General features: G+C 44.5%; 2 protein-coding genes and 6 long non-coding RNA genes across 11 annotated transcripts; 7 read left to right on the top strand and 1 right to left on the bottom strand.

Moving 5' to 3' along the window:
* Positions 1–8,769: 8,769 nt before the first annotated feature.
* Positions 8,770–32,923, top strand: LOC122940505. The gene is made up of 3 exons (XR_006390329.1): positions 8,770–8,868; positions 32,593–32,736; positions 32,865–32,923. It is a non-coding gene; the product is annotated as an uncharacterized LOC122940505 (long non-coding RNA).
* A 270-nt stretch (positions 32,924–33,193) lies between these two features.
* Positions 33,194–278,753, top strand: LOC122940401 (zinc finger protein 585A-like). The gene is made up of 6 exons (XM_044297067.1): positions 33,194–33,244; positions 34,668–34,817; positions 34,901–34,995; positions 38,951–39,110; positions 65,913–67,478; positions 277,400–278,753. The coding sequence occupies exons 1-6, from the start codon at positions 33,211–33,213 to the stop codon at positions 278,425–278,427; spliced, it is 3,033 nt and encodes a 1,010-aa protein (XP_044153002.1). The 5' UTR covers positions 33,194–33,210; the 3' UTR covers positions 278,428–278,753.
* LOC122940466 lies at positions 139,822–177,815 on the bottom strand. Of its 2 annotated transcripts, none has more exons than XR_006390288.1 (3): positions 177,757–177,815; positions 140,010–140,153; positions 139,822–139,880 (listed from the first exon to the last, which is right to left on the bottom strand). It is a non-coding gene; the product is annotated as an uncharacterized LOC122940466 (long non-coding RNA). The 2 variants fall into 2 exon arrangements; XR_006390287.1 differs by lacking the exon at positions 177,757–177,815 and adding an exon at positions 140,382–140,857.
* Positions 210,515–231,830, top strand: LOC122940504. The gene is made up of 3 exons (XR_006390328.1): positions 210,515–210,611; positions 231,500–231,643; positions 231,773–231,830. It is a non-coding gene; the product is annotated as an uncharacterized LOC122940504 (long non-coding RNA).
* On the top strand, positions 231,903–238,884 carry LOC122940456. Its single transcript, XR_006390279.1, has 3 exons — positions 231,903–231,952; positions 232,035–232,158; positions 238,850–238,884. It is a non-coding gene; the product is annotated as an uncharacterized LOC122940456 (long non-coding RNA).
* Positions 278,754–305,216: 26,463 nt separating the features above from the next.
* Positions 305,217–317,304, top strand: LOC122940473. 3 transcript variants are annotated; one of them, XR_006390294.1, is made up of 4 exons: positions 305,217–305,328; positions 310,479–310,562; positions 316,974–317,116; positions 317,246–317,304. It is a non-coding gene; the product is annotated as an uncharacterized LOC122940473 (long non-coding RNA). The 3 variants fall into 3 exon arrangements; XR_006390295.1 differs by lacking the exon at positions 310,479–310,562 and having other exon boundaries at positions 305,264–305,328; XR_006390296.1 differs by lacking the exons at positions 305,217–305,328; positions 310,479–310,562 and adding an exon at positions 306,985–307,038.
* Positions 317,305–317,565: 261 nt separating this feature from the next.
* Positions 317,566–351,803, top strand: LOC122940425 (zinc finger protein 432-like). The gene is made up of 5 exons (XM_044297100.1): positions 317,566–317,622; positions 319,344–319,493; positions 319,577–319,671; positions 336,373–336,475; positions 350,220–351,803. The coding sequence occupies exons 1-5, from the start codon at positions 317,589–317,591 to the stop codon at positions 351,200–351,202; spliced, it is 1,365 nt and encodes a 454-aa protein (XP_044153035.1). The 5' UTR covers positions 317,566–317,588; the 3' UTR covers positions 351,203–351,803.
* Positions 351,804–396,909: 45,106 nt separating this feature from the next.
* Positions 396,910–436,194, top strand: LOC122940508. The gene is made up of 3 exons (XR_006390333.1): positions 396,910–396,971; positions 435,864–436,007; positions 436,137–436,194. It is a non-coding gene; the product is annotated as an uncharacterized LOC122940508 (long non-coding RNA).
* The last annotated feature ends 140,522 nt before the right edge of the window (positions 436,195–576,716 follow it).

The following is a 576,716-nucleotide window of genomic DNA, read 5'->3' on the forward strand; positions in this document are numbered from 1 at the left end:
TTGAAACTGGGCATACTGTCTGCCCCCGTTCAGGGCATTCCAAAATAAGACGAACCTTTGTTTGTTTTGTTCTGAAATGCAGGGGCATAGCACTGCTGTACTGACTCAGAAACACGGAGATCGGCAATTCCCTGTTGCCTAGTTTTCTGCTCGCCTCGATCTTGTTGCCAGATACAGGGCAGTAGCGGCAGTGCAAGCCATGATTGAATAAGCTTCTGAAATTGTTCTGGACTACCCTGTAAGGGTTTTAGTATCATTATGGCTGTTAAATGTACACAGATTATATTATTATGTACACAATTTGTTTATAGTGCACAATAGGGGGCAAGATCCAAGCTCCAACATTGGTGTAGTCTCCACAGCATTTTAGGCTTTTTACCTAAGGTTGGACGCTTCCTGCTCAAGCGCTGGGCGGTCGCATCGTGTGGCGCTCCATGCGGCTCGTTCACTTGGTGATGGGCGTGTGTTTCCCCGCACCACACGTCATCCACTTCCTGGCTGTACGTGTGGTGGAAGCGCTCGGCGTTGGTTGATGAGCGGCGCACTTTGATGATGCGGGCCGCCTAATAAGCAACCTTATTAACCTCAGGTGCGATTTAGATATTTATACCAACAAGCACGAGCATACGGTAGCCTCCTGACTAAGGCAGTGGGTTGGCGAAACACAGGTCAAGGTAGCAGCAGTGGCGGGGACTTGGTCTTTGTATCCACCATGGGTAATTGATTATTACTATTTGTTCTTTACTACTGCTACCCATTTTGTGTCATTTGTTATCAGGACTCTGCCTTGGCAATTGGCTTTCTATTGTTTTGCATTTACTTATTTTTCCTTGAAGCTCTCAAGGTTTTGATGCTCACAAGTGGCCAGCAGTTAGACACCATTTTGTCTTTCAATCCTGACAGGATTGATTTTAGCCTTTGGTGTACACAATTATACTTTTTATATCTGGTGGGTACTTGTTTTCTGGGAGCTTCCAGACCGTCTTTGTAGACAGGGGTTTGGGTGGGTTTGTCATCTTCCCCCATTGTTTGTTTTCACCTTAATATGGATTTATATATGTCTAATAAACTTTTGTACTATATTTTATAGATTATGTCTCATGTGTATTTGTATGAGGCTATTGGTTGATTCGAGTATTGGTGTTCTGTTACCAGAAGAAGTTGCCATCATCAAGGTCAAGGCACACCACAGTGGAGGCAAAAGGTAACGATCGAGCTGACAAAGCGCCCAAACAAGCCGCACTACAGCCCGTAAAGACTGTCCCCACCCTGGTAAAAATCCTTAAGCCGTGTCTGTAAGTATGCTCCAGAAAATGACTTATCAAGCCCCTCCTGAGGATAAAGAACCTTGGGCAAAGCATGGGGCCAAGGTTGATGAGCAAGGAATCTGGAGAAACAAAGAAAGGACTTCTTTACCTCGTCCAATGTATCCTGCTATGGCATAGGAGGCCAATGGGCCTACCCATCTGTCTAAAGGTACTATGGTAAGTGTTGTAAATGCTGGTTGGATTGCACCAGGGTTTTCCACAGTAGCAGCTTGGTTTGTACAAGGGTGCATGATTTGTGCATTGAATAATCCCGGTCAGGTGGTGAAGACTTCAAGCAAGCACACCCCGATGCCATTTTACCTATTTCAGAGATTGCAGAGAGATTATATACAACTACCTAAAATAGGTGTGTATGAGCTTGTGTGTGTTGATCTCTTTTCAAGATGGCCGGAATCCTTCCCAGTAGCAAAGGCAAATGCAAAGAATACTGCCAAGAAATTGGTCAGTGATCTGATATGCAGGTACGGTGTTCCTGAAGTCATTGAGTCAGATAGGGGGTCCCATTTCACAGGAGAAGTAATTAGGGAGGTCATGCAGGTGCTAGGGGTCACTCAAGTGTTTCACACAGCCTATCATCCCCAAAGCAGCGGCCGAGTTGAACGCCACAACGGCACATTGAAGTTAAAGATCCAGAAAGCCATGCAGGAAACCCAAAGACCTTGGATAGAATTCCTGCCCTATATTCTGTTAGGACCACTCCCAACCAAAAAACAGGACTGTCTCCTTTTGAGATTTTTTTTTGGGTGCACTCCCAGACTTGGGTTGAACTTCCCCCAACAGTTACAGATGAACAATGACAATCTCGCTGGGTATGTCCAGGCCCTCACAAAATGGCTTGACCTTACTCATAAACAAGTGTTTGCTTCACTTCCAGATCCTGACTCAGTAGAAGGAACTCACAGCTTGCAGCCCGGAGACTGGGTGGTGATAAAGAGGCATGTGAGAAAAGGACTAGATCCAAGATTTGATAGTCCATTTTAAGTACTGTTGACCACCCACACTGCTGTAAAGGTTGCAGAAAAACCCAACTGGATACATGCTTCTTACCGCAAGAAAGTCTTGGAACCACAGGATGAAGATCCTCCTGCTGACAGTGGCTCTGACCCTAAGTGTGTCAGCAGTGTTTCGTCCACTGAATGATGAATGGGACAATGCTTTGATACGGCACCATCAGGTTGTCATGCCCTGCTCAGGCTATGTGCAGAGGTCTGCCAGGTTATTAGCACGTGTGTAGCCTTTTTGTTTTGGAATTGAGCTATATCCGCCTCCCTTCCGGTGCACTGGGTGGGGTCGTTGGTTTGAGTTTAAATTACGCCCACTCCCAGTGTCCTGTGCGGGTTATAGCTTCTGTCTGGCTCGGAGGAAGGAAGGATTTGCTGTTCCTGCTCTGTAAAGATAAGTTGGTTTTGTTTTCTTGTGGTTGTCTGTCTAGGCTGTTAGAGAGATGCCTACCCCTCCAGGTCCTGAGGGAGCAGGCTGCCTCTTTCCCCCTTTCACCATCTTAGGGATTCTAGGGAATCTTCAGCCTAGGCACGAGGACACGTTTTTTCCCACCTTCAGGGTCTAAACGTTGGCATAGAAGTCTAGGGAGAGCTGGTAGGGATTTGTCAGGAGGTGACCTCTATTCCCAGCTTCTTGCCTAGACACTTGTTTGTTTATATCCTGTGTATCTTGTATCCTGTCTGCCGTGACACAGGTGCTGTTTGAAGGACTGAACGACATTGAAAAATTAAGGGACTGTTGGATCTGTACTCACAGTTCTATGAGTTCAGCCAGTATGCCCTATTTTGCGATGCCCCTCAATTTTTCTGAATTGACTGAACTGGCCAAATCTACTATATTTTTCTCATGCATAAAGCAGGTTAAGTCTAAAACTAAAGACCGGGAAGCACCCTTACACATTGCAGGATGGGCTGAGCTCCCCTGGCTCATGGTAAACAGATCAGAGCCACCAGTTGATTATAGTTCTACCTCCTGGAAGGAGAAATATGTGGTGCAATGTGTCATGCTTTCCAAGTTGGACACTTCCACGGAAGGTAGGTTAGCAGGGAAATAACCAAAAACAAGGAAAATAAACAGAACAATAGAATAGGCCCAAAAGCTAGGGAGAAAAGGGTCACCTCCTAGCAATCCCTAAGGCTTTCTCTATACTGCTGTGCACATGTGCAAACCCTTATGGTGGATATGCACATGCCCTCGTGCCTAAGTCTATATAAGCGTCTCCCTAGAGGCCTAGATAAAAGACACCAAGGGAAGAAACAGAGAGGACTTATCTTGAGCTGAGCTGGAGCAAACGATCCACAACACATCCAAAGCCCACAGGAATGAACTATAACCCGCACAGGCCACTGGGAGAAGGAGGAATAAATAGCCTCGCTATCAATCAACCCAGCACACCTGAGGTAAGGTGGATCCAGCTCAAACCCAAAACAAAACAAAGAGAAGAATCAGATGTGTGCAGCTAGCCTGGCAGCTATCCGCACATTCACAGGGCAAGGAGTAGCAGGCACACTGTTATTGTTTGCAAATACAGTCAAAAGGTATGTCTTTTAGTCCTCATGACAAATTTGGCTGCAAACCCAAACAGCCTGGTTGCAGTCCCAGAAGATATATTCCTGGTCTGTGGGCATAAGGGATACAAGTGGTTGCCCAGGAATTTCACTGGTTTATGTACAATCACCTGGCTTACTCCTGTCACCTTTATAATATCCCATTCCGACATAGATAAAAATGCTGTACCTAAACATACTCTGTATCGAAGGGCCAAGGACAATACACCCAGACCAAATGGTAAACCTCACGTAGTAGAGATGAGCATCTCCAATAAGTTTTTCAGTTCCTTGTTCTTGTACCCCATGGTAATGCAGATGTGGGATAAGTTAGTGGTGGCAACTGATTATTTTGATGATCAGATATGGGAGGTGTTAAGACTCATGAACACCTCTGACATTGTCCAGTACCAGATAATCATTGTCACCAATCAACACACCTTGGTTTTAGACTACCTGACAGCAAAGGAAGGATGTATGTGTCAGGTTGTAGGACCTGCTTGTTGCCATTATATAGATCCCCAAGGTAACCTACAGGAACAAGTTGTGTTCAAAATTATTCAACCCCCAATGCTGTAAAGGGTTTTAGGGAATTTAGTGTACATTTGTAATTGTGTTCAGAATGAAATCTTACAAGGACTTTTTAAAGAACCAAATGCAACACAAATGACATCAATTGTTTTTGTAATACAGTATTAAATGTTTTTTTTTTGTGATTTCTTCATTGACACAATTATTCAACCCCTTAAAGACTACTACTCTTAAGAACAGAGGTTCATTCAAGTGTTTTCGATCAGGTATTGAAAACACCTGTGGATGTCAAGGAGCAGCAATCAAGCATAATAAGCACTAATTAGGCAGATTTAAAAGGACTGTGATACTCAGCTCCTTCTAGACATTTACTGGTGTGTTTACAAACATGGTGAAGTCAAGAGAATGGTCCAGGAAGACAAGAGAAGAGGTGATTTCTCTTCACAGGAAGGGCAATGGCTATAAGAAGATTGCAAAGATGTTAAACATACTACGAGACACCATAGGAAGCATCATTCGCAAATTCAAGGCAAAGGGCACTGTTGAAACACTACCTGGTCGTGGCAGAAAGAAGATGCTGACTTCGACTGCTGTGCACTACCTGAAGCGCAAAGTGGAGAAAAGTCCCTGTGTGACTGCTGAGGAACTGAAAAAAGATTTGTCAGATGTGGGTACTGAAGTTTCAGCTCAGACAATAAGGTGCACACTGCGTAATGAAGGCCTCCATGCCAGAACTCCCAGGCGCACCCCCTTGCTGTCTCCAAAGAATAAGAAGAGTCGACTGCAGTATGCCAAAAGTCATGTGGACAAACCACAAAAGTTTTGGGATAGTGTTCTGTGGACTGATGAAACAAAATTAGAACTGTTTGGGCCCATGGATCAACGCTATGTTTGGAGGAGGAAGAACAAGGCCTATGAAGAAAAGAACACCTTGCCTACTGTGAAGCATGGCGGGGGGTCAATCATGCTTTGGGGCTGTTTTGCTTCTACAGGTACAGGGAAGGTTCAGCGTGTGCAAGGTACCATGAATTCTCTTCAGTACCAGGAGATATTGGATGAAAATGTGATGCAGTCCTTCACAAACCCGAGGCTTGGGAGACGTTGGACCTTTCAACAGGACAATGATCCCAAGCATAGCTCCAAGTCCACTAGAGCATGGTTGCAGATTAAAGGCTGGAACATTTTGAAGTGGCCATCGCAGTCACCAGACTTAAATCTGATTGAGAACCTCTGGTGGGACTTAAAGAAAGCAGTTGCAGAGCGCAAGCCTAAGAATGTGACTGAACTGGAGGCTTTTGCCCATGAAGAATGGGCGAAGATACCCGTAGATCGCTGCAAGACACTTGTGTCAAGCTATGCTTCATGTTTAAAAGCTGTTATAACTGGAAAAGGATGTTGTACTAAGTACTAAGATTGAATGCCACTTGGGGGTTGAATAAAACTGATAATGATGTGAGCACAGAAAATACATTTGTGGTTATTTCATTATAAATGTTATGTGATATTTGTCTGACTTACAAGTGCCTCTTTGGTTTAATTGTAAACAAGATGACTGAAATGATCAAAATCAATGTCAAACTGGCCAAAACACTCAATTTCAGTGGGGGTTGAATAATTTTGAACACAACTTTAAAAGCTGGAATAGAAAATGTGAAAGCCATGAGAGACAAATGGTTGTGGGAAAATAGACAAAGACTCATGGTGAGGAGACACCTTTTCCTTCTTCAACCCTGCCAACTGGTTCAAAACTTTGGGAGGATGGTTCATGGGAATTCTTCAAACGATCGTCCAAATCGCCATAGTTATCCTCATAGCATATGTATTGCTTAGGCTACTGTTTATGTGCATAAACAAAGTATGTACCAAGAGAAGAGATTATAGAGACTATTGAGAAAATCTTCTGTCCTGCGCCAGATGCAGAACTGAAGATATCTTAAAATGGGGGATTTGTGGGAGATGGAGGTCAGTGTATTGAATGGAGCTTACAGGGTTAAATAGAAAATGGATATATGCAGATAATAAGTCCCTTTATGTGTGTGATAGCACCCCCGCTCCGCACTTTCCTTTTTAGCAGAGGTATCAGTCTGAGTCTCAGGAAGTGCGGGGGAGAGGAAAGAGGAATAGAAACATACATATGGTCTTATGGTCTTTATCTTGTAGCCACAAATGTCATGTTCCTTATATGATAGTTTCTTTTTTATTTCTTTTTTCTATGTTTGAAGCCTAGATATATTGTAAGCTTGTCTTTCAAATAAAAGGGGGGAGAGAGAGAAATCTGATCCAGCTACATCTAATGTCTGTGTCAGTTTCCCCGAGTGCTCGTATCCCTTTAATTTGGATTCCAACAATTATAGGATAAAGGGATATTTTCCTAACACACTTCAGTTCAACAGAAGAAAGCGGTGCAGTAACCGTCCCCTACATAGTGATCAGAGCTGTGTAGTTTAGGCACAAAATGGTTTTCAAGGCTCACATATATAATAGAAAGTATGCAGGTTAACAACCCCTAATATTACACCATCAAATAACAAGAAGGGCGTTGTTTAAAAGAGAAAAAACTATTAATCAAAGAAATTAGGGGAACATGGAACTAGTGCCAGTCGCACCAGGTATAACTCTGTGAAATCAATGGATATAGGGATCTACACTCAATGATTCAGGGGTTGAGAGCAGCTTCCCCACTCGGAACCAATCCCTATTCCAACATTGGAACACTGGTGCAATAATAGACGCAAGTGGCAATGGACAGGTGACAATAAAAGATCAAGTCCACGGTCCAAAGTCACTTGCAGAATAAAAATACATCTTGAATGAACCGTAGTTACTAAATAAGCAAATGTCCACTCTTCTCTAATTAATGGAAAGGGCACGGGCTAATCCCACACTGTCACTGCTATGTATGCAGTTGGGACATGGCCCAAACAGAAAACATACTGCTTGCTAAGTAAAACTTGTTTGCCCAGCTCTAACTAAATAGCCCTTCTATGAAGTAACGTGGGCTCGACGCGTTTCTGCATCATTAGATGCCTCCTCAGGAGCCCAACAAACAGAAGAGTGCTATGAGCAGTGGTTTAGAATATAGTAGCAGTAAAGGCACACAACCCCTCTCACATAGGGGCAGCGTTCCGGTGCTATGATGTCCGTGAAGCCGCCGTCAAAAAGTTGGCTAATTAACCATCATGGCTCCACCCACCCTTATGTCACACGCAAGTCTGCCCTCCCAGTCACTCGGGTCTGTGCCAGAATCAGCGCTGAAGATATAAAGCACCGCGCTACGAACCCTGTACTACAAGCAGGAGGGAGAGATGCAGAGGGACCAAATGTCCCCTTTAGGTAAAGCAGGGATCATAAGGCGGATATATCTAATGGCATTGAGTAATAAAATACATTGTGGGAGAGGGATTCAATGCTCATTATACTGGTCGCAGAAAAACGCCTACAGAGGAAAATTCATAAATGTGTAATAGAATGCACACAATCAAAAAGGACAAGTGTACATAATCGCAAAAGTACATAATAAAAAAAGAGAAAAAAGTATATACGAATACACCCCCACTAATAGATGGTAATGATATATTGTATATGAACAGTAATACAAGTATGGCATATAATAAATGCAGTTCCACATCAGCAGTATCAACCCTAATAATGTATTCAAATGAGGGGGCGGCAATAACCGTGGTTGCAATGGTAAAATCAGCAACAGAGAAGATACCGTACTAATCGGAGCAAGAATACAATTGGGTATGTCCTATTATGTTCCTTCATAAAGTCCGTCAGTGTATCAGTTAACACCAGACCAGGGCTGAAGACACATGGGTACCCTAAAATGACCTATAGAAAACATGTATAGGATATATGGTCATTGAGACCTTTTGGTCGTACAGTGTTAAGCTGAAAGGTCCATCTTGCCTCTTTTTGTAGTACTCACCGATCATAATCAACCCCTCTAGGTGGGGGTCGAATTAGTTCAATGCCCTGGAATTAAACAACCCCAGGGTCACTCGCATGGCATTCCGCCACATGAGGCATATTACACATAAACAGCTTGGTTGTATTCACATACAGCTTAACTACAAAAACATTACACGGATACAACTCATCTATACAAACATTACAGCTCTACAGCACTGCTACATACAGACTGGAATTACAAACAGCACAGCAGAGCCCTTCATACACAGAGCAGATAGACATGGTCATGTGATTCCTATGACTCCTCCCACACATGATCACATGGTCATGACATCACCACAGGTCCTGTACTTTCTCCTGCAGCACAGCCTGGAGCCTGACTCCTCCCACATTTGGTCACATGATCATGACATCATCACAGGATATTTATTTCTTCTGGCAGCACAGCCTGGAGTCTGACTCCTCCGGTAGATGCTGGAAGAAATAAAAGTGCTGGACGCTCCATGGTGAAGGATTGTCAGAGGAGGAGGACACGCCCCATCCAAGTAAGTGGAAAACTCACCAGATCAACACATGTTAAGACTCCACAGACATAAAGATCCGTAGCTCTGTCTGGTGGTAATCAACAGATTCCAGAGAACATAAATGAGGAAGAAAATACCCAGGATTCTAAAGAAGACATATCCAGGAGATCTCAGAGACGTGGCCTGGAACAGGGGGCGTTATATAGAAGACATGTCCAGGAGATCTCAGAGACGTGGACTGGAGGAGATGGTCTTATATAGAAGACATATTCAGGAGATCTCGGAGATGTGGACTGGAGCAGGGGGAGTTACATAGAAGACATTATGCAGGAGATGTCAGAGACGTGGACTGGTACAGGGGGAAGTTATAAAGAAGACATATCCAGGAGATCTCAGAGACGTGGACTGAAGGAGGGGGCGTTATATAGAAGACATATTGAGGAGATCTCAGACATGGACTGGAACAGGGGGAGTTATATAGAAGACATGTCCAAGAGATCTCAGAGACGTGGACTGGAGCAGGGGGTGTTATATAGAAGACATATCCAGAAGATATCAGAGACGTCGACTGGAGCAGGGGGCATTATACAGAAGATATATCCAGGAGATCTCAGAGACGTGGACTGGAGCAGGGGGCATTATACAGAAGACATATCCAGGAGATATCAGAGACGTGGCCTGGAACAGGGGGCGTTATATAGAAGACATGTCCAGGAGATCTCAGAGACGTGGACTGGAGGAGGGGGCCTTATATAGAAGACATATCCAGGAGATCTCAGAGATGTGGACTGGAGGAGGGGGCGTTATATAGAAGACATATCCAGGAGATCTCAGAGACGTGGACTGAAGGAGGGGGCGTTATATAGAAGACATATCCAGGAGATCTCAGAGACGTGGATTGGAGTAGAGGGTGTTATATAGAAGACATGTCCAAGAGATATCAGAGACGTGGCCTGGAACAGGGGGCGTTTTATAGAAGACATGTCCAGGAGATCTCAGAGACGTGGACTAGAGCAGGGGGAAGTTATATAGAAGACATGTCCAGGAGATAAGAGATGTGGACTGGAGGAGGGGGCGTTATATGGAAGACATATGCAGGAGATCTCAGAGATGTGGACTGGAGGAGGGGGCGTTATATAGAAGACATATCCAGGAGATATCAGAGACGTGAACTGGAGCAGGGGGCGTTATATAGAAGATATATCCAGGAGATCTCAGAGACGTGGACTGGAACAGGGGGAGAAATATAGAAGACATGTCCAAGAGATCTCAGAGACATGGACTGGAGCAGGGGGTGTTATATAGAAGACGTATCCAGGAGATATCAGAGACGTGGACAGGAGCAGGGGGCGTTATATAGAAGATATATCCAGGAGATCTCAGAGACGTGGACTAGAGCAGGGGGCATTATACAGAAGACATATCCAGGAGATATCAGAGACGTGGCCTGGAACAGGGGGTGTTATATAGAAGTCATGTCCAGGAGATCTCAGAGACGTGGACTGGAAGAGGGGGCCTTATATAGAAGACATATCCAGGAGATCTCAGAGATGTGGACTGGAGGAGGGGGCATTATATAGAAGACATATCCAGGAGATCTCAGAAATGTGGACTGGAGCAGGGGGCGTTACATAGAAGACATATCCAGGAGATCTCAGAGACGTGGACTGAAGGAGGGGGCGTTATTTAGAAGACATATCCAGGAGATCTCAGAGACGTGGACTGGAGCAGAGGGTGTTATATAGAAGACATGTCCAAGAGAGCTCAGAGACGTGGACTGGAGCAGGGGGCGTTATATAGAAAACATATGCAGGAGATATCAGAGACGTGGACTGGAGCAGGGGGCGTTATATAGAAGATTTATCTAGGAGATCTCAGAGACGTGGACTGGATCACGGGGCATTATACAGAAGACATATCCAGGAGATATCAGAGACGTGGCCTGGAACAGGGGGCGTTATATAGAAGACATGTCCAGGAGATCTCAGAGACGTGGACTGGAGGAGGGGGCGTTATATAGAAGACATATCCAGGAGATCTCAGAGACGTGGACTGAAGGAGGGGGCGTTATATAGAAGAAATATCCAGGAGATCTCAGAGACGTGGACTGAAGGAGGGGGCGTTATATAGAAGACATATCCAGGAGATCTCAGAGACGTGAACTGGAGTAGAGGGTGTTATATAGAAGACATGTCCAAGAGATATCAGGGACGTGGCCTGGAACAGGGGGCGTTATATAGAAGACATGTCCAGGAGATCTCAGAGACGTGGACTAGAGCAGGGGGAAGTTATATAGAAGACATGTCCAGGAGATAAGAGACGTGGACTGGAGGAGGGGGCGTTATATAGAAGACATATGCAGGAGATCTCAGAGATGTGGACTGGAGGAGGGGGCCTTATATAGAAGACATATCCAGGAGATCTCATAGATGTGGACTGGAGGAGGGGGCGTTATATAGAAGACATATCCAGGAGATATCAGAGACGTGAACTGGAGCAGGGGGCGTTATATAGAAGATATATCCAGGAGATCTCAGAGACGTGGACTGGAACAGGGGGAGAAATATAGAAGACATGTCCAAGAGATCTCAGAGACGTGGACTGGAGCAGGGGGTGTTATATAGAAGACGTATCCAGGAGATATCAGAGACGTGGACTGGAGCAGGGGGCGTTATATAGAAGATATATCCAGGAGATCTCAGAGACGTGGACTAGAGCAGGGGGTGTTATATAGAATACATGTCCAGGAGATCTCAGAGACGTGGACTGGAGCAGGGGGAAGTTATATAGAAGACATGTCCAGGAGATCAGAGACGTGGACAGGAGGAGGGGGCGTTATATAGAAGACATATCCAGGAGATCTCAGAGATGTGGACTGGAGCAGGGGGCGTTACATAGAAGGCATATCCAGGAGATCTCAGAGACGTGGACTGAAGGAAGGGGGCGTTATATAGAAGACATATTCTGGAGATCTCAGACATGGACTGGAACAGGGGGAGTTATATAGAAGACATGTCCAAGAGATCTCAGAGACGTGGACTGGAGCAGGGGGTGTTATATAGAAGACATATCCAGGAGATCTCAGAGCCGTGGACTGGAACAGGGGAGGTTATATAGAAGACATATCCAGGAGATCTCAGAGACATGGACTGGAGGAGAGGGTGTTATATAGAAGACATATCCAGGAGATCTCAGAGACGTGGACTGGAGCAGAGGGTGTTGTATAGAAGACATATCCAGGAGATCTCAGAGATGTGGACTGGAACGCCCAAAACATAAGAATTCATACTTTTCTAAAAATCACTAAAAACATGATTGGATAAAAATTAGTGGCACTACAAGAAAAGGATCACCCCCCAAGGATATATAAATATACGACACGAGGCAGAAGTTGGTTTCTTATTCAAAAGTTGCAGTGAGCGTACCAAGGGGAAATCGGATGAAAGCGGCAATAAAATACAAAAGACCGGCACAAAATGGGCAGAATGAAATGAATTCGGGCACTGATCTCACACTGGTGACATACAGAGGCGAGTTCAGCCCAAACAGGTACTGGGCACAAAGTGGACAGACGGACAATGTCACTGATTTCAATAAGTAACTGATGTTTTTAAAGGGTTAAATGAATTTGGGCTGGGCTGAACTGAAATGTATATGATGTGGGGTATCACTTTTTATATGTGGGCAGTATGAGATCAGTGGCTGAATTCATTTAACACTGTGGATGACATTGTTATGGTGGCGCCACGAATGTCACTGTTATGGGGACGCTGTAGATGTCACTCTTATGGGGGCACTTTGGATGTCACTCTTATGGGGGCACTGCGGATGTCACTGTTATGGGGCACTGTGAATGTCACTGTTTTGGGGACACTGTGGATGTCACTGTTTTGGGGACGCTGTGGATGTCACTCTTATGGGGGCACTGTGGATGTCACTGTTATGGGGGCACTGTGGATGTCACTGTTTTGGGGACACTGTAGATGTCACTGTTTTGGGGACGCTGTGTATGTTACTGTTAAGGGGAGCTGTGGGTGTCACTGTTATGGGGGGGCGGTCCAAAGCCGGTAATTCTGCTCGTAGATAAATATGATATATGATATAACGGGTAGTGTTGTTCGAGCACCGTGGTGCTCGGGCCGAACACATCGTGATATGGAAGCAGGGTGGATTTGATTAAAATCAAAATGATTTAAATCCCGATTTAAATCACTAGTCAGTAAGGCTTGATTTAAATCATAGTTTTCTATAATTTTTGCTGGTATAACTTATAATATGCAAGTAGATGAAGATTTTCTGAATAACATCTTTTCATATTAGTTTGATTAGGTTGATTCTGCATTTTATAGGTTTGTAGAAGTTAGGATTAAGGTATTTTCATGTTCATGTTATAACATGTTTGCTGTGAAGAAGAGGCATGTGATCTCTGCTGAGTCAAATTCAGTTTTGAGAACTGCAAAAGTAAACCAAGCATCTGTGATAATATCTTGTAGGCAGAGAAACTGCCCAATAATCTTACAAAAACCTCTGGAAGAGCATGACATTGTGAATGGATTAATGTAATTTATTTACCCAAAAAATTACACATATAGAAACATAGAATGTGTCGGCAGATAAGATCCATTTGGCCCATCTAGTCTGCCCAATATACTAAATACTATGGATAGCCCCTGGCCCTATCTTATATGAAGGATGGCCTTATGCCTATCCCATGCATGCTTAGACTCCTTCACTGTATTTGCAGCTGCCACTTCTGCAGGAAGGCCATTCCATGCATCCACTACTCTCTCAGTAAAGTAATACTTCCTGATATTACTTTTAAACCTTTGCCCCTCTAACTTAAAACTATGTCCTCTTGTAGCAGTTTTTCTTCTTTTAAATATTCTCTCTTCTTTTACCTTCTTGATTCCCTTTATGTATTTAAAAGTTTCTATCATATCTCCTCTGTCTCGTCTTTCTTCCATGTTAAGGTCCTTTAATCTTTCCTGGTAAGTTTTATCCTGCAATCCATGTACCAGTTTAGTAGCTCTTCTCTGAACTCTCTCCAAAGTATCAATATCCTTCCGGAGATATGGTCTCCAGTACTGAGCACAATACTCCAAATTAGGTCTCACTAGTGCTCTGTAGAACAGCATGAGCACCTCCCTCTTTCTACTGGTAATGCCTCTCCCTATACAACCAAGCATTCTGCTAGCATTTCCTGCTGCTCTATGACATTGTCTGCCTACCTTTAAAGGGAACCTGTCACCAGTTTTATGGTGTCCTAACTAAGGGTAACATAAATAAGTGACTGATTGTCTTAGCAAAATGCTGGGTCACTTTCTTTAATTGACCCAGTCAATCTGCCAACATCTTGTATTGAAAAGCTCCAGCTAATAATGATGAGTCATGAATATTCATGAGCTCCTGACTCTCCCCGCCCACCTGCTGCTGAATGACCGTTTGTTTCCATAGGAATCAGCAGCAGGTGGGCAGGGGAGTGGCTATTTCTCTGAATTAAATGTACGCTTGACTCAATGACATCATGCCGGACTCGAATCAGCTCATTAGCAGGTGGCATCTTTGTGTGTATATTATGAGGTAACCATCTGTCACACCAGTAAGTGAATACATCTAAGGCCCTTTTCAATAGTTAATGATTGTATATCATTAACTAATTAGTTAGATTATAATCAAATATCCACATGACAGGTTCCCTTTAAAGGGGTTCTGCACTTTCATTTCACTGATGATCTATCCTCTGGATAGATCATCAGCTTCTGATCGGCGGGGGTCCAACACCCGGGACCCCCGCCGATCAGCTGTTTGAGAAGGCAGCGGCGCTCCAGCCTTCTCACTGTTTACCGCCGGGCCGCCCGCCCACTGACGTCACGACTTGTATCAACTAGAGTGGGCGCGGCTAAGCTCCATTCAATGAACAGAGCTTAGCCGCGCCCACTCTAGTTGATACAAGTCGTGACGTCAGAGGGCGGGCGGCCCGGCGGTAAACAGTGAGAAGGCAGCGGTGCTCCTGGAGCGCCGCTGCCTTCTCAAACAGCTGATCGGCGGGGGTCCCGGGTGTCGGACCCCCGCCGATCAGAAGCTGATGATCTATCCAGAGGATAGATCATCAGTTAAATGAAAGTGCAGAACCCCTTTAAGTCTTCTGAAATAGTGACCCCTAAATCCCTTTCCCCAGATACTGAGGTTAGGACTGTATCACTGATTTTATATTCTGCTCTTGGGTAGTGATGTCGCAAACTATTCGCCGGCGAACAGTTCCCGACGAACATAGCTTGTTCGCGTTCGCCGCGGCGGGCGAACATATGCGATGTTCGGTCCGCCCCCTATACATCATCATTAAAGTAAACTTTGACCCTGTACCTCACAGTCAGCAGACACATTCCAGCCAATCAGCAGCAGACCCTCCCACCTCCTGGACAGCATCCATTTTAGATTCATTCGGAAGCTGCATTCACAGTGAGAGGAGGGACAGTGTTGCTGCTGCTAATTCAATAGGGAAAGCATTAGCTAGGGCAATGTTCTGTGTCCACAGACTCATCTGCTGTAAGGACAGCATCCTGACAGCACCCCAAAAAGCCCTTTTCAGGGCTGGTACATCAGTGTGCTTTTTTTTATTTTTATATATATATATTGCAGTTGCCTGCCTGTGTGTGAGAGGCTGCAGGCTCAGTCACAGACAGTACTGTGTGCACAGGGTGTGACAGAAAATACCTTGCAGATAAAAAAAATTATATTTAATATTTTTCTGTGATATAATCCTAGTTGCAAGCCAGTGTGTGTCAGGCCCACACAGGCTGTACTGTGGCCACTGGCTAGGCCTCCACTCATACCGTTACAGGGTGTCACTCGCTCACAAATACCTTGCAGATAAAAAAAATTCAATTTAATATTTTTCTGTGATGTAATCCTAGTTGCAAGCCAGTGTGTGTCTGGCCCCAGACTGTACTGTGGCCACTGGCTAGGCCACCACTCATACCGTTACAGGGTGTCACTCACAAATACCTTGCAGATAAAAAAAATTCTATTTGATATTTTTCTGTGATATAATCCCAGTTGCAAGCCAGTGTGTGTCAGGCCCACACAGACTGTACTGTGGCCACTGGCTAGGCCTCCACTCATACCGTTACAGGGTGTCACTCACAAATACCTTGCAGATAAAAAAAATTAATTTAATAAATGGACCCCAGAATGGGGACGTAACAGGGATTAAACTGATGAGAATAGTGGTACAGAAAATACCACTCACGAGTGTGACAGTAAATTGCACGGCGCAGATGCAGTGACCGTGGATTCAAACAAAGGGGAGGGAGCCAGCGTTTTTTTAACCATCTCCCCGTTCAAAAAATCTATTTAATTCACCTTTCGAGGACCCTTGGTGTTGTACGTGGCTGGGTGGAGGAAGAAACCTTCAATGACATTAACGGGACATGGCTAGCTTGGTATCCAACCTTGTGCAAATGGGAAGTTTACGGTTGGGCAAATGGACTGTTTGCGGTGCATTAAAAGGGGAGTTTGGTGTGTCAATGTCTGTGAAGCGGGCGTAACCCTTACAATACCTGATCGATACAACATCATACCTGATCGTATACACATACTGGATGTTTTAAACCACGTTGTTCAAAAAAAATTAGGATTGTTAGGTGATTTATGCCCTTTATGGATTAAAATCCAACTCTGCGTCAACTATGTAATTTTCCATGGGAGTTTTGCCATGGATCCCCCTCCGGCATGCCACAGTCCAGGTGTTAGTCCCCTTGAAACAACTTTTCCATCACTACTGTGGCTAGAAAGAGTCCCTGTGAGTTTTAAAATTCGCTTGCCTATTGAAGTTTATGGCGGTTCGCCCGGTTCACCCGTTCGCGAACATTTGCAGAAATTCGCGTTCGCCGTTCGCGACATCTCTACTCTTGGGTTTTTACGCCCCAGGTGCATTATCTTGCACTTATCAACATTACATTTTATCTGCCAGACTTTTGACCATTCCTCTAGTTTTCCTAAATTCTTTTCCATTTGGTGTATCCCTCCAGGAACATCAACCCTGTTACAAATCTTTGTGTCATCAGCAAAAAGACACACCTTACCATCGAGGCCTTCTGCTATTTCACTGATAAAGATATTAAACAATATGGGTCCCAGAACAGATCCCTGAGGTACCCCACTGATAACAAGACCATGGTCTGAATATACTCCATTGACTACAACCCTCTGTTGTCTGTCCCTCAGCCACTGCCTAATCTATTCAACAATATGGGAGTCCACGTACAGCCTTATTCTACATAATTAAAAAAACAAATCTTTATTTCATGATGGAATAACCTTTGGATGGTAATATATTTTCCTCAAAAAGCATTTTATATAAAAAAAATCCAATTTAAATTAAAAAAAAAGATTTCAATTAAAGAAAAACTAGGCACTTCAATACACCCTTAGTTACACATAAAGGAGGGCATCATACACACTCTTTAAAAATTGTGATTGATGGTCTGCTGGTGACCCTCAAAAATATTAGGAGCAAGGGCCTGCTGATCTGACCATCTAAAACATAATGGGCGAGGGCCTGCTGCCGCTTTGGTGACTTTAGTTAACCTGGGGCTGATGGCACGTCTTCGTGATGGCGACGATCCATTCGGATGTCTGGGCTATTTACTTTCGATGTAATTTTCAGCTCAAAACCATTGCAAACTACGGGTAACGGGGAATCAGTGTTTTATTCCGGAGAGAGAGCCACATCCAAGGGAGGCAAACCGGTGTCGTGCAAATCACACACTCCTGACTTGTGGAGGTAGTGACTATAAATAACAATACAGGACTCTTAAGATGCCCTGTTATTGGAAAGAGTAATGGGGAATCTTTGTTCAATTTTGGAGAGGGAGCCTGATAAACGGCTACTACTTCAAAGCAAGGCAGCAAACGATTTTAGGTGTGGGTCTGCTGGTGAGCTGACCCTGTAAAACATTATATGCGAGGGCCTGCTGCTGAGCTGACCCTCTAAAAAATTATATGCGCGGGCCTGCATGTTAGCTGACCCTGTAAAAGATTTTAGGTACGGGCCTGCTGGTGAGCTGAGGTTCAACCGACAAACCCAACTTGATTTTGATGTCTGCATTAATCTGCAGGTGACCGTCATACAGCTCTACAGATTTGTTTCCACCTGAATCTTTCTCAACAATCTGTGACCTTGGTTTTTTATCCAGACTCAGTCATTGTGCCACTATGTGGCCTCCTCATCTCCACACCATGTCACCTTGCCACTCATTTTTATCACCATGCTGCTGCTGATGCTGCTTAAAAGGGCTTAAACTGATCACCAGGCCCACAATTGAATTAAGGTTTTGGAATCGATAAATCCAACTTGCTTTTGTGGGCTGCATCAGTGGCGTAGCTAGAAATGACTGAACCCCACAGCAAATTTTTGAATGGGGCTCCATCCCATAGTAATTTTTTAGCGACCCCTTCCTTTTATGCCGCCCCATTCCTGTGGCTAGTAAAGATCGCTCTCTCAGACCAGGGCCAGCAGCTGTTCCATCCGTTTATACACTGTCTATGCTGTCACTGTATATAATTTCATTGTTTAATACTGTTGAGGGGGCCCTGACCAAATCCTTTAGTCCTCCTCCTCCTGAATGGGACCCTTCTGGGTCAGGGCCCCAAAGCTGCAGCTTCCCTTATAACTAAGCCCCTGGTCTGCATTAATCTGCAGGTGACCGTCATACAGCTCAACAGATTTGTTTCCATCTGCATCTTTCTAAACAATCTGTTGTCTTAGTCTTTTATCCGGACTCAGTCATTGTGCCACTATGTGCCCTCCTCATGCTGCCATCTCCACAGTATGTCACCTTTCCACTCATTTTTATCACCATGCTGTTGCTGATGCTTAAAAGGCCTTAAAGTGATCATCAGGCCCACAATATAATTAGGGTTTTACGCACAAAACCAAAGTAAAAAAACTTTTTTATAGGAGAAATTGATTGAAAACATTCTTTCCTGTATATTTACTTGTATATAAAGTGCAACTGCTGCCAAAAATTACAAGGAAGAGGCACTCCGATACAAACTGTATATCACATAAAGGAGGGCCTCATTCACATTAAGTTGCGGGCCTGCAGGTGAGCTGACCCTGTAAAAGATTTGAGTTGCGGGCCTGCAGGTGAGCTGACCCTGTAAAAGATTCGAGTTGCGGACCCTGTAAAAAATTAGATGTGAGGGCCTTCTGGTGAGCGGTCCCTGTAAAAAAATTAGATGTGAGGGTCTGCTGGTGAGCGGACCCTGTAAAAAATTAGATGCGAGGGCCTGCTGATGAGTGGACCCTCAAAAAAATTATATGTGAGGGCCTGCTGGTGAGTAAAAAATTAGATGTGAAGGACTGCTGGTGAGCTGACCCTCTAAAAAAATGATATTCGAAGGCCATATATGTGACAAATAAGCAATGCATGTTACGCTTATCTGTTATAATGCCACTAGCAGCACTAAATACACGCTCAGACAAAACACTGGCAGCAGGTCAGGCCAGCACCTCCGAAGCATAGAGCGCAAGTTCGTGCCACGTGTCCAGCTTGGACACCCAGTAGTTGTAAGGCACTGAGGGATCATTGAGGCTTTGGAGAGTGTTGCCCTGCCTCTGTTGGCAGGATCTTCTGGTATTGCACCATTTTGCTCGTCCTTTCCACCAGAGGAATGAGAGATGAGAAGTTCTCTTTGTAGCGGGGGTCGAGAGGGGTGAACAACCAGTAATCCGTGTTTAAAATGCGTATTATGCGCGGGTGGCGAGAAAGGCAGCCTAACATGAAGTCAGCCATGTGTGCCAGAGTACCAACAGGCGAGGCTTCGCTGTCGTCATCAGGATGATCACTCCCAATCTCCTCATCCTCTTCCTCCTCTTCTGCCCACCCACGCAGAACAGATGGAATTAAACTTCCATGGGTAATACCTGCTGTAGCTGAGGCAACCGTCTCCTGCTCCTCCTTCTCCTCCTCTTCATCGTTCAATTCGCGCTGAGAAGATGAACTGAGGGTGGTCTGGCTATCACCCTGTGTAATGTCTTCCCCGATTTCCACCTCTTCCACATGCAAAGCGTCGTCCTTAATTGTGAGCAGCGAGCATTTGAGAAGACACAGAAGTGGGATGGTGACGCTGATAATAGCGTTATCGACGCTCACCATCTGTGTTGATTCCTCAAAGTTGTGTAAAACCTCACAGAGGTCAGACATCCATGCCCACTCCTCGCTTGTGAATAGCGGAAGCTGACTGGAAAGGCGACGACCATGTTGCAGCTAGTATTCCACAACTGCCCTCTGCTGCTCACAAAGCCTGGCCAACATGTGGAACGCGGAGTTCAAGCGTGTGCTCACGTCGCACAACAGTCTGTGAGCTGGCAATTTCCAGCGCTGCTGCAGCGTTGACAGACCGGCTGAAGCTGTCAGTGACTTGCGGAAATGTGCACACACACGGCGCACCTTCACCAGTAGCTCAGGCAAATTGGGATAGGTTTTTAGAAACCGCTGAACCACAAGATGGAATACGTGGGCAGGGCATGGGATGTGTCTAAGGTTGCCTAGCTCCAAATCCGCCACCAAGTTACTGCCATTATCAGACACAACCATGCCTGGTTCTAGGTTTAGTGGCAAGAGCCACAGCTCAGTCTGGTCTCTAATCCCCTGCCACAGCTCTGCGACGGTGTGCTGTTTGTCACCTAGGCAGATCATCAAACAATATACGTGAAGAGGAGAATACGGCAGCACTGCTACAAATTTAGGCTATGGTCCAGCCAATGCTTTTAGCCAATCGCCAGCTCAGCGGTAAATTCGAACTTCATGCGTGGTGCTCTGCACTTAGAGGAGGAGATAGTGTCGGATGCAACAATGTAGAGAAAATATGAAAAGACGTGCGGTACTCACCGAAGTTGTAAATACCTCAATACGCGCAACTAGATTAACATGAGATTCACCGTCAATTTTGGCGGTGCGTCGCTTGATTTTCTGGACATGCGCGTTATGGTGAGAGATGGTGTATTACACACCACGGGGCTTCCGTAAGCCCACCGTGACAAACTCGCTGCTCCACCAGGCCAGTTTTGACCCGCCATCTCGGTGAAAGGGGCCGTCCCATACGGACAGTTTGTCCGTTTGCGGAGGATCAACGACACTGATGACGGGTTCTACCGACAGGCGTATGAACTTAAAATCCGCCTTTTGGATCGGGGTTACCCGCCGCGGACCGTCTCAGCCGCACTTCGTAAGGCGGCCAAACTTGACCGCAATACCCTGCTGGTTGAAAGGGAAAGGAACAAGAAACCATCCGGCTTCGCCTTCACGTTTAAATATAGCCCCGCGGTGGATGGAATTCACATTTAGAAGATGCCCAACCCTCAAAGACAAATTAGTCGATAGTGTATTCAGCAAACCCCAGGTTGAGACCTGGCTCACTAGTAGAAAATCCAGAGGGAATTATAAGTGTGGGCACTGTTCTTTCTGCCCACTAATTGTATGCAAAAAGTGGCTGCAGATAGGAGGAGTTAAGCACGTAGTACGTGATTTTATCACTTGTCGCACACCGTATGTTGTCTATGTCGTCTTTTGCCCTTGCAAAAGATTTTATATTGGAAAAACAATCCGCCCACTATTTGAGATAATCCGTGAACATGTCAATTCTGTCCGTTCAGGGAAAGGTTGTCCCCGATTGATAGAACATATTAGAGTTGCCCATGGCGCCCATCCACGTTGTCTTTCCTTTGCAGGAGTGGAACAGGTCCAACCCATCCCCAGGGGAGGGGATTGGCACTGCCTGCTCCTGCAGAGGGAAGCAAGGTGGATCCTACTCACTGGGGCCATGGGAACAGCGGGCCTGAACGACAGAAATGACATGTCTGGTGGGTTGATGTGATATGCTCTTGCCTTGCACAGATAATGCTTTGCTGGCTCACCCAGTAACTATGACGGATCGGTTGCTCTCTCATGCCAGATTAAACGAGCACCGTCATTGCACAATAATATGTATCATGATAGTGAAATTTGTGCTAGATCCATGGTATTAGTCTGTCCTTTATTTGTCCCTTTCTGTATTTTATGGTTTTAACGTCACTAACCTGCGGCGAGCAGCTGTTGCCAATGGTTCTGGCTGCGGAGCGCCGCCTCTATAAAGCGCAACAATGCGTGATGACGTCTATAGCGGCCCGAAGAAGCACGAGAGTACGCGCAAAACGGCCGTAGCCACTACCATCTGCAACAAAGTGTCTGCTCCTGCATCCTGCACGTAACTTTTCCGATAAAGGAATAATAAAGAAGATACCTATTTACAAACCGGATTCCAAAAAAGTTGGGACACTATACAAATCGTCAATAAAAACTGAATGCAATTATGTGGAGATGGCAAATGTCAATATTTTATTTGTAATAGAACGTAGATGACAGATCAAACGTTTAATCCGAGTAAATGTATCATTTTAAAGGAAAAATACGTTGATTCAAAATTTCACGGTGTCAACAAATACCAAAAAAGTTGGGACAAGTAGCAATAAGAGGCTGGAAAAAGTAAATTTGAGCATAACAAAGAGCTAGAAGACCAATTAACACTAATTTGGTCAATTGGCAACATGATTGGGTATAAAAATAACTTCTCAGAGTGGCAGTGTCTCTCAGAAGCCAAGATGGGTAGAGGATCACCAATTCCCACAATGTTGCACAGAAAGATAGTGGAGCAATATCAGAAAGGTGTTACCCAGCGAAAAATTGCAAAGACTTTGCATCTATCATCATCAACTGTGCATAACATCTTCCGAAGATTCTGAGAATCTGGAACAATCTCTGTGCGTAAGGGTCAAGGCCGTAAAACCATACTGGATGCCCGTGATCTCCGGGCCCTTAAACGACACTGCACCACAAACAGGAATGCTACTGTAAAGGAAATCACAGAATGGGCTCAGGAATACTTCGAGAAACCATTGTCAGTGAACACAATCCACCGTGCCATCCGCCGTTGCCAGCTGAAACTCTACAGTGCAAAGAAGAAGCCATTTCTAAGCAAGATCCACAAGCTCAGGCGTTTTCACTGGGCCAGGGATCATTTAAAATGGAGTGTGGCAAAATGGAAGGCTGTTCTGTGGTCAGACGAGTCACGATTCGAAGTTCTTTTTGGAAATCTGGGACGCCATGTCATCCGGACCAAAGAGGACTAGGACAACCCAAGTTGTTATCAACGCTCAGTTCAGAAGCCTGCATCTCTGATGGTATGGGGTTGCATGAGTGCGTGTGGCATGGGCAGCTTGCATGTCTGGAAAGGCACCATCAATGCAGAAAAATATATTCAGGTTCTAGAACAACATATGCTCCCATCCAGACGTCATCTCTTTCAGGGAAGACCCTGCATTTTTCAACAAGATAATGCCAGACCACATTCTGCATCAATCACAACATCATGGCTGCGTAGGAGAAGGATCCGGGTACTGAAATGGCCAGTCTGCAGTCCAGATCTTTCACCTATAGAGAACATTTGGCGCATCATAAAGAGGAAGGTGCAACAAAGAAGGCCCGAGACAATTGAACAGTTAGAGGCCTGTATTAGACAAGAATGGGAGAGCATTCCTATTTCTAAACTTGAGAAACTGGTCTCCTCGGTCCCCAGACGTCTGTTGAGTGTTGTAAGAAGAAGGGGAGATGCCACACATTGGTGAAAATGGCCTTGTCCCAACCTTTTGGGGATTTGTTGACACCATGAAATTCTGATTCAACATATTTTTCCCTTAAAATGGTACATTTTCTCAGTTTAAACTTTTGTTCCATGATTTATGTTCTATTCTGAATAAAATATTAGAAGTTGGCACCTCCACATCATTGCATTCAGTATTTATTCATGATTTGTATAGTGTCCCAACTTTTTGGGAATCTGGTTTGTACAACTTCGTTTAGTGCCGCACGTCTTTTCATATTTTCTCTACATTGTTGCACATAGGCAGATCAGCTTCAGCACAGCTTGTTGCGGCTTCCCCACTGCAGTGCTACACTGCTTCCAGCTACCGACTGATGACTGACTGGTGCTGCACGCGGATAATTCGGAGGTGAAAATGGAGGAGGAGGCGGAGGAGATGTGGGGATTGGAGCCACTAATGTAGGTGCATGCAGAAACCCTGATGGAAGTAGGGCCCGCAATCCTTGGCGTCGGTAGAACCTGTGCCATCCCAGGGTACTAGTCGCTCCCGCCCTCCACAACATTCACCCAGTGTGCCTTCAGGGAAATGTAGCATCCCTGGCCGAAAGCACTTGTCCATGTGTCCGTGGTTAAGTGGACCTTCACAGTAACTGCGTTGGTCAGGGCACGTGTGATGTTAAGGGACACATGTTGGTGTAAGGCTGGCATGGCACACCTTGAAAAGTTGTGGCAGCTTGGGACTGCGTAACGAGGGATGGCCACCAACATCAGGCTGCGGAAGGCCTCAATGTCCACAAGCCTAAATGGCAACATTTTCAGGGCCAGTAATTTGTAAAGCTGCGCATTTATTGTTATGGCCTGTGGGTTGGTGGCTGGGTATTTGCGCTTGCGTTCAAATGCCTGGGGTAATGACATTTGGATGCTGCACTGGGACAGGGAAGTGGATGTGGTCACTGATGGTGCTTGCAAAAGTCCAGGAGAAGGGCGGGCCTGCGTCTTGGACAGAGGATTGGCCAGCACGTAACACAGGGGAAGAGGAGGCAGTGGTGTGACCCGCAGACTCAGATTGTGGACTCAGGCGTTCGACCCACCTATTTGGGTGCTTTGATGTCATTTGGTGGATCTTGCTGGTGGTGGTGAGGTTGCTTGTGTTCACACCCCGGCTCATTTTGGTGTGACACAGGTTGCAAACTGTCCGCACTTTCCTCAAAAAAGCGCCATACTGCTGAATACCTACCCCTTGGCAAGGGAGATTTACGCAAGTGGGTGCTGCGTGGAACCTCCTCTTCCACTTCCTCACTCTGATCATCCTTTTTATTTGTTGACCTAACCACAGCCTCCGTGACTGACAACTGTGTGTCATCCTCTTCCTCAACCTCTTGAGACATTAATTGCGGTTGAGTCATTGGCAACTGTGTCTCGTCATCATCCACCTCATTACACACTAATTTCCGTTCCCCAGCATCATGTTCTTGTGACTCTGGATGCTCAAGAGGTTGGAAATCGGGGCACAAGATTTCAGGTCCCTCTTCAAGCGTGCTTGGCGAGAGGGCCAAATCAATTAATGGCGATGCAAAGAGGTCCTCGGAATATCCGAGTGTGGGATCACTTGTTTGGCCAGACTGTAAATGGTGGGAGGAAGGAGGATCATGGTGAGGATTGTGTGGACCAGACTCCTGGCTACTGAGACTGGACTTGGTGGAAGACAGGGTGGTGCTTAACCGACTGGAAGCACTATCTGCTGCAATCTAACCGACCACCTGCTCGCACTGGGCTGAGTTCAAGAGGGATGTCCTGCACCGCCCTGCAAACTGGGACATGAAGATAGGTATCTTGGATGATTGTTTTTCTTGTACTCTGGCAGCAGGCACAGTTTCACCGCTCCCAGGGCCACGGCCTCTGCGTGCACCATCAGCATCATGGCCACTTCCCCGTCCCTTAATGCTCGCCTTCTTCATATTAAATGTTATATGTTATAAGGGACCGTTTATAGACAAAGTGTGGATAAATTATGGAAAATATATATTTGTTGTCAGTAATATTTTTCCCAATATCTGGGCCTGACACACACACATGTGCTTGCAGAGCAGATGTAACAATTCACTGCAGACACCGTTTATAGGCAAAGTGTGGATAAATTATGGAAAATGCACTGACTGTCCAAAATAAAAGTCGCCACCAAAAAAAAAAAAAGGTCACACACTCTAATATTTAGTTGGACCGCCTTTAGCTTTGATTACGGCACACATTCGCTGTGGCATTGTTTCGATCAGCTTCTGCAATGTCACAAGATTTATTTCCATCCAGTGTTGCATTATTTTTCACCAAGATCTTGCATTGATGATGGTAGAGTCTGACTGCTACGCAAAGCCTTCTGCAGCACATCTCAATGGGGTTAAGGTCTGGACTCTGCGGTGGCCAATCCATGTGTGAAAATCATGTCTCATTCTCCCTGAACCGTTCTTTCACAATTTGAGCCCAATGAATGCTGGCATTGTCATCTTGGAATATGCCTGTGCCATCAGGGAAGAAAAAATCCATTGATGGAATAACCTGGTCATTCAGTATGTTCAGGTAGTCAGCTGACCTCATTCTTGGAGCACATACTGTTGCTGAACCTAGACCTGACAAGCTGCAGCAACCCCAGATCATAGCACTGCCCCACAGGCTTGTACAGTAGGCACTAGGCATGATGTGTGCGTCACTTCATCTGCCTCTCTTCTTACCTTGATGGGCCCATCACTCTGGAACAGGGTAAATCTGGACTCTTCAGACCACATGACCTTCTTCCGTTGCTCCAGAGTCCAATCTTTATGCTCCCTAGCAAATTGCAGCCTTTTTTTAGGGTTTGCCTCACTGATTAGTTGTTTTCTTATGGCTACAAAGCTGTTCAGTCCTAATCCCTTGAGTTCCCTTCGCATTGTGCGTGTGAAAATGCTCTTACTTTCACTATTAAACATAGACCTGTGTTCTACTGTTGTTTTTCTTCGATTTGATTTCACCAAACGTTTAAGTGATCGCCGATCACGATCATTCAGGATTTTTTTTCCGCCACATTTCTTCCTCGAATACGATGGGTCCCCACTATCCTTCCAGTTTTTAATAATGTGTTGCACAGTTCATAACCCAATTTTAGTAGTTTCTGCACTCTCCTTAGATGTTTTCTCTGCTTGATGCATGCCAATGATTTGACCCTTCTCAAACAGACTAACATATTTTCCACGACCACGAGATGTGTCTTTTGACATGGTTGTTTAAGAAATGAGAAGCGACTCATTGCACCAGTTCGGGTTAAATAACTTGTTGCCAGCTGAAAGATAATCGCCCATGCAGTAATTATCCAATAGGAGGCTCATAGCTATTTGCTTAGGTAAATCCAGGTGGCAACTTTTTTTTGGGATAGGCAGTGTATATATTTGTTGTCAGTAATATTTTTCCCAATATCTGGCCCTGACACACACACACACACACACACGTACTTGCACCGCAGATGTGAAAATTCACTGCAGACACCGTTTATAGGCAAGGTGTGGATAAAATAGGGAAAATATATATTTGTTGTCAGTAATATTTTTGCAATATCTGGCCCTGACACACACACGCGCGCTTGGAGCGCAGATGTGAAAATTCACTGCAGACACCGTTTATAGGCAAGGTGTGGATAAAATAGGGAAAATATATATTTGTTGTCAGTAATATTTTTCCCAATATCTGTCCCTGACACACAGAAGGTATTACAGCACAGATTTCACAAGTCACTGCAGACACCCTCTATCGAAAAAGTATTGTAAAGTATCGGAATTTTTTTTTAGCTGGCTAAATTATATTGCTGCCAGCCTGCCACCACACACAATAGTCCTTAAAAGGTCTTTTGGGTCTTTGAAACATTTTTCTATCGAATATATTGCAATCACACTCCCGAACCTATCTGTCTCTTCCTAAGCGCAGCTCTCCCTGACTCACAAAGAGCCAAACCCACATCATCGGGTGCTATATAGCACCCGATGACGCATTTCAGCCAGCCAATCACTGTAATGCCAGATGGCTACTGGCATTAGAGTGATGGCAGTACTTACCTGCACGTTTATTGGCTGCTTAGCAGTCGCAAAACGTGCGGGTAGGAGCATGACGTTCAAGCACATGCAGTACTCGGCCGAGTACGGCCATGTGCCGAGCATAGCGATGCTCGAGCCGAACGGATATTCAGCGAGCATGCTCGCTCAACACTAATAACGGGCTCCAAAAAAATATTAATAAATAGAGAAATAATAATAATGGAGAAGAAGTGCGCAGCTTTTTAGTGTGAGGCGCTGACGAGACAGAAATCATAGAGCGGCGAAAGGAAATTCACAAGTAAAGTGACTGAAATAAATAATAGTAAATTCACCAACCCATATGACAGACATCTGTAGGGGATGTGTTCTCCCCGACGCGCATTTCAGCTGCTGCATTCAACTTGGGGTTGGCGCTGCTGTGTGTAAAAGCCTTTTATATCAGTGTATAATATAATACTCACCACTTATTTATGTAGCGCATGCACGTACAGGAGGGAGACCCCCGGCACTAAGAGGACTCACAGGAAGCAAGCAGGCGAGTAGGACAGGAAGCATGGTCTCGTGCTCACCATGCCAGCACGGGGGAGGAGGAGCCAAGCAGAGTGCAGCGCATGCGCACATGATGAGGAGTATCAATGCTCCATATTCCAGAAGGGCAGAATGACCCGGGGAAACAGAGAGATTCTGGAATTCCTTGGATTTCTTCATTCAGTCCCTCCGGTGTCAGAGTCCGTGTCCTGAACCTCCAGAAGTCTTCTCCACCGATCAGCTGTGCAGACCCATCTTGTGAGGGATAAGAATCCATTTTGTATGAACATGTCCTCCATCTTGTGTATATGGGAGATTTAGGTCAGGTACTAAATGGAGCTTACAGGGTTAAATAGACAGATAATAATAAAGCTAAAAACAAGGTAAAAAAGTCAATTTATGTGTGTTGATCGCATCCACACACCCCTTCTCAATCCCCACAGTTTCCTCTCTAGCAGAGCTATCTGTCTGTGTCTCAGGAAGTGCGGGGGAAGAGGACAGAGGAATGGAAACATACATATGTGCTTATTTGGTCTGGTATGGTTTTATGATTTATATCTTGTAACCGCAAATGTCATGTTTGTCATGTGATGGGTTTTTCTGTTTCAAGCTTATATTATTGTGAACTTGTCTTTGAATTAAAGGGAAATCTGATCCAAATGCATCCAATGTATGTGTCAGTTTCCGAGCACTCGAATCCCATTTAATTTGGATTTCAACAATTATAGGTGAAGGGATATTTCCTAAACAATCTCTACACCATGTAGGTATTAAACAGCCATCTTTATTATGTGTGATGGTGAATTGACGGACAAACTGCGGTTAGATTTCCCTGCATTAACCCCTTCAGAATATTTTTTTTTTTATTCACAGTTTTCAAAATGTACCTCGTAAACTATTTATTACTTTACATCCCCCATATGTCTACTTTATGTTCCTCATTCTGTAAATGTAATTTAATTTTTTTTAGAACAGGCTTAGATGTTTCAAAACAATTCTTAAAATTTTTACGCAAATTTCCCAAACCTAATTTTTAAAGGGGTTCTCCGGGCTTTTAATATTGATGACCTATCCTCAAGATAGGTCATCAGTATCGGATTGGTGGGGATTCGACAAACGGCACCCCCACAGCTCAGCTGTATGAGGAGAGGGTGCGCGCCGTCTTCCTATCATGTCTATGGCAAGCAGGAAGGGAGACTGCAGGAGCACACAGCGTGTGCCTTCTCTTCATACAGCTGATTGACTGGGGGTGTCGAACCCCCCACCTCCCGATTTGATATTGATGACCTACTCTCAACCTATGACCTCGATGCGCTCCTGGATCCTATAGTTCTTTTGTGTGTCGGCACACTTACTTGCGCGTGTGTAGTAGGGATACGGGAACGCCAATTTCAGTTTTTTTAGTGTCCAGAATGGTATGAAGGATGTTTATTCCAATCAATAGGTTGGTGCCGCAGTTGCTCTCGATGTATTAATACCGCAGTTACATCAGACGCATTTCGAAACTGTAATAGTATAAAAATGAGGGACCAATCGCTCCTTATCCGGAGCTGTGCTGATATCAGAACCTGGGCCGGACCGTCTCGGGCTGTTTTTGTAGTATTCTAGTCATTCACAATGCACACCCTGCAGTTTTTTCAGTTGTTCTATATACCAACAAATTAAACATACAAATTATGTAGATTATAAAATCCAATATATAGAAAATACTAAACATCCAAGTTGATCAACAAGTCATAAAACTGGGAATAAAAAAAATATAGAATAAAATAGACACATGTGTAAAAGGGCTAATGTGATCTTCATTCTGGGGTGTTAGTTCGCTCTGCATGTCTGACTTTATTTTATTCTATAATTTTTTTTATTCCCAGTTTTATGACTTGTTGATCAATTTATGTTTTGTATTTTATATATATTGGATTTTATGACATATCATGAAACTGCCTTGTCCTCACACATGTTTTGATCCATATAAAAAAAGAGAACACAATGTGATAAACCCCCTTCTTTTGAGTTTGCCACGAGTACTTGGAGAGGACTACTTGCCAGCCTCTTACCATGTGATTACGGTCCCATGTTGAATGCACCGGTTTTATGCAATAGCTGCATAGTTATATACAGTCATGTGAAAAAATTAGGACACCCTTTGAAAGCATGTGGTTTTTTGTAACATTTTTAATAAAAGGTTATTTCATCTCCGTTTCAACAATACAGAGAGATTAAAGTAATCCAACTAAACAAAGAAAACTGAAGAAAAGTCTTTTCAAGATCTTCTGTAAATGTCATTCTACAAAAATGCCTATTCTAACTGAGGAAAAAGATAGGACACCCTCACATGTATTCCCTCTTAAATTGGCTCAGATCTCACACAGGTATATCACACCAGGTGCACATAATTAGTAGATCGTTACTCTGCATGTTGAATGAGGCTTGCCCTATTTAAACCTCAGACATTTAGTTTGGTGTGCTCCTGACTGTTGAAGTGAGAGTGAGCACCATGGTGAGAGCAAAAGAGCTGTCAGAGGACTTCAGAAAAAAGATTGTAGCAGCCTATGAGTCTGGGAAGGGATTTAAAAAGATCTCAAAAGATTTTGAAATCAGCCATTCCACTGTCCGGAAGATAGTCTACAAGTGGAGGGCTTTCAAAACAACTGCCAACATGCCCAGGACTGGTCGCCCCAGCAAGTTCACCCCAAGAGCAGACCGCAAGATGCTAAAAGAGGTCTCCAAAAACCCTAAAGTGTCATCTCGAGAACTACAGCAGGCTCTGGCTACTGTTGATGTAGAAGTACATGCCTCTACAATCAGAAAGAGACTGTACAAGTTTAACTTGCATGGGAGGTGTGCAAGGAGGAAACCTTTGCTTTCCAAGAGAAACATCGAGGCCAGACTGACATTTGCCAGAGGTAAAGTTGACAAAGACCAGGACTTCTGGAATAATGTTCTTTGGACAGATGAGTCCAAAATTGAATTATTTGGACACAACAGCAGAGGACATGTTTGGCGTAAACCAAACACAGCATTCCAAGAAAAGAACCTCATACCAACTGTGAAGCATGGAGGTGGAAGTGTCATGGTTTGGGGCTGCTTTGCTGCAGCAGGACCTGGTCAGCTCACCATCATAGAATCCACGATGAATTCTACTGTGTATCAGAAGGTGCTTGAAGAACATGTGAGACCATCAGTTAGAAAATTAAAGCTGAAGCGGAACTGGACCATGCAACATGACAATGACCCAAAACATACTAGTAAATCAACCAAAGATTGGCTGAAAAAGAAGAAATGGAGAGTCCTGGAATGGCCAAGTCAAAGTCCAGATTTGAATCCCATTGAGATGCTGTGGGGTGACTTGAAAAGGGCTGTACGTGCAAGAAACCCCTCAAACATCTCACAGCTGAAAAAGTTCTGCATTGAGGAGTGGGGTAAAATTTCCTCAGACCGATGTCGAAGACTGGTAGATGGCTACAAGAACCGTCTCACTGCAGTTATTTCAGCCAAAGGAGGTAACACTCGCTATTAGGGGCAAGGGTGTCCTATCTTTTTCCTCAGTTAGAATAGGCATTTTTGTAGAATGACATTTACAGAAGATCTTGAAAAGACTTTTCTTCAGTTTTCTTTGTTTAGTCGGATTACTTTAATCTCTCTGTATTGTTGAAACGGAGATGAAATAACCTTTTATTAAAAATGTTACAAAAAACCACATGCTTTCAAAGGGTGTCCTAATTTTTTCACATGACTGTAAGTTCATGTATTTTGCTGATTTTTGCTACCATGTGGCTAATGGAGTCTTGCCTCTCTCCTTGGGAGATAAGTGGATCACTTCTCAATTGTCTCCAGGACAAAAGACTGTGTAGAACTGGTTTTGGACAGAAGAGCCATGAGTACAGCCAGGCCAAAGAGACTTTTACAAACTTTTGAATTCCTGGTCTAATTCGTGCCATTTTGGGATGTGTTAAATGTCTATGTGTATTGTAAAGGGTGGGACATTGTATATTTGAGTAAGTGATGTCTGTCCTATTGTCTCCCCGTGTGTATTGGCGATTTCCCTTTGTCCTGAAAGATAATAGAATAACACCTCGGTTGTCTCGAGGACAAAGGACATTGTGTATTGTCATGCCTGGGATGATTATGTTGGAGGATGTTATGTGGGTTGTAACCTTTGTGTTATGGGTTAATGTATGTTATTTGTGGGCGTCTCCCTTGCATGGGAGGAGGGGATAAAAGGAATGGTATGTTTGAGTGCCTGTGTGCTTCCAGTAAACATTTTCCAGCATTCAGCTTTGTCTCATGTATGGATTTATAGGGCGATACCGGCGATACCAGCAATAATAGTGCTTTATTTCTCTGTGGATTATTGGCTGTGCTATTACATTGGAAGAAGGGAATACTAGACTGTGATACCGTCACACACAACATCTACACTTTATTATCTTCCCCTATGTTTCCTCTTATCTCCAGTTATTGTATTTTACATGAGACTTTGTAGGATTTTACATTGTGTCATTTTCTTTCCATTCAGGTTCCTACAATATAGGATCCGCTCAGGGGAGACCTTCTATATAAGATCCTTCTCCTGATTGACCCGACAAGGATAAACAGGGACAAGATGGTGGAGAGGATAATAAATCTAACCCTAGAGATCCTCTTCTGGCTTACTGGAGAGGTGAAAGATTCTGATGATGTCACATTACATCATCTTATCTATGTTACTAACAGATGGACATGACTGGAGAGGTGAGGGACTCTGGAGATGTATGGAGTGATATTTATTACTGTGTCTCTCCATAACAGGACTACACAGTAGTGAAGAAGACCTCTAGTGAGCGCTGTCAGACCCCTGTGTCTGAAGGATGGGGAAGAACCCTGAGCCCAATCATGGAGCCTCACCCCCTGATACATAAGGAAATCAATAGAGAGAAGATCCTAGAACTCACCAACAAGATGATTGAGCTGCTGATTGGAGAGGTGACAATGCTGGGAATGCTGGGACATTATACAAGAATGCTATGAAGGGATCTGGGTGATGACTGTATCATTGTGTTGTCAGGTTCCTATAAGGTTTCAGGATGTCACCGTCTATTTCTCCATGGAGGAATGGGAGTATTTAGAAGGACACAAAGATCTGTACAAGGATGTCATGATGGAGGATCACCGGCCCCTCACATCACCAGGTAATAGACATAACTACATGACTAAATACACATGTCTTCTCATTATCTGTATGTAAAGGATGGATTCAGTCACTGGATGTGTTTACTACTGTTGGAAATTGGCTACAACAACACAAAACTTCTTGAAGCAACTTCTTCTTCAGAAGTTCTTTTTTTTAAGCCTCATTCACACATTAGTGTTTTGTCAGTGATTTCCATCAGTGATTTTGAGCCAAAAACAGGATTTGAGCCTCCACAGACAAAGGTATAGGGGAAAATCTGTACCGGTTCTGTGTTTAGAATCTCACCTGGTTTTGGCTTAAAATCTCTGATGGAAATCTGAAGATCAGCCAGACCTCATTGAAATCAATGTAAAATGTAGGCAGATTATGGCATAGGTAAATGGAAGTGAATTACAGCCGTGGTAAAAGGCAGCGCTCTGTTATAAGTCCTGGACACAGTCCTTTATACCTCAGAGAACAAAGGAATAATATATATTTTAATTGAAGTTTTCCGCAGTGTGTCGCTGTACGTAGACTTCAGTGTTTTACACACAGATTCCATCATTCCATCATTATTATATGTAACCATGGATCTACACAAGTTACACCGACAACAACTGCTAATTGGATAAAAGTTCCTTATCACTATCTCTTGTTGCATAAATATTTTGTTCCTGGGGCTTTCCATTAATCCTCTCCAATTCAAGTACCAATCTCCATTTTTCTTTCCAAAGAATCCCATGGTCCATAAAGCCAAGATCGGCTCTTTCATTTATCACCGGTCCAACACCAAGGATCGATCCTGATCATAAACATGCAAATGGTTAGTTTTAATAGACAAATACATTTATCTTGGCCAAGGCTTCCACTTCTAGTGCAAATATTATCTACCTTATAAAGGTCACCATTCCATCATAACATCTTTAATCGATTACTTAAAGGCCTCTATTTTCTCAGCAAAAGTAGTCGGTACTAAAAGTACTCAGTATTCACTTCAAAATGGTGATTAACTCTTTAGCTAACCCCCCCTTTGAGGTGTAAACACAAGAGGGTCCTTTACTATTCTGAAATAAGCCTAAATTAGACGTATTTCAGGCACATATGTCGGTGTAATGGGGGCAGCAGGTCTACAATTGTCGACGTGGAGTGGGCAGGGAAGAGAATGGGCCGGCAGGCCCATCTCATTTACCATTTTCTACAAATGTTTCAGGTGTAGAAATGGGTCTACATGTAATATAACTTGGAAGCTGTCTTACATATAGAACTGGTGCTGGAAGCCCTGAAGTTACTGAGAGGGCTGTGCCTTTTCATAACTTTGGTGGAACCACCACCAGCTTAGGGCAGGTCTTAAAACACAGGTCTTAATAAATGTGCCCCAAGATGTATACCTAAGACAACATGGCTGACCATCCAATCTAATACTGATTCTGCAACACCTACAGTAAAGGAAGAGAGAACAACACCCAAGAGATGTCCCAGTCCTCTTCTTCCACAGGATAATTCAGGAGAACATCACTATGTCCCACAGGATGGTCAGGTAGATGGTTATAAGGGCATCATGTTGGAGGATCACCAGCCCCTTACATCACCAGGTAAAAGACATGACTAAATACACACGTCCTCTCATTATCTGTATGTAAGGAATGAATTCAGTCACTTGATGTGTTTCCTACAGATAAGGAAGAGGGAAGAACACCGGAGAGATGTCCCTGTCCTCTTCTTCTACAGGATGGGTCAGAAGAATGTCACAATGTCTCACAGGATGATCAGGTAGATGGAGATAAGGTCTCATGAAATGTCCCCTATGATCTGTAGAAGGCTGTGAAGATCTTGTGTTCAGTCTTGTTTTATCCACCAGTATTAGATGATTTATCCCTGTATAAGGAGAAAGGTGGAGATGACAGGATTACAGCTGACCATAGACTTTACACGTTGTCTGGATCTTCTCACTATTTTCTGCCTGTATAGACTTTTAATCCTTTCAACCCTCGGCCAGCTTTCACATTCCTGATCAGGCCATTTTTTCCGCAAATCTAGCATTACTTTATGTGGTGATAACCTGAAAACACTTTTACTAATCCAAGTCATTCTGAGATTGTTTTCTCGCCACATATTGTACTTCATGACAGTGGTAAAAGTGAGTAAAAAAAAAAATCATTTTTATTTATAAAAAATACCAAATTTTCCAAAAATGTGAAAAAATGTCAAATTTCAAAATTTCAATTTCTCTACTTTTATAATAGATAGTAATAACTCCAAAAATAGTTATTACTTTGCATTCCCCATATGTCTACTTCATGTTTAGCTAATTTTGTGAATGCCATTTTACTTTTTGGGGGGATGTTAGAAGGCTTAGAAGTTTAGAAGCAAATCTTGAAATTTTTCAGAAAATTTCCAAAACCCACTTTTTAAGGACCAGTTCAGTTCTGAAGTCACTTTGTGGGGCTTACATAGAGGAAACCACCCATAAATGACCCCATTGTAGAAAATACACCCCTTAAGCTACTTAAAACTGATTTTACAAACTTTGTTAACCCTTTAGGTGTTCCACAAGAATTAAAGGAAAATGGAGATGAAATTTCAAAAATTCACTTTTTTGGCAGATTTTCCATTTTAATCCAATTTTGTCTTTAATGCATCAAGGGTTAACAGCTAAACAAAACTAAATATTTATTACCCTGATTCTGCGGTTTACAGAAACACCCCACATATGGTCGTAAACGTATGTAAGGGCACACGGCAGGGCGCAGAAGGAAAGTAACGCCATAAGGTTTTTGGAAGGCAGATTTTGCTGGACTGGTTTTTAAATGCCATGTCCCATTTTAAGTTCCCCTGATGCAGCCCTTACAATAGAAACTTACAAAAAGGGACCCCATTTTGGAAACTAGGGAATGAGGTGCCAGTTTTATTGGTACTATTTTGGGGTACATATTAATTTTAATTGCTTTATATTACGTTTTTTGTGAGGCAAGATAACCAAAAAAGGTTTTGGCACCGCTCAAATTTTTTATTTTTTTTAACATTTATCTGACAGGTTAGATCATGTGCTATTTTTATAGAGCAGGTTCTTGCAGACGCAATGATATTAAATATGTCTACTTTCTTTGTTTGTTGGTTTCAGTTTTACATAATAAAGCATTTTTGAAAAAAATATATTTTTTTGTGTCTCCATTTTCTGAACGACTTTTTTTTTTTTTTTCTGCCAATCGTCTTGTGCAGGGGCTCATTTTTTGCAGGAACTTTTGCAGGAGTTGAGGTTTTTATTGGTACCATTTTTGGGTACATATGATTTTTTGATCATTCATTATTACACTTTATAGGGCAAGGTGACCAAAAAATTGGTAATTATGGCAGTTTTTATTTATTTATTTATTGTTACAGCGCTCACCTGGGGGTTAGGTCATGTGATATTTTTATAGAACAGATCGTTACAGATGTGGCAATAACTAATATGAATGCTTTTTCTTATTTATATAAGTTTTACACAATAATAGCATTTTTGAAACAAAACAAATTATTTTTTAGTGTCTAGTCTGAAAGCCATAGCTTTTTTCTTTTTTGACCATTAGGTAGGGTTTTATTTTTTTGCAGAATGAGGTGACGGTTTCATTGGTTTTATTTTGGGGGCCTTTTTGGTCGCTTGATGTTGCAGTTTTTGTGATGTAAGGTGAGAAAAATTGCATTTTTTTATACAGTTTTTAATTTTTACTCTGTACACCTGAGGGCTTAGGTCATGTGATATTTTTATAGAGCTGGTTGTTACGGACGCGGGAATACCTAATATGTATACTTTTTTTATATACAGGTCCTTCTCAAAAAATGTGCATATTGTGATAAAGTTCATTATTTTCTGTAATGTACTGATAAACATTAGACTTTCATATATTTTAGATTCATTACACGCCAACTGAAGTAGTTCAAGCCTTTTATTGTTTTAATATTGATGATTTTGGCATACAGCTCATGAAAACCCCAAATTCCTATCTCAAAAAATTAGCATATCATGAAATGGTTCTCTAAACGAGCTATTAACCTAATCATCTGAATCAACTAATTAACTCTAAACACCTGCAAAAGTTTCCTGAGGCTTTTAAAAACTCCCAGCCTGGTTCATTACTCAAAACCGCAATCATAGGTAAGACTGCCGACCTGACTGCTGTCCAGAAGGCCATCATTGACACCCTCAAGCAAGAGGGTAAGACACAGAAAGAAATTTCTGAACGAATAGGCTGTTCCCAGAGTGCTGTATCAAGGCACCTCAGTGGGAAGTCTGTGGGAAGAAAAAAGTGTGGCAGAAAACGCTGCACAACGAGAAGAGGTGACCGGACCCTGAGGAAGATTGTGGAGAAGGACCGATTCCAGACCTTGGGGGACCTGCGGAAGCAGTGGACTGAGTCTGGAGTAGAAACATCCAGAGCCACCGTGTACAGGCGTGTGCAGGAAATGGGCTACAGGTGCCGCATTCCACAGGTCAAGCCACTTTTGAACCAGAAACAGCAGCAGAAGCGCCTGACCTGGGCTACAGAGAAGCAGCACTGGACTGTTGCATGTCATTCGGAAATCAAGGTGCCAGAGTCTGGAGGAAGACTGAGGAGAGGGAAATGCCAAAATGCCTGAAGTCCAGTGTCAAGTACCCACAGTCAGTGATGGTCTGGGGTGCCATGTCAGCTGCTGGTGTTGGTCCACTGTGTTTTTTATCAAGGGCAGGGTCAATGCAGCTAGCTATCAGGAGATTTTGGAGCACTTCATGCTTCCATCTGCTGAAAAGCTTTATGGAGATGAAGATTTCATTTTTCAGCACGACCTGGCACCTGCTCACAGTGCCAAAACCACTGGTAAATGGTTTACTGACCATGGTATTACTGTGCTCAATTGGCCTGCCAACTCTCCTGACCTGAACCCCATAGAGAATCTGTGGGATATTGGGAAGAGAAAGTTGAGAGACGCAAGACCCAACACTCTGGATGAGCTTAAGGCCGCTATCGAAGCATCCTGGGCCTCCATAACACCTCAGCAGTGCCACAGGCTGATTTCCTCCATGCCATGCCGCATTGAAGCAGTCATTTCTGCAAAAGGATTCCCGACCAAGTATTGAGTACATAACTGAACATAATTATTTGAAGGTTGACTTTTTTTGTATTAAAAACACTTTTCTTTTATTGGTCGGATGAAATATGCAAATTTTTTTAGATAGGAAATTTGGGTTTTCATGAGCTGTATGCCAAAATCATCAATATTAAAACAATAAAAGGCTTGAACTACTTCAGTTGGTGTGTAATGAATCTAAAATATATGAAAGTCTAATGTTTATCAGTACATTACAGAAAATAATGAACTTTATCACAATATGCAAATTTTTTGAGAAGGACCTGTATATATTTTCCTTTAACACAATAATAGCATATTTGAAACAAAAAATTAATTATGTTTCAGTGTCTCCATGTTATGAGAGCTATATTTTTTTTTTTTGTTGCTATTTTCTTATGTAGGGTCTCATTTTTTGCGGGATGAGGTGATGGTTAGATTGGTACTATTTTGGGCGGCATACACCTTTTTGATCGCTTGGTGTTGAACTTTTTTTTACACAGTTTTTATTTTAATTTTTTTATGGTGTTCACTGGACTGGTTGGCTCATGTGATATATTTATAGAAACGGTTGTTACGGACGCGGCGATACCTAATTTGTGTGTTTTTTGTTTTTTCTTTTTTTTCTTTTTTTTTATAGGAACCGTCTGATGACTTCTCCAACCGTCTGATGACTTCTAAAATTTTTCTTTCACAGCTTGTGAATCCGGGTGAAGATCTGAACAATATTAAGCCTACAGAAACATATTTGAGGGGTGATGAGCAGAGTACAGAGGACATTCCTACAGATAGCCGCCCAGGTGAGTAGTGACCACTAAGTAAAGCAGAGAGGTCTCTAAGATTCTGCTTATTCAAATAAAAAATTAAAATATATATTGTGCAATGTAGGAATAATGATATTGCAATTATTATTATTAATGATGAGTATATATGAAAGTATAAAGGAACAAAAATAAATATCACATACGGAGAGACTTGTACACAATAACAATTACTAATAATTACTACTAATAATAAAGTTACTCCCAAGACTATTTAGTAACTAAATACAAATTCCTATCTTTTTACAGTACAGTCTAATGACTATACAGAGGTCTTCTCATGTCTCTCCAGTCCCTGTCTTTGCTCTGGCCCCACCAGGTTTCCTCTTCTGTAGCACTTTTCTCTTCTCCTTCTTTATTCTGCTTCTTCCTTCCTTCCTCGTTAACAGCCAGTTCTAGCATTGTCTAGAACATGGCTTGGACAAATCTTTTTGGTTGTTCCTTATGTTTTTTTTAGCAATTTTCAGTGACCTCTTGAAGACTGATAGAAGCAGCTGGAATGTTGGGATTTTCCAGCATTTTCCTGCCCCACTAGCCATGTACCACCTACTGGACAATTGTCAGTGTTAAGGGAAATATGGCTTTCGGCCAGAACCTCATCCTGATGACCACACAAATATGCCTAATAATTGGACCCAGTGGTATTCACCCATTCAGTATGGCCAGTAGCATTGTGTCCCTTGTTAGCATATCTAAGGCAGTTGAACAACATCCTCTTGACCAAGAGATGGGGGGAGATATTTGGGTGGTCACAGGGTGGAGTCGATGGTGGGGGGCTGGGACACAGGAAGATATAGGTGAAAGTTGGGAGTGAGGCAGGTCTCTCTCTTCCTGCCACCCACTGGAATAACAGCATTTTAGGAGCAAGCTAAGTTATATTTGTGCGTATGTGGGTATGTATATAAGTATAATATCCCAGTAGACTTTATATGTGTACATATAGATATTTGTAGACGGCGATTGTATTACCAATAGATTATATATGCTGTTTATGCAGGAGTCTCTATATGTACATATACTAATGGTCAGGTATTGGATGTGAGTTGGTTAGAAGAGTAGATCCAGTAGACTGTATATTGGTGGACTCTGGATATACTGTATATACATACACATTATTAGCCACATTTGCTTAGCATCCAGGGTGGGCAGGAACTGAGGTGGCTGTGTGTGGTGGTGTCCTCTATGTATTGTGTTATCTGTATCCTTATGTATAATGTCCATTGCTTTGTCATCTCTATGTTATCAGTAAACTATTTTTATATATAAGTATCTGCGAGGCTTGTGTGTTGCTCCTGGGGTATATGAAGGACTGGAAGAGGTGTAATTATACACAGGATATTCGGGTTGTATGGGAAACAAGTGCAACATGCTAGGAATAGAATAGAAGGGATGGAAAATGGAGATATACATAAATCTCCATTTTCCAAGAAGCAAAAATCCCCTCTTCAGTCAGCCATTCTTTAGACAATTGACAACTACAGTACCTTTGATATGCTAATAGTCAGTTGTCCAGATAAACAGTAGTCGCTCACACTGGCTTTGAGAGGACAAGTTTAGGCACTAATTACCAGGAAGTTGCTGAAAACATGATACCAATACAATATATGACTTACATTATTTTACTCTAAATTCTTAAAAATCTGTATTAATCTGTATTTCTCACATGTGCATAAATAAATTCACCAACACTACTTGACATGCTATCAATAGGGTAATTAAAATGTATTCAAAACTGTGTTTACAAACTTTGCTAACCCTTTAGGTGTTCCACAAGAGTTAATGGCAGATGGAGAAACAATTTTGGAATTTCTTTTTTGGGGAAAATTTTCAATTTTAATCCATTTTTTCCAGTAATAATAAAGTAAGGGTTAACTGCCAAACATAACTCAATATGGGTGGCCCTGATTCTGTAGTTTGCAAAAACACCCCATATGTGGTCCTAAACTACTGCTTGGCCAAACGGGAGGACATAGAAGGAGGGGAACGCCATATGGGTTTTGGAAGGCAGATTTTGCTGGACATATAGTGTTCGGTCCGCAACTATGTATCTATTGTGTCCCTCACTGCTGATTACACAGTTACTATATTCATTCCGTCTTTCTAATCTGGCCCTCACACAGGTTCAGCGTCTGCAGATCACCTCTCCCTAGTCCATCTTCAGCCCTGCGATCCTTATTAAAATCTTACAGACACAGCTCCCCCAACATGTTTCACCGCAAACACGGCGTCTTCAGGGGGATGGAGCTACTATCAACCAACCTGAAGATGGACTAGGGAGAGGTGATCTGCAGACGCTGAACCTGTGTGAGGGCCAGATTAGAAAGACGGAATGAATATAGTAACTGTGTAATCAGCAGTGAGGGACACAATAGATACATAGTTGCGGACCGAACACTATTACCAAGTACGGCGTTTGCCTGGTGTCGGGGTGACACCTACTGGCACTGAAGTGTCATTACACAATTAAATACAGAGAAGTCCATGATATCTATGAGAGAATGTCCCTCTGATTAATCGGACAATAGGAATACTGAGCCCACAGGTCCAAGCCCTCCATATACATTTTAAAAGAGTGTGTTTTTTTGTTTTTTGTATGTTAAATATAGTATTTAATAAAAGGAAAATAAAAGTTATATTTTAATATAAGACCAGAAACAGGAATTATAGTCAGCAGACTATTGGAATATTGAACAGCCAAACAAAACTCAATATGGGTGGCCTGATTATGTAGTTTGCAGAAACACCCCATATGTGGTCGTAAACTACTATTTGGCTAAACGGCAGGACATAGAAGAAGGGGAACGCCATATGGTTTTTGGAAGGCAGATTTTGCAGGACTGGTTTTGTTTATACCATGTCCCATTTCAAGTTCCCCGGTGCACCCCTAGAATAGAAATTCCCCAAAAGTGACTCCATCTAAGAAAGTATACCCCTCAAGGTATTCAAAACTGGGTTTACAAACATTGTCAACCCTTTAGGTGTTCCACAAGAGTTAATGGCAGATGGAGAGAAAAAATTGGAATTTCTTTTTTTTTGAAAATTTTCCATTTTAACCCTTACTTTATTACTGGAAAAAATGGGTTAACAGCCAAACAAAACTCAATATGGGTTGCCCTGATTATGTAGTTTGCAGAAACAGCCCATATGTGGTCGTAAACTACTATTTGGCTAAACGGCAGGACATAGAAGAAGGGGAACGCCATATGGTTTTTGGAAGGCAGATTTTGCTGTACTGGTTTATTTACACCATGTACCCTTTCAAGCCCCCTGCTGCACCCCTAGAGTAGAAACTCCATAAAAGTGACCCCATCTAGGAAACTACGGGAAAAAGGTGGTTGTTGTTTTGGGACTATTTTAGTGTAAATATGATTTTTGGTTGCTCTATATTACACTTTTTAGTGGCAAGGTAACAAAAAATTTAAATTCTAAAATTGTTTCTACATTCGCTATTTAGTTTTGTGGAACACCTAAAGGGTTAACAAAGTTTGTAAAGTAACTTTTGAATACCTTGAGGGGTGTAGTTTCTTAGATTGGGTCACTTTTTTGGAGTTTCTAGTCTAGGCTACATCAGGGGGGCTTCTAATGGGACATGGTGTAAATAAACCAGTCCATCAAAATCTGCCTTCCAGAAACCATATGGCGTTCCCTTCATTCTATGCCCTGCCGTGTGGCTATATAGCCATTTACGTCCACATATGGGGTGTTTCTGCAAACTACAGAATCAGGGCAATAAATATTTAGTTTTGTTTGGCTGTTAACCCTTGATTTATTACGAGGAAAAAAAGATTCAACGTTTGGCACCGTTTGGCATTTTTAACGCTGTTCATTCGAGGGGTTTGGTCAAAGTTATTTTTATACGGCAAATTCTTACGGACGCGCGATACCTAATATGTCTACATTTTAAAATGTATTTAGATTTTACACTATATTATCATTTTAGGAACCCAAAAAAAATATTTTAGTATCTCCATAGCCTGGGAGCTACAGATTTTTTTTTTTGGGCGACTATCTAATGTAGGGGCTCAATTTTTGCGGGATGAGATGGCGGTTTTATTGGCACTAATTGAGGGTACATATGACATTTTGATCGCTCGCTATTACACTTTTTGCGATGTTAGGTGACAAAAAATAGATTTTTTTTCACTCTTTTTTTAATTTATTTTTTAACGCTGTTCATCCGGGGGGGGGGGGGGGATTATAAAAATTTAGTACTCCATGGAAGTGTGATACTCCCTGAAGCAATCAATAACGCAGAGGCCCAGATGATCGGGGCAAGTGTCACATTGTGTGGTGGTGTCCTTCCGTTTCCCCCTCCTGTGAAACACTCTGCATCTTTTTTTGGTTCATCCCTTGTTTCCAGTATGGGGGACCACACCTGAAAAATGTTGGCCAGGGACGATCCTGCGCCTCCAATTCCCGAGGTACTCCGACCTGCTCTTTCCCGGTCTGAAAAAATCAGGTCCTTGAGGACAGGCTCAGAGAATTGGAGGAACGTCCCTGTATTGCCAGCACTTCGGTATAGTACAAAAGTGTTGTACAAGGCAACCTGTACCAAGTAGACCGCAACTTTTTTCTACCATGCCCGGGTTTTGCGCATGGCATTATATGGCTTGAGGACTTGATCAGAGAGATCAACTCCTCCCATATACCAATTGTAGTGGACGATACAATCGGGCTTGAAGACCGTTGCTGCGGTACCTCGCACAGGGACAGGGGTGATGCTGTTACCGTGGATTGTGGACAGCATAAGGACATCCCTCTTGTCCTTATACCTGACCAGCAAAAGGTTTCCACTGGTAAGGGCACGGGTCTCCCCCTGGGGATAGGTACCCGGAGGGGGAGGGCAGGGAGGCCGCGCTGATTTTTCCGCACGGTTCCACAAGCGGACGTGGATCTGGCAGCAAGGGACCTGAACAAGAGAATGCTAGTATAAAAGTTATCCACGTACAAGTGGTAACCCTTATCTAGCAATGGGTGCATAAGGTCCCACACGAGTTTCCCGCTAACACCCAGAGTGGGGGGACATTCTGGGGGTTCAATACGGGAATCTCGCCCATGGTACACACAAAATTTTTAAGTGTACCCTGAGGTACTCTCACATATTTTGTACATTTTCACGCCATACCTCGGCCGCTTAGTGGGAATGTATTGGCGGAAACTAAGTCTCCCCTTGAATGCAACGAGAGACTCATCAACCGCGACCTCCCTTCCAGGTACGTAGGCCTGCGCAAATTTGGCCCTGAAGTGATCAATGACCGGCCGTATCTTATACAGACGGTCATAGGCAGGATCACCTCGGGGGGGACATGCTGCATTATCTGCATAATGCAGGCATTTCCGGATGGCCTCAAACCGGGGGCGTGTCATGCCCATACTGTAGAGTGGGGTCTGGTAGAGGATGTCCCCACTCCAGTATTGCCTGACACTGGGTTTTGCACTAGACTCATGTGCAGCACGAGGCCCCAAAACGTCCTAATCTCGGATGCACTGACTGGCGTCCAGCCACCGGGTCTAGCCAAATAGGAGCCCGGGTGCTGAGCAACAAACTGTTGGGCGTACAGGTTCGTCTGCTCCACCATCAGATTCACAAATGGGTCACTGAAAAAAAAAAAAAAAAAAGTCAATTTCAGTGAAGCCCACTGTGGGAATCTGGATTCCTGGATTGCCAACAAAATCCTGAATCTCAGGCTCAAAATCCACTGGGGGACACCAGCTTAGTGGTTGTCACGGAAGGTGTACAGGAAACTAGAAGACACAAAATGAATATCCGACTAACTGGATCCAAAACTAAGGAACATAAGGGAGAGCCCTGCATCAGACCTGGCACTCTCCCTGACTGCTCAGCCTATGCGAAAATCCCAATGGTAGATGATCGCATATCCTCGTACCTCGACTGTATAACACCTAAACACCCTATAATAGTGAGGGGACACGACCACCGGCTCCCTACACTTGATACGGAGGGAGTCAGGGTCACCTGGGATCCAGCAAACAGAAAAACACAAATGAATGAACAAAACTTATCTGTAGAAGACTCAGAAGTAGGATCAGCATGCACACACTCCAGGAAGGAATATAAACCGCAAAGTGAAGCAGTCTGGGAAGGGATTTAAAGGGATGCAATCAGTGCAACTACATGACAGCTGAGAGAGGCTAATGAGATGAGAAAATGAAAGCAAAACAAAAGGAAGCTCAAGGAGGAGGTTCTGAAAGACATCTGACAGAGATTCTCAGATGTCTGGTGGTGACAGTACCCCTCCTTCTACGAGTGGACTCCGGACACTCAGAGCCAACCTTCTCAAGATGGGACCTATGGAAAGCCCTGATGAGACGAGTGGCCTTAATGTCCGTCACTGGGACCCACATCCTCTCCTCAGGACCATAACCCTTCCAATGAACGAGGTACTGGAGAGAACCGCGGACAACACGAGAATCCACAATCCTAGAGACCTGAAATTCAAGATTACCATCAACCACAATCGGAGGAGGAGGCAAAGACGAGGGTATAATTGGTTGGAAATAAGGTTTTAATAAGGACTTATGAAAAACATTATGGATCTTCCAAGTCTGAGGAAGATCAAGACGGTAGGCAACAGGATTGATGACGGACAAGATTTTGTAAGGCCCAATAAACTTAGGACCCACTTCCAGGAGGGAACCTTCAATTTGATATTCTTAGTAGACAACCACACCAAATCACCAACATTCAGGTCCGGACCAGGCACACGTCTCTTATCCGCCACACGCTTATATCTCTCACTCATGCTCTTTAGATTATCCTGAATCTTTTGCCAAATAGATGACAAAGACGAGGAGAATCTGTCCTCATCAGGTAAACCAGAAGACCCCTCTCCAGAGAATGTCCCAAACTGCGGATGAAACCCATATGCACCAAAAAATGGTGACTTATCAGAGGACTCCTGGCGACGGTTTTTTAAAGCAAACTCAGCAAGGGACAAAAAAGAACACCAATCCTCCTGATTCTCCGCAACAAAACAGCGCAGATATGTCTCCAGATTCTGATTGACGCGCTCTGTCTGGCCATTCGACTGCGGGTGGAAAGCAGAAGAGAATGACAACCGAACCCCCAAGCGAGAACAGAAAGCCTTCCAGAATCTGGAAACAAACTGCGTGCCCCTATCAGAGACTATGTCTGAAGGAATACCATGCAATTTGACAATGTGATTAATAAATGCCTGCGCCAGCGTCTTAGCATTGGGCAAGCCAGGAAAAGGGATGAAATGCACCATTTTGCTAAAACGGTCCACCAGAATCACAGTCTTCCCCGAGGAACGAGGCAGGTCCGTAATGAAGTCCATGGACAGATGTGTCCAAGGACGGGAAGGAATGGGTAAGGGAAGGAGAGGACCTGATGGCCGTGAATGAGGGACTTTGGCACGAGCGCAGGTCTTGCAGGCTGCCACAAAACCCTCAACCGACTTACGAAGTGCCGGCCACCAGAATCTCAGAGCGATGAGATCCACTGTGGCTCTTGCCCCCGGGTGCCCAGCAAGGACAGTATCGTGGTGTTCTTTAAAAATCTTGTGTCTTAAAGCGAGAGGCACAAACAACCTCCCAGGAGGACAAAGATCAGGAGCCTCTGACTGGGCTACCTGAACCTCTGCCTCCAATTCAGGATAAAGAGCAGAGACCACCACACCTTCAGCCAAAATGGGACCCGGGTCTTCAAAATTCCCACCTCCCGGAAAACAACGTGACAAGGCATCCGCCTTCACATTCTTAACCCCAGGGCGGAACGTGACAACAAAATTAAACCTGGAAAAGAACAAAGACCATTTGGCCTGTCTCGGGTTCAGACGCTTGGCTGACTCCAAGTAGGCCAGATTCTTATGGTCAGTAAACACGGTAATAGGGTGTCTGGCTCCCTCTAGCCAATGGCGCCATTCCTCAAAAGCCAACTTGATGGCCAACAACTCCCTATCTCCCACATCGTAATTTCTCTCTGCGGAGGAGAGTTTCTTCGAGAAAAAGGCACACGGTTGCCATTTGGCAGGAGAGGGAACCTGAGACAAGACCGCACCCACACCCACCTCAGAAGCATCAACCTCAACTATGAAGGCTAGAGAAATATCAGGTTGTACCAAGATAGGAGCGGAAGCAAAACTCTCCTTGATATTAGAAAAGGCCTTACGCGCCTCTACCGACCAGGAGGAAAAATCTACCCCTAGTCATATCAGTGAGTGGTTTAACAACAGAGGAATAATTCAAAATAAACTTCCTGTAATAATTGGCAAAGCCCAAAAAATGCATCAGCGCCTTCAGATTCTCAGGAAGCTCCCATTCAAGCACAGCGCAGACCTTCTCGGGGTCCATGCGAAAACCAGAAGCGGAGAGAAGAAACCACAGAAATTGAATTTCTGGAACCGCAAACACACATTTTTCCAGTTTAGCGTACAATTTATTCTCCCGCAGGATGAGCAAGACCTGACGTAAGTGTTCCTTATGAGTTTTGAAATCAGGAGAAAAAAATCAAAATGTCATCTAGATACACTAATACAAATTTCCCCATTAAATGATAAAAAATGCTGTTCACAATATGCTGAAAGACGGCAGGAGCATTCATCAAACCAAAAGGCATAACCAAATTCTCAAAATGGCCCTCAGGGGTATTGAAGGCCATCTTTCATTCGTCTCCTTCTCTGACTCTGACCAGGTTGTATGCCCCTCTTAGATCCAACTTGGAAAAAACTTTTGCCCCAACAATCTGGTTAAACAGGTCCGGGATCAGAGGAAGCGGATAAGGGTCACGAATTGTGATACTGTTCAGCTCCCTGAAATCCAGACATGGTCTTAAAGAACCATCTTTTTTCTTAACAAAGAAAAAACCAGCGGCAACAGGTGACTTCGAGGGTCGTATGTGTCCTTTTCTCAGACTCTCAGAGATATAAGCACGCATAGCGACCCTTTCAGGTTGGGAGAGATTGTATAAACGAGATTTAGGCAGCTTGGCGCCTGGGGTGAGATTAATAGGGCAATCATACTCCCTGTGCGGGGGCAAGTCCTGAACACCAACCTCAGAAACAGATGTCGTGAGGCAATTCTCTCTGCAAAAGTCACTCCAACCATTTATTTGCCTCGCTTGCCAATCAACGGTGGGGTTATGTTTGGTGAGCCCGGGTAACCCCAACACTAGAGGAGTAGGAAACCCGCTAAGGACGAAACGTGACACATCCTCAACATGAGCATCACTCACAATCAAACGGATATTGTGAACTTTGCCCTTTAACGATTTCTGAGAAAGTGGAACGGAATCAATAGCAAAAACAGGTATAACCTTTCCCAAAGTGCATACCTGGAAACCATGAGTTATAGCAAATTGACTATCAATGAGATTGACAGCTGCTCCACTATCTACAAAAATCTCACAAAAAATGTTCTTGCTCTCTAGCGCCACCCTGGCAGGTAGGACAAAACGGGAACTACAAGCAAACGGAAAACCTTCAATTTCCGCATCAACCTTGCCAATAGTAACAGATGGAATGTTTTTAGAGGATTTTTTTCTTTTTGTTACTTTATTACTCTAAAAAAACTGCCTGAATCTTCTAGAGGGACAAACATTTGCCAAATGATTTATACCCCCACAACAGAAACAAACCTTCCCATGAGGGTTGAATCTTCTATTGTCAGAGGTAATCAAACCCAGCTGCATGGGCTCTTGCTCAGAAGGGACTGAGACCCCTGTGCACTGAATGAGACCGCCGCAATGTCCTGGGACTGACTATGACAGGGAGGAGTGATCTCTCCTCTCTCTCTAAGACGCCTGTCAATACAAACGGCCCGAGACATGGCAGAGTCCAAGGAGGTAGGTCTCTCATGAAAGGCAAATGCATCTTTCAATCCCTCTGAAAGACCATGGCAAAACCAGTATCAGCTGCCCATCTCCGAAATTCTGAACAGTATATCTCTGCGTACTGTTTACCCTGGCCTAAAAGACGTAGTCTAGACTCAGCCAAAGCAATACGATCTGGATCATCATATATCTGACCCAGGGCAAAAAATAATTCATCCACTGAACGGAAGGGCCGTGCCCCCACTGGCAGCGACAAGGCCCAGGACTGAGCGTTATCCCTGAGCAACGATATGATGATCCCCACCCTCCGCTCCTCATCACCAGAGGAATGGGGAAGTAGGCGAAAATGGAGTTTGCAAGCCTCTCTAAAATGAACAAAATTCTCACTACCCCCGGAGAACGTATCCGGAAGCGAGATTTTAGGCTCAGAACAAACTCCATGAACGTAAGCAGAAACGGTCACCTCAAACTGAGAGACAGTTTTCCGGAGATCTTCTACCTCCAGTGAAAGACCCTGCATGCGGTCAATCAAGGTTGAAACCGGATTCATGCTTAAGACGGTTTTGACGGTTTATAATGTCACGGAAGGTGTACAGGAAACTAGAAGACACAAAATGAATATCCGACTAACTGGATCCAAAACTAAGGAACAAAAGGGAGAGCCCTGCATCAGACCTGGCACTCTCCCTGACTGCTCAGCCTATGCGAAAATCCCAATGGTAGATGATCGCATATCCTCGTACCTCGACTGTATAACACCTGAACACCCTATAATAGTGAGGGGACACGACCACCGGCTCCCTACACTTGATACGGAGGGAGTCAGGGTCACCTGGGATCCAGCAAACAGAAAAACACAAATGAATGAACAAAACTTATCTGTAGAAGACTCAGAAGTAGGATCAGCATGCACACACTCCAGAAAGGAATATAAACCGCAAAGTGAAGCAGTCTGGGAAGGGATTTAAAGGGATGCAATCAGTGCAACTACATGACAGCTGAGAGAGGCTAACGAGATGAGAAAATGAAAGCAAAACAAAAGGAAGCTCAAGGAGGAGGTTCTGAAAGACATCTGACAGAGCTTCTCAGATGTCTGGTGGTGGCAGTGGTGGGCTGGTGGGGAGCGGGGTAAGTGGCAGTACTCCTGGGTGGGTCTAGGGTCTCACAGCTAAGTGCTGTGGACCCCAACCACCAGAAACAATAAATCAGATAAAGTTTTGTTTTGTTTTGTTCTCTCCCCTACTAACTCTTTCTTCTACTCCTGCCTAATCGTGCCTCTCCCTCACTGACCCTAACCTACCTGGAGGGTGATGGTTGCAGGAGGGTGATGGGTGCCGACGGGGGGATCGCAGGAGCTGGTGCAGAACGGTGCTGGACGGTGCAGGTGCAGCAGCAGGAAGAGGAGTGGAGAGAGGAGCTCCGGGAGTTTGAATTTCCCACCTCTCTCCCCGCACCAATCAGCACCAAGGACAGCACCGCCGCCCCCAAATGCTCGGACTGTGATTGGTGGTGTGTAATCACACCACCGATCACCTCCTTTTCCGGTTCATCGGGTCACCGGAGACCCGAATGGACCGGAAACGCAGCAAACCGCAGGTCTGAATTGACCTGCGGTTTGCTGCGATCGCCGATGCGGGGGGAGTCACATGACCCCCTCGGCGTTGTGACAGGATGCCCGCTGAATGATTTCAGCGGACATCCTGTTCCGATTAACCGCCACCGCGCCGCAATGTAGTTTTAAAGTTATGACGTACCGGTATGTCATGGGTCCTTAAGGACTCGGCAAACATGCCGTACCGGTACGTCCTAAGTCCTTAAAGGGTTAATGACCACCCATACGTCTTTTTACGGTGGTGACTAAGGGGCCTTAGGCTGGGCCATCGTAATAAAGCGCTGCACATGTCCCCCGTGCAGCAGGGAGCGGCGGTTCGGCTCTCACATGAGAGCCGTGGCCGTGCTCTAACAGCCCGGACTGGCAGGAGTGCCGATCCGGGTTGTTTAACACTTTACATGCTGCGGGCAATGTTGTCTGCCGCATGTAAAGTGCTGACAGAGGTAGCAGACTCCCTCTGTCTACCATCGGCACCCCGTAAATGCGATTGCAGGGTGCCGATGTGTATGAAGGCTTGCTGGGGTCTTGTGTAGGTGCCAGACCAGCCTTGAGTAATTTCCAGAGCTTAGGATATCGAAACAGTAGCTCATCCCAAACACTCCCAAAAAGACCAGGTGCTCACTCCATGGATCCACCCGAATCCAGAGAAAATGATGCAAAAAGTATGAATAATAGGAGGGCACTCAAAATATCCGGGACCACTAAAAAACAAATGTCTATTACCACATTTAATATAAAAAGTTAATAACATAAAATAGTACATACATGAGAGAAAATATAATATGGTTAAAGCATGATATGAATGTGCCCTCTTGGGCATAAAACGCCTGGATGGCACCAAGCAAGCAATGTGATGGTACCACACAGGTAATATAGCAGCTGCTCTTACAAGCTGTGGGCTAAGTCCTGGGTAGGTAATCTGGATCCCAATGTAATGTCCTCTGGGAATCTATATTGATGTTGGTCTATAAATTAGACTAGAACTTTGCTGTCTCTTTTTTTCTTTCAAGTCCCCCTGTCGAGTTCCTAAGGTGCTGATACCAATAGGTAGCCCCCTGGATCTCTATTGACTGGATTTGTGGGCAATCGCATGGTCGGACTCTAGGATCCAACATAGCACTAATCGAGCTGTTCCCTAACGAGCCACGTGTATCACGTAGTGTGCCGCCAGGTCATGTGGGACGCCACGTATCAGACCTAGAGACCACACGGGACGCCGCGGCGAAGCAAAGACTGTTTTCCATCTCTGCCAAGCAAAAGAAGAGGGGTAATATACCTTGCCCCATTGGGCTATATTTATCGATATACCATCGCTACGCTACCTATGGCAGTGCGGTCTAATTTATAGACCAACATCAATATAGATTCCCAGAGGACATTACATTGGGATCCAGATTACCTACCCAGGACTTAGCCCACAGCTTGTAAGAGCGGCTACTATAGTTTTATGCCCAAGAGGGCACATTCATACCACGCTTGTACCGTATTATATTTTATCTCATGTATGTACTATTTTTTGTTTTCTGGTGGTCCCGGATATTTTGAGTGACCTCCTATTATTCATACTTTGAGGAATTTACAGTATGCTGCGCCTCTCTGGCGCAGCCTGCTGGTCAATGTCAGAATAGCATTGACATTAAAATGCAATGCATTATAGGGATAATGCATTGCATTTTAAAATCAATCAAAAAGTTGTTTGTTATAGTCCCCTTGTGCGTGAAAATACGCTTTTCAATAAAAAAAATTGCAAAAAAAAACTATCTCCGCCATATGTTTGGAATTGCCACGTCCGTAACGACCCGGACTACATAAATATCACAAATTATGCCCTATGGTGAACGCCGTAAAAATAAAAAAAGACAGAATTGCAAATTTACTCTTAGTTGCCACCGAAAAAACGTAATAGCAAGCGATTAAAAAGCGACATTTACTCCAAAATAATAAAGTCGTCCTGCAAAAATTAAGCCCTCGAACAACTCCATAGAAAGAAAAATTAAAAAGTTATAGCTCTTGGAACGCGACGATGGAAAAAGGACAAAATACGCTTGGTCAGTAAGACCCAAAACAGGCTGGTCAGTAAGGGGTTTATGATTGTCTGAGGAATGTTCTGCCATGCTGAATGCATTTGGGCAAGCAAATCATCAAGATCTGCTGTTTATATCTAAAGGTGTATTTACACCAACAGATTATCTGACAGATTTTATGAGCAATCATTGGTCAGATGGCCGTTGGTATCTGGTGGGACCTTCCATCGCCCTTTTGTATCAGTATAAATGGTGTCAGCGTGCAGTATAATAAATCTTTTACATTAAATACCAAGTAATACTGGATCACATATTATTTAACATTCCCTAATTGACTCTTCTGATTGATTCATCAGAATTACACCTGAAATTAATTTCAAGAAATAGTTTGTCTGTAGTGATAGAATTTTCATTATCATTGGATGGTGTTTAGATATGAATCGCAGGCACTTAATATTAATCCACGAAAAAAAAGGAAGATTTTATGGAGCGTGCCATCCAGTTTGTTTACTTGAGAATGTCCATTCTACTCTCCTCCCTCCGAGTCCAGCTGCTGTATCTGTCACCCATTATAGCCCAGGTCTTATTCCCCGGCCTGCACTCTCCTCAGCAGCAGGTGTGATACAGTGATGTCATTGTACCTGCTGGGCTGAGAGGGAGAGCGCACAGACCAGAGATAATCCCCCGGCCTGTGTGCTCTCCTCAGCTCAGCACTTCATCACATCATGTCTGCTGCTGGGAAGAGCATGATGTGCTCGGTATTTCTTTATTAATTTTATTCAAAGTATAAGCAGTATAAGGAGCTTCACTACTGTAAGGGGCACTAAGGGACAGCACTACTGTAGAAGGGGACACAAAGGGGGCATAACTACTGTGTGGGGCCACTAAGGGGGCATAACTACTGTGTGGGGCCACTAAGGGGGCATAACTACTGTGTGGGAGCACTAAGGGGGCATAACTACTGTGTGGGGCCACTAAGGGGAAGCATTATTGTAAGGTGAATAACTATTGTGTGGGGGCACAAAGGGGACATAACTACTGTGTGGGGCCACTAAGGGGGCATAACTACTGTTTGGAGACATCAAAGGGGCATTCTTCTGATGGCACAAAACAGGAATTCTACTGTGAAAGGGACTCTTAGGTTAGATAACTATGGTGTGGGGAACTAAGGGGGCATTCAACGCCTCTTGTCCAGCGCTAGGAAATGTTTTATTTACAGGGAGTGCAGAATTATTAGGCAAGTTGTATTTTTGAGGATTAATTTTATTATTGAACAACAACTATGTTCTCAATGAACCCAAAAAACTCATTAATATCAAAGCTGAATATTTTTGGAAGTAGTTTTTAGTTTGTTTTTAGTTTTAGCTATTTTAGGGGGATATCTGTGTGTGCAAGTGACTATTACTGTGCATAATTATTAGGCAACTTAACAAAAAACTAATATATACCCATTTAAATTATTTATTTTTACCAGTGAAACCAATATAACATCTCAACATTCACAAATATACATTTCTGACATTCAAAAACAAAACAAAAACAAATCAGTGACCAATATAGCCACCTTTCTTTGCAAGGACACTCAAAAGCCTGCCATCCATGGATTCTGTCAGTGTTTTGATCTGTTCACCATCAACATTGCGTGCAGCAGCAACCACAGCCTCCCAGACACTGTTCAGAGAGGTGTACTGTTTTCCCTCCTTGTAAATCTCACATTTGATGATGGACCACAGGTTCTCAATGGGGTTCAGATCAGGTGAACAATGAGGCCATGTCATTAGATTTTCTTCTTTTATACCCTTTCTTGCCAGCCACGCTGTGGAGTACTTGGACGCGTGTGATGGAGCATTGTCCTGCATGAAAATCATGTTTTTCTTGAAGGATGCAGACTTCTTCCTGTACCACTGCTTGAAGAAGGTGTCTTCCAGAAACTGGCAGTAGGACTGGGAGTTGAGCTTGACTCCATCCTCAACCCGAAAAGGCCCCACAAGCTCATCTTTGATGATACCAGCCCAAACCAGTACTTCACCTCCACCTTGCTGGCGTCTGAGTCGGACTGGAGCTCTCTGCCCTTTACCAATCCAGCCACGGGCCCATCCATCTGGCCCATCAAGACTCACTCTCATTTCATCAGTCCATAAAACCTTAGAAAAATCAGTCTTGAGATATTTCTTGGCCCAGTCTTGACATTTCAGCTTGTGTGTCTTGTTCAGTGGTGGTCGTCTTTCAGCCTTTCTTACCTTGGCCATGTCTCTGAGTATTGCACACCTTGTGCTTTTGGACACTCCAGTGATGTTGCAGCTCTGAAATATGGCCAAACTGGTGGCAAGTGGCATCTTGGCAGCTGCACGCTTGACTTTTCTCAGTTCATGGGCAGTTATTTTGCGCCTTGGTTTTTCCACACGCTTCTTGCGACCCTGTTGACTATTTTGAATGAAACGCTTGATTGTTCGATGATCACGCTTCAGAAGCTTTGCAATTTTAAGAGTGCTGCATCCCTCTGCAAGATATCTCACTATTTTTTACTTTTCTAAGCCTGTCAAGTCCTTCTTTTGACCCATTTTGCCTAATAATTATGCACACCTGATATAGGGTGTTGATGTCATTAGACCACACCCCTTCTCATTACAGAGATGCACATCACCTAATATGCTTAATTGGTAGTAGGCTTTCGAGCCTATACAGCTTGGAGTAAGACAACATGCATAAAGAGGATGATGTGGTCAAAATACTCATTTGCCTAATAATTCTGCACTCCCTGTATATGTATTTAAAATGACTTATTGGGTGGAGCTTGCAAAAGGTGGGGCCCGGGGGTGTGGTGTAACCTGGCATGTAACAGGACGTGTGTCTGCTCGTCTCCGGCCTGCACTCGGCATATTATCCTGGCTGATCCCACTGACATTCCTCAAAAAGTGCCCAAAGTGTGCCCAGTGCCAACCTACCTCCCTCCGGTGCCGCCCGTGACTCGATAGTGGCGTGAAAGTGGAAAAAATGACTAAGAAGAGAGAGGGGAGAGCGGCCGACCGCGAGCTCCAAGATGGCGCCAGACCGCTCGGCTGAACTGCATAGGCTGACAAGCCAAGCTGGGAAAGTTTGCCCGACCTGCTGCCCAACTCACCTTCTCCCAGGGAGCTGCTGCCGATCATGTTTCTGAGGAGGAGGGAAAAGGGGAAACTGCTGCACGGACAGAAGGAGGCTCTGCTATCCCTGAAGCTGCACAAGCCAGCGATCCCTCAACACAGCTCACTGACACAGATAATACCGTGCTGAACCAACACTTAAAGATGTCCTGCATGCTATCACTAAATGTGGTAAATCACTACATGTTCTTACTGTTCAAGTGAGAGCCATTAAAGAAGACGTAGATATCGTCCACCACCACCTGCAAAAACTAGCCGACCACACGACCGACCTGGAAAATCATATGGGCGATGTGGAGAAGTCTATCCATCCTCTTAAACATGATGTTGCTGATTGCACCAGACGAATGAACATGTGTCACGGATGGTGTTGCAGAAACCAAGTAGTAACAAATAAAGATCCGACTGACTTGATCCCAAACTAAGGAACAAAAGGGTGAGCCCTATTAAAGCCCTATAGCTCTCCCTGACTGCTCAGCCCATGCAAAGATCTCTGTGATAGAAAGTTGCATGTCCACGTACCTAGACTGAGTGACACCTGAAAACCCTATAATAGTGAGGGAACCCGACCACCGGCTCCCTGCACTTAATACGGAGGGAGTAAGGGTCACCTAGAATCAAGCCAACAGGAAAACAAAACACAAATAAAGGGATAGACTTATCTGAGAAACCAGCAGTAGCAAACTTCTAGCAGTGAGCACAATCCAGGAAGTAGTATAAACCGCAAAGTGAGGCAGTATGGGAGGGGATATAAAGGGAGGCAATCACTGCTAATAGATGACAGCTGGAAGAGGGAGAACAGATGTCAAAGTGAAACCAAAACAAAAGAACATCATGCAGGAGGTACTGAAAAACATCTGTCAGAACTTCTCAGAGACCTGGCGGTGACAGTATCCCTCCCTCTACGAGTGGACTCCGGACACTCAGAGCCCACCTTCTCAGTATGGGACCTATGGAACGCCCTGATAAGACGAGTAGCCTTAATGTCCGCCACTGGGACCCACATCCTCTCCTCAGGACCATAACCCTTCCAATGAACAAGCTACTGGAGAGAACCGCGGATAACACGAGAATCCACAATCCTAGAGACCTGAAACTCAAGATTACCATCAACCACAATCGGAGGAGGAGGCAAAGAGGAGGGTACAGTGGGTTGGACATAAGGCTTTAATAGGGACTTGTGAAAAACATTATGGATCGTCCAAGTCTGAGGAAGATCAAGACGGAAGGCAACGGGATTGATGACGGATAAGATTTTGTATGGCCCAATAAACTTAGGACCCAACTTCCAGGAGGGAACCTTCAACTTGATATTCTTAGTAGACAACCACACCAGATCACCAACATTCAGGTCCGGACCAGGCACACGTCTCTTATCCGCCACACGCTTATATCTCTTACTCATGCTCTTTAGATTATCCTGAATCTTTTGCCAAATAGATGACAAAGACGAGGAGAATCTCTCCTCATCAGGTAAACCAGAAGACCCCTCTCCAGAGAATGTCCCAAACTGCGGATGAAACCCATATGCACCAAAAAATGGCGACTTATCAGAGGACTCCTGACAACGGTTATTTAAAGCAAACTCAGTCTAGGTACGTGGACATGCCCTTTAACAATTTTTGAGAAAGTGGAGAGGAATCAGTAGCAAAAACATGTATGTAGTTTCCCAAAGTGCATACCTGGAAACCATGTGTTATAGCAAATTGATTATCAATGAGATTGACAGCTGCTCCACTATCTACAAAAATCTCACAAACAATATTCTTGCTCTCTAGCGCCACCCTGGCAGGTAGGACAAAACGGGAACTACAAGCAAATGGAAAACCTTCAATTTCCGCATCAACCTTGCCAATAGTAACAGATGGAACGTTTTTAGAGGACTTTTTTCTTTTTGTTTCTTTATTACCCTCAAAAAACTCCCTGAATCTCCTATAGGGACAAATATTTGCCAAATGATTTATACCTCCACAACAGAAACAAACCCTCCTCTGAGAGCTGAATCCTCTATTATTAGAGGCAAGCAAACCCAGTTGCATGGGCTCCTGCTCAGAGAGGATTGAGAGAGACTGAGGCTCCTGCGCACTCAATGAGACCGCCCCATTGTCCTTGGAATGAATATGACAGAAAGGAGTGATCTCTCCTCTCTCTCTAAGACGCCTGTCAATACGAACAGCCCGAGACATGGCAGACTCCAAGGAGGTAGGTCTCTCATGAAAGGCAAATGCATCTTTCAATCCCTCTGAAAGACCATGGCAAAATTGACTTTGGAGGGCAGCATCATTTCAACCAGTATCAGCTGCCCATCTCTGAAATTCTGAACAGTATATCTCTGCGGACTGTTTACCCTGGCATAAAAGACGCAGTTTAGATTCAGCCAGAGCAATACGATCCGGATCATCATATATCTGACCCAGGGCTAAAAAAAATTCATCCACTGAACGGAGGGGCCGTGCCCCCACCGGCAGCGAAAAGGCCCAGGACTGAGCGTTATCGCTGAGTAGCGAGATAATGATCCCCCACCCTCCGCTCCTCATCACCAGAGGAATGGGAAAGTAGGCGAAAATGGAGTTTGCAAGCCTCTCTAAAACAAACAAAATTCTCACTACCCCCGGAGAACGTATCCGGAATCAAGATTTTAGGTTCAGAACAAATTCCATGAACGCAAGCAGAAAGGGTCACCTCAAACTGAGAGACAGTTTTCCGGAGATCTGCTACCTCCAGTGAAAGACCCTGCATGCCGTCAATCAAGGCTGAAACCGGATTCATGCTTAAGACGGTTTTGTCGGTTTATAATGTCACGGATGGTGTTGGAGAAAACAAGAAGTAACAAATAAAGATCCGACTGACTTGATCCCAAACTAAGGAACAAAAGGGTGAGCCCTATTAAAGCACTATAGCTCTCCCTGACTGCTCAGCCCATGCAAAGATCTCTGTGATAGAAAGTTGCATGTCTACGTACCTAGACTGAGTGACACCTGAAAACCCTATAATAGTGAGGTGACACGACCACCGGCTCCCTGCACTTAATACAGAGGGAGTCAGGGTCACCTAGAATCAAGCCAACAGGAAAACAAAACACAAATAAAGGGATAGACTTATCTGAGAAACCAGCAGTAGCAAACTTGTAGCAGTGAGCACAATCCAGGAAGTAGTATAAACCGCAAAGTGAGGCAGTATGGGAGGGGATATAAAGGGAGGCAATCACTGCTAATAGATGACAGCTGGAAGAGGGAGAAGAGATGTCAAAGCGAAACCAAAGCAAAAGAACATCATGCAGGAGGTACTGAAAAACGTCTGTCAGAACTTCTCAGAGACCTGGCGGTGACAACATGCTAGCAGCTAAACAGGATGATTTAGAGAATCAGTCACGCCGAAACAATGTTCGTCTAGTGGGCGTCCCGGAAAAAGTAGAAGGTACTAACCCCACAGAGTTCTTTGAATCCTGGCTGAAAAATTTGTTCGGGTCAACCACTCTGACACCTATGTTTGCTGTGGAACACGCCCACAGAGTGCCTACTCGCCCATTGTCACCGGGCGCACCCCCTAGACTGGTGATTATGAAGATCCTCCATTACAGAGACAGGGACATTATTCTCCGGAGGGCCAGAGAGCTGCCTGACATATCTATTAATTGCCACAGAGTGTCACTGATTATTCCATTGAAGTCCAGAAACGGAGAGCGAAGTTCCTTGATGTAAAAAGGCGACTGAGGGCCCTCAACGTCAGCTATTCAATGATCTTCCCTGCAAAACTTTGTGTGGCAACGATGGGATCCACTATGTTTTTTTTGGATTCTAAAGAAGCCATGAAATGGTTGGTCGCCTGCAGTAGTGTGCACGTAACGTAGTTATTTAAAGTGCAGGGGGTTCACTTTTCTCATGCCTGTGTGTTAATCTCTTTTTGAATCTGTATTTACTTGCTGTTACATTAAGTCTATGGATCCTGCTATGTTACTTTGTGAGCTGCCTATATATTTCCTTTTTATTCGGGCAGCAGTAGGGATCTAGAGATGTGCTTTTATTATCTATAGCCGAGAGTTGCAGGAGAGCTTAAATTCTCTGTAAGTGAGCTTCCTATACTATTATCTCTGAGGGTAGGAATCTACCTTTCTTAAGAGTTCTATAGTTGTTAATTACTGAGTTACTTTTCACTTTGTCGGAGATTTAACTTGCCGCCCCCGCTGGCAGGTGCTTGCTGCTCCCGTGGTACGGGCTATTGTGTCCAAGCGGGAAGTTGGTATGCACATTGTTAATGTTCCTGGTTCGTTGGGGGGGCAAGGGGGGGGAATTGGTTGCTAAACTGTAATTATGAGCTGTCAGGGTTTGCGGTGTCCAGGTGGGGTCCATCATGTGGGCATCCTTAGTCGCTATGTTCAGAGTCTCAATTGTCTCTTGGTGACTAATATCATACAACTGCTATGGCTATCACGAAAAATTTTCTTAGTTGGAATGTAAGAGGTATTAAGGATGCGACTAAGAGACGTGCAGTACTTGATTGCATTAGGTCCCACGGATCGTCCATTTGCTGCTTGCAGGAGACGCACCTGCTTAAAGAACAGCCTAATCTACTCACACCTAATTGGGCCTCAACACAATAAATAAAGTACCAATATACCCATAAATATGTCAAAATTTATTATATATCCCATTAAAAAACATACATACATACATACAATAACGTGGAAACAAATAAAGTGCCAACAAGCGATTGCTCACATCTATCCTACGGCATCATAATATAATATCATACATAGACTACCATCTGAAGTACATCATAAATACAAACCGGATTCCAAAAAAGTTGGGACACTATACAAATCGTGAATAAAAACTGAATGCAATGATGTGGAGATGGCAAATGTCAATATCTTATTTGTAATAGAACGTAGATGACAGATCAAACGTTTATGCCGAGTAAATGTATCATTTTAAAGGAAAAATACGTTGATTCAAAATTTCACGGTGTCAACAAATCCCAAAAAAGTTGGGACAAGTAGCAATAAGAGGCTGGAAAAAGTAAATTTGAGCATAACGAAGAGCTGGAAGACCAATTAACACTAATTAGGTGAATTGGCAACATGATTGGGTATAAAAAGAGCTTCTCAGAGTGGCAGCGTCTCTCAGAAGCCAAGATGGGTAGAGGATCACCAATTCCCACAATGTTGCGCAGAAAGATAGTGGAGCAATATCAGAAAGGTGTTACCCAGCGAAAAATTGCAAAGACTTTGCATCTATCATCATCAACTGTGCATAACATCATCCGAAGATTCAGAGAATCTGGAACAATCTCTGTGCGTAAGGGTCAAGGCCGTAAAACCATACTGGATGCCCGTGATCTCCGGGCCCTTAAACGACACTGCACCACAAACAGGAATGCTACTGTAAAGGAAATCACAGAATGGGCTCAGGAATACTTCCAGAAACCATTGTCAGTGAACACAATCCACCGTGCCATCCGCCGTTGCCAGCTGAAACTCTACAGTGCAAAGAAGAAGCCATTTCTAAGCAAGATCCACAAGCTCAGGCGTTTTCACTGAGCCAGGGATCATTTAAAATGGAGTGTGGCAAAATGGAAGACTGTTCTGTGGTCAGACGAGTCACGATTCAAAGTTCTTTTTGGAAATCTGGGATGCCATGTCATCCGGACCAAAGAGGACAAGGACAACCCAAGTTGTTATCAATGCTCAGTTCAGAAGCCTGCATCTCTGATGGTATGGGGTTGCATGAGTGCGTGTGGCATGGGCAGCTTGCATGTCTGGAAAGGCACCATCAATGCAGAAAAATATATTCAGGTTCTAGAACAACATATGCTCCCATCCAGACGTCATCTCTTTCAGGGAAGACCCTGCATTTTTCAGCAAGATAATGCCAGACCACATTCTGCATCAATCACAACATCATGGCTGCGTAGGAGAAGGATCCGGGTACTGAAATGGCCAGTCTGCAGTCCAGATCTTTCACCTATAGAGAACATTTGGCGCATCATAAAGAGGAAGGTGCAACAAAGAAGGCCCAAGACGATTGAACAGTTAGAGGCCTGTATTAGACAAGAATGGGAGAGCATTCCTATTTCTAAACTTGAGAAACTGGTCTCCTCGGTCCCCATACGTTTGTTAAGTGTTGTAAGAAGAAGGGGAGATGCCACACAGTGGTGAACATGGCTTTGTCCCAACTTTTTGGGGATTTGTTGACACCATGAAATTCTGATTCAACATATTTTTCCCTTAAAATGGTACATTTTCTCAGTTTAAACATTTGTTCCGTGATTTATGTTCTATTCTGAATAAAATATTAGAAGTTGGCACCTCCACATCATTGCATTCAGTATTTATTCACGATTTGTATAGTATCCCAACTTTTTTGGAATCCGGTTTGTATAAACGTATGTCTATGTCCTCTCAGACTAACTATGCAGCCATATATAGTTAACATGCCATAATGTCATTAATGACTATAAAGAGCACAGGAATCGCCCTATACAGTGCATCATATCCTATATCTATACTGATTAATTGGTCCACACGGACCGGGACCACTCTCACTAGTATGCTCATGCATCCAAAAACGTATCCTAGGAAAATAATCACACCTAATTGGGCTAGATACTGCTTCCATGCGACTTATTCCTCATATGTCAGAGGTGTCAGTATTCTTATCCATAAAAATGTGGCGTTTGAATGCCTCCGACAAAAATTAGATGAGCATGGACGTTTTGTCTGTCTGTATGGTAAACTTTACCACCACCCCTGTGTAATAATAGGAGTGTATATCCCTCCTCCTTATTCGCCGTGCACGATCCGGAAGGTTCTCTCCTACTATGTAGACTTGCTTGATGTGCCTGTGATAATGTTAGGCGATTATAATAATGTGATCACACTACCCTTGGATAGGGTAGATAGGACGGCTGCCAAGGTTGCGGGTGCAGTCACCCCATTCAGGCGCCTTCTAAGGGAAGCGGCCTTAGTAGACTTTTTCAGACTACGAAACCCCACGGTCCGAAAATACTCCTGTTTCTCCGAGACACACGGTACTTTATCCCGGATTGATTTAATCCTAGGAAATAACAGGATGGGTCACTTTATCCATGACATAAAATACCTGCCGAGGAAACTCTCAGATCACACCCCAGTGTTAGCCATAGTTGACTTTTTACCGCCCCACTTTTGTGGGGGCTGGTTATGGCACTTTAACCTGTACTAGTTGCATGTCCTAGCAGATGTGGCGGACATAGGTGAACAGCTGAAGGAATTCTTTGCACATAACTTACACACAGTATCCAGACTAGTTGTCTGGGATGCCATGAAGACCTTCCTCAGAGGTATTCTGATAGCGGCGGTTAATAAGATGAAAACCGAAACAAAAGCTTGGATGCAGCAACTACATTTAGAGGTTGAGCTGACATTTATGACATGATTTACATAGAACGAGCCACAGCTGAGTACCGGCAAAAATGGGGAGGAAGCTCAAAGCAGATTAAATGAGAGGTTACTGTGGAACGCCCAAAATAAACAGATTTTCCAAAAATAATCCTACTATGAGGAGGGGGAGAAGGCAGGCAGGATGTTAGCCATGGTAGCTAGGGCCCAGCAACCATCCTCTTATATAGCTTATTTGCGTAATACTAAGGGGGAGCTGTGTCATAAGACAGAACAAGTCCTAGAGGTTATGCATACATTTTATTCTTCTCTATATAAATCTAAAATGAATGCATCGGATAGTGAGTTAGGTGGGTTCTGAACGGGCTGGGGCTCCCTACCCTACAAGTCGAGCAAAGAGATCTCATGGATGCCCCGATTACAGTTAAAGAATTAGAACTGGCGCTAAGGGATATACCCAATAATAAAGCCCCTGGAAGGGAATGCCTGCCGGTAGAAATATATAAACAGTTTGGCCCAATACTGTTGCCAGAGTTATTAGAGGTGCTTAAGGAGGCTCATGTAGAAGGTAGGTTGCCCACCTCTATGACTGAAGCTGCCATAGTAGTGATCCCGAAAAGAAAAGACGCTTTGGAACCTGAATCCTATAGACCCCTTTCGCTGTTGCAGGTAGATGTCAAGATACTAGCGAACCGTCTAAATACAGTGATCGTAGACCTCCTTCACACTGATCAAGCAGGCTTCGTGCCTAACATGTTCACTGCAGTCAATATTAGGAGACTTTACCTGAATATTCAGGCGGCCCAGGTCCACGCCTTGGATGCGGCGGTCACGTCCTTGGACAAGGCCAAAGCATTTGACAGCGTGGAATGGCGCTATCTGTGGAAGGTTTTGCAAGTGATGGGGTTCGGCCCTGATTTCATCAAATGGGTGCGAATACTGTATACTGGGCCCAAGGCCAGAGTCAGGGTGAACGGGTGTCTGTCGGAACCCTTTGACTTGCATAGGGGAACCAGACAAGGGTGCCCACTGTCGCCCCTGCTCTTGCAGAGGCACTACGAAAAGCGGCATGTGTGCAGGGATTACGATATGGGGCCCTGGTGGAGAAGGTTTCTCTATATGTGGAGGACCTACTATGATTTTTAGATCAATGGCGTGCTTCTCTTCCAGCAGCAATAGCGATTATTAATAGTTTCGGCAGGATGTCTGGTCTAACCATAAATTGGACAAAGTCGGTAGTAATGCCTTTATCTTGGTCAGGAGGGGTGGACGAATCTGCTGTGATGGATTTTCAAATAGTTACCTCCTTCAAATACTTAGGGATTCAGGTTACGGCTGATAGTAGAGAATTTCAGGACCTGAACTTGACCCTGCTGCTGGATAGGTTTCGGAAGAAGGTCCATGCTTGGATCCGCCTTCCTCTTACATTAGTAGGGCGCACTCATTTAATTAAGATGACGCTTATGCCGCAACACCTGCATTTGCTTCACTACTGGAGTCTTATGGACTCAAAGTGGAAGCAAGCCCCACTGACTCTTTATTGTAAATGGCGAAGAGACATCCCAGATTTGATGGAGGAGGACTGGGAGGCAGTATTAGAGAAATTCCCGGCAGTAGCGCTCAGTGAAGCCCACAGAGTATCCCAACTATTTATTTTGCATCGGGTCTATAGGACCCCGAGGTTGCTAAAGAGAATGGGAAATAGGGTAGACGATCTATGTGCTCGCTGTGGGACACCTAATGCAGATCTTATCCATCTCATGTGGAACTGCCTGCGACTAAGATGATATTGGCTAGATGTAATAGCACTTATTGTGAATATATTTGAGGTCCACCTGGAGCCGTCTGCTCTAGTGTGTATACTCGGTATAGTTAAGACACTCCCAATAGTGGCAGAACTGAAAATATAGGCACATTTTGTACACTGCTAGAAAACTGATTGCATATTATTGGACTGCTCCGCATCCTCCGAAAGTGGCGAAATTGGTGGACCGTGTACACAACTTGGTGAAATTAGAAAGTTTTTTTGTATATCAGAAAAGGCGCAACAATAAGAAATTTGATAAGATCTGGTACCTCTGAGCTCATCACTATACTCTAGTATTATAGGGCTGCCTTGCTGTTAGATTACAGAATAATGGGAGTAGATAGACTTGGCGATTGGGTCTGACAGAGTATGGTGCTGTATTGTATTAAGCTAAGATGTGTCTGTATTCGGCATGATGCACCTTTTTTTGTACTACTTCCTCTTTTACTGAACGATTCCAGTCAGATTTTTTTCTCCTATCTGTGGAAAATCAGACTTTACTAGCGGAACGCTCCTTTCAAACTGAAATCGTATGCTGCAGGATAATGCTTACATCTCTGAGACCCTAAGAGACTGTTTTGGATATATAACCAGGCCTGGACGGGTTGGCCCTCGGGTGCGATGCAGTGCACTATATGCCAAATGGACACCCGAGAAACATGAAGAATGGACTTCATTCATATCACAGTCTAAAGGGGGGGTTATGGGGGGAATTGTGAGGTGGCGGGGTGAAATGGGGGTTGTTTGCCTCTGTAACGTTTTTGAAAACATTCTAATAAAAAAATTATCTGAATAAAAAAAAAGGTGGGGGCCAACCTGGCCTAGTTATGCCCCTCTGTCTACTATTAGATCGTGATCTTTTTGGCCATCATTGTTTGTCAGTTAATTATTGTATTTTGTGCCATACCTTTCTGTGGATTTTTTTAATACTGAAATGTAATAACATTTCAATAGAATATTTTGGTATATTAATCATAAATAATAAAATTGTCTTTTTTCTTGGCAGATGACGGTTCCAGGAACTTAGAGAAACATCTGGTATCTTCAGATTTTGAAGTAGATGATTGTTGTATCACACGAGATACATTTGAAGAGCATGCCAATATCCAAGATATATCTTCATCCAATCATAGCAATAATGTATTATTGGATGCTTTTAAACAGGTCCGATCTTCTGATTCATCAAAGACTGTAACACAGAATAAAAGTCACAGAAAAGGTGGTAAACATCAAAAAGCTCATGTAAGAGGGAAGCAATTTTCATGTTCAGAATGTGGAAAATGTTTTAGATTTAAATCTCAGATTGTTAGACATCGGAGAATTCACACAGGAGAGAAGCCATTTTCATGTTCAGAATGCGGTGAATGTTTTAATCAGAAATCAGTTCTTGTTGTACATCAAAGAATTCACACAGGGGAGAAGCCATTTTCATGTTCAGAATGTGGGAAATGTTTTTACCAAAAATCTAATCTTGTTGTACATCAGAGAAATCACACAGGAGAGAAGTCATTTTCATGTTCAGAATGTGGTAAATGTTTTCACCATAAATCAAATCTTGTTGTACATCATAGAAATCACACAGGAGAGAAGCCATTTTCATGTTCAGAATGTGGTAAATGTTTTCACCAAAAATCTAATCTTGTTGTACATCAGAGAAATCACACAGGGGAGAAGCCATTTTCATGTTCAGAATGCGGTGAATGTTTTAACAATAATTCAGCTCTTGTTGTACATCAGAGAATTCACACAGGAGAGAAGCCATTTTCATGTTCAGAATGTGGGAAATGTTTTCACTACAAATCAGCTCTTGATTACCATAAGACTATTCACAAAGGAGAGAAGCGATTTTCATGTTCGGAATGTGGGAAATGTTTTAATCAGAAATCAGTTCTTGATAGACATCAGAGAATTCACACAGGGGAGAAGTCCTTTTCATGCTTGGAATGTGGGAAATGTTTTAATCAGAAATCAGTTCTTGATAGACATCAGAGAATTCACACAGGGGAGAAGTCATTTTCATGTTCAGAATGTGGGAAATGTTTTAATCAGAAATCAGTTCTTGATAGACATCAGATAATTCACACAGGAGAGAAGCCATTATCATGTTCAGAATGTGGGAAATGTTTTAACAATAATTCAGCTCTTGTTGTACATCAGATAAGTCACACAGTAGAGAAGCCATTTTCATGTTCAGAATGTGGTAAATGTTTTCACCAAAAATCTAATCTTGTTTTACATCAGAGAATTCACACAGGGGAGAAGTTATTTTCATGTTCAGAATGTGGAAAATGTTTTAATCAGAAATCAGTTCTTGATAGACATCAGAGAATTCACACAGGGGAGAAGTCATTTTCATGTTCAGAATGTGGGAAATGTTTTAATCAGAAATCAGTTCTTAATAGACATCAGAGAATTCACACAGGAGAGAAGCCATTTTCATGTTCAGAATGTGGGAAATGTTTTAACAATAATTCAGCTCTTGTTATACATCAGAGAATTCACACAGGAGAGAAGCCATATCCATGTTCAGAATGTGGAAAATGTTTTAAGCAGAAATCAGCTCTTGTTAAACATAACAAAACTCACAGAGAAGAGAGGCCATTTTCATGCTCAGAATGTGAAAAATGTTTTAAGCAGAAATCAGCTCTTGTTATACATAAAAAAACTCACAGAGAAGAGAAGCCATTTTCATGCTCAGAATGTAGTAAATGCTTTAAGTATAAACAAGCTCTTGTTGTACATCAAAGAAATCACACCGGGGAGAAGCCATTTTCATGTTCAGAATGTGGGAAATGTTTTAAGCAGAAATCAGCTCTTGTTTCACATAAAAAAACTCACAGGGAGAAGCCATCTCCATGCTTAGCCCTTTAGTGACCTCTCTTATGTGTTTTCATGGTAGTCAGTATCGCTAACTGGCTTTATTCCGTCAGACACTTGTTACAGGGAGATAAAACAGAACCTTGCTTTGGGCTACCAGAGATGGCTGAGGGCTTGGAGTGATGATTGGGACCACTGTGAGATCTCCTCAAACAAACATAGTCTCCTGTATTGAATGAATACAATATGTATCTGAAGATAAATCCAACAAGTGGGGACCCCATCACCCCTGTATTTGTAAAAGTCATGTGGTTGACTCATCTCACATGAATTTACCAGTGGGGGAATACTTGGTTATAAAATATTTTTATTGGATATATTGCATTTTTGATCATTTTGTTTCTTATGACTATTTTCTGTATTATTGTATGGTGATACGGAGATGATATGTCTTATTTGGAGGATCCCCAATATTCATTCTATGAGCTCCATGGGTGCAGTTACAGTTTTGTTTGGGTTTATAATTGGATGTCTCATACCTGACAATACTTCTACAAGTAATGACGATACCTCAGATGGAGAGAGGGGGCAGTGATCCTTTATTGTTCTTATGGATGGTTTTGGACACTGCCCCTTAATATATTCTGTCGGTGATTGCTTGTTTTGTGCACATAGTGGTTTCTACCTTGCCAGGCAGGGGCGTTATGGTGCAGAAGCATCACTCGTCACATCTGGATGCCCCAGTAACAGTGAGGCCAAAATATATTTGAAAAGTATCAAAATATATAATAAAATACAAGTGACAATAAAATAGAAAAAAAAGTCTGCATAGTTTATCTTTTCACGTGACACAAAAAAAAAGAACTATCAATATGACCAAAACAGGGAACCAATTTTAACCATTTAATTTGATGTTAATCTGCATATTTATAGAATAAGGAGCTTGAGTTTAAATTAAAAATAAAATAAATCTCTGAAAAACATACTAATAAAAATCCCCATGCGTCATGTAAAAAAAAGCTGAAAAAATTAGGTAGGCAGAACAATAAATAAAAATTAAAGGGGTTGTTCGGGTCAGAGCTAAATCCGGGCATATCCCCTTTTTCACCCAGGCAGCCCTTCTGAGATGAGCATCAGAGCATTTCATGTTTTGTTTTTTGCCTTTTTGCTTACATTTTTACACTGCTAGACAGAGGCTTCTCAGTTGTTTTCCAGGCTAGAGCAGCGCTAAAGCCTGCCCAATAGTACCGGTGACATGACCTCCACAGAGAGGAGGTGGAGGTGTGGTAATGAGCAGTAGCACTTGTATGAAATCTCCATTACCACAGTCTGTTCTGTCCGTCTGTATTTCATGTCTCCTCATGAGCTTCATTCTTACAGAGATTCAGCTGAAAATCTTATAAGTAGTATTCAGGATCATAATCCCTGAGAGGAGGATGAGGCAGCTCTTTCACTCAGTGTTCTGAAGTAACTTGTCCTGCTGTGTTATTAGGACAGGTTTTGTGTGTACTAATAGGACAGCTGCCATTGCATTTCTCCCGATGATTGCTCCCTAGACAAAATAAGCCATCATAACTAATGAAAGGTATTTGGGAATATATTTATAATAAAGCAATATTTAACTATATTTTATTTTTTTTATTCCCGGAGAACCCTTTTAAGGACCAGGCCATTTTTTGCAAATCTAACGTGTTATGTTATGTGGTAATAACTTTAAAACGCTTTAACTTATCCAAGCCATTCTGAGATTGTTTTCTCGTCACATATTGTACTTCATGACAGTAGTAAATCTGAGTTAAAATATAAAATTTTTATTTATAAAAATAATACCAAATTTACCAAAAATACTTGCAATTTTCAAAATTTCAATTTCTCTGCTTTTAACAATGATAGAAATACCCCTAAAATAGTTATTTATTTACATTTCCCATATGTGTGCTTCATGTTTGGATCCTTTTATAAATTACATTTTCTTTTTTTGAGACATAAGAAGGCTTAGAAGTTTAGAAGCAAATCTTGACATTTTTCAGAAAAAAAAAAACACTTTTTAAGGACCAGTTCAGATCTGAAGTCACTTTGTGAGGCTTACATAATAGAATGGCCCCATTTTAGAAATTACACCCCTTAAGGTATTCAAAACTGATTTCACAAACTTTGTCAACCCTTTAGATGTTCCGCACAAATTTAAGTAAAATGTTGATGAAATTTCCGAATTTTCACAATATTTATTGCCCTGATTCTGTAGTTTACAGAAACACCCCATATGTGGTCGTAAACTGCTGTACGGGCACACGGCAGGGCCCAGAAGGAAAGGAACACCATATGGTTTTTGGAAGGCAGATTTCACTGGGATAATTTTAAGCTGCCATGTCACATTTTAAGAGTAGAAACTCAAAAAATACCCACTTTTTTTAAAACTATGGGATAAGGTGGCAGTTTTGTTGGTACTATTTTAGGGTACATATGATTTTTGGTTGATCTATATTACACTTTTTGTTTTGGCAAAGGAAAAAAAATGTTGTTTTGGCACCATTTTTATTTTTTGTTATTTACAATTTTTAACTGACAGGTTAGTTAGTTAGTTAGTTAGTTAGCAGGTTGTTATGGATGCAACAATACCAAATATGACTACTTTTTTTTTTTTTTTTTTTTTTCAGATTTACGTAATAAAGCATTTTTGAAAAAACATTTTTTTTTACTGTCTCCATATTCTTAAAGCCATAGCTTTTTGTTTTTTTTTTGGGCGACTGTCTTATGTAGGGGCTCATTTTTTTCAGTATGAGATGATGGTTTGATTAGTAATATTTTAGGGTGCATATGACTTTTTGATCGCTTGGTATTACACTTTTTGTGATTTAAGGTGACAAAAAAATGGCTTTTTTGACACTGTTTTAATTTTATGTTTTTTACAGTATTCACCTGAGGGGTTAGGTCATATTTTTATAGAGCCGGTCTATATGGACATGGCAATACCTAATATGTCTACTTTTCTTTTTTTCCCTATTTTCTTAAGTTCTTTTTTCACTTTATTTATTTTTTTCACTCTGGGACTTCAACTTTTGAGGGTCTGATCCCCTTTACAATACTTCTGTATTGGAATGCATTGGCTGTAAGTGTATTACTCACTGTAATACACTTACAGCTTCCTGCCTTTTATCCACAGGTCACACAGCACTAGAGAAGCGGTATAGATGTCTGAGGGGGGCTAAGTGCAGCTGATGGAGTTAACTCTGCCGCTGCGGGGGTAGGGCAGGCTAATCCACAGCTCCGATCTCCTCAGCACTGGAGACAGAATTACAAGCAGCTCCGATCTTCTCAGCACTGCAAATGGGGGTTTAGGGGAATGTCAGGCTGCAGCTGTGATCTCCTCAGCAATTATGAGTGGACTGCTGAGGATTTATAGCACATAATCTAGATCTCCTCAGCACTGTCACAGTAATGACAAAACTGAGGAGATCGGAGTGGAAAGAGGCACCTTCAGCTGTGATTGGTGAGTCTGGATTGACTGACCAATCACAGCGATTGTCAGACGGGGACAGCTGTGACTGTCTCTTTCATAGGTGCTGTGACCAATCAGTCTGTGACAGCTGTTGTCACTGTCCTGTTACTGTGTGATTACTCACAGTGACAGTTTAACTGCAGGACGAGAATGCTCCTTCTAGTGCCTGAAGTACCTGCAAGTTAGGACGAGCATTCTCATCCAAGGTCCTGAACATGTTACTATTTCTACCCCTTCGATATGTACTGCCCACCAAATGCCCTATGTCTGGGTCCGCTTGTAGAATGCACCCATATTGTGCCAAGAATTGTCTCCCAGGGCCGTGGGCTTCATCATAGTTTCCAATGATCCGAATCTGGTCAGATTTTTCAATCCGCGTGCAAGGGTTTAGCTACGATTCCCTATTGCTACTCAGAGGCTGATGATACGCTTGATTCAAAACCGGTGTCAGGTATCCCCGGCTTTGGTACCTCAGTTTCAGATCATTTGCAGCCATTTGGAAATGTCTCATGGTGGACCAATTATGGCGGAAACGTAGATACTGACCCTTCGGGATACATCGTTTAAGGGCCCCAGGGTGACAACTCGGTTATTCCAATAAGCTATTAGTGACCGTCTATTTTCAAAATAGGAGTGTGCCTATATTGCTAACAATGTCTTAAAAGACAGTGAGGTCCAAAAATGTAACACTGGAAGGATGGATTTCTGATGTGAAGAAAAGCCCCCAGTTGTTAACATTGAGCCACTGGACAAAGTTCGGAAAAGGTGTTCTCATCACCCTGCCAAAAACATCAATATAGCGTCGATATAGCTTAGCCATAACATAATTGACGATGTGAAGTCACTCATCTCCTCACTGAACACTACTTCCCTTTACAATCCACCCAGGTAAAGGTTTGCGTATGTGGGGGCACACGGGCTCCCCATCGCAACACCTTTTACCTGGTTTTAGAACTTATTATTGAAAAGGAAGGTATTATGTTCAAGAATAAATTGTAAGAGTTTCAGCACCAAATCATTGTGAGGCCATGAATGAGTACCCCTCACAAAGTAGAAGGTGGCCACTACTTCGCATCCTTTGTTGTGCGGTATCGAATTATATAGTGCTACCACATCTGAACTTGCCAGAATCACGTCCTGCTCCACATGGAGGCCACCCACCTTCTTGATGACCTCCATGGAGTCCCAGACATAAGATGGGTGAGAGGTAACAAATGGTCTTAAAATTTGGTCAATGTAGGTGCTGATAGGGTGCGTTAGGCTGTTTGTCCCTGATACAATTGGTCTTCCCTTTAAGGGTTCTAAGCCCTTGTGAACCTTAGGGAGGCCATAGAAACAGGCCAATTGTGGGAATGGTGGTAAAAGAAACCCCAGCTCAGAGTTGTTGATAAGTCTGAGTTGGAGGGCTTCAGATAGAATCCCACTGAGTTCTTTACGATCCATCAATGATGGATTCCTGGGGAGAATGTCATAACAGGACCCATCATTCAGAATGTTTAGGTACAAGTATAAGTGAATGGGGCTTTAGTGAAAAACGCATTGCATCCGGAAGCAATTGCGGATGCAATGCATTTTTCACTGATGGTTGCTAGGAGATGTTGTTTGTAAACCTTCAGTTTTTTTACGCATAAAAACGCATTGCAAAAAAAAACTAAACACAATCGCAGACAAAACTGACTGAACTTGCTTGCAAAATGGTGAGAGTTTCACTGAACACAGCCTGAACGCATCCGGAGCCCATCTGTCACACTCGTGTGAAAGGGGCCTAAGGCCTTAAATACCATATTCCACCAGCTTTGGAATATGAAAAAGCATGAACCACGTGCGGGCACAGTGTCAGACACGCTGTATGATGACACAGTCAGATATATGATCACTCAAAGCGATGCATGTCAGTGTCACTCAGGGATCCCTTACTATTGCCATCATTGCAATAAACTAAAAGAAATGAGGATAGAGAGGGTTATACACCAACATTTAGGGAAATAATTGGAGCAGCTTCAGTTCGGCCCAAATCGATTTTCCCAAAATTTAGCAAACTGGACCTGAATTGAATGTGGAGTGCTTATCTGTAATCTAGACATTACCTACAAGCACATGATCCAGAGTATCACTAGAAGCCCCTTTCTAAATGTAATAATATCTCGTAATCTAACGGCTAAATTCCTCACTATCGAAGTTCCTTATCTAATATATAAAGCTGAGTGTATGCGTGTGTGCGTGTATGTCTGCTAAAGAAATCTGTACCGTCGCATTTACAAACACGAAAGGTGTCCGGGAAGGTTTTAGACCAGGTCTCAGCTCTCTAGGATGTACCGTTCCTGAGATATTCCCAAAAAATGCATTAGCCAACAGAAGCTTGGTCACATGACCTTGATCAGCCAATAGAAGCTTGCAGGTCCTCCAGCCTCCACATAGACAGTTTTACTCGAGGTTTCCATAAAAACCCAGTTATTTATCTTCACTGCTGTAGGAGAGATTTAAAGGAAATATGTCGCCAGGATAATCGCTATTGAAGTAAAGCCATGGCCTAATAGCACTTAGTACCTTATTTCCAGATGTGCCTTTGTTCCAGCAATAGATGTTTTTATCCTCTGAAAATCCAGTTTATTTGGTATGCAAATGAGCCAGTAAGGTGACCAGAGGAGCGTCACTCTTACAGGAAGGAGCCCACACATGCCTCCAGCCATTATGCATCCACCCTCAAAATACTTAAAACCACGCCCCCCAGGTCCCACTAAGCCACACCCCCTCCCACTCCTGAGCGGACAGAGATTGAAAAATTGAAGGTAAAAATCAACTTCTGTCAGCTGCAGGGGTGAGAGGGAGGGTGACTTTCTCCCTGCAGCTTACAGTCAGACAGCACAGTGCTGCTGTCTTAGATTGAGCTGTTCAAAAGGACACTCCCCCGATCTGATAAGGCCAGGCCCCCTCCCACTCCTCAGCCGACTGAGATTGAAAAAATTAAGTTAAAAATAGAGTTGAGCGGACACCTGGATGTTGGGGTTCAACGGGTTCGGCCAAACTTTGGAAAAAAGTTTGAGTTCGGGACCCAAACTTGACCCCGAACCCCATTGAAGTCAATGGGTACCCAAACTTTTGAGCACTAAAATGGCTGTAAAAATGTCATGGGAAGGGCTAGAGGGCTGCAAATTGCATCAAAATGTGGTTAAGAGCATGGCAAGTGCTCTGCAAACTAATGTGGATAGGGAAATGACTTAAAATAACATAAAATATGTTAAAAAAAAATATAATCTTGATCTAGGGCAGTGATAGGCAAACTGCGGCTCTACAGCCGTTGCAAAACTACAACTCCCACCATGCCCTGCTGTAGGCTGAAAGCTGTAGGCAGTCTTTGCATGCTGGGAGTTGTAGTTCTGCAACAGCTGGAGAGCCGCAGTTTGCCTATCACTGATCTAGGAGGACGAGGTCCATATGGAGTAGGAGGTTGAGGAGGCGGTGGATGTGGCGGTGTAGGTGGAAGCGGCGGTGGAGGAGGAGGAGGTAGCCTAAACTGCTTTTTGGTTTTAAATTTAGGTTAATTTTTTTAAATTAGAGTACACCCCAAAACATTGGTAAATATAACCTGTGATAACCCCCTGTTCAGACAATACACTGGCTGCAGGGCAGACACGCACCTCCAAGGGATAAAGGGCAAGCTCAGGCCATGTGCCCAATTTGGAGACCCAGAAGTTGCAGGGGCTGACACCTGTCAGTCAGTTCGTGTAGGCGTGTGCAAACTTACTGCCCCACCATGTTGCACGTCTCTGTGATGTTCACGATCCAATTTAATATCTGCTCTATTAACTTTCGATGTTCTTTTCTGCGCCTACCATGGTGATCACGGGTGGCGGGGAATCAGGGTTCCACGCCGGAGAGGGAGCGTGAGAAAGAGAGACCACATCCAAGGGCGGATTAATTTCCTCAAATTTAAAATTATAGGGTTGAATTATTGGACAAATTATTAAAGCATAAAAGTGTGACAACTTTTTGAAGTTTAAACATTGAATGAAAGGATGTGACATGCATTAATTACTGAAGAATTTATAAAATTTTATTCCCTGTCAACTATGCAGAGCAAGGGTTTCTATCCGTCAAAATTAGAAAAATGTCACTTGACAATGTAATTGACGATTCTTTTTAATTTATGTTCCTTTCACCTATGTAGAGGTGCTCCAGTGACATCCACCATCCATTTGGATATCTTCTCTATCAACTTTCGATGTTCTCTTCTGATCCTACCATGTTGATCACGGTTATCGGCGAATCAGGGTTCTACGCCGGAGAGGAAGCGTGAGAAAAAGAGACCAAATTTAAGGGAGATCCATTTTTCAAAAATGTTGGGGATCGAGCGGAAATGTGGGAAAAGCTATTGAGGCGCAAATGTGGGACAAATTACAGACGCCCAAATGTGGGCCAGAAGAGTAAAGCGGAATTATGGGAAAAATGATTGAGGCGAAAAATTTTAACAAATTACAGAAGCCCAAATGTGGGCCAAAAGAGTTAAGTGGAAATGTGGGACAAAGTAATAAAGCGCAAATGTTGGCCAAAAGAGTAAAGCCGAAATGTGGGACAAATTATTGAAGCGCAAATGTGGTACAACTTGGTAAAGTTTAAGCATAGAATCAAAGGAGGTGGCGCGCATCAATTAAAGAAGAATTTCAGAAATTTTATTCCCTGTAACCTATGCAGAGCAGGGGTTTATTCACGTCTAAAATTGTATAATGTCAACCCAAGATTGTAACAGAAGAATTGTTTATTGTCACCCGAAAATGTTAAAGAAAAATTATTGAAATTTATTAAGCTGTCAACTAGGTAGAGGAGGGGTATATTAGCCCCCAAAATTTTAGAATTTCACCAAAAAATGTAGCTGACAAATTTTTTTTTAACCTGTCTACTAGGTATAGCAGTGGTACATCACACCTAAAAATTGGTGAATTTCACCCGAAAATGTAACAAACAAATTTGTTTTAGTTTTTTTTACCTGTCTACTAGGTATAGCAGTAGTACATCACACCCAAAAAATTGTGAATTTCACCGGAAAATGTAACTGACAAAGTAGTGAAATGACATAAAATAAAATATGTACAAATAAATATAAAAAAAATAGATTTATGAGGTGGAGTTCCATATGAAGTAGGAGTTTGATGAGGCGGTGGACGTAGCGGTGTAGGTGTAAGCGGCGGTGGAAGAGGACGAGGTAGCCAACACTGTTTTTTTTTATTAGGGTAAACTCCAAAAGAGTGAAATATCCGAAATACAAGAATGAGCAATTGCGCTGCAATATAACAATGGCTGGTTAAGGCCGATATACATGTCTATTCTGCACAAGGTACGGACAAGTACTGTAGGATCCATGCCTGGTTCATTTTAATGAATGTGAGCTTGTCCACATTGGCTGTGGACAGGCGGCTGCGCTTGTCTAGGATGACGTCCCCTGCCGTGCTAAACACACTTTCAGATAATACACTGGTTTCAGGGCAGGCCAGCACCTCTAAGGCGTAAAGGGCAAGCTCAGGCTATGTGCCCAATTTGGAGACCCAGAAGTTGAAGGGGGCAGACCCGTCATTCATTACGTGTAGGCGTGTGCACACATACTGCTCCACCATGTTGGTGAAATGCTGCCTCCTGCTAAGATTTTCCATATCAGCTGGTGGTGCTGTTGCTGACAAAGATTTTCCACATTTCGGCCATGCTAACCCTGTCTTTTGAGGTGCTGGCGGTGCCCCAACTGCATTGGCAACCTCTTCCTTGTCCTCTGCCTTCGCCTTGTGCTTCCACTATGCCCCCGCTGTCAGGTGGGAATTCCACTAGCAGCGAATCTACCAGTGTGTGCTTGTACTCGCCCATCTTACGATCATGCTCCAGTGACAGAATTAAGGACGGTACATTATCTCTGTAATGGGGATCCAGTAGCGTGGCCACCCAGTAATCAGCACAAGTTAGAATGTGGGCAACTCTGCAGTCGTTGCGGAGACACTGCAGCATGTAATCGCTCATGTGTGCCAGGCTGTCCAGAGGCAACGAAAAGATGTCCTCTGTGGGAGGTGTATCGTCTGTGTCCTCTGTATCCCCCCAGCCACGCACCAGTGATGGCCATGAGCTGGTCTGGGTGCCACCCTGCTGTGAACATGGTTCCTCCTCCTCCATGTCCTCATCCTCTACCTCGTCATCCTCGAGAACTGTGCCCTGGCTGGACAATTGTGTTCCTGGCGTTTGTGGGTGCAGGAACCCACCCTCGGAGTCACTTGGGAATGACTGGCTGGAAACCCTATGAAATGATCCCTCTTCCTCCTCCTTCTCCTATGCCACATCCTCTTCCATCATCACAAGCAGAGTTTTTTCAAGGAGGCATAGAAGCGGGATAGTTACATTGAGAACGGTGTTATCGGCACTGGCCATGTTGGTGGAGTACTCGAAACAGCGCAACAAGGAACACTGGTCTCACATGGAGGCCCAGTCATTGGTGGTGAATGTCACGCTGGACAGGATACAAGATACACAGAAGACCACCAAACAAGTGTCTAGGCAAGAAGCTGGGGATAAAAGGTCACCTCCTGACAAATCCCTACTTGCTCTCCCTAGACTTCTATACCCATGTTCAGACCCTGAAGGTGGGAATGAACGTGTCCCCATGCCTAGGCTGAAGATTCCCTAAAATCCCTAAGATGGTGAAAGGGGGAAGAGGCAGCCTGCTCCCTCAGGACCTGGAGGGGGCAGGCGTCTCTCTAACAGCCTAGACAGACAACCACAAGAAAAACAAAACCAACTTATCTTTGTTACTGAGCAGGAACAGCAAATCCTTCCTTCCTTCCTCTGAGCAAGACAGAAGCTATAACTCGCACAGGACACTGGGAGTGGGCGTAATTTAAACTCATACCAATGACCCCACCCAGTTCACCTGAAGGGAGGCGGATACAGCTCAACTCCAAAACAAAAACAAAAGGCTACACACATGCTGCTAACCTGGCAGACCTCCGCACATAACCTGAGCAGGGCATGGCAGTACTCCCTTCTACGGGTGACCTCCGGACACCCCGGTCCAACTTTATCCAGGTGGGATCTGTGAAAAGCCCTCACCAGTCGGCTGGCACTAACATCCACAGCTGGAACCCACATCCTCTCCTTAGGACCGTATTCCTTCCAGTGTACCAGGTACTGAAGGGAACCCCGAAGAACTCTTGAGTCGAGAACCCTAGAGATCTCGAACTCTAAATTTCCATCAACCAGAACAGGGGGAGGAGGCAAAGGCGATGGTTCCACTGGTTTCACACATTTTTTCAGTAAAGACCTGTGGAACACATAATGGATTCTCCAAGTCTGCAGAAGATCCAGACGAAACGCTACTAGATGAACCACCGCAGATATTTTGTAAGGTCCAATAAATCTTGGACCCAGTTTCCAAGATGGTACTCTCAGTTTAATATTTTTAGTAGATAACCACACCAGATCACCCACACACAGGTCCGGACCAGTCATACGTCTCTTGTCAGCCATTCACTTATACCTCTCACCCATCTTCTCCAAATTCACTTGGATCCTCCGCCAGATAGAAGACAAGGCAGAAGAAAATCTCTCATCCTCTGGCATCCCAGAGGAACTAGTCCCAGAAAAGGTACCAAACTGAGGATGAAAATCCTACGAGGCAAAAAATGGCAACTTACCCATGGACTCCTGCCTACGGTTATTCAAAGCAAACTCTGCTAAGGATAAGAATGAGGACCAGTCCTCCTGATTCTCAGCCACAAAGCATTTCAAGTAGGTCTCCAGGTTTTGATTAGTACACTCTGTCTGCCCATTCGACTGCGGATGAAAAGCCGAAGAGAATGAAAGTTGAATGCCAAGCCGAGAGCAGAACACCCTCCAAAACCTGGAGACAAACTGCGTGCCCCTATCAGAAACCACATCCGAGGGAATGCCATTTAATTTCACAATATTATCAACAAAAATCTGAGCAAGAGTCTTGGCATTGGGCAGACTAGCCAACGATACAAAGTGAGCCATTTTACTAAAACTGTCAACAACCACCAAAATTACTGTTTTCCCGGAGGAACTCGGCAGATCCGTAATAAAGTCCATAGACAAGTGTGTCCAAGGACGAGATGGAATAGACAAAGGAAGAAGTGAACCAGGAGGTCGAGTGTGAGCAACCTTTGACTGTGCACAGGTTTCACAAGCTGCTACGTAATCCTCAACACTCTTACGTAACCCTGGCCACCAGAACCTCTGGGACACAAGATCAAAGGTGGACTTACCACCAGGATGTCCAGCAAGGACAGTATCGTGATGTTCCTTGAATACCTTGTATCGCAGTCCATCAGGAACAAACAACCTCCCTGGGGGACAAGAATCAGGAGCCCCCTCCTGGGCTCCCAACACCTCCATCTCCAATTCGGGGTACAGAGCGGAGACCACCACCCCATCAGCCAAAATTGGAGCAGGATCCTCTGAATCACACCCACCAGGAAAACTGCGAGACAATGCATCTGCCTTGACGTTTTCAACCCCTAGGCGAAAAGTAACCAAAAAATTGAACCTGGTAAAGAACAGAGACTGTCTGGCCTGTCTAGGATTCAGACGCTTGGCAGATTGCAGGTAAGCCAAATTCTTATGATCAGTATATACCGTAACGGGATGAGACGCCCCCTCCAACCAGTGACGCCATTCCTCAAAGGCCAATTTGATGGCCAGCAATTCCCTATCTCCTACATCATAATTCCTCTCAGCGACCGAGAGCTTCTTGGGAAAAAAAGCACACAGAACCCATTTACCAGGAGATGAACCCTGCAACAGCACTGCTCCAACCCCCACCTCTGATGCATCAACCTCCACTACGAATGGCTGAGACACATCGGGCTGCACCAGAATGGGAGCAGATGCTAAACATTCCTTAATAGCCGAAAAAAGGCCTGCAATGCCTCATCCGACCAGACAGAGACGTCGACGCCCTTCTTAGTCATATCGTCTGCGCAATTCTGACACCTTGTGACCGAATTACGCAGATCAGCAACCTCTAGGGATAATCCCTGCATGCGATCAACTAGCGCATCAATTGGCTCCATCTCAAAACAGCTGAGAAATGGCAGTCTAAGTATGGGCGGGTTATAATGTCATGCTGGACAGGATACAAGATACACAGAAGACCACCAAACAAGTGTCTAGGTAAGAAGCTGGGGATAAAAGGTCACCTCCTGACAATTCCCTACCTACTCTCCCTAGACTTCTATGCCCACGTTCAGACCCTGAATGTGGGAATGAACGTGTCCCCGTGCCTAGGCTGAAGATTCCCTAAAATCCCTAAGATGGTGAAAGGGGGAAAGAGGCAGCCTGCTCCCTCAGGACCTGGAGGGGGCAGGCGTCTCTCTAACAGCCTAGACAGACAACCACAAGATAAACAAAACCAACTTATCTTTGTTACTAAGCAGGAACAGCAAATCCTTCCTTCCTTCCTCTGAGCAAGACAGAAGCTATAACCCGCACAGGACACTGGGAGTGGGTGTAATTTAAACTCATACCAACGACCCCACCTAGTGCACCTGAAGGGAGGCGGATACAGCTCAACTCCAAAACAAAAGGCTACACACGTGCTGCTAACCTGGCAGACCTCCGCACATAACCTGAGCATGGCATGACAGTGAAGTGGTGCTGTTCCGCCGAGCGACTCACCCATGCGTGCTGCAGCTGAAACTCCACTGTCGCCTGCTGCTGCTCGCACAATCTGGCCAGCATGTGCAAGGTGGAGTTCCACCTTGTGGGCATGTCGCATATGAGGCTGTGAGCGGGAAGGCCAAAGTTACGCTGCAGCACTGACAGGTGAGCAGCAGGGTGAGAACGCCGAAAGCGCGCACAGACGGCTTGCACTTTATGCAGCAGCTCTGACATATCGGGGCAATTTTTAAGGAATCTCTGCACCACCAAATTCAGCACATGCGCCAGGCAAGGGATGTGCATCAAGCCGGCTAGTCCCAGATCTGCTACGAGATTTTGCCCATTATTGCACACTACCAGGCCGGGCTTGAGGCTCACTGGCACCAACCACTCATCGGTCTGTTGTTCAAGGCCCGCCCACAGCTCCTGCGCGGTGTGGGGTTTGTCCCCCAAACAGATAAGTTTTAAAACTGCCTGCTGTCGTTTTCCCCTGGCTGTGCTGATGTTGGTGGTGAAGGTGTTACGCTGACCGGATGAGGAGTTGGTAGAGGATGAGGAAGCAGAGTAGGAGGAGGAAGCAACAGGAGGCAAACTGAAGGGCCCTGCAATCCTTGGTGGTGGAAGGACATGTGCAAAACTGCTATCCGCCTCAGGCCCAGCTGCCACTGCATTTACCCAATGTGCTGTTATTGAGATATAACATCCCTGACTGTGCTTATTGGCCCACGTATCCGTAGTGAGGTGCAGCTTGCCACAGATGGCGTTGCGCAGTGAACACCTGATTTTGTCCCCTACTTGGTTGTGCAGGGAAGGGATGGCTCGCCTGGACACGACGTACTGTGGGACAGCCACCGCCATAAGGCCTTTAAAACTCTCCGTCTCCACCAGACGGAATGACAGCATTTCAAAGGCCAGTAATTTAGAAATGCTGGCATTCAGGGCTAGTGATCGCAGGTGGGTACTTCCTCTTCCTCTCCCGTATTTGGGTGATGAAGAGCTGAACGCTTCTGTGGGACATTGTGGAGATGCTTGGTGACCCAGGTGGTGGTGTTGCTGGCAGATCCTCTGTTTGCGGGGTGGCAGGTGGCACTGTCACTCCAGAGGTGAATGAAGAGGCCGAGACTGCAGCAGAAGAGGAAGCAGGAGGAGCCAGAGACCCTTCTTGATTTTTGAGGTCTACTCCACTGCAGCTCGTGCTTTGCACTTAAATGCCTGGTCATGCAGGTTGTGCTCAGGTTGAGAACGTTTATGCCTCGCTTCAGGCTCTGATTGAACAGCAAGCAAACCACTCGTGTCTTGTCGTCAGCACATTGTCTGAAGAACTGCCACGCCAGGGAACTCCTTGGAGCCGGTTTTGGTGTGCTCGGTCCCTTGGTGCGGTGGGCAGTAGCAGGCGTACTGTCTAGGGGACGGCCACTCCGCTTTTGCACCCTGCTCCCTCTTCTGCTGTGCTGGTGGCTCTGTGCGACCACCGCCTCTTCCTCCGAACTACATAGGTCACTCGCATGACCTTGATTCCATGTGTGGTCGAGGACCTCATCGTCCTCCACATCATCTTCCACCCAGTCCTCCCCCCTGCCCTCCTTGTCGGTCTGCACACTTTCAAAAGCTACAGTAGTTGGCACCTGTGTTTCGTCATCATCCGAGACGTGCTGCAATGGTCTTCCCATGTACTCATCTTAAAACATAAGTGGTTGGGCATCGGTGCCACTTCTCTTCCACTTCTGGGGCAGGGATAGGTGGATTGTCCTGGGAAACCCTGCTAACAGAGTCATCAAAACGCAAAAGAGACTGCTGCATGGCTTGGGGCTCAGACTGCTTGGCTGATTTGCAAGGGGGTGAGGTGAAATACTGATGGACATCGGCTGCAGGATGCCAACTCTGATCTTTCAGCAGGAGACTGGGTGGGAGACAATGTGAAGGAACTGGAGGCACTGTCAGCAACCCAATCTACTATCTCCTATACTTGTTCTAGCCTCACCATTCGTAGAGCCACATTAGGCCCAACCAAATACCGCTGAAGGTTCTGTCGCACAGATCGATCACGTCCTCTCCCTGCAACAGGAGCTCCACCAGCAGCACCACGATCTAGGCCACGTCCCTGATGCGCTCATATTTCTCAAATTTAGGATCTTGCCCTAAATGGGGTTTTAACTAATAGCAGAATAGAACGACAGTATATAAAGGTTGTATCTCACACGTACAGATACAGATTAGTCAGCAATTAAAGTTTTTTGCCCAAAATGGGTGTTTTTTTAAATAACTGAAGCTGCAAAATTAACTTTTTTGCCCAAAACGGGTTTTTGTTTAATAACTGAATATGACAGCAGTATATAACCCTTGAATTTCACACGTGCTGATGCTGCAAGGGCTGTAAAATTGTGTATTTTGCAAAAAAAGGGTGTTTTTAAAAACCTTGAAAACTATGGCTGTATTTCTAGCTTAAATTACACACTGACTAATCCTGCAAATGCACCAGATGTTGTATATTGCCAAAAAAGGGTGTTTTTTTTAAAACGAGATTATTAGTGCAGTATTTCAAGCTTGGAGTTGAATGTCACAAAAGCTCAGATGAAGTGCTGGTGCACTGAGCTTGCATAAAATGGCCGCCGCCGCCCACCTAACTAACAGACGGATAAAAGTTATTTTTTTCTGTCACTGGGCTCGAGGCAGGGTAAAAAGATTGTGCACTGCACCCGCACAACTAAATGTATGTAGATATTAAATGTATGAGTCATATTAGAGTTCTGATCACAGATTCTGTCCTATTATCTCCCTGAAATCACCAGCAGCATCCTATCCCTACACTAAGCACAGCAGAGTGACGTGCAGCGCTACGTGACTCCAGCTTATATAGAGGCTGGGTCTCATGCTGCACTGGCCAATCACAGCCATGCCATTAGTAGGCATGACTTTGATGGATTCTAAGGGCACACAGTTAAACACTTGTTGATTGGCTGCTCTGCATCCTTTCAAAAAGCGCAGAGAAATCGTCGAACAACGAACCCGAACTTTTACTGAAATGTTCGGGGTCCAAAAATCCTAAGGCCTCTTTCAGACGGGCGTTGCGGGAACACACGCGATTTTTCCGCGCGAGTGCAAAACATTGTAATGCGTTTTGCACTAGCGTGAGAAAAATTACAAGTGTTTGGTACCCAAACCCGAACTTCTTCACAGAAGTTCAGGCTTGGGATCGGTGTTCTGTAGATTGTATTATTTCCCCTTATAACATGGTTATAAGGGAAAGAAATAGCATTCTGAATACAGAATGCATAGTAAAATAGCGCTAGAGGGGTTAAAAAAATTTAATAAATTTAACTCACCTTAGTCCACTTGCTCGCGTAGCCCGGCATCTCCTTCTGTCTTCATCTTAGCTTTGTTTAGCAACAGGACCTGTGGTGACGTCACTCCGGTCATCACATGATCCATCACCATGGTAAAAGATCATGTGATGACTGTGACGTCACCAAAGGTCCTTGTTGCTACACAGAGCTAAAATCAAGACAGAAGGAGATGCCGGGCTGCGCGAGCAAGTGGATTAAGGCGAGTTAAATGTTTTATTTTATTTTTTTAACCCCTCCAGCGCTATTGTACTATGCATTCTGTATTTAGAATGCTATTATTTTCCCTTATAAGCATTTTATAAGGGAAAATAATAATGATCGGGTCTCCATCCCAATCGTCTCCTAGCAACCGTGCGTGAATTGCTTGTGATTTTCACGCAACCCCATTCACTTCTATGGGGCCTGCGTTGCGTGAAAAACGCACAAAGAGGAGCATGCTGCGATTTTCACGCAACGCACAAGTGATGTGTGAAAATCACCGCTCATGTGAACAGCCCCATAGAAATGAATGGGTCAGGATTCAGTGCGGGTGCAATGCGTTCACTTCACGCAGTGCACCCGAGCGGATTACTCGTCCGTGTGAAAGGGGCCTAAAGTTCGGTACGAATCCGAACTTTACAGTTCGGGTTCGCTCAACCCTAGTCCTGACTAATATGAAATCCTAAGAATCTAAAACTTTGAACTATCTCCACGTTTCCACCATTTATGCTAATGGAATTGTGTCCCTTCCGTTTCTTTTTCCTAAAATTCAGAATCAGCTCCTTTGTTTTCTTGGTATTGAGTATGAGGTTGTTGTTCTTACTCCATCTCTCTAGGTTCTCAACCTCTTTCCTATAGGCTGTTTCATCATTGTTGGAGATTAGGTCTATCACGGTCGTGTCATCTGCAAATTTTATAATGGTATTGTGAATAGGTTTGCAGTGATTTGTGAAGAGGGAGTAAAGGAGAGGGCTTAACACACAGCCTTGTGGTACCCCAGTGTTTAGTGTTAAGGATGAAGAGAAGTGCTTGCCCATGCTTACGATTTGTGGTCTTTTTGTAAGAAAATCCAGTATCCAGTTGCACAGGTGTGAGCTGAGACCCAAGTTGTTCAGTTTCGTTGCCAACTTGTTGGGAGGGATGGTGTTAAAGGCCGAGCTGTAATCAATGAACAGCATCCGCACATAGCTGTCTCTCTGCTCCAGGTGTGAGTGCGGTGTGAAGGGCAAGTGAAACAGCATCCTCGGCCGACCTATGTGCTCTGTGAGCAAACTGGTATTGGTCCATGGAGGTGCAGATCTTGCTCTTCATAGGGCTGAGGACAAGTTGTTCAAAGCACCTAATACCAATAGGAATGAGAGCCATCGGGCGATAATCACTTAACCCCTTAAGGATCGGGCTCATTTTCACCTTAAGGACCAGGCAATTTTTTGCAAATCTGACCAGTGTCACTTTTTGTGTGAACTAGACATTAAGCCCGTTTTAAAAACAGGCGCTAGAACAGTAGTGCTGGCACTGTGATGGGGGATCTGTGGATGGCACTGTTATGGGGGGGGGGAATCTGTGGATGGCACTGTTATGGGGGATCTGTGGATGGCACTGTTATGGGGGCATCTATGAATGGTACTGTTATGGGGATCTGTGGATGGCACTGTTATGGAGGGTATCTGTGGATGGCACACTGTTATGGGGGTATCTGTGAATGGTACTGTTATTGGGGGATCTGTGGATGGCACTGTTATGGGGGATCTGTGGATGGCACAGTTATGGGGGGATCTGTGGATGGCACTGTTATAGGGGGATCTGTGGATGGCACTGTTATGGGGGGATCTGTGGATGGCACTGTTATGGGGGGGATCTGTGGATGGCACTGTTATGGGGGGATCTGTGGATGGCACTGTTATGGGGGGATCTGTGGATGGCACTGTTATGGGGGATCTGTAGATGAAACTGTTATGGGGGGATCTGTGGATGGCACTGTTATGGGGGGACCTGTGGATGGCACCGTTATGGGGGGATCTGTGGATGACACTTTTATGAGGGGTCTGTGGATGACGCACTGTTATGCAGTTGTAAACTGATCCGTCCCCCATTGACTTTCAATGTAAAGTCAGGAGTCCCTATTTTAGGCTACTTTCACACCTGCGCTAAGTGCGGATCCGTCTGGTATCTGCACAGACGGGTCCGCACCTATAAATGTAAATGATGGTATCCGTTCAGTGTGTATCCGTCTGCAAAACTCAGATCCGACAGTATATTCTAACACAGAGGCGTTCCCATGGTGATGGGGACGCTTCAAGCTAGAATATACTAAGAACTGTGTACATAACTGCCCCCTACTGCCTGGCAGCACCCGATCTCTTACAGGGGGCTGTGATCCGCACAATTAACCCCTCAGGTGCCGCACCTCCATGGTTAATTGTGCGGATCTCAGCCCCCTGATCGGGTGCTGCCAGGCAGCAGGGGGCCAGAATCCCCCTCCCTACCCAGTATTAAAATCATTAGTGGCCAGTGCGCCCTCCCTCCCTCCCCAGTATTAAAAGCATTGGTGGCCAGTGCGGCCCCCCCCTCCCTCCCCAGTATTAAAAGCATTGGTGGCCAGTGCGGTCCCCCCTCCCTCCCCAGTATTAAAAGCATTGGTGGCGCATTGGTGGCCAGTGCGGCCCCCCCCTCCCTCCCCAGTATTAAAAGCATTGGTGGCCGGTGCGCCCCCCCCCCCCTCCTGGCACTGGCCACCAATGAATTTAATACTGGGGAGGGGAGGCGGGGGGCCGCACTGACCATCAATTAATTGAATACAGGGGAGGGGGGTCCGCACTGGCAACCAATTAATTTAATACTAGGTAGGAAGGGGGGTCTGGCCCCCTGCTGCCTGGCAGCACCCGATCAGGGGCTGAGATTCGCACAATTAACCCCTCAGGTGCGGCACCTGAGGGGTTAATTGTGCGGATCACAGCCCCCTGTAAGAGATCGGGTGCTGCCAGGCAGAAGTTATGGACACAGTTCTTAGTATATTCTAACTTGAAGCGTCCCCATCACTATGGGAACGCTTCTGTGTTAGAATATACTGTCGGATCTGAGTTTTCACATCTAACTCAAATCCGATGGTATATTCTAACATAGAGGCGTTCCCATGGAGATGGGGACGATTTAAGTTAAAATATACCATCGGATTGGAGAAAACCCTGATCCGATGGTATATAATCGTGCTGTGTGTGTGGAGTGTGTGCTAATTGGTTTGTGCGCTGCGCATGCACACTTAACAAATTGGCACACACGCACGGACGCGCACGTACACAGGGCTTTTATTAGTATAGATAACTTTAAAGAGGACCTTTCATCGATTATTACACTGTGAACTAAGTATACAGACATGGAGAGCGGCGCCTGGGGATCTCACTGCACTTACTATTATCCCCGGGCGCTGCTCCGTTCTCCTGCTATGCCCTCTGGTATCTCTTCTCAGTAAGTTATAGTAGGCAGAGTCTGCCCTTGTTCTTCTGTAGCGCTGGCCAATCGAATTTCAGAGCTCACAGCCTGGGAGAAAATAACCTCCCAGGCTGTGAGCTCTGCGCTGCAATTGGCCAGCACTAGAGTAGTACAAGGGCAAACTCCGCCTACCATAACTTAGTGACTGAAATCTCCGCCTACTATAACTTAGTGAGCGGAGATACCGGAGGGCATAGCAGGAGAACGGAGCGGCGCCCAGGGATAATAGCAAGTGCAGTGAGATCCCCGGGCGCCGCTCTCCATGTCTGTATACTTAGTTCACATTGTAATAATCGGTGAAAGGTCCTCTTTAAAAGGCTTTTACTTATCCAGGCCATTCTGAGATAGTTTTTTGTCACACATTGTACTTCATGACACTGGTAAAATGTAAAAAAAAAAAAAATATTTGTAAAAAATACCAAATTTACCAAAAATTAGTTTAGAAATAAGTTTCTCTACTTCAATAATTTTCTACTTCTTTACAATTTCTCTACTTCTATAATACATAGTAATACCTCCAAAAATAGTTATTAATTTACATTCCCCATATGTCTATTTCATGTTTGGATCATTTTGGGAATGCCATTAAATTTTTTGGGGACGTTACAAAGATTAGAAGTTTAGAAGCAAATCTTAAAATTTTTCAGAAATTTTGCAAAACCCACTTTTTAAAAGGACCAGCTTTAGGTCTGAAGTCACTTTGTGAGGCTTGAATAATAGAAACCACCCATAAATGGCTCCATTTTAGAAACTACACCCCTTAAGGTATTCAAAACTGATTTTAAAAACTTTGTTAACCCTTTAGGTGTTCCACAAGAGTTAATGGAAAATGGAGATAAAATTTCAGAATTTAAATTTTTTGACAAATTTTCCATTTTAATCCATTTTTTCCAGTAACAAAGAAAGGGTTAACAGCCAATCAAAAATTAATATTTATTGCCCTGATTCTGTAGTTTGCATATGTGGTCGTAAAACAGCTGTACGGGCACACAGCAGGCGGGCACAGAAGGAGGGGAACGCCATATAGTTTTTGGAAGGCAGATTTTGCTGGACTGGTTTATTTACACCATGTCCCATGTCCAAAATAGTACTAAGAAAACTGCCACCTTATCCCGTAGTTTCCAAAATGGTGTAACTTTTTGGGAGTTTCTACTCTAGGGTTGAATCAGGGGGGCTTCTATCTTAGGGTAAATATGATTTTTGGTTGCTCTATATCACTTTTTTTGAGGCACGGTAACAAAAAATTGAAATTATGAAATTTCATCTCCATTTGCCAATAACTCTTGTGGCACATAAAGGGTTAACAAGGTTTGTAAAATCAGTTTTGAATACCTTGAGAGGTGTAGTTTCTTAGATGGAGTCACTTTTTTGGAGTTTCTACTCTAGTGGTACATCAGGGAGGCTTCAAATGGGACATGGTGTAAAAAAAAAAAATCTGTCCAGCAAAATCTGCCTTCCAAAAACCATATGGTGTTCCCTTCCTTCTGTGCCCTACCGTTTGGCCATACAGCAGTTTATGACCACATATAGGGTGTTTCTGCAAAACTACAGAATCAGGGCAATAAATATTGAGTTTTGTTTGGCTGTTAACCCTTGCTTCGTTACTAGAAAAATGGAAAATTGCTGTTTTGGGACCGATTTTGTTGTTATTTACATTGTTGAACTGACAGGTTAGATCGTGTGCTATTTCTATAGAGCAGGTTGTTATGGACGTGACAATACCAAATATGACTACTTTTGGGGGGGTTTTGTTTCAGTTTTTCATAATAAAGGATTTTCTCCACATTCTGAAAGCCATATTTTTTAGGTGACTGTGTTTTGTAGGGGCTCATTTTTTGCGGGATGAGATGTTGTTTGATTGGCACTATCTTGGGTGCATATAACATTTTGGTTGCTTGCTATTACACTTTTAGTGCTGTAAAGTGACAAAAATGGCTTTTCACACAGTATTTATATTATTATTTTTGCTGTGTTCACCTCAGGGGTTAGGTCATATGTTATTTTTATAGAGCAGTTTTTTACGGACACGGCGATACCTAATATATATTTTACACAAAAATCATGTTTTAGTGTATCCATAGTCTGAGAGCCATATTTTTTTTACATTTTGGTCAATTGTCTCATGTAGGGGCAAATTTTTTGCGGGATGAGGTGCCAATTTGATTGGTACCATTTTGGCGTACATACGACTTTCTTGATCATTTTTATTACCTTTTTGGGGAAGTAAGGTGAGCAAAATTTTTATTTCATCATAGTTTTTATTTTTTGGGAGTTCACCGTGCGGGGAAAGTAACATGGCCGTTTCATAGATCAGGTCATTACGGACGCGGTGATATCGCGTTATACTGCGATTTATCAATATATAGTGCTCATTCAAAAAACGCACTTTTATCATATGTAAATTACCTCTCTACCAGCAAGTAGGGCGGCTACTTGCTGGTAGCAGCCGCATCCTCCTTTCAAATCAACGCCCCCTCCTCCTGTTGATTGACAGGGCAAGCGAACGCTCTCATCCTCTGGCTGGCCCTGTCTGCATTCTAAATCTCGCGCCTGCACCGTACCGGTCTTCAGTCGGCGCAAGCGCACATATACACCTCAGTGCGCCTGCGCCGGGTGTATATGTGACATCATCGGTGCAGGCGCATTGTGGAAGGAGCAGCCGAGCGAGCGTCTTCCTCCCAGAGCACCTGCGCCGACTGAAGACCGTTATAGCGCAGGCGCGAGATTTAGAAGGCAGACAGGGCTAGCCAGAGGACGAGAGCGTTCGCTGGCCCTGTCAATCAACAGGAGGAGGGGGCGTTTATTTGAAAGGAGGATGCGGCTGCTACCAGCAAGTAGCCGCCCTACTTGCTGGTAGAGAGGTCATTTACATATTATAAAAGTGCATTTTTTGAAGAAACTACAGAACAAAAAAGTGTATAAGCACTATATATTGATAAATCATTGATAAATGATTTTAAGTCGCCCAAAAATGAAAAATGACTTTAGGGGGGTGACAGAAGCCCTTTAACCCCTTCCATACCACGGCATGGAAGGGGTTAAACGGCTGACATCTGTACGCCCTGTGTTCCCAAGAGGTTAAGGTCTTCACCCCTGCCTGTTTTGGAATTGGGACAATATCAAGTCTTCAATTATAAAACTTTAAAAATCCAGAGCTGTTGGGACATACAAAGAAGAAAATTACCAGTGGGTGAATCCTTGGTTAATTCATGTGAGATGAGTGAACCACATGACTTCTACAAATACAGGGGTGGCGTGGACCCCACTTGTTGGATTTATCTACAGGTACATTTTGGTCAGGGTGTGCAGATTAAGATGATATTTTTTTTTAGGAGGACAAGTAATTGCTTCTATGTAATGAGGCACTCCTCACCTGGGTCACTTGTTGGTAGAACTTGCACATTACTGATGAAACCCAGTAAGAGCTGACGGTTTCTTGACAAGCTCATATTTAACATTTTTAATGTTACAAATACTTATGAAAGGTAGAACAGACCGAGGCTGGAATAGGTAGAGAGTTTTCTTTTTATATCAGGTCCTATAGTTTTTTATTTAATTTGGGGAGCTCTCACAGTGGTCTCAATCATCACTCTGAGCCCTTGGCCACCTCCGATAACTCAAAGCAAGGCGCTGTTTTATCTCCCTGTAAAAAGGAGTGTCCGACAGAATAAAGCCCAGATAGCAACACTAATTACCATAAAAACACGTAAGGGAGGTCATGAAAGAGCTAAGCATGGAGAAGGCTTCTCTCTGTGAGTTTTATGATGTGTAACAAGAGCCAATTTCTGGTTAAAACATTTCCCGCATTCTGAACATGAAAATGGCTTCGCTCCTGTGTGATTTCTCAGATGTACAACAAGAGCCCATTTCTGATAAAAACATTTCTCACATTCTAAACATAAAAATGGCTTCTCTCCTGTGTGATTTCTCAGATGTACAACAAGAGCTGATTTCTGGTTAAAACATTTCCCACATTCTGAACATGAAAATGGCTTCTCTCCTGTGTGATTTCTCAGATGTACAACAAGAGCCCATTTCTGATAAAAACATTTCCCACATTCTGAGCATGAAAATGGCTTCTCTCCTGTGTGAACTCTCTGATGTATAATAAGAGCCGATTTCTGATAAAAACATTTCCCACATTCTGAGCATGAAAATGGCTTCTCCCCTGTGTGAACTCTCTGATGTATAATAAGAGCCGATTTATGCTTAAAACATTTCCCACATTCTGAGCATGAAAATGGCTTCTCTCCTGTGTGAATTCTCTGATGTGTAACAAGAGCTGATTTTTGCTTAAAACATTTCCCACATTATGAGCATGAAAACGGCTTCTCTCCTGTGTGAATTCTCTGATGTGTAACAATAGCCGATTTACACTTAAAACATTTACCACATTCTGAACATGAAAAAGGCTTCTCCCCTGTTTGAATTCTCTGATGTGTAACAGTATGTGATTTAAGCTTAAAATATTTCCCACATTCTGAGCATAAAAATGGCGTCTCTCCTGTGTGACTTCTCTGATGTGTAACAATCTTAGATTTAAATCTAAAACATTTTCCACATTCTGAACATGAAAACGTCTTCTCTCTTTCATGAGCTGTTGGATGTTTAACATCTTTTCTGTGACTTTTATTCTGTGTTACAGTTTGTGATAAATCAGAAGATCGGACCTGTTTAAAAGAATCAAATGATGCATTGTTGCTGTGATTAGATAAGGGTATATCTTGGATATTGGCATGCTCTTCATATATATCTTGTATGATACCACGATCGTCTACTTCAAAAGCTGAAGATACCAGAGGTTTCTCTAAGTTCCTGGTACAGTCATCTGCCAAGAATAAAAGACATTTTATTATTGATGAATAATATACCAAAATATTCTATTGAAATTGTATTGCATTTCAATATAAAAATCCACAGAAAGGTATGGCACAAAATACAAGAATTAACTGACTAAACACTAGTGTCCAAAAAGATCACGATCTAATAGTAGACCGAGAGGCATAACTAGGCCAGGTTGGCCCCCACCTTGAGCAACTTCCCTGCAACCTCCACCCAATCAGTCATTTAAATACATATAAATAAAACATTCCCTAGCGCTGGACAAGAGGCGTTTAATGTCCCCTTAGTGCCCACACCATAGTTATCTCCCCTAAGAGTCCTTTTCACAGTAGAAATCTCCTGTTTATTGCCCTCTGGAGAATGCCCCTTTGATGTCTCCAAACAGTAGTAATCCCCCCTTAGTTCCCCCACACAGTAGTTATTCCCCTTACAATAATGCTTCCCCTTAGTGGCACCACACAGTAGTTATGCCCCCTTTGTCCTGTCCCTTACAGTAGTGAAGCTCCTTATACTGTTTATACTTTGAATAAAATTAATAAAGTAATACCGAGCACATCATGCTCCTCCCAGCAGCAGACGTGATGTGAGGAAGTCATCTCTCCTGCTGAGCTGAGGAGAGCGCACAGGCCGGGGGATTATCTCTGGTCTGTGCGCTCTCCCTCTCAGCCCAGCAGGTACAATGACTTCACTGTATCACACCTGCTGCTGGGGAGAGTTCAGGTCGGGGAATGAGACCTGGGCTATAATGGATGACAGATACAGCAGCTGGACTCGGAGGGAGGGAGGAGAGTGGAATGGACAGTAGGAAGCACAGTCCTGTCACTCTCACAAACTGGATGGCACGCTCCATAAAATCTTCCTTTTTTTCGTGGATTAATATTAAGTGCCTTCATATCTAAACACCATCCAATGATAATGAAAAATCTATCACTACAGATTAACTATTTCTTGAAATTAATTTCAGGTGTAATTCTGATGAATCAATCAGAAGAGTCAATTAGGGAATGTTAAATAATATGTGATCCAGTATTACTTGGTATTTAATGTAGAAGATTTATTATACTGTACACTGACACCATTTATACTGATACAAAAGGGCGATGGAAAGTCCCATCAGATACCAACGGCCGTCTGACCAATGATTGCTCATAAAATCTGTCAGATAATCTGTTGGTGTAAATGCACCTTTTGATATAAACAGCAGATCTTGATGATTGGCTTGCCCAAATGCATTCAGCATGGCAGAACATTTCTCGGACAATCATTAACCCCTTAGTGACCAGTGTTGGGCCTTACTGACCAAGGGTTTTTCTTCCTTTTTTCATTGTCTCGTTCCAAGAGCTATACATTTTTTATTTTTCTTTCTATTGAGTTGTGTGAGGGCTTGTTTTTGTGCGGGACGATTTTGATTTTTTTATTGGTATTATTTTGGAGCAAATGGCGCTTTTTGATCGCTTGTTATCAAGTTTTTTCGGTGGCAACTAAGAATAAATTAGCAATTCTTTTTTATTTATTTATTTTTTACGGCGTCCACTGTAGGGGATAATTTATGTGATATGTATGTAGTCCAGGTCTTTACAGATGCGGGAATACCAAACATATGGGGAAGTTGTTTTTTTTTGCAATTTTTTCATTTAAAAGATTCTTTTCCACCCCCCTCCACCCCACTTAATAGTCCCACAAGGGGACTATAACAGACAGCTTTTGATTGATTTTAAAATGCAATACATTATCCCTATAGTGCATTGCATTTTAATGTCAGTGCTATTCTGATATTAGTAACATAGTACATAACATAGTACATAAGGCCGAAAAAAGACATCTGTCCATCCAGTTCGGCCTGTTATCCTGCAAGTTGATCCAGAGGAAGGCAAAAAAAAACCTGTGAGGTAGAAGCCAATTTTCCCCACTTTAGGGGAATAAAAAATCCCTTCCCGACTCCAATCAGGCAATCAGAATAACTCCCTGGATCAACGACCCCTCTCTAGTAGCTATAGCCTGTAATATTATTACGCTCCAGAAATACATCCAGGCCCCTCTTGAATTCCTTTATTGTACTCACCATCACCACCTCCTCAGGCAGAGAGTTCCATAGTCTCACTGCTCTTACCGTAAAAATCCTCTTCTATGTTTGTGTACAAACCTTCTTTCCTCCAGATGCAGAGAATGTCCCCTCGTCACAGTCCTGGGGACAAATAGATGATGGGAGAGATCTCTGTACTGACCCCTGATATATTTATACATGGTAATTAGATCTCCCCTCAGTCGTGAATAACCCTAATTTTGATCATCTTTCAGGGTACTGTAGTTGCCCCATTCCAGTTATTACTTTAGTTGCCCTCCTCTGGACCCTCTCCAGCTCTGCTATGTCTGCCTTGTTTACAAGAGCCCAGAACTGTACACAGTACTCCATGTGTGTTCTGACTAGTGATTTGTAAAGTGGTAGGACTATGTTCTTATCACGGGCATCTGTGCCCCTTCTGATGCAACCGATTATCTTATTGGCCTTGGCAGCAGCTGCCTGACACTAGTTTTTGCAGCTTAGTTTGCTGATTATTAAAATTCCTAGATCCTTTTCCATGTCAGTGTTACCGAGTGTTTTACTTTTTAGTATGTACTGGTGACTTGCAGTATTCCTTCCCATGTGCATAACTTTACATTTGTCAGTGTTAAACCTCATCTTATCTGCCCAAACCTCCAATCTATCCAGATCCCTCTGCAGTAGTATACTGTCCTCATCAGTGTAAATTACTTTACATAGAAAAAGAGGCTTCAGCACCAAGCATGGACGTAAAAGAAATTCCCAATCTTTATTCAGCAATATTCCATATGTACAGCAATCAGTGGCACAGGCTCCCGCTTAATCCCAGGAAATCAACGCGTTTCGAACACAAGTGTTCTTAGTCATGACTAAGAACACTTGTGTTCGAAACGCGTTGATTTCCTGGGATTAAGCGGGAGCCTGTGCCACTGATTGCTGTACATATGGAATATTGCTGAATAAAGATTGGGAATTTATTTTACGTCCATGCTTGGTGCTGAAGCCTCTTTTTCTATTTGAATCTACTACACGGACTGACTTGGGTCCGCCTCATGCACAGCTACATTGGACATCTGAGGTGAGCTGGCTTTTCTTCCTTTGCCTAAATTACTTTACACAGTTTAGTGTCATCTGCGAAAATTGATACTTTACTATGCAAGCCTTCTACAAGATCATTAATAAATATATTGAGAATATAAAAGAATAGGGCTCAATACTGACCCCTGAGGTACCCCACTAGTGACAGTGACCCAATCTGAGTGTGTACCGTTAATAACCACCCTCTGTTTTCTATCATTGAGCCAGTTACTTACCCACATACAGATGTTTTCTCCCAGTCCGAGTGTTGTGGTACAGTGTCAAATGCTTTGGAGAAGTCCAGATATACAACATCCATTGATTCGCCACTGTCAAGTCTAGAACTTACCTCCGCATAGAAACTGATTAAATTAGTCCTACATGACCGATCCCTCATGAAGCCATGCTGATATGGCGTTATTTGCTTATTTCCGTTGAGATGCTCTAAGCATCTCTCAGAAAACCTTCAAACAGTTTACTCACAACAGATGTTAAACTTACCGGCCTATAGTTTCCAGGCTCTGTTTTTGAACCCTTTTTGAATATTGGCACCACATTGACCAGCAAGCTGCGCCAGAGAGGGTAGCCTGCTATAAACTACTCAAGGCTGGTCTTGGGCCTACATGAGACCCCAGCCAGCCTTCACACACATCGGCACTCCGCAAATCGCATTTACGGGGTGCCACTGGGAGACATAGGGAGTCCGCTACCTCTGTCAGCACTTTACATGCGGCAGGCACCATTGCCCGCAGCATGTAAAGTATTAAACAGCCCGGATCAGCACTCCTGCCAGTCCGAGCTGTTAGAGCCGGGCCGCGGCTCTCATGTTGACAACGGTCCATGAGCAAATCAAAGGTTCTGTAGTTGTCAATTATCTAAAGAATGGCTGACAATTGTCCAGTAGGTGGTACATGGCTAGTGGGGCAGGAAAATGCTGGAAAATCCCAACATTCCAGCTGCTTATATCAGTCTTCAGGAGTTCACTGAAAATTGCTAGAAAACCATGAGGAACAACCAAAAAGATGTGTCCAAGCCATATTCTAGACAATGCTAGGACTGGCTGTTAACGAGGAAGGAAGGAAGAAGCATAATAAAGAAGGAGAAGAGAAAAGTGCTACAGAAGAGGAAACCTGGTGGGGCCAGAGCAAAGACAGGGACTGGAGAGACATGAGAAGACCTTTGTATAGTAACTTCACTGTACTGTAGAGGGATTGGAATTTGTGGTTTAGTTACCAAATGGTCTTGGGAGTAACTTTATTATTATTATTAGTAATTATTATTGTGTAAAAGTCTCTCCGTATGTGATATTTATTTTTGTTCCTTTATACTTTCATATATACTCATCAATAATAATAATAATAATTGTAATGTCAATATTCCCACATTGCACAATATATCTATTTTTTTTATCAGTAGAATCTTAGAGACCTCTCTGCTTTACTTAGTGGTCACTACTCACCTGGGCGGTTATCTGTAGGAATGTCCTCTGTACTCTGCTCATCGCCCCTCACACAGGGCCGGCCTTAGGCCTTTAGGCGCCCTGTGCGAGAAAGCTTTACAGCGCCCCATAGTGACCACGCCCCTCAGTAACCACGCCCCTCAGTAACCACACCCCTCAGTAACCACACCCTTTCAGTGGTCACACCCATTTCTCCAATATCGGCTCCATTTAAAACCTTCCATTCCGTTAAGTCCCCAAAAAACATCAGGAGGGTGGCGATGTCTGTCCTCTCTGTATGAGCCTGGAAAATACACAGTTGAGCACCATAGTAGTCCTCACAGACTCTGCGTATACGTGATTTATAAGAATTGTGCAGCGTCCAGGAGGTAATGGGCAATGGTTTGGACAGGACGTTCTGCAGTGCAGCACCTTACCAATTCTGCTGACAATAGAGATAGGGTAGTGGTAGAAGGGGACAGGTAAAGGTAGATTTGGTGAGATGTTAGGTAGAGGAGAAGAAAACAGGTCTGTGCAGTGTCAGACAATACGTGACGGGTAGTTTTACATCATGACCGTTCTAACTCCTGCTAGAGCCACTGGTCACTACAGTGTGTGTCACCATGGGCAGCCTATGATGGAGTGACCGATCGCTCATCATTATACCATTGTATGGAAGGTCTGAGGCATTGGCCAGGGCAGTATCTATGTCAACGGCTTCTGCGAGTTATAGCAGATACCTGCAGCTCCTGAATCCGCCTCTGGATAGCTTCCAGGCTGCTGCTTAGAAAATGAAGGAAACCAAGAGAGGTGAGGGCCTGAGCAGATGGACGGGCCGAGAGAGAGAGAGACAGGAGGAATAGAAAGTGAGAGTGAAAATAACCATAGGGAGCAGTGGTGAGCATGCACGACCTGTGACAGTAAGGACCTCTATGTATCTGCAGCACCGCATGCACGGCTCATCCTCTCACCTGAGGGGGTAGGATACCATCTTGCTTCCTCCAGGAGATTGTTGGAGTGGGGCTGCCTAGCGCTCTACAGTACAGCCGGGCGGTGTCCCCTTCTCTGACCTCTGTCCGCTCTGGGCTCACCTGGACGTCTGTCAAATTTCCACCTGCTAGCAAAGGAGACGTCATTTAAATTCCCATAAAATATTAGGTAATAGCCCCCTCCCCTTTTCTTAGAGGCCTGGCAATCATAAAACCATACTATACATCTGCTGTCTGTGGACACTGAGGAGTCTCTGTTTTGGCTGCTGCTGGCTGGCGCTCTGGCTCTCTCCACCTCCTTCTTCTCTCTGCCTGTGCGGCAGCTGAGGCCTGCGTCACACTCCAGCAGCCACTGGTCTGCTCTGTTAAATAGACAGGCAGGCCAGGCAGCAGAGCGGAGCGCAGAGCAGGCACGGGCCCCGCCCCCTCCTCACTCAGTCTCTTAGTCCCGACTGTGACGGTGTCACGGTGACTTCATGTTCATGCTGTTAGATGGCCGGCGGGCCGCGGCGGCAACAAAATATAGTAGTACTAGTAAGTAGTAGTAGACTTCACTTAGAGTTCGGCGGGCTGCGTCGGCCGCCCGGCGCCCCTGTTGCTATGGCGCCCTGTGCGGCCGCACAGCCCGCACACCCCAAAGGCCGGCCCTGCCACCTCACATATGTCTCTGTAGGATTAATATTGTTCAGATCTTCACCCGGATTCACAAGCTGTGAAAGAAATATTGTAGAAGTCATCAGACGGTTGGAGAAGTCGTGTGGAAGCTTTTATATGACCTGAAAAGACGACCAAAAATGACCGGACAGCAGGAGTTATCTGACCCAAATATCTGCAGGTCTCCTGTATAAATCCAATCTGATTGCTTCATTATTCCAACCAGTTTGCAATGCAGGGAGAGGAGCCCTTATATTCCATCCCTAACATTACATTGTGTGTATAGAACATTACATTGTTTGTGCACCTGTTGCCCTTGCTGGCCGCCCTAGGGCTGTGAAGACGGTAAGCCAAAGTTCTTTCGGTCCGTGGCTTATTTACCTCCTCGGAATGGGCATAATCATCTGCTCTGCTGCAGCCAATGACTGGATTCAGGGGTACAACATCCACAAGAAACACATCACCACTGAAGTCAGTCATTGGCTGCAGTAAAGCAGGTGACCATGTCTGTGCCGGCGAGGGTGAAAACAACATTTACTGGATGATGGACACACAGTTGCTGGCACACATAACCAGAGCTGAGGGTAGCAGGTACGTATGACTCTATCCATAGTAGAGGCTGCGGACACATGTGAAAAAAGTTACTTATTCCTGAACAAACCCTTTCATGCTGTCTTCCTGTTCTGTCTACCAGTTTTGGGATGACTGCAGGCATGAAGATACTGAACCTAGTACAGGTCCTTCTAAAAAAATTAGCATATTGTGATAAAGTTCATTATTTTCTGTAATGTACTGATAAACATTAGACTTTCATATATTTTAGATTCATTACACACCAACTGAAGTAGTTCAAGCCTTTTATTGTTTTAATATTGATGATTTTGGCATACAGCTCATAAAAACCAAAATTTCCTATCTAAAAAAATTAGCATATTTCATCCGACCAATAAAAGAAAAGTGTTTTTAATACAAAAAAAGTCAACCTTCAAATAATTATGTTCAGTTATGCACTCAATACTTGGTCGGGAATCCTTTTGCAGAAATTACTGCTTCAATTCGGCGTGGCATGGAGGCAATCAGCCTGTGGCACTGCTGAGGTGTTATGGAGGCCCAGGATGCTTCGATAGCGGCCTTAAGCTCATCCAGAGTGTTGGGTCTTGCGTCTCTCAACTTTCTCTTCCCAATATCCCACAGATTCTCTATGGGGTTTAGGTCAGGAGAGTTGGCAGGCCAATTGAGCACAGTAATATCATGGTCAGTAAACCATTTACCAGTGGTTTTGGCACTGTGAGCAGGTGCCAGGTCGTGCTGAAAAATGAAATCTTCATCTCCATAAAGCTTTTCAGCAGATGGAAGCATGAAGTGCTCCAAAATCTCCTGATAGCTAGCTGCATTGACCCTGCCCTTGATAAAACACAGTGGACCAACACCAGCAGCTGACATGGCACCCCAGACCATCACTGACTGTGGGTACTTGACACTGGACTTCAGGCATTTTGGCATTTCCCTCTCCCCAGTCTTCCTCCAGACTCTGGCACCTTAATTTCCGAATGACATGCAACAGTCCAGTGCTGCTTCTCTGTAGCCCAGGTCAGGCGGTTCTGCCGCTGTTTCTGGTTCAAAAGTGGCTTGACCTGGGGAATGCGGCACCTGTAGCCCATTTCCTGCACACGCCTGTACACGGTGGCTCTGGATGTTTCTACTCCAGACTCGGTCCACTGCTTCCGCAGGTCCCCCAAGGTCTGGAATCGGTCCTTCTCCACAATCCTTCTCAGGGTCCGGTCACCTCTTCTCCTTGTGCAGCGTTTTCTGCTACACTTTTTCCTTCCCACAGACTTCCCACTGAGGTGCCTTGATACAGCACTCTGGGAACAGCCTATTCATTCAGAAATTTCTTTCTGTGTCTTACCCTCTTGCTTGAGGGTGTCAATGATGGCCTTCTGGACAGCAGTCAGGTCGGCAGTCTTACCCATGATTGCGGTTTTAAGTAATGAACCAGGCTGGGAGTTTTTAAAAGCCTCAGGAATATTTTGCAGGTGTTTAGAGTTAATTAGTTGATTCAGATGATTAGGTTAATAGCTCGTTTAGAGAACCTTTTCATGATATGCTAATTTTTTTAGATAGGAATTTGGGGTTTTCATGAGCTGTATGCCAAAATCATCAATATTAAAACAATAAAAGGCTTGAACTACTTCAGTTGGTGTGTAATGAATCTAAAATAGATGAAAGTCTAATGTTTATCAGTACATTACAGAAAATAATGAACTTTATCACAATATGCTAATTTTCTGAGAAGGACCTGTATAAGAGACAGGAGAGAACACAGGAGAGGTGAGAACTGATTATCTATCACCACTAGAACACCCTTCTTATCACTGTTTATAGTAAAAGGACAAGAGAGGTGAGAACTGATTACGATTATATTATATGATTATTACTATTATTAGTACCTTTCAAAAGCCACTGTACTTTTTATTAACAAATGCTGCAAGACTAGACTTATCACATGCATCATTCAGGGAGCATGTGTTATTTCTCCCAAACACAAAGCAGCAACAATGTTCCTGCAGTGGTCTCTGACCACCTTGCCCAGTTGGAGTTAGGTGACGAGACAGCCAGCGCGGTTGTTTGTTGCTTGATGCACTTTAGAAAGTATTTGGCTATGTGGCTTCTATCACCCAGGGAGATCAGCTCTAAAACGGCATGTCAACGCTTCACATGATAGGAAGAAGAGGGAGAGGGAGCGATGTCCTGCCCTGCATCTGTTTGGGACAGGAGGATATCCATGGAGAAGGCCGATAAGTGCCTCGTGTCGGAACAAACGTGGAGGTGTCAATAGGACCTGGCCTTCTTGCTACAGTGCTGACTCGCTGCAAAAAACATCGATCTAATGGGCTGTGAAAGGCATGAACTGTTCCAGTCCGTAACCGTTGCTCCAGGTGTCCATTGTGTGCACTGTGCTGCACAGCTAGAATTGCAAGGAGTGGCCTACATTCACCGTCATGTGAGAGTACAATACAGGGATGGCTTTTTTTTTTTTATGCCAGCTAGATAACTTCTAGTGAGGCTGAATGCTATTAGCCCCCTAAAGGCAACAGAATCCACAAAGTGGTACCACAGAGACTGCACCACCAGCAACTTGTGCAAGCAGAGTTGTTTCTTGGCCACACATTCCATTATCGATAGCTGATGGTGGGACAGAATAGGAGACATAGTCTAAGCAGGAGAAGCAGTAACTGATGGTGACTTGGACACAGTACTGCATATGAATGCCGCCTGGCTGCCACAAAGGAGACCGGGGGAGAAGGAGGACACTCTTGTTGTGGTAGCTGGCAGACACCTCTGTCACTCCCATGTCTTATTGTAATCTGGCAGATCTTGCACAGGGCATTGCTTTTGTTTTCCAGCACCGTGGAGAAGAACTGCCGGACATGAGATACTCCACACAAAGCTAGCTGCAGGCGAGCTTGTTTTAGGTCTGGCATGTTTTCAGCCTGCGACCACAGTATCATCAGCATATGGTCCTGGCAGGTTTTGGGAGGTTCTAACTGTATGTTGCCTTCACTCTGTATTGCTGGCACTGCCACCATCCTCTTCCTCTGATGTTACCTTCTTCTCAGCACTGTGATCTAGCTCCCAGATAATGTCCAACACACAATCATTGTAATAGTCCTCAACCTCCCGCCATGAAAACTGTGATATGTCATCATGGGCTTCCTAGCCCCCTCCAGATTACCTGCTTTATACTTGCCCTGAGTTCCACTGCTGCTACCACTGCCTCTGCCACCACCAGTGTAGCTACAGGTGCCAGCCACTACTCCTACCACCACAAGCACAGCTATGCATGGGGTGCCCCTTCTCCCCGGAATCTTCTCCTCATGGTAGTCTAAATGCTGAGCCATCCAGTCCACAATTCCATCCTCTGTGTCCTCAATATTATTAGGAACCAGGGAGAACTGTGGACAACTACTACTACTCCTGGCAGGTACTGATACTGCTGGTATTACATACATTCTGACTCTGGGAGGACGAGGAATGGGTCTTTAAGTTTTGCACTCTTCCATTTATCAGACATTTTATTATGAGGCCTATATATGAAAAGTCAGGGGTTTGCTACACACAGATTATTTAACAGAAAAGCAAAATGGCAAGTGTGTTTTTTGTAATTTAACCACCTCCGGACCGCCTAACGCACATGTGCGTTCCGGAGGTGGCAGGCTGGCGCACAGTCACGCATATATGCGTCATCTCGCGAGACGCGAGATTTCCTGTGAACGCGCGCACACAGGCGCGCGCGCTCACAGGAACGGAAGGTAAGCGAGTGGATCTCCAGCCTGCAAGCGGCGATCGTTCGCTGGCAGGCTGGAGATCCGAATTTTTTAACCCCTAACAGGTATATTAGACGCTGTTTTCATAACAGCGTCTAATATACCTTCTACCTGGTCCTCTGGTGGTCCCTTTTGTTAGGATCGACCACCAGAGGACTCAGGTAGGTCAGTACAGTCGCACCAAACACCACACTACACTACACCCCCCGTCCCCCGTCACTTATTAACCCCTTATAAACCCCTGATCACCCATGATCACCCCATATAAACTCCCTGATCACCCCCCTGTCATTGATCACCGCCCTGTCATTGATCACCCCCCTGTCAGGCTCCGTTCAGACGTCCGTATGATTTTTACGGATCCACGGATACATGGATCGGATCCGCAAAACGCATACGGACGTCTAAATGGAGCCTTACAGGGGGGTGATCAATGACAGGCGGGTGATCACCCATATACACTCCCTGATCACCCCCTGTCATTGATCACCCCCCTGTAAGGCTCCATTCAGACGTCCGCATGATTTTTACGGATCCATGGATATATGGATCGGATCCGCAAAACGCATACGGACGTCTAAATGGAGCCTTACAGGGGGGTGATCAATGACAGGCGGGTGATCACCCATATACACTCCCTGATCACCCCCTGTCATTGATCACCCCCCTGTCATTGATCACCCCCCTGTAAGGCTCCATTCAGACGTCCGCATGATTTTTACGGATCCATGGATACATGGATCGGATCCGCAAAACACATGCGGACGTCTGAATGGAGCCTTACAGGGGGTGATCAATGACAGGCGGGTGATCACCCATATACACTCCCTGATCACCCCCCTGTAAGGCTCCATTCAGACGTCCGCATGTGTTTTGTGGATCCGATCCATGTATCCATGGATCCGTAAAAAATCATGCGGATGTCTGAATGGAGCCTTACAGGGGGGGTGATCAGTGACAGGGGGGTGATCACCCTGATCACCCCCTGTCATTGATAACCCCCCTTTAAGGCTCCATTCAGACGTCCGCATGTCTTTTGTGGATCCGATCCATGTATCCATGGATCCGTAAAAAATCATGCGGATGTCTGAATGGAGCCTTACAGGGGGGGTGATCAGTGACAGGGGGGTGATCACCCTGATCACCCCCTGTCATTGATAACCCCCCTGTAAGGCTCCATTCAGACGTCCGCATGTCTTTTGTGGATCCGATCCATGTATCCATGGATCCGTAAAAAATCATGCGGATGTCTGAATGGAGCCTTACAGGGGGGGGTGATCAGTGACAGGGGGGTGATCACCCTGATCACCCCCTGTCATTGATAACCCCCCTGTAAGGCTCCATTCAGACGTCCGCATGTCTTTTGTGGATCCGATCCATGTATCCATGGATCCGTAAAAAATCATGCGGATGTCTGAATGGAGCCTTACAGGGGGGGTGATCAGTGACAGGGGGGTGATCACCCTGATCACCCTGATCACCCCCTGTCATTGATAACCCCCCTGTAAGGCTCCATTCAGACGTCCGCATGTCTTTTGTGGATCCGATCCATGTATCCATGGATCCGTAAAAAATCATGCGGATGTCTGAATGGAGCCTTACAGGGGGGGTGATCAGTGACAGGGGGGTGATCACCCTGATCACCCCCTGTCATTGATAACCCCCCTGTAAGGCTCCATTCAGACGTCCGCATGTCTTTTGTGGATCCGATCCATGTATCCATGGATCCGTAAAAAATCATGCGGATGTCTGAATGGAGCCTTACAGGGGGGGTGATCAGTGACAGGGGGGTGATCACCCTGATCACCCCCTGTCATTGATAACCCCCCTGTAAGGCTCCATTCAGACGTCCACATGTGTTTTGCGGATCCGATCCATGGATCCGTAAAAATTATACGGACGTCTGAATGGAGCCTTACCAGGGGCGTGATCAATGACAGGGGGGTGATCCGGGAGTCTATATGGGTGATTACCCCCCTGTCATTGATCACCCCCCTGTCATTGATCACCCCCCTGTCATTGATCACCCCCCTGTCATTGATCACCCCCCCTGTAAGGCTCCATTCAGACATTTTTTTTGGCACAAGTTAGCGGAAATTTTTTGTTTGTTTTTGTTTTAGTTTTTTCTTACTAAGTCTCATATTCTACTAACTTGTGTCAAAAAATAAAATCTCCCATGAACTCACCATACCCCTCACAGAATCCAAATGCGTAAACATTTTTAGACATTTATATTCCAGACTTCTTCTCACGCTTTAGGGCCCCTAAAAAGCCAGGGCAGTATAAATACCCCACATGTGACCCCATTTCGGAAAGAAGACACCCCAAGGTATTCCGTGAGGGGCATATTGAGTCCATGAAAGATTGAAATTTTTGTCCTAAGTTAGCGGAAAGTGAGACTTTGTGAGAAAAAAACAAAAAAAATCAATTTCCGCTAACTTATGCAAAAAATAAAAAATTTCTAGGAACTCGCCAGGCCCCTCATTGAATACCTTGGGGTGTCTTCTTTCCAAAGTGGGGTCACATGTGGGGTATTTATACTGCCCTGGCTTTTTAGGGGCCCGAAAGTGTGAGAAGAAGTCTGAAATCCAAATGTCTAAAAATGCCCTCCGAAAAGGAATTTGGGCCCCTTTGCGCATCTAGGCTTAAAAAAAGTGTCACACATCTGGTATCGCCGTACTCAGGAGAAGTTGGGGAATGTGTTTTGGGGTGTCATTTTACATATACCCATGCTGGGTGAGAAAAATATCTTGGTCAAATGCCAACTTTGTATAAAAAAATAGGAAAAGTTGTCTTTTGCCAAGATATTTCTCTCACCCAGCATGGTTATATGTAAAATGGCACCCCAAAACACATTCCCCAACTTCTCCTGAGTACGGCGATACCAGATGTGTGACACTTTTTTGCAGCCAAGGTGGGCAAAGGGGCACATATTCCAAAGTGCACCTTTCGGATTTCACCGGCCATTTTTTACAGATTTTGATTGCAAGGTACTTCTTACACATTTGGGCCCCTAAATTGCCAGGGCAGTATAACTACGCCACAAGTGACCCCATTTTGGAAAGAAGACACCCCAAGGTATTCCGTGAGGGGCACGGCGAGTTCCTAGAATTTTTTATTTTTTGTCACAAGTTAGCGGAAAATGATGATTTTTCTTTTTTTTTCTTTTTTCCTTACAAAGTCTCATATTCCACTAACTTGCGACAAAAAAAAAAAATTCTAGGAACTCGCCATGCCCCTCACAGAATACCTTGGGGTGTCTTCTTTCCAAAATGGGGTCACTTCTGGGGTAGTTATACTGCCCTGGCAATTTAGGGGCCCAAATGTGTAAGAAGTACCTTGCAATCAAAATGTGTAAAAAATGGCCTGCGAAATCCGAAAGGTGCACTTTGGAATATGTGCCCCTTTGCCCACCTTGGCAGCAAAAAAGTGTCACACATCTGGTATCGCCGTACTCAGGAGAAGTTGGGGAATGTGTTTTGGGGTGTCATCTTACATATACCCATGCTGGGTGAGAAAAATATCTTGGTCAAATGCCAACTTTGTATAAAAAAATGGGAAAAGTTGTCTTTTGCCAAGATATTTCTCTCATCCAGCATGGGTATATGTAAAATGACACCCCAAAACACATTCCCCAACTTCTCCTGAGTACAGCGATACCAGATGTGTGGCACTTTTTTGCTGCCAAGGTGGGCAAAGGGGCACATATTCCAAAGTGCACTTTTCAGATTTTGCAGGCCATTTTTTACAGATTTTGATTGCAAAGTACTTCTCACACATTTGGGCCCCTAAATTGCCAGGGCAGTATAACTACGCCACATGTGACCCCATTTTGGAAAGAAGACACCCCAAGGTATTCCGTGAGGGGCATGGCGAGTTCCTAGAATTTTTTATTTTTTGTCGCAAGTTAGTGGAATATGAGACTTTGTAAGGAAAAAAGAGAAAAAAAAAAAAAATCATCATTTTCCGCTAACTTGTGACAAAAAATAAAAAATTCTAGGATCTCGCCATGCCCCTCACGGAATACCTTGGGGTGTCTTCTTTCCAAAATGGGGTCACTTGTGGCGTAGTTATACTGCCCTGGCAATTTAGGGGCCCAAATGTGTGAGAAGTACCTTGCAATCAAAATGTGTAAAAAATGGCCTGCGAAATCCGAAAGGTGCTCTTTGGAATATGTGCCCCTTTGCCCACCTTGGCAGCAAAAAAGTGTGACACATCTGGTATCGCCGTACTCAGGAGAAGTTGGGGAATGTGTTTTGGGGTGTCATTTTACATATACCCATGCTGGATGAGAGAAATATCTTGGCAAAAGACAACTTTTCCCATTTTTTTATACAAAGTTGGCATTTGACCAAGATATTTTTCTCACCCAGCATGGGTATATGTAAAATGACACCCCAAAACACATTCCCCAACTTCTCCTGAGTACGGCGATACCAGATGTGTGACACTTTTTTGCTGCCAAGGTGGGCAAAGGGGCACATATTCCAAAGTGCACCTTTTGGATTTCACCGGTCATTTTTTACACATTTTGATTGCAAAGTTCTTCTCACACATTTGGGCCCCTAAATTGCCAGGGCAGTATAACTACGCCACAAGTGACCCCATTTTGGAAAGAAGACACCCCAAGGTATTCCGTGAGGGGCATGGCGAGTTCCTAGAATTTTTTTTTTTTTGTCGCAAGTTAGTGGAATATGAGACTTTGTAAGAAAAAATAAAAAATAAAAAATCATCATCATATTCCGCTAACTTGTGACAAAAAATAAAAAGTTCTATGAACTCACTATGCCCATCAGCGAATACCTTAGGGTGTCTACTTTCCGAAATGGGGTCATTTGTGGGGTTTTTCTACTGTTTGGGCATTGTAGAACCTCAGGAATCATGACAGGTGCTCAGAAAGTCAGAGCTGTTTCAAAAAGCGGAAATTCACATTTTTGTACCATAGTTTGTAAATGCTATAACTTTTACCCAAACCATTTTTTTTTTTGCCCAAACATTTTTTTTTTTATCAAAGACATGTAGAAGAATAAATTTGGCGAAAAATTTATATATGGATGTCGTTTTTTTTGCAAAATTTTACAGCTGAAAGTGAAAAATTTCATTTTTTTGCAAAAAAATCGTTACATTTTGATTAATAACAAAAAAAGTTAAAATGTCAGCAGCAATAAAATACCACCAAATGAAAGCTCCATTAGTGAGAAGAAAAGGAGGTAAAATTCATTTGGGTGGTAAGTTGCATGACCGAGCGATAAACGGTGAAAGGAGTGTAGTGCCGAAGTGTAAAAAGTGCTCTGGTCATGAAGGGGGTTTCACCTAGCGGGGCTGAAGTGGTTAAAGACAGTCACAATTAAATGTCTCTCCACTTCTACAAACACACTCCACACTGGTATTGACAATTTACTTTATAAAGAATGCAGTGAAAGGTCTTAGAACTATGCGTTTAATATCAGTGGGAAATAAATGAAAACTGTGTACTAAAATATCTTTGAAACACACAGTCTGAAGAGCTAATATGTCCACTAACACAATACAGGGAGTGCAGAATTATTAGGCAAATGAGTATTTTGACCACATCATCCTCTTTATGCATGTTGTCTTACTCCAAGCTGTATAGGCTCGAAAGCCTACTACCAATTAAGCATATTAGGTGATGTGCATCTCTGTAATGAGAAGGGGTGTGGTCTAATGACATCAACACCCTATATCAGGTGTGCATAATTATTAGGCAACTTCCTTTCCTTTGGCAAAATGGGTCAAAAGAAGGACTTGACAGGCTCAGAAAAGTCAAAAATAGTGAGATATCTTGCAGAGGGATGCAGCACTCTTAAAATTGCAAAGCTTCTGAAGCGTGATCATCGAACAATCAAGCGTTTCATTCAAAATAGTCAACAGAGTCACACGAAGCGTGTGGAAAAACCAAGGCGCAAAATAACTGCCCATGAACTGAGAAAAGTCAAGCGTGCAGCTGCCAAGATGCCACTTGCCACCAGTTTGGCCATATTTCAGAGCTGCTACATCACTGGAGTGCCCAAAAGCACAAGGTGTGCAATACTCAGAGACATGGCCAAGGTAAGAAAGGCTGAAAGACGACCACCACTGAACAAGACACACAAGCTGAAATGTCAAGACTGGGCCAAGAAATATCTCAAGACTGATTTTTCTAAGGTTTTATGGACTGATGAAATGAGAGTGAGTCTTGATGGGCCAGATGGATGGGCCCGTGGCTGAATTGGTAAAGGGCAGAGAGCTCCAGTCCGACTCAGACACCAGCAAGGTGGAGGTGGAGTACTGGTTTGGGCTGGTATCATCAAAGATGAGCTTGTGGGGCCTTTTCGGGTTGAGGATGGAGTCAAGCTCAACTCCCAGTCCTACTGCCAGTTTCTGGAAGACACCTTTTTCAAGCAGTGGTACAGGAAGAAGTCTGCATCCTTCAAGAAAAACATGATTTTCATGCAGGACAATGCTCCATCACACGCGTCCAAGTACTCCACAGCGTGGCTGGCAAGAAAGGGTATAAAAGAAGAAAAACTAATGACATGGCCTCCTTGTTCCTGCATCCAGCGCCCCAGAATACAGCCATACATCACTCAGATAATATGACCACTGACGAAGGTCCACCGTGACCGAAACGTTTGGTCAGAAATATTCTGTTGTTTAATGCTCCTATATATACCACGGGCGAATGGATGATGCAGAGATTAATTTATGAAATAAACTTCATTTAAACTGCAAAAAGAATAACCTGAGTGCCTCAATACTTCATTCTCATGGCCTCCTTGTTCACCTGATCTGAACCCCATTGAGAACCTGTGGTCCATCATCAAATGTGAGATTTACAAGGAGGGAAAACAGTACACCTCTCTGAACAGTGTCTGGGAGGCTGTGGTTGCTGCTGCACGCAATGTTGATGGTGAACAGATCAAAACACTGACAGAATCCATGGATGGCAGGCTTTTGAGTGTCCTTGCAAAGAAAGGTGGCTATATTGGTCACTGATTTGTTTTTGTTTTGTTTTTGAATGTCAGAAATGTATATTTGTGAATGTTGAGATGTTATATTGGTTTCACTGGTAAAAATAAATAATTGAAATGGGTATATATTTGTTTTTTGTTAAGTTGCCTAATAATTATGCACAGTAATAGTCACCTGCACACACAGATATCCCCCTAAAATAGCTAAAACTAAAAACAAACTAAAAACTACTTCCAAAAATATTCAGCTTTGATATTAATGAGTTTTTTGGGTTCATTGAGAACATGGTTGTTGTTCAATAATAAAATTAATCCTCAAAAATACAACTTGCCTAATAATTCTGCACTCCCTGTATAACAATGCAGCGTTTGTTGTAAAATGTATTTGAACTGTGTGTTTAATAATATGGATATAAAATTGGTGTTGTTACTGTACCATGTGTGTGCTATAATGCAACGTGTTTAAACTTTGAGGGTTTATTTTTCCGTTCATATAGCCTTAAGAGGGCTTGTTTTTTGTAGGAAAAGTTGCGCTTTCCAATTTTACCATTTAAAATTGCACACAATGTAGTGGGGAGCTGTAAAAAAAATCCAAATGGGCAGAAATTTGAAAAAAGCCTGTCTGCACTGTAGAATCCATTAGATAAACCCATGCACTCTACCAACTGAGCCACCACACCTTCTTAGCAAGGAGACCAAATAAACCTGGTTTACCGACTCTAAGGCTGGGTGGGCTCAGGCTGTCTGAATGATAGCCCACCCCGCTCTACTAATCAGACAAGCATCGGAAGTGAGCATACATGGCTCAGTATCTGAGGAAAGGGATTTAGGAGTAATTATTTCAGAAGACTTAAAGAGGACCTTTCACTACTCTACAAACGAAAAACTAACTATACCTGTGGGCAGAGCGGCGCCCAGGGGTCCCCCTGCACTTACTAGTAAGTCTGGGCGCCGCTCCGTTCGCCCGGTATAGGCTCCGGTGTCTGCGCTCCCTCTGACTGATTTCTTGTAGGAGGCGTGTCCCTTGCTGCACTGCTGGCCAATCGCAGCGCACAGCTCATAGCCTGGCTATGAGCTGTGCGCTGCGATTGGCCAGCAGTGAGGACACAGGACACAAGAGGACACAGTTTTAAATTAGAGGGGCAAAGGTTTAAAAGTAATATCAGGAAGTATTACTTTACTGAGAGAGTAGTGGATGCATGGAATAGCCTTCCTGCAGAAGTGGTAGCTGCAAATACAGCGAAGGAGTGTAAGCATGCATGGGATAGGCATAAGGCTATCCTTCATATAAGATAGGGCCAGGGACTATTCATAGGATTCAGTTATATTGGGCAGACTAGATGGGCCAAATGGATCTTATCTGCCGACACATTCTATGTTCTATGTTTCTATGTTTAGTGTTCCTATCACACTGCGTTAGTGAATTATGTCTATAATCGTTCTTTGTCAGACTCTGCCCCCTCCCCACGTCATGTTATCCACAGTCCTCTACCTTCTTCATGGTTTCCCCTGCTAATACTGACATTAAACGCACTGGACACGGTTTTCAAGTGATTCATCTGAAACGAATCGCATAAGCTTTGTTTTTGTATGACAGACCAATTACGTATTAATTTCAGGGACTCGTTGTCTAAACTTTAGACGAGTCCCTGAAATTAATACCTTCAGAGTAAAGATGAGCAAATTGATTCTAAACTAATTGGATTTAATAAGAATTTAGCAAAATTGGCCTGCCATACAAAAACAAAGATCCCTCCCCACCATAGAAACATAGAATGTGTCGGCAGATAAGATCCATTTGGCCCATCTAGTCTGCCCAATATACTGAATCCTATGAATAGTCCCTGGCCCTATCTTATATGAAGGATGGCCTTATGCCTATCCCATGCATGCTTAAACTCATTCACTGTATTTGCAGCTACCACTTCTGCAGGAAGGCTATTCCATGCATTCACTACTCTCTCAGTAAAGTAATACTTCCTGATATTACTTTTAAACCTTTGCCCCTCTAACTTAAAACTATGTCCTCTTGTAGCAGTTTTTCTTCTTTTAAATATTCTCTCCTCTTTTACCTTGTTGATTCCCTTTATGTATTTAAAAGTTTCTATCATATCCCCTCTGTCTCGTCTTTCACAGTTACTCTTCTTGCTTTCTGTCTGTCCCTAAACATATCGTGCTGCTGAAGATCTCATCTCTACATTATCCATTACACTAGAGTCTAAACCTTTGCTCTTCTAGTGTAATGGATAATGTAGAGATGATATCTTCAGCACCATGATATGTTTAGGGACAGACAGAAGACAAGGAGGAGTAGCTGGTGGGGAGGGAGCTCTCCAGAGGGATCTGATAAGTGATGCTGTAATCTTGTAGATCACAGGATGTCAGCCACACAGGAGAGAGACAGCAAGCCTCAGACTGGAGGTCAGACTAGAGATCACATGACCAGGTATCCATAATCAAAGGTTCAAAATGTATGGATGTATCTGAGCAGCTCAAAAATTGTTGGCGAGTTAGAATTATATGCGCTGATGAAAATAATCCTATATAGCTTTTCCAATAATCAACTTTCAATATTATCAGGGGCGTAGCTGTAAGGCCTCATGCACACGACCGTTGTGTGCATCCATGGCCGTTGTGCCGTTTTCCGTTTTTTTTCGCGTTCCCATTGACTTTCAATGGGTTCGTGGAAAAATCGGAAAATGCACCGTTTTGCAGCCGAGACCGTGATCCATGTATCCTGTCCGTCAAAAAAATAGTGTGCGCCCCCCCCCCCTCTATTGCATTAAAAACATTGGTGGCCAGTGTGCGGCCCCCCTCCCTCTATTGCATTAATAACATTGGTGGCCAGTGTGCGGCCTCCCCTCTCTCTCTCCCCCCCCCCCCCCCCGATAATTGGTGGCAGCGGAGTTCCGAGGAGGACGCTACTGCAGTCCTGGTTGCCATGGTTACTTAGCAATAGTAGAAGCATCATACTTATCTGCTGGCTGCTGCGATGTCTGTGTCCGGCCGGGAGCTCCTCCTACTGGTAAGTGACAGTTCTTTAGCAATGCGCCGCACAGACCTGTCACTTACCAGTAGGAGGAGCTCCCGGCCGGACACAGACATCGCAGCAGCCAGCAGGTAAGTATGATGCTTCTACTATTGCTAAGTAACCATGGCAACCAGGACTGAAGTAGTGTCCTGGTTGCCATGGTTACCGATTGGAGCCACAGCAATTAAACTGGGACTCTGGGACTCCGATCGGAACTCCGCCGCCACCAATGTTCTTATTACAATAGAGGGAGGGAGGGGGGCCGGAGGGGACGGCACACTGTGCCACCAATGTTATTATTACAATAGAGGGAGGGAGGGGGGCCGGCACACTGGCCACCAATGTTATTATTACAATAGAGGGAGGGAGGGGGGGACAGCACACTGGCCACCAATGTTATTATTACAATAGAGGGAGGGAGGGGGGGACGGCACACTGGCCACCAATGTTATTATCACAATAGAGGGAGGGAGGGGGGGACGGCACACTGGCCACCAATGTTATTATCACAATAGAGGGAGGGAGGGGGGGACGGCACACTGGCCACCAATGTTATTATTACAATAGAGGGAGGGAGGGGGGGCCGGATTGTTTGAGGATTTGCATCATTCAATTTACAGAACATGCCCACAACTTTGAAGAGATTTTATTTTTATTGTGAAGCAAACAACAAATAGGACAAAATAACAGAAAAAGTCAATGTGCATAACTATTCACCCCCCCTAAAGTCAGTACTTTGTAGAGGCACCTTTTGCGGAAGTCACAGCTCCAAGTCTCCTTGGATAAGTCTCTATGAGCTTGCCACATCTTACCACTGGGATATTACAGAAGTATATAGTGGGCTCAGCATGCATGTTGGTACTTGCATCCCTGGATCCGATGAAAGCTGTAATGGCACCGGACTGGTTTAAAAGCAGAGTGTGCTTTGCGTGCATGCTGTACCTGCGCTCCCTGGACCTTGTGTGGCTGTCATGACCCATAACAGGTAGGAACTAGTGTTAGGGACCACTCATGGAGGCGACCTTGACGTGGTGAGTGGCTTATTACGCTTTGGCCAAAATGTACACCAATGCCTCATTCAACATCCAGCATAAAGGTAGGGCAGAGTGCTGGTTGCAGTGTGCGATTGCATTTGTGTTTTTTGAATTTACAGAACATGCCCACAACTTTGCAGAGATTATTTTTATTTTTTTTATTGTGAAGCAAACAACAAATAGGACAAAATAACAGAAAAAGTCAATGTGCATAACTATTCACCCCCCTAAAGTCAGTACTTTGTAGAGCCGCCTTTTGCGGAAATCACAGCTCCAAGTCTCCTTGGATAAGTCTCTATGAGCTTGCCACATCTTACCACTCGGATCTTTGCCCATTCCTCCTTGCAAGACTGCTCCAGCTCCTTTACGTTGGATGTTTGCGCTTGTGAACAGCAATCTTTAACCACTTAAGGATCAAAGGTTTATACCCCCCTAGTGACCAGGCCCTTTTTTTTTTACAAATCGGCACTTCACATTGCTCGGTCATGCAACCTGGCACCCAAATGAATTTTACCTCCCTTTCTTCTCACAAATAGAGCTTTCTTTTGGTGGTATTTGATTGCTGCTTAGATTTTTAGTTTTTCTGATATTAATCAAAATAGACCGCAATTTTCTCAAAAAAGTGTATTTTTAACTTTTTCGGGTAAAATTGTTCAAATATAATTAAATTTCTATACAAGTTTGTGTCAGAATTTATTGTGCTACATGTCTTTGACAAAAAAAAATCCAATAAGTGTACAGTACAGACCAAAAGTTTGGACACACCTTCTCATTCAAAGAGTTTTCTTTATTTTCATGACTATGAAAATTGTAGATTCACACTGAAGGCATCAAAACTATGAATTAACACATGTGGAATTATATACATAACAAAAAAGTGTGAAACAACTGAAAATATGTCATATTCTAGGTTCTTCAAAGTAGCCACCTTTTGCTTTGATTACTGCTTTGCACACTCTTGGCCTTCTCTTGATGAGCTTCAAGAGGTAGTCACCTGAAATGGTTTTCACTTCACAGGTGTGCCCTGTCAGGTTTGATAAGTGGGATTTCTTGCCTTATAAATGGGGTTGGGACCATCAGTTGCATTGAGGAGAAGTCAGGTGGATACACAGCTGATAGTCCTACTGAATAGACCTGTTATAATTTGTATTATGGCAAGAAAAAAGCAGCTAAGTAAAGAAAAACGAGTGGCCATCATTACTTTAAGAAATGAAGGTCAGTCAGTCCGAAAAAATTGGGAAAACTTTGAAAGTAAGGGCTATTTGACAATGAAGGAGAGTGATGGGGTGCTGCGCCAGATGACCTGGCCTCCACAGTCACTGGACCTGAACCCAATCAAGATGGTTTGGGGTGAGCTGGACCGCAGAGTGAAGGCAAAAGGGCCAACAAGTGCTAAGCATCTCTGGGAACTCCTTCAAGACTGTTGGAAGACCATTTCAGGTGACTACCTCTTGAAGCTCATCAAGAGAATGCCAAGAGTGTTCAAAGCAGTAATCAAAGCAAAAGGTGGCTACTTTGAAGAACCTAGAATATGACATATTTTCAGTTGTTTCACACTTTTTTGTTATGTATATAATTCCACATGTGTTAATTCATAGTTTTGATGCCTTCATAGTCATGAAAATAAAGAAAACTCTTTGAATGAGAAGGTGTGTCCAAACTTTTGGTCTGTACTGTGTGTGTATATATATATATATATATATATATATATATATATACACTCACCTAAAGAATTATTAGGAACACCTGTTCTATTTCTCATTAATGTGATTATCTAGTCAACCAATCACATGGCAGTTGCTTCAATGCATGTAGGGTTGTGGTCCTGGTCAAGACAATCTCCTGAACTCCAAACTGAATGTCAGAATGGGAAAGAAGGGTGATTTAAGCAATTTTGAGCATGGCATGGTTGTTGGTGCCAGACAGGCCGGTCTGAGTATTTCACAATCTGCTCAGTTACTGGGATTTTCACACACAACCATTTCTAGGGTTTACAAAGAATGGTGTGAAAAGGGAAAAACATCCAGTATGCGGCAGTCCTGTGGGCGAAAATGCCTTGTTGATGCTAGAGGTCAGAGGAGAATGGGCCGACTGATTCAAGCTGATAGAAGAGCAACGTTGACTGAAATAACCACTCGTTACAACCGAGGTATGCAGCAAAGCATTTGTGAAGCCACAACACGCACAACCTTGAGGCGGATGGGCTACAACAGCAGAAGACCCCACCGGGTACCACTCATCTCCACTACAAATAGGAAAAAGAGGCTACAATTTGCACGAGCTCACCAAAATTGGACTGTTGAAGACTGGAAAAATGGTTTCTTGAACATGACAATGAGTTCACTGTACTAAAATGGCCCCCACAGTCACCAGATCTCAACCCAATAGAGCATCTTTGGGATGTGGTGGAACGGGAGCTTCGTGCCCTGGATGTGCATCCCTCAAATCTCCATCAACTGCAAGATGCTATCCTATCAATATGGGCCAAGATTTCTAAAGAATGCCATCAGCACCTTGTTGAATCAATGCCACATAGAATTAAGGCAGTTCTGAAGGCAAAAGGGGGTCCAACACCGTATTAGTATGGTGTTCCTAATAATTCTTTAGGTGAGTGTATAAAAAAAAAAAAAAATTGTGTCTCCCTCCCCACAAGGGGGTGACTGGGACAGGCGAATTTTACAGGCGAGTGGATACATAGGTTTCGTTCACAATCTCCCCAGGGACTCAACGAACGACTCGCGTTTTCATGCTTTTTATGAAAACTGACTACATTCGCTTTTTCACCTGCGCCCCTCTATACTCCCCCCCCCGGGGGTACTTACGTATCATCAAATTTTTTCATCCATTCCCAATAATACTGATTTGGTCCTGTCTTGTCACGGCCCTGGCCTAGTACCGGGATTGCCCTGTAGCAGGGGTATCCCTTTAGCAACTGTGGCCATCAGTAAAAATATTATGCATTCCCTGTTACTTAGCCTGGGTACGCGAAGAACCCGAATGTAATATTTATTGCGGTGTGGACCTTTATCTGCACACATCGATTACTGTGGCACCTTGTCATTGTGAAGGTGGCCAGCTTTATATCTGAGAATATCTTTTACTACTCTATATATACATTTTTTGCACAATATCTCCCTCCCCCCCTTTTTTCTCCCTCCTCCAGTTTTAACCTTTACCATCACTATGTCCGTTGTTCTTATTTTCGTGGCTGTTCGCCCTATAATGGGTTAATGCCAGCTCTATCACATTTAAGACATTCCCTCCCAGACACATCCATCACTTATTCAGACTGCCCTGTTTCTTATATGGACACAGTAGATGCGGTAATGTGCGCTGGAGATATGCGTTCCATACGCCGGATATCCTGTTCGGCAGTAGCCCGGAAGTGCCCACTCCGGCGTGCGTTCCACGGTGGAACGCACGCCTAACGTTAGCGCGCATTACCTGGATAGCTGCGTCTCACATGCCAGATATCCGCCCGGCGGCAGTCTGGAGGGGTGCATCTCGGCGTGCGTCCCACCGTGGAACGCACGCACACCGGCAATCATGGGCCAGCGGCTCAGCGGGGTGTTTTTCCACCTGGGGCTTGCTGCCCCTTACTAATTGGAGGGTGGGGTACTTAAAGGGAGGGGGAGCCTATTACTATTGCATCAGACCCTTTTCCGTACCGACGGCGGTTTTATGTGAGTACACACTTCGGTTTCCTTATATCACATAGGAATTCAGTCCACAGGTGTAACAATATAGCTTTCACTACATTCCAGGTACTATATGGCTGGTAGCTCTATACTATAGAAGCTATACCCTGTGGGGCCGTTTTGTATTGGCAGTTACTTTCAGGTATTGGAGTTATTTTTACTTCCACTTCTTACATCTGAGGTGTTATAATAAGTATTAGCATGGTGATCATCCTTTCTTACAGCTATACCTATGAAGTTTCGGGGCTATTACCCTTGATGCCCTGTGATGAGCACTCTCACAATTTATCATTATGTGATTTGGTGCCCTCTGTGACCTCAGGTATTCATTAACTATTGGATGTACATTTCCATGGCTAGTCTCCACATATATATATGTCTCCATCTCAGTTTTTATCCTTTGCAGAGATTTGCATCTTGTATGCGTTCATCATACTTCATCGTCAATTTCACTGCCAAGTGACCGTATGTACATTTGGCATTGTCATTTGCATTTGCCATTTGGCATTGATTTATCTATTTTTCTTTATATTAAGTATGGGTCTGATGATATGTAATTTTCTAACGCAATTTTAAATTACGCATCAGTATCGAACGGGGCCTGCTTCATGTTTTTGGGCTCCGCATTTTAATTATACCTACCCCTTATTACCCCCTGATGATCCCACTTTGTGGGTAAAACGCGTCGGGGTTGTGATGTATCATATTTATATCACATAACTATCGTATTAGTGTGTTCATGTGCGTGTGTTTGTCTGCGTATTTTATTTACTAGGTGGACCCTGTACCTCCTGGCGGACCGTCACGAGGGTTGTATACAGTGGACACCTCTTTTTCATCTTTTTTGTCTGTGCTAGTCATCCGCTGGTGGGGCCACTCTGACACTAGCTTCTCTCCACCTGTCACCTAATCAGGGTTAGACAGGAGGTGAGGCTAGGCTCCAGGACTGGGAGTCCCCACCACTAGGGGACGTCCCTGGGCAGAGGACCAGATTAGGGTAGCAGTGGTAGGGACATCTCCCCCACCACTTACATAGTGTATCTAACTGTGTCGTGGCCCACCCGAATGACTATGTATAGGTTAGTCTCTTATTCTCATTAAATTTAGCTATCTAATTATTGAACAGGGTACTTTTGCTGGACTTTTTGATTTCTTAATTATTACCCTTTTTCTGTATCCGTTGGTATCATTACTGCTGGACTTATATATATGATGGCAGCATAACATTCATATGCGCCACACGACTACAATTCAAAATACATAAAGTTAAGAAACTCCTGAAAGTTACTGGAGAGATAAAAAAAATCCCCAAAAATAAATAGGTAAAGTGCAATAATATAAATACATACAGGAGACAATCGTATAAAGTATACAGACCAATGCAATCCTGATCCCGACACGTGTTTCGTGGTCGCTTGAGAAAGACATTGGTCTGTATACTTTATACGATTGTCTCCTGTATGTATTTATATTATTACACGTTACCTATTTATTTTGGGGATTTTTTTTATCTCTCCAGTAACTTTCAGGAGTTTCTTATCTTTATGTATTTTGAATTGTAGTCGTGTGGCACATTTTTTCCTGTGAATGTTATGCTGCCATTATATGTGTATATATATATATGTACTTTTAAATTATTTGTTGAATAAAATTAGCTATTTTTTGCATTACATATTTGCTGCTCTGTTTTGCTTTGGGGTTATTTGACAGCGTTTTCACAGGCAGCTTTGTAAAATCGGGCTTTTGTCTGATCATAGGGTGTCTGACACAATCTGTCAAAATAGAAAACGAATCCGTCCGCCATCGACTTTCAATGGAGTTCATGACGGATCCATCTTGGCTATGTTACAGATAATACAAACGGATCCGTTCATGCAAGCGGTTCTATTATTGTAACGGAAGCGTTTTTGCCTTAGATATAAGCCTAGTCCGTTAACAGGGTTATATCGGGTCAGAAACCAACCCAGGTAGCATGTAACGTAATACCGAGACACGGACGTGTGGATTTGTGGATCGCGACAACAGAACAGCGCAAGATTAAATTATATATTTAATTGCCTAAAAGGCGCACTAGAGAAAACACTTTATACACAGATTATATACAATGGTCAGCTGTGCAAATACAGGTGATGGTACCGTGAGAGTTAACAGATAAGGTCCAGTAAAGTTGTAATCTTGTAGAATTCTTGGATGATGTCACATGGGAGGCAGTGAGGACAGCGAGTTTCTAGGTCTCCCCAAACATGACACCCCGTGACCTCCCTTCAGAGAAAGACAATCACCTCGGTCCTGCATGGGCACTTAAACCTTAGGCGGTCACCCCTCCATCCCCCCCGGAGGATCACCCCCCCCCCCCCTTGTTTTGGCTTGGCAGCCGGACATCCAAAAACTCTATATATACACATACATCAAAATCTTTATCAGAAATACAGGGAGTGCAGAATTATTAGGCAAGTTGTATTTTTGAGGATTAATTTTATTATTGAACAACAACCATGTTCTCAATGAACCCAAAAAACTCATTAATATCAAAGCTGAATATTTTTGGAAGTAGTTTTTAGTTTGTTTTTAGTTTTAGCTATTTCAGGGGGATATCTGTGTGTGCAGGTGACTATTACTGTACATAATTATTAGGCAACTTAACAAAAAACAAATATATACCCATTTCAATTATTTATTTTTACCAGTGAAACCAATATAACATCTCAACATTCACAAATATACATTTCTGACATTCAAAAACAAAACAAAAACAAATTAGTGACCAATATAGCCACCTTTCTTTGCAAGGACACTCAAAAGCTTGCCATCCATGGATTCTGTCAGTGTTTTGATCTGTTCACCATCAACATTGCGTGCAGCAGCAACCACAGCCTCCCAGACACTGTTCAGATTGTTTTCCCTCCTTGTAAATCTCACATTTGATGATGGACCACAGGTTCTCAATGGGGTTCAGATCAGGTGAACAAGGAGGCCATGTCATTAGATTTTCTTCTTTTATACCCTTTCTTGCCAGCCACGCTGTGGAGTACTTGGACGCGTGTGATGGAGCATTGTCCTGCATGAAAATCATGTTTTTCTTACCTTGCAGACTTCTTCCTGTACCACTGCTTGATGAAGGTGTCTTCCAGAAACTGGCAGTAGGACTGGGAGTTGAGCTTGACTCCATCCTCAACCCAAAAAGGCCCCACAAGCTCATCTTTGATGATACCAGCCCAAACCAGTACTCCACCTCCACCTTGCTGGCGTCTGAGTCGGACTGGAGCTCTCTGCCCTTTACCAATCCAGCCACGGGCCCATCCATCTGGCCCATCAAGACTCACTCTCATTTCATCAGTCCATAAAACCTTTGAAAAATCAGTCTTGAGATATTTCTTGGCCCAGTCTTGACGTTTCAGCTTGTGTGTCTTGTTCAGTGGTGGTCGTCTTTCAGCCTTTCTTACCTTGGCCATGTCTCTGAGTATTGCACACCTTGTGCTTTTGGACACTCCAGTGATATTGCAGCTCTGAAATATGGCCAAACTGGTGGCAAGTGGCATCTTGGCAGCTGCACGCTTGACTTTTCTCAGTTCATGGGCAGTTATTTTGCGCCTTGGTTTTTCCACACGCTTCTTGCGACCCTGTTGACTATTTTGAATGAAACGCTTGATTGTTCGATGATCACGCTTCAGAAGCTTTGCAATTTTAAGAGTGCTGCATCCCTCTGCAAGATATCTCACTATTTTTGACTTTTCTGAGCCTGTCAAGTCCTTCTTTTGACCCATTTTGCCAAAGGAAAGGAAGTTGCCTAATAATTATGCACACCTGATATAGAGTGTTGATGTCATTAGACCACACCCCTTCTCATTACAGAGATGCACATCACCTAATATGCTTAATTGGTAGTAGGCTTTCAAGCCTATACAGCTTGGAGTAAGACAACATGCATAAAGAGGATGATGTGGTCAAAATACTCATTTGCCTAATAATTCTGCACGTAGTGTATATTCCCATCTGCTTAGTTTTATGTTAAAGGGAACCTGTCACCGGGATTTTGTGTACAGAGCTGAGGACATGGGTTGCTAGATGGCCACTAGCTCATCTGCAATACCCAGTCCCCATAGCTCTGTGTGCTTTTATTGTGTATAAAAAAAATTATTTGATACATATGCAAATTAACCAGAGAGGAGTCCTGTCTCAGGGACAGGACTCATCTCAGGTTAATTTGCGTATGTATCAAATCGTTTTTTTGGCTGGGTATTGTGGCTGTGCTAGCGGCCATCTAGCAACCCATGTCCTCAGCTCTATACACAAAATCCCGGTGACAGGTTCCCTTTAAATATCTATCAATTGAGGCAGGAAGTCATCTGAATCAGAAGGTAGGCAATCTTTATCTCCTGCCAACAGTGAGACAACCAGATAACACACAATACAATGGTGACAAGCTCTGCTAAGCAGTTGTCTGATTATACTAGGAGTCCAGGCGTTATATAAAGTTCCTTATGTTAGCAATTAAGAGGCAAGGCTACTCTCACACTGGCGTTTTTGCTGGATCAGGAAAGGGTTCAGCAAAAACGTTTCCATCACAGATAATACAACCGCCTGCATCTGTTATTAACGGATCCGGTTGTATTATCTTTAATCTTTATTTAACTTTGCCAAAACGGATCTGTTTTGAACTCCATTTAAAGTCAATGTAGGACGGATCCGTTTTCTATTGTGGCAGATTGTGATCAGTCCCCATTCACTTGCATTGGGGGTTGTGACGGATCCATTTTGCTCCGCAACTCAGGATGGAAAGAAAACCGCAGCATGCTGCGGTTTTCTCTCCGGTCTGGGAACGGAATACATTTTAGAGCATCCCATTTCCTTCAGTTCCATTTTGTCCCCATTTACAATGAATAGGGACAAAACTGAAGCGCTTTTTTCCAGCATTGAGCCCCTATGACGGAACTTAAAGGGCTTCTGTCACCCCCTAAAAGTCTTTTTTTTTAGGCTAATTAAAATCCTTATACTGCGATTTTTCAATATATAGTGCTCTTACCCTTTTCTGTTGGCTAGTTTCTTTAAAAACCGCACTTTTATAATATATAAATTACCTCTCTACCAGCAAGTAGGGCGTCTACTTGCTGATAGCCGCCACATACTCCTTTCAAAAAAATGGTGTATGGTGAGTTCATGTGAGATTTAATTTTTTGACACAAGTTAGTGGAATATGAGACTTTGTAAGAAAAAAATTAAATAAAAAAATAAAAAATCAATTTCCGTTAACTTGTGCCAAAAAATGTCTGAATGGAGCCTTACAGGGGGGTGATCAGGGAGTCTATATGGGGTGATCACCACCCTGTCATTGATCACCCCCCTGTAAGGCTCCATTCAGACGTCCGTATGTGTTTTGCGGATCCGAACACATACGGACGTCTGAATGGAGCCTTACAGGGGGGTGATCAATGACAGGGGGTGATCAATGACAGGGGGGGTGATCAGGGAGTCTATATGGGGTGGTCAGGGGTTAATAAGTGACCGGGGGGGGGGGTGTAGTGTAGTTTGGTGCTACTTATTACAGAGCTGCCTGTGTCCTCTGGTGGTCGATCCAAGCAAAAGGGACCACCAGAGGACCAGGTAGCAGGTATATCAAAACAGTGTCTAATATACCTGTTAGGGGTTAAAAAAAAAAAAATCGCATCTACAGCCTGCCAGCGAACGATCGCCGCTGTAGATCCACTCTCTTATCTTCCGATCCTGTGAACGAATCTCGTGTCTCGCGAGATGACGCATAGATGCGTCCAGAAGGAATGAATCGACCGCCGCCAGGACGCATCCCTGCGTTAAGCGGTCGGTAAGCAGTTAATGTTACACACTCAGATTGGGTCACTGTAACTAGTGGGGTACCACAGGAGTCATTATTGGGCCCTATTCTCGTCAATATATTTATTAATGATCTTGTAGAAAGCTTGCATAGTAAAATAATTTTTGCAGATAACAATAAACTGTGTAAAGTAATTTACACTGAAGAGGACAGTATACTGCTACAGAGGGATCTGGATAGATTGCAGGCTTGGGCAGATAAGTGGCAGATGAGGTTTAACACTGACAAATGTAAGGTTATGCACATGGGAAGGAATAATGCAAGTCACCAGTACATACTAAATGGTAAAACACTGGGTAACACTAACATGGAAAAGGACTTAGGAATTTTAGTGAACAGCAAAGTAAGCTGTAGCAACAAGTGTCAGGCAGCTGCTGCCAAGAACAATAAGATCATGGGTTGCATCAAAAGGGGCATAGATGCCCATGATGAGAACATAGTTCTACCACTTTACAAGCCACTAGTCAGACCACACATGGAGTACTGTGTACAGTTCTGAGCTCCTGTGAACAAGGCAGACATAGCAGAGCTTAAGAGGGCTCAGTACCCTGAAACATTATCAAAATTAGGATTATTCTATGTTTCTATGTTATTCACTTTAGAAAAAAAGACGACTGAGGGGAGATCTAATAACTATGTATAAATATATCAGGGATCAGTACAGAGATCTCTCCCATCATCTATTTATCCCTAGGACTGTGACGAGGGGACATCCTCTGCGTCTGGTGGAAAGAAAAATAAGAAACTGGCTTAGTGTGAATGACACCCCCTTTTTCCATATGTCTGGACACCAGATCTTGTAGGAATCCAGCTCTATTTTTATATTCTCACATATAGTCCCCTGTATTTGCAGTTTTACAGGAATGGAAGGGCCCCATACCAATCACATGCAGGGTGGTACCTAGAAAAATAGAGTTTTATTTTCTCTCACCATACAATTGTGTTTAGAGATGTTAAAAACAAAAACCCTTAGCTTCACTAATAACTGAATCTGTCCTTTGATTACCAATAGTTATTCAATACAGGAAACTATATTTGTTTAGGGAGCTCTCACAGCGGTCCCAATCATCGTTCCAAGCCCTCAGCTACCACTGGTAACTGAAAGCAAGGCGCTGTTTTATCTCCCTGTAAAAAGGAGTAACTGAAGGAATAAAGCCAGATACTGACCACCATAAAAACACATAAGGGAGGTCACTAACGGGCTAAGCATGAAGATGGCTTCTCTTATATGTGTTTTTTTTTATGTTTAACAAGAGATGATTTATGGTTAAAACACATATCACATTCTGAACATGAAAATTGCTTCTCTCTTATGTGAAATCTCTGATGTTTATCAAGATCTGATTTACGGTTAAAACATTTCCCACATTCTAAACATGAAAATGGTTTCTCCCCTGTGTGAATTCTCTGATGTGTAACAAGAGCTGATTTCTGGTTAAAACATTTCCCACATTCTGAACATGAAAATGGCTTCTCTCCTGTGTGACTTCTCTGATGTATAACAAGATGTGATTTATGGTTAAAAAACATATCACATTCTGAACATGAAAATGGCTTCTCTCCTGTGTGAATTCTCTGATGTTTTTGAAAATTTGATTTCCGGTTAAAACATTTCCCACATTCTGAACATGAAAATGGCTTCTCCCCTGTGTGAATTTTCTGATGTGCATCAAGATCTGATTTACGGTTAAAACATTTCCCACATTCTGAACATGAAAATGGTTTCTCTCCTGTGTGATTTCTTTGATGTATAACAAGTTCCGATTTACGGTTAAAACATTTCCCACATTCTGAACATAAAAATGGCTTTTCCCCTGTGTGATTTCTCTGATGGTTATCTAGACCTGATTTACGGTTAAAACATCTACCACATTCTGAACATGAAAATGGCTTCTCTCCTGTGTGAATTCTCTGATGTATAACAAGATATGATTTATGCTTAAAGCATCTACCACATTCTGAACATGAAAATGGCTTTTCCCCTGTGTGAATTCTCTGATGTATAACAAGATGTGGTTTATGCTTAAAACATTTCCCACATTCTGAACATGAAAATGGCTTCTCCCCTGTGTGAATTCTCAGATGTACAACAAGAGCTGATTTAAATCTAAAACATTTTTCACACTCTGAACATGAAAATGTCTTTCCTCTTACATGAGCTGTTTGATGTTCAGCACCTCTTCTGTGACTTTTATTTTGTGTTACAGTCTGTGATGAATCAGAAAATCGGACCTGTTTAAAATAATCAAATAATGCATTGTTGCTATGATTGGATGAGGGTATATCTTGCATATTTGCATGCTCTTCAAGTGTGTCTCGTGTGATACCACAATCATCTACTTCAAACTCTGAAGATACCAGATGTTTATCTGAGTTCCTGGTACAGTCATCTGCCAAGAATAAAATACATTTTATTATTGATGAATAACATTAAAATTGTGTTGAAGTTTTATAACTTTTCCAATAAAATAAAAAAAAATCCACAGAAATTATAAGGCATGGCGCAAAATCCAAGTATCAATTGACTAAAACAGTGGTGGCAAAACAGACCACAATCTAATAGTAGACCAAGGGGCATAACTAGAAAACTCTGGCTCCCACCTTGAGCAACTTCCCTGCAACACCCACCCAATCAGTCATTTAAAAGATATATAAATAAAACATTTACTAGCGCTGGACAAGAGGCGACGAATCTGCTCTTAGTGCCCCACACAATAGTTATCTCCCCTCAGTGTCCCTTTCACAGTGGAATTCCCCTTTAGTGCCCTCTTCACAGTACTGATGCTGCCTAAGTGCCCCCACTCAGTAGAATGTCCTCTTGAGGTCTCTAAACAGTAGTTATGCCCCCTAAGTGCCCCTACACAGTAGTTATGCCCCCTAATTGCCCCCTGCAGTAGTGCTGTCCCTTAGTGTCCCCTTTACATCAGTGAAGCTCCTATACTGTGAATAAAGTGAATAAAGTTAAAAAAGTAATACCGAGCACATCATGCTCTTCCCAGCAGCAGGCAAATATCTGGTGTTCAGTGGTGAGACTTTTTTGTATGACTTCTTAAGGCTACATTCACACATGAAAAAAAGGCCATAAAAAACAAACACACTCAGTTTTTCATGGCCATTTTTTAACCATTTTTTGAATCGCTTTCTTGGTTGTTTTGCATTCATTTTTAAGGGCAATTATTTGAGGATGATTTTTATTTGCTTTTTTTATTTAATTACCAATCCCTGCAGTTTACATAATGTCCCCTATAGTGGCCCCGGGTAGTAATGTTCCCCAGGGTGTTTTGTTTTTATGTTTTTCATTTTCAATCAGTAATCTCTTTACGCTGCTCATAGCAACGGTACAAAGACAGACCATTTTGTCACTTCACATTCAGAAGGGCCTTTTTAGCCACTATGAATGGCTGGACAGTCCCCTGGACATGACCAACACCATCTGCAAGCCACGTTGCTTTTAAATAAATTGATGCACCATAAATTCATGATGTGTGCCATGCAGGGAACATGTGTTATTTCCCCCAAATGAAGTGCAGCCATAATGTTCCTGCCATTGTCACCAACCACGTTGTCCAGCTGTAGATGAAGGTGAGAAATCCAGAAGGAGACTTGCTGCCTGATGCAGATTACCAACTGATCTATGAAGCTTCTCTCGCCCAAGTTCATCAGCTTTAAAGAGGACCTTCCATGTTTTTTTTTTTGTGTGTAGATAAATACCTTTCCTTGCGGAGTACCCCTGCTGATACTGCCACCCTGACAGTTTTTTTCAAATATTGCTCCGACACCCCCTTCCCCCCCTGCAGTTTTTCCGCTCAGTATGTTAATACTCAGCATCGGTACAGGGAGGCAGGGAGGAGGCTGTGCCACGATCCAATCACAGCGGAGTGCGTCACAGCCAGGGAGAAGGAGACGCCCATTGAGAAACCCTGGCGTCTCCTCCTCCCTGTACCGATGCTGAGTATTAACATACTGAGCGGAAAAACTGCAGGGGGGCACGGGGAGCAATATTTTTTTCAAAACAGGCAGGGTGGCGCATCAGCAGGGGTACTCCGCAAGGAAATATATTTATCTACAATAAAAAATAAAAAAAACATGAAAGGTCTTCTTTAAGACAACATGGCAATGCTTCAGTTTGCACATATAAAAGGAGGTAGAAAAAGTGTAAGCAACAATCTGCTCTGTTTTTGTTAGAGACAGGAGAATGTCCATTGAGGAGGACGTGGATAAGCCCCTGGTGTAGGGTATCAGATAATCAGCAATTGCAAGCTGCAACATGGTGGCCAAGACCGTACAGCGGTTTAAGAAGACAGGTTCCACTCTCACACGCTCTCATTCTGGTCACTGGAAGTTCAACATGGCACCTCATAGCAACAGAATCACAGAATCTCTGAGGGACATACTCAATACTGAATAAAGAGAGGTTTTGCATATTTTGTTTCCGTTTTTTGTCATTTGCAAATCATTAAAGGGGTTCTCCAAGATTTTCCTCAGCATAGGTCTTCAATATGAGATCAACAGAGGTCCGGTCCCTGCACCCCCACCAATCAGCTGTCTGAGGAAGCCTCAGTGCTCACCGGAGCTCCAGTTAATACAAAGCCTCCTCACAGCTTACCAAGCACAATGCTGTCTGTTGAATAGTAGCTATGCTTGGCATTGCAGCTCAGACCAATTCACTGGAATGGGACTAATCTGTGCCTAGGCCGTATGACCGATGAACGTCACATTGCATGGCCAGGAAGAGGCCTAAGAGCGCGCAGAGCACTGTGTTCTCTCCTTACATCTGACCGACAAGGCTGCCGGGAGTTGAATCCGCCTCCAATCTGATATTAATGACCTCTCCCGAGGATGGACTATATCTATCATATATAATCAAATATACAGGGCCGTCTTTACCAAGGGGCAGCTGCCCCAGGCCCAGTTGCTCCTGGGGGGCCCAGGGCAGCTGCCTCTTGAGCCCTGCAAGACACTGCCCCGGGTGTCAGGCTGTAAGATACACAGGGGGTGCTGCCATGCCATGCCTGCCTACACTGAGTCCAGGCATCGTACTGTGTTAGAGCTGTGATCTAGGACCTTAGATGACATCATCACCGTGTGACCAGTAACCTAGCAATATTATTGGTCACATGGCTATGAGGTCATCACAGGTCCTACCAGGAGTGTTGCAGAAGTTAACTGTGGGGCTTTTTTGTGTGAAGATTACATCAGAAAAAGGTGACAGGGGCTGTTATGTTAATATACTGTAAACTACTGTATAGTGGGGTGCTGTATACTGTGTGGGGGCCTGTATACTGTGGGGGGCCTGTATACTGTGGGGGGCCTGTATACTGTGTGGGGGGCCTGTATACTGTGCGGGGGCCTGTATACTGTGCGGGGGCCTGTATACTGTGCGGGGGCCTGTATAGTGTCTGGGGCCTGTATACTGTGTGGGGGGCTGTATACTGTGTGGGGGCCCTGTATAGTGCTATACTGCTGTACTGTATACTGTGGGGGTCTGTATAGTGTATATTGTGGGTGCTGTATAGTGTGGAGTGCTATACTGCTGTACTGTATAGTGTGGGGGGCTGTATCGTGTATAGTTTGGGGTGCTGTATACTGTGGGGTGCTATACTGCTCTACTATATACTGTGGGGTACTGTATAGTGTGGGGTGCTATACTGCATACTGTGTGGTGCTGTATACTATAGGGTGCTATACTGCATACTGTGGGGTGGTGGGGTGCACTGTAACACTAGGTTTAGCCGAACCCTGGTCTCTTTCCTGCAGAGCGGTGCCCACTTCCAGCCTGAGCCCAGCTGCCCAGAGCACTGATCCTGAGCCGCTGGAGTCTTCAGAACTGTAAGTATTTACAGTCATTCACTGTACTCTACCAGATGTGTGGATTTTTTGTGTGTGTGTTGTGGTGGAGGGCGTGATTGCCTACTAAGGTGTGGGAAGGCTGGATCCAGGGGGCCCAAGTAAATTTTTGCCCAGGGTCCAATCAATATTATTTTTTTTTTTTTAAAATATATTTTATTTTCCAAAAAAATTATATATAACATTCTTCTATTTCAATATCACAAAGCAGTAAAATGAGAGTGCATTAATAATAATTCCATCTAAACCTGTGCTGAGTTTCTATTTTATTTATAGGCCCCCCCTATCCCTCCCTCCACCCCCCCCCCCCTTTTTCTTTCCGCGGGACTGCCGTGTCTGCATCTTTAACCTTGTTATTGTTTCCAGTTGCCAGTTACCCCCCCTTCTCCTCCACTTAACCGCCATGTCCACATCGACTAACATTATTTCCAGTTACCCCAGATCCGCTGCCAGACTGCCTCCCTCCGTGCTGTTTGGGCTAGAGTGTGTTCATACTGCCTAACTCTGTTCATCCACTCCAACCACTCCTGAAAACTGGGGTATTTCGTGGTGCCCCAGTGTTTCACTATTATTATTTTGGCTAGTGCAATGCCCCGAAGCCACAGTATCTGCTCTGTTTTATTTTCGTCTGTCTCTGGGAGTGTGCCCAGGATGGCATACTCAATGCATGCCTGGTACTTCATAGGGGAGTAGTCCTGCAGTTTCCAAAATATTTTTATCCAATATTCATTTATCCCTGGGCATTCCCACAACAGATGTTTATAATCTCCTCTGTCTTTGTTGCATTTATAGCAGTTCTGTTTCCTATCTTTATAAATGGTATGCAATAATGCTGGTGTGTAATAGAGGCGGTGTATGATTTTCAAAAGAATCCATGCATGAGCGGGTGAAACGGTCGATCTTTTAATGTTTCTGTACACAGTGTTCCAGATTATAGGTTCCCCTTTATGTAAGTCTCTTTCCCATTTAACCTCACCCCTAACCCTAAGTTCACACCTGAGCGTTTTACAGCGCGTTCAAACGCGCTGTAAAACGCTCAACACATGAAAACCAATGCTTCCCTATGGGAATGGTTCTCACCTGAGCGTTTTACAGCGCGTACGATCGCGCTGTAAAACGCCCGACGCATAATCAAGTTCTTGAGCTTCTTTGGGGCGTTTTGACGCGCGTTTGTGGCCATAGGACACTGCAGTCAATCACACAAACGCGCGTCAAACGCGCGTTTACTATTACAAAAAACGCGCATAAAAATGCGCGACAAAAACGCGCGTAAAACGCACGTTTGAGAAACGCTCAGGTGTGAAAGCAGGGTAAATGTGATCATTTTTGTGTGTTCATATTTTAACTTAGCGTATATATGTGATATGGAGGTGTTAAATGTCATGTCTTGACAAAGATCTAAAAAAGTATTCCTTACTATCTTCAAATAATTCTTATTCTCCGTGTGTTGTATAGCGTGACGTAATTGTTCATATCGAAATTTATCTGTAAATCCTAATGTAATGTCTGGTAATATTTCATTTAAGGGCTTAATCAGTCCTTGATGAAAAACTTGTGCAATTAAATATATCCCATTTTTTCCCCAATATTCAGCGTGGCCTAATCGCATAATTTGTGGTAAGTGTGCATTCCCCCACAGTGGGGTGTACAGAACTGCTTCAGATACGCCCGCCATATCTCTAATTTGTTGCCAGATATACCCAAGCATTCTACAAAACGGGTTTGTTATTGTTTTCTTCTTGAAAATAGCGGTTTCAAGAATATGAAAAAGATCCGACCATAGTCTACAATGCTCCCCAAAAAGAAGACAGATGCATTTATTCCTCCGATTCCTCACACACCATCTCAATTGGGCAGCTAGATAATATCCTTTTAAAAAAGGGATGGACATTCCACCCTCTTCTTTATACAGATACTGAATCTTAATTCTGACTCGTTTGCGGCCCCATATCAGTTCGTTAAAGAGGGTCTCTAACTTGTTGAAGAACTTGTCTATCGTGATTGGACTGGCGTTGAAAACATATAATAACATTGGTAATAATGTCATTTTAATAAGCGCTATTCGGTTGATTTGTGACAGAGGGAGCTTTAGCCATGTTCTAATTTTTTCCCTAACTTTATCTATTATTGGGAGTATGTTCAGTTTCAAATAATGTTCCAGTTTGGTCCCTATCTGGATACCCAGGTACAGTAGGGAGTCTGCTGGGGTCAGTATACTAACCCGAAAATTGTAGCCCCGTGGAACCGGGCGTCTCAATGGAAGAAATTTAGATTTTTCCCAGTTTATATCGTATCCAGATAGGGATCCAAACTCATCCAGACTTTCCATGACCCTAGGCAAGTTTATATACCCCTTCCCCAAAAAGAGCAGCATATCGTCCGCGTATAAACTAATTTTGTCAGCTTCCCCCTCGCACCCGAAGCCAGATATTTCCTCATCTGTTCTAATTTTACATGCAATTGGCTCCAGGAATAGCGAGAAGAGCAAAGGGGAAAGGGGACAGCCCTGACGTGTTCCTCGGTACAGGTGAAAAGGGGCAGATCAATCAATATTAAAGACGGCCCTGCATATATATACTGTATATCACCTATAAAGCTGTCACATTTCCATCCATATTTAATTTTAATTTTAGCTGAATTGGTGAATGTAACGCTGAAAAAACTTACAGAAGAGAGAACCTAAAAATGTAACATAAAATTGTATTATCCAGTGAAGGAGTAGAATCTGTGGGTCTTCTCTGCTTTACTTAGTGGTCACTACTCACCTGGGCGGTTATCTGTAGGACTGTCCTCTGTACTCTGCTCATCACCCCTCACATATGTCTCTGTAGGATTAATATTGTTCAGATCTTCACCCGGATTCACAAGCTGTGAGAGAAATATTGTAGAAGTCATCAGACGGTTGGAGAAGTCGTGTGGTAGGTTTTATATGACCTGTAAAGACGACCAAAAATGACCGGACAGCAGGAGTTATCTGACCCAAATATCTGCAGGTCTCCTGTATAAATCCAATCTGATTGCTTCGTTATTCCAACCAGTTTGCAATGCAGGGAGAGTAGCCCTTATATTCCATCCCTAACATTACATTGTGTGCATATAACATTACACTGTTTGTGCAACTGTTGTCCTTGCTGGCCGCCCCAGGGCTGTGAAGTCGGTAAGCCAAGGTTCTTTCGGTCCATGGCTTACTTACCTCGGAATGGGCATAATCATCTGCTCTGCTGCAGCCAATGACTGGAAGCAGGTGACCATGTCTGTGCTGGCGAGGAAGCAAACAACATTTACTGGAAGATGGACATAATTGAGCCAGCGTTACTTATTCCTGAACAAACCCTTTAATGCTGTCTTCCTGTTCTATCTATCAGTTTTCGGATGACTGAAGGCATGAAGATACCGTACCTAGTATAAAGGGACAGAGGACATCTGATTAGCCCCCTTATCACTGTATATAGTATAAGGACAGGGGAGAACACAGGAGAGGAGAGGACTGATTATCTATCACCACTAGAACTCTGCTTATCACAGATAATAGTATAAGGACACAGTGGCTTAGCTAAAGTTCTAAGGGCCCCATTTTGGATAGGGCCCCCACCCCATAATAAGTTTGAATGGGTTGTAGTACACTGCCGCTGATCACTACACAAACTCACAGCGTCTAAACCCCTATAGCTATAAAGCCCCTGTAAGGCCCCCTACGTGTCCTAGTAGTTTAATGCCCCCTTATAGTGGACCCAGCAATAATAATGCCCTGGTTGTGTTACCAGTATTAATAATACCTCTGACAGTGCCTTCAGTAATAGTAATGTCCCCCCCCCCCCCCCCATACTTCCCCCAGTCCACAATCCCATCCTCTTTGTCCTCAATAATAATTTAGCACTTTTCATGAGCCAGGGAGAACTGTGGCCAACTACTACTACTCCTGGCCGGTACTGATACCGCTGCTACCACCCACATTATAACTCAGGGAGGACGAGGCATGGGTCTTTCATTTTGTAGTCTTCCGTTTTCCAAACAATTTATTATGAGGCCTATAAATGAAAAGTCAGGGGTTCTGTACACACAGATTATTAAACAGTACTAGCAAAATTGCAAGTGTGTTTTCTGGAATTTAAAGACAGAGGCACAATTATAGAGCAACTAAACTTTTCTTTCACTCAGATGGACTGTGTAAGGGCATAGTTATAACTGTTCTTTTTTTTACAGCTTTTCTTTCTCAAAACCTCAAGTTGCTACATAGGCTTATTGCCAGCACAGCACCCCAAATAGCATTCTGCTGCTATGCTGAGCAATTGCACATTATTGGAAAGGCCTTATATTCATGTAACTTACTAATATACTTCATTCACCGGTTCTGTTCTCTTCCCTGTGTAAATTCTACACAAAGATCATGTGGTCCAGTCCCTAAACTTGTCATCCACTGCCCGTGCCCAAATACATTTTGTCTCCGTCGCCAAGGACTCTGTAGACGATTTTTAAACTAGTGTTGGTGGCTCTACCGAGGAGCGCTCGTCCCCGCTATGGTCACATGTTTCCAGTCCCATGCAGTCACATGGTATAGATACAGTTGAAGCAGTCCAGGTGACTGTACATGTGACTGTAGCGGGGACGAGCGCTCCACAGAAGAGGGGATCTTGACAGAAACTGAATGAGAGAATTGATAACCCAAAAAATAGTCCCTGTACAGGGTCACGCTTATTGAGATAAAACATAACTTTTACTATTTATGCTAAAAGGAAATACAAGTGTGATCCATTAAAACTATGGGGGTCCCGCTGTCACTATTATGTTATGGTGTACAGATCACGTCTATCATCTGATAGGATATTGGAGTGAGGTGTTGGCTCAAAGTGCGCATGACATTCTGGTGGGGGGTTGATCCTCAAGTATTTTAGGGTGAATCTATAGGTATCTAGAGTACCCAATATGTCCCAGGTCTAGTAGTCTCTATGTGGTCTGGCTGCAGGCTACCTACTGGATTCTTCTAAAATAGCAGAGGAGCACTCGATTTTGTGAATACTCGCTTTAGTTAGCAGTGATACATAGGTGTGGAGAGTGTCCACTCCTAAGGTCTCCCCTTACCTACTTTCCACTCTTAGGGGTGTAGAAAAGGAGTAAGGGGAGACCTTAGGAGTGGACACTCTCCACACCTATGTATCACTGCTAACTAAAGCGAGTATTCAGAAAATCGAGTGCTCCTCTGCTATTTTGGAAGAATCCAGTAGGTAACCTGCAGCCAGACCACATAGAGACCACTAGACCTGGAACATATTGGATAATCTAGATACCTATAGATTCACCCTAAAATACTTGTGGATCAACCCCCCCCCCCCCCACCAGAATTTCATGTGCACTTTGAGGCAACACCTCACTCCAATATCCTATCAGATGATAGACGTGATCTGTACACCATAACATAATAGTGACAGCGTTCAGATCACACATACACACTCCTATCAGAACCTGGGTGTGGAGAAAGACCTCCTCCACTGCTGGGGTCTGCCCTTGCTCTTTTCCTACACCCCTATGCAGAGGAGTTTTTGTGAAATTCTTACTGAATCCAATTAATAATCATTTCAGAAACTTACTGTTTAAATATGTGCTTTCCCAGTTTATTGGATAATGTAGGAATGATATCTTCAGCAGCATGATATGTTTAGGGACATAGAGAAGACAAGGAGGAGTAGCTGGTGGGGAGCGAGCCCTGAAGAGGGATCTGTTAAATGATGCTGTAATCTTGTAGTTCACAGGACGTCAGCCACACAGGACAGACTGATCTCCTGTCTGACAGGTCAGAAAGCCTCGGACTGGTGGTCAGACTGGAGATCACATTGCCAGGTGTCCATAATCAAAGGGTATAAAATATACGGATTCTTCTGAACATCTAGAAAATTGCTGGTGAGTTGACGTTATATGTGCTGATGAAAATAATCCTATACTGCTTTTCCAATGGGGAAAAAAAAGGCTTGAGCAGGATTACAATAAAATGTGGCAGGTCCTTGAGCTTCCCCTGAGTACAACCCAAACTCCCCTGATGAAGCCACTGCCCTGGTGAAACATGTAGGGAGGGTTTGCTCATGGGCATCTTTTTTTAGTTAGGAAACCACTATTCTCCCTCTGGCACGGGATAGTGCTTGCAAACAAATAGACCTACAGAATCTACCTCCTGATGGAAGTGTGTGGGCAACGTTCAAAAACTGCTGGTGAGTTAGAATTACCGTATGTTTTCTAGGTACGTCTTAAGAAAACAAAATATTTTGGAGGGCACTGTTATAGGGGGATCTGTGGAGGGCACTGTTATAGGGGGATCTGTGGAGGGCACTGTTATAGGGGGATCTGTGGAGGGCACTGTTATAGGGGGATCTGTGGAGGGCACTGTTATAGGGGGATCTGTGGAGGGCACTGTTATAGGGGGATCTGTGGAGGGCACTGTTATAGGGGGATCTGTGGAGGGCACTGTTATAGGGGGATCTGTGGAGGGCACTGTTATAGGGGGCTCTGTGGAGGGCACTGTTATAGGGGGCTCTGTGGAGGGCACTGTTATAGGGGGATCTGTGGAGGGCACTGTTATAGGGGGATCTGTGGAGGGCACTGTTATAGGGGGATCTGTGGAGGGCACTGTTATAGGGGGATCTGTGGAGGGCACTGTTATAGGGGGATCTGTGGAGGGCACTGTTATAGGGGGATCTGTGGAGGGCACTGTTATAGGGGGATCTGTGGAGGGCACTGTTATAGGGGGATCTGTGGAGGACACTGTTATAGGGGGATCTGTGGAGGACACTGTTATAGAAGGATCTGTGGAGGACACTGTTATAGGGGAATCTGTAGAGGACACTGTTATAGGGGGATCTGTGGAGGACACTGTTATAGGGGGATCTGTGGAGGACACTGTTATAGGGGGATCTGTGGAGGACACTGTTATAGGGGGATCTGTGGAGGACAGTGTTATAGGGGGATCTGTGAAGGGCAGTGTTATAGGGGCATCTGCGCCATTACATATAAAGTGTATACACCAGCCTCTAGCAGTACTGCTTTGCTAAACTTGCAGTAATCACTTATCTGTGAGCAGTACTCGCTATTCATTAATGAAGTGTGCGGGGCCGGAGCGTGACTGAGTAAGTGACGTGCGCTGCCGGCCTGACCGCTGCGTGCATGGAGAGTACTGCTTACAGATAAGTGATTACTGCTAGTTCAGCAAAGCAGCACTGCTAGGGGCTGCTGTATACACTTTATATGTGATGGCTGCTCCTACCCTGATAACGCCCCTCTTCACATGTCACTGGTACATCGCAGGCCGCTATGCATATGCAGCACAGCACGGCCTCCGATGTGCCGGCCATGTAATACTGCTGTATTCGCTTTATAGGACACAAAGCTATTCCCCCAGACTACTCTTATAAAGCGGAAAATACGGTATATGTGCTGATAAAAATAATCATATACAGCTTTTCCAATAATTAACTGCCAATATTATATTATACTCTATACAAGTAAGAAGGGTGACTTGTGTCTAGATTTGTTAGAATGAAATCTGTGGTATGAACTTGGTACTGCCACCCTAGAGTACAAAACCCTTGAAGATAATGATGCATTTATCTACCGAGGTTCATGTTCAAGCTAGGGTTGAGCGGTAAACCGTTGTCAACGATATGTAGTCATTTAGAAGAAAAAAGAATTAGAAATAATGTCTGTAGAAAATAATTTACAACAATATTTATGTTCCAGACACTTTTGATGAACTAAAATCATGATTTAAAGGTAATAGGAAAGAAAAACGCATCAAATTCAGAAAAAAAGCAATGAAATCGCATATGCGTTTTTTTTTTTTGGCTAAATATGTTTTTTTGGTAAAATAGGCTTTTTGAGAAAGAATCCCAATGGAGGAGGGACAACCCTTCCACGCAAGGCTTGGGAAAACTGCCTTGAGTGCATATATATTTATTGTTTTAAATGGATTTTATTTTTTAAATGTATTGTACAAGTAAATGATGATAATAGCAAATATGGGAGGAATGAGAACCCACATTATTATAAGTATTATAAGCAATAAATATCAGAATACGACCCATTGAAACCAGAATGAAAATACTGGAATGGAATCCAAAAACTCCAGACCACCTTTTGAAAATATAATTCCAAATCCAGTTCGGATCTTTTGAAGAACCATCATCGGGTATAAATTACCTCGATTTAAGGAATGGGGGTATGCCACTGAGGAAGGGGAAGCGTCTCCCCGAAACGCGTCTGGCGTCAAGCAAACTTGGATGAATACCCCACTTTCCGATTCTACCTAGTGCACTACAAAGAAAAGAAATCCATCTATCTTAAAAGACTGCGACACGTCATCCAACAGCGCCGGCAAAAGAAAGGTCTGTGATCCTCACTTTGGACTGGATTCTAACATCACCTGTGAGAGACACGTGGGACGTGAGTAGCTCCATAGCCGGGACGCCGGCAGATTCAACGGAGTAAGAGCTCAACAGTAAGTCCCTTTTTTGACCGACGGCGCGGGTGAAGGTAAGCCCACAGTAGTGGGTATTATACTAAGAAGCATCATATCAAATGAACCACTGCTGGTTATTCAAGTAATGATTTCTGCTACAATCAAGCCAAACAAACAGTAGATTGCAACAGTCAGCAGCAGGAAAACTGACATTATTCAACCAGTTTGTAGCAGCCTTTTGATACAGACGGTTTAACAAATTGTGTTCAAACACAAGTGAACAACAAAAATCTAGACATTCACGGATCCCAAACAGTGTGACATTTCTTTTTGATTGCTTATAGGATTATACACTTTATATCTGATGTATAGTTATATCTGATGTACTTTGCTATTATATGGATTTTTTAGCTGAGTGAATGCTGTTTGCACCAACCTACCTCTGCAAACCAGATAGAACTATCGCACCTGGGACTGGACAAGTCTGGATGCGAATGATAGAGAGGGGTTTCATTTGGAGCCATCAGCACCCATTCAATACTGCTTTTTGTTTTATTTTATTTTTTTTATATATTATTGATCAAAATTTAGTTTTAACATTTTATTGTAGTTTTATTGCACACAATTCCATGATATATGCCCAATAAAGTGTCCTATATTTCCATATAAGAGTGACCATTCCATCTTCTTTTTACGATATACCGCGGTATTAAGAAACAGCGATATGGCGATATCGCTGTTTTCAAATAACCACGGTATTTGGCATATGCGTGCTGACTGCTCCTAAATCTGTGTCTGCCCACCCCTGCATAGTGCATATGTGTACCGTACATATTCATTCCTGCAGCGGCCTCCCCCGGCTCCGAGGCGCGCAAAGTCAGCAGTCCGTGTCCAAGTCAAGGTGGGGGAAGAGAAGTGAGAGACCCTAACGGCCCAGGTGTCATTAATAAAGGTCTTCTGTGGTCCTGCCTGCAAGATGCACTGCACATGGGGATGTCACTTGATAAACTATAATGTCTCCCTTGCTGCCCCAATACAGATGCAACAAGAAGACATTACTGTATGGGGGCCACAAGACATTAATTTACTGATGGGGGAGGGGTTACAAATTGTTGGCCCATACAGTATAATGTCACCTTGTGGCCCCCAAACAGTATAATGAAGTGCAGCAGTTCACAGAGAAGCCCATCTTAAAAGTCTAGACAGGCAGAAAATTGTGAGAAGAACCAGACAACATGTAATGTCTATGGTCAGCTGTAATCCTGCCATCTCCATCTTTCTCATTATACAAGGATAAATCATATAATACTGGTGGATAAAACAAGACTGAACACAAGATCTTCACAGCCTTCTACAGACCATAGGGGACATTTCATGAGACCTTATCTCCATCTACCTGATTATCCTGTGGGACATTGTGATGTTCTTCTGACCCATCCTGTAGAAGGAGAGGACTGGGACATCTCTCCGGTGTTCTTATCTCTTCCTTAACTGTAGGAAACACATCAAGTGACTGAATCCATTCCTTACATACAGATAATGAGAGGACGTGTGTATTTAGTCATGTCTATTACCTGGTGATGTGAGGGGCCGGTGATCCTCCATCATGACGTCCTTGTACAGATCTTTGTGTCCTTCTAAATACTCCCACTCCTCCATGGAGAAATAGATGGTGACATCCTGACACCTTATAGGAACCTGACAACACAATGATGCAGTCATCACCCAGATCCCTTCATAGCGTTCCTGTATAATGTCCCAGCATTCCCAGCAGTGTCACCTCTCCAGTCAGCAGCTCAATCATCTTGTTGGTGAGTTCTAGGATCTTCTCTCTATTGATTTCCTCGTGTATCAGGGGGTGAGGTGGAGGCTCCATGATTGGGCTCAGGGTTCTTCCCCATCCTTCAGACACAGGGGCCTGACAGCGCTCACTAGAGGTCTTCTTCACTACTGTGTAGTCCTGGTTATGGAGAGACACAGTAATAAATATTACTCCATACATCTCCAGAGTCCCTCACCTCTCCAGTCATGTCCATCTGTTAGTAACATAGAGAAGATGATGTAATGTGACATCATCAGAACCTCTCACCTCTCCAGTAAGCCGGAAGAGGATCTCTAGGGTGAGATTTATTATACTCTCTGCCATATTGTCCCTGTCCATCCTTGTCGGGTCAATCAGGAGAAGGATCTTATATAGAAGATATCCACTGAGCGGATCCTATATTGTAGGAGCCTGAATGGAAAGAAGATGACACAATGTAAAATCCTACAAAATCTCATGTAAAATACAATAACTGGAGATAAGAGGAGACATCAGAGGAGATAATAAAGTGTAGATGTTGTGTTCTCTCTTTTTATATGGATTGAAACGTGTGTGAGGTCAAGGCAGTTTCATGATATGTCAAAAAAATCCAATATATATATAAAAGAGAGACATGTGAGAGAAAAGGACGGCACTCACCCCTTCTTTGCGCTGAATCAAATCTTCTTTATTTGCAGTGGTGAGCAGAGAGCAGACGGGTCCCAAGAGGGCTCAGGATATATAAGGACATGTCACAATACCAGGAGGACGCGGATTTTGCCTTGGAGTGGCGCAATGCACACTTAAAGTTCTCACTAAAAATTCAAGACATGGTCTTAAAAAGAAATGAAAGAGAATATCACTCCGTAAAACTGGAATTAAGTAAGGCAAAAGCGGAACTGTCAACCCGTCTAACAGAAAAACAGTATAGTGATTTTGAAAGACGCCTGGACACTAAGCTAATCAACACCCAAAAAGAAATCAAGGAAAAGAAAAGGGATAAGTTCTTACGGGACAAACAGGACTTTGATGGGGACAGAGTGTTTACCTGGAATACCACCAATCGGATGAAGAAGCGAAGGCAGCCGCGTAGGAGGAGTGATTATTGGACCATGGACTCAGACTCCAGTCACTCCGATGACACCCCCACGCAGACTCCCACCATATCGGGTGGCACCCAGGGGACACCCCCCCCCCCCTTTGGGACTCACACAAGAAGGGGGAGGGGCAAGGGCCAAAACTCACAAAAGGCAAGGTTACAAAAGAAAACAGGTGTCCTGGAGGAATTAGGAGACCCACCATCCCCCAAATATATACAGAATCTAGTGATTAACCTGACTGGCTCAGTGCTTCCACCGGACTGTGAGCGAGTCCTCAACAGGGGGCTCAACTACAGTCTGGTGGAGCGATTTGACCCGGTCGGTTTTAAAGTCGACTTATATAAGGCAGTTAGGAAGCTCACTTTGAAAAAAATGTTCAGCAGGATTCCACTCACTAAAAAAGAACCTAGGGAGGGGGAAACACCAGTAGTGATAGGACCCTTGTGTTTTAGTGCCACGGCCAATCTTAATCCTACAGAGATAGAGTGTTTAGAATGGATGACGGGATCATCACTCAGGACCCCCATGACGGGGACACACACAGAGGAGGTTGATTTCCGGGGAGGGGTCAGATCCCTCCACATTCAATCCCTCCTTGCCCGCTGGGAGCCCCATCGACGTGTTTCAGCAAAAGGTGCTAAGTGGGGTGAAGGCACTAGTATACCCCAAGGCACCCAAGAATTTGGATGCCGATGAAGAAAAGGCCCTTAAGTGGCTACAAACACGAGATGACAATATAATAAAACCAGCGGACAAGGGGGGCAATGTGGTTCTGATGACAAAGGAGTACTATGTCACAGAAGCCCACCGCCAATTGCATAACAGAGAGGTCTATGAGACCGTTCAAACAGACCCAACGCATCAGGTACAAGGCCTTTTGAGGAGCTTACTCCACAAACACTGTGAAAAAGGTGCTCCGTCACAAAAAATGGCGGAAAAATTATTGCCCCTTCCCGTCAAAACCACCGTGGTACTTCGTACCCAAGGTCCACAAGTCACTGACTCACCTCCCTGGCAGACCCATTGTATCGGGGGTTGGGTCAGTGACTGAACCCCTGTCAAAATATGTGGATTGGCTGCTCAGGCCCATGGTTAGCAGCATACCCTCATATGTCAGGGACACGTCGGATCTCCTCCAGACTCTAAGGTCTGGCCAGATTCGATTATATCTGGCCAGATTCGAAGACAGATACATATATACTGTCTCAAACCCTTTTGTTCAGTATATCCATACTTGTTTAAAGGTATATCGACGATGTACTCATTGTATGGACAGGGACGGAATCAGATTTCCTGAGATTTGCACAACACCTTAATCAGGTGAATGACATGAATATGGCATTCACGCATAAATTTGGGGGAGATCGTCTGGAGTTCCTAGATGTGGAGATCTCAGTAAGGGATGGGGAGTTGGTGTCCGAGGGCTATCGTAAGCATTATTCCAGTTACCACGATCCAAGCGTCAAAAGAGCGGTACCCTATGGCCAGTTTGTCCGTTTGAGACGAATCAATAAATTTGAGGCTGACTATCAGCGTCAGGCCCTAGAATTGAAAAATAGGTTACTGGCCAGGGGGTACCCCCTCAGATTACTTAACCAGGCCATGAAGAAGGCCGAACAAGTAAAACCCCAAATGTGTCCTTTACCCAGTGACAATGTAGGCCCACAGCAGACGGGCTCCATGGGGGAAGCACACCCCTTTGTCTTCTCGTTCAAGTATGGACCCATGGCCCCCCTCATCAAGAGGGTCATCAGGGACAGTTGGCCCAAACTTGAAGGAGACGAGGTTCTAAAAGAGGTGTGCAATACGACACCTATCATAGCCTTTAGGAGATGCCACACCTTGCGGGACAAGCAGATTCATAGAAAAAAAAAACGCCACATGGCTGGAAAGCTGGGGCCCGAAAGGAAACCGCAGGTGTGGACATTGTTCCTGTTGTAGATTTAACCCCCAATGGAAGGTGTTAGAGTTTGGTGGGATCCAACACAAGGTCAACTCTCTTATCACCTGCAAAAGCAGGTATGTTGTATATCTCCTGAAATGCAGTTGCGGCAGGTTTTATGTAGGAAAGACTATTAGGGGTCTCCATGAAAGAATTAGAGAGCATCTTAATTCACTTTCCTCAGGTAGAGGCTGCAAGCGTTTAATTACACATATGAGAGAAGAACGTGCAGGGGATAGTTCAGCGCTTAGTTTTGCAGGCATAGAAATCTTGCACAATTTACCGCAGGGGGGTGATAAACAAAAAGAACTCCTTAGACGGGAGAGCAGATGGATATTGCGCTCCAACGCAATTGGACCCCTGGGGTTAAATGATAAGATTGACATGAGTATTTTCCTGTAAACATCTCATGCCCTCACAGCATTCGCTACATGGTGTCATGATATTTGAACATTGTTTTTAATTGTTGCATGTGATTTTGTTCATTCAGCTGTGACGGGGTTAACAGTGACGCACACCGGTAAGCGCCGGTCAGGTGTAATGCCGCTTGTGCGCATGTATTTCCACGTCACTGGCTGACTGTTTTTAAAAAGACCAGGTGAATTGAGCACCTGATTACGGGCCAGAGGAAGCGCTTAGGTGCGAAACGGCCGTCGCCCATTCACCTGGTTGCTTTCCGATGTTTGTGTCCGCTCACCACTGCAAATAAAGAAGATTTGATTCAGCGCAAAGAAGGGGTGAGTGCCGTCCTTTTCTCTCACATGTCTCTATGTTTACTGGAAGTAACTTGCTAGTTGCACGTAGGACAGAGCACCACCGGCCAGCGCTCTCAATCACACAGCAGGCACCCCGGATCTCACCCTCACTGACCTGTCCGTGACACCAGAGATTAAAGGGTTTTCGTTTTTCACTGCAGTGCCACTCCGCCTCTTTCTCTTCATATACATTCCAATATATATAAAATACAAAACATAAGTTGATAAAAAAAAAAATATATAGAATAAAATGAAGACAGACCTGCAGAGCGAACTAACACCCCGGAATGAAGACCACATTAGCCCTTTTACACTACATGTGTCTATTTTATAAAACATTTTTTTTTTTTTTATGACTTGTTGATCAACTTGGATGTTTAGTATTTTCTATATATTGGATTTTATAATCTACATCATTTGTAGGTTTCATTTGTTGGTATATAGAACAACTGAAGAAACCGCAGGGTGTGCATTGTGAATGACTAGAATACTACAAAAACAGCCTGACGCGGTCCGGCCCAGGTTCTGGTATCAGCACAGCTCCGGATAAGGAGCGATTGGTCCATCATTTTTATACTATTGCAACCACCGAGGGACAAAACGTACAGTTTAGAAATGCGTCTGGTGTAACTGCGGTATTAATCCATCGAGTGTAATTGCGGCACCAACCTATTGAGAGGAATAAGCGTATCCTTCATACCATTCCGGACACTGAAGCAGCAGAAGTCGGCGTTCCTGTATCCCTACTACACACGCGCAAGTAAGTGTACCGGCACACGTGAGAACTATAGGATCCAGCACGCATCGAGATCATAGGTGAGCAGAGGTCATCAATATCAGATCGGGATGGAAGGGGGGGGGGGGAAGGTCCGACACCCCCAGTCAATAAGCTGTATAAAGAGAAGGTACACGCTGTGCACGCCTGCCGTCTCCCGCCTGTCTTCCTGCTTGCCATAGACATGACAGCGGTGAGCAGGACAGGAGACAGCGCACACCTTCTCCTCATACAGCTGACCTGTGGGGGTGCCGGATGTCGAATATCCGCCAATCCGATACTGATGACCCATCTTGAGGATAGGTCATCAATATTAGGAGCCTTCTGAACTTCTGGAGGGTCAGGATGCGGACTCTGACACCGGGGGGATTGAATGAAGAAATCCAAGGAATTCCAGAATCTCTCACTGTTTCCCCGGGTCATTCTGCCCTTCTCCAATATGGCCCATTAATACTCCTCATCATGTGCGCATGCGCTGCACTCTGCTTGGCTCCTCCTCCCCTGTGCTGGCGTGGTGAGCACGAGACCACCGCTTCCTGTCCCACTTGCCTCCTGTGTATTCTCTTGGCATTGGGAACCGGGTTTCCTTCCTTCCTGTACGCGCATGCGCCCAAAAAATAAGTGGCGAGTATTATATTATACACTTATATAAAAGGCTTCTCACACACAGCAGCACCAACCCCAAGATGAAGGCAGCAGCGGAAACGCGCGTCGGAGAGGACACATCCCCTACAGACGTCTGTCATATCGGTTGGTGATTTTACTATTGTTTATTTCAGTCACTTTACTTGTGAATTTCCTTTCGCTGTTCTATGATTTCTGTCTCGTCAGCGCCTCACACTGGAGACCTGCGCACTTCTTCTCCATTATTATTTCTATATCTTTTTGGAGCCTGGTAATATATTTATCATCTACGAGCAGAATTACCCGGCTTCATACCGGCCACCCATAGCCGTGACATCCACAGCGCCCCCATAGCCGTGACATCCAAAGCGCCCCAATAGCCGTGACATCCACAGCGCCCCCATAGCCGTGACATCCACAGCGCCCCCCATAGCCGTGACATCCACAGCGCCCCCCATAGCCGTAACATCCACAGCGCCCCCATAGCCGTAACATCCACAGCGCCCCCATAGCCGTGACATCCAAAGCGCCCCCATAGCCGTGACATCCACAGCGCCCCTATAGCCGTGACATCCACAGCGCCCCCATAGCCGTGACATCCACAGCGCCCCCATAGCCGTGACATCCACAGCGCCCCCCATAGCCGTGACATTCACAGCGCCCCCCATAGCTGCGACATCCACAGCGCCCCCATAACAGTGACATCCACAGTGTCCCCATAACAGTGACATCCACAGCGCCCCCATAACAGTGACATCCACAGCGCCCCCATAACAGTGACATCCACAGCGTCCCCATAACAGTGACATCCACAGCGCTCCCATAACAGTGACATCCACAGCGCCCCCCATAACAGTGACATCCACAGTGCTCCATTAACCATGACATCCACAGCGCCCCCATAACCATGACATCCACAGCGCCCCCATAACAGTGACATCCACAGCGTCCCCATAACAGTGACATCCACAGCGCTCCCATAACAGTGACATCCACAGCGCTCCCATAACAGTGTCATATTGAAATGAATTCGGCCACTGATCTCACACTGCCAACATACAGAGGGTGATGCCCCACATATTTTGAGCTAATCACTGGCCCAAATTCATTTAACCCTTTAAAAACATCAGTTACTTATTAAAATCAGCGACAGTGTCCGTCTGTCCACTTTGCTGCCAGTTCTTGTGTCCAGAACCTGAGTGAGATCAGTGCCCAAATTCATTTCAGTCTTTAAATCACACTTTTCTGCCCATTTTGTGTCCGTCTTTTGTATTTTAATGCCGCTTTTACCTGATTTTCCCTCGAGGCGCTCACTGCAACACTATTACTGGTGATAAATTCTCCTCATTAAAAAAACAACAAAAATACAAAAGATGCGAATAAGAAACTGAATAATAAAAAAAAAAACTTCTGCCTCATCAGAGTCCACTGATTTGAATAAGTAACTGATGTTTTAAGGGGTTAAATGAATTAGGGCCAGTGATCTTGCACCGCCAACATCAGAGACAGTGGAATTCCGCCTGGCCCGGTCATATTCTGGGTAGAGATGAGTGAATTGTCCTGTATAGTGGTGTAGAACACTGTGCCGTGCAGTAACACACATAGGGAGTCTGCTGTGGTAGTGAAATAATACTGTCAGTCAGTATGACAGGCAGATGACAGGCGTCGCTCCTAGAATCACTGCACACGTCACTTATTTGGGCAGTTACAGCGCTAAAACTGACCAAATAACTCAAGTGTGAACTCAGCCTTACAGGTCAATGCCAGGTATAAAGAACCCTGCAGTGGCCCAAGATTCTACCATAGACTGAAAGAGCGCATTCCTTTTACACCGTCAACAGCTGATTCCACATGGATTTCTACAGAACCTGTTCTGTCACACGCTGATACAAGTAGTATCCCCATGACAGAGTGGAGAGGGTGTCAGCAGTCACTGTTTATTTTACTCTTCTCTTCTGATCCGACATAAAGAACCCGCCAAAACACGGATCCTGTCTTTTATGGCTCCACCATCAGTCGGTCAGCATTTGCTCAGAAATTCATCAGTATTGCTAAGGCCAAAAAAAAAAAAAAACTAGGAGTGCATCCAAAACAGAGATGACACGTGATTGGAACATTTGCATGTCTTCTGTGTTTTGGACCCACTCCTGCTTTCGGCTCCCAAATGATCAGTCAATCCTGATGCCAAATAGGGATACAGGCCTTATGGATGCTCCAAAGACAGGATCCGTGGGGCTTTTCATTACAGGCAGATCAGAAGAAGGGTAAAAACATAGTGATGTCAACAAGGTCAAACAGGGGCACTAGTGGCCCCGTCACAGAAGGTAGCAACAGCGAGAGAAGTCAACATAGTGGCCCCATCACAGAGTGGGGAAGGTGGCAACCGCATGAGGATTCAGCACAATAGCCCCGTCACAGGGTGGGGAGGGGGGCAACCACATGAGGAATCAACATAGTGGCCCAGGGATAGAGTGGTGAGAGTGGCAACAGCATTGAGGAGTCAACATAGTGGTCAGTCACAGAGTGGTGAGGTGGCAACCACATGAGGAGTCAGCACAATGGCCCCGTCACAATGTGGGGAGGGTGGCAACAGCATTGAGGAGTCAACATATTGGCCTAGCGATAGAGTGGTGAGAGTGGCAACAGCATAAGGAGTCAACATAGTGGTCAGTCACAGAGTGGTGAGGTGTCAGCACAGTGGCCCTGTCACAGAGTGGATGAGGTGTGAGGCAACAGCATTGGTAGTAACAGCACAAGATGGCAGTAAAAGAAGATGGAAGCTGGTGTGTGGCATCAGGTGGAAGGTAAAATCAGAATAGTGGCTGAAGCAGGTGGCCAGAAGAAACAGGTCTTTTTTGTGTGGCACCCAGAATGATCTAGTCTGATGCATCAGGTACTGGCAAATGAGGTTGGAATTTCCTTCTGAATTAATAAAGTCGTATGATATATTATGTTATATTTAGAGATGAGCAAATTTCTAAAAAATTCAATTTGGCCAGTTTGCTGAATTTTTTTGAAAATATTTGGTTCGATCCAAATTTATTCACACAGAATTGCATTAAAAAACGTCTATTTCCAGGCTGCAGAAAGCCTTTATAGTGTTGTAGAACACTGTGCCTTGCAGTAACACGCATAGGGAGTGTGCTGTGGTAGAGAAATAATACAGGGAGTCATGCAGATGACAGGTATCGCGCTTAGAATCAGGAGTCTGACCGCTCGCAACACCAGCTCCCACGACACTCTCCTCATCACTACTTGCCTGCCTAGCGGAGGAAGCGGTGGATGTCTCCTCCAGATCTTGGCTGGGCAGTAGCTGCTGACTGTCCTCTAGTAGCTCGTCCTCGCTGTATAGTGGAGCTGAGCCCACAGCATACATAACTTCTCTGGCTGGGGGAACAGAAAAGGACACAGGCAGGTTGAGGACAGGTGAGGGCACAGGGCCTGCTCCAGGGCCATGCCAACTAAGGGTTGTGTCTGAGGAACCCACCTGAAAAAAAAAAAAAAAAAGAATCCCTCAGGAGGTTGCTACGCTATTGTGATGCAACAAATTGAGATTAGGTGGTCACTAGGACCTAAGCGTAACTTTGCAACCTCTCTGACTAATGTTAAAACTCTAACTTTTATTTCACTATATTAAAAGTACCAATAAACTTCTTGGGAACATATGTTAAAAACCTCAGGAGTTTAATAAATCACTGTACAGTTTCCCCTGAGGACGCCGAGAGGCTCGGCGAAACATGTAGGGACACAGGACTTAAGGCCTCATGCACACGACCGTTGTGTGCATCCGTGGCCGTTGTGCCGTTTTCCGTTTTTTTTCACGGACCCATTGACTTTCAATGGGTCCGTGGAAAAATCGGAAAATGCACCGTTTGGCAGCCGCATCCGTGAGCCGTGTTTCCTGGCCGTGAAAAAAATATGACCTGTTCACGGGCCCATTCAAGTCAATGGGTCCGTGAAAGAACACGGATGCACACAAGATTGGCATCCGTGTCCGTGATCCGTGGCCGTAGGTTGCTTTCATACAGACGGATCCGAAGATCCGTCTGCATAAAAGCTTTTTCTGATCTAAGTTTTCACTTCGTGAAAACTCATTTCCGACAGTATATTCTAACACAGAAGCGTTCCCATGGTGATGGGGACGCTTCTAGTTAGAATACACTGCAAACTTTGTACAAGACTGCCCCCTGCTGCCTGGCAGCACCCGATCTCTTACAGGGGGATATGATAGTACAATTAACCCCATCATATCCCCCTGTAAGAGATCAGGGCTGCCAGGCAGCAGGGGGCAGACCCCCCCCCCCCCTCCCCAGTTTGAATATCATTGTGCGGCCCCCCCCCCCCCCCTGTTGTTAACTCGTTGGTGGCCAGTGTGCGCACCCCCCTCCCTCCCTCCCTCTATTGTTTTAATACATTGGGGCCAGTGTGCGCGCGCCCACCCAACCCCCCCTCCCTCCCTCTATTGTTTTAATACATTGGGGCCAGTGTGCGCACCCCCCCCAACCCCCCTCCCCCCCTCCCTCCCTCTATTGTAATCATCATCGGTGGCAGCGGAGTAGAAGATTTTCATACTTACCTGGCTGCTGGCTGCTGCGATGTCTGCGTCCGGCCGGGAGCTCCTCCTACTGGTAAGTGACAGCAATGCGCCGCACAGACCTGTCACTTACCAGTAGGAGGAGCTCCCGGCCGGACACAGAGATCGCAGCAGCCAGCAGCCAGGTAAGTATGAAAATCTTCTACTCCGCTGCCACCGATGATGATTACAATAGAGGGAGGGAGGGGGGGGGTTGGGGTTGGGGGGGTGCGCACACTGGCCCCAATGTATTAAAACAATAGAGGGAGGGAGGGGGGGTTGGGGGGGCCCGCGCACACTGGCCCCAATGTATTAAAACAATAGAGGGGGGGTTGGGGGGGCCCGCGCACACTGGCCCCAATGTATTAAAACAATAGAGGGAGGGAGGGGGGGTTGGGGGGGCGCGCGCACACTGGCCCCAATGTATTAAAACAATAGAGGGAGGGAGGGAGGGGGGTGCGCACACTGGCCACCAACGAGTTAACAACAGGGGAGGGGGGGCCCACTGGCCACCAATGAGTTAAAAACAGGGGGGGGGGGGGGTCTGCCCCCTGCTGCCTGGCAGCACCTGCCAGGCAGCAGGGGACAGTCATGTACACCGTTTTTTTGTATATTCTAACCTGAAGCGTCTCCATCACCATGGGAACGCCTCTGTGTTAGAATATACTGTCGGAAATGAGTTTCACGATGTAGCTCATATCCGACAGTATATTCTAACATAGAGGCGTTCCCATGGTGATGGGGACGCTACAAGTTAAAATATACCATCGGATTGGAGAAAACTCCAATCCGATGGTATAACAGAACTCCAGACTTTACATTGAAAGTCAATGGGGACGGATCCGTTTGAAATGGCACCATATTGTGTCAACATCAAACGGATCCGTCCCCATTGTAATTCAGGACGGATCCGTTTGGCTCCGCACGGCCAGGCGGACACCAAAATGACTTTTTTTTCATGTCCGTGGATCCTCCAAAAATCAAGGAAGACCCACGGACGGAAAAACGGTCACGGATCACGGACCAACGGAACCCCGTTTTGCGGACCGTGAAAAAAAACGTCCGTGTGCATGAGGCCTAAGTTTTAGGCAGGAGTTGACCAGGGTGTTCACTGAATAAATTTGGACACTCAGAGGGTGGACAATCTGTCAAGCTAGTATGAGCACGGAGTGCGAATATACATATAGATACAGTATATCAATACAAGAGGTATATGTCCCTGATTTATTCAACTCCTGAGGTTTTTAACATATGTTCCCAAGAAGTTTATTGGTACTTTTAATATAGTGAAATAAAAGTTTGAGTTTTAACATTAGTCAGAGAGGTTGCAAAGTTACGCTTAGGTCCTAGTGACCACCTAATCTCAATTTGAGGAACCCACCAACTCTTGGCTGGGGGTGTCTGATGTCACTTGCGATGAAGTCGAAGAGAGAGTCAACCATTCAAGAACCGTGGGTAGCTGGTCAAGACACGACCGCTAGGTGACACTGGGAGCTCAGGCCTCTGGAAGTGACTCCTGCTGCCACAGCCCCTTACTCTGCTGCGACCGAAGTGACTCCTGCTGCCAGAGCCCCTTACTCTGCTGCGACCTGTGCCTGCGCCAGAAACATTTAGGTTTTTGTCACTCCCCTGTGCAGGGCCTGGCACTTCTCTGTCTGACATAATGTTAGCTGAAACCACTAAATAAAAAGGAAATTAAAACACCCAAAAAAACGGCAAATATATTTTTCTTTTGCCACTAATTCACGGCAAAAAGGGCTTTAGAACATATAACTGCACCGCACAATGGCAAATAAGACGTACTGTAGAAATATTTTCTTGTAATAAACCCTGTTAATGGCTGTATCAAACAGCACTTGCACCCCAATAACAAGAACGGTTTGCTGGAATTACAGAGCTGTATAATGGCAATTTGGATCCGCAGTCTGTGCAGCAAGGTGTAATAGGATTGTTCCTATTACCCAGGCTGTAACCTCCCCTACTGAACCTTGTTCTACACAAATGCTGTGGAATGATTCCTCCCTATCCTTTCCCTACACCTATTAATCATTTTTTCAACACAATTAAGTCTTTCCCAGCACTGTACCTGGGCTGCTGACGTCTCTCCCTGCACTAAGTACGCTGGGAAATGGCAGAATCCAAGATGACTGAGGCTATTTATAGGGCTGTGACATCATAGGGCTGGCTGCTGATTGGCTGCATTCATGGCATTATGGGTGATCCCGCTTTCCCAGAGTTCCTTGCTCCATGTCTTTAAACGTGTCACGGGCCCTCAGGTGACTGGTGTCAGGAGATCAGAGAGACTTGGTTGAGCGTGGAGGAATCTAACTGCCTCCTTGATTTCTCTTTATTCAGTGTTGATAGGGTTAATGACCACTTCCCTTTTCTCAGCTGTTGCTCAGTGGTCATCACTTCTACCCTTTATAGTCTCACCCCACCCTTCTGACTATGCGGTAAATAGCTTCATTTCGGTTTGGCTGAGCTGGTGTGAAGTCGTCTCTGGTTTTCCTGTTCTTCCATCTCTATATAAGTTAAGTGTCGCGTTTGTTTGTATTTGTTATATTCCTTGTTGTTGTATCTGGGCCTGAGACAGAGACTTCCATTCGTTCATCTGGGGAGGAATGGGTAGTCTCTGGTCATATACTTATTCCAGGGCATTATAGGGAAATCAGGGCCTAGGTATACTGCTTATGAATATTCCTACCTTCAAGGTCTGTTATATTGATAGGTAGTCAGGGCCAGGATTAGGGTTGTCTATGAGGTGACCTGTTTCTTCCCTAGTTTCTAGGCCCAGTTACTGTTCCCCTTCCCTCCTGTGTTTAGGTATGGAGTTTCCCACCCACACTGATCTTGACAGCACGTGTAGCAGGAATTTTAGTAAAAAATACGATTCATTACCACGAAGCATGAGGAAATTCAGATTTGGTGCGAATCAAATAATTCTTGAAATTTGGATCGAACTCCACTTCGTCGGCTTCGATTAGCTTATCTCTAGTTATATTGTATTTAAGAATTATGTTTCCTGCTTTATTCTTTTCTCTTCTTTCCCATCACTCACAGTCTTCTCTAGTAACATCTCATGCAAATGTCTATGGAGGGAGGTTGGAGGAGGATGGAGGAGAAGGCTGCTGCCAGCTAGGAAGTTATTTATTACTTCACTCTAACCAGTGGTGGAGCCTCATTTTACTAGTGGAGTCAGAAGTGCTAAGAAATTGCAGATTGTACGTCTTTCATTCTCATTCTCCCCCTCCGCTCTCCGTAGACAACAATGATAAAAGTAGTAAAGAGCAAAGTAGCTTCATAAAATCAGATAGAAGGTCTTTTCTTTCACAAGATATATTACTATTACAAAGCTTCTTATAGTCACCTGTACAACTAGAGGTAAGCTGTAAAGGGGTCCTCTCACTTCAGCAAGTGACATTTATCATGTAGAGAAAGTTATAGGGGTTGTCTGGGTTCAGAGCTGAACCCGGACATCTCCCCGTCTTCCCCCACTCAGCACCTCTGAGATGCTCTTCCTTGCCTGTTTTGCTGTAATCCATGATGATCACTGTGTATACCTTGTTTATCTGGTATTATTCTGGGCCTTGGAGCGGCAATTCTCAGATCCGCAATAAACCAGAATCCCAAGACAAAACTATACAGACAACGCTAACCCTCCCGTACACACATTTACAACCAAGTCCTTGTTCATTTAGAGGTCCTCTAATAAATGAGACAATACCTGGTACAGATTTCAGACCGGTCTTCTTTGATCAGTCTATCAGATAAAATGAACAAAGCCTTCCACAAACATTTCCAGACCGGTTTCATTCCATCCTACACAGTTTAACTATTCAAGTACAAACATTGCCGAACAGCCTTCAATTTGGAATACAATGAGTAACTGAAAGGTATAAATTTCAGGATACAACACAGATCAATACAACAATGACAATACAATTATATATATATTCCATATAGGTAAAAAAAAAAAAAAAAAAAAAAAGTTACCTAATCTACATAACCTATCCACCATGTTTATTAAAGGTTACTGCCACTAATTGTCTAACTGGAAACCCCTCTGAAACCACTAGGGCTTCTCAAAAATAAACAAGAAAAAATTATGTGCATTGAACTCTGCAAGTTTGTTTCATCTTCTGGTCTTCTCACAGGCACAGTTCCTGGTGTTGTAAATGTAGTCACCTGGCACTTTGACATTGGAATCCTCCTCTTATATAAAACTCAGTCTTTGTTTACCTCAGCCTCTTTCTTCTGGGGGATTTCAGGTGTTGTCACCATTCTAAATGCAGGTTTAAGAGCCTCCTTTCAGCATTGTAGGCTACTGGGACCACCTTCCCTCATTGGTTTGATAGGTTGTGGTACAAAGTCGTCAGCCCTGCTGTTTGGTACTGCAGGAAACCTTGGGCAGACAATTACCTTGACAATCCACCCTTGGACAACAGAAGTGTGAGCAGCAAGGTTCTTGATGGGTGGCACAGGCCACCACGAGTTTCACCTTACCACACCTGGCTCCGCTGATACCGCCTGCACTTAGGGAAGTTGGAACTGTAGATTGACTTGACTGCCAGAAATAACTCGGTTTCACAGTAAGTTCAGTTCAATTAGCTCATTCATGGATTTCAACTCAGTCCAAATCAGTCAGTCAGTCTATGGTAGGATGAGTGGTTGATTTTGTTTCACTTCTCACCCCCATCAGATGGATCAACAAAAACAAACAAATGACCTTGTAAGCTTGGTCAGTCCAACGCTGCTTGTAAATGACATAGCCCAATGGAACCATAGAGGTCCTCTGCTTTGAAACAGCATACATTCTTTTAAACCCTATAACTGATCTAGTTCTCTCTATATTAAAAAATCAACTTACATATACATGTTTTATCCATCATTAATCTCTCAATTATCTTTGTAATAATTATTCTAATAAATATTTATATAGTCTCCAATTTAACCCTTTCACTACTGGAGGGGTTTATTTTTTCCCTTCGTTTTTGCGTTTTCATGACTTTGCCATGACAACAGCCTCACAATTAAACCCGCTGATAAGGGGGGTGCGGTTGTTGTCATGGATACCTCCAAATATATCCATGAAATTAGGAGGCAGTTGAGTGATCAGAGTGTATACAAGGCATTAGCGGGTGATCCAAGATTTGAAATTGCTTGATCTATCAAGAAGATCCTTGATGTCGCTTTGAGTCGGGACATTATTGATGATGAGCTTTATTCCTTCCTGATTATACAACATCCACGTACACCGGTTATATACGCGTTACCAAAAATTCATAAATCGATGGTCGATCCTCCAGGTCGGCCAATCGTTGCTGGTACTGGATCCATTTTTTCAAACATTTCCATTTTTTTGGATTGTTTATTCCGCAAATATGTAGTCAGTGCCAGATCCTATATTAGGGATACAGGAGATTTTCTTGACAAAATCTCTGGTATCACGTTACCTGATGTCCCCGCCAGATCTCTGAGAAGTTCTGACAGACGTTCTTCAGTACCTCCTGCATGATGTGCTTTTGTTTTGGTTTCGCTTTGACATCTCTTCTCCCTCTCCCAGCTGTCATCTATTAGCAGTGATTTCCTCCCTTTATATCTCCTCCCATCCTGCCTCACTTTGCGTTTTATACTACTTCCTGGATTGTGTTCTCTGCTTGAAGTTGCTACTGCTGGTTTCTCAGATAAGTCTATTTCTGTATTTGTGTTTTCCTGTTGGCTTGATTCTAGGTGACCCTGACTCCCTCCGTATTAAGTGCAGGGAGCCGGTGGTTGTGTCCCCTCACTATTATAGGGTTTGCAGGTGTCACTCAGTCTAGGTACGTGGACATGCAACTTTCTATCATTGAGATCTTTGCATGGGCTGAGCAGACAGGGAGAGCTCTAGGGCTTTAATAGGGCTCACCCTTTTGTTCCTTAGTTTGGGATCAAGTCAGTCGGATCTTTTTTTGTTACTTCTTGTTTTCTACAACACCATCCGTGACACCTGATGGTTGTTGTAACGGATCACCTGGCACCCCGACTGAGTACCTCCGTTGCTGGATGCTGATAGCGTTTCCTGAGATCTCCAAGCACTCTGGCAGACACCACAATCACCGAACCGAAGAAGCAGATAAATCCTCTTCAAGCCTGAATGCTGTAGACAGTTGAATAGGAAACCATACGAATAGGTTTACACTCCTAGCAGTCAAACTGGGACAGCATACCATAAATCCTCCCCCAATGATGAGACGACACTTCACCTTGAGGGTAAAACAGGAACTGACGTGCTGGCACACCCAGCCTGGTTTTTATTACAGTTTTGCAAATACAGGACAGATACAACACATCCCCACAATGCATCATGGTTTCCTCCTCTCTGTCCCAGAGACAACCGAGGGAAATCCAATTATCTCTCAGGACAAAAGGGCGATCGCCAATACACATGTGGAGACAACAGGACAGACATCACCATTTAAACACACAATGGGACAATAGAAACACACCCATACAAAATCCTCCCCTCTGCTGATGATGATTATTGAACACACTGGCGAATATAATTATCAAAGGCAGAGAAATACAGTTTTATAAAACATATCACAGGTACCCCAAAACATGCAATAACCCCATAACCATATATCCTCGGAACCGGGGGATCTGGGTGAACCACATATCCAAAATTTACCCACATCCGTTCAATAGTTTGGAAGATACAGTTACACTGAAAATATACAAGTTATACAGAAAATAGTCACTAATAAATGTGTCCCCTGTTTGGTAGTTTCAAACTACTGAATGATGTCTCTGTGCACCAAATACAGGCAAGATAGCACCGTGTTGAAAAGTCAGAACAGTGTCTGTGAGTTAAAATGGCCGCTATCTATTGTTCTCACCATGTGCTTCATCCAAGCAAGTAAGGCAAATGATGCAATCCAGGGACAGAGGGCTCAGTCCCAAGTGTCTTAAGACCCAATAACTTAAGGGACCATAATCCCAGGGCAAGAGGCGAGCACGCAGCCCCCTCCAAAAGCTCATGGCAAACTCTGGCAAAAAGGTGAGTTTGCTACAGTTGTCTTGTGGCCTCTTTTGACGTCACGAGTCTTTACACTTCCATTGATCACACCAGGGGGGTGTCTGCTGTCCGGAGACAACTATTGGGCAGCGAATACTCTTTGGAGTGTCAAGATTTCATTATCCAATTATTGGATCTGGTTCTGAGGAATAATTACTTCCTGTTTATGGAAGGTTTTTTCCTGCAGTTACGAGCAACTGCCATGGGGTCAAATGTGGCGCCCAACTACGCCAATGTCTTCATGGCGGCCCTCGAGGAGGACCTTGTCTATGTATCCCACCACTTCAGTCATGTACTGGGGTGGTGGCGGTACATAGACAACGTCTTCCTTATTTGGCATGGTGACTCCACTTCTTTGGAGTCATTTCACATCTTTTTGAATGACTTGGATCCCGACATTGCTTTTACCTTGACATACTCTGACACTCATGTGCAATTCCTCGATACTACTGTCACTATTGTTGGTGACAAATTATCCACAGAAATCTTCACTAAGCCCACTGATTGCAACACTTTGTTGCACTACAATAGTTGCCATCCTAGGTTCACTATAGATTCATTACCATATACTGCTTAGAGTCAACTGATTAGAGTCAAAAGGATAGTACAGGATTCGGAGATACTACCTACCCGGTATGTTCAGATGGTGCACAAGTTTAGACAGAGAGGTTATCGCCCTCGGGTGATTGATAAACATTTGAATAAGGTTAGGGATCCACAGCAGATAGTAACTGACACTACATCCAACAAAGCGGTAAGGATTCCGTTCATATCCACATATTCTGAACAAAGTGGGATGGTTGCCAAAATTATTTGCAAGCATTGGTCTATACTGAAAAAATCTGCCTAATATTGCAGCTTTCACTGTACCTCCCGTTATCTTATAGGCGCCCCACCAATTTGCGTGACAAATTGGTTTGGGCTGATATTCCAGTCAAGGGTTTGGTACAAACTCACATTGGGCCACAAAGGAAGGGCCACAAAGACTTCCCAGACACCTTTTTCTGGGAAGTCTTTATCACCTACTGACTCCAATTAGGATAATGGAATCAACACCTTTGACCCAATGCTGGGTATAATTACCAGATGTGGATTCAGTTACATATTTATTCCCTGAATTTTTGTACAATCACTCAGAATTGAGAAAGCTCGTTGGAAGAACGAGTGAAACGTTTTCAAGAAATCTACAGTACGTCCAGTTGCCTTGATTTATTCTTTACAGATATCAAACAAACAGAGAGAGTTACGATTCATCGCCTTAATACTCTGAGACCAGTTGGGCTTAATGTCGATTTTAAATGGAGTGTGATATAGATGTGGTTCCTCATCATCCTTCAGGTTTTTTATTTTTCTTGTCCTAATTGTGTGAATTCAATTGGTGTCATTTATTGTACATCTAATTATGACAACTGGATTTACAGTTATTCTTGTTTCTTTCTTTTTTTAGATCTTTTCTATCAATGCTTTTGGAGCGGTGTTGACAGATGGCGGATGTGGAATCCTGCGCCTCTCACATCTTTTGGGGTGATGGGGATTTATGGGGCACAAGTATTACTAGACTAATTATTATTATTTAAACCTAAAGTGTTGTTATACAAACAACAAATGAATGCCCAATGTATTCAAAAATATATATACTTTATTTCATAACAATAAACAAATCATGGTTATTAAAATATTGGAGATAACAAAGAAAGATATGAAGAGTCAGCAAAAAACCAGATGCCGCAATCCACTGGCCAGTGTCTCTGCTACCCGCCAATAGATGGAACACATGTCAGGTATGTATAGATTATGCAGTAGGGTGATTCACAGAAAAGTGGCACACAATAATGACTACTCAAATATTATAACTGTGATCATCACTCTAATGCATAGCCGCTAGATGAGTCTCAAACACTAGGTCCTAATAATGCACAAATAAAAAGATGAAAAAGTTATATATATGTGGAATTCTCACATAAGTGAGACCCCCACGCACCAAACCGTTTCACTTATGTGAGAATTCCACATATATATATATATATATATATATATAACTTTTTCATCTTTTTATTTGTGCATTATTAGGACCTAGTGTTTGAGACTCATCTAGCGGCTATGCATTAGAGTGATGATCACAGTTATAATATTTGAGTAGTCATTATTGTGTGCCACTTTTCTGTGAATCACCCTACTGCATAATATATACATACCTGACATGTGTTCCATCTATTGGCAGGTAGCAGAGACACTGGCCAGTGGATTGCGGCATCCGTTTTTTTGCTGACTCTTCATATCTTTCTTTGTTATCTCCAATATTTTAATAACCATGATTTGTTTATTGTTATGAAATAAAGTATATATATTTTTGAATACATTGGGCATTTATTTGTTGTTTGTATAACAACACTTAAGGTTTATATGGTTGTCTTTTCCCTGCCCTACATTATGGCATGAGGCTTTCTTTGTTTGGTTCTATAATTATTATTATTGATTACTCTGGCCGCTTTGTATAGGGTTTTTGTATAATGAGTGGTGGTCCTAATTTACCTGGTTGTGGAGTTTAGGGGAGATATTGGGTCTGGAGGTGTTTGGGCATGGACGTGTCCTTAACCTCCATCCCGTTGTAGGCCCGTGGTGATAATCATGGAAATGATATAACCACTGGCTGCTCTCTATTTTCTCTCAATATGTATGGCACTTATTTTGAAGGGTTCTCTCCCTGGGAGCCGAAATACTATAAGTACCACGATCGCTCCAGACTATAACCTGAATACACGACTATCTATTTAATTATGTTACTCTATTTTGACATCTATTTTATTGATTTTGACCTTTTCTTTCTTATTTTTGTGCCTTCTGTTTCCTCCTCTCCCGGTTGTCTTGACTGTGCTGTCTTTTTTTCTGGCTGGGACTCGCTTCGCCTGCGGAGTGCGGCTGGCTGTTGCTGGGGCAACGATGCCAGTATCGCTGCTGTTGTTGGCCTTTGTGCGCTTGCCCCTTCCCGCCGGCTTGGCGATTCTCAGCGCTGCTCTCGGACTGGTCTCGTGATGGCTGCATGGGTCAGGTGTATGATCAGGTGATCAATCACATGACCCTGGTGGCGTCTCCTGGCTTCGTCTGTTTGAGCTGCGGTTGCTAGGTTTCTGGACATGCGCAGTCTGACTTTGAGGACGCGGATTTTGGCACCGCTACTCTGTCCCCGCTGTGTGAGTTTTTATCTTTATTAATTATAGCTATTGTTAGCACTTATACACAGGTGATGTAACACTGTTTTAATGAATACAATTTACACAGTTTATGGTATATGTGTGTACTAATCATGGACATTATTGATCTGCACATTGGAACACATCATGTAAACTATATTATTGGTACATTGTTCACTATATGAGGATATTGTATGTATTTTTACACTTGTTCTTATGATTATTCATTGATTGATTATCACTTGATTTGCTGCTATGCATTCTGAGTATATATACCGATGTGTGACACCATGTTTTATGCTTGATAAAGACCGCATTGATCGGTTGAAACGTTGCAGAGGGGAATAAAGGAACCATCATTTTTTCACTTTATGTCTGGAGTGCTGCATCATCTTTTGAACGTGTGTTTCTAAATATTGTTGTGCCTTTTCATAGGTAAATGCATTGATATCCAATTAATTCTATTCAAGATGGATGTTCATTGCCTTTAAGAGCCATGCTCGACTATATTTACAATTTTTTATGTCTTGAGTAGGCCAAAGTAAGGTCGCACAAAGGTTTCTGTGTAAAAAGGTTTCTACTCTTCAGTGTTATTCTTCTCATTAATGTACCAGTCTGAGAAGAGGCCTCCTTGTCTACTTATAAATTTATGACGGGAGAAAAAGATAACCTCTCTGCAGCTGGTGATAATAACCTATACAATTAGGTATTTATCAATGAAGCAAAATATATAATATGTATGTATTCATTTAATGAGCCTTAGTTAGTCCTTAGCATAAGACAATCAGAAGGACATATATATATTTTTATATTATATTGTTATATGTTACGAAGACAACATGTATTTAGTATATTATATATATATTCTCATTAGGAGAATATTCATCTCAAAAAGAGAGTCTGTAAAGATGTGTGTTTTATAACAATGAATCACATCTTTGGTGTGACAGGAGGTACTGATATCTCTGTGAGAAAACAAGGCAATTCATATTGTTATGATCCATAAATCAACAGTGTAAGAAACATTCAGAGAGACGCCTAGAGGTCTGTCTCTGATTGCTACAAGTGTCAAAATTAATCCCTATAGCTTTGAATTAAAACTTCTAAAAGGTCAAATATATAGAATACGTTTTTTTTTTTCAGACTTACATAAGGTAAGCAGCAGTGCCACCTAGGTATGAGTAGGCGACATTACAACAGTAGCAAAAGTGCATTCTGGGTAAGGTTATGATGTCACATTTTTTATCAATTGTCACGCCCATCCGACTATGATTGGAAAGTTCCAAACTAGGAAGGTGTGTCTAACTGATAAATTTGTGATCCTAAACCATACACAGAGGACACACACAAAAAAAAGAGGAGAGAGAGAGAGAAAACAAGTTGAGCTCTCTAGAGGGGTCTATCAAGATGAAAGCCATGGTGAGATGCGCTATGATGGACCACTCAGCTTTCCTAGGAGCAGAAATGAGATTTCTACTAGGACTTGGTAAGAGACACAGAAAATTATATTACATTTTATTAAGACTAATTTGATAGTGTGGGTGAAATTGTACCATCTAGATTGGCGAATAAATACATTAATCAATTGATCATCTCCATATTGAGATGTAGTCTTAGGATATTGTGAGACTTCATTCTACCTGCAGAAGAATCAAGACTCATAATCTAGCAAAGCATTAAATAACTGGATATATATATATATATATATATATATATATATATATACACACACACACACACACATATACAGTACAGACCAAAAGTTTGGACACACCTTCTCATTCAAAGAGTTTTCTTTATTTTCATGACTATGAAAATTGTAGATTCACACTGAAGGCATCAAAACTATGAATCAACACATGTGGAATTATATACATAACAAAAAAGTGTGAAACAACTGAAAATATGTCATATTCTAGGTTCTTCAAAGTAGCCACCTTTTGCTTTGGATTACTGCTTTGCACACTCTTGGCATTCTCTTGATGAGCTTCAAGAGGTAGTCACCTGAAATGGTTTTCACTTCACAGGTGTGCCCTGTCAGGTTTAATAAGTGGGATTTCTTGCCTTATAAATGGGGTTGGGACCATCAGTTGCCTTGTGGAGAAGTCAGGTGGATACACAGCTGATACACCTACTGAATAGACTGTGAGAATTTGTATTATGGCAAGAAAAAAGCAGCTAAGTAAATGGCCATCATTACTTTAAGAAATGAAGGTCAGTCAGTCAGTCCGAAAAATTGGGAAAACTTTGAAAGTGTCCCCAAGTGCAGTCACAAAAACCATCAAGCGCTACAAAGAAACTGGCTCACATGCGGACCGTCCCAGGTAAGGAAGACCAAGAGTCACCTCTGCTGCGGCTAGATCCCGAGGGGCTGTGGCGATGTGTAGGACTGAAAAAGCTCTGCATGTCCTCCTTCAACAACACATCTGTAAAGCGTCCTGTCCTTGCCGCCGTGGTCGGAGGAGGATTACTTTCACCTCTTCCCCAGTTAGATTCCCGTTGTGCTGTGACATCCCCCTTATAAGCTGTGTAAAGCATATTTTTTAGTTTGGTTTTGAACTGCTGCATCCTTTCTGACTTTTGGTAATTTGGTAACATTTCCGCCACTTTCTGCTTATACCGGGGGTCTAGTAGTGTGGCCACCTAGTACAGGTTGTTCTCCTTCATCCTTTTTATACGAGGGTCCCTCAACAGACATGACAGCATAAAAGACCCCATTTGCACAAGGTTGGATGCCGAGCTACTCATTTCCCGTTCCTCGTCCTCTCTGATGTCATTGACGGTCTGTTCTCCCCCCCAGCCACATACAACACCACGGGTCCCAGATAGGTGACAACAACAAGCACCCTGGGATGCCTGCTGTGGTTGGTCTTCCTCCTCCTCAAAGCCACATTCCTCCTCTTCCTCCTCTTCCTCATACTCCTCTTCCAGCATTGCCGCAGGTCTGGCAAGCGATGATGACAAGGCTGTTTCTAGTGGTGATGGTGACCACAACTCTTCCTCTTCACGCTCATCTACAGCCTGATCCAGCACTCTTCGCAGGGCACGCTCCAGGAAGAAAACAAATGGGATGATGTCGCTGATGGTGCCTTCGGTGCGACTGACTAGGTTTGTCACCTCCTCAAAAGGACGCATGAGCCTACAGACATTGTGCATGAGCGTCCAGCAACGTGGCAAAAAAATTCCCAGCTCTGCAGAGGCTGTCCTAGCACCCCGGTCATACAAATACTCGTTGACAGCTTTTTCTTGTTGGAGCAGGTGGTCGAACATTAGGAGTGTTGAATTCCAAAGTGTCGGGCTGTCGCAAATCAAGCCCCTCACTGGCATGTTATTTCGGTGCTGAATGTCTGAAAAGTGCACCATGGCCGTGTAGGAACGTCTGAAATGGCCACACACCTTCCTGGCCTGCTTGAGGACGTCCTGTAAGCCTGGGTACTTAGACACAAAGCATTGTACGATGAGATTCAACACATGTGCCATGCACGGCACATGTGACAACTTGCCCAAATTTAATGCCGTTAACAAATTGCTTCCATTGTCACACACCACTTTGCCGATCTCCAGTTGGTGCGGGGTCAGCCACTGATCCACCTGTGCGTTCAGGGCGGACAGGAGTGCTGGTCCGGTGTGGCTCTCTGCTTTCAGGCAAGTCTACCCCAAGACAGCGTGACACTATCGTATCTGGGATGTGGAATAGCCCCTGGGGAGCTGGGGGGATTCAGTTGATGTGCAGTCAGACGCCACAGCAGAAGAGGACTCAGCCGAGGAGGTTATCGAAGAGGATGGAGTAGGAGGAGTAAAGGAGGTGGCAGTAGGCCTGCCTGCAAGTCGTGGCGGTGTCACCAACTCCGCTGCAGAGCCACGCATTCCATGCTTGACAGCCGTCAGCAGGTTGACCCAATGCGCAGTGTACGTGATATACCTGCCCTGACCGTGCTTTGCAGACCAGGTATCAGTGGTCAGATGGACCCTTGCCCCAACACTGTATGCCAGAGATGCCATGACTTCATTTTCAATAACTGAGTAGAGTTTTGGAATTGCCTTTTTTTTTTTTTTAAACAAATTCGTCCGGGTACCTTCCACTGTGGTGTCCCAATAGCGATACATTTTTTGAAGGCCTCAGACTCCACCAGCTGGTATGGTAAAAGCTGGCGGGCTAAGAGTTCCGTCAAGCCAACTGTCAGACGCTGGGCAAGAGGGTGACTCTGTGACATTGGCTTCTTACGCTCAAACATTTCCTTGACAGACACCTGACTGTGGGCAGATGAGATGGAATTGCTGAAGGTGAGAGGCGGAGTGCGGGTGGGTGAGAGGGGGCAAGGAGGACAGCAGTGGTTGACGTGGGTGAAGATGCTGGACCTGGAGGAGGATGGTGGCTTTGAGTTTGTGTGCTGCTTGTACTCATGTGTTGATCCCATTGGCGTTTGTGATGTGAGATCATGTGCCTTCGCAAAGCAGTTGTACCGAGGTGGGTGTTGGACTTCCCACGACTCAGTTTCTTTTGGCACAGGTTGCAAATGGCATTGCTGTTATCAGAGGCAGACACACACAAAAAATGCCACACTGCTGAGCTTTGCAATGACGGCATTCTGGTGGTGGCAACAGCATGCGTTGATTGGCGTGCTGTCTGGCTGACCCTGGGTGCCGATACATGCTGTCTGACTGTGCCACTAGCTCCTTGCGACCACCTCCCCCTGCTTCCAACTCTTCTCCTCCTTCTCTCTGTCTCCCCTTCTGAACTTTCCCCCTCTTCTTCTTCTCTTCGAGCAGGCACCCACGTGGCATTCACGGACACATAGTCATCATCAACCACTTCACTTGTATCTGACACCTCAGCAAAGGAAGCAGCAGTGGGTACAACATCATCATCATCACACTGTACGTCCATATGTGTAATGCTGCCTGACTGAGACATATCCCTGTTATCTACATCCTCTGGCAATAATGGTTGCGCATCACTAATTTCATCCAACTGATGTGTAAATAACTCCTCTGACGGATCAAGTGAAGCGGCTGTGGTGGTAGTGGTGGCGGCGGGCGGGAGAGTGGTAACTTGAGAGCAGGTGACCAAAGCTGAGCTGGAGGAGGATGGTGCGTCAAGGTTCTTAGCGGAAGCTGTTGAAGATTGGGTGTCCTGTGTAAGCCAGTCAACTATGTTCTCAGAATTTTTCGGGTTCAGGGTATGTGGCCTCTGAACACTGGGCATTATTCCTGGGCCAGTGGAAATCACAGTACCACGACCACGACGGCCCCTGCGGGGCGGCCTGCCTCTCTCTGCCTGTCTTTTTTTTTTTTTATAATTGGTAGGTACTATGCATGCAAGATACTGTGTCACCCTATATAAGTGGTGGGCAGTGGGCACAATACAGTCTGTGTGGGCCTGACACACACTGGCTTGCAACTGCGATTATATCACAGAGAAAAAATAATTTGATTTTTTTTAATCTGCAAGGTATTGAGACACCCTGTATGAATGGTGTGCACACAGTACATTCTGTGGGCCAGACAATCACTCACTGGCTTGCAACTGCGATTATATCAAAGAGAAATAATAAATATAATTTTTTTATCTGCAAGGTATTGTGATCTGTAAGTGACACCCTGTAACGGTATGAGTGGTGGCCTAGCCAGTGGCCACAGTACAGTCTGTGGGCCAGACACTCACTGGCTTGCAACTGCGATTATATCACAGAGAAATAATAAATATATTATTTTTTTATCTGCAAGGTATTGTGATCTGTAAGTGACACCCTGTAACGGTATTAGTGGTGGCCTAGCCAGTGGCCACAGACTCACTGGCTTGCAACTGCGATTATATCACAGAGAAATAATAAATATAATTTTTTTTTATCTGCAAGGTATTGTGATCTGTAAGTGACACCCTGTAACGGTATGAGTGGTGGCCTAGCCAGTGGCCACAGTACAGTCTGTGGGCCAGACACTCACTGGCTTGCAACTGCGATTATATCACAGAGAAATAATACATTGACTTTTTTTTTTTTATCTGCAGGGTACTGTCTGTGACACCCTGTATGAATGGTGTGCACACAGTACAGTCTGTGAGTCTGCAGCCTCTCACACACGGGCAGGCAACTGCAAAATATATATATATATATATATATATATATATCTATACAAACCGGATTCCAAAAAAGTTGGGACACTAAACAAATTGTGAATAAAAACTGAATGCAATGATGTGGAGATGGCAAATGTCAATATTCTATTTGTAATAGAACGTAGATGACAGATCAAACGTTTAATCCGAGTAAATGTATCATTTTAAAGGAAAAATACGTTGACTCAAATTTTCACAGTGTCAACAAATCCCCAAAAAGTTGGGACAAGTAGCAATAAGAGGCTGGAAAAAGTAAATTTGAGCATAACGAAGAGCTGGAAGACCAATTAATACTAATTAGGTCAATTGGCAACATAATTGGGTATAAAAAGAGCTTCTCAGAGTGGCAGTGTCTCTCAGAAGCCAAGATGGGTAGAGGATCTCCAATTCCCACAATGTTGCGCAGAAAGATAGTGGAGCAATATCAGAAAGGTTTTACCCAGCGAAAAATTGCAAAGACTTTGCATCTATCATCATCAACTGTGCATAACATCTTCCGAAGATTCTGAGAATCTGGAACAATCTCTGTGCGTAAGGGTCAAGGCCATAAAACCATACTGGATGCCCGTGATCTCCGGGCCCTTAAACGACACTGCACCACAAACAGGAATGCTACTGTAAAGGAAATCACAGAATGGGCTCAGGAATACTTCCAGAAACCATTGTCAGTGAACACAATCCACCGTGCCATCCGCCGTTGCCATCTGAAACTCTACAGTGCAAAGAAGAAGCCATTTCTAAGCAAGATCCACAAGCTCAGGCGTTTTCACTGGGCCAGGGATCATTTAAAATGGAGTGTGGCAAAATGGAAGACTGTTCTGTGGTCAGACGAGTCACGATTCAAAGTTCTTTTTGGAAATCTGGGACGCCATGTCATCCGGACCAAAGAGGACAAGGACAACCCAAGTTGTTATCAACGCTCAGTTCAGAAGCCTGCATCTCTGATGGTATGGGGTTGCATGAGTGCGTGTGGCATGGGCAGCTTGCATGTCTGGAAAGGCACCATCAATGCAGAAAAATATATTCAGGTTCTAGAACAACATATGCTCCCATCCAGACATCATCTCTTTCAGGGAAGACCCTGCATTTTTCAACATCCCTATTGACACCTGTAACTCAGCCACCTCTAAACTCCTAGCATTCTCTTCCTCCTTTGGCCTCTCACCTTCTCTTCACTCGTCTCTTCTGCTGCTCCCTCGGTCCACACACTAACACCCCCCCCCCCCCCCCCGCAGAACCCTTAAACATCTCACTCTCTACCATCTGCTACCTCCAAGACCCAGACACTGAGACCATCCTGTATAACACCACAATAAGTACAGCTCTGGACACTGTTGCCCGAAAAATCCACAGACAACCCTGGCACACCAACCTGACCAAAAAACTCAGACAAGCTTCCAGGGCTGCTCAGCGGCGATGGAAGAAATCCCATTCTAAAGATCAATTCACTGCATACAAACAATCCCTCCTCATTTACAAATCCTCACTCGCTGAAGCAAAACCGGCGACTTCTCATCTCATATCTTCCCTGTCCCACAGCCCTAAACAACTTTTAACTCCCTTCTCTGTCCCCCACTAGGGCTGAAACGATTACTCGATTTAAATCTAGTAATTCGACACAAAAAAAACCTTGATGCAAATTTTTTGCAAAGATTCGTATGTGTCATGTGAATACGGAGCGGGATTGAAGTGCTTGCTATTACTCCTGCTCCATGGTCACCCGCTGCGCTTGGAATACTCACCTTTCCAGCAGGGGGCCTCCGGACACTTCAAAGCATGTCCAAGGTCCTGCGCTGCACTGACCTCCTGACGTACGCACGCCGTGACCTGAAGCGCTGTGTGAGGTCAGGCACAGAGCAGCACAGAACGATGGAGTGTCGGCGGCGCCCCTGACGGAAATGTAAGTTGGTGAAACCAAGGGGGTGGCGGCACGACTAAGGCCAGGCGCCCGGAGTGCACAGCGTCATAGCAACCAATGACGCTGTGCAATCCGAGTGTCAGGAGGAGCAGGGCAGCAGAGACTATAGCACAAGGGGAGAGCTGATGGCCCTGGGGTGGGGAGAGCCGATGGCCCCGGGGTGGGGAGAGCCGATGGCCCCGGGGTGGGGGAGAGCCGATGGCCCCGGGGTGGGGGAGAGCCCATGGCCCCGGGGTGGGGGAGAGCCGATGGCCCCGGGGTGGGGGAGAGCCGATGGCCCCGGGGTGGGGGAGAGCCGATGGCCCCGGGGTGGGGGAGGGCCGATGGCCCCGGGGTGGGGGAGGGCCGATGGCCCCGGGGTGGGGGAGGGCCGATGGCACTGGGGAAAGCTGATGGCACTGGAGGATAGTGGAGCGGATGGCACTGGAGGATAGTGGAGCGGATGGCACTGGAGGATAGTGGAGCGGATGCACTTGGGCCAATCGCACAGTGGGGAACGACTGTGTTGGGGACTAATGGCAGGGGGTCTTATGAGTTTTTATAAAGGAAAACTGTCAATAAAATTTTTATTATTAGATTACTCGATTAATCGTGAAAAATAATCGATAGAATACTCGATTACTAAAATAATAATTTACTGCAGCTAGGGCTGCAGTTAACGATTATTTGAATAATCGATTAGTTGTCAATAATTTCATTGATTAATCGGGGAAAAACACCAAAATGGAAAAAAAAAAAGGGGTTTATATGATTTTACTTGAAAAATTATGTTCAAAGGCCATATTAAAACAAATTGTGGATGGCACCGTTATGGAGGATCTGTGGATGGCACCGTTATGGAGGATCTGTGGATGGACACTTATGGGGGGGGGGATCTGTGGATGGACACTTATGGGGGGGGATCTGTGGATGGACACTTATGGGGGGGGGATCTGTAGATGGACACTTATGGGGGGGGATCTGTAGATGGACACTTATGGGGGGGATCTGTGGATGGACACTTATGGGGGGGGGATCTGTGGATGGACACTTATGGGGGGGGGATCTGTGGATGGACACTTATGGGGGGGGGATCTGTGGATGGACACTTATGGGGGGGATCTGTGGATGGACACTTATGGGGGGGATCTGTGGATGGACACTTATGGGGGGGATCTTTGGAGGGACACTTATGGGGGGGGATCTGTGGATGGACACTTATGGGGGGGGGATCTGTGGATGGACACTTATGGGGGGGGATCTGTGGATGGACACTTATGGGGGGGGGGGATCTGTGGATGGACACTTATGGGGGGGGGATCTGTGGATGGACACTTATGGGGGGGGGATCTGTGGATGGACACTTATGGGGGGGGGATCTGTGGATGGACACTTATGGGGGGGGGATCTGTGGATGGACACTTATGGGGGGGGGGATATGTGGATGGACACTTATGGGGGGGGGGATATGTGGATGGACACTTATGGGGGGGGGGGATCTGTGGATGGACACTTATGGGGGGGGATGATCTGTGGATGGACACTTATGGGGGGGGGATCTGTGGATGGACACTTATGGGGGGGGGATCTGTGGATGGACACTTATGGGGGGGATCTGTGGATGGACACTTATTGTCGCGCGTTCCCGCTAAGTCTATGTACGGTGACGCGCGAAAAGACGCCCCAAAGAAGCACATGTACTTCTTGGGGCGTCGGGCGTTTTACAGCGCGATCATACGCGCTGTAAAACGCCCAGGTGAGAACCATTTCCATAGGGAATCATTGGTTCTTGCCTGTTGAGCGTTTTACAGCGCGTAGGAACGCGCTGTAAAGCGCTCAGGTCTGAACCCAGCCTTATGAATGCGACCCGCAGCACCGCAGGCATGTAGGGCTCAGCGGTGTAGGGAGAACTGAGTTTTAGCGCACCAGTGAATGGAGTGCTTTAACCACCTCCCGACCGCCTAACGCACGGATGCGTCCGGAAGGTGGTTGATTCATTCCTCCTGGACGCATCCGTGCGTCATCTCGCGAGACGCGAAATTTCGGTCACAGCCGGCCCGCGCATGCGCATCGCGGGCCGGCAAAAGTTAAAGGAGTATTTCGTCAGCAACCTGCCAGCCAATGATCGCGGCTGGCAGGTTGCTGATTTTTTAAAAATCCAATCAGAAGCCATATAGCAGATCATATTAGTAAATATGATCTGTTATATGGCTGCCCTGCTCCTCTGCTGGTCCTTTTCGTCGGTTGGATCCAGCAGAGGAGCAGGCTTCACAGTGAGTACACCAAACACCACACACTAGCCCCAGATCACCCCCTGCACCCCAATTAACCCTTTGATCGCCCCTGTCAATCACTAGTGAAAGGAAAAAAATGATCAGTGCAAACTGACACTTTTTTTTTTCACTGGTATTGACTGTTAGGTTTTAGGGATAGTTTAGGCCCCTTGGTTAGGTAGTTTAGGGATCAGTTAGCGCCCAGCCCACCGCACCGCAGTCCCTTATTCGCTGATTAGCGTATCGCTAATCAGCATTTGTACTTTTATAGTATCTGGAAGTGATAAAAACTGATGACGGTCAGATCTATAATTGTAATAGTGTCACTTTAGTTCGCCCTCCACCCAAAACGCAGTGTTTGCCCGATCAGGCCTGATCGGTCGCCCACACGTGCGTTCACCCACGCCCGCCCCACCGCAGTGACAATTTTTTTTATTTTTTTTGATCACTGCACATTCACTTTACACGCGCTGCGGTGATAAAAAAAAATCCGTTTTGATATTTTTTATCAACCGCAGCGGCCTCCGGTACTTCGCTAGCCTCCCATTTGTAAGACAGGCTTGCTTTTTTTCTTGGGTAGTCTCAGGGAATACCCCTAAATTTAGTTGCCCAAATGTCAAACAGGGGGTATTCTTCTGAAGAGGCCTACAGGCTTCTGACCCAGTCAGATGAGGAATGGGAACCCTCATCTGATGAATCTAGCGGGTCAGAATATGAACCTGTAGAAAGCAGTGGCTCTCTGACCCAAAGTTCGGACGAGGAGGCTGAGGTCCCTGATAGCACCAGGAGTACCCGGCCCCGTGTCGCTAGACCGCAGGTTGCGCAGGATCCGCTTCAAGAGCAGCAGAGTGGGGCTGGCGCTGTCGGATTACGTGGTGAGGCATACACCAGCAGCGCAGCCCTCCCTGGACCTAGTACCAGCACTGCCGTAGAACATGGTGAAGTGGCGAGCACCAGAAGGGCAGTTGAAGCTGGTACGGTGGCACGTGCAGTAGTTACCCTGTCGCAGCCACCGCAAAGACGTGCCCGTAGAGCCCCTAGAATCCCTGAGGTGCTGGCAAACCCTGATTGGCAGTCCCCAACTTCAGCCGCACCTGTAGTTCCCCCTTTCACCGCCCATTCTGGAGTTTGGGTTGAGACAGCTCAGATCGGTTCGGCCCTGGGATTTTTTGAGCTGTTCTTGACTGCGGAGCTCTTAGACTTAGTTGTGGCAGAAACAAATCGGTATGCCACACAATTTATAACCGCCAACCCGGGAAGCTTTTATGCCCAGCCTTTCCGGTGGAAACCAGTCCAAGTTTCCGAAATTACAATTTTTTTGGGCCTTCTCCTCAACATGGGTCTAACTAAAAAGCATGAATTGCGGTCATATTGGTCCACGAACCCAATTCATCACATGCCCATGTTCTCTGCTGCTATGTCCAGGACACGGACATAGCAGCAGACCATCCTGCGTTTCCTGCACTTTAGCGACAACACCACCTCCCGTCCCAGAGGCCACCCAGCTTTTGACCGGCTCCACAAAATTCGGCCCCTCATAGACCATTTCAACCAGAAATTTGCAGATTTGTATACCCCAGAGCAAAACATCTGCGTAGACGAGTCCCTAATACATTTTACCGGGCGCCTTGGCTTCAAACAATATATCCCAAGCAAGCGCGCCCGGTATGAGGTCAAATTGTATAAGCTCTGTGAAAGGGCCACAAGCTATACCCACAAATTTCGTGTCTATGAGGGAAAAGATCAGACCCTGGAGCCGGTCAGTTGCCCTGACTACTTGGGGAGCAGTGGGAAGACAGTCTGGGACTTGGTGTCACCCTTATTCGGCAAGGGGTACCATCTTTATGTGGACAATTTCTACACAAGTGTGGCCCTCTTTAGGCATTTGTTTCTAGAACAGATTGGCGCCTGTGGCACCGCGCGAACTAGTCGTGCGGGCTTCCCCCAACGGCTCGTTAGCACCCGTCTTGCAAGGGGGGAGAGGGCTGCCTTGTGTAACGAAGAACTGCTCGCGGTGAAATGGAGAGACAAGCGTGACGTTTACATGCTCTCCTCCATTCACGCAGACACGACAATACAAATTGAGCGAGCAACCCGTGTCATTGAAAAGCCCCTCTCAGTCCACGACTATAACCTTCACATGGGAGGGGTGGACTTCAATGACCAGATTGGCTCTGTATAATAGTTTTGTTCTCTACAGTAAGGCTGGGAGAACACGATCCTTCCTCAAATTTCAGGAAGAGATCATCGAGAGCCTCCTGTACCCAGGAGGTTCCGTGGCCCCATCCACCAGTGTAGTTAGCCGTCTACATGAGCGACATTTCCCCAATGTCGTTGCCGGTACCTCAACCCAACCGTCACCCCGAAAAAGATGTCGTGTCTGTAGCAGGAGTGGAATAAGGCGTGACACCCGCTATTTCTGTCCTGACCACCCTGCCCTATGCTTAGGGGAGTGTTTCCGGAAGTACCACACACAGGTACACCTAGCATAGGGATCATCTCACCAGGACAGGCAAACAGGGCTATTAGGGCCCATTCACATACAGCTGCAGCAAACGTCTCCTTTCACCTGGGACAAAGTGAATAACGCACTTTGCCACATCTTTGGGCGATTTGCGCTTTGCACATTGACCCATGGGGAAGGAGAGGTTTGTTCTATAAAGGTAAAAAAATAAAAATAAAAAAACACACCAGTAAGCAAAAAGGTTAATGTTTAGTTCAAAAAGTTAAAGTTTATATGTTCTCTTACAAAGTTAATAAAATTTTTGCGTTGCGGGCCTGATTTTTTATATTTTTTTTTTACCTTCCAGGTGGACCAACCGATCGACTAGCTGCAGCACTGATGTGCATTCTGACAGAAGCATTGCGCTGCTGTCAGATTACACACAAGTCGGTGTATGCGGCGCTGCAAGACGAGATTTTTCCTCTGCAGTAAAAGATACGTTTGCCGAGGCATATGAGCTGAGGAGGAGGCGGCGTTCCTATGCTTTGGCAAACACTTTGCATATAAAAAAATAAATAAAAAATCCCGGCAATGATTTATTCATCCACATCGATTGATGTGAATGGAGAAATCTGGTTTGCCAGGGCATACGAGCTAAGTGGGTATGGATGTTGGGCGGAGCTCCTATGTCCTGGCAGACGCCTTTCCCCTCCTTTTTTTGGGGGGGCAGAGATTTTTTCATCCACATTGATCGATGCGAATGAAGAAATCTGTGCCGTTCATTTTTTTCTTTCAGCCCAGAGGCTAAACGGAAAAAAAAATCTCATTACCTGTATGCTCAATATAAGGAGAATAGCAGAAACTCCTAATGCTGGCCATACATGTAATGACTGCGGAGACCCTCAAATGCCAGGGCAGTACAAACACCCCACAACTGACCCCATTTTGGAAAGAAGACACCCCAAGGTATTCGCTGAGGGGCATATTGAGTCCATGAAAGATTGAAATTTTTGTCCCAAGTTAGCGGAAAGTGAGACTTTATTAGAAAAAAAAAAAAAAAAAAAAAAATCAATTTCCGCTAACTTATGCCCAAAAAAAAAAATTCTATGAACTCGCCAGGCCCCTCATTGAATACCTTGGGGTGTCTTCTTTCCAAAGTGGGGTCACATGTGGGGTATTTATACTGCCCTGGCTTTTTAGGGGCCCTAAAGCGTGAGAAGAAGTCTGGGATCCAAATGTCAAAAAATGCCCTCCTAAAAGGAATTTGGGCACCTTTGCGCATCTAGGCTGCAAAAAAGTGTCACACATGTGGTATCGCCGTACTCAGGAGAAGTTGGGGAATGTGTTTTGGGGTGTCATTTTACATACACCCATGCTGGGTGAGATAAATATCTTGGTCAAATGTCAACTTTGTATAAAAAAAATGCGAAAAGTTGTCCTTTGCCAAGATATTTCTCTCACCCAGCATGGGTATATGTAAAATGACACCCCAAAACACATTCCCCAACTTCTCCTGAGTACGGCGATACCACATGTGTGACACTTTATTGCAGCCTAGGTGGGCAAAGGGGCACACATTCCAAAGTGCACCTTTTGGATTTCACCGGTCATTTTTTACAGATTTTGATTGCAAAGTTCTTCTCACACATTTGGGCCCCTAAATTGCCAGGGCAGTATAACTACCCCACAAGTGACCCCATTTTGGAAAGAAGACACCCCAAGGTATTCTGTGAGGGGCATGGTGAGTTCCTAGAATTTTTTATTTTTTGTCGCAAGTTAGTGGAATATGAGACTTTGTAAGAAAAAATAAAAAAAATAAAATCATCATCATTTTCCGCTAACTTGTGACAAAAAATAAAAAGTTCTATGAACTCACTATGCCCATCAGCGAATACCTTAGGGTGTCTACTTTCCGAAATGGGGTCATTTGTGGGGGTTGTTCTACTGTCTGGGCATTGTAGAACCTCAGGAAACATGACAGGTGCTCAGAAAGTCAGAGCTGTTTCAAAAAGCGGAAATTCACATTTTTGTACCATAGTTTGTAAATGCTATAACTTTTACCCAAACCATTTTTGTTTTGCCCAAACATTTTTTTTTTATCAAAGACATGTAGAACAATAAATTTGGCGAAAAATTTATATATGGATGCCCCTACCCTAATGGAATGTACCTAGATTATGTAATCCATGATGGTCACTGTGTATACCTTGTTTATCTGGTATTATTCTGGACCTTGGAGCGGCAATTCTCAGATCCGCAATGAACCAGAATCCCAAGATAAACTATGCAGACAATGCTAACCCTCCTGTACACACATTTACAACCAAGTCCTTGTTCATTTAGAGGTCCTCTAATAAATGAGACAATACCTGGTACAGATTTCAGACCGGTCTTCTTTGCTCAGTCTATGAAATAAAATAAACAAAGCCTTCCACAAACATTTCCAGGCCGGTGTCATTCCACCCTATAGAAATGGACAAGGTCTCTCCATACACGTCCTGGATTTCAGCCTGAACGTCATTCCACTCAATACAGAGCGCTCACATTAGATCTCACAAACACTAACCCCAGTAGAGAACTTACCCAATTTGTAGAATTGATAGCTGCTAAGATACCCCCAAACCATCTCCTATCACAGATCTACAAAGTCTCCAACAGATAAAACACCCTTTAGACAGGGAATATACCTCTCCCGTGGTATCTCCAGATGCACAAGACTCCAAGAGAACGCATCAAACTACTCACCAGGTGGTATCTTACCCCAGTCAGACTGAGACATAGGAAGGGTCTTAGTGATGACAATTGCTGGAAATGTTCTCGGTCGCAGGGCTCTTACTTACATATGTGGTGGTCATGTCCAATTATCCAGCCTTTATGGACTAAGATTCTAGAGACAATAATGAATCTATGCTCCCCGCCCGCAATCCCCACTCCAGCCTCAGTCCTACTGAACATCAGGCTGCAGGACGCCCCCACCCCAGAAGGAACCTCTTCCAATGCCTGACCTCTTATTCCACAGCATTGGAATCAGCAGTCTTCACCCACACTTACACAATGGCTACACAAAGTAAACCACATATCCCACATGGAAGACCTGGGCCGACTGGGAGACCGGATCACAGACTTCAGAAGACCTGGGCCGACTGGGAGACCGGATGACAGACCTCAGAAGACCTGGGCCCACTGGGAGACCGGATGACAGACCTCAGAAGACCTGGGCCCACTGGGAGACCGGATGACAGACCTCAGAAGACCTGGGCCCACTGGGAGACCGGATAACAGACCTCAGAAGACCTGGGCCCACTGGGAGACCGGATCACAGACCTCAGAAGACCTGGGCCCACTGGGAGACCGGATCACAGACCTCAGAAGACCTGGGCCCACTGGGAGACCGGATCACAGACCTCAGAAGACCTGGGCCCACTGGGAGACCGGATCACAGACCTCAGAAGACCTGGGCCCACTGGGAGACCGGATCACAGACCTCAGAAGACCTGGGCCCACTGGGAGACCGGATCACAGACCTCAGAAGACCTGGGCCCACTGGGAGACCGGATCACAGACCTCAGAAGACCTGGGCCCACTGGGAGACCGGATCACAGACCTCAGAAGACCTGGGCCCACTGGGAGACCGGATCACAGACCTCAGAAGACCTGGGCCCACCGGGAGACTGGATCACAGACCTCAGAAGACCTGGGCCCACCGGGAGACCGGATCACAGACCTCAGAAGACCTGGGCCCACCGGGAGACCGGATCACAGACCTCAGAAGACCTGGGCCCACCGGGAGACCGGATCACAGACCTCAGAAGACCTGGGCCCACCGGGAGACCGGATCACAGACCTCAGAAGACCTGGGCCCACCGGGAGACCGGATCACAGACCTCAGAAGACCTGGGCCCACCGGGAGACCGGATCACAGACCTCAGAAGACCTGGGCCCACCAGGAGACCGGATCACAGACCTCAGAAGACCTGGGCCCACCGGGAGACCGGATCACAGACCTCAGAAGACCTGGGCCCACCGGGAGACCGGATCACAGACCTCAGAAGACCTGGGCCCACCGGGAGACCGGATCACAGACCTCAGAAGACCTGGGCCCACCGGGAGACCGGATCACAGACCTCAGAAGACCTGGGCCCACCGGGAGACCGGATCACAGACCTCAGAAGACCTGGGCCCACCGGGAGACCGGATCACAGACCTCAGAAGACCTGGGCCCACTGGTAGACCGGATCACAGACCTCAGAAGACCTGGGTCGCATATCGCGCGACTACACCTTTCATTCTGAACTTCGCCAACCCCCCCACTTCAGTCTTCACCTCAGAGAAGCCTACCCCAGCCCCTCACCTACGGATTGTTTCTCTCACGAGGTCTAGGAAGGTTTGCTCTTCTGCTCTCACTCCATTATTGCATGGTCCTCTGGAAGAGATCCCGTGTATCTTTCATACCTCCCACTCTCCGGCGCACTCAGATACTTTACTGTAATCTCTGTATACCATACTCGCTAGGACTCCTATATCTGGACTATTGCTTACTCTTTTGGCTGTCATTTCTATGTACAAAAAACTATAAAAAGAAATGGACAAGATCTGAAATAAACAGGTAAATACCAAGGACGCAGTTTAACTCTTCAAGTACAAACATTGCTGAAGAGCCTTCACCTCATCCAGAGGATTTGTATCAGACCCAGTGGATCCCAAGGATCACTATGGGCGGGCCTTAGCGCTGCTCTAGGTGGTATTCCAGACAGTGACGTCACCGCGAACACTGCTAGGCAGAAAGAATTCTGGGCTGACCGTGCGCCATATCGCGGATCTCAGGCGGCGGTTGTGGCGGCGGATATTGGACTGTGTAAAAGGCCGTTAGATAGGCCAGAGGCGTCTGCCCTCATCCCCCATAACCGGCCCCTTCTGGAAGGTTCTTCTCTGCTGCTTTACTTCCCAAACACCAGCAGTTACAGGGTTAACATGGTCTAATGGGTTACTTATCCAGTGAGAAGTGCCCCTCTGCCCACTGTGATGCCAGGTCTTGTGCCCAGAACCGGTTCAGGCCAGGCTGACCTCCCCTGTCTCTGAGGCAGGGCATCGCCCTCTGTATGCTGGCAGTGCCAGATCACCGGCCCAAATTCATTTAACCCCTTAAATACACCAGTTACTTATCCAAATCAGTGAAAGGTGCCCCTCCTCCCACTTTGTGCCCATCTGGTGTCATTTATTGCCGCCTCCAACTGGACTTCTGTCAGCGCTAATAAGAAGCCAACATCAGCCCCAGATGTGCGGATCTTACCGGGGGCGTGTCCTCCGATAATCCTTCACCACGGACCGTCCTGTGTGTTCTCATTTCTCCCAGGCTGTGCTGCAGGAGTAGGTAAAACCCGGCGATGATGTCATGAACACGTGATCATGTGTGGGCGGAGTCAGGCTCCAGGCTGTGCTGCATGAATACGTAAAAACACTGATGATGTTATGACCACGTGATCATGTGTGGGAGGAGTCAGGCTCCAGGCTGTGCTGCAGGAGTAGGTAAAGGACCTGTGACGATGTCATGACCATGTGATCATGTGTGGGAGGGGTCAGGCTCCAGGTTGTACTACAGGAGAAGGTAAAAACCCTGTGATGTCATGACCATGTGATCATGTGTGGGTCTGTGGGAGGAGTCAGGCTCAAGGCTGTGCTGCAGGAGAAGGTACAGGACCTGTGATGATGTCATGACCATGTGATCACGTGTGGGAGGAGTCAGGCTCAAGGCTGTGCTGCAGGAGAAGGTACAGGACCTGTGATGATGTCATGACCATGTGATCACGTGTGGGAGGAGTCATGGAAATCACATGACCAGGTTTATCTGCTCTGTGTATGCAGGGCTCTACTATGCAGTTTGTAATTCCAGTCTGTATATAGCAGAGCTGTATGTGTGTAATGTCTGTATAGTTGAGCTGTATGTATTTAACCAAGCTGTATATGTGTAATATGCCTCTAAAGACTTCTATCAGTGTGTGCAGCAAAGCTGTGTATGTGTAATGTTCAGTTACTACAGCGGAGTCTTTGTCATGTCCATGTAGCAGAGCTGTGTATGTGTAATGTTCAGTTACTACAGCGGAGTCTCTGTCATGTCCATGTAGCAGAGCTGTGTATGTGTGATGTTCAGTTACTACAGCGGAGTCTCTGTCATGTCCATGTAGCAGAGCTGTGTATGTGTAATGTTCAGTTACTACAGCGGAGTCTCTGTCATGTCCATGTAGCAGAGCTGTGTGTGTAATGTTCAGTTACTACAGCGGAGTCTCTGTCATGTCCATGTAGCAGAGCTGTGTATGTGTAATGTTCAGTTACTACAGCGGAGTCTCTGTCATGTCCATGTAGCAGAGCTGTGTATATGTAATGTTCAGTTACTACAGTGGAGTCTTTGTCATGTCCATGTAGCAGAGCTGTGTATGTGTAATGTTCAGTTACTACAGCGGAGTCTGTGTCATGTCCATGCAGCAGAGCTGTGTATGTGTAATGTTCAGTTACTACAGCTGAGTCTCTGTCATGTCCATGTAGCAGAGCTGTGTATGTGCAATGTTCAGTTACTACAGCTGAGTCTCTGTCATGTCCATGCAGCAGAACTGTGTATGTGTAATGTTCAGTTACTACAGCTGAGTCTCTGTCATGTCCATGTAGCAGAGCTGTGTATATGTAATGTTCAGTTACTACAGCGGAGTCTTTGTCATGACCATGTAGCAGTGCTGTGTATGTGTGATGTTCAGTGACTACAGCGGAGTCTTTGTCATGTTCATGTAGCAGAGCTGTGTATGTGTGATGTTCAGTTACTACAGCTGAGTCTTTGTCATGTCCATGTAGCAGAGCTGTGTATGTGTGATGTTCAGTTACTACAGCTGAGTCTCTGTCATGTCCATGTAGCAGAGCTGTGTATGTGTAATGTTCAGTTACTACAGCGGAGTCTCTGTCATGTCCATGTAGCAGAGCTGTGTATGTGTGATGTTCAGTTACTACAGCTGAGTCTTTGTCATGTCCATGTAGCAGAGCTGTGTATGTGTGATGTTCAGTTACTACAGCTGAGTCTCTGTCATGTCCATGTAGCAGAGCTGTGTATGTGTAATGTCCAGTTACTACATCTGAGTCTCTGTCATGTCCATGTAGCAGAGCTGTGTATGTGTAATGTTCAGTTACTACAGCTGAGTCTTTGTCATGTCCATGTAGCAGAGCTGTGTATGTGTAATGTTCAGTTACTACAGCGGAGTCTTTGTCATGTCCATGTAGCAGAGCTGTGTATGTGTAATGTTCAGTTACTACAGCGGAGTCTCTGTCATGTCCATGTAGTAGAGCTGTGTATGTGTAATGTTCAGTTACTACAGCGGAGTCTTTGTCATGTCAATGTAGCAGAGCTGTGTATGTGTAATGTTCAGTTACTACAGCGGAGTCTCTGTCATGTCCATGTAGCAGAGCTGTGTATGTGTAATGTTCAGTTACTACAGTGGAGTCTTTGTCATGTCCATGTAGCAGGGCTGTGTATATGTAATGTTCAGTTACTACAGCGGAGTCTCTGTCATGTCCATGTAGCAGAGCTGTGTATGTGTAATGTTCAGTTACTACAGTGGAGTCTTTGTCATGTCCATGTAGCAGAGCTGTGTATGTGTAATGTTCAGTTACTACAGTGGAGTCTTTGTCATGTCCATGTAGCAGAGCTGTGTATATGTAATGTTCAGTTACTACAGCGGAGTCTTTGTCATGACCATGTAGCAGAGCTGTGTATGTGTGATGTTCAGTGACTACAGCGGAGTCTTTGTCATGTCCATGTAGCAGAGCTGTGTATGTGTAATGTTCAGTTACTACAGTGGAGTCTCTGTCATGTCCATGTAGCAGAGCTGTGTATGTGTAATGTTCAGTTACTGCAGCTGAGTCTCTGTCATGTCCATGTAGCAGAGCTGTGTATGTGTAATGTTCAGTTACTACAGCTGAGTCTCTGTCATGTCCATGTAGCAGAGCTGTGTATGTGTAATGTTCAGTTACTACAGTGGAGTCTCTGTCATGTCCATGTAGCAGAGCTGTGTATGTGTAATGTTCAGTTACTACAGCAGAGTCTTTGTCATGTCCATGTAGCAGAGCTGTGTATGTGTAATGTTCAGTTACTACAGCTGAGTCTCTGTCATGTCCATGTAGCAGAGCTGTGTATGTGTGATGTTCAGTTACTACAGCAGAGTCTTTGTCATGTCCATGTAGCAGAGCTGTGTATGTGTAATGTTCAGTTACTACAGCAGAGTCTTTGTCATGTCCATGTAGCAGAGCTGTGTATGTGTAATGTTCAGTTACTACAGCAGAGTCTCTGTCATGTCCATGTAGCAGTGCTGTGTATGTGTAATGTTCAGTTACTACAGCGGAGTCTCTGTCATGTCCATGTAGCAGAGCTGTGTGTGTGTAATGTTCAGTTACTACAGCGGAGTCTCTGTCATGTCCATGTAGCAGAGCTGTGTATGTGTAATGTTCAGTTACTACAGCGGAGTCTCTGTCATGTCCATGTAGCAGAGCCGTGTATGTGTAATGTTCAGTTACTACAGCGGAGTCTTTGTCATGTCCATGTAGCAGAGCTGTGTATGTGTAATGTTCAGTTACTACAGCGGAGTCTTTGTCATGTCCATGTAGCAGAGCTGTGGATGTGTGATGTTCAGTTACTACAGCGGAGTCTCTGTCATGTCCATGTAGCAGAGCTGTGTATGTGTAATGTTCAGTTACTACAGCTGATTCTCTGTCATGTCCATGTAGCAGAGCTGTGTATGTGTGATGTTCAGTTACTACAGCTGAGTCTTTGTCATGTCCATGCAGCAGAGCTGTGTATGTGTGATGTTCAGTCTTTGTCATGTCCATGTAGCAGAGCTGTGTATGTGTAATGTTCAGTTACTACAGTGGAGTCTCTGTCATGTCCATGTAGCAGAGCTGTGTATGTGTAATGTTCAGTTACTGCAGCTGAGTCTCTGTCATGTCCATGTAGCAGAGCTGTGTATGTGTAATGTTCAGTTACTACAGCTGAGTCTCTGTCATGTCCATGTAGCAGAGCTGTGTATGTGTAATGTTCAGTTACTACAGTGGAGTCTCTGTCATGTCCATGTAGCAGAGCTGTGTATGTGTAATGTTCAGTTACTACAGCAGAGTCTTTGTCATGTCCATGTAGCAGAGCTGTGTATGTGTAATGTTCAGTTACTACAGCAGAGTCTTTGTCATGTCCATGTAGCAGAGCTGTGTATGTGTAATGTTCAGTTACTACAGTGGAGTCTCTGTCATGTCCATGTAGCAGTGCTGTGTATGTGTAATGTTCAGTTACTACAGCGGAGTCTCTGTCATGTCCATGTAGCAGAGCTGTGTATGTGTAATGTTCAGTTACTACAGCGGAGTCTCTGTCATGTCCATGTAGCAGAGCTGTGTATGTGTAATGTTCAGTTACTACAGCGGAGTCTCTGTCATGTCCATGTAGCAGAGCTGTGTAGTGTGTAATGTTCAGTTACTACAGCTGAGTCTTGTCATGTCTATGTAGCAGAGCTGTGTATGTGTAATGTTCAGTTACTACAGCGGAGTCTCTGTCATGTCCATGTAGCAGAGCTGTGTATGTGTGAATGTTCAGTTACTACAGCTGAGTCTCTGTCATGTCCATGTAGCAGAGCTGTGTATGTGTAATGTTCAGTTACTACAGTGGAGTCTCTGTCATGTCCATGTAGCAGAGCTGTGTATGTGTAATGTTCAGTTACTACAGCTGATTCTCTGTCATGTCCATGTAGCAGAGCTGTGTATGTGTGATGTTCAGTTACTACAGCTGAGTCTTTGTCATGTCCATGCAGCAGAGCTGTGTATGTGTAATGTTCAGTTACTACAGCGGAGTCTTTGTCATGTCCATGCAGCAGAGCTGTGTATGTGTAATGTTCCGTTACTACAGCGGAGTCTTTGTCATGTCCATGTAGCAGAGCTGTGTATGTGTAATTTTCAGTTACTACAGCTGAGTCTCTGTCATGTCCATGTAGCAGAGCTGTGTATGTGTAATGTTCAGTTACTACAGCTGAGTCTCTGTCATGTCCATGTAGCAGAGCTGTGTATGTGTAATGTTCAGTTACTACAGCGGAGTCTCTGTCATGCCCATGTAGCAGAGCTGTGTATGTGTAATGTTCAGTTACTACAGTGGAGTCTCTGTCATGTCCATGTAGCAGAGCTGTGTATGTGTAATGTTCAGTTACTACAGCGGAGTCTCTGTCATGTCCATGTAGCAGAGCCGGCGATGTTATCTGCTGGTATCGGGGCTCTGTGCTCAGGACATGTTTAGGGGTAACTCTGTCCCTTTCCTCCATATCAGTTATTAGAACAGTCAGCAGCCAATGAGAGGAGCCGGCACCGCTATATCTACCACCTAATCAAGGTCGCCTGTAGGATAGGTGGGGCAAAAGTGCAGGAGAACGGAAAGGACAGATTCACATAACGGAGCCTGAGGGTCCCGTAGACTATAATGGGGTCCGTTGGGTTTCCGCTAAGAGTAAGATTTTTGAAGAGACAAGATTTTTCAAAGTTTTCATTTACTTTTACACTATTTAGATATAAAAACCTATACATACGGCCATCACTGTAATCGTACTGACCCAGAGGATAAAGGGCATAGGTCAGTTTTTTCCGCAATGGGTACGAAGTAGGAACAAAACCTGAAAACAGTGGAGGAATTGCGTTTTTTTCCCCCAATTCCTCCCCATTTGGATTTTTTTTGTACCGCTTCCCACTACATTGTATAAGCCCCATACAGCTATGTGAAAGGGAAAAGCTATGGCTCAAGGAAGACATGGAAGAAAAATGAAAATCCAAAAACTAAAAAAAATCCGTCATCCGAAAGGTTAAAATGTGTTGGATTAGTTTTTCTTCTTTAGGGTTCACCTTCCAGTAACCGATACAGTTCTGGTTTCCCCTGCATATCCCTTTAAGTGTTGACTAAGGCTTTGTATACGAGCCTTTAAGAGACCGAATGCAGCTCGTAGAATCCCATTCCGTAGCGAACAATTTACCTATTCGCTTATACAACACTGCTACATCAGACCTAAAAATACGGCGTTGTCCTGGTAGTCGTGTGTTTTGAATTGAAATAACCTTCTTTCTGAAGTGATCTGATCCCCGGTACCAACACCTCTGAGGTGTGCCTGTTGGGCAGGGGTGCACCTAGCCTTTCTGCTGCCGGAGGCAAAAACTGAAAAGGCCTCCCCTCCAATGCCACAATGAAAGCGCTCATTGCCTATGGCCCTTCTGCTGCCCCCCTCTTGCCCCTACCTGGTGCTGCCTGACCTCATTGGTGGTGCACCCTTGCTGTTGGGTCTTCTAGACCAGGAGCTGTGGCAACATCATGTATGGCTATGTGAGATAGTTTTCCTAGTGTACAGAACTATAGTGATGAGATGGATGGACTGGAGACTTCCTAGCCTGACTCAATGGCTTCATATGTTCAATACAATTATCACCTATAAAAGATCATTTTTAAAAACAGAACGTGTCCTGACAAATTCCACAAAGTCTGAAATCCATGGTGGCTCCATAGGTTCTGAGGCAAAATGGTGACATCCAAAGAATAAAGAACGATCAGTCCAAACACAAGTACATACAGTACAGACCAAAAGTTTGGACACACTTTCTCATTCAAAGAGTTTTCTTTATTTTCATGACTATGAAAATTGTAGATTCACACTGAAGGCATCAAAACTATGAATTAACACATGTGGAATTATATACATAACAAAAAAGTGTGAAACAACTGAAAATATGTCATATTCTAGGTTCTTCAAAGTAGCCACCTTTTGCTTTGATTACTGCTTTGCACACTCTTGGCATTCTCTTGATGACCTCATATACACTCCCTGATCACCCCCTGTTATTGATCACCCCCCTGTAAGGCTCCATTCAGATGTCTGTATGTCAGCATTCCCCAACTTCTCCTGAGTACGGCGATACCACATGTGTGACACTTTTTTGCAGCCTAGATGTGCAAAGGGACCCACATTCCAAAGAGCACCTTTCGGATTTCACCGGTCATTTTTTACAGATTTTGATTGCAAACTACTTTTCACGCATATGGGCCCCTAAAATGCCAGGGCAGTATAACTACCCCACAAGTGACCCCATTTTGGAAAGAAGACACCTCAGGGTATTCCGTGAGGGGCATGGCGAGTTCCTAGAATTTTTTTATTTTTTGTCACAAGTTAGTGGAATATGAGACTTTGTAAGAAAAAAATAAAATAAAAAATAAATCATCATTTTCCGCTAACTTGTGACAAAAAATAAAAACTTCTATGAACTCACTATGCCCATCAGCGAATACCTTAGGGTGTCTACTTTCCGAAATGGGGTCATTTGTGGGGTTTTTCTACTGTCTGGGCATTGTAGAACCTCAGGAAACATGACAGGTGCTCAGAAAGTCAGAGCTGCTTCAAAAAGCGGCAATTCAAATTTTTGTACCATAGTTTGTAAACGCTATAACTTTTACCCAAACCATTTTTTTTTATCAAAGACATGTAGAACAATAAATTTAGCGAACAATTTACAACTGAAAGTGAAAAATGTCATTTTTTTGCAAAAAAATCGTTAAATTAAGATTAATAACAAAAAAAGTTAAAAAGTCAGCAGCAATAAAATACCACCCAATGAAAGCTCTATTAGTGAGAAGAAAATGAGGTAAAATTCATTTGGGTGGTAAGATGCATGACCGAGCAATAAACGGTGAAAGTAGTGTAGTGCAGAAGTGTAAAAAGTGGCCTGGTCATTAAGGGGGTTTCAGCTAGCGGGGCTGAGGTGGTTAACTAGTGAGGAGCACAAATTTTTATTGAATAAAACCCAGAGAATACCCATGTTTTATTGTGTACCAAAAATCCACAAGGACCAACAAAATCCCCCTGGCCGTCCCATAGTGTCAGGGATTGGATCTCTTACATCCAATTTGTCCCAATACATCGATCAAATGCTACAGCCAAGGGTCCAAAAAACGGAGTCATACACTAAGGACACAACGCAAATCATTCAAATAGTAGAAAAATTGAAATTTAAGGACACTTGGATTATGGGATCATTAGACATCCAATCCTTGTACACGATAATAGAACATGAGAAGGGGAAAGAGGCCGTGAGATCTCAATTGACCCTAGAAGGGAGGTTGGGTATTGAACAAATTGATTTTATAATAGAAGGGATAGATTTTATTTTAGGTCACAATTATTTTAACTTTGAGGGAGATTTTTATTTACAAATACAGGGGACTGCCATGGGCACCAGATTCGCCCCCAGCTATGCTAATCTATTCATGGCTGAGTGGGAACGATTATCCATTCAGCCAAGGATGGGGACGGATCTGGTGCTCTGGCAACGCTACATTGATGACATTCTTTTTGTCTGGCAAAGTGGAAACGAAAGCTTACAATCCTTCTTGGGAGACATAAACTCCAATGATATGAACTTGAAATTTACAGGTACTACAAGTCAGTCCAATATTGAGTATCTAAATCAGGACACGATATGTAGTACCTTTGTCAAGCCCACTGCCAGAAATAGTTATAGTCTTTTTAATAGCTGCCACCTCCCAAGCTGGCTAACCAACATTCCACAGGGGCAATTTAGAAGGGTAAAAAGGAACTGTACATTAGAAGAACAATTTGACTTGGAGGCGAATAAAATGAGAGATACATTTCTGGAGAAAAATTACCCTACTGAGATTTTAGATAAAGCACTGAAACAAGTCAAAAATATGGATAGGAAGTCTTTTTTTGAAGACAAGGTAACACTACAATCAGATCCCGCTCAAGAAACCATACGAATGATCTTGCCCTTCAGTGACGATTATAAGAAAATCCGTCAGATAGTGACGAAACATTGGTATTTGTTACAGAAGGACAAGACTATAGGTACATTAATGCCTCAAAACCCCAAAATAACGTTTTCAAAGGCCCCGAACCTTGGTCTGAAGGTGGCCCCCACAGTTAAGAAACAATTAAACAGGGAATCCACCATTTCAAGCTGGATAGGCCTACAAGGTTTCTTTAGGTGCGGTATCTGTGGTAACTGCAAAGTGACATCTTTTCAAAAAAGAACTAAGGAACTTGTGTCCATCAATAACAGTCACCGTCACCTAATTAGGGATTGCCTGACATGTAGTTCCGAAAACGCAATTTACGCTATAGAATGTCCATGCAAACGGCTATATATTGGCAGGACAAAGAGATCGCTAAAAAAGCGAATTTCGGAACACATAAATAACATACGGAAGGGATTTGAAAATCACTCATTATCACATCATTTCAAAATCAGCCATAATCAGGACTCCTCAGGCATGAAGTTCCTTGCGATAGATAAAGTGGAAAAAGAGTGGAGAGGGGGCAATCACATAGAAAGAATGTCCAGACTCGAAACCAAGCGAATTTTCGAATTCGACACCCTGATACCCAAGGGCCTTAATGCAGAATTTGAGCTCTTTGGATTTTTATGAATTAGTGGGCACCCATGTGTCGATGACAAACCGCGTGTTTGTTTCACCACTTTGATACAACCCTCAAGTGAATTTTGTTTGTGTATAACATTATTAAAATAATATAAAATATTTTACATTTTTATAGTTTTATATGAATGCTCTCACTTGTTTTAAAATGTTTAACTTATATATTATTAATTTATGGTGGGTATCTGCTTTTTGCCCCCAAAAAAGAAAAAACGCCCAGGAACCGCATCAAAAACGCATATACAGTCATGTGAAAAAATTAGGACACCCTTTGAAAGCATGTGGTTTTTTGTAACATTTTTAATAAAAGGTTATTTCATCTCCGTTTCAACAATACAGAGAGATTAAAGTAATCCGACTAAACAAAGAAAACTGAAGAAAAGTCTTTTCAAGATCTTCTGTAAATGTCATTCTACAAAAATGCCTATTCTAACTGAGGAAAAAGATAGGACACCCTTGCCCCTAATAGCGAGTGTTACCTCCTTTGGCTGAAATAACTGCAGTGAGACGGTTCTTGTAGCCATCTACCAGTCTTCGACATCGGTCTGAGGAAATTTTACCCCACTCCTCAATGCAGAACTTTTTCAGCTGTGAGATGTTTGAGGGGTTTCTTGCACGTACAGCCCTTTTCAAGTCACCCCACAGCATCTCAATGGGATTCAAATCTGGACTTTGACTTGGCCATTCCAGGACTCTCCATTTCTTCTTTTTCAGCCAATCTTTGGTTGATTTACTAGTATGTTTTGGGTCATTGTCATGTTGCATGGTCCAGTTCCGCTTCAGCTTTAATTTTCTAACTGATGGTCTCACATGTTCTTCAAGCACCTTCTGATACACAGTAGAATTCATCGTGGATTCTATGATGGTGAGCTGACCAGGTCCTGCTGCAGCAAAGCAGCCCCAAACCATGACACTTCCACCTCCATGCTTCACAGTTGGTATGAGGTTCTTTTCTTGGAATGCTGTGTTTGGTTTACGCCAAACATGTCCTCTGCTGTTGTGTCCAAATAATTCAATTTTGGACTCATCTGTCCAAAGAACATTATTCCAGAAGTCCTGGTCTTTGTCAACTTTATCTCTGGCAAATGTCAGTCTGGCCTCGATGTTTCTCTTGGAAAGCAAAGGTTTCCTCCTTGCACACCTCCCATGCAAGTTAAACTTGTACAGTCTCTTTCTGATTGTAGAGGCATGTACTTCTACATCAACAGTAGCCAGAGCCTGCTGTAGTTCTCGAGATGACACTTTAGGGTTTTTGGAGACCTCTTTTAGCATCTTGCGGTCTGCTCTTGGGGTGAACTTGCTGGGGCGACCAGTCCTGGGCATGTTGGCAGTTGTTTTGAAAGCCCTCCACTTGTAGACTATCTTCCGGACAGTGGAATGGCTGATTTCAAAATCTTTTGAGATCTTTTTAAATCCCTTCCCAGACTCATAGGCTGCTACAATCTTTTTTCTGAAGTCCTCTGACAGCTCTTTTGCTCTCACCATGGTGCTCACTCTCACTTCAACAGTCAGGAGCACACCAAACTAAATGTCTGAGGTTTAAATAGGGCAAGCCTCATTCAACATGCAGAGTAACGATCTACTAATTATGTGCACCTGGTGTGATATACCTGTGTGAGATCTGAGCCAATTTAAGAGGGAATACATGTGAGGGTGTCCTATCTTTTTCCTCAGTTAGAATAGGCATTTTTGTAGAATGACATTTACAGAAGATCTTGAAAAGACTTTTCTTCAGTTTTCTTTGTTTAGTTGGATTACTTTAATCTCTCTGTATTGTTGAAACGGAGATGAAATAACCTTTTATTAAAAATGTTACAAAAAACCACATGCTTTCAAAGGGTGTCCTAATTTTTTCACATGACTGTAGCTAGGGTGCGTTTTTTCTGTGGGAGATGTATAAGTTCAGAATATATAAATGGATGGAATTGTAGAACTGTGTTGTATTGCTAAAGCTATCTAAAGTTTAGTTTGTTCAATATGACATTGTGAACAAGATCGAATAATAATGATGGACACCTGAGTAAATCGACAAACAGGATCTGACGTTTTGATGAATGACCAATGAGACCATAGAAGATTTAGTATAAAAGAGGGGTTTTAGAAGGGGTGATGCATACCACTGAGGAAGGGGCAAGAACGTTGGACCCCGAAACGCGTCTGGTGCTACACCCCCATCTTTGTACCGAAAGACCCAAGCACCTATAATCGACTATTTCAACAGACTAGAGGTGGACCTTATATCCACAAAAATCTCTGTCATAATACCACTGCGAAACTTTTACTCAAAGGCCGAGAATTACTGGCCCAAGCAGTGACGATAAATCGATCTGCAGAGCCGTCTTCAATCTCCCGATCAAACAAGTGCCGTACGAATTATAGGCATATTCGGTGGAGTGAGGGATTCTTAAGGTCTGGACGAACACCTCAGTCGATTATAAGGTAACAAACCATTACTTGCAAGTAGTTTTGTAGCGGGACGCCGCTACCCACTCTGTTCCGGCGGGACGCCGTCAAAATTATTTGTGGGACATTCAGTCTTGGTCTCAATTCATCGACACTCAGGTACTCTTATTATAGAGCTGCTCACAAGCATCGGATGCTTCCTAAAATATCGAATATGCAGTCGATTTTTTAACACAAAGCTAGAACACTGCTATCGATTCTTCAATTGATTTTTTTGATTTTTTACTGTTTAGGTTTATATATGTAAATGTACATGGTTGTTATGACAGCATTTTGTTGCATTTTATAGCCATTTTATCTGTATCTGTTTTAGTAATAAAAGCATTTATTTGTTCTAACCACATGGTCACGGTTTCTTGAGTGTCCTGTAATCTATATAATTACTATTTATTCATTTTATTGAGCGAGTGGTCTCAATTTACAGGCGCACCTGGTGGTGTCCATTTCTCCTAGTGCGACATCTCACTTTATCTGAAGACTGTATCTTTATTGCCCTGACTCTGCCGTTTACAGAAACACCCCATATGTGGTCGTACACTACTGTACGGCCACACGGCGGGGCGTAGGAGGAAAGAAGCGCCGTGTGGTTTTTGGAAGGCTGATTTTTATAAACCGATTTATTTACACCCTGTCCTGTTTCAAGCCCCCTGATGCACCCCTGGAGTAGAAACTCCCTAAAAGTGACCCCATCTAAGAAACTACACCCCTCAAGGTATTCAAAACTGATCTTACAAGCTATGTTAACCCTTTAGGTGCTCCAGAAGAGTTATTGGCAAATGGAGATGAAATTAAAAAATTAAATTTTTTTTGCCAAACTTTCCATTTTAAACCCTTTTTTCCACTAACAAAGCAAGGGTTAACAGCCAAATAAGACTATATCTTTATTGCCCTGACTCTGCCGTTTACAGAAACAACTCATATGTAGAGATGTCCCGAACTATTCGCCAGCGAACAGTTCCCGGCGAACATCGCTTGTTCGCGTTCGCCGCAGCGGGCGAACATATGCGATGTTCGGTCTGCCCCCTATACATCATCATTGAGCAAACTTTGACCCTGTACCTCACAGTCAGCAGACACATTCCAGCCAATCAGCAGCAGACCCTCCCTCCCAGACCCTCCCACCTCCTGGACAGCATCCATTTTAGATTCATTCTGAAGCTGCAGTGTTAGTGAGAGCAGGGATAGTGCAGCTGCTGCTGATTAATTAGGGAAATCGTTAGCTAGGCCAGTGTTCTGTGTCCACTCCAGTCCTGAAAGACTCATCTGATCTGCTGTAAGGACAGCGTCCTGACAGCACCCCAAAAAGCCCGTTTTAGGGCTAGTACATCAGTCTGCTTTTTTTTTCTTCTCTGTAATATAATTGCAGTTGCCTGCCAGCGTGTGTCAGGCCCACAGCGTGTACTGTGCCCACTGCCAGTGCCCACCACTCATATCTGGTGTCACAGTAGCTTGCATTTAAAACAGAAAAACAATTTTTTCACTGTAATATAATTGCAGTTGCCTGCCAGCGTGTGTGTCAGGCCCACAGCGTGTACTGTGCCCACTACTCATATCTGGTGTCACAGTAGCTTGCATTTAAAACAGTAAAAAAAAAAATCACTGTAATATAATTGCAGTTGCCTGCCAGCGTGTGTGTCAGGCCCACAGCGTGTACTGTGCCCTCTACTCATATCTGGTGTCACAGTAGCTTGCATTTAAACCAGTAAAACAATTTTTTCACTGTAATATAATTGCAGTTGCGTGCAAACGTGTGTGTCAGTCCCACAGCGTGTACTGTGCCCACTACTGCCAGTGCCCACCACTCATATCTGGTGTCACAGTAGCTTGGACGCAAGGTACCACTAATCAAAAAAAAAATGACAGGCAGAGACAGGCCACCCCGCAGGAGCCGTCGTGGTCGTCGTGCTGTGATTTCCTTTGGCCCTAGAATAATGCCCAGTGTTCAGAGGCCACGTACCCTGAACTCAAAAAGTTCTGAGTACATAGTTGACTGTCTAACACAGGACACCCATTGTTCTACAGCTTCCGCTCTGAACCTTGACGCACTATCCTCCTCCAGCTCAGCTTCGGGCACCTCTCAAGTTACCACTCGCCCGCCTGCCGCCACCACCACCACTACCACCACAGCTGCTTCACTTGATCTGTCAGAGGAGTTATTTACACATTAGTTTGAAGAAATTAGTGATGCGCAACCATTATTGCCAGAGGATGTAGATAACAGGGATATGTCTCAGTCAGGCAGCATTACACACATGGACGTACAGTGTGATGATGATGATGATGTTGTACCCGCCGCTGCTTCCTTTGCTGAGTTGTCAGATACAAGTGAAGCGGTTGATGATGACGATGTGTTTGTGGATGTCACGTGGGTGCCCGCTCGAAGAGAAGAAGAACAGGGGGAAAGTTCAGATGGGGAGACAGAGAGGAGAAGGAGACGATTCGCAAGGACCTAGTGGCACAGTCAGACAGCATATATCGGCACCCGGGGTCAGCCAGACAGCACGCCAATCAACGCATGCTGTTGCCACCACCAGAATGCCGTAATTGCAAAGCTCAGCAGTGTGGCATTTTTTTTACGTGTCTGCCTCTGATAACAGCAATGCCATTTGCAACCTGTGCCAAAAGAAACTGAGTCGTGGGAAATCCAACACCCACCTAGGTACAACTGCTTTGCGAAGGCACATGATCGCACATCACAAACGCCTATGGGATCAACACATGATGACGAGTACAAGCAGCACACAAACTCAAAGCCACCATCCTCCTCCTGGTCCAACATCTTCACCCACGTCAACCACTGCTGTCCTCCTTGCCCCCTCTCAACCATCCGCCACTCTGCCTCTCACCTTCAGCAGTTCCATCTCATCTGCCCACAGTCAGGTGTCTGTCAAGGAAATGTTTGAGCGTAAGAAGCCAATGTCACAGAGTCATCCCCTTGCCCGGCGTCTGGCAGCTGGCTTGTCGGAACTCTTAGCCCGCCAGCTTTTACCATACAAGCTCGTGGAGTCTGAGGCCTTTAAAAAATTTGTAGCTATTGGGACACCACAGTGGAAGGTACCTGGCCGAAATCTTTTTTAACAAAAGGAAATCCCCAACCTGTACTCTATTGTGGAAAAGGAAGTCATGGCATGTCTGGCACACAGTGTTGGGTCAAGGGTCCATCTGACCACTGATACCTGGTCTGCAAAGCACGGTCAAGGCAGTTATATCACATACACTGCGCATTGGGTAAACCTGCTGATGGCTGCCAGGCATGGAATGCGTGGCTCTGCAGAGGAGTTGGTGACACCGCCACAACTTGCAGGCAGGCCTGCTGCCACCTCCTCTACTCCTCCTACTCCATCCTCTTCGCTAACCTCCTCGGCTGAGTCCTCTTCTGCTGCTGCGTCATCCCATTTGTTTTCTTCCTGGAGCGTGCCCTGCGAAGAGGACTGGATCAGGCCATAGATGAGCATGAAGAGGAAGAGTTGTGGTCACCATCACCACCAGAAATAGCCTTATCAGCATCGCTTGCTGGACCTGCGGCAACGCTGGAAGAGGATTCTGAGGAAGAGGAGTCAGAGGAGGAATGTGGCTTTGAGGAGGAGGAAGACCAACCACAGCAGGCATCCCAGGGTGCTCGTTGTCACCTATTTGGTACCCGTGGTGTTGTACGTGGCTAGGGGGAAGAAAAGACCTTTAATGAGATCAGTGAGGACGTGGAACGGGACATGATGCCCGGTATGGTCTTTCATGCTGTCATGCCTGTTGAGGGACCCTCGTATAAAAAGGCTGAAGGAGAATGACCTGTACTGGGTGGCCATGCTACTAGACCCCCGGTATAAGCAGAAAGTGGCTGAAATGTTACCGAATTACCGGAAGTCGGAAAGGATGCAGTAGTTCCAAAACAAGTTAAAAAGTATGCTTTACACAGCGTATAAGGGTGATGTCACAGCACAATGGGAATCTAACAGGGAAAGAGGTGAAAGTAATCCTCCTCCTACCACAACCACGCCGGCAAGGACAGGACGCTTTACAGACGTGTTGTTGATGGAGGACATGCGGAGCTTTTTAAGTCCTACGCATCGCCACAGCCCTTCGGGGTCCACCCTCAGAGAACGACTCGACCGACAGGTAGCAGACTACCTCGCCTTAACTGCAGATATCGACACTCTGAGGAGCGATGAACCCCTTGACTACTGGGTGTGCAGGCTTGACCTGAGCTATCCCAATGATTTCCCTAATCTGTCCTGTCAGAAAGGACCTTCAGCGCAGCAGGAGGTATTGTCACTGAGAAGAGAAGTCGCCTAGGTCAAAAAAGTCTAGATTACCTCACCTTTATTAAGATGAATGAGGGATGGATCCCGAAGGGACTGACAGTGGGGGATGCATTTGACTAAAAAAGGCCTGATAAGATGCCTTGGGCTAAAAATGGTCCACACGCTGCTGTATTTAACCACTAGCCGTCACGGTAACGCCGATAGGCGTCCGGAGGGCAGTGCTCTCAGGTCTCAGTGACTCCTATTGGCGTCATCTCATGGGACCTGAGATTTCCTGTGAACGCGTTTACAGGATCGCGCAGTAAATACGTTGAAATACAGCCTGCCAGCGCTGATCATTGGCTGGCAGGCTGTAGATTTTTAAAAGAACCAATCAAATAGGTATATCAGACGCTATTTTATAAATAGCGTCTGATATACCTGCTACCTGCTCCTCTGGTGGTCCCTTTTGCTTGGATCAACCACCAGAGGACACAGGCAGCTCTGTAAGTAGCACCAAGCACCACTACACTACACCCCCCCGTCACTTATTAACCCCTTATTAAACCCTGATCACCCCATATAGACTCCCTGATCACCCCCCTGTCATTGATCACCCCCCCTGTAAGGGTCCCTTATCACCGCCAGTTAGTTAGCTACTTGCTAGGTAGTTAGCGCCCAGCCCACCGCACCACAGTCACTGATTAGTCGCTGATTAGCATCATCGCTGTCGCTAATCAGCACTAGTACTACAGTCATGTGAAAAAATTAGGACACCCTTTGAAAGCATGTGGTTTTTTGTAACATTTTTAATAAAAGGTTATTTCATCTCCGTTTCAACAATACAGAGAGATTAAAGTAATCCAACTAAACAAAGAAAACTGAAGAAAAGTCTTTTCAAGATCTTCTGTAAATGTCATTCTACAAAAATGCCTATTCTAACTGAGGAAAAAGATAGGACACCCTCACATGTATTCCCTCTTAAATTGGCTCAGATCTCACACAGGTATATCACACCAGGTGCACATAATTAGTAGATTGTTACTCTGCATGTTGAATGAGGCTTGCCCTATTTAAACCTCAGAAATTTAGTTTGGTGTGCTCCTGACTGTTGAAGTGAGAGTGAGCACCATGGTGAGAGCAAAAGAGCTGTCAGAGGACTTCAGAAAAAAGATTGTAGCAGCCTATGAGTCTGGGAAGGGATTTAAAAAGATCTCAAAAGATTTTGAAATCAGCCATTCCACTGTCCGGAAGATAGTCTACAAGTGGAGGGCTTTCAAAACAACTGCCAACATGCCCAGGACTGGTCGCCCCAGCAAGTTCACCCCAAGAGCAGACCGCAAGATGCTAAAAGAGGTCTCCAAAAACCCTAAAGTGTCATCTCGAGAACTACAGCAGGCTCTGGCTACTGTTGATGTAGAAGTACATGCCTCTACAATCAGAAAGAGACTGTACAAGTTTAACTTGCATGGGAGGTGTGCAAGGAGGAAACCTTTGCTTTCCAAAAGAAACATCGAGGCCAGACTGACATTTGCCAGAGATAAAGTTGACAAAGACCAGGACATCTGGAATAATGTTCTTTGGACAGATGAGTCCAAAATTGAATTATTTGGACACAACAGCAGAGGACATGTTTGGCGTAAACCAAACACAGCATTCCAAGAAAAGAACCTCATACCAACTGTGAAGCATGGAGGTGGAAGTGTCATGGTTTGGGGCTGCTTTGCTGCAGCAGGACCTGGTCAGCTCACCATCATAGAATCCATGATGAATTCTACTGTGTATCAGAAGGTGCTTGAAGAACATGTGAGACCATCAGTTAGAAAATTAAAGCTGAAGCGGAACTGGACCATGCAACATGACAATGACCCAAAACATACTAGTAAATCAACCAAAGATTGGCTGAAAAAGAAGAAATGGAGAGTCCTGGAATGGCCAAGTCAAAGTCCAGATTTGAATCCCATTGAGATGCTGTGGGGTGACTTGAAAAGGGCTGTACGTGCAAGAAACCCCTCAAACATCTCACAGCTGAAAAAGTTCAGCATTGAGGAGTGGGGTAAAATTTCCTCAGACCGATGTCGAAGACTGGTAGATGGCTACAAGAACCGTCTCAATGCAGTTATTTCAGCCAAAGGAGGTAACACTCGCTATTAGGGGCAAGGGTGTCCTATCTTTTTCCTCAGTTAGAATAGGCATTTTTGTAGAATGACATTTACAGAAGATCTTGAAAAGACTTTTCTTCAGTTTTCTTTGTTTAGTCGGATTACTTTAATCTCTCTGTATTGTTGAAACGGAGATGAAATAACCTTTTATTAAAAATGTTACAAAAAACCACATGCTTTCAAAGGGTGTCCTAATTTTTTCACATGACTGTATATAGTATCTGTAAGTGATCAATACTGATCGCAATCAGATCTATATCAGTACATTAGGGTCACCTTAGGCTCTACAAAAAACACAGTGTTCGCCCGATCAGGCCTGATCTTGTGCCCACACTTGCGTTCAGTCCGCCCCACCGCAGTGACAGAATTATTTTTTTCTGATCACTGCAAAAACACCATAAAATCGCTGCGGCGCTATAAAGATCACTTTTGAGCTTTTTGGATCTTTATTAGCGATCGCAGCTTTACTTCGCAAGCACGCCTTTTTACTAGGCAGGTGTGCTCTTTTTCCTGGGTAGTCTCAGAGGAATACCCCCTAAATTTAGTTAGCCCAAAATGTCAAAAAAGGGGTATTCTGCTGAAGAGGCCTACAGGATTCTGGCCCTGATGGATGAAAGCGATGGGGGCGCCTCACCCGCTGAATCCAGTGGTTCAGAATATGAACCTGTAGACAACAGTGGCACTCTAACCGCTAGTGAAGATGATGAGGTTACGGTCCCTGCAATGGTCAGGTGTACCCGACCCCATGTCAGTGTTCTGCATACCCCGCGTGATGAGCCTCATTTGCAGCAGAGTGATGCTAGCGCTGATCTTTTTTATGGTGCGGCATACACCAGCAGCGCAGCACATCCTGGACCTTCTACCAGCACTGCCGTATTCCCTGGTGAAGTGGTGAGCACCAGAAGGGCAGTTCAAGCTGGTACCGTGGCACGTGCAGTAACTCCCCCGTCGCAGCCACCACGTTCACAGGCCCGTAGAGCCCTTAGTCTCCCAGAGGTGCTGGCAAACCCAAATTGGCAATCCCCTGCTTCCACCACACCCGTATTGCCCCCTTTCACCGCCCAGTCTGGAGTTCGCAAGGAGACAGCTTTTTTAGGATCAGCCCTTGAGTTTTTTGAGCTGTTCTTCACCGCGGATCTCTATGACTTAGTTGTGGCAAAAACCAACCGCTACGCCACACAGTATATAACCGCCAATCCGGAAAGCTTCTATGCCCAGCCTTTCCGGTGGAAAATATTTTTTTGCCTTATCCTCAGCATGGGTCTACCTAAAAATAATGTATTGCGGTCCTATTGGTCTAAAGACCCAATACATTACATGCCCATGTTCTCTGCTGCTATGTCCAGGGCACGTTTTGAGGTCATCATGCGCTTTATGCATTTCACTGACAATAAAACCTGTCATCCAAGAGGCCACCCTGCTTATGACCGGCTCCACAAAGTTCGGCCCCTCATAGACCATTTGTCATCCAGGTTTGCAGATGTGTATACCCCCAATCAGAACATCTGCATAGACAAGTCCCTTGTACATTTTACCGGGCGCCTTGGCATCAAACAGTACATCCCCAACAAGCGCGCCCGGTATGGGGTCAAACTGTATAAGCTCCACAAGGGGTACCACTTATACGTGGACAATTTTTACACAAGTGTGGCCCTCTTTCGGCACTTACATATAGTCGGAATTCAATGCTGTGGCACCGCGCGACCTAATCGCTGGGGCTTCCCCCAACGGCTCGTTAATACCCAACTTGCACGGGGGAGAGGGCTGCCTTGTGTGACCAAGAACTGCTCGCAGTGAAGTGGAGGGAAAAGAGGGACGTTTACCTTCTGTCCACCATTCACGCAGACACGACTGTACAAATTGAAAGGGCAACTGGAGTCATTGAGAAACCCCTCTCTGTCCATGACTATAACCTTCACATGGGAGGGGTGGACTTCAATGACCAGATGTTGGCTCCCTATTTAGTGTCCCGCCGCACCACATGCTGGTATAAGAAGGTATCTGTTTATTTAATTCAATTGGCTGTGTATAATAGTTTTGTTCTCTACAGTAAGACTGAGAGAACGGGATCCTTCCTAAAATACCAGGAAGAGATCATTTCGGAACTCCTGTATCCAGGAGGGTCCGTGCCCCAAGTCCCTGATGTAGTTAGCCGGCTACATGACAGACACTTCCCGAGTGTCTATCCTGGTACCCCAACTCACTGTTCCCCAAGAAAAAGATGTTGTGTCTGTAGCAGGGCTGGAATAAGGCGTGACACCACAGTTTTTTGCCCTGACTGTCCTGACCAGCCTGCCCTATGCATAGTGGAGTGTTTCCGCAAGTACCACAAACAGGTACACTATTAGTGTAGGGAATGCGTGACACAGGACAGGCACACAGGGATCTTAGGGCCCTTTCACACAGAGCTGCCACAAACCTCTCCTTTCACCCTTTCACCTGGGACAAAGTGCATAATGTACTTCGTCACATCTCTGGTCACTTTGCGCTTTGCATATTGTCCCATGGGGAAGGAGAGGTTTGTCCTCTAAAGGTAACAAACCGAAAACAAAACAAAAAATCACAGGTAAGCAAAAAAGTTAATATTCTGTTTCAAATGTTATATAAAGTTTATAAAAGTTGATGTTAATAAATTTATTGCGTTGCTGGCTTCTAGGTGGACCAAGCGATCAACCAGCTGCAGCACTGATGTGCATTTTGACAGAAGCATTGCGCTGCTGTCAGATTACACAAAGTCGGTGTATGCGGCGCTGCAAGACGAAATTTCTCCTCTGCAGTAAAAAATATATGTTTGCCGAGGCTTATGAGCTGAGGGGCGGTGTTCATATGCTTTGGCAAACACTTCTGGCAAATTCTGGCAATGATTTATTCATCCACATCGATTGATGTGAATGGAGAAATTGGGTTTGCCAGGGCATACGAGCTGAAGTAGGTTTTTGATGTTGGCAGACGCCTTTCCCCTCTTTTTTTTTTTTTGCACATTTTTTGGCAGAGATTTTTTCATCCACATTTGATCGATGCGAATGAAGAAATCTGTGCCGTTCATTTTTTCTTTCAGCCCAGAGGCTGAACGGAAAAAAAATATCTCATTACCCGTATGCTCAATATAAAGAGAATAGCAGAAACTCCTAATGCTGGCCATACATGTAATGATTGTGGAGACCCTCAAATGCCAGGGCAGTACACACACCCCACGAATGACCCCATTTTGGAAAGAAGACACCCCAAGGTATTCGCTGAGGGGCATATTGAGTCCATGAAAGATTGAACTTTTTGTCCCAAGTTAGCGGAAAGGGAGACTTTGTGAGAAAAAAAAAAAACTATTTCCGCTAACTTGTGCCAAAAAAAAAAAAACTCTTCTATGAACTCGCCATGCCCCTCACGGAATACCTTGGGGTGTCTTCTTTCCAAAATGGGGTCACATTTTTATTTATACTGCCCTGGCATTTTAGGGGCCCTAAAAAGGATTCTTGCTATTTTCACGCAACCCCATTCATTTCTATGGGGCCTGCGTTACATGAAAAACGCACAAAATAGAGCATGCTGCGATTTTCATGCAACTCACAAGTGATCGGTGAAAATCACCGCTCATGTGAACAGCCACATAGAAATTAATGGGTCGGGATTCAGTGCGGGTGCAATGCGTTCAACTCACGCATCGCATCCGCGTGGAATACTCGCCCGTGTGAAAGGGGCTTAGGCTTTACAGGGTTGCTCACAATTTAGCCCCGCCCAAAATGCCAGAACAGTAAACACACCCCACAAATAACCCCATTTCGGAAAGTAGACACCCCAAGGTATTCACTGAGGTGCATAGTGAGTCCGTGGGAGATTTTTTATTTTTTTGGCCAGAAGTTAGCAGAAATGGAAACTTTATTATTATTATTATTATATTTTTCCTCAGAAAGTGTCATTTTCCGCTAACTTGTGAAAAAAAATTAAATCATACATAAACTCACCATGCCCCTCCGCGAATACTTTGGGGTGTATTTGGGCGGTATTTATACTATCCTGGCATTCTAGCACCTCAAGAAACATGACAGGTGCTCAGAAAGTCAGAGCTGCTTCAAAATGAGGAAATTCACATTTTTGTACCATAGTTTGTAAACGCTATAACTTTTACCCAAACCAATAAATATACACTTATTGGATTTTTTTTTATCAAAGACATGTAGCACAATAAATTCTGACACAAACTTGTATAAAAATGTAATTATATTTAAACAATTTTACCAGAAAAAGGTAAAATACACTTTTTTGAGAAAATTGTGGTCTATTTTGATTAATATCAGAAAAACGAAAAATGTGAGAAGAAAAGGAGCTACAATTCATTTGGGTGCCAAGTTGCATGACCGATAAACGGTTAAAGTTGTGAAGTGCCAATTTGTAAAAAAAGGGCCTGGTCACTAGGGGGGTATAAACCTGTGGTCCTTAAGTGGTTAATCTCTGCATGCCGGATGACTTGCGTGACTTCTCCGCCACCAACTAGGGTTCAAGCCGCAATGTTTTAGTGCACTTTCTGCCTGGAAAACATCAATTTTTCCGGCCTCGCTTGCCGGTCTGAATTTGCTCCGCTCCCGTCCCGAGTTCTGGTTACAGGTATGGCCTGACCTTTTGGGAATGTGCCTGGCTGCCGCTCTTCTCTGTCCTCTTGTGGCTGTATACCGCTTCCCCCCCCCTTTTATGGGCGGGTAACGCAGGGGGTCCAGGATTAACTGTGCCGGTCTGGGACTGACTGTGCTGAAGGAATCTCTCCCGACAGGGGCCATCTCTCGGCTGAGAAACCTCTCCGGTTGTATGGTCCGCTGGCGGCCCATCGTCCCTTGTTGGAGGAGAGCTGGTAGAGCTGGTGGATCGCGGCCCAGTCCCTGAGGGCCCGACGCGGACCTGAATGGTGACGTTGGACAGGCGCAGGACGAACATCTCAAGCCACCTGACTTGGGCCTTCAAGCGTTGTTTTCTTCATTTAATTTTACTGGACATACGTGGCGGCAGAGGGCCCAGTTTGCCTTAAGGAGACTCTACCCACCAAATTGGGAGATAGTGGGGGTACTTTCAACATTGCGGGCTGGGCCTGCTACGAGACTTGATATAATTAAATCTGCTATCTATCTTTAGACGTAGCTGCTCCTATGGAAGATCACTGGAGTAGGCTCTGGATGGAAGCCTATAGAAGCCGGATAAAAGCCGGACGGATCCACCTGGCCCGTATCTGAAGTACTGTGAGTAATCCACAAGCTGGACTTGGACATTAGAGTATTAACATCGTAATCTCCATCTCTTGTTGGCATTGACTAACCCTGCTAACTATTATCGGATCATCTCCCCTGAACTGATAAATGTGGAACTAGGAAAGGTATATGAAAATATCCTTATCAACCCATACAGTATTTTTGACTAACAGTCTTATATATCGGTACTAGACTTTCAAGGTTATTAACGGCGTCAGTTATTAACCTTGCCAACTCCCTAATGCATGAATTCTTACTCTTGTATCCTTTCTGTTGGAAATCTAAGGTGTGGAGAGGCGAGAGTTACTAATATCAGCCTCCCTGAACATCAGATTATTAATCTTTTAACTTAATTTTAGGGTGTTTATTAACTTTGCACTACTATTTATATAGTTTATATGCATTTTAATTCTGTATAAGCACTGTAGTTGGAGGATTTCTGTTATAGCTAATGAGCATCTGATACTGTGGTGCTTTATCACTACAGTATTATTTTTATGGCACTGTTTTGGTTAAAAATAAAAAATTCCGGTAATAGCTGCACTCTGGTGCTTTCCCTCACCCCTCCGGGAAAATGCCTCCGAAACTGGTTAATAGGAAATCAACGGGGTATTCATCACCTAAAAGTGTAGCCCCGGGTAGCCCCTCAGCAAAAATAGAGAGATTCTTTAAAAAAATCATCTCCTCATAAAATAAAATTGATGTAGGGGATGATACTGATGGGATCCCGGGTGTAGAAAATAGGATGGAGTTAATTGATAATAAGTTGGCTGATATATTGACAGCGGTGCATTTATCCAACCAATCACTGAGGGAGCTCTCTCTAAAGGTGGCATCTGTACAATCTGACATTTCCCTAATTAAAGATGAAATGAACAAGATACGGGATAAAGTTAAGGAGTTACAGGGCTTCACTAAAGAAATGAAAAAGGATCTGGACGTGACCTCGGGGAAAGCCAATGTTTTGGAATCTGAGAACAAAATATTGAAGGATAAACTGGCCTCCCTGGAGGACATGTCCAGAAGATCTAATTTGAGGCTGATAGGATTTCCGGAGGGGGCTGAGGGTGATGTAGCAGAAGAATTTATACAGAGTTGGCTAGCAACTAATATAGGAACGGAGTCCCTCTCTTCCTCCTTTTGCGTAGAAAGGGCGCATAGGATTGCGTTTAAAAAACCCCCACCGGGTGCCCCCCCCCCTCCCGCGGGCAATGCTAAAATGCTAATCAGACTGCTGTCTCAAAAAGATAGGGATAAGATTCTGAAGGAAAAGAGGGAGATCAAAGAGTTGATGTTTAATAATAGCAGGATTGAGATTTACCCGGATTTCTCTAGAAACACTCAAGAGAAGCGTAAGGCATTCCGGGAGGTGAAGAAACAGTTAGCATCGGCAAAAATGAAATATTCCATGATGTATCCAGCAACTCTTAGATTAATATATGAAGGAAAGACGTTGTTTTTTCCTAAATTGGCCGGATTAGTATCATGGATGGAGCAAGAGGGTATTGCTAATTAAATAAAGAGTAGACATGGGCGATGAGGAGGGGGAGGGGAGGAGCGCAAAGAGAAAGAGGTTATCGGGGAGGGATGCCACTCCCGGATGACCCGAAAGGGGGGGTTGGGGGGAGGGATGGAGGTAGGGGGCTCGTTGTCTGGGGACATATCTATGACGTGCAGGCTGGGGAGACCTCACTCCCAAGAATTGATCTAGACCCCGGATAGGTGCAATCTAATGACAGACAGACTTTTTGCATGGAATGTCCGAGGGTTAGTGGACAGAATTAAAAGAGTGATTGTTTCTGACGTCATTAGTAAACACCTTCCGGTGATCGTGTGTTTAATTGAAACTCACCTGACTACCGAGACACTGCCACGCATGAGGAAAAAGTGGGCACAGGCTGAGTACCACTCTTGTCTGAGTACCACTCTTGCCTTTTCACGGGGGGTCAGTGTGTACATACATAATAAAGTACAGTATGAACCTATTGGACAAAGAATAGATAAAGAGGGCAGGTTCGTATTTCTCCATTGCAAATGGTCCCAGACAATATGTATATTGGCGTTTGTCTATGTCCCTCCACCCTTCTCTCTGTATGTTATGTCTCAACTCTTTGACTTTGTAAGTCAAAGAGAGGAAAGCCCAATCATATTGCTTGGGGATTTCAATGATGTTATGGATCGTGCATTGGACAGGATCTCCCCAGGTGGAAGGAGTGGGGGGGGGGGAATAGGAGGGGCATCGCCATTAGCCAATATATGTCAGGAAATGGCACTAATAGACGTCTGGCGGCACCTGTACGGAGAGGCAAGAGTATACTTCTGCTTCAGCCGCTCCTGCACTGCTTTATCCAGGATAGACCTGGCCTTTACAACGGCTTATTTTATTAACAGGATTGCCCGCATGAAATATGAGTCACATACGATTTCAGATCACTTCCCAGTTCTCCTAGTAGTAAAAAAGCTGGAGGTTGTTGGGATATCTCACACCTTCAGATTGAACCCTCATTGGTTTAACATACTTCAGGACCAGGGAGCACTGGGGAGTGACTTGGAAGAATTTTGGAATTTCAATGTTGGCACAGCTCATGATCATAGCGTCTGGGACGCCCTAAAAGCCTTTATTCGGGACATTCTTTATTCTAAAATTCAAAAAGCCAAAGCTCTGTATACTAAAAAGGAGAATGATCTGGAGCAGCTGATATACAGACGTGGACAAAATTGTTGGTACCCTTTGGTCAATGAAAGAAAAAGTCACAATGGTCACAGAAATAACTTTAATCTGACAAAAGTAATAATAAATTAAAATTCTATAAATGTTAACCAATGAAAGTCAGACATTGTTTTTCAACCATGCTTCAACAGAATTATGTAAAAAAATAAACTCATGAAACAGGCATGGACAAAAATGATGGTACCCCTAGAAAACACAGAACATAATGTGACCAAAGGGACATGTTAATTCAAGGTGTGTCCACTAATTAGCATCACAGGTGTCTACAACCTTGTAATCAGCCATTGGGCCTATATATATGGCTCCAGGTAATCACTGTGTTGTTTGGTGATATGGTGTGTACCACACTCGACATGGACCAGAGGAAGCAAAGGAAAGAGCTGTCTCAAGAGATCAGAAAGAAAATTATAGACAAGCATGTTAAAGGTAAAGGCTATAAGACCATCTCCAAGCAACTAGATGTTCCTGTGAGTACAGTTGCACATATTATTCATAAGTTTAAGATCCATGGGACTGTAGCCAACCTCCCTGGACGTGGCCGCAGGAGGAAAATTGATGACAAATCTAAGAGACGGATAATCCGAATGGTAACAAAAGAGCCTAGAAAGACTTCTAAAGAGATTCAAGGTGAACTTCATGCTCAAGGAACATCAGTGTCAGATCGCACCATCCGTCGTTGTTTGAGCCAAAGTGGACTACATGGGAGACGACCAAGGAGGACACCATTGTTGAAAACGAATCATAAAAAAGCAAGACTGGAATATGCCAAACTACATGTTGACAAGCCACAAAGCTTCTGGGAGAATGTCCTGTGGACAGATGAGACAAAAATCGAAGTTTTTGCCAAGGCACATCAGCTGTATGTTCACAGACGAAAAAATGAAGCATATCAAGAAAAGAACACTGTCCCTACTGTGAAACATGGAGGAGGCTCTGTTATGTTCTGGGGCTGCTTTGCTGCGTCTGGCACAGGGTGTCTTGAATCTGTGCAGGGTACAATGAAATCTCAAGACTATCAAGGAATTCTAGAGAGAAATGTACTAGCCAGTGTCAGAAAGCTTGGTCTCAGTCGCAGGTCATGGGTCTTGCAACAGGACAATGACCCAAAACACACCGCTAAAAACACCCAAGAATGGCTAAGAGGAAAAAATTGGACTATTCTAAAGTGGCCTTCTATGAGCCCTGACCTCAATCCTATTGAGCATCTTTGGAAGGAGCTGAAACATGCAGTCTGGAAAAGGCACCCTTCAAACCGGACACAACTGGAGCAGTTTGCTTATGAGGAGTGGGCCAAAATACCTGCTGAGAGGTGCAGATGTCTCATTGACAGTTACAGGAAGCGTTTGATTGCAGTGATTGCCTCAAAAGGTTGCGCAACAAAATATTAAGTTAGGGGTACCATCATTTTTGTCCATGCCTGTTTCATGAGTTTATTTTTTTACATAATTCTGTTGAAGCATGGTTGAAAAACAATGTCTGACTTTCATTGGTTAACATTTATAGAATTTTAATTTATTATTACTTTTGTCAGATTAAAGTTATTTCTGTGACCATTGTGACTTTTTCTTTCATTGACCAAAGGGTACCAACAATTTTGTCCACGTCTGTACGTCTTACAAGGGATGGTAGCCACGGATAGAGGAGCAGGTGTACGGTAGTCTTTGCTTAAGGCAAGGGAGGAATACAACTGCCATCTCCAAGATAAATGTCAACAAAAGATTTTTTTGCAGGGCAAAAACAGTTTTGCGGGGCAGATAAGCCAGGGAGATTATTAGCTTCCCTTATTAAAAATCAACAAACCACCATTATAATTAAAAGTATTAGATCGTGCAAGGGAAACATATGTACAGACAGAGCGGATATTGAACAAGAATTTGTCAGTTATTTTGCTACCTTATAAAGATCAGAGCTAAAGGATCGACATATTGACCATGGGATATTCTTAGATAGGATTAATCTCCCCTCCCTCTCCCAGGAGGATCGATTGATGCTGGAGGCTCCTCTCCAACTCTTGGAGTTGGAAGAGGCATTGAAAGCAACTAGAAGTAACTCTTCTCCAGGGGCAGATGGCCTTCCTTTTGAATTATATCGGCGGTATAGTGATGTGTTGTTACCTCACTTGCTGCAGGTATTAAAGGTGTCTTGGAATGAGGGCCATTTACCCCCATCAATGTCTGAAGCTATCATCGCATTGGTCTTAAAAAAAGGCAAAAATGAATTGGAGATGGGGTCATATAGACCCATCTCCTTACTTAACACTGACTATAAAATTGGTGTTAAGGCACTGGCCAATAGACTTAAGAGGGTAATAGCTAAGATAATCCATACTGACCAAACAGGTTTTATACCAAAGCGTTCAGCACAGACTAATATACGAAAAACCTTACTGAATGTCCACCTGGGAGAGGGAGAGGACCGCTCCATCCTGTCTTTAGATGCAGCTAAGGCGTTTGACAGGGTGGAGTGGGATTTTTTTTGGGAAATAATGTATCAGATGAACTTTGGTCCTAACTTTATTAAGTGGGCTAAGCTCTTGTATGACTCTCCCAGGGCAAGGATAAATGTGAGAGGCTCTTTGTCGGCCCCCTTTGAATTATAACGGGGTACTAGACAGGGCTGCCCCTTATCCCCTCTGTTATTTGCAATTTTTTAGAGCCCCTGGCATGCCGAATTAGACAGAACACGTATACTTGTGGTTTTGGGAGCCAGGATGCGCAGGACAAAATTAGCTTGTATGCTGATGATGCCCTTATATATTTAAGGGATGGATATCTAGCCTTGCCCTATGTGATGCAAATAATTAATTAATTTGGCCCCTTCTCGGGATATGAAGTAAATTGGCAGAAGTCAGCTCTGCTCCCTCTAAATAAAACACCTCCAGTCAGTGTTAGATGTCTAAGGTTAACAGACTCACTGGAATATTTGGGGGTTCGGATCAGCCCTATGGTGAAGGACTATACCAAATTGAATATTATCCCATTGATAGAAAAAAAATATATATATGTATGGCAAAAGTTGACGCTGGGGCAGGCGGATAGAATTGCCTTGATTAAAATGGTTCTCCTCCCACAGATTTTATATCAACTAATTCCCTGTCCGATCTGGATTGAAGACGCACACTTTAAATCTTTAGAGAGATTGTTCAATGAACTAATCTGGGGCAGGAAAAGAGTACGCATTAAACAGAATTATTTGTGCTTAGCAGAGGAGAATGGTGGTTTGTCCCTCCCTTGCTTACGGGGCTATTATTTAGCCTCTCAAGTACAGTGGTACATTTCTGCACCTTCTTATACATTCTCTAAGTTTCTCAGAAATTATAGAGGTTCACAGCATGACATATTTAACATCTTAGAAACTGGATATATGGGAGGGGGGGGATGTATTATATTGCACTCTATTCAACGTATATGGAACTCACTCAAAGCTACTTTAGAAATTAGGCATATATTTAAATTCACCCCTTTATGGTATAATGTACACTTTAATGAATTTAATAAGATGGAGGATATTGAATTTTGGGAAAGGAAGGGAATAATTAGGGTTGACCAATTGATACATAATGGTGAAATTAGGACCTTAGTGGATATATTTGGGCACAGAGATATGAAAATATTGGATAGGTATAAATATTTTCAGGTTAAGCACGCATATATGTGCACTAAAGATAAAGAGGTGTTTATGGTAAAGACACATGAATTTATAGATTGGTGTTTTAATGTATATCTGAATAGTACGTCCATCTCACTAATTTACAGTAAATGGAGAGCAGAAATGGCCAAACTGAATAAGTTTAGAAGTGAGGTGAAGTGGGGCCAAGATATTGGTAATAATAAAACGCTAAAATGGGAACTAATTTATAGGAATGTTCGAAAAACTTCTATATCCGGGAATCACAGGTTAATTCAGTTTAAGATCCTACACCGTTTATATTACACGCCCACCTCTCTCTCTCGGTTTTATAAGGATGTTTCAGACAGATGCCGTAGGTGTCAGGCCCAATGTGCAGATTTCATACATCTGGTTTGGGCGTGTGTCCCCTAATCCAGGATTTTTGGAGCAATGTTCTTTCTCAGCTTCGCAGATGCTCTTCATGTGATTCTGAAATAGATGTAACCACTGCGGTTTTAGGTACCTCCGTATTTCATGAACAGGGACGGGAAAATCTGCTCTGAATAAAGTCACTTATGTTGGCCAGGGTGATAATTGCTAGGAATTGGGGCTCCAACAACCCCTTGCTGGTATCTGAATGGCATCACCTGGTTGATAAAGTGAGGAAATATGAAAAACTGGCTATTCATAACAGGAGTAGAAAGTTAGATGGGTTAGAACTTGGCTGACATGGTCGTAAGGTCTAGCTTCGCCGTGGATGTGTTCCCCAGACAACGACAATGAGGGAGGGGGAAGAGGGGACTGGGATTAAATATGCTTTTGTGTTGCACTCATGATAGAAAAATGTATCTAAGCTGTAGATATTTTCTCTGGTATTTTTACAATATCATGCTTTGTTAAATCTCTGTTTTGAATGAAAAATAAAAATTAATTTTTTTTTTTTTTAAAGTTGTGAAGTGCTGATTTGTAAAAAAGGGCCTGGTCACTAGGGGGGTATAAACCTGTGGTCCTTAAGTGGTTAGTCTCTGCATGCCGGATGACTTGCGTGACTTCTCCGCCACCAACTAGTGTTTTAGTGCACTTTCTGCCTGGAAAACATCAATTTTTCATAGAAAAAACATTAATTTTCTTTGTGATCATCTAAGGTGATCATTGCCTACTAGGCCAACAATGGGCCCACACTGCAGAATCATTGTTTTCTGGGTCACTTAACTGTCACTGAACTACCTCAGCACAGTCATCACTACACCAAGATTGACGCATAGAGGAATAAAATTTATGTCATGTGTGTGTCAACTATTGACAACTCTTTGCGGTTGTCTAAAATCTTTTCCATACACGTCCCCTGATAGGGGATTAGGGATTAAACTGATAGGAATAGTAGTACTTAACACACAACTCATATAGGGTGGCACAGTACATTGCACGGCGCATGCGCCGTGCCCCAAATTGGAAGTAAGAGGACCGACCAAGCATCTTTTTCCATCTCCCGGTTCTTAAAATCGATTCCATACACCGGCCCCTGATAGGTGACGTAACAGGGATTAAACTGATAGGAATAGTACTACTTGGGTCTCAGCTCACACCTGTGCAACTGAATACTGGATTTTCTTACAAAAAGACCACAAATCGTAAGCATGGGCAAGCACTTCTCTTCATCCTTAACACTAAACACTGGGGTACCGCAAGGCTGTGTGTTGAGCCCTCTCCTTTACTCCCTCTTCACAAATCACTGTAAACCTATTCACAATACCAATACCATTATAACATTTTCAGATGACACGACCGTGATAGACCTAATCTCCAACAATGATGAAACAGCCTATAGCAAAGAGGTTGAGAACCTAGAGAGATGGAGTAAGAACAACAACCTCATACTCAATACCAAGAAAACAAAGGAGCTGATTCTGGATTTTAGGAAGAAGAAACAAAATGGACACCATCCCATTAGCATTAATGGTGGAAACGTGGAGATAGTTCAAAGTTTCAGATTCTTGGGAGTTCATATTAGTCAGGACCTGTCATGGATAAAAAACACAACAGAAATGACCAAAAAAGGCCTTCAGAGGCTGTATTTTCTGAGGAGTCTGAAGAAAGCACAACTCCCAAAACAGCTGCTTGTCAATTTTTACAGGTGCACCATAGAATCTGTTATCACATACTGCATCACAGTGTGGTCCTCCGGCTGCTCTTCTGAGGACAAGAAGACCCTCAAGCGCATCATCAGAAAGGCTGGCAGAATCACTGGTACTCAGTTACCATCTCTGGAAGACATCTTCACTGCTCGCTGCAGCAACAGGGCAAAAATTATCTGCGGGGATCCAACTCACCCGGCCACAGCCTTTTCACTCCCCTACCCTCTGGTAGGCGTCTTAGAGCCCTGCATGCCCGCACCACTAGGCTGAAGAACAGCTTTTACCCCAAGGCAATCAGTCTCCTAAATGCTCAGAGATTATTGCCCCTTCCTAGGATAGAAGCTACCACAGACTGAAAGTGACTGCTGCATTCATGACCCCATGATGACCTCTGCAGTGGTGTCTGAATCAGTGTATATATATATACTCATAAGCACGTCCTACTTTGCTCTTGCTATATATATGCTGTGAACTGGGAATAGTAATACTTTCTAGTGCAATGTTTTGTTTTTTTCTAGTGTAATGCTTTAGTTTAAATGTCAGTTCTTGTTCCTCTGTCCATGGCATCTAGGATTGCTCCAAACAACATTACATTGTATTGTACAGTGACAATAAAGGCATCTTATTTATTTTATATCTTATCTTATCCCACACCTGATCACATGGTCATGACATCATCACAGGTCCTGTACCTTCTCCTGCAGCATAACCTGACTCCTCCCACACCTGATCACATGGTCATGATATCATCACAGGTCCTGTACCTTCTCCTGCAGCATAACCTGACTCCTCCCACACTTTGTCACATGGTCATGACATCATCACAGGTCCTGTACCTTCTGCAGCACAGCCTGACTCCGCCCACACCTGATCACATGGTTATGACATCATCACAGGTCCTGTACCTTCTCCTGCAGCACAGCCTGACTCCGCCCACACCTGGTCACATGGTCATGACATCATCACAGGTCCTGTACCTTCTCCTGCAGCACAGCCTGGAGCCCTACTACTGCATGGTGGTAGAAATCACAGCCCAGGAGGCTCCATAGTGAAGGGTTTTCAGAGGAGGACACGCCTGCCCCCAGGTAAGTGGAACACTCATCATATCTACACATATAAGGCTCCACAGCCACAAAGATACACAGCTCCATCCGCCCTTAACCGCCTCCGGACCGCCTAACACAGGATTGCGTTCCGGAGGCGGTCGATTTGTTCCCCTTTGAAGCATCGGTGCGTCATCTCGCGAGACGCAAGATTTCCTGTGAACGCGCGCACACAGGAGCGCGTGTTCACAGGATCGGAAGGTAAACAAGCTGATCTACAGCCTGCCAGCAGTGATCATTCGCTGGCAGGCTGTAGATGCAATTTTTTTAACCCCTGAAAGGTATATTAGACGCTGTTTTGTTAACAGCGTCTAATATACCTCCTACCTGGTCCTCTGGTGGTCCCTTTTGCTTGGATCGGCCACCAGAGGACACAGGCAGCTCTGTAAGTAGCACCAAACACCACTACTCTACACCCCCCCGTCACTTATTAACCCCTGATCACCCCATATTAGACTCCCTGATCACCCCCCTGTCATTGATCACCCCCCTGTAAGGCTCCTTTCAGACGTCCGTATGTGTTTTGCTGATCCACGGATCAGATCCGCGGATCCGTAAAACACATACGGATGTCTGAATGGAGCCTTACAGGGGGGGTGATCACCCCATATAGACTCCCTGATCACCCCCCTGTAAGGCTCCATTCAGACGTCCGTATGTGTTTTGCGGATCCGCAAAACACATACGGACGTCTGAATGGAGCCTTACAGGGGGGTGATCACCCCATATAGACTCCTTGATCACCCCCCTGTCATTGATCGCCCCCCTTTAAGTCTCTTTTCAGACGTCCGTATGTGTTTTGTGGATCTGCAAAATACGGACACCGCGGATCCGCAAAACACGGACACCGGCAATGTAGCCTGATCTTGTGCGCACACTTGCGTTCAGTCCGCCCAACCGCAGTGACCGAATTTTTTTGGTTTCTGATCACTGCAAAACCACCGTAAAATCGCTGCGGCGCTATAAAAAGATCACTTTTGAGGGGCATGGCGAGTTTATAGAAGATTTTTTTTTGTCACAAGTTAGCGGAAATTAATTTTTTTTATTTTCTTACAAAGTCTCATATTCCACTAACTTGTGACAAAAAATAAAATCTCACATGGACGCACCATACCCCTCACGGAATGCAAATGCGTAAAATTTTTTAGACATTTATATTCCAGACTTCTTCTCACGCTTTAGGGCCCCTAAAAAGCCAGGGCAGTATAAATACCCCACAAGTGACCCCATTTTGGAAAGAAGACACCCCAAGGTATTTTGTGAGGGGCATGGCGAGTTCATGTAAAATTTTATTTTTTGTCACAAGTTAGTGGAATATGAGACTTTGTAATAAAAAAATAAATAAGTAAATAAATCATTTTCTGCTAACTTGTGACAAAAAATAAAAACTTCCATGAACTCACTATGCCCATCAGCGAATACCTTAGGGTGTCTACTTTCCGAAATGGGGTCATTTGTGGGGGTTTTCTTCTGTCTTGGCATTGTAGAACCTCAGGAAACATGACAGGTGCTCAGAAAGTCAGAGCTGCTTCAAAAAGCGGAAATTCACATTTTTGTACCATAGTTTGTAAATGCTATAACTTTTGCGCAAACAAATAAATATACACTTTTTGCATTTTTTTTATCAAAGACATGTGGAACAATAAATTTAGAGAAAAATTTATATAGAAAGTGAAAAATGTCATTTTTTTTGCAAAAATTTCGATTAATAACAAAAAAAGTAAAAATGTCAGCAGCAATGAAATACCACCAAATGAAATCTCTATTAGTGAGAAGAAAAGGAGGTAAAGTTCATTTGGGTGGTAAGTTGCATGACCGAGCAATAAACGGTGAAAGTAGTGTAGTGCCGAAGTGTAAAAAGTGGCCTGGTCATTAAGCGGGTTTAAGCTAGAGGGGCTGAGCTGGTTAAAAAGGACCTTTCACTAAAATAAAAAATGTAAACTAAGCATACAGACATGGAGAGCGGCGCCCAGGGATCTCCCTGCACTGACTATTATCCCTGGGCGCCGCTCTGTTCTCCCGTTATAGCCTCCGGTATCTTCATATGTTAGGCTCCACTCAGGGGAACCTGCCGGCGTCTCCTTCTCCCATGCTGTAGCACTGGCCAATCGCAGCACTCAGCTTATAGCCTGAGAGGCTTTTTTCTCTCAGGCTATGAGCTGAGCACTGCGATTGGCCAGCACTACAGCCTGGGAGAAGGAGACGCTGGCAGTCTCCACCCAGGTGAGCCGAACATATGAAGATACCGGAGCATATACCGGGGAACGGAGCAGCGCCCAGGGATAATAGTAAGTGCAGGGAGATCCCTGGGCGCCGCTCTCCATGTCTGTAGGCTTAGTTTACATTTTTTATTTTAGTGAAAGGTCCTCTTTAAGGCGAAGTTCACACTTCATAAATCACTGTGAAAGGTGCACCACAATGATATGCAACTGACAACAATGGCTAATCCCTCAAGCTGATGTTAAGAACTGAGACTTTAGCCAATGTATTTCTGTCAGGAACACATTGGAGCCCTTTTGCACCACCAGTAAGGTATCTCAGCGTGGCACGGGTTCCTACCACTAGACTACCTACGGTGTGTGAACACGGTCTGAGAGGTGCTAAGATACAACTTACAGCCAAGCTCTGTCACCACCAGACATCTGAGAAGCTCTGACAGATGCCTTTCAGAACCTCCTCCTTGAGGTTCCTTTGTTTTGCTTTCATTTTCTCATCTCGTTAGCCTCTCTCAGCTGTCATGTAGTTGCACTGATTGCATCCCTTTAAATCCCTCCCCATAGTGCATCAGTTTGCGGTTTATATTACTTCCTGGAGTGTGTGCATGTTGATCCTACTTCTGAGTCTTCTACAAGATAAGTTTTGTTCATTCATTTGTGTTTTTCCATTTGCTGGATCCTAGGTGACCCTTACTCCCTCCATATCTAGTGTAGGGAGCCGGTGGTCGTGTCCCCTCACTATTATAGGGTGTTCAGGTGTTATACAGTCGAGGTACGAGGATATGCGATCATCTACCATTGGGATTTTCGCATAGGCTGAGCAGTAAGGGAGAGAGCCAGGTCTGATGCAGGGGTCTCTCTTTTTGTTCCTTAGTTTTGGATCCTGTCAGTCGTATATTCATTTTGTGTTTTCTTGTTTCCTGTACACCTTCCGTGACATTATAAACCGCCAAAACCGTCTCAAGCATGAATCCGGTTTCAACCTTGATTGACCGCATGCAGGGTCTTTCACTGGAGGTAGCAGATCTCTGGAAAACTGTCTCTCAGTTTGAGGTGACTGTTTCTGCTTGCATTCATGGAGTCTGTTCTGAGCCTAAGATCTCGCTCCCGGATACGTTCTCCAGGGGTAGTGAGAATTTTGTTCGTTTTAGAGAGGCTTGCAAACTCCATTTTCGCCTACTTCCCCATTCCTCTGGTGATGAGGAACAGCGGGTGGGGATCATCATATCGCTGCTCAGGGATAACGCTCAGTCTTGGGCCTTGACGCTGCCGGTGGGGGCACGGCCCCTCCGTTCAGTGGATGAATTTTTTTAGCCCTGGGTCAGATATATGATGATCCGGATCGTATTGCTCTGGCTGAATCTAAATTGCATCTTTTATGCCAGGGTAAACAGTCCGCAGATATATACTGTTCAGAATTTCGGAGATGGGCAGCTGATACTGGTTGGAATGATGCTGCACTCCGAAGTAAATTTTGCCATGGTCTTTCATAGGGATTGAAAGATGCATTTGCCTTTCATGAGAGACCTACCTCCTTGGACTCTGCCATGTCTCGGGCCGTTCGTATTGACAGGCGTCTTAGAGAGGAGAGATCACTCCTTCCTGTCATACTCAGTCCAAGGACAGTGCGGTGGTCTCATTCAGTGCGCAGGGGTCTCAGTCTCTCTCAATCCCCTCTGAGCAGGAGCCCATGCAGCTGGGTTTGCTTGCCTCTGAAAATAGAAGATTCAGCTCTCAGAGGAGGGTTTGTTTCTGTTGTGGAGGTATAAATCATTTGGCAAATGTTTGTCCCTCTAGGAGATTCAGGCAGTTTTTTTAAGAGTAATAAAGAAACAAAAAGAAAAAAATCCTTTAAAAATGTTTCATCTGTTACCATTGGCAAGGTTGAGGCGGAAATTGAAGGTTTTCCGTTTGCTGGTAGTTCCCGTTTTGTCCTGCCTGCCAGGGTGGCGCTAGAGAGCAAGAACATTTTTTGTGAGATTTTTGTAGATAGTGGAGCAGCTGTCAATCTTATTGATAATCAATTTGCTACAACTCATGGTTTCCAGGTATGCACTTTGGGAAAGGATATTCCTGTTTTTGCTATTGATTCTGCTCCACTTTCTCAGAAATCATTAAAGGGCATAGTTCACAATATCCGTTTGATTGTGAGTGATGCTCATGTTGAGGATGTGTCATGTTTCGTCCTTAGCGGGTTGCCTACTCTTCTAGTGTTGGGGCTACCCAGGCTCACTAAACATAACCCCACCATTGATTGGCAAGCGAGGCAAATAAATGGTTGGAGTGACTTTTGCAGAGAGAATTGCCTCACGACATCTCTTTCTGAGGTTTCTACTAAGACTGTACCATTTTCGGATGTCTTCTCTGAGAGTGGTGTTCAGGACTTGCCCCCGCACAGGGAGTACGATTGCCCTATTCATCTCACCCCAGGCGCCAAGCTGCCTAAATCTCATTTCTACAATCTCTCCCAACCTGAAAGGGTTGCTATGCGTGCTTATATCTCTGAGAGTCTGAGAAAGGGACACATACGACCCTCGAAGTCACCTGTTGCCGCTGTTTTTTTCTTTGTAAAGAAAAAAAGATGGTTTTTTAAGACCATGTCTGGATTTCAGGGAGCTGAACAGTATCACAATTCGTGACCCTTATCCGCTTCCTCTGATCCCGGACCTGTTTAACCAGATTGTTGGGGCTAAAGTTTTTCCCAAGTTAGATCTAAGAGGGGCATACAACCTGGTCAGGGTCAGAGAAGGAGACGAATGGAAGACGGCCTTCAATACCCCTGAGGGCCATTTTGAGAATTTGGTTATGCCTTTTGGTTTGATGAATGCTCCAGCCGTTTTTCAGCATTTTGTGAACAGCATTTTTTATCATTTAATGGGGAAATTTGTATTAGTGTATTTGGATGACATTTTGATTTTTTTCTCCTGGTTGATGGTAATCTTGAATTTCAGGTCTCTAGGATTGTGGATTCTCGTGTTGTCCGCGGTTCTCTTGTGTACCTCGTTCATTGGGAGGGTTATGGCCCTGAGGAGAGGATGTGGGTCCCAGTGACGAACATTAAGGCCACTCGTCTCATCAGGGCTTTCCATAGGTCCCATCCTGAGAAGGTGGGCTCTGAGTGTCCGGAGTCCACTCGTAGAAGGAGGGGTACTGTCGCCACCAGACATCTGAGAAGCTCTGACAGATGTCTTTCAGAACCTCCTCTTTGAGGTTCCTTTGTTTTGCTTTCATTTTCTCATCTCGTTAGCCTCTCTCAGCTGTCATGTAGTTGCACTGATTGCATCCCTTTAAATCCCTCCCCATAGTGCATCCTGGAGTGTGTGCATGTTGATCCTACTTCTGAGTCTTCTACAAGATAAATTTTGTTCATTCATTTGTGTTTTTCTGTTTGCTGGATCCCAGGTGACCCTGACTCCCTCCGTATCTAGTGTAGGGAGCCAGTGGTCGTGTCCCCTCACTATTATAGGATGTTCAGGTGTTATACAGTCGAGGTACGAGGATATGCGATCATCTACCATTGGGATTTTCGCATAGGCTGAGCAGTAAGGGAGAGAGCCAGGTCTGATGCAGGGCTCTCCCTTTTTGTTCCTTAGTTTTGAATCCAGTCAGTCGTATATTCATTTTGTGTTTTCTTGTTTCCTGTACACCTTAAGTGACAAGCTCCCACATACCTCCATAGTGAGATCACTCATGTAGTGGGAGAGATGATGAGGCTGTAAGCCCCACCTATAACCGGCCATGTGACACAGGCTGCCAGGTGCAACAGAATACTAACAGCAGTACGCAATGGCACATTCTAAACATATCAAGAAAAAAAGCTCCAATTTCTGGGGAAATTGTGTGATGTGTTCTTGCCTCCACCAGTAGTCTACTGTCATGGAACCATGAACCAGACGTACAACAAGAGATGAGTGGAAATAAGAAGGCTTTATTGAAAATAAAGCTGTAAGGCAAAAGTCCAAACGGATGGCTAAACCGAAGCAGGGTCTTGCGAAACCAGGGATCAGGAACCAGAAGGGTAGTCAGACGAAGCCAGGATCAGGAATCAGCAGGGTAGTCAGACGAAGCCAGGATCAGGAATCAGCAGGGTAGTCAGACGAAGCCAGGATCAGGAACCAGAAGCAGCAGCAGTCTTAGAAGCATGTGAGCACAGGAGGACCAAGCAAGGAACTGAAGCCACAGACCTCCTATATATATGAGCTAGGCATCCAGCTCCTCCCAGTGGGAAGGAGGAGCCGCAGGGTGGGAAGCTACAAGAAACCCAGAAACCAAGATGGCTGCCAGCACATGTCAAACGAAGGAGGACAGCAAGGAGGTAAGACCATGACAGTACCTCCCCCTCAAAGGCCCCTCCTCCGCGGAGTAAGGAACGGTTTCTGAGGGAAGCGTGCGTGGAAGGCTCGGAGCAAGGCAGGAGCATGGACATCTGCGGAGGGAACCCAGGAACGCTCCTCTGGACCATAACCACGCCAATGGACCAAAAACTGCACCCGGCCGCGGACCAGGCGTGAGTCCAGGATATTGCTCACCTCATACTCCTCACGATTGCCCACTTGGACCGGACGAGGCCGAGGAATCGAGGAAGTGAAACGATTACACACCAGTGGCTTCAACAGGGAGACATGAAACACGTTGGAGATCCGCATGCCAGGAGGAAGCGCAAGGGCATAGGCTACCGGGTTTACCCTGCGAAGCACTCGGAAGGGACCAACAAAGCGAGGCGCCAGCTTGGGAGTGGGCACTCGAAGGTTGAGGTTGCGGGTGGACAACCATACGCGGTCTCCGACCTGGTAGGAAGGAGCGGGCGCTCGTCTGCGATCAGCCTGGAGTCTCTGGCGCTGCGCAGAGACCTCAAGGGACCTCTGGATCTGTACCCAAGAAGCACGTAGGACGGAAAGGTGATCCTCCACAGCCGGAATATCCTGGGGAGAGAATACCTCCGGTAACACGGCAGGTTGGAACCCATAATTGGCCATGAAGGGAGACGTCCCAGAGGAAGAGTTCACCGCCGTGTTCCTGGCAAACTCAGCCCAAGGCAGGAGGTCAACCCAATTGTCTTGGTGATCGGAGACATAGCAACGAAGGAATTGCTCCAAGGCCTGATTGGATCGTTCTGCGGCCCCATTGGACTGAGGGTGGTAGGCCGAGGAGAAAGAGAGATGAATCCCCAACTGGGAGCAAAAGGCGCGCCAGAACCTGGACACAAACTGACTCCCCCGATCCGACACAATCTCCTTGGGCAAACCGTGCAACCGGAAGACCTCCCTGGCAAAAATCGAGGCCAACTCTTGTGCAGAGGGTAACTTCTTAAGAGGAACACAGTGGCACATTTTGGAAAACCGATCCACTATCATGAGAATGACCGTATGGCCTCGGGATGCAGGGAGGTCCACAATGAAATCCATCCCCAGGTGTGACCATGGACGCTCCCCGGTGGCTATGGGTTGCAAAAGGCCCAACGGAAGGTGCCGAGGGGACTTACTCTGGGCACAAACGGAGCATGCCGCTACATATGCGGCGATGTCGGAACGTAGAGAAGGCCACCAGAACAGACGTGAAACAGCCCAGGACAGCTGATTCTTTCCAGGATGCCCCGCGGCCTTGGAGTTATGGTAGGTTCGCAACAACCGAGTGCGCAACTCCTCAGGCACAAAACACCTGCCGTTGGGTCTCCCAGAGGGAGCACCAGATTGAGCCGCCAAAATCTGCTCACCCAGGGAAGAGGTCAGGCTGGTGCGAATGGCGGCCAGGATCTGATTCGGAGGTATGACCGAAGTCGGAATCGACTCCTCCCCGGACAGCTCGGAGTACTGCCGTGATAAGGCATCCGCTCTGATGTTCTTGGAACCGGGTAGGTAGGAGACCACGTAATTAAAACGTGACAAGAACAGAGCCCATCTGGCCTGACGTGGTGTCAATCTCTTGGCCTCAGAGAGGTAGGTCAGATTCTTGTGGTCCGTCAGGATGAGAACCGGAACCACCGAGCCCTCGAGCAAGTGCCTCCATTCTTTAAGGGCCTGCACGATGGCCAATAACTCCCTGTCACCAATCTGGTAGTTGCACTCCGCGGAAGACAGTTTCCGGGAGTAAAACCCACAAGGAAGCAGAGGACCCTCTGGTGTTCTACGCTGAGACAGGAGGGCGCCTACTCCCGTCTCAGACGCGTCCACCTCGAGGACAAACGGCAACCCAGGGTTGGGATGCGACAGAATCGGAGCCGACACAAAGGCGGACTTTAGAGCCTCAAAAGCTCGGATGGCCTCGGGCGGCCAGACCAGGGGATTACTGCCCTTCTTGGTCAGATCCGTGAGAGGCTTGGCTAGCATGGAAAAGTCCCTGATGAACTTCCGATAATAATTGGCGAAGCCCAAAAAGCGCTGCAGGGCACGAAGACCACTGGGCTGGGGCCACTGTAAGACAGCCGAAACCTTCTCAGGATCCATGGAGAACCCCTCAGCGGAAATGATGTAACCTAAGAAGGTTACCTGGGATCGGTGAAATTCGCATTTCTCAAGCTTACCGAACAGCTTGTTCTCTCGTAACCGTTGCAACACTCGTCTGACATCCAGAATGTGGGCCTCCATGGATTCAGAATATACCAAGATGTCATCCAAATAGACCACCACACACTGCTGCAACAGGTCACGGAAAACATCGTTGATGAATGATGAATTCCTGGAAGACTGCGGGCGCATTGCACAACCCAAAGGGCATAACCAAGGATTCATAATGACCGGTCCTGGTGTTAAATGCGGTCTTCCACTCATCGCCCGCCTTGATCCTTACCAGGTTATATGCCGCCCTCAGGTCGAGTTTGGTAAAGACTGTGGCCCCTTTGAGGCGATCGAACAGCTCGGAAATCAAGGGTATCGGGTAAGCGTTCTTGATCGTGATGCGATTGAGACCCCTGTAATCGATGCAAGGCCTCAACTCACCGCCCTTCTTTTTCACAAAGAAAAATCCAGCCCCTGCCGGGGACGAGGATTTGCGAATGTGTCCGCGTGAAAGCGCCTCCCTCACGTACTCCTCCATGGCCTCATTCTCCGCTACCGACAGTGGATAGACTTTGCCACGAGGCGGAACGGCACCAGATTGTAACTCTATGGCACAATCGTATGGGCGGTGCGGAGGTAGGGCAACCGCACGCACCTTATCGAATACATCCCGGTACTCCTCGTATTCAGGAGGCAACAGAGAGTCCGAGGAAGTACACAGCAACTTGACAGGCCCATGGATGCAACTAGCCCCACACTGCGGTGACCACGAGAGGATCTCGGCCGATTTCCAATCGAAAGTCGGATTATGCTTCTGGAGCCAGGGGTACCCCAAGACCACCGAGTAGTGTGGAGACGAAATAACCTGGAGACAGACCGACTCTCTGTGAACGGCACCAATGGCCATCCCCACTGGAAGGGTCTCATGAGTCACGTGTGGCGGCAGAAGGGGTCTGCCGTCTATCGCCTCAAGAGCCAGTGGGGAACCTCGAGGCTGCAGAGGAATGGAATTGGCGGCAGCGAACACACTATCAATGAACAAACCACCAGCACCAGAGTCCACCAACGCCTGGGTCGTCACCGAGCCCCCGACCCAGGAGAGGACAACAGTAATCAGTGGTTTGTCAACACGGGAAACCGGGGACGAGGAGACTCCACCCAAGATCTGCCCCCGACAGGATCTCAGGTGCGAGCGTTTCCCGGACGGTTCGGGCATGCCAACCGAAAATGCCCACCGAGACCACAGTACATGCATCGGCCCTCGCGTCTCCGGAGTACCCTCTCCCCCTCGGACAGGCGAGCAAACCCCAGCTGCATGGGTTCACCCCCAGACAAGTCATCCCCAGGAGGCGTGGGAGGAGAGGGAGGCACGGGTGGGACAGAAAACGTAGGCGCCAATCTGTTAGAAGGCCTCCGCAGGCTCTCCTTAAAGGAAGGTCTCTCCCTGAGTCTGGTGTCAATCAAAATCAGGAAAGAAATAAGAGACTCGAGCTCCACTGGTAGGTCCTTAGCTGCAACCTCATCCTTCAAGGCATCCGAGAGACCATGAGAGAAAGCAGCGACCAGAGCCTCATTATTCCAGCCCACCTCTGCTGCCAGGGTACGAAACTCAATGGCGTATTCAGCTACGGATCGTGAACCCTGTCTGATGGACATAAGGAGCTTCGCAGCAGAGGCAGCACGAGCCGGCACATCGAATACCTTCCGAAGAGAAGCAACAAAACCAGAAAACTCGGCAACCACCGGATTGTTGTTCTCCCATAAAGGGCTGGCCCAGGCCAAGGCCTTGTCCGAGAGCAGCGAGATCAAGAAGCCCACCTTTGATCTCTCAGTAGGAAAGGCATGTGGCAGCAACTCGAAATAAATGCCCACCTGGTTAAGGAAACCTCGGCACTGAGTTGGCTCTCCCCCAAAGCGCTGTGGAAGGGGGGCAGAACCGGTCATACCCCGAAACACCGCAGGCGCAGCAACAGGTGTCGGGGTAGACTCTGGCGCAACAACCGGAGCGGCAGTAGGAGCGGGCCCAGGAGCGACAACCGACCCATCGGCAACGGAAGCTAAATGAGCCATGCATTCAAGCAGGGTTTGCAACGCCACAGCGAACCGACCCAACAGGTGATCCTGCTGATCAAGTCTGGCAACCAGCGTAGGTAGCGAGGATGGCCCTGTACCGTCAGAATTCATGGCTTGGTCCTAATGTCATGGAACCATGAACCAGACGTACAACAAGAGATGAGTGGAAATAAGAAGGCTTTATTGAAAATAAAGCTGTAAGGCAAAAGTCCAAACGGATGGCTAAACCGAAGCAGGGTCTTGCGAAACCAGAGATCAGGAACCAGAAGGGTAGTCAGATGAAGCCTGGATCAGGAACCAGCAGGGTAGTCAGACGAAGCCAGGATCAGGAACCAGCAGGGTAGTCAGACGAAGCCAGGATCAGGAACCAGCAGGGTAGTCAGACGAAGCCAGGATCAGGAACCAGAAGCAGCAGCAGTCTTAGAAGCATGTGAGCACAGGAGGACCAAGCAAGGAACTGAAGCCACAGACCTCCTATATATATGAGCTAGGCATCCAGCTCCTCCCAGTGGGAAGGAGGAGCCGCAGGGTGGGAGGCTACAAGAAACCCAGAAACCAAGATGGCCGCCAGCGCATGTCAAACGAAGGAGGACAGCAAGGAGGTAAGACCATGACATCTACAACTGGAGTGGCCGAATTAGCTTTAGTAACTGGGTGGAGTGGGCGGAGTAACTATGGAAAGGCTGGAGTGGGCGGGGTAACTGGGTGGAATGGGCGGAGTAACTGGGTGGGGTGGGCGGAGTAACTGGGTGGAGTGGGTGGAGTAACTGGGTGGAGTGGGTGGAGTACCTGGGTGGAGTGGACGGATTAACTGTGGAAAGGCTGCACTGGGCAGAGTAACTTTATGGAAACCAATACTTGGATACATAGATCAAATGTAATCATAAATTATAACTCCATCAACAATTGCATTTAAATAATCATCAATTTTATTAGTACTTACAGAGTTACAAGCAATTCTGGCCTCACATAAATTAAGAACATTTAAAAAAATACTAGTCAGACTTCGGGTGTATGTGTAGTGTCCCACTAGGAAGGAGTGGGCACTACACAAGGGTCAATTGGGTAACGTGTTACTTCTGCTCACAAGGGACAGTGATATTATATTTATCCATGCATTGTAATGTAATTTACTGTGTGTATTACATATGTTGGTTTCCCCTGTTATATGCTTTTCAGGCCTAGTTGGGTGTAGTTAGACATCCCAGACACTAGAGGGAGATTGGGAGCCCCTAGTATAAATGTCCAGGCCCAGACAGGGAGGGGTTAGGTCATAGTCAGGAGTCTGTGGAGACAGAAGTGAGAAGGCACCAGCCCAAGATATACTGAAGGCCTCCTCTTGACATGCAGCTAGATAGTCCTGGTTCCTAGCTGCACCAGGAGGCTAGAAGGAGTACAGCCTGCTTGGAGACCAGTGATCCAGATAACACAGATGAGACCCCCCAGTAGTAGGAGAGCACCTCCTGGGAGAAACCTGCTGCCACCTTTCCAACCCAGCAGAGAAGTAAGCTGAGAGGCAGAGGTACTGTGATATATAGAGCAAGTGGCAATACTGGAGGAAGGATTTTATATACCAAGGATTCAAGCCAGCAATTAGGCATCCGGGCCTTGGGATCCAGCCAGCTAGAATAGCTGTGGGGATAGAGCAGCATTGTACTGCAAAGCATTAACTGTTTACTCTCCAAATATCTTGCAAGATTGAAACCTGCCGTGCTGTGAAGTAAACCTGCTGTGCACATGTACTGTAAAGGACTGCATTATACACCACTGCAACTGATTGTATAAAGTTGGACTGTTTCCTAAAGTAAAGCAACGTTTGGTTTACCATCTGTGTACTCTATTACTACTCCTACAAACCGGTGTGCCACCGTTACAGGCACTGGCGTCACAATCCTTAAAAGGACCTTACCTCAGGCACTCAAAACACCTGCAACATCCAGGACACCTCACATACCACCAGGCCCGGTCCCTATTTACAGAGTATGCCCCAGAGGAACTAGTGTCTACCTCTCCTTCACTGTCGCATGCCTGCCCAGGGTTCCCCTCTAAAAAGTGAGTAACCCTCGATTGCCCATAACCGTGACCTCACTATCGCTATACCCTGCAGGTCTGGCGTGCTGCATATGGCAATTACAATTCATACATGTAAAGTGCAAGTGCAACAATATATATGGGAAAATACAATCAGTGCATACAAGTAGTGTTATCCTGTCCACAGTATATGGTCACAGAGTCAGAATTCCGACCCTGGATCCTACGGACATTGTCAAGCACACTGCCATACTAAGATATCATATAATCGGCAGAAAATCTAGCATACTGACCCAAGTATCTGCCACAACCCCATCAGACTGACAGACAGGGGGCACAGTCTGACGGTGTTGTGGCAGATACTTGGGTCAGTATGCTAGATTTTCTGCCGATTATATGATATCTTAGTATGGCAGTGTGCTTGACAATGTCCGTAGGATCCAGGGTCGGAATTCTGACTCTGTGACCATATACTGTGGACAGGATAACATTACTTGTATGCACTGATTGTATTTTCCCATATATATTGTTGCACTTGCACTTTACATGTATGAATCACTGTCCCTTGTGAGCAGAAGTAACATGTTACCCAATTAACCCTTGTGTAGTGCCCACTCCTACCCAGTGGGACACTACACATACACCTGAAGTCTGACTAGTATTTTTTTAAATGTTCTTAATTTATGTGAGGCCAGAATTGCTTGTAACTCTGTAAGTACTAATAACATTGATGATTATTTAAATGCAATTGTTGATGAAGTTATAATTTATGATTAAATTTGATCTATGTATCTAAGTATTGGTTTCGCTAATGGTGATACTGGATCGCTGATATAGCAAGCTTAAGGGAAACAATTGTTGGTTGTTTAAGAGTAACTTTATGGACTGGGCAGAGTAACTGTGTGGAGTGTTTGGAGTGAGAAAAGATAGAAAAACAAAAAAGACCAAGGGTGTCCAAATGGGGAATGAAGGACAGTGTCCATCCAATGTAGCCACAGAGGACACCCGTAGTTGTGACTTGGTACTAGCTCCTGAGTGAAGTAAGCAAAATAACAAGAGAACGGAGCTCATAGTCCCAAAAGTAAAAATATATATTTTTTCATTATAACATGGTTAAAAGATATACAGGGTGGGCCATTTATATGGATACACCTTAATAAAATGGGAATGGTTGGTGATATTAACTTCCTGTTTGTGGCACATTAATATATGTGAGGGGGGAAACTTTTCAAGATGGGTGGTGACCATGGCGGCCATTTTGAAGTCGGCCATTTTGAATCCAACTTTAGTTTTTCCAATAGGAAGAGGGTCATGTGACATATCAAACTTATTGGGAATTTCACAAGAAAAATGGTGTGCTTGGTTTTAACGTAACTTTATTCTTTCATGAGTTATTTACAAGTTTCTGACCACTTATAAAATGTGTTGAATGTGCTGCCCATTGTGTTGGATTGTCAATGCAACCCTCTTCTCCCACTCTTCACAGACTGATAGCAACACCGCAGGAGAAATGCTAGCACAGGCTTCCAGTATCCGTAGTTTTAGGTGCTGCACATCTCGTATCTTCACAGCATAGACAGTTGCCTTCAGATGACCCCAAAGATAAAAGTCTAAGGGGGTCAGATCGGGAGACCTTGGGGGCCATTCAACTGGCCCACGACGACCAATCCACTTTCCGGGAAACTGTTCATCTAGGAATGCTCGTACCTGACACCCATAATGTGGTGGTGCACTATCTTGCTGGAAAAACTCAGGGAACGTGCCAGCTTCAGTGCATAAAGAGGGAATCACATCATCATGTAGCAATTTCGCATATCCAGTGGCCTTGAGGTTGTCATTGATGAAGAATGGCCCCACTATCTTTGTACCCCCTATACCACACCATGCCATCAATTTTTTTGCTCCAACAGTCTTGGAGGGATCTATCCAATGTGGGTTAGTGTCAGATCAATAGCGGTGGTTTTGTTTGTTAACTTCACCATTCACATAAAAGTTTGCCTCATCACTGAACAAAATCTTCTGCATAAACTGAGGGTCCTGTTCCAATTTTTGTTTTGCCCATTCTGCAAATTCAGTGCGCCGATCTGGGTCATCCTCGTTGAGATGCTGCAGTAGCTGGAGTTTATAAGGGTGCCATTTGTGAGTAGCTAATATCCGCCGAAGGGATGTTCGACTAATGCCACTCTCCAGTGACATGCGGCGCGTGCTACGCTGTGGGCTCTTGCTGAATGAAGCTAGGACAGCCACTGATGTTTCTTCATTAGTGACAGATTTCATGCGTCCACATTTTGCCAAATCCAACACTGAACCAGTTTCACGAAACTTAGCAAGCAGTTTGCTAACTGTAGCATGGGAGATGGGTGGTCTCGTAGGCTGTCTTGCATTGAAATCTGCTGCAATGACCTGGTTACTGCGTTCACCAGACATCAACACAATTTCTATCCGCTCGTCGCGTGTTAACCTCGGCGACATGTCAATGGCTGTGAACAAAGATAAACTTGTAAATAACTAATGAAAGAATAAAGTTACGTTAAAACCAAGCACACCATTGTCTTGTGAAATTCCCAATAAGTTTGATGTGTCACATGATCCTATTCCTATTGAAAAAACTAAAGTTGGATTCAAAATGGCCGACTTCAAAATGGCCGCCATGGTCACCACCCATCTTGAAAATTTTCCCCTCTCACGTATACTAATGTGCCACAAACAGGAAGTTAATATCACCAACCATTCCCATTTTATTAAGGTGTATCCATATAAATGGCCCACCCTGTATATGTAAAGAAAAAAAGTAAATGATATGCCATTAAAAAGTGAATAAGAGCAGAAAAAGAGCTCTACCTTGGGACAGGACTCCTCTCGGGTTAATTTGCATATGTATCAAATTGTTTTTTTTTACACAATAAAAGCACACAGAGCTATGGGGACTGGGTATTGCGGATGAGTTAGCGGTCATCTAGCAACCCATGTCCTCGCGGCTCTATACACAAAATCCCGGTGACAGATTCCCTTTAGAAACTGAAATAAAGTGGCCTAAATGGGAGGAAATGCTCAAAAACCCCAAACACTGTAGCGTGTTTATAACTTGGGGAGTAATTCCTCCACATGTGGTCCGCAGCAGACATCGTCCATTGTATGCATTTTTGCTGGGGATTGCCGTTCGGAATGGATCACATGCGGAGGAATTGCTCCCCTGGTTATAAAGACACCACAGTGTTTGGGGTTTTGAGCATTTCCTCCCATTTAGGCCACTTTATTTCAGTTACATTTCAAGTTCACACCAGTTATTTGGTCAGTTATTTCCTTAAAGGGGTTGTCCGAGTTATTTTTTGTTCTTTCTATGTTCCTAACCAAGCAAATGTAACAGCTTTCCAATTCAATCACTTTATCTCCAGGGGCTGGTTTCTCAGATTTCACTGAGGGTCACATGACCTGTGATGTCAGCTTCTCTCCCTGCTCTGATAAAGGTCGTTTACAAACCTGTAAACGAGATGTCACTGTGCTGGCCACGCCCCCTTCACTGCCGTCTACTCTCTGCTAGGATTCTTAACCCCTTCAGCTGCACAGCTCTGCAGGCAGTGAGGAGACAATGCTGGGTACTGGAGCTGACAGACTAGAGAGAGCATTGCACAAGAAGGTAGGGGAAGATCCTGTGAGTATTAGCAGTGTCATTATACAGCTGGGACTTGTAGTTCTACACTTACAAGTTGCTGTTGATTCTCCCAGCACTCAGTGCAGCTCTTGTATCTACTCCCTTAGCAGTGTCATTGTACAGCTGGGACTTGTAGTCCTACACCTACAACATGCTGCTGATGTCTCCCAGCAGGCAGACATGTCACCCAGGGCAGCTCTTGTATTCACTCCCTTAGCAGTGCGGGGGGGGGGGGGGGGGGGCAGAGATTGTTTTTATTGCATGTAAACAAAAGGCCAGAAAAGAGCCAGGGAAATTAGGAAATATATATTTTTTGCATAAAACTTGCTTAGCTCAGTTATATATCCGATTTTCAGTGCTATATTTTTTTTTCATAACTCGGACAACCCCTTTAAGTTATTGAGCCCAAACCAGTAGTGAAGACTGGAGCAGAGGACGTTATATAGAAGACATATCCAGGAGATCTCAGAGACGTGGACTGGAGCAGGGGGCGTTATATAGAAGACATATCCAGGAGATCTCAGAGACGTGGACTGGAGCAGGGGGCGTTATATAGAAGACATATCCAGGAGATCTCAGAGACGTGGACTGGAGCAGGGGGCGTTATATAGAAGACATATCCAGGAGATCTCAGAGACGTGGACTGGAGCAGGGGGCGTTATATAGAAGACATATCCAGGAGATCGCAGAGACGTGGACTGGAGGAGGGGGCGTTATATAGAAGACATATCCAGGAGATCTCAGAGACGTGGACTGGAGCAGGGGGCATTATATAGAAGACATATCCAGGAGATCAGAGACGTGGACTGGAGCAGGGGGCGTTATATAGAAGATGTATCCAGGAGATCTAATTGACGTGGACTGGAGGAGGGGGCGTTATATAGAAGACATATCTCAGAGATATCAGAGATAGTGTTGAGCGAACTTGTGTTTAAAGATCGGCGTCTAAAGTTCAGGTTATCGAAGTATCCTGTTATGGATTCCGCTACCATGGACCATAACGGAATTTAGAATCCATAACGGGATACTTCGATAACCCAAACCCGAACTTTAGACGCCGAACTTAAAACACAAGTTTGCTCAACACTAGTCAGAGATGATGACTGGAACAGGGGGTGTTATATAGAAGACATATCCTGGAGATCTCGGAGACGTGGACTGGAACAGGGGGTGTTATATAGAAGACATATCCTGGAGATCTTGGAGACGTGGACTGGAGCAGGGGGCGTTATATAGAAGACATATCTAGGAGATCTCAGAGACGTGGACTGGAGCAGGGGGCGTTATATAGAAGACATATCCAGGAGATCTCAGAGACATGGACTGAAGCAGAGGGAATTATATATAAGAAATATCCAGGAGATCTCAGAGACGTGGACTGGAGCAGAGGGAATTATATAGAAGACATATCCAGGAGATCTCAGAGAGGTGGACTGGAGCAGGGGGTGTTATATAGAAGACATATCCAGGAGATCTCAGAGACATGGACTGGAGGGGGGGGGAGTTATATAGAAGATATATCCAGGAGATCTCAGAGACATGGACTGAAGCAGGGGACGTTATATAGAAGACATATCCAGGAGATCTCAGAGACGTGGACTGGAGCAGGGGACATTATATAGAAGACATATCCAGGAGATCTCAGAGACGTGGACTGGAGCAGGGGGCATTATATAGAAGACATATCCGGGAGATCTCAGAGATGTGGACTGGAGCAGGGGGCGTTATATAGAAGACATATCCAGGAGATCTCAGAGACATGGACTGGAGCAGGGGGCGTTATATAGAAGACATATCCAGGAGATCTCAGAGACGTGGACTGGAGCAGGGGACTGGAAAATTCATCCTTTTCTTAAAATCACTAAAATCATTATTGTATAAGAATGAGTGGCACTACAAGAAGATATATAAATACAGGACACGAGGCTGAAGTTGGTTTCTTATTCAAAAGTTGCAGTGAGCGTCCCGAGGTGAAATCAGCATTAAAATACAAATGATGGGCAGAATGAAATGACTTCGGGCACTGATCTCACACTGGTGACATACAGAGGGTGGTGCCCGCACCATATACAGGGGAGTTCAGCCCAAACAGGTTCTGGGCACAAGAACTGGCAGCAAAGTGGACAGACGGACGCTGTCACTGATTTCAGTAGGTAACTGGTGTTTTTAAAGGGTTAAATGAATATAGGCCGGGCTGAAATGAAATGTATATGATGTGGGGCATCACCCTCTGTATGCTGGCAGTGTGAGATCAGTGGGCGAATTCATTTAACACCGTAGATGTCACTGTTATGGGGGGGATGTGGATGACTATGTTATAGTGGTCTCTGTAGAAGTCACTGTTATGGGGGGGGGGGGCGTGTGAAGCCGGTAATTCCTCTTGTAGATGATAAATATGATATAACGGCTCCAAAAAGATATTAATACAGAACTAATAATAACGGAGAAGAAGTGCGCAGGTCTCCAGTGTGAGGCGCTGACGAGACAGAAATCATAGAACAGCGAAAGGAAATTCACAAGTAAAGTGACTGAAATAAACAATAGTAAAATCACCAACCGATGTGACAGACGTCTGTAGGGGATGTGTCCTCCCCGACGCGCGTTTCAGCTGCTGCCTTCATCTTGGGGTTGGTGCTGCTGTGTGTGAGAAGCCTTTTATATCAGAGTATAATATAACATTCACCACTTATTTATGTGGCGCATGCGCGTACAGGAAGGAAGGAAACCCTGTCCCCAGCGACAAGAGGACATGCAGGAAGCAGGAAGCAGTGGTCTCGTTCTCCCCACGCCAGCACAGGGGAGGAGGAGCCAAGCAGAGTGCAGCGCATGCGCACATGAGGAGGAGTATTAATGCTCCATATTGGAGAAGGGCAGAATGACCCAGGGAAACAGGGAGAGATTCTGGAATTCCTTGGATTTCTTCATTCAGTCCCTCCGGTGTCAGAGTCCGCGTCCTGACCCTCCAGAAGATCAGCCGTGCAGACCCATCTCTACACCTGTAGGTATCAAACCGCCATCTTTATTATGTGTGATGGTGAAATGACGGACAAACTGCGGTTAGATTTCCCTGCATTAACCCCTTCAGAAAAAAATTGGAAAAATTCCCAGTTTTCAAACTGTTAATTCCTCAGCTTTTCCGGCAGATAGTGATACCTCGTAAACCAGTTATTACTCTACATCCCCCATATGTCTGCTTTATGTTCCTCATTCTGTAAGTGTTGTTTTATTTTTTTAGAACAGGCTTAGAAGTTTAGAAACAATTCTTAAATTTTTTAGGCAAATTTCCCAAACCTGCTGTTTAAAGGGGTTCTCGGGGCTTTTAATATTAATGATCTATCCTCAAGATAGGACATCGGTATCGGATTGGCGGGGATTCGACATCCGGCACCCCCACAGGTCAGCTGTATGAGGAGAAGGCGCGCGCCGTCTCCTGTCCTGCTCGCCGCTGTCATGTCTATGGCAAGACGGAAGAGAGACAGGAGACGGCAGGCGCGCACAGCGTGTACCTTCTCTTCATACAGCTGATCGGCTGGGGGAGCCGGGTGTCGGACCCCCCGATCTGATATTGATGACCTCCGCTCATCTATGACCTCGATGCGCTGCTGGATCCTATAGTTCTCTTGTATGCCGGCACACTTACTTGCGCGTGTGTTGTGTAGTAGGGATGTGGGAACGCCGACTTTCAGTGTCCGGAATGGTATGAAGGATACGTTTATTCCTCTCAATAGGTTGGTGCCGCAATTACACTCAATGGATTAATACCGCAGTTACACCAGACGCATTTCCAAACTGTACGTTTTGTCCCTCGGTGGTTGCAATAGTATAAAACTGAGGGACCAATCGCTCCTTATCCGGAGCTGTGCTGATACCAGAACCTGGGCCGGACCGCGTCAGGCTGTTTTTGTAGTGTTCTAGTCATTCACAATGCACACCCTGCGGTTTTTCAGTTATTCTATATACCAACAAATGAAACCTACAAATGATGTAGATTATAAAATCCAATATATAGAAAATACTAAACATCCAAGTTGATCAACAAGTCATAAAACTGGGAATAAAATAAATCTAGAATAAAATAGACACATGTAGTGTAAAAGGGTTAATGTGATCTTCATTCCGGGGTGTTAGTTCACTCTGCATGTCTGTCTGCATTTTATTCTGTATTTTTTATTCCCAGTTTTATGACTTGTTGATCAACTTTTATGTTTTGTATTTTCTATATATTGGATTTTATGACATATCATGAAACTGCCTTGACCTCACACATGTTTCGATCCATATAAAAAGAGAGAACACAACATCTACACTTTATTATCTCCCCCGATGTCTCCTCTTATCTCCAGTTATTGTAGTTTACATGAGATTTTGTAGGATTTTACATTGTCTCATCTTCTTTCCATTCAGGTTCCTACAATATAGGATCCGCTCAGTGGATATCTTCTATATAAGATCCTTCTCCTGATTGACCCGACAAGGATGGACAAGGAGAAGATGGCGGAGAGTATAATAAATCTCACCCTAGAGATCCTCTTCCGGCTTACTGGAGAGGTGAGAGATTCTGATCATATCACATTACATCATCTTATCTATGTTACTAACAGATGGACATGACTGGAGAGGTGAGGGACTCTGGAGATGTATGGAGTGATAGTTATTACTGTGTCTCTCCATAACCAGGACTACACAGTAGTGAAGAAGACCTCTAATGAGCGCTGTCAGGACCCTGTGTCTGAAGGATGGGGAAGAACCCTGAGCCCAATCATGGAGCCTCCACCTCACCCCCTGATACATGAGGAAATCAATAGAGAGAAGATCCTAGAACTCACCAACAAGATGATTGAGCTGCTGACTGGAGAGGTGACACTGCTGGGAATGCTGGGACATTATACAGGAACGCTATGAAGGGATCTGGGTGATGACTGTATCATTGTGTTGTCAGATTCCTATAAGGTGTCAGGATGTCACCGTCTATTTCTCCATGGAGGAGTGGGAGTATTTAGAAGGACACAAAGATCTGTACACGGACGTCATGATGGGGGATCACCGGCCCCTCACATTACCAGGTAGTAGACATGATTAAATGCACACGTCCTCTCATTATCTGTATGTAAGGGATGAGTTCAGTCACTGGATGTGTTTCCTACTGTTGGAAATTGGCCACAACACAAAACTTCTTGAAGCAACTTCTTCTTCAGAAGATTCTTTTGTTTAAGGCCTCATGCACACGACCGCGCTGTTTTTTGCGGTCCGCAAACCACGGATCCACATTTTAAAAAAAAGGAAGCCGCCCGTGTGCCTTCCCTAATTTGCGGAGCGGAACGGGCAGCCCATTGTAGAAATGCCTATTCTTGTCCGCAAAACGGACAAGAATAGGACATACTATATGTTTTTTTGCGGGGCCTCGGAACAGAGCAACGGATGCGGACAGCACACGGAGTGCTGTCCGCATCTTTTGCGGCCCCATTGAAGTGAATGGGTCCGCACCCGAGCCGCAAAAGCTGCGGCTCGGATGAAGACCCGAAAATCGGTTGTGTGCATGAGGCCTAAGCCTTATTCACACATCAGTGTTTTGTCAGTGATTTCCATCAGTGATTGTGAGCCGGAACCAGGATTTGAGCCTCCACAGACATAAGGTATAGGGGAAACTCTGTACCTGTTCTGTGTTTAGAGTCTCACCTGGTTTTGGCTTAAAATCTCTGATGGAAATCTGAAGAGCAGAAAGACATCATTGAAGTCAATGTAAAATGTAGGCAGATTATGGCATAAGAGGTAAATGGAAGTGAATTACAGCCGTGGTAAAAGGCAGCGCTCTGTTATAAGTCCTGGACACCGTCCTTTATACCTCAGAGAACAAAGGAATAATTAATATTTTAATTCCAGTTTTCCGCAGTGTGTCGCTCTACGTAGACACCCTAGAGATCCTCTTCCGGCTTACTGGAGAGGTGAGAGATTCTGATGATGTCACATTACATCATCTTGTCTATGTTACTAACAGATGGACATGACTGGAGAGGTGAGGGACTCTGGAGATGTATGGAGTGATAGTTATTACTGTGTCTCTCCATAACCAGGACTACACAGTAGTGAAGAAGACCTCTAGTGAGTGCTGTCAGGTCCCTGTGTCTGAAGGATGGGGAAGAACCCTGAGCCCAATCATGGAGCCTCCACCTCACCTCCTGATGTATGAGGAAATCAATAGAGAGAAGATCCTAGAACTCACCAACAAGATGATTGAGCTGCTGACTGGAGAGGTGACACTGCTGGGAATGCTGGGACATTATACAGGAACGCTATGAAGGGATCTGGGTGATGACTGTATCATTGTGTTGTCAGGTTCCTATAAGGTGTCAGGATGTCACCGTCTATTTCTCCATGGAAGAGTGGGAGTATTTAGAAGGACACAAAGATCTGTTCAAGGACGTCATGATGGAGGATCACCGGCCCCTCACATCACCAGGTAATAGACATGACTAAATACAGGTCATTCTAAAAAAATTAGCATATTGTGATAAAGTTAATTATTTTCTGTAATGTACTGATAAACATTAGACTTTCATATATTTTAGATTCATTACACACAACTGAAGTAGTTCAAGCCTTTTATTGTTTTAATATTGATGATTTTGGCATACAGCTCATGAAAACCCAAATTTCTAAAATATATGAAAGTCTAATGTTTATCAGTACATTACCAAAAATAATGAACTTTATCACAATATGCTAATTTTTTTAGAAGGACCTGTACACACGTCCTCTCAATATTTGTATGTAAGGAATGAATTCAGTCACTGTATGTGTTTCCTACTGTTCGAAATTGGCCACAACAACACAAAACTTCTTGAATCAACTTCTTCAGAAGATTCTTTAGTTTAAGCCTCATTCACACATCAGTGTTTTGTCAGTGATTTCCATCAGTGATTGTGAGCCAAAACCAGGATTTGAGCCTCCACAGACATAAGATATAGAGGAAACTCTGTACCTGTTCTGTGTTTAGTGTCTCACCTGGTTTTGGCTCAAAATCTCTGATTGAAATCTTAAGAGCAGCAAGACACCATTGAAATCAATGTAAAATGTAGGCAGATTATGGCACAAGAGGCAAATGGAAGTAAATTACAGTAAAAGGCAGCACTGTGTTCTAAGTCCTGGACACCGTCCTTTATACCTCAGAGAACAAAGGAATAATTCATATTGTAATTCCAGTTTTCCGCAGTGTGTTGCTGTACGTAGACTTCAGTGTTTTACACACAGATTCCATCATTATCATACGTAACCATAGATCTACACAAGTTACACCGACAACAACTGCTAATTGGATAAAAGTTCCTTATCACGATCTCTTGTTACATAAATACTTCCAATAATCCTCTCCAATTCAAGTACCAATCTCCATTGTTCTTTCCAAAGAGCCCCATGGTCCATAAAGCCAAGAACGGCTCTTTTCATTTATCACCGGTCCAACACCAAGGATCGATCCTGATCATAAACATGTAAATAGTTAGTTTTAATAGACAAATACATTTATCTTGGCCAAGGCTTCCTCTTCTAGTGCAAATATTATCTACTTTCTAATGGTCACCATTCCATCATAACATCTTTACTCGATTACTTAACCACCTCCCGACCATGTAACGCACGGATGCGTCCGGGAGGCGGTTGATTTATTCCTCCTGGACACATCCGTGCATCATCTCGCGAGACGCGAGATTTCGGACTGAGCCGGCCCGCGCATGCGCATCGCGGGCCGGCAAATGAACAAGAACAATTTCGTCACCAGCCTGCCAGCCAATGATCGTGGCTGGCGGGCTGGCGATTTTTTAAAATGTCGAATCAGAAGCCATATAACACATCATATTAGTAAATATGATGTTTTAAATGGCTTCCCTGCTCCTCTGCTGGTCCTTTTGGTCGGTTGGTTCCAGCAGAGGAGCAGGCTTCACAGTGAGTACATCAAACAGCACACTTTAGCCCCAGATCACCCCCCTGCACCCCAATTAACCCCTTGATCACCCCTCCTTGCCCCTGTCAATCACTAGTGAAAGGGAAAAAAGTGATCAGTGTAAACTGTCACTTTTTTTTTTTTCACTGGTATTGACTGTTAGGTTTTAGGGATAGTTTAGGCCCCTTGGTTAGCGATCGGTTAGCGCCCACCGCACCGCAGTCACTTATTCGCTGATTAGCGTATCGCTAATCAGCATTTGTACTTTTATAGTATCTGTAAGTGATCAGAACTGATCAGTCAGATCTATAATGGTATTAGTGTCACCTTAGTTCGCCCTCCACCCAAAATGCAGTGTTTGCCCGATCAGGCCTAATCGGTCGCCCACACGTGCGTTCACCCACGCCCGCCCCACAAGCGCTGCGGCGATAGAAAAATCAGTTTTGATATTTTTTATCAACCGCAGTGGCCTTCGGTACTTCGCTAGCCTCCCATTTGTAAGACAGGCTTGCTTTTTTTCTTGGGTAGTCTCAGGGAATACCCCTAAATTTAGTTGCCCAAATGTCAAACGGGGTATTCTTCTGAAGAGGCCTACAGGCTTCTGACCCAGTCGGATGAGGAATGGGAACCCTCATCTGATGAATCTAGCGGGTCAGAATATGAACCTGTACAAAGCAGTGGCAGTCTGACTCAAAGTTCGGACGAGGAGGTTGAGGTCCCTGATAGCACCAGGCGTACCCGGCCCCGTGTTGCTAGACCACAGGTTGCGCAGGATCCGCTTCAAGGGCAGCAGAGTGGGGCTGGTGCTGTCGGATTACGTGGTGAGGCATACACCAGCAGCGCAGCCCATCCTGGACCTAGTACCAGCACTGCCGTACAACATGGTGAAGTGGCGAGCACCAGAAGGGCAGTTGAAGCTGGTACGGTGGCACGTACATTAGTTACCCCGTCGCAGCCACCGCAAAGACGGTCCCGTAGACCCCCTAGAATCCCTGAGGTGCTGGCAAACCCTGATTGGCAGTCCCCAACTTCAGCCACACCTGTTCGGGTTGAGACAGCTCAGATCGGTTCGGCCCTGGGATTTTTTGAGCTGTTCTTGACTGCGGAGCTCTTGGACTTAGTTGTGGCAGAAACAAATCGGTATGCCACACAATTTATAACCGACAACCCGGGAAGCTTTTATGCCCAGCCTTTCCGGTGGAAACCAGTCCAAGTTTCCGAAATTAAAATTTTTCTGGGCCTTCTCCTCAACATGGGTCTAACGGTGGTATCGCCGTACTCAGGAGAAGTTGGGGAATGTGTTTTGGGGTGTCATTTTACATATACCCATGCTGGGTGAGAGAAATATCTTGGCAAAAGACAACATTTCCCATTTTTTTTAATACAGAGTTGGCATTTGACCAAGATATTTCTCTCACCCAGCATGGGTATATGTAAAATGACACCCCAAAACACCCCCAACTTCTCCTGAGTACGGCGATACCAGATGTGTGACACTTTTTTGCAGCCTAGGTGGGCAAATGGGCCCACATTCCAAAGAGCACCTTTCGGATTTCAGCGGTCATTTTTTACAGATTTTGATTGCAAACTACTTCTCACGCATATGGGCCCCTAAAATGCCAGGGCAGTATAACTACCCCACAAGTGACCACATTTTGGAAAGAAGACACCCCAAGGTATTCCGTGAGGGGCATGGCGAGTTCCTAGAATTTGTTATTTTTTGTCGCAAGTTAGTGGAAGATGAGACTTTGTAAGGAAAAAAAAAATAATCATCATTTTCCGCTAACTTGTGACAAAAAATACAAAATTCTAGGAACTCGCCATGCCCCTCACAGAATACCTTGGGGTGTCTTCTTTCCAAAATGGGGTCACTTGTGGGGTAGTTATACTGCCCTGGCATTTTAGGGGCCCTAATGCGTGAGAAGTAGTTTGCAATCAAAATGTGTAAAAAATGGCCTGTGAAATCCGAAAGGTGCTCTTTGGAATGTGTGCCCCTTTGCCCACCTTGGCTGCAAAAAAGTGTCACATATGTGGTATCGCCGTACTCAGGAGAAGTTGGGAAATGTGTTTTGGGGTGTCATTTTACATATACCCATGCTGGGTGAGAGAAATATCTTGTTCAAATGCCAACTTTGTATAAAAAAATGGGAAATGTTGTCTTTTGCCAAGATATTTCTCTCACCCAGCATGGGTATATGTAAAATGACACCCCAAAACACATTCCCCAACTTCTCCTGAGTACGGCGATACCAGATGTGTGACACTTTATTGCAGTCTAGGTGGGCAAAGGGGCACACATTCCAAAGAGCACCTTTTGGATTTCACCGGTCATTTTTTACAGATTTTGATTGCAAACTACTTCTCACGCATCTGGGCCCCTAAAATGCCAGGGCAGTATAACTACCCCACAAGTGACTCCATTTTGGAAAGAAGACACCCCAAGGTATTCCGTGAGCGGCATGGCGAATTCCTAGAATTTGTTCTTTTTTGTCGCAAGTTAGTGGAATATGAGACTTTGTAAGAAAAAAATAAAAATAATCATTTTCCGCTAACTTGTGACAAAAAAATTAAAAGTTCTATGAACTCACTATGCCCATCAGCGAACCTCAGGAAACATGACAGGTGCTCAGAAAGTCAGAGCTGCTTCAAAAAGTGGAAATTCACATTTTTGTACCATAGTTTGTAAACGCTATAACTTTTACCCAAACAATTTTTTTTTTTACCCCAAATTTTTTTTTTATCAAAGACATGTAGAACAATAAATTTTGCGAAAAATTTATATATGGATGCCTTTTTTTGGGAAAAATTTTACAACTGAAAGTGAAAAATGTCATTTTTTTGCAAAAAAATCGTTAAATTTCGATTAATAACAAAAAAAGTAAAAATGTCAGCAGCAATGAAATACCACCAAATGAAAGCTCTATTAGTGAGAAGAAAAGGAGGCAAAATTCATTTGGGTCATAAGTTGCATGACCGAGCAATAAACGGTGAAAGTAGTGTAGTGCAGAAGTGTAAAAAGTGGCCTGGTCATTAAGGGGGTTTCAGCTAGTGGGGCTGAGGTGGTTAAAGGCCTCTATTTTCTCAGCAAAAGTAGTTAGTACTAAAAGTACTCAGTATTCACTTCAAAATGGTGATTACCGTAACCCTTTAGCTAAGCTCCTTTTTGAGGTGTAAACACAAGAGGGTCCTTTACTGTTATGAAATGAGCCTAAATTAGACGTATTTCAGGTGCAGATGTCGGTGCAATGGTGGGCGACAGCTCTACAATTGTCGTTGTGCAGTGGGCAGGGAAGGGAACGGGCCGGCAGGTCTGTCTCATTTACCATTTTCTACAAATGTATCGGGTGTAGAAAAGGGTCTACATGTAAGATAACTTGGAAGCTGTCTTACATATAGAACTGGTGCTGGAAACCCTGAAGTTGTGGAGAGGCCTGCGCCTCTTAATAACTTTTGCGGAACCACCGCCAGCTTAGGGCTTTAAGAGCTGTGCCTAAAACACAGGTCTTAATAAATGTGCCCCAAGATGTATACCTAAGACAACATGGCTGACCATTCGATCTAATCCTGATTCTGCAACACCTACAGTTAAGAAAGAGAGAAGAACCCCCGAGAGATGTCCCAGTCCTCTTCTTCCACAGGATAATTCAGAAGAACATCACAATGTCCCACTAGAGGATCAGGTAGATGGATATAAAGATATCATGATGGAGAATCACCGGCCTCTCATATCACCAGGTAATAGACATGACTAAATACACACGTCCTCTCATTATCTGTATGTAAGGAATGAATTCAGTCACTGGATGTGTTTCCTACAGTTAAGGAAGAGATAACAACACCGGAGAGATGTCCTCTTCTTCTACAGGATGGGTCAGAAGAATGTCACAATGTCCCACAGGATGATCAGGTAGATGGAGATAAGGTCCCATGAAATGTCCCCTATGATCTGTAGAAGGCTATGAAGATCTTGTGTTCAGTCTTGTTTTATCCACCAGTATTATATCATTTATCCTTGTATAATGAGAAAGATGGAGATGGCAGGATTACAGCTGACCATAGACGTTACATGTTGTCTGGTTCTTCTCACTATTTTCTGCCTGTATAGACTTTTAAGATGGCCTCCTCTGTCAACTGCTGCAGATCTTTTGTGGTCGCACAAGAGTGGCACAACAATTTTCTGAGAGGTCTTAGGCCGGGACCATGCAATACTACAAATGGTCAACCAAAGTTGTGTTTGGATTGTCAGATTGAACTTGAACATCAGGAGATAAATGCATAATTATCTTCAAAGGTTTTTGTAGTCTAGGGTGTAGTCTCCTGGTGTCTCCTTACGGTCAGAATGGCAGTACCAAGATCATACCACGGACTCTATTCTAGCACATGTAGATGCAAGTCATCCTCCTTACTTGCATATAGTATCATATAATATTCAGGGGTGTAGCTAAAGGCTCATGTGTCCTGGTGCAAGAGTTCAGCTTGGACCCCCTTCCCTCAGTGCTTTGTGGCCAGGGGCAGGGAAGCACCTAGCCTTCGTGCAGCCTGAGACGAAAATTGAAACTGCATCCCCTGCCCCAAGCCAAATTCTTGACCTTACCCCTTCCCTCCAGCCAGATATGTAACTTAACCTGTATGAACTTTGTATAGTACCGGTGTCTTATGTGGCACAAGGGTCTTTGGGCCCCCTCAGGCTCCTAGGCCCAGTAGCGACTGTACCCCTTACAGCAGGGGTGGGGAACCTTTTTGCTGCCGAGGGCCATTTGGATATATGTAACATTGTTCAGGGGCAAAACTAAATTCTCAACTTAAACATTTGAAGGCTATATTTGGTCAAACATATAACTGACTTAGGGGTAAGTTACAGAAAATGTAGAGCTCTGTATATTTGCAGCACAAAATGGCGCCTGTGCAATATATTACAAATAGTACCGGTGCCATTTTGACCACAGCAGTGTCATTTTTAAGTTCAGAATGTTATATATTTAGTTCTTTATTTGGCATTAATGGCCACCAAGCTAAACCCAGAGGGGTCCAGAGAGGGGTTCACCCAGCTTTCACTCTCCCTGCCACTGTCCCTGGCTCTTTCTTCACAAATGTCCCTGCCTTTATCGCTTTCTCAGCCTCAGATCTGTCCCCACCACCATCAACTTCAAATCACCCTCCTATCAGACCCCCCAGCCTACATCAGCCTCAGATCAGACCCTCTTCAGACCCCCAGCCTCATATCAGACCTCCCAGTCTCAGATCAGACCCTAATCAGACCTCAGATCAGACATTTAAAATAAATAAAATAATACAATTGCCTCTCCAGCTCCGGAAGGCGCTGCCACTGGGAAGATTCACTTACCCTCCCTGGTCTTCTTCCCGCCACGCTGTACTGTGACCTGGTCATAGTGCGCATCTACATGCCCTACGATCTGACACTGTACATGTCAGGACTAGAGTTGAGCGAACACCTGGATGTTCGGGTTCGAGAAGTTCGGCCGAACATCCCGGAAATGTTCGGGTTCGGGATCCGAACCCGATCCGAACTTCGTCCCGAACCCGAACCCCATTGAAGTCAATGGGGACCCGAACTTTTCGGCACTAAAACGGCTGTAAAACAGCCCAGGAAAGGGCTAGAGGGCTGCAAAAGGCAGCAACATGTAGGTAAATCCCCTGCAAACAAATGTGGATAGGGAAATTAATTAAAATAAAAATTAAATAAATAAAAATTAACCAAAATCAATTGGAGAGAGGTTCCATAGCAGAGAATCTGGCTTCCCGTCACCCACCACTGGAACAGTCCATTCTCAGATATTTAGGCCCCGGCACCCAGGCAGAGGAGAGAGGTCCCGTAACAGACAATCTGGCTTCATGTCAGCAGAGAATCAGTCTTCATGTCATAGCAGAGAATCAGGCTTCACGTCACCCACCACTGTAAGAGTCCATTTTCATAAATTTAGGCCCAGCACCCAGGCAGAGGAGAGAGGTCCCGTAACAGACAATCTGGCTTCATGTCAGCAGAGAATCAGTCTTCATATCATAGCAGAGAATCTGGCTTCCCGTTACCCACCACTGGAACAGTCCATTCTCAGATATTTAGGCCCCGGCACCCAGGCAGAGGAGAGAGGTCCCGTAACAGACAATCTGGCTTCATGTCAGCAGAGAATCAGTCTTCATATCATAGCAGAGAATCAGGCTTCACGTCAGCCACCACTGCAACAGTCCATTGTCATAAATTCAGGCCCAGCACCCAGGCAGAGGAGAGAGGTCCCGTAACAGACAATCTGGCTTCATGTCAGCAGAGAATCAGTCTGCATGTCATAGCAGAGAATGAGGCTTCACGTCACCCACCACTGCAACAGTCCATTTTCATAAATTTAGGCCCAGCACCCAGGCAGAGGAGAGAGGTCCCGTAACAGAGGATCTGGCTTCATGTCACCAGAGAATCAGTCTGCATGTCATAGCAGAGAATCAGGCTTCACGTCACCCACCACTGCAACAGTCCATTTTCATAAATTTAGGCCCAGCACCCAGGCAGAGGAGAGAGGTCCCGTAACAGAGGATCTGGCTTCATGTCACCAGAGAATCAGTCTGCATGTCATAGCAGAGAATCAGGCTTCACGTCAGCCACCACTGCAACAATCCATTGGCATATATTTAGGCCTAGCACACAGGCAGAGGAGAGAGGTCCCGTAACAGACAATCTGGCTTCATGTCAGCAGAGAATCAGTCTTCATATCATAGCAGAGAATCAGGCTTCACGTCAGCCACCAATGCAACAGTCCATTGTCAGATATTTAGGCCCAGCACCCAGGCAGAGGAGAGAGGTCCCGTAACAGAGGATCTGGCTTCATGTCAGCAGAGAATCAGTCTTCATGTCATAGCAGAGAATCAGGCTTCACGTCACCCACCACTGCAACAGTCCATTTTCATAAATTTAGGCCCAGCACCCAGGCAGAGGAGAGAGGTCCCGTAACAGAGGATCTGGCTTCATGTCACCCGAGAATCAGTCTGCATGTCATAGCAGAGAATCAGGCTTCACGTCAGCCACCACTGCAACAATCCATTGGCATATATTTAGGCCTAGCACACAGGCAGAGGAGAGAGGTCCCGTAACAGACAATCTGGCTTCATGTCAGCAGAGAATCAGTCTTCATATCATAGCAGAGAATCAGGCTTCACGTCAGCCACCAATGCAACAGTCCATTGTCAGATATTTAGGCCCAGCACCCAGGCAGAGGAGAGAGGTCCCGTAACAGACAATCTGGCTTCATGTCAGCAGAGAATCAGTCTGCATGTCATAGCAGAGAATGAGGCTTCACGTCACCCACCACTGCAACAGTCCATTTTCATAAATTTAGGCCCAGCACCCAGGCAGAGGAGAGAGGTCCCGTAACAGAGGATCTGGCTTCATGTCAGCAGAGAATCAGTCTGCATGTCATAGCAGAGAATCAGGCTTCACGTCAGCCACCACTGCAACAGTCCATTGTCATAAATTCAGGCCCAGCACCCAGGCAGAGGAGAGAGGTCCCGTAACAGACAATCTGGCTTCATGTCACCAGAGAATCAGTCTGCATGTCATAGCAGAGAATGAGGCTTCACGTCAGCCACCACTGCAACAATCCATTGGCATATATTTAGGCCTAGCACACAGGCAGAGGAGAGGTTCATTCAACTTTGGGTAGCCTTGCAATATAATGGTAAAATGAAAATAAAAATAGGATTGAATGAGGAAGTGCCCTGGAGTCCAATAATATATGGTTATGGGGAGGTAGTTAATGTCTAATCTGGACAAGGGACGGACAGGTCCTGTGGGATCCATGCCTGGTTCATTTTTATGAACGTCAGCTTGTCCACATTGGCTGTAGACAGGCGGCTGCGTTTGTCTGTAATGACGCCCCCTGCCGTGCTGAATACACGTTCAGACAAAACGCTGGCTGCCGGGCAGGCCAGCACCTCCAAGGCATAAAAGGCTAGCTCTGGCCACGTGGACAATTTAGAGACCCAGAAGTTGAATGGGGCCGAACCATCAGTCAGTACGTGGAGGGGTGTGCACACGTACTGTTCCACCATGTTAGTGAAATGTTGCCTCCTGCTAACACGTTGCGTATCAGGTGGTGGTGCAGTTAGCTGTGGCGTGTTGACAAAAGTTTTCCACATCTCTGCCATGCTAACCCTGCCCTCAGAGGAGCTGGCCGTGACACAGCTGCCTTGGCGACCTCTTGCTCCTCCTCTGCCTTGGCCTTGGGCTTCCACTTGTTCCCCTGTGACATTTGGGAATGCTCTCAGTAGCGCGTCTACCAACGTGCGCTTGTACTCGCGCATCTTCCTATCACGCTCCAGTGCAGGAAGTAAGGTGGGCACATTGTCTTTGTAGCGTGGATCCAGCAGGGTGGCAACCCAGTAGTCCGCACAGGTTAAAATGTGGGCAACTCTGCTGTCGTTGCGCAGGCACTGCAGCATGTAGTCGCTCATGTGTGCCAGGCTGCCCAGGGGTAAGGACAAGCTGTCCTCTGTGGGAGGCGTATCGTCATCGTCCTGCCTTTCCCCCCAGCCACGCACCAGTGATGGACCCGAGCTGCGTTGGGTGCCACCCCGCTGTGACCATGCTTCATCCTCATCCTCCTCCACCTCCTCCTCATCCTCGTCCTCCTCGTCCTCCAGTAGTGGGCCCTGGCTGGCCACATTTGTACCTGGCCTCTGCTGTTGCCAAAAACCTCCCTCTGAGTCACTTCGAAGAGACTGGCCTGAAAGTGCTAAAAATGACCCCTCTTCCTCCTCCTCCTCCTCCTCCTCCTGGGCCACCTCCTCTTCCATCATCGCCCTAAGTGTTTTCTCAAGGAGACATAGAAGTGGTATTGTAACGCTGATAACGGTGTCATCGCCACTGGCCATGTTGGTGGAGTACTCGAAACAGCGCAACAGGGCACACAGGTCTCGCATGGAGGCCCAGTCATTGGTGGTGAAGTGGTGCTGTTCTGTAGTGCGACTGACCCGTGCGTGCTGCAGCTGAAACTCCACTATGGCCTGCTGCTGCTCGCACAGTCTGTCCAGCATGTGCAAGGTGGAGTTCCACCTGGTGGGCACGTCGCATATGAGGCGGTGAGCGGGAAGGCCGAAGTTACGCTGTAGCGCAGACAGGCGAGCAGCGGCAGGATGTGAACGCCGGAAGCGCGAACAGACGGCCCGCACTTTATGCAGCAGCTCTGACATGTCGGGGTAGTTGTGAATGAACTTCTGCACCACCAAATTCAGCACATGCGCCAAGCAAGGGATGTGCGTCAAATTGGCTAGTCCCAGAGCTGCAACGAGATTTCGCCCATTATCACACACCACCAGGCCGGGCTTGAGGCTCACCGGCAGCAACCACTCGTCGGTCTGTTGTTCAATACCCCGCCACAACTCCTGTGCGGTGTGGGGCCTGTCCCCCAAACATATGAGTTTCAGAATGGCCTGCTGACGTTTACCCCGGGCTGTGCTGAAGTTGGTGGTGAAGGTGTGTGGCTGACTGGATGAGCAGGTGGAAGAAGAGGAGGAGGAAGCCGAGAAGGAGGAGGTGGCAACAGGAGGCAAAGAATGTTGCCCTGCGATCCTTGGCGGCGGAAGGACGTGCGCCAAACAGCTCTCCGCCTGGGGCCCAGCTGCCACTACATTTACCCAGTGTGCAGTTAGGGAGATATAGCGTCCCTGGCCGTGCTTACTGGTCCACGTATCTGTGGTTAGGTGGACCTTGCTACAGATGGCGTTGCGCAGTGCACACTTGATTTTATCGGATACTTGGTTGTGCAGGGAAGGCACGGCTCTCTTGGAGAAGTAGTGCCGGCTGGGAACAACATACTGTGGGACAGCAAGCGACATGAGCTGTTTGAAGCTGTCTGTGTCCACCAGCCTAAATGACAGCATTTCATAGGCCAGTAGTTTAGAAATGCTGGCATTCAGGGCCAGGGATCGAGGGTGGCTAGGTGGGAATTTACGCTTTCTATCAAATGTTTGTGAGATGGAGAGCTGAACGCTGGCGTGTGACATGGTTGAGACGCTTGGTGACGGAGGTGGTGGTGGTGGTGTTGGTGGTACATCCCCTGTTTGCTGGGCGGCAGGTGCCAACGTTCCTCCAGAGGCGGAGGAAGAGGCCGAGGCGGCAGCAGCAGAATAGGCCGAGGCGGCAGCAGCAGAAGAGGTAGCAGGGGGAGCCTGAGTGACTTCCTTGGTTTTAAGGTGTTTACTCCACTGCAGTTCATGCTTTGCATGCAGGTGCCTGGTCATGCAGGTTGTGCTCAGGTTCAGAACGTTAATGCCTCGCTTCAGGCTCTGATGGCACAGCGTGCAAACCACTCGGGTCTTGTCGTCAGCACATTGTTTGAAGAAGTGCCATGCCAGGGAACTCCTTGAAGCTGCCTTTGGGGTGCTCGGTCCCAGATGGCGGCGGTCAGTAGCAGGCGGAGTCTCTTGGCGGCGGGTGTTCTGCTTTTGCCCACTGCTCCCTCTTTTGCTACGCTGTTGGCTCGGTCTCACCACTGCCTCTTCCTCCGAACTGTGAAAGTCAGTGGCACGACCTTCATTCCATGTGGGGTCTAGGACCTCATCGTCCCCTGCATCGTCTTCCACCCAGTCTTGATCCCTGACCTCCTGTTCAGTCTGCACACTGCAGAAAGACGCAGCAGTTGGCACCTGTGTTTCGTCATCATCAGAGACATGCTGAGGTGGTATTCCCATGTCCTCATCATCAGGAAACATAAGTGGTTGTGCGTCAGTGCATTCTATGTCTTTCACCGCTGGGGAAGGGCTAGGTGGATGCCCTTGGGAAACCCTGCCAGCGGAGTCTTCAAACAGCATAAGAGACTGCTGCATAACTTGAGGCTGAGACAGTTTCCCTGGTATGCATGGGGGTGATGTGACAGACTGATGGGGTTGGTTTTCAGGCGCCATCTGTGCGCTTTCTGCAGAAGACTGGGTGGGAGATAATGTGAACGTGCTGGATCCACTGTCGGCCACCCAATTGACTAATGCCTGTACCTGCTCAGGCCTTACCATCCTTAGAACGGCATTGGGCCCCACCATATATCGCTGTAAATTCTGGCGGCTACTGGGACCTGAGGTAGTTGGTACACTAGGACGTGTGGATGTGGCAGAACGGCCACGTCCTCTCCCAGCACCAGAGGGTCCACTAACACCACCACGACCATGTCCACGTCCGCGTCCCTTACTAGATGTTTTTCTCATTGTTATGGTTCACCACAACAACAAATATATTATTTGGCCCAATGTATTGTATTCAAATTCAGCGGGATATAAATTTGAGGCCTAGTATTTAGGCGCTGGGTGACCGGTATGGATTTAGTGACAGAATTAGACTTGGAAATGCACAGAAGCGTGTGTGTGAAGTTATTCTGAATGACCCTATGTGCACCTTGAATATTATATACCCTTTTTGGGATAGATTTCAAATAGCTCTGATATAGCAGGAACCACTAAATTATGAAATTGCTAAATTGGGAATTGTATTTCAACCCAGAACAAAAAATGTGCTTTGACGGACACTAAATATCTTGCCCAGCAACAACAGTACAGCGGTAACGAGAGATTTAGCAGGATATAAATTTGAGGCCTAGTATTTAGGCGCTGGGTGACAGGTATGGGTTTAGTGACAGAATTAGACTTGGAAATACACAGTAGCGGGTGTGTGTGAAGTTATTCTGAATGACCCTATGTGCACCTTGAATATTATATACCCTTTTTGGGATAGATTTCAAATAGCTCTGATATAGCAGGAACCACTAAATTATGAAATTGCTAAATTGGGAATTGTATTTCAACCCAGAACAAAAAATGTGCTTTGACGGACACTAAATAACTTTCCCAGCTACAACAGGACAGCGGTAACGAGAGATTTAGCAGGATATAAATTTGAGGCCTAGTATTTAGGCGCTGGGTGACAGGTATGGGTTTAGTGACAGAATTAGACTTGGAAATACACAGTAGCGGGTGTGTGTGAAGTTATTCTGAATGACCCAATGTGCACCTTGAATATTATATACCCTTTTAGGGATAGATTTCAAATAGCTCTGATATAGCAGAAACCACTAAATTATGAAATTGCTAAATTGGGAATTGTACTTCAACCCAGAACAAAAAATGTGCTTTGACGGACACTAAATAACTTTCCCAGCTACAACAGGACAGCGGTAACGAGAGATTTAGCGGGATATAAATTTGAGGCCTAGTATTTAGGCGCTGGGTGACAGGTATGGGTTTAGTGACAGAATTAGACTTGGAAATACACAGTAGCGGGTGTGTGTGAAGTTATTCTGAATGACCCTATGTGCACCTTCAATATGATCTACCCTTTTAGGGATAGATTTCAAATAGCTCTGATATAGCAGAAACCACTAAATTATGAAATTGCTAAATTGGGAATTGTATTTCAACCCAGAACAAAAAATGTGCTTTGACGGACACTAAATAACTTTCCCAGCTACAACAGGACAGCGGTAACGAGAGATTTAGCAGGATATAAATTTGAGGCCTAGTATTTAGGCGCTGGGTGACAGGTATGGGTTTAGTGACAGAATTAGACTTGGAAATACACAGTAGCGGGTGTGTGTGAAGTTATTCTGAATGACCCAATGTGCACCTTGAATATTATATACCCTTTTAGGGATAGATTTCAAATAGCTCTGATATAGCAGAAACCACTAAATTATGAAATTGCTAAATTGGGAATTGTATTTCAACCCAGAACAAAAAATGTGCTTTGACGGACACTAAATAACTTTCCCAGCTACAACAGGACAGCGGTAACGAGAGATTTAGCAGGATATAAATTTGAGGCCTAGTATTTAGGCGCTGGGTGACAGGTATGGGTTTAGTGACAGAATTAGACTTGGAAATACACAGTAGCGGGTGTGTGTGAAGTTATTCTGAATGACCCAATGTGCACCTTGAATATTATATACCCTTTTAGGGATAGATTTCAAATAGCTCTGATATAGCAGAAACCACTAAATTATGAAATTGCTAAATTGGGAATTGTATTTCAACCCAGAACAAAAAATGTGCTTTGACGGACACTAAATAACTTTCCCAGCTACAACAGGACAGCGGTAACGAGAGATTTAGCAGGATATAAATTTGAGGCCTAGTATTTAGGCGCTGGGTGACAGGTATGGGTTTAGTGACAGAATTAGACTTGGAAATACACAGTAGCGGGTGTGTGTGAAGTTATTCTGAATGACCCAATGTGCACCTTGAATATTATATACCCTTTTAGGGATAGATTTCAAATAGCTCTGATATAGCAGAAACCACTAAATTATGAAATTGCTAAATTGGGAATTGTACTTCAACCCAGAACAAAAAATGTGCTTTGACGGACACTAAATAACTTTCCCAGCTACAACAGGACAGCGGTAACGAGAGATTTAGCAGGATATAAATTTGAGGCCTAGTATTTAGGCGCTGGGTGACAGGTATGGGTTTAGTGACAGAATTAGACTTGGAAATACACAGTAGCGGGTGTGTGTGAAGTTATTCTGAATGACCCAATGTGCACCTTGAATATTATATACCCTTTTAGGGATAGATTTCAAATAGCTCTGATATAGCAGAAACCACTAAATTATGAAATTGCTAAATTGGGAATTGTACTTCAACCCAGAACAAAAAATGTGCTTTGACGGACACTAAATAACTTTCCCAGCTACAACAGGACAGCGGTAACGAGAGATTTAGCAGGATATAAATTTGAGGCCTAGTATTTAGGCGCTGGGTGACAGGTATGGGTTTAGTGACAGAATTAGACTTGAAAATACACAGTAGCGGGTGTGTGTGAAGTTATTCTGAATGACCCAATGTGCACCTTGAATATTATATACCCTTTTAGGGATAGATTTCAAATAGCTCTGATATAGCAGAAACCACTAAATTATGAAATTGCTAAATTGGGAATTGTACTTCAACCCAGAACAAAAAATGTGCTTTGACGGACACTAAATAACTTTCCCAGCTACAACAGGACAGCGGTAACGAGAGATTTAGCGGGATATAAATTTGAGGCCTAGTATTTAGGCGCTGGGTGACCGGTATGGATTTAGTGACAGAATTAGACTGGGATATGGCCAAAAAATAACCACACTATTGCTGGTTAAATGCACTTGGTGACGGGCGCAGCTTGCCCCTGATGTAGTATATGGCCAAAAAATGAACAGACTATTGCTGGTTAAATGCACTTGGTGTCACAGCTTGACCAACCACACTACTGAGGGTTAAATGCACTTGGTGACGGGCGCAGCTTGCCCCTGATGTAGTATATGGCCAAAAAATAAACAGACTATTGCTGGTTAAATGCACTTGGTGTGACAGCTTCACCCTGATGTAGGCTTTAGCCAGAAAACAACCACACCATTGAGGGTTAAATGCACTTGGTGACAGGCGCAGCTTGCCCCTGATTTTGTATATGGCCAAAAAATGAACAGACTATTGCTGGTTAAATGCACTTGGTGTGACAGCTTCACCCTGATGTAGGCTTTAGCCAAAAAACAACCACACCATTGAGGGTTAAATGCACTTGGTGACAGGCGCAGCTTGCCCCTGATTTTGTATATGGCCAAAAAATGAACAGACTATTGCTGGTTAAATGCACTTGGTGTGACAGCTTCACCCTGATGTAGGCTTTAGCCAAAAAACAACCACACCATTGAGGGTTAAATGCACTTGGTGACAGGCGCAGCTTGCCCCTGATTTTGTATATGGCCAAAAAATGAACAGACTATTGCTGGTTAAATGCACTTGGTGTGACAGCTTCACCCTGATGTAGGCTTTAGCCAAAAAACAACCACACCATTGAGGGTTAAATGCACTTGGTGACAGGCGCAGCTTGCCCCTGATTTTGTATATGGCCAAAAAATGAACAGACTATTGCTGGTTAAATGCACTTGGTGTGACAGCTTCACCCTGATGTAGGCTTTAGCCAAAAAACAACCACACCATTGAGGGTTAAATGCACTTGGTCGCAGCTTGTGCTGGCGCACCACAAGACACAAAATGGCCGCCGATCACCCCAGAAAAATGTGACTGACAAACGGTCTGGGCAGCCTAAAAACAGTGAGCAATTGAGGATCAGCAGCTCAATGATCCACAGCTGCAGATCGATCAGTTAATCAAGTCCTTTGGAGGAGTTAATCTGCCTAATCTCGCCCTACTGTCGCAGCCGCAACCTCTCCCTACGCTAATCAGAGCAGAGTGACGGGCGGCGCTATGTGACTCCAGCTTAAATAGAGGCTGGGTCACATGGTGCTCTGGCCAATCACAGCCATGCCAATAGTAGGCATGGCTGTGATGGCCTCTTGGGGCAAGTAGTATGACGCTTGTTGATTGGCTGCTTTGCAGCCTTTCAAAAAGCGCCAAGAAAGCGTCACAAAAGCGCCAAGAAAGCGACGAACACCGAACCCGAACCTGGACTTTTACGAAAATGTCCGGGTTCGGGTCCGTGTCACGGACACCCCAAAATTCGGTACGAACCCGAACTATACAGTTCGAGTTCGCTCATCCCTAGTCAGGACACATCGGTGGGCCGGAAGAAGACCAGGAAAGGTGAGTACAGCTAGCAATGCGCTGTTCTTACCTTCCTGTGCCTCCCGCAGGCATTTTCCCAATATGTACTGGCAGGGGGCCGGGGCCACATGAAATAGTCCCGCAGGCCAGAGGTTCCCCACCCCTGCCTTACAGCTACGCCCCTGATAATATTGAAAGTTGATTACTGGAAAAGCTATATAGGATTATTTTCAGCAGCACATATAATTCTAATTCGCCAACAATTTTCGAGCTGCTCAGATGCATCCATACATTTTGAACCTTTGATTATGGATACCTGGTCATGTGATCTCTAGTCTGACCTCCAGTCTGAGGCTTGCTGTCTCTCTTCTGTGTGGCTGACATCCTGTGACCTACAAGATTACAGCATCACTTATCAGATCCCTCTGGAGAGCTCCCTCCCCACCAGCTACTCCACCTTGTCTTCTGTATGTCCCTAAACATATCATGCTGCTGAAGATATCATCTCTACATTATCCATTACACTAGAAGAGAAAAGGTTTAGAGTCTGGACCTTGTAGAAGTGGAGAGACATTTAATTGTGCCACTTTCTTTAACCCCTTCTACCCCAGGCCAGTTTTCGCTCTTCTGCCCAGGCCATTTTTCCATTTCATCCAACATGACGGCTACGGATGAGTTTAAGAGTGCCACATGTTCTACATGGGTAAGGATTGGCTTACCAATCTCCTCCGCCGTCCTGCAGCTTATGCCAAAGCTGGGCTGGGGAGGTCAGTGTGAATTTCGTCCCTGACATCGAGGGGCCTGATTTTCACCCACTGCTGTATAGTCTTCCTTCCCTGCTGTTGTGGAAGCAGACCAGCCGGAACAGCACGCCGCACGCCGCATGGGGGCGTTGCCCAGGATACCGCTGTGATCTCGGCTAGGTCTGGAATGGGGCAGAGCTTTGCAAGGGGAGCGCGCCATCACGTGGGGAAAGCGCAGATGACGTCAGATGCCGCACTTCAACCTAAACAGTGTGGTGGCTCCCAGACACTGTCTCACCTGTCTTCAGCAGTGATGTCAGCGGCTCCCGGGACCCGTATGGACTGCGCAGACCCTCCTTCGGCAACTCCATCCGTGAGTCTCCCTGTGGGAAACCTGCATTATTCCTCTTATGTTTATTTTCTTGAGTTAGTACATGGCTGATTCTGGGTTGCTCTTCTTTTACCAGGGTGGTAAGGACATGAAAATTAAACCAAAATATAACAAGTGTGTCAATTGTTCAAAAAAATTACCTGAGGGATATAAGAAGAAACTTTGCAAAACTTACATCAATGACCTTCTGAAAGAAGAGCAACCGTCTATCCTGATGGAAGTTAGAGCCATGATTCAGGATGAAATTAGTTCCTCATTGTCCTCTCTTACTCCCCCTCAAAACGTACCGCCTACTAAAAAGCAAGGGTTATCCGTTCCATCTGTTTTCAAACACGATTTTGAGGATGACCAATTGTCTGAGGGGGAGATTGTAGAGGATGATGAAAAAAAGAACTTTTTTCCCTCTGAAGAAATGGATGAACTACTTAAAGCAGTGAGAGAGACCATGGGTATCGAAAACGTCCAAAAGACAAGATCTGTACAAGACAAAATGTTTGGGGGGATTTCGCACACAAAAAAAGCTACGGTTTTCCCCATTAATGAAAATGTAAAAGAAATGATCATTGATGAATGGGCAGATCCTTAAAGAAGACTAGGTGTTTCTAGAGAATTTAGAAAGAGGCTTCTCTTTGACCCTGCTGAATCTAAAATATTTAATGATACTCCTAAAATAGACGTTCAAGTGGAAAAATTTAAAAAAAGACTTCCCTGTCATTTGAGGACGCATCCCAGTTACGTGACCCAATGGAACGGAAAGCGGATTCCCTTCTAAGGAAATGTTGGGAGGCGTCTATGTTCGGGGTAAAAACTAATATCGCAGCCACCTCGGTGGCTAAAGCCATATTTCTGGCTTAATGAGTTAGATAATCATATAAAAAATAAAACCCATAGAGAAGAAATCCTTCAGTTTAGTCTATAATGTACAAAAAATTCTAAATGGAATCCATCTCCTCCATCGTTCCTCTAATAAAAAACGGGGCTTACAAGACGTCAGCGGATCTCAACTACTATCACGTTCCTATAAATTAAAATTCACAAAAATATCTTCGGTTTGCGTTACAAAGCCCAGATCACATGATGCATCATTTTCAGTTCTGCGCCCTTCCCTTTGGCATTTCATCCGCACCAAGGATCTTCACGAAACTGGTAGTGGAGATGTTACCCTCCCTCAGGAAAGAAGGACTAGTAATTTTTCCATACCTAGACAATTTTCTCCTACTGGGAAGTTCGGAAGCAGAAACAGTTACACAAACGCAAACCTTCCTATAGAAAATGTCCAACTTGGGTTGGCTGATAAATATAAAAAAAATCTTCCCAAATTCCATCATCCAACAAAAGATTCCTCGGGGTGATGATAGACTCAGTAGCCCAGAAGTCTTCACTACCTTTGGAAAAAATAAGACATCGTAGGGAAAATAGAGAAATTGCAAACTCAGGACAGCACCTCGATCAGGAACGCCATGAGCATCTTGGGTCTCATGACCTCCTGCATAACAGCGGTTGCCTGGAGCCAAGCCCACACCAGAACTATACAATCCTGGATATTAAACAATTGGAATAAAGATCAGTCATTCTTAGACATGATGATAAAAATCCCACTACAAATAAAACTAGATTTAAATTGGTGGAAGATGGAAACCAACCTAGCCAGAGGGGTAACCTGGCAAAAAGAACCAGGAATACAAATTGTAACAGATGCAAGTGCAACAGGATGGGGCGCAACGGTGGCCTCCTCAAGCTGGCAAGGGAAGTGGACAGAAGAAATAAAGAACGAGTCATCAAATTACAAAGAATTAAGGGTGGTCTGGGAAACTCTAAAATTAAATCAGAATTTATTAAACAAAAAACGCCTAAAAATATTCTCGGACAATACAACAGCAGTCGCTTACCTGAAGCATCAAGGAGGCACAAGGTCCCAAAAATTAAGATCCCTAATGGCAGAAATATTTTCTTGGGCAGAAAAAAAATGTTCTATCTATTGCAGCCATTCATCTGAAGGGATCAGAAAATACAGAGGCAGATTTTCTAAACAGACAGACTCTAGACGCAAGGGAATGCACCTTAAATCCAGATATATTTCAGAAATTATTAACCAGATGAGGCCAACCACAAATAGACCTATTTGCCTCAAAAAGGTCAACAGGTTTTGCTCCCTGAACCCCAGGGAAAATCCGTGGGCAGTAGACGCCTTCTCTAAAATGGAACTGTAATATTGCATATGCGTTCCCTCCATGGGCATTAATCCCCAGGGTTCTACAGAAAATCCTCATAGACTGTCACCGCCAGACATTTGAGAAGCTCTGACAGACGTTCTTCAGAACCTCCTGCTTGAGGTTCTTTTGTTTTGCTTTCGTTTTGTCATCTCGTTTCCCTCTCTCAGCTGTCATCTAGTTGCACTGATTGCATCCCTTTAAATCCCCTCCCATACTGCATCACTTTGCGGTTTATACAACTTCCTGGAGTGTGTACATGCTAGATGCTACAACTGATGCTTCTACAGATAAGTCTGTTCATTGATTTGGGTTTTCCTGTTTGCTTGATCCTAGGTGACCCTGACTCCCTCAATATTAAGTGTAGGGCGCCGGTGGTTGGGTCCCCTCACTATTATAGGGTGTTCAGGTGTCATACAGTCGAGGCACAAGGGCATGCAATTTTCTGTCATAGAGATCTTTGCATGGGCTGAGAAGACAGGGAGAGTTTCAGGGCTTAAATAGGGGTCACCCTTTTGTTCCTTAGTTTCGGATCAAGCCAGTCGGATCCTTATTTGTAACTTCTTGTTTTCTGTTACACCATCCGTGACACAGACCCAGTGACAGTAATACTAATTACTCACTTTTGGCCCAAGAGAACTTGGTTCTCCATCCTGAAAAACTTATCTCTGGAAGATCCATGGCAGATACCTTTTCAGAAGGATATTCTATCACAGGGGCCAATCCTAAATCAGAACCCAGGTCTCTTCAAACTATCGGCCTGGATCCTGAAAGTGAAATCCTAAGGAGTAAGGGTCTTTCAGATAAAGTTATCAATACCTTAAAAGCCAACAGGAAAAAAGTTACTGCCGCCACTTATCTAAAAATCTGGAAAAAGTACTGCTCATGGCTGGGAAAAGTCTCTCCCAATATATCATCTCTTTCCATACAAAAGATCTTGGAATTTCTACAAAGAGGCCTAGACCTAGGCCTTAGGCCTAGTACTTTGATGGTGCAAATATCAGCCCTGGGGGCTTTCTACGATACTAACCTAGCAAACTATAGATGGATTAGAAGTTTTATTAAAGCAGCTTCTAGCATTAGACCTTCCCTTAAACATAACATTCCTCTATGGGACTTAGATCTAGTCCCTAATGGGTTGAAAAATTCTCCATTTGCCCTAGTAAGAGATATTTCCTTAAAACATCTCTTTTAAGACGGCCTTTTTAACAGCAATTACATCTACTAGACGCATAGCAGAAATCCAGGTCTAGCAGTAATACTTTCTATAGACACTATCATCTGAACTTTTGTGCTTCAGCAGATTTGGACTTTGGCCAAAGAGTGTTGCAAGCATTTACCACCCCTACTTAGTAATCTGTTAGTTCTCATCCGTAGCCGTCATGGTGGATGAAATAGAAAAAACGTTATTAGACTTACCGGTAATTCTGTTTCCTTGAATCCATATATTTCCTCCCATGAAATGTTGTATATATTATGAGGTAATAATAAAAAAAAGATATAAAAAATATATATAAACATTTAAAAAAAATAATAATAAAAAAAAGATAAGTGTGTGTGTGTGTGTGTGTGTATATATATATACCCACTTTGGCATCTGGTACACACTGAGGGTGGGGACTTCTGAAACTCTCTCTCTCTCTCTCTCTCTCTCTCTGTATTTCCTGCCCCTACAGAGGTCAAGGGGTCAATCTCATCGGTAGCCATCATGGTGGATTCAAGGAAACAAAATTACCGGTAAGTCTAATTACGTTTTTTTTTGCAAATCTGACATGTGTCACTTTATGTGGTAATAGCTTTGGAACACTTTTACTTATCCAAGCTATTCTGAGAGTGTTTTTTTGTGACACATTGTACTTCATGAGAGTCATAAATTGAAGTCAATATATTTCACCTTTATTTGTGAAAAAATCCCAAATTTGCCCAAAAATTTGAACAATTAGCAAATTTACAAATTTTATTGTCTCTACTTTTATAACAGATAGTGATACCTCATATAATAGTTATTACTTTACATTCCCCATATGTCTACTTTATGCTTGGATCATTTTGAAAATGACATTACATTTTTTGGGGACGTTAGAAGTTTAGAAGCAAATCTTGAAATTTTTCATAAAATTTCCAAAGCCCTTTTTTTAACCCCTTAGGGACCCATGACGTACCAGTACGGCATGGATCCCGATTCCTTAAGGACCCATGACGTACCGGTACATCATGAGTTTAAAGTGAGATTGTGGCGCCCAGGGGTTAATCCACACAGGATGCCAGCTGAAATCATTCAGCCGGCATCCTGTCACAATGCTGGGGGGGTCATATGACCCCCCCCCCCCCCCCGTATCGGCGATCGCAGCAAACCGCAGGTCAGTTCAGACCTGCGATTTCTGCAGTTTCTGATCACCGCGGTCCCTGACCGCGGCAATCAGAAACTTTAGTGTGGCGAAAATATATATTTATCACCCCCCCTGCACTTCTGAATGATTTTAGCCCGGTGGGAGGTGCAGGGGGGGTGTTGTGGGCGGTGCGGCAGGCGGGATCGCGTTCCGCCTCCCGCCGAATAATCGTTGGTGTACAGTGGTTATACCAGGGTGTCAGCACATTGCTGACACCCTGGTATAAATGGCTGACATCTGTGAATGGATGTCAGCCGTTTAACCCTTTCCATACAACGGTCCGTACAGACCGCTGTATGGAAAGAGTTAACAGTAAGATGCGGCGCCCTCCCTCTCCCATCGGGGGGCTTCTGTGCCTTTGAAGCCCCCCGACAGGATGGGATGACAGAGGGAAGGAGCCCCAGTCCTTACCCTTCCCCGTCTGCGAAGTTGTGGCCACAACTTCACAGACGGGAAAGGTTCCCATGGCAACAGGACGCCTTCTCAGGCGTCCTGCTGTCCATGGTGCTGAACAGATCTGTGCTAAAGGCATAGATCTGTTCAGACAAGGTGTAAGTAAAATACAGTACAGTACAATATATATTGTACTGTATTATACAGACATCAGACCCACTGGATCCTCAAGAACCAAGTGGGTCTGGGTAAAAAAAAAAAGTAAAAAAATGAAAAAGAAAGTAAAAATCAAAAAAGCACATTTATCACTGACTAAAAAGGAAAAAAAAAATCCCTACAAATGTTTGGTATCGCCGCGTCCGTAACGATCTGATCTATAAAACAGTTATGTTACTTTCCCTGCACGGTGAACACCATAAAAATAAAAACTATGAGAAAATCGAAATTTTGTCCACCTTACTTCCCAAAAAAGGTAATAAAAGTTATCAAAAAAAATGGATGTACGCCACAATAGTGCCAATCAAACCGTCATCTCATCCCGCAAAAAATGAGACCCTACCCAAGATAATCGCCCAAAAACTGAAAAAACTATGGCTCTTAGACTATGGAAACACTAAAACATGATTTTTTTTGTTTCAAAAATGAAATCATTGTGTAAAACTTACATAAATAAAAAAAGTATACATATTAGGTATCGCCGTGTCCGTATCGACCGGCTCTATAAAATTACCACTTGATCTAACCTTTCAGATGAATGTTGTAAATAACAAAAAAAAAACGGTGCCAAAAAAGCTATTTCTTGTTACCTTGCCGCACAAAAAGTGTAATATAGAGCAACCAAAAATCATATGTACCCTAAACTAGTACCAACAAAACTGCCACCCTATCCCATCGTTTCTAAAATGGAGTCACTTTTTTGGAGTTTCTACTCTAGGGGTGCATCTGGGGGGATTCAAATGGGACATGATGTCAAAAAAAACAGTCCAGCAAAATCTGCCTTCCAAAAACCGTATGGCATTCCTTTCCTTCTGCGCTCTGCCGTGTGCCCGTACAGCGGTTTACAACCACATATGAGGTGTTTCTCTAAACTACAGAATCAGGGCCATAAATATTGAGTCTTGTTTGGCTGTTAACCCTTGCTTTGTTCCTTGAAATAAAATATTAAAATGGAAAATCTGCCAAAAAAGGGAAATTTTGAAATTGTATCTCTATTTTCCATTAAATCTTGTGCAACACCTAAAGGGTTAACAAAAATTTTAAAATCAGTTTTGAATACCTTGAGGGGTGTAGTTTCTTAGATGGGGTCACTTTTAGGGAGTTTCTACTCTAGGGGTGCATCAGGGGGCTTCAAATGGGACATGGTGTAAATAAACCAATCCAGCAAAATCTGCCTTCCAAAAACCAAACGGCGCACCTTTCACTCTACGCCCCACTGTGTGGCCGTACAGTAGTTTACGGCCACATATGGGGTGTTTCTGTAAACGGCAGAGTCAGGGCAATAAAGATACAGTCTTGTTTGGCTGTTAACCCTTGCTTTGTTAGTGTAAAAAATGGGTTAAAATAGAAAATTAGGCAAAAAAATGAAATTCTCAAATTTCATCCCCAAGGGATTAACGAAGTTTGTAAAATCCGTTTTGAATACCTTGAGGGGTGTAGTTTATAGAATGGGGTCATTTTTTAGTGGTTTCTATTATGTAAGCCTCGCAAAGTGACTTCAGAGCTGTAGTGGTCCCTAAAAATTGGGTTTTTGTAAATTTCAGAAAAATTTCAATATTTGCTTCTAAAGTTCTAAACCTTGTAACACCCCCAAAAAATAAAATATCATTCCCCAAATAATTCAAACATGAAGTAGACATATGGGGAATATAAAGTCATCAAAAATGTTTAGGGTATTACTATGTATTACAGAAGTAGAGAAACTGAAACTTTGAAATTCGCAAATTTTTCTAAATTTTTGGTAAATTAGGTATTTTTTTATGCAAAAAATTTTTTTTTTTTTAACTTCATTTTACCAGTGTCATGAAGTACAATATGTGACGAAGAAACAATCTCAGAATGGCCTGGATAAGTCAAAGCGTTTTAAAGTTATTACCACTTAAAGTGACAGTGGTCAGTATTGCAAAAAATGGCCAAGTCCTTAAGGTGAAATAGGGCTGTCCTTAAGGGGTTAAGGACCAGTTCAGGTCTGAAGTCACTTTGTGAGGCTTACATAATTGAAACCACCCAAAAATCACCCCATTTTAATAACTACGCCCCTCAGGGTATTCAAAACTGATTTTGTTAACCCTTTAGGTGTTCCACAAGAATTAATGGGGTATACCTGCTACCTGGTCCTCTGGTGGACACAGGCAGCTCTGTAAGTAGCACCAAGCACCACACTACACTACACCCCTCCCTGTCACTTATTAACCCCTGATCACCCCCCTGTCATTGATCACCCCCCTGTAAGGCTCCATTGAGAAGTCCGTATGTGTTTCGCGGATCCGCAAAACACGAACACCGGCAATGTGCTTTCCGCATTTTGCGGATCCGCACATTGCCAGAACTATATAGAAAATGCCTTTTTCTTGTCCGCAATTGCGGACAAGAATAGGACATGTTCTATAGGCTCTACAAAAAACGCAGTGTTCGCCCGATCAGGCCTTATCTTGTGTGCACACTTGCGTTCAGTCCGCCCCACCGCAGTGACAGAAATATTTTTTTTTCTGATCACGGCAAAAACACCGTAAAATCTCTGCGGTGCTATAAAGATCACTTTTGAGGGGCATGGCAAGTTCATAGAATATATTTTATTTTTTTGGGCACAAGTTAGCGGAAAATGATATATATATTTTTTTCTCTTACAAAATCATTTTCCGCTAACCTGTGCCCAAAAAAAATAATATTCTAGGAACTCGCCATGCCCCTCACGGAATACCTTGGGTTGTCTTCTTTCCAAAATAGGGTCACTTGTGGGGTATTTATACTGCCCTGGCATTTTAGGGGCCCTAAAGCATGAGAAGAAGTCTGGAATCCAAATGCCTAAAAATGCCCTCCTAAAAGGTACTCATTGGAATTTGGGCCCCTTTGCGCACCTAGGCTGCAAAAAAGTGTCACACATATGGTATCGCCGTACTCAGGAGATGTAGGGCAATGTGTTTTGGGGTGTATTTTTACATATACCCATGCTGGGTGAGAGAAATATCTCTGTAAAATGACAACTTTGTATTTAAAAAATTGGAAAAGTTCTCCTTTACAGAGATACATTTTTTTGCAAAACATTCGGTAAATCTCGATTAATAACAAAAAAGTAAAAATATCAGCAGCAATGAAATACCACTAAATGAAAGCTCTATTAGTGAGAAGAAAAGGAGGTAAAATTAATTTGGGTGGTAAGTTGTATGACCGAGCAATAAACCGTGAAAGTAGTGTAGTGCAGCATTGTAAAAAGTGGTCTGGTCATTAAGGTGGTTTAAGCTAGGGAAGCTGAGGTGGTTAAGTGGAGAAAATTGGCTTGTACCTCACAGGTTTTTTTTTGCCTTCCTCTGGATCAACTTGCAGGATGACAGGCCGAACTGGATGGACAAATGTCTTTTTTCGGCCTTATATACTATGTTACTATGTTTTAAAAAAAAAAAGCCATCCCTGCTTTGTACTCTCAAGTGGCGGTGAATGTAGGCCACTCCTTGCAATTCTAGCTGTGCAGCAAGGTGCACACAATGGACACCTGGAGCAAGGGTTACGGACTGGAACAGTTCATGCCTTTCACAGCCCATTTGATCAATGTCTTTTGCAGTGAGGCAGCACTGTAGCAAGAAGGCCAGGTCCTATTGACACCCCCACGTTTGTTCCGACACCAGGCACTTATCGGCCTCCTCCATGGATATCCTCCTGTCCCAAACAGAAGCAGGGCAGAACATCGCTCCCACTCCCCCCTTCTTCCTATCATGTGAAGTGTTGTGATGCCGTTTTAGAGAGGATCTCCCTGGGTGATAGTAGCCACATAGCCAAATACTTTCTAAAGTGCATCAAGCAGCATCAAACAACCGCGCTGGCTGTCTCCTCACCTAACTCCAACTGGGCAAGGTGGTCAGAGACCATTGCAGGAACATTGTGGCTGCTTTGTGTTTGGGAGAAATAACACATACTCCCTGAATGATGCATGTGATAAATCTAGCCGTGCAGCGTTTGTTAGGAAAAAGCACAGTGGCTTTTGGAAGATACTAATAATAGTAATAATAATCCTATTAATTGGGGGAAATCATATATGTTGATGTTGGGAGACCACAGGGGTCTTTAAAGGTGCAGGTGTTGGGAAAACAAGAAAACTTTTAATATTTGGGGATACAAATCTCCGGAAACATAGGAGAATATGAAAAATTAAATGTACTTCCCCTAATAAAAGAACTTAGGGCCAAAATACATGTCTGGCGTAGATTACCAATTTCAATACAGGGTCGGGTAAACTTAATAAAAATGGTCTTTCTCCCTAAAATATTATATGTCCTTCAAAATTCCCCAGTCAGGTTGTCGCAGGATACCTTTAGATTGCTTGATAGGTTAATGGGAGATTTTCTTTGGAAAGGTAAGATTCCCAGAATAAAGAGAGAGATACTTCAGCTCCCAGTGAGAGAAGGTGGATGAGCAGTTCCGAATTGGTTTTTTTATTATATAATTACACAATATGGTCAAATAAAGAGTAGTTTGGATGGGTTGGTGGGTAGTCAGGTAGTAAATAGACTGGGATGGAAAGAAGAATGGAACTTTTTAGAGGTGTTGGAATCGGGTACACTGGGAGGAAAAAATACAGGAAATAGAGTTTTAAATTTAATGGAATATATATGGGTAGAGATTAAAAAAATACTAGAGATTAAAGGGTTTTTGCAATACACACCTATATGGAAAAATATTAACCTTAAGGAACTGCAGGGGATTAAAATGTATATTGACTGGGATAAAAATGGGATGAAATACTTAAACCAGATATTCGAACAGGGTAAATTGAAAGACTTTAATACAATGGTTAGAGAGTTTGGTATACCGTATAAGGACATATATAAATACTTTCAGCTTAGGAATGCATTGAGGTCAGTTATGCAAGAGGATAAATATAAGATGGAAAGATCTGAGATATTACACAAATTTACTAATCTGGGTGAAAGAAGAGGAATAACGGCAAAAAGATATAAGATACTGATGGGGGGGAAAAAGAAACGGGTTACAATATTAGCTAGGAAAAAATGGGAGAATGAACTGGAATTCTTTACGGAAGAAAAATGGAACGATGCATTAAAGAATTATTCTCGAGTCTCAAACAGGGGTTCACATAAGATTTCACAATTTTTTGTGGTTCATAGGTTGCATAGATCCCCATGGATATTGAAAAGAATGGGCGTTAGATCCTCGGATGATGTGTAAAATGTGGGGGAGAGAGAGCTGACTTAATGCATTGCTTCTGGAGATGTCCCAGATTGTTTAGATATTGGACAGAAATAACAGATACTATATATCGAATTTTGAAGGTTCAAATATCAGAAGATCCGATGACGTGTATTCTGGGGGCAACCGAACATCTGGGTTTAAATAGATATAAAAAGTTAATGTGAATGATTATTGTAATGACCCGTTGGATGGTCTGATACTGTATATTTAATGTGTTTTGTATAACAATAAAGAAATATTTAAAAAAATAAATAAAAATAATAATCCTATAATATAATCATAATCGGTTCTCACGTCTCCTGTCCTTTTACTATAAACAGTGGTAGCAGGGTGTTCTAGTGGTGATAGATAATCAGTTCGCGCCTCTCCTGTGTTCTCCCCTGTCCTTACACTATAAGCAGTGATAAGCAGAGTGTTCTAGTGGTGATAGATAATCAGTTCTCTCCTCTCCTGTGTTCTCCCCTGTCCTTACACCATTAACAGTGATAGTAGAGTGTTCTACTGGTGATAGATAATCAGTTCTCACTCTCCTGTGTTCTCCGCTGTCACTTATACTAGGTACAGTATCTTCCTGCCTGCAGTTATCCCAAAACTTCTAGATAGAACAGGAAGACAGCATTAAAGGGTTTGTTCAGGAATAAGTAACTTTTCACATGTGTCCGCAGCCTCTACTATGGAAAGAGTCATACCTACCTGCTACCCTTAGCTCTGGTTATGTGTGCCAGCTCCTGTGTGTCCATCTTCCAGTAAATGTGGTTTGCTCCCTCGCTGGCACAGGCAATGACTGGCTTTAGTGGTGATGTGTTTCTTGTGGACATGTTACCCCTGAATCCAGTCATTGGCTGCAGCAGAGCAGATGATTATGCCCATTCCGAGGAGGTAAATAAGCCATGGATCGAAAGAACTTTGGCTTACCAGCTTCACAGCCCTGGGGCGGCCAGCAAGGGCAACAGGTGCACAATGTAATGTTATATACACACAATGTAATGTTAGGGATGGAATATAAGGGCTACTCTCCCTGCATTGCAAACTGGTTGGAATAATGAAGCAATCAGATTGGATTTATACAGGAGACCTGCAGATATTTGAGTCAGATAACTCCTGCTGTCCGGTCATTTTTGATCATCATTCTAATTACTGATCTTTTCAGGTCATATAAAACCTTCCACACGACTTCTCCAACCGTCTGATGACTTCTACAATATTTCTTTCACAGCTTGTTGTGAATCCGGGTGAAGATCTGAACAATATTAATCCTACAGAGACAGATGTGAGGAGTGATGAGCAGAGTACAGAGGACATTCCTGCAGATAACCGCCCAGGTGAGTAGTGACCACTAAGGGTACTTTCACACTTGCGGCAGGACGGATCCGACAGGCTGTTCACCATGTCGGATCCGTCCTGCGGCTATTTCGCCGTGCCCGCGGACCGCCGCTCCATCTCCATTGACTATAATGGGGACGGGGGCGGAGCTCCGGCGCAGCACAGCGCTGCACGGAGAAAGGCCGCCGGACTAAAATTACTGCATGTCAGGCTTTTTAGTCCGGCGGCTTTCTCCGTGCACCGCCGTGCTGCGCCGGAGCTCTGCCCCCATCCCCATTGTAGTCAACGGGGACGGAGCGGCGGTCCGCGGGCACGGCGAAATAGCCACAGGACGGATCCGACATGGTGAACAGCCTGTCGGATCCGTCCTGCCACTAGTGTGAAACTAGCCTTAGTAAAGCAGAGAGGTCTCTAAGATTCTGCTTCTACAAATACAAAAAAAATTGATCTGTTGCGCAATGTGGGAATAATGATATTACAATTATTATTATTGATGAGTATATATGAAAGTATAAAGGAATAAACATTAATATCACATACAGAGAGACTTGTACACAATAACAATTACTACTAATAGTAATAAAGTTACTCCCAAGACCATATGGAGTAGGAACACTAGATGTCTGCAGGAGTTCCTACCTTTAGATACACACCCTCATCTTAGGGTGCCGTCCGACTCGGAAGTGTGACCATACACTCCATCTAAGTGCTTTTGTCTGGGACCAACCAATTTCCCCGATAGAAGAAACACTAGCCCAGTGTCCCCTAAAGAATCTAGGGCTAACGCGTTGGAACACACACATCTTTTTATTTGAGCATGTCTTTATAGTTTTCTGATTGCCTCATTCTACCTTGAGTCACGTGTACATCTAGCCGTTCTTGCTGATAAGAGATTGTTGGTGCTACTTTACTTTATTGTAGCACTATATTCATATATATTTCAGGGGTTAAGAATAATAGGAGTCTGTTTGTCTTGGGGCCTGTACTAAGAGAGACATGTATCTTTGTTCCTCCCTTTTTTTTTGTGGGTTTATAGTAAAAGTTAAGTTTTATTATTAATACTACCGCCCCTTTATGTTTTAACATTTGGTAACTAAACCACAAATTACTATCCCCCTGCAGTACAGTGTAGTTACTATACAGAGGTCTTCTCATGTCCCTCCAGGTTTCCTCTTCTGTAGCACTTTGCTTTTCTCCTTCTCTCTTCTGCTTCTTCCTTCCTTCCTTGCTTAGCAGCCAGTCCTAGCATTGTCTAGAATATGGCTTGATATATATATACTGGAACACCTTCCCACTTAAAATATACCTTTTATTTATCTACTAAAATCTGGCCTGCAGCCGGACGACAAGTAACAAGAGAGTCAGGAAAAACATATACTATACATATTATGTCATAATGTATAGAGTCAAGAGGTATAATGGTAATACATAGGAGTACACCCACATAACGTTACTCCATATGTGAATCACAAATAACTCAGGAGTTAATCACATACCAAGAAACCATGTTAAAGATTCAGTGATCGCCCAATGAATGTAAAACTATCATGGAGTGACATTGATACAGCGTAGTTGGTTTAAATATGAGGTGTTTTTGTGGTTACTCATGGTTAGCTGAGACACCAAGGATGAGACGTTTCTAAACCAGGTGGGAATCCAACACTGGTGAAATAAATCAATCAGGTGGTAATTTAGCACTGGTGGAATCTGGGGTGGTCCAGAGGCAATCGTAATGAAGGAATAAACTTTTAACAAATAATATTCATTGGATTCAGACACTCCCTTGAAAAGTCAGTATGGGGAGTACTACCTACACATTACCCTCCGTTACCCTAACTGGACTCAGCCCAGGGACACCCCTTAAAGGTAGAGGTTCCCTGTCCTCGTGCCTAGCATGACTCACCCTGTATTACCCTATCCTCAGAGACCTAAAGCAGATAACATAACTAAGACAATAAAAGAAAACACGAAACAAGCAAATTCCAACGTTACATTTCCCCAGCCAGTATGAATTCTGACTGGTTCGTCAGGGGAAGAGGAGAGAGATGCTCCTACATCAATGTCTCATAATAGAGATCTCCGATATCGTGTCCCTCAGTCGAGACCCTCCAGGAGTGTGAGCCCAAATGCAGGCAATAGATGACCGATGTCCCCAGGTCTGAGACAAAATCAGCGCCTTTTAAAGTATCCACCCCTATTTAGTCCCTCCCCCCTAAAATTCTACTCCTCTCCTATGGAGGATAAAGCCAAGTTCTATATAGGTCTCTGATGTAGCCTTGGTCCCACATATGATTGAAAGTACTATGTTCATAAGTTAAGTCACAAATTACCTTCCAGATGCATGCTGCGTTCCACCATGCGATTCAGGGACCAATCACAACAGGTGGCATACATCAGAGGGTACATACAGCTAATAACTAGTGATATTTCGTTTGTAAGGTGTACCAATATTCACAACATTATATTCCCTACCTAAAAGATATCAGAATGGGAATCAATTGGTTATAGAACATCAGACACCAATTAATATTGTATATACTAGAGAGGAGGAGGGGAGAGGGTCGAAAAAGGGGATTATGATGAAAATTGGGCATATATTATAATCATAACAAAGTTCCACCGGGTAAAACATTATTTTTAGCCATTATGGGGAAACTAATTATATGATAAACCCCATTCTGGCTACATGATATACAGAAAAAGGGGATCATTTTGGATCCGATATTTCAAAACATGACAGGATTCATGATATAACTTAAATCGCCATTGGTGGTTGGTTTATCCGGAGAAGGAGGGGGGGGGCCATCCAGCCGGTAGGCCCCAGACATACGGTCACTGAGACCAAGTTCATAGTCGTGTCCAAGTGGGCAAATCGTAGTCGTGTCCAAGTGGGTAAAATAGCACATATGGGGACATGACATCGGTAAAGGGAGAGGAAGAGAGCAGGAGAGCACCCCTTACAAGAAGGGGGACATGGTGAACGGGAGAACACCCATTTCATAAATAACATCCAAACGATAACTGTTCATTGAGACCATGTGGACTGTATGTTTTTAATCTATATATCCACTGGCATTCCTTCTGTAAGATCTTCTTATCCCAGTCTCCCTTACGTGGCGAGGGAGGGATGATGTCAATAATTTGGAAGCTCAGCAATCTAGCATCACCCCCATGGAACTCCAGTACATGATTAGCCATGGGTTTGTCTCGTCCATGTCTAATATCCCCTAGATGCTCTCCCACTCTCCTCCTCAACTCCCTTTTGGTCTTACCCACATAATTCATTGGGCATGAGCATGTTATGAGGTAAACCACTCCGCAACTCCTACAATTACCAAAATCCCTTATTTCAAAGGTTCTACCTGTCGAGGCACTTTTGAAGGTTTTTGATGTAATGATAAATGGACATGCTATGCATCCACTGCATTTAAATGTTCCCAGCGGTCTCCTATCCAACCAGGTTCCAGAGGTTTTTGGTGTCGTATAGAGACTATGTACCAAGAGATCCCTTATCGATTCCTAATTGTTTCTGTAAATAACATTCCATCCCTTTTCGAGATTTTAATATCTAGGAATGAGATCTTCCTATTATTTTGCGCCGACCTACGCAAATTTGCTCCTGGGCTGGTGGGAGGACCAACTTGTATTCAGCGATGTGGAGGAACCCTGGACCACCCACATTACCTTCTGGGGAAGGTATATTGATGACTTCTTTCTACTGTGGGATGGTCCAGAGGTTGCCTTCAAATCTTTTGTTACATTGCTGAATAACAATCCCATTGGGTTGAGATTTACCTATGAAATCAGTAATAGGGAGATCTCATTCCTAGATATTAAAATCTCGAAAAGGGATGGAATGTTATTTACAGCCGACGGCTACCAATAGCCTCCTACATTAGGCCAGTTTCCATCCAAACCCAGTCAAAAGAGGCATTCCGAAGGGCCAGTATATTCGCATCAGAAGGAACTGCATTGATACCTCCACTTTCATGGCGCAATCAAAGGACCTTAGGGACAGGTTCTTAAACAGAGGTTACCCGGATCAGACATTAAAGAAGGCCTTTAGACATTCCCTTTCCCTTAATAGAGAACATTTTTTGGATCCCCATAAAAAGGGCCTGGTACAGGATAAGATCATAAGGGTTATTGGGACTTTCGACGACTCTCATGAGAGAGTTTTCGAAATCTTGAGAAGACACTGGGATATCCTCCGAATAGATAGGGACCTCGTGGATGTACTCCCATTTAAACCAGGGATTACCTTCAGGAGGGGTAAATCGATAAGGGATCTCTTGGTACATAGTCTCTATATGACACCAAAAACCTCTGGAACCTGGTTGGATAGGAGACCGCTGGGAACATTTAAACGGGTAGAACCTTTGAAATAAGGGATTTTGGTCATTGTAGGAGTTGCGGAGTGGTTTACCTCATAACATGCTCATGCCCAATGAATTATGTGGGTAAGACCAAAAGGGAGTTGAGGAGGAGAGTGGGAGAGCACCTAGGGGATATTAGACATGGACGAGACAAACCCATGGCTAATCATGTACTGGAGTTCCATGGGGGTGATGCTAGATCCCTGGGCTTCCAATTTATTGACATCATCCCTCCCTCACCACGTAAGAGAGACTGGGACAAGAAGATCTTACAGAAGGAATGCCAGTGGATATATAGATTAAAAACATACAGTCCACATGGTCTCAATGAACAGTTATCGTTTGGATGTTATTTATGAAATGGGTGTTCTCCCGTTCACCATGTCCCCCTTCTTGTAAGCGGTGCTCTCCTGCTCTCTTTCTCTCTTCCTCTCCCTTTACCGATGTCATGTCCACATATGTGCTACTTTGCCCACTTGGACACGACTATAAATTACTCTCTTTGACACAACTATGAACTTGGTCTCAGTGACCATATGTCTGGGGCCCACTGGCTGGATTGCCCCCCCCCCCCTCCTTCTCCGGATTAACCAACCACCAATGGCGATTTAAGTTATATCATGAAACCTGTCATGTTTTGAAATATCGGATCAAAAATGATCCCCTTTTTCTGTATATCATGTAGCCAGAATGGGGTTTATCATATAATTAGTTTCCCCATAATGGCTAAAAATAATGTTTTACCCGGTGGAACTTTGTTATGATTATAATATATGCCCAATTTTCACCATAATCCCCTTTTTTGACCCTCTCCCCTCCTCCTCTCTAGTATATACAATATTAATTGGTGTCTGGTGTTCTATAACCAATTGATTCCCATTCTGATATCTTTTAGGTAGGGAATATAATGTTGTGAATATTGGTACACCTTACAAACGAAATATCACTAGTTATTAGCTGTATGTACCCTCTGATGTATGCCACCTGTTGTGATTGGTCCCTGAATCGCATGGTGGAACGCAGCATGCATCTGGAAGGTAATTTGTTACTTAACATATGAACATAGTACTTTCAATCATATGTGGGACCAAGGCTACATCAGAGACCTATATAGAACTTGGCTTTATCCTCCATAGGAGAGGAGTAGAATTTTAGGGGGGAGAAACAATATCGGAGATCTCTATTATGAGACATTGCTGTAGGAGCATCTCTCTCCTCTTCCCCTGACGAACCAGTCAGAATTCATACTGGCTGGGGAAATGTAACGTTGGGATTTGTTTGTTTCGTGTTTTCTTTTATTGTCTTAGTTATGTTATCTGCTTTAGGTCTCTGAGGATAGGGTAATACAGGGTGAGTCATGCTAGGCACGAGGACAGGGAACCTCTACCTTTAAGGGGTGTCCCTGGGCTGAGTCCAGTTAGGGTAACGGAGGGTAATGTGTAGGTAGTACTCCCCATACTGACTTTTCAAGGGAGTGTCTGAATCCAATGAATATTATTTGTTAAAAGTTTATTCCTTCATTACGATTGCCTCTGGACCACCTCGGATTCCACCAGTGCTAAATTACCACCTGATTGATTTATTTCACCAGTGTTGGATTCCCACCTGGTTTAGAAACATCTCAGCTAACCGTGAGTAACCACAAAAACACCTCATATTTAAACCAACTACGCTGTATCAATGTCACTCCATGATGGTTTTACATTCATTGGGCGATCACTGAATCTTTAACATGGTTTCTTGGTATGTGATTGACTCTTGAGTTATTTGTGATTCACATATGGAGTAACTTTATGTGGGTGTACTCCTATGTATTACCATTATACCTCTTGACTCTATACATTATGACATAATATGTATAGTATATGTTTTTTCTGACTCTCTTGTTACTTGTAGTCCGGCTGCAGGCCAGATTTTAGTAGATTAATAATAAAAGGTATATTTTTTCAGTGGGAAGGTGTTCCAGTATATATTGATTTTTTTTTCTTCCCTTATATATATTTACTGCAAAGCGGTTTCTTTTATGTGGTAGAATATGTCTTGGACACATCCTTTTGGTGGTTCCTTATGGTTTTCTAGCAATTTTCTGTTAACTCTTGAAGACTGATAGAAGCAGCTGGAATGTTGGGATTTTCCAGCATTTTCCTGCCCCACTAGCCATGTTCCACCTACTGGACAGTTGTCAGCCATTCTTTAGATAACTGACAACTACAGTACCTTTGATATACTAATGGCCCGTTGTCCGGATAGACAGTACTCGCTCACACTGGCTTTAAGAGGACAAGTATAGGTTCTAATCACCAGAAAGTTGCTGAAAACAGGATACCAATACAATATATGGCTTACGGTATTTTCCTAAGAAATTCTTAAAAAACTGTATTTCTTACACGTGCATAAATAAATTCACCTACTCGCCATGACATGTTATCAATGGGGTTATTAACCCCTTAGTGACCACCCATATGCCTTTTTACGGCAATCACTAAGGGGCCTTAGGATAGGCCGCCCCTTTTTTTTTTACAGCGGCCCAGTCTAAGCGCTGCACGGGTCCCACATCACATGAGAGCCGCGTCCCTGCTTTAACAACCCAGACTGGCAGGAGTTGCGATCCGGGCTGTTTGACACTTTACATGCCGCGGGCAGTGGCACCTGCCGCATGTAAAGTGCTGACAGAGGGAGCGGACCCCCTCTGTCTCCCATCGGCACCCCGTAAATGCGATCGCGGGGTGCCGATGTATGTGAAGGCTGGCTGGGGTCTCGTGTAGGCCCCAGACCATCCTTGAGTAATTTCTAGCAGGCTGCGCCTCTCTGGTGCAGCCTGCTGGTCAATGACAGAATAGCAATGACATTAAAATGCAATGCACTATAGGCATAATTCATTTCATTTTAAAATCAATCAAAAAACTGTCTGTTATAGAATTGCTAATTTATTCTTAGTTGCCACCGAAAAAACATAATACCAAGCAATGGATCTTGGGAAGCGACAATGCAAAAAATGTTTTATTGCAAAAAAGTTTTAAAACTGAAAAAAAACAATGTATTTGGTATCACTGTAATTGTAGTGATCCAGAGAATAAAGATATTATGTTATTTATACCGAAAAATGAACGCCATAAAATTTATAATTAAAAATGCAGTGGCAGTATTGCTGTTTTTCCCATCTCCCTCCCAGAAAAAGTAATAAAAGCTTATCAGAAATTTTATGAAAAAAGGAAGAAAAACACTTAGGCCTCATGCACACGACCGTTGTGTGCACCCGTGGCCGTTGTGCCGTTTTCCGTTTTTTTTTCACGGACCCATTGACTTTCAATGGGTCCATGGAAAAATCAGAAAATGCACCGTTTGACAGCCGCATCCGTGATCCGTGTTTCCTGGCCGTGAAAAAAATAGGACCTGTCCTATTTTTTTCACGGCCAACAGTTCACGGACCCATTCAAGTCAATGGATCCGTGAAAAATCACGGATGCACACAAGATTGTCGTCCGTGATCCGTGTCCGTGATCCGTGTCCGTTTTTTCCTATCATTTCAATGGCAAACTTTACTTAGATTTTTTTTTCATTTTTCATGTCCGTGGATCCTCCAAAAAACAAGGAAGACCCACGGGCGAAAAAACGGTCACGGATCACGGACCTACGGACCCCGTTTTTGTGGACCTTAAAAAAAAACGGTCGTGTGCATGAGGCCTAAGTCAGTAAGGCCCAAAAGAGGCTGGTTACTAATTGGTTAAAAGATTTGACTCATTTGAGACAATTGGGGCATTTCACTACGATATGTCCCCATTGTCTAATAGGTGCGGGTCCAACCGATGAGACCCCCACCTATATAGAGAACAGAGCGGGCCAAAGTGCTGGCTGGAGGACTCTGGTCCGGCTACCACCAAGCGCTCTCCCCATAGAAGTGAATGGGAGCGCAGCACTCATGACCAGCAGCTGTTTCTATTCACTTCTATGGGCCTGAAGGAAATTGCCAAGCCAGTGCTGCGCGTGCACAGTGCACCCTCCACCACTTTCGGGGCTCCGTTTAGGAGATAGGTGCAGGTCCCAGTGGTGGGTTCCACACCTACCAGACAATAGTGGCATATCCTAGCGAACTGACCCCATTGTCTCAGATGAGACAACCCCTTTAATATAAATGCCTGACAATAGGAAGATGTTATGGTGTGGGCCATGCAGTTTGTTTACTTGACAGCGACAGGACTGAGATTTGGAGAGACCTCGGTGTGCACAGTGTCCTAGCTGCAGTGATGATGTTTGGGTCACAGGGTTATTCTTTGGCGCTATATGTAGTTTGTGTAATCGGGAAAGGCTGCAGGATAAGGCTACATTCACACAACAGTGAAAAATTGCACACAGCCGTTTTTAGAATACATTGAAGTCAATGGCGCTATTCACATGGCCATTTTTTTATAAGGCGAGTGAATAGTGTTTATGAAAAATAGGACATGATCTATTTGTTGCAATTTTCGCTGCCATTTGGACCCCATGTAAATCAATGGGACTATTTTTAATGGCCATTTAGACAGGAGTGCATCCATGTAATGGCCGTTTAAAATGGGTACACTAGTGGAAAATGGCCTTTTAGGGTTTAACTCCTTTAAAACACTTTGACTTATCCAGGCCATTCTGAGATTGTTTTTTCGTCACATATTGTACTTCATGACACTGGTAAAATTAATTAAAAATTAATTTGTATTTATCAAAAAAAATACAAAATTTACCAAAATTTGGGGAAAAATTGCTAATTTCCAAGTTTCAATTTCTCTACTTCTATAATACATAGTAATACCTCCAAAAATAGTTAATACTTTACATTCCCCATATGTCTACTTCATGTTTGGATCACTTTGGGAATGACATTTTAGTTTTTGGGGACGTTACAAGGCTTAGAAGTTTAGAAGCAAATCTTGAATTTTTCAGAAATTTTCAAAAACCCAATTTTTAGGGACCAGTTGAGGTTCTTTTGCTGGACTGGTTTATTTACATCATGTCCCATTTGAAGCCCCCCGATGCACCCCTAGAGTAGAAACTCCATAAAAGTGACTCCATCTAAGAAACTACCCCCCTTAAGGTATTTAAAACTGATTTTACAAACTTTGTTAACTCTTTAGACTACTTTCACACTGGCGTTTCTGGGTCCGCTTGTGAGATCCTTTTCAGGGCTCTCATAAGCGGCCCAAAACGGATTAGTTTAGCCCCAATGCATTCTGAATGGATAAGGATCTGTTCAGAATGCATCAGTTTGCCTCGGTTCAGCCTCCATTCCGCTCTGGAGGCGGACACCAAGCAGCGTTTTGATGTCCGCCTGACTATGCGGAGCCAAACTGATCCGTCCTGACTTACAATGTAAGTCAACGGGGACAGATCTGTTTTCACTGACACAATATGGTGCAATTGATAACGGATCCGCCTCCCATTGACTTTCAGTGTAAGTCAAAACAGATTAGTTTGCATTATTTTTTGTTCATGGTAATGCAAACGGGTCCGTTCTGAACGGATACAATCGTTTGCATTATAGGTGCGGATCCGTCTGTGCAGATACTAGACGGATCCGCACCTAACGCAGGTGTGAAAGTAACCTTAGACGTTGTACAAGAGTTATTGGCAAATGAAGATGAAATTTGAGAATTTAAATTTTTGGGCAAATTTTCAATTTGAATCCATTTTTTCCAGTAACAAAACATTTTAGTATCTCCATAGGCTGTCTTTTTTTTTTTGTTTGTTTTTAGCCGATTATCTTAGGTAGGGGCTAATTTTTTGTGGAATGAGAAGACTGTTTTATTGGCACTATTTTGGGGGGGCATATGACTTTTTGATCGCTTGCTATAATATTTTTGTGATGTAAGGTGACAAAAAAAAAACCTTTTTTTTTTTGCACCATTTTTATTTTCATTTTTTTTTTACCATGTTCATCTGAGGGGTTAGTTCATGAGGTATTTTTTAAGAGCAGATTTTTACAGACGTGGCGATACCTAATATGTCTACTTTTTTAAATTTATTTTAGTTTTACTAAATAATAATTTTTTTTAAATCTTTTTTTTAGTTTTAGTGTCTCAAGTCTGAGAACCAGTTTTTTTTTCCGATTGTCAGTGGCTAAATTGGGATATAAATTTTGTACTCAATGATAGTGTGGTACTCCCTGAAGCAACTGTCAACGCAGAGGCCCGGATGATCGGGGCACGTGTCACACTGAGTGGTGGTGTCCTTCCGTATCCCCCTCCTGCGACACACTCTGCACTTTTTTGGGGTTCGTCCCTTCCAGTATGGGGACCACACCTGGAAAGTGTTGGCCAGGAACGATCCGGGTGCCTCCAGTTCCCGAGGTACTCCTGCCTGCTATTTCCCGGTCAGAAAATATGGGCATTGAGGACTGCCTCATAGAACTGAAGGAATGTCCCTGTGTTGCCAGCGCTTCGGGATAGTACAAAAAAGTTGTACAAAGCAACCTGTACCAAGTAGAACGCAACTTTTTTGTACCATGCCCGGGTTTTGCACATGGCGTAATATGGCTTGAGGACTTGATCAGAGAGATCGACTCCTCCCATATACCGATTGTAGTCGATGATATAATCGGGCTCAAGGACCGTTGCCGTGGTACCTCGCACAGGGACAGGGGTGATGCTGTTACCGTGAATTGTGACCAGTATAAGGACATCCCTCTTGTCCTTATATCTGACCAGCAACAGGTTTCCACTGGTAAGTGCACGGGTCGCACCCCTGGGGATAGGTACCTGGAGGGGGTGGGTAGGGAGGCCGCGTTGATTTTTCCGCATGGTCCCACAAGCGGACGTGGATCTGGCAGCGAGGCATTGGAACAAGGGGATACTAGTATAAAAGTTATCCACGTACAGGTGGTAACCCTTATCTAACAGTGGGTGCATAAGGTCCGACACAAGTTTCCCGCTAACACTTAGAGTGGGGGGACATTCTGGGGGTTGAATACGGGAATCTTGCCCCTCATACACACGAAACTTGTAAGTGTACCCTGAGGTACTCTCACAAAGTTTGTACAGCTTCACGCCATACCTCGCCCGCTTTGAGGGAACATACTGGCAATGAGAAACTCATCATGAAAGCAATGAGAGACTCATCAACCGCGACCTCCCTTCCAGGTACATAGGCCTGTACAAATTTGGCTCCAAAGTGATCGATGACCGGCCTGATTTTGTACAGTCGATCATAGCCACGATCACCTTGGGGGGGACATGCTGCATTATCTGAATAATGCAGGCATTTCCGGATGATCTCAAACCGGGAGCGTGTCATGGCCGTACTGTAAAGTGGGGCCTGGTAGAGGACGTCCCCACTCCAGTAATGCCTGACACTAGGTTTCTTGACTAGGCCCATGTGCAGCACGAGGCCCCAAAATGTCCTCATCTCGGCTGCAGTGACCGGAGTTTAGCCACCGGGCCTAGCCAAAAAGGAGCCCGGGAGTGTTGAGCAACAAACTGTTGGGCGTACAGGTTTGTTTGCTCCACCATTAGCTTTACAAAGTGGTCACTGAAAAAAAGACTAAAGTAGTCATATTCAGTGAAGCCGACTGTGGAAATCTGGAATAAAAACGTTCTGGGGTATACCATGCAAGTTCACCGGCAGGGGGCTCTGGTGGACTTAACTAGTGGGCCAGAAAACTAGTACGAGCCCCAGAGCTGCTCATACTAGGGTGGGCCACAGGGTCCCTATCATGGCGGTCCCCTTTCTCCGCCTGGCGGCATCTCTGCTGTCTTGGGGGCTCATCATCATCACTAGAGTGTTGACCACAGTCAGCGTACGCGCACACACAAAAAACAAAAGTTGGGGGGGCAAGCTGTGCTGTGGACCCCAGAGACCCAATTTAGGGTGATGCAATTAAAAAAAATATATATTTTTTTTCCACTAACTTTCCCTGAATATCCCTACCTAACCTGTCCCCAACCTTTCCCTAAATACCTGGGTGCACAGATTGGGGGTGCTGGGGCACAGATGAGGTTCTGGATGATGCTCTGGATCCTGATCTCTGCACAGATGGGGGGTGCTGGCTCTGAGATCCGACGCAGCGCTCCTCTCTACTCGGCTCCCGGACTGAAAAGGAGGATCAGAGGAGCGCTGCACTAATTTGAACCTCCCGCCCGGCCAGTCGACCAATGAGAGGCGATCCTGAGAGGTGATATCACATCACCTCTCAGGATCGCAGGATGGTGATTGGTGGTGTAATATCACAGCACCGATCACCATCCTGTTCCGGGTTATCAGGTCCCCAGAGACCCGAATAACCCGGAAACGCAGCAAACCACAGGTCTGAATTGACTACACGGGGGGTCACAGGACCCCCCAGCTCATTGTCCACGGGTTCCTGCTCAATGATTTGAGCAGGCACCAGGTTCCGATCACCGCCCCCCGCTGATCGGAAATACATAGGATGTATGCTCTATGTCTGTAAGAGGTTAAAATAAAAATAAATTGCCTTATCCGCTTGCACACAAAAGCCAGTCTCTCTTGGTGATGAAGGACCTGTGATACCAACGTGATGACATCACCATGTTCTCCTAGCATTATTGCGTAGGAGCGCATGGTGACATCATCCCACTGAGAGTGTAGGTCCTTTAGCACCAAACAATTGGCTGTTAAAAGTTAATGCAAACCGTCTAGACGACCAAGAAAGGGATGCAAAAAATGGTTGAAAAATGGCCATGAAAAACTGTGTCCGTTTTTTTAAGGCCTTTTTTCACGTGTGAATGTAGCCTTAAGAGGTCATACGAAAAAGTCTCACCACTGAACCCCAGAAATTTGCCTGCTGCTGGTAGGAGCATGATGTGCTCGGTATTACTTTAGCTTTATTCACAGTACAGGTGCTTCACTGATGTAAAGGGACAGCACAACTGCAGGGGGCGCACAAAGGGGGCATAACTACTGTGTGGGGGAACTTAGGGAGCATCAGTACTGTGAAGAGGGCACTAAATGGGAATTACACTGTGAAAGGGACACTGAGGAGAGATAACTATTGTGTGGGGCACAAAAAATTGATTCGTCGCCTCTTGTCCAGCGCTAGGAAATGTTTTATTTATATTCTCTTTTTAATGACTGATTAGGTGGGGGTTGCAGGGAAGTTGCTTAAAGTGGGAGCCAGTGCTTTCTAGTTATGCCCCTCGTTATGTGGTCTGTTTGACCACGACTGTTTTAGTCAGTTGATATTCTAATTGTAAGCCATGTCTTGTACTTTCTGTGGATTTTTTATATGGAAAAGTTATAAAACTTCAATACAATTTTAATGTTATTCATCAATAATAAAATGTTTTTGTTTTTGGCAGATGACTGTACCAGGAACTTAGCGAAACATCTGGTATCTTCAGATTTCGAAGTAGATGATTGTGGTATCACACGAGATACATTTGAAGAGCATGCCAATATGCAAGATATACACTCATCCAATCACAACAACAATGCATCATTTGATTCTTTTAAACAGGTGCGATCTTCTGATTCATCACAGACTGTAACACAGAATAAAAGTCACAGAAGACGTGCTAAACATAAAATAGCTCACGTAAAAGAGAAACCATTTTCATGTTCAGAATGTGGTAAATGTTTTGAGTACAAATCAATTCTTGTTATACATCAGAGAATTCATACAGGGGAGAAGCCATTTTCATGTTCAGAATGTGGGAAATGTTTTAAACAGAAATCAGATCTTGCTATACATCAGAGAATTCACACAGGAGAGAAGCCATTTTCATGTTCAGAATGTGGTAAATGTTTTCCCCAAAAATCTAATCTTATTGTACATCAGAGAACTCACACAGGGGAGAAGCCATTTTCATGTTCAGAATGTGGGAAATATTTTGAGTATAAATCAACTCTTGTTGCACATCAAAGAAATCACACAGGGGACAAGCCATTTTCATGTTCAGAATGTGGGAAATATTTTGAGTATAAATCAACTCTTGTTGTACATCAGAGAATTCACACAGGGGAGAAGCCATTTCCATGTTCAGAATGTGGGAAATGTTTTAACCGTAAATCAGATCTTGTTACACATCTGAGAATGCACACAGGAGAGAAGCCATTTTCATGTTCAGAATGTGGGAAATGTTTTAACATGAAATCAGAATTGGTTATACATCAGAGAAATCACACAGGGGAGAAACTGTTTTCATGTTCAGAATGTGGAAAATATTTTAACCAGAAATCATATCTTGTTACACATAAGAGAATTCACACAGGGGAGAAGCCATTTTTATGTTCAGAATGTGGTAAATGTTTTAACAGTAAATCACAACTTGTTATACATCAGAGAAATCACACAGGAGAGAAGCCATTTTCATGTTCAGAATGTGGGAAATGTTTTAACAGTAAATCATATCTTGTTATACATCAGAGAAATCACATAGGAGAGAAGCCATTTTCATGTTTAGAATGTGGGAAATGTTTTGAGTATAAATCAGCTCTTGTTGTACATCAAAGAAATCACACAGGGGAGAAGCCATTTTCATGTTCAGAATGTGAAAAATGTTTTAACCGTAAATCATCTCTTGTTGTACATCAGAGAATTCACACAGGAGAGAAGCCATTTTCATGTTCAGAATGTGATATGTGTTTTAACCTAAAATTATCTCTTGTTAAACATCAAAAAACCCACATATAAGAGAAGCCATCTTCATGCTTAGCCCGTTAGTGACCTCCCTTATGTGTTTTTTTTTGGTGGTCACTGGCTTTATTCTTTCAGATACTCCTTTTTACATGGAGCTAAAACAGCGCCTTGCATTCAGTTACTTAAGGTAGCCAAGGGCTTGGAGCGATGATTGGGATCGCTGTGAGAGCTCCCTAAACAAACATAGTCTCCTGTATTGAATGAATATTGGTAATCAAAGGACAGAAGATCCAGTTAAAAGTGAAACTAAGTCTACTTTCACACTGGTGTTTTGGCTTTCAGTTTGCGAGATCCGTTCAGGGCTCTCACAAGCGGTCCAAAACGGATCAGTTTGCATTCTAATGCATTCTGAATAGAAAAGGATCTGCTCAGAATGCATCAGTTTGCATCAGTTCAGTGTCCATTCCACTTTGGAGACGGACACCAAAACGCTGGTTGTAGCGTTTTGGTGTCCGTCTGATGAAACTGAGCCAAACGATCTGGGCTCTGTTTTGTATCACTGAGCCAGTTACTTGCCCACATGCAGACATTTTCTCCCGGTCCAAGCATTCTCATTTTGTATACCAACCTTTTATGTTGTACAGTGTCAAATGCTTTGGAGAAGTCCAGATATATGACATCCATTGATTCTCCGCTGTCAAGTCTAGAACTTACCTCCTAATAGAAACTGAGTAAATTAGTTTTACATGACCGATCCCTCATGAAGCCATGCTGATATGGCGTTATTTTCTTATTTTCTTTATTTTACTCCAAGATAGCATCTCTTTGAAAACCTTCAAACAGTTTACCCACGACAGATGTTAAACTTACCGACCTATAGTTTCTGGGCTCTGTTTTTGGACCCTTTTTGAATTTTGGCACCACATTTGCTTTGTGCCAATCCTGTGGAACATCCCCTGTCAGAATAGAGTCCTTAAATATCAGAAATAAGGATCTGGCTATGACATTACTTCTCTTATGATACGGTGGTATATGCCATCTGGTCCCAGCAATTTTGTCTATTTTAATCTTTTTAAGACGCTGGTGTACTTCTTCGTGGGTCAGACAGGGCACTTTTAATGAGGAATTTACTTTTACATTCTGCATTTCATCTGACAATTTTATTAGCTTTGCTTTTTCCTCATTGCTCTCTGCAACTCCCCCCTCATTACTCCGTAAAGGGCCGACAACTTAATATTTATACTTTTTACCATTTATATAATTGAAAAAAAATTTAGGGTTAGTTTTACTCTCTTTGGCAATTAATCTCTCTGTCTCTAGTTTGGCTGCTTTTATTTGTATTTACATATTACATTTTTTCTTTGTAGTTTTTTAATGCTTCCACGTTACCCTCCTGTTTTTAGTGATTTAAATGCTTTCTTTTTGTCATTTATTGCTTTCTTTACATTTTTATTTATCCACATTTTTCTAGTTCCTCAACCTTTTATTCCCATAAGGTATGTACCTTTCACAATTTGATTTTAGGATGCTTTTAAAAATATCCCATTTTGTGGCTGTATTTTTATTGTTGAGGACTTTGTCCTAGTTAGCTAGGCCTATGGCCTCTTTAGCTTTTTTGAAGTTTGCTATTTTTGTTCCTCCCTGATTAAACGCTCATTTGAATGACAATTGGAAGGTTATTACTATTTCCCAGGTGTCCTCCTACCTGCACATAAGTTGTTCTGTCAGGTCTATTGGTTAATACTAAGTCCAGTATGGCTGTCCCTCTAGTCGGGTCCTGAACCAGTTGGGAAAGGTAATTTTCTTTGGTCATTTCAAAGAACCTTGACGTTTTCAAAACTGGACCGCGCTGCTGTATTAGCCAATCCGGGAATATTCACTCCAGCACAGAGCAGTCAGTAAATGGAACACAGAGAACCAGACTTCCTTTTACAGGCACACTCCTCTCTTCCAACACACTCCTCTCTTCCAACACACTCCTGTCAGATATCGGGAAAGCGCATCGATAGTGAAGTACTGCTTAGTCCGGTAAGATAAAAGGGTTTAGTATACCCACAAGAGCAGATCTTGGTTAAAAACATATCACATATCCATAAAACACCTACTCCTGCCCAACCCGGATTTCGCTTCACCAGGGGCAATTACAAAGAGCCTGTTTCATTTATGAGATGTACGGTTTCAGTTTCCCGGTCTATATCTGGGTAGTTGAAGTCCCCCATAATAATGACCTCTTTATGATTTGCCGCCTCATCTATCTAGTTTAGTAGTAGTTTTCTGTGGACTCTGGTATATTAGATGGTTTATAATAAACTCCTATTAGTATTTTATTATTGTTTTTTTTCCTCCATGTATCTCTACCCTCAGTGACTCCACATGTTCATGTCCCTCACTTATATCTTCCCGGACTGTCGTCTTTAGACAGGACTTTACATAAAGGCAGACACCCCCCCCCCCCCCCTCCGGTTTTGGCAATACTTTCTAAACAGACTGTAACCCTGTACATTAACTGCCCAGTCATAGCTATCCTCCAGCCATCTCTTAGTAATCCCCATTATGTCATAGTCCTCCTGACACATCACTAATTCCAGTTCCCAAGTTTTATTAGTCAGGCTTCTGGCATTAGGATACATACGATTAAGAGGTTTATGTATATTTGTTACCCTACACCTTTCCTTCTGAACTGTTCTACTCCCTCCTTCCATTCCTCCCCCAGTTCTAATACCTTGCCCCGGGTCTCTATCTGCACTATCTTCCCTTATAACATAATTCCCCCACCCCAGTCTCTAGTTTAAAGACTCCTTCAACCTTCTAGCCATCTTCTCCCCCAAAACAGCTGCCCCTTCCTCATTGAGGTGCACCCCATCCCTACGATAGAGCCTGTAGCCGACATAGAAGTCAGCCCAGTTCTCCAGGAACCCAAACCCCTCCTTCCTACACCAGTTTGTGAGCCACTTGTTAACCTCCCTAATCTCCTGCTGCCTTTCTTGTGTGGCTCGTGGTACAGGTAGTATTTTGGAAAACATTACGTTTTAGGTCCTTGCCCTAAGCTTGTGACCTAAATCCCTAAAATAATTTTTAAGGATGCTCCACCTACCTCTGAGCATGGGACAGCACAGGGTTAGTAATAGAGAGAGGGGCTACCACTGATAAGAGTAAGTCTGTTTGTGTGACACATCGTGAATCTAAGGGAGTAGTGTATCTTTCAACCATACCTGGTGAAGCACAAAACCAGGGCCTGATATAAAAGGATAACAATCTGCCTATTCCAGCCCCGGTCTGTTCTACCCCTATAAGTATTTTTAACATAAAAAAAAACGTCAGCTTTGGTTTTGCTGGGCACATCAGTAATGTGCAAGTTCTCTTAAAAAGTGACCCAGGCTAGGATTGCCTCATTATATAGAAGCCATTACTCGCCCTCCTAGAGAAATATCTTCTTAATCTGCACACCCTGACCAAAATGTACCTGTAGATAAATCCAACAAGTCGGGTCCTCGCCACCACTGTATTTGTAGAATTTATGTGGTTCGCTCATCTCACATGAATTTACCAGTGGGTGAATCCTTGATTATTTTTTTATTATATGTCCCATCAGCTCTGGATTCTTTGGTTTTATAATTAATGATGACATGATATAAAATATATTCATTGGATATGTTACATTTGTGACCATTTTGAGTTAAAAAATTTGAGTTAAGAGTTTGTGTGTTAACCTTCGCTACATCTGTACTTCTAGAAGTAATGACGATAGCTTGGATGGGGAGGGGTAGTAGTGATACTTTACTGTTCTCATGGATGGTTTCGGACGCTGCCCCTTAATATATTCTGTAGGTGATTGCTTGTTCTGTGTACATAGTGGTTTCTACCTTGCCAGGCAGGGCCGTTATGCCGCACAAGCTTCATTTACCACGTGTGGATGCCCCAGTTATAAAGACAATAGCAAAATAAAATAAAATGCTTAAATGTCCCACCTGCCAAAATGTATTTTAAAAGTATCATAATATATATTAAAATACAAGTGAGGATAAAATAGAAAAACAGTCCACACCTGCCGAAACCGTCAGCATAGTCGGCATTTTCACTTGAAACAAAAAAAAACGATGAAAATGACCAAAACAGGGATACAATTTTAACCATTTATTTTGGTGTCAATTTGCATATTTAAAGAATAAGCAGCTGGAGTTTGAAATAAAACAACTCCCCCCCCCCCCCCCCCAATAAAATGAAAAAAGTTAAAAAAAAATCTCTAAAAACATATTAATAAAGAAACCCTATGTGACATGTAAAAACAATAGCAAAAATTTGGTGGGTTGCACAAGAAGTAAAAGTTATGCTTTGACCATTAAACTGCCCCATGCTCTAAATGACAATAATGTGTATGTCATTAACCACTTCAGCCCCGCTAGCTAAAACCCCCTTCATGACCAGGCCACTTTTTACACTTCTGCACTACACTACTTTCACCGTTTATCGCTCGGTCATGCAACTTACCACCCAAATGAATTTTACCTCCTTTTCTTCTCACTAATAGAGCTTTCATTTGGTGGTATTTCATTGCTGCTGACATTTTTACTTTTTTTGTTATTAATCAAAATGTAACCATTTTTTTGCAAAAAAATGACATTTTTCACTTTCAGCTGTAAAATTTTGCAAAAAAAACGACATCCATATATAAATTTTTCGCTAAATTTATAGTTCTACATGTCTTTGATCAAAAAAAATGTTTGGGAAAAAAAAATGGTTTGGGTAAAAGTTATAGCGTTTACAAACTATGGTACAAAAATGTGAATTTCCGCTTTTTGAAGCAGCTCTGACTTTCTGAGCACCTGTCATGTTTCCTGAGGTTCTACAATGCCCAGACAGTAGAAAACCCCCACAAATGACCCCATTTCGGAAAGTAGGCACCCTAAGGTATTCGCTGATGGGCATAGTGAGTTCATAGAACTTTTTATTTTTTGTCACAAGTTAGCGGAAAATGATGATTTTTATTTTATTTTATTTTTTTCTTACAAAGTCTCATATTCCACTAACTTGCGACAAAAAATAAAAAATTCTAGGAACTCGCCGTGCCCCTCACGGAATACCTTGGGGTGTCTTCTTTCCAAAATGGGGTCACTTGTGGGGTAGTTATACTGCCCTGGCAATTTAGGGGCCCAAATGTGTGAGAAGAACTTTGCAATCAAAATGTGTAAAAAATGGCCTGCGAAATCCGAAAGGTGCACTTTGGAATATGTGCCCCTTTGCCCACCTTGGCTGCAAAAAAGTGTCACACATCTGGTATCGCTGTACTCAGGAGAAGTTGGGGAATGTGTTTTGGGGTGTCATATACCCATGCTGGGTGAGAGAAATATCTTGGCAAAAGACAACTTTTAAAAAAAATTTATACGAAGTTGGCATTTGACCAAGATATTTTTCTCACCCAGCATGGGTATATGTAAAATGACACCCCAAAACACATTCCCCAACTTCTCCTAAGTACGGCGATACCAGATGTGTCACACTTTTTTGCAGCCAAGGTGGGCAAAGGGGCACATATTCCAAAGTGCACCTTTCGGATTTCGCAGGCCATTTTTGATTGCAAAGTACTTCTCACACATTTGGGCCCCTAAATTGCCAGGGCAGCATAACTACGCCACAAGTGACCCCATTTTGGAAAGAAGACACCCCAAGGTATTCCGTGAGGGGAATGGCGAGTTCCTAGAATTTTTAATTTTTTGTCGCAAGTTAGTGGAATATGAGACTTTGTAAGGAAAAAAGGGAAAAAAAAGAAAAATCATCATTTTCCGCTAACTTGTGACAAAAAATAAAAAATTCTAGGAACTCGCCGTGCCCCTCACGGAATACCTTGGGGTGTGTTCTTTCCAAAATGGGGTCACTTGTAGTGTAGTTATACTGCCCTGGAAATTTAGGGGCCCAAATGTGTGAGAAGTACCTTGCAATCAAAATGTGTAAAAAATGGCCTGCGAAATCCGAAAGGTGCACTTTGGAATATGTGCCCCTTTGCCCACCTTGGCTGCAAAAAAGTGTCACACATCTGGTATCGCCGTACTCAGGAGAAGTTGGGGAATGTGTTTTGGGGTGTCATTTTACATATACTCATGCTGGGTGAGAGAAATATCTTGGTAAAAGATAACTTTTCCCATTTTTTTTATACAAAGTTGGCATTTGACCAAGATATTTTTCTCACCCAGCATGGGTATATGTAAAATGACACCCCAAAACACATTGCCCAACTTCTCCTGAGTACGGCGATACCAGATGTGTGACACTTTTTTGCAGCCTAGATGCGCAAAGATGCCCAAATTCCTTTTAGGAGGGCATTTTTAGACATTTGGATCCCAGACTTCTTCTCACACTTTCGGGCCCCTAAAAATCCAGGGCAGTATAAATACCCCACATGTGACCCCACTTTGGAAAGAAGACACCCCAAGGTATTCAATGAGGGGCCTGGCGAGTTCATAGAATTATTATTTTTTTGCATAAGTTAGCGGAAATTTCCGCTAACTTAGGACAAAAATTTCAATCTTTCATGGACTCAATATGCCCCTCATGGAATACCTTGGGGTGTCTTCTTTCCGAAATGGGGTCACATGTGGGGTATTTATACGGCTTTTTAGGGGCCTTAAAGCGTGAGAAGAAGTCTGGAATATAAATGTCTAAAAATTTTTACGCATTTGGATTCCATGAGGGGTATGGTGAGTTCATGTGAGATTTTATTTTTTGACACAAGTTAGTGGAATATGAGACTTTGTAAGAAAAAACAAACAAAAAAATAAAATAAAATATTTCTAACTTGGGCCAAAGAAATATCTGAATGAAGCCTTACAGGGAAGGGGGGGGGGGGGTGATCAATGACAGGGGGGTGATCACCCATATAGACTCCCTGATCACCTCCATCATTGATCACCCCCCTGTAAGGCTCCATTCAGACGTCCGCATGTGTTTTGCGGATCCGATCCATGGATCCGTAAAAATCATACGGACGTCTGAATGGAGCCTTACCAGGGGGGTGATCAATGACAGCGGGGTGATCACCCATATAGACTCCCTGATCACCCCCCTGTCATTGATCACCCCCCTGGTAAGGCTCCATTCAGACGTCCGTATGATTTTTACGGATACATGGATACATGGATCGGATCCGCAAAACACATGCGGACGTCTGAATGGAGCCTTACAGGGGGGTGATCAATGACAGGGGGTGATCAGGGAGTGTATATGGGTGATCAGCCCCCTGTCATTGATCACCCTTCTGTAAGGCTCCATTCAGACGTCCGTATGATTTTTACGGATACATGGATCGGATCCGCAAAACACATGCGGACGTCTGAATGGAACCTTACAGGGGGGTGATCAATGACAGGGGGTGATCAGGGAGTGTATATGGGTGATCACCCCCCTGTCATTGATCACCCCCCTGTAAGGCTCCATTCAGACGTCCGTATGATTTTTACGGATCCATGGATACATGGATCGGATCCGCAAAACACATGTGGACGTCTGAATGGAGCCTTACAGGGGGGTGATCAATGACAGGGGGGTGATCAGGGAATCTATATGGGTGATCACCCGCCTATCATTGATCACCCCCCTGTAAGGCTCCATTCAGACGTCCGCATGTGTTTTGCGGATCCGATCCATGGATCCGTAAAAATCATACGGACGTCTGAATGGAGCCTTACAGGGGGGTGATTAATGACAGGGGGGTGATCAATGACAGGGGGTGATCAGGGAATCTATATGGGTGATCACCCGCCTGTCATTGATCACCCCCCTGTAAGGCTCCATTCAGACGTCCGCATGTGTTTTGCGGATCCGATCCATGTATCCATGGATCCGTAAAAATCATACGGACGTCTGAATGGAGCCTTACAGGGGGGTGATCAATGACAGGGGGGTGATCAATGACAGGGGGTGATCAGGGAATCTATATGGGTGATCATGGGTGATCAGGGGTTTATAAGGGGTTAAGAAGTGACGGGGGGGGGGGGTGTAGTGTAGTGTGGTGTTTGGTGCGACTTTACTGACCTACCTGTGTCCTCTGGTGGTCGATCCTAACAAAAGGGACCACCAGAGGAGCAGGTAGCAGGTATATTAGACGCTGTTATCAAAAAAGCGTCTAATATACCTGTTAGGGGTTTAAAAAAATCACATCCCCAGCCTGCCAGCGAGCGATCGCCGCTGGCAGGCTGGAGATCCACACGCTTACCTTCTGTTCCTGTGAGCGCGCGTGCCTGCGTGCGCGCGTTCACAGGAAATCTCGGGTATCGCGAGATGACGCGCCGATGCGTCCAGGAGGAGTAAATCAACCACCTCCCGGACGCATTGGCGCGTTAGGCGGTCGGGAGGTGGTTAAAGGGGTTTTCCAGTAATGTGATCTCGATGGCCTGTTGTCAGGATAGGCCATAAGTATCAGATAAGTTGGGGGTCTGACACCTGACACCCCCACCAATCAGCTGGTCTAGAGTAGCTCTGGCACCAGAACTCCACAGATCCATCCTGTGCCTTAGGCCCCATGCACACGGCCGTTGTTCACGGCCGTGTGCGGGCCGTGGAACCGCGGCCTGGATCCCTCCTGAGAGCAGGAGCGCAGGGCGTCACTGGTTGCTATGACGTCGTGCGCTTCCTGCTGCCGCCGCAATACAGTAATACACTGGTATGATCTATACCAGTGTATTACTGTACTGTGCCGTGTACATGGGGCCTTAGACAGAGGTGGTGACCAATCTCTTCAGTTGAAGCAGCTCCGACATAACCGGATGCATCCACTACACCATGTTGGAAAAGTTTTTGAAAATCATATCATTTTAAGGGTTAACAGTGATTTTTGTAAAGACTGTTGACTTGGGTAATAAAGCACAACTGCAGAGAACATCTGGGTCAACAGTTTATAGAACATCCTGCCTCATCCTGTCATATGTTCTATAGAAACCTCCTGTTATATGTTCTATGCAAAGTATGGACTAACCTGCCTAGTTATAGAGATTATTATTATATAGCTTATTTATTTATTGCTTACATAAGGAACCGTATATAAAGCCTGGACTCCTAGTATAATCAGACAGCTGCTTAGCAGAGCTTGTCACCATTGTATTGTGTGTTATCTGGTTGTCTCACTGTCTGCAGGAAATAAGAATTGCCTACCTTCTGATTCAGATGACTTTGTTCAATTGATAGATATTTAACATAAAACTAAGCAGATGGGAATATATTTCTGATAAAGATTTTGAATATACAGGGAGTGCAGAATTATTAGGCAAGGTGTATTTTTGAGGATTAATTTTATTATTGAACAACCATGTTCTCAATGAACCCAAAAAACTCATTAATATCAAAGCTGAATATTTTTGGAAGTAGTTTTTAGTTTGTTTTTAGTTTTAGCTATTTTAGGGGGATATCTGTGTGTGCAGGTGACTATTACTGTGCATAATTATTAGGCAACTTAACAAAAAACAAATATATACCCATTTCAATTATTTATTTTTACCAGTGGAACCAATATAACAGCTCAACAATCACAAATATACATTTCTGACATTCAAAAACAAAACAAAAACAAATCAGTGACCAATATAGCCACCTTTCTTTGCAAGGACACTCAAAAGCCTGCCATCCATGGATTCTGTCAGTGTTTTGATCTGTTCACCATCAAAATTGCGTGCAGCAGCAACCACAGCCTCCCAGACACTGTTCAGAGAGGTGGACTGTTTTCCCTCCTTGTAAATCTCACATTTGATGATGGACCACAGGTTCTCAATGGGGTTCATATCAGGTGAACAAGGAGGCCATGTCATTAGATTTTCTTCTTTTATACCCTTTTTTGCCAGCCACGTTGTGGAGTACTTGGACGCGTGTGATGGAGCATTGTCCTGCATGAAAATCATGTTTTCTTGAAGGATGCAGACTTCTTCCTGTACCACTGCTTGAAGAAGGTGTCTTCCAGAAACTGGCAGTAGGACTGGGAGTTGAGCTTGACTCCATCCTCAACCCGAAAAGGCCCCACAAGCTCATCTTTGATGATACCAGCCCAAACCAGTACTCCACCTCCACCTTGCTGGCGTCTGAGTCGGACTGGAGCTCTCTGCCCTTTACCAATCCAGCATTCTGGCCCATCAAGACTCACTCTCATTTCATCAGTCCATAAAACCTTAGAAAAATCAGTCTTGAGATATTTCTTGGCCCAGTCTTGACGTTTCAGCTTGTGTGTCTTGTTCAGTGGTGGTCGTCTTTCAGCCTTTCTTACCTTGGCCATGTCTCTGAGTATTGCACACCTTGTGCTTTTAGGCACTCCAGTGATGTTGCAGCTCTGAAATATGGCCAAACTGGTGGCAAGTGGCATCTTGGCAGCTGCACGCTTGACTTTTCTCAGTTCATGGGCAGTTATTTTGCGCCTTGGTTTTTCCACACGCTTCTTGCGACCCTGTTGACTATTTTGAATGAAACGCTTGATTGTTCGATGATCACGCTTCAGAAGCTTTGCAATTTTAAGAGTGCTGCATCCCTCTGCAAGATATCTCACTATTTTTGACTTTTCTGAGCCTGTCAAGTCCTTCTTTTGACCCATTTTGCCAAAGGAAAGGAAGTTGCCTAATAATTATGCACACCTGATATAGGGTGTTGATGTCATTAGACCACACCCCTTCTCATTACAGAAATGCACATCACCTAATATGCTTAATTGGTAGTAGGCTTTCAAGCCTATACAGCTTGGAGTAAGACAACATGCATAAAGAGAATGATGTGGTCAAAATACTCATTTGCCTAATAATTCTGCACTCCCTGTATATGGAATATGTGGAGTTAGGATTCAATGCCTGCCCATTTGCTCAGGTGAAGGGAAAAGGCAGAGGAAACAAGCTCCAAAGGTGGCCGTGCTTCAAAGCAGACCCTGTGGTTACATGTCAAGCTGGCAGCTCAGCTCCACTGATAGGGGCTAAGTTGGTCAACAATTAAGAAACTCCCCAGACATCATGGAACCGGGAGTTTGTAAGAAATGATGAACTGCCCGTACATCTCACAAATACACCATTGATGTCTTTGAGACCCTGGGACCAAGACGGACGTTCTCCTGGTCTTCGTTTGGCTGTGGGACATAGGGAAGGGGCGATACGGAGAACTCCTTCTGGTGAGGAGCTAGGATCCATAATGGGTTTTTGGATCGCTGGCTGCCAAGCCAAAAGGAGGGAGAGTGGGATCCTCCTGGGGGAGATGAGGGGGGTGGGGGTGACCGCCTAAAGTTTAAGTGCCCTTGCAGGACAGAGGTGATTGTCTTTCTCTGAAGAGACCTAGAAACTCGCTATCCTCACTGCCTTCCTTACAACTTTAATGGACCTCATATGTATCTGGTAACTGACTTATCTGTTAACTCTCACGGTACCATCACCTGTATTTGCACAGCTGACCATTGTATATAATCTGTATGTAGTGTTATGTCTAGTGCGTCCTTAAAGGGGTTGTCTCACTTAAGAAATTGCATTTATCATGTAGAGAAAGTTAATACAAGGCACTTACTAATGTATTATTATCAGTATTGCTTCCTTTGCTGGCTAGACTCATTCTTCCATCACAATATACATGTCTCATTTCCATGGTTATGACCACCCTTCAATCCAGTTTGCACACTCTAGTAAAAAGTGCTGGCCTATGTGCGTTCCTATGGTCCCGGCCACTAGAGAAGCCGGATTGCAGGGTGGTCATAACCATGGAAACGAGACATGTATAATGTGATGGAAGAATGAGTCTAGCCATCAAAGGAAGCAATATGGACAATAACAATATATTAGTAAATGCTTTGTATTAATTTTCTCTACATGATAAATGCCATTTGCTGAAGTGAGACAACCCCTTTAAGGCAAATACACTGCCTGTCCCCCCCAAAAAAGGTCACACACGCTAATATTTTGTTGGTGCGCCTTTAGCTTTGATTACGGCACACATTCGTTGTGGCATTGTTTCGATAAGCTTCTGCAATGTCACGAGATTTATTTCCATCCAGTGTTTCATTAATTTTTCACCAAGATCTTGCATTGATGATGGTAGAGTCTGACTGCTGCGCAAAGCCTTCTCCAGCACATCCCAAAGATTCTCCATGGGGTTAAGGTAGGGACTCTGTGGTGGCCAATCCATGTGTGAAAATGATGTCTCTTGCTCCCTGAACCACTCTTTCGCATTTTGAGTCCGATGAATCCTGGCATTGTCATCTTGGAATATGCCCGTGCCATCAGGGAAGAAGAAATCCATTGATGGAATAACCTGGTCATTCAGTATGTTCAGGTAGTCAGCTGACCTCATTCTTGGAGCACACACTGTTGCTGAACCTAGACCTGATGAACTGCAGCAACCCCAGATCATAGCACTGCCCACACAGGCTGGTACAGTAGGCACTAGTCATGATGGTTGCATCACTTCATCCGCCTCTCTTCTTACCCTGATGCACCCATCACTCTGGAGCAGGGTAAATCTGGACTCATCAGACCACATGACCTTCTTCCATTGCTCCAGAGTCCAATCTTTATGCTCCCTAGCAAATTGCAGCCTTTTTTTCTGGTTTGCCTCACTGATTAGTGGTTTTCTTAAGGCTACACAGCTGTTCAGTCCTAATCCCTTGAGTTCCCTTCGCATTGTGCGTGTGAAAATGCCCTTACTTTCACTATTAAACATAGCCCTGAGTTCTACTGTTGTTTTTCTTTGATTTGATTTCACCAAACGTTTAAGTGATCGCCGATCACGATCATTCAGGATTTTTTTGCCGCCACATTTCTTTCTCGAATACGATGGGTCCCCACTATCCTTCCAGTTTTTAATAATGCGTTGGACAGTTCTTATCCCAAATAGTAGTTTCTGCAATCTCCTTAGATGTTTTCTCTGCTTAATGCATGCCAATGATTTGACCCTTTTCAAATAAACTAACATCTTTTCCACGACCACGAGATGTGTCTTTCGATATGGTTGTTTACGAAATGAGAAGCGACTCATTGCACCAGTTGGGTTAAATAACTTGTTGCCAGCTGAAAGATAACCGCCCATGCAGTAATTATCCAAAGGGAGACTCATAACTATTTGCTTAGTTAAATCCAGGTGGCAACTTTTTTTTTGGACAGGCAGTGTATATAATTTATTCTCACGCTGTTCTGTTGTCTCGATCCACAAATCCACACTGTCTGTGTCTCTGTATTACATGCTACCTGGGTTGGTTTCTGACCAGATATAACCCTCTTAATGGACCGGGCTTATATCCAACAAGAAACTGGTGGCAGGTGCTAACATGCAGAAATCTTAGCGTCGAATTACGTGCCAGACCCACTGTGTATATACCTACCAATCCCCCCCCTTTTTTTTCCCCTTATTTATTTATATTATTTTTTATTTTATTTTTTTGACTGCCACCACTGCACAGTGTATGTGGAACGTGCCTTAATCTAACGCCTTATTTCGACCATACCTGACTGCCGCCTGCCTGCTGACTGCTGGAAGAAATTACGTAGCTAATCGGAGGGAGAACAGAGTATTTAGAAGTTGATCCTTGTCCCCTACACCCATGACCGTGACCCCTCTATGACCCCCTCAAAAGGCTTACATTTCCCCTAAAGCGAAGATTGTGTCGCTTGCCATTCAATAATTCAGATGACACTCCTGGGCCACATGATATACCCACCATACCTAGGAGCAACAAGCTGGACGCAGGGCACCACAATGCGACCCTCCCTTTCCCCCTAGACTGCTTCATCGCCTTTATGTTGAATTTCCAGAAGTTACACAGTTAATACTAGATAGACTATTGCTCAGCCTGCAGTACCACCTGTGGACAACAGATGGAGCGCTTGCACCAGGCTGAATGGGACCGAGAGTTTCTGCAGAAGCTTGTGCGATCATGCGAACCCTGCCACCCGCACAGCACCTAGCTAGTAAGAAGATCCTTGCTAGGCAGCCTGTGGAGACGTGCCTGCCCCTCATACCCAAACCTCCTCGATCTTAACGGCCACCGCCGAAAGCCACATACAACGAACAGCCGCTAACCGTCCCTAAACCGCACACCACACTGCCGAAAAACCGGAAGTGACACGAACGAGCTGTCCTGCAAAACGACCTGTCGGCAACATGCAAGTGCCCCAGTGAGTTTAAATAGCGCTTGCCCCGCTTCCCCTCACACAAATGCCTAAAACTATTGATTGGGCCCACAGGATCCCTAAACGAAGGCATCTACCAGACACGGCCCCCAGAGACACTCTCACTAAAATCCATTTCTACAAGACCAAAGAGGCTGTCCTGGCAGCCGCCTGCCAGCTTCCAGAGATGCCAGAGCTATATCAGTCAGTGCAACTTTATACAGACTTATCAGCCGCAACTCTGCATCAGAGACGTCTGTTGGACCCAGTTACCATTGCTCTGAGGAAGCACAAAATTATGTACAAGTGGGGCTTCCCCAGGTTGTTCCTTAACCACAATGGCAAACAACATAGCATTGCTTCCATAGATGAAGGCCGACACTTGTTGGGGTCGTGGAACATCACGGTATCATCCTCGGAGGACTCTCATCACCCTCCCTTGCCTCACCTGGAACTAGAATGGCACACAGTCAGTGCCAAGAGGGGAACCAAACACTGATACAGATTGTTCCTTGAGGTGCCACGGAGTTTCCTCTCAGTGACCGGCATCAACCAGCACTTTTTTCCCCTAAAGGTCCTTCCTGTCCGGATTACATACCCCTCGGGGTAACTAATTATTCTCCGGCTTTTGTCTTTTTTCAGTTACTGTTTTACTTGTTTACTTATCAATGTTTTATAAATGTTATTTTACAGTCTTGGATGTATTTACTGTGGTGGGAAACGGAGGTGTGACGGGCTTATGGCATTTCCCCTCGCAGGTCAGACCACTGATTTAAGCTTTTTGAAAATCTCTCATGGTTCTTAATATAGTCTCCTTAAATGTTAGGGGCCTAAACAGACCTCAAAAGCGAACCTGTTTGTGGTCAGAAGCATTACACTTAAAAGCAGATATACTATGCGTCCAAGAATCTCATATTATCAGTTAGAATGCACACAGGATCCGTCATCATTTATTCCCACAGAGAGGTGTTATGGCCTTCAGCGATTCTATTGCTTTTTCGCCTAGCACTATTATATCGGATACAAATGGCAGATATATCATTACAGTATGTACTGTAAACAATATTTCATATACTATAGCTGGCATTTATGCACCAAACAAACATCAAATTCACTTTTTAAATAAAGTACTAGCCAAAGTTGAGAAAATTTGAGTAGGCCACTTAATCTTATGTGGCGACTTCAACTTAGTGCCAGATGCAGAAGTGGATTCCACTACGAGCAGCAGAGGGTTATACCCTACTCTCTCTCCTTTGTGGAGACGTGAGGAGCTGTACGACATGTGGAGACCTCCGCATGCTTCTGAACGAGATTATACCTTCTACTCGCCGATGCATAAGACCTATTCACACATTGATTTATTTCTGGTAAGCAGGTCGCTTTTACAGCTGGTCAAAAAATCCTCCATAGGTGTGATTAAATGGTCTGACCACACCTCAGTGTCCCTTTCTGTTCAAGAAACCTACAATTTCAGAGAAACCCTTGGGCGCTGCAGGCAATATATTAAATCTAAAACTGTTTACAAAGCTGAACTAGCCAAAGCGTTACATGATTACTACAGCTTAAACAGCAACTCAGTCTCCAGTCCATATAGTTTGTGGAATGCCCATAAGGCCTACCTTAGGGGCATTTTCATCAAACTAGGCCATCAGGCGAAAAAGCTGAGAGAACTAAAAATGCAATCGATCCTCTCTCAACTAACCACCCTAGAGTCCCTCAACAAAAATTCCTTTTCCCCAGATAGGGTCACTCAAATATATTCTCTCAGAACACAACTTAAAGAATGCCTCCTGTTCAAATACTAGAAAAATCTGAGATTAACGAAAGCCCGATATCATTCCCAAGATAATAAGGCTGGAGAATTGCTCGCCCAGCACCTTAAATTACGCGCGGCAAAATCCAGAATCCCCTATCTCATACACTCAACCAACAGCAGTAAAATATATGATCCAAAAGCTATGGCAGAACAGTTTGTGGAGTATTACTCCGCACTGTATAATTTGCAGACCTCATCAAGTAGGTTTGTACCAACCTCTCCATATATACTCTTACCTGAAAAAGCTGAATCTCCCATTGGTATCCCCCCAGCAAAAGGTGGCCCTTTGTGAACCCATATCCCAAATAGAAGTGGCTAAAATAATTACCTTCCTCCCCTTGCATAAATCCCCAGGCCTGGATGGTTTGTCAAATGTTTCTTTCAAAACCTTCCATCAGGAGTTGGTACCCCATTTAACTTCAGTATTTAATAAGCCTTTCGAGAAGGATCATTCCCAAACGAAATGCTTGAAGCCACGATAGTTGCCCTTCTGAAGCCAGGCAAGACCCAAGATAAGCCTCAAAATTTTCGGCCTATTTCCCTGCTGAACATGGACCAAAAATATATGCCAAGATTTTAGCAACTAGACTGTCAACGGTTTTGCCCTTCCTAATTGATCCTGGACAAACAGGTTTTGTCAAAGGCCACCAAATTACAGACAACACCCGCCGAGCCCTAAATCTGATAGACCATATAAATCGAAAAAAAGAGGAGGCCTTGCTGGTGACTCTGGATGCTGAGAATGTGTTCGACCGCTTGAATTGGTCGTTCGCCATGGGATTGGTCATTCGCCATATGATTAGGTGACGTCTTCAGCACCACGATTAATGCCCTACACGCCAAATTCTCGGCAAAAGTGTTTGCTAATGTTGTCTGCATCCTTCTATCTAACAAATGGCACTCGTCAAGGATGCCCCCTATCACCTTTGATTTTCATCCTAGCTATAAAGCCCCTTGCACAAGCAATAAGGCTCCATCCAGAGATCTCGGGCATCCGGATAGGGGATAGACAATATTGCATATCCCTTTATGCAGATGATGTACTACTGACCCCATCTTCCCCTCAGAGGGCTTTACAAACTACCCTTTCTTTAATCACTAAGTATAGCCGCCTATCTTATTATAAAGGTAGACGAGACTAATTCTCTCTCTGAATATCCTAGCCCATAAACCTCTCTCCTTAAAGCAGGACTTCCCCTTTGGCTGGAGATCAGACCACATACAATATCTAGGTGTGGTCTTATCATCAATACCACGCTTATATCATCTTAACTATGTTCCCCTACTGGACATGATAAAACAGGTAGCGCCACATATAGAAAATATGAAATATTTTGGGTAGATTGTGTTGCATCATTTCAAATGTTAATCCTTCCAAAACTTATTTTCCTCTTTAGGACGGTTCCCATTAGAGTCCCCAACCAATTCTTTAGGAAACAACCACTTTGTGTGGACGAGGAATAAACCTAGGCTTGCCGCTGACATATTAACAAAAGCCAAAGCTAGAGGTGGCCTGGGAATCCCGAACAAACTAGATTGTTTTTTAGCAATCCAGATCCAGGCTCTTAAGAACTGGTGGACACAGGAGTCCACAATTCCATGGGTACAAATTGAATCAGATACAGCTTTCAATAAACACCTCAAATCCCTCCTCATTAGCAGCATTAGTGAGGTCCCATGCAAAACGCCTCCTCTACCAGCAATACTTAGCGCCTCAATACATCATTGGCACATTTTTCATCAGAACAGTAACCACCAACCCACCTCTTTGATAAACACATCCCCTCTCCAACTTTTAGAATTACATCTTCCAGAGAGAGACCTGGCCCAGTGGCGTTCCTTGGGTGTCCAGAGTATTAACCCGTTATACAAAGATGGGTTCGTCAGGCATTTACAGACCTCCAGCGGGAATTCGGTATTCCCAGGGTAGACTTTATTAAATATCTGCAAGTACGACACCTGCTATAATCCAAACGCCCACATCAGGTAGTTGCCAATAAAGAGATTATTGAGCTTTGGTCCACTCCGTCACAACCTCTCAGCAAATCAGGCATCAAACCATTATACATGGCTGTGGGCTCTAAAGCAACCTTCTCTAAAACGGTTCCCCTCAGGGAATGGGACAGGGAGTTACAATCGAATATTTCTGAAACTGAATGTACCAATACGCCTAAGACTTTTCCCTGCTTTTCATCAGTGTAGGGTGCGCTGTGAACGGCATAGGCAGCGCAGCGCTGTGCCTGCAATAACCAATAGCAAAGCACTGGATAGTAAGGATCTTTGCTATTGGTTGGTTTGGGCGGGCACTGGAGCGATACAGCGCCCTGCAGCAGGGGAAGCTGGAAGGAGGAGGGGCCAGCTCCTGGGGGCGACTGAAGTAAGCAGTTCCGGGCGTGCTGCGCAAGGACCCCGAGAAGCATGGCGGCGGATGAGCTGAAGACTACAGCCAGGGAGTGATGACAAGTATGACAGCGCTTTCACGTTTTCACCATGGAAAGCCACTTTTACTCGCCTTCCCCTACAAGCTGAACCAGTAAGTTTTGTGACAAGACGGGGAGTGCGGATAATGGGATTTCTTTTAATAACCCCCTGGAAACCAAATCCCATTTACCTGGGGGTTCAGTGGAGTTGACACTGCGCTATGCCTGGACCCGATAATCATAGTCACACCTAGCGGTGGAGATGTGGGCAGTTTTCTTGAGGCAGGGAGGCATGAGGAGAGGCTCTGGCAGGACTACAACCCCCACAGAGCAGATTCTCTTCCTCATTCTCCATGATGCCGCAGCTCTCTCTAAATAATGGCCAAATATAGTAGAAGAGTCTCCAGCCTGGAGCAGTCACGGCACCGAGGTGTCACTCCCCAAGTCCAGGGCTTCTCTGCTCGGCCAGAGGGTCCAGGCACAGATGCTACGCAAACACTTTATTCTATCCATCATCCCACGAGTCAATGGTAAATTCACGCTGCCCCAACTCGTTACACCAACTCTCCAGTCACACGGACAGGGGTCTTCTTGATGGGACACTCTCTGTAGTTCTTACTATTAAAGCTGCAGGCTGGCACTGTCCTAGCGGCAGATCTTGCCCCGAGCAAAGAAACACACCCAGTGCACGTCCCCACACGCCACGACCACCGCATTATCACATGTAGCCGGGATCCAGCTCACATTCATGTCTGCAGTTCTGAAGGAATGATGGTGGTTGCAGTTCCCCTGCATAAATCCCCACCTCTTAGACCGCGTTCACATTACCGCTATGTGTGATCACCGCTTCTGTTGCTCTGCTCATCTAACGTAACAGAACAACGATAATAACGGAAGCGCTGGATCGGGTACATAAGGGTGGGTTTTTGTCATATGTTCAATGTACACAAAAAACGTATACATTAACGGAAGCTTCAGACAGATGCCATACTGTGGCATCCATCACTACGGAGTTCTATTGCAAAAATATATATAAAAATATGCGCAGTGTACCAGGTTTTTCCATCCTGCAAAGTCCAGCAAAAAAACATATAGACTAAAGTATTTTTTTTTTTTTTTTTTTTTTTTTTTTTTTTTTACACACAGTGGAACTCTATGGTGACGGACGCCACAGTATGGAGTCTGTTAACATATAATCTGCAACAGAGGCAAACACAGATGTGGGCAAGTGCAGGCCTACGTATTATGTATTTGAATTACTACAACGGTCATTCTCCTCGGGTAAAAATACTCCTCAAAAATGGTCAGAGGAGTATTTTTATGTAGTGCGACCTCTGCTTATAGCCACTTCCCGTAGCACTTCTCTGTACGAGGCAGCAATTAAAACTTGTCTAAGATGGTATTATACCCCTGACAGGCTTAGCAGAACTTACCCAGGTGCCTCACATCTTTGCTGGAGAGGTTGTGGTGGTAGGGGCACTCTTCTACATGCGTTATGGTCATACCCGCTAGTGTCTTCACTATGCTTGGACATTTTTAACATAGTATCTAGACTTTGCGGTTTCACCATGGACATGTCCCCTTGCTGGGCCCTTCTTTTCATGGATATGCACACTATACCGATTCCAGGAGCCCATTTATTTCTAGCAACGACAGTGGCTATCACTAAATGTTGGAAGTCAACAGTTGTTCCCACAACCGAGGAATTATATCCAGAGTTCACACTAACTGTCAATTCGAGAAAATTGACCATAACATAGTTAAGTTCACGCCCCACTGGGAAATATGGCTGATAGTAATGTCCCCAAATATGAATAGAACAGAGTATTTCAGTATAGATGCCTCCAAGACTACTGCTATGTTTTTGTTCTATCCCATTTGAATATTTAGGCTGAATACCGGCCCATTGTGTTCATTCTCACAAGTCATGTCCTTCATTTGGATTTTTTTGCGCTCCATGTTATATTGCATGTACAGTCGTGGCCAAAAGTTTTGAGAATTACATAAATATTGGACATTGGAAAAGTTGCTGCTTAAGTTTTTATAATAGCAATTTGCATATACTCCAGAACGTTATAAAGAGTGATCAGATGAATTGCATAGTCCTTCTTTGCCATGAAAATTAACTTAATCCCCCAAAAAACTTTCCACTGCATTTCATTGCTGTCATTAAAGGACCTGCTGAGATCATTTCAGTAATCGTCTTGTTAACTCAGGTGAGAATGTTGACGAGCACAAGGCTGGAGATCATTATGTCAGGCTGATTGGGTTAAAATGGCAGACCTGACCTGTTAAAAGGAGGGTGATGCTTGAAATCATTGTTCTTCCATTGTTAACCATGGTGACCTGCAAAGAAATGCGTGCAGCCATCATTGTGTTGCATAAAAATGGCTTCAGAGGCAAGGATATTGTGGCTACTAAGATTGCACCTCAATCAACAATTTATAGGATCATCAAGAACTTCAAGGAAAGAGGTTCAATTCTTGTTAAGAAGGCTTCAGGGCGTCCAAGAAAGTCCAGCAAGCGCCAGGATCGTCTCCTAAAGATGATTCAGCTGCGGGATCGGAGTGCCACCAGTGCAGAGCTTGCTCAGGAATGGCAGCAGGCAGGTGTGAGCGCATCTGCACGCACAGTGAGGCAAAGACTTTTGGAAGATGGCCCGGTGTCAAGAAGGGCAGCAAAGAAGCCACTTCTCTCCAAAAAAAACCATCAGGGACAGATTGATCTTCTTCAGAAAGTTTGGTGAATGGACTGCTGAGGACTGGGGCAAAGTCATATTCTCCGATGAAGCCTCTTTCCGATTGTTTGGGGCATCTGGAAAAAGGCTTGTCTGGAGAAGAAAAGGTGAGCTCTACCATCAGTCCTGTGTCATGCCAACAGTAAATCCTGAGACCATTCATGACAGATTGATCTTCTTCAGAAAGTTTGGTGAATGGACTGCTGAGGACTGGGGCAAAGTCATATTCTCCGATGAAGCCTCTTTCCGATTGTTTGGGGCATCAGGAAAAAGGCTTGTCTGGAGAAGAAAAGGTGAGCGCTACCATCAGTCCTGTGTCATGCCAACAGTAAAGCATCCTGAGACCATTCATGTGAGGGGGTTGCTTCTCATCCAAGGGAGTGGGCTCACTCACAATTTTGCCCAAAAACACAGCCATGAATAAAGAATGGAACAAAAACACCCTCCAACAGCAACTTCTTCCAACAATCCAACAACAGTTTGGTGAAGAACAATGCATTTTCCAGCACGATGGAGCACCGTGCCATAAGGCAAAAGTGATAACTAAGTGGCTCGGGGACCAAAACGTTGACATTTTGGGTCCATGGCCTGGAAACTGCCCAGATCTTAATCCCATTGAAAACTTGTGGTCAATCCTCAAGAGGCGGGTGGACAAACAAAAACCCACTAATTCTGACAAACTCCAAAAAGTGATTATGAAAGAATGGGTTGCTATAAGTAAGGAATTGGCCCAGAAGTTGATTGAGAGCATGCCCAGTCGGATTGCAGAGGTCCTGAAAAAGAAGGGCCAACACTGCAAATACTGACTCTTTGCATAAATGTCATGTAATTGTCGATAAAAGCCTTTGAAACGTATGAAGTGCGTGTAATTATATTTCACTACATCACAGAAACAACTGAAACAAAGATCTAAAAGTAGTTTAGCAGCAAACTTTGTGAAAACTAATATTTGTGTCATTCTCAAAACTTTTGGCCACGACTGTATGTATCCATGTACTTCTCTAATGATTGTATAACATGACAAATGTGAGAATTGGTTATTCATGTGATATCCTGAAAATGTTCAATAAAAATAAGAAAAGGCAGAGGAGAGTAAAGAGATGTTCCAGAAGTTCAGAAATGAAGGGGAGGTTGGAAACAGGTTGGTAGTGAGCGGCACAGGTCGGGTCACAAGATGGTTTTTTTAGTAGTGGGGTTATAACAAAATGAGAGAGAGAGAGAGAGATAGAGAGAGAGATTGAGAGAGAGAGAGAGAGAGAGAGAGAGAGGTTATATATTGTAGTAAGGCGGGTAATGACAGCCGGGGAGAGGGACTGGAGAAGGTGTGAGGGGATAGGATCACTGCTACTGGTGGGGGGTCAAGAAGCAGAGAGAAGCCTAAAGACTTCTTCATCTGTTATAGCGTCAGAGGAGGTCGAGCACATGGAAGTGTGGGAGGGAGGAGGATCGAAACTGGTTGGGGACTGGGAAATTATTTCCTGCCGGATGTAACCGATCTTGTCTCTGAAGTAGGTGGCCAGGTCATATCTTCTCTTCATGATGCAGCCGCTGTCTTCTAGAACACCACAAGCTCTTACCCCTGCGTCTCACACAGAGCAGAACCCAACAAATCCATCCCCAGCCCCGACACAAAACAGACAGAAAAGCTGAGGCTTCCAGAGTCCAGAACGGAGCCGGAAGAAATCCCACCCAAAGAAGACTTCATGGCCTACAGAGAAGCAGCTTCATGTCCGCTCTCACCTCCTCACAGCAGGACTTCTTCACTTCTATTACGTCGTCTCTGTCCCACAACCCCAAATAATTATTTCATACCTTTACCTCCCTCTGCCCCCCGTACCCCGTCTGACCCCCCTCATCTCAGCTGAGGACTATGCCTCTTATCTCTAAACCATCGGCAGCGTTAGATGAAGCTCGGAGCCGCCGTCCTCTCAGCCTCTCATCTCTGCCCCGACATAAGGTATCGCTGACATCATTTCTAATAACTGATATGGAGAAAGGGACAGAGTTACCCCTAAACATCTCCTGAGCACAGAGCCCCGATACCAGCAGATTACATCGCCGGCTCTGCTACATGGACATGACAAAGACTCAGCTGTAGTAACTGAACATCACACATACACAGCTCTGCTACATGGACATGACAAAGACTCAGCTGTAGTAACTGAACATTACACATACACAGCTCTGCTACATGGACATGACAGAGACTCCGCTGTAGTAACTGAACATTACACATACACAGCTCTGCTACATGGACATGACAGAGACTCCGCTGTAGTAACTGAACATTACACATTCACAGCTCTGCTACATGGACATGACAAAGACTCAGCTGTAGTCACTGAACATCACACATACACAGCTCTGCTACATGGACATGACAAAGACTCAGCTGTAGTAACTGAACATTACACATACACAGCTCTGCTACATGGACATGACAGAGACTCAGCTGTAGTAACTGAACATCACACATACACAGCTCTGCTACATGGACATGACAAAGACTCAGCTGTAGTAACTGAACATTACACATACACAGCTCTGCTACATGGACATGACAGAGACTCAGCTGTAGTAACTGAACATCACACATACACAGCTCTGCTACATGGACATGACAGAGACTCAGCTGTAGTCACTGAACATCACACTTACACAGCTCTGCTACATGGACATGACAGAGACTCTGCTGTAGTAACTGGACATTACACATACACAGCTCTGCTACATGGACATGACAGAGACTCAGCTGTAGTAACTGAACATTACACATACACAGCTCTGCTACATGGACATGACAGAGACTCCGCTGTAGTAACTGAACATTACACGTACACAGCTCTGCTACATGGACATGACAAAGACTCAGCTGTAGTAACTGAACATTACACATACACAGCTCTGCTACATGGACATGACAGAGACTCCGCTGTAGTAACTGAACATTACACATACACAGCTCTGCTACATGGACATGACAAAGACTCCGCTGTAGTAACTGAACATTGCACATACACAGCTCTGCTACATGGACATGACAGAGACTCCGCTGTAGTAACTGAACATTACACATACACAGCTCTGCTACATGGACATGACAGAGACTTCGCTGTAGTAACTGAACATTACACATACACAGCTCTGCTACATGGACATGACAGAGACTCCGCTGTAGTAACTGAACATTACACATACACAGCTTTGCAACATGGACATGACAAAGACTCAGCTGTAGTAACTGAACATTACACATACACAGCTCTGCTACATGGACATGACAAAGACTCCGCTGTAGTAACTGAACATTACACATACACAGCTCTGCTACATGGACATGACAGAGACTCAGCTGTAGTAACTGAACATTACACATACACAGCTCTGCTACATGGACATGACAGAGACTCAGCTGTAGTAACTGACCATTACACATACACAGCACTGCTACATGGACATGACAGAGACTCTGCTGTAGTAACTGAACATTACACATACACAGCTCTGCTACATGGACATGACAGAGACTCTGCTGTAGTAACTGAACATTACACATACACAGCTCTGCTACATGGACATTACAGAGACTCAGCTGTAGTAACTGAACATTACACATACACAGCTCTGCTACATGGACATGACAGAGACTCAGCTGTAGTAACTGAACATCACACATACACAGCTCTGCTACATGGACATGACAGAGACTCAGCTGTAGTCACTGAACATCACACTTACACAGCTCTGCTACATGGACATGACAGAGACTCTGCTGTAGTAACTGAACATTACACGTGCACAGCTCTGCTACATGGACATGACAAAGACTCAGCTGTAGTAACTGAACATCACACATACACAGCTCTGCTACATGGACATGACAGAGACTCCGCTGTAGTAACTGAACATTACACATACACAGCTCTGCTACATGGACATGACAGAGACTTCGCTGTAGTAACTGAACATTACACATACACAGCTCTGCTACATGGACATGACAGAGACTCCGCTGTAGTAACTGAACATTACACATACACAGCTTTGCAACATGGACATGACAAAGACTCAGCTGTAGTAACTGAACATTACACATACACAGCTCTGCTACATGGACATGACAAAGACTCCGCTGTAGTAACTGAACATTACACATACACAGCTCTGCTACATGGACATGACAGAGACTCAGCTGTAGTAACTGAACATTACACATACACAGCTCTGCTACATGGACATGACAGAGACTCAGCTGTAGTAACTGACCATTACACATACACAGCACTGCTACATGGACATGACAGAGACTCTGCTGTAGTAACTGAACATTACACATACACAGCTCTGCTACATGGACATTACAGAGACTCAGCTGTAGTAACTGAACATTACACATACACAGCTCTGCTACATGGACATGACAGAGACTCAGCTGTAGTAACTGAACATCACACATACACAGCTCTGCTACATGGACATGACAGAGACTCAGCTGTAGTCACTGAACATCACACTTACACAGCTCTGCTACATGGACATGACAGAGACTCTGCTGTAGTAACTGGACATTACACATACACAGCTCTGCTACATGGACATGACAGAGACTCAGCTGTAGTAACTGAACATTACACATACACAGCTCTGCTACATGGACATGACAGAGACTCCGCTGTAGTAACTGAACATTACACGTACACAGCTCTGCTACATGGACATGACAAAGACTCAGCTGTAGTAACTGAACATTACACATACACAGCTCTGCTACATGGACATGACAGAGACTCCGCTGTAGTAACTGAACATTACACGTACACAGCTCTGCTACATGGACATGACAAAGACTCAGCTGTAGTAACTGAACATTACACATACACAGCTCTGCTACATGGACATGACAGAGACTCCGCTGTAGTAACTGAACATTACACATACACAGCTCTGCTACATGGACATGACAAAGACTCCGCTGTAGTAACTGAACATTGCACATACACAGCTCTGCTACATGGACATGACAGAGACTCCGCTGTAGTAACTGAACATTACACATACACAGCTCTGCTACATGGACATGACAGAGACTTCGCTGTAGTAACTGAACATTACACATACACAGCTCTGCTACATGGACATGACAGAGACTCCGCTGTAGTAACTGAACATTACACATACACAGCTCTGCTACATGGACATGACAGAGACTCAGCTGTAGTAACTGAACATCACACATACACAGCTCTGCTACATGGACATGACAGAGACTCAGCTGTAGTAACTGAACATCACACATACACAGCTCTGCTGCACACACTGATAGAAGTCTTCAGAGGCATATTGCACATAAACAGCTTGGTTGTATGCACAAACAGCTCAACTACACAGACATTACACGGATACAGCTCATCTATACAAACATTACAGGCTTACAGCTCTGCTACATACAGACTGGGATTCCACACAGCACAGAAGAGTTTCACACACAGAGCAGATAAACCTGGTCATGTGATCTCCATGACTCCGCCCACACCTGATCACATGGTCATGACATCATCACAGGTCCTGTACCTTCTGCAGTATAACCTGATTCCGCCCACACCTGGTCACATGGTCATGACATCATCACAGGTCCTGTACCTTCTCCTGCAGCACAGCCTGACTCCGCCCACACACGGTCACATGGTCATGACATCATCACAGGTCCTGTACCTTCTCCTGCAGCACAGCCTAACTCCTCCCACACACGGTCACATGGTCATGACATCATCACAGGTCCTGTACCTTCTCCTGCAGCACAGCCTGGAGCCCGACTCCTGTACATGGTGGTGGGAATTACAGCTCAGGAGGCTCCATAGTGAAGGACACGCCCGCCCCCAGGTAAGTGGAACACTCATCACATCCACACATATAAGGCTCCACAGCCACAAAGATACACAGCTCCATCCGCCCTTAAGGCCAAGTTCACACTGCAGTTATTTGGTCAGTTATTTCCTTCAGTTATTGAGCACAGACCAGTAGTGAAAACTGGAGGAGGGGGTGTACGGTTGCCACCCGTACAGGATTGACCCGAACAGTCCGGGTTTGTAATCCTGTGTCTGGGTACAAGATCTATTTCAAACTGCAGTGCAGACTGTCTGACTTGCTCGCTCACGGTCCTGACAGCAGGCGGTAAGTGAGCGGCCTGCACTCCGGAACCAGCTCAAACCTGAAGAGGACGAGGTCGCCGGTCAGGATTGATTGGAATCCGGAGAGCTGGGGGCTGCGGGTGGTCAGTAGCACAAAGACGCTGCTGAAGGAGAGCAGCAAACCCTCTTCCCACAGCGTTGCGGCCGCGCTGCTCTCACTCCTATAACAACGAGACGAGCCGCGGGCCTGCGTTCCTACCGTCCCCAGCTCTTCTGCTGCGTTCCTTTCCTATCACGACACCTACCCTCTTCCCCGGTCTCCGTTACTGGGCCCAGGAAAGCTGCCGGACTCTCACACAACACTCTACAGTCAGTGTGCCGGCCCCGAGTGATGGTTCCCGGGGGTTGAGGGCCACATTACTCTAACTGGGGGGGTCACTAATGGGGGCATTATTCTTAATGGGTGGCACTAGTGGGGGCATTACTCTTACTGGGGGAATTATTCTTACTAATAGGGGGCATTATTCATTCTGGGGTGCACTAATAGGGCCATTACTCTTACTGGGGCACACTAATGGGGGCATTACTATTACTTGGGGCGCGTTAATGGGGGGGCTTTAATATTCCTGGGGAGCCACAGTAGGACAGCGACTTCACACCCTGTGTTAAGCCACGCCCCACAACCACACACCCTTTGGGGTATGGCTTAACTTGCCCAGTATTTTTTGTTGGGAAAGGTGGCAACCCTAAGGCCCCTTTCACACGGGCGAGTTTTCCGTGCGGGTGCGATGCGTGAGTTGAACGCATTGCACCCTCACTGAATACTGACCCATTCATTTCTATGGGGCTGTTCACATGAGCAGTGATTTTCACGCATCACTTATGCGTTGCGTGAAAATTGCAGCATGCTCCTCTTTGTGCGTTGTGGTGCGATAATCCACGGTAATCCCATAGAAGTGAATGGGGTTGCATGAAAATCTCAAGCATCGGCAAGCAAGCGCGGGTGCGATGCGATTTTTCACGCACGGTTGCTAGGAGACGATCAGGATGGAGACCCGACCATTATTATTTTCCCTTATAACATGGTTATAAGGGAAAATAATAGCATTCTGAATACAGAATGCATAGTCAAATAGCGCTGGAGGGGTTAAAAAATAATAATAATATTAAACTCACCTTAGTCCACTTGTTCGGGTAGCCCGGCATCTCCTTCTGTCTCCTTTGCTGAACAGGACCTGGGGTGAGCAATAATTACATGAACAGGACCTGTGATGACTTTACTCCGGTCATCACATGATCCATCACATGATCCATCACCATGGTAAAAGATCATGTGATGGAACATGTGACGACCGGAGTGATGTCATCACAGGTCCTGTTCATGTAATTAATGCTCACCCCAGGTCCTGTTCAGCAAAGGAGACAGAAGGAGATGCCGGGCTACCCGAACAAGTGGACTAAGGTGAGTTAAATATTATTATTATTATTTTTTAACCCCTCCAGCGCTATTTGACTATGCATTCTGTATTCAGAATGCTATTATTTCCCCTTATAACCATGTTATTAGGGAAAATAATACAATCTACCGAACACCGATCCCAAACCCGAACTTCTGTGAAGAAGTTCGGGTTTGGGTTCCAAACATGCGCGATTTTTCTCACGCGAGTGCAAAACGCATTACAATGTTTTGCACTCGCGTGGAAAAATCGCGGGTGTTCCCGCAACTCACCCGCACATTTTCCCACAACGCCCATGTGAAAGAGGCCTAAGGGGGCGTTATATAGAAGACATATCCAGGAGCTCTCAGAGACGTGGACTAGAGCAGGGGGGGGGGGGGTATATAGAAGACATATATCCAGGAGATCTCAGAGACGTGGACTGGAGCAGGGGGTGTTATATAGAAGACATATCCAGGAGATCTCAGAGATGTGGACTGGAGCAGGGGGTGTTATATAGAAGACATATCCAGGAGATCTCAGAGACGTGGAAAAGAACAGGGGGCGTTATATAGAAGACATATCCAGGAGATCTCAGAGACGTGGACTGGAGCAGGGGGCGTTATATAGAAGACATATCCAGGAGATCTCAGAGACGTGGACTGGAGGATGGGACGTTATATAGAAGACATATACAGGAGATCTCAGAGACGTGGACTGGAGCAGGGGGATTATATAGAAGACATATCCAGGAGATCTCAGAGATGTGGACTGGAGCAGGGGGCGTTATATAGAAGACATATCCAGGAGATCTCAGAGAGGTGGACTGGAGCAGGGGGCGTTATATAGAAGACATATCCAGGAGATCTCAGAGAGGTGGACTGGAGAAGGGGGCGTTATATAGAAGACATATCCAGGAGATCTCAGAGACGTGGACTGGAGGAGGAGTGTTATATAGAAGACATATCCAGGAGATCTCAGAGACGTGGACTGGAGCAGGGGGCGTTATATAGAAGACATATGCAGGAGATCTCAGAGACGTGGACTGCAGCAGGGGGCGTTATATAGAAGACATATCCAGGAGATCTCAGAGACGTGGACTGGAGGAGGGGGTGTTATATAGAAGACATATCCAGGAGATCTCAGAGACGTGGACTGGAGCAGGGGGCGTTATATAGAAGACATATCCAGGAGATCTCAGAGACGTGGACTGGAGCAGGGGGCGTTATATAGAAGACATATCCAGGAGATCTCAGAGACGTGGACTGGAGGATGGGACGTTATATAGAAGACATATACAGGAGATCTCAGAGACGTGGACTGGAGCAGGGGGATTATATAGAAGACATATCCAGGAGATCTCAGAGATGTGGACTGGAGCAGGGGGCGTTATATAGAAGACATATCCAGGAGATCTCAGAGAGGTGGACTGGAGCAGGGGGCGTTATATAGAAGACATATCCAGGAGATCTCAGAGAGGTGGACTGGAGCAGGGGGCGTTATATAGAAGACATATCCAGGAGATCTCAGAGAGGTGGACTGGAGAAGGGGGCGTTATATAGAAGACATATCCAGGAGATCTCAGAGACGTGGACTGGAGGAGGAGTGTTATATAGAAGACATATCCAGGAGATCTCAGAGACGTGGACTGGAGCAGGGGGCGTTATATAGAAGACATATGCAGGAGATCTCAGAGACGTGGACTGCAGCAGGGGGCGTTATATAGAAGACATATCCAGGAGATCTCAGAGACGTGGACTGGAGGAGGGGGTGTTATATAGAAGACATATCCAGGAGATCTCAGAGACGTGGACTGGAGCAGGGGGCGTTATATAGAAGACATATCCAGGAGATCTCAGAGACGTGGACTGGAGCAGGGGGTGTTATATAGAAGAAATATCCCGGAGATCTCAGAGTAGTGGACTGGAGCAGGGGACTGGATCGCACAAAACATAAAAATTCATACTTTTCTAAAAATCACTAAAAACATGACTGGATAAAAATGAGTGGCACTACAAGAAGAGGATCACACCCCGCACAAGGATATATAAGTATGGGACACGAGGCTGAAGTAGGTTTCTTATTCAGAAGTTGCAGTGAGCGTCTCGAGGGGAAATCAGGTGAAAGCTGCATTTAAATACAAAAGACGGGCACAAAATGGGCAGAAAAGTGTGATTTAAAGACTGAAATTAATTTGGGCACTGATCTCACACTGGTAACATACAGAGTGTGGTGCCCTCACCATATGCAGGGGAGTTCAGCCCAAACAGGTTCTGGGCACAAGAACTGGCAGCAAAGTGGACAGACGGACACTGTCACTGATTTCAATAAGTAAAGTTTTTTAAAGGGTTAAATGAATTTGGGCCGGGCTGTACTGAAATGTATATGAAGTGGGGCATCACCCTCTGTGTGGTGGCAGTGTAAGGTCTGTGGCCGAATTAATTTTACACCGTGGATGACACTGTTATAGGGGCGCCACGGATGACACTTATAGGGGCGCCACAGATGACATTGTTATGGAGGGCTCTGTGGATGACATTATGGGGGGTGCTGTGGATGACACTGTTAGGGGGGACACTATGGATGACATTGTCATGGGGGCGCAGTGGATTACATGGTTATGGGTGCTGCTGTGGATCACACTGTTATGGGGGCACTGGATGTCACTGTTATGGGGGTCTCTGTAGATGTCACTGTTTTGGGGTTCTCTGTAGATGTCACTGTTTTGGGGTTCTCTGTAGATGTCACTGTTATGGGGGTCTCTGTAGATGTCACTGTTATGGGGATCTCTGTAGATGTCACTGTTATGGGGGTCTCTGTTGGGGACAGTGTGGAGCTGGTAATTCTGCTCGTAGATATTAAATATGATATAACTGACTCCAAAAAGATATGAATAAATAGAGAAATGTGAGGAATATGGATTATTTTATGTCAGCCATGTTCCCACACCAGCCATCAGCTGTCAGATATCAGAGGTAGTGAACTCCACAGGGGGGCCCTGCTTCAAAGCCCAGCCAACTGGCAGAGAACTTCTTGCAGGCCACCTTTCTTTACAATTTCTCACCTCCATTGAGCCAGCTAGGAAACCAGCTAATGGAACAGGAAAAACCTCTCTGCAGGGGGTCTAGGCCATTCCCCCAGTTCAATAAACATTATCAGACATCACGGAACCGGCGATTCAAAAGGAATTATGAATCGCTTGTCCATCACAGTCATAAACCAGATACATATTTGGGTCCCTGTGGCCACGATGAACAGGCCCATGGTCATAGTTGGGCGGTGGGATGCCCGGGTGGGGAGATACACATCTCCCCACAGAAACCAAATAACGGTACCATGCTTTGACTCCACTGGTAGCCGGAACCCAGGCGGACCCATTGGTCCCAGAACCACCTCCCTGCGACATTCTGGTCTGGATGGGCGTGTCTTTCTCTAAAGGGGGGTCACATTGTGTCTTTGTGTTTAGAGGGACCTGCAACCAGCTGACATCCATGCCTTCCATGTGACTACAGCTAAGAACTCATCACAACCCAAAGGACTCCTATACCTGGTAAACTGACTTTTGTTCTGCTTAACCATGTTTGTACCACGCCATCTGTATTTACCACTCAGACCACTGTATATATTGTCTTTGTATATTGCGTTATGTCTAGTGCGCCCTTAAGGCAATTAAATATATAATTTAATCTTGTTCTAGTATCTCAATCACGAATCCCCACATCCGTGTTTCGGCATAGTTATACACTACCGCGGGTTGGTTTCTTACCATTGTGGGGTTTTGCGCTGGTAGACAGGCTAGCAGACGAAGTATAGAGGCAATCACAAAGTCTTTAACTTAAACAGTTGGGTGTTAATTCACACATAAGGAAAAACAAAATGACCGTTTACAGTCTTGGTGTTTGTTCAACCCATGCATTGTCCATAGAACAAAATCTCCACCTGGTTAGCAGTTTTCCACAGCAGGCTTTAGGGGCCTGTTTCCCGGCATGCTGCTCTCAGCCTTTTAGCATGGCACAAAATCACAGGTCCCAAAACACAGAGACTCCCCAGCTTCTCTGTCAGATGGAGGATAAACCACACCCAGCTGACACTGCTGGCTGGCTTTTATATAGGCCAAAAAAGACCCGGCCTGGAGCGAGGGGAGAAGCCTCCCACCCAGCACTTTGGCTACTCCCAGTAAGAGCCGGCCTGGATTGGCTTTACAGCCATACTAACAACAAAACAGTGTCAGTCAGCACTAGCTGCCGCTGACACTTAAAGGGAACCTGTCACCTCCCAAAACCATCCCAAGCCGTCAGCAGTACCTGCGTGTAGCCAGCAGTGTGTTTCTGATGATGCCTTTCTTCCTGAAGGGAAGGGGACGTGGTTATCGTGACTTGAAGCAAGGAGGCTACTGCCTCCTTGACTTCAAGAATATGTGGAGAAGCGCGCCGGCAGGGGATAAAAAACCTTTTTCAGTACGTTTGCTGCATCTGCCTTCAGGAAGAAAGGCATAATCAGAAACACGCTTCTGGCTACACGCAGGTACTGCTGGCAGCTTGGGATGTTTTTGGGAGGTGACAGGTTCCCTTTAAAACTACCGTCTCTTACCTCACCTAGGCCAGGAATCTGTGACACATACCTTTCATCAATGACAGCCCCTTGTGCCTTCCTACATACCTCCCCCCTTTGTTAAACCCTGAGGGGGTGAACACCCGCCAGAAAGTGTACCTGGGACAGGTCATCTGCGTTTCCCTGTAACCTGCCCACCCTATGTTCCACGGAAAAATTTAAGTTCTGTAAAGATAAGAACCATCTGGTGACCCGAGCATTCCTCTCTTTGGCTTGGCTCATCCACTTGAGAGGGGAGTGGTCGGTCACCAGACAAAACTTTCTCCCCAGCAGATAAGAGGAGAGACTCGAGTGCCCACTTGATGGCCAGGCAATCTCTCCACTATACTGTACCTAGTCTCGGCTGGGGTAAGTTTGCGGCTCAGGAAAACAAGAATTCCCCCCCCCCCATTGATGTCCTGAGAGAGTACAGCTCCGAGGCCTATTTCAGATGCATCGGTCTGTACCACAAACTCCCTCTTAAAGTCAGGCGTCACCAATACCGGGGACCCACACAGGGCAGACTTCGAAGTGGAGAAAGCCTGCTCATTCCACTGAACCGTCACTGACTTGCGTCCCTTCAAAAGGCCTGTCAATGGTGCGGCGACTGTAGCAAAATTGGGGACAAACCTCCTATAGTACCCCACCATACCCAGGAACGACTTTACTTGCCGAGAAGTGACAGGTCGGGGCCAATTCCTAATTGCCTCTATTTTGTTCACCTGAGGTTTAACAATTCTTTGCCCAATTACATACCCCAGGTACTTGGTCTCTTCTAACCCAATCGCGCTCTTTTTTGGGTTAGCGGTTAAGCCAGCCTTCCTAAGGGAGTCCACTACATCCTGTAATTTAGGTAGGTGACTTTCCCAGTCGGTGCTGTGGATAACGATATTGTCCAGGTACGCCGAAGCGTACTGATGATGTGGACGGACTACAATGTCCATTAGCCTTTGAAATGTAGCGGGAGCTCCATGTAGACCAAAGGTTAATACCTTGTACTGATACAGCCCCTCTGGCGTGATAAAAGCCGTTTTTTCCTTGGAAGCCTCCGTCTAGGGTACCTGCCAGTACCCTTTGATGAGGTCCAACACAGAAAAATACTGGGCTTGGCCCAACTTCTCAATAAGCTCATCCACTCGGGGCATGTGATATGTGTCAAACTTGGAAACCTCATTCAGTTTGCGGAAGTCGTTACAGAACCGCAATGTCCTGTCCAGCTTTGGTATTAAGACTATTGGACTGGCCCATTAACTTTTTGACTCCTTGGTGACACTTAGCTGGAGCATTAGCTGCACTTCCTCCGCAGTGGCTTGTCACCGAGCCTCAGGTACCCGGTATGGTTTTAACCAGACTTTTGCCTGAGGCTCAGTGATAAGGTCATATCGGACTATGGAAGTGCGTCCAGGGAGGTCAAAACACATCTGTGTTCCGACTAATGAACTCTCTGGCCTCCTGAGTCTGTTTAGAGGAGAGGCTGTCAGCAATTTTCACTGTGGCAACCGCTTCCCTTGCTTCAGACAGAGGAGCCGAAACCACTTCCCCTAAGAACCCTGGTCGTGCGCTGTCTTCCGTACAGGTTTCCCTATCTTTCCAGGGTTTGAGCAGATTCACATGGTACACCTGCTCCGGCTTCGCCTCCCTGGCTGGTGTACCTTGTAATCTACCTCTCCAATTTTTCAAGCACCTCGTAGGGCCCCTGACACCTAGCTAGGAACTTACTGTCTACGGTTGGTACCAAAACCAATACCCGATCACCTGGGTTAAAGGTCTGGACCTGAGCCTGCCGATTATAGATCCTACTCTGTGCTGCCTCCATATACTCTCTAACCAGAGGTACTGTTTCCATCCGTCCTTGCATCTGGGTGACATACTCCACAGCAGAAGGGTGTCTGCCGTATAGCAGTTCAAAGGGCGAGAACCCAGTAGACGCCTGGGGCACCTCTTGCACTGCGAACATGAGATAGGGCAGAAGAAGGTCCTAGTCCCTCCCATCCTTAGAGACCACTCTTTTTAGCATATTTTTTTATGTTTGATTAAACCTCTCTGCCAGGCCATCCGTTTGCGGATGATACACGGACGTCCGTAGCTGTTTTATGGGTAGCAACTTACAGAGTTCCCTCATGACCTTGGACATAGGCAGAAACTCCTTAGGCAGACCCACGTGAGAAAACATCTCCATTAACTCCTTAGCTATGAGTTTGGCTGATGTATGCCGCAGTGGTACCGAGTGGCGTAGTCGAGGACAACCAAGATGTGTTGGTGCCCTCTAGAGGACTTTGGTACCAGGCCTACGAGGTGCGTAGCGATTCGCTCGAACGGGAGCTCAATAATCGGGAGGGGTACCAGGGGACTACAGAAATGTGGCTAAGGGCTAGTTATCTGGCAGGTTGGGCAAGACTTACAATATTCTTCTACCTCTCTGAACACACTGGACCAGTAAAACAGCTGTAGAATCCAAAACACAGAGACTCCCCAGCTTCTCTGTCAGATGGAGGATATACCACACCCAGCTGAGACTGCCGGCTGGGTTTTATATAGGCCAAAAAAGACCCGGCCAGGAGCTTGGGGAGAAGCCACCCACCCAGCACTTTGGCTCCTCCCAGTAAGAGCCAGCCCGTATCGGCTTTAGAGCCATACTGACAACAAAACAGTGTCAGTCAGCCCTAGCTGTCGCTGACACTTAAAACTTCCGGCTCTTACCTCACCGAGGCCAGGAATCTCGGTGATGCATACCTTCCATCAACGACGGCCCCTTGCACCTTCCTACACACTATATAATCCCATTAGCGGACTGGGCTTATATCAAACAAGAAACTGGTGGCAGTATACCCGGGCTGAGAACACTCTGTTTCACTGGGTTAGTGAAAAGGCTCTCTCAGCTAGTCAGGGTTGTGAGCGAGTGTCTCCAACCCTCTGCCTCTTTGGGCCTGCGTGGACAGGAGGCAGCTGTGTAAACTATACCAAGACTGACCTTACCCGCTCCTGACGGGAGTCGGGGTACGGTATTCGTCACATAATAATGGCAGCAAAGTGGGAACGAGATACTAGTGTGTGTGTGTGTGATCCATACTCCCAGACACTAAAGACTACCAGCAGTAGCTTTTGCCGCTGGAGTCTTAAGATGAGCTCAACACTAGACAGTCTGAGTGCAAATATAATAAGGTGTGTGTGTGTGTGCATCAGGTTGCAGTCTGTGTCAGTGATCATCCGTGGCAATGATGGCCAGTATCACAAGAAGCAAAGCAAAGGAGATGGCCGATGCTATGAACGGTGCCGGGAGAACGCAGTCCATATAGGGGGCCAAGAGGAGGTGGATGGCAACTTTCTTCAGAGCGACAGAGAGCACAGCCAAAGCTCCCCAAGGAGCCAGTTGCCGGTGTTCAGGCCCACGGTGGGCGGCACCCCTCCTGCCCATCCCCCCCAGCCAAGCAGGTTTGGCTGCTCTCCTACAAGCTGCCCTGGACCGTTTCCAGGCCGGAGACCAGGCTTCCTACGAGATCCTCATGAAAGCTGCAGAACGTCGTGAGCAGGCTGAGCGCGAGCACCAGCTACAAATGCTCCAGCTCCAACTCCAGCAGCCTTCCCAGCCAGATGTGAGTCTCCAGAGATCCGAAGTCCAAAACTACGGGCAGAGGAATTCCCCCTGCTAGACAAAGATGGGGACTTGGACACTTTCTTGTTGGCGGTTGAAACAGCCTGCCATCAGTACTAGCTGCCGGAGGACCAGTGGGTCAGATTCCTAACACCATGCCTCAGGGGAAAAGCCCTTGAAATATTCGGGTACTTGCCCAGAGAGACCATCCTGAGCTATGAGGCCATCAAGCAGGCTCTGATCTGGCAGTACAACTTAACCCCTAAGTCGTACTGGAAAAAGCTCAGAAGTTTGCAGCAGGGTCCTACCCATAGCTGGGCCGATCACATGCAGGCCCTGCTGAGAGCAGTTGACCAATGGACCATGGGATTGGAGCTCTCCACCATCTAACAGATGAAGGAGCTCATCGCAACAGAGCAGTTCTTGTGGAAGTGCCCAGAGGACCTCCAGCAGTACCTCAGTGACCGGAAGCCAAAGGTTGCCTCTACAACAGCAGCCCTGGCCGACGAGTACACGAACAACAGGACTTCAGAGGCCCGGAAACCTGTTGGCTGGAGAGGGGGTAAGACACACTCTGCCCCTGCCCCTAGACCCAAGTAGGCACCCGCCCCAGCTTCACTTTCCACGTCGGTGGGGAAACACCGACTTTGCCACCTCTGTAAGCAGCCAGGACACTTCAAGGCCATATGTCCCCAGCGCCCAAGTACCCTGTCCCAGTCATCGACCCTGAAACCCCTGTGTTGTGTGGGGATGGTGGGAGGTCCCTTGACAATTTTCAACTGGTCACCGTGGGCCAGGCCGTGGCCATGGAATTTAGAGACATCGGCGCTGAGATGACTCTGGTACGGCCTGAACTGGTGGCACCTAGGGGTGCACCGAAATTCCGGCGGCCGAAAATGAGCCTAATCCATTTCTGCCGATATTTGTACATATCGGCAGAAAATAGCGGGGAGGGACTGGGAGGAGGAGCTGGGGGCCGGTGTGTTCACTGTGCTCCGGCCCCCAGCTCCAGTAGTTATAAAAAGTGTGCAATTTATAAGGATTCTATTCATGAGGCCCCCTCTGCAGTAGAACATTCAATATAGCCACATCCTACTCACAGGGCTGTTATCTTAATGCTGGCCGGCCGTGCACCCGAGCGGCAGCATCACGACTGACGTCATGTGCCCGGCCTACTTTCTGAATGAAACTTTTCAGTTTCGGACCAGAATTTTCATTTCGGTGCACCCCTAGTTGTAATGAGGGAGGTAGTAAAAATGAGGGACCAATCGCTCCTTATCCGGAGCTGTGCTGATACCAGAACCTGGGCCGGACCGTGTCAGGCTGTTTTTGTAGTATTCTAGTCATTCACAATGCACACCCTGCTTTTTTTTTTCAGTTGTTCTATATACCAACAAATTAAACATAGAAATGATGTAAATTATAAAATCCATTAAATAGAAATTACAAAACATCCAAGTTGATCAACAAGTCATAAAACTGTGAATAAAAAAAAAATTTGAATAAAATAGACACATGTAGTGTAAAAGGACTAATGTGGTCTTCATTCCGGGGTTTTACTTCGCTCTGCAGGTTTGTCTGCATTTTATTCTATTTTTCATTTTTATTTTTATTCCCAGTTTTATGACTTGTTGATCAACTTATGTTTTGTATTTTCTATATATTGGATTTTATGACCTATCATGAAACTGCCTTGACCTCACACATGTTACGATCCATATAAAAAGAGAGAACACAACATCTACACATTTTACATTGTCTCCTCTTCTCTCCATTCAGGTTCCTACAATATAGGATCGCTCAGTGGAGATCTTCTATATAAGATCCTTCTCCTGATTGACCCTACAAGAATGGACAGGGGCAAGATGGCGGAGAGGATAATAAATCTCACCCTAGAGATCCTCTTCCGGCTTACTGGAGAGGTGAGAGATTCTGATGATGTCACATTACATCATCTTATCTATGTTACTAACAGATGGACATGACTGGAGAGGTGAGGGACTCTGGAGATGTATGGAGTGATAGTTATTACTGTGTCTCTTCATAACCAGGACTACACAGTAGTGAAGAAGACCTCTAGTGAGCGCTGTCAGGACCCTGTGTCTGAAGGATGGGGAAGAACCCTGAGCCCAATCATGGAGCCTCCACCTCACCCCCTGATACATGAGGAAATCAATAGAGAGAAGATCCTAGAACTCACCAACAAGATGATTGAGCTGCTGACTGGAGAGGTGGGAATGCTGGGACATTATACAGGAACGCTATGAAGGGATCTGGGTGATGACTGTATCATTGTGTTGTCAGGTTCCTATAAGGTGTCAGGATATCACCGTCTATTTCTCCATGGAGGAGTGGGAGTATTTAGAAGGACACAAAGATCTGTACACAGACGTCATGATGGAGGATCGCCGGCCCCTCATATTACCAGGTAATAGACATGACTAAATACACACGTCCTCTCATTATCTGTATGTAAGGGATGAATTCAGTCACTGGATGTGTTTGCCTCTGGTGGAAATTGGCCACTACAACACAAAACGTCTTGAAGCAACTTCTTCCTAAGAAGATTCTTTCATTTAAGCCTCATTCACACATCAGTGTTTTGTCAGTGATTTCCATCAGTGATTGTGAGCCACAACCAGGATTTGAGCCTCCACAGACATAAGGTATAGGGGAAACTCTGTACCTGTTCTGTGTTTAGAGTCTCACCTGGTTTTGGCTTAAAATCTCTGATGGAAATCTGAAGATCAGCAAGACCTCATTGAAATCAATGTAAAATGTAGGCAGATTATGGCATAAGAGGTAAATGGAAGTGAATTACAGCCGTGGTAAAAGGCAGCGCTCTGTTCTAAGTCCTGGACACCGTCCTTTATACCTCAGAGAACAAAGGAATAATTCATATTTTAATTCTAGTTTCCCGCAGTGTGTCGCTGTACGTAGACTTCAGTGTTTTACACACAGATTCCATCATTATCATACGTAACCATAGATCTACACAAGTTACACCGACAACAACTGCTAATTGGGTAAAAGTTCCTTATCCCGATCTCTTGTTGCATAAATAACTTGCTCCTGGGGCCTTCCATTAATCCTCTCCAATTCAAGTATCAATCTCCATTTTTCTCTCCAAAGAGCCCCATGGTCCATAAAGCCAAGATCGGCTCTTTCATTTATCACCAGTCCAACAGCGAGGATCGATCCTGATCATAAACCTGCAAATGGTTAGTTTTAATAGACAAATACATTTATCTTGGCCAAGGCTTCCACTTCTAGTGCAAATATTATCTACTTTCTAAAGGTCACCATTCCATCATAACATCTTTTAATCGATTACTTAAAGGCCTCTATTTTCTTAACAAAAGTAGTTATTACTAAAAGTACTCAGTGTTCACTTCAAAATGGTGATTAACTCTTTAGCTAAGCTCCTTTTTGAGGTGTAAACACAAGGGGGTCCTCTACTATTCTGAAATAAGCCTCAATTAGAAGTATTTCAGGTGCAGATGTCTGTGCAATGGGGAGGGGGCAGGTCTACAATTGTCAGCATGGAGCGGGTGGGGAAGGGAACGGGCCGGCAGGCCTGTCTCATTTACCATTCTCTACTAATGTTTCAGGTGTAGAAAAAGGTCTAAATGTAAGATAACTTGGAAGCCGTCTTACTTTTAGAAGTACAAAAAAGATATACTACGGCACTCATGTCTTCATCATTCCAACGTTTAATCACCAAATCACAGCGACGTTTCGACCAGTGTGGTCTTTTTCAAGCACACTGGTCGAAACATCGCTGTGATTTGGTGATTAAATGTTGGAATGATGAAGACATGAAAGTGCCGTGGTGTATCTTTTTTGTATTTGCTGAGACTGGGTGCTACGGACTGGCACCTGACACCGCGGGCACCACCACTGAAGGATCCAATTGTTGTGCTGCTATATCTCCTTTTTTTGTTTATTTACTTTTAGAACTGGTGCTGGAAGCCCTAAAGTTGTGGAGAGGCCTGCGCCTCTTCATAACTTCGGCGGAACCACCGCCAACTTAGGGCTTTGTTAAGACCTGCACCTAAAACACAGATCTTAATAAATGTGCCACAAGATGTATACCTAAGACAACATGGCTGACCATCCGATCTAATCCTGATTCTGCAACACCTACAGTTAAGGAAGAGAGAACAACACCTGAGAGATGTCCCAGTCCTTATCTTCCACAGGATAACTCAGAAGAACATCACTATGTCCCACAGGATGAACAGGTAGATGGATATAAGGACGTCATGATGGAGGATCACCGGCCTCTTACATCACCAGGTAATAGACATGACTAAATACACACGTCCTCTCATTATCTGTATGTAAGGGATGAATTCAGTTACTGGATGTGTTTCCTACAGTAAAGGAAGAGATAAGCACACCGGAGAGATGTCCCAGTCCTCTTCCTCCACAGGATGGTTCAGAAGAACATCAGAATGTACTACAGGATGATCAGGTAGATGGAGATATGGTCTCATGAAATATTCCCTATGATCTGTAGAAGACTGTGAAGATCTTGTCTTCAGTCTTGTTTTATCCACCAGTATTATATGTTTTATCCTTGTGTAATGAGAAAAATGGAGATTGCAGGATTACCACTGACCATAGATGTTACATATTGTCCGGATCTTCTCACTATTTTCTGCCTTTATAGACTTTTAAGATGGCCTCCTCGGTTAACTGCTGCAGTTCTTTTGTGGTTGCACAAGAGTGGCACAACAGTTTTCTGAGAGGTCTTAGGCCGGGGCCATGCAATATACTACAAATGGTCAACCAAAGTTGTGCTTGGATTGTCAGCTTGAACATGAACATCAGGAGATAAATGCATCATTATCTTCAAGGGTTTTGTAGTCTGGGGTGCAGTCTCCTGGTGTCTCCTTACTGTCAGAATGGCAGTACCAAGATCATACCACGGATTCTATTATAGCAGATGTAGATTCAAGTCATCCTTCTTACTTGCATAGAGTATAATATAATATTCAGGGGCGTAGCTAAAGGCTTATGTGCCCTGGTGCAAGAGTTCAGCTTGGACCCCCCCTTCCCTCAGTGCTTTGTGGCCAGGGGCAGGGAAGCACATAGCCTTTATGCTGCCTGAGGCGAAAATTGAAACTGCATCCCCTGCCCCTTGCCAAATTCTTGACCTTACCCCTTCCCTCCAGCCAGAGATGTAACTTGACCTGCATGAACTTGTACTGATACAGCCCTTCTGGTGTGATGAAAGCAGTTTTTTCCTTGGCAGCCTCCGTCAAGTGTACCTGCCAGTACCCTTTGGTGAGCTCCAAAACAGAAAAATACCGGGCTTGGCCTAACATCTTAATAAGCTAATCTACTCGGGGCATTGGATATGCGTCAAACTTGAAAACCTCATTAAGTTTGCGGAAGTCGTTACAGAATCGTAACGTCCCATCCGGCTTGGGTATCAAGACAATCGGAATGGCCCATTCACTTTTTGACTCCTCAATGACACCTAGCTGTAACATCAGCTGCACTTCTTCCGAGATCTCACTCGCCGCGACTCATATACCCAGTATGGTTTCAACCGGATTCTGGCCTGAGGCTTAGTGACAATGCCATGTCGGATGATAGAAGTGCATCCAGGGAGGTCCGAAAACACATCCGTGTTTCTGCTGATGAACTCCCTGGCCTCCTGAGTCTGTTTAGAGGAAAGGTTGTCAGCAATCTTTACTGTGGCAACTGCTTCCCTCGTATCAGACTGTGGGACTGGAAATTCTACCCCCCCAGAAAACTCGTCCGGGGACTGTTGTCCGTACTGGTCTCCCTGTCCTTCCGTGGTTTAGTTAGGTTTACATGGCACACCTGCTCCAGCTTTCTCCGCCCTGGCTGGTGTACCCTGTAGGTTACCTCCTCAACTTTTTCGAGCACTTCATAGGGACCTTGCCACCTACCCAGGAACTTGTTGTCCACCGTCGGCACCACAACCAAATCCCTATCTCCCGGGTTAAAAATCCGAACCTGAGCCTGGCGATTATAGACCCTACTCTAGGCTTGCTGGGCTGCCTCCATATGTTCCTTAACCAGCGGCAACACCGTCTCCATCCGTTCTTGCATCCAAATGACATACTCAATCACACTTTTTTGTGGTGTGGGCTGTTGTTCCCACACCTCTTTGGCTATTTCCAACAGACCACGCGGATGTCGGCCATACATCAGTTCGAAGGGCGAGAACCCAGTAGAGGCCTGGGGCACCTCTCGCGCTGCGAACATAAGATAGGGCAGTAGAAGATCCCAATCCCTCCCATCTTTAGACACCACCTGCTTTAACATGTTTTTCAAGGTTTGATTAAATGTTTCTACCAGGCCATCCGTTTGCGGGTGATAGACAGACGTCCGCAAATGTTTGATATGTGGTAGTTTACTGAGTTCCCTAATGACTTTTCACATAAAAGGGTTCCCCTGGTCGGTCAAGATTTTTTTAGGTAGGCCCACTCGGGAAAACATCTCCATCAACTCTTTGGCTATGAGTTTGATGGAGGTATGTTGCAGCGGCACCTCCTCCAGGTACCGAGTGGCATAGTCCAGGACTACCAAGGTGTGTTGGTGCCCTTTAGCAGACTTTGGTACTAAACCATAGCGATCCGCTCGAATGGAACTTGAATATTCGGGAGAGGGAACGGGGGACTACGGAAATGTGGCTGGGGGCTGGTTATCTGGCAGGTTGGGCAAGACTTGCAATACTCTTTTACCTCCCTGAACACACGGGGCCAGTAAAACCGCTGTAGAATCCGGTCCTGTGTTTTCTGCTGGCCCAGGTGTCCCCCAAGAACATTTTGGTGGGCTAACTTCAACACGAGCTTGCGATACGTAGTTGATTACGACCCCGTAGTTGATTTATTCGGTACAGCATCTCCTATTGGACCACAAAACTACTACCACATTTTCCCAGGCTCAAGATAGTCGGGTCCTGGGGCTGTACCAAAATTGTCTCTGGAGACGTTGAGGTCTGCCAACTCCAGACCCGGCGGCAAGTCTCCCACCATCACGCGTAGCGGGGTTGTCTCCCCCTCTTCCACCAAAGTGGCGATCACTCCTACCTCTGGCTTTTTGGTCTTGGGTTCCCAGAGTTCTGGTCTCCCCCCTGAGCCGGGCCACTCTGCTAGGGTTATCGCAGTCTCATGGGTATTGGTGACTCTCGCCTCAGGCCACAGTGACGAGAAACCAAGGAAGTCTCTCCCAATTATTAGTTCTTTTTTTTACTTTTTGGTGACGGCCATCTCATAAGTCCACTTGCCGGCCACCGTGGATAGAGACACCAGGTGGGATAGTCCTTTAAGTCTCCATGGATGCACACAACACTGACTTTTTGGTCAGTATACTCAGCGGGCCGCACCAGGACAGCTCTTACCAGGAACACCAGGCTCCCTGAGTCCAACAGCACCACCGCCAAGATATCTCCCACTTGCACCTGGCACAGGTGACTAGTCTATTGACTCGGGGGTACTGGTTGCACACAACCTCTGGCATACATTGAGAGGCAGTAGCCATAGTTAGTGTCCATGGGTTCCCCCCGATGGGGACAGTCGGCCCTTATGTGACCAGGCTCTTGACACCGCCATCTGTAGGTCTGTAGGGAGTATATCCCGAGTGGGTTTTGTTGGCCTTAGCCGCCTGGTCGAGGGTGGAGACTTCCAGGGTTTAACTGGCCGCCCCAAAAAGAACCCCCCCCCCCCCCTGTAGATTTCTGGTGACCTCAGAGCGCTCCAACAGGTCGACCATCTCTAGGGCATTACCAGGAGATGCCTGGCCGATCTAGTGCTGTAGAGGGTACGGCAAAGCCCTGCAGTACATATCCGCCAACAGACTGTCCAGCAGTGGGACTCGGTATGTCACGCTGCAGCCATTTTTGCAACCGGTGTAGCAGATCATAATACTGCGGTCAGTGACGCACCCACTTGGCCCGGACCAATACATTCACCCCCAGTCTTCCCAGAATCTCACCTTTTTCCCCGGCGCCTCCACGACGACACTCTCAGGAGGATGTTCCCACCCCCAGGACAGGAAACAACGTAGAAGCGGAAGATTTAAAGGGAGTATGTGTCCCTCGCCCAGATAATGAAAATAACACTTTTTAAACTTATGCAAATTACCTTCTGAAGGTGCCCAGGGGCGGCGTTACTGTGCGATGTGCCCAGAAAAACACACCTCCAGCCGGCGGACGTCACGAGCGGCACCAGAGGACGGCGGGCTGGGAACTGGCCCGCACCTGCGCACTGCTCTGCCCATTATGGGCAGATGAACAGCTTTTCATATTGCGCATGCGCCGGCCAACTAAAGACAGCCGGCCGGCGCATGCGCAATATGAAAGGATGTTCCTCTGCCCATAATGGGCAGAGCAGTGCGCAGGTGCGGGCCAGTTCCCAGCCCGCCGTCCTCTGGTGCCGCTCGTGACGTCCGCCGGCTGGAGGTGTGTTTTTCTGGGCACATCGCCCAGTAACGCAGCCCCTGGGCACCTTCAGAAGGTAATTTGCATAAGTTTAAAAAGTGTTATTTTCATTATCTGGGCGAGGGACACATTAGAGAAGGGTATGATCGTAATGAGGGTTAAAGAGTCTATAACCTGATCTGAGCGGTCTAAGGCTACTTTCACACTAGCGTTCGATCGGATCCGTTCTGAACGGATCCGATCATATTAATGCAGACGGAGGCTCCGTTCAGAACGGATCCGTCTGCATTAAAATGGCAAAAAAAAGCTAAGTGTGAAAATAGCCTCGGACGGATCCGTCCAGACTTTCAATGTAAAGTCAATGGGGGACGGATCCGCTTGAAGATTGAGCCGTATTGTGGCATCTTCAAACGGATCCGTCCCCATTGACTTACATTGTAAGTCTGGACGGATCCGCACGCCTCCACACGGCCAGGCGGACACCCGAACGCTGTCCGTGCGGAGGCGAGCGGAGCGGAGGCTGAACGCCGCCAGACTGATGCAGTCTGAGCGGATCCGCTCCATTCAGACTGCATCAGGGCTGGACGGCTGCGTTCGGGTCCGCTCGTGAGCCCCTTCAAAACGGAGCTCACGAGCGGACACCCGAACGCTAGTGTGAAAGCAGCCTAAAACGCTCAGATTAGGTGAAAGACTCCCTTTAAATGGCCTCCTCACCCTTACCTATTCAGTTGTTGTTTCGAAATTGACAGAAATTTTTGCAAAAAAATGACATTTTTCACTTTTCAGTTGTAAATTATTTTTTTTTTAAACTACATTTCTATATAAATTTTTCTCTAAACTTATTGTTCTACATGTCTTTGATAAAAAAAATGCAATAAGTGTATATTTATTGGTTTGCGCAAAAGTTATAGTGTTTACAAACTATGGTACAAAAATGTGAATTTCCGCATTTTGAAGCAGCTCTGACTTTCTGAGCACCTGTCATGTTTCCTGAGGTTCTACAATGTCCAGATAGTAGAAACACCCCACAAATGACCCCATTTCGGAAAGTAGACACCCTAAGGTATTCGCTGATGGGCATAGTGAGTTCATAGAAGTTTTTATTTTTTGTCACAAGTTAGCGGAAAATGATGATTTTTATTTTATTTATTTTTCTTACAAAGTCTCATATTCCACTAACTTGTGTGAAAACTTCCATGAACTCACTATGCCCATCGCGAAATACCTTGGGGTGTCTTCTTTCAAAAATGGGGTCACTTGTGGGGGTATTTATACTGCCCTGGCATTTTAGGGGAGCTAAAGCGTGAGAAGTAGTTTGGAATCCAAATGCGTAAAAAATGCCCTGTGAAATCCTAAAGGTGCTCTTTAGAATTTGGGCCTCTTTGGGCACCTAGGCTGCAAAAAAGTGTCACATGTGGTATCGCCGTACTCAGAAGAAGTAGGGCAATGTGTTTTGGGGTGTATTTTTACATATACCCATGCTGAGTGAGAGAAATATCTATCTAAAAGTCAACTTTTCCCATTTTTTTTTTTTACAAAGTTGTCTTTTAGAGAGATATTTCTCTCACTCAGCATGGGTATATGTAAAAAAGACACCCCAAAACACATTGCCCAACTTCTCCTGAGTACGGCCATGCCACATGTGTGACACTTTTTTGCAGCCTAGGTGCCCAAAGAGGCCCAAATTCTAAAGAGCACCTTTAGGGTTTCACAGGGCATTTTTTACGCATTTGGATTCCAAACTACTTCTCACACTTTAGCTCCCCTAAAATGCCATGGCAGTATAAATACCCCACAAGTGACCCCATTTTTGAAAGAAGACACCCCAAGGTATTTTGTGATGGGCATAGTAAGTTCATGGAAGTTTTCACAAGTTAGTGTGGCATCTCCCCTTCTTCTTACAACACTCAACAGATGTCTGGGGACCGAGGAGACCAGTTTCTACGTTTAGAAATAGGAATGCTCTCCAATTCTTGTCTTATACAGGCCTCTAACTGTTCAATCGTCTTGGGCCTTCTTTGTTGCACCTTCCTCTTTATGATGTGCCAAATGTTCTCTATAGGTGAAAGATCTGGACTGCAGACTGGCCATTTCAGTAGCCGGATCCTTCTCCTACGCAGCCATGATGTTGTGATTGATGCAGAATGTGGTCTGGCATTATCTTGTTGAAAAATGCAGGGTCTTCCCTGAAAGAGATGACGTCTGGATGGGAGCATATGTTGTTCTAGAACCTGAATATATTTTTCTGCATTGATGGTGCCTTTCCAGACATGCAAGCTGCCCATGCCACACGCACTCATGCAACCCCATACCATCAGAGATGCAGGCTTCTGAACTGAGCGTTGATAACAACTTGGGTTGTCCTTTTCCTCTTTGGTCCGGATGACATGGCGTCCCAGATTTCCAAAAAGAACTTCGAATCGTGACTCGTCTGACCACAGAACAGTCTTCCATTTTGCCACACTCCATTTTAAATGATCCCTGGCCCAGTGAAAACTCCTGAGCTTGTGGATCTTGCTTAGAAATGGCTTCTTCTTTGCACTGTAGAGTCCCAGCTGGCAACGGCGGATGGCACGGTGGATTGTGTCAATGGTTTCTGGAAGTATTCCTGAGCCCATTCTGTGATTTCCTTTACAGTAGCATTCCTGTTTGTGGTGCAGTGTCGTTTAAGGGCCCGGAGATCACGGGCATCAAGTATGGTTTTACGGCCTTGACCCTTACGCACAGAGATTGTTTCAGATTATCTGAATCTTCGGATGATGTTATGCACAGTTGATGATGATAGATGCAAAGTCTTTGCAATTTTTCGCTGGGTAACACCTTTCTGATATTGCTCCACTATCTTTCTGCGCAACATTGTGGGAATTGGTGATCCTCTACCCATCTTGGCTTCTGAGAGACACTGCCACTCTGAGAAGCTCTTTTTATACCCAATCATGTTGCCAATTGACCTAATTAGTGTTAATTGGTCTTCCAGCTCTTCGTTATGCTCAAATTTACTTTTTCCAGCCTCTTATTGCTACTTGTCCCAACTTTTTGGGGATTTGTTGACACCGTGAAAATTTGAATCAACGTATTTTTGCTTTAAAATGATACATTTACTCGGATTAAACGTTTGATCTGTCATCTACGTTCTATTACAAATAAAATATTGACATTTGCCATATCCACATCATTGCATTCAGTTTTTATTCACAATTTGGTTAGTGTCCCAACTTTTTTGGAATCCGGTTTGTAGATGGTAATGATATGCCATTGTACAGTCGTGGCCAAAAGTTTCGAGAATTACACAAATATTAGTTTTCACAAAGTTTGCTGCTAAACTGCTTTTAGATCTTTGTTTCAGTTGTTTCTGTGATGTAGTGAAATATAATTACACGCACTTCATACGTTTCAAAGGCTTTTATTGACAATTACATGACATATATGCAAAGAGTCAGTATTTGCCATGTTGGCCCTTCTTTTTCAGGACCTCTGCAATTCGACTGGGCATGCTCTCAATCAACTTCTGGGCCAATTCCTGACTGATAGCAACCCATTCTTTCATAATTACTTTTTGGAGTTTGTCAGAATTAGTGGGTTTTTGTTTGTCCACCCGCCTCTTGAGGATTGACCACAAGTTCTCAATGGGATTAAGATCTGGGCAGTTTCCAGGCCATGGACCCAAAATGTCAACGTTTTGGTCCCCGAGCCACTTAGTTATCACTTTTGCCTTATGGCATGGTGCTCCATCGTGCTGGAAAATGCATTGTTCTTCACCAAACTGTTGTTGGATTGTTGGAAGAAGTTGCTGTTGGAGGGTGTTTTGGTACCATTCTTTATTCATGGCTGTGTTTTTGGGCAAAATTGTGAGTGAGCCCACTCCCTTGGATGAGAAGCAACCCCACACATGAATGGTTTCAGGATGCTTTACTGTTGGCATGACACAGGACTGATGGTAGCGCTCACCTTTTCTTCTGCAGACTAGCCTTTTTCCAGATGCCCCAAACAATCGGAAAGAGGCTTTATCAGAGAATATGACTTTGCCCCAGTCCTCAGCAGTCCATTCACCATACTTTCTGCAGAAGATCGATCTGTCCCTGATGTTTTTTTAGGAGAGAAGTGACTTCTTTGCTGGCCTTCTTGACACCAGGCCATCTTCCAAAAGTCTTCGCCTCACTGTGCGTGCATATACGCTCGCACCTGCCTGCTGCTATTCCTGAGCAAGCTCTGCACTGGTGGCACTCCGATCCCGCAGCTAAATCCTCTTTAGGAGACGATCCTGGCGCTTGCTGGACTTTCTTGGATGCCCTGAAGCCTTCTTAACAAGAATTGAACCTCTTTCCTTGAAGTTCTTGATGATCCTATAAATTGTTGATTGAGGTGCAATCTTAGTAGCCACAATATCCTTGCCTTCAAAGCCAATTTTATGCAACGCAATGATGGCTGCACGCGTTTCTTTGCAGGTCACCATGGTTAACAATGGAAGAACAATGATTTCAAGCATCACCCTACTTTTAACATGTCAAGTCTGCCATTTTAACCCAATCAGCCTGACATAATGATCTCCAGCCTTGTGCTCGTCAACATTCTAAAGTTCTTATCAGATGTATTCAGGATCATAATCCCTGACAAGTAAGAGAGGAGGATAAGGGTCCATTTACACAGTCCGCAACGTGTTTTGCGGTTCCACGGACAGTGATGGCCAGTTTGCACTGTTCGCCAGCGTACACATGCGGGCTGCCATCTTGACTCACAAGTCCGGCGATGCACAGGTAAGCCCTTGTGAGTCAAGATAGCAGCCCGCATGTGTACGCTGGCGAACACTGCGAACTGGCCATCACTGTCCACGGATCCGCAAAACACGGACAGCAGCAATGAGCGGACCGCACATTGCCGGCACTAATGGAATATGCCTGTTCTTGTACGCAAATGCGGACAAGAATAGGACATGTTCTAATTTTTTTGAGAACGGAATTGCGGACCCGGAAGTGCTCATAGAAATGAATGGGGACGTGTGAATGGACCCTAAGGTGCTCTTTACCTCAGTGTTATGAATTTGTCCTGCTGTGTGATTAGGACAGGTCCTGGGTGGCCATTTTATTTCTCCTGATGATTGCTCCCTAGACAAAATAAGCCATTATAACTAATGAAAGAAATTTGGGAAAATATTTATAATAAAGCAATATTTAAGTATTTTCATTTTTTTTTATTCCCGGAGAACCCTTTTAAGGACCAGGCCATTTTTTGCAAATCTTTGCAAATCTGACATGTGTCTTTTTATGTGGTGATAACTTTAAAACGCTTTTACTTATCCAAGCCATTCTGAGATTGTTTTCTTGTCACATATTGTACTTCATTACAGTGGTGAATTTGAGTCAAAATATTTTCTATTTATTTATAAAAAAAAAATAAAAAATCGCAATTTCTCATCCGTGTCAATGGGGAACACAGTCTTGACCTTGGTATAGCTATTGCCACTAGGAGGCGACACTAAGCAAAAAAAAAGTGTTAGCTCCTCCTCTCAGCTATATCCCTCCTGCAGACACTGAGCTAATCAGGTTTAGCTTAGGCTTATTGCACACTAACGTGTGTGCTCCATAGCCATATTTCAGATCCGCAATACACGGGCACCGTTCCGTGTGCATTCCACATCACGGATGCGGACCCATTCACTTCAATGGGTATGCAAATCCGAACAGGGTTTCGTCCCGTACTTCCGTTCCGCAAAAAGATAGAACATGTCCTATCTTTTTGCGGTACGATCGTGGACCCATTAAAGTGAATGGGTCCGCGATCCGCTCGGCTGCCCCACGGTGGGTGTTTGTGCATTGCAGGCCACGGGGCGCACATGTTTGTGTGCAAGAGGCCTTAGTGTCTGTAGGAGGCAGACCTTCCTGTGCTGATTTACAAATTTTGTCTCTCCTTTTTTTTTTTTTTTTTTTTTTTTTTTTAGCGGGAAGCTTCAGGCAGTCTGGGTAAAAACTACCTGCACTCCCACCCAGGAGACGAGAGACCAGGGGGTCACCCAAACCCCCTGCTCGTTGCCGCTCTCTAGAAGAAAAGGAGGACTGTCTCCTGCCAGCATTCGCCTCACCACGGCTGTCAACCACAAGTCCCCTCTGTTTCCGGTGTAGCCTCCCTCACCAAGGGGCCGCACACCGAAGGTGGTGATCTGGCTGGAGGCAGGGGGGCAGAAAACGCCAGACGGGTGAGTATTCTCTTAGTCCCCAAGGCCCCTGTTAGCCCAGCGGCCTGTGTCGGCGCAGCTGCCACTATCTGCAGGCACGGGCGCCGGGCTCCCTCTTTTCCCTCCTGCCGCCCAGCTGACAAACACGGGCAGTAACTAACTTGACTCTGCTACATGTGATCCATGCCAGTGTTTCCTTGCTGCTGCAGACTTGCACTGCTGCTGAAGCTTGCGTGGGTGTCTCTCTTTCCTGTGTAGCAACACACACACGCCCTCTGTCTCAGCAGCCAATGGCCGGATTGCAGCATGTATTTAAAGGCGCTTCCTGCTTCCTGCTACATTGCCTGAGCAACCTCAGTGTCTAGCCTTGTCTAGTCCCTGTGCAAAGGTGGTTATCTTGTCTGCCTTCCTGTGTACCGAATCCTGCTATTGATCTCCTGGACTTTGCCTGTTTGCTGCCTGCCTCTGACCTCGGATCTCGTTTATGGACTTTGTTTTCCGCCTGCCTCTGACCTAGGACTTTGCTTACTGACATTGCTGGATCGCTGCCTGTCCTGACACTGATCCTCCTGGCCACGCTCGTCCCCTCGGTGCTTGCACCGAGAACTCTGACCCCCCGGTCAGCTGCCACTGACTTGGAGACTACTATGGAGCTACCCTACGGACCAAGCCTATCCCCACCATTAGGGGCTCTAGTGAATACCAGGTAGCTGCTTATTTACGCCCCTCCGGAGTATACCCAGTCAGTGGCGCAGTGGGTCCACACCCGCTTGCATAACAGCCCCAATTCCTCCTCCCTCCCCCTCCCCAGGTTTTTTAATGTGACTATCCCAGTTTTTCTCTAATGGCTCAGTGTGTTAGAAGGTTGTTTCCTAAAGAAAACTGCCCTAGTAATCTGGTGATTACCTGCATGTGCATTTAGAAGCTAAGCAGGATGTGTTTGGTGAGAGTCCAACCTGGTGTAGTAATTGCTCTTTCCCCACCAGCTGCCAATAAGCTCCGCCCCTGCCTTCTGCTTAACCCCTTCCTTGCCTCAGTGCTACTGTGCTGAGGAAAGCGCTTTTGGGCTCTCTGCTGAGGCTTGCAGTGCTGGTTATTAGTACAGATGGATGTGGGTGCAGTTCCCTTAGGTCTGTTTGATTAGAATTGAGCTGTATTATAAAAAAAAAAGTCTATATATTTATATATTATTAACCCTTGGAGCGATTTGGTTTGTCTGAGCCTAGTTCCCATGCCATTCTGTAGGCAGAATTTCTTTACCCTACTGCTGGATACACGTACAGCCTGTAGCATTACCCTCCTTCCACAAAAGGCGGAGTAACTGCACTTGCACTGGATACTGTACAGCCTGTAGCATTACCCTCCTTCCATAAAAGGCAGAGTAATTGCACTTACACTGGATACTGTACATTCTGTAACATTACTCTCCTTCCACAAAAGGCGGAGTAACTGCACTTGCACTGGATACTGTACATTCTGTAACATTACTCTCCTTCCACAAAAGGCGGAGTAACTGCACTTGCACTGGATACTGTACATTCTGTAACATTACTCTCCTTCCACAAAAGGCGGAGTAACTGCACTTGCACTGGATACTGTACATTCTGTAACATTACTCTCCTTCCACAAAAGGCGGAGTAACTGCACTTGCACTGGATACTGTACATTCTGTAACATTACTCTCCTTCCACAAAAGGCGGAGTAACTGCACTTGCACTGGATACTGTACATTCTGTAGCATTACTCTCCTTCCATAAAAGGCAGAGTAATTGCACTTACACTGGATACTGTACATTCTGTAGCATTACCCTCCTCCTTCCACAAAAGGCAGAGTAACTGCACTGGATACTGTACATTCTGTAGCATTACTCTCCTTCCATAAAAGGTGGAGTAACTGCACTGGATACTGTACATTCTGTAACATTACTCTCCTTCCATAAAAGGCGGAGTAACTGCACTTACACTGGATACTGTACATTCTGTAGCATTACCCTCCTTCCATAAAAGGCGGAGTAACTGCAGTTACACTGGATGCGGTAATGCCTGTAGCATTACCTCCTTCTATAGGCGGTGTAATTGCACTTACAAAGGATACCGTACAGCCTGTAGCATCACCCTCCTTCGATAAGGCGGAATAATTGCACTTACACTGTATGCGGTACTGCCTGTAGCATTACCTCCTTCCATAAGGCGGAGTAATTACTTTTGCACTGGATACCGTGCAGTTTATAGGCTCACCCTCCTTCCATAGGTGGGGTAATTGCACTTACATTGGATGCTGTACTGCCTGTTGCATTACACTCCTTTCATAGGCAGAGTCATTTGCATTGGATGGCGTTACACTTCCTTTTCAGGCGGAGGACTTGCACTTTCATTGAGTACTGTATAGTCTGTGCCATTACCCTTCTTCCATAGACAGGGTAATAGCACTTTCATGGGTACCGTACAGTCCGTTCCATTATTCTCTTTCCATAGGGGAGTAGTGCCACTAACTCTGGACCTGGTACAGCTGGTAGATTTACCCTCCTCTCATGGGCGGAGTGATTGCAATTTCAGTGGGTGCCATTCGGCCGGTAGCATTACCCTTTATTAAAGGACGGAGTGTTTTCACATTTCTTGGGCAGAGTTTTGGAACCCTCGGTGGGCTCCTGTACATCAGGTAGCATTGTTCTTCTTCCATAGGTGGACTATTTACACCACTACAGAAGTCCTGTAGCACTACCCTCCTTCCACGGCAGAGTAGTTGCACTATCACTAGAACCTATGCTTCCGCAAGCATTCCTCTCCTTCCGTAATAGGAGTATTTGCACTTACTCCGTATACTGTACATTTTGTGGTATTACCCTTTTTGTATAGAGTAGTTTTTCTACCACAATTGCATACTGTAGATCCGGTAGCATTACCCTCCTTCTATTGGTGGAGTAGTTGCACAACCAGTAGTGCTTACACTACCCATGGACCCAATAAATTATGTTGGGTTTCCTTCGCATTTTCCATCTTTCTTAGGTAGGACAGTAGCTGGTAGCTGACAGGCTGTGGACACAACACGATCGACATCCATTCTCTGTCAGTAGGTGGAACAGATGCGCTGCTTGTCAGTTTCCTTGCTCTTTAAGTGGATAATGGTGCTATCACCATATTCTGGGTGTTAACTGCTGTTTGGCCTCATTCTCGGGGGGGAGCCTCTCCTCTGGTCCTGGAAACCATAGTTGGGCTATGGCCTCCCCCCTATGAGGCAGCCTTGCGCTGGCCATAGATTTTATGGCTACTCTTGTTCCGTGTCCCTACTGTGTGACTCCATCCCAGGGGGAGTATTCATCCTCCCCTTCTAGGAGTGGAACCTTCTCGCTAGTTGTAGCTGTGATTGTGCCTACATTTCCTTATCACAGGTGGCACTGTGCTCATGTTCTGCCATCACCGGGTGCGATAGATCCTCCAGGCATTATATGTATGGTGTTCCCGACAGGTACTTTTATTCCCTATAGTGCAGTCTTCTGCCCATACCAGGACAGGTTTCAGCTGGTGGGTTTGCTCACTTCTCGTGGGTATTAGCACGGCTTTCGGTTCGATGGTATAACTTGCCGATTTCTAAGGCGCAGGCTTTGAGCCTTTACAGGTAGTGCATTGCCTACCTTCTACTACAGTGACAGCATCAGGGTTGCTTCCGTGTGGTTTTGGGTATGCAGTTATTCAGTTTGCATATGTGTATTGTTTGCATGGCTCCCCTCCCCGGGTATAGCGGTTGTACTGTCCTTGTTGTCACCCCTAAATGCTGGTTCCCTACTGAGCCGCATCAGCCTTCTCTACTGCTCCCGATTCGCAGGGCGAGTAGTTGCACTTTCTCCACATACTGTTACTACTTGCTCTGCTAGTGTTCATAGCCATTGGGGGCTTGTATGCCCCCTTTCTGCTGTAGGGTGCCTGCACAGGTGGTGTTGGTCCAGGTTCTCTAGCCCTGACTTGTTCGTCATGGTTCATGGTGTTCTCTTCTGGCAGTCCGGTATGGTGTGTGGGGCCTCCTATTTTCAGGAATCCCTACTTCCTCCCCCATGGGGGGGGGGGGGGGGGCGGCAAGTTTTGTCACATCTGACCCTTGATATCCAGACACCATTCTTTTTTTTTTAGCAGAATTTGGTTTCCCTTTCTGCAGGGGGTGGTGGACGCTGCGCCCCCTTACCGGCTTCCGTGGAATCCTTGGGGGATCCGCGTCTATTTCTTTCAGACGTCCTCTTTCCGACGGACGGATTCATTATTCGTCATTTCGGAGAGATCGAGACGAGGGCTGGCTGTCTCCAAAGTTTCCATTTCCTGATGGATTTGTTTGGCCATGATGGAAGCGTACTGCATCAGTGGCTCTACCCTTCCGATTTACTGATCATTTTGTCAAGCAATGGTTGGGCAGTACATCATGGGGCTTTGGCCTTTGAGGGGTGCAGGGCGGCTGCCTGGTCATCTGGGCACACTTTTCCAAGTTTTACACCTTTGCATCTTCTGACACTTTTCTGCGGCATAGAGTTTTGCAGAATGCGGTCCTCGGATTGGCAGGATGGCTTCTTCGTTTATGACCCACCCTGGGGACTGCTCTGGAATGTCCCAAGGTCAAGACTGTGTCCCCCAATGATACGGATGAGAAAACTAGATTTTTGTACTTACCGTAAAATCTGTTTCTCTTCCGTTCATTGGGGGGGACAAAAATCTAGTTTTTCATCAGCACATATAACGTCAACTCATCAGCAATTTTCTAGATGCTCAGATGCATCCATACATTTTAGACCCTTTTGATTATGGACACCTGGTCATGTAATCTCCAGTCTGACCACCAGTCCGAGGCTTGCTGTCCTGTCAGACAGGAGATCAGTCTGTCCTGTGTGGCTGACGTCCTGTGAACTACAAAATTACAGCATCATTTAACAGATCCCTCTTCAGAGATCCCTCCCCACCAGCTGCTCCTCCTTGTCTTCTGTATGTCCCTAAACATGGCATGCTGCTGTACATAATCCAATAAACTGGGAAAGCACATATTTAAACGATGAGCCCCTGAAATGATTACCTTCAGAATAAAGATGAGGAAATCAAGTCTAAACTAATCAGATTCAGTAAGACCCCAGCAGTGGTGGAGATCTCTCTCCACACCTAGGTTCTGATAGGAGTGTGTATGTGTGATGTGAACGTACCTACTTCACCTCTCTCCTTCCCTCGCTTAGGGGTATGAGAAAGGAGCAAGGGGAGACCTCAGGAGTGGAGGAGATCTTTCTCCACACCTAGGTTCTGATAGGAGTGTGTATGTGTGATCTGAACGTATCTACTTACCCTCTCTCCTTCCCCCTCTTAGGGGTGTAAAAAAGGAGTAAGAGTGGACCTCAGGAGTGGACACTCTCCACACCTATGTACGACTGCTCACTAAAGCGAGTATTCACAAAATCGAGTGCTCCTCTGCTATTTTGGAAGAATCTAATAGGTAGCCTGCAGCCAGAACACATAGAGACTACTAGACCTCAGACATATTGGGTAATCTAGATACTTATAGATTCACCCTAAAATACTTGTGGATCAACCCCACTTTGTGCACTTTGAACAACCACCTCACTCCAATATCCTATCAGGTGATAGACGTGATCTGTACACCATAACATAATGGTGACAGCGGGACCCTCATAGTTTTAATTGATCACACTTGTATTTCCTTTTAGCATAAATAGTAAAAGTTATGTTTTACCTCTATATGGGTCACCCTGTACAGGGACTATTTTTGGGGTTATCAATCCTCTCATTCAGTTTTTGTCATGATCCCCTCTACCATGGAGCGCTCGTCCCCGCTACGGTCATAATAATCAATAATCAGTGATAAGCAGAGTTCTAGTGGTGCTAGATAATCAGTTCTCACCTCTCCTGTGTTCTCCGCTGTCCCTTATACTAGGTACAGTATCTTCATGCCTGCAGTCATCCCAAAATGTCTAGATAGAACAGGAAGACAAAAATTAAAGGGTTTGTTCAGGAATAAGTAACTTTTCACATGTGTCCGCAGCCTCTACTATGAAAAGAGTCATACGTACCTGCTCCCCTCAGCTCCGGTTATGTGTGCCAGCTCCTGTGTATCCATCTTCCAGTAAATGTTGTTTGCTCCCTCGCCGGCACAGGCATGGTCACCTGCTTTCTGCAGCCAATGACTGGCTTCAGTGGTGATGTGTCTTTTGTGCACATGTGACCCCTGAATCTAGTCATTGGCTGCAGCAGAGCAGATGATTATGCCCATTCCGAGGAGTTAAATAAGCCATTGACCGAAAGAACCTTGGCTTACCGAATTCACAGCCCTGGGGCGGCCAGCAAGGGCAACAGGTGCACAAACAATGTAATGTTATATACACACAATGTAATGTTAGGGATGGAATATTAGGGCTACTCTCCCTGCATTGCAAACTGTTTGGATCAACAAAGCAATCAGATTGGATTTATACAGGAGACCTGCAAATATTTGGGTCAGATAACTTCTGCTGTCCGGTCATTTTTGGTCGTCTTTTCAGGTCATATAAAACCTTCCACGTGACTTCTCCAACCGTCTGATGACTTCTACAATATTTTTTTCACAGCTTGTGAATCCGGGTGAAGATCTGAAATATATTAATCCTACAAAGACATATGTGAGGGGTGATGAGCAGAGTACAGAGGACATTCCTACAGATAACCGCCCAGGTGAGTAGTGACCACTAAGTAAAGCAGAGAAGATCCACAGATTCTACTCCTTCACTGGATGATACAATTTTATGTTACATTTTTAGGCTCTATCTTCTGTCAGTTTTTTCAGCATTATATTCAGATTCAGCTAAAATTCGAAATAAATATGGATGGAAATGTGACAGCGTTATAGGTGATATACAGTATGTATATGATACATATAGTCCATCCTCAGGAGAGGTCATTAATATCAGATCGGAGGCGGATTCAACTCCCTGTAGCCTTATCGGTCAGATGTAAGGACAGGACACAGTGCTCTGCGCGCTCTTGGGCCTCTTCCTGGCCATGCAATGTGACGTTCATCGGTCATATGGCCTAGGCACAGATTAGTCCCATTCGAGTGAATGGGTCTGAGCTGCAATGCCAAGCATAGCTACTATTGAACAGACGGCGATGTGCCCGGTAAGCTGTGAGGAGGCTTTTTGTTAACTGGAGCTCCGGTGAGCACTGAGGCTTCCTCAGACAGCTGATTGGTGGGGGTGCAGGGACCAGACCCCCACTCATATCGATGACCTGTGCTTACAAAAATCTTGGAGAACCCCTTTAATCTGCAAATGATAAAAAACGGAAACAAAATATGCAAAACTTCTTGCTTTATTCAGTATTGAGTATGAGAGCCACGTGCATAAATACAGTCACTTACACACCTTGGCATCCTACCAATGAGGTTACTAATGATTGTCTGAGGAATGTTCTGCCATGCTGAATGCATTTGGGCAAGCAAATCATCAAGATCTGTTGCTGGTACCTACAGTATCTCACAAAAGTCAGTCCACTCCTCACATTTTTGTAAATATTTTATTCTATCTTTTCATGGGACAACCCTGAAGATCTGACACTGATACAATGTAAAGTAGTCAGCATACGGCTTGTATAATGGTGTAAATTTGGTGTGCCCCTTAAAATAACTCGACACACAGCCACTAATGTCTAAACCGCTAACAACAAACGTGAGTACACCCCTAAGTGAGAATGGCCAAATTGTGCCCAATTAGCCATTTTCACTTCCCGGTGTCATGTGACTCGTTAGTGTTACAAGGTCTCAGGTGTGAATGGGGAGCAGGTGTGTTAAATACTATGTTATCGCTTTCACACTCTTACTGGTTACTGGAAGTTCAACATGGCACCTCATGGCAAATAAATCTCTGAGGATCTAAAAAAAAAAAAAAAAGGATTGTTGCTCTACATAAAGATGGCCTAGGCTAATAGAAGACCCTGAAACTGAGCTGCAGCACGTTGGCCAAGACCATACAGCGGTTTAACAAGACAGGTTCCACTCAGAACAGGCCTTGTCATGGTTGACCAAAGAAGTTGAGTGCACATGCTCAGCTCCATATCCAGAGTTATCTGGAGTGGAAGAGGATTCAAGCGGCAACCCATGAAGCTCTAGTGAACTCAAGATATTGGCACTTTGGTTACAATTTGGCCATTCTCACTTAGGGGTGCACTCACGTTTGTTGCCAACTGTTTACACATTAATGGCTGTGTGTTGAGTTATTTTGAGGGCACATCAAATTTACACCATTATACAAGCTGTACACTGACTACTTTACATTGTATCAAAGTGTCAGATCTTCAGGGTTGTCCCATGAAAAGATAGAATAAAATATTTACAAAAATGTGAGGGGTGGACTGTCTTTTGTGAGATACTGTAACTTTTTACATTAATTGCTGATTATCTGGTACCCTACACCAGGTGCTTATCCATGTCCTCCTTAATGGACATCCTCCTATCCCTAACAAAAACAGAGCAGATTGTTGCTTACACTTTTTCTACCTTCTTTCTACTGTGCAAACTGAAGCATTGCCATGTTGTTTTAAAGCTGATGAGCTTGGGCGAGAGAAGCTACATAGATCAGTTGGTAATCTGCGTCAAGCAGCAAGTCTCCTGCTGGATTTCTCTCCTCCATCTACAACTGGACTGTAACGGGGTTCCGAAGGCGTACTCGGTCTCCCATCAGCCGCAGGCCTGCTGCTTAGCTTCGGGAGCGAGGATCGGTGTTTGACCTCATTCCCAGGGCGGCTTTGCTAGCTGGGAGGCTCCCTGCTCCTAGGTCTGCCTTGAGCGCCGAGCTGATTGGTGCTCGACTGGTCGGTCTGTCGGTCATGTGACGCTGGCCACGTCATATGACCCTCACTCCCCACTATAAATACAGGCAGCCTGCTGGCCACAGGTTGCCTGTTAATTCTAGGTTCCTGGCATTTTGTTGGACTACTGTGTACTTACCTGATCCTGTTCCCTGACGATCCTTTGCCTGCTCCTCCTGTACTGCGTATCCTTCCTGGTATATTGACCTCGGCTTCCACCTGACTATTCTTTGCGGACTCCTTTGGTACTTCTCGACTCTCCTGGTATTTATGACCCGGCTTCTCCTGACCTTTCTCTGTACTGCGTTGTCCTCTAGGTATTGACCTGGTCTGTTCACATTCCGTTATTTGTCTTATCTGTCTTCCCAGCACGTATCCTAAGTTAGGGACTGCCGTCTAGTTGTCCCCTGTCATTAGGACTTGCGAGGCAAGTAGGCAGGGCCAGGGGTGAGGGTGGAGCGCAGTGGTCACTATCCTCCCCCCTGTTTGTAGTGTACGTGACCGTCACAGATTAACAGGCCATAACCTAACCACTGTATCATGAATCCTCTGGTGACCTGACTGACCATGTCTCTAACCTGATGCAGATGGTGCAGGAGCTAGGGGAGAAACTCTGTTCTTTTGAGCTAGGACAAGGTACTTCCATCCCTCAGGCCTCTAGTCTGCATTTAGAGCCCCAGATTAAGCTTCCTGAGCCCTTTTCTGGAGATCGGAAGAAGTTTCTTTCCTTTAAAGAAAATTGTTAACTTTTTTTCCGTTTGCGCCCTGTATCCTCTGGCCCCGAGAGTCAACGCGTGGGCATTGTCATTTCCCGGTTACAGGGTGATCCCCAGGACTGGGCATTTTCTTTACCTGCTGACGCCAGTTTTTTAACATCAGTGGAGGGTTTTTTCAGGCCCTGGGTACCCTGTATGGTGAACCAGACAGGACACTGGTAGCTGAGACTGCTCTAAAGGTTCTGGTTCAGGGCAATCTACCTGCGGAGGAGTATTGCACCCAATTCAGAAGGTGGTGTGTTCCCTCAGGATGGAATGAACCAGCACTTAAGAGTCAGTTCAGGTCAGGTCTGACTGATAACTTAAAGGATCTTCTAGTCAGTTATCAGCTTCCAGAGACTCTAGAGGAGATGATGACCCTTGTAGTCCGACTTGACCGACGGGTTAGAGAGAGACGACAGGAACGACAGTTCTCTCCTCAGGTGGTGGTTCAGCCTGAGGTCTATCCCAGAAACAACGCTGAGGTCTCTACCGAAGAACCCATGCAGGTCGGCATAACTCAAGGGAATCTGCGCCGCAGACGTGGAGTGTGTTTTTACTGCGGAGATCCTGACCATTGGATCGACCAGTGTCCTAAGAAGGCCCTCTCCGTTAAGTCTCCCAAGGCAAGGCAACCTAAAGACCAGGTACACCCTGATATTACAAAATGTAAGCTTTTGGTACCTAGAACTAGATCTCTGGGGGTTAATAAATGGCCGGGTAAGGCCTTTATTGACTCTGGTTCAGCGGCCAGCTTTATTTTTTTTTAAATCAAATCGTTTTTATTAAACCAATAAAGACAGAAGTTCACAAATCAATACAATGTCTTTTCTTACTTCATCCATATCACGGACTCAGCGTACATTGGTATCAAGTCATTACCGACACACTTACAAATCAAGTATCTGCATGTACTATATATCCATATGAAAAACAATAGACACCAGGCATTATAAATGTCTAGACCCTCCCAAAACCCCTCCCAACACCTCCCCCATCCCAACACCCCCCCACCCCCCCACCCTGTAAACTAGTCTTGTATCTATCTGAGCCTATATAACCACATGGGTATGAGATAACCAATCACTCCACAGTTTGTCAAACTTTTGAGGACACCCTCTTTTCACAAACACCCCTTTCTCTAATATCAACATATCATGCACCTTCCTCTCAAACTCCTCCAATGTAGGCGGACTTCCCTGGATCCATCTCATAGCCACCAGCTTCCTGGCCACATACAACAACCGTCCCACAGCCACCCTGACCGATTCATTCCCTCCAATCTCAGACACATAACCCAATACACACACCTTAGGGTCATTTTGAATTACTAACATCATTTTACTATTAATCATGTTCCTTACAGCATCCCAATATTTCCCAATTACCGGACAAGACCACAACATATGCAGCAAATCCGCACCATCTTCCATACATTTCGGACATCTATCATCAGGTCTTACACCCACTTTTTTTAGGAATACCGGTGTTTTGTATACTCTATGTATGATAAATAATTGGGACAATTTACCCTGTTCACTCAAGGACACCCTGGGGACACCTTCCAGTATATCCTCCCACTCATCCTTAGACATAACGCCCAAGTCTGCCTCCCATTTCTTCATTCTCGAGAGCGGAAACCCCTCCAAGAATCTACCAAGTAAAAGAGCGTATACCTGTGATATCAGCCCTCTCTTCCCCCCCCCCGTCAGAAGGACAAGCTTATGAACTGCCTCCATTTGGGCTATCACACATCCTTTCCGCAGCGTGACCTCAAGAGCATGCCTCACCTGAAGATATTTATAAAACCATCCCTTAGAGATATTAAATTCCTGCTGCAGAGTCTTAAACGACTTACATATCTTGCCCTCAATTAACTGGCCAATTCTCATCACTCCCTGAATTTCCCAACTTCCAAGTCCAGACAAGTTAAAGAATTCAGGCAATAGATGATTATTCCTAATAGGGGAGAGCTCACTGATTCCACCTACACCTCTCAATTGCTTCACCCTTGCCCAAATCTTTTTCATGAGTTCGATAAGAGGAAGTTTCCCCCTCTCAGCATGCATACCTGATCCTTCCAGAATACCCATGAGGTCCCGACTACCCAACCAATGCTGCAAAATCTGTCCAGTCATATCCGGCACCTGGAAACTAATCCATCCCTTGAAATGCTGACACTGGGAAGCCAAAAAGTAAATCAATGCATTAGGAACAGCCAGGCCTCCTTCAGACTTAGCGTACTGCAATGTTTCCAATTTAATCCTAGCCTGACCGTACTTCCAGATAAGATCCCTAAATATAGAGTGAATTTTCTTAAATCTATCTAGGGGGATCCATACGGGAGCATTATTCAATATGTAGAGCAGCTGAGGCATCATAACCATTTTTAACAGGTTCACTCTACCCACCACAGAGAGAAAGAGCCTACACCATGACCTCACCTTAAGCCTGAAAGTAGCCAGCAACGGGGACAGATTGAGGACCTCAAAATCCGAAATTCTAGGTGTTATAAACAGTCCCAAGTATTTAAATTTATCCACCCAGGGAACCAAACTATCTGCTTGTCTACCTGACAGGGCCTGCCCATCGATTGGCATCAGAGAGGATTTTTGCCAATTTATCCGAAGGCCAGAAAAGCCACCAAATCTATCAATCAATGCCATGGCCGCATCCAGGGATGCCCCAGTATCACCCATAAAAAGCAGAGTGTCATCTGCGTACATAGCCACTTTGTTGTGTAGCCCACCATATTTAAATCCCTGTATATTCGTTGATAAACGAATGTGTGCCGCAAGCGGCTCTATTGCAAGAGCAAATAATAAGGGCGACAAAGGGCACCCCTGTCTGGTGCCCCTGGTCAGGGCGAAACGGTCCGACAACCCTCCATTGGCTCTAATTCTCGCCTTGGGACTAGAATACAGGACCTTAACCCACCGGATGAACCGCTCTCCAAAGCCCATGATTCTCAAGACCCCCCACAGGTAACTCCACTCCACACTATCAAATGCCTTGGCGGCGTCGAGAGCCAGCAAAGCCCTATCTCCACTATTATCTGCCGGGATACTCAAACTAGTATACAACCTACGGAGATTAATAGCTGTCGATTTCCCAGGCATAAACCCCGTCTGGTCCGGATGCACAATAGTCAGGATCACCTTAGACAACCTGTTCGCCAACACCTTCGCCAGGAGCTTAACATCAGCCGTGAGAAGCGAGATTGGTCTGTAGGAATCCGGAATTTTAGGATCCTTCCCAGGTTTAGGTATAACCACAATTATAGCTTCCTGCATCGAATGTGGTAGCGAACCTGCCTCTAATGAGTGCTCAAGCACCTTAAGTAATTCAGGAAGTAGTATCCCCTGCAACCTTTTATACACCTCTACTGGGAGTCCATCGGCTCCAGGCGCCTTACCGTTCGCCATATCCCCAAGCGCGGCTTCCAGCTCCTCAAGTGTAATTGGCTCCTCCAGCCTTTCCCTATCCTCCTCTGACAGCGCCGTCAACTGTGCCTCCCCTAGAAAATCATTCAGTGCCTCTTCAGAACTAAAACCAGTGGAAGCATATAGAGATACATAAAAACTTTTTAGAATATCTAATATTCCTTCTGTGTCCTGCCTACTGTACCCCAAGTTATCTTTCAATTCCTGAATACATGAGGAGCCTCTCTGAGCCTGGGAAACCACCGACAACAAATGTCCCACCCTCTCACCCTCTTCAAAGGATCTCTGACGATAAAAACTCTTCTTTCTCTCTGCGGCCTGCACTAAATGACACCTCAGCTGCTCCTGAGCTACCGCCAGCACCTCACTGTTACTCAGAGTGGGGGATCTCTCTCAGCCTCCACCACTAGGACATGTGCCTTAACATCCGCCTGCTAATTTCTTTCATCAAGACTCCCCTCAGGAATGCTTTCATGGCGTCCCAGACCCCCGGTATGGAAGCCGTTCCTGTATTAATAGCAAAAAATTCTTTAATCTCCAGAGAGATCCCAGACAAATCGTCCAACACATTCAGCCAATGTGAATTACATTTCCACAGCCTAGGTCCCTGTCTGAGCACCCCCAGGCACAAGTCAATCTGCACCAGAGAGTGGTCAGACAGCGACCGAGGATGATAGACAACATCTTTAACCAATGGCAGCATAGCATCATTAACAAGGGCCATATCAATACGCGATAACGAGTGGTGTGTGGCTGATCTACACGAGAATTCCAGCTTATCAGGGTTACGCAATCTCCATACATCATGCATCCCTACTTCACACATAATATCTCTGAGAGCCCTGCTCCCCGGTAACCCACCTGCTCCTTCCACCCGACATCTATCCAGGGAATCATTTAGCGTGCAATTGAAGTCCCCAACCAGTAGCCACGGCAACCCAGGAAAGTCCGCCACAAAGTCCATAACCTCTCTCATCAATGGGGAAGCAAATGGTGGGGGCACATACACGGAAACAAGCACCATCTGTATTCCATCCACCTTACACACAACACACACATACCTGCCATCAGCATCCACACAGTCCTGCAAATGTTCATACCTAATGCTACTATGCACAATCATGCTTACGCCTCTAGAGTGAGAGGAATGAGTTGAATGTAACGCATGGATCACCCAATTTTTACTCATCCAGTGTAGATTATCTCCAGTCAGATGCGTTTCCTGAAGGCAACATATCGCCGGCTGAAACCGCCCTAAGTATTGAAAAACACACTGTCTCTTCCGTGCATCTGCCATCCCTCTCACATTCCAACTTAAAACTCTAATCACCTGCGACATGGTAAAACTTCAGACCATACTTGAATCTCCCACCCCACTCAGACTTCCTCTGCGCACAGTTCAAGACCATAACCCTTCCCCCCAACTGCCCACCCACCCACCCATCCCCCTCCCACCCTCTCATAACCAGTTTACTGTAACTAGGGAACGCTATCCCTTTGATATCAACCTCACACGTTAAAACAGGGCAATCCGAGAGCACTTTGCCCCCCAGCATATAACCATCAAAACATATTATAACACAGTTCCTCAGGTAGAGAATCCTCCCCACATCTGAGAAAGACATTTTCCTCCCTTATCTACCAACTCCCTCCACAGGATCTACCTAATGGTAGCATTACATAATACACTCCTTAACTGGTGCAACCTGTATAGCAACATTAGAGTGCAAATGCAAATAAAAATTGAACATAAGAGACTGTATCTTGGCCTCCTTCAAGTATTCTGGGCCCCACTTCTCAGTTGTCGCTCGTGGACGTCCAGCCACTGCGCCGCCTCCTCTGGATCTTCAAAAAATCTGGTGGATCCCAATGCCACAACACGCAATTTAGCAGGAAACAACATAGCATATTGAACTTGTAGATTTCTCAACCTTTTCTTTATGTCCATAAATCTGCTCCTCCTCCGTTGTACTTCATTGGAGTAGTCCGGAAATATGGATACTTTCACCCCATTCAGGACCATCTCCTCATTGTCCCTTGATTGCCGCAGGATAGTGTCCCGGTCTTTAAAATGCAGGATCTTCGCCAGTATAGGCCGAGGTGGTCTGCCTGGCGGAAGCGGCCTCATGGGGACTCTGTGCGCCCGCTCCACCGCATATAGGGAAGACAGACCTTTCTCATGAAATAACTGATACAACCATTTCTCCACAAACTCTGTAGCATTGTCCCCCTCCGTCTTTTCTGGCACTCCAACAATCCTCAGGTTGTTCCTTCTGGACCTGTTCTCCAGATCGTCTGTTTTAGCATATAAAGCAGCTATGTCCTTAGCAGTTGTTTTAGCCGCTATTTGTAGAGGCCGAACCTCATCTTCTATAGTAGACACCCTCTTCTCCAATTCAGAGGTGCGCTCAGATATCTTATGGAGGTCGTGCCTAATTATAGAGACATCTGACCTCAGGCTACCAACTTGAACAGAAAGCACCTTCAGGGTACTGTTACAGCTGGCCACAGCTGCCATAATGTCCTTTAACGTGGGCTCTTCACTAGCCGCATCTTTGAGGCCTACCACGCTTGGGCCTGGGCGTGCAGGGTTCAGTGGAGGCCACTCCGCCGCATCCAGGGCCTCCCCCTCAATGGATCCATCCTCTTGGTCAGAAGAATCGTGCACATCAGCCTCCTTCTCCTCTGCCCAGTCTCCCACACCGCTGTCAGCACGCACAAACTTGCTCAACTTTGCGGCCGCACTCTGGCTCAGCTTAGACTGTAGGGCCGGCCCCTCTTCCTCCTCGGCGCCATGCTGGCTCACCTCCGGCCTGTCACATCGCGGCCCCTTGCTGGATTTTCGCGGCATGTCGGAGCTCTCAAAATCACCCCCGCACTCTCCGGTCTCCTCCCCCCCACCAGGTAAGAAAAACTAATCGAAACGGACGTTGCCACCACAATAATTATCAGGATACCGACAGGAGCTGCGAGCGGTGCGTCTTACTCCATGCGCTCTCAGGCCACGCCCCGCGGCCAGCTTTATTGACTCTGAGTACGCCATTAGACTGGGTATTCCATTTTTTTCTCTTCCTAAACCTATCCATGTCATGGCTATTGACTCCACTCCCCTGGTAGGTGGTATGGTGAGGTCATGTACCTCAGAGATTTCTTTAACCGTGGGGGTGTGCCACTCTGAGAAATGTTTCCTCTTAGTCCTGGAGAACTTACCGGTCGAGGTGGTACTAGGGTTGCCTTGGCTCCGATTACACAACCCCACTATCGGGGTCCAGGGGGGAGTTGTTGAAATGGGGACCTAAGTGTGACTCGTGCTTGTCTGTGGTACAAGCTGGGGTCTCAGTAGAATCTGATATATTACCCACGGTCATTAGGGAATATTCTGATGTGTTCTCATCACCTACCCCAGAGGTTCTACCACCCCATAGACCTTATGATTGCGCCATAGAGTTAGTAGAAGGTGCCAGGTTTCCTAAGGGGCGTATTTATAATCTCTCTAAGCCTGAACGCAAGGCCATGGAGGATTATATTAAGGAAAGCCTCGGTAAGTGGCACATTAGACCTTCTGTCTCTCCTATGGGAGCGGGGTTTTTCTTTGTTAAGAAGAAGGATGGTGGTCTTAGGCCTTGTATCGATTACCGGAAATTAAATAAGATCACTATCCAGAATAGATACTCTCTCTAATTGATTCCGGATTTATTTAACCAGGTTCTGGGGGCAACCTGGTTTTCTAAGATTGACCTGAAAGGGGCATATAATCTAATCCAAATCAAGGAGGGAGACGAATGGAAGATGGCGTTCAGTACTCCGGCAGGACACTTTGAATATCAGGTTATGCCTTTTGGACTCGGCAATGCCCCCGCTGTGTTCCAAAACTTTATGAATGATATTCTTAGAGAGTTTTTAGGTAAATTTGTCATTGTCTATCTTGACGACATTTTGATATTTTCTCCTGATTTCAAATCTCATGTTAGACAAGTATTAGAGGTGTTGAGGGAGAATCAGTTGTCTGCTAAAAAAGAGAAATGTGTCTTTGGTGTACCGGAGATACTGTTTCTAAGGCATGTCCTGACCCCTCACGCCTTCAAGATGGATCCTGGTAAGGTACTAGCTATTAAGGAATGGGTAAGGCCTTCATCCTTAAAGGCCTTACAACGGTTCTTAGGTTTTGCCAATTACTACCGTAAATTTATTAAGAATTTTTCAGTAATTGCTAAACCGTTGACCGACCTTACTAAGAAAGGGGTGGATTTCGAGAACTGGTCTACTGATGCTATTACTTCATTTGAAACACTAAAAAAGGCATTCAGTAGCGCTCCCATTCTGATCCAGCCGAATCCATCCTACCAGCAAATATCTTCGTAGCAGCCTTAACCCAAAATATCTCGGCTCTCATTAAGGCTGAACAACATCTGGCACCGGCAACCACCCGAACAGATAAGTTGTTTGTCCCCATACAATTTCATCTCCAGCTGTTGGGTGAGTGTCATGATTCAGCTTTTTGTGGACATCCTGGTTTTGAGCGCACTAGAGAGCTGGTTTCTAGATCTTATTGGTGGCCCACTCTATTTAGGGATGTCAAGTCCTATGTGTCAGCCTGTGAGGTTTGTGCTAGGTCTAAGACACCTAGGACTCGCCCTGCTGGTAACCTAGAGAGTAGACCCATTTCCAGTAGACCCTGGTCCCATATCTCGATGGACTTTATTACTCACTTGCCGTCGGCAGAGGGTAAGACTGTTGTTTGGGTAGTGGTTGATAGGTTTAGCAAGATGGTTCACTTCATTCCTCTGTCTAAACTCCCGAATGCCAAGACTCTGGCGTCAATTTTTTGAAAGAAATTGTACGGTTACATGGTATCCCGGAAAATATTGTATCTGACAGGGGTGTGCAGTTTGTGTCCAAATTTTGGAGGGCTTTCTGTCAAAGATGTCAGATTTCGTTATCTTTTTCCTCCGCCTACCACCCTGAGAGTAATGGGCAGACTGAACGCCTTAATCAGTCTGTGGAACAATTCATGAGGTTGTATGTTGCTGATGACCAGCAATTATGGGTTAAATACCTTCCGTTGGCTGAATTTGCTTTGAATAACCGTGTTAATTCTTCTGCTGGTTTTCATCCCCGTTTTCATTCTGGGTCGTCCATCTCCTCCTCTATCCCTGAAGCGGATAACATCTCCACCGAACTGTGCACAGTTTGGGCCCGGGTTCAATCGAACCTAGAAAAGGCTCAAAGTTCTCAAAAACTGAAGGCTGATAGGAGACGTTCCAAGGGGGTGAACTTTCAGGTTGGCGATAAAGTATGGTTGTCCTCCAAGAATCTGTCTCTCAAGGTAGCTTCTAGAAAATTTGCTCCTCGTTTTATTGGACCGTATAAGATTACAGAGGTTATTAATCCGGTATCGTTTAAGTTGGAGCTGCCCGAGTCGTTCCACATTCATAATGTATTTCATAAATCTCTACTTAAAAAGTATTTTGAACCTGTTGTACCGTTGAAAGCCTCGCCTCCGCCGGTTCTTGTTAGTGATGCTGTCGAGTATGTGGTGTCTAAGATAGTGGATGTCAGGAGAGTGTGTAATTCCTTACATTACCTGATTCACTGGAAGGGGTATGGACCTGAAGAGAGATCTTGGGTACCTGCCAGGGAGGTTCATGCTCCTAGACTTGTTCGAAAATTTAATTTAGAACACCCTGAAAGGCCATTGCCTGAACTCTTGGGTCCGGTGGCCCCTCGTAAAAGTGGGGGTACTGTAACGGGGTTCCGAAGGTGCACTCGGTCTCCCATCAGCCGCAGACCTGCTGCTTAGCTTCGGGAGCGAGGATCTGTGTTTGACCTCGTTCCCAGGGCGGCTTTGCTAGCTCGGAGGCTCCCTGCTCCTAGGTCTGCCTTGAGCGCCAAGCTGATCACTCGGTGCTCGACTGGTCGGTCTGTCGGTCATGTTACGCTGGCCACGTCATATGACCCTCACTCCCCACTATAAATACAGGCAGCCTGCTGGCCACAGGTTGCCTGTTAATTCTAGGTTCCTGGCATTTTGTTGGACTACTGTGTACTTACCTGATCCTGTTCCCTGACGATCCTTTGCCTGCTCCTCCTGTACTGCGTATCCTTCCTGGTATATTGACCTCGGCTTCCACCTGACTATTCTTTGCGGACTCCTTTGGTACATCTCGACTCTCCTGGTATTTATGACCCCGGCTTCTCCTGACCTTTCTTTGCTTATCCCTCTGTACTGCGTTGTCCTCTAGGTATTGACCCGGTCTGTTCACGTTCTGTTATTTGTCTTGTCTGTCTTCCCATTTGGATTGATTGCTGTGTTTGGGGTGCTGTCTTGCTTGTGATCTCCTGAACCAGCTACTGTGGGCATTTATATGGGCCGCAAAACCTCCACGCTTGTTGCTCCTCCTTCTGCAAAAATATTTATGGATGCCATGAGTCCATGACACCAGATATTTCCTACCTGCCTGTAAATAAAGACCCCAAGATATCCTGACCCAGGTGACTAACTCTGCATGTTATCAATAGTAATTATATCTGAAGGAAAATAACATGTTGAGAAGCTCCCTAATGGTCATTTATGGCTCACTGTGCTTCCAACTGTGCATTCTACTCTCCTCCCTCCCTCCGAGGCCATCTGCTGTATCTGTCAACCATTATAGCCCAGGTCTCATTCCCCGGCCTATACTCTCCCCAGCAGCAGGTGTGATACAGTGATGTCATTGTACCTGCTGGGCTGAGAGGGAGAGCGCACAGACCAGAGATAATCCCCCGACCTCTGCTCTCTCTTGCTCAGCAGGAGAGATGACGTCATCACATCATGTCTGCTGCTGGGAAGAGCATGATGTGCTCGGTATTACTTTTTTAATTTTATTAACAGTACAGAAGCTTCACTGCTGTAAATGGGGGCACTAAGGGACAGGACTACTGCAGCGGGCACACAAAGGGGCCATTGTTATTCTGTAGGGGCATTAAGAGGAAATAACTACTGTTTGGAGACAAGGGGACATTCTACTGAGTGGGGGCACTTAGGGAGCCTCAGTACTGTGAAGAGGGCACTAAGGGGGAATTCCACTGTAAAGGGGACACAGGAGAGATAACTAGTGTGTGGGGCACTAAGGGGACATTCGTGGCCTCTTGTTCAGTGCTAGGAAATGTTTTATTTATATATCTTTCAAATGACTGAGTGGGTGGGGGTTTCAGGGACGTTGCTCAAGGTGAGGGCCAACCTTTTCTAGTTATGCTTCTTGGTCTACAAATAGATTGTGATATGTTTGGCCACCACTGTTTTAGTGAATTGATACTTGAATTTTGTGCCATGCCTTGTACTTTCTGTGGATTTCTTTATATGGAAATGTTATAAATTTCAATGGAATATTTTGGTGTATTATTCATAAATAATAAAATGTGTTTTATTCTTGGCAGATGACTGTACCAGGAACTTAGAGAAACATCTTATATCTTCAGATTTTGAAGTAGATCATTGTTTTATCACACAAGATACATTTGAAAATCAAGCCAATATCCAAGATATACCCTCATCCGTTCACAAGAAAAATGTATCATTTGATTATTTTAAACAGGTCCAATCTTTTGATTCATCACAGACTTTAACACAAAATAAAAGTCACATAAGAGGTGACCACATAAGGGAGAAGCCATATTTATGTTCAGAATGTGGTGAATGTTTTAGGCAGAAATCGGCTCTTGTTATACATCAGAGAAATCACTCAGCAGATAAGCCATTTTCATGTTCAGAATGTGGGAAATGTTTTCAGTATAAATCAGGCCTTGTTATACATCAGAGAAATCACACAGGGGAGAAGCCATTTTCATGTTCAGAATGCTGTAAATGTTTTCAGTATAAATCAGGTCTTGTTAAACATCAGAGAAATCACACAGGAGAGAAGCCATATTCTTGTTCAGAATGTGGTGAATGTTTTCAGTATAAATCGGGTCTTGTTGCACATCAGAGAAATCACGCAGGAGAGCAGCCATTTTCATGTTCCGAATGTGGGAAATGTTTTAATCGAAAATCAAGTCTTGTTACACATCAGAGAAATCACACAGGAGAGAAGCCATTTTCATGTTCAGAATGTGGTAAAGGTTTTAAGCATAAAATAAGTTTTATTATCCATCAGGGAAATCACACAGGAGAAAAGCCATATTCATGTTCAGAATGTGGTAAATGTTTTAACACTAAATCATCTCTTCTTTACCATCAAATAATTCACACAGGAGAGAAGCCATATTCATGTTCAGAATGTGACAAAAATTTTAAGCACAAATCACATCTTGTTATACATCAGAGATATCACACAGGAGAGAAGCCATTTTCATGTTCAGAATGTGGGAAATGTTTTCACCAAAAATCACATCTTGTTAGACATCAGAGAATTCACACATAAGAGAGGCCATCTTCATAAAACTGGATACCCACAAGAGCTGGTATCCAGATATGTGGAAAAAGGGGTGTTATTCACACTAGAGAGAGGGGCTACCACTGATAAGAGTAAGTCTGTCTGTGTGACACATTGTAAATCTATGGGACTAGTGTATCTTTTAACCATATTTGGTCAAGCACAAAACCAGGGCCTGATATAAAAAGATAACGATCTACCTATTCCAGCCCCAGTCTGTACTACCACTATAAGTATTATAACATTAAAAAGAAATATGGACTTGTCAGGAAACCGTCAGCTCTGGTCTTACTGGACACATTTCATCAGTAATGTGCAAGTTCTCCCAAAAAGTGACCCAGGCTACGATTGCCTCATTACATAGAAGCCATTACTCATCTTCCTAGAGAAATATCTTCTTAATCTGCACACCCTGACCAAAATGTGCCTGTAGATAAATCCAACAAGTGGGGTCCCCACCACTCCTGTATTTGTAGAAGTCATGTGGTTCGCTCATCTCACATGAATTTACCAGTGGGGGAATCCTTGGTTATTTTCTTTGTTAAGTTTTATAATTGAAGATGACTTGATATAAAATGTATTTATTGGATATGTTGCATTTTTGATCATTTTGCTTCCTATGACTATTTCAATTCTTATTATTGTATGGTGATATGCAGATGTTTTATTTGGAGGATCTCAGGCTGTTCCATGGGCGCAGTTACAGTTTTGTTTGGGTTTTTAATAGAATGTCTTACACCTGACAATATTTCTAGAAGTAATGACAATACTTTGGTGTGTGTGTGTGTGGGGGGGGGGGGGGATACTGATCCTCTACTGTTCCCATGGATGGTTTTGGACACTGCCCCTTAATATATTGTAGAGGTGATTGCTTGTTTTGTGCACATGTTTCTACTTTGCCAGGCAGGGTACCGTATGCCGCACAAGCATCACTTGCCACATCTGGATGCCCCAGTTACAGTGATGTGTAAATGTCCCAGCTGCCAAAATATTTTAAAAGTATCAAAATATATAATAAAATACAAATGCAAAGTGAGAACAAATAGAAAAACAGCCGTCTGCCGAAACTGTCATCATGGTCGCCCCTTTTAAAATGACCTCAACAGAGAACACAATTGGAAAAATTTTGCGGCTAGCACAAGAAGTAAAAGTTATGCTTGGACCATTAAACCAATGCGTATGTTATTAAAGTTTTTTTTTTGTAATGTGATCTCGATGGCCTGTCGCCTGGATAGGCCATAAGTATCAGATTGGTGGGGGGGTCTGACATCTGGCACCCCCACCTATCAGCTGGTCTACAGTAGCTCTGGCACCAGAACTCCACAGCTCCATCTATTGTGCCGTAGACAGGGGCCGTTACTAATCTCTTTAGTGGGAGGTGCTCCAACATAACCGGATCCATCCACTACACCATGTTGGAAAAGTTAATTTTAAGGAGTGAAATTCATATGATTTTAAGGGTTAACAAAGTGATTTTTGTAAAGATTGTGGATGTGGGTAATAAAGCACAACCGCAGAGAACATCTAGGTCAATAGTTTATAGAACATCCTGTCATATTCTATAGAATATATATAACATAACTGTATAACATGCTGATATACAGTGGGGGAAATAAGTATTTGATAGACTGGAGATCTTGCAAGTTTTCCTGTTCCCACCTACAAAGAATGGAGAGGACTGTAATTTTTATCGTAGGTCCACTGCAACTGTGAGAGACAGACTCTATTAAAAAACATCCAGAAAATAACATTGTATGATAAATAATTAATTGTATTGCATGAAATGAGTGATTAAAAATTCACGGAAAGTGTGGGATACGCTAAAATGTAACTTTTATTGGTATATCAATAAAAAACAGGGGAAGAACAAAGTGACCTGAAAATCCCTAATAATAATAAGGCAGGTGGGGTGGCACTAACCAAGTGCTCAAACAAAAAATGTGGCATGTGAAACATACCATATGTGTAGTGTCGCCACCCCCACTCTGTAGCCAATAAGGAATATGAAATTGTGTCCCAATATCAGATCGCCTCCATAGGCCTGGAAAGGTAATCCAGGTACAACTATGGAGAGGTGAGATGGGAATCACATAGAAGCTAATCACCCGCAGCTGATACTGCAATGGCAGCATGAGAGGCACTCGGGTATGTGTACTTGTGTGATAGACACTGCAATGTCCCAGCGCTCTCAGACTGTGGTGATTAAATAGGAAGAGCAGGGTTAGGTGCAGATCAGAGCAACAGCATGACAGCATATCCCACTCTTCACACACTGATAGCAGCACCGCAGGAGAAATGCAAGCACAGGCTTCCAGTATCCGTAGTTTCAGGTGCTGCACATCTTGTATCTTCACAGCATATGCAATTTATATTTTTATTGCATAGTTATTGCATGCATTGTCTTTTGTAATAAAAGAGACATATTTATACAGGATTGTAGCTGGCCATTGATTGAATGTTTCAGTATTATAGCTAGGTGGCTATAGCTGGCCGAGCTTTATTCTGGTGAGCTCCTCACAATACGTATGTTTCGGGTCTTTGTCATGCTGGGAGACCGAGCCACGGCCCATCTTCAATGCTTTTACTGAGGGAAGGAGGTTGTTTGCCAAAATCTCGCAATACAGGGCCCCATCCATTCTCCCTTCAATATGGTGCAGTCATCCTGTCCACTTTGCATAAAAGCACCCCCAAAGTATGATGTTTCGACCCCTATGCTTCACGGTTGGGACGGTGTTCTTGGGGTTGTACTCTTTCTTTTACCTCCAAAGATGGCGAGTTGAGTTCATACCAAAAAGTTCTATTTTGGTCTCATGTGACCATATGACCTTCTTCCATGCCTCCTCTGGATCATCTAGATGGTCATTGATGAACTTCAAATGGGCCTGGATATGTGCTGGCGTGAGTAGGGAGACCTTGTGTGCACTGCAAGATGTTAATCCATAATGGTGTAGTGTGTTACTACTCTTTGAGACTGTGGTCCCAGCTCTCTTCAGGTCATTGACCAGGTCCTCCCGTGTAGTTCTGGGCTGATTCCTGATCTTTCTCAGAATCATCCTTACCCCATGAGGCGAGATCCTGCATGGAGCCCCAGACCGAGGAAGATTGACAGTCATCTTGTGCTTCTTCTATTTTCTAATAATTGTGTTAACAGTTGCTGCCTTCCACCAAGCTGCTGGCTTATTGTCCTCTAGCCCATCCCACCCTTGTGTAGGTCTACAATTTTGGCCCTAGTGTCCTTAGACAGCTCTTTGGTCTTGGCCATGGTGGAGAGGTTGGAGTGTGATTGAATGAGTGTGTGGACAGGTGTCTTTTATATGGGTAACGAGTTCAAACAATCCACAAAATGCGGAAAGCACATTGCCGGTGTCCGTGTTTTGCGGATGGACGTCTGAATGGAGCCTTACAGGGGGGTGATCAGGGAGTCTATATGGGGTGATCACCCCCCTGTAAGGCTCCATTCAGATGTCCGTATGTGTTTTACGGATCCACGGATGATTCAGGGGTTGAGAGCAGCTTCCCCACTCTGAACCAATCCCTATTCCAACATTGGAACACTAGTGCAATAATAGACCAAGTGGCAATGGACAGGTGACAATAAAAGATCAAATCCACGGTCCAAAGTCACTTGCAGAATAAAAATAAATCTTGAATGAACCGTAGTTACTAAATAAGCAAATGTCCACTCTTCTCTAATTAATGGAGAGGGCACGGGCTAATCCCACACAGTCACTGATATCATTAGATCCTCCTCAGGAGCCCAACAAACAGAAGAGTGCTATGAGCAGTGGTTTAGAATATAGTAGCAGTAAAGGCACACAACCCCTCTCACATAGGGGCAGCGTTCTGGCACTATGATGGCCGTGAAGCAGCCGCTGAAAAGCCGGCTATTTAAATGTCATGGCTCCACCCACCCTTACATCAGATGCAAGTCTGCCCTCGCAGTCACTCGGGTCCGTGCCGTAATCGGCGCTGAAGATATCAAGCTCCGCGCTACGAACCCCGTACTGCAAGGAGGAGGGAGAGATGCAGAGGGACCAAATGTCCCCTTTAGGTAAAGTAGGGCTCATAAGGCGGATATATCTAATGGCATGGAGGAACTAAATACATTGTGGGAGAGGGATTCAATGCTCATTATACTGCTCGCAGAAAAACGCCTACAGAGGAAAATTCATTACTGTGTAATAGAATGAACACAATCAAAATGGACAAATGGACATAATCGCAAATGTATATAATAAAATGGAGAAAAAAGTTGTATTTACAAATACACCCCCAATAATACAAACCGGATTCCAAAAAAGTTGGGACACTTTACAAATCGTGAATAAAAACTGAATGCAATGATGTGGAGGTGCCAACTTCTAATATTTTATTCAGAATAGAACATAAATCACGGAACAAAAGTTTAAACTGAGAAAATGTACCATTTTAAGGGAAAAATATGTTGAATCAGAATTTGATGGTGTCAACAAATCCCCAAAAAGTTGGGACAAGGCCATTTTCACCACTGTGTGGCATCTCCCCTTCTTCTTACAACACTCAACAGACGTCTGGGGACCGAGGAGACCAGTTTCTCAAGTTTAGAAATAGGAATGCTCTCCCATTCTTCTCTAATACAGGCCTCTAACTGTTCAATCGTCTTGGGACTTCTTTGTTGCACCTTCCTCTTTATGATGCGCCAAATGTTCTCTATAGGTGAAAGTTCTGGACTGCAGACTGGCCATTTCAGTACCCTTCTACTTCTCCTACGCAGCCATGATGTTGTGATTGATGCAGAATGTGGTCTGGCATTATCTTGTTGAAAAATGCAGGGTCTTCCCTGAAAGAGATGACGTCTGGATGGGAGCATATGTTGTTCTAGAACCTGAATATATTTTTCTGCATTGATTGTGCCTTTCCAGACATGCAAGCTGCCCATGCCACACGCACTCATGCAACCCTATACCATCAGAGATGCAGGCTTCTGTACTGAGCGTTGATAACAACTTGGGTTGTCCTTGTCCTCTTTGGTCCGGATGACATGGCGTCCCAGATTTCCAAAAAGAACTTCGAATCGTGACTCGTCTGACCACAGAACAGTCTTCCATTTTGCCACACTCCATTTTAAATGATCCCTGGCCCAGTGAAAACGCCTGAGCTTGTGGATCTTTCTTAGAAATGGCTTCTTCTTTGCACTGTAGAGTTTTAGCTGGCAATGGCGGATGGCACGGTGGATTGTGTTCACTGACAATGGTTTCTGGAAGTATTCCTGAGCCCATTCTGTGATTTCCTTTACAGTAGCATTCCTGTTTGTGGTGCAGTGTCGTTTAAGGGCCCGGAGATCACGGGCATCCAGTATGGTTTTACGGCCTTGACCCTTACGCACAGAGATTGTTCCAGATTCTCTGAATCTTCGGATGATGTTATGCACAGTTGATGATGATAGATGCAAAGTCTTAGCAATTTTTTGCTGGGTAACACCTTTCTGATATTGCTCCACTATCTTTCTGCGCAACATTGTGGAATTGGCGATCCTCTACCCATCTTGGCTTCTGAGAGACACTGCCACTCTGAGAAGCTCTTTTTATACCCAATCATGTTGCCAATTGACCTAATTAGTGTTAATTGGTCTTCCAGCTCTTCGTTATGCTCAAATTTACTTTTTCCAGCCTCTTATTGCTACTTGTCCCAACTTTTTGGGGATTTGTTGACACCGTGAAAATTTGAATCAACGTATTTTTCCTTTAAAATGATACATTTACTCGGATTAAGCGTTTGATCTGTCATCTACGTTCTATTACAAATAAAATATTGACATTTGCCATCTCCACATCACTGCATTCAGTTTTTATTCACAATTTGTTCAGTGTCCCAACTTTTTGGGAATCCGGTTTGTATTATTATATAGCTTATTTCTTTACTGCTTATATAAGGAACCGTCTATAAAGCCTGGACTCCAAGTATAATCAGACAGTTGCTTAGCAGAGCTTGACAACATTGTATTGTGTGTTATTTGGTTGTCTCACTGCAGGAAATAAAGATTGCCTACCTTCTGATTTAGATGACTTTGTTCCTCAATTGATAGATATTTAACATAAAACTAAGCGCATCAAAATATATATATATAAGATTTTGAACTATATAAATATAGCCTTTTTAATAAATATAAGCAATTTCTTTCAGGGTGATAAAGCACAATATTTGACTAAAACATTTTATCAGAATTACTTGGATGAGCAAAACTAGTACAGTTAGTTATTCTCTGCCAAAGTGACACATGACAGATTTCCAAAATGTGGCTTCATCATGAAAGCTCAAAGAGGCCACAAAGTGGTTAGAATGTAAGAAATCAGATGTTCGAAGTCACTACACTGACTCAGGGGAGACACAATTTTTATGTTTTGAATTTGGGAAATGTTTTATCCAGAAATACGATCCTGTTAGACATCAAACCAATCACACTGGGCAGAAACCCTTTCAGAATTTGGGCCATTTTTTACTCTAAAGTCAACCCTTTCTGATCATCACAGGAGAGAAGCCATATTCACGTTGAGAATGTGGGAAAAGTTTTAGATGGAAATCATATCTTGTTGACCATTTTCATTTTTCCTGCTTTTGGAAAAATAGTAACAATAAAAAATAGAACAGTAGATGCAAAGTAAAGCCGCCAGTCATAGAAGAGGAAGGTAAAGCAGTTTACAGCACTGAATGATGAGTAAGTTCATTCTCCAAAAAGCAAATAGAATCCAGACAACCCCTATGTATCACTTGAATAGAATATTGCATAATAAATCATAAGTGCATCTTAAAGGGGTTCCCAGGGCTTTTAATATTGATGACCTATCCTCAGGATAGGTCCGACACCTCCATCAATCAGATGTTTGAAGAGGAGGCCCTCGCTGTGCCAGCGCTGCCTCCTCTTCACTGTTTACCTTCTTGCCGTCGCCTCTGCAGCGGTAAGCAGGTGTATTTACACCTAACCGTCCCATTCATTTTAATGGGATGGATCGTTCTCCTACACTTGTATAGGAGCAATCCGTCCCATGAAATAAATGGGACGGCTTGGGTGTAATTACACCTGTTTACCGCAGCAGAGGCGACGGCGAGAAGGTAAACAGTAAAGAGGAGGCAGCGCTGACACAGCGCGCGCCTCCTCTTCAAACAGCTGATGGGCGGGGGGACCGGGTGTCAGACCCATGCCGAACTTATATTGATGACTATCCTGAGGATAGGTTATCAATATTAAAAGCCCAGAGAACCCCTTTAATACCAGCAGGGTAGCTAACGGACATTTATTTCAAGCAGTGAATTAATATTTAGAACATTTTTTTTATTTTTTTATTATTGAAGCAGAAAAGTATGACATTGGGCCTCACACAAAATGGCTGCTTTAAAGAAGTGTGCTTTACCTGTGTCACCATAAGAGTGTATAGAGGCAGCGATGATCAAAAATAACAGAGGAAAGAAACGGCAAATGTTTACTGAAATGTGTAGTGTGGGTTTTGGTCCTAACCAGTGATGTCACTGTTATTACATGGGACACACTAGGGGCTGGGGCACAGTCCCATTAGAACAGAGAACACAATCATCACTAACCCTTTCTGGACATTCATTTTGGGGATACTACAACCAGTTGATTATGTCCCTCTCTAGAAAGACAGATAGTACTGAGAAAACAATATAACACAACCAGATAGAAATGTCAGATTGCTACTAAACTTTGCATTCAGTTATGTCTCGGGCAGAAATGTAAATGATTACAGTTGAGGTCTGATTAGACATTGGGTCTTGCCAAAAGAGGGCATAAAAGTGCTTCCCAAACTGATCTATAGAAAGGTTCTCAGAGGCTAATTTTGGGTAGTGTACCTTTTGGTGAGATATCAGTGACTGCTAGACATGCCTCTACGATATACCCAGTTGATAGACTTTCAGAGGAGATACATCATTGGACTAAGAGAAGCAGGATGGTCATTTTGACGAGTTGCCAGCCATCTAGACTTGTCTGACCTAGCTGTTCGGAGGTGTTGGGAGTGTTTTAGATATCATTGGGGCTGGACTTGAATCTGCTAAAGTGTTTAAGGGCACAGCCAATACTGGATTGTCAGTTTCCTAATCTTGGTAAAACTTGTCCACACCTGTCTTTGTGTCGTTCTCATTGCCTCCCCAGCCATCCCTAAAAACACGGGTGTCTGTGGGGACAGTGATCCGGGCACAGTCAACACAGAATACAATCCTCTTATCGGTTTGGACGAGGAGCACGACACACAGCACAACTCTCTCTCTCCAGCCTGGGTTCTGGGTCCCGCAGACCATTAGAGGGTGGCAGACTTCTCTCTTCCTTTTTCTGTTTGGGAGATGGTTTAACATTATCATGATAACATTCATAATAGTACTTCCCACTTCTTCTGACTCTCTCCACCTCCTCTATATACTTCCCTCTCTACTCGCAGCCAGACTTCTGCTTGTTCTGTTAGCTTTTAGCCACCCTTTGTTTTCCCTACATGCTTTTTCCCACTTCTCTGGATTCAGTTTACCACCATGGGGGACATGTCTACACCTTTCATTAGCTTGCTGATGTTCTTCGCTGTCTGTCTTCTCTCTTCCTTACTACTTCTGCAGCTGGGATCCCTGTCGGTCCCTTTCTACATACCTTGGGTGTTGCCCATCTCTAAATTAGCTTACTCTTCATAGGCCCCAGTGGGGACTCCTACAGTTCACTGGGGGGCCAGAAACCTGAAGTTCTCCTGACTACCGCAAAAAACATCGGCCTCAGCACAGACGCAAACCAAACGCTTGCTGCACACTACTTCTCTTGAACATACGTTTAGTAAACTAATACAACAGGCAAACCAACAAGAACAAACACAATGCAAACAGCCCACAGACGGAAACAAGATCCATACACACAAAGTACCCAGACTTTTTCGCCACACCACCGGTGCTGGGAGGGCCCTAGAGTTCTTTGTAACCATAAACTGGACTGAGCTACACAGAAACTAGGCTTATAGCACTGGCGAACTCTTAGTGGACATTACCTGGGATGAGGGTCACATGGAAAAGAAGAAACAGGGGGAATGTAAGAATCAAACATACAGTCTTGCAGGTAATGGTCGAAACTAGTTTTTTTTTATTAAAAATACAAGTACCGCGGCACTTCCATAAAGTGACATGTGCTTTATTCACCAATAAGGCGCAACGTTTCCGTTCACTCCATGAAACCGTGATAATATACACTGGTGCCAATACATGTATATATAGGGGGTGCAGTAATCAATTACACAAATCATCCAATTAATACACAACAGACCATAAGTTACAAAAAAATAAAACTGTCATCATAACACATATACATGATCCAATGTAATGTGCTCAAGTGCAAGATATACAATTCATACATAAGTGTAATCATATTTCATACTTAAATTCCATAATTGTTGATAATTACATCATTGATATGTATAGTGAAAGTGACAGGTGCAAATAATTAAAAACATAATCATATAATGAATAGGAGGGAATATACGAACCAACGTGGAAGACATCGGCATCTCTCGGTAAAGAGTGCGCATGCTCCTGTCCTGTGACTACAACACATCCGGCTTCTCCCTAGCAACGCAGAGAGGCGACGCGTGCTCAGAAGGCCGGAAGGGAGGAGGGCCGACAAAGGTCACGTGGCCTGGCATGGCCACATGATCGCAGCGTGCCCGCCACCAGCCCACATCACGGCCTCAGCCTCGCAAGGAGGAGCAAATCACGTGACTGTATGGGTAAAGGGCAAAGACATAACCAATGTCTATTACACCCGAAGCTGCACAAAAACTCATAAGTTGCATAAATATTGTGTCGCATGTGTCTCACCATTGACTATATCCGAAAAAAAATAGAAAAAAATAAGTAACATTAAAAAAATGTATATGTAAGGGGAAAGAGGAGGGAGTCCACCATTATTGTGATTATTATAAAGACCTATGAGGTACATTATGATTGTCGTCACAACAAGACCTCATGGTCATGGGAATACACCTGCACAGCAACCTAATAGGCGGACACTTTGCACATCGTATTTTATAGTAATATAAAACCAAAACCAAAAAGTCAAGAGATTTATCAGTGAATTGGACCCAACCCAACTGTCACACGTCCTGTGTGAAATGCACTAGTTTGGTCAGTGTTGTTCCAAGTGAGCTGGACCCCCGTTTCCACAGGGATACCAGCCCTCACATACAACCCACTGTTTAGAAAGATACAGAAAGGACAAAAACATAATGATGAACTCGTAACTGAGTCCCCATTAAGTGAAGGTATCACATATAAAAAAAAATGGAGAAAACATACAACACAATATGTCCACAATGGGATACATATATGTATATAGCTTGACAGTTGCAGCTTTGGGAAACTTGTGAAGACCAAAAGAAAAAGAAAGTCCAGGCTGGTTCGATCGATCACCTCAAATCCACCAGTATACTCCGGTGCCGTTTTAGGGGCTGTGTTGGCGGCATATAAAAGTAATCATTTGTCTTTTCATCATACATTTCTGTCCAGCCTAATCTCTTCATCTCTCTGGCTGTTCTATACCATGCTTCTGCATCCTTTAGTACGTTGCTATCTTGAAGCATTCCTTTCTTATTTGTCAGCATTTGCGCCTCATAAATTCCTGTGATCTTGAATGAATCATGAATTTCTCTCCTTCTCTCTGAGACAATCAGGTGGTCGGTGTAACTGCCAGATGCTAAGTTGTCTGCCTCCATTTTCTTCTCTTCTTTTTAAGTCTTCATTATACTGAATACTGTGCACTGCTCCCAGCCGGAAGGCTTCTAATGCCGCCCGCACTGTCAATCTCTCTAAGTTATCTTTGCATGTACATTCAATCTGAACACTTTCCTCCCTGAAGCTACAGGACAGCTACCGATAACCTGTTCTCTCCTTCTGGAAAGGGACTTCAGTTAAACTCAATGACATGCCAGCCTGTGTTTTACACCCCTGGCATATACGTCATATGAGCCCTTCCTTATTTTCTGAGTATATCCAGATAATTTTGGTACAGCACAGCACCAGGACCCAACTCTATCTTGATCCTGAGAAAATGTCGTAGTAGTTGAGGGTGAGCCACAACAACCGGGGGCCGAGTCTATGTTGCCCCCTTTTGTGGTTCAACAGGAGATGCTGTTCCTGGTAAATCAACTCCTAGGTGAGCATATTGAACAGTTGGTGGTGCCCAAGACGTATTGCAAGCTTGTGTTGGAGTTAGCCCACCAACATGTTCTTGGGGGACACCTGGGTCAGCAGAAAACGCAGGACCGGATTCTACAGAGGTTTTACTGGCCCAGTGTGTTCAGGGAGGTGAAAGAGTATTGCAAGTCTTGCCCAACCTGCCAGATAACCAGCCCCCAGCCATATTTCCATAGTCCCCTGGTCCCTCCCCCAATTATTGAGGTTCCATTTGAGCGGATTACTATGGATCTCATAGGCCCAGTTAGAGGGCACCAACACATCCTGGTAGTCCTGGACTATGCCACTTGGTATGCGGAGGCGGGGCCGCTGCAACATACCTCCGCCAAACTTATAGCCATAGAGTTAGTGGAGATGTTTTCCCAATTGGGCCTACCTAAAGAGATCCTGACCGACCAGGGGACCCCTTTTATGTCAAAAGTCATGAGGGAACTCAGTAAACTACTACAGATTAAACAGTATGGACGGCCTGGTAAAAAGATTTAATGAAACCTTGAAAAACACGTTAAAGCGGGTGTCTAAAGATGGAAGGGATTGGGCTCTGCTACTGCCCTATCTCATGTTCGCAGTGCGAGAGGTACCCCAGGACTCTACTGGGTTCTCTCCCTTCAAACTGCTGTATGGCCGACATCCGCGTGGTTTGTTGGGCCCCTATGAAGTGCTCAAAAAAGTTGGGGAGATAACCTACAGGGTACACCAGCCAGGGTGGAGAAAGCCGGAGCAGGTGTACAATGCAAACTTACTGAAACCGTCGAAAAGTAGGGAGACTAGGACGGACAACAGTCCCCGGACGAGTTTTCTGGGGGGTAGAATTTCCAGTCCCACAGTCTGATGCGGGAGAAGCAGTTGCCACAGTAAAGATTGCTGACAACCTTTCCTCTAAACAGACTGAGGAGACCAGGGAGTTCGTCAGCAGAAACACGGATGTGTTTTCGGACCTTCGGCACTTCTATCATCTGTCATGACATGTCACTGAGCCTCAGGCCAGAATCCGGTTGAAACCATACCGGGTACCTGAGTCGCGGCAAGAAGCCATCTCGGAAGAAATGCAGCTGATGTTACAGCTGGATATCATCGAGGAGTCAAAAAGTTAATGGGCCAGTCCTATAGTCTTAATACCCAAGCCGTTACAATTCTGCAACGACTTCCGCAAACTTAATGAGGTTTTCAAGTTTGACACATATTCCATGCCGCAAGTGGATATGCTTAATAAGAAGTTAGGCCAAGCTCTGTATTTTTCTGTGTTGGACCTCACCAAAGGGTACTGGCAAGTACCCTTGACGGAGGCTGCCAACGACTTTCATCACACTGGAGGGGCTGTATTAGTCTACATGCCGCTCCCGCCACGTTTCAAAGGCTAATGGACATTGTACTCCGTCCACATTGTCGGTACCCTTTGGCGTTATCCACCGTACCGACTGGGAAATTTACCTACCGAAAGTACAGGCTGTAGTGGACTCCCTTAGGGAGGCTGGCTTAACCTCTAACCCAAAAAAGTGCACAATAGGGTCAGAAGAGACCAAGTACCTAGGGTATGTAATTGGGCGTAGAGTTATCAAACCTCAGGTGAACAAAACTGAGGCAATTTGAAATTGGCCCCGACCTGTCACTACTCGGCCAGTAAAGTTGTTCCTGGATATGGTAGGATACCATATGAGGTTTGTCCCCCATTTTGCCACAATGGCCGCGCCATTGACAGGCCTTTTGAAGGGACGCAAGTCAGTGATGGTCCGCTGGAATAAGCAGGCGGAAAAGGCTTTCTCCGCTTTGACCCTGTGTAGGTCCCCGTTTGTGGTGACGCTCGACTTTGAAAGGGAGTTTATAGTTCAGACCGGTGCCTCCGAGGTGGGTCTCAGTGCTGTACTGTCTCAGGAGGTCAACAGAGATGAGCATCCCGTTGTCTTCCTCAGCCGTAAGCTTACCCCAGCCGAGACCAGGTATAGTATAGTGGAGAGAGAGTGCCTGGCTTTCAAGTGGGCACTAGAGTCTCTCCACTATTATTTAATGGGGATTAAGTTTCATCTGGTGACCAACCACTACCCTCTCAAATAGGCGAGCCATGCTAAGGAAAGAAATGCCCGGGTCACCCGGTGGTTTCTTTCTTTGCAAAATTTAAAATTTTCTGTGGAACACAAAGCAGGCCGTTTACTAGGAAACGGGGATGTCTTGTCCGGGGTACACTGTTTAATGTGTGTCCACCCCCTCAGGGTTGAACTAAGGGGGAGGTATGTAGGGAGGAACAAGGGGCCATCATTGATGGTCGGTATGGGTCACCGAGGTTTCTGGCCTCGGTGAGGTAAGAGACGTTTTTTTTGCTGAAGTGTCATTATTTGCTTTAACGTCTGACGCTTCAGCTGTTTAGTATAGCTGTAAAGCCGATCAGGGATGGCTCTTACTGGGAGTAAGCAGAGTGCTGGGTGAGTGGCTATTTCTTACGTTCCAGGCCGGATCTTGGGAAGCTTATAAAAAGCAGTCAGCTTTATCAGGTGGTGTGGATTATCCTCCATCTGACATAAAAGCTGTGAAGTAATCTGTGCTGAGGACTTCAAACAGGCGTGCAGGCCGCCTGGAAGCCTGTCAGTGAACTTGTCTGTGGCTGAGCATATAGCCGGGTGTGAACTGACATACGGATTCCAGGTGACTATTGTTATGTTTTGCTGTGTGTGAACAAGCACCAAGACTGTGATGTTTTTGCTGAGTGTGAATAAAACACTGAAGTTGATTTACAGCCTGGTTCCTTTCCTCTATACTGTATCCAGAGCAAATCCCCACACTATATACATATGTATATTTCCTCTAACCCACAGACAGTTGATAATACACTTTGACCACGTTCTTGGGACAAGGGCTTATTTTGTCTGGTGTCCAGCCGTCCCACGCACTACACAAAGTGGAGACACAGAAGGGATATCAGGTAAGATAACCAGTTTTCTTACCTTTCTCGGAGCTGCGCAGTCTTCTCCCTCGTCTGCGTCCGACTCACCAGTGGATATTACATGTGGCTTCTCAGTCAGAACAATTTCACCCTTGTCCCACGTTGGGCGCTAACTGTTTTGAATGCACACAAGCTGTGCTATCTTATCAACTGTCTGCTCCAAACTGCAAGTTGTTAGTACATGCACGACGGAGAAAAACCACACTGACACCTCTCAAAGATCAAAGCAAAATTCTCATTTATTAGAGAAAGTTAGGCAGTATATATGCACATGAGAGGGGGCATCCTCCCTGAGGCTCGTGGCAGTGTTCCATTGGTCATTATCCCAAAATAAATATTCATAGCTAAGTAATGTAAACTATGGAAAGGTGGGGAGTGATCCCGGAGGCCAGCGCCATCTTGTAATGGCTTCAGATCTTTCAGTCTCATATGCACAACAGGAGCAGTGGTTACATGAGGGATCCTGACATCCAAGACAGACTACTAAGGCTACTGTCACACTCGCGTTTTGGCTTTCCATTTGTGAAATCCGTTCAGGGCTCTCACAAGCGGTCCAAAATGGATCAGTTTTGCCCTAATGCATTCTGAATGGAAAAGAATCCGCTCAGAATGCATCAGTTTGCCTCCGTTCAGTCACCATAACGCTTTAGAGGCGGACACCAAAACGCTGCTAGCTGCGTTTTTGTGTCCGTCTGACGAAACTGAGCCAAACTGATCCGTCCTGGCACACAATGTAAGTCAATGGAGACAGATACGTTTTCTCTGATACAATCTGGCACAATAGAAAATGGATCTGTCCCCTATTGACTTTCAATGGAGTTCATGACGGATCCGTCTTGGCTATATTAAAGATAGTACAAACGGTACTGTTCAGAACAGATGCAGGCGGTTGTATTATCTGAACTGAAGCGTTTTTGCAGATCCATGGCGGATCCACTCAAAACACAAGTGTGAAAGTAGTCTAACAGAGAGGATTGTTAGATTGCTAGAGAACCTGTTCTGTTACACAATACAAAGGAAAATGTCTCTGGTTATCTTACGGTAAATCCTCGGCGCTGCAAGCCGAAAATAGTGACGTGACACAAAAAGTCGTTGTTCAGACCTGAGGCAAACATCGTCATTTCTCATCCCTAGACTATACAAGAATTAACATCACATTCCACATTCAGGCCTCTCGGTTGGATAGTATTTAGACAGTACATCCAATTTACTTCTCTTTTGTTAATTTTTGTTATATAATCTCCACCTCCAGCCGACTTGTCTACCAATTCGATTCTCATAAATTTTAACCCTTTGGCTTTTTTTTTGTGACATAGTTTGTAGTGCAATGAAACACTATGTGTTACTAGAACTTTTTTAATATTATAAATATGCTCCTGCACACGGGTCTTCAAGCTGAGGGTGGTCCTTCCTATATATTGGAGCCAACAAGGGCACTCCAGCATATAGATCACCCCCACACTATTACATGTAAGTTGCCCTTTTATTTTTACGGTTTCTTTTTTACCTTTAATTTGTATAGTCTCCATCATTCTTTGCCGGTCTTTTTGGTTACGGTTCCTGTAAGGTGCGCAAACACCGCACCATATGAATTTACCATTTACAATTTTTCAGTTTTTTTTTTGTTGCAAAGTTCCCACTATGCCCAAGGCTGTTAGACAAATTTGGTGCCTTTTTAAAAACAATGGAAGGTTTGTTTGGTATTTATTTTCCTATAATAGGATCATGTTTGAGAATTTTCCAATTTCTCTGGATCATATTCTTTATTATGCCCAATTTTGTATTATGTTGTGTAAAAAAGGTATATCTAAAATCTTTCTTTGGTCCGTTTTTTTCTTTTTTCTTATCCTTATTACCCATCTCCATTTTGCACTCTTCAAAAAACCTTTCATCAAAACCTTTTTCTAAAAACCTATATTTCTCCAGATCTATACAGTTTTTATATATTCGCTGGAACTGACTTTTTGGGACGTTTTTTAACCATACCTTATGGTGGCAACTATCCAACCCTATATACAGTACAGACCAAAAGTTTGGACACACCTTCTCATTCAAAGAGTTTTCTTTATTTTCATGACTATGAAAATTGTAGATTCACACTGAAGGCATCAAAACTATGAATTAACACATGTGGAATTATATACATAACAAAAAAGTGTGAAACAACTGAAAATATGTCATATTCTAGGTTCTTCAAAGTAGCCACCTTTTGCTTTGATTACTGCTTTGCACACTCTTGGCATTCTCTTAATGAGCTTCAAGAGGTAGTCACCTGAAATGGTCTTCCAACAGTCTTGAAGGAGTTCCCAGAGATGCTTAGCACTTGTTGGCCCTTTTGCCTTCACTCTGCGGTCCAGCTCACGCCAAACCATCTCGATTGGGTTCAGGTCCGGTGACTGTGGAGGCCCGGTCATCTGGCGCCTCACCCCATCACTCTCCTTCATGGTCAAATAGCCCTTACACAGCCTGGAGGTGTGTTTGGGGTCATTGTCCTGTTGAAAAATAAATGATGGTCCAACTAAACGCAAACCGGATGGAATAGCATGCCGCTGCAAGATGCTGTGGTAGCCATGCTGGTTCAGTATGCCTTTAATTTTGAATAAATCCCCAACAGTGTCACCAGCAAAGCACCCCCACACCATCACACCTCCTCCTCCATGCTTCACGGTGGGAACCAGGCATGTAGAGTCCATCCGTTCACCTTTTCTGCATCGCACAAAGACACGGTGGTTGGAACCAAAGATCTCAAATTTGGCCTCATCAGACTAAAGAACACATTTCCACTGGTCTAATGTCCATTCCTCGTGTTCTTTAGCCCAAACAAGTCTCTTCTGCTTGTTGCCTGTCCTTATCAGTGGTTTCCTAGCAGATATTCTACCATGAAGGCCTGATTCACACAGTCTCCTCTAAACAGTTGTTCTAGAGATGTGTCTGCTGCTAGAACTCTGGGTGGCATTGACCTGGTCTCTAATCTGAGCTGCTGTTAACCTGTGATTTCTGAGGCTGGTGACTTGGATGAACTTATCCTCCGCAGCAGAGGTGACTCTTGGTCTTCCTTTCCTGGGGCGGTCCGCATGTGAGCCAGTTTCTTGGTTGCGCTTGATGGTTTTTGTGACTGCACTTGAGGACACTTTTTTTTCTATACTTCTAACAGTCTATTCAGTAGGACTATTAGCTGTATATCCACCTGACTTCTCCACAACGCAACTGATGGTCCCAACCCCATTTATAAGGCAAGAAATCCCACTTATTAAACCTTGGTTAAATGGCAAAAGAGAAAAGGGGAGAAGGCGCTCATAGGTGGTGGTTGACAAGAGATGTTGTTACTTGTTCCTAGCCAGGGTGAGTGGTTGCTACTCACCTTGGTTAGATTGTACTTTTTGGTAGTACAGTTCTGGTGGCGGTAAAAACGTGGGGTGATGTGGGTTGGTGCAGCCGATTGACGTCCAAGTTGACCATGGGCGGGAGCCAAGCCGCCACTTTGGTGCGAATAGTGGTGTATGGGGAGGTTGCTCGTCTGCACTGGGTTCATGCAGTGAGCGGATGGACACAAGGCGCAATTCACAACCCAGTTGAGGATACGAAATATTTTTTATTTTTTGAGTAGCAAAAGACGACGCGTTTCGGGGTACGCAGACCCCTTTATCAAGTCTAAAAGGATCAATACAAAATTTGATGATGTAATATGTATAAAAATATAATTAAAATTAAAATTACAATTTTAAGTGAAAGTTGATATGTAAAAATATATATATATATATATACGCGTATACTTGCCAACCAAAAACCGCACTCAAACACATCACACACAGAATCACCCACATACACTTCAAAAAGCACCATCCAAACGGCCACCCGGCATGTTCTTCCGCAAAACAAACACACACCACCACCACCAACCCACAACCAAACCCACCCACAATCCGCACAACACTACCTCATCCCATAGTCCCCACCCAACCCCACACCAAAAGTCACCTCCAGCTGGACATCAGCCCAACCGAGATGTACTCCATTCAATCTTTCCAACCACACCCACAAACCCCAACACACGCATGACCAAACCACACTCCTTCACCATCCATCCAGACACCCACTCTGGTACGCCCATCTTCTTCACTCCACCATCCATACCTCAATACAGCAATCACACCTCCGTCTCACCGTTGGAACTCCCAGAGGGATGTCCACTCAACCTGCCCCCCACTTCATTTGGCTCCACCAAACCTTCACCACCCCAAAACAGATTAAACTCATCGGCCTATGAGGACTCACTACTCACAGTTCATAATGACAGCAACCTAGACAACCCTCCTGTATCCCCCTACCACACTAACATCTCATCGGTCTCTTTTTTACCGCTCCCGGGGACCCTGACCCCGCAAACAACTTACGTCCTCAAACACCCATCAGGGAACACTTCTACAATAACAAACTTCTTCAAAGTAAAAGCAGCACCAACCCAAAAAGGGACCAAAAGAAAAAATGCAGACGAGGACGGAGAGGAGGAACCATCAGACGTCATATCAAAAACAAAGGAACCAAAGAAAACCCCCCAGAGCAAACACAGTCTGAAACGGAACAAAACTGTACAACCGTGAAAATTTTCAATCTCTCTGGATATGACCTCACACCAGCACAGATCTCCTTACTCAAAAGAGGGCTAACCTTCTGCCCAACTGAGAAGTTCAACGAATTTGAATTATTCGTTGATCTCAACTCATTTATTCGTAAAATCACACTAGGCTCTAGGCTCAAAGTGTCACATTCTAGTCAGCTAATTAATCCATACCTCCTGAGCTAGGGGACCTCAAAATTGTGACTTTGGCATTTTCATAAGCTGTAAGCCATAATAATCCAAATTATAACAAATAAAGGCTTGAAACATCTCGCTTTGCATGTAATGCGTCTATCTCATATATTAGTTTCACCTTTTAAGTTGCATTACTGAAATAAATGAACTTTGCACGATATTCTAATTTTTTGAGTTTCACCTGTGTGTGTGTGTGTGTATATATATATATATATATATATATATTTATGGTCAGGGCTAGGACAACGTCGGCGTACGCAGAGAAACCTGCCCTGAACATAGTGGCTGAATTGTGCCGGGAGCCACGGGCGCGGGTACACCAGTGAAAAAAGGGGGCAAAAAACATCAGTTAGGTACAATACGTTATTACAAATCACAAAGCCAGTGATTGAAAGGCACGAGATATCTCTACTTGAGGATTGGGTATATACCTGGTAAAGCAGGAGGACCGCCACCGCCCCATGGACCGGATGACGTGGGCTGGCACCTGATGCTGAGAAGCAGCGGAGGCCGCCCCTATGCGGAATGAGTGCCCCGAAATTTCCTTGGGGTCATAGCCTAGTCCCTGGGGGAGGGCAAGGATGTAAGATATAAACTGAGAGGTGCTGAGAGGCTTGCCTGCCTGTGGCAGGAGCGGGCTATCTGGTGATGAACCTCGGATGAGAGCTAGCAGTTGATGCAGCACTTGAACTGGGCACCAATCGTTCAACGTTGAGTAGAATTTAACCTCAGAAGGGGGACCCGTCTGATTGGTTTTCGTGGAGGGTAGCAGGAGAGTGTAATGGCCCTGGCCCCATAACAGATGCTGCTTCAGAGGATGGTTATGACGATTTGGACCGGCCAGAACCTCTCCGGGCCAGAGGAACCCATAAAAGGTGAGATACATGGCCGCTTTCAAAATCAGGCTAGTGGAGGGCCCAAAAGGATTACCATCCAATGACGAGGAGAGATCCCTGAACAATTTACTGGACACTGGTTGCCTATGGCTCACGGACCCCTTCCCCTCCTTTTGAATACCCCGAAGGGTGGCTTTAACCCCTTCCCGACCTATGACGTGTATACTCGTCATAAAGCACTGCTAGTTAGTGCTCCATGACGAGTATATTCGTCATGGCATTAAACTGTCACCATGTCTGCAGACATGGTGACAGCGCTGAGTGCCGGCTGTTACACACAGCCAGGCACCCAGTGTCAATGCCGAGGGGGGTCCTGTGACCCCCCCTATCGGCGATTGCTTCAAACCGCAGGTCAATTCAGACCTGCGGTTTTTTAGCGCTTTATGCCGTTTCTGATCCCTGCGGTCCCTGACCGCAGGGATCAGAAACTTTAAAATTCCCAAAATCACGTTTTTTTACCCCCCCCCCCTGCACCCCTGAATAGTATTATGTGGGCGGGTGGTGCAGGGGGAGGGTTGCGGGCGGTGCGGGCCGTGCGGGAGGTGGGCGGTGCGGCAGGCGGGATCGCGATCCCCCGCCCGCCTCCCCTTCAATAATCGTTGGTGTACAGTGGGTATACCAGGGTGCCAGCACATTGCTGGCACCCTGGTATAAACGGCTGACATCGTTGATGCGATGTCAGCCGTTTAACCCTTTCCATACAGCGGTCCGTACGGACCGCTGTATGGAAAAGGTTAACAGTAAGAGAGAGCTCCCTCCCTCTCCGATCGGGGGGCTGCTGTGTCTTTGCAGCCCCCGATGGGAGAGGGAGAGAGCCCCCAGACAGCCCCCCGCCAGCCCCGTCCTCACCCTTCCCCGTCTGCGCAGTTGTGACAGACGGGGAAGGTTCCCATGGCAACAGGATGCCTTCTCAGGCGTCCTGCTGTCCATGGTACTGAACAGATCTATGCTGAAAGCATAGGTCTGTTCAGGCAAACTGTAAGTAAAATACAGTGCAGTACTGTATAGTATATTGTACTGTACTGTATTATACAGACATCAGACCCACTGGATCTTCAAGAACCAAGTGGGTCTGGGTCAAAAAAAATGTTAAAAAAAGTGAAAAAAGTAAAAGATAAAAAAAAAACATTTATCACTGAATAAAAATAAAATAAATAAAAAACGCTACACATATTAGGTATCGCCGCGTCCGTAACGACCTGATCTATAAAACAATCATGTTACTTTCCCCGCACGGTGAACGCCATAAAAATAAAAAAATAAAAACTATGAGGAAATAGAAATTTTGCCCACCTTACTTCCCAAAAAAGATGATAAAAGTGATCAAAAAAGTCACATGTACGCCAAAATAGTGCCAATCCAACCGTCACCTCATCCCGCAAAAAATGAGCCCCTACATGAGACAATCGCCTAAAAACTGAAAAAACTATGGCTCTCAGACTATGGAGACACTAAAACATGATTTTTTTTTGTTTCAAAAATGATATTATTGTGTAAAACCTAGATAAATTAAAAAAAGGTAGACATATTAGGTATTGCCACGTCCGTAAGAACCTGCTCTATAAAAATACCACAACGTTGAGTAGAATTTAACCTCAGAAGGGGGACCCGTCTGATTGGTTTTGGTGGAGGGTAGCAGGAGAGTGTAATGGCCCTGGCCCCATAACAGATGCTGCTTCAGAGGATGGTTATGACGATTTGGACCGGCCAGAACCTCTCCGGGCCAGAGGAACCCATAAAAGGTGAGATACATGGCCGCTTTCAAAATCAGGCTAGTGGAGGGCCCAAAAGGATTACCATCCAATGACGAGGAGAGATCCCTGAACAATTTACTGGACACTGGTTGCCTATGGCTCACGGACCCCTTCCCCTCCTTTTGAATACCCCGAAGGGTGGCTTTAACCCCTTCCCGACCTATGACGTGTATACTCGTCATAAAGCACTGCTAGTTAGTGCTCCATGACGAGTATATTCGTCATGGCATTAAACTGTCACCATGTCTGCAGACATGGTGACAGCGCTGAGTGCCGGCTGTTACACACAGCCAGGCACCCAGTGTCAATGCCGAGGGGGGTCCTGTGACCCCCCCTATCGGCGATTGCTTCAAACCGCAGGTCAATTCAGACCTGCGGTTTTTTAGCGCTTTATGCCGTTTCTGATCCCTGCGGTCCCTGACCGCAGGGATCAGAAACTTTAAAATTCCCAAAATCACGTTTTTTTACCCCCCCCCTGCACCCCTGAATAGTATTATGTGGGCGGGTGGTGCAGGGGGAGGGTTGCGGGCGGTGCGGGCCGTGCGGGAGGTGGGCGGTGCGGCAGGCGGGATCGCGATCCCCCGCCCGCCTCCCCTTCAATAATCGTTGGTGTACAGTGGGTATACCAGGGTGCCAGCACATTGCTGGCACCCTGGTATAAACGGCTGACATCGTTGATGCGATGTCAGCCGTTTAACCCTTTCCATACAGCGGTCCGTACGGACCGCTGTATGGAAAAGGTTAACAGTAAGAGAGAGCTCCCTCCCTCTCCGATCGGGGGGCTGCTGTGTCTTTGCAGCCCCCGATGGGAGAGGGAGAGAGCCCCCAGACAGCCCCCCGCCAGCCCCGTCCTCACCCTTCCCCGTCTGCGCAGTTGTGACAGACGGGGAAGGTTCCCATGGCAACAGGATGCCTTCTCAGGCGTCCTGCTGTCCATGGTACTGAACAGATCTATGCTGAAAGCATAGGTCTGTTCAGGCAAACTGTAAGTAAAATACAGTGCAGTACTGTATAGTATATTGTACTGTACTGTATTATACAGACATCAGACCCACTGGATCTTCAAGAACCAAGTGGGTCTGGGTCAAAAAAAATGTTAAAAAAAGTGAAAAAAGTAAAAGATAAAAAAAAAACATTTATCACTGAATAAAAATAAAATAAATAAAAAACGCTACACATATTAGGTATCGCCGCGTCCGTAACGACCTGATCTATAAAACAATCATGTTACTTTCCCCGCACGGTGAACGCCATAAAAATAAAAAAATAAAAACTATGAGGAAATAGAAATTTTGCCCACCTTACTTCCCAAAAAAGATGATAAAAGTGATCAAAAAAGTCACATGTACGCCAAAATAGTGCCAATCCAACCGTCACCTCATCCCGCAAAAAATGAGCCCCTACATGAGACAATCGCCTAAAAACTGAAAAAACTATGGCTCTCAGACTATGGAGACACTAAAACATGATTTTTTTTTGTTTCAAAAATGATATTATTGTGTAAAACCTAGATAAATTAAAAAAAGGTAGACATATTAGGTATTGCCACGTCCGTAAGAACCTGCTCTATAAAAATACCACAACGTTGAGTAGAATTTAACCTCAGAAGGGGGACCCGTCTGATTGGTTTTGGTGGAGGGTAGCAGGAGAGTGTAATGGCCCTGGCCCCATAACAGATGCTGCTTCAGAGGATGGTTATGACGATTTGGACCGGCCAGAACCTCTCCGGGCCAGAGGAACCCATAAAAGGTGAGATACATGGCCGCTTTCAAAATCAGGCTAGTGGAGGGCCCAAAAGGATTACCATCCAATGACGAGGAGAGATCCCTGAACAATTTACTGGACACTGGTTGCCTATGGCTCACGGACCCCTTCCCCTCCTTTTGAATACCCCGAAGGGTGGCTTTAACCCCTTCCCGACCTATGACGTGTATACTCGTCATAAAGCACTGCTAGTTAGTGCTCCATGACAAGTATATTCGTCATGGCATTAAACTGTCACCATGTCTGCAGACATGGTGACAGCGCTGAGTGCCGGCTGTTACACACAGCCAGGCACCCAGTGTCAATGCCGAGGGGGGTCCTGTGACCCCCCCTATCGGCGATTGCTTCAAACCGCAGGTCAATTCAGACCTGCGGTTTTTTAGCGCTTTATGCCATTTCTGATCCCTGCGGTCCCTGACCGCAGGGATCAGAAACTTTAAAATTCCCAAAATCACGTTTTTTTACCCCCCCCCCTGCACCCCTGAATAGTATTATGTGGGCGGGTGGTGCAGGGGGAGGGTTGCGGGCGGTGCGGGCCGTGCGGGAGGTGGGCGGTGCGGCAGGCGGGATCGCGATCCCCCGCCCGCCTCCCCTTCAATAATCGTTGGTGTACAGTGGGTATACCAGGGTGCCAGCACATTGCTGGCACCCTGGTATAAACGGCTGACATCGTTGATGCGATGTCAGCCGTTTAACCCTTTCCATACAGCGGTCCGTACGGACCGCTGTATGGAAAAGGTTAACAGTAAGAGAGAGCTCCCTCCCTCTCCGATCGGGGGGCTGCTGTGTCTTTGCAGCCCCCGATGGGAGAGGGAGAGAGCCCCCAGACAGCCCCCCGCCAGCCCCGTCCTCACCCTTCCCCGTCTGCGCAGTTGTGACAGACGGGGAAGGTTCCCATGGCAACAGGATGCCTTCTCAGGCGTCCTGCTGTCCATGGTACTGAACAGATCTATGCTGAAAGCATAGGTCTGTTCAGGCAAACTGTAAGTAAAATACAGTGCAGTACTGTATAGTATATTGTACTGTACTGTATTATACAGACATCAGACCCACTGGATCTTCAAGAACCAAGTGGGTCTGGGTCAAAAAAAATGTTAAAAAAAGTGAAAAAAGTAAAAGATAAAAAAAAAACATTTATCACTGAATAAAAATAAAATAAATAAAAAACGCTACACATATTAGGTATCGCCGCGTCCGTAACGACCTGATCTATAAAACAATCATGTTACTTTCCCCGCACGGTGAACGCCATAAAAATAAAAAAATAAAAACTATGAGGAAATAGAAATTTTGCCCACCTTACTTCCCAAAAAAGATGATAAAAGTGATCAAAAAAGTCACATGTACGCCAAAATAGTGCCAATCCAACCGTCACCTCATCCCGCAAAAAATGAGCCCCTACATGAGACAATCGCCTAAAAACTGAAAAAACTATGGCTCTCAGACTATGGAGACACTAAAACATGATTTTTTTTTGTTTCAAAAATGATATTATTGTGTAAAACCTAGATAAATTAAAAAAAGGTAGACATATTAGGTATTGCCACGTCCGTAAGAACCTGCTCTATAAAAATACCACATGACCTAACCCCTCAGGTGAACACTGTAAAAAAAAAAAAAAAAAAACGGTGTCAAAAAAGCCATTTTTTTGTTACCTTACATCACAAAAAGTGTAATAGCAAGCGATCAAAAAGTCATATGCACCCCAAAATAGTACCAATCTAACCGTCATCTCATCCTGAGACAATCGACTAAAAACTGAAAAAACTATGGCTCTCAGACTATAGAGACACTAAAACATGATTTTTTTTGTTTCAAAAATGATTTTATTGTGTAAAACCTAGATAAATTAAAAAAGGTAGACATATTAGGTATTGCCACGTCCGTAGGAACTTGCTCTATAACAATAGCACATAATCGTACCTGTCAGATGAACGTTGCAAATAATAAAAAATAAAAACAGTGCCAAAACACCTATTTTTTGGGAAATTTTCCATTTTAATAAATTTTTTCCCGTAACAAAGCAAGGGTTAACAGCCAAATAAAACTCAATATTTATTGGCCTGATTCTGTAGTTTATATAAATGCCCCATATGTGGTCGTAAACTGCTGTATGGCCACACGGCAGGGCACAGAAGGAAAGGAATGCCATATGGTTTTTGGAAGGCAGTTTTTGCTGGACTGGTATTTTTGACACCATGTCCCATTTGAAGCCCCCTGATGCACCCCTAGAGTAGAAACTCCAAAAAGTGACCCCATTTTGGAAACTACACCCCTCAAGATATTCAAAACTGATTTTACAAACTGTGTTAACCCTTTAAGTGTTCCACAAGAGTTAGTGGCAAATGGAGATGAAATTTCAGAATTTCTTTTTTTTGTTACTTTGCCTCACAAAAAGTGTAATATAGAGCAACCAAAAATCATATATACCCTAAAATAGTACCAACAAAACTGCCACCTTATCCCATAGTTTCCAAAATGTGGTCACTCTTTTGGAGTTTCTAACCTAGTGGTGCATCAGGGGGGCTTCAAATGGGACATAGTGCCCAAAAAAACTGTCTAGCAAAATCTGCCTTCCAAAAACCATATGGCATCCCTTTCCTTCTGCGCCCTGCCGTGTGCCCATACAGCGGTTTGCGACCACATATGGGGTGTTTCTGTAAACTACAGAATCAGGGCCATAAATAATGAGTTTTGTTTGGCTGTTAAACTTTGCTTTGTAAAATTGTAAAATGGAAAATTTGCCCAAAAATTGAAATTCTGAAATTTCATCTCTATTTGCCAATAACTCTTGTGGAACACCTAAAGGGTTAACAACGTTTGTAAAATCAGTTTTGAATACCTTGAGGGGTGTAGTTTCTTAGATAGGGTCACTTTTATGTAGTTTCTACTCTAGGGGTGCATCAGGGGGCTTCAAATGGGACATGGTGTCAAAAAAACTGTCCAGCAAAATCTGGCTTCCAAAAACCATACGGCGCACCTTTCACTCTACGCCCCGCTGTGTGGCCGTACAGTAGTTTACGGCCACATATGGGGTGTTTCTGTAAACGGCAGAGTCAGGGCAATAAAGATGCAGTCTTGTTTGGCTGTTAACCCTTGCTTTGTTAGTGGAAAAAATGGGTTAAAATGGAAAATTAGGCAAAAAAATGAAATTCTCAAATTTTATCTCTATTTGCCAATAACTCTTGTGCAACACCTAAAGGGTTAACGAAGTTTGTAAAATCAGTTTTGAATACCTTGAGGGGTGTAGTTTATAGAATGGGGTCATTTTTGGGTGGTTTCAATTATGTAAGCCTCACAAAGTGACTTCAGAGCTGTAGTGGTCCCTAAAAATTGGGTTTTGGAAATTTTCCGAAAAATGCTTCTAAACTTCTAAGCCTTGTAACGTCCCCAAAAAATAAAATGTAATTCCCAAAATGATCCAAACATGAAGTAGACATATGGGGAATGTAAAGTCATCACAATTTTTAGGGGTACTACTATGTATTACAGAAGTAGAGAAACTGAAACTTTGAAATTTGCTAATTTTTCCAAATTTTGGGTAAATTTGGTATTTTTTTGTGCAAAAAAAAAATTTTTTTTGACTTCATTTTACCAGTGTCATGAAGTACAATATGGGACGAAAAAACAATCTCAGAACGGCCTGGATAAGTAAAAGTGTTTTAAAGTTATTCACACATAAACTGACACTGGTCAGATTTGCAAAAAATAGCCTGGTCCTTAAGGTAAAAAATGGCTTGGTCCTGAAAGGGTTAATAGCTTAAATGGAAAAAAAAGGACCTGTGATGAGGAGTGGCCAGCATAGCGTGATGTTGAATTCCGGCTAAATAAAGTCTGATGGTACTATATGACAGAGAGAGATGTGAGTGACAATAGGCCAAGAAGGCCATGATGTAAGAGGTTTCGGAGTGTTGACCCCTCGGATGACTCTTAGAGAATTTGTCAAAAGCTCTTAGGCCAGCCTGATAATTCCTTGCCGTATTGCGTGACAATGATTTTGCGACCAGACCCTTGGCCTCCTCTAAGAGCGAATCTAAGCCAGGACTAGAGTGCTGAATTGGGGCACCGGCGTGCCCGACTGATCCGCGTCGGGCATTTCCTGAAAGAAAACCGCAAAATTAGCACGGGAAAGAGCGTCCGCGGCCCTATTCTGTTCACCTGAAATGTGTACGCAGCGCATGTGAAAATTGTGGTGGAGGGATAACCACACTAACTTGCGCAACAACGCCATGATCCTGGGGGACTGGGCCCTGCCCTTGTTGACGATGTCCACCAAGGTCTGACTATCCGTAATTAACGTCACAGAAGTGTTGGACCAATGGTGACCCCAGACGTTAGCAGCCGCCACGATGGGATACAGTTCCAAAAGGGGGGAGGATTTTAGAGCTGCTGAGTCTGAGGCTAATTCTAGCGGCCATCCGGCAGCCAGCCAATGAGACCTGAAAATGGCAGCGAATCCGGAGGAACCAGCGGCGTCGGAGAAAACCATGGGGGAAGAGGAATCCCACCGCGGAACGAACAAAGAAATGCCATTCCAGTCAGAGAGAAAACTACTCCACATGTCGAGATCTGCAAAGGCCTGGCTGTCCAGATGGACGACAGAATCCTGCTCTGGGGCAGAGGGCAGGAGACATAACAACCTGGAAAGGAAGGCCCTGCCTTGAGGCATAATTCTGGAGGCGAAGTTAAGCATCCCCAGCAAGGATTGGAGCTCCGCCCTGGTCAGAGAGTGAGACTGGACCGCCCGGGAAATAGCAGAGCGGATCCTGAGCAACTTCTCGCTGGGGAGGCTAGCCTCCATTTTGACGGTATCTAAAATGATGCCCAGGAAGGTGACCTTGGTGGCCGGACCCTCAGTCTTGGCCGTGGCCACGGGAACCTAGAGACGGGAAAAAATATCCAGAAGTGAATGGGGAATGGAAGGGACCTGACTGGGCCTTTCAATGAGAAGGAAGTCGTCCAAGTAGTGGACGACCATGGATAAGCCACCGTGATGGATGAGAATCCAGTGCAGGGCTTTGGCAAGTTGTTCAAAAAGCCAAGGGCTGCTCTTGGACCCAAAAGTAAGCCGGTTGGCAAAGTAAAATTTATCTGCCCACTGAATGCCATAGTACTTCCCAAGCTGCGGGTGTATTGGGAGCAGCTTGAAAGCATCGGCAATATCTACCTTGGTTAGCCAAGCCCCGACACCTGCTTGAAGAATATACTGGATGGCCTCGTCAACTGAAGAATACTGCATGGAATATTCCTCAGAGGGAATGAGGGAATTGAGACTGGGAATGGAGGACATATGAGGCGCGGAGAGGTCGTAAATGAGACGTTTTTTATTGGATGATAGTTTTGTGACAAGGCCGATAGGATTTATGCGCCACGACTGGAACGGAATATTTAGGAAGAGACCAATGACGAACCCCTTATCGACCTCTGCTTGAATGAGGGTGGTCACTGCCTCAGGGTCACTTGTCTAATGAGGAGGAAGTCTTGGAGGACCCGGAAGGACCTGGATTGGGCGCTGACTGTGGATCTTGTACCGGATTGGGGCACCATTCCGTAGAATGAAAAATAGATTGGCAGATAGCGCACAGAGGAGCCTTCAGACCCGCAAAGTGCCGGCAGAATAACTCCATGTCCAAGTCTGCCCAGTTGGACATGAACTGAAATTGATGCAGGGCTGCGGCGGCTTTGGCAGAAAACGAACGATAGTGGTAAAATGCCGAGCCGCCGTACTTGTGCCCCAAATCCGCAATCCGGTACAAGTAGGTATCTAACTCCTCCCTGCGATTAGGCTGGGCGGAGCACACCACGTCCCTGTAGAGGCTGAAGGCCAGGAAGAATTCGGAAACGGACAATTTCCTATTTAGCCGAGCATCCTTGGCCTTCAAGACCACGGAAACCTCTCCGCAGTTAATTACCCGGTTTTTGGAAATATCCTGGGAGGCAATCAAAATGGATGCCAAATTGATGTCCTTGCCTGCCAGGATATCCTTCTTAATATGTTCTGGCACAAAATGGGAAGGAGCAATTTGGGGGGTGGCAGAAGGCCTACCTGCAACGTCCGGAGGAATGGCAGAAACGACTGCCAAACCTGGATATTGCGGTGAGGCAGCTGGCCTGGTTTCTAAAACTGCTACCCTGGACTGAATGTCCGTGACTGAGCTAACGAGTCCGTCGATGGACGACTGGATCTGAGCTAGTGCCAGCCGGATGGAGTCGTTATTGGACTGCTCAGCTGTCGAACCCGGAGTAGTCATCAGGAGACTGTATAATTCGGCCTTGCGGGCAGTTGCGGGATGCCGAATCCCCCTGCGATTGAGCTCGGCGATCAACTTTGGCACTGTCCAACTCCTTAAAGATGTGCAGCTATTATGCCCCGAGATGGCCGATCCTGGCAAGGAGAGGTTGTCATCCATATCGGACATGTGAGACATGTTGACCTGAGAAAAAAAGGCGAACTTATGCCTACCTGAAAACGGAAAGAAGCACAGACGATGCGGAGAGAGCGGTCGAGAGAAAGTGTGAGACTGAAAGTGTGTAAAAAGTGACCAACGTAAGAACCTACCTGACGGGATACAGACGGATTTGGAAAAAACCCCAATCGTTTAAATGGAACTAATGAAAAAGAATGGACTTGAGTATCGAACTGACGGTTGAACCCGCCCCAGTGACCGTCTCTGAGCCGACTTACCTGAAATTGCCTCGAAATTCCTAGATGACACGAAGGAGAGGAAGGAAAAATAACAACTGCCCAATCTAAAGGAAGGAACAACCGATATCAGAACAGATGTAAAAACCCTTAGAAAACAAAGACAGAACCTGGGCGATCCAGGAACACTGACAACCTGGGCGATCCAGGAACATTGACAACCTGGGCGATCCAGGAACATTGACAACCTGGGCGATCCAGGAACACTGACAACCTGGGCGATCCAGGAACACTGACGACCTGGGCGATCCAGTGAGGTGACACCCTGGGTGAACCACAAGGCACGGAAACCCTGGATGATCCGGAGGACCCCGAAAAGTGGGAGGATCCGGAGACGGAAGCAGCGTGAGATAGAAAAACCGCTGAATTAAACAGTAATGTATCACCAACTTCACGGCGCAAATTCTGGCAATGTGATGCTGAGGCAGTGACGAGGGCGGACTGACTGTAGAGAATCGTTCCCCCCTGATTGATGGAATTTTATTATCCCCTCTCCCCTCTGTTTTTTTTTTTTTTTTTTGTGCACTGCCTATCAAGAGGGCACATGGTTTCAAAAACTGCGCCCCCCCCCCGAGTGGGCGCGCTGCCTGCATCACAGAGCCAGAACAATGCCTGAATTACTCGTGCTAACACTTGCCAAAACAAAAGATTAGAAGAGTGCATGGGTGGTGAAATGTGAGAACAACACGGTCTGCCCAAAGTGAAACTACTTAGCACCCCCAGTTGCGCGGCACGTGACCGGCAAAATTGTGAACCGGGACGCAGCTTGCCGGCCCTGCAGCCGGAATCCAGCGATCGGAACTAGGCTGGGGGAGAGTGGCACCTGACTGGTACCACCAGGGGGCACGAGCCCAGACGTGAGGCACAGCTAGGACGGCGCCAGCTGCGCCTCGATTACCTGGAAGGCCGGAGAGAAGGGCGCGATGTTTCAGACGCCGGCGGTGCGTGTATGCAGAAACCGGAAGGAAGGTCTCGGATCAGAGGGGAAGGAGCGCGATACCGCAGGAATGCGTGAGGCTCGGGCGCCTGGCTGCACGGCAGGTAGAGGGATAAATAGTCAGACGCCCCTCCCACAAATGCAGGCTGTTAACAGCCTTACTATATATATATATATATATATATATATATATAATTTGTGGTCATGGCTGCGGATGAGAGAACCTTGTGTGGAAGAAGTGATGAGGATCAGACCTGACCTGTTTACCTACTACTGACCTGGACTGGATGGCTGGTGGTGTGCCCTTAGCTATAAACAAGGGTAAGCCTAGAAGGGGGGCAAAAAGCAAGCCAGGTAGCATAGAAAGGAGTTCATTAGAAACGCAGCAAATCATAAAAACAAACTACAGAAGGCCTCAGATATCGCCACGTGAGGGTTCGGAATGTACCGACCGTAACATGAAGAGTGCCAGCGACCCATTTTTTTTAATGATGTGACCTGGAACATTGTGCTTTGAAGCTGCGGATGCAGCCCCAATACGGAAGGAATGCCCCGAAATGGTTTTCGGGTCATACCCTGAACCGACCGCTAGTAAGCGGATGTGCGAAATAAACTGGGATGAAGTGATGGACCATACCTTGAACGGGAGCAAAGGGCTGTCTTGGGCTGAGTCACCCAAAGCCACCAGTAACTTCTGGAAAACTTGAACCGGCACCATTCATTGAAAGTCTGGAAGTACCTGATTTCTTCCGGTGGCCCAACTTGGGACATTTTGGAAGAAGCGAGGTACAGTACGAATTGGTCGTTGCACCTGACTAGTTGACCCCTGGTTAAACCCTTGACTCTGGCAGGGGTGTTGGTGAACTCCCCTGGCCTTAAGAAACCGTAAAAGCTAAGATACATGGCCGCTTTGATAACTGTGCTAGAAAGGAGCCAAAAAGGACTGCCATCTAGAGAGGTGGGTAATTTCCTGAAAAGCTCTCCTGATACCGGCTGTCTGTGAGTGCCAGTCCCTCCTCTTTTGTATGCCCCTGATGGTAGCTTGTATGGCCTGTGACATGAAAACCAACCTACTGTCTGTATCTTCCAACGTGAGGAAATGCTGTACCCCGACCAGGTATAATTTTATGGAGTTGTAGGAAAGTTTGAGTTCCGAGTGGCAGTACGCCAAAAAGGCCATGATGTGTGTGGTCTTGCTGGTATTATGTCTTGGGTGAAGGAGTGTGAATCTGTTGAAAACATTCCAGCCGGTTTTATAATTTCTAGACATGTTGATAGACAAAGACTTTTGCACCAGATTTTTTGCTGAATCAATGTAAGATTTTAATCCACAACCAATGTTTGGAAAGCTGGAGGGGATAAACCCACTCGTTTCACCTCCGGCATTGCCTGTAAAAAATTGTGAAAATTAAATCGTGACAAGGCATCTGTGGCGACATTTTGTTTGCCCTGGATGTGCCTGCATGTTGTATGAAAACTGTGGCACAGGGAAAGCCAGACCAATCTACGGACAAGACATGATGAAAGGTGACTTGGATCTGCCTTTGGCGATGATGTCTACTACCGCCTGGTTGTCGGTGACGAAAACTACTGAAGAGTTGGCCCATTGACTGCCCCAAACTTGGGCCGCTGCTACAATTGGGTACATCTCTAGCAATGGGGAAGACTTCCCGTTCCAATTAGGGAGGAACGTATTCCACATTGCCAAATCGGCGAATGCTTGGCTGTCTAAGCAGATGGGGCTTTCCTGCTCGGGGGCTGAGGGAAGTAACTGCAACAAGGGAGGTGAAGGCCTTGCCTTGGGGCATGATTCTGATAGCAAATATTAACATGCCCAGCAAAGATTGCAATTCTACTTTAGTAAAAATTCTGGAACCTACTGATTTGGATATCTCTTCTCTGATTTTTGAGAGCTTCTCTTCCGATAGCCTAGCTCCCATTTTAATAGTATCTAAAACTACACCTAGGAAGGTGTTTACCGTCGAGGGGTCTTCTACCTTTGAAGATGTGACAGGGACGTTAAGTTCAGAGAAGATCTGAGAAGGGACCTGAGTTTGCTGGGTCTGCAGTCTGGTGGCTCTACCAACAGGAAGTCATCCAGGTAATGAATGACCAGCGGGCAATCACAGCAGTTGACTAAAATCCAATGCAGAGCCTGCGCAAATTGATCGAACAGCCAGGGACTGCTCTTGGACCCGAAGGTCAAATGGCTTGCAAAATAGTACAGGTCTTGCCATTTAATGCCACAAAACTTCCAGAGCTGCAGGTGGATAGGCAGCAGCTTGAAAGCATCCGCGATGTCTACTTTGGATAGCCAAGACCCTCTGCCTACCTGGAGGATGAGATGGATGGCATCATCGACTGAGGAGTATCGCATAGAGAATTCCTCGGAGGGAATTAGAGAGTTGAGGCTCGGAATGCTGGAACCATGAGGCACAGAGAGATCGTAAATCAGACGTTTTTTATTGGAGAATTTTTTAGCCACAATGCCAATGGGGCTGACCCTCCAATAATTAAAGGGAACAATGGAAAATGGCCCGATAAGGAACCCCTTCTCTAATTCGGACTGTATTAAGACTCCTACCGAGTCGGGATCCCTGGCGGCTGAGAGGAGATTAGGACCCTTCCAAGTGGACTGGGGAAGAACGACTAGACCCATGTGGAACCCCTCGGTAAACTCGGATTTTAAGAAATGGACGAATCAGGAATTGGAATGGTCTTGGAGGAGTGCTGCCAAGAGGTCCAAGTTAACCCCGGCTAGTCATGAGATCCTTGATGAACTCTGTGGGCAGGCTCTCAGGGGGTGGGCACTAAAACAAATAGAGCAAATGTGCAGGGCTCTACATTTGTTGTAGTTATAGATGGCCATGTTGTAATTGTTACAAATTTGGCTGTTGCCCAGGAAAACTATGTAGCGGCCCAATTTATCAGTTGATGGGGCAGGTCTCTGCGGAAAACCAGAGGTACTTGGAAGGAATCTGCCCTGAGAGATCGGAGGAACTGCGTTATGGCACCAATCTGAAGAGTGGAGGATGGAGTGGCAAGAAGCACATGCTGGAGCCTTGAGGCCAGCGAAATGGCGACAAAAGAGCTCCATATCCATGGAAGCCCAGTTGGTGGTGTGCTGAAATTAAGCAAGAGTGGCAGCCGCCTTGGCGGAAAACGAGCGGTGGTAGTCGTAGAAAGCGTGGCCACCATATTTGTGACTTAGATCAGTGACCCTGTACAGATAGGTGTCCAATTCCTCTCGTCTCCCAGGGTGGGCTGAACAGATGATGTTCCTGTATAAACTAAAGGCCAGAAAAAATTCAGGGATGGACAGTTTTTTATTGAGGCGGACGTCCCTGGCTTTTAGGATTATGGAACTCAAGCGTTGGTCCTGTTGTCTACTGTGTCGTGGGTGGCTATAACGATGGAAGCTAGATTCATGTCTTTTCCCTCTAGGATATCCTTCCTGATGTTGTCAGGGAAAAAATGTGCTGGAGCTACCTCAGGCATGTATGAGGCCCTACCTGGGGAATGAGAACAGGAAGCAGAGGCCACTGGAACAGGAGGGGCAGAGGGACTAGGTGTCAGTCCCCTGGACTCTACAGCAATCAACCTAGCCTGCATGTCTGACACAGAGGTGGCAATGTTGTTGATGGTAGAATGCAACTGTGCCAATGACAGTTGGATGGTCAACATGGGGACTTGTTCCGCTGGTGGAGCCGTTGTCTCAGACACCAAGAGTCTGTATAGCTCTGCCTTCCGGGCCGACGCTGGATAACGAATGCCTCGCCTGTTGAGTTCCATAATCAGTTTGGGTACTGTCAAACTTCTTAACAACATGGTGCTGCCATGGCCGGAAGCGGAAGTTTCTGGGATTGATAGGGATTCCTCAATGTCTGATAAGTGAGACATGCTGCGAGTGTGAGATAATAATGACAGCATTAACGGTCGGATGGATGGCCCTGGAGTAAAGAGAGAGACACAAGACCGTGAAGTGAAAAACTAACGAAGTGATGGTGCTGGTGAAGAATGGAGTGTGAGTGCTTTCCTGTGCGGAACTTAGGAAAGAAAGTTACAAACTGGCAATGACGTGACTTGAACGGAGAAGGTGGGTGGACTGTGGAAAAAGGTGCGCACCAAAGTGATAATGACTAGATGGTACCTGAAGAATAAATCAGGAACAAACAAAGATGAAAAACAACTGGCCCCGGTCCTGAATTGTACAGGATGATGAGGTTAGTTCTCATGAGCATGAGAGTGGCAGACCGAGAGATCATGTAAGGTGAGTATATTTATAAAAATATATGTATATTATTAGTTTTTTTGGTAACTGATGTGACCTGAAATGTAGCGACCAAAAGCATTGACCTTTATAAATGTAGGCCTGAAAAATGTACCAGGCAATGGCTATTAATGAAATAAAACGTAAGCCTGAATAAACGTGACAGGCAACATACATTAAATAATTAAAAATGTAAGCCTGAATAATGTACCAGGCAACAGAAATTAATGAATTAAAAACGTAAGCCTGAATAACGTACTAGGCAACAGACATTAATGAATAAAAACGTGAGCCTGAATAAACATGACAGGCAACATACATTATAGATTTAAAAACGTAAGCCTGAATAACGTACCAGGCAACATACATTAACTCCTTAAGGACACAGCCTTATTTCACCTTAAGGACCAGGCCATTTTTTGCAAATCTGATCAGTGTCACTTTAAGTGGTAATAACTTTAAAACGCTTTGATTTATCCAGGCCATTCGTCACATATTGTCCTTCATGACACTGGTAAAATGGAGTAAAAAAAAATATATAATTTTTATTTATAAATACCAAATTTCCAAGTTTAAATTTCTCTACTTCTATAATACATAGAAAACCCATTGAATCTCACACATATAGTATAACTCAATCGTTATTAATTAAAAGAGGATAATACATACATAATACAAAAAATAGGATTTCATATAGTAGTAATAGTGCAGGAGGATACTGTGACAAGTACAAAAAAAAAAAACACCATCCGTCCTCACAATGTAAATACCTATGGTAAAGTTAGGCTAGGTCACAGAATTGCACACCTAAAATACTGCAATATGATTGTAAAAATACATATATACCCAGACAGGTGATAAGCAATTATATACCTGACCTCATGTCAACATATCATCATATCCATTGCAATACTGTTTCATAGACTTCCGGTTCCGGCGCGCACATGTAAGGAGGTGTGCAGAGAGAGCTCCGTCTCCCCGGACACTAACAGCGGGCGTAGCCGAGACGCGGGGCTTCATTACCCCGACTAAATATCTCCCCAACACATAAGGAGGTAGATGGAGAAGTTTGTAGTGCGCAGTGGCACCCCGCTGGTCAGCTCGCCTCTCCCGCCGCGCGATTTAGCTGAACTTCAGAAGAGCAAGATGGCGGACGCCGGGAAGAGGATGACTCGCTCGTCCTCACAAAATTCTCAGCCGATCTGGAATCCTCCTGCAAAGAAATGGCCATAGCGGTAGCTAAATTATTGGCGCCAGATATAAAAGCCACTCTGGAAGCAACGATTTCAACTTCCTTACAGCAGCTGCAGGCCACGGTGAACCAGCACACGGAGCAAGTGTAGGAGCTTGAGCAGAGAATGGGCATTGTGGAGGACGAGCTGGAGAGAGTTCATACCCAGCTCAGGGACGTTACACAGTCTAATCAGGCGCTCCGAGATAAAGTTGAAGACTTGGAAAACAGGTCCCGCAGAAGTAATCTGCGTATTCTCGGTTTACCGGAAAACATTCCAGCGCACCAGCTATCCCGAATTTGCTCAGACGAGTTGCCACAAGCATTGGGACTTCAGGCCCCAGCAACGGTCGAGAGAGCGCATAGAATCGGCCCGCCACAAGATAACTTGGAGGCCGAACCACAGAGGAGACCCAGAACGACCATAGTAAAGTTCCTGAAGTACGCAGATAAGGAGGCCATCTTGTTCAAGTATAGAAGGCTTAAGCAGCCGCTCAAATTACGTGGCCATCAGATCCTGATTTTTGGGGACTATTCCTTGGAGGTATCCAAGAAAAGGAGAGCCTTCTCTTGAATATGTACCGAGCTAGTACACAAGAAAGTAAAATTTGCCCTAATTTATCCGGCTATACTGAGAGTATTCAGGAAAGACGGTGGAGTGGACACTTACCTTACGCCTTCGGATGCTGCAGATGCCCTGGAGGACGGCAATCTACCAAGGGACCTAGACACAAGATCACCTAACAGCGGAGCGGCTTCGCCAAGAGGGGGTCGCTTTGGAAATACAAGAAATGTGCGGTCAACTGCATCACCTGGAGTATCTCCGAGACGAAGGAGGGATCCTGCTTCCAGCCCAGAGTGGGGATAACCGCGCTATATATCATTTAGATAGCGGGAAGTCGCGAATCTATGCTGAGGAGGGTGACCCATGCTTGTAAAGAACTCAGTAAGGAATGTATGGGTTTTCGCTTATCATGCTCTGAATATGTTTAGCGGAGGGGAAGTTAGTATACAAGTGTATTACCATGATTACATTTTGTCCGGGGAGGGGAGGTCGGTGAAGAAAGAAGTGGTTTTAAGAAATGGACTCTGGGCTAAGAGTATGCAGCGATCTAGCCCAGGTGGGTGCGAAAAAAGAGGAGTCTATAGAAGATTTGCTGTATTGTTTGAACACTCTCAAGTTTCTCAGGGAAGAGTGGCTTTATAGGTTTACCGGGATTACGTTGGGAGGGGGGATTATATTTGTTATGCCATCTAATGTCATGTTTGCAATATGTCTAACGGGATTTGTGGAGGTTTGTTTGCCGGGAATCGGCCTCTCAAAGGTGCCTCTATTTCACTAATACCATCTACCCAGCTCAAATGATTAAATTAGTTTCCAGGAATGTTAGAGGGCTGAGGTTCCCGCATAAAAGACTAATGGTTCTACGCCATCTAAAGAGATTACAAGCTGATATAGCATTGATCCAGGAGACGCACCTCGGGGAGGCTGACTTTTGGCGGATGCGGCGCATGTGGGTGGGACAAATATATGGCTCTCCCTCGGATGGAAGAAGAGCAGGTGTGATGATATTAATCATAAGAAGCTCAGATGTGAGGTATTATCAACAGATGGAGATGATAAAGGTAGATTACTGAAGCTTGATCTAGATACAGATGTAGGCAGGCTAACACTGTTTAATGTATATGGGCCCAATGCTTTGCAAGCTAGTTTTTTTTCAGAGTTAGAGCTGAAGGTTGTGCAGGAGAGTCGTGGTAGTATGATAGTGATAGGTGACCTTAATGTAGTTCATAACACTCAGGAAGACTGTAGGAGAGTGGAGGCAGCAGATATGCGGAGACGAGGAACAACTGTTCAGAGAATGACACTTGACTCCTTTTTACAATCTACTGCCCTGACAGATATATGGAGACACCTAAACCCGACGGAACGTGAGTTTACTCATTTCTCGCCTGCCCATCAGTCTTGGTCTAGAATAGACTATGCACTTGTCTCACCAGGACTGATGGGGAAGGTGAAGGGAGCAGAGATACTAGATATTCTGATATCGGATCATGCCCCAGTATCCCTATCCCTTTTGGAAAATACACCCAGAGGTACAGACTATATATGGCGCATGCCTAGCTATCTGGCTACAGATGAGGAATTTCTCCTACAACTGAAAGGGTGGTGGTGGGAATTTGCAGACACTAATAGGGAACACCGAGATAACTATACCCTATTCTGGGACACGGCAAAGGCAGTTATTAGGGGGCGAATAATTTCATACGCCGCAGCTAAAAAGAGGAAGCTGACCCAAAAATTGAACGCAGCGACAGAAGAGGTAAGACGTGCATACACGGCCTTCCTAAATAATCCAACAGATATTAATAAAACCCAATGGGTTACAGCTAAACACAGTTATGATTTTTATGTCGAGCAGAATACAAAACTGTCCGGGGATTATAAGAAGTCACATCTATTCAAATATGGAAATAAGGCAGGGAGGATGCTGTCTAATCTAGCCAAACCTTACGTGCCTAACACTAATATCAAAAGCATAATAAATGCGTTGGGACACAGGGTCACAGACCCAAAAGGAATAGTAGACTGCTTTGGGCAATTCTATGCTGCACTATATGGTCAGGCAGAATATGACGCTAAATTAGCAGAGGAACTTATATCTAAGATCTCGCTACCACGGCTTACAGTGGAATTGCGTACCCATCTTAATGCTCAGATCACGGAAGATGAGGTAAAAAATACCATTAAATCCCTTGTAAATGGGAAAGCCCCGGGCCCTGATGGATTTGGAGCGGATTTTTATAAAGGACTCAAAGAGGAAATTACCCCTTTTTAACATCAATGTTCAATAGTTGCCTGGATGGTCAGGGTATTATGCAATCTGGGAACATGGCGCATATCAAACTCATCCCCAAGCCAGGCAAGGATATGGCGCAGCCCGCCTCATACCGACCAATCTCTTTAATTAACCAAGACCTTAAAATACTGAACAAACTGTTAACTAATAGACTGGCGCAACATATGCCACATCTTATAGCGTCGCACCAGGTAGGATTTATAAAAAATAGAGCGGCGGTGACTAACATCAGATCGGTTTTGGTGGCGCAGGACTATATTCACCATGGACCTGGTTGTGTGGGAGGGAGCCCTGCCTTGTTGTCTGTCGATGCGGAGAAAGGCTTTCGACACTGCTAAACTGGTAACTGGTTGTGGAGATCCATGACTGCTTTTGGCATAGAGGGATCTTTCAAATCATTAGTTGAAAACATCTACCAGAGCCCGCAAGCTCAGGTTAGTATACCTGGCTTTTTGTCGGCTCCTTTCCGGCTCGGCAGAGGTACAAGGCAGGGCTGCCCTTTATCTCCCCTCCTGTTCAATTTGGCTCTGGAGCCACTTGTACAACATCTGATCCAATCAGATATTTTTAAAGGGATTCAGATAGGTAAGAAAGCGATTAAACTAGTCTGCTTTGCAGATGATATCTTGCTATTCATAGACTCCCCACACCTTTACCTTCAAAAAATACTAGATACATTTGAGTATTTTGGGGGAACCACTGGGTACAAAATAAATGTTACCAAGAGCCGATTGTTATTCTTGGATAAAGGAGGTTCTCAAGTCCAGCTGGAACGTAACTTTTGCAACGTTGAAGTGGTACCACAGTATCTGACCTATTTAGGTATTAAGGTAGGGCGACACCCATCCTCGCTGTATAAGTTAAATTATGATCCCCTAATTAGGAAAATAGAAATGGAGCTAGACAGGTGGACTAAATTGCCGCTTTCGCTTTTTGGGAGGGCCTATCTCTTAAAATGGTAAGTTTTGCGAGACTGCTCTACCCAATTCAAACTATACCCCTCCTGTTGACACACATTGATGTCAACAGGATCCAAAGAGCGTTTGTAAGGTTCCTTTGGCAGGGAAAACGTCCTAGAATAGCATATGATAAACTTTGTCTCACTAAGTGGGAGGGAGGACTTCAGATGCCGTCCATCAGAAGATATAACTTGGCCTCATTTAGACATGCTAGGGATTGGCTGAAAGCCACCTCGTATTTCTCAAATACCCCCCTGGAAAGCGAATTGGTAGCACCTTGGGATTTAGTTGCCTTATTACATACTAGAGTAGGAGATCTCCCTAAGCCGTTCAAAGACTATGTAGTTCTGAGGGACACTCTGGCTGCATGGCGGAACATACGTAAATTATATAAACTGCCCATGTATATTACTCCCTATATGCCATAGTGGAATCTCCCAGCATTTCCGGAAGGCAGGCAATCCGGTCTTTTCAGACTGTGGAAGGGTAAAGGGATTCTTATATTGCAACAATTATTGAGCGAGGGGGGTACTGGGCTTTTAATATGGCTTGAGGTTCAATCCAAATTTCAGATCCCAGCTTCCCATTTTCTTTCATATAAGCAGATACACTCATACTGCGTGGCTCAATCAGTGAAACTGGGAGACCCTGAGAGATTGACCTGGTTTGGGGCCCTGGTGGGAGCCCAGGAGTACTCTTTATCTGACCTCTATAGAAGGATGCAGAACATTCTTTCTACCCCATTAGGAGATAAAGTATACAAGAGGTGAGAAGAAGAACTGGGAGAGGGTGCAGTCACTCCTAAATTGAGGGAAGGGATGGAGAAAGTGAGACAGGCGATTACAAGTGAAACATGGAGGGAGATGCATTTTAGGATCCTTCATAAGGCTAAGTATGCCTTTGATTTATCTTTCCGAGACGCGCCCGCGCATTATCTGAGGTGGTGCCCTAAATGTTCACAGCAAAAAGCTAACCTATTGCTTGGGCTTTGGCATTGTCCTAACTTGAAGTCTCTGTGGGAGGAATCTGTCGAGTATATCCAGCAAGTATGGGGAATAAAACCACAAATGTCACCTTTGCACTGCATCTTCCATTATATACCACTGGATGAAAAGGGAGAAATATCCCATTCTACTCATATTAAAGGGATACACTTGTTCCTTTTAGCAGTGGTAAAGACCATACTCAGACACTGGATTTATCCCACAGTTCCTACTTTTCAAGAAGCATTGGGGGCTATGAAGTATATCATGTATCTGGACAGGCTAGATGTAGATCGTAGCAAAGAGAAGTCTGCAAAGCAATTTTTTCATACTTGGAAAAAATGTATTGTACATTCATTGACACCAGCAGAAGTATCAGAAGTTGTTAAGCCTTTCGTACATACTAGGTGGTATCTAGAAGGGAAATTGAAGAGTACATTAGGAGGATTAGAGGTAGTCTAGAGTAGGAAAATATTAATGAGTGACATCTTTACTACACATGAATGAGAGGTACTTTACCCGGAGGTTTCAATGTGAGATATTGCCATGGCATTGTGAGTTGGGAAACAGTTGGGAGGGAAGGGAGGGAGTTATTTACTAAGGGGGGGAGAAAATGGAAAATTCGGAAATGGCACGTAATGCTTAAATGCTAGACAGCTGAGTATTATGTATATTTTTCTGCAAAATAGAATGTGTATCCATGCCTGCGAGCAGGAGTATGTATTGTGACTTATTTGTTTGTATACTGCCTATTTTTCCGAAAAAAATATTGTTAAAAATAAAAATAAAATACTGTTGCATAAAAGTCAGCATGGGATCTAAACAAATTACAATGTATCAACAATATACTGACATAAGTGCAACCCAAATGCAAAGAACAATGAATGAAAAGGAGGACAAGATAACAGCCAATACTAACCAGGAGAGGAGAGAGGATGATGGCACCAACCCGACGCGCGTTTCGCCTCGCTTCTTCAGGGGGCGTGTTTGAAATAACAGGCACAGGCCCCATAAGATATATAAAAGAGCCTGGGAGACGTGACCGGCCGTAGACAATGAAGGGTTAATGGGGACTGAAAAGTGCAGACCCGACGGGTTTGGGTTGAGACAGGCCAGACGCACCAGGATCTCCAACTATGATGGCTATTATACAGCCAGGACTGGCTTTTTTTTTTTTTTGAAAACCACCTGGATGAAGAGGCCACTGAATCAATGAAGGTGACCAGGTGCTGTGCTGACACAGATAATGGAGAGTGTGCGGGGGACGTAGGAGGCCGGTAGCTGGATAGGGAGAGGAGCAAGAAGGAAAAGGCCATGAGATTTGAAGTGGCAACGGGAATAGGGAGATGAAGCGCAGTGACGGGGGAATCATCCACATGCGCTGGAGCCAGGGCGTGCAGAGCGTGTGAGGGAGCGGACAGCCGCCGAGGTAAATGGAGGTTGAGGACGGGGAGTGACTGATAGAAGCAGGGACAGGGGCTGTAGTAGCGTTACCTGTATGGAGCGTTCGGCAGAACTGCTCCGGAGCGGCAGTAGGGCGCAGCGGCCCCTGCATACTTACGAAAGAAGGTGCGCTTCAGCGAGTGTGCTGACGAGACTACTGGATGAACACATCCCTCAGCACAGAGAGCTCACGGGCATCGGAGGATAGCGCGCATTCGCATTTTAAGGCACCTCCGCCCCTCCCACAAATACAGGCTGACATGTCAGCCTTAACTACATACTGTGTGTATATATATATATACACACACAGTATCTCACAAAAGTCAGTCCACCCCTCACATTTTTATAAATATTTTATTATATTTTTTCATGGGACAACCCTGAAGATCTGACACTTTGATACAACGTAAAGGAGTCAGTGTACGGCTTGTATAACAGCGTAAATTTGTTGTGCCCTCAAAATAACTCAACACACAGCCACTAATGTCTGAACCGCTGGCAGCAAACGTGAGTGCACCCCTAAGTGAGAATGGCCAAATTGTGCCCAATAGAAAAAACATTTCCCGAACTCAGGTTTGTTTCCAAGGCACCACTTGGAACCGAACCAGAGTTCAGAAAATGTTTTTTTTTAATTTATGAAGTTATTGCGCGATGCCTCGCACAATAACTTCAGCTCATCTGAGCCAATACATTCTAATACTGTACGGAGCTCCTGCACTGTACAGTGTCAGAACTAAGTTTTATGGAAATCGACTTTGGATGTTCATCCCTAGTCATCATCATAGAGATTGTACTGAAAACTACATTTTCTGATAGTCTGTCCGATCGGGGTGGTGTAGAGAGAGATTCCTGAGATCAGTAGACATTTTAGTAAAAGCAGTTTCTGTAGAGTGGAGAGAGGGAAAGGCAGAGGAGAGTAAAAGAGATGTTCCAGAAGTTCAGAAATGAAGGGGAGGTTAGAAACAGGTTGGTAGTGAGCGGCACAGGTCGGGTCAAGATGTTATTTTAGTAGTGGGGTTATAACAAAATGTTTGATAGAGGATGGGAAGCGAGAGAGAGAGAGGTTATATATTGTAGTAAGGCGGGTAATGACAGCCGGGGAGAGGGACTGGAGAAGGTGTGAGGGGATAGGATCACTGCTACTGGTGGGGGGTCAAGAAGCAGAGAGAAGCCTAAAGACTTCTTCATCTGTTATAGCGTCAGAGGAGGTCGAGCACATGGAAGTGTGGGAGGGAGGAGGATGGAAACTGGTTGGGACTGGAAATTATTTCCCGCCGGATGTAACCGATCTTGTCTCTGAAGTAGGTGGCCAGATCATCAGCGCAGGTCCTATCTTCTCTTCATGATGCAGCCGCTGTCTTCTAGAACTCCACAAGCTCTCACCCCTGCGTCTCACACAGAGCAGAACCCAACAAATCCATCCCCAGCCCCGACACAAACCAAACAGAAAAGCTGAGGCTTCCAAAGTCCAGAACGAAGCCGGAAGAAATCCCACCCAAAGAAGACTTCATGGCCTACAGAGAAGCAGCTTCATGACCGCTCTCACCTCCTCACAGCAGGACTTCTTCACTTCTATTACGTCGTCTCTGTCCCACAACCCCAAATAATTATTTCATACCTTTACCTCCCCCCCCGTACCCCGTCTGACACCCCTCATCTCAGCTGAGGACTATGCCTCTTATCTCTAAACCATCGGCAGCGTTAGATGAAGCTCGGAGCCGCCGTCCTCTCAGCCTCTCTACGTTACTACTCGCTGCTCTTCCCACATAACCTGCTTTACCGCTGTCACTGAGGACAACCTTCCCGCCTTCTCCCCCTCCCCCGTCACACTAATCACCGCTTTACCTCCCCGAGCCGGTCCTGCCTCCGACCACAATCTGTCCGACATTTCCGCCGTTCTCCAGCGTCGCCGGATCCGTTTTTTCTAATCTCCAAAGACTAAAATCTCATCTTTGAAATTCTGCCAATGATACAAGACTGAAACAAGGGAACGTATCTCCTGTCCACTGATTGTGGGGTCCATCCGCTGGGGGCCCCTGCCAGTCAGGAGAACGGGGCCCATGTTCCCCCATTGGAGCAGCCGACAAGCTCAGATCAACTACAGAGACAATCCCCAGCGATAAGACACAGCGCGGCCATTTATGTGCTAACACTAGGAACAACAGAAGAGAAGGTTATTCCTCCTTTTCCCCCACAGCGGAAATCCTACATCTGCCCCGACATAAGGTATCGCTGACATCATTTCTAATAACTGATATGGAGAAAAGGGACAGAGTTACCCCTAAACATCTCCTGAGCGCACACAGAGCCCCGATACCAGCAGATTACATCGCCGGCTCTGCTACATGGACATGACAGAGACCCAGCTGTAGTAACTGAACATTACACATACACCGCTCTGCTACATGGACATGACAGAGACTCAGCTGTAGTAACTGAACATTACACATACACAGCTCTGCTACATGGACATGACAGAGACTCCGCTGTAGTAACTGAACATCACACATACACAGCTCTGCTGCACACACTGATAGAAGTCTTTAGAGGCATATTACACATAAACAGCTTGGTTACATACATACATACAGCTCAGCTACACAGACATTACACACATACAGCTCTGCTACATACAGACTGGAATTACAAACTGCACAGCAGAGCCCTGCATACACAGAGCAGATAAACCCGGTCATGTGATTTTTATGACTCCTCCCACACATGATCACATGGTCATGACATCATCACAGGTCCTTTACTTCCTCCTGCAGCACAGCCTGGAGCCTGACTCCTCCCACATATGATCACGCGGTCATGACATCATCACAGGTCCTTTACTTTCTCCTGCAGCACAGCCTGGAGCCTGACTCCTCCCACACATGGTCACGTGCTCATGACATCATCGCCGGGTTTTACCTACTCCTGCTGCACAGCCTGGGAGAAATGAGAGCACGCAGGACGGTCCGTGGTGAAGGATTATCGGAGGACACGCCCCCGGTAAGCGGAGCACATCTGGGGCTGATGTTGGCTTCTTATTAGCATTGACAGAAGTCCAGTCTGGAATACCGCCTAGAGCAGGCGCTAGTGCCGGCCCATAGTGATCATTGGGATCCACTGGGTCTGATACAAATCCTCTGGATGAGGTGAAGGCTCTTCAGCAATGTTTGTACTTGAAGAGTTAAACTGCGTCCTTGTTATTTGCCTGTTTATTTCAGATCTTGTCCATTTCTTTTTATAGTTTTTTGTACATAGAAATGACATCAAAAAGAGTTTGCAATAGTCCAGATATAGGAGTCCTAGCGAGTATGGTATACAGAGATTACAGTAAAGTATCTGAGTGCGCCGGAGAGTGGGGGGTATGAAAGATACACGGGATCTCTTCCAGAGGACCATGCTATAATGGAGTGAGAGCAGAAGAGCAAACCTCCCTGGACCACGTGGGGTGGGCTTCTCTGAGGTGAAGACTGAAGTGGTAGGGTTGGCGAAGTTCAGAATGAAAGGTGTAGTCGGCGCGATATGCGACCGAGGTCTTCTGAGGTCTGTGATCCAGTCTCCCAGTCGACCCAGGTTTTCTGAGGTCTGTGATCCAGTCTCCCAGTCGGCCCAGGTCTTCTGAGGTCTGTGATCCGGTCTCCCAGTCGGCCCAGGTCTTCTGAAGTCTGTGATCCGGTCTCCCAGTCGGCGCAGGTCTTCTGAGGTCTGTGATCCGGTCTCCCAGTCGGCGCAGGTCTTCTGAGGTCTGTGATCCAGTCTCCCAGTCGACCCAGGTCTTTTGAAGTCTGTGATTTGGTCTCCCAGTCGACCCAGGTCTTTTGAAGTCTGTGATCCGGTCTCCCAGTCGGCCCAGGTCTTCTGAAGTCTGTGATTTGGTCTCCCAGTCGGCCCAGGTCTTCTGAGGTCTGTGATCCGGTCTCCCCGTCGGCCCAGGTCTTCTGAGGTCTGTGATCCGGTCTCCCAGTCGGCCCAGGTCTTCTGAGGTCTGTGATCCGGTCTCCCAGTCGGCCCAGGTCTTCTGAGGTCTGTGATCCGGTCTCCCAGTCGGCCCAGGTCTTCTGAGGTCTGTGATCCGGTCTCCCAGTCGGCCCAGGTCTTCTGAGGTCTGTGATCCGGTCTCCCCGTCGGCCCAGGTCTTCTGAGGTCTGTGATCCGGTCTCCCAGTCGGCCCAGGTCTTCTGAGGTCTGTGATCCGGTCTCCCAGTCGGCCCAGGTCTTCTGAGGTCTGTGATCCGGTCTCCCAGTCGGCCCAGGTCTTCTGAGGTCTGTGATCCGGTCTCCCAGTCGGCCCAGGTCTTCTGAGGTCTGTGATCCGGTCTCCCAGTCGGCCCAGGTCTCCTGAGGTCTGTGATCCGGTCTCCCAGTCGGCCCAGGTCTCCTGAGGTCTGTGATCCGGTCTCCCAGTCGGCCCAGGTCTTCTGAGGTCTGTGATCCGGTCTCCCAGTCGGACAGCTCTTCCATGTGGGATATGTGGTTTACTTTGTGTAGCCATTGTGTAAGTGTGGGTGAAGACTGCTGATTCCAATGCTGTGGAATTAGAGGTCAGGCATTGGAAGAGTTCCCTTCTGGTGTGGGGGCGTCCTGCAGCCTGATGTTCAGTAGGACTGAGGCTGGAGTGGGGATTGCGGGCGGGGAGCATAGATTCATTATTGTCTCTAGAATCTTAGTCCATAAAGGCTGGATAATTGGACATGACCACCACATATGTAAGTAAGAGCCCTGCGACTGAGAACATTTCCAGCAATTGTCATCACTAAGACCCTTCCTTTGTCTCAGTCTGACTGGGGTGAGATACCACCTGGTGAGTAGTTTGACGCGTTCCCTTGGAATCTTGTGCATCTGGAGATACCACGGGAGAGGCGGTATAATTGTGCTATCTCGGATTTTGTCCAGGTCGTGTCGACATCTATATATTCCCTGTCTAAAGGGTGTTTTATCTGTTGGAGACTTTGTAGATCTGTGATAGGAGTCTACTGCGGTTAGTGTTTGTGAGATCTGATGTGAGCGCTCTGTATTGAGTGGAATGACGTTCAGGCTGAGGGGTCTAATGACTCTACCACGTCCAAGAAATCCAGGATGGATTATGGAGAGAGCTTGTCCATTTCTATAGGGTGGAATGACACTGGCCTGGAAATGTCTGTGCAAGGCTTTGTTCATTTTATCTGATAGACTGGGCAAAGAAGACCGGTCTGAAATGTGTACCAGGTAATGTCTCATTTATTAGAGGACCTCTAAATGAACAAGGACTTGGTTGTAAATGTGTGTACAGGAGGGTTAGCATTGCCTGCATAGTTTGTCTTTGGATTCAGATTTATTGCTGATCTGAGAATTAAAACTCAGAGTGAACATAACCCTGTTCAATGGAATATAGTAGAATTAGGTCAATTTGTAAACAAATTTCACAGAGTTACCATTAATTCTAAGACGTAGCTTTTAATCCTAACCATTAAAATATTGGACCCTTAAATACAGAAATCAACAATAAAGGCAAAAATAAATCAAAAAGACTGTGTGTCGCTGGTCTCCTTACTTATAGGAGGGCAGCCAAATAAGATAAGTGGTCTAAAGGGGCAATATCCCTACTGCTCCCCCTATAGGAGGTACAAGATACGGGATCGCCCCTATCGGGGCGGCTATTCCGTTTATAGGTAGGGCCACCACAATAGGGGGAGCAGTAGGGATATTGCCCCTTTAGACCACTTATCTTATTTGGCTGCCCTCCTATAATTAAGGAGACCAGCGACACACAGTCTTTTTGATTTATTTTTGCCTTTATTGTTGATTTCTGTATTTAAGGGTCCAATATTTTAATGGTTAGGATTAAAAGCTACGTCTTAGAATTAATGGTAACTCTGTGAAATTTGATCTGAGAATTAACCGATCCAAGGTCCAGAATAATACCAGATAAACAAGGTATACACAGTGACCATCATGGATTACATAATCTAGGTACATTCCATTAGGGCAGGGGCGGAGAACCTTTTTGCTGCTGAGGGCCATTTGGATATTTGTAACATTTTTCTGGGGCCATCCAAAATTCTCAACTTAAAAATGTGACTGCTATATTTGGTCTAAAATATAATTGACTTGGGGTACTTTCACACTAGCGTTAAAGTTTTCCGGTATTGAGTTCCATCCTAGGGGCTCTGTAAGGAAATTCGTCTCTTCACTAGGTAGCCCTGATACCGGACTTCGGTGGTCAGCTTGGGTTAAGTCTTATCTGGCGCCAGGAGAATGAACTTGTCAGATACAACACAAACATGGGTCTGTCCAAATTCACTCTAATTTTATTGTCCTTCAGTTCAGCCTTTTATAAGGCAGAGAGTATAATTTACATAGTAACAGCATTGACCAATCATGTGTAGACACATATAGGGTAGTAAACATTAAGCCGGAATGACCTTGTAAGGCGTGACTGTTTTCACTAGGAATTTCAAGAAACTGTCCAAGGACAGAGAAAGATTCCTATATTCCAGTGGGGGAACTTGAAACAAGATGCTATCACAATACATATTGTTAGAACAGACAAAACGAGTCACATATATCCCTTCAATCCCCTCTTAGAACCTTACATATCTCATATTATATAGTTCTTTCCTCTCTCCTTCTTCTGTCTATATATCTTCAGATATTTCATGTATCCACTGGGTGTGTTATCCTAATTGTCAGGGGTTGGTTGGGGGATGGTCTGGTAGAAAGAGGCTGTGGTGTTAGTTACTCCTTTTTCTAACAATTTCCTAATACATGGTACAACACATAATGAAAATGCAGCAATGACAATAATTATTACAAGGATAATAATGCCTAGTTGTGCTAACGCCTGCTTCCAATTAGTCAACCAACCAAAGTACTGATCCCAGGGATTTGTAATACCTAAGTTCTTTTTCAATTCAACAGACAGATCGTCTAACTTTTGTATAGCAACGGTTACCTTACCATTGGGACCTGTGTTGTTAGGTATGAGGGTGCAGCATGATGTGGGATCCGCGGGCACCTTGCATACCCCACCTTTTTCTGCCAATATCATATCTAAAACCATTCTGTTCTGGAATGTCATTATGGAGTCAGCTTGGAGCTGCTCTGCAACCCCTTGCAACGCATCCCTTGTGTAATTCACAAACCTCTGTTCATTGTAGTAGATATAATTGATCCAGTCTACATTTTTGTTTACAGTGATTATAGGAATGATAGATTCAAAACCTGCAGCTACTTGATCTCTGGCCTTGAACTCATCAGGGACCTCTCTTGGGATCCCTATTGCATCTATGTACACATGTGTATCGAGACTACCTTTAGGTATTGATCTCTTTAACCTATTTGTAGCAAAGTCTACGTGTCCCTCCACTTCTGTGAATATGTGAATGTTCATAATAGCTTTAGCTAGGGCACACTCTCCTTTACATTTTACCTCCAATCTGGACCTTAGACCCTACATGGCATAAAATCACACAGACAGAAGGTCTATGTGGCAACATGGGTGTTTGAGGAGTTATACCAGAGTGTAGTAACGTCACTCTTAGTTATGTCCACCTCTGCTTGGCTATCTGTCAGAAGAGTCAATAAGATAATTGTCAGCTTGATCAGAGCTATCATCCTTGTCAGTCAACTGCCAAAACTCGGGGAGAACCTCGCCCAGTTGGAGGTCGTGGGTGTCCGCCCCCGTTTGTACCCCTTCTGTGTCCTCTTCGAGGTCAAGGCTTTCTGCCTCCGTTAGCACCTCTCTTTTTTTTACCAGCTTAATCCTTGTGGCGTGGATCCACGTGGGTGACTGTTCAGTGAGGACTGCTGTTCTGGTGTTCACGACTACTCCAGTGGGTAGTCTGTAGGTAAAGCTTCCTGGTTCCTTTCCCTTCTTTAAGATCTTGACCATCACCTGGTCGCCTACCCGGAATAAATGGGTTGGTTCCTGTGAAAAAGAAGGAGACTTACAAGCGACTTTTTCTTCAGTTCTACTGAGGACCTTGATCAGATTAGTAACATACTCATCTATGTTCAGTTCCAAGTCCCCATCCTGTACAACCAGGGGGCGTTTTGCCCATGGTGTGGGGAAAGGCCTACCCATTAGTATCTCAATACTGTTATGTCCTACTCCGTGGAAATGTGCTATTAAGATCGAAGCACTGTGTTGGGGAATGGATGGCTTCCCCTCTTTGCAGACTAATAATGCATTCAAAATAGGTGCTGGTCCTGTAATATTGGATGCATATTTAATCTGGAGTGAAGGGTTACTGAGCAACAGGATCTCATATCTAGATAATCTTTGTGCTGACATGTGTTGTGTATGTACATCTCTGAGCAAGCCTACAACATCATGGGTAGTGTGCAAGAAGGTTAAATGTCCCAGGGTGAAAGTAGTTGCTAATTCTACCATCATTGCACAGGCTGCAAGGGAACTCAGACATGCCGGCATCCCCTGAACAGAGGTGGGCATAACCTTTGATAAAAATGCACAAGGACGCAACTTGCCTCAGTGTTCTTGTGTCAGTACCCCAGCCCTGGTCTTACAATTTTGGCGTGCAAACATGTGGAAGGGCATATTACAGTCAGGGAGGCCAAGCCCTGGACTCGACATGAGTGAACATTTCAGATAATCAAATGCATTGTACATTTTAGAAGACCATTTAATCAGATCTGGATTTTCTTCCAGAGTGGCTTGCCTCAAAACATTGTCATAATAGGAGAAATCAGGAATCCACTGTCTACAGTAGTTTATCATACCAAGGAAAAAGCTAAAAGTAGTCTGGTTGCCTTATCAACTGGGATAGAGAAGAAAGCATTCTTCAGATCTATCACACTGAAATAGACAGTGTCTGTAGGAATTGCAGAAAGAAGTGAGGTGACATCTGGGACCATAAGAGCAATGGGCACAATGATATTATTTATTGCTCTTAAATCCTGTACAAAGCGGGTAGTACCATCTGCCTTTGTCACTGGATTCACGGGCGTGCTGTAGGGTGAAATCACCTCTTCCAGGGTTCCCTTTTGTAGGAATTCTTTTACCATTGGCCTAAGTCCATCGAGTTTCTCTTTTGACAGCGGGTATTGTTTCTGGAACACTAAGATGACACCTGGTTTTATAGTAGCTTTGTAAGGTGTGCAATCTATGAGCCCAGTGTCATATTCATTTGAGGAGCATAATGCAGGATTAATGTTGTTAAGCTCTGGGTGGTCCTCTATGTTTGCAAGAATCAGTGGCACGGGTGTAGAGATTGGAATGAGGTCTGAGTGTACTCTTATGCCCTGATTCTTTGCTGATATGCACAAGTCAAACTTAATGAATACATCTCTCCCTAACAGGCAAACTGGGCAATCTGGTATAATGCTGAATACATGATCTGTGATGTATTCCCTGTCCATGGTCTTGAGTGGTAGTGAGTAAGTTTTTTAAGTTTTTTTTGTCAATACCCCATTCATTTCCGTAGAGGGCTCAGATTTTCTCAATGGTCCTTTGTACAAATCCTTACTTAACACACTTGAGGTTGCACCGCTATCTACCATGAATCCTACTCTCCTTCCTCCCACTCTCAGTCATCTGAGTCCACCCCTTTTAGTCGGACACTGTGGTCCTCCGTCTGTCCGTCAGTAGTGTCCTAGCTATCTAGAAGAACAGAGCTTTGATGTTAAGCACAACAATTAACATGTAACACGTAACTTCAAACATTGAAGCAAACAGATCTGACAATACAGACATGAACACACAAAGGGCCCATAAGAAACTTTTCATTGACTTCAATAAAAAAAAAATGTACAGCTCGATCAACACTGTTAGCACCAATAAAAACCAAAAATCTTCCAAGAAAAATAAAATAAAATTCTCAATGCGCATATTATATGAAAACAAATATCGTACTCCATACACATTCACATTTTCATGTACTCCTTTTCACAAACAGCTCATAACTGCGCCCTTATACAAAAAATATGAATTGCATACACAGCTCTGCTAAAAACATCCATCAGTCTTCACACATTTTTGACTCAACTATAACTCAAAGCCACGCCCATTCACATTCCACTGAATCATTTGTGTCTTACAACCCAGCCACACAGTTTTCTTTGTTTCATCCCAAAACTTGCAGCACAGACAAGCACAGCTTTTCTGGAAACAGATAGCCACACCACACCCGGAATTGCTGATGGTCTATGTCGCTGTTGTGCTGTGTTTACCAATGTCTTCTGGTCTTCACTCTGTGATTAATCAACTCTTATAACAAGACAATATACATGTTATAATCATACAGTAATTTTGTTAAACCCAAATCATCTTATATGCCAGGTGGTCTTAGTTAGTGTTGCACATATATAATATTTGTTTGTTAAAAGCTGGATTCCCACATTACACTGCTTGGGAAAGAAGAAAGAAAATTATTAAACAATTCTTTGTCTTGTATAATGTTATTACACATATAACATCACTTACTCTGCATGATTCCCCCCCTTCTTTTCTTTGCCTTCTTCTCTTATCTCAGGGATGTTTCTCTGTTAATGCAGGGGAAGTGAATCTCTGTGGCTCACACTAGGTACTGTACTTATCCATTAACTGACCATCTTTTACTGCTCTAATCTCTAATTTAAGTGCTAGGATCTTCCCTATTTAAACACACACATATCATTAGGGTAACAAAACTTAACCAGTTCATTTCTGAACATTTAACACAAGTGCCTTTCTGATTGCAGACACTGGGGCACTTTCTTTCTTGCCAGTGCCATCAATTAACTTCCTGACACTGCTCTGTTTTCTCACTCATTAGAACCCCCCCCCCCCCCCTCAACATCACAGGAGTTCTGATGTCCTACAGTCTGTAAGCTCTAACTTCACAGATTCTAACAGATTTCCATCCCTGTTGCTAGCCGGGTGACCTGCTGTCCGGGGCCACACTGTAACATTCTTTTTCACATTTTAACTTTCAATTCTCCATTAATATCACATCCTGCCAAATTGTCTACCCATGGGTTAACTAGGAAGTAATTTGTGGGACTACACCGTGCAACATAAACTTTAGATGTTTCTCCCATCTCAAGTTTGGGGTAATCTGTTTTTGACCCTTGTGCCCCCATTCCGTCTGATATTTTAATAATGCCACTTCTCTAGGACTGGCTGTACTGAACCGTAAAGGCTCCGACAAATCCTGTCAACTTAGACGAAGCACTCAGTTCTGATCACAAAATATCAGAGAGTTTCATCAAACATATAATTTGTTGTTTTGGTCTGCCACTTGCGCTCGCCTATCCCCAGGTCAACTGATTGCTCCTAGCCGGGGGGGGGGGGGGGGGGGGGGGGGCGTCTTGCAGACCTCCGCAACACATTAAACAACAATACAATGTCCTTAGAACTCTATGCAAATAGTGAACTTCAGTCCGTACACTTAGCACCCGGACATCAGTATCCTTATATCAACTCTAATATTCTTATACTATACTATACTAATATATATATATATATATATATATATATGTATGTTAATCCAAGCTTGTAACCTTCTGTTCCCTGAACAGTATTTTTTTGTTTTAAGTGCACTTTTATCTATCTGTGGTGATGTGGACTCCCGGAGTCCTTTTTAATCACCTTTGCCTCCCTGAGCCTTGTCTCCTGTGTCCCTGACACAGCGACCTCCCGAAGTCTTAAGTAGATGGTTCAACTTACTTGGAACGAGACGTGGCCAGTGCCCTCGGATCAGACAGAGGACAAAATCGATGTCTTTCTCACCGGACCCGAGGATGACCCTCTCGATCCCAGACACGAGCCCCCAAAGCTGTAAGGAAATTCGTCTCTTCGCTAGGTATCCCTGATACCGGACTTCAGTGGTCAGCTTGGGTTAAGTCTTATCTGGCGCCAGGAGAATGAACTTGTCAGATACAACACAAACACGGGTCTGTTCAAATTCACTCTAATTTTATTGTCGTTTAGTCTTTTATAAGGCAGAGAGTATAATTTACGTAACAGCATTAACCAATCATGTGTAGACACATATAAGGTAGTAAACATTAAGCCGGAATGACCTTGTAAGGCGTGACTGTTTTCACTAGGAATTTAGGAATTTCAAGAAACTGTCCAAGGACAGAGAAAGATTCTTAAATTCCGGTGGGGGACTTAAAACAGTGCATGAACAAGATGCTATCACAATACATATTGTTAGAACAGACAAAATGGAGTCACATATATCCCTTCAGGATCAATACAAAAAAAAAATGCTTCAGTTTTGTCTCAATGCATTCTGAATAGAAAGCAATCCGTTAAGTATGCATCAGGATGTCTTCAGTTCAGTAAATTTTACGGTATTTGGCCAAGGAAAATTCTGCAGCATGCTGTGGTATTTTCTCCAGCCAACATTCCGGAACTCTTGCCTGAATGCCGGATCCGGTACCAAGTGTTCAGGTAAAACGCATGCGCAGACCTATAAAAATGTGCATAAAATAAAATACCTGATCTGTTTTTCCTGATGACACCTGAGAGACGGATCAGGTATTTCAATGCATTTGTCAGACTACTCAGAATCCTGATCGGGAAGCAAATTACACGCGTTTGCATACGGATTTCCTGATCTGGCAGGCAGTTCAGGCAACGGAACTGCCTGCCGGAATCCAACAACGCAAGTGTGAAAGTAGCCTTAGTAAGTTACATAAATTGCGGTTAAGTAAAAAAATAATAATCTAGAGCTCTGTATTTTTGCAGAACAAAATTGTATATTACATATAGTACAGGCGCCATTTTGACTAAACATAACAGTCTAATCTTTAAATAGTAACTAAACTTTTATACAAACTTTAAATATGTTGTCCCTAAGCCCCTAAAAAAAAAAAAAAAAAAAGTTTTACCATACTTTTTCATCCCTAAAAAGCTCCATTCAAAGTATATTAGAAAAAGATTTTTTAGGGGCTTAGGGACAACATATTAAAAGTTAGTATAAAAGTTTAGTTACTCTAAGTTCAGAATGTTATGTATTTAATTCTTGGTTTGGTTTTAATGGCAGCCAAGCTCATCCCAGGGGGGTCCAGAGAGGGGTTCACCCAAATTTCACTCCCCCTGCCTTTGTCCCTTTCTCAGCCTCAGATCTGCACCCCCCCCCCCCCCCAGTCTCAGATCAGACTCCCATCAGGTTCCCCCAGCCTCAGATCAGACTCTCATCAGACCCTCTATTAGCCTCAGATCAGCCCCCTCAGATCAGCCCCCTCAGATCAGCCCCCTCAGATCAGCCCCCATCCAATCACACCTCAGATCAGACGTTTAAAATAAATAAACTTAACTCTCCAGCTCTGGACGCCGCTGCCACTCGGCAGATTCACTCTCCCTTCCTGGTCTTCTTCCTGCTGCGCTGTACTGTGACCTGACAATGCACAGCATAAGGTCATAGAATAGTGCACGTCTACTGTATGTGTCAGGACACAGAGCGGGGCTGGAAGAAAGCCAGGTTAGGCCGAGTTCACACGAACGTGTGTGACCAGTGCCCGTGCTGCGGGCCGCAATGCACGATCGCCGGCCGTAGGTCAGCCGCATCGGATCGCGGACCCATTCACTTTAATGGGTCCACGATCCGCCCGTTCCGCAAAAAGATAGGACATGTTCTATCTTTTTGCGGAAGGGACGTACGGGACGAAACCCCACGGAAGCACTCCGGAGTGCTTCCGAGGGGTCCCATTCCCTGCGGTCGTTCTGCAATTCCGGATTTGCGGACCCATTGAAGTGAATGGGTTCGCATCTGTGATGCGGAATGCACACGGAACTGTGTGAACTTGGCCTTAAAGTGAGGAACTGCAGTGCAGTCTGGATATAAGTGCAGGTCCCAGCTGCCTCCATCTTGTGTTGTTGCCCCACACCTCCCCACTCTGTGACTGGGCCACTATGATGATCACTGTGTGATATGAGGCTGCAGCAAGAAATATATGTGATATGAAGCTGCAGCAAGAGTTTGAGATGTTATATATATTTTTTCCTTTTAAAATGTGCATTGCAAATTTTTATTTTTTAGATGGAAGTTTTGGGAGTTTTTTGGGGGCTCCAACATTTTTTATGAGTTTAGTGGAAGTATGGGCCCTTACATGTATTTGTATCATCAGATATGTTTCCATGTTTGTTAAATGTTATATGTTCAATTACCATCAGGATCTGACCTTATGTGTGACTAAGGACAGAAGGACTAAAAGAGGGAGGATCACATGGTCGGACAAAAGGGGGTGGACGTTACAGAGTATACAGGGAGTGCAGAATTATTAGGCAAGTTGTATTTTTGAGGATTAATTTTATTATTGAACAACCATGTTCTCAATGAACCCAAAAAACTCATTAATATCAAAGCTGAATATTTTTGGAAGTAGTTTTTAGTTTGTTTTTAGTTTTAGCTATTTTAGGGGGATATCTGTGTGTGCAGGTGACTATTACTGTACATAATTATTAGGCAACTTAACAAAAAACAAATATATACCCATTTCAATTATTTATTTTTACCAGTGAAACCAATATAACATCTCAACATTCACAAATATACATTTCTGACATTCAAAAACAAAACAAAAACAAATCTGTGACCAATATAGCCACCTTTCTTTGCAAGGACACTCAAAAGCCTGCCATCCATGGATTCTGTCAGTGTTTTGATCTGTTCACCATCAACATTGCGTGCAGCAGCAACCACAGCCTCCCAGACACTGTTCAGAGAGGTGTACTGTTTTCCCTCCTTGTAAATCTCACATTTGATGATGGACCACAGGTTCTCAATGGGGTTCAGATCAGGTGAACAAGGAGGCCATGTCATTAGATTTTCTTCTTTTATACCCTTTCTTGCCAGCCACGCTGTGGAGTACTTGGACGCGTGTGATGGAGCATTGTCCTGCATGAAAATCATGTTTTTCTTACCTTGCAGACTTCTTCCTGTACCACTGCTTGAAGAAGGTGTCTTCCAGAAACTGGCAGTAGGACTGGGAGTTGAGCTTGACTCCATCCTCAACCCAAAAAGGCCCCACAAGCTCATCTTTGATGATACCAGCCCAAACCAGTACTCCACCTCCACCTTGCTGGCGTCTGAGTCGGACTGGAGCTCTCTGCCCTTTACCAATCCAGCCATCTGGCCCATCAAGACTCACTCTCATTTCATCAGTCCATAAAACCTTAGAAAAATCAGTCTTGAGATATTTCTTGGCCCAGTCTTGACGTTTCATCTTGTGTGTCTTGTTCAGTGGTGGTCGTCTTTCAGCCTTTCTTACCTTGGCCATGTCTCTAAGTATTGCACACCTTGTGCTTTTGGGCACTCCAGTGATGTTGCAGCTCTGAAATATGGCCAAACTGGTGGCAAGTGGCATCTTGGCAGCTGCACGCTTGACTTTTCTCAGTTCATGGGCAGTTATTTTGCGCCTTGGTTTTTCCACACGCTTCTTGCGACCCTGTTGACTATTTTGAATGAAACGCTTGATTGTTCGATGATCACGCTTCAGAAGCTTTGCAATTTTAATGAGTGCTGCATCCCTCTGCAAGATATCTCACTATTTTTGACTTTTCTGAGCCTGTCAAATCCTTCTTTTGACCCATTTTGCCAAAGGAAAAGAAGTTGCCTAATAATTATGCACACCTGATATAGGGTGTTGATGTCATTAGACCACACCCCTTCTCATTACAGAGATGCACATCACCTAATATGCTTAATTGGTAGTAGGCTTTCGAGCCTATACAGCTTGGAGTAAGACAACATGCATAAAGAGGATGATGTGGTCAAAATACTCATTTGCCTAATAATTCTGCACGTAGTGTATAGTATAGAGGTGAGGGAAGAGAAGAGGATGGACGTTACAGACAATAAGAGAAGGACACATTAGGTGCGGGTGAAGCTGGTCATGGCGGTATAGAGCAGCAGGGTCACTGGTTGTAGGCTTGTCTGAAGAGGTGGGTTTTCAGGTTTCTTTTGAAGGATTCCACTGTAGGTGAGAGTCTGATATGTTGGGGTAGAGAGGGGATGGACGGGAGAAATCTTGGAGGCGATTGTGGGAAGACGTGAGAAGAGGAGAGAAGGAGGTCTTATGAGGATCGGAGTTGCGTGTGGGGATGTATCGGGAAAGTAGCTCAGAGATGTAAGGAGGGGACAGGTTGTGGACAGTATGTATTTGTTAGTATTTTGAACTAAATTCGCTGGGCAATGGGGAGCAGTGATGGGCAGTTTGCAGTGTTTGCCAACTAACACATGCGGACTGCCATCTTGACTCGCCCATCCTGCGATGCACAGTTAAGCCCTTACCTGTGCCGGGAGCTGGTCCGAAATCAAATGCGGTCACCGGGAGCAGGCAGTTCCAAGAACAGCCGCCGGGGGCCTTCATCGGGCTGTTCTCGGAACTGCCTGCTCCCGGTGACAGCATTTGATTTCGGACCGGCTCCCGGCACAGGCACCGGTAAGGGCTTACCTGTGCATCGCCGGATGGGTGAGTCAAGATGGCAGCCCGCATGTGTTCGCTTGCGAACACTGCAAGCTGACCATTACTGATGGTGAGCCAGTGAAGGGATTGGCAAAGGGGAGAGGCAGAGGAGTAGCAGGGTGAGAGGTGGATTAGTCGGGTAGCAGAGTTGAGGCTAGATTGGAGGGGTGCGAGATTGCTAGATGGAAGGCCACAGAGAAGAATGTTGCAGTAGTCTAGGCGGGAAATGATGAGGGCATGTACAAGCATTTTCGCAAACTCAAAGTTCAGGAAAGTGCGGATGTGGGAGATGTTTTTGAGTTGGAGGCGGCAGGTGGTGGAAAGGGCTTAGATGTGCGATCAGAAGGAGAGGGCAGAATCCAAGGTCACTCCAAGGCAGCAAACTTGTTTGACCATGGGGGAGTGTGTAGGCATTGATTGTGATAGATAGGTCTGTTGGGGGGGGGGGGTTGAGCAAGGTGGGGGAAAGATGATGAATTCTATTTTATTCATGTTAAGTTTTAGAAAGCGAGAGGAGAAGAAGGAGGATATTGAAGATAGGCATTGTGGGATTCTGGATAGTAAGGTGGTGATGTCTGGACCAGAGAGGTAGATTTGTGTGCCATCAGCATAAAAGTGATACTGAAAACCATGGGACTGTATGAGCTGTCCCAGGCCAAAAGTGTAGATATTGGGGTCCTAGGACATAGCCTTGCGGGACACCAACAGAGAGGAAATGAGACAAGGAGGTGGTGTGAGAGTGGGAGACACTAAATGTCCAGTTTGTGAGGTATGAAGTGATCCAAGAGAGGGCCAGGTCAGTGATGCCAAGAGATGAGAGAGTTTGTAACAGAAGGGAGCGGTCAACAGTGTCAAAGACAAAGGACAGGTCAAGGAGGAGGACAGAGTAATGTTTTTTGGTTTTGGCTGTTAGTAGGTCATTGGTGACTTGGGTATGGGCAGTCTCAGTTGAGTCGTGGGGTCGGAAGCCAGTTTGTAGGCGATCAACGAGGGAGCAGGAGGAGAGGAGAGAGGACAGTTCAGAATGGACATGTTGTTCAAGTAGTTTTGAGGCATATGGGAGAAGTGAAATGGGGTGATAACTGGACAAAGAAGACGGGCCAAGTAAAGGCGTTTTGAGGATGGGTGTGATGGTAGCATGTTTAAAACCAGAGTGGAAGACACCAGAGGTTAGTGATGGGTTGAAGAGATGAGTTAGGGCTGGGATAAACACTGTGGTAAGGGATGAGGTGGGATCTGATTGGGTCAAGTGCACAGGTGGTGAGATGTGATCTGGTGAGTAGAGTGGAGAGTTTTTCTTCAGTAATTGTGGAGAAGTGGGTTTTGGGAGAGGAGGACTGAGCAGTTGTGTAGAGGGTCTGTGGGGACTGAGCATTGAAGCTTTCTCTGATGGTGACTATGTTTTGTTTGAAGTATGCGGTAAAGTCCTCAGCTGAGATGAGAGGGTGGGGGATAGGGCTGCAACAATTAATCGACGTTATCAATAATATTCGATAACTGAATTCGTTGTAGACGAATCCAGTTATCGAATAATCAGCCGATTCGTTGCTATGCGGGCGGTCCTTGAACTTTAAATCCACGCATCTTTATTACCTTACAATGAAGCTCTGGTAACAGGCAGAGCGGGCGGCGGCGTAATGTCACTTACTCACGTGACGCTCCTGCTTCATTCATAAAATGGGCGGAGCAGGTGCATCACGTGAGTTAGTGATGTTACGGCGCCGCCCGCTCTGCCTGTTACCGGAGCTTCATTGTAAGGTAATAAAGATTGGCTGATTTAGAGTTCAAGTAAAAGTTACTGCCAGTTAAGTTAGTCTACTGCTGTGAGCGGCGGGGCCTGGCTGTTATGGGGAGGGGGCTCTGTGCACGGTTTCCTTTATAAAAACTCATCGTTCCCCACTGTGCGATTGGCCCAAGTGAATCAGTTCCCCCCCAGTGCCATCAGCTCTCCCCCACCCCAGTGCCATCAGGTTTACTCCCCCACTGTGCCATCAGCTCTCCCCTTGTGCTATAGTCTCTGTTTCCCTGTTTCTCCTGACACTCAGATTGCACAGCGTCATTGGTTGCTATGACGCTGTGCACTCCGGGCACCTGGCCTTAGTCGCGACCCCACCCCCTTGGTTTCACCAACTTACCTTTCCAGCAGGGGCGCCACCGACACTCCATCGTTCTGTGCTGCTCTGCGCCTCAGGTCACGGCATGCGTACGTCAGGAGGTCAGTGCACGGCATGAGGAGGGATTGCTTGTATGCGGTGAATTGATCCTTAGAATGGGATTTCTTCTATCGCAACTCAGCAGCCCTGGAAGCTTGTCTGAGTTTTTTGGTCAGGTTGGTGTGCCAGGGTTGTCTGTTGATTTTTCGGGTTTTGTTGTGTGTGAGGGGGGCAACAGTGTCCAGAGCTGTACTTATTGTGGTGTTATACAGGGTGGTGGCAGTGTCTGGGTCTTGGAGGGAACAAATGGTAGAGAGTGTCAGAAGAGAGTCAAAAAGCAAGTGAAAGTCGAGATGTTTAAGGTTCCTGCGGGGGGTGTTAGTGTGTGGACTGAGGGAGCAGCAGAAGAGACGAGTGAAGAGGTGAGTATGTTGTGGTCGGATAAGGGGAGAGGCGAATTAGAAAGGTTAGATAGGTAGCAGAGGCGGGTAAAGATAAGATCCAGAGTGTTACCATCTCTGTGGGTGGGAGCGGAAGACCACTGAGAGGCCGAAGGAGGAAGAGAGTGATAGGAGTTTAGAGGCGGCCGAGTGGCAGGTGTCAATAGGGATGTTGAAGTCAACCATGATAGTGGGGATGTCGGCAGAAAAAGTGTAAAAGCCAGGTGTTAAAATGGTCAAGAAAGATGGTGGCAGGGCCTGGGGGGGGGGCTACGGCAGTAAATGACAGCTACTTGGAGGTTGGAGAGAGAGAGTAGATGCGAACAGAGTGTACTTCAAATGAAGGTAGTGTGATGGAGGCTGGCAATGGAGTTAGACTGTAGGAGCAGGTGTCTGATAGGAGAAGACCAAATACACCACCATGTTTGCAGCCGGGGCAGGGGGGGGGGGGCAGAGGAGTGAAATGAAATCCGCTATAAGAGAGTGCAGCAGGGGAGGAGGTGTCAGTGGGTGTCAGCCATGTTTCTGTGAGACCCAGAAAGGAAAGTTGATTGATGAAGAGGTCATGAATGTAGGACAGTTTGTTACAGACAGAGCACACAATCCTTAATTCTCCTGCAAGATGAACCAAAAGAACAGGTGTCAGGGGACTGGTTATTAGATTTAAGGGGTTGAAGAAATTTGTAGAAGGAGATTTGTAGTGGGACATAGAGGTAATAGTGGGGATTTGCTGAGGGGGGCCTGGATTTGGAGAGATATCACCAGCAATAAGTAGAAACAGAGAAAGTGTTAGTAGGTGAGAATAAGAGAGGGCAGGAGGTATGTGTGCGTGTTTGGGAAGGAAATATTTTATGTGTCCAAAGAGGTTTGTGCAAGTGGTCAGATGAAAAGGTAAGATGGAGGGAGAGATGAATATTGTCACAATCAGTGTGTGGGGGAAACTCCACACTGAACACAGGAGGGAAGGGGAACAGTAACTGGGCCTGGAAACTAGGGAAGAAACAGGTCACCTCCTAGACAAGACAAAAACACAGAAATATAGTGGCAAATCTGGGGGAGCTGCTCAACCCCTAACACTGTAGCGTGTTTTTCATTGGGGGAGCAGCCCCACCGCATGTGGACCGCAGCAAACGACTATCCCCAGCAAAAAATATTTTGCATACGGTGGAGGATGTCGGCGCGGTCCACATGCACCACAAAGGCATCCTACACAAAACGGAGCATTGTGCGGATGAAAATATAATCATAAATCACAGAAAAAATGCACCACACGGATATGCCACTGACTATACTGGCTAGTCATAAATGCAGATATTAAAAGCTGAGACTTTTGCCAATATATTCCTGTCAGGAAGATATCGGAGCCCCAAGCACCACGTCACGGTTCTCAGCATGGCAAGGGGTCCTACCACTACGCTACCTATGGTGTGAACAAGGTCTGAGGGTGATGTAATCCAGCTCACAGCCAGGCTTCCACACAACCGCCTAGCAGGACAACTAGTGCAATGTGAACAAAGCCAGACTGTAAGCCACACCCATATCAGACTATGTAATGGAGGCTACCAGGTGCAAAGAGTGTTTGAATGCCAGGTGAAGGCACATACACTACATATAAAACAAGACAAAAACACAGAAATATAGTGGCAAATCTGGGGGAGCTGCTCAACCCCTAACACTGTAGCGTGTTTTTCATTGGGGGAGCAGCCCCACCGCATGTGGACCGCAGCAAACGACTATCCCCAGCAAAAAATATTTTGCATACGGTGGAGGATGTCGGCGCGGTCCACATGCACCACAAAGGCATCCTACACAAAACGGAGCATTGTGCGGATGAAAATATAATCATAAATCACAGAAAAAATGCACCACACGGATATGCCACTGACTATACTGGCTAGTCATAAATGCAGATATTAAAAGCTGAGACTTTTGCCAATATATTCCTGTCAGGAAGATATCGGAGCCCCAAGCACCACGTCACGGTTCTCAGCATGGCAAGGGGTCCTACCACTACGCTACCTATGGTGTGAACAAGGTCTGAGGGTGATGTAATCCAGCTCACAGCCAGGCTTCCACACAACCGCCTAGCAGGACAACTAGTGCAATGTGAACAAAGCCAGACTGTAAGCCACACCCATATCAGACTATGTAATGGAGGCTACCAGGTGCAAAGAGTGTTTGAATGCCAGGTGAAGGCACATACACTACATATAAAACAAGACAAAAACACAGAAATATAGTGGCAAATCTGGGGGAGCTGCTCAACCCCTAACACTGTAGCGTGTTTTTCATTGGGGGAGCAGCCCCACCGCATGTGGACCGCAGCAAACGACTATCCCCAGCAAAAAATATTTTGCATACGGTGGAGGATGTCGGCGCGGTCCACATGCACCACAAAGGCATCCTACACAAAACGGAGCATTGTGCGGATGAAAATATAATCATAAATCACAGAAAAAATGCACCACACGGATATGCCACTGACTATACTGGCTAGTCATAAATGCAGATATTAAAAGCTGAGACTTTTGCCAATATATTCCTGTCAGGAAGATATCGGAGCCCCAAGCACCACGTCACGGTTCTCAGCATGGCAAGGGGTCCTACCACTACGCTACCTATGGTGTGAACAAGGTCTGAGGGTGATGTAATCCAGCTCACAGCCAGGCTTCCACACAACCGCCTAGCAGGACAACTAGTGCAATGTGAACAAAGCCAGACTGTAAGCCACACCCATATCAGACTATGTAATGGAGGCTACCAGGTGCAAAGAGTGTTTGAATGCCAGGTGAAGGCACATACACTACATATAAAACAAGACAAAAACACAGAAATATAGTGGCAAATCTGGGGGAGCTGCTCAACCCCTAACACTGTAGCGTGTTTTTCATTGGGGGAGCAGCCCCACCGCATGTGGACCGCAGCAAACGACTATCCCCAGCAAAAAATATTTTGCATACGGTGGAGGATGTCGGCGCGGTCCACATGCACCACAAAGGCATCCTACACAAAACGGAGCATTGTGCGGATGAAAATATAATCATAAATCATAGGTAGCGTAGTGGTAGGACCCCTTGCCATGCTGAGAACCGTGACGTGGTGCTTGGGGCTCCGATATCTTCCTGACAGGAATATATTGGCAAAAGTCTCAGCTTTTAATATCTGCATTTATGACTAGCCAGTATAGTCAGTGGCATATCCGTGTGGTGCATTTTTTCTGTGATTTATCACCTCCTAGACAACCCTAATCCGGGCCCCGACTATCTATCAATATGAATAGACCTTGAAGGTAGGAATATTCATAAGCAGAAAACCTATGCCCTGATTTCCCTATAAGGCCCTGGAATAAGTATAGGACTAGAGACAACCCATTCCTCCCCAGATGCCGAATGTAAGTCTCTGTCTCAGGCCCAGATACAACAGGGAATATAACAAATACAAACAAACGCAACACTTAACTTCTGTAGAGCTGAAGACCATGAACACCAGAGAGGCTCTCACACCAGCTCAGCCAAAAACCAAATGACGCTATCAACCACATAGTCAGAAGGGTGGGGTGAGACTATAAAGGGTAGAAGTGATGACCACTGAGCAACAGCTGAGAAGGGAATTGGTCATTAACTCTATCAACACTGAATCAAGAGAAATCAAGGAGGCTGTTTTTCTCCTTTATTTCCTGACATCAGTCACCTGAGGGACCATGACAAATAGTTCCTTGCTGGGTAAATGGATGTGGGGATATTTCAGGAGGTGTTGGAAAAGTGGGAAGAGTAAAATGAAAGATTGAAACATTATTTGCATTAACTATTTCGGTAATTACCTTTGGTTTCCTTCGGGTTTAATTCTGGTATAATTCTGTATATACATATGTATTTGATATAACAAATGCACTCGGTATATGTGTGTGTCAACTGCATCATGTGTGTGTGCTTAAGAATAGCTCTAATGTTGAGCTGAAACGTTGCTGTACCGTGGTTGCTATGACGCCGTGTGCTTCTGCACTCAGCAGGACTCCGGGCCGGGATCTCACGGATGCGTGAATTCAGAAGCAGACTGCTGGAAGCGGAAGCACAAGATGCAGGAACCCAAGCCACGCCCACCCTCACTCCTACATCGCAAATCCCGTCAAGTTCACAGCAGACCTTGGACTCCAGTTTTCCCTCACAATGAACTGATGTCTCAAACTTTGCCGCTTATCCCCTCGATGCCTGATTACTTGATTTCCAACACCTCAAGTGCCTTTGAATCCAGCCCCATCCCCAAAGCCCCTCCCTTTTTAGGGACCAGTCCATACTGACCTTCCTCCAGACACACCTTCTGATCACCCAAGAACAGACAAATTATCCCAATCAATTGACCCTTCTGCCTCAGAAACAGAACCAGAGGCATCTCCACTGAAAAGTGCAGACTCCTAACATTCCCTCTGAGATCCCCAATGGAGCTTCTCCAAACATTCTCCTCTGAATCAATGGATCTTTCTAAGGGCAAAGAACGGGGCTACAGGTTCAATGGTCGCTTTCAGGCTGAGAGACCTTATAGTCGTAGGTCACAGTGTCTGGAGCTGGATAACCTTTTACTGGAGATATAATGGGGAAGATACCCCGCAGAATGATGGAGAGGAAGCAGGACAAAGCCAAGAAATTGCACAACCAGTGCTGGGAATGCCTCCATTTACAAACCATTGGCATGAGAAAGGAGAACAGCCAAGGGAGCAGGAGGTGGATGTAGGTAGTGAATAAAATAAGCATCGTTTAATGGCTTCCCTAATCTCATACACTTCAAGGAGCCTGAAACATAAGTATGTATTCTGCATATGTTCTTGTCCATATTCCCCAGTTTCTACAGTGCTGATTGCACATGATCAGTACTCAGGACCATCATTACTGCATAAATAAATCAGGTTAATTATTAATTAAAGGGATTTTCAAGAACTTTAATTCAAAAGAAATTAAGTGCAGGAAATATAAAAAAAATAAACTCGCTTCCATCGCTGATGCTGTTGTCCCCAGCAGTTTTTTCTTTCCTGAAGTGATGACATGGAATAAGTCCATGTGACTATTGCAGACAATTACTGGCCTCACTGGTGATGCCAGCATGTACAGCACGTGACCGTAGACTCGCATCATGTGAATAAGGAAGGATCAGTGCAGGAGTGATGTGGGATTCAACTGGTGAGAGTTTAAAAAAATTATAATATTATCTAATCTATTGCTGTCCCTTTAAGTACTGAGTACAACATGTTTAAAGGGATTGTCCAGTGCAGTGCAAAATTTTAGTAAAGTGTTTGGAGTGGTTTTATATTAAAGAATCCCTCAATCCCTGATGTTCCCGTTCCAACTGGGTTTCCACTGGTCTCTACTTAATGGTCCAGTCTCCACAAGCAGGAAATGCCAGGAGAAGCCTGCTCAGCCAATCACTAGCCATGGCGCTATACTTTTCTCGGCCAGTGATTGACTGAGCTGGCATTTCCTGTGTGCCGAGACCAGTGGGGACCCATTAAGCATTGAAATGGGAGCGGCAGGGGATCAGGGGTGGTGAGTATTGATTCTTTTTAAACCACCCTGAGCACTGTACAAAATTTTTTACCTCCCTTGTCAACTCCTTTAATATTTTTCCAAATCGGCACTAAATGCCATATGTACAGTTGCTGTCTGATTTCTAGTGTGTTCCTGGTTTAAGCTGTCCATGCACTAATGATTGACAGCCTTGACAACTTTCTTTTTTTTCCGGCACCTATAACAGGAGTTAGATTGCTGTGTTAGATTATTTTCAGTCATTGCAGGTGCTGATGGCCTCATGGTACGGCACTGTTCACAGACCTGCCTCATTGGGCATGTGCCAGCTGACTTAATCAACATGCACTGCTTAAATGGGGCTATTGTGTCCTCTCAGACTTAGGCCTCTTGCACACGACCGTATGCATTTTGCGGTCTGCAAAAAATGGTTCTGCATAAAATACGGATGACGTCCGTGTGCATTCTGTATTTTGCGGAACGTAACAGCTGGCCTCTAATAGAACAGTCCTATCCTTGTTCGTAATGCGGACAATAATAGGACATGTTCTATTTTTTTGCGGAACAGAAGTACAGACATACAGAAACAGAATGCACACGGAGTAACTTCCGCTTATTTTGCGGACCCATTGAAATGAATGGTTCCGTATACGGCCCGCAAAAAAAAACACGGAATGGACATGGAAAGAATATACATGTTCCTGTGCATGAGGCCTTAGATGGCTTATATGCTCCTAAGCATCCCAGCTATATTATATATATTTTAAATTTGGCGACTAAAAATTTCATTTGGCTCCTAAATTCAGGTTAGGAGCCAATGGCTCCTTCATATTTTTTTTTTAGTCTGGAGCCCTGCCACCTCATCAGTGAAGCATGGTGGTGGTAGTGTCATGGCGTGGGCATGTATGGCTGCCAATGGAACTGGTTCTCTTGTATTTATTGATGATGTGACTGCTGACAAAAGCAGCAGGATGAATTCTCAAGTGTTTCCGGCAATATTATCTGCTCATATTCAGCCAAATGCTTCAGAACTCATTGGACGGAGCTTCACAGTGCAGATGGACAATGACCCAAAGCATACTGCAAAAGCAACCAAAGAGTTTTTTAAGGGAAAGAAGTGGAATGTTATGCAATGGCCGAGTCAATCACCGGACCTGAATCTGATTGAGCAAGCATTTCACTTGCTGAAGACAAAACTGTAGGGAAAATGCCCCAAGAACAAGCAGGAACTGAAGACAGTTGCAGTAGAGGCCTGGCAGAGCATCACCAGGGATGAAACCCAGCGCCTGGTGATGTCTATGTGTTCCAGAATTCAGGCTGTAATTGACTGCAAAGGATTTGCAACCAAGTATTAAAAAGGGAAAGTTTGATTTATGATTATTATTTTGTCCCATTACTTTTGGTCCCTTAACTTGTGCGAGGCACATATGCAAACTGTTGTAGATTCCTACACCGTTCGCCTGATTTGGATGTAAATACCCTCAAATTACAGCTGACAGTCTGCAGTTAAAGCACATGTCGTTCGTTTCATTTCAAATCCATTGTGGTGGTGTATAGAGCCAAAAATGTTAGAATTGTGTCAATGTCCCAATATTTATGGACCTGACTGTGTGTGTGTGTGTGTGTGTATATATATATATTATAGTATAAGGTATTCAGATTAAATTTTATATTTAACTTTATGGAGAAAAAGATAATTTTTTGGTTTTAACATATAGGAAAGCTGGGTAGATCTGTAAATGACGAATACCGAAGGGTATGAAGTGATGTAATTGAGCAAGGGAGAAGAGTGGGACAGTGTTATCCAGCTTCAAAGATCAGTGAAGGCCATGGGACAATGCTGATTACCATGGTTTGTTGTGTCAAGAATAAAGATGACAACCACTATGACGCTTAACTCTTTCGCTACCAGCGCCATACATGTACAGCGCTGGAGCCATGTGTGAACATGGCACCCGCTCTCCTATGCAGCAGGCGTCATGGCCGACAGGTCTCTGCTGTTTCAAACAACAGAGACCTGCGGCTAATTACCGTGACCGGCAATAATGCCGATCACAGTAATTTAAAGGCTTTAGGTGCCATGTTCAAGTGAGATCACAGCATCTAAATGCGCAAAAATTCCTACTGACTCCCCCTGCGGTCAAAGTTGCTGTCGGTAGTTGCCCTGAATACGATCAGCCTCGCTGATAAGGCTGATAGTATTCATGCTGCAATTCTTATTTTGGCCCACGAGATGGCAGGCCAACATAAGAAATGAGCGATTGACGGTCATAAACTCATTTTAAAAATCCCTAATAGTACAAAAGTAAAAATAAAAAAACGGAATTTGTAAGATCATATGTGAGATTCAAAATTATTAGAAAAACAAAAAAAAAAGATAAAAATATATAAAAAAGTTTAAATCGCTCCCTTTCAGTATAAGGCTACTTTCACACTTGCGTTCGGAGCGGATCCGTCTAGTGTCTGCACAGACGGATCCGCCCCTATAATGCAAACGCTTAGATCCGTTCAGAACGGATCCGTTTGCATTACCATAAAAAAAAAAGAAAAATTTTTTTTTTTTTTTTTTTTTTTCATGATAATGCAAACGGATCCGTTTTGACTTTACATTGAAAGTCAATGGGGGACGGATCCATTTGAAAATTGAGCCATATTGTGTCAACTTCAAACGGATCCTCCCCATTGACTTACATTGTAAGTCTGGACGGATCCGTTTGCCTCCGCACGGCCAGGCGGACACCCGAACGCTGCAAGCAGCGTTCAGGTGTCCGCCTGCTGAGCGGAGGACAAACGCTGCCAGACTGATGCATTCTGAGCGGATCCGCATCCACTCAGAATGCATTAGGGCTGGACGAATCCGTTCGGGGCCGCTTGTGAGAGCCTTCAAACGGAACTCACAAGCGGAGCCCCGAACGCAAGTGTGAAAGTAGCCTAATAAAAAAATAAATACCTAAATAACAATAAATATAAACATCATGGTTATCACCGCGACCGAAAACTGCCATACTATTAAAATATAAAATAAGAAAAAAATACAAAATATGGCGAATGGCATAACGGAAAAAAGGGTCAAAATGGACGATTTGCCATTTTTTTCATTGCTTCTCTTACCCTAAAAATGTGATACAATGTGATGAAAAAGTCACACACACTCCTAAATTATATTAATAAAAACTACAGGTTGTCCCTCAAAAAATTTGTCCCCAAACAGCTCAGTAGACATAAGTATAAAAAGGTCAGAATATGGCGATGTAGAATTAATTTATTTTTTCAGTTTTAATTAATTTTTACACTATTTAGACATACAAAACCTATATGGGGTATCGTTGTAATCGTACTGACCCAGAGAATGAAGGGCATCGGTCAGTTTTTCCGCAAACGAAACGCTGTGGGAACAAAACCTGTAAAACAGTAGAGGAATTGCGTTTTTTTCCATCTCCTCCCAATTTGGAATTTTTTTTTTACCACTTCCCACCACATTGTATGCCATAATTAATGGTGGCATTAGAAAGTACAACTTGTCCCTCATACAGCTATGTGAGAGGAAAAATAAAAAAGTTATGGCTCAAGGACTATAGGGGGAAAAAATGAAAACGCAAAAACGAAGGGAAAAAAATAAACCCCTCCAGTAGTGAAAGGGTTAAATTGGTGACTATATAAATATTTATTAGAATAATTATTACAAAGATAATTGAGAGATTAATGATGGATAAAACATGTATATGTAAGTTGATTTTTTAATATAGAGAGAACTAGATCAGTTATAGGGTTTAAAAGAATGTATGCTGTTTCAAAGCAGAGGACCTCTATGGTTCCATTGGGCTATGTCATTTACAAGCAGCGTTGGACTGACCAAGCTTACAAGGTCATTTGTTTGTTTTTGTTGATCCATCTGATGGGGGTGAGAAGTGAAACAAAATCAACCACTCATCCTACCATAGACTGACTGATTTGGACTGAGTTGAGATCCATGAATGAGCTAACTGAACTGAACTTACTGTGAAACCGAGTTATTTCTGGCAGTCAAGTCAATCTACAGTCCAACTTCCCTAAGTGCCGGCGGTATCAGCGGAGCCAGGTGTGGTAAGGTGAAACTCGTGGTGGCCTGTGCCACCCAACAAGAACCTTGCTGCTCACACTTCTGTTGTCCAAGGGTGGATTGTCAAGGTAATTGTCTGCCCAAGGTTTCCTGCAGTACCAAACAGCAGGGCTGATGACTTTGTACCACAACCTATCAAACCAATGAGGGAAAGGTGGTCCCAGTAGCCTGCAATGCTGAAAGAAGGCTCTTAAACCTGCATTTAGAATGGTGACAACACCTGAAATCCCCCAGAGGAAAGAGGCTGAGGTAAACAAAGACTGAGTTTTATATAAGAGGAGGATTCCAATGTCAAAGTGCCAGATGACTACATTTACAACACCAGGAACTGTGCCTGTGAGAAGACCAGAAGATGAAGCAAACTTGCAGAGTTCAACGCACATCATTTTTTCTTGTTTATATTTGAGAAGCCCAGTGGTTTCAGAGGGGTTTCCAGTTAGACAATTAGTGGCAGTAACCTTTAATAAACATGGTGGATAGGTTATGTAGATTAGGTTACTTGTTTTTTTTTACCTAAATGGAATATATATATAATTGTATTGTCATTGTTGTATTGATCTGTGTTGTATCCTGAAATTTATACCTTTCAGTTACTCATTGTATTCCAAATTGAAGGCTGTTCGGCAATGTTTGTACTTGAATAGTTAAACTGTGTAGGATGGAATGAAACCGGTCTGGAAATGTTTGTGGAAGGCTTTGTTAATTTTATCTGATAGACTGAGCAAAGACCGGTCTGAAATCTGTACCAGGTAATGTCTCATTTATTAGACCTCTAAATGAACAAGGACTTGGTTGTAAATGTGTGTACAGGAGGGTTAGCATTTTCTGTATAGTTTGTCTTGGGATTCTGGTTTATTGCGGATCTGAGAATTGGCCGCTCCAAGGTCCAGAATAATACCAGATAAACAAGGTATACACAGTGACCATCATGGATTACAGCAATACAGGCAAGGAAGAGCATCTCAGAGGTGCTGAGTGGGGGAAGACGGGGAGATGTCCGGGTTCAGCTCTGAACCCAGACAACCCCTATAACTTTCTCTACATGATAAATGTCACTTGCTGAAGTGAGAGGACCCCTTTACAGCTTACCTCTAGTCGTACAGGTGAATATAAGAAGCTTTGTAATAGTAATATATCTTGTGAAAGAAAAGACCTATCTGATTTTATGAAGCTACTTTCGATGTCTACGGAGAGCGGAGGGTGAGAATGAGAATGAAAGACGTACAATCTGCAGTTTCTTAGCACTTTTGACTCCACTAGTAAAATGAGGCTCCACCACTGGTTAGAGTGAAGTAATAAATAGCTTCCTAGCTGGCTGCAGCCTTCTCCTCCATCCTCCTCCAACCTCCCACCATAGACATTTGCATGAGATGTTACTAGAGAAGACTGAGTGGTGGGAAAGAAGAGAAATGAACAAAGTAGGAAATATACCGTAATTCTTAAATACAATATAAATAGAGATAAGCTAATCGAAGCTGACAAAGTGGAATTCGATCCAAATTTCAAGAATTATTCGATTCGCACCAAATCTGAATTTCCTCATGCTTCATGGTAATGAATCATATTTTTTCCTAAAATTCCTGCTACACGTGCTGTCAAGATCAGTGTGGGTGGGAAACTCCATACTAAACACAGGAGGGAAGGGGAACAGTAACTGGGCCTAGAAACTAGGGAAGAAACAGGTCACCTCATAGACAACCCTAATCCTGGCCCTGACTACCTATCAATATAACAGACCTTGAAGGTAGGAATATTCATAAGCAGTATACCTAGGCCCTGATTTCCCTATAATGCCCTGGAATAAGTATATGACCAGAGACTACCCATTCCTCCCCAGATGAACGAATGGAAGTCTCTGTCTCAGGCCCAGATACAACAACAAGGAATATAACAAATACAAACAAACGTGACACTTAACTTATGTAGAAATGGAAGAACAGGAAAACCAGAGACTACCTCAAACCAGCTCAGCCAAACCGAAATGAAGCTATTTACCGCATAGTCAGAAGGGTGGGGTGAGACTATAAAGGGTAGAAGTGATGACCACTGAGCAACAGCTGAGAAAAGGGAAGAGGTCATTAACCCTATCAACACTGAATAAAGAGAAATCAAGGAGGCAGTTAGATTCCTCCACGCTCAACCAAGTCTCTCTGATCTCCTGACACCAGTCACCTGAGGGCCCGTGACACGTTTAAAGACATGGAGAAAGGAACTCTGGGAAAGCGGGATCACCCATAATGCCATGCATGCAGCCAATCAGCAGCCAGCCCTGTGATGTCACAGCCCTATAAATAGCCTCAGCCATCTTGGATTCTGCCATTTCCCAGCGTACTTAGTGCAGGGAGAGACGTCAGCAGCCCAGGTACAGTGCTGGGAAAGACTTAATTGTGTTGAAAAAATGATTAATAGGTGCAGGGAAAGGATAGAGAGGAATCATTCCACAGCATTTGTGTAGAACAAGGTTCAGTAGGGGAGGTTACAGCCTGGGTAATAGGAACAATCCTATTACACCTTGCTGCACTGACTCAGGATCCAAATTGCCATTATACAGCTCTGTAATTCCAGCAAACCGTTCTTGTTATTGGGCTGCAAGTGCTGTTTGATACAGCCATTAACAGGGTTTATTACAAGAAAATATTTTTACAGTACGTCTTATTTGCCCTTTTGCAGTTATATGTTCTAAAACCCTTTTTGCCGTGTATTAGAGGCAACAGAAAAATATATCTGCCGTTTTTTGGGGTGTTTTAATTTCCTTTTTATTTAGTTGTTTCAGCTAACAGTATGTCAGACAGAGAAGTGCCAGGCCCTGCACAGGGGAGTGGCAAAAGCCTAAATGTTTCTGGCGCAGGCACAGGTCGCAGCAGAGTAAGGGGCTGTGGCAGCAGGAGTTCACTTCCAGAGGCCTGAACTCCCAGTGTCACCTAGCGGTCGTGTCTTGACCAGCTACCCACGGTTCTTGAATGGTTGACTCTCTCTTCGACTGCTGCCCAGCCAAGATCTGGAGGAGACATCCACCGCTTCCTCCACTAGGCAGGCAAGTAGTGATGAGGAGAGTGGCGTGGGAGCTGGTGTTGCGAGCGGTCAGACTCCTGATTCTAAGCGCGACACCTGTCATCTGCATGACTTCCTGTATTATTTCTCTACCATAGCACACTCCCTATGCGTGTTACTGCAAGGCACAGTGTTCTACACCACTATAAAGGCTTTATGCAGCCCGGAAATAGCATTTTTTTAACGCGATTCTGATTAGAATAAATTTGGATCAAACCAAATGTTTTCAGAAAATTCAGCAAACTGGCCAAATTGAATTCTTTTGAAATTTGCTCATCTCTAAATATAACATAATATATCATACGACTTTATTGATTTAGAAGGAAATTCCAACCTCACTTGCCAGTACCTGATGCATCAGACTAGATCATTCTGGGTGCCACACAAAAAAGACCTGTTTCTTCTGGCCACCTGCTTCAGCCACTATTCTGATTTTACCTTCCACCTGATGCCACACATCAGCTTCCATCTTCTCCTACTGCCATCTTGTGCTGTTACTACCACTGCTGTTGCCTCACATCTCATCCACTCTGTGACAGGGCCACTGTGCTGACTCCTCATGCGTTTGCCACCTCACCACTCTGTGACTGACCACTATGTTGACTCCTTATGCTGTTGCCACTCTCACCACTCTATTACTAGGCCAATATGTTGACTCCTCAATGCTGTTGCCACCCTCCCCACACTGTGACGGGGCCATTGTGCTGACTCCTCATGTGGTTGCCACCTCACCACTCTGTGACTGACCACTATGTTGACTCCTCAATGCTGTCACCACTCTCACCCTGGGCCACTATGTTGATTCCTCATGTGGTTGCCACCCTCCCCACCCTGTGACGGGGCCATTGTGCTGAATCCTCATGCGGTTGCCACCCTCCCCACTCTGTGATGGGGCCACTATGTTGACTTCTCTCGCTGTTGTTACCTTCTGTGACAGGGCCACTAGTGTCCCTGTTTGACCTTGTTGACATCACTATGTTTTTACCCTTCTTCTAATCTGCCTGTAATGAAAAGCCCCACGGATCCTGTCTTTGGAGCATCCATAAGGCCTGTATCCCTATTTGGCATCAGGATTGACTGATCATTTGGGAGCCGAAAGCAGGAGTGGGTCCAAAACACAGAAGACATGCAAATATTCCAATCACGTGTCATCTCTGTTTTGGATCCACTCCTGTTTTTTTTTGTTTTTTTTTGTGGCCTTAGCAATACTGATGAATTTCTGAGCAAATGCTGACCGACTGATGGTGGAGGCATAAAAGACAGGATCCGTGTTTTGGCGGGTTCTTATGTCGGATCAGAAGAGAAGAAGAGTAAAATAAACAGTGACTGCTGACACCCTCTCCGCTCTGTCATGGGGATACTACTTGTATTAGTGTGTAACAGAACAGGTTCTGTAGAAATCCATATGGAATCAGCTGTTGACGGTGTAAAAGGAATGCGCTCTTTTAGTCTATGGTGGAATCTTGGGCCACTGCAGGGTTCTTTATACCTGGCATTGACCTGTAAGGCTGAGTTCACATTTGAGTTATTTGGTCAGTTTTAGCCCTGTGACTGCCCAAATAAGTGACGTGTGCAGTGATTCTAGGAGCGACGCCTGCCATCTGCCTGTCATACTGACTGACAGTATTATTTCACTACCACAGCAGACTCCCTATGTGTGTTACTGCACGGCACAGTGTTCTACACCACTATACAGGACAATTCACTCATCTCTACCCAGAATATGATCGGTCCAGGCTAGGGCTGCACGATATGGGAATTTTGTGCGATTGCGATTAGGGCCCTAAAAATTGCGATAACGATATACGATGCAATATTTTAAAGGAATTGTGCTAGAGGTCTATTTGCTTGGATTTTCCCATATGAGCCGCTGACGCGGCTGGGTATGACATAGTTATGGGGGATCTGTGGATGACGCTGTGTTGTGGGGGATCTGTGGAGGACGCTGTTATATGGGGGATCTGTGGAGGACGCTGTTATGTGGGGGATCTGTGGAGGACGCTGTTATGGGGGGATCTGTGGAGGACGCCGTTATGTGGGGGATCTGTGGAGGACGCCGTTATGTGGGGGATCTGTGGAGGACGCTGTTATGTGGGGGATCTGTGGAGGACGCTGTTATGGGGGGGATCTGTGGAGGACGCTGTTATGGGGGGATCTGTGGAGGACGCCGTTATGTGGGGGATCTGTGGAGGACGCCGTTATGGGGGGGATCTGTGGAGGACGCTGTTATGGGGGGGATCTGTGGAGGACGCCGTTATATGGGGGATCTGTGGAGGACGCCGTTATATGGGGGATCTGTGGAGGACGCCGTTATATGGGGGATCTGTGGAGGACGCCGTTATGGGGGGATCTGTGGAGGACGCCGTTATGTGGGGGATCTGTGGAGGACGGCGTTATGTGGGGGATCTGTGGAGGACGCCGTTATGTGGGGGATCTGTGGAGGACGCCGTTATGGGGGGGATCTGTGGAGGATGCCGCTATGGGGGGGATCTGTGGAGGACGCCGTTATGTGGGGGATCTGTGGAGGACGCCGTTATGGGGGGGATCTGTGGAGGACGCCGTTATGGGGGGGATCTGTGGAGGACGCCGTTATGGGGGGGATCTGTGGAGGACGCCGTTATGGGGGGATCTGTGGAGGACGCTGTTATGGGGGGATCTGTGGAGGACACCGTTATGGGGGGATCTGTGGAGGACGCCGTTATGTTGGGGATCTGTGGAGGACGCCGTTATGTGGGGGATCTGTGGAGGACGCCGTTATGTGGGGGATCTGTGGAGGACGCCGTTATGGGGGGGATCTGTGGAGGACGCCGTTATGTGGGGGATCTGTGGAGGACGCCGTTATGGGGGGGATCTGTGGAGGACGCCGTTATGTGGGGGATCTGTGGAGGACGCCGTTATGTGGGGGATCTGTGGAGGACGCCGTTATATGGGGGATCTGTGGAGGACGCCGTTATATGGGGGATCTGTGGAGGACGCCGTTATGGGGGGATCTGTGGAGGACGCCGTTATGTGGGGGATCTGTGGAGGACGCCGTTATGTGGGGGATCTGTGGAGGACGCCGTTATATGGGGGATCTGTGGAGGACGCCGTTATGTGGGGGATCTGTGGAGGACGCCGTTATATGGGGGATCTGTGGAGGACGCCGTTATGGGGGGATCTGTGGAGGACGCCGTTATGTGGGGGATCTGTGGAGGACGCCGTTATGTGGGGGATCTGTGGAGGACGCCGTTATGGGGGGGATCTGTGGAGGACGCCGTTATATGGGGGATCTGTGGAGGACGCCGTTATGGGGGGGATCTGTGGAGGACGCCGTTATATGGGGGATCTGTGGAGGACGCCGTTATGGGGGGATCTGTGGAGGACGCCGTTATGTGGGGGATCTGTGGAGGACGCCGTTATGTGGGGGATCTGTGGAGGACGCCGTTATGGGGGGGATCTGTGGAGGACGCCGTTATGGGGGGGATCTGTGGAGGACGCCGTTATGGGGGGGATCTGTGGAGGACGCCGTTATGTGGGGGATTTGTGGAGGACGCCGTTATGGGGGGGATCTGTGGAGGACGCCGTTATGGGGGGGATCTGTGGAGGACGCCGTTATGGGGGGGATCTGTGGAGGACGCCGTTATGGGGGGATCTGTGGAGGACGCTGTTATGGGGGGATCTGTGGAGGACTCCGTTATGGGGGGATCTGTGGAGGACTCCGTTATGGGGGGATCTGTGGAGGACGCCGTTATGTGGGGGATCTGTGGAGGACGCCGTTATGTGGGGGATCTGTGGAGGACGCCGTTATGTGGGGGATCTGTGGAGGACGCCGTTATGTGGGGGATCTGTGGAGGACGCCGTTATGTGGAGGACGCCGTTATATGGGGGATCTGTGGAGGACGCTGTTATATGGGGGATCTGTGGAGGACGCTGTGTTGTGGGGGATCTGTGGAGGGTGCTGTTATATGGGGGATCTGTGGAGGGTGCTGTTATATGGGGGATCTGTGGAGGACGCTGTGTTGTGGGGGATCTGTGGAGGACGCTGTTATATGGGGGATCTGTGGAGGACGCTGTTATATGGGGGATCTGTGGAGGGCGCTGTTATGGGGGATCAGTGGAGGACGCTGTTATGTGGGGGATCAGTGGAGGACGCTGTTATGTGGGGGATCTGTGGAGGACGCTGTTATATGGGGGATCTGTGGAGGACGCTGTGTTGTGGGGGATCTGTGGAGGGTGCTGTTATATGGGGGATCTGTGGAGGGTGCTGTTATATGGGGGATCTGTGGAGGACGCTGTGTTGTGGGGGATCTGTGGAGGACGCTGTTATATGGGGGATCTGTGGAGGGCATGTTATGGGGGATCAGTGGAGGACGCTGTTATGTGGGGGATCAGTGGAGGACGCTGTTATGTGGGGGATCAGTGGAGGACGCTGTTATATGGGGGATCAGTGGAGGACGCTGTTATATGGGGGATCTGTGGAGGACGCTGTTATGTGGGGGGATCTGTGGAGGGCGCTGTTATGGGGGATCTGTGGAGGGCACTGTTATGGGGGATCTGTGGAGGGCGCTGTTATGGGGGATCTGTGGAGGGCGCTGTTATGGGGGATCTGTGGAGGACACTTATGGGGGACCTGTGGATGGCACTGTTATAGGGGATGTGTGGAGGACACATAGGGCCATGAGGGGGGCCAGCTTAAGACATATAGCATCTTATGCTGGTCTTCCTCATGTGTCCTAAACTGGGCACATAACTGCCTTTTGCGTGTAAAGTGTTTTACTAGTGTGTGGGGGTGAAACAATCTCTCTCCTAACAGGTCCGGCCGCTCGCTGCAGAGCATTGCATTCATAGTGAGTACAGAGGCCGGACCTGTTAGGAGAGAGATTGTTTCACCCCCACACACACTAGTAAAACACTTTACACGCAAAAGGCAGTTATGTCCCCAGGGCCCCTTTTTATATATAATCGCTGCATGTTCGGGTTGGCCAAATCGCCATATCGCATTTGCCGATTATCGCGATTCGATTATTTTTTCGATTTATCGTGCAGCCCTAGTCCAGGCTGAATTCCACTGTCTCTGATGTTGGCAGTGCAAGATCACTGGCCCCAATTCATTTAACCCCTTAAAACATCAGTTACTTATTCAAATCAGTGGAAACTGATGAGGCTGAAGTCGTTGTTTTTTATTCGTCAGTTTCTTATTCGCATCTTTTGTATTTTTGTTGTTTTTTTAATGAGGAGAATTTATCACCAGTAATAATGTTGCAGTGAGCGTCCTCGAGGGGAAATCAGGGTAAAAGCGGCATTAAAATACAAAAGACGGACACAAAATGGGCAGAAAAGTGTGATTTAAAGACTGAAATGGATTCGGGCACTGATCTCACACTGATGACATGCAGAGGGTAGTGCCCGCACTATATACAGGGGAGTTCATCCTAAACAGGTTCTGGCACAAGAACTGGCAGCAAAGTGGACAGACGGACGCTGTCACTGATCTCAATAAGTAACTGGTGTTTTGGCTAAATGAATTTGGGCCAGTGATTAGCTCAAATTATGTGGGGCATCACCCTCTGTATGTTGGCAGTGTGAGATCAGGGGCCGAAATAATTTAAATATGACACGGTTATGGGAGCGCTGTGGATGTCATGGTTATGGGGCGCTGTGGATGTCATGGTTATGGGAGCGCTGTGGATGTCACGGCTATGGGGGCGCTGTGGATGTCACGGCTATGGGAGCGCTGTGGATGTCACGGCTATGGGGGCGCTGTGGATGTCACGGCTATGGGGGCGCTGTGGATGTCACGCCTATGGGGGGCGCTGTGGATGTCACGGCTATGGGGGGCGCTGTGGATGTCACGGCTATGGGGGGGCGCTGTGGATGTCACGGCTATGGGGGGCGCTGTGGATGTCACGGTTATGGATGGCCGGTATGAATCCGGGTAATTCTGCTCGTAGATAATAAATAAATCAACAGGCTCCAAAAAGATATAGAAATAATAATGGAGAAGAAGTGCGCAGGTCTCCAGTGTGAGGCGCTAACGAGACAGAAATCATAGAACAGCGGAAGGAAATTCACAAGTAAAGTGACTGAAATAAACAATAGTAAAATCACCAACCGATATGACAGACGTCTGTAGGGGATGTGTCCTCCCCGACGCGCGTTTCCACTGCTGCCTTCATCTTGGGGTTGGTGCTGCTGTGTGTGAGAAGCCTTTTACAGTTGCAAGAAAAAGTATGTGAACCCTTTGGAATGATATGGATTTCTGCACAAATTGGTCATAAAATGTGATCTGATCTTCATCTAAGTCACAACAATAGACAATCACAGTCTGCTTAACCTAATAACACACAAAGAATTAAATGTTACCATGTTTTTATTGAACACACCATGTAAACATTCACAGTGCAGGTGGAAAAAGTATGTGAACCCTTGGATTTAATAACTGGTTGAACCTCCTTTGGCAGCAATAACTTCAACCAAACGTTTCCTTTATTTGCAGATCAGACGTGCACAACGGTCAGGAGTAATTCTTGACCATTCCTCTTTACAGAACTGTTTCAGTTCAGCAATATTCTTGGGATGTCTGGTGTGAATCGCTTTCTTGAGGTCATGCGGCAGCATCTCAATCGGAGGACTCTTCCAGAAGGCGTATTATTTTCTGCTTAAGCCATTCTGTTGTTGATTTACTTCTATTGATGTTGGTTTGCTGTGCCTCTTTTTCTCCACACATAGTGTTGTGTGTTTCTTCCAAACAACTCAACTTTGGTTTCATCAGAATATTTTGCCAGTACTGCTGTGGAACATCCAGGTGCTCTTGTGCAAACTGTAAACGTGCAGCAATGTTTTTTTGGACAGCAGTGGCTTCCTCTGTGGTATCCTCCCATGAAATCCATTCTTGTTTAGTGTTTTACGTATCGTAGATTCGCTAACAGGGATGTTAGCATATGCCTGAGATATTTGTAAGTCTTTAGCTGTCACTCTAGGATTCTTCTTCACCTCATTGAGCAGTCTGCGCTGTGCTCTTGCAGTCATCTTTATAGGACGGCCACTCCTAGGTAGAGTAGCATCAGTGCTGAACTTTCTCCATTTATAGACAATTTGTCTTACCATGGACTGATGAACAGCAAGGCTTTTGGAGATACTTTTATAACCCTTTCCAGCTTTATGCAAGTCAACAATTCTTAAATCGTAGGTCTTCTGAGAGCTCTTTTGTGCGAGGCATCATTCACATCAGGCAATGCTTCTTGTGAAAAGCAAACCCAGAACTGGTGTGTGTTTTTTATAGGGCAGGGCAGCTGTAACCAACACCTCCAATCTCATCTCATTGATTGGACTCCAGTTGGCTGACACCTCACTCCAATTAGCTCTTGGAGATGTCATTAGTCTAGGAGTTCACATACTTTTTCCACCTGCACTGTGAATGTTTACATGGTGTGTTCAATAAAAACATGGTAACATTTAATTATTTGTGTGTTATTAGTTTAAGCAGACTGTGATTGTCTATTGTTGTGACTTAGATGAAGATCAGATCACATTTTATGACCAATTTGTGCAGAAATCCATATAATTCCAAAGGGTTCACATACTTTTTCTTGCAACTGTATACAAGTGTATAATATAATACTCACCACTTATTTATTTGGCGCATGCGCGTACAGGAAGGAAGGAAACCCGGTTCCCAATGCCAAGAGAATACAAAGGAGGCAGGACAGGAAGTGGTGGTCTCGTGCTCACCACACCAGCACAGGGGAGGAGGAGCCAAGCAGAATGCAGCGCATGCGCACATGATGAGGGATATTAATGCTCCATATTGGAGAAGGGCAGAATGACCCGGGGAAACAGGGAGAGATTCTGGAATTCCTTGGATTTCTTCATTCAATCCCTCCGGTGTCAGAGTCCGCATCCTGACCCTCCAGAAGGCTCTTAATATTGATGACCTATCCTCAAGATAGGTCATCAGTATCAGATTGGCGGGGATTCGACATCTTGCACCCCCACAGGTCAACTGTATAAGGAGAAGGCGTGCGCTGTCTCCTGTCCTGCTCGCCGCTGTTGTGTCTATGGCAAGCAGGGACATGGCAGGCGCGCACAGCGTGTACCTTCTCTTTATACAGCTGATTGACTGGGGTGTCGAACCTTCCCCCCCCTTCCATCCCGATCTGATATTGATGACCTCCGCTCACCTATGATTTTGATGCGCTGCTGGATCCTATAGTTCTCTCATGTGCCGGCACACTTAGGCCCCTTGCAGACGAGCGTGTCCGGATGCGTCCCGGTGCATTGCGGCAAACCCGCGCGAGTAGGAACGCAATTGCAGTCAGTTTTGACTGCGATTGCGTTCCGATGTTCAGTTTTTATCGCGTGGGTGCAATGTGTTGCACGCGCGTGATAAAAAACCGACTGTGGTACCCAGACCCGAACTTCAGGTTTGGGTTAGGTGTTGTGTAGATTGTATTATTTCCCCTTATAACATGGTTATAAGGGAAAATAATAGCATTCTGAATACAGAATGCATAGTACAATAGGGCTGGAGGGGTTAAAAAAAATAATAATAAAAAAAAATATATATATATATATAATTATTTTTTTTACTCCCCTTAATCCACTTGTTCGCACAGCCCGGCTTCTCTTCTGTCTTCATCTGTGAGCAATAGGACCTTTGATGACATCACTGCGTTCATCACATGGTCCATCACATGATCCATCACCATGGTGATGGATCATGTGATGAGCGTAGTGAGGTCATCAATGGTCCTATTGCTCACAGATGAATACAGAAGAGATGCCGGCTGCGCGAACAAGTGGATTAAGGTGAGTTAAATTATTATTATTCTTTTTTTTAACCCCTCCAGCCCTATTGTACTATGCATCCTGTATTCAGAATGCTATTATTTTCCCTTATAACCATGTTATAAGGGGAAATAATAATGATCGGGTCCCCATCCCGATTGTCACCTAGCAACCGTGCGTGAAAATCGCACCGCATCCGCACTTGCTTGCGGATGCTTGCGATTTTCACGCAACCCCATTCATTTCTATGGGGCATGCTGCGATTTTCACGCAACGAACAAGTGATGCGTGAAAATCACCGCTCGTGTGCACAGCCCCATAGAAATGAATGGGTCAGGATTCAGTGCGGGTGCAATACGTTCAACTCATGCATTGCACCCACGCAGAATACTCACCCGTGTGAAAGGGGCCTTACTTGCGCGTGTGTAGTAGGGATATGGAAACGCCAATTTCTGCTGTTTCAGTGTCCGGAATGGTATGAAGGATAAGTTTATTCCTCTCAATAGGTTGGTGCCGCAATTACACTTGAAGGATTAATACCGCAGTTACACCAGACGCATTTCCAAACTGTACGTTTTCTTCCTCAGTGGTATAAAAATGAGGGACCAATCGCTCCTTATCCGGAGCTGTGCTGATACCAGAACCTGGGCCGGACCGTGTCAGGCTGTTTTTGTAGTATTCTAGTCATTCACAATGCACACCCTGCGGTTTTTTTAGTTGTTCTATATACCAACAAATAAAACATACAAATGATCTAGATTATAAAATCCAATATATAGAAAATACAAAAGATCCAAGTTGATCAACAAGTCATAAAACTGGGAATAAATTTTTTTTTGAATAAAATAGAATGTAGTGTAAAAGGGCTAATGTGATCTTCATTCCGGGGTGTTAGGTTGTATTCACACGTCCGCAATGTGTTTTGCGGAGACACGGATCCGCAAAACACGGAAAGCGGCAATGTGCTTTCCGTATTTTGCGGACCGCACATTGCCGACATAATAGAATATGCCTGTTCTTGTCCGCAATTGCGGACAAGAATAGGACATGTTCTATTTTTTTGCGGAAACGGAAGCACGGATGCGGAAGTGCGGATCCGCAAATGTGGATGCAGACAGCACGTTCCGTCCCCATAGAGAATGAATGGGTCCGCACCCTTTCCGCAAAATTGCGGAAAGGATGCGGACCCATTTTGCGGACGTGTGAATGGAGCCTTAGTTCGCTCTGCAGGTCTGTCTGCATTTTATTCAATTATTTATTTATTTTTTATCAACTTATGTTTTGTATTTTATATATATTGGATTTTATGACATATCATGAAACTGCCTTGACCTCACACATGTTTCGATCCATATGAAAAGAGAGAACACAACATCTACACTTTATTATCTCCTCCAATGTCTCCTCTTATCTCCAGGTATTATATTTTACATGAGATTTTGTAGGATTTTACATTGTCTCATCTTCTCTCCATTCAGGTTCCTACAATATAGGATCTGCTCAGTGGAGATCTTCTATATAAGATCCTTCTCCTGATTGACCCAACAAGAATGGACAGAGACAAGATGGCAGAGAGGATAATAAATCTCACCCTAGAGATCCTCTTCCGGCTTACTGGAGAGGTGAGAGATTCTGATGATGTCACATTACATCATCTTATCTATGTTACTAACAGATGGACATGACTGGAGAGGTGAGGGACCCTGGAGATGTATGGAGTGATAGTTATTACTGTGTCTCTCCATAACCAGGACTACACAGTAGTGAAGAAGACCTCTAGTGAGCGCTGTCAGGACCCTGTGTCTGAAGGATGGGGAATAACCCTGAGCCCAATCATGGGGCCTCCACCTCACCCCCTGATACATGAGGAAATCAATAGAAAGAAGATCCTAGAACTTACCAACAAGATGATTGAGCTGCTGACTGGAGAGGTGACACTGCTGGGAATGCTGGGACATTATACAGGAACGCTATGAAGGGATCTGGGTGATGACTGTATCATTGTGTTGTCAGGTTCCTATAAGGTGTCAGGATGTCACCATCTATTTCTCCATGGAAGAGTGGGAGTATTTAGAAGGACACAAAGATCTGTACAAGGACGTCATGATGGAGGATCACCGGCCCCTCGCATCACCAGGTAATAGACATGACTAAATACACACGTCCTCTCATTATCTGTATGTAAGGGATGAATTCAGTCACTGGATGTGTTTCCTAAAGTTAAGGAAGAGAGAAGAACACCAGAGAGATGTCCCAGTCCTCTTCTTCTACAGGATGGGTCAGAAGAACATCACAATGCCCCACAGGATGATCAGGTAGATGGAGATAAGGTCTCATGAAATGTCCCCTATGGTCTGTAGAAGACTGTGAAGATCTTGTGTTCAGTCTTGTTTTATCCACCAGTATTATATGTTTTATCTTTGTATAATGAGAAAGATGGAGATGGCAGGATTACAGCTGACCATAGACGTTACATGTTGTCTGGTTCTTCTCACAATTTTCTGCCTGTCTAGACTTTTAAGATGGCCTTCTCTGTGAACTGCTGCAGATCTTTTGTGGCTGCACAAGAGTCGCACAATAGTTTTTTGAGAGGTCCATGGCCAGGACCATGCAATACTACAAATGGTCAATCATAGTTGTGCCCGGATTGTCAGCTTGAACTAGGGTTGGGCAATATCAAAAATATTCCTACGATAACGATATTAAGAAATGTATCGCAATAGATGCCCATTTAGAAGAAAAAAACGCTAGAGGCCACAAGGAGACATTATACTGTATGGGGGCCACAAGGAGACATTATACTGTATGGTGACCACAAGGAGACATTATACTGTATGGGGGCCACAAGGAGACATTATACTGTATGGGGGGCCAAAAGGTGACATTATACTGTATGGGACAACAATTTGTAACCCCTCCGCCATCAGTATAATAATTAGACACAAAGAAAATTTCTGTGCGATATCAGGAAGAGGTGAAGCCGCAGTCCCAGAAATTGGAGTAAGTCCCTTCTCCAGAAAATCAGCCAAAGTACATATGTATGGGTCCGCGCTAGGTTTCCACAGGCAGGCGTTTCACTCACAGGAAGATTCTATGGAGATTCCACGATGTTACAGGCACATCTCCAATAACAATCCCGATACCGACCAGCAAAGTTTTTTTCCTCCTCTCCTTCAGGAGAAACAGAACATAGTGCAATACCCAGGGTGTTTAATATTCAGTAAGGTTTATTGTACTTACAAACATCGATAGGTAAAAAGCGTGTGTAGATGCCCGACCCGGGTTTCTCCTTTGTTTCATCTGGGACGTTACAAACTAATCAGCCAAAGCTGTGTTCTTATACCTCCCAACTCTTATGTCAGATCCTGTTTCCCGAATTCCGATTCACATATAATCGTATACATTCGATAAACATTCGATTATTTAAATCGTATACATTCGATAAACATTCGATTATTTAAAATCGCATTATAAAATCGACCCTTTTAAAACGTACAATAAAATCGTATGAAGATTTAAAAAAAAAATTATATGAAAATTTTCACACATAAAATTGCCAACACATTGCTACATTGTTGACTTCAATGAACACATTAAAGCAAGTGCCAGTGTGCGCGCTCTGAGTTGGACATGAGCCACACATTTAATCTAGGTGTCATACTTCATTATATTTTCTACACATTTCATACAATAAAAGGAATTATGATAACCCCAATGCCTACTTATAAAAAAAAAAACACCTATGTCATGGAAACTGTTAATGTGCTAAGGACTACCTAATAAATACCCCACACTAAAACCTCTATTAACCCACCCTGTACCTGAACCACCTATTTTCCTACATATACTAAATACGGAGCAGCTGATGGACACTTGAAGATATCTAAACTGGTGATCACGTTCAATACATGCTAACTGCCTTCAGGTCCCATTCTATATTTAGGCCTTTAGGTTGCAGGGTATTCAGCTCGTATATCCATTTTGCCTCGATTCTATTGATCTGTTGTACCGCATCCCCACCTCTCCAATTTTTCTGCACATGTTCAACTCCAACAAATCTTAAACCGGCAGGATTCTTCTGGTGGACTCTTTTAAAATGTGCAGAAGCACTGTGTGACTCAAGACCCCGTTTTATATTGCCTATATGTTCGCCAATCCTAGTTTTTAATTTTCTTAAGGTTCTACCAACATATTGTAGCCCGCAGGGGCACTCTAAAACATAGATTACCCCTGCGGACTCGCAAGATAATTGTCCTCTCATGCGCAATTAATTTTGATTGGAGCAGGAGGATGTAGTATTCTGAGTACTACACTTTTTATCCATCATGGATCTATTTTTGCAACCCAAACAAAAACCACACCACACAAAGTTATTTTTGGTGGACTTTTTGGTCTTTGCTTTTAGACATCCTCTTACTATTTTGTTCCGTACAGTGGGTGCCCTCTTAAAAATAAAAGGTGGTTTGTTTGGGATCAGAGGACCAATGACCTGTTCATTCTTCTTCTTTTTTTATCAGATAATTTTTATAGATTTTTTTCATGAAAATTTGTTATACAAGTACAACAATACCCCCTACCCCCCCCCCCCCCCCCCCACCCAAAAGCACAACCACTTCAAACACGCAAGGTATAGTCCAAGACTGTAGTTAACAAGTCCATCCGAGAGCATCGTAGTCCAGTCTTCTGCAACTTGGTATAGGACATCTGAGAATTTCTGCAATTCAAAAGTACTCCACCTAGCGCACCATCACAAGCATACCCCAATCATACCCCATCCGTACACTTCCACACACTCATACACACATCTCCTCCAACCCTGACACATCAGTCACCCCCCCTAACATACATTAGGTCAAATTATAATGAGAGATCCACGAGGACCAAATCACCTCAAATTTTTTAGCCGAGTTCCTCCTTAAATACACATATTCCTCTAGCCTAACCAGTGTATGCACCCTGTTCAATACTTCTTGAATCTCAGGAGCTTGCTCATCAATCCAGTGAGACGCTATACATTTCTTTGCTTGATATAGTATTCTCATCACCGCCACCTTCTTTTTCATCATGTGTCTAGGCACCTTCACCAGGCCGAGTAAGCACGTCAGTGGGCTAACCTCCAGACTGATGCTAAACACCTCATTTATAAGTTCCACTATTCCCACCCAATACCTCCTCAGGCGCGGACAGTTCCACATAAGGTGAATCAGGTCTGCACTCGCAATATTACAGCGCGGGCATACATCATCCACCCTATACCCCATTTTGAATAGTAGTACAGGCGTTCTATAAACCCTATGCAGGAGATACAACTGAGATAGTCTATAGGACTCACTTAATGACAACGTTGGTAAGTCCTTGAGGATTTCCCCCCATTGCTCTTCCGTTAGATCTCCGATATCTACCTTCCATTTCTCATACAGTTTCAGAGGGTTGGCCTGAGTGTGTTGTAATAGAGGGATATCACCCCGCTAGTGGACCCCACCCTTGCTGTGTGATCAATGATAGGACATTTGGATGCCTGCTGGATCTTCCCCTTCTTTTCTTGGGTCTGAATAGCATGCCTCAACTGCAGATAAACATAAAAATACCTATGCGGAATGTCAAATTCCTGTCTAAATACCTTGAAACTTTTTAATGCCTTGCCCGAGAATAATTGTACCATCTTGCCCAGCCCATATTGCTCCCATTGTTGCACTCCACTAATTTTATCTAGTTCTGAATATAGGTGATTAGGCCATATAGGTGTGTGGGTACTATATCCGGTAATGTTCACCCTTTCTTTAGCTTTCTACCATATTTTATGCATCATGCTTATCAATGGATATTGAGCACCATGCGAATTGAACGAACCATCCTCCAAGGCTGACAATAGACACGAACGGTGCAATAGATGCTGAATAATGCGCCCCTCACTATTCAATTGTGGCTCGTCTCCCCATCCTCTGAAATGTTGTAACTGGGCTGCAATATAATAAGACCAAGGATCCGGCACCGCCAATCCCCCTTGCGTTTTGGGCCTTTGAAGGGTTGAAAGTTTAATCCTAGGGACACCTCCCCTCCATATCAGATCTCTAAATATAGCGTTAACAGTGTTAAAAAATCGAAGCGGAATCCAGAGTGGTGCGTTATGGAGGAGGTATAGAAGTTTTGGCATCAATATCATTTTCACGAGGTTAACTGGACCAATCACAGATAAAGGTAATTTGCTCCAGGCCTGCACCTTCCTCCTAAATTCAGTGAGCATTGGAACCAGATTCAGACGTTCATAGTCACCTAAATTTGCTGTCACCCACACCCCCAAATATTTAAGAGATGTCACCACCTGCAACCCTCCCGCATCTAGCGGCCGCCCAATATAAATACTCCCTAAAGGCAATAGGGCAGACTTTGACCAGTTAATTACCAGCCCAGACATATTCCCAAATTGCTTTATGATCGCCATCGCTGCAGTAAGAGAGTGTTCCCAATCATCCAAGAATAAAAGCAAGTCATCAGCATACAGAGCCACTTTTTCTATTCTAGGTCCATAGTTAAGACCTTTAACTGAATCCGCCATTCTCAAAGCTTCCGCCAGGGGCTCCAGCGCCACCGCAAAGAGAAGCGGTGACAGAGGACACCCCTGTCTAGTACCCCTAAACAGCAAGAACGGGACAGAAAAATCGCCATTAACCCTCAACGCCGCTCTAGGACATGCATACAGCAATTGAAACCATGAGATGAATTCAGCTCCGAAACCCATTTTCTTAAGCACTAACCATAAATAACGCCATTCCACGCTATCAAGCGCTTTTGCCGCATCAAGAGATGCGACCGCCGCTGTCGAGGCGTGAACCTGGGTCGCTTGAATGTTCAGAAAAAGACGCCTTAGGCTACATTCACACGTCAGTATTTTTCTATATCCCAAATTTCGGTCAGTTTTTGGCGGATCCGTTGTTCCTGAAAATGTTTCCGTATGTCATCAGTTTTTAGCGGATCCGCAAAAAACGGAAACATGTATACATTTCACAAAGCAAATAAAGTTGTTTGGATTTCTTTGAAAAAAAATTGAAAAAAAAAGTGAATAAGTGATTTCTGTGGGCAGGATTTATTCTCCAGGAACGGATTCCGCATAAAACGGATGACATACGTAACGACATACGAATGTCTTCCGTTTTTTGCGGAACCATTGACTTTGTATTGTACCAGGATCCGATTTTTGCGGAAAAGAATAGGACAAGTTTTATATTTAATCGGACATGCGGAACGGAACAACGGAAACGGACAGCACACATTGTGTTGTCCGATTTTTTTTTTTTTCCAGGACCCATTGAAAATGAATGGGTCCAGAACTGGTCCTGATCTGTTCCGCAAAAAACTGAACAGATCAGGAAAGAAAAAACCGACGTGTGAATGGACCCTTACATTCACTGCAGTCGACATATTTGGCATAAAGCCTGCTTGATGCTGACATATTAAGGTGGTAATTACTGAGTTTAGGCGGTTTGCTAAAATTTTAGCACTTTTGCTGAAATTTTAACATCAACTGGAAGCAAAGAAATGGTCCGGTATAATTCAGGTTCGAGTACATCTTTACCTGGTTTGGGTAGAAGCACAACGACCGCTTCATTCATGGAGTCAGGGAGCCGGCCCTGTCGCTTGGCCTCATTACATACCTCTACTAATTGAGGAAGGAGAATGCTGGAATACTGTTTATATACCTCAGCGGGCAAGCCATCCCTGCCTGGGGCTTTGTTATTGGACATCGTGCCTAATGCTACCTCCAACTCCTGCACAGTAATCTAACAACGCCCTGTGCTCACTTGATAGGGTACGCAATTTTAATGGCTGTAAAAAGCCAACAATTTCCTCATCCATAACTTTCAGTTTAGAACGATATAGTGTGGAATAGAAAGAATACATGACCTGGAGCAAATCCACTGGCTCATTTTGAACCACACCATACGGATCCCTCAGGGCTGCAATGTATGTAGGTTGTAACTGGGCTTTAGATATTAATGCCAAAATTCTACCCGCCCTCTCCCCGTCCTCATAGAAGGTTTGCTTTTGAAAGAATCGTTTGCTTGAACCAATAACCGATCATTCAGCTTTTGTTGGGACTCCTTCCATTTATCTCTAGCACCATTGTGTGGATGCAGGACATACTCCGCCTCTGCTGCCTCCACCTCCATAATCAACTTTTTCATGTGCGCCCTAGTTTCATTTTTTTTCTTGTTAATTTCCACTATGAGCGATCCCCTCAAAAACGCTTTCATAGTCTCCCACACTATTGATTTGGTTGCAGACGGTAAATTAATCTGAAAAAATTCCCTGAGTTTTTCACCAATTCCGACAGCATCTGGTAGGAGAGGTAGCCAGTATGGATTAAACTTCCAACCCCCACACCCTCGATTTTTTTTTTGGTCATACGGAGGTCCAACACCACCATCACCGGAGAGTGGTCAGAGATCCTACCTGGCAAATACTGTACGTCCCTCACATATTGCCTAATATGGGCATTACCAAGAATGAGATCAATTCTGGATAGAGAATTATATGTGCTAGAACAGCAAGAGAATTGTCTCACTGACGGGTGTTTCACCCTCCAAAAATCCAGCATCATAGCTTCTCGCATCAGAACTCCAAAAGATGTCATTCCAGTCACATGAGAAGTATGACCCACCCCCATTCTGTCCATATTGTGATCAAGGACATTATTAAAGTCCCCCATTAATAGAACCGGAACATCAGGTACATCTGCTATAAACTGTAATATATCTTTAAGTACTACCGGCGAGTATGGCAGCGGAATGTGCACTCCCACCAAGATACATGTTGTTGCGAAAATCACACAGTGTAAACAGACATATCTCCCTTCTTTATCCACCTTTTGGGAGATACATGTAAACGCAATTGACCTGTGTATCAGGAGGCTCACCCCCCTAGCAAAAGACGAGAAGGTGGAATGGTAACAGTGTCCAGCCCACCCAGGGGTAAGCACTTTAGTCTGGTCCGAGGTAAGGTGAGTCTCCTGCACACAACAAATCAATGGTTGATGTTGATTCAGGCAATCCATAACTGCTCGCCTTTTAACCACATCCTTAATCCCCCTTATATTCCAGCTAAGACCATTAATCCTTCCCACCATACATAAATATCCAGAAATGATCAAACCCAACGCCCCGGCTAAGTACAACAGGAGAGCAAACACAATAGCAAGTCATAACACACTTAGACAGTAATCCAATACCTGCATCCTCATATTCTAGGACACCGTAGGGGGCCTTACAGGGGCTTTATAGCTATAGGGGTTTAGACACTTTGAGTTTGTGTAGTGATCAGCGGCTGTGTACTACAACCCATTCAAACTTATTATGGGGTGGGGGCCCTATCCAAAATTTGCCCTGGGGCCCTTAGAACTTTAGCTAAGCCACTGTGTTCTTTTACTATTATCTGTGATAAGCAGAGTTCTAGTGGTGATAGATAATCAGTCCTCACCTCTCCTGTGTTCTCCCCTGTCCTTATACTATATACAGTGATAAGCAGGGTGTTCTAGGGGGGTTAATCAGATGTCCCCTGTCCCTTTATACTAGGTACAGTATCTTCAAGCCTGCGGTCATCCAAAAACTGGTAGATAGAACAGGAAGGCAGCATTAAAGGGTTTGTTCAGGAATAAGTAACGCTGGCTCAATTATGTCCATCTTCCAGTAAATGTTGTTTGCTTCCTCGCCAGCACAGACATGGTCACCTGCTTCCAGTCATTGGCTGCAGCAGAGCAGATGATTATGCCCATTCCGAGGAGGTAAGTAAGCCATGGACCGAAAGAACTTTGGCTTACCAGCTTCACAGCCCTGGGGCGGCCAGCAAGGGTAACAGTTGCACAAACAATGTAATGTTATATACACATAATGTAATGTTAGGGATGGAATATAAGGGCTACTGTCCCTGCACTGCAAACTGGTTGGAATAATGAAGCAATCAGATTGGATTTATACAGGAGACCTGCAGATATTTGGGTCAGATAACTCCTGCTGTCCGGTCATTTTTGGTTGTCTTTTCAGGTCATATAAAACCTTCCACACGACGTCTCTAACCGTCTGATGACTTCTACAATATTTATTTCACAGCTTGTGAATCCAGGTGAAGATCTGAACAATATTAATCCTACAGAGACATATGTGAGGGGCGATGAGCAGAGGACAGAGGACATTCCTACAGATAACCGCCCAGGTGAGTAGTGAACACTAAGTAAAGCAGAGAGGTCTCTAAGATTGTACTCTTTCACTGGATGATACAACTTTGTTATATTTTTAGGTTCTGTCTTATGTCAGTTTTTTCAGCGTTATATTCACCAATTCAGCTAAAAATCAAGTTAAATAGTTCAATATGGATGGAAATGTGACAGCGTTATAGGTGATATACAGTATGTATATGATACATATAGTCCATCCTCAGGAGAGGTCATAAATATCAGATCGGCGGCGGATTCAACTCCCTGTAGCCTTGTCGGTCAGATGTATGGAGAGGACACAGTGCTCTGCGCACTCGTAGGCCTCTTCCTGGCCATCTAATGTGACGTTCATAGGTCATATGGCCTAGGCACAGATTAGTCCCATTCGAGCTGCAATGCCAAGCACCGCTACTATTCAACAGAGAGCATTGTGCCTGGTAAGCTGTGAGGAGGCTTTGTATTAACCGGAGCTCCGGTGAGCACTGAGGCTTCCTCAGACAGCTGATTAGTGGGGGTGCAGGGACCGGACCTCTGCTGACCTCATATTGATGACCTATGCTGAGGAAAATCTTGGAGAACCCCTTTAATGATCTGCAAATGATAAAAAACTGAAACAAAATATGCAAAACATCTTGCTTTATTCAGTATTAAGTATGAGAGCCACGTGCATAAATACATTCACTTACATGCCTTGGCATCGTACCAATGAGGTTACTAATGATTGTCTGAGGAATGTTCTGCCATGCTGAATGCATTTGGGCAAGCAAATCATCAAGATCTGTTGCTGGTACCTACAGTATCTGACAAAAGTCAGTCCACCCCTCACATTTTTGTAAATATTTTATTCTATCTTTTCATGGGACAACCCTGAACATCTGATACTTTGATACAATGTAAAGGAGTCAGTGTACGGCTTGTATAATGGTGTAAATTTGGTGTGCCCTCAAAATAACTCAACACACAGCCACTAATGTCTGAACCGCTGACAACAAACATGAGTACACCCCTAAGTGAGAATTGCCAAATTGTGCCCAAAGTGTCAATATTTAGTGTGGCCACCATTATTTTCCAGCACTGCCTTAACTCTCTTGGGCATGGAGTTCACTAGAGCTTCACAGGTTGCCACTTGAATCCTTTTCCACTCCTCCATGATGACATACGTCTAGTTTGAAAAGACAACCTCTGCATATGGAGCTTAGCATGTGCACTCAACTTCTTAGGTTTCACCCAGAACAGGCCTCTTCATGGTCGACCAGTCTTCTTAAACCAGTGCATGGTCTTGGCCAACGTGCTGCAGCTCAGTTTTAGGGTGTTGGCAATCTTTTTATAGCCTAGGCCATCTTTATGTACAGCAACAATTCTTTTTTTAAGACCCTCAGAGATTCTGTTGCTATGAGGTGCCATGTTGAACTTCCAGTGACCAGAATGAGAGCGTATGAGAGTGGAACCTGTCTTCTTAAACCGCTGTACGGTCTTGGCCACCATGCTGCAGCTTGCAATTGCTGATTATATGATACTCTACACCAGGTGCTTATCGACGTCCTCCTCAATGGACATTCTCCTATCTCTAACAAAAACAGAGCAGATTGTTGCTTACACTTTTTCTACCTCCTTTTATATGTGCAAACTGAAGCATTGCCATGTCTTTAAGAGGACCTTTCATGTTTTGTTTTTTAATTGTAGATAAATGTATTTCCTTGCGGAGTACCCCCGGTGATGCTACCACTCTGTCTGTTTTAAAAAAAATATTTCTCACCGTGCCCCCCTGCAGTTTTTCCGCTCAGTATGTTAATACTCAGCATTGGTACAGGGAGGAGGAGATGCCAGGGTTTCTCAATGGGCGTCTCCTTCCCCTGGCTGTGATGCTCTCCGCTGTGATTGGATCGTGGCACAGCCAGGGAGAAGGAGACGCCCATTGAGAAACCCTGGCGTCTCCTCCTCCCTGCCTCCCTGTACCGATGCTGAGTATTAACATACTGAGCGGAAAAAACTGCAGGGGGGAAGGGGGTGTAGGAGCAATATTTGAAAAAAAACTGTCAGGGTGGCAGTATCAGCAGGGGTACTCCGCAAGGAAAGGTATTTATCTACACAAAAAAAAAAAACATGGTCCTCTTTAAAGCTGATGAACTTGGGCGAGAGAAGCTACAAAGATCCGTTGGTAATCTGCATAGGCAGCAAGTCTCCTGCTGGATTTCTCTCCTCCATCTACAACTGGACAACATGGTTGGTGACAATGGCAGGAACATTGTGGCTGCACTTCATTTGGGGGAAATAACACGTGTTCCCTGCATGGCACACATCATAAATTTTATGGTGCATCAATTTTTTAAAAAGCAACGTGGCTTGCAGATGGTGTTGGTCATCTCCAGGGGACTGTCCAGCCATTCATAGTGGCTAAAAAGGCCCTTCTGAATGTGAAGTGACAAAATGGTCTGCCTTTGTACCGTTTGAATTCCACCTTACATATGCTGAAGCGTTGCTATGAGCAGCGTAAAGAGATTAATGATTGAAAATGAAAAACATAAAAACAAAACATTATTATTACTGATGGGGGCCACCCTAGAGAACATTATTACTACCTGGGGCCACTATGGGGGACGTTATGTATACTGCAGGGATTGGTAATTAAATAAAAAAACTATATATAAATCATCTAAATCATCCTCAAATAATGGCCGTTAAAAATGAATGCAAAACGACCAAGAAAGGGATCCAAAAAATGGTTGAAAAATGGCCATGAAAAACTGAGTGTGTTTGTTTTTTATGGCCTTTTCTTCACGTGTGTATGTAGCCTTAAGAAGTCATACAAAAAAGTCTCACCACTAAACACCAGATATTTGCCTGCTGCTGGGAAGAGCATGATGTGCTCATTACTTTTTTTAACTTTATTCACTTTATTCACAGTATAGGAGCTTCACTGATGTAAAGGGGACACTAAGGGACAGCTCTACTGCAGGGGGCGCACAAAGGGGGCATAACTACTGTGTGGGGGCACTTAGGGAGCATAACTACTGTTTGGAGACCTCAAGAGGACATTCTACTGAGTGGGGGCACTTAGGCAGCATCAGTACTGTGAAGAGGGTGCTAAAGGGGAATTCCACTGTGAAAGGGACACTGAGGGGAGATAACTATTGTGTGGGGCACTAAGAGCGGATTCGTTGCCTCTTGTCCAGCGCTAGGAAATGTTTTATTTATATATCTTTTAAATGACTGATTGGGTGGGGGTTGCAGGGAAGTTGCTCAAGGTGGGAGCCAGTGTTTTCTAGTTATGCCCCTCTGTCTACTATTAGATTGTTGTCTGTTTGGCCACCACTGTTTTAGTCAATGTATACTTGAATTTTCCGCCATGCCTTATAATTTCTGTGGATTTTTTTATTTAATTGGAAAAGTTATAAAACTTCGATACAATTTTAATGTTATTCATCAATATTAAAATGTATTTTATTCTTGACAGATGACTGTACCAGGAACTCAGAGAAACATCTGGTATCTTCAGAGTTTGAAGTAGATGATTGCGATATCACAAGAGATACCTTTGAAGAGCATAGCAATATGCAAGATATACCTTCGTCCAATCATAGCAACAATGCATCATTTGATTCTTTTAAACAGGTCCGATTTTCTGATTCATCACAGACTGCACATCAGAAAATTTACATAGGAGAGAAGCCATTTTCATGTTCAGAATGTGATATGTTTTTTAAGCATAAATCACATCTTGTTATACATCAGAGAATTCACACAGGAGAGAAGCCATTTTCATGTTCAGAATGTGGTAAATGTTTTCACAAAAAATCAAATCTTGTTACACATCAGAGAATTCACACAGAGGAGAAGCCATTTTCATGTTCAGAATGTGGTAAATGGTTTAGCCGAAAATCAACTCTTGTTACACATCAGAGAATTCACACAGAGGAGAAGCCATTTTTATGTTCAGAATGTGGGGAATGGTTTAGGTATAAATCATATCTTGTTATACATCAGAGAATTCACACAGGTGAGACGCCATTTTCATGTTCAGAATGTGGTAAATGGTTTCGCCGAAAATCAACTCTTGTTACACATCAGAGAACTCACACAGAGGAGAAGCCATTTACATGTTCAGAATGTGGGGAATGGTTTAGGTATAAATCATATCTTGTTATACATCAGAGAAATCACACAGGAGAGAAACAATTTTCATGTTCAGAATGTGGGAAATGTTTTAACTGTAAATCAGATCTTGATGCACATCAGAAAATTCACATTGGAGAGAAGCCATTTTCATGTTCAGAATGTGATGTTTTTTAACCATAAATCACATCTTGTTATACATCAGAGATTTCACACAGGAGAGAAGCCATTTTCATGTTCAGAATGTGGTAAATGTTTTACCAAAAATCAAATCTTGTTACACATCAGAGAATTCACACAGGGGAGAAGCAATTTTCATGTTCAGAATGTGGGAAATGTTTTAACCAGAAATCAGCTCTTGTTACACATCAGAGAATTCACACAGGGGAGAAGCCATTTTCATGTTTAGAATGTGGGAAATGTTTTAACCGTAAATCAGATCTTGATAAACATCAGAGATTTCACATAGGAGTGAAGCCATTTTCATGTTCAGAATGTGATATGTGTTTTAACCATAAATCATCTCTTGTTAAACATCAAAAAACCCACATATGAGAGAAGCCATCTTCATGCTTAGCCCGTTAGTGACCTCCCTTATGTGTTTTTATGGTGGTCACTAACTGGCTTTATTCCTTCAGTTACTCCTTTTTACAGGGAGATAAAACAGCACCTTGCTTTCAGTTACCAGAGGTAGTTGAGGGCTTGGAGCGATGATTGGGACCGCTGTGAGAGCTCCCTAAACAAACATAGTTTCCTATATTGAATGACTATTGGTAATCAAAGGACAGATCCAGTTAAAGTGAAGCTAAGGTTTTTTTTAAAAAAAACATCTCTAAACACAATTGTATAGTGAGAGAAAATTAAAAAAAAAACTCTATTTTTCTAGGTACCACCCTGCCTGTGATTGGTATGGGGACCCTCTATTCCTGTAAAACTGCAAATACAGGGGCCTATATGTGAGAGTATAAAAATAGAGCTGGATTCCCACAAGATCTGGTGTCCAGACATGTGGAAAAAGGGGGTGTCATTTACACTAAGCCAGTTATTTTCTTATTTTTCTTTCCACCAGACACAGTGGATGTACCCTCGTCACAGTCTCTGTTCTGGTCCCTGATATATTTATACATAGTTATTAGATCTCCCCTGAGTAGTCTTGTTTTCTAAAGTGAATAACATAGAAACATAGAATAACCCTAATTTTGATAATCTTTCAGGGCACTGTAGTCCACCCATTCCAGTTATTACTTTGGTTGCCCTCCTCTGAACCCTCTTCAGCTCTGCTATGTCTGCCTTGTTCACAGGAGCCTGGAACTGTACACAGTACTTAATGTGTGGTCTGACTAGTGGCTTGTAAAGTGGCCAGACTATGTTCTCATGGGCATCTATGCCCCTTTTGATGCAACCCATTATCTTATTGCCCTTGGCAGCAGCTGCCTGACACTTGTTGCTACAGCTTAGTTTGCTGTTCACTAAAATTCCTAAGTCCTTTTCCATGTTAGTGTTACCCAGTGTTTTACCATTTAGTATGTACTGGTGACTTACATTATTCCTTCCCATGTGCATAACCTTACATTTGTCAGTGTTAAACCTCATCTGCCGGGGGGCGTGACCAACTTCCGGTATGAGCGCACGCTTCTGAGCGCCGCTCCGAGTGCCCGAACAAAATCCTCCTTTATCCTGACTCCTAATCAGCCGCAAACATAGAGTGGCAAGTGCAGAAACTGAGGGGGACCACTCGGAGAAGCAAAATGAGCCCAAGCAAGGCGCAGGCGGCGGCAGAACGGCTCAAAGAATTCGCTAGAGCCGAGAACCAACATGGCGCCGCGTCTCCTTCTAATTCACGCGCACACGCGACTCACGGCAACCTGACTCTGCAGCAAGATCCTCAAAGTGAGGAAGAATCCAAGCTCTCCCCTAAAGCAGCCCATGAGCAGCTGATGTCTGCTATCTCTATGTGCCAGACCTCCCTCACAAGCAAAATTGAGGAGGTGAAAGGGGATGTTGGGCTCCTCAGGCATCATGTGCAGCAGCTGAGGGAAAGGGCGAGACAGACGGAGCACAGGGTGTCAGAGTTGGAAGATTTTACCCGACCGATGCAGGCTAAACTTTTGGATCTGGAACAGAAAATCCAGTTGTGGCAGCAAAAATGTGACGATTTGAAGAACAGATCCAGACGGAACAACGTCCGAATCCTGGGCCTTCCGGAGAGGGCTGAAGGAATGTATCCGGCGTCCTTCATAGAAAATTGGTTCAAGTCCACATTCCCCGGTGCTGCGTTCTCAGCGACATACGCCGTGGAGAGGGCTCACAGAGTCCCGGCAAGACCTCCCCCACCGGGGGCTCCCTCCAGACTCCTAAACTGGAAGGACAGGGATCTGCTGCTCAACTTGGCGAGAACCGCGCAGAACTTATCTTATAATAATTCCAGGATTTCGCTATTCCCTGATTTTTCGGCGGAGTTACAGAAAAAGAGATCCACCTTCGTCGCTGTCAAGAGGAAGCTACGTGACCTGAATGTCCAATACTCCATGTCGTATCCTGCACGGCTCCGGATTGTAGATGGCGGGAAATCCCTATTTTTCACAGATCCAAGGGAGGTCGATGAATGGGTGACCAGCAGACCGAGACCCTGATCTGAGGAGTTCGGGGGTCTACACTACACTTACTTGCTCCATGTCGCCCTGTGAAGGACGTTAACCTGTTCAAAGCTGGACTCCGCTTACAGAATCATTCCCTTGGTATTGTATGATCATCATGGCTCCCTATTAGGGACATGCGGAGTGTTAAGTTATCTGTAATGTCTTAATCCCTGCACTTGTATTAGTTGATATTTGGCTGTTTAGTTATACATGGCCGCGGGCCTCACCCAGCGAATACCTGCACTGGGTTCACATCTATGTACACCGTGCAGGTCCCCGTATATACGGTCACGAATGATGCGGGCTTAGGACCTGCTCTTCACCTGATGTTCTTGACATTAAGTTGTTTTATTTTTTATTTTTTTACATGTTTGTTATGGTGGTACTTTAACATTCCCTGGAAAATTATGACGCAGTTATACAGGATGGATGGCAGAGATCGGGGATCCGAGACTCTAGTTAAGGAAACGTCACTTATGCAATTCATGGGATTTAGGATTGTCAGTCCCGCCATGCTGTCATGTCATGGAATGTGAGGGGTTTGGGTGGACCTAGGAAGAGGATGGCGGTGTTTTCACATGTGCGTCGGTTTGCTCCACATATCCTGGGTTTGCAAGAGACTCACTTAACATTGGAGACGGGCAACAGAATAAAGAAGCCGTGGGTACAGTGGAGCGCCAATGCATATGGGAATTCATACTCAAGAGGGGTAGCGGTTTTAATACATAGCGGCCTGAGGTGGGAAATGCAGAGGCTTGTAGTGGATCCAGACAGGCGGTACATATTTTTGTATGCATATGTCAACTGTACTCCATACGTCATTATTAATGTGTATAATCCTCCTCCGGCCAGCAAGTCTGTCCTGCAGGCTGTGGCGAGTTTTGTGGCGCAGTATCCAAATGTCAGATTAATATGTATGGGGGATTTTAATATGCTAATGAACTCAGATTTAGATCGTTGTCGAAGCCTGACGAGAGATGAGGTGACAACTAGTTCAACATCAGCACTTCTGAAAGTGGCTACTGAAATGGGATGGCTTGACTTGTGGCGGGTAAGACATCCCCTAACGGTGCAGTACTCTTGCTTCCCCCCTTCTAGAGGTGCCTTGTCCAGGATAGATTACATCATGGGTAACGCACTAACCCTTACTGAATTGGAGAGTATTGAGTACTGCCCGCAGGGGCCATCTGACCACGCTCCGATATTAGCAAGGTTCTTACTGTTGGATGGTAGAGGGAGAGGGAGCAAGATGCGAATGCATCCCTTCTGGCTCACCCTAATAGGATCTAATGATCGGATTCCGGATCAACTTCGTATGTTTTTTGAGGTGCAGGGAGACGCAACAGACGAGCTACTAATATGGGAAACGTTAAAAGCTTACTTAAGGGGTTGTATTAAATCATCCATAGCATTTATTAAAAGAGAGTCCCACCGTAGGGAAGTAAACCTTCAGGAGTCTTGCAAGGTAGCTGAGAATGCTTTTATCGGGAACCCCTCTGAGGTTAATAGGATAGACTGGCTCCTTAAAGGAAGACAATACATGCAACACCTACAAGAAAAGAGCGATCGCAAACTTTTATTTCTCAAACAACAGTCTTTTGAGCAGGGAGGTCAGGCAGGTAAGCTACTGGCTCATATTGCCCGGAATAATTCCTCTTCCCCTCCAGTCCTGCACATTAGAGGGTCGGATGGAGAGATAAAAGAAAAGTCACCTGCCATTCTTGCACGATTCCAAGAATTCTATCAAGAATTATATAGTTCAGTGTCCCGTTACTCGCCCCAGGAGCTAGCAACATACAGGAGGTGACACATCCCCAATTGTGTGCTGAGGATAGAGAAATGCTTGAAAGGGATTTTACACTAGAAGAAATACAAGATGCCATGCGAGGACTGACAATTAGGAAGGCACCCGGCCCTGATGGCATCCCGATTGAGGTGTACAATAAATATGGCGACATCTTGGCCCCTAGGATGAGGAGCATGCTGCAGGCGGCTAAGTCTCAACAGAAACTGCCAGACTCATTTTATGATGCCACCATAGTGGTCATCTTGAAACCTGATAAAGACCCTTTAGAATGTGGTTCGTATAGACCCATATCCTTGTTAAACCTAGATTATAAGGTTCTTACGAAAATAATTGCCAATAGATTAAACAGGGTGGTCGCATCTATTGTACACCAGGATCAATCCGGATTTATACCGGGGAGGTCCACATCCAATAACATCAGGAGGGCGCAGGTCATCACGCAAATCGGTAAAGCCTTGGATATGCCATGGGTCCTAGCTTCCCTGGACACGGCCAAGGCCTTTGACTCGGTGGAATGGCCGTATCTACTGGAAGCACTGAAATGTTTTGGTTTTGGTCCGGTATTTGCCCAGTGGGTACAAATGTTATAAAGGCACCCTAAAGCGAATATACTGGTGAACGGCTCACACTCAGGGCATTTTGAACTAGGTAGAGGAACGCGGCAGGGATGCCCCTTGTCACCCCTCCTATTTGCAGTCGCAATAGAGCATTTAGCACTTAGACTGAGGCAGGATGGGGTCTACAGTGGAGTCTCCTTAGGTGGCAGAGAGGACAGAGTCGGGCTATACGCTGACAATTTGATCCTTTTTATGGATAGGGCGGAGCAGTCGCTGCCTAGAGCAATTGAGTTAATTGAAAATTTTGGTTGTTTCTCTGGATTGCATATTATTTGGTCCAAGTCGGCTCTGATGCCTCTTAGGCCTGAGGGTTGGCCTATGACATATTGCAATCTCCCAGTGGTAGACCGGTTTAAATACCTAGGTATCATAATAACTAGAGATCCCCCCTTAGCATATACTTTGAACACAGAACCTTTAATCTCTATTTTCACTAAGAAATTTGCAGCGTGGCAATCTCTCCCTATTTCGCTGATTGGGCGTCTGAACCTCATAAAGATGGTCCTTCTTCCTAAGGCTTTATATATACTGGCAAATGCTAGTACGACCATCCCGAGAAAGTTCTTTGACCGCCTTCACTCTATGATGTCTACCTTCATTTGGGGAGCGGCTAGAAGGAAGTTGGCGCTTCGAACTCTGCAAAGGCCTAAGTTGCAGGGGAGGGGGGGGGGGGCGCACTCCCAGATCTGTTCCTATACTTCCTAGCGGGCCAGCTACGTTATCTTACCTCCTGGGTCTCCTCGCAGCCTCTCCCCAATGCGGAGTTCTATCTACAGGACTTCCTCCAGTTACATTCCCTATGGCCAGTACTGGAAGACATTAGTCTGTTCCACGGAAGAGCCCTTCTACTACATAGGCTAGCCCATCAGGTTTGGGAGGCAGATAAACTAAAATCTTACTCTGACCTGCCAGACGCAATACCCCTTTGGGAAAACCCAATGTTCCAGCATTTAAGTAGACATGATGGCGCTGCGATGTGGAAGGATCATGGGATACTGACCCTGGGAGACCTATATGAGGGAGGATCCCTGAGATCCTTTTCTCAAATCCAGGATAAATCTGGTATTCCTAGACACATGTTCTTTAGGTATCTACAGATTAGACATGCCCTTTCTGCGCAGTTTGGTAGAGGCTCTAGAAAGATCTCCAAATATCCTTTGATTGGAGTGCTGTCCACGCAAGGCCCTAGAGGTCTCATATCGGCTATCTATACGCACCTTATAACCACGAAAGTGATCACGTCCCCTCTGACCGTAGAAGATAAGTGGAGGAATTGCATTCCATCCCTTTCTGAGACAGAATGGACCGAGGCATTAGCAGCTCCTACAAGGGTCTCTCCGTCGGTCAACAATAAGATGATACAGCTACATATACTCAATAGAAGCTTTCTTACTCCTAGTCGGCTGTTTAGAATGGGTAAGATGGAGAACGACAACTGCCTAAGATGTCATCAGGCCAATGCCAACTTCTGGCATATGATGTGGGAATGCAGACTCATACAAAGTTTTTGGAGAGATGTGACATCCTTATTGTCAGATTTAGTGCCAGGTACTGTCCCCCTCTGTCCTAAGATGTGCCTGCTGGGAATTATAGATGAGGAGCAGTGGTCTCATCACCACAGGATATTCCTGGAAGAAGCTTTATTCCTGGCTAGGAAGGCGATAGCCCTTAGGTGGATGGCTGATAGGATGACTAGTGTTAACCACTGGAAGCAGATTGTAAATCAGATTATTCCTCTAGAGAAAAAAGTTTACATACACAGGGGGTGCCCTCAGAAATGTGAGAAAGTGTGGGGGGAGTGGTGTGCGCTAATACGCTAAGTTCTCGATGAGATCTCATATCTATATACCTATGTAGGTTTTGGTGGGAAATGTGGAATTTATTTGTGATCAATAGCCATCTGTCATAAAATCCCTGAAATGTCTAGTATGAATTTGTTTTCAGAATTGTTTTCAGAATTGTTTTTTAACTCGTAACAATTGTTTTCAGAATTGTTACGAGTTAAAAAAAAATAAAAATCATCTGCCAAATCAATTATTTTACTGTGCAAGCCTTCTACAAGATCATTAATAAATATATTGAAGAGAATAGGGCCCAATACTGACCCCTGAGGTACCCCACTAGTGACAGTGACCCAATCTGAGTATGTACCATTAATAACCACCCTCTGTTTTCTATCACTGAGCCAGTTACTTACCCACATACAGACATTTACTCCCAGTCTGAGCATTCTCATTTTATATACCAACCTTTTATGTGGTACAGTGTCAAATGCTTTGGAGAAGTCCAGATATACGACATCCATTGATTCACCGCGGTCAAGTCACAATAGAAAACTGATCCGTTGCCCATTGATTTTCAAGGGTGTTCAAGACTGATCCATCTTGGCTATGTTAACCCCTTAAGGACTCGGCCCTATTTCACCTTATGGACTTGGCCATTTTTTGCAAATCTGACCAGTGTCACTTTAAGTGCTGATAACTTTAAAACGCTTTGACTTATCCAGGCCATTCTGAGATCGTTTTTTCGTCACATATTGTACTTCATGACACTGGTAAAATGAAGTTAAAAAAAATCATTTTTATTTATAAAAAAAATACCAAATTTACCCAAAAAAATTTAAAAATGGCAAATTTCCAAGTTTCAATTTCTCTACTTCTATAATACATATTAATACCTCCAAAAATAGTTATTACTTTACATTCCCCATATGTCTACTTCATGTTTGGATCATTTTGGGAATTATATTTTATTTTTTGGGCATGTTACAAGGCTTAGAAGTTTAGAAGCAAATCTTGAAATTTTTCAGAAATTTTCAAAAACCCAATTTTTAGGGACCAGTTCAGGTCTGAAGTGACTTTGCGAGGCCTACATAATAGAAACCGCCCAAAAATGACCCCATTCTACAAACTACACCCCTCAAGGTATTGAAAACTGATTTTACAAACTTTGTTAACCCTTTAGGTGTTCCACAAGAATTAATGGAAAATAGAGATACATTTTCAAAATTTCACTTTTTGGGCAGATTTCCATTTTAATAATTTTTTTCCAGTTACAAAGCAAGGGTTAACAGCCAAACCAAACTTAATATTTATGGCCCTGATACTGTAGTTTACAGAAACACCCCATATGTGGTCGTAAACTACTGTACAGGCACACGGCAGGGCGCAGACGGAAAGGAATGCCATACGGATTTTGGAAGGCAGATTTTGCAGGACTATTTTTTTGGACACCATGTCCCATTTGAAGCCCCCCTGATGCACCCCTAGAGTAGAAACTCCATAAAAGTGAACCCATCTAAGAAACTACACCCCTCAAGGTATTCAAAACTGATTTTACAAACGTCGTTAACCCTTTAGGTGTTCCACAAGAGTTATTGGCAAATGGAGATGAAATTTCAGAATTTCAATTTTTGGGCAAATTTTAAATTTTTCCCAGTAACAAAGCAAGGGTTAACAGCCAAACAAAACTCAATATTTATGGCCCTGATTCTGTAGTTTACAGAAACACCCCATATGTGGTCGTAAACAGCTGTACGGGCACACGGCAGGGCGCAGAAGGAAAGGAATGCCATGCGGTTTTTGGACCAGGTTGTCACGGATGCGGCGATACCTAATATGTATACTTTTTTTTATTTATGTACGTTTTACACAATGATTTCTTTTTTGAAGCAAAAAAAAAAAATCATGTCTTAGTGTTTCCATAGTCTGAGAGCCATAGTTTTTTCAGTTTTTGGGCGATTACTTTGAGTACGGTATGATTTTTGCGGGATGAGATGACGGTTTTATTGGCACTTTTTGATCGCTTGCTATTACACTTTTTGTGATGTAAGGTGACAAAAAATGGTTTATTTAGCACAGTTTTTATTTTAATTTTTTTACGGTGTTCATCTGAGGGGTTAGGTCATGTGATATTTTTATAGAGCCGGTCGGTACGGACGCGGCGATACATAATAATATGTATACTTTTTTTTTATTTATGTAAGTTTTACACAATAACAGCTTTTTTAAAACAAAAAAAATTTATGTTTTAGTGTCTCCATATTCTGAGCCATAGTTTTAAAAAAAATTTGGGCGATTGTCTCAGATAGGGGCTCATTTTTTGTGGGATGAGGTGACGGTTAGATTGGTACTATTTTGGTGGGCAAACGCCTTTTTGATCACTTGCTGTTGTACTTTTTGTGATGTAAGGTGACAAAAAAATGGTTTATTTAGCACAGTTTTTATTTTAATTTTTTTACGGTGTTCATCTGAGGGGTTAGGTCATGTGATAGGTTTATAGAGCCGGTCGATACGAAGCGGCAATACCTAATATGTATACTTTTATTTTTCCCCTATTTTTTACCATTTTTTTTTTTATTTTATTTGGGGAAAATGACGTTTTTGTATATTTTTACTTGAAACTTTTAAGTTTTTTGAGGGGGAAAACTTTATTTTTTCAACTTTATTTTTAACTTTATTTTTTGTCCCACTTTGGGACTTTTGGGGGTCTAATCCCTTTTACAATGCATTCCAATACTTCTGTATTGGAATGCATTGGCTGTATGAGTAATACAGTGTGTATTACTCATACAGCTTCCGGCCTGTCAGATTCAGGGGGCTGGATCTCACAGGCTGTTCACCGGAAGGCAGCGCGATGCCTTCCTTAGGCATCGCGCTGCCTTCCATGCCATCGGGTCCCCCCCACAGCTCCATGGGGACCCGATGGCACCACCGCCGCACCAGGTAAAAGCCGCAAACCGCAGGTCTGAATTGACTTGCGGTGATCGCCAACTCGGGGGGTCACGGGACCCCCCGTGCATTTGAGCCGTGGTGCCTGCTCAATGATTTGAGCAGGCACCGTGTTCCGATCACTGCCCGCCGGGCGGCAGTGATCGGAGCTATAGATGACGTACCGGTACGTCATGGGTCCTTAAGGACTCGGGACCCTTGCCAAATCGGTATGTCATGGGTCCCTAAGGGGTTAAGATAATACAAACGGATCCATTCAGAACGGATGCAGGCGGTTGTATTATCTGAATGGAAGTGTTTTTTCAGATCAATGGCGGATCCACACAAAACGCTAGTGTGAAGGTAGCCTTATAATAAATTCCTATTAGTATTTTCTTATTGTTTTTTCTCCATGTATTTCTAACCATATGTTCATGTCCCTCACTTATATCTTCACGGAGTGTGGGCTTTAGACAGGACTTTACATACAGGCAGACCCCTCACCCTCTCCGGTTTTGACGACTTTCTAAACAGACTGTAACCCTGTACATTAACCGCCCAGTCATAGCTATCATCCAGCCATGTCTCAGTTATTCCCACTATGTCATAGTTCTCCTCACACATCACTAATTCCAGTTACCCAGTTTTATTAGTCAGGCTTCTGGCATTAGTATAGATACAATTAAGAGGTTTATGTATATTTTTTACCCTACACCTTTTCCTTCTGAACTGTTCTACCCCCTCCTTTCATTCCTCCCCCAGTTCTATTACCTTGCCTCAGGTCTCTATCTGCACTATCTTCCCCTCCTATAACGTAATTACCCTCCCCCAGTCCTAGTTTAAGCTACTCCACCAACCTTCTAGCCATCTTCTCCCCCAAAACAGCTGCTCCTTCCTCATTGAGGTGCAGCCCATTCTTACGATAGAGCCTGTAGCCGATAGAGAAGTCGGCCCAGTTCTCCAGGAACCCAAACCCCTCCTTCCTACACCAGTTTTTGAGCCACTTGTTAACCTCCTTAATCTCCTGCTGCCATTCATGTGTGGCTCGTGGTACAGGTAGTATTTTGGAAAACACTGTGTTTATTAATCCGTTCATGGATTTCCATTGTAGTCTCCCCTACGTAGATAAGACTACAGGGGCATTGAATGACATACACAACATCACGTGATCTGCAAGTATTGTAGCCATTGATTTTATACTTTTTGCCACTATAGGGGTGAAAAAAATGATCCCCTTTTAGAATGTTACCACAATTACAGCAAGACAAACATGGAAAAGTGCCATTTTTGATTGGGGCAAGGAGCCCTTGTGTACACAAGGCACGGCCACTAACATCAGATTTCACCAACCTGTCATGTAGGCTAGTGTTTTCTCTAGTGCGCCTTTAAGGCAATTAAATATATAATGTAATCTTGCGCTGTTCTGTTGTCTCGGTCCACAAATCCACACGTCCGTGTCTCGGTATTACGTTACATGCTACCTGGGTTGGTTTCTGACCCGATATAACCCTGTTAACGGACTGGGCTTATATCTAAGGCTACTTTCACAGCTAGCGTTTTTTGCGGATGCTTCATGGATCTGCAAAAATGCTTCCGTTACAATAATAGAACCGCTTGCATGAACGGATCCGTTTGTATTATCTGTAACATAGCCAAGATAGATCCGACATGAACTCCATTGAAAGTCGATGGCGGACGGATTTGTTTTCTATTTTGTTAGATTGTGTCAGACACCCTATGATCAGACAAAATCCCGATTTTACACAGCTGCCTGTGAAAACGCTGTCAAGTAACCCCAAAGCAAAACAGAGCAGCAAATATGAAATGCAAAAAATAGCACATTTATTAAACAAATAATTTAAAAGTGTGTGTGTGTGTGTATAGTATATATGTGTGTATATATATATATATATATATATATAGCAGCATAACATTCACAGGAAAAAATGTGCCACACGAATACAATTCAAAATACATAAAGATAAGAAACTCCTGAAAGTTACTGGAGAGATAAAAAAATCCCCAAAAATAAATAGGTAAAGTGCAATAATATAAATACATACGGGAGACAATCGTATAAAGTATACAGACCAATGTCTTTCTCAAGCGACCACGAAACACGTGTCGGGATCAGGATTACATTGGTCTGTATACTTTATACGATTGGTCTCCCTTATGTATTTATATTATTGCACGTTACCTATTTATTTTTGGGGATTTTTTTTTATCTCTCCAGTAACTTTCAGGAGTTTCTTAACTTTATGTATTTTGAATTGTAGTCCGTGTGTAGCATTTTTTCCTAGGACTGTTATGCTGCTATTATATGTGTGTGTGTGTGTATATATATATATATATATATATATATATATCTCATACATACTTTTAAATTATTGGTTTAATAAAATGTGCTATGTTTTGCATTACATATTTGCTGCTCTGTTTTGCTTTGGGGTTATTTGACAGATTGTGTCAGAGAAAACATTGACTTACATTGTTTTCCAGGATGGCTCAGTTTCGTCAGACGGACACCAAAATGCTGCAAGCAGCCTCCAGAGCGGAATGGTGACTGAAAGGAGGCAAACTGATGCATTCTGAGCGGATCCTTTTCCATTCAGAATGCATTAGGGCAAAACTGATACGTTTTGGACCGCTTGTCAGAGCCCATGACGGATCTCACAAAATGTAAGCCAAAACGTGAGTGTAAAAGTAGCCGTACGAGGAACTGGTGGCAGTCTACTGTGCTAGCAGGGCTCTCTTAGCCTGTCAGGGTTGTGGGTGAGTGTTGTGCCATGCCGGAGGTAGCGTGGGCCACCCTCTCTCACTCCCTGTGCCCGTGTGGACAAGGGCTGTCTGTGTAAATCTGTGCCAAGCTGACAGCTGACCTTTTGTACTCCAAAGGAGGGCCTAACAAGTCTTGGTGACCAGTGCCAAAACCGTACTGCATGATCCCGACGTACAGTGATGCCAGGCGGGGCTGCGAGGTGCAGTACGTCACTATATACAGTACAGACCAAAAGTTTGGACACACCTTCTCATTCAAAGAGTTTTCTTTATTTTCATGACTGAAAATTGTAGATTCACACTGAAGGCATCAAAACTATGAATTAACACATGTGGAATTATATACATAACAAAAAAGTGTGAAACAACTGAAAATATGTCATATTCTAGGTTCTTCAAAGTAGCCACCTTTTGCTTTGATTACTGCTTTGCACATCCTTGCATTCTCTTGATGAGCTTCAAGAGGTAGTCACCTGAAATGGTCTTCCAACAGTCTTGAAGGAGTTCCCAGAGATGCTTAGCACTTGTTGGCCCTTTTGCCTTCACTCTGCGGTCCAGCTCACCCCAAACCATCTTGATTGGGTTCAGGTCCGGTGACTGTGGAGGCCAGGTCATCTGGCGCAGCACCCCATCACTCTCCTTCATGGTCAAATCGCTCTTACACAGCCTGGAAGTGTGTTTGGGGTCCTTGTCCTGTTGAAAAATAAATGATGGTCCAACTAAACGCAAACCGGATGGAATAGCATGCCGCTGCAAGATGCTGTGGTAGCCATGCTGGTTCAGTATGCCTTCAATTTTGAATAAATCCCCAACAGTGTCACCAGCAAAGCACCCCCACACCATCACACCTCCTCCTCCATGCTTCACGGTGGGAACCAGGCACGTCGCACAAAGACACGGTGGTTGGAACCAAAGATCTCAAATTTGGACTCATCAGACCAAAGCACAGATTTCCACTGGTCTAATGTCCATTCCTTGTGTTCTTTAGCCCTAAAAAGTCTCTTCTGCTTGTTGCCTGTCCTTAGCAGTGGTTTCCTAGCAGATATTCTACCATGAAGACCTGATTCACACAGTCTCCTCTTAACAGTTGGTCTAGAGATGTGTCTGCTGCTAGAACTCTGTGTGGCATTGACCTGGTCTCTAATCTGAGCTGCTGTTAACCTGCGATTTCTGAGGCTGGTGACTCGGATGAACTTATCTTCTGCAGCAGAGGTGACTCTTGGTCTTCCTTTCCTGGGACGGTCCGCATGTGAGCCAGTTTCTTTGTAGCGCTTGATGGTTTTTGTGACTGCACTTGGGGACACTTTCAAAGTTTTCCCAATTTTGGGACTGACTGACCTTCATTTCTTAAAGTAATGATGGCCACTCGTTTTTCTTTACTTAGCTGCTTTTTTCTTGCCATAATACAAATTCTAACAGTCTATTCAGTAGGACTATCAGCTGTGTATCCACCTGACTTCTCCTCAACGCAACTGATGGTCCCAACCCCATTTATAAGGCAAGAAATCCCACTTATTAAACCTGACAGGGCACACCTGTGAAGTGAAAACCATTTCAGGTGACTACCTCTTGAAGCTCAACAAGAGAATGCCAAGAGTGTGCAAAGCAGTAATCAAAGCAAAAGGTGGCTACTTTGAAGAACCTAGAATATGACATATTTTCAGTTGTTTCACACTTTTTTGTTATGTATATAATTCCACATGTGTTAATTCATAGTTTTGATGCCTTCGGTGTGAATCTACAATTTTCATAGTCGTGAAAATAAAGAAAACTATTCGAATGAGAAGGTGTGTCCAAACTTTTGGTCTGTACTGTATATCATTTTTTTATTAAGTTAAGCAATTTGTTTCAGTATAATAAAGTACAATATTTGACTAAAACAATGTCAGAATTACTTGGATGAGCAAAACTAGTAGAGTTTAGTTATTCTCTGCTAAAGTGACACATGACAGATTTCCAAACCGGCCCCGAAGTGGTTAGAATGTAAGAAATCAGATGTTGTTAGACGTCACTACACTCAAAGGTTTTATCCAGAATTCAGATCCTATTAGACATCAAATGAATCTCACTGGGAAGAAACCCTTTCAGAATTTGGGACATTTCTTTGTTCTAAAGTCACCCCTTGCTGACCACCACAGGAGAGAAGCCATATTCACTTTCAGAATGTGGGAACATTTTTAGATGGAAATCATATCTTGGTGACCATTTTTGTTCTTTCTACTTTAAAAAAAAATAGTACAATAAAAAAATAGAACAGTAGATGCAAAGTAAAGCCGCCAGTCGTAGAAGAGGAAGGGAAAGTAATTTACAGCACTGAATGATGAGTAAGTTCATTCTCCAAAAAGCAAATAGAATCCAGACAACCCCTATGTATCAATCACTTGAATAGAATATTGCATAATAAATCATATAAGTGCATCTTAATACCAGCAGAGTAGCTAATGGACATTTATTTCTAGCAGTGAATTAATATTTAGATAAAATGGCTGCTTCAAAGAAGTCTGCTTTACCTGTGTCACCATAAAAGTGTATAGAGGCAGCGATGATCACATAAAAAATAACAGAGGAAAGAAACGGCAAATGTTTACTGAAATGTGTAGTGTGGGTTTTGGTCCCTAACCAGTGATGTCACTGTTATTACATGGGACACACTAGGGGCTGGGGCACAGTCACATTAGAACAGAGAACACAATCATCACTAACCCTTTCTGGACCTTCATTTTGTGGATACTACAACCAGTGGATTATGTCCCTCTCTAGAAAGACAGATAGTGCACTCACTGACAAAACAATATAACACAACCAGATAGAAATGTCCGATTGCTGCTAAACTTTGCATTCAGTTATGTCTCTTGCAGATATGTAAATGATTACATTTGCGGTCTGATTACACACTGGATCTTGCCACAAGAGGGCAACAAAGTGCTTCCCAAACTGATCTATAGAAAGGTTCTCAGAGGCTAATTTTGGGTAGTGTACCTTTTGGTGAAATATCGGTGACTGCTAGACATGCCTCTACGATATACCCAGTTGATAGACTTTCAGAGGAGATACATCATTGGACTAAGAGAAGCAGGATGGTCATTTTGACGAGTTGCCAGCCATCTAGGCTTGTCTGACCTAGCTGTTTGGAGGTGGTCGGATTAGTGGCTACATAAAGGGCTCTGGACATCCAAGACAGACTACTAGCAGAGAGGATTGTTTGATCCACTGATAAGCATGAGCAGCGTCCACAATGTTGTTGTCTACCATCCAGATACAGTCGGCTCCTTCAGTACACACCAGTTTCTGCCCAAACTACTTCCGGGATCTTAGGAAAAAGACATTTGGTGTCACAGAGTCCATTTTGTGTCCTTCCATTACCAGCCATTGTCACCTTTGTTTGCAGTGATGTCATGAATCCTAGACTGGAACGGACTATCATCTTTAGTTTTTAGGATCCCACAACTGTCACGCTAGAGTATGGAGGCTGTGGGGGATGCAACACACTGCTCCAACTGCTGGTGTGATGATCTGGGGAGGCATCGCATGTGACAGTCACCCTAGTAGTGCCATGAGGGGCATGTCACTATATATATCCACATGCAATCGGCCGCCAAACTCGGTGTGTAATAACTTACAATGCGCAGGCATCAAGTTGGGTCAGGAGTATGTGACTCAATGCCGTCAGTGGAGCATGCGTATCACCTGCCTCCCCCTTCTCCGGTCACAGCGCAGCAAGTCACGAGAACTAAATCCCAGCACGCATGCCCATGTGATGTCATAACGGGCAGCGCCGTATTGGATATTGGCTTGATTGCCCAGAGTTATTTTACATTATGATAACGGCATGCGGGAGGGCAAAGGTAGGGAGGGGATACTCCTTGTCGGGGGGGGGGGGAAGGGGCACACCCTCCTCATCAGTGGGCATACAATGTAAGCATGATCCGCACTGCCATGCAAATCACGCAATACAAGACCGCCCCATATGAACCTCCTAACGCAGCCAGAAACAGGGGTCTCCTGAAAACTCTGGGACATTATAATAGATGTGCAGTGACACAACCTGGAAAATGGCAAAAATAGAAATAAAACAATCAATTCACAATAGCATGGGAACACAATATTATTCCGTAGGGCATGCATGTTCCTTCTCCATATGGTTCTCATTCATCCAAAATTCTGTAAAAACAAAGAAAAAAATCATTAATATATGTTAATATGGCTTACTTGTGTTCAAAAAAACGTCCACCCACTCAGGATGTAGAAAAAGACATACACACATTGTCATCATGGGGCAAACCAATCCTCTATGCATACAACCCAGGGTTATAGTCAATATTAAGACCATTGGGTCTAAGACTATTCAACGTATGAATCCAGAACAGCTCCTTTTTCTTTAATAGCAAAATTTGATTACCCCCTCGCCTAGGTGGGGGGATGTGATCAATCATCCAGCATTTTAACTCACTCTCTGAATGATTAAAATCAGAAAAATGTTTAGGAATGGGCAAATCTTGATGTTTTCTCCTGATCGTATACCGATGGTTGTTAAGGCGAGTTTTCAGAAAAAGAATACCGAGAAATGAGCCGCAAAAAGTATCAAATTTATTCAAGACAACAAACACAACAGAGACATTAAAATCATTGTATACAATAAATCATGGCTGTGTGGACCATCCCTGGCTCTACCACAAAGCCATAAACATCCTCCCACATAAATAAGATTCAATTAAAGTGCATAAAATCCATCAACATAAATGCTATAAATGGAATACTTATCATGGAAGTAGCATGGTGGGAGTATGCGTGGTGGTCAGGGAGAAAAAAGCCCAACGCGTATCGCCAGGCTCTGCTGGCTTCCTCAGGGGTCCTATATGAGCTCATAAAATATACATAATACTGAAATAATAATAATCATCAGCTGTGATATGGGCGTACATGTGGTCTATTAGAGGGACCCCCACAGGGGGAGGAGGTACTGGTCATCAGTGTGGGCTCGGCGCAGAGGCAGAAATGTGTTCCGAAACAAGCGCGGGCGGAGCTGCCATGTGCTGTTGTGCTTTTTCATAAGTTTAAACAGTTATACTCACGTATTTTAGTTATAATGGGTATTCATTGCCTTTAAGAGCAATGTTGATTTATATTTACAGTTTTGTATGGTTTTTCATGTAGGCCGAAGTAAGTCCGTGAGAAGATTACTGTGCTGTTCAAAAGCTAGTGCTATTGTAACAATATATTATACATTTAGAAAGTTGGAAGATACGCCGCACCTGCAGATTCTGAGGCATCATTGTTTTTCCTATCTGAACATGAATTCTACAGTGTGAGAATGGTCTAGATGTTCCTCAAAGTATATATTCATGTATCAAAGTTTGTCCCTCAGCCCTGAGACAAGGCCTCCAGATGTCAGAGGTGTGAAGTATTGAAAATATCAGGCATGTATGAGTTAACCCTTAATGGTATGATGCATATTGCTTATACAACAGTGCCACCTAGATATAAGCGGTTAATACTACATCAGTAGCAAAATTGCATTCTGGGTAGTATTATGACGTCATGCTTCTTATCCATGCACACACCCCTCCAACAATGATTGGAAAGTCCCAAACTCTGAGGGCGTGCTCATCTGATAAGTTTTGGGTTAAGAAACCAGTTACCAGAAAAAAGGGGGAAAGGGAGAAAAGGAAAAAAGAAACAAACATTGGGATTATAGATCTCTGGAGAATCATTTGGATTATCGGGAAAAACTCTTGAGAGCTGGCTGCCCCAAGACTCTGCACATCACTTGACCCTTGGGTAATGTATATTTTGTTTTTATGTAGTATTGATCTAAATTAATTGGCTTGATACTTAGCCAGATACAAGCTCACTTGCGGACGTGTAACGTTAGTTGCTACATCAGTATTTTCTTTGGTTTCAGTTACGATGCATATAACTGAAAAAAGGGGATAATATTGGAGAAACTCTTTGTTGGGAATCTTTATATTCCCTAGTTTGATATCAAGCCAATAATTTATAAGTTTTGGTGCAATACTACCATTATCTGAAAGATTGGTCATCATTTTTGGGCGGAGCAAGGGCTCGTATCTGTCATCTTCTTGATTGAGTTTTCCGCATAATCCATTGATTGTATACCTCTCACAGATTTAAAGCTGTATTGCATAATATTCTTGTGTTGGTTGAGTAGTGTTTTGTTGGTATCATATAGTGGTGAATTCTGGGTACTGCATATCATTGTATATTACTGAAATTTATGTTGATTCATTTTCGTTTGTATTTTAACCTATTGTATAATAAACCATTTATATTTTTGCATAGACGCTTGTACCCTGTTTTACTGTTTGCACAAAATAATCAGGTTCTCGATTGAACTCTTTATATTTATATAAAGCATTTGCTTTATATACCCGACAGTGCGCATGCGTGAATGCACGTCGATCAGTTGAACCAGCGCGCACCGCGTTCCAAATAGCGGAAGCAGCACATCCGTGCTGGATCAAAGCGCGTGCTGCGTTCCATAGACCGGAAGCAGCGTCACGCAATGGAGACTCAACCTGCACGCATAGAAAGCCATGTGGGAGAGAGGACAAAAGGGGTAGGGAAACAAACTGATGACCAGTACCTCCTCCCCCTGTGGGGGTCCCTCTAATAGACTACATGTATGCCCATATCACAGGTAATGATTATTATTATTTCAGTATTATGTATATTTATATGAGCTAATATGGGACATACCGGACACCATCACACTGTAAGGGGCACGCTCCCACATGCATCCATAAACATACCTGACGGCATCACACTGTAAGGGGCACGCTCCCACATGCATCCATAAACATACCGGACACCATCACACTGTAAGGGGCACGCTCCCACATGCATCCATAAACATACCAGACGGCATCACACTGTAAGGGGCACGCTCCCACATGCATCCATAAACATACCGGACACTGTCACACTATAAGGGGCACGCTCCCACATGTATCCATAAACATACCGGACACCGTCACACTGTAAGGGGCACACTCCCACATGTATCCATAAACATACCGGACACTGTCACACTGTAAGGGGCACGCTCCCACATGCATCCATAAATATACCGGACACAGTCACACTGTAAGGGGCACGCTCCCACATGTATCCATAAACATACTGGACACTGTAAGGGGCACGCTCCCACATGTATCCATAAACATGGCTGTAAGGCAGTCTTGGTCTGGCACCACTCCACAGGAAACGTGTCAGGATCCCTCTCAGTTGGAGAAAGAAAGATCTAGGTATAGGAATTGGCAGAGCCTGTAAATAGTACAATACTTTTGGAAGAACAATTGTTTTAATTAGGGTTCTGTGGCCGAACCAGGAGGTAAACGGCAAGTCCCAGGATGTCATGAGATCATTAACTATACGTGGAATATTTTAGTAATTTTCCGTATACAATGCCCACTTGCTCCATGTGGATTAATTGAGGCAAGAGGGATTGAAGACGAGAGGCCAACATCTTTGCCAACATCTTCAGGTCAGTATTGAGCAAAGATATCGGTCGGTAACTGGCACAGAGGGAGGGGTCTTTCCCATCCTTAGGCCTCTTTCACACTACAGTTTTTTGCGTTCCGTATACGGTCCGTTTTTTGCGTTCCGTATACGGTCCGTATACGGAACCATTCATTTCAATGGTTCCGCAAAAAACGGAATGTGTTCCGTATGCATTCCGTTTTTTTCCGTTCCGTTGAAAAGATAGAACATGTCCTATATTTGGCCGCAAATCACAGTCCGTGGCTCCATTCAAGTCAATGGGTCCGCAAAAAAACGGAACACATACGGAAATGCATCCGTATGTCTTCCGTTTCCGTTCCGTTTTTTGCGGAACCATCTATTGAAAATGTTATGCCCAGCCCAATTTTTTATATGAAATTACTGTATACTGTATTTGCCATACGGAAAAACGGAACGGAAACGGAACCACAACGGAAGCAAAAAACGGAACAACGGATCCGTGAAAAACGGAACGCAAAACACTGAATTCAACATACTGTAGTGTGAAAGAGGCCTTAGGGATAATGGTTATTTGGGCAGCAAGCATATGTGGGTACAGGGGTTTCCCTTCCCATATTGAGTTGCAAACTTGTAGGAATTTAGGCAAAAGGATGTTTTGAAAGGAATCATAGTATTTCATCGGTAATCCATCTGGACCTGGGCTTTTATGAAGGGGAGAATCCTTAAGGGCCGTCCTCAGTTCTGTAATTGTGAAAGGGTGAGAAATCGCCAGCGATTGCTCTACTGTCAGCTTAGGTAGATCAAGTGATGAAAGCCATAGCTTTACATCAGTAATTCTCAATTGGCGCTCTTTGGAGGGACAACAATGGGTTTAAGTTATATAGTTGGGTGTAGTATTCTGTAAAGCTGGTTGCAATTTGTTCAGTATGATAGAGAGTTTGTGATGAGGAGGACTGTATTTTTTGGATATAAGAGTGGACTTTGCGCTTTTTTAATTGGGACAGCATAAACTTCGAGGCTTTATCGCCATGGGCATAGTATTTTAACTTAGCAGACAGGAATAACTTTGAACATTAACAAGTCTCCTCTCAGGTGAATCTCAAGCATAGGTGTGAGAGTCGTGGGCGTAGGCTGCCACCTAGAGGATCTAAGAGGGTGAGCAGGCAGCTTTTACAACACAGGTGCATCATTAGGTTAAATGGATGTTCTTCAACATTTTTGAAAAAAAGCCATACCAAAAGGCACAGATAGTATCAAACCTGAGGCCTACGCAAATTACCCTCAGTCCTTATCCAACGTGGGACTACGGGAGCGAAGTTACTCCAATCTTCTTCTCTGTCGCTGAGGTCGCCCTGAGCTCACCGACGTCCAGGGGGTGATCAGAGGCAATGCTGGAAGCTGCGTTAATTCTTGGACCGGATTCCAGTCTTTAATCTGCAGATCTGCAATGTCCAGTTTTTCGTAGACTTTCTTGAGATCCGCTGGTGATCTGACTGTCGTCTTCATGTCCGGGAAATTGATCAGCAGTCCAAAAGGGTATAGCCATCGATACGTAATCTTACGATCCCTTAATATATCCAGCAATGGCTTGAGTGCTTTCCTCTTTCTCAGGGTCAGCGGGGATAGATCCTGGTATATCAGGATATTAGAGCCAGCAAAGTTTACATGTGGCGTTGATCTGGCAGCTTTTAGCACGCTTTCTTTAGTTTGGAAGCTGTTCAGTTTACATACTATGTCCCTTGGGGGATCTGTTGGGCCCGGAGGTGGTCGTAGGGCTCTGTGGGCTCTCTCTAACGTGAAGTCCATATGTATCACTTCATGCAGGAAGCTTTTGAATAGGTCATTTAGCGTTGGCATAATGGCGTCAGCTTGTATGGACTCCAGGAAACCCCTGAGTCTTAAGTTGTTTCGCCTCCCCCGATTGTCTTGATCTTCGAGTTGGCTGTAGAGAGAGTTCAAGTGGGCTTGGGCATAATCCATGTTATGGGATATAGCGGTATTAAAGTCCACTATCGACACTTGCGTGGTTTCCAGCACCTCCACCCGGTCACTCTGTTGTTTCAGATCTTGTTTAAGCTCCTTGTGCTCCAGGACCAATGGATCCAGTGCCTCCGCTAATAGTTGTCTCATAAAAGCTCTAGAGACTGGTAAATCTATTCTCACAGTGGGAGCCGCCGCTTCACTGCCTTCCCCATCATCCGATTCAGAGGCTTCCTGGTGCAGAATCTCTGCGCTCTGCGCCATCTTGTCGGCTCGCCTCACATTTTGAAGACTCGCTTTTTTGACAAAATGGTCCAGGTCTCCTTGCCCAGTCGCCAACCTGCCGGTCCTTGGGGTGTCTTTGGACTTATCCTTGGTGATTTTACCCATGTTGGGGCTTTACAAAGATGCAAAATTTGCCGGCGATCCTCTGCAGAGCTCACGCAGGTGCTTGCATGCGGCTCTGCCCCCTCTTACCTGTAATGTAGAAGGTTGTGAGTTCAAATCCAGGCAGACACTTTTCAGAAATAGAGGCTAAATTAGATCTAAATACATGGGGTGTCCTCAAGCACTGACTCCATATATGGACATAACTATATATGGAGTCAGAGCAGGGACTCCTAAGCTGCCGGCTCACACTGGGGGATTCCCCCACTGTACAGCGATCTTCTGCATAGACCTCAATTGGACCCGGCACCCTCCCCTCTTTAGAGAAGGGGGTGCCTGCTTTTAATGCTCGAGTTCTCCCATTGACTTCCATGGTGCTTGGGTGCTCTGTAGAGCATCCCAAAGTGTTCTACTCGAGCACTTTGATGCTCGATTAACACTATAAAAGAGATGTTCCAGAGGTTAGAAACAGGTTGGTAGTGAGCTGCACAGGTCGGGTCAAGATTTTTTTTTAGTAGTGGGGTTCTAAAAAAAATGTTTGAAAGAGGATGGGAAGCGAGAGAGAGAGGTTATATATTGTAGTAAGGCGGGTAATGACAGCCGGGGAGAGGGACTGGAGGTGTGAGGGGATAGGATCACTGCTACAGGTGGGGGTTCGAGAAGCAGAGAGAAGCCTAAAGACTTCTTCATCTGTTATAGCGTCAGAGGAGAGAGAGCACATGGAAGTTTGGGAGGGAGGAGGATGGAAACTGGTTGGGACTGGGAAATTATTTCCTGCCGGATGTAACCGATCTTGTCTCTGAAGTTGGTGGCCAGGTCATCAGTGCAGGTCATATCTTCTCTTCATGATGCAGCCGCTGTCTTCTAGAACACCACAAGCTCTCGCCCCTGCGTCTCACACGGAGCAGAACCCAACAAATCCATCCCCAGCCCCGACACAAACCAGACAGAAAAGCTGAGGCTTCCAGAGTCCAGAACGAAGCCGGAAGAAATCCCACCCAAAGAAGACTTCATGGCCTACAGAGAAGCAGCTTCATGTCCACTCTCACCTCCTCACAGCAGGACTTCTTCACTTCTATTACGTCGTCTCTGTCCCACAACCCCAAATAATTATTTCATACCTTTACCTCCCTCTGCCCCCCGTACCCCGTCTGACACCCCTCATCTCAGCTGAGGACTATGCCTCTTATCTCCAAACCATCGGCAGCGTTAGATGAAGCTCGGAGCCGCCGTCCTCTCAGCCTCTCTACGTTACTACTCGCTGCTCTTCCCACATAACCTGCTTTACCGCTGTCACTGAGGACAACCTTCCCGCCTTCTCCCCATCCCCCGTCACACTGATCACCGCTTTACCCCCCGAGCCGGTCCTGCCTCCGATCACAATCTGTCCGACATTTCCGCCGTTCTCCAGCGTCGCCCGATGCGTTTTTTCTAATCTCCAAAGACTAAAATCTCATCTTTGAAATTCAGCCAATGATACAAGACTGAGACACGGGAACTTATGTCCTGTCCACTGATTGTGGGGTCCATCCGCTGGGGGCCCCTGCCAGTCAGGAGAACGGGGCCCGTGTTCCACCATTGGAGCAGCAGACAAGCTCAGATCAACTACAGAGACAAGCCCCAGCGATAAGACACAGCGCGGCCATTTATGTGCTAACACTAGGAATAACAGAAGAGAAGCTTATTCCTCCTTTTCCCCCACAGCGGAAATCCTACATCTGCCCGACATAAGGTATCGCTGACATCATTTCTAATAACTGATATGGAGAAAAGGGACAGAGTTACCCCTAAACATCTCCTGAGCGCACACAGAGCCCCGATACCAGCAGATTACATCGCCGGCTCTGCTACATGGACATGACAGAGACTCAGCTGTAGTAACTGAACATCACACATACACAGCTCTGCTACATGGACATGACAAAGACTCAGCTGTAGTAACTGAACATTACACATACACAGCTCTGCTACATGGACATGACAAAGACTCCGCTGTAGTAACTGAACATGACACATACACAGCTCTGCTACATGGACATGACAAAGACTCAGCTGTAGTAACTGAACATCACACATACACAGCTCTGCTACATGGACATGACAGAGACTCAGCTGTAGTAACTGAACATTACACATACACAGCTCTGCTACATGGACATGACAGAGACTCCGCTGTAGTAACTGAACATCACACATACACAGCTCTGCTACATGGACATGACAAAGACTCAGCTGTAGTAACTGAACATTACACATACACAGCTCCGCTACATGGACATGACAAAGACTCAGCTGTAGTAACTGAACATCACACATACACAGCTCTGCTACATGGACATGACAGAGACTCAGCTGTAGTAACTGAACATTACACATACACAGCTCTGCTACATGGACATGAGAGACTCAGCTGTAGTAACTGAACATTACACATACACAGCTCTGCTACATGGACATGACAAAGACTCAGCTGTAGTAACTGAACATTACACATACACAGCTCTGCTACATGGACATGACAAAGACTCCGCTGTAGTAACTGAACATTACACATACACAGCTCTGCTACATGGACATGACAGAGACTCCGCTGTAGTAACTGAACATCACACATACACAGCTCTGCTACATGGACATGACAAAGACTCCGCTGTAGTAACTGAACATTACACATACACAGCTCTGCTACATGGACATGACAAAGACTCCGCTGTAGTAACTGAACATTACACATACACAGCTCTGCTACATGGACATGACAAAGACTCAGCTGTAGTAACTGAACATTACACATACACAGCTCTGCTACATGGACATGACAAAGACTTTGCTGTAGTAACTGAACATCACACATACACAGCTCTGCTACATGGACATGACAGAGACTCTGCTGTAGTAACTGAACATCACACATACACAGCTCTGCTACATGGACATTACAGAGACTCAGCTGTAGTCACTGAACATTACACATACACAGCTCAGCTACATGGACATGACAAAGACTCCGCTGTAGTCACTGAACATTACACATACACAGCTCTGCTACATGGACATGACAAAGACTTTGCTGTAGTAACTGAACATTACACATACACAGCTCTGCTACATGGACATGACAAAGACTCCGCTGTAGTAACTGAACATCACACATACACAGCTCTGCTACATGGACATGACAAAAACTCAGCTGTAGTAACTGAACATTACACATACACAGCTCTGCTACATGGACATGACAAAGACTCCGCTGTAGTAACTGAACATTACACATACACAGCTCTGCTACATGGACATGACAAAAACTCAGCTGTAGTAACTGAACATTACACATACACAGCTCTGCTACATGGACATGACAAAGACTCCGCTGTAGTAACTGAACATTACACATACACAGCTCTGCTACATGGACATGACAAAAACTCAGCTGTAGTAACTGAACATTACACATACACAGCTCTGCTACATGGACATGACAGAGACTCCGCTGTAGAAACTGCAGGGGGGGGGGGGGGCTGGCGCGAAAAACACTGAGTTAATGTTTTCGCCGCTCTGCTGCACTGCGCAGAGTGAGCGAGGAGCGGTAAACTGTCAGCTGAAGGAGCGCGCGCCCTGATGAAGCACGGCAGTACGCACTGATATAGCCTCCGTCCACCTCCAGAGCAAGAAGAACTTAAGAAGAAGATGGCTGCTGCTTCTGGACCGAGTGCAGCGGCAGCCTGTGTGTGACTGAGCGACACGACACTGACAGACACTGAGTGATGCCAGATGAGGTCATAAATGAGGATCCTGGGACCTAAAGTGCAAAAAATCTTTATCAGACAGGCAGCAAGAGCACATTTAACCCCTTACTGACCAAGCGTTTTTCTTCCTTTTTTCATGGTCTCATTCCAAGAGCTATAAGTTTTTTCGTCTATATAGCTTTATGAGGGCTTGTTTTTTACGGGACAAGTTGTAGTTTTTAATGGCGCCATTTTGGGGTACACATAACTTTCTGATTAACTTTTTTTTAACTCTTTCTGGGAGGGAGATGGGGGAAAATAGCAATACTGCCACTGCGTTTTTACATTATAAATTTTACTGCGTTCATTTTTCGGTACAAATAAAATAATATCTTTATTCTCTGGGTCAGTACGATTACAGTGATACTAAATATTTTTTGTTACGTTTTACTACTTTTTTTTATCCAATAAAACCCCTTTTATTAACCCCAAAAATGATTTTGCATTGCCACTTCACAAGACCCAAAACTTTTTTTTTTCTTTTTCTATGGAGTTGTGTGAGGGCTTGATTTTTGAGGGACAACTTGTATTTTTCATTGGTATCATTTTGGAGTAAATGGTGCTTTTTTGATTGCTTGTTATTACGTTTTTTTCGGTGGAAACTAAGAATAAAATAGAAATTCTGTCTTTTTTTATTTTTATTTTTTTTCGGCGTTCACCATAGGGGATAATTTATGTAATATTTATGTAGTCCGGGTCGTTACGGACGCGGCAATACCAAACATATGGGGGATATTTTCTTTTTGCAATTTTTTTCATTGAAAAGCGTATTTTCAATGAAAAAAAAGCATATTTTTTATTTTATGGAATTTTTTAAATTTAATAAATGTGTATTTTTTTGATTTATTTTTTTACTTCCTTAAAGTCCCACAAGGGGACTATAATATACAGTATTTTGATTGCTTTTAAAATACAATGCATTATCTCTATAAGGCATTACATTTCAATAGCAATGCTATTCAAACCTTGACCAGCAGGCTGCGCCAGAGAGGCACAGCCTGCTGGAGAGAACTGAAGACAGGCTCGGGGCCCTGAACGGAAGCGAGGTAAGCTTTCGAACACATCAGCACCCTGCGATCTTATTTTCGGGGTGCTGATGGGAGACAGAGGGAGTCCGCTCCCTCTGTCACCACTTTACATGCAGCGGGCACCATTGCGCCCGGCATGTAAAGGGTTAAACAGCCCGGATCGGCACTCCTGCCGGTCCGGGCTGTTAGTGCACGGTCCCGGCTCTCATGTGAGAACCGGGTCCGTGCTCCCCGCTGCACGGGGGAGCCGTGCAGCGCTTAGACCGGGCCGTCGTAAAAACGCGTCGGCCCAGCCTAAGGCCCCTTAGTGACCGCCGTAAAAACACGTATGGGTGGTCACTAAGGGGTTAAAGGAAATGTTAAGGGGGTAAATGCCTTTCAAAGGAAGATGTGCTGTTCTTACTGGCACATTATTGGGGGCATCTACTGAGACCACAAAAAAGGGGTATTTTATATGGGGGCACTATAGGGAAAGGGGGGAGAGGAACACTATGGGGGCTTCTACAGAAGCCACAAAAAAGGGGTATTTTATATGGGGGCACTATAGGGGAAGGGGGGAGAGGAACACTATGGGGGCTTCTACAACTATGGGGGCTCCTACAGAAGCCACAAAGAAGAGGTATTTTATATGGGGGGCTCTGTATAGGGGCATTTTATACTGGGACACATTATGGTGGGTTCTAGAGATGAGCGAATTTCCCATTTTGAAATTCGTTCACACTTCGTTTGGTGGTAAAAGGTGAAGAGCGTTATGGATTCCGTTACCACGGACCATAACGCAATTCTATGACGGAATGTATAACGGAAACGGGACGGATATATTTTGCAGCCCATAGTCTATTATGATGGAATGAATAACGGAATGTTTGTAAAGGCGTTCTGTCATCGAATTGCGTTATGGTCCGCGGTAACAGAATCCATAACGCACTTCACCTTTTACCACCAAACGAAGTGTGAGCAAATTTCAAAATGGGAAATTCGCTCATCTCTAGTGGGTACTATGGGGAAGGGGGGAGAGGAGTACTATGGGGTACTAAGAAGGGGTATTTTATACTTGCAAATTATGGGGTACACTGAGGGAATCTACTGGGGCACTAAATATGGAGCAATTTTTATTGGTACATTATGGAAGGGGACTAGGAGGAAGGGGGGAGAGGAGCAGTGGTGTTGCTAGGGCTGGTGTCACCCGGTGCGGTAGAAAATGGTGTCACCCCCCGAGTTCCCCCTCCCTAGTAGTTATTAACCCCTTTCAGCAGTCCCCCTTCACAGTAGTTATTAACCCCTTTCAACAGTCCCTCTTCACAGTAGTTATTAACCCCTTTCAACAGTCCCTCTTCACAGTAGTTATTAACCCCTTTCAGCAGTTACCCCTTCACAGTAGTAATTAACCCCAGCAGTCCCCCTTCACAGTAGTTATTAACCCCTTTCAGCAGTCACCCCTTCACAGTAGTTATTAACCCCAGCAGTCCCCCTTCACAGTAGTTATTAACCCCAGCAGTCCCCCTTCACAGTAGTTATTAACCCCAGCAGTCCCCCTTCACAGTAGTTATTAACCCCTTTCAGCAATCCCCCTTCACAGTAGTTATTAACCCCTTTCAGCAGTCCCCCCTTCACTGAAGGGGGGCCTGCTGGGTTTAATAAATACTGTGAAGACTGCTGAAAGGGGTTAATAACTACTGTGAAGGTCCTTCACAGTAGTTATTAACCCCCGTTTTCAGCAGTCCCCATTCACAGTATTTGTTAACCCCTTTCAGTCCCCTCTTCAGTGTAGTTAATTGTTCCCCCCTTTGCTCCCACAGTAGTTATAATTAACCCCTTTCAGCAGCGCCAGCCCAGTAACCATTCACAGACGGTCTTTCCCCCTTCAGGTTTCACAATCACAGCATGATACACTTGAGTTGGACGGCACTCCTGAAAAAATCTTTTTTGCACGGTGCTCAGTGGTAATGTAAGATAATGAATATTAAAGGAGACCACGGCACTCGTTTTTTCGTATATAAGAAAATTATTTTTATATTTTCATATTTTCATTTCATGATATAATTTTCATTTCATTTCATGATATTTTTCCAAAATTTCATTGTTTTAAAGCATCCAGGAATGCAAAAGACTTGGCCAACGTTTAACGTTTCGGTCCTTGTATGGGACCTTGATCACGGCCTGGAGTAAAATACAATGTAATATGTCAGGAGACATTATATATAATAGGATAGTATATGTTACATCATTGTTCATGGTATATATTACAAGTATGTCAAATATAGTCAGCTCTCAGAACACTTGGGAGCACAGAGGATGACAGGTAAGTATACTGCCATATTATATAGATATCATCTATAGTAAAGTTGCATACAATTGGGGACAATAGTATGATAATAGAGCTACACGTTGTTGAGTACAGTTAAGTACAACATTGGGCGGCAAAATTGAAAATGGAAGAGAAAACAAGAGAAAAGGCAAGACAAAAACATGAAGGAGCTGCAGTCCACAAGCAATAAGGCGATAGTGTATCATGCGAAATTCATAGTTGACAATGGCAAGGTTGGGCCGACAATATGGCGGTATGGCAGAGCTTCTCTGGGGTGACAAGGCCTGTAGGGTATTGCAGAGGTTAAGTAATAGTATACAGACATGTAGATATATAAATAGATAAATAGAGCCTCCGATAAGGTGCTAGGTAAGGGTCAGGGTCACATCCCATAGGGACATATTGTCGGAGTTTACCACAGGAGAGTAGAATAGATTGAGTATCCATTACCTTTGTCCGTGTCGCATGTTGCCTGCTGTGGGATGCGCTGGTGTAGGCAGCGCTGATGCCATATTTAAGTGTGCCGCCGGTGTGGGTTGGCGTCCTGCGCACGCCTCCGGCCCCGTCGCACGCATGACGCAGCCGCGCGCGGGCGCGCATGCGCAGTAGGCCCGCCGGGACCTGTGCTGGCAAAATAGTACTGGCATGGGATGTATGGGGATTTGTACAATCACGGAGGCATCAGTGGCTTGCGGCAGAGGCCCATTTAGAATATAGCAATGCAGGCAGAGCTAAATGTAGGCAGAGGTAAATATATCAAACCAGGGCAACCTATGGCAACCTACGTCGTTTTACACTTGAACAGGAACTCCAAAGATTCTATAGATCCATACGCCTAAAAGCACATTTCTCCACACAGCCACTAACACCATTAACAACTTCAATACCTAGCACCACCACAGAACTTACTCTAAAATCCCTAAATCTAAGCAATAAAAGTAAATACATGCCCCCTAAACACTATCATGCTGCTGAAACTTTTATTAACCTTGTACAGAATGATATCACTAAGAACATAAATGATCTAAAAACAGGAGTTCTACATACCCCACAAAACCTGAAAAGTGAGGAATACATGGCCCTCAAAATTCTCCAAGATGACAAATCCATAACCATCAAACCGGCAGACAAAGGAGGAGCAATTGTGGTAATGGATACCACAGCTTATATAGCTGAGATTAGACGACAACTGACCGATGCTAGTACATACAAAAAAGTTACACTCAACCCACTCTTCCGCATTAAAAAAGAAATTACTAATTTTCTTGACCATCACCTCCAATTAGGCACTATTGATAAGGCTACATACACATTTCTCAATAACGAGAATCCAGTTACCCCAGTACTTTACAAACTACCTAAAATACACAAAAACATGTCCAACCCACCAGGCAGACCTATTGTAGCCTCCACTGACTCTATACTTTCTCCCCTGTCAATTTTTCTAGAAAAAATACTGACACCATTGGTAAAAAGGACACGCTCTTTCATTCTCGACACATCACATTTTCTATCCATCATTCTAAATACCACTAACATCACTCCTGAGGATCTTCTGATAACACTCGATGTCAACAGTCTTTACACTTCCATCTCACATAACAAAGGCATTCAGGCCGTCGAAGCACTCTTAACCACCTCCGACTACTCCCCAGATACACAAAGGTTCTGCACGGACCTACTCAGATTTGTACTAGAGAACAATTATTTTATGTTTGGCGATGACTTCTATGTACAACAGCGGGGTACGGCTATGGGGGCCAACGTGGCGCCACCGTATGCCAATGCTTTTATGGCCAAATTTGAAGAAGATTTGGTCTACACCAATCCCCTTTTCTTGACCTATGCCAAAACTTGGCACCGATACATCGATGACATTTTTTGCATCTGGCATGGCGATATAAATTCATTTACGGAATTCACCAAGTATATCAATAGCCAGGACCCTGACCTAACATTCACCTCCCACACAGATACACTATCCATCAGTTTCTTAGACACAGTAGTCCTGAAAACCGAGGTAGGTACTCTCACAACAGACTTGTATACTAAACCCACTGACCGAAATACATTACTACACTTTTCCAGCTGTCACCCAAAAAACACCAAAAAATCCCTACCACGCTCACAATTCAAAAGAGTAACCAGGATCGTAGGAAATTCCACTATGAAAGAACAGCGACTCACCGAAATGTCCAATAAATTCAAAGACAGGGGTTACCCCACTTCCCTACTCACTAAAGAACTGGTTCTGGCCACATCCGCAGCTTTTATACCACCTAAAACTATCTCCCCACCACGAGTCCCCTTGGTAGTGACGTACCATCCATTCATTCCAAAGATTCAGTCTATTGTCAAAAAACACTGGCCTCTTCTCCAACAATCCTACCCCGAAGTCGCCGAATTCAAACACCCCTTCCGAATGTGCTACAAGAGACCAAATAATTTGAGAGATAAATTAGTACATGCCGACATCGGTCCCCTCAAAGTCACACCACAACAAACCACCCTAGCCCCGAAAAAAACAGGTACATATCCATGCCTCCACTGTGCACAGTGCACCAACGTTATCAAAGGGAATCGCATAACACATCCCCGTTCGGGCAAAATTTACCATTCAAAAAACTTCTTTACATGCAGCTCCTCATTTGTAGTGTATCTAATCAAATGCCCATGCGGCCTGGCCTACGTGGGGGAGACTACACAAAACATACGCGACCGAATTTCCAAACATAAATCCGATATCCGATGTAATAGAACTGAACAACCCATCCCACATCACTTTTCCCTTGCAAAACACCAAATTAGCCAACTCCGATTCCAAATACTGGAACAAATACCGGCAGGACGAAGAGGCGGTAACCGGATCGCGCGCCTAAAAGAACGCGAATCATTCTGGATATTTGAACTTAATACCCTCTTTCCAAACGGTATGAATCGGGACTTTGATTTCTGCACATCATGAAAAACTTTTCTCAGATTGACACTACTATATGTGGGACAAGCTTAATACAACTGGACATTCAATATCCCATACTTTTCTTCTCCTTTTCATATCTGATATAAATGACCTCTGTTTATAATGTGACATTTATTAATGACATTTACTAATACCTATTTTTCTTTACCTCCCACAGACAAAATGACTCTTAAAGTCCATCCCAACCAGGTAGTATACGATATAATATAGTCATATAGTATTTTTTCCCTATAGCCGTATAGAACATAAGATGTAGTCCATAGCAAACTATACTATATTTATATTGCACCAAGTCTATATCATACTGGTTATAGAATTTTATTTAGACTGACCGTTCCTTTCTTTGGCCATTACTAATAGCCATTATTATAGCCACCATTATTATCTTAATACCCTGGTTTGATTTATTCTGCCTACATTTACCTCTGCCTGCATTGTTATATTCCAAATGGGCCTCTGCCGCAAGCCACTGATGCCTCCGTGATTGTACAAATCCCCATACATCCCATGCCAGTACTATTTTGCCAGCACAGGTCCCGGCGGGCCTACTGCGCATGCGCGCCGGCGCCTCCGCCGCAGTGGCGTCATCCGCCCGCGCGCGGCTGCGTCATGCGTGCGACGGGGCCGGAGGCGTGCGCAGGACGCCAGCCCACACCGGCGGCACACTTAAATATGGCATCAGCGCTGCCTACACCAGCGCATCCCACAGCAGGCAACATGCGACACGGACAAAGGTAATGGATACTCAATCTATTCTACTCTCCTGTGGTAAACTCCGACAATATGTCCCTATGGGATGTGACCCTGACCCTTACCTAGCACCTTATCGGAGGCTCTATTTATCTATTTATATATATCTACATGTCTGTATACTATTACTTAACCTCTGCAATACCCTACAGGCCTTGTCACCCCAGAGAAGCTCTGCCATACCGCCATATTGTCGGCCCAACCTTGCCATTGTCAACTATGAATTTCGCATGATACACTATCGCCTTATTGCTTGTGGACTGCAGCTCCTTCATGTTTTTGTCTTGCCTTTTCTCTTGTTTTCTCTTCCATTTTCAATTTTGCCGCCCAATGTTGTACTTAACTGTACTCAACTACGTGTAGCTCTATTATCATACTACTGTACCGAACTGTATGCATCTCTACTATAGATAATATCTATATAATATGGCAGTATACTTACCTGTCATCCTCTGTGCTCCCAAGTGTTCTGAGAGCTGACTATATTTGACATACTTGTAATATATACCATGAACAATGATGTAATATATACTATCCTATTATATATAATGTCTCCTGACATATTACATTGTATTTTACTCCAGGCCGTGATCAAGGTCCCATACAAGGACCGAAACGTTAAACGTTGGCCAAGTCTTTTGCATTCCTGGATGCTTTAAAACAATGAAATTTTGGAAAAATATCATGAAATGAAATGAAAATTATATCATGAAATGAAAATATGAAAATATAAAAATAATTTTCTTATATACGAAAAAACGAGTGCCGTGGTCTCCTTTAATATTCACAATCACAGCAGACTTGTTCCTTGACCTTCCCCCCTTTCAGTTTCAGCAATAAATGTATTCCCTCCCCTAGTCCCTAGTCCGGCCACAGCAACAGCACAGTCTTGGCCAGCTAGTACAACGAGCGAGTCGACTACTACCAGTACCTGCGCATTCGGCAGCGCTCCTCAGAGTCTCTCTCCCTCACACGCAGCGCTGCGTGTGATGTCAGTGCACTGACGCTGCTGAGCCGCCTGAGCGCTCTGCGCTTTTGCAGACTGGTGTCACCCGGTGCGCCCCGCCCCCCCTCGCAATGCCACTGGAGAGGAGAACTATGGGGGCATTTACTGAGGGCACTATATAGGGCTATTTTATACTGGCACATTATGGGGGCACTATTAGCTCAACTGGGGGGCATTAAAAGGGGGCATTTTTTGCACGGACACATTATAGGGGACATTTTTTGTACTGTGACATTATAAGGAGAATTAGTACTACTGGGGGTCTATGGGGAACATGATTACTAGTATGGGCACTATGGGAGCAGTATTACTTCTGGGGCACAGTGGGGACATGTTGAGGGCACTCTACAAGCACTAATACTACCATGTGTGCTCTACCAGAAAATGATTCCTATTGGTGGGACTTGGGAGCACTATTGCTGTGGGGGCACCTTGGCACAGTATCGGCTTACCACATTTATTTTTAGGGGACGTTATGTTTACACTTTTAGTGTCAGAGGCGCTATTTGCTGGGCACAGTTATTTTAGGGCACTGTGTGCCAATAATAATTGAAGGGGGCATTATCTGTGTGGCACTAGTATTTTCAGGGGGTTTATCTTTTTCTGCAGTATAATATTGGGGAGATGGCAGCCAGAGTATTGGGGATGGTAGGATGATTTGTCCAGAAGATGGGAGGATGATGGAAAAGTAGGAAACTAAGATTTTTTTTTTTTAAGTCAAACTGCAGAGAAGAGAAATGGCAAAAAAATGGTGGTCTGGTCTGTAAGGAGGAGATGAGGAAACAGAACATCTACATCTAAGAGACGTCACTGGATGTAAGAGGTGTGTGCGCTGTATTACCCTGTATGTTCTGTAGTGATGGGAGGGGGATATAGAATTTGGGCCACCCCCCTGCATCCTGGCCCCAGACTTCAGGTCACACTGTGTGTGTTCTGAATTCTGGGGGCTCACACCCATCTACTACATTATCTGTACTCAGAGAGTTATCACTGTGTTATCTGAGGTGTTACATAGGACTGCAGGTAACATCTACTACATTATTTGTACTCAGAGAGTTATCACTGTGCTATCTGTGGTGTTACATAGGACTGCAGGGGACATCTACTATATTATCTGTACTCAGAGAGTTATCACTGTGCTATCTTTGGTGTTACATAGGACTGCAGGAGACATCTACTATATTATCTGTACTCAGAGAGTTATCACTGTGTTATCTGTGGTGTTACATAGGACTGCAGGGGACATCTACTATATTATCTGTACTCAGAGAGTTATCACTGTGCTATCTTTGGTGTTACACAGGACTGCAGGAGACATCTACTATATTATCTGTACTCAGAGAGTTATCACTGTGTTATCTGTGGTGTTACATAGGACTGCCTGCAGGGGACATCTACTATATTATCTGTACTCAGAGAGTTATCACTGTGCTATCTTTGGTGTTACATAGGACTGCAGGAGACATCTACCACATTATCTGTACTCAGAGAGTTATCACTGTGCTATCTGTGATGTTACATAGGACTGCAGGGGACATATACTATATCTGTAAAAAGATGCGTGGCCACTGGTTGGAGGGGGGGCAATACTCAGCTTGCCCCGGGTGCTGGAAGCCCACGCTATGCCACTGGGCTTACAGCTCTGCTACATACAGACTGGTATTCCACACAGCCCAGCAGAGTCTCACACACAGAGCAGAGAAACCTGGTCATGTGATCTCCATAACTCCTCCCACACCTGATCACATGGTCATGACATCATCACAGGTCCTGTACTTTCTCCTGCAGCACAGCCTGACTCCTCCAACACCTGATCACATGGTCATCACATCATCACAGGTCCTGTACCTTCTCCTGCAGCACAGCCTGACTCCGCCCACACCTTATCACATGGTCATGACATCATCACAGGTCCTGTACCTTCTCCTGCAGCACAGCCTTACTCCGCCCACACCTGATCACATGGTCATGACATCATCACAGGTCCTGTACCTTCTCCTGCAGCACAGCCTGACTCCTCCCACACCTGATCACTTGGTCATGACATCATCACAGGTCCTGTACCTTCTCCTGCAGCACAGCCTGACTCCTCCCACACCTGGTCACATGGTCCTGACATCATCACAGGTCCTGTACCTTCTCCTGCAGCACAGCCTAACTCCTCCCACACCTGATCACATGGTCATGACATCATCACAGGTCCTGTACCTTCTCCTGCAGCACAGCCTGACTCCTCCCACACATGGTCCTGACATCATCACAGGTCCTGTACCTTCTCCTGCAGCACAGCCTGACTCCTCCCACACCTGATCACATGGTGATGACATCATCACAGGTCCTGTACCTTCTCCTGCAGCACAGCCTGGAGCCCGACTACTGCATGGTGGTAGAGATTACAGCCCAGAAGGCTCCATAGTGAAGGGTTGTCAGAGGAGGACACGCCTGCCCCCAGGTAAGTGGAACACTCATCACATCCACACATATAAGGCTCCACAGCCACAGAGATACACAGCTCCATCCGCCCTTAAGGCCAAGTTCACACTGCAGTTATTCCCTTCAGTTATTGAGCCCAGACCAGCAGTGAAGCGACTCAGAGATCAGGTGTAATGGGAAGATCTGCACTTGTTCTGTGGTTTTCTCCTGCACCAGGTTTTGGCTCACAATAACTGATGGAAATAACTGATCAAATAACTGAAGTGTGAACTCAGCCTAAGGATCCGCAAAATATGGACACCGGCAATGTGCGTTCCGCATTTTGCGGACCACACATCGCCGGCACTATAATAGAATATGCCTAATTGAATCCGCCATTGCGGTCCGCATTTCCAGATCTGGGCAGCATATCGTGCGGCCCCATAGAAATAAATGGGTCTGCAGTTCCGTTCTGCAAAATGCACACCCAAATTGCGGATGTGTGAATGGACCCTTATCAACAAATTCCAGAGAACATGAAGCAGGAAGTAAAGACGCAGCTTCTGGGGCAGGACACCAGCCTAAAGATAATAACATAACATACAAATCACAAGAGGTTGGTTCTAGTATACAATGCATTTCAAGGGCGGCCTTCCTCAGGTGCAACAAAAGCCAGGAGCAGGGGGCGTTATATAGAAGACATATCCAGGAGATCTCAGAGACGTGGACTGGAGCAGGGGGCGTTATATAGAAGACATATCCAGGAGATCTCAGAGACGTGGACTGGAGCAGGGGGTGTTATATAGAAGACATATCCAGGAGATCTCAGAAACGTGGACTGGAGGAGGGGACGTTATATAGAAGACATATCCAGGAGATCTCTGAAACGTGGACTGGAGGAGGGGGCATTATATAGAAGACATATCCAGGAGATCTCAGAGACGTGGACTGGAGCAGGGGACGTTATATAGAAGACATATCCAGGAGATCTCAGAGACGTGGACTGGAGCAGGGGGCGTTATATAGAAGACATATCCAGGAGATCTCAGAGATGTGGACTGGAGCAGGGGGCGTTATATAGAAGACATATCCAGGAGATCTCAAGAGACGTGGACTGGAGCAGGGGATGTTATATAGAAGACATATCCAGGAGATCTCAGAGATGTGGACTGGAGCAGGGGACGTTATATAGAAGAAATATCCAGGAGATCTCAGAGACGTGGACTGGAGCAGGGGGTGTTATATAGAAGACATATCCAGGAGATCTCAGAGACGTGGACTGGAGCAGGGGGCGTTATATAGAAGACATATCCAGGAGATATCAGAGACGTGGACTGGAACAGGGGGCGTTATATAGAAGACATATCCTGGAGATCTCAGAGACGTGGACTGGAGCAGGGGATGTTATATAGAAGACATATCCAGGAGATCTCAGAGACATGGACTGGAGCAGGGGGCGTTATATAGAAGATGTATCCAGGAGATCTCAGAGACATGGACTGGAGCAGGGGGTGTTATATAGAAGACATATCCAGGTAATCTCAGAGACGTGGACTGGAGCAGGAGACGTTATATAGAAGACATAACCAGGAGATCTCAGAGACGTGGACTGGAGCAGGGGACGTTATATAGAAGACATATCCAAGAGGTCTCAGAGATGTGGACTGGAGGAGGGGGCGTCATATAGATGATATATCAGGGCTCTAGATGGCGACCAAAATGGTCACCAATGCGACTTATAATTGCAAATTGGCGACAAGACTTTGTAGTCTTGTCAACATTTGCACCTAGACCCTCCGCTGCTCTGCAGTCCCTCCCCCCTGTACTGCCGCTGCCACCAATGGACTGTTAGCAGGGAGGAGGAGGGGCTGTGGCCACTGCACCACCAATGAATATAGGTTATGTCTGAATACAATACTAAAGTGGTCTATAGGACCAGAAATCCCTTTGGGGTCTCTAACTGATATTTAACATCTTATTTTTATTAAGTTCATTTAGAGACAAACACACACAAAAGAAAACACAGTTAGAAATATCAGGATGCAGTGAGGTGTGAGGCGATTGTTTCACTACTGGTTGCGGACTCCAACCCACTCCTTACTATTCAATGCCTTTGGGGTGCATGGACACGGGTGTATTACAATTGGAACTATCGTGATATGGGATCTAATTAGTTCTATATGAACCCCTAGTTTGGTTAATGTCATCCATCTTTATTAATGGGGATGGTTGTCACTATATTTGCTATATTGTTGATAAATCTTCCTGGAGTCCCCTTGTTAGAGGCTCCACCATCTCTATAGCATTTGTGTCAATGTGCGAGGACAACTCCTATTTAATCCCTATACAAAGGGTTGCAATTGTAGCAACAATGTTGCTGCTGGCCGTTCCGCAACCCCAAATCGACACTTGGCCCAGAATTCAGCGTAATCTGCGTGTATTTTTTAGGGTTGATGCTGGTTACTACATGACCTCAGGTCAACACTTAGCCCAGAGATCTTTGTGTATAATGATGTCTGAATACAAACGCAGGCTGCGGGTGCCGGCCATATCCCATACCCTGCTTCTATGACTACACGCTGCGATCCGCCACTATTAAACCGTCAGGTGCTGCACCATAGAGGCCGGGCGTGGGATATGGTCGGCACCAGCAGCCTGGGTTTGTATTCAGGCATAAACTATATTCATTGGTGGCACAGTGCACCGCACCCCCCCCAACCCCAGTATTATAAAGTAGAATCATTGGTGGCGCAGTGCGCCCCCAGCCTCCCCCCTCCAGTATTATAACTATTATAATCATTGGTGGCAGTTGCCACAGGGTCCCCTCCTCATTGGTGGCAGTGGCAGTTCCCATCGGAGCCTCAGCAGTGTATTGCGGGCCTCCAATCGGTTACCATGGCAGCCAGGATGCTACTGAAGGCCTGGCTGCCATAGTCAGCTCCCTGCTGCTGTGTGCACAGGGCAGCAGGGAGAGAATGAGATCCTATTCACTCTAATAGAGATCTATCGGGGTGAATAGGACAAGGGATGAAAAGATCCCAGGTTCTAGCCCCTAAGGGGGAAGTAGTTATTAAATAAAAAGTAAAAAAAAAAAAAATATTAAGTTTAAATCACCCCCTTTCCCAATTTTACATATAAAATACATAAACAATAAATATTACATATTGCCACTCCCAAAAAAGTGTGAACTATTAAAATATAAAAAATATATCCTATGCGGTGAACGCGGTAACAGAGAAATAAATAAAAAAAACTTGCAATTTGACAATTTTTTGGTCACCTTGTCCAAACAAAAATGTACTGTTCTATTATGGTCCAGACGTTCCATAAATTGTGGAATGTACGCAGCTTTTTTGGTGTTTTATTTTTTTCATGTGGTATCGAGTATCGCAATACTTTTTTATGGTATGGAAATAGAGTAAAAGTTTTGGTATCGTGATAACCCTAGGTAAGATGTGTGTGTTTTTTTTTTTATTTTCTTTTTTTATTATTATTATACCGTAATTATATGTTTTTTAAATTTGGTGACTACAAATTTTAATTTGGCGACTAAATTTTTAAATTTACGGAAATTAATAGGTGATAAAGTAAAGCGTGCCCTAATGAATATAAATCACGGGAGGTGTGGGATACTCTAAAATGTAACTTTTATTAGTATATCAGTAAAATAGGGGGAAAAACAAAGTGACCTAAATCAACCTTAATAATATATAAGGCAGGTGGGGTGGCACTAACCAAGTGCTCAAACATAATGTGGCATGTGAAACATACCATATGTGTAGTGTCGCCACCCCCACTCTGTAGCCAATAAGGAATATGAAATTGTGTCCCAATATCAGATCGCCTCCATGGGCCTGGAAAGGTAATCCGGGTACAACTATGGAGAGGTGAGATGGGAATCACATAGAAGCTAATCACCCGCAGCTGATACTGCAATGGCAGCTCGAGAGCCAGGAGACAAGAGTGTACTTGTGTGATAGACACTACAATGTCCCAGCGCTCTCACACCAGCTGTGGTCATTAAATAGGAAGAGCAGGGTTAGGTGCAGATCAGGGTGCCCTGGTAATACGGCGTCCTGATACACTGTGTCAAGCATGGATCACCTCTGTGCTGTATGATTCAGGGTGTAGCAACACAGCTAAACGTATCCTGCAGGATCGCACCCAATCCTACTTCCCAAGAGAACGGTCATCTAGCTCATGTTATCGCAGTGGTACAAGCTCAACGTGTTTCTTCAATGTAAGAATCATCAGGAGCCAAAATAACCTGCCTATCTAAGCTGAGCTATCTCATTCATTCAGAGCAACAGCATGACAGCATACCTGGCGCTAGTACAGCCGTGAAGCGGCGGCCGAAAGCGCTCTGATTTAAGGAGGAAAGCTCTGGGACATTGCAGTGTCTATCACACAAGTACACTCTTGTCTCCTAGCTCCCATGCTGCCATTGTAGCATCAGCTGTTGGTGATTTAGTTCTATGTGATTCCTATCTCACCTCTCAGTGGTACCTGGATACCTTTCCAGGCTCAGGAAGGTGATTTGATATTGGGACACATTCTCATATCCCTTTGGCTACAGAGTGGGGGTGGCGACACTACACACATGGTGGGTTCACATGCCACAAATTTGTTTGAGCACTTGGTTAGTGCCACCCCACCTGCCTATAATTATAGGGATTTTTTTTAGGTCACGTTTTTTTCCCCTATTTTATTGATATACCAATAAAAGTTACATTTTAGCGTATCCCACACCTTCCTAAATTTTTCAGGTTAGGAGCCAATGGCTCCTTGATATTTTTTTTAGTCTGGAGCATTATATGGAAGACATATCCATGAAATCTCAAAGACGTGGATTGGAACTGCGGGCGTTATATAGAAGACATATCCAGGAGATCTTAGTGATGTGGACTGGAGCAGGGGGCGTTATATAGAAGACATATCCAGGAGATCTCAGAGACATGGACTGGAGCAGAGGACGTTATATGGAAGAAATATCCAGGTGATCTCCAAGACGGGGACTTTAACTGAGGGCGTTATATAGAAGAGATATCCAGGAGATCTCACTGATGTGGACTGGAGGAGGGAGCGTTATATAGAAAACATATCCAGGAGATGTTAGAGACGTAGACTGGAGTAGGGGGCGTTATATAGAAAACATATCCAGGAGATGTCAGAGACGTAGACTGGAGTAGGGGGCGTTATTGTCATGAACGTTCCTATAACAGGTGTCAGGAGATCAGAAAGACTGGCAACACGTTATTCTTACAAGTTCCTTTTACATCAATTAGGGTTTTGGTAATGGCCACAACCGTTGCTTCAGGTGTTGTTTGTTTGGTCATCTGACCTTGCCTATTTAGTACCGTGATATATAGACCACCTAGATGATCTACTAGTTGAGGAAATGGCTAACATGACATTGAAGGGGGAAGTTATCATTATGGGAGACTTCAATCTTCCTGATGTAAACTGGAAAACCAAAATAGCTAGTTCTGCCAGGAGTACAGATATTCTAAATTCCCTACTGGGATTATCTCTACAGCAAGTAGTGGAGGAGCCAACCCGGAAGGAGGCCATTTTAGATTTAGTATTCACAAATGGGAATTTGGTATCTGATATTACTGTAGGGGAAAGCTTGGGATCTAGTGATCACCAGTCAGTGTGGTTTACTATAAGTACAGTGACTGAGTCACACCACACAAAAACAAAAGTTGTCGATTTTAGAAAAACTGACTTTTCTAAAATTAGATTAGTGGTATTCGAGTCCCTATCAGATTGGAACAGTTTAAATGGAGTCCAGGCGAAATGGGACTACTTAAAAGTGGCACTATTGACGGTAACAGAAAATTGCATTAGGCTTGTCAGTAAAAGCAAAAAAAAGGAAGAGACCAGTGTGGTGGTACTCGGCAGAAGTGGCCAAAATCATAAAAAACTAAAAGATAGCATTTAGTAATTATAAAAATAAATAAAAAAGAGGATGACAGGCAAATTTATAAGATTAGGCAGAGAGAGGCCAAACAAGTTATAAGAGCTTCTAAAGCACAGGCAGAAGAGAAATTAGCTCAGTCAGGGAAAAAAAAAAACGATAAGCATTCTTCAGATACATAAATGAAAAAAGGAAACTAAAACAAGGAATTGCCAAATTAAAAACAAAAGAAGGAAGGTATATGGAAGAAGATAAAGAACTAGCTGACTGCCTCAATGAATACTTCTGTTCAGTTTTTACAGAGGAAAATGAAGGAAAAGGACCTCAGTTAGGAAGGAAGACTAATGAATCTTTTGATGCATGTGTCTTTACAGAGGAAGAGGTTCTAAGTCAGCTGTCTAAAATAAATACAAATAAGTCACAGGGGCCTGATGGGATACACCCAAAGCTATTAAAATAGCTCAGCAGTTAACTACCAAAGCCATTAACCGATTTATTTAACCAATTACTGGTAACAGGAGTCGTCCCAGAAGATTGGAAATTAGCAAATGTTGTGCCCATTCACAAGAAAGGTAATAGGGAGAAACCGGGCAACTATAGGCCAGTAAGCCTGACATCAATAGTGGGGAAATTAATGGAAACCATACTTAAGGAGAGGATTGTGGAACATCTAAAATCCCATGGATTGAAAGATGAAAAACAGCATGGGTTTACTTCAGGGAGATCATGTCAAACTAATCTTATAGATTTTTTTAATTGGGTGACTAAAATAATAGATGGTGGAGGTGCAGTAGACATCGCTTATCTAGACTTCAGTAAGGCTTTTGATACTGTCCCACATAGAAGGCTTATCAATAAAGTGCAGTCATTGGGCTTGGACTCCCATATTGTTGAATGGATTAGGCAGTGGCTGAGGGACAGACAACAGAGGGTTGTAGTCAATGGAGTATATTCAGACCATGGTCTTGTTACCAGTGGGGTACCTCAGGGATCTGTTCTGGGACCCATATTGTTTAATATCTTTATCAATGAAATTGCAGAAGGCCTCGATGGTAAGGTGTGTCTTTTTGCTGATGACACAAAGATTTGTAACAGGGTTGATGTTCCTGGAGGGATACACCAAATGGAAAAGGATTTAGGAAAACTAGAGGAATGGTCAAAAATCTGGCAACTAAAATGTAATGTTGATAAGTGCAAGATAATGCACCTGGGGCGTAAAAACCCAAGAGCAGAATATAAAATCAGTGATACAGTCCTAACCTCAGTATCTGAGGAAAGGGATTTAGGGGTCATTATTTCAGAAGACTTAAAGGTAGGCAGACAATGTCATAGAGCAGCAGGAGATGCTAGCAGAATGCTTGGGTGTATAGGGAGAGGCATTACCAGTAGAAAGAGGGAGGTGCTCATGCCGCTCTACAGAGCACTAGTGAGACCTCACTTGGAGTATTGTGCGCAGTACTGGAGACCATATCTCCAGAAGGATATCGATACTTTGGAGAGAGTTCAGAGAAGAGCTACTAAACTGGTACATGGATTACAGGATAAAACTTACCAGGAAAGATTAAAGGACCTTAACATGTATAGCTTGGAAGAAAGACGAGACAGAGGGGATATGATAGAAACTTTTAAATACATAAAGGGAAAAAAGAGGAGAGAATATTTAAAAGAAGAAAAACTGCTACAAGAGGACATAGTTTTAAATTAGAGGGGCAAAGGTTTAAAAGTAATATCAGGAAGTATTACTTTACTGAGAGAGTAGTGGATGCATGGAATAGCCTTCCTGCAGAAGTGGTAGCTGCAAATACAGTGAAGGACTCTAAGCATGCATGGGATAGGCATAAGGCCATCCTTCATATAAGACAGGGCCAGGGGCTATTCATAGTATTCAGTATATTGGGCAGACTAGATGGGCCAAATGGTTCTTATCTGCTAAAACATTCTGTTTCTAAGCAGGAAGAGAGACGGCAGGCACTCACAGCGTGTACCTTCTCTTCATACAGCTGATCGGCTGGGGAGCCGGGTGTCGGACCCTCCCGATCTGATATTGGTGACCTCCCCTCACCTATGATCTCGATGCCCTGCTGGATCCTATAGTTCTCTCATGTGCCGGCACACTTACTTGTGCGTGTGTAGTAGGGATACGGGAACACCAATTTCTGCTGTTTCAATGACCGGAATGGTATGAAGGATAAGTTTATTCCTCTCAATAGGTTGGTGCCGCAATTACACTCGATGGATTAATACCGCAGTTACACCAGACGCATTTCCAAACTGTACGTTTTCTTCCTCAGTGGTTACAATAGTATAAAAATGAGGGACCAATCGCTCCTTATCCGGAGCTGTGCTGATACCAGAACCTGGGCCGGACCGTGTCAGGCTGTTTTTGTAGTGTTCTAGTCATTCACATGCACACCCTGCGGTTTTTCAGTTGTTCTATATACCAACAAATGAAACATAGAAATGATCTAGATTATAAAATCCAATATATAGAAAATACTAAACATAAGTTGATCAACAAGTCATAAAACTGAGAATAAAAAATAAATAAAATATAAAAAAGACACATGTAGTGTAAAAGGGTTAATGTGGTCTTCATTCTGGGGTGTTAGTTCGCTCTGCAGGTCTGTCTGCATTTTATTCTATATTTTTTTTTATTCCCAGTTTTATGACATTTTGATCAACTTGGATGTTTTGTATTTTATATCAATTGGATTTTATGAAATATCATGAAACTGTCTTGACCTCAGACATGTTTTGATCCATATAAAAAGAGAGAACACAACATCTACACTTTATTATCTCCCCCGATGTCTCCTCTTATCTCCAGTTATTGTATTTTACATGGGATTTGTAGCATTGTCCATCATCTCATCTTCTTTCCATTTAGGTTCCTACAATATAGGATCCGCTCAGTGGAGATCTTCTATACAAGATCCTTCTCCTGATTGACCTGACAAGAATGGACAGGGACAAGATGGCGGAGAGTATAATAAATCTCACCCTAGAGATCCTCTTCCGGCTTACTGGAGAGGTGAGAGATTCTGATGATGTCACATTACATCCTCTTATCTATGTTACTAACAGATGGACATGACTGGAGAGGTGAGGGACTCTGGAGATGTATGGAGTGATAGTTATTACTGTGTCTCTCCATAACTAGGACTACACAGTAGTGAAGAAGACCTCTAGTGAGCGCTGTCAGGCCCCCGTGTCTGAAGATTGGGGAAGAACCCTGAGCCCAATCATGGGGCCTCCACCTCACCCCCTGATACATGAGGAAATCAATAGAGAGAAGATCCTAGAACTCGCCAACAAGATGATTGAGCTGCTGACTGGAGAGGTGACACTGCTGGGAATGCTGGGACATTATACAGGAACGCCATGAAGGGATCTGGGTGATGACTGTATCATTGTGTTGTCAGGTTCCTATAAGGTGTCGGGATGTCACCATCTATTTCTCCATGGAGGAGTGGGAGTATTTAGAAGAACACAAAGATCTGTACAAGGACGTCATGATGGAGGATCACCGGCCCCTCACATCAGCAGGTAATAGACATGACTAAATACACACGTCCTCTCATTATCTGTATGTAAGGGATTAGTTCAGTCACTGGATATGTTTCCTACTGTTGGAAATTGGCCACAACAACACAAAACTTCTTAAAGCAACTTCTTCTCCAGAAGATTCTTTCGTTTAAGCCTCATTCACACGTCAGTGTTTTGTCAGTGATTTCCATCAGTGATTGTGAGCCAAAACCAGGATTTGAACCTCCACAGACATAAGATATAGGGGAAAATCTGTACCTCTTCTGTGTTTAGAGTTTTACCTGCTTTTGGCTTAAAATCTCTGATGGAAATCTGAAGAGCAGCAAGACCTCATTGAAGTCCATGTAAAATGTAGGCAGATTATGGCATAAGAGGTAAATGGAAGTGAATTACAGCCGTGGTAAAAGGCAGCGCTCTGGTATAAGTCCTGGACACTGTCCTTTATACCTCAGAGAACAAAGGAATAATTCATATTGTAATTCCAGTTTCCCGCAGTGTGTCGCTGTACGTAGACTTCAGTGTTTTACACACAGATTCCATCATTATCATACGTAACCATAGATCTACACAAGTTACACCGACAACAACTGCTAATTGGATAAAAGTTCCTTATCACAATCTCTTGTTACATAAATAATGTGTTCCTGGGGCCTTCCATTAATCCTCTCCAATTCAAGTACCAATCTCCATTTTTCTCTCCAAAGAGCCCCATGGTCCATAAAGCCAAGATCGGCTCTTTGATTTATCACCGGTCCAACACCAAGGATCGATCCTTCCTGATCATAAACCTGCAAATGGTTAGTTTTAATAGACAAATACATTTATCTTGGCCAAGGCTTCCACTTCTAGTGCAAATATTATCTACTTTCTAAAGGTCACCATTCCATCATAACATTTCTAATCGATTACTTAAAGGCCTCTATTTTCTCAGCAAAAGTAGTCAGTACTAAAAGTACTCAGTATTCACTTCAAAATGGTGATTAACTCTTTAGCTAACCTCCTTTTTGAGGTGTAAACACAAGGGGGTCCTTTACTATTCTGAAATAAGCCTAAATTAGAAGTATTTCAGGCGCAGGACTTTAAGACCTGCACCTAAAACACTGATCTTAATAAATGTGCCCCAAGATGTATACCTAAGACAACATGGCTGACCATCCGATCTAATCCCGATTCTGCAACACCTACAGTTAAGGAAGAGAGAACAACACCGGAGAGATGTCCCAGTCCTCTTCTTCCACAGGATAATTCAGAAGAACATCACTATGTCCCACAGGATGATCAGGTAGATGGATATAAAGGCATCATGATGGAGGATCACCGGCCTTGTACATCACCAGGTAATAGACATGACTAAATACACACGTCCTCTCATTATCTGTATGTAAGGAATGAATTCAGTCACTGGATGTGCTTCTTACAGATAAGGAAGAGATAAGAACACCGGAGAGATGTCCCAGTCCTCTTCTTCTACAAGATGAGTCAGAAGAACATCACAATGTCCCACAGGATGATCAGGTAGATGGACATAAGATCTCATGAAATGTCACCTATGACCTGTAGAAGACTGTGAAGATCTTGTGTTCAGTCTTGTTTTATCCACCAGTATTATATAATTTATCCTTGTATAATGAGATAGATAGAGATGGCAGGATTACAGCTGACCATAGATGTTACATGTTGTCTGGATCTTCTCACTATTTTCTGCCTGTATAGACTTTTAAGATGGCCTCCTCTGTCAACTGCTGCAGTTCTTTTGTGGTCGCACAAGAGTGGCACAACAATTTTCTGAGAGGTCTTAGGCCGGGACCTTGCAATGCTACAAATGGTCAACCAAAGATGTGTTTGGATTGTCAGCTTGAACATGAACATCAGGAGATAAATGCATCATTATCTTCAAAGGTTTTGTAGTCTAGGGTGCAGTCTCCTGGTGTCTCCTTACTGTCAGAATGGCAGTACCAAAATCATACCACTGATTCTATATTAGCACATATAGATGTGCGGTATGCCAGACCTTGCAGGAGAATTATGCGTGAGGCCACGGTGTGAAAATAGGTGGGCCAAGGTAAATACAGTTCTGGTTACTCACGGTTTACGTCGTCCCTGGGCAGGCTCGCATAAGTGAAGAGGAGAACGGCACAAGGATTTTCTGGGGCACACTCTGGTGTAAGGGACACATGGCCAGATGTTGGTTCGAGGTGCCCTTGATGGTCTGTATTAATGTGCCAGTGGCAAGGTCCCTTGTAGTCGTGACGCCAGTACCTTTTGTATGGAGGTACAACTATTTACTGTAGTATTAATTGAGGAACTTGAGACTGAGGCAAGCAGGATGAAAATCAAGGTGAAACTTTACTGAAGATGACTTCTGCTAACAGTACATCCAATGCATTAAACAGTCTCTTGATACAGCCCGGCATTAAGCACAATCTCTCATACATATGGGGAAAGGGAAATGCAAATCCTCAATGAAGTACAGGCTCTAGTAATACATAAGAAAACTACTGCTCGGACTAGGCTGGTAATAATATGAAAGTCTTACACTGGTAACAACTCCGGCCTGATCCTAATCCTTGATGAAAACGAGATTTTTGTGAACTCACCTTGTAAAATCTCTTTCTCGCTTTATTCATTGGGGGACACAGGACCATGGGTATAGCTTGCTGCTGCCACTAGGAGGCGACACTAGGCTGAAAGCTGTTTGCTCCTCCCCTGCAGGCTATACCCCCTCCAGCCTGGAGAGAGCATATCAGTTTGTGCTTCAGCAGTAGGAGAAACATACCGAAACAGAACAAAACAGGAAGACCACAGTCCAACCAAACAACCGAACCTGACCTCAGTCCCAACCGGTAACTTGGACCACTGGCCTCAGTAGAAACCAACAACAATGGGTGGGTGCTGTGTCCCCCAATGAATAAAGCGAGAAAGAGATTTTACAAGGTGAGTTCACAAAAATCTCGTTTTCTCGCTCATATCATTGGGGGACACAGGACCATGGGACGTCCTAAAGCAGTCCCCAGGGTGGGAAAACCGCTGACTCCACCTCCAGTCGAGCCACTACACTGCGGCCTGTAAGATCCTACGGCCAAGAGCAGCATCCACCGATGCGAACGAATGCACCTTGTAAAACTTGGTGAAGGTGTGCAACGAAGACCAAGTCGCTGCCTTACACAATTGAGACGGCGAAGCATGGTGAAAGTGTGCCCAAGAAGCCCCGACCGCCCTGGCAGAGTGAGCCGTGACGCCAGGCGGAGGAACCCTGCCTTTGGAGCGGTAGGCCTCGTGAATGGCCAATCTAATCCACCGAGCAATCGCCACCTTGGATGCCGCCAAACCCTTCCTAGGACCCTCCGGAACTAGGAACAGAGAATCCGCTCGCCTAAAGGAGGCTACCGCGGCCAGGTAGATCCGTAAGGCCCGCACTACATCCAGACGATGAAGCGCCACTTCCCTAGGATGGGAAGGTTTAGGGCAAAGCGAGGGGAGGACAATGTCCTCATTGACATGGAACGCCGACACCACCTTCGGCAGAAACGACGGCACCGTCCGGAGCACCACCTTATCCTGATGGAACACCAAGAAGGGCTCCTTGCACGACAGTGCCGCCAGTTCCGACACCCGACGTATTGACGTAATGGCAACCAGGAATGCGACCTTCCATGACAACATGCGGAGGGAGACTTCTCGCAGGGGTTCAAACGGCCCGGACTGAAGTGCCACCAGCACCAAATTCAGGTCCCAGGGATGCAACGGCGGCCGATACGGAACCGCGGTGTGTGCAACACCCTGCATGAAGGTCTTGACAGGCCCCAGCACCGCCAGCGTACGCTGGAAAAATATGGAAAGGGCCGAAACCTGCCCTTTCAGCGAACTTAGGGCCAGACCCATCTCCAAACCCGCTTGGAGAAAGGCCAACACCGTAGGGAGGGAGAACCTCCTAGAGGGGAGGCCCCTGTCCTCACAGAATTTCAAGAACGACCTCCACGTACGATAGTAGATTCTCGCGGAGGAGGGCTTCCGAGCCCTAATCATCGTGCGAACGACCGCATCCGAGAAACCCCTGTTCTTCAGCAGGAAGGTTTCAATAGCCACGCCGTCAAACGCAGCGTATGTAAACCCTGGTGGAAGACCGGGCCCTGTGAGAGCAGGTCGGGCCTGAGTGGAAGAGGCCACGGCGCGTCCCCCAGGAGCAGAACGAGCTCCGAGTACCAAGCTCGGCGCGGCCAGTCTGGGGCAATTAGGAGCGTCTGAACACCCTCCATCCTGATTCTGCGAAGAATCCGCGGCAGGAGCGGCAGCGGCGGGAATACGTACAGGAAACTGAAGCCGTCCCACGGTGCCACGAGTGCGTCTACGTCGTAGGCCATCGGATCCCTTGCGCGAGACAGGAAGCACGGGAGTTTGTGGTTCAACCGAGATGCCATTAGGTCCACTTCCGGGCGACCCCACCGGAGACAAAGGTCCTCGAACACCTCCGGGTGGAGAGCCCACTCCCCCGAGTCCACCGTCGTTCGGCTGAGGAAATCCGCCGTCCAATTGTCCACGCCCGGGATGAAGATCGCCGAGATCACCGGGACACGGGCTTCCGCCCACTGCAGAATCCTCGCGGCCTCGTCCATCACCGGACCGCTGCGCGTCCCCCCCTGGTGATTGATGTAGGCAACCGCTGTGGCGTTGTCCGACTGTATCCTGACCGGACGGCCCCGCAAATCGGTGGTCCAATGGCAAAGGGAGAGGTAAATGGCCCGGAGCTCCAGGATATTGATGGGTAGTCTGGACTCCGACAGAGACCAGACACCTTGGGCTGTCCGAGTACCGAAGACCCCTCCCCAACCGCGGAGGCTGGCGTCGGTCGTAATCACCGTCCATGACACCGGCAGGAACGACTTCCCTGACGACAGGTGGTCCGGATTCATCCACCAGGCGAGAGCCTCGCGAACGGGCTGAGGCAGCGAGATCCTGAGGTCCAGTGAATCCCGGGACTTGTCCCAGGAGGACAGGATGAGCCGCTGAAACTCCCTGGTGTGGAACTGGGCGAACGGTACCGCCTCGAATGAGGCCACCATCAGCCCCAGAACTCGCATGCAGTTGCGAATCGATACCTTGCGATGCCGGGTGAGCAGAACCACTGCATTCTGAATGCCCAATCTCTTGTCCAGAGGGAGACGGACCACGGCGGCCTCTGAGTCCAACGTCATACCCAGGAACCTGATCCGAGTGGTCGGAGACAGGCATGACTTCCTTCGGTTGAGAATCCAACCGAAGCGAGTGAGCGTGCTCATCGTAATCCGAAGGCTGTCTGCGCATTGCGACGCTGACGGGGCTTTGACTAAAATGTCGTCCAGGTATGGACACCCGCGGGGCCGTCGCCAGACCGAATGGCAGCGCGACGAATTGGAAGTGATCCGACTGGATGGCAAATCGGAGGAAACGTTGGTGCATGGCAGCGATAGGTATGTGGAGATACGCATCTTGTACGTCCAAAGACGCCATGTGCTCCCCCTGCACCAATGAGGCTACCACGGAGCGAAGAGATTCCATTCTGAACCTCTGAACCCGTAGATAGTGATTCAGAAGTTTGAGGTCCAGCACCGGTCTCACATCGCCCTCCTTCTTGGGGACCACAAACAGGTTGGAATAAAAACCTGTGAAACGCTCTTCTGGAGGTACCGGAGAAATCACCCCCCGCAGAAGTAGGGACTGGACGGCGTTCAAGAAAGCCGCGGCCCGGACGGGATCCCTGGGAGGCTGGGAAGGGAAGAAACGGTTGGGGGGAAGGGACCTGAATTCTATTTTGTAGCCCGAGGAAACTACCTCGAGCGTCCATGCGTCCGGAATGTGGGCGTGCCAAATGTCCTGGAACAGGAGAAGACGCCCCCCCACCTGAGAGGGTGGGGACAAACCTTCATGCGGAAGGCTGCTTACTTGGCGCTGTGCGAGGTTGCTGGGCACGCGGACGCCAAGCCTGCTGGGGCTTAAAGGAAGGGCCCCTCCGCCGATCCTGGTTGGGTGGTCCCGCCGCGGAGGTGGGAACCGAACGGGTGCCCGAGAAGAAACGGCGAAAGGACTGGAAGCGTGAAGACGCAGGTCTGGACTGAAAAGGCCGCTTCGCTTTGGGTTGGGGCAGATGGGTGCTTTTGCCTCCCGTAGCTTCCGAGATTATGACATCCAGTTTCGGCCCGAAAAGCCGCGCCCCAGAAAACGGAAGCTTTAGGAGAGAGCGTTTAGAGGAAGAATCAGCCTTCCAGGCCTTGAGCCATAACTCCCTGCGGACCGAAGTGGTGAGAGCTGAGGTACGGGCAACCATCGACCCAGCATCCAGAGCCGCTTCACAGATATATTTTCCCGCATGTGAAATTTGGAGCGCAGACAACTCGAGCTCAGCCGGCGGGAGGTTGGACAAAATGTCCTGGCTTAACCGGATGGACCACTCCGAAACCGCCTTGGCTACCCAGGCGGACGCGGAAAATCGGACGCAGTGCCGAACCGCTCGCCGTAAAGATTGACTTGGCGAGCGACTCTACGCGACGGTCCACCGGATCCTGGAGTGAAGAACCATCCGCTACCGGAATAGTCGTAGATTTTGCCAGTCGAGCCACCGGCGGATCCACCTTCGGCGGGGAGGACCACAGTTCCACTGTCTCGCGTGGAAAGGGGTAGAGAAGGTCCAGGCGTTTTGGGATAACAAAACGCAAACCTGGCTGGTCCCAAGCCTTGTTAACCACAATAGAAAAATCTTCGTGCAACGGGAATGCCTTAGGAGTCTGTTTCGCACGCAGAAACGACACCCCTTGTTGGCTAGTGGAGGGAAGATCCTCCTGAACCCGGAAGGTGTCCTTTATTGCCGAAATCAGGCTATCCACCATGGAAGCAATCTGAGAAGAGTGCTCCAGATCCATATCCGCATCCGAATCCCCAAGCTCACCCTCTGACAGTGCGTCGCCTAACAGGGAGGACGCCTGTGACTGGGATCCAGGAGCAGGGGGGGATGCTGAGGCGTCAGAGGAGGAACGGTTGCCTGCTCTGGGGCGCTTACTAGGAGGCCTGCCTCTGGGTTGTGTGCAATGCGGTTGCGCGGATTGCACCGGTGGCGACTTCTCTACCAAACGACCCAACAGAGAAAGGGTGGAATGGGAGACCTTAGAGAGGTCCTCCACTGCCCGAGACAGGGACCTTGCCCAGTCTGGTTCCCCCTGAACAGGGCGATCTAAGGCTTCTGTGGGCTGCAGTGTTCTAGGGGGATTGCTCTGCGCAGGCTTCTGACAAGCCGAGCACAGTGAGAGTGACTGGCCCCGAGGGAATTTGGCTGAACACACTGAACAGGCATAGTGAGTGGTCACACAGGTTGCCTGAGGGGGGTCAGTGGCCGGGTCAGACATGGTTTGATATCCTGCAGAACGGGGTATCTATCTCCTACCAGAGTGGAGCGAGAGCCCAGGTCCTGTGTCCACCACGCTGCGCCGGGAGGAAGAGGAAGTTTCAGCAGGGCGGGAGAATAAGCCACGCCCCCTGACAGCCCGGGAGCGGCAGGATAATGAAGAAGGCCGCAAGCGCCGCCCACCCCTGTGCACGTGACCGCAGCCGCGGCCGGCGTGCCTAAAGACCCCGATAATATGGCTGCCCAGAAAGGGCGACCGCGCTGTGACTGGCCCGAGGTCAGAAGAGGGGGAGGGCCCAACACCGCCGTGCGGCAACGAATGTCCCGGCGCGCCGCGAAGTTCTTCAGCAGGTAGTGCATCCGCCCTCCGCAGTGCCGGCTGCGATCGCACAGAAAGATACTGCTGTATGCGATGCAGCGGCGAAGAACGGAGGGAGACGGAGCTGACGGCGGAAAGGTCCGAGACAGGTGCCGGCGGAACGCACACGGGTGCGGGGGCGCGGGTGGAGGAGGAGGGGGGGGGGCGCTCAGGGGCACTGGTGCCGTGCAGTACGGCACGCTGTTATCCGAGAGTGGGGGCCTGGGAGGCGAGTCACTTACCCATCTTCATCTGTAGACTTCACCCTCAGTTGTAACACCAGCAGGACCACCCAACGACCGCTGGCACCAGGCAACAGGGGTCCGGGCAGAGGAGGGCTGAAGAGAGGGTAGTCCTGTAGCTGGGGGGAAGCAGGGGAGCGAGGCTGCCCTGGTCCGCTTTTTCTTCTTGGGGCGGCAAGGCGGTGACCAAGGTACACCGGCCCGCCTCCCGGGGATGCAGGGACGCAAGCGAACCTGGACCCCCCATCCGGATACTGGAAAAAATAAAAATAAAAAAAATAATGAAATAAAAGATCAAAGCGCCACCCTGCAAAGCAGGGAGGTCTGCCTCCTACGACACTAAGCTAAAAACTGATATGCTCTCTCCAGGCTGGAGGGGGTATAGCCTGCAGGGGAGGAGCAAACAGCTTTCAGCCTAGTGTCGCCTCCTAGTGGCAGCAGCAAGCTATACCCATGGTCCTGTGTCCCCCAATGATATGAGCGAGAAAGGTGCTTTTCTGAATCCTGAAACTTGTTCTGACAGTTGGCCTGACTGTCCTCAGAGTTTGAACTGGAGGTGTAGATGCTTCTAGCTATCTCCTACACCTACTACAAAGGTGCCTAATTAGTCCTCAGGTAATGACTATCTTGCTAATCCTTTGTCTTGCATAAACGTGATAATTCCTTATATATTCGGCTGCATGCAGTTTAGACATTGGTCACCCTGGAATAGCGATCTATAGGAGTAGATTGCTGACCTCTAGGTAGAATACTTGCAGGCCTTAACTCTGGGCTATGGAACCGACAGGGACAGAGCAGAGAGGCCAGGAATATGCCTCCCTCCAGATATTCAGCTACATGGCTGTTGCTTTCTGCGTAGGCTCATGAGAGAACTGCTTTGAATTGAACTGAACTCTCAATTGGATTGACCTGAGCTCATCTGATCTGGTTTGGATTGACCTCAACCAGCCAACTAACTGCCTAACTTAGGTCTGAGCTAAGCTATTTATATATATATATATATATATATATATATATATACACCCTGACTAAGCCTGTGTAACGGATATTTGCATATGAAATCACATTGTGAAATGGAGAATATAACAATAGATAAAGTACAAGATACAGGCATATTGCATGACATTAAAACATGATAAAAGCATGTTCCCCACCCCTGCCTTACAGCTCCGCCCCTGATAATATTGGAAGTTGATTTTTGGAAAAGCTATATAGGATTATTTTCATCAGCACATATAATTCTAACTCTCCAACAATTTTCGAGCTGCTCAGATGCATCCATACATTTTGAACCTTTGATTATGGATACCTGGTCATGTGATCTCTAGTCTGACCTCCAGTCTGAGGCTTGCTGTCTCTCTCCTGTGTGGCTGACATCCTGTGAACTACAAGATTACAGCATCATTTATCAGATCCCTCTGGAGAGCTCCCTCCCCACCAGCTACTCCTCCTTGTCTTCTGTATGTCCCTAAACATATCATGGTGCTGAAGGTATCATCTCTACATTATCCATTACACTAGAGTCTAAACCTTTGCTCTTCTAGTCCTACCAGCCATCTACGTTTATCTTGTTTTGAATCTATTAGCAAATAGGCCAAATATTACTTGTTCTATACATGGAATCCATCTTTGTGACATATTGTTTCCCAGTTCTAAATATACCTGTTGCCAGAAACTCTGAACATGAGGACAGTTCCAGAGAAGGTGGCAGAAACGTTGCGCTTCTCGATGGCACTTTAAACAGCTATCCTGTTTTTCTCTATACTTCTTGGATAGAGACAAGGGGGTGTAGTATAGCCAATGTATGATCTTAAATTGTATTAGGAGATATTTACTGGAGATGGAGGATATATTTTTATATATTATTCCCCAATTCAATGTCATGCCGCCTAAATCCCTTTCCCATCTAGACCCACTATAACATGTTATCACTGTGGTTAGTTCTACCTGTATCTTATGATATATTTGTGAGATCGTGAAAATGGTCCCATTCTTTTCAAAACAGAAATCCAAAAGATTCTGCTCTCGGACCAAAAAGTATAGTGTAGGTGTAGGTTCTATTCCCGGGAGTAGTTTCTCCAGAGGATTTAACTTTCCATGTGAAAATAAGTGCGATAGTGTAAGAACTCCTTTTGATATCCAGTAATTTTGTTAGGGATTACTACAAATTCACCTAAGTGTGTGTTGTGCCAAATTGGAGTGAAGTGGAAACCATGTGTTATTCTCAAAATCGATTTGATTTTACACCAACATTTATGTAGCATGTCACTGATAAGGCAAAATTTCCCCATTTTACCCAGATAGCCTGACTCCAGTATGCTAAATATGTCTCTTGAAGTGCCTTTGTATCCTAGGTTGAGCAGTTGGAGAGGACGGTCTCTCCCCCGGCTCATACACCACTGAAGTTGGACGGCGATATGGTAACCCTGAAAAAAAGGGAGAGAGCAGACCGCTGTCTCCTTCTGCCAACCACAGGTATTGTTAGTCTTACACGTTTCCTGCCCCATATTAAGTCATTTAATAATCTCTCCAATAATTTGAAGAGAGACTCCTCGATCCAAATTGGACAGTTGGTCAGTACTTCTAGTGCTATCGGGAGCAAAACCATTTTCACAAGGGCTATCCTATCGGCCTGAGAGGATGGCAATTTTTGCCATGTCCTTATCTTATCTTTAATTCTATTAACCATAGGGATAGTGTTGAGTATATTAAACCTTTGTAATTCAGCGCTTATTTTGATTCCAAGATATTCTATGTGGTCAGTGGTCGAGAGCACCCGTACTTTAACAGTATCTTTGGGCACTGATCTATCAAGAGGGGAGAAGTATAGATTTCTCCCAATTGATCTTCTACCCAGACAAAGATCCATAGTCGTCAATAGTTTCGATCACTGAGGATAGGCCCCTCCATCCCGATTTAAAAAAAATGATGATATTGTCCACATATAAGCATATCTTGTCGTCCATCCCTTTACCTCCAAATCCCTCAATAGTCTTTGTTGCCGTAATTTTACAAGCTAGGGGTTCCAAAAAGAGGGCGAATAATAATGGCGTCAAAGGGCATCCCTGCCTGGTACCACGCTGTAGATAAATTGACTCAAAGCCAACTCCATCAATATTAATGCTGGCTGAAGGGCGCCGATAAAGCATATGTGCCCATTTGATGAAGTTAGCCCCTAATTTCATCCTCTCCATAACCCGCCACAGAAAGGGCCACTCCACCCTGTCAAAGGCTTTCACCACATCCAAGGACTAGGATTGAGCGGTCTTCTCCCTCACCATATTGAATGTTGGTAAATACTCTACGAATATTGTCTCTGGACTGTCTCCCAGGGATAAAACCTGTCTGGTCAGGGTGGACCAATTTAAGCCTTTTTAAGCCTATTGGCCAGGAGTTTAGCTAGGATTTTATAGTCTGTGATTAATAGTGAAATTGGGCGGTAGGCTCAGACCTCCATACCGTCCTTATCTTTTTTTAGAATAGGGTAGATCGAAGCTTCCATATATGACGAGGGGAGGCTACCTGAATCCCAGGAGGTGTTAAGTACCTGTAGCAGGACAGGGAGGATCTCATCCATAAAGCCTCTGTAGATTTTCGAAAGGCAATCCATCTCTACCGGGGGCAGAGTTCCCCTTGATACTCTTTAACGCCTCCTGTAATTCAATAAGAGAGATTGGGTTATTTAATACATTCCTGTCTAATTCGGAGAGCTCTGGACACACAATACCATTCAAGTATGGGTCTATTCTGTCCTCCTCATCTAATTCTGATTGGTATACAGCTGCAAAATATCTGGAGAATTCAAGTTTAATAATGTCTCTTGATTATAAGTTATATTCACATTTCTCAATCTAATTTTGTTGTGCCCTCGTTGATTTGCTATCATGGAAGATAGTAATCTTCAGGCTTCCCTCTTTCGCAAAATAGTTTTTGTCCGGAGAAAAAAATCTTGTGTTGGGCTTTCTAACATAGATAATTTTGTAGTTTTTCCCGGGCATCCAGTAACTCTTTTTGTTTATCCGCACTACTATCTTTATAGAGTTGTATCTCTAGTCTCTTACTTCTCCCTCCAAGGCTTTCTCCATTTTACAAAAGGACACTTTCTTTTTCATTTTTTTTTTGTGCCTAGTATAGCCCACACCAAATGGCCTTAAAGGCATCCCAAACATAGTAGATGTGGGTTGATCTAATATTCCGCTCCCAGAAGTCTAAAATTTCTCTCCCTAAGATCTCCTGATCACCTATTACTTGAATTCAGAGGGGATTAAGTCTAAACGTCCTGAAAAAATTCCTAGGACCAGGCGATTCAATTACAAGTGATACTGGTGCATGATTGGAGATCTCATGGGTTCCATATGTCATCCTTTTCATCGTGTCTAGAAATGAAATTCTGTACTGGCTAAGGCTAAATCTATACGGGACTTAGCTTTATATGAATTGCTATAGCAGGAATAGGCTACTTTGTCACCGTATAGGAAAACGCCAGATGTCGACCAGGGACATATTTCCTGGCAGATCCTATACAGGAGAGTAGTGGTTCCAGTTATTACCCTGCTTTGGGGAGAAGAAGACAGTCTATCTTTTTCCTTGTTTAAGACACAATTAAAATCTCCCATGACCAGGACAGGGCATTTATCTCTATGACCCATATATTCAGCCAGTTTATTAAGAACGTATGATGAAAAAGGAGGAGGGATTTACACAAAGGCCAAGATACATATCGTTTGATTCCAGCGACCATATAAAAAAAAAATATCTACCTTCCTAGTCTATAAGCTGGTCCAAAGATTCATACTCAACATTTCTATGGATATAAACACTAACTCCTCGCGAGGAGGACGAATGGCAAGAGTGATATTCATACTGATCCCATTTTTTTCTTATATAGGGCATTTTTTTCTGAAATGTAATGTGTTTCTAACAGCCCTACTTTAGCAGGGAGATGTCTTGCCACTAAGTCATAAACTACTCTTTTCTTTATCTTGTCAGCCATTCCTTGCACGTTCCATGTAATTACCCTATGAGACATGCAAAGTGAATATCGGAGAAGCCCGATTTGTCCTGGAGTTTATAGCTGTCTGGTTAAGTCTACCGACAACAACCCACCCGCCCCCATGCTTGGTTCACATGGAAAAATAATCCTCATGAGCCTATTACATGACACCAGACCCACCCCCTCGTCCCCCGATCCCACCACCGCCACCCAGACACCGTCTTGGGGTAAACAATATGACTCAGATATGATACAGCTGATCTCCCTGCCTCCTTCTACTTTTCTATTTAATAGAAAGATATCCTGCCTCCTACCTTATAGAAACAAAGAAGTAAACGCCTAATGTAAATACACCTGAAAATAAATGACATATGCGGTGGGTGTAATGTGAACCGCTGCACTCGGAACCATGGGCCTATCATGTGATCATAGCTGGTCACGTGGCGCCGGGCAGTGACAGAATGTCTCATGTGACCGGAAGTGACGTAGCGGCATCGCATGACCGGCAGGTTGTACACGTGATGTCGGCTGCGTCACTGTGTCCCGGCCGGAATTGACGTAACTGAGTGGGACACAGGTACCCTCCCTTTCTGGAACTGGCAGCTTATTTAAATCTGACTAACGCCCCCATGAGTGTCACTCTACCTACACCGATGGGAGGTTGGATACAGGTATGTCTTGCTGTCGGTTAATAACGGTACTCTTTTGTTCAGATTCTCGGCAGGATACCATGTACATTGTCAATACATGTTTTTTTTTGTCATCGATCAGTGGATCAGCGGCCCTGTATCTACTAATAATGGAGTAACCTTACTCACTGGTGATCTAATGTGACCATTTTGGGTAGAATTCCAGGCACGCAAGTATTACTGATGTGATTACTAATGCAATGCGTGGCATGCTATATATTGATGTAACATGTTGTATCTGAGATGTTGACAATTGAATGCATGCGATACGTGGAATGCACTAGATGTTACAATTCTGTATCTTAAGTGTTGGTACAAGCAGTTGAGGGGAGCTTTTGAGCCACAAGCCAAACATAACCTTTGGTCTATACTTTGAGTTTGATCATTATTTTGTGGCTTGAATAAGTTATTAATTATCGGTATATTGTTACCATTGAATGTTTGACTACCCTATTTTATACCTGTCTGATGCCGATTGGGACACGTGTTGAGTGTCCCCTGATGAAGCCTGATTTATCATACCAGGGCGAAACGCGTTGGAACTAAGGGACCTTACATATATGTGTTGGTATTTTCTAACTATCGAGGTACCCTTTTAGAATATTAATAACGCACAATAGAGTTGAAAGTGTACTTGGCGTCTGTTTGGACGGTTGTTTTGTTCATAATAGTCTTCATTGTGCGTATATGACTTCCATCATCATATATGAGCAAAAATATCCTTGATACATTCCGCATTTATTATTTTTTGTATATCTAGATTAGGCCACATTATTAACTATAGGCCACCCTAACAGGGTGGGCCGGTATCGCCCATGTTTCAGGGCCATCCTAGGGTGTATATAGGAGGTTCCTGAATACGGGATCGCCCCTATCGGGGTAGCCATTTCGTTTTGTAGGCAGGGACCCAAGTTTATGGTGAATAGTAGGGAGAGAGCCCCAAGTCAGGACTACTACCCTGCCTATGAAACTGCCCTTTCCTATATCATGGAAGACTGATGACCATCGAGTCCCGACTATATGTATTATTTGTTGTTTTGTTCAATATGTGCTATATGTGGGGTTATTTTAATATAATGCTATAATAAAGGTTAAGTTTTATACTATAGTGTTACTCTGTGATCAGATACATCAGCCATCCCAACGCCTCAGCTGAATCGGAGAAAAAACATACAGAATCTTTATATATAATCCTCAATTTTGCTGGATTCAGCATGGTGTATTTTATATTGGCTTGTGCTAACCGGTTTTTGATATCCCTATACTCTTTTCGTTTATCTTGAGTAGCTTTGGAGAAGTCTGGGTAAATTTAAATCCTATTACCATTGTATAATAATTCTCCTATTTCTCTCTTGCGTCTCATTATTAGATCTCTGTCTTTTGAACAGAGCATTTTGGCCAAGAAGGCCCGTGGAGGGGCACCAGCTTGGTTTCTCGTTTTACCCGGGATCTTATGGGCACGTTCCACTGTAAATAGTGGAGAGAGATGTTCTGTGCCTAGTAGGATCTTTCTCTTCTACCTATAAATCGAAGATTCCCTCTTCTAGATCTGTCTTCCAGAGCTGTGAGTTTATCCCTTAGCTTTTTATGCTCCGAATCCTGGTTGCCATGGTTACCGATTGGAGCCCCAGCGATTAAACTGGGACTCCGAACGGGACTCTCCGCTGCCACCAATGATGGGGGGGGGGGAGAGGGGGGCCGCCCTGGCCACTAATGAAATTAATACAGGGGAGGGGGGGGGGGCGCACTGGCCACCAATGAAATTAATACAGTAGAGGGAGGGAGGGGGGGGGGCCCGCACTGGCCACCAATGAATGTAATACAGGGGAGGGAGGGGTATATTTTAACTTGAAGCGTCCCCATCACCATGGGAACGCCTCTATGTTAGAATATACCATCGGATTTGAGTTAGATCGTGATAACTCAGATCCGACAGTATATTCTAACAGAGGCGTTCCCATGGCGATGGGGACACTTCAAGTTAGAATATACTAAGAACTGTGTGGCACCTGAGGGGTTAATTGTGCGGATCACAGCCCCCTGTAAGAGATCGGGTGCTGCCAGGCAGCAGGGGGCAGTCATGTACACAGTTCTTAGTATATTCTAACTTGAAGCGTCCCTATCACCATGGGAACGCCTCTGTTAGAATATACTGTCGGATCTGAGTTATCACGATCTAACTCAAATCCGATGGTATATTCTAACATAGAGGCGTTCCCATGGTGATGGGGACGCTTCAAGTTAAAATATACCCTGACTTTACATTGCAAGTCAATGGGGGACGGATCCGTTTGCAGTTGCACCATATTGTGTCAACGTTAAACGGATCCGTCCCCATTGACTTGCATTGTAAGTCAGGACGGATCCGTTTGGCTCCGCACGGCCAGGCGGACACCAAAACGACTTTTTCCTTCATGTCCGTGGATCCTCCAAAATCAAGGAAGACCCACGGAAGAAAAAACGGACACGGAACTACGGAACCCGTTTTTGCGGACCGCAAAAAAAAACGGTCGTGTGCATGAGGCCTTAGTGAGCGATTTCCATGGCGACTCAGGATATTAGGTATCCAGGGTATGAGCCGTCCCAACATCGGCGTCCGCTCATACGGTGAGGAGTCAGGGAGAGGATGTGGGATGTTGTAGGAGGTGACATGCTCCCTTATTACTGCTTTTTGGCCTGGCTGATCCCCTTTACCCTTTGACATTGCACGGTGGAGGGTTTCCCCCACTCACTGTCGTGACAGTATGACCACAGCGGCTCCTTGCTTGGTGCCTTCAGAAGAGGGGCCAGCATGTGTCGCCTGCCATTTTCTGGCACACATGCTTATCCTCCGGAGGGAGGGTGAAAGGCGGGGGGGGCTTTGAGGGGTGGGAGTGTCACGGCCTTTGGTTTGCGCTGTGATACCTGTTGCCACACTTGTTGTTGCCCGCAGTAATGGTTAACGTGTTGTGTGAGAGCATGCGGTAGCAGTGTCTTGGCCTTCTGGGTGATTGCCGGGACATGGTTGCCACGCATGCTGTTGCCGGTGCTAACTTGTGGATTGGTATGCTTGTGTATGCACTTCCCCTTTTAGTTGTAGCCTCCCTCTGTTTGGTGATGTAGGGGTTAACTACCTTGCTGGGTGTGGTCACTTTGGCTTCTTATACCTGAAGTGACCACACCCAGCAAGGTAGTTAACCTTACATCACCAAACAGAGGGATGCTACAACTAAAAGGGGAAGTGCATACACAAGCATACCAATCCACAAGTTAGCACCGGCAACAGCATGCGTGGCAACCATGTCCCAGCAATCACCCAGAAGGCCGAGACACTGCCACCACATGCTCTCACAGCAACACGTTGCCGCGGGCAACCGCAAGTGTGGCAACAAGTGTCACAGCGCAAACCAAAGGCCGTGACACTAGCTCTGTGTGGAGTGTGCAAGTATCTCCTGTCTGGCAGTTCTTCTCCACTGGTGCTGGAAAACAAATAGCAATGCCATGTGCAAGATCTGCCAGATTACAATAAGCTATGGGAGTGACAGAGGTGTCTGCCAGCTACCACAACAAGAGATTCCTCCTTCTCCCGGTCTCCTTTGTGGCAGCCAGGCGGCATCCACGTGCAGTACTCTGTCCAAGTCATCAGTTACTGCTTCTCCTGCTCAGACGATGCCTCCTCCTATTCTGTCCCACCATCAGCCATCGATAATGGAATGTGTGGCCAAGAAACAACTCTGCTTGCACAAGTTGCTGGTGGTGCAGTCTCTGTGGTACCACTTTGTGGATTCTGTTGCCTTTAGGGGGCTAATGGCATGTGCTCAGCCTCACTAGAAGTCATCTAGCTGGCATTTATTTTTTTTTTTAAAGCCATCCCTGTTTTGTACTCTCAAGTGGCGGTGAATGTAGGCCACTCCTTGCTATTCTAGCTGTGCAGCAAGGTGCACCCAATGGACACCTGGAGCAACGGTTACGGACTGGAACAGTTCATGCCTTTCACAGCCCATTAGATCAATGTTTTTTGCAGCGAGGCAGCACTGTAGCAAGAAGGCCATGTCCTATTGACACCTCCACGTTTGTTCCGACACAAGGCACTTATCGGCCTCCTCCAAGGATATCCTCCTGTCCCAAACAGAAGCAGGGCAGAACATCTCTCCCACTCCCCCCCTCTTCCTATCATGTGAAGCGGTGTTATGCCGTTTTAGAGCTGATCTCCCTGGGTGATAGTAGCCACATAGCCAAATACTTTCTAAAGTGCATCAAGCAGCAAACAACCGCGCTGGCCGTCTCCTCACCTAACTCCAACTGGGCAAGGTGGTCAGAGACAATTGCAGGAACATTGTGGCTGCTTTGTGTTTGGGAGAAATAACACATGCTCCCTGAATGATGCTTGCGATAAATCTAGTCGTGCAGCGTTTGTTAAAAAAAAGTACAGTGGCTTTTGGAAGGTGCAAATAATAGTAATAATAATCCTATAATATAATTGCAATCAGTTCTCACGTCTCCTGTCCTTTTACTATAAACAGTGATAAGCAGGGTGTTCTAGTGGTGATAGATAATCAGTTCTCACCGCTCCTGTCCTTATACTATAAACAGTGATAAGCAGGGTGTTCTAGTGGTGATAGATAATCAGTTCTCACCTCTCCTGTGCTTATACTATAGAGAGGGATAATCGGGATCTTCTAGTGATGATAATCAGTTCTCACCAGTCCTGTGTTCTCCGCTGTCCTTTTGATATAAACACTGATAAGCAGGTAGTTTTAGTAATTAGTGTTAAGCAAATTGAAGCAAAACTAATTGACTTTGATCAAAATTTCAGGAGAAATTCAATTTGCCACGATTCCAAATTTTCTCTCACTTCATGATAACAAATCATTTTTATTCCTAAAATTGCAGCTACACATGTTACAAAGAAAAAGTTTGTAATCGCCCTATGCATCTTGTTCCACTGCTGTACCATTTATTCTTCATCTGTTCTGTTATACATAGACTTACTGTGCATCAGACTCGGTGTCAACAAGCGGTCTAATATAAAGGCATGTTTATATAGTTCATCTGCTTCGCCATATATACATAATCTGTTCTGTTATACTGTACATAGACTTACTGTGCATCCAACTTAGTCTCAACGTCTTCAATTATCTAGTACTCTTGCAGCATCATTCATACTTAATCTGCTACATTACTGATTTAGTTACTGCACACTGTGGCCAACAGACAGTTGCCTGGGCCCTCAAAAGGAAGGGGCAATGGCAAAAATGTTGCTGTAGCTGGCACAAGTAGCGGCAGAAGGGGTGGTGGTAGCAGCTGCAGCAACAGGCCACAGGTACCACTGTCATTCAGCAGTCCATGTTTTGAGCAACAAACCAGCTGTACTGTAATGGTTGACTCGCTCTTCAACATCATCTCAGCTGACAACAGATACACAAAGCCACAAATCGGTGGGTTCCTCTGTTACCACACTTAGTTGGCATGGCCCAGGAACAACCTCTGTGTCCTCGCCTGTCCTGCAACTGTCTCTTTCTTTTGGTGCTCCTTCTGCTCGGGAAGTAATGCATGCTGCTGGCTGTCCTCCACTTTTCAGCAAGGACAAGATAAGTGAGTGCTACAGGCCACCACAGACTTGGAGGAGAGGTCCGCTGCATCCTACAACAGGCGTGCAACTAGCAAAGGTGACAGCCGGGTGGGAGCACGTGTTGTGAGCTGTCAGGGACATGGCCATGAAACTGGTGAGGGTGACATAAGTGACGAACAGACATTAGTGGATGATGATTTAGCCCAGTGATGGCAAACCTTTTACAGATCGAGTGCCCAAACTGCAACATAAACCCACTTATTTATCGCAAAGTGCCAACACAGAAATTTACCTTGAATACTACAGTCCAATATAGATTATCTTCAATGTACTTTATAATTTATTTACAATATCCTGCCTACATTCAGTGCGCTGCCTGTGCTGTTCATAGTGCGCCCTGTGCTGCTGAATGGCAGGAAAAGTCTAAGGCATATTGGTACACCACAGACTTTTTCCAGGGTGTGGGTGCCCGCAGAGAGGGCTCTGAGTGCCGCCTCTGGCACCCGTGCCATAGGTTCGCCATCACTGATTTAGCCTATCGCATGTGGGAGCTGGTTGAAGAGGGGACCTCATCAGCATCAAGGGGTGGGTGGCAGCAGGCCTGTGAGACAGCTGCAGGGTGGCAGCGTGCCGATAAGCCAGCAGGGTGGAAGCAGTGGGAGATCTGGAAAAAAACACCCCCGGGGTAGACAGCCTGCTACTCGGGAGTCTACCTTTTAGGAAACAACTAGTTGTGCGGGGGTTCATAAAGATAGCAGAAGACAGTCAGCACGGAGTGTTGGGGGTAAAATGCCATACTTGGCAGTGTGGGAATTTTCCGGAGGATGTTAGCATGGTGCTATTAAGGATATGTGAGCAGAAGTCGAAGCACGGTCAGTGTGCTAATATTGCCACTCTGGCCCTGCGTCAACAAATGGAACGTCACCATAAAGTGGCCTGGAAAAAACCATGGCACTAAGGAACCACTGCATCTGCCAGCGACCCGCACCCCTTCTCCAGCAGTCAGGGCTCCTCAACTTCAGCAGAAGGAACCTGTCGTTCCTTCCCTTCGTCTATTGCTCCTCCTCCAATGGCGCACAAGCTTTACGGGCACCTGGCTAAGTTGCTGGTACTACAGTTCCATATGGTGGGCTCTGAACATTTCAGAGAACTGATGGTTTGTGACCACCCAAGGTGGAGAGTCCCAAGCTGTCATTACTTCTCTAAAAAAGCTGTACCAGTCCTGCACACGTACGTAGAGTAGAAGTTGGGCTAGTCCTTGAGCCCGTCAGTGTCTGGTATAGTTCACATAAGTGCTGACGTTAAAGGGACACTGACAGGCCCAATAATCATATTTAGGTATATATATGACAGTACAGGTCTTCTAAAGTGTATTAAAATCATCTAAGTATCCCCCCTGTCCACCTTATAAATACAGTAAACTGAAGTTTTATAACCTGGGTGAAGCGTCTTCATTCTGCCCAAGGAGCGGCGTTTTATCTCCACTTGCACCCAGCCAGCCGCCCCCAACTGCCATTTTGAAGCGCCGCCCAGATCATCAATATTCACTTCGCTGCGCGGCTACTACTGTCCCCGACTGCACAAGATCCGGCGCATGCCCAATACAATCCTATGGGCATCGGCCTCTAGTATTAACCCATTCTGAGGTGTAAGAGAGCAGCGCTCTGAAGCGCTGCTCTGAACAGTGCCCGGCGCATGCGCATACCGAAGAGGCTGAAGCGGCCTCGAAGATGCTGACTGAACGCAGGCGCGATGTGATCCCGGCCAGTGAGGGTGCCAGGCGCATGCGCTGAAGATAAGACGGAGGCCGATGCCCATAGGATTGTATTGGGCATGCGCCGGATCTTGTGCAGTCGGGGACAGTAGTAGCCGTCCAGCGAACTGAATATTGATGAGCTGGGCGGCGCTTCAAAACGGCAGTTGGGGGCGGCTGGCTGGGCGCAAGTAATATGGTATCAGAGGGAGTGTTTAGTGCAACGGATGGCATAGTTACTCCAAAGAGAACTCTCCTTTCAACACAAAATGTAGAGAGATTAACCTTTCTAAAGATGAATCAGGTGGATCATTTATTAAGACCGGCATTTTAGACGCCGGTCTTAATAACCCCTTGCCCTGGCAGTGGATCTGCCGAAGTTATATAGAGGCACAGGTCATTAGGCCATTAGGCCAAATTTTAAGTCAACTTCCTAAAATAGGTGTCAAAAATGGCTCCGCCCACACCAAGCCCCCTTTTTTAGACTTGACATGAGCATTGAAAAGTTGCAGGTTGCAATCCTTGACCGATATACCCCAGAAAACTGGAGTATATCACTTTATAACCTAACCTTCTAAAGATGAATCAGGCCTGGATCAACCAGTATTTCCAGACACTGGTGCCTGATACAACAGACTAGATCATTCTGGCAGTAATGATCTGACTAGTGTGCTGCCAAACCAGAACATTGTTACAAATGGCCCGTTACTTCTGCCCAGGTGCTGCTGCCACTATTTTTATGCTGCCACCTGCCTGATGCCACACGCCTGCTGCTGTTACTTGTCACCCCACCTCCCCACTCTTTGACTGGGCCACTATGCTGACTCCACATGCTGTTGCCACCCTCCCCACTCTGTTCTCGGGTCACTATTGTGACTCTTCGTGCGGTTGCCACCCTCACAATTTTGTGTCCATGTTTGACATTGCAGTTTATTTTTCCGTTCTCCTGATCCGCTAGAAGAACAGGAAAATAATTTTAAAAAACTAAAAAACTGTTATGTTTGAGAGTCCATTAGGCCTTTATCAGACGGTCAGTATTTCGCATCAGGATTTGATTGTGATTTGAAAGCCAAAATTAGGAGTGGGTCCAAAACACAGAAGTCATATAAATATCACGTTATCTCTGTTTTTGACCCACTCCTGTTTTTGCCTTACGATTACTGTCCGAATACTGATGAAAAAACGGACCAAATACTGACCGTCTGATAAAGGCCATGAAAGTCCTACATGCAGACTTCTTTTTCATCTGAAGAAAACCAATTTCAGAAGCAAATGGCCAAAACTTATGTAAATTGAGCATGGGGCATCCATCACACGGTCAGTATTTTGCATCAGGATTTCATCATGATTTGGAAGCCAAAAGCAGGGGTAGGTCCAAAACACAGAAGACATTGTGTCCTTGTATGCTGATGACATGCTAATATATGTAGGAGATGTGGAAAGATCACTGGGCCCCATAATGTCTCTTATACAAGATTTTGGAGATAGGTCTGGTCTTCGTATAAATTGGGACAAATCCATTCTGTTTCCATTAGACCCGGTCCGGGTTGGCCTCTCCCTCCCGTCCACCCAGCTGCAGGTTGCTCACGAATTGAAGTATCTAGGAATTGTGATATCATTAAATATTGGGCACTATGTGAAAAGCAATATAGATCCTCTCCTGAACAAAATGACCGATAAAATTAATGCGTTGTGTAAATTACCAATGTCTGAAATAGGCAGGAGTAATCTCCTTAAAATGATTCTCATGCCAAAACTTATGTATGTCCTGCATAATTCCCCTGTGTGGATCCCACAACGGATCTTTTTTAGAATACAACGATTGTTTAGAAGTTTAATTTGGCGCACAAAAAGGGCCAGGATGCGGCTGGGTACCTCACAGAGAGGGAAGGATGCAGGTGGTTTATATATTCCTAATTTTTGGCAATATTTTATTTCCTCTTAGTTGCAGCAGCTGAAGGGTTGGGGGAGGACTCTAGGAGACAACGTATTTGCGCGGCTGATATAATAGCGCGTATAATAGAAAATTAATCGCCGGTTGTCCTATTGTAACATAGTGGACACCCTACACTCAACCTGATGCATAATGTTTGGCATAAGTGTCGTGGTCTGCAGTCTATACGGGGTTTAGGTCGCTCCTTTGTTGAGGAATCCTCAGCTGTCTGAGATATTTCGCCTAGAAGGGTTTTCTCCTTGGGAACGGAAAGGTGTGAGATTTCTGTACCAGCTGCAAAGTGATGGGATATTTAAATAGTTTGAACAATTCAGGAATGAGTTTGACCTTCCTCAGCCTTCTGTCAGTTTCTGCAGTTGAGGCATGCGTTCCAGGCTCAGGCTCGGTCTGTGTCGCTTACATGCACTAAAGTCCCATTGTTCCAACAGATTCTTGAAGTGACTCCTCTAGTGGATTAATATCATCCATCTATAGGAACTTATTTGTGAAATCTGTGAAACAGAATTCCCTAGGGGTAAAACAAAAATGGGAAGGAGAGGTGGGTCCTATATTGGAGGATCAATGGAAGGCAGTATTGGCGCTGACACCTCAGCTATCGTTATGTGAGGGTCAGCGTATGTCCCAACTATTATACATCGGGTATATCGGACTCCATCATTCTTGTTCAAGATTGGGGTCAGAAATTATGCTTCCTGCCCTAGATGTGGGGAGAGTCCCGCGTCCCTGTTACACATGTTTTGGGAGTGTACAGAGCTTGGAAATTTTTGGACAGGTGTACTAGCCTGCCCCCAGAGGAAGGCGTCGCCGAAACATGCGTCGGGGTGTACGGCTCTCCTGAGGAATCTCTTTCAGTGGGTCAAATATAGAAAAAATAGGCGCCATTCACCAATTCGGAATAAAAACGTCTTCACCTTTATTTCAACAAACTTGCGGTAAAAAACAGAAGATTGTGGGGCAGACAGCGATCTCGCACACATTATGTTGTGGCCAGAGGAAGCACAGGTTGTGCGAAACGGATATCAAAAACTGACGTCGCCGCAACATAATGTGTGTGAGATCGCTGTCTGCCCCACAGCCTTCTGTTTATGCCGCAAGTTTGTTGAAATAAAGGTGAAGGCGTTTTTAGTCCAAATTGGTGAGTGCCGCCTATTTTTTCTATATTTGCATATATTCTCAAGAACTGTATCGGGCTGAGCACAACCAAAGTTTGGATTGTTTTGTCCGGGACGTAGGGTATCAATATAAAACGCATATACACCCCGCTATTTAGTCTCCCGTATTTGAACAATCTCTTTGAGTGGACCTTTACACTTATAGGTTCTGAGGTGTTCTATTTGATAGATATATCCCTGATAAGGGGTGTGTGACGCATATACAGTTGCAAGAAAAAGTATGTGAACCCTTTGGAATGATATGGATTTCTGCACAAATTGGTCATAAAATGTGATCTGCTCTTCATCTAAGTCACAACAATAGACAATCACAGTCTGCTTAAACTAATAACACACAAATAATTCAATGTTACCATGTTTTTATTGAACACACCATGTAAACATTCACAGTGCAGGTGGAAAAAGTATGTGAACCCTTGGATTTAATAACTGGTTGAACCTCCTTTGGCAGCAATAACTACAACCAAACGTTTCCTGTAGTTGCAGATCAGACGTGCACAACGGTCAGGAGTAATTCTTGACCATTCCTCTTTACAGAACTGTTTCAGTTCAGCAATATTCTTGGGATGTGTGAATCGCTTTCTTGAGGTCATGCCACAGCATCTCAATCGGGTTGAGGTCAGGACTCTGACTGGGCCACTCCAGAAGGCGTATTTTCTTCTGTTTAAGCCATTCTGCTGTTGATTTACTTCTATGCTTTGGGTCGTTGTCCTGTTGAAACACCCATCTTCTGTTGAGCTTCAGCTGGTAGACAGGTGGCCTTAAGTTCTCCTGCAAAATGTCTTGATAAACTTTGGAATTCATTTTTCCTTTGATGATAGCAATACGTCCAGGCCCTGACGCAGCAAAGCAGCCCCAAACCATGATGCCCCCACCACCATATTTCACAGTTGGGATGAGGTTTTGATGTTGGTTTGCCGTGCCTCTTTTTCTCCACACATAGTGTTGTGCGTTTCTTCCAAACAACTCAACTTTGGTTTCATCTGTCCACAGAATATTTTGCCAGTACTGCTGTGGAACTACCAGGTGCTCTTGTGCAAACTGTAAACGTGCAGCAATGTTTTTTTTGGACAGCAGTGGCTTCCTCTGTGGTATCCTCCCATGAAATCCATTCTTGTTTAGTGTTTTAGGTATCATAGATTCGCTAACAGGGATGTTAGCATATGCCAGAGACTTTTGTAAGTCTTTAACTGACACTCTAGGATTCTTCTTTACCTCATTGAGCAGTCTGCGCTGTGCTCTTGCAGTCATCTTTACAGGACGGCCACTCCTAGGGAGAGTAGCAGCAGTGCTGAACTTTCTCCATTTATAGACAATTTGTCTTACCGTGGATTGATGAACAGCACAGCTTGTGGAGATACTTTTATAACCATTTGCAGCTTTATGCAAGTCAACAATTCTTAATTGTAGGTCTTCTGAGAGCTCTTTTGTGTGAGGCATCATTCACATCAGGCAATGCTTTTTGTGAAAAGCAAACCCAGAACTGGTGTGTGTGTGTGTGTGTTTTTTTTTTTATAGGGCAGGGCAGCTGTAACAAAACCTCCAATCTCACCTCATTGATTGGACTCCAGTTGGCTGACACCTCACTCCAATTAGCTCTTGGAGATGTCATTAGTCTAGGGGTTCACATACTTTTTCCACCTGCACTGTGAATGTTTACATGGTGTGTTTAATAAAAACATGGTAACATTTAATTATTTGTGTGTTATTAGTTTAAGCAGACTGTGATTGTCTATTGTTGTGATTTAGATGAAGATCAGATCCCATTTTATGACCAATTTGTGCAGAAATCCATATCATTCCAAAGGGTTCACATACTTTTTCTTGCAACTGTATATTTGCGATACATGAGAAACGCCCTCCCATTTATTATTTGCGCATGCACTTTAAACCTCTGTATGCTGGAAACTAGGGCTGCACGATATGGGAATTTTGTGCGATTGCGATTAGGGCCCTAAACATTGCGATAACGATATGCGATGCGTTATTTTAAGGGAATTGTGCTAGAGGTCTATTTGCTGTGGATGGCACTGTTATGGGGGGGGGGGGGGTTTCTGTGGATGGCACTGTTATGGGGGGGTTTCTGTGGATGGCACTGTTATGGAGGGGATCTCTGGATGGCACTGTTATGGAGGGGATCTCTGGATGGCACTGTTATGGAGGGGATCTCTGGATGGCACTGTTATGGAGGGGATCTCTGGATGGCACTGTTATGGAGGGGATCTCTGGATGGCACTGTTATGGAGGGGATCTCTGGATCGCACTGTTATGGAGGGGATCTCTGGATGGCACTGTTATGGAGGGGATATCTCTGGATGGCACTGTTATGGAGGGGATATCTCTGGATGGCACTGTTATGGGGGATCTCTGGATGGCACTGTTATGGGGGATCTCTGGATGGCACTGTTATGGGGGATCTCTGGATGGCACTGTTATGGGGATCTCTGGATGGCACTGTTATGGGGGATCTCTGGATGACACTGTTATGGGGGATCCCTGGATGGCACTGTTATGGGGGATCTCTGGATGGCACTGTGATGGGGGCATCTGTGGATGACACATATATAGAATCTTATGCTATGTGCCATCCACAGATCCCCCCCCATAACAGTGTCCCTGTAGTGTGAATGACCCCCAATACAGGGGCTGGGGGCCGGCATCTGGATTAGGAATGAGAGCGGGGACCGGTGCAGTCCCTGTATTCTACTGCACTGGCCCCGCTCACTGTTGTATAATCTTATCTAACCTGTAGTCATTGTTATAATAATCATGTGTAATCCGGCTGTATTACTTACAACAAGTTCCGTAGCAAAGGAAGGAGGAGGCAGGCTGGAGAGCGGGGAGGCGGCGCGTCGCTCACTACGTCATGTGGCCCGCGCCACCTCCATCATTCATAAAGTGGGCGGCGCAGGTGCATGACTTAGCGAGTGACGCGCTGACCGCCCGCCCAGCCTGCCTCCTCCCTTCTCTGCTACGGAACTTGTTGTAAGTAATACAGCCGGATTACACATGATTATTTTAACAATGCCTACAGGTTAGATAAGATTATGCAACAGTGAGCGGGGCCGGTGCATTAGAATACAGGGACTGCCCTGCTCTTATTCCTAATCCAGAGGACGACCCCCAGCCCCTCCTCCCTCTCTTGATACACCCGCTGACCGCGCTGTGCGGCGGGTGTATCATTGTAAGTAATCGCAGTATTTTTGGGTCGGCCATATCGCAATCGGCGATTATCGCGATTCGATTGCTTTGGCGATATATCGTGCAAGCCTACTGGAAACTATATATTGATTATGTTTGCATATTGTTGGGAGAGAATATTCATATGATCCCTATTTGCTTTCCTCACATATGTACATATTGGATGTTAGTAACCGGAACACTCGCCTGGGAGTGCTGCGTCTGCTTTTCCACTAAATACTGGCTTAGACCCCAACCCCCATCTGGGGTGGAATTCTTGAACAGAATGGCAGAGATCCTACGCTTGGAAAAAGGAGTGTAGATTAAAAGGCTATGTCTGGTCAAGTTCACCAAAATTTGGTACAAATAGATAGACTACAGATCTAAGGCGACTTAGCTTGTCTTGTGGTTCTCTGGGATGTGGTGGGAGAAGTGGTCTCAGAGGTCCGTGTGGTTTAGTGTCATGCACATGTGAGATTCATAATAGGAAGGGAAATCGTGATGAGTGACCTGGAGTGAAGGAGTACAAGGGTTGATTTTATTCTTGGATGTGGTGCACGTATTTAAAGTGTTGGTATCCTCTGTTTTGCTGTTCTGACACAATATATGTATATTGGTGGTGGTGGGTGGGTGGGTTTCTGAGTGGTTTAGAGTGTAATAATATATACTGTATGTACCCAATATTGTATCCTCTGATCGGATTATATGTTTCTTTTGTATAATGGAAAAACTGTTAATAAAAATTACCTGATTTAAAAAAAAACACAGAAGACATACATATGTTTCCAGCAGTTGTTCTCTGTTTTGGACCCACTCCTGTTTTTACCTTACAAATGCTGACCAAATACTGTTTGAAATTGGATGCTCAAACTACATGATCTGCTTTTTTGGGCAGTTCTTCTGATGAATCATAAAAATAAACGGTGAACACAGCCTTACTGCTGACACCCTCTCCACCGTCATGGGGCCACTACTTGAATATTGGGCCACTGCACGGTTAAGTCCACTTAGTGTGAACTAAGTCTAATAGTGACGCAGAGTCATGTTTTCACCACTACTTTATTGTATCGTATATGGATTGTATCCATGTCCTTGTTGTGTTCCACTAAAGATTTATTAGGACACCTGCAGGGGCACGCAGCATTTTTATATATTTTTTCTTTACTGATGGATGCTGCATAGGGATGAGCAAACCCGAACTTTACAGGTTCGGATTCGGCGTCCGGGCAGTGGAGGAATCCCATTATGGATTCCATTATAACAGAACATAACGGAATTCTATGACGGAGTGCGGTCTATGGCCAAGCATATCAATCAGATCTGTCTGGTTTCAGTTATGCAGGACTTTGTTTTTCGTCCTGCATAACGAAACCACACAGATCCGTTATACTTGGCCATAGACGTCTATTATGACAGATCAAAACTGAATACCTCTTAAAGGCTTCAGTTCTGCATTCCGTCATAGAATTTCATTATATATATATATATATAGCTTGCTGCTTTTCCAAGACTGCTTTACCAAGAGCTGATCTACAAGAGCATTGGAGATATTCAGGAGGCTAACTTAATCTAACTCAGAGTTTTTCCACTGTAGCAGAACTTCAGTGGTGTTTCTGGTGAATACTCAGACACTGTGTTTCAAAAGAGCAGAACTTCAGTGGTGTTTCTGGTGAATACTCAGACATTGTCTTTCAAAAGAGGTAAGGAATTTGCTAGACACGGTATCTCTATTGTCTGATTGCAAATGAGCATAGGCGAGTAAGGTGTTAATTTGCTGTTGGGGGAGAAGCCTTTGTGGGAGTGTGTGTATATATATCCACACAGTATTAGCTTGCTAATTATAGCTTGCTGCTTTTCCAAGACTGCTTTACCAAGAGCTGATCTACAAGAGCATTGGAGATATTCAGGAGACTAACTTAATCTAACTCAGAGTTTTTCCACTGTAGCAGAACTTCAGTGGTGTTTCTGGTGAATACTCAGACACTGTGTTTCAAAAGAGACTGCTTTACCAAGAGCTGATCTACAAGAGCATTGGATATATTCAGGAGATACTCAGGAGGTAATCTGGAGGTGGATACAATCTAAACAAGTAAGATTTGTTTGTTTAAAATCTTTCCCCTCTCTACAATGGCAGACCTGGTTCTGTGCAGGAATTGTTATGCTTTTATTTCAGGTTCCACTCTTCAGAGGTTTGGATACTGTAGACAGCTCTCCATAATGCAGCAGGAAATTACCTTTTTGAAATATGAGATTTTTAAATTAACCACTAAACAAACTCAGGCTGAGAACATTGCAATGCCACTGCCACAGAGGCCCCCTAGAAATGGAAGATGGGTTACTGTAGGTTCTGGTAGACTGAGAGTTGTGGATAGAAGGCATGTCCCACAGTCTGTGGCTCTCCATAATTCATTTCAGCACTTTCAGAGTGCAAGAGCAACATGGAGGATGGCTCAAGCACAGTGGGTGAGAAACAATCATCTCCCATGCCTAAAGTATGTAAGACTGCAGCCAAAGACAAAAAGGAGAAGGTGAGGATTGATAGTAAGCAGCTGTTGGTGGGCGATTCCATCATAAGAGGTGTGTAGTTTGAGGAGAATGGTGTTGTGAGATGTCTCCCTGGTGCTACCGCTAGCAGGGATAGACGACGGAGCCTTAATATTGTTAAGCAAGCAAAGCAGGAAAGGGAAGTGGATGTTATTCTCCATCTTGGGACAAACGATCTTGCTTGCAATGAGGTTTCAAAGGTGAAAGAAGCTTTTCACACACTTGGAAAGGATATACGGGAGGTTGCATCAACTGTTTCATTCTCTGCAGTTTTGCCTGTGCATAACCTTCAGCATGACAGGAATATGCGCATTAAGGAATTCAATGTATGGCTTGGTGAATGGTGTCTGAACCAAGGGTTTGGCTTTGTGTCTCATGTTAGATCTTGTTGGAATGGAAAAGAACTGTACAAGAAAGATGGTTTGCATCTTTCTCTCAAGGGAACGAATGTCCTCGGTGTCACGGCTGTTTAAGGGTAACAAGAGCATACACAGTAAAAGAGCTACTGACCGGACCCAAACTAGGGAAGAGAAAGGGTGACCCCTGTCAGACCCTCAACACTCTCCCTATGCTGCTAAAGCACATGCCCGGATCCAAGTGGTGGAACGAGGCATGCCCGCGTACCTAAGACTGATGAGCCCTGTAACCCCTACAATAGTGGAAGGGGCACGGCCACCGATGCCCTGCTCAAAATATGGAGGGAACCGTGGCCACCTCAGATCCAGTCAGAAAATCACCAGGTACACAACAATGTCTGCACACTTAGCTGATGGAGCTGCAACCGCAGAGAAGACGGATCCTAAGGGCCGCTGGCAATATCCGGAGTGCTTGCAGCAACATAACACAGGTCCAGAGAACTAATAGCTTAACAAGTGAAGATACTCAAGGCAGAGCTACAACTGAAAAGAGAAATATAATCCACGCCCTGCAATAGGAGGAGGGGTGATTTAAAGGCAGGGAATCAAACGCAGGAGGAACAGCTGGGAGTAATGACCTCATCACAGGGGCAGAGAAACAGAACAGTGAGAACACCTCCAAACTCTAAGTGACATCATCACAGGGGTGGAGACACAGAGCTGTGAGAACGTCTCAAAGCTCTGGTAGTGACACTCGGTGAACAGTTCCAAGTATTTGCTAAGAAGCATTTCAACTAGGAAAGGGGGGCAAAAGAGTGATAATCCAGCAGTCCAACTGCCCCCCGGAACAATGCCAGAAGAGGCCAGTAGCACAAAGCTTAAGAAATGACAAGCTCAGAGTCTTGTCTACAAATGCTCGCAGTCTAGGGAATAAGATCAATGAACTTGAGGCTATAATGGCATCTGAGAATATAGATGTAGTGGCTGTTACTGAGACGTGGTTCAAGGGGAGTAATGACTGGGATATATCAATACCAGGGTTCTCTCTATACAGGAAAGACAGAGTAGGCAAGAAGGGGGGAGGGGTGGCCCTGTATGTGAAAGATGGCATAAAATCTAATTTGATACAAGTTAGCGAGAACAATTTAGAGTCAGTTTGGGTTACCTTGCAGCTTGGTAATCATAAGGTAACTCGTGTAGGTGTGATATATAGACCACCTAGCCAAGTCAAAGAATTCGATGATCTACTAGTTGAGGAAATAGCTAAAATGACATTGATGGGGGAAGTTATCATTATGGGAGACTTCAATCTTCCAGATGTAAACTGGAAAACCAAAATAGCTAGTTCTGCCAGGAGTACAGATATTCTAAATTCCCTACTGGGATTGTCTCTACAGCAAGTAGTGGAGGAGCCAACCCGGAAAGAGGCCATTTTAGATTTAGTATTCACAAATGGGAAATTTGGTATCTGATATTACTGTAGGGGAAAGCTTGGGATCTAGTGATCACCAGTCAGTGTGGTTTACTAGAAGTACACTGACTAAGTCACACCTTACAAAAAACAAAAGTTTTAGATTTTAGAAAAACTGACTTTTCTCAAATTAGATTAGTGGTATACAAGTCCCTATCAGACTGGAACAGTTTCATTGGAGTCCAAGAGAAATGGGACTACTTAAAAGTGGCACTATTGAAGGCAACAGAAAATTGCATTAGGCTTGTCAGTAAAAGCAAAAAAAGGAAGAGACCACTGTGGTACTCAGCAGAAGTGGCCAAAATCATTAAAAACAAAAATATAGCATTTAGGAATTATAAAAATAAAAAAAAATGAGGATGACAGGCAAATTTATAAGATTAGGCAGAGAGAGGCCAAACAAGTTATAAGAGCTTCTAAAGCACAGGCAGAAATTAGCTCAGTCAGGGAAAAAAGACGATAAGGCATTCTTCAGATACATAAATGGAAAAAGGAAACTAAAACAAGGAATTACCAAATTAAAAACAAAAGAAGGAAGGTATATGGAAGAAGATAAAGAACTAGCTGACTGCCTCAATGAATACTTCTGTTCAGTTTTTACAAAGGAAAATGAAGGAGAAGGACCTCAGTTAGGAAAGAAGACTAATAAATATTTTGATGCATGTGTCTTTACAGAGGAAGAGGTTCTAAGTCAACTGTCTAAAATTAATACAAATAAGTCACAGGGGCCTGATGGGATACACCCAAAGCTATTAAAAGAGCTCAGCGATGAACTAGCAAAACCATTAACAGATTTATTTAACCAATCACTGGCAACAGGAGTCGTCCCAGAAGATTGAAAATGAGCAAATGTTGTGCCCATTCACAAGAAAGGTAGTAGGGAGGAATCGGGCAACTATAGGCCAGTAAGCCTGACATCAATAGTGGGGAAATTAATGGAAACCATACTTAAGGAGAGGATTGTGGAACATCTAAAATCCCATGGATTGAAAGATGAAGAACAGCATGGGTTTACTTCAGGGAGATCATGTCAAACTAATCTTATAGATTTTTTTGATTGGGTGACTAAAATAATATATGGCGGAGGTGCAGTAGACATTGCTTATCTAGACTTTAGTAAGGCTTTTGATACTGTTCCACATAGAAGGCTTATCAATAAAGTGCAGTCTTTGGGCTTGGACTCCCATATTGTTGAATGGATTAGGCAGTGGCTGAGGGACAGGCAACAGAGGGTTGTAGTCAATGGAGTATATTCAGACCAAGGTCTTGTTACCAGTGGGGTACCTCAGGGATCTGTTCTGGGACCCATATTGTTTAATATCTTTATCAGCGAAATTGCAGAAGGCCTCAATGGTAAGGTGTGTCTTTTTGCTGATGACACAAAGATTTGTAACAGGGTTGATGTTCCTGGAGGGATACACCAAATGGAAAAGGACTTAGGAAAACTAGAGGAATGGTCAAAAATCTGGCAACTAAAATTTAATGTTGATAAGTGCAAGATAATGCACCTGGGATGTAAAAACCCAAGAGCAGAATATAAAATCGGTGATACAGTCCTAACCTCAGTATCTGAGGAAAGAGATTTAGGGATCATTATTTCAGAAGACTTAAAGGTAGGCAGACAATGTCATAGAGCAGCAGGAAATGCTAGCAGAATGCTTGGGTGTATAGGGAGAGGCATTACCAGTAGACAGAGGGAGGTGCTCATGCCGCTCTACAGAGCACTAGTGAGACCTCATGTGGAGTATTGTGCTCAGTACTGGAGACCAGAGCTACTAAACTGGTACATGGATTGCAGGATAAAACTTACCAGGAAAGATTAAAGGACCTTAACATGTATAGCTTGGAAGAAAGACGAGACAGAGGGGATATGATAGAAACTTTTAAATACATAAAGGGAATCAACAAGGTAAAAGAGGAGAGAATATTTAAAAGAAGAAAAACTGCTACAAGAGGACATCATTTTAAATTAGAGGGGCAAAGGTTTAAAAGTAATATCAGGAAGTATTACTTTACTGAGAGAGTAGTGGATGCATGGGATAGGCATAAGGCCATCCTTCATATAAGATAGGGCCAGGGGCTATCCATAGTATTTAGTATATTGGGCGGACTAGATGGGCCATATATGTTTCTATACCGTTATAACGGAATCCATCACAGGATTCCTCCACTGCCTGAACGCAAAACCCGAACCTGTAAAGTTCGGGATCGCTCAATCCTAATGCTGTATGCTTTTTTTTTTTTCTTGGTTTTGCTAAGGGTCAGCTTGGACTGTTGGTGGCCTGCACGATGATGTGCACAGCCATATGTGACCTGTCTGTCATACTGACGCACAGTAACGGTTTAGCTACCAGAAAGGACTAGCTATGCATGTTTCTGCAATTCACAGTGATGTACACCAGGATACATTCTCCCTAAAATGTAATTGCAGGCTGGGATATACCTGATTTAATGCACTTTGTGACTAATTTGTAACAAAGCAAATTTTTGGGAAAAAAGTGACAAAGCAACCAAATCGAATTTTGAAAATTTCGCTCATCACAAGTAGTGATAATATCAGTTCTTGCTTCTTCAGTTTTCTCTTTTTGTCCTTACACTATAAGCAGTGATAAGCTGAGTGTTCTAGTGGTGATAGATAATCAGTTCTCACCTCTCCTGTGTTCTCTCCTGTCCATTATGTTATAAACATTGATAATCAGGGTGTTCTAGAGGTAATAATTAATCAGTTCTTACCTTTCCTGTCTTTATACTGTTAATAGTGATAGCATAGTGTTCTAGTGGTGATAGATAATCAGTTCTCACCTCTCCTGTGTTCTCTCCTGTCCCATATACTAGGTACTGTATCTTCATGCCTGCTTTAATCCCAAAACTTCTAGATAGAACAGGAAGACCGCATTAAAGGGTTTGTTCAGGAATAAGTAACTTTTTACATACGCCTGCAGCCTCTAATATGGAAAGATTTATACGTACCTGCTACCCTCAGTTCTGGTTCTGCACGTTGGCTCCTGTGTGTCCATCTTCCAGTAAATATTGTTTTACTTGCTTCCTCGCCGACTGCAGCCAATGACTGGCTTTAGTGGTGATGTGTTTCTTGTGGACATGTTACCCCTGAATCCAGTCATTGGCTGCAGCAGAGCAGATGATTATGTCCATTCCAAGGAGGTAAACAAGCCATGGACCGAAAGAACTTTGGCTTACCAGCAAGGGCAACAGGTGCACAAAGATTGTAATGTTATATACACACAATGTAATGTTAGGGATGGAATATAAAAGGCTGCTCTCCCTGCATTGCAAACTGGTTGGAATAACCAAGCAATCAGATTGGATTTATACAGGAGACCTGCAGATATTTGGGTCAGATAACTCCTGTTGTCCGGTCATTTTTGGTCATCATTCTAATTACTGATCTTTTCAGGTCATATAAAACCTTCCACACGACTTCTCCAACCGTCTGATGACTTCTACAATATTTCTTTCACAGATTGTGAATCCGGGTGAAGATCTGAGCAATATTAATCCTTCAGATAACCGCCCAGGTGAGTAGTGACCACTAAGTAAAGCAGAGAGGTCTCTAAGATTCTGCTTATACAAAAAAAATAATTGATATCTTGTGCAATGTGGGAATAATGATATTATTATTATTATTAATGAGTATATATGAAAGTATAAAGGAACAAAAATAAATATCACATATGGAGAGACTTGTACACAATAACAATTACTAGTAATTACTACTAATAATAAAGTTACTCCCAAGACCATTTGGTTACTAAACCACAAGTTCCTATCCCTCTACAGTACAGTGTAGTTACTATACAGAGGTCTTCTCATGTCTCTCCAGTCCCTGTCTTTGCTCTGGCCCCTCTAGGTTTCCTCTTCTGTAGCACTTTTCTTTTCTCTTTTCCTTCTGCCCCTTCGCTTCTTCCTTGCTTGCTTAGCAGCCAGTCCTAGCATTGTCTAGAACATGGCTTGGACACATCCTTTTGGTTGTTCCTTATGATTTTCTAGCAATTTTCAGTGAACTCTTGAAGACTTATAGAAGCAGCTGGAATGTTGGGATTTTCCAGCATTTTCCTGCCCCACTAGCCATGTACCACCTACTGGACAATTGACAACTATAGCACCTTTGATATGCTAATGGCCCGTTGTCCAGATAGACAGTACTCGCTCACACTGGCTTTGAGAGGACAAGTATAGGCTCTAATCACCAGGAAGTTGCTGAAAACAGGATACCAATACAAAATATGGCTTACATTATTTTCCTAAAAATCTGATTTAATTTCTTACACGTGCATAAATAAATTCACCTACACGCCTTTACATGCTATCAATGGGGTTATTAACCCCTAAGTGACCACCCATACGCCTTTTTACAGTGGTCACTAATGGGCCTTAGGCTGGGCCGCTGCTTTTTTACAGCTGCCCAATCTAAGCCGTGCAGCGCTGAGCAGGGGCCTGGCTCTCATATGAGAGCCGCAACCTTGCTCTAACAGCCTGTACTGGCAAGAGTGCCGATCCTGGCTGTTTAACACTTTACATGCTGCGGGCAATGGCGCACGCCGCATGTAAAGAGCTGACAGAGGAGTCTGTAATTGCGATTGCGGGGTGCTGATGTGTGTGAAGGCTGACTGGAGGCTTGTATGGGCCCCAGACCAACCTTGAGTAATTTCCAGCTGGCTGCTCCTCTCTGGTGCAGCCTGCTGGTCAATGTCAGAATAGCAATGATATAAAAATGCAATGCACTATAGGGATAATACATTGCATTTTAAAATCAATCAAAAAGCTGTCTGTTATAGTCCCCTTGTGGGACTGTTAAGTGGTAAAAAAAAATCAAAAAGTAAAAAAAAAAATTTATTCAATGATGCTTTTTTTTTCCATTGAAAACACGCTTTTCAATAAAAAAAATCTCCCCCATATGTTTGGTATTGCCGCGTCTGTAACAACCCGGACTACATAAATATCACATAAATTATGCCCTACGGTAAAAGCCCCCAAAAAATAAAAAAAAGACAGAATTGCTAATTTATTCTTAGTTGCCACCGAAAAAACTTAATAACAAGTGATCAAAAAGCTCTATTAACTCCAAAATGATACCAATAAAAAATACAAGTCGTCCAGCGAAAATCATGCCCTCACACAACTCCATAGAAAGAAAAATTTAAAAAGTTATGGGTCTTGGGAAGCGGCAATGCAAAACATAATTTTTTTTTTAAAGGTTTTATTGAAAAAAAGTAGTAAAACGTTAAAAAAACTGTATGTATTTGGTATCATTTATACCGAAAAATTAACGCCATAAAATTTATAACGTAAAAATGCAGTGGCAGTATTGTTTTTTCCCATCTCCCTCCCAGGAAGATTTAATAAAAGTTAATCAGAAAGTTATTTGTACCCCAAAATGGTGCCATTAAAAACTACAACCTGTCCCGCAAAAAACAATACCTCATAAAGCCATATAGATGAAAAAAGGAAGAAAAACGCTTGGTCAGTAAGGCCTAAAACAGTCTGCTCACTAAGGGGTTAATGATTGTCTGAGGAATGTTCTGCCGTGCTGAATGCATTTGGGCAAGCAAATCATCAAGATCTGCTGTTTATATCTAAAGGTGCACTTACACCAACAGATTATCTGACAGATTTTATTACCAGTATCTGGTGAGACCTTCTATTGTCCTTTTGTCTGTTATATATATAAAAATGAGTTTTGGCACACAGGTACATCAGGTGTTCGGGAAGGTTTTAGACCGGGTCTCAGCTCTCTGGGATTTACCGTTCCTGAGATATTGTCACGGATGGTGTTGCAGAAAACTGGAAGTTATAAATAAACATCCGACTGACTTGATCCCAAACTAAGGCACATATGGGTAAGCCCTATAAAACCCCTAGAGCTCTCCGTGACTGCTATGCCCATGCAAAGATCTTTATGATAGATAATTGCATGCCCTCGTATCTAGACTGTGTGACACCTGAAAGCCCTATAATAGTGAGGGGACCCGACCACCGGCTCCCTGCACTTAATACGGAGGGAATCAGGGTCACCTAGAATCAAGCCAGCACGGAAACACAAATAAAGGAAAAGACTTATCTGAGGAACCAGCAGATGCAACCTCTAGCAGTGAACACAATCCAGGAAGAATATAAACCGCAAAGTGAGGCAGTATGGGAGGGAATATAAAGGGAGTCAATCAGTGTAAATAGGTGACAGCTGGGAGAAGGAAAAGAGATGACAAAGTGAAACCAAAGCAAAGAACATCATGCAAGAGGTACAGAAGAACGTCTGCCAGAGCTTCTCAGAGAGCTGGCGGTGACAGTATCCCCTCCCTCTACGAGTGGACTCCGGACACTCAGAGCCCACCTTCTCAGGATGGGACCTATGGAAAGCCCTGATAAGACTTAATGTCCGCCACTGGGACCCACATCCTCTCCTCAGGACCATAACCCTCCCAATGAACGAGGTACTGGAGAGAACTGCGGATAATGCGAGAATCCACAATCCTAGAAACCTGAAATTCAAGATTACCATCAACCACAATCGGAGGAGAAGGCAAAGAGGAGGGTACAGTGGGTTGGACATACGGTTTTAATAGGGACCTGTGAAAAACATTATGGATCTTCCAAATCTGAGGAAGATCAAGACAGAAGGCAACGGGAATGATGACGGACAAGATCTTGTAAGGCCCAATAAACTTAGGACCCAACTTCCAGGAGGGAACCTTCAGTTTGATATTCTTTGTAGACAACCACACCAGATCACCCACATTCAGGTCCGGACCAGGCACACGTCTCTTATCCACCACACGGTTATATCTTTCACTCATCCTCTTCAGATTGCCCTGAATCTTTTGCCAAATAAATGACAAAGACTTATCTGAACTGCCATTTACATGGTTACATGTCCCTTATTAGCCAATAGAAGTTCGCAGGTCCTACTCCAGGCTGCCATAACAACTGATCACAGGTTTTAGCAGTTCGCAGGTCCTTAAATATTCAGTCATATGACGTATGACGGCACAACTACACTGCTACATGCATGGGGTGCAGGGGCCACTGTTAAACGTACAGGCACTGTGGAGTTCACTGTTAAAGGGGCAGGCACTGCGGAGGTCACTGTTAAAGTGGCTGCCACTATGAATGTCACTGTTAAAGGGGTGGTCAAAGTTAAAAGGGCGGGCACTGTGGAGGTCACTGTTAAAGGTGCAGGTACTGTGGAGGTCACTGTTAAAGGTGTGGTCACTGTTAAATCGGCGGGCAATGTGGAGGTCACTGTTATAGGGGTGGGCACTGTGGAAGTCACTGTTGAAGGGGTGGGCACTGTGAAGGTCACTGTTAAAGGGGCGGGCACTGTAGAGGTCACTGTTAAAGGATAACTGTCAAACTTAGACCCTAATTTCAATTTTCATATATGTAGTTATAATAACATGATATTCCAGAATCAGTTACTATTAGACTGACTTACCCCATATTTAATAAGATTCAGCCCTTAGCAACCAGTCTGCATAAAACTGCAATTTCACTATTCAGTTAAGATGGCCGCCACTGCCCTCACCCTGAGGCTAATCCTGCCTGCCCTCACTAGCCAGTAACAATAGCCCCCCAAAAGTGTCAGTAACCAGAGCCCTCCCCCTAAAGGGTTAATCTCCTGCAGCACAAAGGGGTCCTCTTACCACATGTTGCTTTCATTTATACACTGAGCAGACGGCAGATCTCCCTTCCCTGGTGTCCGCTGCTCCAACTCTGCATTCTCCAGCTCTGCTGAGTGAGGGAGCGTCTGCCAAGTGCAGGGACAGGGAGAAGTGCACACAGCCCAGGCACTGTAATCAGCTGCTGGGGAGGACCTGGCTTTAATCATTTACTTACAGTCCCTGGCTGTCAGTAATGTGAACTTGCACGCAGCCTGCTTCTGCGTTCTCCGTCCTTCAACACATAGACGGACCATGCATAGCAACCTGATTTTAAGCACAGGTAAAAGTAGGCAGTACAGGGAACAAAACTGTGGAATTAAAGGGTAATTGAATACAGAGTGAAATAGGGCCACCAAGGAGATATTAATCACCACAATCCAATACTCCTAAAAAAAAATATGACGGTTATACTTTAAAGGGGCAGGCACTGTGCAGGTCACTGTTGAAGATGCGGTCACTGTTAAAGGGGCGGCCACTGTGGAGTTCAATGTTAAAGGGGCGGCCACTGTGGTGGTAACTGTTAAAGGGGCGGGCACTGTGGAGGTCATTGTTAAAGGGGCTGTGTATTGTAGAGGTTACTGTTATGGGGGATACTGTCAATATCTTTTAACGACACACAGAAACATTAGATGAAATAGATAAAATATACCCATGCGAAGACGGGTCCTTCTGCTGGTATTAGTATAAATGATGTCAGTCTGCAGTATAATAAATCTTTTACATTAAATACCAAGTAATACTGTATCACACATTATTTAACATTCCCTAATTGACTCTTCTGATTGATTCATCAGAATTACACCTGAAATGAATTCCAAGAAATAGTTAATCTGTAGTGATAGAATTTTTATTATCATTGCATGGTGTTTATATATGAATCGCAGGCACTAAATATTAATCCACAAAAAAAAAGGGAAGATTTTATGGAGCGTGCCATCCAGTTTGTTTAGTTGAGAGTGACAGGACTGTGCTTCCTATTGTCCATTCCACTCTCCTCCCTCCCTCCGAGTCCAGCTGCTGTATCTGTCATCCATTATAGCCCAGGTCTCATTCCCCGACCTGCACTCTCCCCAGCAGCAGATGTGATACAGTGATGTCATTGTACCTGCTGGGCTCAGAGGGAGAGCGCACAGACCAGAGATAATCCCCGGCCTGTGCGCTCTCCTCAGCTCAGCAGGAGAGATTACGTCATCACATCACATCTCCTGCTGGGAAGAGCATAATGTGCTCTGTAGTTCTTTATTAATTTTATTCAAAGTATAAGGAGCTTCACTACTGTAAGGGGTAGGGTTGTCTCGATACCAAAATTTTGATTCAGTTTCGATACCATAAAAAAGTATTGCTGTACTCGATACCATTCGATAACACGCAAAAAAAAACACCAATAAAGCCGCGTGCATTCCGTATTTTATGGAACTTTTATTCCACTTAATAGAACAGTCCTATCCTATTTTTTGGGGGACAAGGTGACCAAAAAATGGAGAATTGCAAGTTTTTTATAAAAAAAATTCTATTAATCGTTCACCACATAGGATATATATTTTTTTATATTTTAATAGTTTGGACGTGGCGATATGTAATATGTTTATTTATTGTTTATATACTTTATATGTAAAATTGGGAAAGGGGTTGATTTATACTTTAATATTTTGGTGTTTGTGTTTTTTTTAACTTTTAGTTTTTTTTACTATTAGCCCCCTTAGGGGCTGGAACCCTTGTCCTATTCACCCTAATAGAGCTCTATTAGGGTGAATAGGACCTCACACTCTCCCTGCTGCCCTGTGCAAAGTACACACAGCAGCAAGCAGCTTACCATAGCAGCCAGGGCTTCAGTAGCGTCCTGGCTGCCATGGTAACCGATCGGAGCCCCAGGATTATACTGCTGGGGCTCCGATCAGAAGCTGCCACTGCACCACCAATGAAGAGGGGACCCTGCAGCACCTGAGGGGGTAACTGCAGCGGCTCTCAGCTACCTCTCATAGAGGTCGAGTGCTGGCTATATGATTCTGCAGCCAGCACCCGCCTCCTGTATTTGAATTGATCAGTGAGTTAACTTCATTGGTGGCGCAGTGGCCACAGCCCCTCCACTCCTTTTCCCCTCCTCTTCCCCTCTCTCCTCTCATTGGTGGCAGCAGCATAGGGGGAGGGAGAGACTGCTTCCTTCTCCCCTGTGCTATTGAGGTAACATGGAGCGCGCTGATAACAGTGCACGCCATGTTCTCTGATACTAGACTGCGCAGTAGTGTAGCCTAGTATCAATAAATGGCAAATCCCGGTATTGAGGTCAATACCTAACAAAAGTATCGATATTTTGATACCTGAAACAACCCTAGTAAGGGGCACTAAGGGACAGTACTACTGTAGAAGGGGACACAAAGGGGGCGCAACTACTGTGTGGGGGCACTGAGGGTGCATAACTACTGCTTGGAGACATCAAGGGGGCATTCTCCTAAGGGCACTAAACGGCACTTGTACTTTGAAAGGGACTCTTAAGGGATATAACTATGGTGTGGGGCACTAAGGTAACATTCAGCTCCTCTTGTCCAGCGCTAGGAAGTGTTTTATTTATATGTATTTAAAATGACTGATTGGGTGGAGGTTGCAGGGAAGTTGCTCAAGGTGGGGGTCAACCTGGCCTAGTTATGCCCCTCGGTCTTCTATTAGATCATGATCTTTTTGACCAACACTGTTTTAGTCAGTTAATTATTGTATTTTGTGCCATACCTTTCTGTGGATTTGTTTTAAACTGAAATGTAATAAAATGTCAATAGAATATTTTGGTATATTATCCATCAATAATAAAATGTCACTTGTTCTTGGCAGATGACTGTACTAGGAACTTAGAGAAACATCTGGTATCTTCAGATTTTAAAGTAGATGATCGTGGTATCATACAAGATCTATATGAACATCATGCCAATATCCAAGCTATATCTTCATCCAATCACAGCAAAAATGTATTATTTCATCCTTTTAAACAGGTCCGATCTTCTGATTCATTACAGACTGTAACACAGAATAAAAGTCATAGAAAAGGTGTTAAACACCCAACAGCTCATGTAAGAGAGAAGACCTTTTCATGTTTAGAATGTGGAAAAGTTTTTAGATATAAATCAAAATTAGTTGTACATCAAAGAATTCACACTGGGGAGAAGCCATTTTCATGTTCAGAATGTGGTGAATGTTTTAAGTCTAAACAAACTCTTGTTATACATCAGAGAATTCACACAGGAGAGAAGCCATATGCATGTTCAGAATGTGGGAAATGTTTTAGGAATAATTCAGCTCTTGTTGTACATCAGATAACTCACGCAGGAGAGAAGCCATTTTCATGCTCAGAATGTGGGAAATGTTTTAATCATAAATCAGTTCTTTATAGACATCAGAGAATTCACACAGGGGAGAAGCCATTTTCATGTTCAGAATGTGGGAAATGTTTTAAGAATAAATCAGGTCTTGTTATACATCAGATAACTCACACAGGAGAGAAGCCATTTTCATGCTCAGAATGTGGGAAATGTTTTAATCAGAAATCAGTTCTTTATAGACATCAGAGAATTCACACAGGGGAGAAGCCATTTTCATGTTCAGAATGTGGGAAATGTTTTAAGAATAAATCAGGTCTTGTTGTACATCAGAGAAATCACACAGGGGAGAAGCCATTTTCATGCTCAGAATGTGGGAAATGTTTTAAGGATAAATCGGGTCCTTGTTGTACATCAGAGAAATCACACAGGGGAGAAGCCATTTTCATGTTCAGAATGTGGGAAATGTTTTAAGCATAAATCAAATCTTGTTGTACATCAGAGAAATTACACAGGGGAGAAGGCCATTTTCATGTTCAGAATGTGGGAAATGTTTTAAGCAGAAATGGGCTCTTGTTGTACATCAGAGAAATCACACAGGAGAGAAGCCATTTTCATGCTCAGAATGTGAGAAATGTTTTGACAGTAAATCACATCTTGTTGTACATCAGAGAAATCACACAGGAGAGAAACCATTTTCATGCTCAGATTGTGGAAAATTATTTAAGCAGGAATCACATCTTGTTGTACATCAGAGAATTCACACCGGAGAGAAGACGTTTTCATGCTCAGAATGTGGGAAATGTTTTAACCAGAAATCGGCTCCTGTTACGCATCATAAAACTCACAAAGAGAAGCCATCTTCAATGCTTAGCCCTTTAGTGACCACTCTTATGTGTTTGTATGGTAGTCAGTGTCGGTAACTGGCTTTATTTGTTCAGTTACTCCTTTTTACAGGGACATAAAACAGAACCTTGCTTTCAGTTACCAGAGGTGGCCGAGGTCTTGGAGTGAAGATTGGGACTGCTGTGAGAGCTCCCCAAAACAAACATAGTCTCCTATATTGAATGAATACTGGCCATCAAAGGACAGATCCAGTTAAAAGTGAAAGTTAATACTGTATATACAGTCCTGATCAAAAGTTTAAGACCACTTGAAAAATAGCAAAAAAATCATATTTAGCATGGCTGGATCTTAACAAGGTTCCAAGTAGAGCTTCAACATGCAACAAGAAGAAATGGGAGTGAGACGAAACATTTTTTGAGCATTCAATTTAATGTAAACAATGAATAAACTGAAATAGGCTGTATTTCAGCTGATCAAAATTTTAGGACCACATGCCTTTAAAAGGCCAAATATGTACAAAGATGTGGAATTCATTGTCATTTTCTGTCAGGTAGTCACACGTTGTGATGGCAAAGGCAAAAAAACTCCCTTTTTTGAATGTGGTCGGGTTGTTGAACTGCATAATCAGAGTCTCACAGAGCGCTATCGCTGCTGAGGTGGGACGCAGTAAGTACGTCATTTGGAATTTCTTAAATGATCCTGAGGGTTATGGAACAAAAAAGTCAAGTGGAAGACCCAAAAAAATTTCATCAGCACTGAGCCGGAGGATCCAATTGGCTGTCCGTCAAGACACTGGACGATCGTCGACACAAATTAAGGCCCTTACTGGTGCTGACTGCAGCCCCATAACCATCAGATGGCATCTGAGACTGAAGGGCTTCAATAACAAATAACGTCTTCAAAGACCTCGTCTCCTTGAACACCACAGAACTGCTCGTTTGGACTTTGCAAGAGAGCACCAAACATGGGACATTCAAAGGTGGAAGAAAGTTTTATTTTCTGAAGAGAAAAAATGTAACTCTGATGGTTTCCAACGGTTACTGGCATGGCAAGCAGATCCCATCCTGAGATGTTTTCTACGCGCCACAGTGGAGGGGGCGCTATAATGGTCTGGGGTGCTTTTTCCTTCAGTGGAACAATAGAGCTTCAGGAAGTGCAGGGGCGTCAAACGGCTGCTGGCTATGTCCAGATGTTGCAGAGAGCATTCCTCATGACTGAGGGCCCTCGTCTGTGTGGTAACAACTGGGTTTTTCAACAGGACAACGCTACAGTACACAATGCCCGCAGGACAAGGGACTTCTTCCAGGAGAATAACATCACTCTTTTGGCCCATCCTGCGTGTTCCCCTGATCTAAATCCAATTGAGAGCCTTTGGGGATGGATGGCAAGGGAAGTTTACAAAAATGGACAACAGTTCCAGACAGTAGATGGCCTTCGTGCGGCCGTCTTCACCACTTGGAGAAATGTTCCCACTCACCTCATGGAAATGCTTGCATCAAGCATGCCGAAACGAATTTTGGAAGTGATAAACAATAACGGAGGAGCTACTCATTACTGAGTTCATGTTTGGAAGTAGGATTTCTGTTTTGGGGGTTTATTTTTATTTTTTTTGGAGGTGTGGTCCTAAACTTTTGATCAGCTGAAAAACAGCCTGTTTCAGTTTATTGAAAGATCAGTGGTTGGGCATCGGTGCACTCAATCTCTTCCAATTCTGGGGCAGGGCTAGGTGGATGGCCCTGGGAAACCCTGCTAACAGAGTCGTCAAAAAGCAGAAGAGACTGCTGCATGACTTGTGGCTCAGACTGCTTGGCTGATTTGCAAGGTGGTGAGGTGAAAGACTGATGGACATCGGCTGCAGGTGTCAACTGTGGTCTTTCAGCAGGAGACTGGGTGGGAGACAATGTGAAGGAACTGGATCCACTGTCAGTAACCCAATCTACTATCGCCTGTACTTGTTGAGGCCTCACCATTCGTAGAGCCGCATTAGGCCCGCCATATACCGCTGCAGGTTCTGTCGCCTACTCGCACCTTAGGAAGGGTTTTCACTTGTGCGTGTAGCTGGTACAGGAGCTCCATCAGCAGCACCACGACCTGGGCCACGTCCCTTATTTGACGCTCTCTTCATATTTCTCGAATTTAGGATCTTGTCCTAAATGGGCGTTTAATAGTAGAATAGAACGACCGTATGTAAAAGGTGTATCTCACACGGCCTGAACCAGACTAGGCCTCAATTAAAGATTTGTTTGCCCAAAATGGCTGTATTTCAAATACCTGAATAGAACCCCTGTATTTAAAGGGTGTATCTCACACGCCCTGATCCACACTAGGACGCTATGAAAGAATTGTGCCTAAAATGGCTTTATTTCAAATAACTGGATAGAAAGACAGTATATAATGGGTGTATCTCACAATATATCTGCAGCAAAGGCTGCCAACCAATATTTTTTTTTGCCCAAACGAGTGTTTGTTTAATAACTGAATTTGACAGCACTATATAACCCTGGAATTTCACACGTGCTGATGCTGCAAGGCCTGAAAAATAGTGGAATCTGGCAAAAAAGAAATGTGTTTTTAAAAATCAAGAAAATGATGGCTGTATTTCTAGCTTAAATTGCACACTGTCTAATCCAATGTATATTGCCAAAAAAGTGTTTTTTTTGGTAACCAAATATGAAAGCTGTATATATTAAACTTGAATTTAACACTTGCAGATCTGGAAAATTGTGTTTTTTGGCAAAAAAAAGTGTGTTTTTAAAAACCCAGAAAATGATGGCTGTATTTCTAGCTTAAGACCTCATGCACACGACAGTATTTTTTCACGGTCCGCAAAACGGGGTTCCGTGATCTGTGTCCGTTTTTTCTTCCGTGTGTCTTCCTTGATTTTTGGAGGATCACCAGACCAGAAAAGTGAAAAAAAAATCTAAGTCAAGTTTGCCTTGAAAATTATAGGAAAAAAAGGGACACGGAATCACGGACGCGGATGACAATCTTGTGTGCCTCCGTTTTCTTTCACTGACCCATTGACTTGAATGGGTCCGCGAACTGCTGTCTGTCAAAAAAATAGGACAGGTCATATTTTTTTGACGGACAGGAAACACTGATCACGGACACGGATGACAAACGGTGCATTTTCCGAGTTTTCAACGGACCCATTTAAAGTCAATGGGTCCGCAGAAAATCACGGAACAACGGACACGGATGCACACAACGGTCGTGTGCATGAGGCCTAAATTGCACGCTGACTAAGCCTGCAAATGCACCAGATGTTGTAAATTGCTATAAAAAAATAAAAAAAAGGGATTTTCAATGTCCCAAAAGCTCAGATGCAGTACTAGTGCACTGAGCTTGCATAAAATGGCCACCGCTGCCCACCTAACTGACTTATTAAAGTTATGTTTTTTCGGTCACTGGGCTCAGAGCAGGATAAAAAAAATGGGCCCTGCACCCACAAAACACAATGTATGTAGATCACTGAGTTAGATTCAGATTTTGAGCAAAGATTCAGTCCTATTCTCTCCCTGAAATTACCAGCAGCATCCTCTCCCTACACTAAGCACAGCAGAGTGACGTGCAGCGCTACGTGACTCCAGCTTATATAGAGGCTGGGTCACATGCTACACTGGCCAATCACAGCCATGCCATTAGTAGGCATTGCTGTGATGGCTTCTAAGGTCAGACAGTAAACCTCTTGTTGATTGGCTGCTCTGCAGCCTTTCAAAAAGCACCAAGAAAGCACCAAACCCGAACTTTTACTGAAAGGTTCGGGTCCAGGGTCCAAAAATCCTAAAGTTCGCTCAACCCTATTCATCATCAATCTTTTGACTGACGAAGCTCTTGCATGGGCTTCACCATACGTGGAAACAAATGGTGATCTTTTGAACGAATTGAATAGCTTTGTCTCTGCTATGAGTCGTCTTTGATGACCCTAACCTTTGTTCCACAGCTGAAGCCAAATTGCACAATCTACGACAAGGGAAACGTTCAGTTTCTGAATACACTGCAGAATTCTGCCGCTTGGTAGCTGATACTAATTGGAATCTAGCAGCCCAGAAAAGCCAGTTTCGGCGAAGGACTTTCAGAACAAGTAAAAGATGAGCTTGCTAGAGTGCAAGTCCCTGATGATTTGGAGGACTTTTATTCAATTGTGTATCCGGGTTGATCAGAGACTTTCTGAAAGGAGAAGGGAAAAACTCTGGACATTGGGAAATAGACCAACCTATTCTTTCAGTCAATCAACTCAGCAAAACACTGAGTCAATATCTGAACCAATGCAGAATCATGTTTTATGGAAATCTCTACCTAAAAGAGACCGTTTTACATTAGACTTTTGTCTTTACTGTGGGGAGTCAGGGCATTATGCTATAAAATGCCCAAGCAAGGTTCGCAGAACAATTGCTGTCACGAAAGTAAAAGAACAGATAAATAAATAAATTCTATTTCTTCTTTAGCTCTGTGTGATGACAAGATAACAGCTCATGAGTCTCATTTTATTGTGCCAATCCACATCTGCACTGAAACACATGAGATTTCTTGTTCTGCTTTGCTAGACTCTGGGGCCGGTGGTAACTTCATGGGCATAACCTTTGCTCGTGAAAATAATATTACACTGTTAACTAAGACATCACCTATAGACAGAAACTGTTGATGGGTCACCACTTTCATCTGGGCCTGGTTACTCATGAGACTGTGAAGCTTCAAGTTCTCATTAAACCTGACTACTGCGAAAATCATTCATTTTTCACTGATTGCTTCCCCAAAGTTTCCAGTAATTTTGGGTATCCCTTGGCTAACTACTCATAACCCATCTGTTGACTGGGAAACACATTGTATAGAATTCCCATCTGAATTTTGCCAGCTAAATTGCCTGCATAAACCCACATCTTCATTGCCTGAGGGCACATTAACCCCTTAGTGACCACCCATACGTGTTTTTACGGCGGTCACTAAGGGGCCTTAGGCTGGGCCGATCTAAGTGCTGCACGGCTCCCCCGTGCAGCGGAGAGAGCGGACACGGCTCTCACATGAGAGCCGGGGCCCTGCTCTAACAGCCCTGACCGGCAGAAGTGCCGATCCGGGCTGTTTAACCCTTTACATGCCGGCGCAATGGCGCCTGCTGCATGTAAAGTGGTGACAGAGGGAGCGGACTCCCTCTGTCTCCCATCAGCACCCCGAAAATGCGATCGCGGGGTGCTGATGTGTTGAGAAACTTACCTCGCTTCCGATCAGGGCCCCGAGCCTGTCTTCAGTTCTCTCCAGCAGGCTGTGCCTCTCTGGCGCAGCCTGCTGGTCAGTCTTTGAATTGCATTGCTATTGAAATGTAATGCTTTATAGAGATAATGCATACATTTTAAAAGCAATCAAAATGCTGTATATTATAGTCCCCTTGTGGGACTTTTAAGTAGTAAAAAAATTGAAAAAAAATACTATTTATTAAATAAAAAAATTCCATAAAATAAAAAAATATACTTTTTTTTCCATTGAAAATAAGATTTTCAATAAAAAAAATTGCTAAAAGAAAATGTCCCCCATATGTTTGGTATAGCCGCGTCCGTAACGACCCCGAAAACATAAATATTACATAAATTATCCCCTATGGTGAACGCCGTAAAAAAAAAAAATTTTTATTCTTAGTTTCCACCGAAAAAAAACGGAATAAAAAGCGATCAAAAAGCGGCATTTACTCCAAAATGATACCAATTAAAAATACAAGTTGTCCCTCAAAAATCAAGCCCTCACACAACTCCATTGAAAAAGAAAAAAAAATTATGGGTCTTGTGAAGTGGCAATGCAAAATTATTTTTGGGGTTAATAAAAGGGGTTTTATTGGTAAAAAAAAGTTGTAAAACTTTAAAAAAATTATAAGTATTTAGTATCACTGTAACCAGAGAATAAAGATAATATGTTATTTGTAACGAAAAATGAACGCCGTAAAATTTATAATGTAAAAACGCAGTGGCAGTATTGCTATTTTTCCCCATCTCCCTCCCAGAAAGAGTTAATAAAAGTTAATCAGAAAGTTATGTGTACCCCAAAATGGTGCCATTAAAAACTACAACTTGTCCCGTAAAAAAACAAGCCCTCATAAAGCTATATAGACGAAAAAATAAAAAAGTTATAGCTCTTGGAACGAGACCATGAAAAAAGGAAGAAAAACGCTTGGTCATAAAGGCCCAAACAGGCTTGGTCACTAAGGGGTTAATCTCTGAACGGTCTGCTAAATAATTATTTCCTCCACAATACAGAGAATTTCAGGATGTCTGTGATAAGAAAAATGCAGATAAACTACCCCCACATCGTCCATATGATTGTCCAAAAGAACTGTTACCTGGAGCTGAAATACCCTTTGATAGTATCTACTCTCTTTCTGAAACAGAACTAAAGGCCTTAAAGGAATATCTGGATGAGGATTTAAAGAAAGGCTTCATCCGGCCATCTACTTCTCCAGCTGGAGCACCTTGTGTCCCTGCATTGACTATAGAAGACTTAATAATGTCATTGTAAAAAAAACGGTATCCTCTTCCTTTAATTCCAGAACTACTTGAAAGGCTTCATACTGCTAAAATATTTATTAAACTTGATCTCAGAGGAGCATATAACCTTGTCTGAATTTGTCCAGGAGATGAATGGAAGACTGCTGTTCGAACACTGTATGGACATTTTGAGTATTTAGTCATGCCTTTTGAAACTAGTAACGCCCCAGCCACTTTCAAACACTTTATCAATGATGTTTTCAGGGATATGCTGGATCAATTTGTAATTGTGTACTTGGATGATATCTTAATCTTTTCAGAAAACTTGGCACAACATCACAAACACAGCTGCAATGTTCTGCAAAGGCTTCGAGAACACTGTTTATACATCAAATTTGAAAAATGTGAATTTGAGCAGGCAACCATTCAATTTCTTGGATACATTATTTCCGTGGAAGATCTGAGGATGGATCCTAGAAAGATTAAGGCTGTAGTGGAGTTGTCTGTGATGGTTCTCATTTATCCAGGTCGTGGTATATATCTGTAAAGAATAATTCAAGGCAACTGGACGTACTGTAGAGTTCTTGAAAACGTTTCACTCGTTCTTCCAACAAGCTTTCTCAATTCTGAGTGATTGTACAAAAATTCTGGGAATAAATATGTAACTGAATCCACATCTGGTAATTATACCCAGCATTGGGTCAAAGGTGTTGATTCCATTATCCTAATTGGAGTCAGTAGGTGATAAAGACTTCCCAGAAAAAGGTGTCAAGACAGCATTGTATGTGGCAATACAATGCTGTCTTGACACCTTTTTCTGCCTGTGTTACTTAATAGAAGGGCTATTTGGTTAGAGCAGGGCAAGCAAGTTTTACTTAGCAAGCAGTATGTTTTCCGTTTGGGCCATGTCCCAACTGCATACATAGCAGTGACTGTGTAGGATTAGCCCGTGCCCTCTCCATTAATTAGAGAAGAGTGGACACTTGCTTATTTAGTAACTACGGTCCATTCAAGAGTTTTTCTTATTCTGCAAGTGACTTTGGACCGTGGATTTGATCTTTTATTGTCACCTGTCCATTGCCACTTGCGTCTATTATTGCACCAGTGTTCCAATGTTGGAATAGGGATTGGTTCAGAGTGGGGAAGCTGCTCTCAACCCCTGAATCATTGAGTGTAGATCCCTATATCCATTGATTTCAAAGAGTTATACCTGGTGCGACTGGCACTATTTCCATGTTCCCCTAATTTCTTTATTTAATTAATGTTTAATAAAGTCTTTTTTGTCTTTTTTCTCTTTTAAACAACCCCCTTCTTGTTATTTGATGGTGTAATATTAGAGGTTGTTAACCTGCATACTTTTGATTATATATGTGAGCCTTGAAACCATTTTGTGCCAGAACTGCACAGCTCTGATCACTATGTAGGGGACGGTTACTGCACCGCTTTCTTCTGTTGAACTAAAGTGGAGCAACACTGCACTACACAATGACCAGAGCTGAACAAGTCCTGGAGCAACATTTAATTATCTATGGAGGTGCAGGGTTTTGAACCCCTACCGATCAAATTTTGATGGGCTATGCTGAGAGTAGACCCTGGTAAAATGCTGGACTCCTTTTAAAATTCTAAGTTGAGTATGAGCTGTAAGAAGCAGAAAAACAAATCCGAACTAGAGGGGCATTTATGTTTAAAGGGAACCTGTCATCTCGGATATGCAATTCTAGCTGCACACAGTACCTTCCAGTAATCTTCCCGCTGTATGGAAATGTGTCTGTTGAAATCAAGTAGGCTGGCGTTTTACAATTGGTACATACTGAGGTTATATATACCTAGATGTCCTCCCTATCTTTGCCACAGGGCTTTGATTACTTTTTTACTTACTTTTTCCTCTGTTAACCTTCTCTTTACTGGAGTGTTTGGAATTCTTTCCTCCCTTGTTTGTTCTCAACTCACTAGTGTTCCCTTGGTCATCTGATGTGGAAAATGTTTTTCTTCTATCTTACTCTGTCTTGTCTCCTCCCTATTTTCAATTAATTGCTTTCTCCTTTTCTCTCCCTGTATTTGTGTCTTTGCAAGTGTTATATCCATATTTTTCTGCTGATTGTTTATATGTTATTGGTATATGCTAATATAGGCTATTATATGGACAGTATCCATAGTTGTGATAAGGATTATGATCTCTGGTTTGTGGATAATTACTTCTCTAGTTATAATTACCTCTGTTGGCATACGGTGGTCTAAATCTAGGATACGGTTTGTATAGTGGTCTACGAGGACCCTGATTATGCTGAATTCTTCCTCCCTCCTCCTGATATTCTCTAGTCGCAAAATTAGGGCAATTCTCCTCATATGAGTAATTATTCCCTGTGTAATCACCTGTTCTCCGTTGACTGGGTAAGGTATCAGAGACTTCAGCATTTTTGTGCACCTCCTCTCCTACTATTTATTTTTTTCTCACCACTTATAAACTCGATTTTTCTTATAATCCTCCATAACCTTCAGATATTTTTGTGTTTTTTCTTTTTGACATCCTGCTCCACTTTCATGACCTCTTTCTGGCACTTTTGTGATAATTCTTTATATTCTGTCATTTCTTTATAGGGTATTAGTCTATTTGTTATATCTTCAATACTATTGCATAAGCTAATAAGTTTGCATTTACTTTTCCCAATAATAAATCTAATTGCATTCAGTCTACAGTCATTAACAAATTTTTCCCAATCGTTTAATTCCTCTACATCATTGGAATTGCCATATTAGACCTTCTGGCATTTTCTCCTCCACCAGATATTTCTCCAGTGAGATAACATAAGTCATTAATTTGTTGGATGGTCGCCTTTCACTTTAAATACATCCTCAACATTGAGGTGCATGTTTTCTCTAAAGTCAAATATGTCCATATTAGCACGTATCTCCAACACTGGGACCTATAAGAACAAATATACAAAGGTTTTGTGTATTAGATTGCATGCTGATATTAGCTGCAGTCCCTTTATTTACATGTTCACCTGACCATGTTCAAAAATAGCAGTTCTGTGCAAAGCTATACTCCTGAACGGATCAGTCATGGGGGTGTTGATCCGTTCAGGAGTATCGCTTCGCATGGAACTGCTATTTTTTAACATAGTCAGGTAAACATGTAAATGAAGAGAAAGTTTTGATAATTGTTTTATTTTATCTATGAGTGTTTTACATATCTGCATCTGAGTATTTAAATGATTGAGCGATACTGAAAACAGGCCCATAATAACAAGGAAATTATATAAGGGCATTTTTAGCATTGAGATAAAAATTGAGAGGATGCGACGTGGTGATAAATACCACCCATACCCGAAACTGAAACACCCCAGACGAAGCAGAAGCAAAACCCTGGTTGGGCCTTATGATATGTTCCATGTGATGTTCAAGATTGCGATTTTGCGTGAGAAGCATACCCACTACCGCTCATTGGTTCAGAGACTAAGAAGCTACAACGGAGGGAGGAGAATGGAGGAAGCAGCATAAAAAGAAACTGTATATTTTTTTTTTTGTGTTACCCCTATGCTTTCCTTTAGGGCAGCGCAGACCCTAACCCCTTTTTATACCTTTTGGACTGAAAGAAGTGGGTACCTACTTCTACAAAAGGAATGCAGATAATATCGGCACTCAATCTAATACACAAAACTTTTATATATTCATGAATAACTTACTTCTGCTCCTGGGAGCCCATACATTCTAATACTGTACGGAGATGCATCTCCGTACAGTATTATTCCGAAGTATTAAACAAAGCCACTTTGGTTGAAGCATCTGAAACTCGCTTTGCTCAACAGTAATTTCTTCATTGAGGGTTTTGTTTTGTTTTTTATCTGGAGCACTTTTTGTACAAAGTAAACATTGTTTTCAAAATGAATCATTTGTGAAAAAAATTAATTTTCACCTGTTGTAACAAACTTACCTGTCCGGGTTCCAGTGGTGCGACAGCATCCTTAGTAAAAGGATAAATGCTCTGTTTCTCCCGCTGCAGGCGTGTGCTGGGGGAAATTAGCAGTGGGCTGATTGCTCAGCTGCTTTATTACGGAGTACTAATGGAGCGCTGAGTCAATGGACCTATTAGTGTCTGATCCTGGGACTCTGTGCTCTATGTATATCCTTTCCTGGCCATATATCGGTGCCAGTGATAGTCTTTGACTCACTAGCTGTGCTCCTGGTTCTTGTTCCTGTGCTTATTTGGATTGTTCATGCTTCTCGCCCCTTCTTGTCTTCTGACTACTTTCTGTTTGGTACTGCTTAGTCCATCTGGTTCTGATCTCGGACTATCTTCTGACCACCAGTTGCCTCTCGTTTCGGACTGCATTGCCTGACTAGTTCTGACTCATTTACGTACTACTCTGTATTGTGTTTGTCTGTCAGTCTATCTCTGCATTTATATAGTGTAGGGACTGTCAATTAGTTGCCATCTAGCTATATAGGGCTTGTACTGCAAGTAGGTAGGGAAAGCAGGCTGCATACTAGACTTAATTTGGGGATACTTACCAATAAAATCGTATATAACACAAAAGGCTTGTGGGAAGCTCACCAGAATAGAGCACGACCTGCTATCATCCCGTAGCTAATAGTAATAAGAAATACAAAAACGCACGTTGATTTGAAATTAAAGTCTAGGATGTATCCAAGGCAGGAGATGAGGAAGGAAATGTTGGCTTTCAAAGGGGCAGTTGAAATGGATATTAGAAAAATTAGAACAAGGAAGCGAACAGATTGTAATTTAACTAAAGAGGAGATACAGGCAGTGAGGAACTTACAACAAAACCACCAGATCACGATTCGCCCCGCCGATAAAGGCGCAGCAATCGTGATTCTGGATACAATGAAATATGAAGATGAATGTAAGAGACAGCTCGCTGATGTAAACACTTATCAAATTTTTGAGAAAGATACTATCAAAAGATATGAGGAAGAACTGAGGAGTATAGGTGAGACAGCGAAAGAGAAGTGTGTCTTGAACAAATCTGAATATGATTTTATATTGGGTACCCCCAAAAAATTGCCAGTCTTTTATTGTATCCCGAAGGTGCACAAAGATCCTATTAATCCTCCGGTATAGGCTCACTAATGTCCAATTTGTCACAGTATTTGGATTACATGTTGCAACCATATGTAAAAGATATTCCATCTTATTTAAAGGACACCACAATGGTTGTCAATTTGTTTGAAAATCTGACATGCAAACCTGGATGGATCATGGCGACATTGGACATTAGTTCACTCTATACATACATCGACCATGAACATGGCATACATGCGATGAATACCATATTATCCCAGAGGAAAGATCTGAAAATAGAACAGTTGCAATTCATCTTGGACAGCATTAGATATGTACTAACACATAATTATTTATATTTTGATTCAAGATATTATTTACAGTTGATGGGCACCAGATTTGCCACCAGCTATGCCAATCTGTTTATGGCAGCTTGGGAACAAAACACCGTAACACCCAGGCTGGGGTCGTGTCTGGTGCTCTGGCGGCGCTACATCAATGACATCATATTACTATGGGACAGATCACATGACGACCTATTACAATTTTTGGATGAGTTAAATAGCAATGAACTCAATCTTAAATTCACACCTAATATTAGCACCCAGGTGGTGCAGTTTTTGGACTTAATTATAGAAATGAATTAGTCTAAATTTTTATGTAGTCAAAAGGCTGTGGCAAAGAACAGTTTCATTCTAAACACGAGCTGCCACTTACCTCGATGGCTGCTGAATGTACCATTCAGCCAGTTTCGTAGACTGAAACGCAACTGTACAGAAAAAGAACAATTTGAATTGGAGGCAACATCTATGAAAAACCAATTTATGGAAAAACAATATCCATCTGTATTACTGGATGATGCATTTAATAGAGTGAAGAACTTAGACAGATGCATATTTTTTGAATAAAGGGATAAAATAAATAATCAAGGAGAGGAATCATCTAAGCTAGTATTGCCTTTTAATACAGAATATATATATTTTTCCACTGTTGTAAATAAACATTGGCCATGTAGATTGTAAGCCCTCACAGGCAGGGCCCTCTCTCCTTCTGTACCAGTTTGTAACTCATCTTGTTTATGATTAGTGCAATTGTCTGTATTATGTATGTGCACCCCTATCATATGTACAGCGCTATGGAATGAATGGCGCTTTGATAATAAATAATAATATGTTACGAGAAGACAAAGTATTGGCCACTGTCTTGCCAAATAAACAACCTATTGTCTATACTAGAGCTGCTAATTTAGGACTACAGGTAGCCCCCACTATTAAGAAACAATATCTGTAAAGAATAAATCAAGGCAACTGGACGTACTGTAGATTTCTTGAAAACGTTTCACTTGTTCTTCCATGACTCCCAGTTTGTGGTCTAGAGGATGGTGGGAATCAAATAGCAGGAATCAAATAGCAGGTACTGGTCTGTGTGTGTTGGTTTTCGATAGACCTCTATTCCCAGCTTCCTTCCCTCTTCCACTGTTATAAGACAGTTTGTTGTTCTGCATATCTTCCCGCGTGAAATTGATGTTATGATCCACTGAGTTGATATGGTCGGTGAAAGCCTGTAACTCTCTTGTTTATGAATTTTAACCCAAGTGTCATCCACATATCTGAAGCAATGACTCGGTGAAATTCCCCTGAAAGTGGTCAGGGCTTTCCTTTCTACTTCCTCCATATACAGGTTCGCTACAATAGGTGAGACTGGCGATCCCATAGCACAGCCATGTTTTTGCTTGTAGAACTTGTCCTTATACTTGAAGTAGGTGGTACTCAGACAAAGGTCCAGTAAGGCACACACTTGGTCTGGGCTAAGTTTTGTTCTGCAGCCTAAGGTGTTGTCTAGTAGCAACTGTTTCCTGACTGTTTCAATTGCCTCTGTAGTGGGTATGCAGATGAAGAGGGATGTAACATCATAGGAGACCATTGTTTCTTCTGTGCCCAATACCAAGTTCTGGATTTTGGTGGTGAAGTCCTGAGAGTTCTGTATGTGATGTTGTGTGTTTCCAACCAAGGGCGCTAGGATTCTGGCTAAGTATTTTGCCACATTGTAGGTCACAGAGTTGATGCTGCTGACAATTGGCCTAAGATGGGTCCTGTCCTTATGTAGCTTAGGAAGTCCATAAATACATGGAAGGGCTTCCCCAATTAGGATAATGGAATCAACACCTTTGACCCAATGCTGGGTATAATTACCAGATGTTGATTCAGTTACATATTTATTCCCAGAATTTTTGTACAGTCACTCAGAATTGAGAAAGCTCGTTGGAAGAACAAGTGAAACGTTTTCAAGAAATCTACAGTACGTCCAGTTGCCTTGATTTATTCTTTAGAGATATACCATGACTTGGATAAATGAGAACCTTCACAGACATATTAAGAAACAAGAAAAAAATATCTATAATTACACCTTGGAAGACCTTAAAGGGGTTTTACAGGTGCGGTACCTGTGGTAATTGTAGAGCAACAAGGTTCCCCCAAAAAACTATGAAATTAATGTCCCAAACTAATTCATATGAATGGGAAATTAATTAAATACTATCATGCAATAGTGAGGGTGTAATATATTTGCTGGAATGTCCATGTGCAAAACAGTATGTGGGCCGCACCAGTAGGACCCTTAAAATTAGGGTATCTGAACATATAAACAACATTAGGAAGAGCTACGAAAAACATATGTTTAATCATTTCAAAGTACACCATGCCAGTGATCCAACAGGTTTGAAATTTACAGCTCTCCAGTCTGTTAAGAAAGATTGGAGGGGAGGCGACTTCATATCTAAGATGTCAAGGTATAAGTCGAAGATGATTTATGAATTTTCAACTTTGGCACCCAAGGGACTCAATTCAGAACTGGAAATTTTTGGATTTCTATAGATGGTCCGTTGGCAGGTTTACATGACATGTCGACGCCAGGCTTTTTTCCAGCGTGTTGAGATGTGCCGGTGGGAGGATGTAGGACCAGATAATCCATCAGTTGAAGTAAAGCGGCCAGTGCTAATCCATGTTTAGTAATACAAGGAATTACTTTAATTTAAAAAATTTTGCTGTTTTTATAAAAACCTAATGACAGGTTTATCTTATAGCAATTGTTTATATGTGGAGATTAATATAGCCTTATTAAGCTTAATGTAAACAAAATGATTTATTGTATATGCTATATGAAGTAACCAACTTGATACAACTTGGCATCTGCAAAAATCCAAGCACGCATGCGCGGAGTCTCGATAACAGCGAGGAACAACTCGTGGAGCTGTCAGTGTCCGGAAACGCACACTACGCAGGCGCGAATGGCCGCCACCAGTGAAAGAACATCTGTGGAGCCGCCGGTGGGTAGCTTACATACAGATATCGCTTTGCTGATCGAGCTACAAGGACCCGGTAAGAAGCGCACTTCATTTATACAACAGTGACATATATGGGATGTCCGTGTGGAGCATATGCGAGTGAGTGAACTTCCATTTATTATACTAAGCCGATTACTGACAACTACCAAACGTACCAAATATAACCGAAAATCATACTGGACTTAACCAGAAAGCCGCATAAGTCTGTGTCTTTGTTCAAAATCTGGATGACTTTGCATAGAGAATTCTAATCTAGGCTATAAAGGTTTGCAGTCACCATATTATATTGTGAGCTGCGAGAGCTCCGCAGCTCATTGCAAAGGAGGGACCGTGATCATTTTAGATATTTTATGTTGTTTTATTTGTCATTTTACATTGGTATTACATATTGCTTCTGTCTACATATGATTGATCCGTAAGGGTTATTGTTATTTCATTTAGTGAGAATAAATAAATTATATTTGGCTTCTTGTGAGCCGATCACTTTTTGTATTTCTTAATTTGGGGATAGGCAATCAATATCAAAATCCCAGAGAACCCGTTTAATTCCTGCAAAAAAAAAATTGGATCAAAATAATTATGACATGTTTGTACATAGTACCCCTTTACATCGCAATAGAGTTGTAAGCCATTGGAATGCCTATGCAAATTGTAACGGATCTCCTGGCACCCCGACCGGGTACCTTCGTCGATAGATGCTCCTAGTGCTTTCCGAGGACTCCAAGCACTCCACCTGACACCGTACGCACTGCAGACCCCACGAACTGCCGCAGCTTGGTTGGGGTCTCACCGTCCTCCACCCACGCTGGACCCAAGACCGGGCTTCAGCTTCCAGTGGGAGAACCTCTCCTACATCCAGAGAGCAGGAACCATGAACAAGCTCTTACAAGAGCTTATACTCAGGGGGGTGTTGTGATATAGCAATCCCCAAGAGTGTAGTTATCGCATTCCCCAAACATGAGCCAAAACTTCATGAAGGTATAAAGCAGCCTCTTTATTTTAACACACAAGTTACCACCCACAGGGTTTTGTAAAAACAGCCAATAACCACGTACAATACACTCAGACACTCCCACACAAAATCCTCCCCTCTGCCCGTGATGGAATTACCTCACACTGGGTTGATGCAATCATCACAGACAGGCGAATACACAATATCCTCTGTCCTGGAGACAACCGAGAAGTAATTCAATTATCTCTCAGGACAAAGGACATCGCCAATACACACAGAGAGACAATGGAACAGACCTCCCTACTTAAATTATGAATTAACACATGTGGAATTATATACATAACAAAAAATTGTGAAACAACTGAAAATATGTCATATTCTAGGTTCTTCAAAGTAGCCACCTTTTGCTTTGATTACTGCTTTGCACACTCTTGGCATTCTCTTGATGAGCTTCAAAGGTAGTCACCTGAAATGGTCTTCCAACAGTCTTGAAGGAGTTCCCAGAGATGCTTATCACTTGTTGGCCCTTTTGCTTTCACTCTGCGGTCCAGCTCACCCCAAACCATCTCGATTGGGTTCAGGTCCGGTGACTGTGGAGGCCAGGTCATCTGGCGCAGCACCCCATCACTCTCCTTCATGGTCAAATAGCCCTTACTTTCAAAGTTTTCTCAATTTTTGTGTATCCACCTGACGTCTCCTCAACGCAACTGATGGTCCCAACCCCATTTATAAGGCAAGAAATCCCACTTATTAAACCTGACAGGGCACACCTGTGAAGTGAAAAGCATTTCAGGTGACTACCTCTTGAAGCTTATCAAGAGAATGCCAAGAGTGTGTAAAGCAGTAATCAAAGCAAAAGGTGGCTACTTTGAAGAACCTAGAATATGACATATTTTCAGTTGTTTCACACTTTTTTATGTATATAATTCCACATATGTTAATTCATAGTTTTGATGCCTTCAGTGTGAATCTACAATTTTCATAGTCATGAAAATAAAGAAAACTCTTTGGATGAGAAGGTGTGTCCAAACTTTTGGTCTGTACTGTATGTACGTATCATTCTGCTTTCATAATGAGACCAGACACACCAGTTGGTCTCATTGAAGCATCTGCTCATCCCCCTGAGCCAGAACAAGAGAGAACTTTATTCAAGTTACATTGACTTAAATAGCAGACATGACATCACAAAAGGGGTGTTCCTTAAGAAGAGACTATTGGCTCCTTAACCTGATAGGACTGGTTTCAGCAACTTCAACTCTGAGTTCATAGGTAGATTTTAAAACTGCAACCTAAATCCCCCTCTTCCCCCTCCCCTATTGACCTTAAGACAAAAGAATGCACACATGGCTCATACAACTAGTTTGTGTACTACAGAATGTTCCCACTATATATAGATATAAAGCCTTTCTCTCATACAAACGCTTCATTTCAGGCTATTTGAGTTTATCCACGTGCATGAGTTCTTGTGCTGGTGAAGAAGGAGGAATCAAAGGTTTCTGAAAAGAAGGTGCCAATTGACTAAGTCTTCTCTCATGGGCTTCTTCCTTCACACTTTTCTGGAACTCAAGATCAATATAGGCAACAAGAGAATGTGAACCCTCTGTTACTGCAATTTAGGAAATGTCCCAAACTAGGGGGGTAAACCTGTCTTGTCTGTGCCATTCAGATTGGTTAATTGTCCTCCCCTGTGACAAGGAAAGTTGGCCAGTCTAAGAATCAAAAGACTGGATTCTCCGCCAGGCATAGAATATGGAACTCTTTTTTTAACTGTAGCCTGGGGGGCACTACTCCCCCCTTCCACCCTACACACTAATTCCAATACAACCAATTAGAAGCATTTATTAAAGTAACCAATCAGCAGTATAATGGAAAAACTAGACTAAGGACCAGTGAACCAGTTACAACTGACCCGAGTTTGGTCAAAGCATATTTTTCGAAAGGCAGACAAACCTGAATTTTTCCAGGTTTGTTTCGGGCAAAAACCACCAAAACGATGTGTAGCACCAATTTAATTTACATGTTGGGGGGGAGCACTAGGGAGGATCCTGAGAGGAAGTGGGGGTAAGGGCTTGCCCTGATTGGCTCATCCAGGTTGTCTGTCAGCCTCGGAGCCAATTAATCTTGCAGCCGGCAGAGAGGTGCCCTAGCAGAAAGCCGTTCTGTGATGGGGTGTGAATAAGGTACTTTAGTTGTACAGTGTCTGCCAGAAAAATTTTAGGGGGTCAGGGAAAATCAGAAATCAATCAAGCTTGTAGTCTATTGAAGGGAAAGGCTGAAATTACAAAGAAAGACGTGTGTGTGTGTTGTGTAGAATAGAGAGAAGCAGGGAAGCTGACAGACAGGGAAAGAAGACAGCAACTGTGTGTGACTGTGCCTGCTATCAGAAGTCTAGGGACTGCTACCTGCAAGCAAATACTTTAATCCCCCCCCCCCCCCCCCCCCATTTTGACAAGAGTTCTTTTTTTTGGTGGAATTCAATTTAATTAAGCATTAGTAACACTACACATTGTATTCCAAATCAAACCATGAAGAAATATATATCAAATTTGTGTTGTTCCTCTAAAAAAATTAAGGAAAGTTATTAGACTGTTCAGAAAAAAAAGCAGTGTTTGTATTTTTTTTTTTTTACAAACTCAAATATTCACTATATAAACTGAAAAATGTTTAAAGATTTTGTTTTCCTTTGAATCACTTAACTAATATTTAGTTGTATAACCGCTGTTTCTGAAAACTGCTGGACATCTGCATGGAGTCAACCAACTTCTGCCACCTCAACAGGTATTCCATTTCTTTGTTTTGCCTCAGAAACTGCTTTTTGATGTCACTCTACAGGTTTTCTATTGGATTTAGATCCGGGGATTGGGCTGACCACTCCATAATGTCAATCTTGTTGGTCTGGAACCAAGATGTTGCACGTTTACTGATTTGTTTTGGGTTGTTGTCTTGTTGGAATACTCTTTCTTTTCAAGGGCATTTCCTCTTCAGCATAAGGCAGCATGACCTCTTCAAGTATTCTTATGTATTCAAACTGATCCATGGTATGTGATAAATAGACCCAACACCCTAGTATGAGAAACATCCCCATATCATGATGCTTGTGCCACCATGTTTCACTGTCTTCACAGTGTACTGTGGCTTGAACTTAGTGTTTGGGTTTCGTCTGACAAACTGTCTCCGGCCACTAGACCCAAAAAGAACAATCTTAGGGTCCATTCCCACGTCTGCAAAATGGGTCCGCATCGGTTCCACACTTTTGAGGACAAGTGCGGACCCATTAATTTTCAATGGGTCGGAATGTGCTGTCCGCATCCGAATTTGTGGATCTGCACTTCCGTTCCGCCAAAAAATAGAACATGTCCTATTCTTGTCTGCAATTGCGGACAAGAAAATACATTTTCTATGAGAGTGCCAGCAATGTGCGGTCCGCAAAATGCAGAACGCACATTGCTGGTGTCTGTGTTTTGCGGATCACATAAGGATGTGTGAATGGACTCTTACTTTCATCAGTCCACAAAATGTCTCTTTAGGCCAGTCAATGTGCTCTTTGGCAAATTGTAACCTTTTCAGCACATGTCTTTTTTCAACAGTGGGACTTTGCGGGGGCTTCTTGCAGATAGCTTGGCTTCACATAGGCGTCTTCTAATTGTAACAGTACTCACAGGTAACTTTAGACCTTCTTTGATCTTTCTGGAGCCGATTGTTGGCTGAGTCCTTGCCATTTGGGCTATTCTTCTATCCATTCCAATGGTAGTTTTTTTTATTTCTTCCACGTCTTTTAGGTTTTGGTTGCCATTTTAAAGCATTTGCAATCATTTTAGCTGAGCAGCCTATCATTTTCAAGGTACGCTGTTCTTCTGAACAATGTCTGGAACGACCCATTTTCCTCAGAAGTTCAGAGAGAAATGCACTGTAACCAGCATGTACAACATTTGCTGCCTTACTTACTTAAATATGGGCAATAATTGCCACTTGTTTTTCAAAGAATGAATGACCTGACTCATAGAACTCCACACTGTTATTATTTTGAACATGCCCCTTTCAATTAGTGATTGAATTACAGAGAATCAGCAGCATGCATGTCATGACTGTTGGGTCTGTTGGGGTTCTATTACTCTACTACACCTGCCAGTAAATTATTTGCCATGTATAAATGTAATTTCTACCAAAAACAGTGATTGATCAGGTTAGTGATGTCTGACTTATTTTTAACACAGCTATAGAGGTGATTACTGCAGCAATCTACCTGTGTGCATTACAGTGTAATTTAGTGGCAAACAACAATCGTCTGTTTACATAGATAACTCACAAGTTTGGTATGATATTTGGCTTGTGGGTGACATTTCAGGGTGAACCTAAAATGCCCTCTAACCTTTGTAGGTGAACTTAATGTGACCGTCTCTAAACTTTTGAATGCACATGTCCAACTGTTAAATATTTCAGTATTTTTTGCACAACCTGCTGTTCTGTAACAGACAGAAGTGGTCGCTGAGCTTAGAATGTCATCAGCAGGTTGCAGCAGAGATGGAGAGAGACTGGAAGAGTCACAGAAAGGCATAGACGTGGACGTCCTTTGGCCACATCCCACACTGATGAGCACTTCATTGTGAACAATGCCTTGTGGAACCAGAAGATGAATGACACAACTCCAGGTTTAAGGGAGGTGAGAGGCACTCAAGTGTCACGTCAGACCATTCAAAACCATTTACATCAGCGTGGTCTGCGTGCTGAACGACCTTGCAAAGGTACCTAACCACAGGCATCATCATCTTGCATGGGCCAGGGAGCATCTATGCTTGACGAGGGACCAGTGGGCCTCAGTGCTGTTTAAAAATGAAAGTCGAGTTACCCTGAGCAGAAATGATAGCCGCCAACGATGTTAGAGAGCACTATGAATCAGCCACTGTTTGCCTTTGGTGGTGGTGGTGTTAGTGTGGGCAGGTGTGTCTAACCAATATAGAACTGCCCTACACTTTGTGAATGGTACAGTGACAAACCCATACTACTTGAATAACATCATTAATCCAGTCATTGTGTCTCTGCATGAACAGCACAGGCTTAATTTCATCTTCATGGATGACAATGCGCCAGCTCATCGAGGTCCTATCATTAGGGAACGGCTGCTGGAGACTGGGGGACATCAAATGGAGTGGCCTGCACTTCTCCTGACCTGAATCCAATTGAAAACCTATGGTATCAGCTGAGTCGCCATGGAGAGGCTTATAACTTTATACCCCAGAACCTCAATGACCTGAGGGCTGCCCTTCAATAAAAGTGGAATGCAATGCCTCAGCATAAAATAAGTCTACTTGTGAACAGCAGGAGACGTCATTGTCAAGCTGTAATTGATGCTCAAGGCCACATGACAAGTTATTGAGACATTGATATTTTTTGTGGGGGTGTACCCAGTGCTGGTGTTGGCTTTTGTTGCAATAAATTGTTTGAGATGAGGAAATCACCATTGCTGCTTCTACTTAAATGTCCTACTTTCATGATATAATATCAATGTACTGTGAACTTTTTACGTTTTCCCTAAATTTCACCCAAAAGGCAAATATCCCAAACTTTTTAAGAGTAGTTTATATTCAGTTTTTCGCATGGTTGCAATAGAATTTTTTTGTTGGGTGGTTCAATTTAATTAACCTCTTCAGGACACATGACATATCGGTATGTCATGTGTATTTCCGATCACCGCCGCCCGGCTCAAATCATTGAGCAGGCACCTTGGCTCAATGCCCAGGGGGGTCCTGTGACCCCCCCCCCCCCTTGTGTCGGCGATCACCGCAAACCGCAGGTCAATTTAGACCGATGGCATGAAAGGCAGCGCGATGCCTAAGGAAGGCATCACGCTGCCTTCCGGTGACGAGCCTGTGAGATCCAGCCCCCTGGATCTCACAGGCAGGAAGCTGTATGAGTAATACACACAGTATTACTCATACAGCCAATGCATTCCAATACAGAAGTATTGGAATGCATTGTAAAGGATTAGACCCCCAAAAGTTGGTCCCAAAGTGGGATAAAAAATAAAGAGAAAAATAAAGTTGAAAAAATAAAGTTTCCCCCCAAAAAATTTTAAAAGTCCAAAAAGTTTCAAGTAAAAATAAACAAAAACGTCATTTCCCCAAATAGTTAAAAAAAAATGGTAAAAAATAGGGTAAAAAAAGTTGACATATTAGGTATCGCTCTATAAACATATCACATGACCTAACCCCTCAGATGAACACCGTAAAAAATAAAAACTGTACTAAATAAACACTTATTTTTGTCACCTTACATCACAAAAAGTACAACAGCAAGCGATCAAAAAGGCGTATGCCCATTAAAATAGTACCAATCTAACCGTCACATCATCCCGCAAAAAATGAGCCCCTACCTGAGACAATCGCCCAAATAATAAAAAAAACTATGCCTCAGAATATGGAGACACTAAAACATAATTTTTTTTTGTTTTACAAAAGCTGTTATTGTCTAAAACTTACATAAATAAAAAAAAAGTATACATATTAGGTATCGCCGTGTCCGTATTGACTGGTTCTATAAAAATATCACATGACCTAACCCCTCAGATGAACACCGTAAAAAAATAAAAACAATGTAAAAAAAGCTTTTTTTCTCATCACAAGCGATCAAAAAGTCATATGCACCCCAAAATAGTGCCAATCAAACCGTCACCTTATCCCACAAAAAATGAGACCCTACCTAAGACAATCTCCCAAAAACTGAAAAAACTATGGCTTTTAGACTATGGAGACACTAAAACATGATTTTTTCAAAAATGAAATCATTGTGTTAAACTTACATAAATAAATAAAAAGTATACATATTAGGTATCGCCGCGTCTGTGACAACCTGCTCTATAAAAATATTACATGATCAAACCTGTCAGATGAATGCTCTAAATAACAAAAAAAAAGGTGCCAAAACAGCTATTTATAGTTACCTTGCCTCACAAAAAGTGTAATATAGAGCAACCAAAAATCATATGTACCCTAAACTAGTACCAACAAAACTTCCACCCTATCCCATAGTTTCTAAAATGGGGTCACTTTTGGGGAGTTTCTACTCTAGGGGTGCATCAGGGGGGCTTCAAATGGGACATGGTGTAAAAACAACAGTCCAGCAAAATCTGCCTTCCAAAAACTGTATGGCATTCATTTCCTTCTGTGCCCTGCCGTGTGCCCATACAGCAGTTTACAACCACATATGGGGTGTTTCTGTAAACTACAGAATCAGGGCCATAAATATTGAGTTTTGTTTGGCTGTTAACACTTGCTTTGTAACTGGAAAAAAAAATATTAAAATGGAAAATCTGCCCAAAAAGTGAAATTTTATCTCTATTTTCCATTAATTCTTGTGGAACATCTAAAGGGTTGACAACGTTTGTAAAATCAGTTTTGATTACCTTGAGGGGTGTAGTTTCTTAGATGGGGTCATTTTTGGGTAGTTTTCTATTATGTAAGCTTCACAAAGTGACTTCAGACCTGAACTGGTCCTTAAAAAGTTGGTTTTTGAAAATTTCTGAGACATTTCACGATTTACTTCTAAACTTATAAGCCTTGTAACGTCCCTCAAAAATAAAATGTCATTCCCAAAATGATCCTAACATTTAGTAGACATATGGGAAATGTAAAGTAATAACTATTTTTGTAGGTATTAATATGTATTATAGAAGTAGAGAAATTAAAACTTGCAAATTTGGTATTTTTTTATAAATAAAAATGAAATTTTTTTACTCCATTTTACCAGTGTCATCAAGTACAATATGTGACGAAAAAACAATCTCAGAATGGCCTGGATAAGTCAAAGCGTTTTAAAGTTATCAGCACATAAAGTGACACTGGTCAGATTTGCAAAAAATGGCCTGGTCCTGAAGTTGAAAATGAGCCCGGTCCTTAAGGGGTTAAAGGAAACCAGTCACCTGGGTTTTGTGTATAGAGCTGAGGACATGGGTTGCTAGATGGCCGCTAGCACATCCGCAATATCCAGTCCCCATAGCTCTGTGTGCTTTTATTGTGTAAATAAAAAAAACGATTTGATACATATACAAATTAACCTGAGATGAGTCAGAGCTTGAAAATATGACTTCTCTGGTCACAGGGCATTTTTTACGCATTTGGATTCCAAACTACTTCTCGCACTTAAGGGCCCCTAAAATGCCAGGGCAGTATAAATACCCCACATGTGACCCCATTTTGGAAAGAAGACACCCCAAGGTATTCCGTGAGGGGCATGGCGAGTTCATAGAATTTTTTTTTTGGGCACAAGTTAGCGGAAAATGATTTTTTATTTTTTTTCTTACAAAGTCTCATATTCCACTAACTTGTGACAAAAAATACAATTTTACATGAACTCGCCATGCCCCTCACGAAATACCTTGGGGTGTCTTCTTTCCAAAATAGGGTCACTTGTGGGGTATTTATACTGCCCTGGCATTTTAGGGGACCTAAAGCGTGAGAAGTAGTTTGAAATCCAAATGTGTAAAAAATGCCCTGTGAAATCCTAAAGGTGCTCTTTAGAATTTGGGCCCCTTTGCGCACCTAGGCTGCAAAAATGTGTCACACATGTGGTATCGCCATCCTCAGAAGAAGTAGGGCAATGTGTTTTGGGATGTATTTTTACATATACCCATGCTGGGTGAGAGAAATATCTCTCTAAAAGACAACTTTTCCCATTTTTTTGTACAAAGTTGGCATTTGACAGACATATTTCTCTCACCCAGCATGGGTATATGTAAAAATACACCCCAAAACACATTGCCCTACTTCTCCTGAGTACAGCGAAACCACACGTGGACACTTTTTTGCAGCCTAGGTACGCAAAGAAGCTCAAATTCCCATGAGTACCTTTTAGGAGCGCATTTTTAGACATTTGGATTCCAGACTTCTTCTCACGCTTTAGGGCCCCTAAAATGCCAGGGCACTATAAATACCCCTTATGTGACCCCATTTTGGAAAGAAGACAACCCAATGTATTCCATGAGGGGCATGGCGAGTTCATAGAAGTTTTTTTTTTTTGCACAAGTTAGCGGAAATGGATTTTATTTTATTTTTTTCTCACAAAGTCTCCCTTTCCACTAACTTGGGACAAAAAGTTCAATCTTTCATGGACTCAATATGCCCCTCAGCGACCTTGGGATGTCTTCTTTCCAAAATGGGGTCATTTGTGGGGTGTTTTTACTGCCCTGGCATTTGAGGGTCTCCGCAATCATTACATGTATGGCCAGCATTAGGAGTTTCTGCTATTAAAAGCCCAGTTCACCCTGTTGAATGCTTTTTCAGCATCGACACTTAGAAGCACCAAGGGGATGTTCCTGGTGTGGGCCATATGTATGGAATGGAAGACTATGTGCGTTGTCTCTCACCTCCTTTCCTTTTACAAAGCCGGATTGTTCACACCCTATGAGTGACGGCAGTACAGTGCTTAACCGCTGGGACAGAATTTTTACCCAAAGTCAATATTATTTTTTTATTTAATCCAGTAAAGTACAAAAAGAGCAGTAGTAATACATTTAACAATTACATAATAAAAAACATCAGGCATCAACCAAGAGGGAGTAAGAGTGCTTAATAAATTGCACCAATAAAAGTAGCAGGGTATTCGTTCCCCTGCCACTAAAACACCCCCTACATGAAGATACCGGACCTATCCAATACATTACAGTAAATAGCACATTACTTATATTACCTTTAAACCTTAATTCCTTATTTCCCCCCTCCCCCATCCCACCCTTCCAAAACCCATATCCCCCCACCCTATATCCCTCGGGAAGGGGGAGGGGGAGGGCAAAAAACAAACATATATCTATATATTTATGTATTTTGACCACTGAGCCCAAATTTTCTCATGTCCATAACCTATGTTACTCTTAATGTATCCTACTCTTTCTATTATACAATTAGAGTTCATCAAGTTTTCCCATTCTTTTATTGTTGGTACTTCGGGGCGCATCCATCTTCTTGCTATCAATAAACGAGCTATAAAACATGATTTATATAACATTATTTCATTCTCCTTTGATAGCTCATGGGAAGTTTTACCCAAAATACATACAGAAGGCGTCCAATGGATTTTAAAATTAAAAATATCCCCGATTAATTCAATCAGACTGCACCAAAATGGTTGAATCTTTGGGCACCTCCACCACATATGGATAATGTCCGCTTTATCATTCATACATCTAGGACATAGTCCGGGCGTTTTAGCTGAAACTTTCTTGAGCCATTTTGGTGTTATATATAAACGGTGTAATATCATAAACTGATTTACCCTATGAGAGGGGTTCCTCAGATAAGGTTTAAAACACCAACATTTTCCCCACTGATCGTCTGTTATTATCACTATATCATTCTCCCATTTTGATTTACTATTACAAATAAATCCCTCACTTCTAGTTTCTCGTATCTTTTTATACAAGCTTGACACTAATTTGTGCTTTCCTTTCCAACCTACTATATAATTAATCACCTCATGTGGTTTTGTCACTATATCTTCCTTTTTCATAACCGTTTTGACAATATCCACCATCTGAATATATCTAAAATAACTTTGTCTATCTTCCCTTACATTCATTAATAATGTGTCCCTATCCTTCAGTGTTTCATTTTGAAAATATTGTGAAATATGCCATAAATCCTTATCAGTCCAATATTTGGCCTCTTTCAAGAAGGTAGCATTACCTAACCTCCTATTATACCATAATGGTGTGACTTTAATCTGCCCCTCTAAATTCAGTGACTTTTTGACTTTACTCGATACCCTGACCAATAATTTTACCAATGGAAATTTATATAGGTGCATACTTTCCAGTTGTCCTGATTCAAGTAATGTGAATATATCCGGTAGGGCACCCTCACTCTTATATACCAAATGGCTCAGAAAATCCACCTGTCTCCAGTTCATCATTGTTGCAATATCAGCTACCATATACCTCTAATCCTCCTTGTTCGTAAGATCTTGTAAGCCAATATATCTTTTTCCTTACCCTTTTGTTTGACCAAATTAATACATTGAATAATTTCTCTATGTCATGAAACCGATTCCCCTAAGTAAATGGGACTGTTTCTAATGACATAGAGCAGCTGAGGTAGCAGTATCATTTTAATTAGTCCAATTCTATCTGCTTTGTTTATTGGTAGTTTATTCCAGAGTTTAATCCTCTCCTTCATCTTATCAAGTAATGGTTTAATGTTCAATGCTACAAATTTATTAGGGTCCTTAGATATTTCCAGGCCTAAGTATTTGAAACTGTCCTGGGGACTAAGAATCTTTAATTTTGCCTCTGAGATCACATTCTTGTCATTCAGAGGAAGGAGAATCAATTTATCCCAGTTAATTAGTATACCTGATTGTCTACCAAACTCCTCCGCCAGCGACCTGACACATTGCAGATCCTTATTTATATCATCCAGGAAGAAGAGCAGATCATCTGCATATAGAGAGATTTTGTTGTTCAATCATTTTATTCAGGTTGAAAATGTAATAACATGTACCAGTACATTGTGGAAATCAAATCACAGATAATAATATCAGTAATAGGGTTACACAATCTGAACATAGGTGATCGCACAATTATAAAACCCTCGACATAGAGTATTTCCTGAAACCTATGCATAAACATGTAACCAAGACATACGGGATAGACAAACTCAGACATCACATACACAACACATAAGGATAAAGACAGACAACAAGGTATCTTCCATATGAACAAACATCATCATTTTGAGATAACCGGAGATGAACTGGACCGTTCCAGCCAATCAGAGAACCCCTGGGACCCTTTGAACAAAAGCCATGGCATCCACACTTTCAAATATTTCTGATCTAGTCCTGCATCTTCCAAAATCTATTCCTCTATTCTGTGCATATTCTGGAACGTCTCTAACCATTCTATCGTCTTTGGGACCTCTTGTGACTTCCAATATCTAGGCAACACCACACGTGCCGCCTGCATAAAAAATCTCAGGAGGCCCTTCTTAGCTACCTGAATGGAGCCGGAAAACATTGATGGCAAAGCTTCTTCCGGAGTCCAAACAGATGACGAGCCCGTCACACAGTTGTACAACTCGTCTAGGGCAGACCAGAAGGGAACAATTTTCTTACACTGCCACCATATATGGGACATTGTACCCACCTCCTCCAAACATCTCCAACACAAGTCAGAGCACTCCGTAAAAATGGAATGTAAAATAGCGGGGGTCCTATACCACCTAGAAAGGACCTTAAAATTATTTTCTTGCACCCCACAGCATATGGAGGACTTGTGAGACAGCAAAAATGATTTTGCCCAGTGATCAGTAGAGAATACTTTTCCAAGTTCACTCTCCCAGGCCCGAACGTAAGGCAAGGAAGAGGGTGGTCCAGCACTCTCCTGAAACAGCCCGTACACCAGAGACACTAAATGTGTAGGTGGAGACGATTGTAAACATACTGCCTCAAAGGGGGTCAGATCCCTAGCAAGAGCTTCCAATGATCCTAAGGATAGTATGAAATTCCTCAACCCACTATACAGAATCCACGCCCCTCTATTCCCACAACCTGGCAAGTCATCTAAAGTACGGATAGAGGCTCCCGAGATCAGTTGCCGTACTCTAATCCCTTCCTCCTTGTGAAATCCCAGTATTTCCCTCCTACCCCTACTCAACGGGAAAGCTGGAATATCAAAAATTGGCGTCATAGAACTCGGGAAGGTCGAGCAACCCAATACAGCCGCACACCTATCCCAAACTTGCAGCGCCCCAGCAGTGATAAACGGGAGTCCACCACTACGTGAATTTTTGGGTACCCACAGAACATTTTGAGGGGGGACTTCTATCTCACTTTCTTTCAAACCCAACCCACCTCTTGTTGGAACCGTTGTGGAACCAATCTAATATGTACGCAAGAATTGCCGCTCTATGATACAGCTTAATATCAGGGACATCAACTCCACCCCTGTCCTTAGCTCTGAAGAGGAACCTGATCCCCAGCCTAGGTGCAGCCCCAGTCCATATGAAATCTAGAAACATGGATCTCATGGTTTTGAAAAACACACACGGTAGCGGGATGGGGATGGTCCTAAGAACATATAGAATCCTAGGAAGTACATTCATTTTTAATGCGTGTATTCTACCAAACCACGACAAGGGCAAATGCTTCCAGACGGCGAGATCTTTTTTAATCTCCTCCATTATTGCAGAAAAATTCAGCTGGTATAGTTTCTCTAAACGGGCAGGGATGGACACCCCCCAGGTATGAGATGTGATCCGTATTCCATTGGAACGGAAAAGCCTGTTTCAAGGCTTGCACAGTGGTGTGTGGAACCGTGACATTCAGTATCTCAGATTTGTGGAAGTTCACTTTGAAGTTGCTAAGTCCCCAAATGTAGAGATATTATATAATATTCGGTAAACTAACCACCGGGTCAGTACAGTATAACAATAGATCATCCGCATATATGGCAATTTTAGACTCCATTGTTCCAAAATAAAGGCCTCTAATGGACGCATTAGCTCTCAGTGCCCTTGCCAGAAACTCCATGACCAGAATATACAGTAATGGTGATAACGGACACCCCTGGCAGGTTCCATTGTGAATCTCAAATGAGGAAGATAAAGCGCCATTTACTCTCACCTGAGCCTGCGGTTTATTGTAAAGAGCCATTATCCTGAGTAGCATATTGGGGCCTAATCCAAACGCCAGCAAGGTCTCTCTGAGGAAATCCCAGTCAACACGGTCAAACGCCTTTTCCGCATCAACGAAGACACAGAGGCAACCCATTGGCCCTAGCCCTTGCAATATGAGCCAGAGATCTAATAGTATTGTCCATTGCCTCCCTACCGGGGACAAACCCCACTTGATCCGCAGAAACCAGGGAAGGAATATGAACCTTTAGCCTGTTTGCCAAAATTTTGGCATAGATTTTAACATCAACATTGATTAAAGAAATTGGTTGGTAATTACAACAGGCCAAAGGGTCCTTTCCTGGTTTAGGGATGACACAGATGTGTGCCGTAACCGCCTGCGCCGGGAACACATCTCCATGGTCCATGGAATTGCACATAGCCTTCAAGGGCCCTAATACCTCTGCGCAAAATTCCTTATAAAAACGGGGTGTGAACCCATCAGGTCCTGGGCATTTACCAACCTCCAATGTTTTCACTACCCCCTTGATCTCTTGTTTGGTCACTTTCCCCTCCAAGTCTGAACTGTCCGTACTCGAAAGTTTAGGGCCCTTCAGCCCAGACAAGTACTGTCTTATTTTTTGAGCCTTAAGTTCAGGTGCTAAATCCGCGTACTTACCATTCAGACTGTATAGCTCCTCATAATAGGCCTGGAACTCCTTCAAAATGTCCCCAGTAGCATGGACCTTCCCCGCTTTTCTACAATTGAGGTAGGGAATGTAGCCGGAGGCTGCCCCTGGTCTCAACGCCCTCGCCAGGAGTCTGCCACTTTTATCTCCTAAGCCATAGAACAAACTTTTCAGTCTGTCTCTGGCCCCTAGATACTTCTGGTCAATGAGTTTCCGCAAGGCACTCCTAGTATCACAAAGCTCTTGAAACACCCTAGGGTCCAGGCTATTCTTATGGTACCCTTCTAATTCTGCTATTTTCCGTAGAAGTTCAACAATCCTGGCGGATCGCATTTTCTTAAGTCTGGACGCTTGGGAAATTAAGCGACCCCTGATCACGCACATAAGCGCCTCCCACTTAATAGTGGATCTAGAGGATTCCTCTGTATGAACTTCCACAAACTCCTCAATAACCTTCTTAATGTCAGCCACACACACACTGTCCTTCAGTACATTATCATTTTATTTCCAAGAGCCCTTTGAGCGAGTGGGGTCTCCCAAGTCTAAAGCTACCCATGTCATGGAGTGGTCAGAGAAGAGGATAGGCTCTATCGCTGCAGTCGGGCGTAGATCTAATAACTCGTGTGAGATGAACACATAGTCTAGGCGGTGATATGAATTATGTGCCATAGAAAAAAATGTGAAGTCTTTCACCGACGGATGCAGAATTCTCCACACGTCAACTAAACGCATTGAATGTAAGTGTCTCTGGAAGCCCCGGGCCACCCCAGAAGAAATAGAGGACTGACCTGAAGACGTGTCCAATTTAGCCTCCAGAGGGAGATTAATGTCTCCACCTAGAATTATCTTCACGCCGTCCGCAAAGTCCTCCAATGCTGCAAAGGCCACATTTGCAAAACCACTCTGACCTCTGTTGGGACAGTACAAGTTAGCAAGAATCAATAGTCTGGAGGCAATATTAACTTTAGGAACAAGTACCGGCCCTGATCATCCCGGCGAGTATCCAGAACAGAACAGGGCACATCCCTGTGTATGGCTATAGCAACTCCCCTTGATTTAGATTCAGCGTAGGTACTATGAACCCATGTGGAAAAGTACCTATTTTTGCACGTGGGGACATGGCCTCCTTTAAAATGGGTCTCCTGCAGGAAGGCTATACCCACTTTCTGCTTATGGAGGTTATATAACAACTGATTCCTCTTGACCGGTTCATTTAACCCATTGACATTATAGGAGCAGACCTTAATGGATGACATAACAACTAATAGATAGATTCATGTTAGCAGGTGGACACCTAACATATAAGGGCAAAACCAATGCCCTGGGGGAGACAAGACACATCAGGGGAGACGTACAAACGACACACATAACAAATAAGCCCTCACAGTATGAGGCAATGACAATTCTTGTAAGTAACATTAGGCAGTGGAACAAAGCAACCATCCACAACCCACACATCTAAGGGAGAAGAGGAAGCCCTAGATGACAGAGCAGCCCCCCCCATCTCCATGTGATATAATCAACTGATATTCAAGGAAAAGCTATTCATTAAAAAATATATATATAAAAAAAGGAAAGAATACAAAAATACAACCTGCATCAAGTAAACATTATTGACCCCTGTGGCCATACTAATTTCCTGACTGGAACTCAATGTGAATCAGCGTGTCCCATAGCAAAATAACATTCATTCCCCATAAAGTCCTGAACAGTATGAACACATTATGAGCGAACATAACAGGATAGCCTACCGGCTACAACCACATTAGTATGAGACAAACTGCAACTCACAAAAGTGGCCCACTAATCGACCTCTGTGAAAAATTAAATAACCCCTAGGTTAAATAGATTAGCTTCATGGTGATTTTATTTGCTTACAATCCCTTGGGGAGACCTCAGACCATCTCTCTCTCTGTGGCATTGGAGCAGGCTCCAGGACCGATGGCCACCCTGGCAATGAGACACGTGGGAGCTCCAAAGTCTCCAGAAACTTGGGAAGGTCCTCCGGATCTTTAAAAACCGCCGACCTGCCATCTTTCCTAACGTGCAGCTAGAATGGAAAGCCCAACCTATATGGGATCTCTCTCTCTTTTAGTAAGGTGAGTAGGGGCCTTACCGCCCTTCTAAGTTGGAGAGTGCGTCTGGAAAGGTCCGGTAGAATCTGGACTGCAGAACCTCCAAGTTCAAGAGTGTCCGCTTGCCTGGCCACTCTTAATATATCCTCTCTAACTTTAAAGAAGTGCACCCGACACGCAATGTCTCTCGGTCTAGAGGCGTCAGTAGATTTAGGACCCAAGGCCCTGTGCAGGCGGTCTAATTCCACTGGTAGCTGTGCAGAGTCCCCTAATAGCGAACCAAAGAAAGTCTGAATCGTTGCCTCTAACTCAGACGTGGGTATTGATTCCGCTACCCCCCGAATCCGCAGGTTATTCCTGCGGTGGCGGTTTTCCAGGTCGTCCACATGGGATAGCAGGTGATTAATCTGCTGTGAATGCGCCGACAGTACCTTATGCTGGTCATCCAGCTGATTGTAGAAGCTCTCCTGCACCTTCTCAGCGGCCTCGACCCTGGTGCCCAGATGTTTAATTTCCCCCTTCAGGGTCTCCATCTCGGAACGGTACGTCTGCTCCAACCTCTGTACCGATTGTGCCAGGTCATCCTTGGTAGGTAGCACTTGTAAATACGTGCGGATGTCCCAGTCTCCGTCTGTAACACTGGAGGCCGGGCTTCTTGACTCTCTGTCAGCATGCGGCGGGCTCGTGCTACCAGCGGCCGCGGGTACATTCCTCCTGGTCGCCATCTTGGGCGTCTCTGCAGGCCCTGTGCCGCTCGGCTGAGATCCGAAAAACTTCTCTATTCCGGACCCCTCCGGCTGCTGTGCAGGCTCCTGCAGCCCCTTGGCAGTTTTGCGGCCAATCAGGGATCTCAAATGAGCAGCTATTCTCATACTCCCCCTTAGTCCAAAGCCCTGCAAATCCACATCCTGCCTAACCTTTATAGCCAGGATTTCTATTGTCAGGGCAAAAACCAAGGGGGAGAGAGGACGACCCTGTCTCACCCCTCGTTCTATACAGAATATATCAGATAATATACCATTAACTGATATTCTGGCTTTGGAATCTTTATATATAATCTTCATCCAGTCTATAAAGCCTGGGCCAATACCAAATTTTGTCATAGCTTCCCATACAAAGTCCCAGTTCACAGTCAAATGTGCATCTAATGATAGAATAAAGCATAATTCTTTATTATTCTCTGTAAACTGGATATTTGCAAAGACCCTCAGCAAGCTCATTGTTGTGGACCTATCCGGAATAAATCAGTTTTGGTCCTCATGGATCAGATGTACTATGACCTTCCTCAACCTTTTCGCCAAAATCCTAGCCAGAATTTTACAATCATTATTCATGAGTGAAATTGGACGGTACGATATGGGATCCAATCGGTCCTTATCTTTTTTTTGGTATTAGAATAATCGTCGCGTCTCCCATAGACTCTGGGAGACATCCTGTAGCTTTTGAGTATTCAAATACTTCCATAAGTCTATTTGCCCAGAATTCTTTATCTCTTTTATATAATTCATTTGGAATGCCGTCCGGGCCTGGTGTTTTACCAGATGGTGCTTCATTTATTGCTACTAATATCTCCTTGACGGATCATCATTCAGTTTTGGGGTTCCTATTTCTCGCACATATTTTTTCATCTCTTCTCCATGTATCTGGGTTTTTACTGAGTACAGTTCTTTATAAAAGGTCTTGAATATATCCCGTATTTTTTCCTGATCATTATACAGGTCCTTCTCAAAAAATAAGCATATTGTGATAAAGTTCATTATTTTCTGTAATGTACTGATAAACATTAGACTTTCATATATTTTAGATTCATTACACACAACTGAAGTAGTTCAAGCCTTTTATTGTTTTAATATTGATGATTTTGGCATACAGCTCATGAAAACCCAAAATTCCTATTTAAAAAAATTAGCATATTTCATCCGACCAATAAAAGAAAAGTGTTTTTAATATAAAAAAGTCAACCTTCAAATAATTATGTCCAGTTCTGCACTCAATACTTGGTCGGGAATCCTTTTGCAGAAATGACTGCTTCAATGCGGCGTGGCATGGAGGCAATCAGCCTGTGGCACTGCTGAGGTGTTATGGAGGCCCAGGATGCTTCGATAGCGGCCTTAAGCTCATCCAGAGTGTTGGGTCTTGCATCTCTCAACTTTCTCTTCCCAATATCCCACAGATTCTCTATGGGGTTCAGGTCAGGAGAGTTGGCAGGCCAATTGAGCACAGTAATACCATGGTCAGTAAACCATTTACCAGTGGTTTTGGCACTGTGAGCAGGTGCCAGGTCATGCTGAAAAATGAAATCTTCATCTCCATAAAGCTTTTCAGCAGATGGAAGCATGAAGTGCTCCAAAATCTCCTGATAGCTAGCTGCATTGACCCTGCCCTTGATAAAACACAGTTGACCAACACCAGCAGCTGACATGGCACCCCAGACCATCACTGACTGTGGGTACTTGACACTGGACTTCAGGCATTCTGGCATTTCCCTCTCCCCACTCTTCCTCCAGACTCTGGCACCTTGATTTCCGAATGACATGCAAAATCTCTGTAGCCCAGGTCAGGTGCTTCTGACGCTGTTTCTGGTTCGAAAGTGGCTTGACCTGGGGAATGCGTCACCTGTAGCCCATTTCCTGCACACGCCTGTACACGGTGGCTCTGGATGTTTCTACTCCAGACTCAGTCCACTGCTTCCGCAGGTCCCCCAAGGTCTGGAATCGGTCCTTCTCCACAATCTTCCTCAGGGTCCGGTCACCTCTTCTCGTTGTGCAGCGTTTTCTGCCACACTTTTTCCTTCCCACAGACTTCCCACTGAGGTGCCTTGATACAGCACTCTGGGAACAGCCTATTCGTTCAGAAATTTCTTTCTGTGTCTTACCCTCTTGCTTGAGGGTGTCAATGATGGCCTTCTGGACAGCAGTCAGGTCGGCAGTCTTACCCATGATTGCGGTTTTGAGTAATGAACCAGGCTGGGAGTTTTTAAAAGCCTCAGGAATCTTTTGCAGGTGTTTAGAGTTAATTAGTTGATTCAGATGATTAGGTTAATAGCTCGTTTAGAGAACCTTTTCATGATATGCTAATTTTTTTAAATAGGAATTTGGGGTTTTCATGAGCTGTATGCCAAAATCATCAATATTAAAACAATAAAAGGCTTGAACTACTTCAGTTGGTGTGTAATGAATCTAAAATATATGAAAGTCTAATTTTTTTAGAAGCACCTGTATAGTATGCCATCTTTTCCTCTAATTATGGCGATATTCTCAACCGCCTCCATGTTCTTGATTATCTTGGATAAAACTTTACCCAGTTCACCTCCTTCCCAGTAATTCCTAGTTTTGACAAATAATTATTTATTCTGCGCCCTTTCCTTGATGTAATTATCATAATTATTAATCGCTTTTATCCACTCATCTTTGGTTTCCTGTGTTTTTTCCCTCATCATCTGTGCCGCCTTATTAATCACCTTAGTTCTTAAATCTACCTCTTTTTTGTTATATCCTTTTTTAAGCTCAATAATCTTTTTATTTGTCAATCCTCTTATATAGGCCTTAGCAGTGTCCCAAACCACATTCACTCCAGCTGTATCCTTATTAATTTGAAAAAAGAAAGTCAAATCCTTTAAAATTTGATCTTCTTTACCTATTAAATTGAGCCATATGGGATTTATCATGTAGTTTTTACTCTTCCCTTTCAGATTCTCGACTTTCAAACCCACCTTTACCAATACTGGAGAGTGATCTGAGATACATCTCGGTTCATACAAGACCTTTATATTTTTTTATAATGTTAACTGATTACCAAATATCAAGTCTATTCTTGACAAAGAATCGTAGCTCTTACTATAACATGAGTACTGTTTTGGTTCTGGATTCTGAATCCTCCATATGTCCCCCCACCCAAATTCTTGCATACATTTTTTCAGCGGAGTAACTACCGTTTTTTTAAGGTTTTCACTTTTTGTTACTCTATCTAAGTCATTATTCATTGTGCAGTTGAAATCACCCATTAATATTAATAAAGAGTCACCTTTGTCTAGTAGAAACTCATATAGTTTTAAGAGCACCTCATGTCTATAAGGTGGGGGAATGTATACCCCAGCCAGTACACATTTTACATTTTCAAAATATCTGTATAAAAATATATACCGTCTCTCCACATCAATGTTCGCACGTAATATCCTTATGAATAATAATGCTAACCCCCCTGCTATACCCATTGAACACAGAGTGGAATTGGTGAGCTATCCATTTTCTTTTAAACAAGTTTAGTCTGTCTCTAACCATATGAGTCTCCACCAGACAAACAAGCGCTGGAAGATATCTCCCAATGATATCAAATACTGCTAATTTTTTAAGTTTCTCCCCAAGGCCTCTCACATTCCAACATAAAAGTTTAGTATAGATCATGTTTTTTACTTCTCATAGTATATATCTAAGTGCCAATGAAAAGAAAAAAAAAAAAGAAAAATAACTTTGTCCCCCTTCCCCTCTCTATGTCCACAGTGTTAAATAACTTCAATTAGTGTACATATGTGTTCACAATTGTACTTAAGACACATAAGACCTAATTGCCCGTTGAGTCCACAGCAGTAAGTTTGCTTATTTATAACTAGCAAGATTCACATATATCCATTTCTGCTCATGGGTGATATATATTGCGGGCAAGCAGAGTGTGCACAGAAGTAGATAAATTTAGTCACCACACATTGGTAGACTCTAACTCATGTACACAGTTTGCCCGCTTATACCCCCGGAGGTAAAGAGAGTTGTTCATAGGGCATAGCATATAGTTACAGTGTGTCTCAAAAGATTATGTTCATCCATTGTTGCATAAGGTCATCCATGACATATATATCGAGCTTCAATGCTTGCATCCACAGGTCATATGTACACAAAAACCTAGAATCAGGTAGGTATAACCACATAGATATGGTCCACTTCACGCCTTCATCCAAGCTTGGTAAGATTAATAAGGGGTTAATAAAACAGAGCAGATCAAGGCATCAGGCCAAAGCTACTAGGCTTCAAATTCTCACCCCTCTTCTCCCCCCCCCCCCATGGGGTCAGCAGTTGTCACCTCTAGGATAATAAAAAGTCGCATCCAAGAAAGTAGCTTAAGCGTTCTTTAACCGCAAAGGTGCATAGATAGTAGCACGCTTAGTAGCACACTTATAGGCATCCACAGAAGGGGAGAGTTAACCAGAGTTAGTCAGTAAACCAAATAGTAAGAAGTTGGTAAAGGTTAACAAGCCGGCACATAAGGCTGCCATTCACCATTACTCCGCAAATCTCACCCCCCCTTGTCGGGTCAGCAGAAGTCACCACTATTTCTTATGGTGGGTGCATCAACTGTAGCTGTAATATTCAGAGAGCAAAGTGATGCATCTTAGAGCGGCACACTCCCAGACCGGAACAGGGGGAAAGTAAAGTTTCATATGTTACATACCGCCTTGAGGTGGGGTAATAATTCTGCTTGAAATTCTTTTATAGTATATTAACGGGTACCCATCTGGACCCGGGCTCTTCCCTGGTGCGAAACTAAGAATGGTAGATTGAACTTCTTTCTGTGTTATTGGTCTAGTCAGATAATGTCCCATCTCTGTTGAAAGTGGGGGAAGGTTCAGTGACTCCAGAAACAGTCATCAGGTCAGTTCTGTTGCCAAGTCCCAAGCTCCCTCCTGCCTTATTTAATATTCCTGTAAAGCTTTAGCAATTGATGGGGTATCTGATTTAAGAGAACCATTTTTGGCCCTAATATTAGGTATCAAGGATGTTTGTTTAGCTTTTTTCAGCAATGAAGTCATCATCTTAGAACCTTTATTCCTGTGGGCGTAGATTTTATGCTGGAAATAGAGAAGATGTTTTGCTGCATTCTGGGAGAGAAGCTTTTTCAGCTCCGATCTCAGGGATGTTAGGTCGTCCTGCACTCTCAGAGAAGCGGATCTTTTATGAAGTCTTTCCATTGTTGCTATTTGTGCCAGTAGGGAATTAATGGCTTTTTGTTTCTCCCTTTTCACTTTAGCGCCTAGTGCAATGAAGCTCCCCCTCATCACTGCTGTTACGGTGGGGAGTGGGGGAAACCCCCCACCGTACAATGTAAAAGGAATGAGGGTGTAGCAGCTAGGCCAAGCTGCCAAGAAAAGGGAGCTGGTCACCAGGCCTAGCAACAAAGGGAAAGCACCCCCAATGGAATGACAGGCAAGTAACCAGTGGCCAGAAACAACTGCACCAAAACAACAGTAAACCTGGTCACTTACCTACCGCAG

Source organism: Bufo gargarizans, chromosome 6, assembly GCF_014858855.1.
Source record: "Bufo gargarizans isolate SCDJY-AF-19 chromosome 6, ASM1485885v1, whole genome shotgun sequence".
Classification (NCBI taxonomy): Eukaryota; Metazoa; Chordata; class Amphibia; order Anura; family Bufonidae; genus Bufo; species Bufo gargarizans.

Coding starts and splice junctions, on each gene's coding strand:
- LOC122940425 (XM_044297100.1), top strand. CDS start 317,589: ATGATGGAGGATCGCCGGCCCCTCATATTACCAG. Junction 319,494..319,576: donor CCGGCCTCTTACATCACCAG/GTAATAGACATG, acceptor TGTTTCCTACAG/TAAAGGAAGAGATAAGCACA. Junction 319,672..336,372: donor ATGTACTACAGGATGATCAG/GTAGATGGAGAT, acceptor TTTTTTTCACAG/CTTGTGAATCCGGGTGAAGA.
- LOC122940401 (XM_044297067.1), top strand. CDS start 33,211: ATGATGGAGGATCACCGGCCCCTCACATCACCAG. Junction 34,996..38,950: donor ATGTCTCACAGGATGATCAG/GTAGATGGAGAT, acceptor TTTTTTTTATAG/GAACCGTCTGATGACTTCTC. Junction 67,479..277,399: donor GAAATCAGCTCTTGTTAAAC/ATAACAAAACTC, acceptor TTCTTGTTATAC/ATCAGAGAATTCATACAGGG.